Genomic DNA, 576,716 nt, shown 5'->3' with positions numbered 1-576,716 from the left:
GCGCTGGGATTGGTAGAAGCAGCGGGCGGGTAGCGGAGCTGGTATTGAAAAGGAGGGGTGAGAGCCAGAGCGTGGGAACTGTCTCACGAAGGGGCCGCGCACCCATTGGCGGAGATTATTCAGAGTCGCGCACCCATTGGTCGCACGGATTTCTGAAGCGCGTTCTGATTGGAGGTAGTTTGTAAACAAAGTTTAGCGTAGAAGTCGTATGTGGCACTCGCAGACTACAGGAACTCGACCTGATCCAAGGCACCTAGGGTTTGAAAGGGATCAGTGGAAAACTAATAGATACGATATTATGTACGGAACATAGAGAAAATTGTCCCTTGTAAGTAAGGTGAAAAATTATTTTAAAACGGACAAACCAATTAAATCTAGGGAAGGTGTTCTTGTCCCACCACCTAATACTCCTGCCTCATTTATGATGTTTGACCGAGGGTACAATACCTGTGTGTGGTTGGAGAATTGGGTGAAGTACACAAAAGATGATGGAGTATTGGCATTTCCATTAGATGGGACTTTCAATGGTAGGATCCTATTTAATTTAAGGACTCGGATGAACGAATTGCATCCCAGACCGAGACTAACGCAGTATGAGGCATTAGAGGAATGGGAAATTGAGGCTTTTGAAAGAGAAAGACCCCGAATGGACAAGGGTTTGACCAAGTGGTACCCCAGGCTGAAACAGGAGTCCAGGGATAAAAGGATGAAACAGTGGAGGCAGAGCATGATTGTTGAGGGTTTGTTTCCCATGATGCCGGCATGTCATAACCCTACAGCGGGTGAGAAAAGTACCGAAAAGTGTAAGCATTGGGGGGCCCCGGGGGAGTCAGTTGATGAACTGATAGATGACATCTGTACCAGAAGTCCGCCACCTTATAATGAGGGAACCCGCCCTTCCAGTGTAGGAGATGCTCCCCGACGCCACTTCCTCAAGGAAGAAGACAGATTCCTAGGACTGGGAGGGGGTGGTCAGGTATTGCCCTATCCTGAGAAACCCGAACCGGCGGAAACAAGGGATATATATCCCAAAGTGCCCGCAAGCCAGGAAGAAACATATTCACGTACGAAAGTTTTTTTCCCCAGACCCTTGTATGAAAGCGAAGAGAAACCGTCGAATTCAGGACTGCCTTTTGTTCAACCTCCATATGGGGAAGAGCGCAGGTCCTTTAACACTGAAACTTTATTTCCGAAACCCAATTATGGTGGAGGACCAAGTGAAACGCATCCCACTGCCCCGAGTTTTACTCCTCCCTTGACCCCACAGATATTACATGACACGACTTTAAGAAGGATACTAGTGGAAAAGGAGCAAGAGGCTCTAGCTAGACAAAGGACAGAAATAATTCAGAAAATCTCCCAGTTAAATACCAGCCCTGAGGCATTGACTATTCCAGTAACTATTGGACCAGTGGTCCCGTTATACGGAAATGGTCAGGGAAATCCGATTACTCCAGTTATGACCCCAGTCATGGCACCCCCGAGACAGGAACCGATAATCATAGATGATCAGTCCAGTGAGTGCGAGTCTGAAGTCGCATTCTTGGACTTGCCAAACAAACCGACCGGAAAGGGAATGCAGCAGAGGCATAACCCTTTTAATGCGAAAGAGATAAAATTAGAATCCGCAACAGGCACTAGGAATGTCTCTCTGGTAACTCCGGATGAAATTGAGAGTTGGAGTCGTGAATTAGAGAAACAGACTCCGCAAACGAAACCTTTAGACCTCTATAAGCTGAGGGTAGAAATAGAAGAATTAATGGCAGGAAATGTGGGGTTGGATCGATTGAATACCTACTCTGAAGAAGAATTGTCGTTTATATGTAAAAGCTTTACAAGGAACACCAGAGTGCTCCACGAAAAACTGACCGAAACAGCAGTTAGTATGGGGGTAGATATCTCAAAATCCAAGCCCTTACAGAAACCGTACAGAGCAGACTTCTCAGACAAAGATATAGAGCACTTGAATGTGGCAGGAAAAAAGCTGCAGATTAAAGAATTATTGGGAGTACTGCAGAAATGGGGAGATGTGGAAAGATGGAGAAGCAGGTGGGCGAAAAAGAGGGAAGAGGCTCGCTCCCGACAAGTGACTCCTGAATTTGCTTTAAGGGAGGTGGAGAAACCTGAACAGTTATGCCCCATGCGCGAAGTACCTGGAGGGAAATATGTGCATGTCCCCTGGTCTAGACAGGATATTGTGTCCTTTACGAACGATTTTCCAAAATTACGAGAGAAACCAGTAGACTGGTACAGGCAGGTGGAAAGGTTCGTGAAGGTACAGAAATGTCTGTGGAAAGACCTGGATGGGTTTTTCGACATTGTGGTTCCGGTAGATTTATGGACCCAGTGTAAAATAGCCATAGACTGGCCCAGTGAGGAGTACCCAAGAAATAAGGAAAACAGGGGAGCCATCAAAGGATGTCATGCGAAAGTATGAGCAGGTAATTCAGCATTTGAAAGAAAAGGTGCCCGCAAAGGAAACTGATTGGACAAAAATAGATAGAACAACACAGGAAAGGGACGAGACAGTGCACTCCTTCTATGAGAGGTTATTGCAGGTATTTAAAACCTACAGTGGTATTGATAACATCGATTTGAAGGACATGACGCATTTTATTTACAGGTTTGTAAATGGTTTAAGACCTGAAATTTGTCAGTGGATAAAAGATAATAAAATCTGCTGGCATACAAAGAAAATGGATGAGGTCCTGCGGTACGCTAAGTACTGAGAGGACGAGATGGCAGAAAAGAAAAAGGCCCTTAAGGAAAAGGTGATGTGGGCTCAGGTGAAGCTCGCAGAACAGCAGGAAAAACAATTGAGTAACATGGTTAAAAATGCTGAGAACAAAAGTCCTGGGGGAGGGGGTGGAGGAAAGCCCCGGCCAAAATTTAGCAGGGAAGAGGCTATGAAGAAATTTCCCTGCCATCAGTGCGGCGAAATTGGACACTGGCGTAACGAGTGTCCTCAATTAATAGATGATAATGCAAATACTCCTGATTTAAATCCACAGACGCAGAAAGAAAGGCCAAGAAAGACTCAACCCCAGGTAAAAACAGTTCAGGTGCCTCGAGCACCCAAGCAGGTATACAGGGGAAAGCAAGCAGAGGGTGAGGAGATAGAAGTTTGGGAAAGCGGTGAGAACAGAAATACAGCAACTTCGCAGTATCTGCTAAATGATACCTTCCTTTGTAATGATCAGGACTGACGGGGCCTGAGAGGGGAGGACGAGGAGTGCGTACTTGGCGCTTCCTTGCCGGTAGACCAGTCTGGACCATACATTGAAGGAAAGGTTGACGGAAATGATGTCACCTTTCTGTTGGACACTGGCGCTACCCGTTCTACTGTAAGAACAGTGGACGTTCCAAACCTACCCCTCTCGGGAGAAAATATCCAAGTAGTGGGTGTATCTAATCAATTGATTAGTACTCCTGTTACCGAACCAATGGAGATTTCAATTGGAAATTTTAAACAAATGCATAGATTTGTCGTCTGTGACACCAGTCCAGTGAATCTACTGGGTCGTGATTTGCTGTGCAAAATGAACTGTACCATCTTTTGCACACCAAAAGGTGTTGAAATACAGACCCCGGATGAAGATGGCATTTATAAATTATTGTTACTTAGACCTGACTCAGAAATTAAAAGATTGACCCTGCAGGATTTGCCCCAAGAACTCCAGGAAGCGGTAAAGCCAGAGGTGTGGGATTTCACTGGAAAGGATGTGGGATTAATGAAAGATGTGGACCCCATACAGATAGCCATCAAGGACAATGCAGTATATCCTAACACTAAGCCCTACCGAATGAATGCTGAAGTGAAAGCAGGTGTCACTCTGGAAATACAAAAATTATTAGAAGGAGACATCATACAGGAAGTGATGAGCAGCCCACGCAACTCACCGATTATGGGCATCAAGAAGCCTAGTGGCAAGTATAGGGTAGTGCAAGACCTGAGAAAGGTTAACAAAATTGTAGTTCCTTGCTGCCCTATTGTCCCGAACCCTGCAGTGATTCTGTACCAGATTCCTTGGGATGCTGAGTGGTTCACTGTGATTGATTTGTGTCATGCATTCTTTTCGATACCCCTGCACCCCGACAGCAAATTTCTTTTCTCGTTTGCCTTCGAAGGTCACGTGTATTGCTGGAACAGGGTCCCTCAGGGGTATACAGAGAGCCCTTCTATCTTTAATCAGATCTTGAAGAAATGTCTAGAGACTTTGACCTTACCTGGGAACTCTGTCTTAGTGCAGTACATAGACGACCTTCTACTGGCGTCTAAAAGTCATAGGGACTGTGTAGTTGACACCATTGCCCTCCTAAATCATCTGTGTGAGAAAGGGCATAAAGTGGCCCCTGACAAACTACAGTTCTGTGCAAAATCCGTGAAATATCTAGGACACCAGATAGAAAAGGGTGTCAGAAAAGTCACATCAGAAAGAGTGAGAATAATTCAAAAGATGCAGTTGCCCCGTACTCAAAAAGACGTCAGAATGTTCCTGGGAGTACTAGGATACTGCAGGCAGTGGATTCTGGGATTTGCAGCCTTAGCCAGGCCTTTGATAAAAATGACCACGAGAGGAATGCCAGACATTGTAGAATGGGACGATGAAAGCCTAATGGCCTTCACAAGACTGAAAAACTGTCTGTGTACAGCCCCTGCGCTGGGAATGCCAGATTATTCCAAAGAGTTTGCCCTATTCTGTGACACTCGCGATAACTGCGCATTGTCAGTCCTGACTCAAGAACATGGCACGACCAGAAGGCCTGTGGCCTATTTCTCTGCCACCTTGGACCCAGTAGCTGCTGGGTTGCCAGGCTGTCTGAAAGCAGTAGCTGCTACCTGTGCAAGTTTGGAACAAAGTGAGTCCATAGTCATGGGACATCCTGTGACTGTGTATGTTTCACATGGAGTGGTAATTCTATTGACCAGAACTAAAACGCAGTATCTCACCCCTAGTCGGCTGACTAAATACGAGAGAATTCTTGTTGGTGCAGCAAATGTAAGCATTGTTAGGTGCGGTATTCTGAACCCTGCCACTTTACTCCCCGACTCCCTGGAAATGGAAGGTGGGGATGATGATGAACATGATTGCATTGACCTGACAGAGTTCAGTACTAAACCACGCCCAGACATAAAAGAAGCGCCATTGCCTGAACATGATAAAGAGCTGTTTGTAGATGGTTCCTGTCTAAGACATGAACTAGGAGGCCTGAGTGCTGCTTATGCAGTAGTCTCTTTAACAAAAATCGAAGAAGCAGGTTACCTATATAACATCAAGTCTGCACAAGTAGCCGAATTGATTGCTATGATAAAAGCTTGCAAAATTGGGAAAAACATACGCATAACAGTGTATACTGACAGTCAGTACTGTTATGGAGTTGTGCATGACTTTGGCCAATTGTGGCTACAGAGGGAATTCCTGACTTCCTCAGGTACTCCCATTCGAAATGCAAAGGTGGTGCATGACCTTTTAGAGGCCATCCAGTTACCCAAGGAACTGGCAGTGGTAAAATGCGGTGCTCATAAGAAGAGCATGGACAAAGTATCACTGGGAAACGATTATGCTGACCGAGTGGCCCAATGGTGCGCCAGAGATCGGTATATCGTAAATCCAAAACGAGGGGGGCCAGGAACCAGCTGCCAACTTCAGGTGTTTGAGGAAGTGCCTACTTGGGATGAAGTGAGAGAGTGGCAGGAGTCGGCTCCTTGGCAAGAAAGAGAGAAATGGAAGGAGGATGGGTGTAGACCGAGACGTGTGGATGGTGTCATCTTGGGCCCAACTGGTATGCCTGTATTACCCCGACACTTGCTTGGCACAATGGCAAGATTAATACATGAAGGATCACACATTGGTAGGGATGCCATGATTCTGGTATTTCAACAGACTTGGTATAGTAAGAAGTTCAGGAAAGTAGCAGAGTCCCTCTGCCAGAGGTGCCTGTCATGTCAACAGATGAACCCAGGCAAGAGGACAATGGTTGAACTGAGCAAAATTGGGAGATCAGGGGGTCCCTTTGTAAGGATACAGATTGATTTCATCACCATGCCCCGTTGTGAAGGGAAGCGATATGTCCTTGTCATTGTTTGCGTATTTTCAAAATGGGTGGAAGCTTACCCTACTCCCCAAAGTGACGCACTGACAGTAGCGAAGTGTTTACTAAAAGAACTGATACCTAGATTCGGGGTGCCATTCATTATTGAATCAGATAAGGGTGGACATTTCCACAATGAAATACTGGCTGAACTCTGTAAGGCCTTTGGAATAAGGCAAAAACTCCATTGTGCATACCACCCAGAGGCTTCTGGAATAGTGGAACAAATAAATGGAACTATCAAAAACAGACTAGCAAAGCTGACAGATGCTACTGGCATGACCTGGGTGAAGGCCCTGCCCCTGGTCCTGATGGGACTGAGAAGTGTTCCTGACCGCAAGACAGGCCTAAGTCCCCATGAAATCATTATGGGAAGAGTGATGAGACAAGCATGGGTGCCAGGAAGCCAACTGTTGAGTATTACTGATGATTTGGTGCTTGAATACTGCAGAAGATTGGGTGACCAAGTGCGTTCTATCTCTCGCCAGATTGGAGACGACGGCATCCTCAATCCAACGACTCCTCTCCACAGCTTGGTTCCAGGAGACTGGGTCAAAATAAAGAAGCACACTCGATCAAACTGTCTGGCACCAAGGTGGGGAAAGAAACGCCAAGTAATCCTGGTAACAACCACTGCAGTGAAGGTCGCAGGTGTTCCCCAGTGGATCCACGCTGGACACACCCAGAAGGTATTACCGGACAAAGAATTTGCAGAAGAAGGGCAACCAGCAGAGGACTCTGCAGGAGCCAGACCAGAAGCAGCTGACAACGAGCAGCCCAGCACCAGTCAGGCTGCAGGAACAGCAGACGTTGGCCCAGGAGTAGTTGACTACGAACTGCCAAGAATCCAGCCTGCTGAAGAGGTCCAGGAAGCTGAGCCAGGAGTAGCTGATGACGAGCTGCCAAGCATATGGCCAGAAGAATGGATACCGATGATTGATCTGACCGAAGATCCTATCAGAACAAGAGAGCGACTTAGTGAAGGTAGAGAGTGGACTAGTCAGGAAAAGCAAGGCACAGGCGAAGAACCTCAGCCGCTTGAGATTCATATCAAAACTGAGGAAGGAGAAGGTCAGACAGGGACAGAACAGGTGTTCGATACACCACCGCTAACACCTGATGAGGATAAGGGACAGCTTAGACATAGAGTGATAGTTCGAGCAGAAGAAAATCAAGAGATCGAAGTGCTTGAACAGGATCAGATAAGGTTAGAAGAACGGGTTCAGGAAACAGAAACAGAAACAGAAACAGAGACAATCGAAAGCCAAAAACAAAATATTCCTGAACAAGGCCAGATTAGTAACCAGGCAGAAGAAATTGATGATAGCCCTGGAACTAACGAGATAAGGGAAGAAGAAGAAGAAAGTGAAGCAGAATTGCCACAAGTTGAAGAGAAGAAGAGGATAAGAGAAGAAAGTGAAGTCCAAGTACCAACTAAGAGACTAAAGAAAAGAAACAACCTTGAGCCTAGGTTCATAAAGAGACTAAGGCTAAGGATAAAGACGGTGGAAGAAAAACGTGCAGAAGCAAGGAGAAGTGCACGGATAGCAGAGCAAGAAGAAAACTCTTCCAAAAGAAGGAGTGAACGATTAAAAAGACAAAACAAGAAATACAAGTCTCCTGAATGGACACTCGTTTTGGAAGAACTTGAAGATCTTGATATAACTGACGTAAGCGACGGAGAGCCCGTCCCTGAGTACTCTGCTGAAGAAGAAGACGAACCACCGTGAATTTGCACAAAGTAAGCTAGCTGTGTAAAGACACAAAGAGGGGTCGAGAAACTTCTTCTGAGCCGAAATGTCTGATTCAACTGTGAATGGTAGACCGAGTTGCAGTCGTTGCAAGACGTGCTGCAAGGTGTGTATATGTAGTATAGTAGTACTGATAGTAATTTGGATAGGACTAACAATCTTTATACCCTTCACTGTAAGTAAAGATACTAACATTGTCCCTACTGAAATTGTAAATACCGACAGTGAGGAGTTGACAACACAGAGTGTAGCAAGACATGAGAGAGCACTGAGACAAACAAAACGAGACTTAGAAGCATCAGATGAGGGAGGACTACATTATCATGGAATTAAGAACAGGACACACTTAAATGTTTTCGCCAACTTGTTAATACACTATGTAGAGACTATAGAAATTGAAGATTGCTATGTCTGCATGAAGCTACCTACTTCTGTGGCTGAAGGCGTGACATACCATCACTTGCCATTGACATATGGAATCTCCTGTAGCATTTTAGCTAGTTTATTTTACAAAAGAGGACCGTTACAGTACTATTACTCTAATAATGACGTAATTTTTTCTGAACTTCCTATACGTGGGAACTTGAATCCTGTACATACCAAAAGCGACACCATAAGATATATGGGAGACTACTTCTTGACCATAGGTAACATTGACATAGCAGATGCACACAGAGATAACTTGACTTGTTCTTTGCGTGAACAGGAAAAGATGTTCCTGAACATGGCAGAGAAAAGAAGAATTAAAATACAAAAGAAGGCTAATGACGAAAGTCAGAAAAAGCCAAAGTGGGCAGAGAACATGGAAGGCACCTCAAATGGTGGGGCGGGACCTGCTCTGTTGCTGGATTTTGAAAAGAAAGGCAAGCTATGTCTTCACCGCGAGAAGACTAGCTATTATAATAATGTTTTCATTGGTTCCAGTGAATGCAAACATAATTACAAGGTAATTGGAGGTTGGGGTTTCAAAAATGGGTCAGAGCCTGTGTTTCCTGGAATTTATTATATTTGTGGGGACAAGGCTTATTTCAAATTGCCGGATCACTGGTATGGAAGCTGCTATTTTGGCATTGTTTTCCCGAAAATATACCATGTGAATGGAAAAGCTGGAAGCAATGAAGATACTAATGGCTTAGTGCGTAGTAAAAGAGAAAGTATAGGTGAAATTATGGGTAGTATTTTCAGTGCACTGATACCTGGAGTGGGAGTGGTTCTGAACACTCACCGAATTTGCAAATTGTCTACTATAGTAGATGTGCTGTCTACTGAAACAGCTCATGGATTTCTGCTGGTCAATACCGAAATGGTTGCGATCAGATCAATGGTTTTGCAGAATCGACTTGCTCTTGACACCTTATTAGCAAAAGAGGGCGGAGTCTGCCGGATGTTGAAGGCGCAACATTGTTGCACTTATATTCCGGATAAAAGTGTACAGATCAAAAGATATGTGAAAAACATTACTAATTTGACAAAGGAACTCAAACCACTCGAGGTTAATAGTGCCTGGAAGAGACTGGTAGATGGTCTCTCAAATGTAGGTCATTGGCTTGCTAGTGTAGGTAAAAGCTTGTTGTTCAAGATACTGATGCCAATTGGTATTATAGGTCTTATTATATTTCTCATTTTTATCTGTTGTAAATGCCGCAAGCGCACCAAGAAGCACGAGGTAAATGCAAGAGGGTTGAAACGGAGTGTGGATGAGATTGAGTTGGAGGAAGTGAATGATCAGATATACAAAAAGGTGAAGACTTCTCACCCTACTAAAACTGAGAGAGAAAAGTTAGAACGATTGCTGGAAGAAATAGAACTTTATAAAGTGTGAAAGAAAGTTGGCATCTGGGTCCATTTTTGTGATGATAGTAAATATCATCAAAGAGGGGATTGATGAAGCAAAGCTTCGCATATTTTGCGGCTTGCCGAAGTCAAGAACCTCGTTTATGTATAACAAGGTAATCAATGTACGTCTTACTAACATTTATATTAAGTTTGAGTAAAGTTTATGACGCTTGCCTATGTGTATTCCTAACTATTTTAATCCGTGTTTATAAAATGGCCGCCGCTTGTATTTAGTTACTGCGCATGCGTCAGCCACACTCACGTGTCCTGACGCGTCTGCAGAAGTGGAGGGAAATTTATGCGCATGCCTAATTCATAGCTGTGCTTATCATGTGGTACTACTCGTGCCACTGCTCTTGTGCCGTATCAATGTAGCTAACAATTAGAAACGCATAAGTTTATTTCTTGATGATGAGTTAAAAGTACAAACCCTGTGATGTGTTTTCATGATGACATTATTATGTATTAATTTGTTTTCGTTTACTTTTCATGTACCGCGGGGAATGGGGGTCTGAGTGAGAGGAGAGCCATATTGGAGGTCCCTTCTGCGCCTGCGCGACATTCGGCAGCACAGGGGACCTTGACTGATGGAACATAGCCAGTTGGCAGCGATGGGCGAGATGCTCCTGAGAAAGTCACCTCTGCCCTGCGAGAACAGCGAATGTGGCTCCTTATATGTTACAATGTAATTGTATTGCTGCTTGCCGTGTAGTCTCTCATGGGAACCCCTATCTTACTAGGCGGTACCAAATTATGTTATTGTGGCATACAAATAGACTGTTATGATTGGTGTGTTACCCAAATCCTACCTTAGGACCAATCCAAATTGAGGAATTCTGACACTTTGCAACATTGGGGGGTGGTACACTGTCCCCAAACTGTATATCTACCCTGGGTTCACCTAGGGAGCCGTCCGACTTGTCTGGTTTAGCTGACCTGTCACTGACCCAACACACTCAATAGGTGACTGAAGATACAGAGAGCTGCGGAGCACTCTGTCCGAATTTGACCATAGACTAAGGTTCTACTGAACCTTAAAGTGCTGGCGAAGCACTTTGCTGGGAGTTCGCTGACCCAATCGGGGTCTTGATCGATAACTGCAGAGCGGGTGGAGCGCAGGCGTTGCTTCCAAACTGTGGGTTCCGGTCCTGTCCTGAGCGGTCCTGTCTTGAGGGTTTGCTGTCCTGTCCTGAGGGTCCTGTCCTGATTCCTATTACGAGGGTATCCTGTCCTGTCCTGGGTGTCCATTCTGCACCGGCTGTCCTTTGAGGGGTATCCTTCCTTGAGGGTTTCCTGTCCTTAACTGACCCGTGGCCAGGGTTTGGTTTCCACACCATTCTAGGTAAATATTGCTCTGAAATTCTTAAAATCTTGCACCTTCTGAATTTCTAACTTTTGCTTTAATAAAGTTCATCATTGCATATGTTATATTTTCCATGCCTTCCGCAACTATTGAAAGTCAATTACATATTTTTCCATAAGTTTGTTCCTATGTCTTCTCACTTGTTAGAAATTATATTTTGCATTGCAGTTTGTCATTTTTTGATATGGTCTAGAACTTCATTGCCTAGATTGTTCAAAGGCCCATTCACCTTAAGTGAAGCGTGTTACTCTTTATAGGCCCTCCTATAGTTATCTATGCATAAAAACTGTCCATGCTTAAATATTATTGAATAGCATAGTATCTTCCCGTTACATTTTATCAGTACTTCAATGATTACTCTGTCATTATTTCTTTATAGCTATATAATTTACGTTATCTTGGTTATTGATTGCCTTATTTTACTGTACCTCATGCAAGAAAATAATGAACTTTAGATAAACATTTTAAAACTTCCAGTTGTCCGTGGTCATTTCAACAGTATTTTGAATGTTATTGGTTGGGTTTGTATTTTGCTGCCTTTCTTTTCAGCTAGCTCCCTGATTCATTGTGGTCATTAGGTACCCGCATCGGTGGATGGTAAGTCGGGTGCACTGAGAAATATTAGCAGGGAACACACACACACAAATTGGTAGAGCTCGTGAAGTCACCTGATCGATGTATATGGTGATTTGAAAGTATATGGGCCCTGAAGCCGGAGACGGCGAAAACTATTGGTCGGGTGGCCTCGCGCGCTCTATCACTTTTACCACGGCGCTCTTCCAGCTGGCAGGAACAGATCCCTGGGCAAGTGAGCTATTAATGAGCTCCATGACCGTGGGGACGATGACAGGGGCCACGGTTTTGAGGAATCTAATGGGAGCCGGATCCAGAGGTGATCCGCTTCTCATTTTGGTCATGGTTCGTTCTACCTCTACGTATGTTACTGGCCTGAATGTCGCAAGTTGAGGGCGGGGATTATTTTCGGTCTGGCTGGGAGGTGGAGGATTGTCCAAATGGCTGGCGGGACCAGGAGAGGGGAGGGAAGCTAGAATACGGGCAATTTTGTTGTCGAAATAGGTGGCTAGATCATTACTTCGGTCCACCGGGGGGGAACTGGAGGAAGGAGAGTTAGGTACTTTAAGCAGCTCCTTTACAATTAGGAAGGATTCCCTGGCCGAATTGGAGGATTCTGTTATCCGCGTGTCATAATGGGAAGCTTTGGCGTGCCTAATGGCATCTTTGTAGAGTCTGACTGTATTATGGTATGCTTCCTTGCTGGTGTGCTGCCAGTCTTTCCTCCAAAGCCGTTCGGCTCTACCAGTCTCTTCCAGGCACTGTCAACCTCGAGTGGTTTGTGTTCCTTTTCCAAATTAGTAATGTTTTTCACATATCTTTTGAGCTGCACACTTTTGTCCGGAATATAAGTGCAACAATGTTGCGCCTTCAACATCCGGCAGACTCCGCCCTCTTTCGCTAATAAGGTGTCAAGAGCAAGTCTGTTCTGTAAAACCATTGATCTGATCGCAACCATTTCGGTATTGACCAGCAGAAATCCATGAGCTGTGTCAGTAGACAACACATCTACTATAGTGGACAATTTGCAAATTCTGTGAGTGTTCAGAACCACTCCCACTCCAGGTATCAGTGCACTGAAAATACTACCCATTATTTCACCTACGCTTTCTCTTTTACTACGCACTAAGCCATTAGTATTTTCACTGCTTCCAGCAACTCCATTCACATGGTATATTTTCGGGAAGACAATGCCAAAATAGCAGCTTCCATACCAGTGATCCGGCAATTTGAAATAAGCCTTGTCCCCACAAATATAATAAATTCCAGGAAACACAGGCTCTGACCCATTTTTGAAACCCCAACCTCCAATTACCTTGTAATTATGTTCGCATTCACTGGAACCAATGAAAATGTTATTATAATAGCTAGTCTTCTCGCAGTGAAGACATAGCTTTCCTTTCTTTTCAAAATCCAGCAACAGAGCAGGACCCGCCCCACCATTTGAGGTGCCTTCCATGTTCTCCGCCCATTTTGGCCTTTTCTGTTTTTCGTCATCTGCCTTTCTTTGTATTTTTATTCTCCTTTTCTCTGCCATGTTCAGGAACATCTTTTCCTGCTCACGCAAAGAACAAGTCAAGTTATCTCTGTGTGCGTCACCTATGTCGATATTACCTATAGTCAGAAAGTATTCGCCCATATAGCGAGTAACGTCACTTTTGGTATGTACAGGATTCAAGTTCCCACGTATAGGAAGTTCAGAAAAGATCACGTCATTTTTAGAGTAATAGTACTGTAACGGTCCTCTTTTGTAAAATAAGCTTGCTAAAATGCTACAGGAGATTCCATATGTCAGGGGCAGGTGATGGTATGTCACGCCTTCAGCCACAGAGGTAGGTAGCTTCATGCAGACATAGCAATCTTCAATTTCCATAGTCTCTACATAGTGTATTAACAAGTTTGCGAAAACATTTAAATGTGTCCTGTTTTTAACTCCATGATAATGTAGTCCTCCTTCATCTGATGCTTCTAGGTCTCGTTTTGTTTGTTTCAGTGCTCTCTCATGTCTTGCTACACTCTGTGTTGTCAGCTCCTCACTGTCAGTATTTACAATTTCAGTAGGGTAAATATTAGTATTTTTGCTCACCGCAAAGGGAATGAAAACTGTTAGTCCTATCCAAACTAATATCAATATAACTATACTACATACACATACCTTGCAGCATGCTTTGCAACAGCTGCGACTAGGTCTACCATTCACGCTTGAATCAGACATTTTGGCTCAGAAGAAGTTTCTCGACCCCTCTTTGTGTATTCACACGAGTAGCTTACTTTGTGCAAATTCACGGTGGCTCGTCTTCTTCTTCGGCAGAGTACTCAGGGACGGGTTCTCCGTCGCTTTCGTCAGTTATATCAAGATCTTCAAATTCTTCCAAAACGAGCGTAAATTCAGGAGACTTGTACTTTTTGTTTTGTCTCTTTATTCGATCACTCCTTCTTTTGGAGGTACCTTCTTGTTGCTCAGCTATGCGAGCACTTCTCCTTTCTTCTGCACGTTTTTCTTCCACCGTTTTTATCCTTAGTCTCAATTTCTTTACAAAGCCAGGCTCAATGTGCTTTCTTTTCTTAAGTCTTTTAGTTGGTACTTGGACTTCGTTTTCTTCTCTTGCCCTCTTGTTTTCATTAGTTTGTGGCAATTCTGCTTCAGTTTCTCCCTCTTCTATCTGACTAGTTCCAGGGCTAGCATCTATTTCTTCTGCCTGGTTACTAATCTGGCCTTGCTCAGGACAGTTTTGTGTTTGCTTTTCAAATGTCTCTGTTTCTGTTTCCTGAACACGTTCTTCTAATCCTATCTGATCCTGTTCGAGCACTTCGATCTCTTGATTTTCTTCCGCTCGAACTATTATTCTATGTCTAGTCTGTCCCTTCCCGACTTCAGGAGTCAGTGGAGGAGTATCGATCACTTGTTCTGTCCCTGTCTGACCTTCTCCTTCCTCAGTTTTGATGTGAATCTCAAGATCCTGAGGTTCTTCGCCTGTGCCTTGCTTTTCCTCTCTAGTCCACTCTCTACCTTCCCAAAGTCGCTCACTTGTTCTGATGGGATCTTCAGTGAGATCAATCAATGGTATCCATTCCTCTGGCCATATGCTCGGCAGCTCGTCTTCAGCTACTTCTGGCTCAACTTCTTGGACCCCTTCAGCAGGCTGGACTCTTGGTAGTTCGTCATCAACTACTCCTGGACCACCGTCTGTTGATCCCGCAGCTCGACTAATACTGGGCTGTACGTCGTCAGCTACTTCTGGTCTGGCTTCTGCAGAGTCCTCTGCTGGACGCCCTTCTTCTATAGGTTCCTCGTCTGGTAATACCTTCTGGGTGTGGCTGGCGTGTATCCAATGTGGAACCCCTGCACACTTTACTGCTGTGGTTGTTACCAGGATTACTTGCCGCTTCTCTCCCCACCTTGGCTCCAGGCAGCTCTTCCGAGTATGCTTCTTTATCTTGACCCAGTCCCCAGGGACCAGTTTGTGGAGAGGAGTCGTTGGATTGAGGATGGCGTCTTCTCCGATTTGGCGAGAGATAGAACGCACTTGGTCACCTAATCTCTTGCAGTATTCAAGCACCAAATCATCAGTAATACTCAACAGTTTGCTTCCTGGTACCCATGCTTGTCTCATCACTCTTCCCATCAGGATTTCATGGGGGCTCAGGCCTGTCTTGCGGTCAGGAACACTTCGGAGTCCCATCAGGACCAAGGGCAGGGCCTTCACCCAGGTCATGCCAGATGCATCACACAGTTTTGCTAGTCTGTTTTTGATAGTTCCATTTATTTGTTCCACTATTCCAGAAGCCTCTGGACGATACGCACAGTGGAGTTTTTGTGTGATTCCAAAGGCCTTACAGAGTTCGTCGATTACATCATTCTGAAAATGTCGGCCTCTATCTGATTCAATAGTGACTGGAACCCCGAACCTAGGTATCAGTTCTTTCAGTAAACACTTAGCTACTGTCAGTGCGTCATTTTGGGGAGTAGGGAAAGCCTCCACCCACTTTGAAAATAGGCAGACCATGACAAGGACATATCGCTTCCCTTCGCAACGCGGCATGGTGATGAAGTCAACCTGTATTCTTACAAAGGGACCCCCTGACCTCCCAATTTTGCCTAGTTCCACCATTGTTCTTTTCCCTGCGTTCATCCTTTGACATGGCAGGCACCTCTGGCAGAGGGACTCTGCTACTTTCCTGAACTTTTTACTGTACCAAGTCTGTTGGAACACTTGAATCATGGCGTCCCTACCAATGTGTGATCCTTCATGTATCAATCTCGCCATTGTGCCAAGTAAGTGTCTAGGTAACACAGGCATACCAGTTGGGCCCAAGATGACACCATCCTCACGTCTTGGTCTACACCCATCTTCCTTCCACTTCTCTCTCTCTTGCCAGGGTGCCGCCTGCTGCCATTCTTTCACTTCATCCCATGTAGGCACTTCTTCAAACACTCGAAGTTGGCAGCTGGTTCCGGACCCCCCTCGTTTTGGATTTATGATATATCGATCTCTGGCGCACCATTGGGCCACTTGATCAGCGAAATCATTTCCCAATGATACAGTGTCAATGCCCTTCTTATGAGCAACACACTTTACCACTGCCAGTCCCTGTGGCAACTGGATTGCCTCTAAAAGGTCTTGAACAACTTTTCCATTTCGAATAGGGGTACCTGATGAAGTCAGGAACTCCCTCTGTAGCCATAATTGGCCAAAGTCATGCACAACTCCATAACAGTACTGACTGTCAGTATACACTGTTATGCGTAGGTTTTTCCCAATTTTGCAAGCCTTTATCATAGCTATCAATTCGGCTACTTGTGCAGACTTTACTTCAAATAGATAACCTGCTTCTTCAATTTTGGTTAAGGAGACTACCGCATAGGCAGCACTCAGGCCTCCTTGTTCATGTCTTAAGCATGAACCGTCCACAAACAATTCCTTGTCATGTATAGGCAAAGGTGTTTCTTTAATGTCTGGGCGTGGTTTTGTGCTGAATTCTGTTAAATCAATGCAGTTATGCTCATCGTCCTCCCCATCTTTCATATCCATTGGGTCGGGGAGCAAAGTGGCGGGGTTCAGAATACTGCACCTGACAATTTTTACATTTGCAGCACCCACAAGAATCCTCTCGTATTTAGTCAGCCGACTAGGGGTGAGATACTGAGTTTTCGTTCTGGTCAGTAAAATTACCACTCCATGTGGAACATACACAGTTACAGGATGTCCCATGACAATGGACTCACTCTGCTCTAAACTTGTGCAGGTAGCAGCTACTGCTTTCAGACATCCTGGTAATCCAGCAGCCACTGGATCCAGGGTGGCAGAGAAATATGCCACAGGCCTTCTGGTGGTGCCATGTTCTTGTGTTAGGACTGACAATGCACAATTATCGCGAGTGTCACAGAACAGGGCAAATTCCTTGGTATAGTCTGTCATTCCCAACGCAGGGGCTGTACATAGACAATCTCGTAGTTTTGTGAAGTGTGTTAAGCTTTCATCATCCCATTGGACAATATCCGGTGTTCCTCTCTTGGTCATTTTTATCAAGGGCCTAGCTAGGACTGCAAATCCCAGAATCCATTGCCTGCAGTATCCTATCACTCCCAGGAACATTCTGATTTCTTTCTGAGTACGAGGTAACTGCATCTTTTGAATTCTTCTCACTCTTTCTGACGTTACTTTCCTGACGCCTTTCTCTATCTGGTGCCCCAGATACTTCACTGATTTTATACAGAACTGTAATTTTTCAGGGGCCACTTTATGTCCCTTCTCACTCAGGTGATTCAGTAGGGCAATGGTGTCAATCACACAATCCCTATGACTTTTGGACACCACCAAGAGGTCGTCAATGTATTGCACTAGGACAGAGTTTCCAGGTAAGACCAAAGTTTCCAAAATTTTTTCAAGATCTGATTAAAGATAGAGGGGCTCTCTGTGTACCCCTGGGGGACCCTGTTCCAGACATACACGTGACCATTGAAGGCAAATGAGAAAAGAAATTTGCTGTCTGGATGCAAGGGAATGGAAAAGAATGCATGACATAAGTCTATCACCGTGAACCACTCAGCATCCCAAGGAATCTGATACAGAATCACTGCTGGGTTCGGGACAATAGGGCAGCAGGGAACCACTATCTTGTTTACCTTTCTTAGGTCCTGTACTACCCTGTACTTGCCACTAGGCTTCTTGATGCCCATAATCGGTGAGTTACATGGGCTACTCATTACTTCCTGTATGATGTTTCCTTCTAGCAATTTCTGTATTTCCAGGGTAACACCTGCTCTCACTTCTGCATTCATTCTGTAGGGTTTAGTATTGGGGTATACTGCATTGTCCTTTATGGCTATCTGTATGGGGTCCACGTTTTTCATTAACCCTACATCTTTCCCAGTAAAGTCCCATACCTCTGGCTTCACTGCTTCTTGAAGTTCTTTGGGCAAATCCTGCATAGTCATTCGTTTAATTTCTGAGTCAGGTCTGATTAACATTAATTTATAAATGCCATCTTCATCTGGGGTCTGAATTTCAACACCCTTTGGTGTGCAAAAGATGGTACAGTTCATTTTGCACAGCAAATCACGTCCCAGTAAGTTCACTGGACTGGTGTCACAAACGACAAATCTATGCATTTCTTTAAAGTTTCCAATTGAGATCTCCATGGGCTCGGTAACAGGAGTACTAATCAATTGATTAGATACACTCACTACTTGGATGGCTTCTCCCGAGAGGGGTAGGTTTGGAACGTCCACTGTTCTTACAGTAGAACGGGTAGCGCCAGTGTCCAACAGAAAAGTGACATCATTTCCGTCAACCTTTCCTTCAATGTATGGTCCAGACTGGTCTACCGGCAAGGAGGCGCCAAGTATGCACTCCTCGTCCTCCCCTCTCAGGCCCGTCAGTACTGGTCATCACAAAGGAAGGTATCTTTTAACAAATACTGCGAAGTTGCTGCATTTCTGTTCTCATTGCTTTCCCAGACTTCTACCTCATCACCCTCCGTGGATTTTCCCTTATACACTTGCTTTGGTGCTCGGGGCAACTGAATCGTTTTTACCTGTGGTTGAGTCTTTCTTGGTCTTTCTTTCTGCGTCTGTGGAGTTAAATCAGGTGTTTTGGGGTTATCATCTGGCAGATAAGGACACTCGTTTCGCCAGTGTCCAATTTCTCCGCACTGATGGCAGGGAAATTTCTTCATAGCTTCTTCCCTGCTCATTTTGGGCCGGGGCTTGCCTCCCCCCCCACCCCCAGGACCTTGGTTCTGAGTGTTTTTGACCATATTACTCAACTGTTTTTCCTGCTGTTCTGCGAGCTTCACTTGAGCCCACATAACCTTCTCCTTGAGAGCCTTTTTCTTTTCTGCCATCTCGTCCTCGCAGTACTTTGCGTACCGCAGGACCTCGTCTATCTTTTTGGACTGCCAACAGATTTTGTTATCTTTTATCCACTGACAAATTTCGGGCCTTAAACCATTTACAAACCTGTAAATAAAATGCGTCATATCCTTCATCTCGATGTTATCTATACCACTGTATGTTTTAAACACCTGCAACAGCCTTTCATAATAGGAGTGCACTGTCTCGTCTCTTTCCTGAGTGGTTCTATCTATCCTGGTCCAATCAGTTTCCTTTGCGGGCACCTTATTTTTCAAATGCTGAATTACTTGTTCATATTTTTTCATCACTTCAATCGATGGTTCGCCTGTGTTAGAGTCCCTCGGGTACTCCTCACTAGGCCAGGCTATGGCTATTTTACACTCGGTCCATAGATCTACCGGGACCACAATGTCGAAAAACCCATCCAGGTCTTTCCACAGGCATTTTTGCACCTTTACGAACCTTTCCACCTGTCTGTACCAGTCAACTGGCTTTTCACGCAATTTCGGGAAATCGTTAGTAAAGGACACAATATCCTGTCTGGACCATGGAACGTGCACATACCTCCCACCTGGTACTTCACGCATGGGGCACAACTGCTCAGGTTTGTCTACTTCTCTCAAAGCGAACTCAGGGGTCGCTTGTCTGGATCGAGCCTCATCTTTCTTTCGTGCCCACCTGTTTTTCCATTTTTCCACATCCCCCCATTTTTGCAGAATTGCTAGCAACTCTTTAATCTGCAACTTTTTCCCTGACACATTCAAGTTCTCTATATCTTTGTCTGAGAAATCAGCTCGGTATGGTTTTTGCAAGGGCTTGGATTTTGAAATATCTACCCCCATACTAGCTGCAGTGTCTGTCAACTTCTCGTGGAGCACTCTGGTACTTCTGGTAAAGCTTTTACACATAAACAGCAACTCTTCTTCTGAGTAGGTATTTAATCTGTCTAATCCCACATTTCCTGCCATTAATTCCTCTATTTCTATCCTCAGTTTGTAGAGGTCTAAAGGTTTCGTCTGCGGAGTCTGTTTTTCTAATTCACGACTCCAATTTTCAATTTCTTCCGGAGTTACCAGAGAGACACTCCTAGTACCTGACGTTGACTCTAATTTAATTTCTTTCGTATTAAAAGGGTTAGGCCTCTTCTGCATTCCCTTTCCGGTCTGTTTGCTTGGCAGGGTCAAGAACGCAACTTCAGACTCACACTCACTGGACTGATCATCTATTATTATGGGTTCCTGTCTCGGTGGTGTCATGATTGGAGTAATAACTGGAGGGTTTGGATTTCCCTGATTATTCCCATATAACGGAACCACTGGTCCAATTGTTACCGGGATAGTCAAAGCCTCAGGACTGGTATTTAACTGGGAGATTTTCTGAATTATTTCTGTTCTCTGTTTAGCTAGAGCCTCATGCTCCCTTTCATCCAGTACCCTTCCTAATGTTCTGTCAGGTATTATCTGTGGGGTCAGGTGAGGGGTAAAACTCGGGGCAGTAGGATGCGTTTCACTCGGTCCCCCCCCATAATTTGGTTTTGGGAACAAAGTTCCGGTGCCAAATGATCTACGCTTTTCCTCATATGGAGGCTGTAAAAAGGGCATTCCTGAACTTGATGGTTTTTCTTCGTTTTCATAAATCGGTCTGGGAAAAAACCCTCTTTCACTGGAATATTTTTCCTCCTGGCTCGCGGGCACTTTAGGATATATATTCCTCATCTCCGCGGGTCCGGGATTCTCAAAATAGGGCGGTATCTGACAACCTCCTCCCCTACTTAGGGATCTGTCCTCCTCCTTAATAGAGGGACGCCGGGGATTTTCTCCTGCACTGGAAGGTCGGGCTCCCTCATTATAAGGGGCGGACTTCTCGTAAAGATGTCATCTAACAATTCGTCGTCTGACTCCCCAAGGGCCCCCCAATGTTTACACTTTTCTGTCTTTTTCTCTCCCGCTGAAGGGTTACATGCTGGCATCATGGGAAACAGACCCTCAACAATCATGCTCTGTCTCCACTGTTTCATCTTTTTATCCCTGGTTTCTTGTTTCAGCCTTGGGTACCACTTGGTCAGACCTTTGTCCATTCGGGGTTTTTCTCTTTCGAAAGCCTCAATCTCCCATTCCTCTAATGCCTCATACTGCGTTAGTCTCGGTCTGGGATGCAATTCATTCATTCGGGTTCTCAAATTAAATAAAATCCTACCATTGAAAGTACCGTCTAACGGAAAAGCCAATATTCCGTCATCTTTTGTGTACTTTACCCAATTTTCCAACCACACACAGGTATTGTACCCTTGGTCAAACATCATGAAAGAGGCGGGAGTATTGGGAGGTGGAACAATAACGCCCTCTCTGGTTTTAATCGGTTTGTCCGTTTTGAAGTAATTCTTCACCTTATTTACAAGGGACATTTTCCTCTTAGTTCCGGACATAATATCGTATCTATTGGCTTTCCACTGATCCCTTTCAAACCCTTGGTTTCTTGGATCGGGTCTAGTCTCTGGACAATACGAGTGCCACATACGATTTCTACGCTTAACTTTGTTTACAAAGTTACCTCCAATCAGAACGCGTCTTGCAATTCCGTGCGACCAATGGGGTGCACGCGTTCAAATATTTTCGACCAATGGGTGCGCGGCCTTTTCGCGAGACAGTTCTCACGCTTCGGCGTTCACTCCTCCTTCACAATTCCAGCCCCGCTACCCGCCCGCTGCTTCTACCAATCCCAGCGCGGCACGGAGTGACGTCAGAGACGCTTCGCGACTGACTCCCTCCCTTCACAAGGTAACGGAAACTTTCTTTCTTTCTAAAGTGCTAGTGCTTGGTTATTTTACAACAAATACACATTCGCCACAGTGCTCAAGTGTCTAGACAGAGAAAGAGTTATTTTACTGCAAGTAAACTACTTCCATTTACTTTTCACACGCTACGGGTAGATCTCTTCCGCCTACCCTTCACTCTAGCATCAGTGAACCTGTTACTTCCCTAGACCCATCCACTTTTCCGGGATATATCCGAGTCTAAGGTTTCCCAGCGGACCCCTCTGCTTTCACCCAAGCTCCGATGAACCTGCTACTCTTCCGATGTGACCCTTACTAGGTTACGCCACTATTGGAATTTTGCCAATGAACCTCGTTACTGACATTTATTCACACACGTATTTAGAAAAACCCTAGTTAGTGCTTCCCGGTTGTACCTAACCTGCACCTAACCTTCCTTGAGCCTGCGACCTCAAGGCAAATGGATTCTATTCACCACTTTGCCATTCAATTCCCCGGGGAGTTCTGACAACACTGAACAAGACGGTTTACAAATGCATGGATTAATACATATAACAATATAAGAACAAGAATAACAATTTCCAAACAATTCATAAATTTCAAAAGCAGCGTATTCTGAAGAGAATGATCAGGTCCCTCGGAACGGCCGCTCTTATAGCAGCATCAATATACTAGCAGCTACCGACTTGACTAGACTAACTAGTCCTACCTAACCTTTAACTAGTCCCTAACCATACCTCTGCTACCAGAAAAACTGATAGAGCGCGCAAGGTCACCCAACCAATAATTTCGCCGCTTCCGGCTTCGGGCCCATATATTTCAATTCACCATATACATTGATCGGGTGACTTCACGGGCTGCTACCAATTTGTGTGTATTCCCTACTGTTATTCCTCAGCGTACCCGACTTACCATCCACCGACACGGGTACCTATTTCAAAGCGGCGGCCATTTTATAGACTCGAATTAATTGTATTAGAAATACACATGTGCAAGCTTCATCTATTACGTTTATACATGAAATAAAGATTAGTAAGACGTACAAATTATTAATTGATTACACATGAGCGAGGTTCATGACTAAAGCAAGTCGCGATGCGAAGCTTTGCTTCATCAGTACATTTAGCTATTGCAAATTTAGGATTCGACTGGGACCCAAAAACGTGGGATGGGAATATTTGGGATTCAGATTCTGGAGGAGAGTGTGATCAAACATCAACATTTAGGAACTGGATAATTAACGTGGACCTAAACAGAAATACTAAACAATGAATGCATTCAATACATGTTATCAATGACGTCTGTGTCAATCAATAGAATTTTTTATATATTTTTTTATTTCAATTTATAAGAATATATATATATATTCTACAATAAATACAGAGTGATAAAAAATTAATAGACAATTCACTTTCAATAAAATACATCTATGGATATCAATCCAAATGATTGGCAGTCACAATACAATTTGATTATTTTCTTCTTCACATTGATACAATTTTAAGCATGGCTAGGGAATACGTTCCAGTGGAGAGTGTGATCAAGCCAGTAGTCAGGGTGAGTCTGAAGAACGCAAAGTGGTTCAGGCAAGCCCATGCATCGTAGGAAAATACAGAGTGGTCACAATTTTCCACACGGGGTGGCAATGGATTATATGGAGGATTTTACTCAGCAGGAGATTAATGACATTTTAGACAGATTCCGACCAAGACCCGGAGGATCTCTGCTTACATGGATGATGTGATTGTTTCATATGGGCGCCTCTGGGGTAATGTTGGATCACGGAGATGCAGTGAAATTCTGCACACTCAGTACTGATCCTACAGTGCAGGAGCAGTTTAGGAATTACAGGGGCAATAATCAAACTAACCTGTTACAATTCAATCAATCAATCAATCAGGGGTTTGTTAAAGCGCGACTACTCACCCGTAAGGGTCTCAAGGCACTAGGGGTAGGGGGGTTGCAGGTTTCATTCCATCAAGGAGGTGGTCTGTCGAAGAGCCAGGTTTTGAGGTTTCTTGCGAAGATGGGGAGTGATGTTGTCTGTCTGAGATGGAGCGGAAGGGCGTTCCATGCTTTGGCAGCGAGGAAGGAGAAGGAGCGGCCTCCCGATCTGGTCTTTCTGGTGCGGGGGACCACGGCGTAGGAGAGCTGGGCTGATCGTAGGGTCCTTTGGGGTGCGTGGAATTTGAGTCGGCTGTTCAGGTATGCTGGTCCGGTGCCATGGAGGGCCTTGTGTGCGTGGGTGAGCATCTTAAAGGTGATTCTTGCCTCGACGGGGAGCCAGTGGAGTGTGCGCAGGTGCTGGGAGATGTGGCAGTGTTTTGACAGGTTGAGGACCAGTCTTGCGGCGGCGTTCTGGATGTTCTGTAGCTTGCGGATGAGGTTTTTGTTTATTCCGGCGTAGAGTGCGTTGCGGTAGTCGAGTCTGCTGGTGACCAGGGCGTGAGTGACTGTCTTTCGGTGTTCGAGGGGGATCCATTTGAAGGTCTTACGAAGGAGGCGGAGGGTGTGGAAGCAGGAAGATGAGACAGAGTTGATCTGGTGGTCCATTTTGAGTTCGCAGTCCAGGATGATTCCCAGGTTGCGTGCGTGGTCTGTGGGGGTTGGCGGGTTTCCGAGGGCGGTGGGCCACCAGGTGTCGCTCCAGGCGTCGGGGTTTGGGCCCATGATGAGTACTTTTGTTTTGTTGGTGTTTAGTTGTAGGCAGCTGTTTTTCATCCATTTGGTGACGGCTTCCATGCCTTCTCGAAAGTTGCGTCTGGCGGTGTTGGGCTCGTTGGATAGGGAGAGGATGAGCTGGGTGTCGTCTGCGTATGACACGATGTTGAGTCCGTAGGTTCTGACGATGGGGGCAAGTGGAGCCATGTAGACGTTGAAGAGCGTCGGGCTGAGGGAGGAGCCCTGGGGGACTCCGCAGGTGGTAGGTGTAGGGTCCGAGAAGAAAGGGGGGAGTCTGACCCGCTGCGTCCTGCCGGAGAGGAAGGAGCAGATCCAGTCGAGGGCCTTGTCCTGGATTCCTGCGTCATAGAGTCTGCGTATTAGGGTGCGGTGGGAGACTGTGTCGAACGCCGCTGATAGGTCGAGGAGGATGAGGGCTACTGTTTCTCCTTTGTCCAGTAGGGTGTGGATGTCGTCTGTTGCGGCGAGGAGGGCGGTTTCCGTACTGTGGTTTTTTCTGAAGCCGGATTGAGAGGAGTCGAGGATGTTGTGTTCTTCAATGAATGTGGCGAGTTGGCTGTTGATGGCTTTTTCAATGACTTTCGCTGGGAACGGGAGCAGGGAGATGGGTCTGTAGTTTTTGAGGTCGGTGGGGTCCGCTGAGGGTTTCTTTAGGAGGGGGTTCACCTCGGCGTGTTTCCAGTCGTCGGGGAACGAGGCAGTCGCCAGGGAGCGGTTGATGGTGTGGCGGAGCATGGGTGCGATGGTGTCGGCGGCTCTGTTGAAGATGTGGTGGGGGCAGGGGTCCGTGGGGGCCCCTGAGTGGATTGACTTCATTGTCTTCAGTGTGTCTTCGGTGGTGAGGGCTGTCCAGTCATCAATCGCTGGTTTCCGGGTGTCGAAGGTGGTTGGTGAGGGTTCAGTGTGTTGGTTGTCTTCGTCGAAGTTGTCGTAGATGCTCTTGATTTTGTGGTGGAAAAAGGTGCTGAGTTTGTCGCAGAGGTCTTGTGAGGGAGGGATGTCGGTGGACTCGCTAGTGGGTTGGGCGAACTCCTTGATGATGCTGAAGAGTTCCTTAGTGTTGTGTGCGTGGGTGGAGATTCTGTCTTCAATCGCTTTTTTCCTCATTTCTCTGATGAGTTGATGGTGTGCGTTGGTGGCGGCTCTGAAGTTGTTGTGGGCTTCTGTGGATTGGGTGTTTCTCCAGGCCTTTTTAAGGCGGCGGCATGTGCGCCTGGATTCTCGAAGTTCGGTGGTAAACCATCTGGCTTTCTTGGCACGGGTATTGTTGTTTTTCTTGAGGGGGGCTATGGTGTTGGTGCTGTCCGAGATCCATCTATGCAGGGTTCGGGCTGCGGTGTTGGGGTCGTCGTTTTCCACGATGGTTGGGGTGGAGTTGTTGAGTGAGGAGGTGAGCTGGTCGTTGGTGATTTTGGTCCAGTTTCTTTGTGGAAGCAGGTGCTGGTGTCTGTGGATGGTAGGTGTTCTGAAGGTGAAGTGGACGCAATGATGGTCGGTCCATGGGAGTTCGGTGGTGTGGCTGAAGGTGATGGAGTTTCCTGTAGTGAAGAGGGGGTTGAGGGTGTGTCCTGCTGAGTGCGTGGGCTCGGTCACGATCTGACGGAGTCCAATGTTGTGGAGGTTGTCCAGGAGGCATGTGGTATTGGGGTCCAGTTGATTGTCGAGGTGGAAGCTGAGGTCTCCCAGCAGGGTGTAGTTTGTGGATGTGATGGCCTGCGGGGAGATAATGTCCGTGATGGAGTTGGTGAAGGGTCCGCGGGGTCCAGGGGGTCGGTAGATGAGGGTTCCTCGGAGGGCGGCAGTGGGGCTGGCCAGTATCTTGAAGTGAAGGTGTTCCATCAGTTCTGTGGACTCGTCAGGGAGTGTGCTCAGGCGGAGGCGGATTTGTGAACGATGGCGATTCCTCCTCCTGGGTGGGTGGGTGGGGCGGTCCTTTCTGGAGATCTTGTATCCTTGGGGGATGGTGATGGCGATGTCCGGTCCCGAGGAATTGTTGGTCCAGGTTTCGGTGAAGAATGCTACGTCCGGGGTGGTGCTGTCAAGTAGGTCCCAGATTTCTGTGGCGTGATTCTGGAGGGATCGGACGTTGAGGAGGATGCATTGCAGGGTCTTCGGTTCGGTTGTGTTCTTGTGGGCGGGTTGTGCTGGATCCGTGTTCTTGGCGGTGCTGCACGGGTGCCGGCAGCGGTGACAGCTGAAGGGCAGTGGTTGGATGCAATCACAGAGTCAGGCTGGCCATTGAATGATAAACCTCGGTATACATTGAGAGATGCTATACAGAGACTTAAGGAAGAAGTGATTAAAACTACTATTTTTCTGGATAATTCTCATAAGTTGATGGATGGCCTGTTGACTGTGTCAGTGAGGAATAAAATAATCAGTTTGGCTCCCCCTGCTTACAAACAGGTGATGATGACTTTGCTAATTAATCAGACTGGTATTAATTTGGCGCAGGTGGTTGAGGCAGTCCGTGAGTTGGGTGAATCCTCAGTGCGGAATATTTAAAAAAGGGAGCGGCCATGAGCCAAAATGTATAATACCAGTAAGGCAAAACTGTTAATAAGTTGGCGGGTGTCTATACATACCATTGATGACTTGACAATGGCTGGGGAGCCGTGGTTCCTTGTTCCCCAAAGGTTACAAATTGTGGGATGAAGAGGGATGAAGAGCATGTAGTAGTATTGCTCTGTGTAGTCATCTAGAAGCACATGTATAAAGCAGGTGCAAAGGAATGCGTCCTGCTGTAACCTCCTTGATAAGGGTCTGTATGTTTTCGCCCTTCACTTGTTTTCGCTCCTCACCGATCATAGTTAACTGGGACATTTTGTGTGGGATGCATGCTTGGTACCTTTCAGGGTGGAGATTGTTGTTGCCAGCAGAATGAGTGGAATGTACAGCTCTGTCTCGGAGTCAAAATATGGAGGCCTGGCCAGCTTCTGTCTTGACCTTGACGGTCAGCTCGGTTTTTTGCCAGATAAGAAAGGGGGCAAGGTTTACAGAACCTGTACCTCACATAGAGTAAAAGGTATCAAAAGTGGGGAGTCTTTGTGGGCAGCTAGGGGCTCATTTGTGGAGTAGACATACTGCCACAAAATAATCTGGATTTGAGTTCTGATCGAACTCTTTCCTGGGCTGTCGAAGGGCTCCTCCAGCTTGAGTTGACAAGGATGTTGCATGATCGATCGGTGAAATGTTACTTACTTTGTGTATATCATTTCTAAGTTTCTTTGCTCTTTGCTACATGTATATACGCTACATGTTATTCTGGTTTTGTGCTTGAGTTACTTGATATTTGGGAGTCTGCATTAACCAATATATTTTGCCTTCTCTTGCAAAATATTAAGTCATAAGTCATAAGTCAAATGCTTTTATAGAGCGCACAATTCACCATATGGTCTCAGGGCGCTTGGCAGTAAAAAACAACAACCTTGATAGTAGCTAGGGACAGGAGTCGCAGCGATTATTTGGGAAAGAGACAAGTTTTTAAGTTTTTACGAAACGCCTGGTGGTCGGTAATTAACAAAAGATGGGGGGTAGTTTATTCCAGACTTGAGGAGCCACATAGGAAAAAGACTGACATCTATTACGCGCCATCCGGTGCCCGAGGCTGGACCAAAAAAGATTATTAGCTGGATCTTAGTGATCTAGTGGGGCGATAACAGATCAGTTTTTTTGCAAGATATGCGGGGCCGGTGCTGTAAAGGAGTTTGTGGGTCAAACTTAGTATTTTAAAATGGCTTCTCTGTCAAATTGGCAGCCAATGCAGTTTCTTAAGGCTTGGAGAAGAGGCTGATATAGGAGGAAGGCCCAGCACCAGTCTCGCCGCAACATTCTGCAGTGTTTGTAATTTAGAAAGTAAACACTCATTGATTGTTGCGAACAGAGCATTGCCATAGTCCAAGCGACTTATAATTAAACTTTGCAGCAGTGGCTTTCTGGTTTCTAAAGGTAGCCATTTTTTTTTCTTTTCGCAATTTATGCATGATCCCATAGCAGACGCCGGATACTTGATTGATGTGGGTTTTCATAGAAAGAGAACAATCTATCATGATTCCCAGATCACGTACCACCTCCTTAGGTACGGGGCAGGGTCCCAATTCTTTGGGCCACCAGTCCTGTGACCAAACTTCATTAGCCTTTCCAAGCAGAATAATTTCCGTTTTGGTGCAGTTCAATTGGAGTTTGTTGTCACACATCCATTTGCTGATGTCAATCATACACTTTTTAAATCTAGTACAGAAAAATCAGAATTACAGGTGATAAGCACCTGAGTGTCGTCAGCATATGACACTGTTGTGAAACCATTAGATTTTCTTATATTGGCCAGCGGAGTAAGGTACAAGTTAAGTAACATCGGGCTGAGGATCGATCCCTGAGGAACTCCTACAGTGAGATGCAGACTACTAGATACAAGAGTATCAACCTTAATGGAGGTTTGGCGATCCGCTAGGTAGTTATCAAACCAGGATAGGGCCTTGCCTTTAACACCTATCTCCCACAGCCGATGTTTCAGAATGCTGTGGGTGATGGTATCAAAGGCAACCGACAGATCCAAAAGGACAAGAATTGCGGAATCGCCTTTATCTAGTGTAAGTCCTATATTGTCCACGATCTCCATAACAGCTGTCCCAGTACCATGGGCAGCACGAAACCCCGACTGAGAGGGGTCAAGGAGCTTGTACATTTCAATGTAAGTAGTGAGATGCTTATTCACCAAATATTCCAATGCTTTCCCAAAGTAGGGAAGTAAGGAAATAGGACAGTAGTTAGTCACTGGAAGGCTTTTTTAAGATAGGCTTGACTAAAGCTTGCTTCCAACTGCTGGGTATAAGGGCTAGCTCAAGGGAGGATTTAAAGATATTGGTAAGAGAGCTGGCCAGTAGCGGAAGTATCTCCGAGCAATTACGAGGAGACAAAAGGTCAGTAGGGGAGCCAGATTTAATTTTCCTCAAACCTTCCAGAACTTCAGAGATGGTGGTAGGTTCAAATTCAGTGAGATACGGAGTACCCGTAGCTACACTGATAGTGAAATTGGAAGGATGTTCGTTACCCTGTTGTGATAAGTCTTGGCTGGTAACCGGAAATGCAGAATAGATTAATTTAAATTTGTTATCAAAATAGGAAGACAACGAATGTACCCATTCCAGAGTGGGGATAAATACTGATTGTTCTACCTGTGGGCAATAAATTCATTTAATATTTTATAGAGCTCTTTACTGGAATGGGCCGCTTTATCTATTCTTTGAGTGAGATAGAGTTTTTTTGCCAATTTTATATTTTTTATGTAGTTGGAGTGTGCCAGTTTATAAGTCTCACGATTCTCCAATGTTTGAGTTTTTCTCCATAGGCGTTCTGCTGATATACTGATCAGCTTTTCTTTTTTTAGGGTGGCAGTGAACCAGGGGGACGCAATGGCTTTTACATTAACACTGGTTTCAGGTTTCTAGCTGGGTTAGCATTTGTTCAATATTATTTGATTGTTCTGTGAGGTGTTTAAAATGAGTCAAAAAAGCCTCCTGAGTAATTTTACGCCAAGGTCGAATTAAAGCTGTTTTTTTTATCATTTCTAAGACTCGTCCCATTAGGTTTAGGAAAGTAGAATTTTAAAAGAAAGTGATCCGTCCAGATCATTGGTAGCGGAGTGTCGTTGATTAGATTGGGCAGATTGGTGAAAATCAGGTCCAGGGTATGCCCGGCCTGGTGTGTTGGTCCTGTTACCCTTTGAGTTAAACACAGGGTTTCCATGGTGGTGATCAGGTGGCTGGTGTCAGGGTCTAGGGATAATTCTGCATGATGATTAAAATCTCCTAATAAATTAAAATGATCCATTGCTAACACATGTGAGGCTATAATTCCTAAAAGATGATTGACAAATGTGGAATTTCCACCAGGAGGTCTATACACCAGGGCTACTCTTTCAACTGTAATTTTGTTAAGCTTCATATTAATAATCAAGATTTCAAGCATGGGGTTAGAAAAAGACTCTAGCATGGTGATCTCAAATTAATAAATATGTGTGTGTCACTTTAAATGCACCTGAATTTGTTTTCTTGCCTCGCCTTGACAGTGCTCGGTCTTATTTTATTGCCTCGTCTTTTGGGAGTGCTGTTTTAGGTGTGTTATTTAAAGGTGCAGCAGTGCATTTGCCTCCTCTCAGGAGTGCAGGGTTTAGGTGCGTCCTTTTGTGAAAAATTACAAGCATTACACTTATGCAGTATGCTCTATCATGGAGACACTTAAGGCATCCTCCTTACCAAATGGGACATTAGCGCAGGTAGCTGAATTAATTGCCCTAATGAGAGCTTTCTGCTTTTTAGAGAATTTGAGTGTGACAATCTACACAGATAACGAATATGGGGGCATATTATCAAGGGGGTTTATCTCCGCTTTTTTGGCTTTAAAAGCCAAGAAAGCGGAGATAAAATTATCTCCCTATTACCTAGCTGTCGCTAACACCAGTTAGTGACAGCTAGTAGGAGATAGCGACCATCTTGGGCCCCACTTTGCATGTCAGTGATATTTATCACTAATGACATGCAAAGTGGGCGTGCCAAGATGTTAGCGACTGGAAACAGTCGCTAACATCGCTATCTCCTATTACCAACTTTTGGAGATATTCGCGCTAAGCGCGAATATCTCCAAAAACTAACACCTGCCCTGAGCAGTTCTTAGCCATGTTATCCAATGGGAGGTGGATAACATGGCTAAGAGCATTAGCTCGATAATGCATGAATATCGCTGACTTTTCAGCGATATTCATGCATTGCGGCCGTTTTTTATCGCATTTGAGATAAACCTTGATAATAGCAAGGTTTATCTGCGATAATTTCTGACGATGCTTAGCGTTAGAAAATTCGTTGCTAAGCATCATTAGCGATAAATATCGCTTAACGTTGGTAATATGCCCCATGGTTTTGCTGTTGTTCATAAATTTAGACTAAGTCACAGAGGGGATATATGACATCTTCAGGAGCTCCAATCAAAAATGGTATGTATATTTTGGATTTATTAAATGCAATTCAAAAATCAAAGGAAGTGGCTGTGGATAAGTGTGTAGCCAATAAGGTTTACAAAGACCTGTCACCTTCAGAAAGAAATTTGGGGATCAGATGGCCAAATATTGTGCCCCTTATGAGGTGTCATCTATTCAACAAAATGAAAAGGGTAATTCCACAAATTATATTGTACAGAGTTAAAACAATGTAAGTTGTTTCTTTATGGATTCAATTGAGAAATGTTTGTATGAGCTGAGAGATATGCAGGAGGATGCTTCTGAAAATGAGGAAAAAAATGGAAATAGTTGTGCCATCAAAAGAATGAACAGGATTTGTATGTAAATTCAGAACAGAAATATTTCCTGCCAAACTCAATGTTACTGCCCATGTGTAAATATCTGCAAAATCAGACTAATACAGGAAGAGATAGTCCAGTTAGAATCTCTTGGAAGTACAGGGAGAATACAAGATATTAACAAATTGCTGAGGACATTTGTAGTCGCTGCCTAACATATCATTAAAAAAATCAGGGCAAAAAACCAATTACTCTTATAAATCTAATTGGCAAAATAGGAATGGCCAGTTCCAATATCACAGGCAGACTTTACTGGTATGCCACTGTGTAATGGCTTAAAATATTCCTTAGTAGTAGTCTGCCTGCTTTCTAAATGGGAGAAGGCATTTCCCACAAGAACGGCAGTAAGACTTACAGTTGCCAAATTTTTCATGAGGGAGTTAACTTTATACTAAGATTTGGACTCTCAACTTCAATTGAGACAGATCATGGCGCATACTCAAGAATGAACTGTTGCAAATAATTTTCATAGCTTTCAAAATCAAGCGGGATTTCCTTGTAATTATCAACTGCAATCATCAGGTTCAGTGGAATGTGCCAATGGCCCATTTTGCTTCAACAGGAAATACTTTTAGGAGACAAGGCGCTTGGCAAATCAGGAACAATTTGTTTAACTAAAAAATACGGCCAGGAGCCCAGTCACAGGCTTAGGGTCTGAGGACTGTCTCAATTTACATTTGGTCTAACATAGGTTTTTACACAGTTCATTGAATGCAATAAAATGTTTCCAATAAAGGAATGCTTAACTCTGTTTTTGGAGCCATAAATTACGGTATTCGATGAGGAATCGAGGTGGGCCCTGACCTTGCATGGGCACAATGCCCGGCATGGGGACCATGGTGTGATCACTGCCTGTACTGCGTGTGCTCTGTCTTGATTGGTTAAGTGTTCCTACCTTCATGTGACATCTGACTTCATGTTAATGTGGGAATTTGCACACCCCTCTGTCCATGTGTGCTTTATTGGGGCAAATTTCTTTGAACCATTGTGGTTTAGATGCATCAATCTGTGGGATCAATCTGGGATCTCCTGTTTGCACGTTTGTCTGCTAGCTACGTGCCACTTCACCTGTCATCTGTCAATCAGTGACCTTGGGCCTGGGTCTTAGTGCCTGCCTTACAATGTATTTCTAAGTCAGGGCGACGTGGAGCTCACAACGGGCGCATTTTTCAAAACAGATGCGATTTTGTTTTTATACATGAATGTATAGTTATTCATATTGATATTAACTTTCAATATTAACACCCACTCAAGAATAAATTGGTAAAGGTATGTGCCTTTACTCATCTGAAGTGACCTGATATTCTTCCTCTTGTTTTAATGAACATGAGGAGTACTCCAGGAAGACAGGCTTGACTCCTCATGAGATCCTGATGGGCATAGCAATGAGACTAGCATTCGCACCTTCAGCAGCACCAGTTTCAATTACTGATGACATTGTTTTGGATTATTGCAAATGTCTGGCTGATATGGGGAACTCTGTCTCTCATCAGGTGAACGTGTCCATTGAAGACTACAAGGATACATCCTGCCATGGTATAAATGTGGGGGAGTCAGTGGTTATCCAGAAGCATGTTCGCAATGGTTGTCTGAACGAAGGATGGAGAGGCCCTTTTCAGCTCATACTAATGACTAAGGGCCAGATGTAGGTCGCCAATTACCGGTCGGTAACGGCCGATTTCGGCCGTTACCGACCGGTAATTGGATTTCGAGATGTAGGGGCCAATATTTTACAGATTCGGTAAATTTAAAGGAAACGGTAAATTTACTGAATCTGTAAAATACCGAATCGGTAATTTTACCGATTCGGTAAAACCCAGATGTAGGTAGCACTATTTACAGTGCTACAGGCCTTCAGAATTCGGTATTTTACCACCGAATCTAATTGGGTGGTAAAATACCGAATTCAGGTGTGCATGCACACCTGTGCCATGTGACACACAGACATGCCCTTAGGGCATGCCCTTAGGGCATGTCTGTGTGCCACATGGCACACATGCCTGTATTTGGGGTGCTAGAGGGTGTCAAAGTGACACCCCCTGCACCCTTGCTGAAATCGGTATTTACAGAATCTGTAAATACCGATTCGGTAATACCCATTGATTCCTATGGGCTTCAATGCCCATAGGAATCAATGGGCATTACCGAATCTGTATTTACAGAATCGGTAAATACCGAATCTTAACGATTCGGTATTTACCGAATCTGAAATACCTACATCTCCCCCCCTCTATTTTACCACTTCTTAAATACCGAATCGGTATGATTCGGTATTTAAGAAGTGGTAAAATAAAATTACCTACATCTGGCCCTAAGTGAGCTTGCATGCCTCGGTGGATCCACACTGCTTATTTGAAGAGAGTGAGAGTAGCTGGATGAAGCAGTGGATGAGGTGAATGAACAAAGAAAACAGCCTTCTCAACAAGCAGAAATTGTCTCTGATCAAAGTTGTGACAAGTTGTAATCGAAAATAAAGTGAAAAGACCCCTTTCAAAAGAAAAGGATTCACTGTGAGAAAATCAGGCAAAGACAATATTCATCAAAAAGCAAGCTCAAGCTCGAGTCAGAGCTTAGGACTGGGCTCAATTCAAAGCCAAGTACTAGATGAGGTTTACCTCAAACTTTAAAAAATCATAACTCTGGTTCTACTGATTGGATTTTTGTTTGGTGTCAAATAGTTTATTAAAATGTGCTCTGTTTTTTCTAAATTGGAATGGGATTTTTCTTGTCTTTTCATTTATTACTGTTTGTGTGCTGCATACATAATTTACACATTGGCTTTACGTTAATTAAGCCTGACCGCTTTTGTGCCAAGCTACCAGAGGGTTAAGCACAGGTTAATTTAGTGACTATTGTGGTTCACTCTGAGAGGGATTGTGGCTGTTGCTTGAGCAGGGTTAACACACCACTCAACCATTAACCCCCAATTTCTCACAATTGGCAACTGTGGGAAGGTACAGAGTATGCCGCCTGTATGGCAGGAATCTCTGAATGTTGCAGAGGCTGAAGCCTCCACCAAATTTGGTGGGTCAGTAGGCCATCCACCAGGGACTAAATGACCCCGTTGATCTTTGATGGAGATCTGCCATGTGTCACAATTTACACATGTGCAATGATTTCCAACAGCTTTTCCTTCTGAGTGTCCATTGTAAGGCAATTTGGAAAGACAAGCTACATCAAGTAAGCCCATCTGTACAAAATTCTTGTGAGTTGCTCGTTTATCAAGTCAGATGATATGACATGATTATTTCTATTTCTATTTATTTAATGGATTTGTAGAGCGCATGGCTGCCCGAGGGCTTCTCAGCGCTAGCAGGAATACTGGCAGTGACAAGCTCAGCCGATGCCTAATTATGTGGAAAAAGCCAAGTGTTAAGAACTTTCCTAAAGGTCAATTTGTGAGGGGCGGCTCATATTTCTAGAGGGAGGGCATTCCACAGCCCTGGTATCAGATGAGCGAAGGATCTGCCACCCCATCTGGCTCTTTTAACTCTAGTAGTCTTGAGGAGCTTTTGGTGGGCAGATCTAAGATGCCTGGCAGGGATGTACCTGGATACCAGATTCCTCAGTTTTTCAGGTCCAGAGTTGCTAATAGCCTTATAAGCTATGCAAAGAGTTTTAAACTTTACTCCAGTCTCAATAGGCAGCCAGTGGAGCTGTTTAAATGCTTCTTTAGCGGAGATACGGTTGGGAATCTTCAACAGAAGCCTATCTGCTGCATTATGTACCACTTGCAGCCTCCTAGTAACGTACTTAGGTGAACCCAAATAGAGGGAATTTCCATAGCCCAAACGCGAAATGAGGAGGCATTGTATAACCATTTTCCTTAGGTGCTCCGGGATTATATCAGTGATTTTCCTTAACCTCTTAAGCTGGGAAAACATAACCCTGAGAGTTTCCAGGATTGACAATCCAGTGTAAGCGAGTCCTCCAGCCAAATTCCCAGGTTCTTTATGATGGATTTGGCAATGGGAGAATCTTCCATGCATTTGGGCCAGTGTATCAGGGGTGAGTGGATACCCGGATCTCTGAGCAACATGAGCTCTGTTTTCCCTCCATTCAGCTTTAGGCAGCTCTTGGACATCTAACTCACCACTCTCTCAAGACAGATAGGTAGTTGGTTATTTCTAACTTCAAGGCCATTAAAAAAAGACACCACTAGTTGGGTGTCATCAACATATGACACTACCGATATTCCAAATTCTTGTACCACCTCAGCCAACTGATGGACATACATATTAAACAAAGTCGGACAGAGGGACGAACCCTGCGGGATCCACATGTAGTGGAGTGTTGTTCTGAGACCCACTCCCCTTCCATCACCTGGAAAGCTCTATTATCCAGGAAGGATGTGAGCCACTCCAAGGCTTTACCCTGAATTCCCGCTTCCCTCAGTCTTGCTTTTAAAATGGTATGATCCACGGTGTCAACGTCTACATGAGCCCCCTCGCAGCCATCGCACGCCAGCACAACCTGAACATCATCTCCTACGCCGACGACACCCAGCTGATCCTCTCCCTCACTAACGACCCCGCCACCGCCAGAGCCAACCTGCACGAAGGGATGACAGAAGTAGCCAAATGGATGTCGAACAGCCGCCTGAAACTGAACTCAGACAAGACGGAAGTCCTCATCCTTGGATCCTCACCCTCCGCCTGGGACGACTCCTGGTGGCCCCCCGCCCTGGGCAGCGCACCCAAACCAACTGACCACGCACGCAACCTGGGCTTCATCCTGGACTCCTCCCTCTCCATGACCAGACAAGTCAACGCCGTCTCCTCGTCGTGCTTCCACATCCTGCGAATGCTACGCAAGATCTTCCGATGGATCCCCACCGAGACCAGGAAGACGGTCACCCAGGCCCTCGTCACCAACCGTCTGGACTACGGCAACTCCCTCTACGCCGGAACCACCGCCAAACTCCAGAAGAGACTCCAGCGGATCCAGAACACCTCAGCACGACTCATCCTGGACATCCCCCGCCGCAGCCACATCTCCGGACACCTGAGAGACCTGCACTGGCTCCCGGTCAACAAGAGAATCACCTTCCGGCTCCTCACCCACGCACACAAAGCCCTACACAACCAAGGACCAGGATACCTCAACAGCCGCCTCAACTTCTACGCTCCCACGCGCCAGCTTCGATCGACCAGCCACGCCCTCGCCGCCGTCCCCGCATCCGAAGAGCCACCACAGGAGGAAGGTCCTTCTCCTACCTGGCCGCCAAGACTTGGAACTCCCTTCCGACCCACCTCCGCCTGACCCAGGACCACCTCGCCTTCAGGAAGCAGCTCAAGACCTGGCTGTTCGAGCAGTAGCGGACCCCCCCCCCCCCAGCGCCTTGAGACCCTCCGGGTGAGTAGTGCGCTATACAAATGCTCTGATTGATTGATTGATTGATAGCACTGAAGTCTAGCAGGAATATGACAGCAGCCCGACCTTCATCAAGTATAGATTTGAGCTCTTCGGTAACAGTCAATAATGCTGACTCAGTGCTGGGTGTGGCTCGAAAAACCATCTGGGTAGGATGGAGAATGTCTTTGGACTCCAGGAAGTTAGTTAGGGAGTGATTAACATGCTTCTCCAGGAGTTTACCCAGGTATGGTAAAAGGGGCATGGGGTGGAGATTATTCAACATAGTCGGATTGAAGTTGGTTTTCTTTTGGAGTAGCTTGATGATAGCATGTTTCCAGGATTTTGGAACTAGCACTGAGTCTAATCAGAGATTGAGAAGTTCAGTCACTGAAGGGGAAAGATGGTCAAGTGCATCCAATAGGAAATGAGAGAGTCCTGGGTCCAATGGTGAGCCTGATTTGATTGTCCTAAAGAGCTGTAGGACCATCTCCTTCTCTAATCTGGGAAATTGATCCAGGGAAGAGGTAGGGGGTAGTTTAACAATTGTACCAATGTTGAGTTCCCTGTTTTTTGGGAATTGATCGTAGATTTCTGTCATGTTGTTGGAAAAATAGGCTGCGATGTCATTACATCTTTTAATGGAAGTAAGAGGGTCATTTGTATTTTCATGTGGGTTGGACAGGGTTTGTACTACCTTGAACAATTCCTTAGGGGAGTTCACTTCCCAGGCTATTTTTCCTCCATAAAATTTGGATTGGGGTGTCTTCATTTTATTATGGTATGATCTAATTAGCAACTTATCGTCAGATTTGAGAGAGGGGTCATGGTTTTTCCTCCAGGCTCTCTCTAATTTGTTGCATTGCTTTTTTTTTAGTGCCAGGAGCTACTCATTGTACCATGGAGTGATTTTAGAGGGAGGTTTGCTATTAAAGGTTCTTTTAGGTGCACAGATATTGGCGACTTGGGTAATCCAGCGTTCCCACTGCTGGTATTTCGCTTCCAGGTTCCCCGAGAGGTCCACTTTTGACCAACTCCTCTTAGTAATACTCTGACCTAGAGGTGTCTGCACTTGCAGAGCCCTGGGTAAAGTGAACATAATCAAACAGTGATTTGAACATAGTACTGGCAAAGGTTTAGAGACTATAAATTGTAGATCATTAGAGAAAATAAGATCCAAAATGTGGCCTTTCGCGTGGGTTGGAAGAGTTGCAAGTTGGACAAATTGCAATGTTTCCATGTCGCCATGCATCTGTCTAATATGATTGGAGTCATGTTAGTCTGCATGAAGATTAAAATCGCCGAGGATTGTCAGTCAGGTCTTTTCTATTTTCAGACTGGATAGTTGGTCAGGTAGTGCCTCTAAAAATCTGCTACTAGCGCCTGGGGTCCTATAGATCAGTACACCTGAGAAAGTCTGGGCGGGAGATAAGGCTATAATGAACTGGTCGCTTTCATAATCAGGAAACGTAAAGTTAGACAAGATGCATTTATATGCATCTTTATGAATGAGCGCAACACCGCCCCCAACTCTATCTACACAGTCCTGTCTTTGTAGCTTATAGCCGGGGGGAAGGGCAAGGTGGATATCAGGGCCTGAGCTATGTTAAGCCAAGTTTCATTCACAAACTTAATGTCTAGAGGGTCTTCCTCCAGAGTGACTCTGATATCAGATAGATGTTTTACCATAGAACGAGCATTTATCAGTCCTATCTTCCAGCTACCTTCTTTATCTGCATTGACCCGCCCTTGGCTTGTCAAGCTAGTGCTAATGGTGTTCTTATAACCGCAAGTGAGGCAAGGAACCATGAGATTGTCCAATCCTAACTGGGGTGCACAGATTTGACATGGTTGGGGCCTAATTTCTAGTAGCTGCTCTCTAGAGTATGTGTAAGTACCTGGGTATTATGAACCAGAGTTTCTGGTCTCGGTTATATTTTGTTTTATTCTGTTATTATAAGAAGGTAGTTGGATATATGTTTTGACTGTGATCTATTCCTCTACTATTTTTACCTACAAGTGCTCTGTTGTTTGCTTTTACCCTTTTTCTTGCATCTTTTACACAATGCTGCTGACTGGTCTCTATTTTTTTCATTTTCCATTATTATTTAGTTTTTATTTCTGTGGTTATTTTTTCGCTATGTTTTGGCTTTTGCTCTCTGCTCACCACGAGCAATGTCTGTGTATTTGTATCCACGTTTGGTGAAGCGAGACTTGGTTTCTGCAAATTTGCTTTCCATTTCTGTTTCTTCTGAGCAATTACGTTTTATTCGCAAAAATTCACCGTATGGTATACTTTGTTTCAATGATGCCGGGTGAAAGCTTGTACCATGCAACACGCTGTTAGTTGATGTTTTCTTCCTAAAGACATATATATATATGCATGTTATTAGAATTTTTACAATTCTGTTTAAATAACAACATTTTCCTCTTTGAAACCACCTATTACAAACAAGTGTCGGGCACGGGTACCTGCTTTGCCCCCAGCTATGCGAACTTGTTCGTCGGCTGGTGGGAGGAGCAGGTACCCAGAACCTACAGGGACGACATGTCGGACGGTAAAGTAATCAGATGGCATCGATATATCGATGACTTGTTTATCGTGTGGCAGGGAACTGAGGAGACCGCCTTGAAGTACATCGCTAGTTTAAATAACAACGATTTAAATCTGCACCTTACGGGCACCATCAGTCCATGCACCGTGGACTATTTGGACCTTAAGGTGCAGATAATAGAGGGTAGGATTGAAACTTCATTGTATCGTAAAAAAACTGCTGGCAATTCGATACTTCATTCAACCAGCAGCCACCCACCTAAACTAGTGCAAAGCATCCCCTATGGGGAATTGTTAAGAATAAAAAGAAACTGCACACGCGATTGTGACTTCGAACAGGCCGCCTCCGAATGTATTGCCAGGTTTGCCATTCGTGGGTACAATCCCACATCATTAAATAAAACACTGTGTAAAGTGAAGAATATGACCAGGGAAAGTTTGCTGTGTGAAAAAGAGAACAAAAAGCTTGAAACCGGCAAATTTAGACTAATCACCCCCTATTCATCGGAAGCTAATCATTTAAAATCTATGCTTAGAAAAAATTGGCACATTTTAAAAACCGATAGTGTCATAGGTGAGGACGTCCCAAACTTCCCCTTAGTCACATTCAGAAAATCTAGATCTATCCGTGACAAACTAGTACATAGCCACCTTGAAAAAATACCCCCTAAAACCAACACCCTGAAACATATGAGAGGCTTTTTTCCATGTCATAAGTGCAAAGCTTGCAGCAACAGTAAAAGGACCCTTACATATACCATCCAAGACACTGGTAGGGTGAAAAAAATCAGCAAGTTCATCACTTGCAGTACACCATATGTTGTGTACTGCTTAGTGTGCCCCTGTGGACTCCAATATATTGGAAGTACAGTACATCCATTTAAAATCAGGATACTGGAACACATGAGGGCCATTGATAAAGTGGATCAAGCCTATCCTGTGGCAAGACACTTTGCCGACAAGCATAAGGGTGACCGCAATCAGCTGCAGTGTTACGGTTTAGACCTAGTCCCTGATAACATCAGAGGGGGGGACAGGCTTAGAAAACTCCGCAGGTTGGAATCAAGATACATCATTGATCTCCACACCAAAACGCCCTGGGGTCTGAACAGTGGGGAAGATATGATGGTACATATAGGCATCTGATAAAATCTGAATATGTACCCAATATGATGATATATAACCAGTAAGGTGGAGGATAACGGATAAAAGAGGTAATACTGAATATAGAATATAAAGTGGCCATCATACCAGTGTATATATATTTTTCTGAAACTAAGAATGCATAATTGCTTACATGTAAATACATATGTACATAGGGTTTCATCTTTTGGATTAAGAGATATTAGAATTGTAAATAAGAGAGGATTATTTTTGAAGTACCTTGGTGTCCTCCAAGTGAACCATTTCTGAGTTACTTTGGTTTGGTTTGCTTCTAATGAAAAATGTGATCAATGAATGAATTTGATTTCAATTGCTTTTTTATGTAAATTGCTGTTTTTCTACATGTAAATAGTAACGACGAAAAACGCAAATGAAACAGGGGATGAATAAGAAAATGTCTAATGGTTTGGAAAAGGACAGATGGTTGATTTGCTTTGGTTATGCAATTTTAAATGTTGGTATAAGGAGGGAGAACTGCCGATACACGGCTTAATTCTTTTCGCGTTGAGACATGAGTCAGTTAGAAAAATAGCACGAGGCAAGTGCTTGGGATACAGTTATAAATTTTCATATGTATCACCGATCTACAAGACTCATGTTTATGGAGTATGGACTTGTTTTGCAAAAAACTAAAATGTAAAAGCATGTTTGTAGCACAATTTATTTGTAAATATGTAAATATGCACCACTCCAAGATGGCGCTGGCTATTACCAGCTGGCCTGTAGTCCTTCCTTTACCTAACTAATTGTTAAAAACAGGATGTTGCTAGAGGGCAATTGACATTGAGAAAGGCAATCTGCCGAAACGCGAGGGCGTCTGTCACTGCAATAAAGCAACTGTTGGATAATTTACCCCGGAGTGTGGAGAATTCTTTGTCTTCAGACTGAGGAGTTGGAGCAGTAATATATATATATATATATATATATATATATATATATATATATATATATATGAAGCTCCAATTTCCCAATTTACATAAGAAATATCCGCACTCCGAGGCTCAAATCATTCAGGTTGCTTTAATGATACAGCAGACAAGACAGACGCCCTCGCGTTTCGGCAAACAGCCTTTTTCGATGTCAGTGGCCACTGAACATCGTCATGTTTTTAAACATTACTCAGTGTAGTGGAAGAAGGACTGATGGTGCGCTGACATTCACCAGCGCCATCTTGGAGTGGTAATAAACAAACATTTAACAACGTTGTAATCAACTCCTTGTATGTCAGCATCTCTATAAACATACAACTAACCACTTAAAAGAACAGAGTAAAAGAAAGGTAAATGCGTCACACATGATTTGCCACATTCATCCCATGCCATTCGAAATATTTACGGGCAGCCTAATTACTCAATGTTCACTTAGTCACAATACAGCCGTGTATCGGCAACTGTCCTTCTTAAGCCACTACTCATATCTGTTAATCATATTATCTCAACCCGCTAATGTTTACAGTTACAATATACAGTGACATTTACAATAGCTTCATTAGATTCATAAGCTCATGTGTGTCATATTGTATTAATAAGAAAGTCATGTCGTTGCATTAGCATATTTACAGATTTACAGGTTTGTCATAGTGACTCTGTTATATACCCCTATTGGTTTATAGAATATTCGATGATTGATTGACCAAACATAATTCGAATCAAACCAAAGGAGGTAAAAAAATATAACCAATGTAATAATGGTCACTATGAGATTCAAGAATCAGAAGATACTAGGCTCAACCACCAGCCATTGGGATCATTGTCTAATTCTCATAACCTATATACATATATACATTGATGTTGCCTATACATTGATGTATTCACAAATATACAGGTGCTCACTTGTTATAAGGTCCACCATATATCATACACTGTTGAAGTATTGTACATTATATTATATTGCAACTGTGTATATCCCGATGTTATTACAGATATTGATATACACAACTGCTCATTCCTTATACGACCGTCTACACCAGATGTATTAGTAACCTAGATGTTATACATGTTATACACCTATGTGGACCATGAGGTCTTCGCCACTATTCAACCCCCAAGGTGTTTTTGTATGGAGGTCGATAATATACCTGGATTCCAGCCTCCGTATTTTTTTCAACCTATCTCCCCCCCTGATATTATCCGGGATGAAATCCAATCCATAGCACGCAAGTAGATTGCGGTCACTTTTGTGATGTTCCGCAAAGTGTCTTGCTACAGGATATGCCTGGTCCACCTTATCTATAGCCCTCATGTGTTCTAATACCCTGATTTTAAGAGGGTGCACCGTACTGCCGATATAACGCAGCCCGCATGGGCAAACGAGACAGTACACCACATAGGGGGTGCTACATGTGATGAACCGGTTGATTTTTCTAACCATACCTGTATCTTGGATGGTGTACGTAAGCGTTCTCTTGCTGTTACAGCACGCTTTACATTTGTGACAGGGGAAGAAGCCCTTCATGCTTCTCAGAGTGTTGGTAGTAGGGGTCACTTTATCAAAATGGCTCTGTACCAGCTGGTCACGTATAGACCGAGTCTTTTTGAAAGTTACCAGGGGGTGTGTTGGGATATCCTCACCTATCACATTGTCGGCTTTGAGAATGTGCCAGTTTTTTCGTAGCATGTATTTTAAATGATTAGCCTCCGCCGAGTATGGAGTGATGAGTCTGAATCTCCCTGTTTCCTTATTTCTACCCCTATTCTGGTCTAACAAACTTTGTCTGGATATGGCTTTGACCTTTTTGAGGGTTTTACTTAAAGTGGTTGGGTTGTATCCTCTTATGGTGAATCTGTCTACACAGGCTGAGGCTGCAGTGTCAAAATCGCTCTCTTGTGTGCAATTCCGTCGCAATCTAAGTAACTCCCCATAAGGGATACTCTGCACTAATTTGGGAGGATGACAGCTTGTTGCATATAGTATCGAATTGCCAGCTGTGGCTTTCCGATATAAGGCAGTCTCTATTTTACCCTCCACAATTTTCACTTTAAGGTTCAAGTAGTCAACGGATGTTGCACTAATTGTTCCAGTAAAGTGCAGATTTAAATCATTAGTGTTCAGATTGTCAATATACCGATGTGCACTCTCCGCAGATCCTTTCCAAATGATGAGTAGATCATCGATATATCGATGCCACTCAATCACTGAGCCATTAGACACCTCATCCCTGTAGGTCCTGGGCACCTGCTTCTCCCACCAGCCAACAAATAAATTTGCATAGCTGGGAGCGAAGCAGGTGCCCATCGCCGTACCGGACACCTGCTTGTAGTAATCATTCTCGATATATATCTCACAGGGCAGCAGCAGGAAGACCGTAAACAAGTATAATTCGGAAATTAGGTGTGTGGATTTCACACAAGCCTCCAAACAAAGTAGAACAAATGGAAGAATTTTAGAATCAGCAATACATGTCTGGAGACTGAAAAATCCAGAAAACTAGCAGAAAGATTACAGAATTGCTTATTCATAATTGAGCACACACATACATTCTTAAAACTGACATAATTGCATGCATGAAGGCTAAAATAGGGACTGCACAAAAAATCTCAAAGAGTTTGCATAAAATGCAGGATAATTGCTAACCCATTTGTAACCTTAGTGCAGCACCTGGGAAACTGTGAAACCGTAATTGCAATCTGGAATAATACCTGCCTGTTTCACAAGCCTGTAACTAGCACCAGGACACTAGTGCGCCGGCATGAACAATAAAAAAAAAAAGAATCAAAATCTGCAGGCACCACAAAGAATAAAAAACCACCAAGACAGCTGCAGGGAGACCTTTAAAATAAGATAGCATTAAGTAATAATCACTGTCTCTCAAACAGTTGCTACATCAACATGTGCGTATGCGCACACTCACACACATAATGGACTAAATAGAATGTTTAGGCACTTTAGTAAACCCGGTGATGTATAAAGGTATTTAAGGTGACACTCAGTTTATACAATTAATATTAAATAGCAAAACTAATGGATAACTATTGTCAGTGCACCCGATTCCTCTGCATGTTTCAACTTAAGCAGAGATGAGGATACAATGAAAGAATTCTGTCCTCTATGATGCTTTTCGTCTAACATCCAAGTCCAAGATGAGCAGGAAGCGAAAAACCCGGAAATAGTGAGGTTAGAATAAGCAGAACAAGGAGAGGAAGTTGTTATTGCATGTATAGCAAGTTCAGCGGTTCTTTGGTCCTTGCATCAAAACAAAGGGCCTGAGTCTCATAGTGTATTTTGTAAATCGTTTTGTAGTACTGCAAAACGTATTACAAAATGCAATTCACAAACTATGGGGCTCATTAGGATGGCGGACGGACTTGCGTCCGTCCGCCACCCTAGAGTAGGAGAGACCGTCCGCATGGGCTGCGGCGGTCCCTCAGTGCAAATTAGGATGTGACCGCCACCCTGGCGGTCACATCCTGGATATTTAACATTGCGGCGGGTGCAGCTTCAAGCTGCACCCGCCGCAATGTTAAAAAAGCATACATTGCATATGTATGCAGCAAGCAGCAGGCACCGCGCGGTGCCTGCCGCTTGCTGCATACATATGCAGGGGGGTACCATAGGTACCCCCAACCCCCCCTTCACCCAGGGGGCCCTCAACGGGCCCCCACAGTGAAGCACCGTATGCTTTTACATGGCGGAATATCCGCTGTGTAAAAGCATTTCTTTCTGTGCATCCTAATATGGTGGACGGTGTCTGAGAGACACCGTCACCATATTACAGCTTTTCCGCCGCGGTTGTTAGCCAACCGCGGCGGAAAAGCTGCGGACGGGAACCAGGACCCACCAGCCATCCTAATGTGGCGGTGGGTCTTTGGTCGGTCCGCTGCGGTTTTTCCGCACCGCCGGCCCAGAGGATGCGGAAAAACCGCAATCCTAATGAGCCCCAATGTGTAGAGTTATCTGTCCCAACTGTGGAGTCTCCAGGGTGTGGATAACCCTGAACATATCTGTATGGTGAGTGGAGTCACAAAACTCCACACGTAGTTTGTGAATTCAAAAATGAAGTAAACTTACTAGCAAGGGTAAGTTTACCTTTTTGAATCAGACCGGAAATGCCTAATTAGTGAGATAAAGTTAAAAAAATTGTGCTCCTGTGCTGGAAATCAATTCTAAGTGCAATCACTAGCTTGCACTTCACTAAATCGATAGACTTTTTGTGAGATAGGTACGTTTCAGAGAAAAAACAGTGGCGGATCATTAAAATGGGTGTTGGGGCGCTGCCCTCTGTATTTCCTACCCAGTGGCGGATGGTGACATTTGAAAGTGGTGAGGCGTAAACCAATTGGCGTACAGTAGGCCTGGGTGGTGAATTCCGTTCCGCTTGCGGAATTTGCGGAATTTGGGCAATTTTGCGTTCGGCGGAGAACGCAAAATTGCCCAAAATTCTGTGATCCGCGGCTTCGTGGAATTTTTTGCTTGTTCGCATTCTCAAAATGCGTGTTCGCAAGGTATTTCCCTTAGAGCACACAAACAGCGATCGCGAACTGGAAAAAAAGCATTGCGAACAAGCAATTCCACGTGTTCGCGGAATTTCTGCCTGTTCGCAGAGATTTCTTACCGTTTCGCTGAGTTATGCGTAGCGCGACTACACAAATTCGGCCCACCCCTGCCGTACAGTACTGTAGCGAGCGAGCATAGCGAGCAAGCTTGAACCACCTACGGGTGATTTGGAGGTTCTTCCCCCAAGAAAATTTTGAAAAAACAGTGAGCAAATGGTGCATTTTCAAGAAAAATTGAGAAAGCAGGTAGGTTAATAAAACAATTGTGAATTTGTTCTAAGAAACACTGTGACTGACAAAACTGTCTATCGCGTTTTGATTGTTTTTATTGTTTAGGTCAAATTAACTCACCTCTGGAAGTTTCTACATTTGTCGGATAACATAGATTGCGGCATGTGGAGAAATAAATCCAAGATCACGAAGTTTAGTATAAAGAGCCAAGATTCCTGGTTGTGCACTTGACCTCTAGACTTGAGCCATGCTGATAGGCAGTTTGAAGTGAGTCCATTTGTGTCACACACATGCAGGGGTGTCTCCGACCTAGACTTTCGTTTTAAAATTGCAGCATTATTTATTCAAGGCCTTTTGTATAGCTCCGAAAAGTCGCTTTGCGGCCACTTCAGATCGCCAAATTCTGACATTCTCAAAAAACAAAATCCTGTAAGAGGGCACGCCAGCATGTGTGATGCTGCTGTCTTCTACAGTTTGCACAGTACCTTGTAATCTGAGCCGAGGGCCTTGGAGCGGGCACTGTGCAGACACATGCCCACCCATGCAGGATTTTTATGAGCTGGCGGAGAGTGTCTTCTAGGCCTACATATGAAGCCACTGGGAGGGGCTGACTGGGATAGTCCTGAGCATGGGTTTAAAATACGCGCTTCCTTGTGACGAAGAGGTGCACATTCAGTCTCCTGTTTAAACGGTACTGTTTTTTTATAGGGACGAGGAGACACAAGGAAACACACGCACATAAAATGTAATTCCTCAAACTAAATATACCACCTCCTTTCCCTTTGACACAGGCACACAAGTTCAAGCCACACTGCATAGAGTCAAAGTAAACAGCACTGATCCAAGCCACGCTGCACAGATTGTATTGGAGTTGTATTTATATACCGCCACACTGCGTGGATCCCAGCACAATGTGCGTCTCCAAGCCACACTACAAGATTGTAGTGACAGTGCAGATATTGAAACAGCAGATTCACCCATATTGAACACACTGCACACACCCCTGCACTTCTTGATCATTCAACGCTCCCACGTGTCAGAATGCGCCATACTCAGTTCAGTTCAAAAGTCTTTATTTCGGTATAGTTAACCATAAAAGACATCACAATATAAAAAACACATTTAAAAACATACAGTAAAACAATAAAACCATTGTGATACATGATTTACATAATTCATAATACTACACTATCATGTACATAGAAATAGTAACAATGGACTGTCAGGCTAGCTAATGCTGTGTAAATATTTCCCTCTAATTACCCAGGACCATCCTAGAAATTTTGCTACAGATATGGCCATCGGGAGCGTTGTTACCGTCCCCAGCAACCTTAGTGCTTCCCCAGCCCTTCTCGTTTTCAACAGCTGACAAATAGGTTTAAGCCATTTTTTCCGAGGGCTAGCATATGTAGGGCAAACAAAGAAAAAGTGGCTCACAGTTTCCCTCTGGTCTTTGCACCGTGGGCATGAGTCCCCTATGCCCCCCCTCCATTTCTGAGTGAACGACCTTAGGGGTAGTGTTCCTACTCTAAATTGATGAAAGAGTTTCCTGTCACTACTCTTTAATATGGCATCCCAATAGTTCTCTAGACTTGGATCCACTTTATGGCTCAAGAATATACCTGAGTGGGTTGATTAACTATATTCTATAATCAGCCTATTTCTATAGGCAGCCCAAAACTGATCTTTAAGATCCTTTTTTCCAGGAAACACACTATTCCTGGGATCAGACCATAGCTGGGCAAGGCCCATATCTACCAAAGTGGATCTAACCACCCTGAACCAGGGGAGATTGCCACTGCCTACTAAACGTCTAAGGTCTTCAATACCCTCAACAAAAGAGGCCAATTCAGGGGTTACCCAAATTCTCCTCTATAGAAGGATAATTCTCAGTTTGGCTATTTCCTTTATTGGATAACAGTACAAATTCAACATAAGTGGTAACATAGGGGTTGATTGGGGAAGACCCACCAAGTTACGTAGGAATTTGTTTTGCAATTTCTCAAGTTGGGACAAATTGGCATAACCCCATAGATCCGATCCATATGTAATATCCGATCTAATCTTGATGTTGTACATTTTGAGTGCTGGGCTTACCCTTTTTGTTAGCGATGATCTTTGCTCCTTTATCAGTGTCCCGCTCAGCTGTGAAAATTTTAAGGACAAAACGTCTAGCTGAGCAGACCATCTTAACTTGTGGTCCAGAACCACCCCCAGATAGGTCATCTCATGTACCTGTTCTAAATTTACTCCATCAAGGCTAACTTGTCCCAATCTTGATCTATCTTTTGTGAATACCATAAACTTGGTTTTGTTAGTATTTATTTGTAGGTCATTGGCAACACAGAATTCCAAAATTTGTTTAGGGCCAATTGTAACCCCTTTTGGGTTTTTGAGAGTAGAAGCGTATCATCCGCAAAAATCAATAGCGGGACCTTCATACCTCCCAAACTAGGTGCATCTGTAGGGGTATGTGAAAAATAGTCAACAACTCTGTTAATAAAGAGAAGAAAAAGGGTCGGGGCAAGGACACAACCTTGGCGGACTCCTCGGGTCACTGGAAACTTTTTGGTAACTTGGCCCTGCATACCCCAACTGACCTGAGCATAGTTCTTCTCATGGAGTCTAACAATTAATGCCAACTGGCCCAAGGGCATGCCCATTTGTGCCAAGGCCGCCCACAGTTTGGTTCTGGGTACCAAATCGAAGGCGGACTTGAAATCAACAAAGGCCGCGTAGATCACTCCTTCATTTAAGACCACCACCTTTCAATAGATTAATAGAAATCTAAGGATATGGTCTATTGTACTTACGCAGGGCCTAAATCTGGCTTGCAGTGGTGACAATATAGACTTTTCGTCCATCCACGCTATGATCTTAAATAACACCATCCGAGAGATGATTTTTTGGATGGCGTCTATAAGGCTGATTGGACGATAATTTGTGGGTAGGGAGCGGTCCCCTTTTTTAAAGATTGGAATAATTTCCGCCCCCTGCCAAGAGTCTGGTATTGGTGCTCCACCTGCCACTGCATTGGCAATCATCAATATATATGAAGCCCAGACTGCGTGATCCGATTTAAAGAGATCAGAGGGAATGCAATCTATGCCGGGTGCTTTCCCACCTTTGGTCTGATTCAAGGCTAGCTCCACATCTGAGAGGTCGAAGAGGGGAACATTACTCGAATAATTTAGATAGTCCTCCCGTAAGCTTACAGCATGGTCTACTAGAGGACCTGAGTCGCCAAATTGTGCACCAAAATGTGCGACCCATCCATCTTCGGCTACGTGGTTTGAGGGGAGCTGGGCTTCATGTGAATTCCCCCATTTAAGGACATACCAGAACCTTGATTGGTTGGAAGACAAGCTCGCCTCATAAAGGTCCTGCCAGTGTTTCACGTCCCAGGCCAACTTGGCCTCTTTCAAACGACTTTTATATTCCTGCCTTGATTTTTGTATGCCAGCACTGTCTCGTGATTTGAGTGCAATAAGTAAATCGTTATGGGCTTTACGGCAGGATTGGTTGTACCACTGGACCCTTCTCCCAGTTTGATGATTTTTTTTTACAAGATTACTATTTGTTTTGATAAAAAAGGATTTCAAAGAGGCAAAGAGGTTATCATGTAGCCTGCAGATTCCGGCTATCTCTGCCGTTGACGCCATAATATTCGATACCTCCTCTACTTTCCGTGAGATCAAACCTAGATTTACGGGATCCTCGGCAACTCTACTCCACTGTACCCTTCTTCTGTTGTTCTCCAACATCACATCTGCTGTACTGCAGTTGGTAGGGGCTCTCAAGCGACAGTTACCATCTAGGGCTATCCTAAGGACTAAGGGATTGTGGTCACTCTCTGGGCGATCCTCCACCAACATATCTACCAGAGAGGACCAATACTCAATCTTAATTAAGAGGTAGTCAATCCGGCTTGACCTGCGCCCATTATCAAAGGTGTGCCTACCTTGTTTATCAGACGTAGTTCGCCCATTTACAGCTCTCAATCCTCATTCAAGGCAAAAACCCAACCAATGGAGGGCGGCCTCTGTCCCTTTTTTAATAGGAGCTAATTCTAGGGATGGGATCTTCCATCGCTTATCCTCTTCTTCTTGGAAGTCCAACTCTCTACCCAAAAAGGGCTCAAAAGTGCAGTTAAGGTCGCCTGCCAAGATGACAAAATATTCCTTTTCGCATTGATTTAGAATCGACTCCAGGTCGTTAAAGATGCCTATTGGACTACGACCTCCTGGAATGCCCCTCACGTAAATATTTATAATAACTATTGTCTGGGAACCTGGGTTAGTAAGCTTAAGTACAAGAATATCAGGGTTAGAAGAGGGTAACTCTGTGGTGTGATAGGCCAGAGACTGCCTTATCCAAACACATAATCCCCCTGAGGGTCTGCCCTCTCCATCCCTACAGGCGGGTTTGTGAAAGTTAAGAAACCCGGGAAGAAAAATAGCTTCAACTGCCCAGGTCTCTTGAAATAGCAGTATATCCTGATTGTTCACCAGCTCTATCCACTCCTCAGTTAGAAACCTTCCTCGTAGGCCAGCTATATTCCACGAAATAAGCCTCAAAGTGGATGGTTGGTTAGCCAGGCCCGACCCAACAGGACCTTTAGTACCCGATGATGGCGAGTTTCCCCCCCTGGGGCTTAAGGGTACCTGCGACTGAACATCATCTGTCGTGAAGGGGGAACTGGTCTTGTTATTTATATCCATTTCACCAACTATTGCCAAGTCAACATTCTGAATTCTAACTTGGGTCCCTCTATGTGTACTATGCTCCTTCTGTTCATCTATTAGTGCCAACACATCCTGGCTCTCAGCCACATCTAACACAGAACCCTCACCCCATTCCCCTCCAGAAAGATCAACCATCTTATTCCCAGTATTGTAGAATATTACCTCCTGAGTTTCTTCAAAAGATGGTACTAAATCTAGGTCTGGGATGTCAATAATACCCGTACAATCTCGTATGGACTCTAATTATATAGATGGTAGGTCCAGTAATTCATTTAGGTCTGAACATGGTTCGTAGAGATTGGGCAACGGGATATTCCAGTGCTCATTATAGTTGGAGAATTTAGAATGATGGTGAATCAGTAAAGGGAAGCGTCTAGGAGGAAATTGGCAAACAGGAACAAAGGAGGGGGTGATCGGATGATTGGAGGGACGTGAAAAAGGTGAGGGGCGGTAATCCAGAGTCTGGGAATTAGGATGTCTATTAGTCCTGGCATGAGTAGGAGGTCTTAAAAGGGCCTCTGGGTAAAAGTAACTCAAGTTCCTTGTTGAAATTCCACCCTCATTTTTACCTGGATACCAGTCGCTTAAGAAAGTAACAACTCTGTGATCTTTAAAATTAACAATAACGACATCACCTTCAATATCTTTTGGTCGGGGACCCACCCAATCGCATCTTCTTACGGAGACAATATCTCCGTTGAGATGAGCAGGAAGGGGCCTATTGGAACTCAACCAAAAAATGATTTTATTTTTCAGATTATCGTTATGTTCAAAGGTTCCTTTAAGGATAGTGGGGACGCCTGTTAAAAGGATCACAAAGTTGGCTGACTCTGGTGGTAAGTCTACTATAGTCCTATGTTTTGTAGTGGGTCTTTTGGTGTTGGTGCCCCCAAGGACAAAGTAGTCTTAGGCATCGAGGCTGGAGGTTTGTTAGGAACCAACAGATTCTTATCCTTTTATGACTTATGTCCAGCCGTCAGCTTGCTAGGAATAGTAGGGGCAATTTTATTATTGGCTGTTGGAATTCCTTTAGATATGATTAAGCTGCTTGGTTTTGCTGTTGCAGAACCTGTCTGGCAATTGGATCGAACTTGATCACTGGGTTTTTCGGGGTCAGAAATTGTACTCAGATGGGCAGCTGACAATAGGCGATCCACTTTATCCCCCAGGATTCTCACCCTTTCCATTAGGGGAAGCATATAGGCTTTAAAGAGCTGTTCAAATATTTCTGTTGGCTCTTTCTTGGATGTGCTGGGCAATTCCCCAGTCGAAGATGGTAAAAAGTGAGTGCCTGGTAATACATCACTCATTAGAGGACTAGCTGATTTATTTGTAGAACCTAATGAGAGAGATGTTGGGGATGATGGATTACCCCCTTTTCTTTTAACACCCCCTTTTTTCCTCCTTTTCCTTGGCGGGGATTGGGGAAGCCACTGTGGTTTCTTATTAACAGTAATGGCCTTACTGACAATAGGTTGTAATCTGATCTCAGTGGGTTCAACAGTTACAATTGTGAGATTAGACGGAGTGGAATTCAAATGTGTAATACGAGTTGGGGGAATAGGGGAGTTTAAATCAATTAAACTATTGGAAGCAATAGGGGGGAAACCTGAGTTATTTTGACTAGAATTAGCAAGGTGATCTAAAATTATGCTGTGCTCCTGGAAGATACTAGGTATAGGTATAGGATCATTGCTGAGCAAATCTGCGTCTGCCTCAACCCCTCCAATGTTAGCTGGTTCTTGTGTAAGGGTAACATTTGGGAAAGTGTTCAAAGGTTTATTTTTTAACGATTCTATGGAGCGACGACGCTCCGCGCATTTCTCCTCTAACAGGAGTTCTTTGTCAATGTCTTTATTGGCCCTCACAAAGTATTTGTCCAGGGGTCCTAGAATTAAAACTCCAACGCTAGAGGGCAGGGAACTAAGCAATTCAGAGGACATCTTTTGCACTTGTGGAGAACTACCAATATCAAAGTCAAAGTACCTTTGGCGAGGATGAACACGCTGTGAAAGTTGGGGACCAGGCCCAACCCGGCCTCCTACGGCCCCTGACGGCTACAGACGGTCCCACCCTTGTCCCGGGCTTCTCCCGGTCGCTCCCGCGCAGCGGGCCACAATAGGACCTTTAAGGGGTGGAGCTAAAGGGGGGGCGTAGGCAGGGAGAGCGGCCCAGGTGCTGGCAATTTGGGTTGGCGGCGGGCGCTCCTGGGAGTTGAAGTCCCGAGCCCGCCGTACGCTCGCAGCCCTGCCTACAGTTCTTTCTCCTCAAAACGCGATCCCACCGGCTCCGGATGCAGGGTCTTTACTCCGTCTGCAGGCACCCCTGCGAAGCGGGACCCGCGAAGCGGGTACCGCGAGCAGTTACAGGGGAAAGGGTAAACCACGAAAAAGGCACACACAGCAAAGCGTCCCACGATGGTTTAGGCGCTGGAATTATTTAAATGGCAAATGATGATGATGGGAGGGCGTAGGCAGGGAGAGCGGCCCAGGTGCTGGCAATTTGGGCTGGCGGCGGGCGCTCCTGGAGTTGAAGTCCCGAGCCCGCCGTACGCTCGCAGCCCTGCCTACAGTTCTTTCTGCTCAAAACGCGATCCCACCTGCTCCGGATGCAGGGTCATTACTCCGTCTGCAGGCACCCCTGCGAAGCGGGACCCGCTAAGCGGGTACCGCGAGCAGTTACAGGGGAAAGGGTAAGCCACGAAAAAGGCACACACAGCAAAGCGTCCCACCTTTCCCTTTGACACAGGCACACAAGTTCAAGCCACACTGCATAGAGTCAAAGTAAACAGCACTGATCCAAGCCACGCTGCACAGATTGTATTGGAGTTGTATTTATATAGCGCCACACTGCATGGATCCCAGCACAATGTGCGTCTCCAAGCCACACAACAAGATTGTAGTGACAGTGCAGATATTGAAACAGCAGATTCACCCATTTTGCACACACTGCACACACCCCTGCACTTCTTGATCATTCAACGCTCCCACGTGTCAGAATGCGACATACAAATCTGAGGCCAGTAACCTCTGCTGACCAGGGACTCCTTAAAAAGTTCCTAAAGCTTTTTAATGAATAGCTACATTCTTAAAGTATTTTTTTTCCTCAACCGATAAGTATACATTAGTCTATATTTTAAACTACACAAATGATTAATGTTTATTAATGCATAGGTTACAATTTAAATATAGACTCAAATTGCCTAAAATAGTCACTGCTTTATATTCACAGACAATAAACATGTACATGTACATTTTGTTGACATGAACATGTACATACATACCATACACCTGTTTACATTTATATATTATAAATAGTAAAGTCGGTAACACAAATTTGACTAGAAAAATAGCAATTCCCTTTTAAGTGAGAGTTGTTGCGGGGGATGGAGGAGGCGGGAGGGGTTGAATAAAAAAATATATAAAATAAAACTTACCCTCCTGCACCACCTCAGCTCCAGGATGGGTCCGGCCTCCCGCCGTCCTGCGTTATTTTGATTCCTGCAGCTCTCATCCTCATCAGGAAAGGCAGCCTCCCTCCCTCCTTTAGGACAATCACAATGCTGCAATGGCAGCGTTGTGATTGGTGAGGCGCAGCGGAGAGCGCCCCAGCTAGGTCATTTTCTCTATGTAGGCTGCTGCATGCAGCAGCCTACATAGAGAAAACAGGAGAGTGGGCGTTCCTGCTCGAGGGCAGGGGGCAGTGGATTGCTCACTATTGTGGGTACTGACTGTTTGGTCGGCCCCAGGGCCAGCCAAACAGTCGGTATCCACAACAGTGGGTAAGCCACTCCCTCCTTGCCCTCGAACAGGACCACCCACCTGCCTGCTTCCGACCAGGCACTTCTGCTTTCTCGCAGTGCGAGAAGCAGAAACATAAATTGGTAGTTATTACCATTTGTGTTATTGCCTTCTCGCACTGCGAGAAAGCAGTGGGGCGACACCCCCACGCCCCAATGGGGGAGCAGCCACTGATGAATCCTACCTACTTTATCTAATTGAAATTATCTCGATATTAACATAGCCTGTTTACTCTGACCCTCACTCAGTCAGAGTGTCAGGCCCATTTGAAAGGCACATGTGCTAGTGCACATGTGGTAGCCATCACAGTTTTATCTGGGCTTACCTTCTTTTGGCCCTGGACTCCATTGCCTGTTAGGCAAGATGGTTAGTCCTCACTTTGACGTAGAGCACCCTCGATCTTTAAATGCGGCCTGGGTGCTTTAGGCATCAGCTGGTGTGCACCTTTCCAGCTTATCACAGAGTGGTATCAGCAAGCCTTACTGACCTCAAAAGCCTTGTGATGAGTGCAGAAATGAGTGGTATTCACACAAGTCACCTTTGCAATGTGTGAGGAGTGCCAGTCACTAAAGGCACCATTGCAATATGAGGATATGTACTCCTCCCTGGGGGAGGGGAATAGCAGACCAGTCTGCATGTGACTGGCATCATCAGTGCAACCAGGTTACATGATACAAACACATAGGGGCATATGTACAAGCATCTAGCGCCACGGCAAGGTCACTTTTTCCGACATTCCTGTAGCGATAGGGGCTTTGCCTTATTACCAAGGCAGTGTTAAGCCACTTAACGCTGCCTTGTAAATAAGGCCTCCTTTCACGCTATGCTTACCGTGAAAGGGGTGGGCAAGGGGTGTTGCGGTGGGTGTTTCACCGTACACCAATTGACTTTGACGATGCCCCCTATTTACATGGGTGGCGTAAATAGGAGACAGCTCCAAAATTAAGACCAGGGTAAACCTGGGCTTAACTTGGCAAAACGAGGAGAAATGCTTTATTTCTCCTCTTTTTTGCTTTTTCCATGTGTGCTGCCTTGTGGGGCACACAAGGAAAAAGGAAAATGCCTTGGATTGTTTATGTGTAAGAAGGTGTCTCTTCCTGCACATAAGCAACCTTTAAAAATTAAGCATTATGATTAAGCAGCAGACATTGAAGTGACAAAACAGCATTTAAAGATTGTTTATGGCACCTTCCGACACATAAAAAAGTCGTCCCCTGCATGCAGACACCCTTGCACTATGGTGCAAGGGTGCCTGCGTTGGCACTACACTTGCTAAGTGTAGTGCCAACGCAGGGGGAAACATAAGGCCACACCATATTCTTGTAAATATGGTGCAGCCTTGCGGTTCTGAAGTGGCAGAGTGAGGCGTTAAGCAACAAATGCTAAAAAGTGTCTAACAAGCAGAATGTTTCCTCAAGCGAGACAGCCATGATTCAAAATTGTCAGCAGTTTGGCATGTATTATATCCAATGTTACAAATGGGATTTCTGGCTGGCTGAGGCTTGCGCCAAAGCCAGACAAAAACCACCACTCTAGTCAGGGCAAGGAAGTTACCCACCAAGATAACCTCTGCTCACCCCCTTGGTAGCTTGGCACGAGCAGTCAGGCTCATCTCAGAGGCGATGTGTAAAGCGTTTGCGCGCGCACCCAGCAACAACACCCAAGGGCACTGGCAGAATGTAGAGGGGATTATTTACATGGGACAGGGCCACCTGGACCGCTGTCAGGAGTAATCACTTTTAGAACTAGCACGGAGAACATATCATAACTGTAGTACCAAAATTAGCACATGTAGCACACAACCAGTGCTCACTGGTAAAAGGTAAACACCATCTACGCAATCCTAAAACACCTTAGGTAAATATTACGCAGGGCACCATGACCTCACTAACATCACTCTTCTATGGCAAACAACCTCCTAGGCATAAAAACACATAATTAGAGGCATGGGCAAAAGCATTACTTCAATCACATTAGGCAGGAAATCACATCTGTGCAAAACACATATTTAGAGGCCATTGCATCAATCACATTAGGCAGGAAATCACATCTGCGCAAAACACATATTTAGAGACCATTGCATCAATCACATTAGGCAGGAAATCACATCTGCGCAAAACACATAGGGCTTAACATGTACCCTGTGCAAGGGCACAACACAAGAACTGTCCCCCAGGCCAACTGACCTCTCTGGCGCTGAAACGCCCTGTGTCCAAAATGTCAGGGCGTCTGCGCAGACAGCCAAAGGACAAGCCTAAACGTGGCAGCTGCCCACTAAGTGGACTTCTCCTGTTCCTGTCCCCCTCCCCTTCGAAGCTGATGCCCCGACTACCACAGTGAGCCTGTCTGTGTTTCCACCGCTCTCGCTGCAGGAACTTGACTTGCTTTTAAGCAAGAGGAGGTCAGGGTCTCCATTAGATCCCTGTCCTCTTAAAGTCCTCAAGGAATGCAGAGATACCTTGTTGCCTCCGCTTTTGGACATCATAAACAGGGCAATGAAGGATGGTATTTTCCTCTCCCAGTGGAAGAGTGCGGTAGTCAAGCCCCTCCTTAAGAAGCCCACATTAGACCCTGAAGTACTTAAGAACTTCCGCCCCATTTCCTTGTTCCAGCACCAGCTAAGATGCTGGAGACTCATCTTAACAAGCATTTGGCGGCGTTCTTGGATACTTCGGGTCTGCTAGATCAGTCTCAACATGGCTTCAGGAGAGCCCATAGCACGGAGACGGCCCTAACGATAGTGCTTGACAACATCCGCACTGAGGTCGATCAGGGACACACCTCCCTGCTGATCTTACTAGAACTGACAGCCGCCTTCGATACCCTGTCTCCCTCGGTTCTTACATCTTGTCTGAGGGAGATAGGGGTAGATGGCGTGGCTTTGAGCTTGCTGGCCTCTTTCCTGGATCAGAGAGAGCAGAGGGTTAAGCTGGGAGATTATCTATCTCCTCCCACACCTGTGCAATGTGGGGTCCCTCAAGGGTCGGCATTAAGTCCGACCCTGTTTAACATCTATGTGGCCCCACTTGCCAGGCTTGTGAGATCGTTTGGGATGGAGGTAGTCTCCTATGCTGATGACACACAGATCTTGGTGTCCCTCTCTCGCTCGGTGCATGCTCCCATTTATAATTTTAGAAGCTGCATGGAGGCGGTCTCTAAGTGGATGATTAACAATTCACTCAAACCGAATGGGGAGAAGACCGAAATGTTGGTCTTCGGTGGAAACACTAACATCTGGACGGCCGAATGGTGGCCCCCTTCGCTGGGAGTCTGCCCCATGCCAACAGATTCGGCGAAGAATCTGGGAGTAATGATCGACCCAGCTCTCTCAATGGCACAGCAGGTCAATAGAACAGTCGCTACCTGCTGGGGCATTATTAAAATCCTTTGAAAAATCAAACACTATCTGTCCCCTCAGGCTCAGAAGCAGGTCGTTGTTGCACTGGTTGCCTCGCGACTTGATTAGTTTAATGTTCTTTATGCTGGTGCTGATAAAGGTCTGATGCAGCGCTTACAGACTGTCCAGAATGCGGCAGCCAAATTTGTACTGGATGCTCCTAGATTATCCTCCGCCAAGGCTGCCAGGAAAAGCCTGTACTGGCTCTCTATTGAGTCCAGGATTACTTTCAAGACTCTCTGCATGACCTATGGGGCGCTGGCTGGCAATGGGGCTGAGGGCGTAAGGAAACTGTTGCGCCCATATGCACCGGATAGAGTTCTCCGTTCTTCAACCAAGAGTCTGTTGGTGGTGCCTCGCGTTCGTAGAACTAAATGGGGCGGGAAGGCGTTTTCAACCTTAGCCCCCAAGTTGTGGAACAGCCTTCCCCTTGAAATCAAATCCCAACCATCGGTCCAGAACTTCCGGAAAGCTCTAAAAACGTGGTTATTCTCAAAGGTGTACCCGTAGTGCTGGTTATCTGGTCATTTTGATTTCTTTTATTAGGCGCCTTGATGCCTCCGGGCTTAGTAGCGCAATATAAGTCTTATTTCATATCATTTCATTTCATTTCAAGTGCTGGGCAGCTGGGGTTCTCCTCTGTAGCCCTGTGAATATACTGTGCCACATTGGAGCCCTCTGGCTCAAGAAACAAATGCCCTCTGGAGCCACTCCTAGGCTAGGAGGAAAGAATGCCCCCTTCGTTGGAGTCTCCCCTCTGGGGACTCCAAAACCAAAGAAATGCCCAAGAACCTCTTGTGGGCTCTGAATTCCAATCGTGCCCCCTAAGCCTCTCTGGGCTCCTCACAAATGCCGCCTCCGTTGGAGTCCCGCTCGGGGGACTCAAAATCAGTAGTTGCCCCCAAGAGCCTCTTGGGCTCTAAACAATTTGCCCCCGCAACATAGGAGCCCCGCTCGGGGGGCTCAAAGCTACCGTGGTGCCCAGGAGCCTCTTGGGCTCGATAAACAACTTGCCCAGTCGGAGCCTCTCAGGCTCCGGAGAAATGCCTCCGACTGCAGCCAGTAACACGGGGGGGCGGGCACCGGCAATGTGCCCCGACGCCTACCCCTCTTCCCCAAACTAACACCACGGGGCTTCGGCCTCGAACCCCCCACCTCCCGGGCAGCTCCACTCACCGGTTTGCGGTACAGGGGTTCCAGAGGGGTCGGCGGCGGTGTCTCTGCTCCTCAGCTATCTCCGCACCACTCACCAGGCGCCAGGCGGGGCTCTCCCCCTTCTTAGGGAAGCCTTGCTCGAGCTGGTGCTGGCGTCTGGGCACTTCTTCCTGCTTGCACCTGAGCACGGGGTGGGCTCCCGTCCGCTTCCCGTTTGCTCTGGCGACCCCGCCCACGTCACCAGAGGCTGCCTGACTTCCGGGTTTAACCAGGCGGCTGATTTAGTGGGTCTCGGGCCGCGACGGTGAATTCTCTCCTCAATACGGGGTGGGCTCCCGTAACTAAATAAATATTTAAACAGCGGAAAACCGGCAGGGTGGGCACCTGCTTAGGTTATAATCAAAATGCGGGCACAAGAACGGCAGATAAGCGGGGTGGGCACCCGCGCCGTAAATCAGGAGCCAGAGGGGGAATCCTCTCGCTCTTCCCTAGCAGCGCGACGATGCAGAGAGCCCCCAGGTGCTGCAAGGGAAATAAAGTGCTCCCAGACGCTTGATGCCCAGAAGTCCAGGGCAAGTTACAGCAAGAAGTTCTTCAGGATGTGGGGGGGGCAAGGCTGGGCCCAGAGCCAGCTCACAGGGTCCTCCTAGGCAGGGAGGCAATCCCCAGTGGCGGTTCTCCTAGCGCCAGCAGCAGCCCCCCCCTAGGAAAAGGATCCAGGAAGAGAACCGATTGTAAGGGGACACAGACCCTTTTTATACACCGTATTCCTTTGTCTGGCTTCAGGGTGAGGGGAAAAACCAGTTGCAGCTGGTTTGTGAGCACTTTTGATGTGCTCAGCCCCTTACTCTATTCACTGGCAGGGCTAGGGTCATTAGACGCACCACAGGGGGCGGATACAGCATTGTGTGGAGAAAGCCCAGCCCTATTCAGGACCCAGGTGCACCCCTCCCTCACATCAGCATGCTAATCTCTCCATTCACCACCGGGGCAGACCCATCCAGACTCCTGGAGCCAGGCTCACCAGCCAGCTCCAGCCAATCACGTGCCAGCACACTCACTGCACACGCACACCCATGTCTAGAAGTGGCACTTCCACACTAGACACATACACGCCACATACATCATCGCGCAGCATTCAATCACACGAGTCCGCACATACCAGACTCGAGCCTGCACTCCCCACGCATCAGGAACTAACATGGTCACATACATTCCCCATGCATTCCTACGGGAGGGCAGGCCAACCTCACTACATGCACGCACTTTACCCTGGGACACAGGCAAAAAGTGCGCTAAGCCAGAAATTACGAACACCAGGTCGCCACCAAAAGCAAAAAGTTCAGGGGGGAACCGGCCAAAAAGGCCCAGGTCCAACATCCAACCTATTGTAAATAATTTCAATTATAACATAAAACTTGATGTAGATCGAGTCTCTATGTAACCGCCTTGCGCTCCTCACTCTCGAGGTGCCCAATCTTCTGAGTAATTTCTTTGTCCGGTGTCTTTTCTAAAATAAAATATAAATAATTTCAAAGAAAGAATCAATGTGCTCTTCCTTTGCCTCTATCCTTTTGTTGATGCAAGATTGGGGTGGTGCTGTCACTGTTTCTTCTCAACGCACTTTACATTAACTTGTCACCTGAGAAACTGGGCTCTTTCAGCCTGTCAATCTCAAACTTGTCATAATGTGAAAGAGCTTGGAATTTATTTGTATGCAGCCGTGGCCAGTCCATTGGGGCTGAGGGGCCACGCCCCAACCTTTTGCCCCTCACAAACAGTGGCTGTTAGGCTGAACAAAGGTCAGCGTGACAGACACTGTTCATTTTCAGATTAGGCATCCAGGAGCCAGACATGCGCTAAATGTGCGAGTTCCTGGCTGCCTAAGCTGAAATTTGCTGGGCTGAGGAAGTCACAGCTCCTGTAGGTGTGACATCCTCAGCTCAGCAAAAGTCCCTGAGGCACTCCCGTCAGTGACGAGGGATAGAATCACTGATTGCATCGATCCTGGGCCCTTCTGTTTTAAGCCCTGAAGAGCCCAGGGTCGAGTGCCAATCAGTTACACTTCATAACAGAGTGGGGTGGTTTCAGCAGTCTCACTGACCCCTTCCGACTCTGTGATGACTTTGGGACTGCTGCCTTCACTCGTTGGTTGACCTTCGGTCAGCCAATGAGGGAAGGCAGCAGTCCCATCCCTCCTGGAACCTCGGAAGCAGAGCTGCAGGTAAGTGTTTGTATGTTTTTCTTAAATTAATATTTGGTGCCTGCTTGCATGTTTGTATGAATGTTTGTTAATGAGTGTTGTGAAAGGATGTGTTTGTCTGTGCGTGGGATTGTGTGAATGCATGGCTGTGAGTATATATGTGTGCATGTGTGACCCGTCCGTACGTCCCGCTCCCTCTTAAAATTACGGGCCGCCACTGTTTGTATGTTGGATTTAAATCCTTTCCAGTTCTGTGATTCCAGGAAGAAGATGGGGAGGGTTTGGTTGTACCAACATTCCAAATATGTAATACAAGTAAAAGAGTGCAGACAATACCTTGTTTAATGGCAAGTTTTCAAGTAGAGCAACTGTGCGTCAAAGTTAGCCATACAGACTTTCTGAAAGGGGCAATAGGCAATTGGCACACAGACTACTTCGTGTTTTCAACTTCTCCGTACTGACACTACCCTCCCTTTTCTTGACACTGCCTAATCCTGCAGTTTTCATGAATATGACATTTTTGTTCTTATTGGTTTATCCCCTCTGCTATCTGAACATTGTAAAGCATACCATACCTTTCCGGGTATTACTTTATCCAGTATTTTTCTCAAAGATGATATTATTTTTATTATTTCTCTGCCCACTGTATACTTGTAAAGAGGTCTGATACCAGCGAGGGTCATGTACATGCTATAAAAAACTATCAAAATAAATAAAAAAAATAAGATGCTTGCGACTAGACAGCTTCCATTATTATGAAGTAATAATAAAATAGAATATGTGCTACAGCCTGTGTTCGCTCAGTCCACTCAAGGTTTCCGAACATCGTAGGAGTGTGCATGGTTACACCACCGGTGTGTCCCTGCCCTGGCGCAGACTCTTAGTAAAGTAGGCTGGAAACTACGTAAAAGGAATATCTGGAAGCATAAGGCAGCACTCGAAGATCACGGTACTAGTTTGAAGATGGAAACAGCCGTGTCTTGAATCTCTTGCAAAAAGTATTTTCGCACGGTTTAGTTCTTAGTCCCTCTGGAAGAATATTCCAGATATTGGCTGAGAGGTATCCAAAGGAGCGAGCTCCCATCCTGGTTTCTGTATTCTAGGCACAGTGACCAGTGCAATGCCTTTAGATCTTAATTCCGTGCCGTGTGTAAGCAGTTATCATAGACAGGAGATAATGTGATCTTTTTTCCCCAGAAATTCTGTGGCAGTAGCACATGGCCTTGAACGTGATCCTCTTCTTCACAGGCAACCAATGCAGGGTTACCAGGGCCTGGCGGCCTCTGCTCTTTTTGGGAGGTTCAAAACTAGGCGAGCTGCCGCATTTTGGATTGACTGGAGCTTTGTCAGCCCTTTCTTAGATGCTCCCAGATTGAGGATATAACCATAGTCCACCTGGGAGGTGACCAAGACATGTACAATTGTCTTCCTAGCAGTGATTGGTAAACGGTCAAGGAGTCTCTTTAGGACTTTAAGAGTCCCGAAACATTTCCCCTCCACCTTCTGGATTTGACTTTCAAATGTTAGTTTAGAATCAAGCCAGATCCCAAGATTCTTTACTTCCGCTTTCAGGGCAGGTATTTGCCCTAATGTTTCGGGCCACCATGCTGATGTCTATATCGAGGGGGCCTTTCTGACTATCAACACCTCCGTTTTGTTACCATTGAGTTTCAAAGAGTGGTTGGACATCCATGCGGCTAGCTCTTCTAAACATAGAGAGAATTGATTAGCTGTCAGCGCCGGATTCTGAGATAAGGTGAAAATCACTGGTGTATGATTGGCATATAAAACAACAGTCGTAGTGTGTCCTTTCACTAATTCTGCAAGAGGTCCCATATAGAGATTGAACAACGTAGGGCTTAGAATTGAGCCCTGTGGGAAACCCTGCAGCAAAGGAATGCTCTTGGATGTATGTGCATGCTGAGCAAATTGGAAGCTCTGCAATGAGAGAAAGGATGTCATCCAGCATAGAGTGAAACCCTGACCCTGCATTTACCTAGTCTTTTGAGAAGAAGACTATGAGATATGGTGTCAAATGCTGCACTGAGGTCCAACAGGATCAGCGCAGCAGTCTGCCCTGCATCCACGCATTTCCATAAAGTTTATGTAGCAAGGAGTAGTGCCGACTCTGTGGAGTGAGTGGCTCTAAAACTAGATTGTGAGGGGTGAAACAAGTAATCCCGTTAATATGATTAACTAGTTGCTTGTTGGCTACTTTCTCTGCAATTTTTGCAAAGAATGGTAGCAACGAGATAGGGCGCAAGTTTTCTAACACTGAAGAGTCTAGCAGCGTTTTTTTCTGCAATGACCATACTATTGCTTGTTTCTATTTCTGAGGAATTTCACCCAGATAAAAGGAACAAGCAAGTAGCTGTGAGACATAAGGCAGAATAACATTGCCTCCGTGCCTTAAATTGTGGGAAGGGCTGGGTCCAAGGGAGATCCAGATTTAATCACCCTGGCCCTTCTCTTCAGATCTTTCATCTCCGGCACCCTAAATTCATTAGGGGTTTCTCCCTCAAATGGTATTTCGGAAAGGGACTCCGGATTCACACCCTGCTGTGCTTCGACTGAGAACCAGTCATAGATTATTGCAACTTTATCTGCAAAAATGTCAGAAATGTTTTGCAGTTCTCCAAGGAGATAGACATTGGGGCAGTTATGGGTTCATGCGATTTGAGGGTTTTCACAATAGAGAACATTTCTTTCGAGGAGTAAATAGCATTTTCAAATTTTTTAGTGTAAAAGTCACAGCGCGTTTTCCCGATAAGCGCATGATATTTTTTGAGTTCTTTTTTATAATTATCCCTACTCTTGGTGCAATAGTCCTTCCTCCACCTGCGCTCTAGTTGTTTTCATTTTTCTTTAGCAATCATCAATGAGTCATGAAACCTGGGCACCAATCCCCTCATCCTATAAGTGTTCAGCGTAGTCCACGGTGCTATTTCGTCTAGTGCATCCATTATCCAGTTTTCCAGATCCCTGTTTGCTATATTCATATCCTCCTTAAGTTTAGGGCTGGTATTCAAAAGTACCTGAGAGAAAGTATCAGGGTTAAACCTTGTTCACTTCTTACGTGTAATTACCTGCTTAGTCTTACTGGGGGTGAGCCTGCGAGAAGGTACAGAGAACTTGAAGGACACTAAGTGGTGCTCTCATCTAGAGACTGCCCAAGGCATTCCCACAGCAATCTCAGTAGTTGGTAAATATCGGATCCAAAATGAGTTCCGGTTGATGAGTTGGAACGCTCACTTTTTGCACCAGGTTCAGAGACATAAGGTCCTTACATATCGATTGTTCTTCAAGGTTCTCCTTATTGTCAAAGTGCAAGTTAAGGTCACACAAAATTAACAAATTGTTGTAACGCAGTGCTGGCTGAACCAATTTCTCCATTAGGCGTGATATAAATTGTGTCTAGGACCTGGTGGGCGATACATTCGGAAACCCGCTATAGTGTGGTCTTCAGCTGCAGAGAGAGTAAAAAAGAAGGACTCACAGTTCTCAAGATTGGCCTCCTTTATGCAGCATTTCAGCAACAATTTATATATTTTTACAATTCCTTCTCCTCTTTGTATTGAACAATCCTGTCTAAGTATCCCATATCCTTGTGGAAGTGCATCAAGGATATTAAGAATGCAGCACTCGTTCAGCCATTTTTCAGTGCGAAACAGAGCATTGTGCTTTTTATCATTTAAAATCTCAAAAATCTCATATTTGTGTTTCACTAGTGAACAACAATTTATTAAAAGCAAGTGAAATTTAGATGCATGATATGCAGTCTGTTTTTTGGGTTCAAAGTCTGTATTGCAGATAAAGCATTTTAATGGACAGGAGTCTGCTGTTAGTTTGTGCCGACATGTTTCAGAGATCAGAGGTAGTAGGCTACCGAAAGCATCGAAATTGGAGTGTATATGTTGATGGGTCTCACAACTGGCAGAGATTCTGGCACCTGTTCCCGGCCGTGTACTGCGGGTGCAGACAGGCTTGACTTTGGAATGCCGGCAGCATGCCCGCTACATGCGACCATGTCACGGCTCTCATTTACCGGATTGGGAGAGTTCAGACCCGATAACAACTGGCCCGTCAACCTTTCCAAATTGGCAGTCGTAAGGTATCTAGGGGCATATTATCAAGGGGGTTTATCTCCGCTTTTTTGGCTTTAAAAGCCAAGAAAGCGGAGATAAAATTATCTCCCTATTACCAAGCTGTCGCTAACACCAGTTAGTGACAGCTAATAGGAGATAGCGACCATCTTGGGCCCCGCTTTGCATGTCAGTGATATTTATCACTAATGACATGCAAAGTGGGCGTGCCAAGATGTTAGCGACTGGAAACAGTCGCTAACATCGCTATCTCCTATTACCAACTTTTGGAGATATTCGCGCTAAGCGCGAATATCTCCAAAAGCTAACACCTGCCCTGAGCAGTTCTTCACCATGTTATCCAATGGGAGGTGGATAACATGGCTAAGAGCATTTGCTCGATAATGCATGAATATCGCGGACTTTTCAGCGATATTCATGCATTGCGGCCGTTTTTTATCGCATTTGCGATAAACCTTGCTAATAGCAAGGTTTATCTGCGATAAAAATCGCCGATGTGCGGCGATAATTTTTGTCTCTAAACAAGTTAGAGACAAAAATTATCGCTAGTTGTTGGTAATATGCCCCCTAGTTCGGGAAAAGAGGGAAAGTTCCACTTCCTTGGGACCACAAAGCCGAGGAGAAGAGCCCCAGCTCTCCCGAGTTGACCCAAGGCTCAAAGCCTATAAACAGGTACAAGGCCTAGCCTGCACCCTTTAACACGCAGCAGTGCAGGGGGGTCAAACAAATTATAATTATTTATTAAAAAACAAATGCGCAATTGCCGTAAAATCAGTGAGACCAGATCCACAGTAAAATAGTCTCACCCCCACTTATGAGAGACCGCTGCGCGTCCGTGTCATGGCTTTCATATATCTGATCGGAAGAGTTCAGATCGGAAAACAACTAGCCCATCAACCTTCCTAAAATGGCGATCGTAAGGCGTCTAGTTAGGGGAAAGATCTGGGGGCATATTACCAACCAATAGAGATAATTTTTGTCTCTAACTTATATAGAGACAAAAATTATCGCCGCAAATCGGCGATTTTTATCGCAGATAAACCTTGCTATTAGCAAGGTTTATCGCAAATGCGATAAAAAACGGCCGCAATGCATGAATATTGCTGAAAAGTCAGCGATATTCATGCATTATCGACCAAATGCTCTTAGACATGTTATCCACCTCCCATTGGATAACATGGCTAAGAACTGCTCCTGGGCAAGTGTTAGCTTTTGGAGATATTCGCGCTTAGCGCGAATATCTCCAAAAGTTGGTAATAGGAGATAGCGATGTTAGCGACTGTTTTCAGTCGCTAACATCTTGGCACGCCCACTTTGCATGTCATTAGTGATAAATATCACTGACATGCAAAGCGGGGTCCAAGATGGTCACTATCTCCTATTAGCTGTCGCTAACTGGTGTTAGCGACAGCTTGGTAATAGGGAGATAATTTTATCTCCGCTTTCTTGGCTTTTAAAGCCAAAAAAGCGGAGATAAAGCCCCTTGATAATATGCCCCCTGCTTCCTTGGGTCCACAAAGCCAAGGAGAAGAGCCCAAGCCCTCCCGACCTGACCCACGGCACGGAGCCTATAAACAGCCTATAAACAGGTAAAAAGGCTAGCCTGCAACCTGCAACACACAGCAGTGCAGGGGGTCAAACAAATTATAATTATTTATTAAAAACAAATGTGCAATAGCCGTAAAATCAGTGAGTGAAATTTAGCAGAATAAACAGTCTGTCACACACATACATGGTCTTCATACAATGTCATACAATGTCAGCAACTTGAGAGGAGCTTTATTTTGAAAGCAGTTAAAACAATGTTTAATTTTTTAAAGGCCCACAGAGAATGCTAGGCTATTTATCTCGAAACTGACAACAGCCAAGGCTTTTTAATGAAATGCACACATAATACATGTTCGCAGTACCAATTAAGATAACACCAAGCTTATGTTCTTTGAAAACTCAATTTAGCTAACCCAGGTTGGCATTAAGCTTTCTATGAATACCAAAGATGTTTTTTAAATGCCACATATGATGAAATATTAATTTGCTACAAACTGAATTGGCTACAAAATACATGCATTTCTAAAAAATGCCATATTTAGCTACACTCAGTTGTAAACATTACTGGAATTTTTGTTGTCATTTTTGGAATGTATAACTTTCACAACAGACATGCTCTAAGGAAAAAATCACAAACCTCAAGTCTTTAATGGATGCTGCTAGTGAGGACTAGATCCAAGAATCCTGCAAGAAGATAAGAGGCAAACTGGTATTCCCGGGAACCAGACAGTGACCTATAATGATCAATCAGTATTTCAATTTCATTTCAGACTAAACCAGAAATGCATAAAGAAGGAGGTGCTCCATAGGATGACGCATTGCTTGGTGCTTAGTGACAAATGTGAAAAAGGTGCACATTGGTAAGATTGATGAAATGATGACAGTAAAAATGAATTTATCAATGCACAGACTCTCCTCAGAGTTCAAGCTTCAGTTTCGTACATTTGTTTGGGCAGCCAACACATAGATATATCCACTTTTTACCTAAGAAGATTATTTATGGGCAGGATCTTCGTAAGGATAGGGATAAGACACCATCATACAGGGAAAAGTGAAAGAAATTACTCATCTGTCTAGGAAGAAATGTTGTCATAGCCAAAATCATGGGTGCCTTAACACTAGTTAATATGTAACTAATTACAAGCAGTGGCACACATTTTTCTTTATCTATAGGAAATCCGAATAGCTGAATATGACAAAATTGTTGTGCTACATTACTTGGAAAGTACACCAAAAAGTGATTGAGGACATGAGGCACGAGTGGGGACACCCAAATGAGTGAGAGAGAGGTAGCATTACATCATTAGACACTACAGCCAAACAATGCTGATGCCTGATCTGTCTAGGGAAGTAAATCTAAATTCAGAGTATGTCATGAAATATCAGGAAATAAATGTACAAATATCACAATAAAAAGGGCTTAAATAGGATGCCATGTACTAATTATTTATTTGTATATGGTTAATTAAAATCATTACCTAAAAAACGTACAAACGATATAAAATCAGAAATCTGGACCTTGTACTTCCTCCAAGGTTTGCATCATGAGAGTAAAAACATTGTTGTAATGGATTGCAAATGAGACGTTTAAGCTAACAACGATACAGTGCCTGTGCAGAAAGAATGATATTTTTTTAAGAGATTTTTGCACTTAGAAACCGTGGGCCATATTATCAAGAAAGGGCGATACATTATCGCCGCTTTTATCGGCAGGAAACTGCCGCTTACGCGGCGATAATGGGCTTGATAATATGCCCTTGTGAATTCCCATAGATAGAAGCTCAGGTTCTGGTGTTAACCTGGGCTTCTAAGGGAATTCACAAGGGCATATTATCAAGCCCATTATCGCCGCTTTAGCGGCAGTTTCCTGACGATAAAAGCGGCGATTTCCCTAGCTTGAGGAAGGATTGACGATCATGCGGCCATTGGTCTGGTGCTTGCCAATGGGATTCCTAGGTGACATGGTTTGTTCTTAGCTAAAGAGACAAGCTTGATCAACTGGATATTAAGATGAATATTATCTGGGTTAAGCGAGGTGATGATGGCTTGTCTGCGTGTACGGACTCCCAGAGTGTTCCATTCTTGCTGTAACCTAATTTTTCGTTTGGCCAGCTGTGCAGGACAAAGACACACAACATGTTCAAGGGATTCCTCGCACTTCCTGCAGTCCTTCCAGAGTGTGCCTTCCTTAGGTCAATGCCAACTGGCCACTCACCCAACCTCGGAGCTATGAATCCTGCATTCAGTTGATTGGAATAAGTACAGGCAAAATAAGTGGCAGGAGATGCTGGTCGGTAGATGTTAATGACCATCTAGGAGTTCTTGCGATTCGTGTGGACATCAATATCAGAGAGGTATAGCCAGGTGCAGACGCAGTTTTTGATGCCTAGTTTAAAGGATTGATGGCTCTGGTTGCTGTCCCAGAGATCTTTCACATCTAGAAGCTGCTGACGTTCCTCAATAAACTGATGGTGTTCTTGACTTGGGCCTCTAGTTTTTATTTCAGCTCAGAGCAGTACTTCTAGGTGGGCTCATGTGGCTGCATGCAGCTTTTGACACAGATTGAGGTAGGAACCAACACTTATAGCCCACTGATCAAGTGGTCCTAGTTCCAACCTGATCTGGGAGGCGGACAAGAGCCTTGGCAGGTGGAGAACTCCTTTGTATATTCTTGTGATATGTTTCCTGAGTGTATTGCTGTGTTTTTCCAATTGTATTTCACTGCCATAAGACAGCGTGGGTGACATTTTTAGTCTCATGACTCCCAGTAATGTGGATTGGGTTGGATCCAGAAGGGTCTTTGAGAGTTTGAAAGTTTTAATAGAACCGTCTGAGGTGACAAAGGCTTTGCTTTGGCTCACTTCTGACGCTGGACAAATGAGCCTCTTGCATCTATAAGTACCCCCAGGTACTTATATACATTTACATTTACATTTACATTTACTTATATGATTGGTCCACCGTAACCCTGCTGTTGTTATAAAACCAGCCTTCTCCACGCTGTTTTTTCCTTCCTGGTATTACTACCTTGGTTTTCTTTAATTTTATCTCCAGTGTGTTGGCTGTTGCATAGGCGATTTAGCAGACGTTGCACCCCAATACATGAACTGAACTGAAACTGAACATGGTGAGGTCATCAGCATAGAATAGGTTGCTGATCTTTATACCATCTAACTTGGGGGGTGGCTGTTAACAGAGGTGAGGTTTGTTACAGGTTGGTGATGAATACGTTAAATAGCAGGGGGGACATCATGCCCCCTGCTTTACTCCTCTAGTGGGTATGTTCCTTGATAACAGGCTCCATCACCTAATTTGATGCAAATCCACGTGTGCAGCTGGATTATTGCATCCAAGAGTTTTGGTGGAATTCCCCAGGTCTTTAATTTGGACCAAAAATCCCCCATCAAGACATGAGTAAACGCTGCTTTAAAATCAACTAAACAGCAGTGCAACAGAGAGTTTGAAGAAATTGCTATATCCAGCAGAATTGAGATTACCAACACGTTGGTGAGCATGCCAGATTTTGCGGTGACCCTTGTTTGTTTTTTGTAATGAGGTTCTTTGACTACACCCATTTCCCTAGGTCTTCCAGGAGCAAGCTGGCTTGAAATGTATCTTTTCTCTCTAGAAGCGATATTAATCTGCAATTGCCTGCATCTGAATGAATGAATGAATGAAAATACACTTATACAGCGCGATTGCTGCCCTGGGGCGTCCAAGCGCTAGGGAACCAGAAGAGGGGGTGTAATGAGGCTGACAGAAAACTGAAAGAAGAAGGGGGGCTGAATTGATTACGGGGATTTGAATAAGTGAGTTTTAAGTTGCTTACGGAAGGAGGCAAGGTTAGGGTTAGATCTCAGGTGAAGGGGTAGGGTGTTCCAGGTTTTTGAAGCATTGAAGGTGAACATTCTTCCACCTGCTCTAGACCTCTTGATTCTGGGAACTTTTGCCATAAAAGCCTGGCTAGAACGTAGTTCACGGCCTGGATGGATTAGGAACCACCTTTATAGATAGGATGAACTATGGTCCTGCGCAACAAATTGGGGATTGTCAAACTCCTGAGGCAGTTGTCAAGGAGTGGAGAGAACCTTTTTGCCTAGAATGGGACATTGTGTTTAATAAGGGCTTGCGGGAGGCATTTAGGCTTAGGTACCCCATCTATTCTGGCCATTGTTATCATACAGTACAACCACCTTGACAGTGGGCCAGGTCCATGACTTGGCCAGGTGGACAATCTTGATGTTGAGAGACACCAGGGGTGGTAAATAAGTCTGGGTTTTGAAGACCTTCATGCCTGTCTTGGCCAGCATCCCCTCTTGCCAGGAAGGGCCCAGAGAGGAAGGACAACCATTCTGGCATGGAGATGTTCATACAGTTGAGCCTGTTCAATCCATTCAGCTGCTTGCAACAAGTCCCGAAAATTCTTTGAGTTAGATTTCTTGGCCTTGTGTTAGAGGATTGCCCAGAAATAAATAAGGCTTCTTAGCTTCTCATCATAAGAGGCCTGCTGGAATTTTTCTGCGCTAAAGTTGTTGTATGTCGTTTTTGGATCTGAGCTAATTTTCCGGATGTATGCCCTTATAAAGGAACTCATGTACTTTACAAAGAACTACTATTCCCTTGGGGCTCTTTACTGACATTATTATGCCCGACTTTACGTCAAACTAGACACCTTCAAGGTATAAATATGCCTTCACTTGCTCTAGCAAGACACAGTGGTTCGGAGCAGTTCGACTATCTACTTGCTGAACGCAGCTCGCTACTGCAAGTGCTGAAGGAAGCTGACCCTCCAGCTGACGCACTGATCGAGAAGCTGTCCTTTCTCCCGCTGAGAATCCAGCTCCAGTGTTTCCAAGCTCCCATTGCCGGGTATTGGGAAATCGAGTCCCGAGACAAAGATACCAGACCTCCTTCATTCTAAACTAAGGTATGGAGCTGATTAGAACCTAAGAGAAATCTTGGATAGATTCTTGCCCAAAAAAAAAAAACCTATGCTACACAATACTTACTCCCTCCCGCGTACTAGACTTAGGTTAGGTACATTGGGGTAGGCATGTTTTAGAAGCACCAGTGAGTATTTTAGTCAATGTATTTATGTATGTATTTTTATATGGCTTAGAAACCATACAATGCTTTTCCAGTATTATTTGATAATATTATTCTCGCTGTACACATTATACTTTGCAGCCTGCATTACGATTGTAGCAGTTCACTTTACTTGCATGAGAAAGAAGACTGTTCAATAAAACCTTTTATTGAAAACACTTGTCACTCTATTTCTCTGCACCTCTCTTGAAACGAAGCATGCATGATTGAATGAGTGAAATACTTATCTATTGTTTCAGCAACTCTAGAGATACAATTCTTATTCTTGAAAAACAAAGTTGCCATGTTTATGCGGTTGTCAGAAACTAATCCCTTCTTGTGAATACAAGAACGTTTCTAGTGACCTCTGAGCTAGCTGGCACTCACTATTAAGTTTAAAACATTCGATAGAGACCTAGTCGACCGTAGTCCTACGTCTAAACTATAGGATATATTATTTTTGTGCGCTGTACCTATTGGGAATATAGGAAGTACACTAAAATGTAAGTGCTCCGATTAGTTCAATGGAATTGGTATTCTTCTGAACTCTCCTCAGTGCCGCTTTGCGGGCTTTCTTTAGACGCCAATTTGTTGTCGATGTAATAGCTGGATTTGAGGGACATAGCTGGCAGGCGGGGCTTGGAAATTTTGCAAGGCACAGAGTAGTGAAACTTATCCATGTGATAATCAGGGATTCTGTACTTGAGTCCATTTCCACTGCTAGTTTGGTATATTCAGCCTTAATGTTGCCATTAATAGCTTCACTCCATTTGTGGCACTTTAGATTATTGGTGTGCATTCCTTTTCAAGTTACGGTGAGCAAGGCGTGATGAGACTGTAATGATTTGAAGCCAATTGTCACTTTCAGTGCGTGGAGTGATTCTGTAACTTTGTACTGTTGAGAACATTTCTATGTTACAGATTGTGTAGTCCATTTAGGAGCAAGTTTTCCCATCGGTTCTTGGCCAGGTTGGTGATATATCTTAAGGCAGCCTGCCATTCAGCACTGTGAAGCCCACACTGTTAAGTTGCAGGATTACGCACTCGCCTGGTGGGCAACATTGGCAGCTTCTTGGTCTGCTTGGTCTGTGATATTAATAGAGGTTCCCAAGAGGAACACATTGAGTCCTCCTGATGGTTTTAGAAGAGTTTGGTGTTGAAATATCCAGTTTTCATACACTTAGCTTTTGGATAATCTCTGATTAAATCTAACAAGATCGAGATCAGCCGGTTTAATTTCAGTCTATTCTCCTTTACGCTGGGGCTGACATAATTGTTGACTATCAAGAGCGGATGCTGGGACCTGCAGTTACTTATTTTGATTCCATGCAGCCAATTCTCTTGGGTTGTTGCAGTTTAACTGAGACATGTAAGGACAGGCCACCCGTAGGTCTACAGAACTTGTACTCTCTCTGGGCTGGCTTCGAATGCTCGATAAATCCCATTATTGGGTTGTTCTGTTTAGCCCATGTTTCCTGCAGGACTATAATATCATGATCTTTTAAGAAATCTAATAGGTCAGAAGACTGGAATTTCTGCAGGAGGCCACTAATATTCCGTGAGAAGAGAGACCGTGCAATTTACTTGGAGCGCATGGATGTCAGCTGATCAATTCAGTGGGAACTTCCTTGTGAGAAGACTAAGGGCAGCCAATTCCAGCTGCTACTTGGGCGATCAGTTACTGCTACTCTAGATACACTATTTGCTGTGACTGTACACCCTAGGGCATTCTTCAGATTTGGGTACAGCTCTCTCCTGAAGGTCTCAGGGGCTGAGATTTAGCCAGAACTGATGGGTAGCACAATTGACTAAGGGAGGAGTTCAGGTTGGGCAGCAAGAGTGCCATCGTTTCTCAAAGGTCCATAGTCGCTCCAGCCTGTACGAGAAGGCATTGTCGTTTCTTCTTCTAATCTTGCATTGGGTCCGGGGAGACTGGCTAGGACTACATGAGGGACGGTGAGTACTTGACCATCTGTGGGGTATGGAGACAGGTCCTGTGATGATGTATGAGGGACACCTTCCACTGTGTTGGCCTGAGGAGGTCCATTTCTTGACTTTGCAAATAATGGGAACAGGCTGCAGGAGGCTGCTGGGATGCTGCTTGTCTTGTTTAATTATTTTACAGTCTTTTCATTTCCCCCTTAGAGAGGGGGCATAGCTGCTGGGGTCCGTCTGGCCTAGTATTTCCAAGGACAGCCTGAGCCTCCAGGCTTGAACTTATTGATTGAGGGTGTAAAAATGTAGGCAGGTCTACACAAGCCTGGGTGTTAGCGACGTTGGTGATCGCAGATAGGCTTGGCGCTGGCTGGAGGACTCCCGGCTCCGGGGTAAAACTGATAGACATGATATGCGTGTCTGTAATATGAGTGCTACAGGCCACATGCTTTTGCAAGGGGCTTGCTCGGACTGTTTGATGGTGTTCTCTAGGGCCATCCATCAACTGTTTAATTTCTAAGAAGATGGTGTTGAGAAAAGTCGGTAGTGACACCACACTGTCTATTAAAGGGGATCTGAAAATCAATTTGTTTAGGTTGTTGAGTTTGTCGTTGATCCCTGCTGTGAAGATGGCTAGCAAGTTCAGGAGATTGATTTGGAGATTCAGTTTGTCTGAGTAGTCATTTAATGCTGATACGGTGGACTTAAGTAGTTGAGTTCAAATTGCCATGAGGGAAGTCGTGTTTCGTCTGGAGTAATTTTGCCTTGCAAATGTTAACTACAGGTTGGATCTGTCAGATGGAGTGACTATTCCAAAAGGATTGATCATTAAGTTCCATGCCAGAAGATCTCAAGTCGGTGTTCCCTGAGTGCTCCAGGATGGTTGATTTTGCTGGTGACAGTGGAAATATATTCCCGGGAGGTGGACTGCACAGGTCCCCAAGGTTGAGCCAAGTCAGGGATTGGTTGTCTGATGTGAGAAGACTATTTGGGGGTCAGGCTCAGCACAATTAGTAGAAGGTATCCATGTGTCATGCGGTAACTAATGAAGACTTACCACTTCGGGGGACTCCAAGTATGGGGTTCTTGATCTGGCAGCTTGGCGGGAGCTGCATGTTGGTGCTGTCACCCAAGAGATTAGTTGAGGCAGAACCCCTGGTTGTAAGACATTAAGTCCAAATTGGTGTCTGTATTCTCGGAATGGCACCATCTTGATTACATTGCTGTCCTGGGTGGAACCTGTTGACTGGGTGGGGTGCAATAAAGCCTGAAATTTCTGCTGCATTAGTCTCGCCATCATCTGTATTGGTGCAGCTGGTGGTGGCATTGTCAGACCAGCTACTTGCTGAGGCACCTGGACTGGGTGCCATGGGGGTCTTTTTGAAGAAGTCCAGAAAGGTAGTGACACAAGCGACCTGCCTGGCAGCTCCTCTCGTGTCCAGTAAGGCAGCCATTGAGGGATCAGGAACAGTAAATAGTTTGGGTACTTGCAGATGTCACTGATGGTGGTGGAACCAAGTGCAGGAGCCTGGAACAATACCAGTGAGCAGTCAGGTTGTTGACTGGGCTCCAGGGCTGGAGATGAAGACTCTCCATTCCCCAGGGGAGAACCAGTCATGCCCACCATTTTTTTCAAGCACCTCCAATCTGCAACTGGCTCCTTTCACATCTAACCTGACCTCATCTGGTTTCCAGCAAGGCTAGCACACAAATGACCTCAAGTAGGAGGGTGAGGGAGAGCCTCTTATAGCACCGCTTCACCTCCCCATGCTGTTGTTGTGACTGCCATTTAACTGGGCACAAGGGAGGGGCATGAGCACACAATGTTGAGGACACAGGGGTGTTACATTTAGCTTGTCTGATAGGGGCCATTAAAAGGGGGGTAGGTGATGTGCTTTAACGGAACATGAGAGAGATTTAAAGACTTTAATTTGACACAATTAACATTGCTCAGCTGCTTATTTTTTGGACTTGGAACAGGGGGATACATGTATTGGGAGAGACAGAATTTTCCTCTTGCTGCAATTTTTCCTCTTGCTGGCTTAACATAAAATTGTGTTCATGAGAGGCAAATGATGCTATCATGAAGCCTCTGCATTGAGAATGATGTAACAATGTTACTCCACACACCGAGCCACAGGAACACAGTGGGACTGTTAGAAGACAGTAAATAGAGCAGATGGAGGCTAGTGAGGACTGATGGTAGACCCAAGGGCGCTCAGGCTGGGGATTGCCAGATGATGGCTCCCGCTGGAGAGACATGGGGGGCAAGCATGCACTTGCCACAAGCTGCACCCGATCCTGGTCAGGCCGCCTCCACAGACCATCAGCTCAAACTACTTGTAGATGGACCAGCACTGCCTATATCCTGCTGCCTCTGCCCGCTTGCCATTGTCGTTGTCCACTGCCCTCACCTCCTGCCAAAGGTTGATGGCACAATGGCACCACACTCAACATGCCTACAGGGATCTGGTTGCCGGGGGTCACTGCGACTTTTTGACAGGGACTCCCTGGTGGTGTATTTAAAGGCTTTCGGGATGTACACTAAGGGGCCTTGAGGCTGCGGGATGGCGGACTGCAATGCATCCAATTTCAGTAGCTGACGGCGTGAGGAGCAGAATGCTGAATGAGGGGGGCACGTGGAGCCTAGCGGGATGAGCTGAGTTGTTTATTCATGGCGGTGCTCCCTCCTGCATGGATCACGCTCACAAGGGTCCTGTATGCTCGCCGCTCTGCTCCACCTCAGCTGCAACACGTTCACTGGTACGCTGCTCCTCCTCTTCACATGTGACAAAAAAAACAAGGTCAAACACTGTTGTGCCATGAGTGGACCAGCAAAATGCTACCTCCTCTGTAAATTTGGGATGTTTTCATTGCGTCTTGAAGTACCGACAGAGCTATGACTAGTGCAGTATATAAGCATGAAGAAAAAATTGTTATCAAAGCTCATTTCTATATTGATGGTAATTACGAGATGCTTACACAGCAAAGAAATGTGGTTGGCACGAGCTGCAGCCTGCCCCAGGCGCTTTTTCACCCTATGTGTCAAAAGAGTAGTGTACAAGTTAGCTGTAGTGCCCGGTGATTTTGAATGACTTTGCATACTTTGCACAGGGCCTGACTCGTGACTAAAAATTCAGGGACATTTTTAAGAGCCTTAACAAACTATACTCCGGTATAGTTCTTCAGTGCTATGATGTTGCTGGTGAGAAATTAGGATACAGCCACCCAACGACCCTCAACCAGGTAGTGACAATGGACCCTGCCTTTACTGCCTGCAGAGCGGTACACTTACCCCACGGCGAGGCTGGTGGCCTTAGCTCAGTCGCCTCATGTCATGTTAAATCGCCTCAGCAGATCACTTTCCTCTTGTTGCTTGAAAGAAGTACCATCTTGAAAAAACACTCCAAAACAAAGGCAGCAAATCCAGTTATAACTCATTGACTGCCACACTGCCTGCCTTGTTGGTATGTGTTGCATGGCCCCTGCTCAGGAGTCTTGGGCTGTGAAAAATTCTGGTCCCATCAAACATCAAAAACGAAGACACAAACTGGAAGAGACAAATATTATTCATTAACCAGATGCTAACAGCTCGGCATCTGGAGTAGCTTTAACTAAGCAGACATTGGTGGGAAATTTAGTGAAGCCATCTCTGGAGACCTAAGAAAGCCTGTCTACAGTCAAGGAATAACCTTTATTTTTGAAAAACAAAACAGGTTCCAGTGCTGGGGCCAACTCATCTGAGAGCGTTCAATTTATGGTTCCACATTCCCACCTTCTAATTTCTGCTATGCCAGCTAGGAGTGAAGTTGGCTTTTCTCAATTATTGTCGCCTGCTTTAAAGAAGTATTTCCCGCTATCCCTACCTGCAGTCACTGAGCAGACCAACTCAGGGAGGAGAGGGAGCAAAGAAAATTAGTGCCAGACCAAGTGCATGAGGATCAGCAGTAGGGGGACAAGACACTTGTTATGCAACGGGACTCCGAAAATATGCTTAGGGCCAGATGTAGGTCGCCCTATACCGGTCAGTAACGGCCCAAATTACCGAATTTCGTCCGTCACCGATCGGTATTAGGCTTTTCAGGTGTTGGGGCCTAATGTTAGGATTTGGTAATTTACCGAATGGGTAATTTAATGAATCGGTAAATTACCGAATTCTTAAATACCGATTTGGTAAATTACCGAATCCTTAATGAAGGGAGCACTCAAATGAGTGCTTTTCCCATTTTAGGATTCGTTATTTACCACCAACTACAAGTTGGTGGTAAATATCGAAAACCCCAAAAGAAGCAATTTTTTGCAAATTATTACAGTGCCATGTGGCAGACATACATGCCCTTAGGGGATGTATGTGTGCAACATGTGCACCCATACACTATTCAGGGGTGCAACAGGGTGTCAAAGTGATACCCTGCCACCTTTTAATGTGTTCCCCCTTTTACCGAATCGGTATTTACCGATTCGGTAATTCACATTCATTCTTATGGGCCTCCAGGCCCATAGTGAATGGGAATTACCGAATCGGTAAATACTGATTCGGTATTTACCGAATCTTACCGATTCGGTTATACTTACCGAATTATTACCTACATCCCATTTACTATTTCTAAAATACAGAATCGGTAAAATTCGGTATTTTAGAATTTAAATCTGGATTACCTACATGTGGCCCTTAATCTTATTTTGGATGAGATTAGAGAACTCAACGCCTCTGAAACTGTAGCACTTGCTGCTCTACATGCCAGGCTCTCCAAGATTGAAGATACCGTGGCTCAGATCCCAGATAGGCTAAAAGAAGCAGAGTTCATGATTTCAGAACTTGAGGACCAGGACTCCACGATGCAGAAAGAGATTGATATATTTTACAAGCAATCGCTCAAGCTGGAAAATAAGCTAGAGGAATTGGAAAATCATTCTCAGCGTACTAATCTCCAGATTGTAGAGGTCCCTGAGGGATGTGAGGGCCAACAAGTTCTTCAATAGGTCGATTAATTTATAAAAACCCATGTTCTTCTAAGACACTCCGGTGACTCCACACTTGCTAGAGCTCATTGTGTCCCAGGCACAGTTGCCCCCTAACTCAAAATTTCAACTTACAATTCTGGTAAAGTTTGGGGGCTATAGAATTAAAGAGCAAGTGTTAACAAAGACAATCAGACAGAGACAGTTCACTTCACTTGAAGTACCTCTTTGCCGTATTATCCATGCCATGCCGGCCTCTGCAGCTAGGCATCAGAAGGAATTTGTGAAAATGATTTATTAGTCAAAGCTCAAGGCACTCAGGCAATGATTGCGCAGCAATCCAAATTGAAGGTGCTGGCAAAAGGGCAATTACATTTATTTTGTAATGTTTCAGAGGCACATGAGCAGATATCTAACAAGTGCTGATTATATGATATGACGTTGAACGCACAGTGGCATTTTTTAGTAGGTAGATATTAGGATTTTACTGACCACCTGTCTGTTCTTTGTTGTTAATTAGATGTGCCCAATATCAATTTTTGTTTCATAAGTAAGGTGGCACTTACTTTTTTTTTGTGCATGGAGAGGGGGATTGGAGGAGAAGGGTCAATGGGTTTTGGTACAGGGTCACTGCGCCATTTTATCAGGGGTGGGGAAGCAAGTCAGGTGTGCGTGGCAAGGTGGGCCACTGCTGGGGGAGGAGGGAGTGTGGGGGGGTAGGTGGTGCTTCAGGGGGATGGAAGTTGTAATAGGCTTGGTAAAACGAGATCCAAACTTATGATTTGTGGGAACATGCACCGTTCTAAAGGTTCAGAATGTTTAATTCAAATGTAGACGGACGCCAGTGCCAGGGTGAAATCAACTTTGTATTTCAACAGTTTAATGCTTGGAATGGATGGTCTGTTAAAGTAAAAGGCCAGGTTTACAGGTACTTTGAATCGGGTATGAATTGCAAGATAGTGAGGTATTTTACTAAGCATGTATCTGTGGCCAATAGCTTGGCAGGCTGGGTTTGCATGCTTTTGATTTGGGGTAGGTCATTGGATGTAAAGTTTTTTTAACATTAGGGTAACACCTTATTGTTTCTTTTGCACATAGAGCACTTTACATACTTTGTAGTTCTTTTTATTTACCTAATGGATTTACTGGGAAAAGAAAGTCGAGACAATGATGAATAATATTTGAAGGTAGCCTCTTTCAATATTAACGGTCTTAATAATAATAAGAAACTATGTGCAATAGAAGTGCTGAGAACTCTTCAGTAGTTTTATTGCAGGAAACACCTATCCTGGCAGGGAAGTTCTCAGAATTTTCAATGTTCAAAAACTGTGCATTTTAGAGTGTTTTTTCCTCTGCCCACATGGCGGTACTGACATTTTTTGTGGGCTGAAGTGGTTGATTTTGCCAGTGACAAATGTGGATGTTGCTGCTGGGTGAGCTGTCAGGTGTTGTCCAGACAACCCGCGTTTGTGAGTTGGCATGCCCCAGTGGAATATAATGCGGAACCTTATGAGGAGCTTTTTCAATCACTATTACAAATCCCAGGGCAAACTATTTTTAGAAGCAACTTTAACTTCTTGCAGAATCCAAGATTAGATTCCTCTGAAAACGTAAAGAGGCAGTTAATGCCCTAAACCTCAAAAGTATTACAATACGATCAAAACACCTGCTACTTAATGATCCATGAAAGGTGGCTTTCCCAACAAAATCTGAATAATCATGTTTTTTTTCTGGTCAATTTGATAGCTCTTCTCATATAGATTTGTTCTACTTTTAAAAGCTATGACTTTTAAGGGCCAGTGGATACTACCTAATGGTTTTTCAAATCACAAAATGATTGTCTTAGAGATATTGGTGGAGAAAAGTACAGAGGGGTCCAGGTGATGGGTTTTTACAAACAGTATTTACAAGAGGATGGCTGGGTCCGAATTTGCAAAGAGGATATAAAGAAACTCTTAGTTATTAATCACGGGTCCGCCCCCACCCCCCCAAGTGTAGCGTGGGATGCTTTAAAAGTCTATATTACAGGGTTGGTGATATAGAAGGATGCTGATAATATTTGAGGGGCTATACAACAAAAGCAAATTTCAGAAAAGTCAGTCCAGTGCAGTCAAGATAAAGTTTGACGTATCCATCCACGTTCAATAGAAGAGCATTGAATGAGGCCAAACAGGCCCTAAGTGAGGTGTATTATTTTAAGTGCAAGATTTTAAATTGTGCCTAAATGAGAAAGGTTTACAAGGAGAGCAATTTCACTGGGAGGTTTTTAGCCTGGCAGGCACATAAACGAACTGCCAATAATAGGATACATGCACTGAAAAGCCTGGTTTCTGTGGTTAGGTGCAATGAACAGGAGAAAGTGGGGGGAAATATGCTTGCTTATTATACACAGATGCATACTCAAAATCAAATTGCAGATAAAGGATTATTTGGACATTTTTTAGGAGACCTTAAAATCCCCACTTTATCCCAGGAAGGTGTGGAAAATATTGTTCGACCTTTCTCTAAAAAAGAACTGGAGGAGGTGGTTAAAAATCTCCCAAACTGTAAGGCTTGATGGCCTGATGGCTTTTCATCAGAACTTTTTGAATAATTTTTAGATGTTCTACTGGACTATGTCTTACTGGTTGCCAAAACAATGTTGGAAGGGGGCCCTTACCAGTTACATATCATATGGGAACATTGTAAGTTTTTTTATTAAAAGGAAAAGATGGTGAAGACCCAAACGTGTATTGTCCAATCACTTTATTAAATTTAGATTATAAAATAATTATGGAATTATTGGCTAACAGATTCAATTTAACAGCATCAAAGTTGATCCATTCTGATCAGAATGGTTGTATTGTTCGGTGCCAATTAGGTACAAACACACATTATTTAGCCGAAGCACTGGATTATCTCTCAGTAAATAATACATCAGCTGTAGTTCTTTTGCTATATGCCGAAAAAGCATTTGGCCTTGCTGTCTGGGAAACATTGTTTAGTATTTTCTAACCTGATTTGGGGTTCCTTCCCAGATCATTGAGTTTGATACATTGGATGTATTGGAATGCTGACGCCAATATCATAGTCAATGCTACAGAGGTGGGGAAGTTACAAGTTCATCGGGGGACCCTGCAGGGATGCCCCTTATCGCCGATCCTTTTTGCTTTTTTGATTGAGCAGCTGCCAATCATGATTAAGGGGAGCCCGTTGTATTTGCCACCCTTGCCTTACCGTTTTGGCCTGCCACGCTGCCTGTTGCTGCCTGTTTCCCCCTGGGGGACCTGGTTGACATTGTTGGGGGAGATGCTGCTGGGAGCCGCAATTGTCCCACCGACATCGGGGGACTACAATCCCCAGCAGCCTTTGCGGCGGTGACGCTGGGAGCACGCTGTTGGTGTCAGGAGGCGCATAAGAGGGGGCGCGGGCTACAACTGCGTGGGAGCCCATTGTATTTGCCACCCTAGCCTTACCGTTTTTGCCTGCCACTCTGCCTGTTGCTGCCTGTGTCCCCCTGGGAGACCTGCTTGTCCAGCGGACATTGTTGGGGGAGACGCAGCTGGGAGCCACCATTGTCCCGCCGATATCGGGGGACTAGAAACCCCAGCAGCCTTTGCAGTGGTGACGCCGGGAGCACACTGTTGACGCCAGGAGGCGCATAAGAGGGGGCCCGGGCTACGGCTGCATAGGACGCACGCGGGTGTGCCCGGGTGCTGCCCGGGTGAAGCTCGCCCCAAGTGCGGGCCCGTCCGTGTTCGTCGTAGCCAGGAGGAGGCAGGGCTGGGCCGCCCCCTTTTTATTGACATTCCCGTGTCTCCAAAGACTTGGTTAGTGACTTTGAATTCCAGGGCGCATTGTACTGTTTTTGTCATCTGTATATTTTAACAACTATGTATTTTAGTAACTGTTAATCATGAGCAAGGGCAGTTGTAAGGGGGCAGGGGGTTCAGGGGTGGTAGGAACTCTTGATGCTTTTCTTTTAAGGGCAGAATCGGTACTTAATCATGAGATAGAGCTGGCCCAAAGGAGACTTTCGCTAGATCATAATCGTGCCTCCACTGGAGTTTCTTTAACTGGCCAACTGTTGGTTCCGGAAACAGCAGAAATAGTAGACAAACTAAATGTCCATGTAGAATTGATGCAGCACTCGGGAACTTTATCACCGGCTGCCTCATTAGACGATCCATCTAATAAAGCCTGGGTCTCTACCCTTACCCGCCTGTCCCCCTCTAAAATCCTGACCCGCCAGCCACGATTAACTCGCGCAAAAGAAGGGGAGTGTACGGTCACCGCTATAGCTAAAAAAAGAAAAGCGGGTGGCTTGCCAGCTACTTTACACCAGGCCAGCAAAGTGCCAAAAACTAGAGGGAGTACCCGGGGTAAGAAAGGTTATGCGCACGAGCGTGTCACTCTAAGTACACCCAACCTAATACCTACTAGCTCACATGCCTGGTTTGGGCAGGTGTCTTGCGATTTGGAAGATCGAATTGTAGCAAAACTCGAAGAGAAATTATTGGCATTGCTGAAACCCATTTCTTCTAAACTCTCTGACATAGATTCCAGATTAAGTATAATAGAGAATCAGCTTCTTTCTCCTTAACCTAATCCATCTAGTGGAAGGACTAGTGTGCCCACTGCCTTGACAGGGGAATTAGCTGTTGTGTAAAACCAGCCCCCAATTATGGCTGGTGTAGGCTGCACTGTTGTTGCTCAAGCTCCCCCAGTAATTAGAGGTAGTAAGCGTGTTTTAGAAGTCATTGAAAGGCAAAGGAATGATTCAAGTGGGGATACAAATTATGGGTTGTACCGGGGAGACTTCCTTTGTCAAAATAGAGCCGACAGGCTCAATCTACCTCCTGAGGCTACGCCACACACTGTTATTCTGTTAAATGTACCCCCCTTGCAATCCGGAGTGGAGAAACATTGGGTTTCCCTTAGGAATAAGGCTCTCCACCATTTAAATATCTTAACAGGGCTAGGTAGTTGTATATTTAAAGAATTTAAAATGACCCGTAGGATTGCCTGGATAGGGAACTTGGTCATAACCAGTAGAGGTGACTGTGTGATATTGAAGTTTGGGTCCCCACAGATTGTAAAATTGATTTTAGATAGGGCTGGAGCTAGGCACCTAAGAGAGGATGGCATCAGTATTCTTCCTCTAGGTTTTTTTAACCGAAATATGCCACCAATGGTAAGAGGAAGGGCTGAACGAATGGATGGACAAAATATAAGCCCAGAGAATCTATGAGTATACTGTACCTATGCATAACAGATTTGAAGCATTTACACATCTGGAAGAGATAGATTGACCGGGCCTATCAGCATTTACTAAGACCACCACACACAGTAAGTTGGTTCATACTAAGGAAACCACAGCACTAGGTACTTCTATTAGGGACAGGGTAACACTCACTGAAATCTATGAGGGCACAAAGATACTTAGTTGGAATATTGCAGGGCTACAAAATATGGTAGATGATGTTAGGTGGAGACATTTTCTAAGTGAGTCGGACATTATTGGGCTACAGGAAACATGGGATACTAATAATCTGTTCAGTTTGGATGGCTATACTACTTATTCAACACCAGCGATAGCCTCCGTTATGGGGAGGGCGAAGGTTGGGTTATTGACCCTGATTTCCCTGAAAATTGCAGGCACTCACACCAAATTGGGGACAGGCTCACCTTATTGCTTGGCTGTACAAATTGTACCTACCAATGCTCAAACTATTCTCATTGTACATTTTTATAACTCTTTTGATAGAGCTTTTACTAATGAACATCTGGTCAGTCTGCATAATTTTCTTGAATTATATAATGTGAAAAATATGAATTCTTATTCTGTCATTGTTTAGGTGATTTTAATGCGCATTGCTGTAATGAAAATTGTTATGTTTGGGACAGCCTAGGCCCAGTGGATCAAGGAGAAACCCTCTTTGAACATTCAACGCAGGGAGTTTATTTGGAGGAATTGGTGGCAGAAAATGGCCTAATATATCCAAGTATATCCAATGGGGATATAGCTGTTCCAACTTTTAAAGGCAATGGTACGCGCTCAATTATTGATTAAATTTTTATCAGTGCAGCGCTGATCACCAGGGTTAGTGGCTACACTGCAATCTGGTCCACGTTTAGTGACCATAATCCAGTTGTGTTGACTTTGGTGGATGATCTCAAGAAACATTAGAAAACTAATAGAATAGTGGGTAAATTAGATATACGGCCTACAGACCAAACCCACAGAATTAAATGGTGCCGGGTGGTGCCACAGGATTTCCATGCCAATCTACTGATTAAGGCGGGCTGTGAGATGTCTATTTGTATGAATGAAAGTGCAGGGGATAAGCATGTTCATGTGGCTTACACTAAAATTTGTGCCCAGATTGCTTTATATCTCAAACGGCCATGTAGGATGCAGGATACAACAGGGGAGAGATGGTTTGACCACAATTGCTCATTAGCCCATCGGAAGCTGCTGGCTGCCCTGAAGTTAAATCCATCGGATAAGTCCATTATAGCAGCATTAAGGAAAACTTACAAAGTGGCTCTAGCAAAACAGAAAAAGGAGATCAGAAATGAAGCTTGGAATGAGCTATTATCTATTGACGTCATTAAAAACAGCACTTTTGGAAAGTGGACAATAAACCCTTTTTCCAAGACTCCTTTAATAACCACCTTGACTGTGGTATCGAGGAGCAGGCCTGTTGTAAATCAGTGTATGAAGGTGAAGATACCCGATGCCGGGTTAATAGTACATTAAAGATTGAGGCGTATATTTTATCCTTCACAGAGTTAGAAGTTTCAGAGGCTATAAACCAGATGACGTGCAATAAAGCCCCAGGACCGGACGGCGTTCCAGCTGATCTCTTTAAATCTGATGTTAAGACGTGGTCCAAAATTTTGCATAATGTTTTTAATAAGGCTTGTAAATCGGGTTTACCTAGCACTTGGTCTGAGTCAGTAATAGTACCTATTTTTAAAATGGGAAATAGAGGGGATCCTAGTTGTTACCGACCCATTTCCCTTATTGATTCTGCAGTTAAGGTGCTTGGAAGGGTGGTACTTAGCAAACTCACAGGATGGCTAGCTGAATAGAAAACCCTTTCAGATCTTCAATTTGGATTTAGGAAAGGTACGGGCACAACTGATCAATGTCTAAATTTACACCTTTTAATTGGGAAGTATACAGTCGCCAAGAAGGGCTCACTCTATCTAGCGTTTATGGACCTTTCCTCGGCCTTTGACCGAGTGAATAGGTCCAAACTATAGTTGATTCTTCTCAAACTAGGTGTTGATAAAAATATTGTGCACTTCCTTGCTGATCTGATTAGGGATTTATCTGCCACCGTGAGATACGACCATATGGGCAATTGCACAGGAGGAATACGTATTGCCAATGGCATCTGACAGGGGTGCATTTTGGCCCCTTTACTCTTCACCCTTTACATTAACAATCTGGCCCCAGTTTTATGTGAAGTGTGTAAAGACATTCCGCGGGTAGGGAATCGCCTGATCCCGGCACTTCTCTACGCGGATGATGCCCCCCTTTTAGCACGAACGGCGGTAGGGTTGCAACTTTTTTTAAGTTCATTTGCTGCCTTTATGAAATCTTTAGACCTCAGTGTTAATTTTTCTAAATCCCATATTATGATAATTGGCTGTAAAGCAAAAGGGGTCAAACCCTTTCACTGTGAGGGGAATGTGTTATCTAGGGTCTCTACCTTTCCGTATTTAGGTATTATATTTGATGATCCTGGCACATGGTCACCACAAATACAAGCGAAAAGAAATGTTCTGTCAATATCGACATCAGCTGTTTTGGGCTTTGCACGTAAACTGGGGGCCAGACCAATGCAAGCCCTTTTAAAAATATACGGATCAAAATGCATCTCCGTCGCAATGTATGGCACGGATATTTGGGGTATTAGGAATGCGACGGCAATTCAAGTGGTTGAGAACAAGTTTTTTAGAAATATTTTATCTGTCCCACAATCTACATCTGGGTATATTGTCCATCAGGAGTGTGGAGCCGGTTTTGTGGAGGATTTAATAGCCATTGCACCTCTTTTAAAATGGATTTTAACCTGGTTAAACCCTGAATTAGAGCTGAGCCAGGAAATCCTAAGAGATTGTTTAGCTCTTCACTATGGGAATTGCATCCCCTGGCTGAGATATTTTTACAAATTGACAGTAAAACTGGGCTGACCTGAGATATATAACTCTCCTGAAAAGCTGGTGAAAGGGATATTAAATGGGTAAAGGATTCATATTTGTCAATGGCTGCCATGGTCAGAGAAGAAATGGAGTTGGTAAAGCTGGCTGTAAGAGCTCACCAATTGCTAAAAATACCTTGTGCGATTGAACCATACTTGAACATTGTCACAAACCCAAATCATCGTTTTTTATTGGTCAGATTTAGGCTGAATCAATTTCATTTCCTCCTGGCTGAACCTCCGAGTTGGAAAAGGGAGGAAGATTTGGGGGTCTGTTCCTGTGATGGTTTTTCTGTTCAAGACACAATGCACTTTATTTTTTTCTGTGAGCACTTTCTTCAATATCGGGAGCGTTTTATTCTCCCAATTTTAAAAAACAAAGCCTTTTTACAAGTTAAGCCAGCCCTCCTTTATCTGCAGCTGCTATCGAATGAGTGGGAGATTTTTAACATAGATAGCTTTCTCAGTGCGGCGGTCAGATTAAAGAGGAAAAATAAGTTGTGTATAGCTCATTCTCATGAACTGGCTTGAATTATTTGAATTTAAGGATGCTCCAATCTGGAAATGTGTTTTTTAAGAAATTATCTGAAAATGAATTGATTATCTGTATTGAATGTATCTAATGTTTATATAGTTTTATTGCAATGTATGGCTTTTTAATTCAATTGTATGAAGTGTTTAGTATGCTTTTATGGTTGTAATATGAACCAAATAAAGTACTTTTGACTGACTGATTAAGGAGAGCGGTGACATCCTTCCTCCCCTGGCACAAATGGGGAACATACAACTATACGCCAATGATATTATGTTAAATCTCTATATATAAAAATGCTCACAAGAGAAAGCTTTCTAGATTTTTGCACGGTATGAGAAATTGGGGGGCTATACAATCCATTGGAAATGAATGAAATGAAATAAAAATGTATAATAAACATGCTCTACTACCCTGAGGTGTCTGGGTGCACAAGTTAGCAAAACCGGGCAGTACCAACTATGAGGCCAAGGGATATAGGCTTCTAGTGATTAACAAGCTGACTTTTTATTTTTTTCCTAAAACAGAGGAGATCTGATTCAGTTTTCAGGAATAAAGGGAGGCTGTACCAGAGACGGTAGGTGCTGCCAGAGAAACTTCTCCCGCTCCATTTTACTAGTTTTACTCTGGAACATTGCTATTACAAGCTGTTTCTGAGCGAAGGGATCGTGGCGGAAGGTACCATTGAAACCACAACTTAAAACCCTTTGGGGCTTCTCCATGGAGGGCCCTGAAAGCAATGCATAGGGCCCTAAACTGTATACACTTCTCAATAAGTAACCAATGGAGAAGAGGAAGGGCAGATGAGACTGATTCTCTTTTAGGTATGCCTAATAACAGGCAAGGAAGAAACCTGAAATCATTTTATGTTGGTGTAATTCGGATATACTCTCTCAAATACAAACCGGGGAGGTAGAGGAAAAAATGTAAATAACCAAAAAGAGTCCCTCCAGGGAGAAAAAAAACAAAAGAGTAAGGACAACAACCTCTTCATAGAAAGGAAAGAAAGTTTCCTTTCAAGTAACCCTCACTCACCATGGTTACCCCTTGGAGGCATGCTTCATCATAGGGTTCATCCCTAACATGCTACAGAAAGGGTCATGCTACGGCCAGCGGAGATGCAGGAGCACTAATTGTTTGATGTTCCTGTACACCTATGTTGATTGGGTTAGTATTTGAGTGGATTTTCAATGGTCAAAAAGAGGATTAAGAATAGCTAGCTAGTGGAATAAGGTTAGTTTGTTCACTCCCCTAGCTGACATGAATAAAATGGTTGTATGATGGAACAACTATCACTTGAACAACTACAGACTAAATAACGACTCCTTAGCAACTACTTAGTCTAAACCACTAAAGTTTTAACAACAACTATTTTTTACAAGTACTATGTCACTGACCATGTCATGAATGATGTAATATGTGACATCAGCAGCAGAGGATTGCGGGCGCGCGAGTTATAGTTAGCAGAACTAACTATAACGGAGGAATTTCAATGGTTTTGTACGAGTGAAATGTCCAGTTTACTATACCAGCCCTGAAACCTATGTTCTTTTCAGTGAATTTCTAAGGTTTTTTAAATGCTAATAACTAACTATTACATGTTTCAAACCTATGGTTTTTTCAGTGAATTTCAAAGGTTTTTTAAATTATAATTTTTAAATGTAATGATAGTTATATGTATTTTTTATGCTAATTTTCTACAGTTTTTTTACTGTTTATTTTTACATATTTTATTTCTTAAATTACATTATATCATTTTAATATAAATGGAAATAAAAAAAAAAATTAAATATTAAAACTGAAATATTGTTTTTTTTGTTGAATGTATAAGTGCAGAACTATAAGTGTGTTGATTAGTTAGGGGACTGCATGCATAGTAGATAGGGGTTTGAAGCAGTCCATGTGCTAAGGTCTGGCTCAGTGCATGAGTACTTGGGTACTGACTGAATGGTTAGAGTACTGCAAGGAAAGTGCCTGAGTGAATGTATAAGTGTTAGGGTTTTGGCGCAGTGAATGGATCTGTACATGGTGCTGAATGGGTCACTAGAGGTATGCAATGGGAGTGACAGGGTGTTTGCTGTAAGTGTATGGATACTGATTGGGGAATTGAAGGTGTGCAAGACAAGTGGGTAGGTGGTTAGAGGGCTGCATACATAGTGGATAGGAGTTTGAAGCAGTCCATGTGCTAAGGCCTGGCTCACTGCATGAGTACTTGGGTACTGACTGAATGATTAGAGTACTGCAAGGAGAGTGCCTGGGTGAATTTACAAGTGTTTGAGTTTTGGCGCAGTGAATGGATTAGTACATGGTGCTGAATGGGTCACTAGAGGAGTGCAAGAGGAGTGACAGTGTGTGTCCTGGTAGTGTATGGATACTGACTGGGGAATTGAAGGTGTGAAAGATAAGTGTGTAGGTGGTTACAGGACTGCATGCATAGTGGATAGGTGTTTGAAGCAGTCCATGTGCTAAGGCCTGGCTCAGTGTATGAGTATTTGGGTACTGACTGAATGATTAGAGTACTGCAAGGAGAGTGCCTGGGTGAATGTATAAGTGGTTAGGTTTTGGCGCAGTGAATGGATTAGTACATGGTGCTGAATGGGTCACTGGAGGAGTGCAAGGGGAGTGACAGGGTGTTTGCTGGAATTGTATGGATACTGATTGGGGAATTGAAGGTGTGCAAGACAAGTGGGTAGGTGGTTAGAGGACTGCATACATAGTGGATATGAGTTTTAAGCAGTCCATGTACTAAGGCCTGGCTCACTGGATGAGTACTTGGGTAGTGACTGAATGATTAGAGTACTGCAAGGAGAGTGCCTGGGTGAATTTATACGTTTTTGGGTTTTGGTGCAGTTTTTACAATTTTTTCAGATGGGTACTGGTGGTAACTAACTCTGACTAACCAGTCCTAGAGCCAGTGCTATGCTAAAAGACACTTAGAATACGGTTAAAACCCCTACATACACTAGGGAACACTATGCGTTGGGGGACACTGTGATCAGAATGACCTCCTCTAGTACATAATAGGGCAGGGAGATTAAAACTACCTCTTAAAACGCTCCACAGGGTGCGTTCGCACAATGGTGAAGGGACGGGGGGCTGAGCTGACGTGTGCAAACACGCCCTGTGGCTGTTTTAATTTGAGGGATAAGGTCCCCTTGAATACTGAGTGTCCCTTAGGTCCAACTAGCCAACCAGGTATCTCAAGTTAGTGCCACAGAGCTGCGTTGAAGAGAGGTGTAAAAAGAGGCGCGACCTGGACCACCTCTCTGCAATGCAGCACAGTGGCGTTTACTGGAAGCACCTGGTGGACTAGTTGACCCCCAGTGGCCCTCAGGATTAAAGGCAAATTATTTCCCCATCTTAAAACGCGCCACAGGGCATGTTTGCACACGTCACCTCAGGCCCCATCCCCTCCCTTCACCAATGTGTAAACACGCCATGTGGCCATTTTAATTTGGGAGATTAAGTCCCCTTGAATTCTACAGGGTCCCTAGGGTCCAAGTAGCCCACTAGGTACCTCCAGTAAGAGTCACAGAGCTGCATTGTAGAGAGGTGTCAAAAAGGGCATGGCCTGGACCACCTATGTGCAACGCAGCGCAATGGCGCTTACGGGAAGCACCTTGTGGACTAGTTGGCCCCCAAGGCCCCTCAGGATTGAAGGCGAATTATTTCCCCATCTTAAAACGTGCCACAGGGCATGTTTGCACATGTCACCTCAGGCCTCATCCCCTCCCTTCACCACTGTTTAAACGCACCTTGTGGCTGTTTTAATTTGGGAGATTAAGTCCCCTTGAATCCTGAGGTCCCTAGGGTCCAAGTAGCCCACTAGTTACCTCCAGTAAGAGCCACTGAGCTGCATTGCAGAGAGGTGTAAAAAGGGACACGGCATGGGCCACTTCTCTGAAACACAGCGGAGTGGCGCTTACTGGAAGCCGCTGGTGGACTATTTTGCACCCAGGGTCCCTCAGGATTGAAGGGGAATTATTTCCCCATCTTAAAACCCGCCACAGGGCGTGTTTGCACACGTCACCTCAGGCCCCATCCCCTATCTTTATCACTGTGTAAACCCGCCCTGTGTCTGTTTTAATTTGGGAGATTAAGTCTCCTTGAATCCTGAGTGCCCCTAGGTTCCAAGTAGCCCACTAGGTACCTCCAGTAAGTGCCACAGAGCTGCGTTGCAGAGTATTGTACAAAGGGGCGTGGCCTCTGAACACCTCTCTGCAAACGCAGCTCTCTCGGTAACTTTCAGAATTCTTCACAAGTTTATTTGTGGATTTCAAACAGAAATAAATATACATACCTACACACACACACCCCTATACTCACTTTTAATGTTATAAATTCCCTTTCAAACCGTAAACCCATATACACTCCAAGCTTTAAAATTACCCTTGCCACCCAAAAACCCATACCCACCCTAAACCCTAAAATTACCCTTGCCACTCAAAAGCCCATATCCACACAAAGCCCTAAAATTACCCTTGCCACCCAAAAACCCACACCCACCATAAACCCTGAAAATACCCTGGCCACCCAAAAACCCATGCTCACCCTAAACCCTTAAAAATACACTTGCCACCGTATATATATATTATAAATGTGTGTACGTGTGTGCGTGCAAATAATATATATATATATATATATATAATATATATTATATATATACACACACACACATATATACATATTTTTATATAATACACAGCAGTCATAAGCAATCCAAGAGTGCCATCTACTTGCTTCCGAAGGTAAATTTAAAGCTTGTTGTTTAGTCTAGATAGTTGTAAATGCATTAGTGGTTTAGACCGGATCATTGTTGAGGGATCGTGGTTCAGGCCCCTTGTTGTTAATGTTAAGGAGTAGTGGTAAAGGTTGTTTCCCGATTAAAATATGGGAATGGTGGGAAATGCCAAAGGTATTTGTTCTACCCGTTTCCCTGGTCAACTAGTTTCAAGCCCTAACCCAAGGCTTTTCTGCATCACCTGAGGCAGTTGATCCCACTCCGAAAGCCAAACAGTCTTTGAGTCCTAACAAATAAAGAAAAGTATAATATACAGCACCCAATTGGTCTGTTCTTATTTTCCAAAATCGCTACAGAGTTTGGGGAAGAAAAGAGGGTAATTAAAAATATGCACGGCCCATGGACCTTATCAACTATTTGTTTTTTATGCATTGAAAATAGTGAGTGGTGATATATTTCTAAAAACATGTGAGCACACTAGAAAATGAAATTGTCATGTGCAAAAAAATGGACACATACTACACAAAACAAGGAACAGACACAAACTGTATACACACACTGCACTCAATTCTAAATGGCACTGTATTTTCAATTGAAAAGAATTATAACTACATGCATGAAACAACTACCATATTAGGCCTCATGAGTACAAATAGGGGAAGTAGGGAGGGCTGTAGTCAGACCCTGTGAGTTAAGGAACAGAGTTTACCCCTCAATAATGTTAGATGCAATAGAAGCAATTCCTCCACCGTCTTGGGAGGTAAAAGAGGCCCGGGTAAGAATTCCAACACTTACTTCATCAAGGCTGCTCCCTCACTGGTGAAGAGACTCATTCGCCCGTGACTCCGGAGATGCCAGAAGGGCATGGCGTGAAGTTTTATATACCCGGAAAGCCTGCTGCCGTCCGCATCCGCGTGGCGGTTGCCCACAAGACTGCTAACCTGCTCAGCGGCAGAAATACTCACTTCCTGCGCCAAAAGATCCCTTGGCTCGTCCTTGTGGCAGTTGCCAGTAAAGCTGCTAACTACTGCTTGTGAAGAGCAATACTCAACTTACTATTTAGGAGGTGCGCCAGAAAGGGACTTGGTTTAAGCTATTCGATCTCTGCATATGCATTCCAAGGGTGGTCATTCATCTCTGTGATTTTAGCACACAATGTTGTTGGTGTTCCCTTTGGGATGGAATAGAGGTATGGCCTGTCTAGTTAGTGATGGGGGTATAGGTTGGCAAATACTAAGAGAGTTGAAAAAGCTTTGGGGTGGTTTGCAGATGCTTTACGATCAGTCAGGGCAAACCATCAAGAACTACTGGCAAAGTCACTATAAAACACGGGGTTGGGTATCCCTGAATGATCATATAAATTTACTCCATGGGATGTTCTCTTTCAACCGCACTTCATGTGTCTTCAATCTATAAACCCAATGTTGTTCTTTTTCGAACAATTCAAATTCATGGTTTACTTGCTCACTAACTGTCCTCCTTAGATCGTCAATTGTGTGTTGTTGTTCTAGGTAGTGGGTGGCCATTTTAGTAGTTGCTCTTTGGCAACTGAGATTGGTCAGATGTTCACAGATTCTGATCTTGATTTTTCTTGACATCATACCAATGTAATGTAGGTTACAAGGACAGGTGATCATATAGATCACCCGTTCAGTATTACAGTTGGTGAATCTTCTCATTTCCCATGTAATATTTTTGCTAAAAGTGATAGTTTTTCTGGTTTGTGTCAGGTGGCATACACTGCAGGTACAACATGGGTGGTGTATGCAGAAGGGAGTAATAAAACTCTGGCCTGTCAACCTTAGGTAAAGGTGTGCCACTACCCTCCAGAATACGCCAATATTTGTTGATAATTGGTTTGACTGTAGGTCATATACCTTTGGCATTTCCCACCATCCCCATAATTTGTCAGCTAGGGGAGTGAATAAACTAGATGGACTCTTTTTGTAATTCGGATATACTAATCCAGGCATAGTCTCCTGTATCAATGTGCAGCCGAAAAGGTATTTGGGCATTAGGTACTCTTCATGGATTGAGTATCTATACATTCCTAATTTTGCCACCACTGCTTCTAAATATACAAGATATGATTGCACAATGGAAGTCCCTTCCTCTAACCATCTTAGTGACGGTCATCCTGATCAAAATGTCGATTTACTCATTGTTTAATTTTCTTTGTCCTGCCATCCCATGTGTTTTCATTTTTTAGGATAGTGGAGTCTATCTTTACATCATTTATCTGACAAAAAAGAATTCCAAGAGCAGCACTAAGCACTTTATATGAAGAGTTGGAAAAAGGTGTTCTGGCGCTTCCCAAACTAAAGGATTACTATTTTGCTTATTTTTTAACATATCTCCAGGTTCAATGCAAAACTCAGTAATGGAATTTTTAAGAATGATTTTATGCAGCTGACTTTAAAAGAATTTGATATATTTGATGTGCTTAAATCATCATGAGGTTTTTTTTCAGAAGAGCATGGATCTCTATAGGAGATATTCCATTCTCCATATCAATGCTGTCACACCATTGTCAGACTTAGGTATGGATTCTGGCATTATTCTGGTACCTGATATAGTGCAAAAATAGATAAAAGTGAGGTTTACGAAGGTAGCAGACTTCTTAAGAGGAAAGAGGTGGATATGCATGTCTGAAGTCCGTGAATTAGTTCAAGGTGACTTTCTGCTGTTTTAGAATGCTGAATAGAGTATTTAGTAATTTAGAGTCTGGACAGATCAGAGGCTGTCCAAAATTGGTAACTGCTCTACTTGAGGCTTTCGATCATAAGTATCCCAGAGAATGAAAAAGATTGCTTGCCTCCATGCCTGGATCTTTGCCATAAATAAATCAAAAAATGGGTGGAATATGAAGGGTTGGAATCAACAAAAAAGACATGGGGGCTGACTACAATGGTGGGTGGACTTGAGTTTGCTCGCTATCGTAGCGGGATTGAGACTGTCCGCCTGTAAGGCGGTGGTCACGCACCCCTAATTACAATGCGACCGCCACCGTATTGGTTGCATCCAGCAATTTAACATTGCTACAGGTGCCGTAGGCTGCAGCACCCACCACAATGTTAAATGGCCATGTTGTGCTTTTCCCTGCACAACGTGGCAGGCACCATCTGATGCCTGCCTCCTTGTGCATGGAAATGTAGGGGGGGTACTATGGGTACCCCCAGTGCACCCCCCACACAGAGGGGGCTTACAATGGGCCCCCGAATCCAGTCTCCACTTGTCTTTATGCGCTGGATGAACCCCGCAAAAAGACAGGCGGAAAGGGATTTCGTAATCCCTATGGCGGTGCCTGCAAGGCACTGCCGCAATGCTGCCCTGTGTCCTGGTTCTGCAAGACGGGCGGAAAAAGACCGCCTTGTAGAACCGTGGGGAATGGACTTTCCGTCTGCCGCTGACACATTGGGATTCCCGCCGCCATCCTAATTTGGCAGTGGGAATTTCCTGTGTGATGGCGTAAGGACGGCCACTGCGGGCCCAGCGTTGGTAGTCCTTCCGCCATCATAATGAACCCCTTGTAATTAAATTAATACAATAAATTATAGTGTTTTGAGAGGAGATAATTGTTGTAGAATGTTATTTTTTTTGTAGTTGGCTTCTCTATTGAAAAGCACAATTTCTTGCACAAGTCAACCCTAGGTGGTCAGGTCGTTGTTTTCAATGCAATTTGGGAGCTGTGGCAAATTGGTTGCATGTAATCATTATGTGTCCCCCTATACAGAAATACTGGAAAGAAAAGGCTAAATAATTAATCTAGAAAGGAAGCTCTCAAGACCCATTCTTTGTATTGATGTCCTTCAAGAGTTTTAATGCAGTTTTGTTCCTGGATTACTTCTGTGATGAAATATGCTTTGGAAATACATTTATTGCTGGTGTATAAATATCATGAATTGATGTATTATATTGCAATTTTTGGATCTCAATAAAAAAATGTAAAAAGCTAATTTCTCACTTCATTGCTCTGAAAATATTAAAGACATAAAAGGTAGAGGTAGGAAAATCTGCACACATCATATAATGATGGCTTGGTGCTACAAAGTAGAAAAAATCTGGAACTCACTTGCGCTGGTTCAAAATCCGCATTCGCCATTGCGCAGTTTCACATTCAAATGTCCTGAAAGAAAAAAAGTCAGTCAAGCATAAATGTAAAAAAATCAAGAATTCAAACAAACTATGTCTAGACAAATAACTTCAGAAATTCGTAAAATTAGGCTTGAGTAATAATTATTTCTCAGAAGCTTGAACAATCTATAAAGCTTCCAGCAGATAGAGCTTGTGCAAAGGAAGTTGAAGGTGACTTTCCATTCTAGACTATAACAAGGGCCTGCAAAAAGAGTACCAGATCCGCAATGGAGGTTGGACACCTTGGGTATGAGATTATTAGTCCTGGGCATAGTGGGCATAGTGGGGCTACGTGAAGCATCACGAAGTGGGGGGAATCTATGCACACCCACATGCTTTGCATAGCCCTGCTACGCACTGCCCGCCTCCCTCCCGCCCTCTTCTAAATGCCCTTAGAACCATTAAAAGCATTCTTAAAGTAATGAAAACATCTTACCTGAGATGGGGCGTCCTGGGGCTCCCTCTTCCTGGTTTATCGCCGACTTCTTCCTCACAAATGCACGGGCGCCCGCGCATGCGCATTTCTCGCAAGAAATACGCATGCGCGGGCGCCCGGGCATGTGCATTGTTGAGGAAGATGGAGTGGAGCGGAGCACTACGCCCACCCCTAGATTAATCCCTTTCTGTATACACAGCATGAGAGAATAGTGCTAGTCGTAGAATACACCTTGCCATAAATGTTGGTCTCTTAAAGGACAAAATCATTTAGAGCAATAGATCATGGGAAATCGTTTCTCCACATTCTCCTGCCAAAACCAGAGAACAATTAGGTGCATATTCTGTGTTAATCTGAGTTAAATAAGTGATCATAAATAAATTGTCCTAGAAATGGGGTTTCTGGTTGGCAGAGGTATGCACCATGTCCAAGCAGGAACCCCAATCCTAGTTATGGTGTGTCACATATGCACCGTAAATTAACCTGTGCTCACCCTCTGGTACCTTGGCAAAGAGAAGTCAGGCATAACTTAAGAGGCAATGTGTAAAGTATTTCTGCAACACTTCAACCAGTAATTCAGTGGAAGCACAACAAAAGCACTCCACACCAGTTTAGATGAATAGCTTAGATTATTATAAACAAAACAAGACCAAAACAACAACAATCCAATGAGTATAATCAGAGTTATGAATTTTGAAAGATTAAATTAAATGGTACTGCTTAAAAGCTTAATGTGCCAGCCAGAGCTATCTGGTTGCACTAGACCGGGATAAATTTAAAAAGTTCAGGCTGACTGCAATGGTGTGCAGGTTGGATACAGGGACCAGACAAGGCCCGCTGAAAAAGTTCCTTGAATGGAAGGACAATGCAGGGAGCAGAGGAGGCAAAGCGTTGTCGTCGATCCTTACAATGGAGGTGATACGTTGGTTCTGAGTTGTGCAAAGTTGATGATTTGTTTGGTATGGAGGCGATATGTCAAGCTGTTGGTGAAGTGATGTCCTCGATATTCACAGCCGCAGCAAGGCGATGTTGTTGATGAAGGTGCAGCAGTTTCGAGGGGTGAAATGGTGTTGAGCTCTTATTGATGCAATATACTTGATCCCCCAGTGCCAAGATGTATTGGCATGGATGAAAGTGCGTCGAGCTATAAACGAAGCGATGTACTCGATCCTCAAAGCCACCAAGATGCATGGGCATTGATGGAGATGTGTTAATTCTGATCTGTGCCACAGCTTCAATGCATTGATTTTTGCTGGAGCAGCACTTTATACCGACTTCCAAGGACCCAGGACTGGGTTGGCACCTTTTGGAAGGGCAACACTTGCTGCAATCAAAGCCTGGGTGCTGTAGCAGGGTGAGATGGAGTCTTTGATGTTTCTGAGACACAGGAAAAGGGACCTGCCAACATGCCCTTGGAGTCACTCTGGGTTCAAGTGAGATTGGTCCAGTCCTTCTCAGTCAGGGAAGAGGGTTGCAGTCAGCAGGGCAGCACAGCAGAAAAGCAGTTTTCTTCCATAGCAGCAGTCCAGCAGAGTGGCAGACCTTTTAGCAGCACAGCAGTCCTTCCTTCAGGCAGAGTTCGTCACAGGGACAGTAGTGTACTGAATTGGTAGGGCCAGAAGTCTAGTTCTTATACCCAGTGGTGCCTTTGAAGTGGCGGTGGCTACATCAAAGGGTTTTGAAGTGCACAGTAGTCCTCCACCCAAGTTCTGGCTCCACACTCACCCTAGGAGGGTATGCAGCCCTTTCTGTGGTGACAGGACACAGCCTATTCAGCTACAAGTTTCACTTCCTCTCCTGCATCCTGCCCACAATGACCCATCAGGATGTGGGTGACCACTCAGTCACACCTTACCTCTCTTTGTGTGGGGCTGTCTAGAGGGAATGCACAAACTCCAGCTGTCACCCACACTAGACGTGTATTGGGGACAGGCTGCTGGCATGCAGGGCTAATAGCAGAAAAATACCATCTTTCTAAAGGGCAATTTTTTAAAGGAGAATGATAAAGAGGATTTATCATCACCATTTCAATTACATGAAACATGCTAGTTCTAGTCTTTCTCAATCAGGAATTACAGCCTAAATGTGTAATAAGGAATTCACAATGTTAAACTATGTGAGAGATAGGCCTCACAGTAGAGACAATTAATTTGAGTGTTTGTCCCTACCAGGGCATGCAAAACTTAAAATTATTGATCCTAACTTTTGATTAAACTGCACCCGATGCCATTGGCTACCTAGGGCCTTCCTTAGGGGTTACTTATATGTAATAAAAGGATAGTTTAAGGTTTGGCAAGGGGTTTCAAGTGGCAAGTAGACATGGCAGTATAAAATGCATACACAGGCTCTGCAGTGGCAGGTTTTTGAGACATGTTTAAAGTGCTACTTGTGTGGGTGGAACAATCAGCACTGCTGACCCACTAATTGCATTTGATTTACAGGAACGTATTGTTAAATTAAATATGCCTATTGTGGATAAGTCAATCAAACCATGTTTAGGAGAGCAATCACATTCACTTTAGCCCTGGTTAGCAGTGGTAAAGTGCTCAGAGTTCCAAGGCCAACACAAAGAATTAATCAAACCCGGAGACAAACAGGCAAAAAGTTCAGGAAAGACCACCCGAAGGCTGACACGTCTAACCAGTTCATTTGCCACAGTATCAGCATTTTAAAACATTCTCGGTTTTACGGTATTTCTTTTTTAACATTTCCATCTGGATTAATCCATATTTATTTTTAGACCATCTTATTGGTATTTATCCATATTTATTTTGTGTTTTGAGAATAAATGGAGTCATAAAATGGTATAATTCCACATGTATTTAACTGAAAAACATGTAACCATTCTTTGTTGCCTGTCTTGTTTTAGCAAATTAAGCAGCCAAATATAGTGCAAGGTTACACCCACTGGTAAATATTACCATTATATTACAAATATATGTTAACATATGCAGGTATTTATGGATCTCTCAACCTGTGTTTTAACTTCCCATGCTGTCTATCTGCTCAAATGTATTCCTGGACATCACAAAAGGCTGCATGGAAAGTCACCCACAAGAAGCACAGTTTTTAATATTTTTCCTCTTTTAAAAATAAATACTGACAAGAAACACACTGTTTTCTGTCTGCATTTATCTGTACAAATCAGTAAAAACTGAAAAAAGGGAGCTTTACTTACTATGGACCATTACTGAAAAGAATATTAGGCTGTACACTTCAACAACATTTTCACTGATATATAGCAAAATCACAGCAAATGTTCTCTGTAAAATCTTTCCATGGTTACCCGTCCCATCTTGCTTCCTATTTGGTTGGTTCTGCTTCCAACAATACGTTTTTGCATTTTAACTGCAACACCTCTTCAACTAAGATTTTACAGTGGAATTTCCAATTTTTTTTATAAAAATGTTATTTTCTATTCTCATTAAAGAAGAATAACTTTATTTTTTACAAAGATTTTTTGCTGTGAAATGTTTTGGTTCTTAATCTTATATCTTTTTCCCCCGGACAAAGCAAGAACCCCCAAAGAATGCCCTTCATAAGGTGCACAGCATGATCTGGTGCAAAGCAAGGCATTCAGCCACATCCTGTGACCATGCCTCTATCCTAGAATTTACCGTGCACTGCTGTTGATCTCATGCAGTGCATTTTACACTTGCAGCCAGTTTTGGATTCAGAGTACCTGTCATTTGGCTAGTTTTCACCCCCTTAACCTTAGCGGCTACTAGGTAGGACCTTCAGCCCTTTGCAGAAATTTTGTCAAACAAATGCTCGTCTTATGGACGCATTGTGCGTGCTCCCTGTATTCCTAAATTCTGTTGTCTGAGGCTTAGGGCTACAGGCTTCAGCTCAAATTCTCAACCATTTCATTTGGCCACATCCAACAACCATTCCACTGATCACTGAGCCCTGTGTCTATGACCTTCGAAAAAGAAAGATCCAAAATGGCACCAGCTGCATTGTGGAATGACACCCTTGCCGAAATAATGGTTTCATAATAAGATTTCTGGCAGTTCGGGCTGGACTGTTCCCATTGGGCACAGGGTCAAGACTGATGTGCATATGGCTTGGTTCAATCTGGAATGGCATGGTGAGCAAAAAACTATGGGGCATATTAGCAAGAACCTCGTTAAAATTATCGCTGTTTTAGCGGCATAAAACTGCCACTAAAACGGCGATAATGGGCTTGCTAATATGCTTTATAGAATTCCAATAGAAGTCCAGGTTAGATGTGAAGGACATCTAACCTGGGCTTCTATTGGAATTCTGTAACGCATATTAGCAAGCCCATTATCTCCGTTTTAGCGGATGTTTCCTGCCGGTAAAACGGCGATAATTTTAACGAGGTTCTTGCTAATATGCCCCTATGGATTCAGGCCCAGATCTCTGTACAGGGGTGATTGTATGACATTGTTCTGCATTCTGTCCATCAATTGTTGTTTTGCATTCATAATAAGATTAGCATAACAAAGAAAAAATAGGCAGTGGACAGTGTAAGCCCAGGTAACAAACAGGCTGCGGACCAAAAACCCTTTAAGAATTATTTGTCAAAGAGAAAATCAGAAATACCAACATTCCTACCTACCAAGCCATGTAAAACAAGGTACTCACTTGAAATGCTGTTTTATTTTGGCTTGTATTTTAAAGTTGCGTAGTGACAAATCCAGTGTAAAAGTAATGTTGCACATAATATTTTAGACATTGTATCCTAAAATGGATACAGAAATGTCCTTCAATCTGGTGAAAATGATGGCCTCAAAATACACATCTGGATATTGGCACATATCATTGTTAGATGATACCTGTGTATTATCTTGGATCAGCTACTTTTTTCCAGTGACGTATGTAGCATGTAACTAAAATATTATGCCATTGAATCAGCCAATAGATCTTTGTATGTTGAAATGCGTAAGAAAACTAAGCAGATTTGCAATTAAATTCTATCCTTTGAAGACTGAAGTTTTGTTTTTGTTGGCGAACACACCAACAACAACTCATCAGGACTAAATAAACGGACCCAAACAAAGTAGACCTATAGCAGCACCAGCATCTATAACAAATACTTAGAAAGATGTGGTTCTAACACTAAGATCAGCCTGGTTGTTTAAAGGGACACCAGATCATTTTGTATATTTTGACAAACGTAGCGGCTATTCACCCAGCCAACAGGAGCATTTTTTCTGTTATTTGCTGATCCGCTGGCTGAATAGTAGAAATGATTTACTATTTCACCAGCAGTCTTGAAAATAGCTGAGAAACTTCCCTATTTGTGCAGCTACTGGCTAAATAATAGAGATTCTGCACTGTTTGGCTAATGGCCGTGCAAATAGCAGAAAAACTTCATAAGTAGTGAGCTAAGTAGTAGAGCGTCTGCACTGTCTGGCTAACGGGCGTACAAATAGCAGGCAAACACATATTTACCCAGCTGCTGACTAAATATTAGCGATTCTGCACTGTGCGGCTCACAGTCGAGCAAATAGCAGAAAAACGTCAGTATTTTTCCAGCCGATGGTTAAATATTAGAGATTTTGCACTGTTCATTTGGCAGCTCTGCAAATAGAGGAACAACTTCACTATTTTCCAGGTTTGTATCTAAATAGTAGAGATTCTGCACTGTTTGCCAGCGCCTTTGAGGAAACGTCTCCTCCCCATGAGGCTCCCAACATCCTGTCCTAAGGGGACCATTCCCCGTGCAAATTAGTTACCACCCCAATTTGGTGGTTGTTAGCTCATGAATGGTTTTCAACAGCAAGTGCAGTCACAAACTATCAATATGTTTCTTTCCGAATTGGAGAGGGGAAGGAGGAAACCCTTTTCATGAATCCTATTTGCAATTCAGAAATGATTGTAAAAGTCCATTTATTAGTCTACAGAACTGTCCAACTCATACGAAGGGTTTTATACTGAATGATAAGTACATTTGTGAACACAAACCTTGTTATTTTGCGACATGAGGCCTTTACTGCTAAAACTGGTTCAGATGCAGGCACTAATTTTTAGGTCTAAAGGTCCCGAATGTTTGAATGTTTCCAAGTTATTTTGACAGACATGCCACAGAATGTCACTCCATTACACCATGGGCCAAGACATAGCGGCTTGTGAGGCCCTTTTTGGAGCTGTCTTGTGGTCCACAAATGCTCCTCTCCTTTTACATTTACCAGCATATTGTGGTAAATAAATAAATAATACCTCTCTTTTTGACTAGACATATATCATAACAGATAGCTCAATAAATAAGAGTCAAGATTCGAGGTAGTAGGAGTTTTGCAGGTTTAATATAGCATAAGGACAGGAACAGGACAACCTGCATAGGAATAGGATGACAGGGCCCAGCAGCTGCTGGGGCTGGATCTGGGATGAGCGCGCTGTTTTTTAATAACAATACATGAGCATATATACATAACGCAAACACATAGCATTACATTGCAGTAGGCGTAGCAGTGGGTGGAGCAGAAGGCGTGACGCGTAGCAGTCGCGAAAGATAAGGGCGAAAGTAGGTGTAACTGGGCGTATACATAGACATGTGATGCAAACGTAACAGAATATGTCATGAATGGGGCGGAAACCATGGAGGGGGCTACCTAAGGAGCCGGGACCTCTAACCTGATGGCGCGCGCAAACTAGCAATGACGTATCACTAGGAGAAGCTGGGGGCTATGAACTCTGTGCTAGGAGCAGAGACTGAAGTCTGGAGAGTCAGGGCGACATGTACCTAAACAGTATCTAGTATCTGATGTTTAGAGAACATGTTGATATAAACTAGAAGTTAGGAGGGGAAAGGCTAACTTGATTCTAAGACTGGACCATGCATTATTCTACATGTAGTGCGTGATGAAGAATATTAAATGACCATTAAATGCAGTATTTCTCTAACGTGGAGACGTGAAGGCTAGACAATGACGGAAACTATTGATGCAGTTCAGTAGCTTAGGAATGCAGAGAAGGAGGACTGAACTGATAACTGGAATCATAACATATTCTTGGCAGACTCAGAGACTGAGCCAGGCTGGGCCGGGCACTGCAAGGCAGGAAGTAAGTGAAGGGTCGAGGATACAGGTGGGGGCTGTATCGCTCCTCAGCGAGGTTTCAGGAGACAGGAGCTGAATCTGGTGTCCAGGCCCTTTTGAGGCCTAGAAACGGGGACTTTATAATAGAATAACGTGCACACTGAGAAACGTGGCAACGTAGCTTTACATAGGCCTGATATTCGTAGTATTCACGAGGACTGGAAACTGGCATACTAGAGGTGGACACAACTGTAATTGCGTCATTAATCGAACATGGGGAATGCATATGCATATTTAATCATGCACACATAACATATGATGGATGACACGTAGGGACACAGAACATGGCAAAATTTACTTTTCCACATTCCCTCCTTGTCACTACGTTTCATCAGGAAACATCAATATTCATGATACCATCTATCATTTCATACAGTATCATTTGCTCGTCTCGAATTATCCTGGAACGGGATTTAGAACGGGGCTTGGGACTAGGAATACAAGAGGTAGCACAAATGCCGCAAATCGCAGGGCCACATTGTATACAGAGACAGCAGCTGAATATGATCGCTACTGCAATACCTAGAAAGGACAATATTTTCCATCCCCATGCGGAAATTATATTCCAGAACCAACCGGACCATGTCCAGGTGCCTGGATCTTGGTGTAACAGATGGGCAATTTTATGGAGTCTGGTTATAGCTGAATAAACAGACGGCGCGTTATTTGGAATGAAAATGCAGCAACTAGATCCGATGACTCTACAGGCCCCGCCCCTATCGGCCAGTATGACGTCAAGGACGAGACGATTCTGTAAAACGACAAATCTCATAGCAGATTGCTCTTCAGTTAAGTTACCTAGAGCAGAGGCAGTCTCATTTACTACAGCTTCGAGGGTTCTGGTTAACCTACGGATTAGCTTACTATTCTGGATAGGTCCTATAAAGAAGAAGAAACCTCTGTTGAAATCTGTATACTGTTCTAGAGCAGTTTCAGTATAATCGACAATTGGGGACTCCCTTTTATGTCTAACGTGTACTAGATGTGTGTTTCTATGATAATCAGGTGGGGCTAGGAAAACTGGTGGCAGTAGGAAGGCAATGTAACAGGTTCCCTCCCAATCGAGGGGTAGACGAACATATGCGGTTTGACCACAAATAAAATAAGAATGACGTGAAGCTTTGAAGATAGATTTCCCACTGTCACTATACTTGATAATAGTAGTACAATCACTATGTCCTACATGTACGGAACCATTATTTCGGACACATAATTCACCTCTGACTGGTAGTACTGAAATAGCAGGTAAGTCTGGAGTAGTATCAGACTGAACATTCAGGACCATAAAATTCGAAGAATAGTTACCTAAATTATACACTTCATTTTCTAGATCTAAACCTGTTCTGTGGGGGAGACCTTGCTTGTCTGGAAAACATGTACTGTTAAGAAAAGACATATCTGTTGAGGATGACGTTAACGTGGACCATGCTCCACACGAACCATTATGTGAAATGGATAAGGAAAAAGTGGCAGAACTCCCTTCGGTGTCTGGAAAGGGGGGAGTCGACCACACACCCAACAATTAGTGGCATTGCTGGACTGGTGTGAGTAATGTAACATGCGGATGAATGAGTTATTTCGCATAGCGAGGCGGTAAGAGAGTTCATGAGGAGGCAGATCACTAAACGTGTGCTCTACTGTAGCATTAGCAGACTTATTTACATGAAGAACTGGGAAATACAAGAAAAATGCATAACTGGTGCAGGAAATCATAATGCTGAGAAATAATATGAAACATAGAAAAACAATACATCGGATTGAGTTTTGACTAACTCTCTCACTATGGGGGTCTATTTTATACATTGTCAGAAACAGTCTAACCGTTTCACCTAGGGGAGGACTTAGACAATCAAACTGACTGACTTATTTTACTAGACCGGAGTTTTAGCTTATACTCCTGTTGTGGAGTTTTCTCTAACAGGGGAGGGGTTGTAGCAATGTCTTTTGCGGGACAGTCCTTGAGAACAATATTTTGGCAATCCTTCAAATCCTGGGAAATGTTCTTTAAGACGGGTTTCAGTCCATTAAAAAGTTTAATATGAGAAAGGTGCACCCAGCCTTTGCGTCCTTCCAACTTCACGGCTGTACGGGTGGTGAGGAGGACCTGTCGGGGCTCTTTCCAACGAGGCTCCAGCGGACTTGATCTGTCAAAGTTGCGGACCATCACCATGGATCCTGGAACGATTTCATGCGGTGCCACCTCGGTATTGTCTGGAAATGCGGCGGCAACCTGTGAACGACATGAGTTGAGGGCAGACATCAAGGAAGCTAGGTAATCTGTCAGCATATTACTTGAAACATCGGTAATACTTCGGGGTCTAGGAGTACCCCACATGTTAGGGGGGCGGCCGAATACGACCTCATACGGGGACAGACCTGATCTGGAATGTGCGACCATGCGCATATAAAATAAAGCGACTGGCAGAGCTACTAGCCAGTCCACACCTTTTTCTTTACACACTTTTGCAATTCGGATTTTCAGGGTCTGGTTATGTCTCTCTACGAGACCGGCTGCTTCAGGATGGCGTACACAATGGAACTTCCACTGGTACCCTAACAAAAGGGAAACATGCTTCATGAGTTCAGATGAGAATGGCTGGCCGTTATCAGAATATACGACTCTAGGGAGTCCATAACGGGGGAAGAACTCACGAACCAACTGCTTGGCAGTGGTCGCGGCTGTGTAATCTGGGACTGGATATGCTTCTGTCCACCTGGACAAAGCGCATACAACTACAAGGACATACTTGAAACCTCGACATCGCTCCATCTGAATATAATCCATCTGGAGGACTTCAAAAGGGTGGTCAGGGGGCTGGAATCCACCTTGTTCCACCGGGACACTTTTACCTGGATTAAACTGACAACATATCATACAGGTACGGACTTTCTGCTTGGCTGCAGCTCGTAAATGCTTGTTGAACCAAATGTTCTGGATACTGTCTAACATAGCTTTTTCTCCTAAATGTGCTGGACTATGTGCGGTATTAATAATGACTTGAACCATAGAGTCGGGGAGAAACCATGTGGCTCTACCCTTTGTTAACCATCCTTGATCTGTCTGGACCCCTCCTTGTTCGGACCATTTCTTGATTTCTTCAGGAGTAGCATGTAACTGGATGTCTATGACATCTTGTGTAGGGTCCTTAACTGTCATACATGTAGTCGGATCTGGAGTATGTGTCTGTGTCGGATTAACTTGAATGTCTGGAGTCTGTGCTGTAAGCTTGGCTGTGCGATCTGCTAGATCATTACCTTGGGAAATAATGTCAGTAACTTTCGTATGTGCTTTGCACTTCATGATAGCGATAGATGTCGGTAAATGTATTGCGTCTAACAGAGCTTGAATAAGGAGACCATGCTGAATCTTGGTTCCATGAGAAGTCATGAAACCTCTCTCCTGCCAGAGCACTCCGAAGTCGTGTACACCTCCAAATGCGTAGCGTGAATCTGTGTAAACATTAACTTTCAAGTTCTTGGCGTGTATGCAGGCTTGTGTCAGAGCAACTAGCTCTGCTGCTTGAGCGGACAGGGTATCAATACGGTGTGTTTCAATAACTTCAGTGTCAGTAGTCACTGCATACGCGGCGACTAGTTCTCCTGTACTAGTTCTCATACATGAACCATCCACATAAAGTGTCAGGTCGGGATCTGGTAACGGAGTATCTGTCAGATCTTGTCTTGGCTTTGTCGTAATGTTAACTACTTCCACACAGTCATGTGTGGCAGAATTCGAAGTAACTGATGGTAATAATGTAGCAGGATTCAGGATGTTGCAGCGTCTGATTTCTATGTGTGGCTGGAACAGTGTCAATTCATAACCTGTTAAACGTGCAATTGTCAAGTGCTGAGTTTGTGTTCGGTTTAAAAGAACTTCCACAGAATGTGGAACTTGTACTGTCAAGGTATGTCCTAAGACTATGGAATCACTTTGTCTGATAGCTAGTGCTGTGGCTGCAACTGACTTGAGGCACGCAGGCAGAGCCTGGGCTACAGGATCTAATGTGCTCGAAAAATAAGCACAGGGCTTGTATTGTCCTGCTTGATCTTGTGTGAGAACAGATAATGCTGTACCTTCACGTTCAGTGACGAAAAGTGTAAAAGGCTTACTGTAGTTCGGTGTCGCTAGAACTGGAGCTTGGCATAAAGCTTTCTTTAACTCATTGAAACTAAGTGTATGTTCAGATGTCCAAGGGAGGACAGTCGATACGGCTGCCTCCTGTGTCGTTAACTGTATCAGTGGTTTGGCTAGAAATGCATACTGGGGAATCCATTGTCTGCAGTAAGAAGTGAGGCCGATAAAAGCACGTACCTCCTTCTGGGTCTTGGGCTGAGGAAGACTCGCTATTAACTGGATACGGTCTGGTGTCAACTGCCTACCCCTCTTGGACAGTAAGTGTCCTAAGTAGACCACTTGCTGGACACAGAATTGAAGCTTAGAAGGGGACACCTTGTGCCCCATCTCGGCTAGGAAATACAAGACTGTAAGGGATGCTTGCTCGCAAGCACGTTCAGAACGGGCTGTGATCAGTAGATCATCGACATACTGGAGCAGGGCAGTGTCAGTTGGCATGTGAATGTTGTCTAGTTGTCTCTTGAGTGCTTGACTGTAAATACTAGGACTTTCTGTGAAACCTTGAGGAGCTCGTGTAAACATATAGTTCCTTCCATTTAAACAAAATCCGAAAAGGAACTGGCTGTCTGGATGAATAGGAACACTGAAAAATGCGTTCTTGAGGTCTATGACAGTGAAGAACGTGGCTTCGAAATCAATGGCCGTTAATAGGGAAGAGATGTCTGGGACAACTGGGTACTGCGGAATAATACATTTATTAAGCTCTCGTAGGTCAATCACTAATCGATATACTGGGGGTGCATTTGGATCAGTACGTTTCATGACTGGAATGATCGGAGAATTACATACATTGGAGTCAGTTTCTACAACCACTCCTTGAGCCATGAGCTCGTCAATAATTTTGGATAAGGCTGCTACAGCCTCAGGTGGCAATCTGTACTGTCTGATTCGTGGTAACACTACACCTGGCTTGAGAGTCACACGATAGGGTGTGATTTGCATATAACCTACATCAGTTGGACCTTGCGCCCATAAGTGCTGCGGAACATTAGACAGTCTTGAATCAAAATCTCGTAATACATAGTGACCCTTGAAGTCACGTAGGAACAATCGTATTCCCTCTGGGGAACAGCATATAACTGCACCTAACTCTTTCAGTGTCTTAATGCCTAATAGGTTTTCTGGACATGATTTAGTAAGTAACAGATCAGTAGTGCGGGACAATGGACCTACTTCTAGAGTAACTGGCTTTGAAATCTCATTTACGATAGGTTTTCCTGAAAATCCAAGGGAAACATTTCTTGAGCCTGAGAGCGGAGCCCCTGGAACTTCGGCGTGACTAATTGTGGTCCTACTTGCCCCTGTATCAATCAAAAACTTTCTGTCTTTCCCTAATACTTGACTGTGAACATAGGGACCTTCTTGATCTACAGGTATCTCGATGAGAGGCAAGCCTACCTCCCTCTCTAGGCTGTTTCATGAATACTGCTGGTACTCTGGATACTCAGACTGTGCATACTGGTACATCTGCTGTGTAACATGCTGTGTTGCAGCAATAGGCTGCGGTGCGGTAACTGTCTGTGGTGCATTCTGTGGCTGAGGAATCTGTGAAACTTGTTCTTGTCTAGGCGGACGTGGTCTTTCTTTAGTCTTACCAGTAGCTATGTTGTGTTTCAGAACTGCACACTCATTTATGAAATGACCTGGCTGTTTACAATAATTGCAGTTCCCTTTAACGGGAGCTGCAGGATGACTGGCTTGATTCGGACCCCTCTTCTGACTGTCTTGAGGAACAGATTGTGCAACTAGTACTTTCATTTTCGTGTCTTTCATACGTTTTCTCTCGTGTTCTTGCTCTTCCCTGATTCTGTTCTGGTGGTATTGAAGCATCTGCAACATCTGGGACGGGGTATTAGCTTGCCAGGTACTTTCGACTTTTAGAACTCGATTTTTAATTTGTGGGCTTGAATTCTCGACTAATTTAGTAACAAAAAGGTGAGGGTATGACTCACTACTTGTCTTGAGGCCACTGTTGATGCTGAAACATTTTTCAAATCTAGAATAAAAATCACTAATATCCTCATCTTGCTTCTGTTTACAGGCTGAGATTGCATCCCAGTCTTCTTTTCTAGTTGTTAATAATCTAGGTAAAACTTGAATCAATAATTCTGGTAATTCTTTACATTTATCTCCAAGACCGGTACCTGGTACTCGTGCCTTATCTTCAGCTTCTAGAACTGCCCAATCGATCTTTTTCTCTCCCACCTCCCATTCTTTTTCCTTGAGCTTTTCATACACCCCTGCGGGCAGCAGAACCTTTAACATTTTAATTATATCTGGATACGTGTATTCTCCCATACGGAGCATGTCTTTTAATTCTCTATGGAACCCTGCTGGATCTTTGTCATGACAGGGAATTAATTTCTTCATCTCGAGGAGTTCCATCTTTGTAATCGGAGTGTAAACAAACACTCGTTCTAGTTCGCCACCCGTTCCTCTAACTGGGTGGACTTCTCGTAACGGATTCTGTCTCTCCATGTAAAATGGTTTACTTTCTGGGGGTGAGACATGAACAAAATGCGGGTTCAGAAACGTTCTATATTTGTGACGCTGTTCTAGAATGACACTAATTAAATCGGTACCTAAACCTTTCCATCTATACTGGAGTAACTCGTTCAGGACATCATGTAACGGACCTGGATCAGAGTGTTGACCCTCATACAATGTAATGAGGTGCTGAATCATATACATACCCACCAGTCGTTGTTCGGCTGGGGGCATTTTCAGAAACATTTGTGCCACTATTTCGTCTGGAAAAGTGGTAGAATCAGTAATCCATCGGACTGCTGATCGGGCTAGTTCTTGTTCATGCATGGTACTTAACTCACTGTAACCGATTCGTGATTTCAGAATGTGATCGGTAGCTTGGAATACTTGTTCTAGGGAACCTTGTTCTGGTGCTGGAGAATGAGAAATAGACTTGTGTTCTAGGCGTAAATGGCGATCTGGAAATCTAGATTTTCCTACATACGCTATTCTGGCGGGATTCTCGTCCTCTACCTCTTCAGTATCAGAGTTACTTTCTTTCTCGCTTACTTGTGCTGCTTTACGTTGTTCGTGTATCTTTATTATTTCTCTACGGATTTTCTTGTACATACTCTCCATAGCACCGACGGTCTTGTGCTTACCCTCGGCTATATTATCACTCCACCTTGTCAGGGTTTTCATTTCGGCCGGATCTTTAGACGGGTAATCTTGTTCTCTTATTAGACAATTGATCAGAAACTTTAATATCATGAGCTGGATCTCGGCTTTCCTTTGAGACATGGCCTCGCTAATACTTTCTGGATCATCCCCTGTACGGATGAAACAATATATTCTGTCTAGATCTTCTTTCATATTCGGTAAGGTGACTAGATACTCGGCCACCTTTCTTACGCGGAATGAATATAAAACCATATTATCCTCGCCTGGGACTGGATCATAGCCGCATTCGGCAAGGGATTTTCTTATTTCTGCTACAGTCTGATGTCTGGGCGTACGCTGTGACGCTTGTGCATGTAATTCGGCTGTCGTTAAACGCTTGTGTGGCGGCGGGGTTTGAGGAGTACCTCCCCCTGCGGCCCCTAAACTAGAGTCGTCTACTGAGGCTCTTCGTCCTGGCAGAGTGGGAAATGGAAATGTAGGCTGGACTTGTATGGCGGGCTGGACCGGGGGTACCGTAACGGGTACTCCGGTGTCTGGAGGAGCGGGAAGTGCCTGATTTACAGGGACTGGCGGAGCGCGAACAGGATTTGCATATTCTGGGATTGTGTCATCCAAATAGGACGAAATAAAAATATCAGCTGCGGTCTGTTTGTGACGTAGCTTGGTCGGAACTAATGGTGGCGGGAAATTACTGGATGCCTCTGGGGTCGCTTTTGGCAAGCCCTCGGCAAGAAGAGGATACATACCCCTAATAAGGGCATGCCTCTGTCTGTCTGACTGTTCGGCTTTGACTTGTTCACCTATCTCGATTAGTTCTTTTTCTTGTGCTCGTTCTAAGGATTCTCTACTTAATTCTGACTTTCTGATTTCCTTTTCAGTTCTTTTATGAGCTTCTTTGCGCCATAACTCGATGGCATCTTTCTGTGACTGTCTGGCTTTCTTTTTCCATAACGCCTCTTCTACTCGCATGATGCACTCGGCATCCCATGTACCCGATACGGGCCATCTATACTTTTCTTCTAACTGTTTGGTATACTCTACCCATAAATCTAGATACAATATGGCGCTTATGCCATGCTTCTGATACATAAAGTGACCTGGACTGTCCCTCGGCGGAACAGGAACTGCTTCTTCTAACAAACCCTTTCTAGTTCTTAGCTGACGTAATCTCGAAAAGAGAGACATTGTAAACTTGAATCGGAACACAATACAATACACGAGGAACAATAACAACTGGGAAAACAATTCAGGCATACCACGACATTGGAAATACATTGAACAACATCATAACATAACAGTTCGGACAGAATATTATCTGGAATACTGAGAACAGAAACACAAGAATTTCTCGAGAACGGAACAGACTAGAGTTTACTGGATGCACTGCTGAAACAGTACGGAACATACCGGTCCCATAAAGGGACGCATCAAGACCCGTATCCACCTAGGTGAACACTTCGTTTGTGAGTCTGTGTACCACCAACCCACGGACCAGAGTCAATTTAGATTGACCCTGTCTAGATACTACCCCAGTAATGGTACTCACCGGGCAGCAAGAACGGAAGGCCTCGGACTGGACTGGACTGCTACGACGACGGACGACGAACTTCGGACTTCAGTTACGGGTGGGCCTCCGGATGCCTCGGACCTTGGACTCTTGGCTTGGGCTCTGGTCGGGACTCGCCGCATTCCTCCACCGTCTCGTTTGGATGCTGGACCGCCTCCTCCGTCTCCTCCGTGGGCCTGAGGGATACTTGAAGCAGAAATATCTGCCGGTGCACAGAAGAGTTCCGTCACGACTGCAGAGGGTCAGGGGGTCGGCGTGGCTTCACCGACGCGTGGGGAAAGGGCAAGTCCCTATTCGGGCGCCATTATGTGGTAAATAAATAAATAATACCTCTCTTTTTGACTAGACATATATCATAACAGATAGCTCAATAAATAAGAGTCAAGATTCGAGGTAGTAGGAGTTTTGCAGGTTTAATATAGCATAAGGACAGGAACAGGACAACCTGCATAGGAATAGGATGACAGGGCCCAGCAGCTGCTGGGGCTGGATCTGGGATGAGCGCGCTGTTTTTTAATAACAATACATGAGCATATATACATAACGCAAACACATAGCATTACATTGCAGTAGGCGTAGCAGTGGGTGGAGCAGAAGGCGTGACGCGTAGCAGTCGCGAAAGATAAGGGCGAAAGTAGGTGTAACTGGGCGTATACATAGACATGTGATGCAAACGTAACAGAATATGTCATGAATGGGGCGGAAACCATGGAGGGGGCTACCTAAGGAGCCGGGACCTCTAACCTGATGGTGCGCGCAAACTAGCAATGACGTATCACTAGGAGAAGCTGGGGGCTATGAACTCTGTGCTAGGAGCAGAGACTGAAGTCTGGAGAGTCAGGGCGACATGTACCTAAACAGTATCTAGTATCTGATGTTTAGAGAACATGTTGATATAAACTAGAAGTTAGGAGGGGAAAGGCTAACTTGATTCTAAGACTGGACCATGCATTATTCTACATGTAGTGCGTGATGAAGAATATTAAATGACCATTAAATGCAGTATTTCTCTAACGTGGAGACGTGAAGGCTAGACAATGACGGAAACTATTGATGCAGTTCAGTAGCTTAGGAATGCAGAGAAGGAGGACTGAACTGATAACTGGAATCATAACATATTCTTGGCAGACTCAGAGACTGAGCCAGGCTGGGCCGGGCACTGCAAGGCAGGAAGTAAGTGAAGGGTCGAGGATACAGGTGGGGGCTGTATCGCTCCTCAGCGAGGTTTCAGGAGACAGGAGCTGAATCTGGTGTCCAGGCCCTTTTGAGGCCTAGAAACGGGGACTTTATAATAGAATAACGTGCACACTGAGAAACGTGGCAACGTAGCTTTACATAGGCCTGATATTCGTAGTATTCACGAGGACTGGAAACTGGCATACTAGAGGTGGACACAACTGTAATTGCGTCATTAATCGAACATGGGGAATGCATATGCATATTTAATCATGCACACATAACATATGATGGATGACACGTAGGGACACAGAACATGGCAAAATTTACTTTTCCACAATATGTGAGTAATGAAGATGATTAGAGCTGTTGCAAGACAAGTTAAAGCTGTTTACTCTTCTAAAACTATAAACTCGTTCTTGCTGACAAAGCCAAGGGAATGTACAAGGGCCAGATGTAGGATTACCAAAAGGCTCAATGCTATAGGAACATCTATTTTTATGCAGCAAATCAGTGCATTTTGGAATGATTCGCTCTGGTTCAGCTCAATTAAACAAATGATGAAGAGACAGAATATTGAGTTGGAAAGGTTGACTTACACAAATATTGAGTTGGAAATATCGTAATTCAGAAATATCGACAGCAAGAATATTGTGGTTAAGAATATTGAATTTAAGGTAAGAAATATTGCTTTTAAAAGTATAGAAGTCATTATTATTGTTATGTATTTTATTTTATATTTTAACCCCTTCCATGCTCATGACGGAATGGTTCCGTCATGAGCGCAAGTGCAAGTGTGCTTATGGCGGAACCATTCCGTCATGAGCACACTCTCAAATAATCTCTCTGCTGTAAACAGCAGAAGGATCTCCCAATTTTTTTGTTGCTTGTTTGCTCGTTTTTGCTCCAAAGCATGGTTAGGATTTTCATTGTAATGACGATCTTCATTACAATGAAAACAAAACGCAAACTTACTTTCCGTTTCACAGTTTCGGTACTTGTGGGAATATATCAGCCCTCCAAGCACCGAAAAACATGGGAGGGGTTTTGTTGGAAATGGGAGAATTTCCCCTTCCCAATGGCACCCTTCCCTAGTAGATCCCTGCTTGGGGATTGCCCCAGCAGGTCGATCTCCAAGCAGGGATCCACCCACTAGCCACAAGGGAGTGGGGAGCGGCCCCATGGGCAAGGGCCTTTACTCCCACCATAAAATGTTGCCAGACAGCCTTTCCGCTCCCTTGGCGGGCAGATTGAGTCAATAGCCCCCAATCTGCCCCCTAGCGGGCAGAACGCACTGTAGACAGCAGAGATTATTTTCACATGCCAGGGGTGGGGGCTGCCCAGAATGGGCATGCCAATGCCCCCACCCTACCCCCCAAAGAAGGCACAAGACTTTCTGCCCCCCCAGGAGGCAGATGGTGCAATAGCCCCATACCTTCCCACTGGGGTGTCAGAAAGCCCACTAGGCCCAGTGATTTTATTTTATATAAACATAGGGGTGGGGGCTGCCCAGAATGGGCATGCCAATGCCCCACCCTCAAAAAAATGCTACAGTATTTCTGCCCCCCCCTGGGAGACACTTTGGGGCAATAGCCCCTTATCTGTCCCCTGGGGGGCAGAAAGCCCTCTAGGCACTTGGGATTTTTCCTCCAAAGTTCAGGGGAGGGGCTGCCAAGAATAGGCATGGCAATGCCCCCTTCCCCCCCAAAAATGCCACAGTCCTTCTGCCCCCCAGGAGGCAGATGGAGGCCGTAGCCTTTGATTTGCCCCCCGGGGGGCAGAAAGTTACAAGGCACATGGGTTTGTTGTATATACTAAAGGGGGGCTGCCCAGAAGTGACATACCAATGCCTCAACCCCCCAAAAAAGTGCTACAGTCCTTCTGCCCCCCCGGGAGGCAGATGGGGCAATAGCCCCTCATCTGCCCCCCGGAGGCAGAAAGCCCCCTAGACACCAGGGATTTAATTCCCTCAAAGTTCGGGTTGGGCGCTGCCCAGAATGAGCATACCAATGCCCCCACCCCCCAAAAAAGCCACAGTCTTTCAGGCCCCCCAGGAGGCATATGGGGGCAGTAGCCCCTGATCTTCCCCCGGGGCCAGAAAGCCCACTAGGCACCAGGGATTTGGGTTTTTCATTCGTTGGTGTGGGGGCTGCTTAGAATGGTCTTCCCAATGCCCCAACCCCCAAAAAACTTACCACAGTCTTTTTGGCCCCCTGGAAGGCAGATAAGGGCAATAGCCCCTTATCTTCCCCCTCGGGCGGCAGAAAGGCCACTAGGCACTAGGGGCCCCACACCCCAAAAAGATGCCACAGTCTTTCTGCCTCCACCCAGGAGGCAGATGGGGCAAAGAGCCCACTAGGAGCAAGCAATTATGGTGGCTTTTTTTATATGTAGGGTTGGTGGCTGCCCAGAACGGGCATCCAAATGTCCCCACCCACCCAAAAAAGTAGCCACAGTCTTTCTACCCCCCACCCCCCGGAGGCATATGGAGCAGTAGCCACTAATCTGCCCCCCGGGGGGGGGGGCAGAAAGCCCACTAGGCACCAGGGATTTCATACATAGGGGTGGGGGATGCTCAGAATGGTCTTCCCAAATTGCCCAACCCCCATAAGTTTAACACAGTCTTTCTGGCCCCCTGGGAGGCAGATAAGGGCAATAGCCCCCTATCTGCCCCCTCGGGCGGCAGAAAGCCCACTAGGCACCAGGAGTAAAACAAAATAAAAATTCAGGAGTGGGGGCTGCCCAGCATGGGTACGCCAATGTCCCCACCCCCAAAAAGATGCCACAGTATTTCTGCCCCCTCCCAGGAGGCAGATGGGGCAGAGAGCCCACTAGGCGCATGCATTTATGGTGGCTTTTTCATACGTAGGGTTAGTGGCTGCCCAGAATGGGCATCCAAATGTTCCCACCCACCCAAAAAAATAGCCACAGTCTTTTGCCCCCCCCAGGAGTCATATGGGGTAGTAGCCCCTGATCTGCACCCCAGGGGGCAGAGAGCCCCCTAGGCACCATTATTTAATTCCCTCAAAGTTCAGGGTGGAGGCTGCCCAGAATGGTCCCCCCCGCAAAAAAGCCACAGTCTTTCTGCCCCCCCCCCCCCGAGGCATATGGGAGCAGTAGCCCCTGATTTGAAAGCCCACAAGGCACCAGGAATTTGTTGTTTTTTATTTATATGTTGGGGTGGGGGCTGCTCACAATGGGCTTCCCAATGCCCCCACCCCAAAAAATGTGCCACAGACTTTCTGCCCCAATGGGAGGCAAATAAGGGCTATACCCCCTAATCTGCCCCCTCTGGGCACCAGAAGGCCCACAATGCACTAGGGGTAAAATAAAACAAATCAGGGGGTGGGGGCTGCCCAGAATGGGTATGCCAATGCCTCCACCCCCCAAAAAAAGATGCCACAGTCTCTCTGCCCCCCCAGGAGGCAGATGAGGGCAGTAGCCCCTGATCTGCCCCCGGGAGAGGGCAGAAAACCCACTAGGCACCAGCGATTTTGGTGGCTTTTTTCGACGTAGGAGTGGGGGCTGCCCAGAATGGGCATCCCAATGTCCCTACCCACCCAAAAAAGTAGCCAAAGAAATCTAGCACACCTATATATTTATTTTAAACTAGACACCCAGTGGGTTCCAGGATGTGGTGACTTGTGTGTCTCTCACTCGGTTCTGTTACCTAGAATCCCTTGCAAGCCTCAATCTTTAGAAAATAAAACACATTTTCCTCACATTTCTGTGATGGAAAGTTCTGGAATCTGTGCAGATCCACAAACTTCCACTCACTCTACTTTCCCAAAAGTCTTTTGATAAAAATGATACCTCACTTGTATGGGTAGGCCCAAACTGCAACGTTGACACACCACATTTTTACATTGAAAACTGACCCTTTTTTTGCAAAGTGCCTAGCTGTAGATTTTGAACCATAGCTCTGCTGGCACCTGGGGAAACCAAACAAACCCATACATTTTTAAAAAGTAGATACCCAGGGGGATCCAGGATGGGGTGACTTGTCTGGATCTCATCAGGTTCAGTTACCCAGAATCCAGTGGCGGCTGGTGACATTTTAAAGTGGTGAGGCGTAAAAGTAATGGTGGAGCACACCGTGCCAGCGAATGCAGCGAGCAAGCTGAACCACCTAAGGAGGGTTCGGGGGGGTTCTCCCCCGAGAAAAATTTGAAAAATTAGTAGGCAAATGGTGCATTTTCAAGACTTTCGGAAGCCACTGTGCCAAACAGAAACAGGCCACTGTCTCCCCTCAAACTATCATCAGTTCCAAGGGCTCATGAATAAACAATTCTAAATTGCAATAAACCACAATTAATTTTATCAATGTTCCATAAATAACTACCTCGAAAGGAGATGCAACATAACATAAGGTAATCCTATCTGAAATCAGCATCAGAGCTGCATAACTGCGAATAGATGCGATCCGAAGACCTATCCTATCTGCTTTTAGTGAACACAGAAACACATCGCGGTAGCTTTCCTGCAATGCAAAGATTATACTAAAGAACATATAACCCATGTTCCGATTTTTTAATTTTTTTTTAAAAGAAAGATTATAGGATGTTGCGACTAGCCATTAGAGATAAAATGTTAGACTACAGAACTACCCTACCTGATACCACGTAGTGCCATGGATTATTACCTAACCTCACAACAGAAGAGAATAAAATTAACAAATGTTCGGTGATTCAAGGGTGCAGATGATTTTCTTTTACAGCTTGTGGTGAAAAAATATTGTGCAGCCTTTCAAAGAACACGCATACAATGAGTTCTGCAACAACCAAATACACATTTCGGCGATATAATCACTAGTGAGCCAGTTGCAAAAGGCCCACGTGATGATGAGTCAACCCGAGCAAATACTGCAATGTTGGCATTCAGCTGAGTTATAGAATTTGACTTTAAAGTGCAGAGAAATTACAGTTTGAAAAGAACGACTTCCAGCGATAAAGCGCAGTATTGGAAGTGACAACATTACTGTCGCCGGATAGAGACAAAAAAGCAGGGAAACCACATGCCATAAAAGCGAGCAAGGCAGCTTGGAATGGAATTACAAAATGATTAATTGGTAGGCATGATAAAAGGTACAGGAAGTGGCAGTTAATGAACAGCTTAAATTACCCTAATCGCTTCCCCTCCAGTCGTCAGTGAGAGGGGAGACTGAGTGGAGAGTAAGAGGGGAGAAAGGTCTGACACAGACGAGAACAGAGAGTGAGGGGGTGAGAGGTCTGACACGGAAATAAGAGCAGAGAGTGAGGGGGAGAGAGATCTGACACAGACAAGAGCAGAGAGTAAGGGGGTGAGAGGTCTGACGCTGAGACAAGAGCAGAGAGTGAGAGGAGAGAGGTCTGACAGACGGACACGGAGATGAGAATGTGAGAAGGGAGAGATTAATTTCAGACAGATGAGAGCGAAGAGTGAGAGGGGAGAGAATGGCGAGTGAGAGGGGGGAGTGAAGAGTGAGAGGGGGAGTGAAGAGTGAGAGGGGAGAGTGAAGAGTGAGAGGGGAGAGTGAAGAGTGAGAGGGGAGAGTGAGTGGATAGTAAGAGGAGAGAGAACTGAGACAAGAGCAGAGAGTAAGGGAGGGGGTGTGGCTGACATGGAGGTGAGAGCTCAGAGTTAGAGGAAAGAGACTAAGAGAGGTCTGACACTGGGATGTGAGTGCAGTAACGGTGACAGCAGAGAGTGCTCTGACTCAGAGGTGACAGGTTGATGAGGACAGGACGGTGGTGGGTCTCCGGTTATGGTCAGGGTCTGAGGTGAGACAGAATCGATCCTCATCACTGCCAGGCTCCTTTGCTCAGCAGCAAATGATGCAGTGCTCGTCAGGAGCACGCCAGCCCCGGGCCGATGGCTCGCATTCTAGGTGCCAGCCTTTCAGGGAGGATATTGGAAATGTGCAGTTATCGCATCACGCCGAGGGTCCAAGATGGGGGTGGAAGGGAGAGGGATCATTCTGCAGAGTGGGCTTCAATAGGCAAAGTCCCATTCACTGCGTCTCTGCGCTTCCACAAAGCCGGCATCCTTGCAATTTGCGTCAAAGTCCTGAATCAGAACAGTTAACAACATTTTCATTCTCAAATGTAGTGTCACTGAATCCAGCAAATTGTTCAAATACCCACACGCACAAACATTCGAAGCACCCTTCACCCCAAGCATGCTATTCTGGAGTGGAACCGGATACCACCACACATGTGCGTGAACAATGCACAACCAGCTAATAACACATATACCCTGATAATTCAGCCTGAACCAACGAGGACTTCTGACACTAAAAGACTTAACATCATTGTCGGCGACATGCAGCACATCAATAAACAAAAACAGCAAATAATCCTACTGCTGTTATTACTGTACCAACAGCAATAACTAAGGCAATAATATCAGCAGCAATACTACGTTTACAACCATCACCATTAAATATTATTAATAATGTGAAGATCAGAAGAATAAACCATGCTCTCATTTTATGGTTTGTAATATAGTTAAATTCTACAATCATCCTTCCATTGCCTCAGTATAAAAGGAAGAATTGTAATATGGATTACTTTGGAATTTAAAAATGGAATAGGACAGTGAGAAGGACTACACTCGATACACAAAACGCTATACCAAATGCTAATTTATTAATATAATGAACGTACTTTCGATTAAGAAATGATGTGAGTGAGGGGGATAATAGGTAAATGAAAAAGAAAGTGAGAGGAAAGTGACAACGAAATCAAGAAATAAATATAAAAAGAGAGAGGGAAGAAAGTAAGCCAGACAGAAACAAATAACAGAGGAGAACACAAGAGGGCGAAAAAAACGAAGTATGCAAATTTAAAGAGTTTGTTTCCGAGTAAGAGATGCAGAGAAAGGGAGAGAGGAGTCTGTATGAGAGACTGAAAGGTGTTTCAGAAAGAAGAAATGAAGATGATTAATAAGAAAGAAAAGAGCGAAAGTAAGAAGAGAGAAAAGAAAGATAGGTAATAAGAAGGAACACATATGAGAACTACACAACATTGAAACTACAAAATACAAACGGACGAAAGAGAGGGAAAAAATGATAAGAAATCTATAAAAAATAGGAAGAAAGAAAAAATTAACAGAAGGATAAATCAATGAACGATAGTAATTGAGGCAATGGTATTCTTTATTTTTGCACACATGAGAAGAAAACATTTGCCCTTAGTTTGTGTAAGTTTTTTTTTTAGATTTAGTCAGTCTCATTTCAGTCCCCCCACGGTGCTATCGGGTTTGAAATGACAGTCCACGTTTATAAAATGTTTCAACGCGAATTTGGGCTCAGCCTCCTGAAGGAAAAAAATGATGAGGACACACCACGGAACCAAACAGTGAAAGCAGACAGACACACACCCTGGGAGCCAACCCTTCACCACTTAGCCTGCAGTGCGCTCTCCCCCCATCACCTCACCCCCCTGCAAAGGTGGGATGCATCAGTGACTGCTGCTTTGAGCATGTGGGAGAGCTCCTAAGATGGAACTCTGCAAAAAAACACACACGCAGGCATATCTGAAGGCAGGCCTCGAATCTGCGGCCTGTAGTCTAACGTGTTCAGAGCCAGCCATGGACTGAGCCGAGGGACGCACACACACACACCATGCGTATGCGTGTGCATGTGCATACACTCTGGAAGACAGTGACACCTGTCCTGTTAAACATGCATGATAAAAGTCACACACAGAAGCACGCACGCACACGTGAAATCTGCGGCCTCTACTTGTGACTTTCCGCCACACACAGAAGCACGCACGCACACGTGAAATCTGCGGCCTCTACTTGTGACTTTCCGCAGATTTGCTTCCCATACTTCTCTTGCAGCACTCCTCCCCTGCCTCATCTCCCTTCCACGCCATCCTCTTTCTTGCTCTCCCCCTTTCCGATGCCAGACCCAGCAAGCGTCCCCCCCATCCGTTACTAGCATCACTCTCCTTGCCCAGTTTTTTTCTTCCTACCTCCTGCTGTCGCTTTCTCAGGGTCCAGCCTGCCCCCCTCTCCTCTGTCCGAAGGGGTGAGGTGGGTGCATGCCCTCTCACACATACTGCCCACACAGTGAGTGACACAGCCCACTTGTTGCATACCTCTCTGGCCTGCGTGATGTGTAGTGTTGGAGTAACTCACGGCCCAGTCAGTCTACAGACAGAGCACGGTCAACTTAACACAGGCAGGCAGCACGTAGCAGGCAGCATGTGAGTATGTGCAGACAGTGTCTGCCACGTACTGGGCGGTGTGCGCTCCTCTACTGTTAAACAGCACAGTTCTGCTGTTTCCTGCTTCGGTGCACAAGGAGAGATAGAGCCAGGCCCGGGCAGGCTGTGACCGCATTTGCAGCCCAAAAGCAGACGTGCCTGTCATCCATGCTGCACAGAAGTGTTCCCTGCACCGCTGCCCCTGCGGTTAGTATGTGGTGCATGGACAGCAATAAAAATAGCCAGGGATCCCATAGTCACCCGAAGCTTTATCTGGCCCGTCAGTCCAGGGCAGCCTTCCTGCTGTGACAGCATGAATTACATCTCTCTCCATTGCGAGTAGCTGGGTATAGAATGGTTTATGGTTGCAGACACCACACATTTAACATGTTAATGCCCAGCACGTGTATTTCTATTTGATAATGTTTGCCTCCTGCAGTGCGCTGTCGAACCCCAGGCAGCTGTAGAGGAAAAATAAGTGACGGTCTGCGAAAAAGGGTGCCGGTGGCCACCGGCTCAAATTAAGCACTGGGCTGTGCACACGCGTTGAGGAGCGGCGCGCACCTGTGGTCCTCGGCTAGCAAGGAAGCCATGTGCAGCCATGCAGAGGTGTCGAGAGGGGCTCAGCAGCAGTCTACACTCGCAGGCCCCCCTCCTCCAGGTCGCGCTCTCTTTTTGCACCTGAAAGGATTACACTAAAAGTACAAGGCTGGAGTAAGCGAGGCGTGCAGCTCATTACAGCGCACTCCTGAGACCTGGCCCAGGCCAGGCCAATAGCAAAGTACCGGCTATTAATGTATACTATCTTTTTCCTTTCACCCACGCTACCAAGCTGATTGCTGTAAGTATTTTCTCCACATCCCACTGCACATTTTGTTTGTTGTTGAGTCAATCTTAATCACAAGTAAGCATGGGCGGATTTTGCGGATCCACGATTCACGAATTTGCGGATTCACGGATCGTGGATCCGCAAAATCCGCGGATTTAGCGGATTTGCGGATTTGGGGCGGGGCTTCCTCGAGTGTGTGGGCGGGGCCAAACTGACGGGGCTTCCATGCGAGCGCACATGCCTCTTGTGTATATTAAAGGTCAGAGATCGATCAGAGCAGCAGATTAAGAGACAGAAGCCCCCTGGTCACAGGAACAGCACGGGGGTTGCGCTCGTGAAAGTCAAAGATGCAAATGCATCTGGCCAGCATCACAGCGGATTTTCGATGGTATATTTGTGAAGAAGGCACATCTGCCCAGCCTCCCAACGCTCACAATTTTTTTTGGGCTGATGAATGAGTCACTGCATTTGCACTTCAACTAGTTCCAGCGACCAAGTGTGTGTTACTATGCAATCGCGCCGAAGTGCGCAGGGGTCCCTGGAGTGAAATGGCCATCATAGTGGATAAATGGCGGGAAGACGGTGCACACCTCGAGTGTGTGGGCGGGGCCAAACGGACGGGGGCGCCGGCGCTCACGATTATTTTTGGGCTGATGAATGAGTCACTGAATTTAAGCTTCAACTAGGGCACATGCGTTATTGATATCTGCAAGTGTTTCCTGTTGAGGTTTTTTTTTGTGCCAGGACCGTCGTGCCAGAATGAACCCTGCCCTTCATATTTATTCAAGAAGAAGACACCATGTAAATACTTTACGATGGCGCCGGCAAGCTGCCAGCGCCATCCTGCAAAAGTTACTTAATTAGCTTCAACAGGAAGCTCCAACTGATAAAAGCTGTTAGAGCTTCCTGTCGAAGCTAATTAAGTAACCATTTGAGGATGGCGCTGGCAGCTTGCCGGCGCCATCGTAAATTATTTACATGGGGCTTGAACTTTTGACCGCAAAATCCGCTCCGATCGCGGATTGCGGATTCTCGGTAAATCCGCGAGAGTTCGCGGATCGCGGATTTACCGAAAATCCGAAAAATCCGCGATCGGAGCGGATTTTGCGCTCATGCTTAATCACAAGGCAGCCAGTATAAAACTTTTAAAACGACTAGCTACGCCAGTGACTGCACACCACACCAATTACTAATATAACCAATTACCAATAAACAGTAATACGTCCTACTAACCTCTGAGTCCTGGCAGTCAAGTCAGTCGTGGCACCGGGCCTGTAAGCAGCAAACTGGCATTAAATGATGGACACACAACTTGAGTCAGAGAGAGTCGTCTCTGAAGTCCATGTCCCCGCTCTCTGACGCAGTGGCGTCCAGAAAGTTCCTAGGCAGACACGCAAGATGCAGTCTGAGGTCAAGTCTGCGCAGACTCGAATCCTCTGCTTTCCGCCTGCCACACCCCTTTCCTAACTCATCACAGGGTGGGTCCCACCGCGCCCTGTAATGTTTGGGAAAGCTCTCTGCACTCTCTGATTGACGTGGAGGGTTAGCGATCCCGGGCTTGGACTTAAAACACCCAGGGCTAACTTAACCTCCACGCCATCACGGGGTGGAGACTCGGCCCTGAAGCTCAGTCTTTGCCGAGCTGATGACATCACAACCTTCAGGGCTGTGGGGTTCTCAGCCGGCAAACGGTTAGGCTTCTTTGGGCCCAGGGGAGTCAGTCACGTGACATACCTCACGGCGGTGGTATTGGTGAGTGGCCGGGGCTACTGGGGCAGACAGGCTGACAGTCAGTGGCTGCTGTCACAGTCACTGTGTTGATTTATTGATGCCAAAATTTAGAAGACGTTAAAAAAAAAGTTTAAAAAAAATATATATGATTGAGCAATGAGGAGCTTTTGGGAATGGGGGCAGAGCCCCTACGCCCTCGGGGAGAAACCGCCACTGCCAGAATCCCTTCCAAACCTCAAACTTTGTAAAAAGTAAAAAAAAACATTTTCCTCATATTTCTGTGATGGAAGGTTCTACCGGCAAACCTCTACCGACGCCGCATTCCCCAAAGTCTTTTGATAAAAATGATACCTCACTTGTGTGGGTAGGCCTAGTGCCCACCACAGCAAACGGCCCAAATGGCAAAGTGGATAAACCACATTTTTACAGTGAAAACTGATCCTTTCTTGGTGAAGTGCCTAGCTGTACATTTTGAAACCTAGGTCTGCCGTCACCTAGGGAAATTTAGCAAAACTATACATTTTTTAACACTAGACACCCAGGGGAATCCAGGATGTGTTGACTTGTCTGGCTTCCACCAGGTTCTGTTACCCAGAATCCCTTGCAAACCTCAAACTTTGTAAAAAAACAAAAACATTTTCCTTACATTCCTGTGGTGGAAAGTTCTGGAATCGGCATGGATCCACAAAATTTCACCCACCCCGCATTCCCCAAAGTGTTCTGAGAAAAATGGCACCTTACTTGTTTTGGTAGGCCTAGTGCCTGTGACAGGAAAGGTCCCAAAACGCAACATTGGCACACTACATTTTCACAGTGAAAACGTACCCTTTTTTTGCAAAGTGCCTAGCTGTAGACTTTGAACCCTAGCTCTGCTGGCACCCAGGAAAACCTAAGAAACCTATCCATTTTTAACAATAGACACACAAGGGAATCCAGGATGGAGTAACTTGTCAGGCTCGCTCCAGGTTCTGTTACCCAGAATTCCTTGCAAACCTCAAATGTTGTAAAAAAGCACATGTTCCTCACATTTCTGTGGTTGAAAGTTCTGGAATCTCCGTGGATCCACAAAATTCCACCCACCGCACATTCCCCAAAGACTTTCAAGAAAAATGGTACCTCACTTTGTGGGTAGGCCTAGAGTCCATGACAGGAAACGACCCAAAAAGCAACACAGACTCACAACATTTTCATAGTGAAAACTGACCCTTTTTTAGGAAAGTTCCTAGCTATAGATTTTGAACTCTAGATCTGCCGGCTCCTAGGGAATCCCTGCAAACCTATACATTTTTGAAAACTAGACAACCAAAGCTTGCATGGCTCCGCCAAAGTTTCCCTACCCAGAATCCCTTGCAAACTTCCAATTTTGAGGTTTGCAAGTAATTCTGGGTAACAGAACCTGGTAAGAGCCAGACAAGTCACCCCAAACTGGATTCCCCTTGGTCAGTTTTTACTGTGTAAATGTGGTGTGTTCACGTTGCATTTTGGGCTGTTTCCTGTCAGGGGCACTAGGCCCACCCACACACGTGAGGTACAATTTTTCTCTGAAGACTTTGTGGAATGGGGGTGGGTGGAATTTTGTCTATCCACGCAGATTCCAGAACTTTCCTCCACAGAAATGTGAGGAAAATATATATTTTGTATTACAAAGTTTGAGGTTTGCAAAGGATTCTGGGTAACAGAACCTGGTGAAAGCCAGAGAAGTCACCCAATCCTGTATTCCTCTGGGTGTCTAGTTTTAACAAATGTATAGGTTTGCTAGGTTTCCCTAGGTACCGGCAGAGCTAGGTTTCAAAATCTACAGCTAGGCACTTTGCAAAAAAAAGGTCAGTTTTCACTGTGAGAATGTGCTGTGTCCACGTTGCCTTTTGGGCGTTTCATGTTGCGGGCACTAGGCCTACCTATACAAGTGAGGTACCATTTTTCTAGGAAACCTAGGAAGACTTTGGGGAACGGGGGTGGGTGGGAATTGGCAGATTCATGCAGATTCCAGAACTTTCCCCCACAGAAATGTGAGGAAAATGCGTTTTTTTTTTTACAAAGTTTGATGTTTGCACGGGATTCTGGTTAACAGAGCCTGGTAAGAGCCAGACAAGTCACCCCATCCTGGATTCCCCTGGGTGTCTAGTTTTAAAAAATGTAGAGGTTTACTAGATTTCCAAAGGTGCCGGCAGAGCTAGGGTTCAAAATCCACAGCTAGGCACTTTGCAAAAAAAGGGTCAGTTTTCCCTGTGAAAATGTGGTGTGTATACATTGCGTTTTTGGCCGTCTCCTCTTGCGGAAACTAGGTCTACGCACACAAGTGAGGGGCCATTTTTCTTGGAAGACTTTTGAGAATGGGGGGTGGGTGGAATTTGGTGGATGCATGCAGATTCTAGACCTTTCCACCACAGAAATGTGATGAAACTCTGTTTAATTTGACAAAGTTTAAGGTTCGCAAGGAATTCTGGTTAACATAATCTGGAGAGAGCCAGACAAGTCACCCCCTCCTGGATTCCCTTGTGTGTCTAGTTTAAAAAATGTATAGGTTTGCTAGGTTTCCCTACGTGCCGGCAGAGCTAGGGTTCAAAGTCTACAGCTAGACACTTTGCAAAAAATGGTCAGTTTTCACTGTAAAAATGTGGTGTGTCCACGTTAAGTTTTGGGCCATTTCCTGTCACGGGCACTACACCTACCCACACAAGTGAGGTACCATTTTTTATCGGGAGACTTGGAGGAATACACAATTGTAGAGCAACTATTATTACCTATTGACTTTCAATGCATTTCTGCCTTCCAAATGTAAGCCAATGTGTAAAAAATAAGTCACTTTTTAAAATGTCCTAAATTTCACATGCTAGTATGGGTACCCACAATTCCGGAGATGTGCAAATAGCTACTGTTTCTAAACTCTATATTTTGTTCCCATTTCAGAAATACATGAGGGTCTTTCCTAGCTCAAATTCAAATTTGAATTCGTTTTCTTCGATTTTCATTTGCAGTAAAAAAACATAAAAGCATAATACATTGATACAAATTGAATACATTTTGATCATTCTGTATAAATTCATTATTTTGGAGGTACCAGAATTATGATATACTGGCACTCTCTTACTCCGCCTTACTGAATAATGAATGTTTATTGATTCGTGGCACATTTCATTTAAAACCGTTTTTCCAAATAAAACCATACATTAAAATTCACGATTGTTTCCTACACTTAATTACGGCTTTTAAAAATAGTGCAATATTTCAGGTGTAACATTCATTCTCCAATAGTTGCAATGCGAGATAGGCAGGGCGGCACTGTCTCAAACCCCAGATTTCCAAGATTGGAAGTATCCACCTTTTTCTTTGTTCCCTATAATATTTACAAAATAAAACAATGTGGATTGTTGTTTGGGGCACAACACCATCACAAGGGCAGGGAACTAAATTTGTTGACCAATCATTTGTTATGGGGAACAATACTAAATGATAAAAGGAATCTAATCTATAACGCGTGAGTAGGAATCTATCATACCCTGTACCATAATAGGGCAAATAAGATTGCATCTTTGTGGAAGAAAGAATCATCTGGTGTAATCTAACAGTCGATTTGTGGGCTTCACTGGCATATCTGAGTTCTTCCAGATGCAACATACATTGGTTCTTAAAATCTTTCCTGGAAATGCCCATCATCTTTACTGGGTTGTGGAATAATTCAGGTTGTCCTAAGTCCCCCATAAAGTCTCTAATGTACGTCAACCATCTAATGGCTAGGGCTTGGTCCAGTTTAAGAGAATCTTCTATGACCTGTTGGTTAAAAGTTGTTTTAGTAGAGGTCCAGATTCGATGCCATAAAAGCACTGGCTGGACCCTTATTTTATCTGTGATATATTGTAGCCCTAGCTCTGTCTGATAAATGAAGATAGAAGTTGAGCAGGGGACAGCCAGTATATAAAGGATAAAGACGTTTTCCACTTTCTGTATATCTTCCACACTACAGTGACCCCAAATCCTGGCACCATATAATACTGCACACATTTCACGTTGCAAATTTTAATCAATTCCAATGGGGCCTTTTTCCTATTTTCTGTACAAAATTTACGAGGGCTGTTGTTGTTTTCATGAATATAAGTTTTTTTGCCCTTATTGCCTGTTTTCAAGTGCCCTTATTATCCACAAGGATTCCTATGGGTCAGTTTTTGCATTTCCAAGTTTATTGCCACCAATAAAGATTGATCTTTCTCTCCTACATGCCTTCCCACAACTAATTACATAGGTTTTGCTAGCTTTAATCTTTAGGGCAAGACTTTCCATATAGTAGTTACATCTGGTCAGTGTTCTTTGCAATCCGAGTGGTGTTTGAGCCATTACCACTGCGTCATCGGCGTAGAGTAGGGTAGGTATAGGATGAGTTTGTACTTGAGGCAGGTTCTGACACCGCTCGAGCATCACCTGCTCAAGGCTGTTCATGTACAAGGTGAACAAGAAGGGTGCCAGGACACAGCCTTGTCTAACCCCCCTCTCTACTGCAAATGGGCTGTATATTCCCCATTTGGCCCATACCGTACTCCGCCTCTGGCATCAGAATATAATTCTCTTACAATTTGGATTAGGGGTAGTTCGACTCCCATTGCTTCAAGAATTTTCCATCATTTTCTGTGACTCACGGAATCGAACAAGGTGGAAAGATCCACAAATGCTAGGTACGGTCTCCCTTTTTTGGCCTTGGTGTATTTCCCCATCAGAATTGTTAGAATGAGGGCCTGTTCAACTGTTCCTAAGCCTTCCCCAAATCAAAATTGTAGATCTTGTAATAAGTTTTTATCTTCAGCCCATTCCTGAAGGCGATTTAAAATGATACGACCTAACACCTTTTCCACTGAATCTAATAGGGAGATAGGCCGGGAACATATAGGATTTTGTCTATCGCCTTTCTTGGAGATTGGGACCATCAGTGACTCCGACCAGGTTCCTATGAGACCTATCCCCCAGGCTGCTACAAGGACTTGTTTTATTGAGGACCCCATAATTCTATATTTAGTTTGAATATGTGTACTGGTGCCCCCATCTAGTCCTGGGGCCTTGCCACCCTTTGCCAGCTTTCAGGGCTAGTTGAACTTCATCTAAAGTAAACTCTATGTCATTGGGAAAGGCAAGCTCGTAGGGCCGAGTGGTATGGGGCAGGCAATTTGATTACTAGCCTCTTCTTGCTTGGAGTACATTTTTGAAAAGTGGTAGACCCCTTGCCCTTCATCAATTGCAATTTCTATTTTTGGAGCTGTCTCCGGTCTCAAAAAGGTGGAATTGACCACGCGCCAAAATGCAATACTGTCTCCCTCTATACTTGCCTTGTGTAAGTCTGCCCAGGCGTTTGTTTTTATTTCCCTCTTTCTGATTTTTAACGCTAGGTTATATGTGTGTCGGCATCAGGCGCGCAACACCCATTGGGCTCACCGGGCTTCAGCCCCCCCCGTCGTCTTCTTCAGCCCGGGCTAATTGACACGCACTGAGATGACTGCGCATCGGAGCTGAGAATGTCATTGTTATTGATGCATTCTGAGAGGCCCGGCAGCCCGAGCCAGCCAGCCTCTGAACAGTATCAAGTAAACCCCCAGCCCCCCCCTCTTGTTTTCCTTTACTAGCGCCGAGGTGATATCCTTGCCTGAAGGCAGGGATTTCACCTAAGCACTTGATGTGTTCAGCATGGGGTGGGAGTGGGAAGATGCACACAGCAGGGGGAAAGGGCTGGCCAGTGCAGGTGACGCTTTTCCTTTGTAAAGGAATTTCTGCTGGTGTCATATCCCAGGGTTTGCTGTCTGTGCACTTGTATGGATGTGTATTCCATACAAGTGCACAGACCGCAAACCCTGGGCTATGACGCCAGAAGGAATTAATTTACAAATGAAAAGCTTCACTTGCACTGGACATCCCATTCCCCCTGCTGTCCATGCACTTGTAGGGAATTCACATCCACAGCGCACCTCACCAGATAAATGGTGAACAGGGCCATGTATCTTTCTCTAAAGAGGAGAGTCCCCTCCGAATATGAATATGTAGTGTAAGTTTGTAGTGTTCATTTTTTGGGGTGCTAGTGGGTAATTTTAGGGTTCAGGGTGGGTTACGAATTGGGGTGCCAGGGGGTAATTGTAGGATTCTGAGTGGGTATGGGTTTTAGGGTGCCAGGGATAATTTTAGGGTAGTAATGGGTTTTGGTGTGCCAGGGGGCAATTTTAGGGTTCAGGACTGGTATGGGGGCCAGGGGGTAATTTAGGCGTTCAGGGTGGATGTGGGTTTTGGGGTGCCAGGGGTAATTTTAGGCTTCAGGGTGGGTATGGGTTTTGGGGAACCAGGGGTAATATTAGGGTGCAGCGTGGGTATGGGTTTTGGGGTGCCAGGGGTAATTTTAGGGTTCAGGGTGGGTATGGATTTTGTTGGGCAAGGGTGTAATTTTAGGGTTCCAGGGGTAATTTTGGGGGTCAGAGTGGTAATGGGTTTTGGGGTGCCAGGTGTAATTTTAGTGTTCAGGGAGGGCATGGGTTTTGGGGTTCCTGGGGTAATTTTAGGGTTCAGGGTGGGTATGGGAATTGGGGTGCCAGGGGGTAATTTTATGGTTTAGGGTGGTAATGGGTTTTAGGGGGCCATGGGGTTGTTAGGGTTCAGGGCAGGTATGAGTTTTAGGGTATGAGGGGGTGGACATTTTAGAGTTTAGGGTGGGTGTGGTTTTCGGGTGTCAGGGGGCAATTTTAGGGTTCACGGTGGGTATGGGTTTTGGGGTGCCAGGGTGTAATTTTAAGGTTTAGGGTGGTTAAGGGTTTTGGGGTGCTATGGAGTTAATTTTAGGGTTCAGGGTGGGTATGGGTTTTCGGGTGTCAGGGGGGCAATTTTAGGATTCAGGGTGGGTATGGGTTTTGGGGTGCCATGGGGTTCATTTTAGGGTTCAGTGCGGGTATGGGTTTTGGGTTTGTGAGGGGGGGACATTTTAGGTTTCAGGGTGGGTGTGGGTTTTCGAGTGTCAGGGGAGCAGGGGGGCAGTTTTAGGGTTCAGGGTGGGTATGGGTTTTGGCAGTGGCGTCACTAGGTGGGTGCGGGGGGTGCGGACCGCACCGGGTGACACCAACACATGGGCTGACACCAATCTGCACTGCAGCCTCACATCTGCTCTCACCTTTACTGTCGCTCCCTGTGCAAGCTTGTTCCTCATGCTGTTCACACTCGCCAGCGTCTCGCAGGAGATCTGCAATTCTTGACTACAATTTTCTTTGCTCACAAGGCAACTCTATAGCAGCCTAGCTCACCTGAGGGTGCATGGTTTCCTATTTTTCAGTATCTTGCACAGTCTTCAGTTTTTCAGTGAACCAGTTCCAAATTTCAGCTTGCTTTTCACTACAGTGCAACCTGTTGATCGCACTCTTGTTTATACAAATCCAGGGAAGACAGATGGAGTAAGAGAGAGAGGGAGACAGAGGGAGCTAGAGGGAGTAATACAGAGAGAGGGCGCTAGAGAGAGCAAGACAGAGAGAGAGGGAGATAAAGGAGTAAGACAGAAAGAGAGAGGGAGCTAGAGGGAGTAGGACAGAGAGCGAGAGAGCTAGAGTGAGAAAGACCGGAAGAGAGGGAGCTAGAGGGACTAAGACAGAGAGAGAGGGAGACAGAAGGAGCTAGAGGGAGCAAGACAGAGAGGGAGAGGGAGCTAGACAGAGAGAGAGGGCGCTAGAGGGAGTAAGACAGAGAGAGGGAGCTAGAGGGAGCTAGACAGAGAGAGGGGGCTAGAGGGAGTAAGACAGAGAGAGAGGGAGCTAGAGGGAGCTAGACAGAGAGAGGGAGCTAGAGGGAGTAAGACAGTGAGAGAGGGAGACAGAGGGAGTAAGACAGAGAGCGGGAGCTAGAGGGAGCTAGACAGAGAGAGGGAGCTAGAGGGAGTAAGACAGAGAGAGGGGAGCTAGAGGGAGTAATACAGAGAGAGAGGGGGCTAGAGGGAGCTAGACAGAGAGAGTGAGCTAGAGGGAGTAAGACAGAGAGAGAGGGAGCTAGAGGGAGCTAGACAGAGAGAGGGAGCTAGAGGGAGTAAGACAGAGAGAGAGGGAGACAGAGGGAGTAAGACAGAGAGAGGGAGCTAGAGGGAGCTAGACAGAGAGAGGGAGCTAGAGGGAGTAAGACAGAGAGAGAGGGAGCTAGAGGGAGTAATACAGAGAGAGAGGGAGCTAGAGGGAGCTAGACAGAGAGAGGGAGCTAGAGGGAGTAAGACAGAGAGAGAGGGAGCTAGAGGGAGCTAGACAGAGAGAGGGAGCTAGAGGGAGTAAGACAGTGAGAGAGGGAGACAGAGGGAGCTAGAAGGAGTAAGACAGAGAGAGAGAGGGAGCTAGACAGAGAGAGAGGGAGCTAGAGGGAGTAAGACAGAGAGAGAGGGAGCTAGAGGGAGTAAGACAGAGAGAGAGGGAGCTAGAGGGAGCTAGACAGAGAGAGGGAGCTAGAGGGAGTAAGACAGAGAGAGAGAGGGAGCTAGAGGGAGTAAGACACAGAGAGAGAGAGAGCTAGAGGGAGCTAGACAGAGAGAGGGAGCTAGAGGGAGTAAGACAGAGAGAGAGGAAGCTAGGGAGAGCAAGGGAGAGGGAGACAGAGGGAGACAGAGGGAGCTAGAGGGAGTAAGACAGAGAGAGATGGAGCTAGACAGAGAGAGGGAGCTAGAGGGAGTAAGAGAGAGAGAGGGAGCTAGAGGGAGCAAGACAGAGAGAGAGAGAGATCTAGAGGGAGTAAGACAGAGTGAGAGAGAGATCTAGAGGGAGTAAGACAGAGTGAGAGAGAGCTAGAGGGCGCTAGACAGGGAGAGGGAGCTAGAGGGAGTAAGAGAGAGAGAGAGGGAGCTAGAGGGAGTAAGAGAGAGGGGGCTAGAGGGAGTAAGAGAGAGAGAGAGGGAGCTAGAGGGAGTAAGACAGAGAGAGGGAACCAGAGGGAGCTAGAGGGAGTAAGACAGAGAGAGGGAGCTAGACAGAGAGAAGGAGCTAGAGGGAGTAAGACAGTACCTAGCGCCGTACATTTCTGACAGAGGTGGTCCATGCGGTAAGTCGTGAGGGGGTGACACCATGAGTTACCCGCACCGGGTGACACCAACCCCAGTGACGCCACAGGGTTTTGGGGTGCCAGGGGGAGAATTTAATGTTCAGCATGGGTATGGGTTTTAGGGTGCCAGGGGTAATTTTAAGGTTCAATGTGGGTATGGGTTTGGGGGGCAAGGGTGTAATTTTAGGGATCAGCGCGGGTATGAGTTTCTGGGCTTCAAGGGGGTGATTTTAGGGTCCAGAGTGGTAATGGGTTTTGGGGTGCCAGGGGGTAATTTTAGGGTTCAGGGTGGGTATGGGTTTTGGGGTGCCTGGGGGTAATTTTGGGGTTCAGGGTGGTAATGGATTTGGGGGGGCAAGGGTGTAATTTTAGGGATCAGTGCGGGTATGGGTTTTGGGGAGCCAGAGGTAATTTTAGGGTTCAGGGTGGGTATGGGTTTTGGGGGGTAAGGGTGTAATTTTAGGGATCGGCGTGGGTTTGGGGTTCTAGGTGGATGATTTCAGGGTTCAGGGTGGTAATGGGTTTTGGGTTGCGAGGGGGTAATTTTAGGGTTGCATGTTTTCTCCACTTGACCTGAGCATTAATCGATCCCGTTTATCTGACATTTTAGCCCCGCCCCATTGATTAACATTAGCCACGCCCCTTCATTTGCCATGTTAGCCCCCCCGAAATTAAGACCTAGTTGCGCCCCTGGTCGGCATCGCCTTATTTCTTCTCTATCCCGTTCCTTATTATGTAGGGCATGCTTTAAGGTGTAATATGATTTCGTGCTGTTGTTGTCAAACCATCCAATTTTTCTTCCCTTCCTGTTTTTTGCTTCCTTTTTCAAGGTATTCCTTATAACATCTGTCATACGAATGTAGGACCCTAATATGTCTTCGTGTAGTGTGGTCTGATTAAGACACTTCAGAATGTCTTCCGTACTATTTTCCACCACTACTTTCGTAATTACTGAAGGTTCTACCTGGGCCCATTTTAATGAATATCCATTTATTTTGTTTATTGCTAAACCTTGTAATTTGTGAGTCCCTTGGTAATTTACTGTCCGTGTTTTTGACACAGCTGATATCTCTGGACTCTGTGTAAAGTGATCACTTAAGACATTTTTATTAGTCTTAAAGCTTAGAACCCTAAAGGCGGACCTATTCGGAATTATTATAAAGTCTATAATTGTGTTCGACCCTCTTCCATGAAACGTCGGGACAAACGGAATGGACGGCGAGGTCAGTATATTTGCAAAAGCCATATCTAAAAAGAAAAGAATCTCATTTAAGGCATCACCCTGAAAACTACGAATAAAATGAGGGAGGTCAGATTCTCTTTCATCTGCTAGGCCACATAAAACTTCCTCACTGTGCGGACATGAAGCGGTATTAAAATCACCCCCCCTCCCCCAAATCAATAATACATTGTCCCTATTTTCATTCTCAGTATTCACCATCGCGTTTCTGAGTTGGTTTAACATATCTTGTAAACATTCCCTTTGTACATTGTTATAAAAATTTACCAATATAATTGTTTCACGGTTTTCCAATTTTATAACCATTACTTGAAAATAGGGTTCTGAGAAGGCCAGCCGTACTTTAGTAACCTTTAATAAATTTGACACGTACATGCACAGGCCGCCCATTGGTCTCCCACTTTCCGATGGCAGTGCTGGAGTATTAAAAGTCTTGTACCCTTCAATATGATTTTCATCCAAAGACCATGATTCCTGTAAACAGAGTATATTGAATTTGCCTACAAAGATTAGCCATATCTGATTGTGTAATTTGGAATGAAGTCCTGCAATATTCCAAAAAAGTACCGTAATACTATTTATGATAGCTGTTCCCTGGTTTTAAATTTGGCTAACAGAATGTAATGGGCTACGTAAATTGGACAATACCGTCCTACTATGGTCTATGGTTTGTGAGTGCAATTGCCCATCTAAGCTATTAATGTTGCTTACTCTATGTAGGTCTAACGGGTGCTCGCCACTTGAAACTCCTTGCAAATGCGAGTTAAAAATAGTCCCAGGTATGGTATCTATTGCTGAGGTAGTATCAGTACAAGAACTGTTGGTAATAACTTCCTCTGTTAAGGAAAGGCAAATTGTCTATTTCGTTAGGCCTATCCTGTGTGCAATGGCTCAGAGGGGCGACATCTGCATAGGCTTTGAGCGGGTCATTTAAACAATCATTCAGTAAGTCTATCTCCTATAGGTCAGTGGTGCATAGTGATTCTCTAACATGATACCTGGATGGAAGCCAGTGCCTTTTCCGTATCCCCAATCTGTGCTGTACGAACCCCTTATGTTTTCAGGTGTATAAAAAGAGCCTAAGGGGAGAATGCCGATTTCAGTTGTGTTTAGGCACCCACTTCCCCCATTCCATAGGATCTTTTTTACTAGATCCGGCAATTTAAAAGTAGCACTATGCAGTCCCCGGGGAAAGTCTTTTGGCCTTTCCCTACCCAGTTTATCCTCCTAGCCGTTTTAAAGGCCATGAAGAGTTGATTGGTTAAACCCACTCTTCTGTTTAAGAAGTGGAGTGCTTTATTCCTTAAGTTTTCCCATGTTTCCTTCTCTTCTGGTCTCAACTTGAGCATGTTAGCTAGAACTATGGTGTACGGAGTACATGCTGGTGGTAGGTCTAAATGTAGTGGATCTTTATGTGTTTCTTTTATGAATCTATCTATCTTCCATTTGTTCGTGTCTTCCCTAGCTATTTTTCCCAGTTTATATTTTCCCAAATGAATTGCTATATACCCAGTACACAATAAAAAAACATTGCAAGGCGCTGCTCAGTTATTGGCTCTGGGTTTCTCGGGTTCTTGGTGAACCTACAAGTCCTATATATCCCCACAACCAGAAGGGTCCAGCGGATGTAAAAAAAATTGCTTTCAAACATTTGTCATTCTTAATAGAAGTTACAGGTAAAAACGTTGGTACAAAATGCTAGATTTTTTAACTCAATTTCAATCTTTCCAATTTTCAACTGTTAGGGGGTGATTAGGATGGCCTAACAATCACCACCGCCGTGCCGGCGATCGCGATGGATCCCAGTGCCAGCAGGTATTTCGATCCACGGAAGCATGATGAATTTGTTCTGGTGTCATTTTACAACACCATGGAAATATTCAAGCAGCACCCACAGGTCCGCATTCCGTTCAGAGCAGCATTGTGCAAATGGCAAAGGGGTTTCTAAGTTATACTTTCTGCTGGGTGCAAATCAAAGTGTTGATTTAAGGTGCTATTGTTGTAGTTATATAGTAGCATATTTACCTTCAAGTGCAGGTGAGTAGCTCATTCAAGGAATGTTCACTGTCTCCATGGGGTGAGGTTCCATTGAGTTTCGGCTGGAGACTGGGAGCTGCACTGGCATGCTGCTATCATTGGTGGTGTAAGGTTCATCTGATAAATACTTCATTATATCTATAAGTATTATGCAATATGGTGCATTTCTATTCTTTCTACCAGTGCACCTTCCTGCACTGAAACAATCCTAAGAGGTGTTTTCCTCTTTTTATATTTGTTGTAGAATAAAGAAATTTCTCCTCGTTACACCTCACCTCGGGAGGAATAAGGATCTGGTGCTTCAACAGGTTTACATGATCTTGCAAACCTGGGACAGCATCAAAATCCATGGGTTTTGCATGGGAAAACCTACCACTATGCCCATGGAACGCTTCCCAAGTGCAGAGTAAGGCAACACAGCGATTTGCTATGCCTAACATTACTCAATATCTCTAGGCCATCCAATGCCATGCATAGTGGCTTTGCGTAACTTCATGGATATGATTGTGTAACCTGCGTTGCCGGAGCAACACAAAAAGTGATGCTCTGTAGGCGCAGGGGGCTTGTAAATAAGACACCTGGTGTTGACAATCCTTCTGTCATATCACCTCACTCAAACCGTTGTTCCTAGTTTTTTATTCCTTGTAATTAATCTAAGCAAAAAATAAAAACGTATGCTATATGTTATAGTGGTATTGCAAGCCAGCTTAGAGATCCATGAGGATATGAAGACTGGAGAATATTGATAGCGATGAGGGTTGGCGGCCACACTAATACATTCGGATGTTGGAACATTATATATCATTGTGTGCATATTAGTCCGTTGGCAATAGAACTATTAGTCCTAATGAAGTCAGGGGTACACCTACCATAGAGGCATAGACGAAACACGTGTTGGCTGGCTACGCTACAATTCGTAATGGATGTTTTGGTTGCATACGAAGATTGAAATAAAAGAAAGATCATATCTACACCTACGCTTTGCAGAGACCTGTGATTGCAACATTGAGGGCTCGGGATTCACCTCATACAAAAAGGAACTCAGCCTGTGGCTCCGTGTCCCGTGCAATAAAGGAACTCATTAACACATGCATTATTCTCATAGCATCCAGTTGGTGGGTGCTTTATCCTATAAATTATTAATGTGCCAATTACGTAGGACAACACTCAAGATAGACCTTATTAAAACATTACAGTACAACAGTAGTAACAAAACATGTGATGTATTTTTTCCTATATTTGCGCAATTACCTGCTATTCTTTTGCCTGGCATTTTAATGAGATACTAGTTCGGTTGTGACCTACTCTTTTTTGCCTGACTGTTTAATGGCAAATATAGTTGCCCAGCTGTGACCGACCATAGAAGCAAATATTCAGATACTAAAGCCATACTGGAAATTGCCCTTTCTCTAACATGTTACAGTCTTCCCAAAGAGATCCTGCCACTGCCTTCCCTCTCGGGTGAGAAACCTTAATTAGAAAGAGCGTTGCAAGGGGCTTTGATGTGTCTGTACATGCACCGGGAAATATATTTGATCATTGTCTATAAATTAAATAATATCTACGAGTTATTCTCTTGTAAGGATGGCTAAGTGTTCAAACTGTGGCGGTTTGCGCGCGGCTCACTGATAGCCTTAATGCCTCGAGGAAAATCCATAGCTTTTCGAAACTGTGCTTTAATTAAACAGCCCATGGTTAATCCTCAGCCCTGCCTGTTCAACTACGTGACCTGCGGCGGCAAGGTCAGACGTGATATTAGTTTTAATGGCATCCACCGGGTGATCCAGAGCTGTCAATGTGGGTGCCAGGCGATGAGTATGGGTCGTTAGGCTCGATAGGTATTATGAACGCATTTGTGCACCTGTCTCACCATGGCGCGTGATTCAGCACGTGCAGCCAACAGCACAGAAATCAGCATGGTGGCACACGCTTTGAGGATCACAAAACAGCCCATTACTACACATTACTTTTGAAGCCTAGCGGGCAGTGATAACATCTTTATTGCTGCAACATGTCAGCCTCGCCGTTCAAAAACATGTTTTCATTGCTCTCATTAATCTTTTGGGGTCATATCAGCAAGGCCAGGTGATAATTATCGCTAAGCGCTAGAATAAACATCACAGGCTAACGCTGGTTTCTATCGCGGAGATAGCGTGCTATCAGCAACGCATATCTCCAATGCGTGCTATCAGCAACGCATATCTCCAATGCGTGCTATCAGCAACGCATATCTCCAATGCGATAGGAATCCAAGCGTTAGCTGGAAAACAGAGTGATTATCTCTGGAAATCCAGCGATACCGTGTTGATCGGGTAGGGTGGGGCATATTACCAACAAGTAGTGATAATTATCGGTAAATAGGCTTAGTGACGTTTTTCTTATCGCTGCCTATCGCTGGATATGTTAGAGGAGAAAACATGCTATTAGCAACGTTTTTCTCCATTGTGCTAAAATATCCAGCGATAGCGGCGAAATACGTGAATATCGCTGAGAATACAGCGATATTCACGCATTAGCGACGAAATGCTCTTAGCCATGTTATCCACCTCCCACTGGATAACATGGCTAAGAACTGGTCTGAGCAGGCGTTAGTTTTTGGCGATAGCGGGAATATTTCCATCACTACGCCTGCCTTGCTAATAGGCGATAGCGACGTTGGGTACGCCCACTTTGCATGTCATTAGCGATAAATATCGCTGACATGCAAAGCGGGCCCCAAACCGCTCGCTATCGCCTAAAAGCTGTCGCTAACATCAGTTAGCGACAGCTTGCTAATAGAGCGATAGAATTATCGCCGCTTAGCGGCCAAAAACGGACGCTAAACCGGCTATAATGGCCTATCGCCACCCTTGGAAATATGCCCCCCAGTTCTTAGCCATGTAATCCACCTCCCATTGGATTACATGACTAAATCTGATTACAAGCAGGCGTAAGGAAAGTAGCGATAACCGTGGTTAGCGCTACTTTTCTTATCGCTCTGGCTGTTTGCGTGCAGCTTGATTATTGGGGAAACGTCTGTTAGCAACACTTCTCCAGTTATTAGCGCTACTTTTCTTATCGCTCTGTCTGTTTGCGTGCAGCTTGATAATTGGAGAAATGTCTGTTAGTGACATTTCTCCAGTTATTTCGGGGAGGAACGTCCACTTTGCATCTCATTAGAGATGCAAAGGTGGGCGTTGTTGTCACTGGCGCTAAATTAGCAAAACACGTGATAGCGTGTCTTTGCTGATAAGGTGATGAAATTATCTCAGCTTTTTGCCCAAAAACGGACGCAAAAGCAGTGATAAGTTCATAGCGTCACATTGCTGATATGCCCCCTGGTGAGTAAATGTTTGCGGTAATACATTTCTGTGAATAAGAAAGTCACTTTTTGCTGAGAATTGATTAGTTAACATTTCAGCAAAGGAGTTTGTGCAAATGTTGACTGTTGTTTCTGGATCTTATACACATACAGATATACAGTTATGAAGAAGAGATTGTTTATGCCCCAGACTGCGCATCTGATTTTGTTTTCAGTGATTTTGTTTTTCAGTGTTATAATTACATCTTTTCAAAGTCAGTAGATCGACTTTGCACTCCAACTCAACTAGTGAGTTTTACTACTTGACTGCTAGTGCTTCCCCCTCCAGCCTCCCTAAACCCACTGCTAAGTCCTTTCCTGGATGTTAGAACTTGCTCATGTTTAAAACTTCATAACTTTTTTTAACAAAATATATCCACACCATATTCGCCTCCTTTTTTTCCAACCCTTGATGATTCTGAGTGTTCTCTGGGTTTATAGATTCCCCAGGAAGGAACAAGGAAAATCGGCGAAACCTAGCTACATTTTGTTTTCTTTGTGGGGAAAAAGGTGTTGTGCGTGTTTTTTTTCTCCTAAAAATGACATCAACCAAGGTTTTGCTGTTCTAAGATCACTGTCTTCCTAGCTTTCAGGCACAAGCAAAGTTATTTAAAACACTTTTTTACCACTTTTCTAAAAGGTAATCAATTTTTCCTGTTGTTTTGGTTTCATCCTACTTCCTGTTTGTGGTGGAAACTAGTGTGAAACCCATGGATGATCCTTGAAAGTTATACATTTCATAAAAGTAGACAATATTCTTAATTCTTCAAGGGGTTATTTGTGTAGCACTTCAAGGTTTTCCCCAATAAACTAACAATTAAAATAACTATTGAATTTAAAAAAAAGAATGAAAATTAGTTGAAAAAAGCCAGCTTTTCCTGTTACTTCTTGTCACGATGTGGGCTTTACAAAATCAATATACTATTACATTTTTCTGATAGGGCCTTCATGTCACTGCGATATATAGGGTTTGTTGGTTCTATAAAAACATGGAATACCGAGAGCTAACAACTGAGCGGCACCGTACAATGATTTTTCATTGTTTACTGAATATACAGCAGTTCATATGATAAAATATGAAAAATTAAAAAAGGGTATGACGGAAACCTATATATTTCTAAAATGTGCTCATAATATTGAGTTTAGGAACAGTAGTTATTTGTACACCTTTGAATTTGTGGTTAACCATACTATCATGTGATTTAGAGGGCAAGTTGCAAAATGTTTTCTTTCTTGCACACTGGCTTACATTTAGAAGCCACAAAGGCAGATAAATCCAATTGGAAGTAATACATGTTCTACAAGTCTGTGTTTCCACATGTCTCTAAAAAAAACGGTACCCCACTTATATGACTGGGCCTAGAACCCACAACACAAAGTTCCTCAAAATGCGACCTGGAGACATCATGTTTTACCCAGCAAAAAATGTTTTTTATAATGTGTCTAGCTGTGGATTTAGGGACCTAGCTCAGCTGCTACAAAGGGAAACCCCTCCATATCCAGACATTTCTGAAAGCCAGACAGACACTTGGGAAAGTCCATAGTGGTGTGGCTTTCCATCGATCTCATAAGGTTTTGGTACCCAGAAGAATTGCAAATCTCAAACTTTGACTTAAAGCACACATTTTCTTCAGATGTCTGTCAGGGTAAGTACAAGAATCCCCGGGAATCCAGAAATTTCCTATTATTCAGCACCCCATGTCCCAGAAAAACAGCACCCTACTTATGTGGTTAGGTGGGCATATTGCCCATGACAGGAAAGTGCACAAACACAACATGGACAGATCAAATCTTTACAATAAAAGCTGACCTGTTTTTGTACTGTGATTGGCTGTGGAGTTTGGGCCCAAGCTCTGGACCCAAGGAAACCTAGTAAACCCAGCTTTTCTGAAAACAAGACAGCTGGGGTTGTCCACGGTGTTGTGACTTGCATGATTCTAATGCGGTTTGTTTTCCAAGTAGCCATTGCAGACCTCAAACTTATCTAAAACCTATGTTTTCCTCGCATTTTTGGAAGAAAAAGTCCAAGAACCTGCAGGGATCCACAACTTTCCTACACACATCTACCAATACAAATAATACCCCACTTGTGTGAATGGACCTAGAGCCCACAACAAGAAAGGGCCCAAAAGGTAACATGGACAGATGACATTTTTACACTCAAAACCAACCTTTTTTGTTATATGGGTGGCTGCAGAATGTGGCCCTAGCACAGCTGGCACTCAAGATTAGACACCCAGGAGAGACCAGGGTGGTGTGACTTGGGTGGATTTCACAAAGGTGTTTTTTTTGTCCAGTAGTTCTTGCACTCCTAAACCTTTGGCTAAATGAACACATTTCTCCCATATTTGTGTGAGGCAAGTTCGAAATGGGCCTAGCACTCTCAGCAGAAAAGGACCCAAAAATGCAACAAGGACATATCAAAATGTTCCGCTCAAAACAAACCCTTTTTTTAAATTGGCCGTCCGGCACCTATGCAAACCTAGCAAACCTGAACAATTGTTTTAAAACTAGACATACAAGGAAGTCTAGGATGGGATGACGTTTGGCTCTTACCAGGCTTTTTGTACTCAGAAGCCCTTGCAAACCACAACCTTTTTGCAAAAACACAAGTTTTTCCCATATTTTTTTAATGGAATGTTCTGAAATCTGTAGGGAGCCACATAATGTCTACCACCCAGCATTCCCCAATGTTTCCAGATAAAATTGTACCTCAGTTGTGTGAGTGGGCCTACCTCCCATGGTTGGAAAGGGCCCAAAACACATCATGGACATGTCAACTTTTTCCACTGAAAACCAACGCTTTTCTGTAATTTCGTTAAGCTTTTGGCTGTTGAGAGCTAGCTCAACCAGCACCCAGGGAAACCTGCCAAACCCAGACATTTATGAAAACTAGAAATTTGTTTAGAGATGGCAGTCATCCTCTGGCCACTGCATACCCTCAAGTATTTTCTTTTTTTTACATACACAAAGGGGAAGGGGTCCCAAGGCAATTGCATGTTTTTGATAACTGGCGGAAATATAGGTCTTGCAGGGTTGCTATTTTGGGCCTGATTTCAAATTCCCATTAGCGATAATGGCCTGACCCTGTGTCCCTCAGAACCTGGGTATTTATAATACGTAAAACAGGTTGTTCTGTTGGGAATTACAATTGCTTTGATCTATGCATATAATACAAAATGAAATATTTCATTTCAGAGTGATCCACAAATGATCATTTTTTTAAAAAGAGAGAAAGGAAAGCACATCAGAACAAAGAAATTTGTCAAGGATAGAATTGTTTACTATTTTGTTATTTACAATGGAAATGAATGTAGCTGACATAGAAATATTGAATTACGGTGATACAATAGTGACTGTAGTGCAGAATAAGTAACACGTGGTGATACGTGCGGTCAACAGTGCTTTACAGACATAACAAACATGAGTGACATAAATGCAGTGGATTCAAGAACTTATTTCTTTCTGTCAATTAATTTACACATGAATTCAAGACCCAAGTATGATTTTTAGTTAGGGTCAAGGAGACCGTATGGACTAGTGTGACAGTAACGTCGACGTTTCGACCCTTGAAAATAGTGCAGGTAATTACGTGTCAAAAGCGGGTCATCTTCAGGACTGGTAAGGGGGTGTGGACAGCCGCAAGGTCTGAAAGAATAGGAAGCGATGTCTGCGATCCTATTGTATATTTATTAGAGATCCGGGTGCATGAGCCCTGCTGCAAGGTCAGGGTAAAATGTGGCTCCAACTTAATACCACCTAGTAGAGATTACCATCCGGTGAAATTCAATAATTGGCGACCAGCACCTTGAAGTTGTGGTCTGCGATACGGATGAATCTGTAGTGGCGCATAAGCTCCACCAGCCGGTTGGAGTCATGCAGTGTCGATCCTGCTTCAATTGTAGATTCCACCGATAGGGATCATTAACTAAAGAGATGCGTCGTGTGTTCCATCTGGCTGAACTAATTGTCGAGATTACAAATTTCGGCAGTGCGGGGCGGCCAGTACTCTACTGCTGCGCCCCCCACACCACCTAGACTTGCCGGGGACCACCCCTCCCCGATTACACGTTATTTGTTGTCTAGAAAGTGGGTGGTGTAGCATTCCTAGGGCGGTGACTCTTTCAAAGGCTCTGGTTCTCCATTAAAGCCTCACTCAGTTGCCAATTGTTCTAACAATAACCACTACTGTTGCATTTCATACCCAATTTAGCCAGTGGCTTTCCTGACACCATTTGAGTATGCCCAATTCAGACATGAAAGTCACTTTGCATACTCCTCAGAAAAGGAAGCAAGCTACTTCACCAACACCTGCCACGTCTAAACCAATCGAGTCAATGGCAAAGAGTGTGCAAACATTTTCGGCAATTAGTAGTAACACTGAAGGTATTTGCTCTGATATTAAACACATTCAAAGTCTTGGTGGGTTTTTCAATTAAACTTTCTGATAATGAGATTAAAATACATGATAATCAAGCTGCAATTTCTCATTTACCACCTCCATTTAGTCACATTACATCTATGAAAAAGGTGCTAATGGATTTGCAAAACTGAAATCGCCAATATAGCTTGTGCATCTTTAATATGTAGAGTGGTGTGGCTCACTGGTTAGAGGCAGCAGACCCGGAAGCAGAGAACGGCCCGGGACCAGGGTTCAATTCCCGACACGGCAGGGTTGTGGACCAGGGTCAGCGGACTCGATAATTCTCTCCTCGTGCCTACTCTAACCAGGGATCACACTTGGCAACTCTGGGCATTAGATTGCCTCATCTCTACAACGCCCCCCCACATTTGCCGGGGATGCCTGGTTTCACCTTGGAGATACCCAGCAGGGACCATCTCACAGGGATAGCCAGGACGTGTTCCCCAGCGGTCTACAGCGCCACGACGCCTCAGGGCAGCAGTGCGCTTTACAAGACACATACATTTACTATTAGGGTTGAGGGTTAGGATTTAAGAGCCTTTTGGAAAAATGTATTACCATCCCTATTGAAATTAAAACAATCAGAAAAGTTTGAAAACGGTAAAGCTCACTGTGTACCCTCACACCATAAACATAACCAATCTAAACAGTGACAAGTCATATTTAATATTAAATCTGTTTTATTGACAGTATATAAACAGAAAACAAATTGAGTCGCCTACAACCCAGCGGGCCGGCAGATTACATTTTCAGCTGTGCAAGTAAATCAAGGGGAACATTAGGGCTTTCAGATATTATACACAGCAAGCTGCCTACAACCCTACAGGGCAGGCCGCGTCATTAAGAAGATGGGAACTGGTAGACAGTGATGGGGGCAAACGCTGAAGGTAGTTGAAAAGCAGAAGGTCATGGGAGCCATGCGGCGACCCGTGAGGCAGTAGACTCTGTGTGGAATGTCGAGTTTCATCATTAAGTGAAACCAAAATGAAGTAAAACTGTAAAGAAAGCAGAACAAGATCCTCCCCCACCCCCCTCCTCTTCAGTGAGCCACTCAAAAAGTACGGGTATCCTGCGGGCTGTTGCAAAGTCACTGAATCAGGAGATGGAAGGGGACCACCGCTATACACACTTATGGGAGAATGGAAGTGTCGACAGGAACCAATTTGGGAATGCGAAGGTATTGTGGCCATGTCAGCTCCCAAAATTCTGTGGAAAGAATAGTTAGGAAAGGAGCCCAGGTTTTGGCATAATCTGCAGTCTTCCCCGCAGCCACCATGGATAGCTTCTCCATTGCTAAAAGGTTCCATAGTTGGTGTACACAGTGTATGTGCTCTGGAATTCTGTCTGATTTCCACTGTGTTAATATAATTCTGAGTGCCGCGTTTAGTGTAAGCACTATTTGCCTCCCCTGAAGCAAGTGCAGAGGAAAGGATATTGCATTAGGAAGGCCTAGAAGAGGGTACGCAGGGATCCAGGGTATGAAGGTATTAAAGGCCCTATCAATGTCGTAAAGAGTCTGGTTCCAGTAGCAGATTAGTTTGGGGAGTCCCTAGACTGTCACGGCCCCTCCAACAGAGGCCGTCGCACTGGGGTTGCCATTTGGAGACCCTATCAGGAGTATAGTACCAGTATGTCGCGATCTTGAAGGCCGTTTCGGTGTGACATGAGGAGTATGTAGTGTGGTGTACCCGATAAAAAACATCCTCCCACTCCTTGTCAGATTGCGTGCAGCCTAGTTCTGTCTCCCAGCATTTCTGTCCAGAAGTGTGCACCCGAGGAAGTGCCGTGGGAAGGAAAGCACATATTTCGGATATAAGGTGTTTGTCGTCTTTTTTCTGAAATGTCAACTTCGTGCGGAATGCAAGAGGCCATGTCGCAGGCCCAGATACCCAATGTATCATCTGTGAGCGCAGGTAAGAATCAGTTACCGACAGGTTGTTGTCTGATTGGAGTTCCTTAAAATGGATCAGGGCCTGAAGATTGAATAGATGGTCTAGGCGCTTACAGCCAACCGCTATCCAGTGTGCGCCCGCTTCTGTATTCATACCCGGCAGAAAGGCTGGATTCATAAACAGAGGGTTCAAAGGAGAGGGAAAAGTGGAAAGGTGAGCTTTCCGGGAGACCATGTCCCACGCACGCATCGTGGGAGCCATGACAGGAAAGGAATATAGGCCCCAGGCCCGTGCCTGTCACGGCATCCCGCCAAATGTGATGGCCCGCCACAGTCTGATCCATGAATACCCAGAATATTTCCATCATAGGACTATTCCACTCAACCAAATAAAGCAAATCGGAAGCATAGAAATATCGAGTGACATCAGGGAAAGCCAGACCCCCAACTTTCTTAGGAAGTTGAAGCTGTGTTGTCCGTAACCTGGGCGCAATCTTGCCCTGGACGAATCCTTCGATTGCTGACTGTATCTTCTGAAGGGCGTGCAGTGGAGGTGGTAGTGGTAGGTTTTGGAATAAATAAAGTGCACGCAGTAGTACATTCATCTTAACCGCGGACAGTCTCCCAAATCATGTCAGAGGAAGGCGGCACCACCGGTGCACATCTGCGCGGATCTGTTTTAGTAAAGTCGAGTAATTTATCTCTGCAGTTTGCACTAAACCAGCCCAAGATATGTGATGCCTTCTGATACCCAGTCAAAGGCAAACCAGTGTCGGAGAGCCTCCACTGTCTGAAGAGTGGCAGTGAGATTGAGCACCTGTGACTTCTGCATGTTAATTTTGAAGCCTGAAAACTGGCTATATACTTGTAGATTGTCCACAACCGCCTGCAAAGAGGAGAGAGGCTGCGCCACCGACAAAATAAGATCATCAGCATACAGGGTAATAAGGTGCCAGACTAAGCCTAATGAGATGCCATGCGCGAGAGGGTTGTCTCGGAGTTGCTGGGCCAATGGCTCTATATATGGGGAGAAAAGCAGGGGGGAAATGGGATAGCCCTGCCGCATTCCCTGTCCCACTGCAAAGTGATCAAAGAGGACGTCATTGACCCAAACGGCCGCCTGAGGCGCGCTGTAAATGCCTGCAATCCAACGGTGAAATTGCGGCCCCAAGCCAAAGCGTTCAAGAGTCGCAAAGAGGTATGGCTAGTGTACGTGGTCAAATGTCTTCTTTGAATCAATCGCTAGGAGAAGGGATTCTTCCTTTGACCGGTGCACCTTTTCAATGAGGTGACAAAAGCGTTTGGTATTGTCCCCACATTGCCTACCCGGAATGAAGCCAGACTGATCTGAGTCAACCATACCCGGCATATGGGGATTGAGTCTATATGCAAGGATACTAGAGAATAGCTTGGCATTTATATTCAGTGAGGAGATCGGCCGGTAGGAACTGCAAAGTTCCAGATCCCTACCTGGTTCAGGGATAACCGATATAGAGGTCTGTAGCATAGAGGGGGTGAGGGACCCAGTGTCCACAAAGGAATTCAATAAGCGGTTTAGCAAGGAGGCAAGTTCCGCATAATAAGTTTTATAAAAAAGGGCACTAAAGCCATCGGGCCCTGGAACCTTCTGCAACTTCAGCCTTGCAATTGCAGATATCCCTTCTTCCGTGCTGATAGGTGTCTCCATGGCGTCTGCCTCTCCTGCAGGCAAGAGTGTCACTGCTCCCTCTCTGATGTAGTTCGAAGGATCTGGGTGTAAGGAAGAATCTACCACATAAAGTGAGCTGTAAAAGGAGCGAAAGGCCGATACAATGTGGGCGTTGCCAGAGAAGGGTTGACCAGATTCATCACAGAGTGTTGAGACCGAGTGTGCTTCCTGCTGGCTGCGCTGGCAGTGAGCCAACATACGGCCTCCTTTGTTGGAGTCCACACAGTATTTATGTTTCAAACGAACTGTGGCGTGTTCAGCGCGGTCCAGGTCGAGGCTGCGAAGTTGAAGGCATTCTTTCTCTAGTTGACTTCATATGCGGGGAACGCCCGTGCGCTTGTGTATGGCCTCCAACTCTCTAACCGTAGCCTCCCAGTCTGTGCGCTTTGTGTGCCTGATCTTGTTGTCATAGACAGCTTTGGCTATGAAAGCACAACCCATACCGAGGAGAGTGGTGTGTCTCCCTTGTCGTTAGCTACTATATAGTCAGTAATGCAAAGCCTAACATCCGCAACTACATTTGGGGATCTAAGTAAGGAGTCTCACAAGCGCCATCGTAAAACCGATGTGGAAAGCTCAGAGGGAATGCGTAAGGACAGGGTAATGTGTGCATGATCAGAGAGGGTCCTCGCTTCAATAGTAGATCCCGTGACCAAGTGCCAAGTAGCTGAGGTGACTAGAAAGTGGTTGAGCCAGGCGTATGTCTTGTGTGCGGCCGAATAGTATGAATAGTCCCTGTCATTCGGGTGTAGACAGTGCCAGGCATCCTTAATCCTAGCGTTGCGAAGCCAGTCCCCCCCCTTCACAGCTGAGAGAGCGCCATCACCCCCAGTGCGAGAACCAGAAGGTTCCAACTTCCCATTCATCACTAGATTGAGGTCGCCACCCACCACCACGACAGGGGTCGGGAGAATGCAACACCTCAGCGCAGACCTCTGTTAGGAATTTCTCTGGGCGTTCATTAGGGCAATAGATAGAAACAACAGTGCAGGAGGAGGAGCCTAGCTGGAGGCGCAGGGCTAGAAGGCGTCCTTTAATCTCTGCGATGGGCCCAATTATTGAACCCATAAAGTGCTTAGCCACTAGGATAGTCACTCCCCCCCACTTGGTAGTCATGGAGGACCAGAACTGATGAGGGTAGTGTCTGTGTCGCATGCAGTGGGTGTCAGTTAGTAGGAGATGGGTTTCTTGGATGAGGCATAGGTCCCCCCTGAGTTTTCCAGTAATGACAACACAGCCCTCCGCTTGACTGGCTTGTTAAGGCCTCAGGGGTTGAGACTGATTATTTTAAGATCCAGATGGGAAGGGAAGAGTCAATGAGCTCTGTGGAGAAGGTGCTCAACCCCAAAGTGTAGATAGGGTAGTACAGACATGGTGACTGAGAATGACTAAGTGTGTGTGGCTGTTGTATGCGTCTGGCAAAAGGGCTCACTGAGGAGGAAACCCACCCGCCCCTAAAAAGAAAATAACAATCCTCAATACGAAACATTAAGATTAATAAAGGCATCATCAGACCAAGTCTATACTGTCAGTCGCTATGACGAAAGGAAAAAATCTGCAACAGTGCGGGAATGACCCAAGTCTGTCAAAGAACAGTGCTCAGGGGGGAAGTGATAGATCAGTTCCACGAAAGGGCAAGGTTGCCGGCCCTCCGGCCCGCACGAGTATTGGATTCCATGTGACAGCCAGTGAGAGGAACAGGCTGGGAATGAGTTGGCTGGACTGCCGGTCAGCGACGCCAGAACATTTTCTCTTTCCTTTGCTTGAGCTGCTGCGTCCGGGCCGAGGGACGAGGGAGAGGGTTTTTCCACTGTGTGCCAATGGCCCGGCTTGGAGCTGCGGGGTGTGAACGCCTTCCGTGGGTGCGACGGGACTGGAGGCGGGAGAACAAGGAGGACAGAAGCCTCGTGCAGTGATCCCAGTGGGTGTAGTTTCCATTCGTACTTGAAGATAATGTGGAAGGGATGACCCCATGCACAGGGGATTCACTTCTCCCTCAGGTGCTGGGTAACGGGCCTGAATTCCCGCCGTTTGAGCAGCGTGACTGCCGGGAGGTCTTGATAAAGTGTTGACGTGAGCCCAAGGAAATGTAGAAGGTGAGAGTCTCTGGCTTTGCGCATTATAAGTTCTTTCAGCTGAAAGCTGTGAACGCACACTAGGATATTCGGTGGGGGCGCAGTATTCAGATGGGGCAGGCCTACCCGGTGTACTCTGCCAATCTGGATCTCTGTTGGGTGATCCGGGCCCAGAATATGTTGAAACAGGGCTTGCACCAATGCCCCCATGTCATCTTCATCTGCCCCCTGTTTCACACCTTGAATACACACAGTGTTGCGGCGGGAGCGGTTCTCTAGGTCCTCTGCATGCCCCTGTAGCTCTACATGTTGTTCCTTAAGTCATAAAACCTCCTGCTGTAGCATTTTGAGTTCTTTGTCATGGCTATTCTCGTGCTCTTCCAGCGTCGCAACTCGGTCACCAATCTCCGATATATCGCAGCGGACCTCACGTAGATCCACTGACAGTTGATCCTTGAGGTCCTGGAGGTCCTCCTTAATGGCGGAGAGGAGCGAAGACATGAAGGTCTTCGTGGCCGGCGCATCTGCTCCATCCATAGCTCCCGCTGCCGTCTCCATACCTTGACTCAGCGCCTTGGTTTGAGGCATGTCCTTCACTGAGCGTTCCTTCCTAGGACGCCCTGACGCCATGGGGGCCCAGTTCCCAGAAGAGTCCATGCAATGGATTGCCGCCACCGAGCAGTGCCTGGGGGTATGAATGCCGGAGAGGTTATACTAGGAGCCGGATACAGGAAGAGCAATTGAGCTAATGATGGAGCAAAACCAGTCAGGCCAGTGGCTCTGTGAGAGGGCGCAACAACTGTGAAGAAGAAGGCTGATTTACCACCCGCCCATCTTGAGTATTCGCGTTAAGAACGCCGGACCTGAAGAGGGGGGGACATGCCTCACTACCTGTTCGAATCACTAGCACAAAGGAGTGGGGGGCAACCAGGGGGCCCGATGAGCATATGTAGAGGGCAAAGGGCCCAGGGGCTGGCCCCAGTCCAGGTGGGGTCTTGTGGGAGTGATGGTCTGCAGCAGTGGTGGCCCGCAGGTGCCGATATACACCTCGAAGCAGGCCAACCTATCCGCAGATGAGGGGCAGCAGAGAGGGCGCAGTGCCAATACAGATCCTCACGCCGTCTATTCCCCTTCTCACCCACCCGTCTCTGGGGAATCCGCCAGGGGCAGACGGGGTACCACAGGGGCTTAGTGCGGCCGGCAATAGGGTTTTTTTGGCCCCCCCCCCCCGGCTATCTGAAATGCATGCCGGTGTGGGCAGGGCCCCCACTGCACCAGGGGGGCACAGTGCGCAAGCAAGTACCTGGGGCCCCCATGGGGCCAAGAATGCTGCAGCAGGGTCACGGATAGTTCTCAGCAGCCCGGGGGTGGGGGCTCAGCTTCAGTATCCAAGCCACTCTGTGTTAGGTAGGCCCTGGCTTCTTGCGCTGTGGTCGGCCACAATGGGCGCCCGGGCCCTCCGCAAGCCGCCAACGCCTGACGGACACCGCAGGGGACCAATTCTGCCACCAGGAGAATTCGTGGTTGTCGTGGCTTTGCTTCTCAGGCCGCCCCGGAGTGCCAGCCGGCGTGGGCCAAATCTTCATCCGGGGGAGACGACAAAGCACCAACAGGTCCCCAGTGCCCCAGAGGAGGCCTTCAGGAGGGCACCAGCAGGCTCCGATGTCCGGGCAGGGGGAGGGGCTCTCTGGCTGTTCCTGGGACAGCCGCTGTAGCAGGCCTCAGCACTGCGTGCTTAGCTCCACGTGGCTCAGCTTTTGCGTCTAGCAAGCTCGTAGTGGCCACTGGACTCTTCAGGGGTCTATGCGGATGTCAGAAAAACTGTGCCAGTATCATCCGCCAAGCACAGCTAATGATGCGATGTAGAAGCTAAAGAATTTGGCGGGCCGGAGCGACCGTAAAGTGTGTCTTACACGGTCGCCATCTTGGACACGCCGCCTCACGAGTCATATTTAAAGTGTTTCCTGATCATCACCTCATGATTATCCATAAAGCTGTCTGTGAAATTACAGCCATAATGATGGAATCAATCAATTCACCAATCAATCAATTAGAGATTCATAAAGCATGGCAAATCACATGTGAGGGTCTCAAGGCGCTGGGGATGCTGCTTCTACGTGGTAGACTGTTCATTCAAACAGCCAGATATCGAGCTCTTTCCTGAATTACGGAGCGATGATGCAGACTGGTGGTACAGGGGAAGTTTGTTCCAAGCTTTGGTCTTCAGGTGTGAGAAGGAGCATCTTCTGCTGTTGACTCTGCATATCCAGGGAGTGTCTTTGAGGAAGAGGGAGGGTGACCAAAGGAGTCTGGTCGATTTCTGGAAGGTCATGCGTTTGTTAAAGTATGCTGGTCCTTCTCTGTGGAGAGGTAAGTATGTGTGGTTCAGCCTCTTTAACTGGCATGTCCTTTGGATCGGAAGCCAGTATTGCTTCTTGAAGTGGGGCGCAATGTGAGTTCATCTGGGGAGGCCGGAAGGCAATAAAATATATTTACATCAAAACTTTGCTAATGAAACTGTTGCATTAAATTAGCAATTTTCTGATCTATGCCGTTGGCTTCATGAAGCAGGTTATAAATATGGACTGTTTGATCCATCAGTCATGAAAATATGGAAAAGTTAATATCTAAGACTTTTTCTTCACCTGCAGATTTAATTTCATATTTGGGTCTTTATGCTCCAGTCATGATAGACTCTCAAACTTCCACACCTGACATAGGATATTCAGCCATTTCGCTGTTGTAATAACCTTCTTTTCTTCACCAGGTACCATGGTGCTTTCTCTCCAACTTGGATTGCACCTTCATTGTCTCAATGTTTCATTTAGTGTTTTCTTCCCTTAGGATTATAATTGTCATGTCTATCTAGTTTGTTTTGCTTGTCATTTCTATGTGCTACTTTCTTATGTACTCGGACAAATTAGTTCCATTGTTCTCTTTCTTTTCATATCCTGTCCTATTTCTTTTTTATGGCTAACAAGGACACTTTGAAAATTGCCTTTTTAAATAGTAATGGTCTCCATCATACAATAAAGAGAAGGAAAATATAGGTCCAGATGGAGAATGAATTCTGATATTGTACTTTCTGATGCAAAGCAACACAAGTATTGTCTGTTATTTCTGATTACTTACACAATAATCATTCAGAAGCTGCCTCTAAGATTACTCAATAGGATGCTTTTAAGGCATATATTTGAGGGGTTATATATTTGAGGGGTTACTATTTTTGTCATGACATATGAGAATAAAATATTCAACATAAATCTTAATAGATTAGACCAACAAATTCCCAAAGCTGAAAAGATTTTCTTATCATCTAAAGATAATTAAGTGAAAACAAATTTAAAAATGTAAGATATGAAATAATACTTTACTCAGTAAAACAGCAGGTCTTTTTATTTATAAACAAAAAGCCAATTTCCAATTCAGTAAATACAAATCAGGCTGCACTTTTGCTAATTACTTGTGTAGTAAGAAAGATAAAAACCAGACATATGCTATAAGACATCCAGATGGGAATTTACTTCTCTCTGCCACAGAAATAGCATCCCAATTTCGGAAATGTTATACAAACCTTTTTAGTAAACCTCATGAACTCCAGATATCATATTAGATAAATTCTTGCTTGATTGCAATTTATCTTCCTTATTCCATTCTGAGAGATTTTTTTTATGCTTCTTTCATATTGGAAGAGGTTTATAATGTAATGTTGAGCTTTAAACAGCAAAACATTCCCAGGTGTTGATGGTATTCCATCAGAGTTTTATAAAACATTTACAAAGTACATTCCTCCTATCTTGCTATTTTTATTTCAGAACTTCACAACTAAAACGCCTGAGGAAGGATTGTTATAAAAAAATAGCAATTATAGCTTCCTAAAACAGACAAATATCTACCTTAATCCCCAATTAACACCATATCTCACTTATTAATCATGATCGACTGCAATATATATGTTAACATTTTTGCAACTAGACTTTCTCCAATTCTGAACCATGGTATTCATCCTGATCAATCTAGTTTTCTGAAAGGTAGATTATCTTCACATAATACTAGGTTACTTTGTCATGTTCTTGCCTCTCCTAACCCCTTCGGCGCTGATGACAAAGCCAGCTCGTCATCAGCATTACCTGCGCTGCGCGGATGACGAGCTGGTTTTGTCATAAACAAGCCATTTTTGAAATTCCGGCGTACAGCGGGAAAACGCGGTAGCGCGGTAGGGGTTAAGAAGTTTAAATGGCCACATGGGATTACTAGCTTTAGATACTGGAAAAGCTTTTGATAAGGTAATTTGGAAATTTCTATTTAGAACTATGCGACAATACGGTTTTGGTACTACATTTATCTTAATGGTTAAAGTGCTGTATGGTTCACCCTCAGCCACCATTTTTATTAATTCCATTGTTTTTTCTTCTTTCCACCTGTTTTGAGGCACCATGTAAGGATAACCTTTATTCCCTTTACTTTTAGCCTTTGAACAACTATTACATCTTACTCATGCTTCTATAGATAATACAAGCATTAACATCAATGATACAGTTGTTTAAGTTTCTGCTTATGCAGATGATGTATTACTTTATGTTAAGGACCCTGCATGACCGATAGCAGTGATATTAGGTATCATTGATGGTTTTGCATTAGTAGCAGGATACACTTTAAATATCAATAAAACGGATTATTTATCTTTAAACATATTTTGTACTGCAGATATGTTAAATGGTACTACTATTATGTGGAACACCATGGCTCGTAAGTATCTTTAAAAAAATACAAATATTTTTATTGTTTTCAAAATGAAATATAAAGCAACAAACCATAACAGTCGGTAGGGTTTAAATCATGACAGATTAATTACCAGAAGGTTTGCACAGTGAAGACAATCAGTTTCACCCATTAGATGATAACATTTGTAGATCACCCTTTATACCTTCTATCATGATAGCAGGCCCTAGGCCCAATGACCATTCACATTAGTCCTTTGTAGTCCCGACAGGGGGACCAGATTTTGTTCCCATTTCTTGGGGCAGCCCCAGTTTTTTAGATTGTTTTTTTCCGCCATCATCCTCTAATCCCTGTCTTTCTTCCGTTCATTCACATCTGGAGCTTGTCACACACCCCAGTTCAAAGTTATATTAATTTTAGCTACTCCCAATCCAAGGGACAGCCACAGTTTGCTATATCTGGGTGGGCAGCCTGTCGTATTTTACTGCATTCAGTCCAATATGTCTGTAACTTGGGGCAACTCCACACCACATAGAAGAAAGTACCTACCTTCCTGCACCCTCTCACTCACTTCTCTGTGGGGCACTTGCCCATGGCATGAAGGGCAGTAAGGCAATAGTAGCATTGGTGCTGTATACACAATTGCAACAGACAAAACCCTATCTTATTAGCAATTTCCTTGAAGGCTCCTGCGCCTTTCTCCCACTCCCCATCTTCAAAGTATTCCAACTCCACTTCTCATTTAGCCTTAATCTGTTGCAGGGTATCAGGGGCATTGTTTAAAAACTTTCTGTATATTAGTGAGATCACCCCTATAATCAACGGCTCTGATAGTATTTGGTTCTCCAATGGGGAGGAGTCTTCAAGCACCATGCCTCTGGGGATGTGTGCCGCCAGTTCATGCCTGAATTGGATATATTTGTAAGTCTCCAACTGTGCCAGTTTATACTGGCATTGCATTACGGCTAGCGTAAGCAATACATCACCTTTCCATACGTCTCCTAGTTTAGATATTCCAATAAGAAATAATGTTGAAAAACCCTGGAGCTTCCCCTTATTAACTAGCATATCGCTCACCCAGAGAGGTGTCATTCTGGTTAGTCTTCCCCTCCACCCCAAATAGGCAGTAACCTCCCTCAATATATGTACCACTGATTATGTATAAACAAATAGCCACCGCGAGTTCTTTGCCGTGTTTGTCGCCCCAGTGTATTCCTTCTGCTACCAGGCCAGTCTCTCTAGCCTCAACACCAGCTCGTCCCTAGCAGAAAATGCCCAGTCATTAATTACAGCTAGCGATGCCTCAATCCTGAGGTAAAACTCCCTGGGGACCAAGAAGGGGATATTCTGAAGGGAATAGTTCATTCTCAGTAGTGTCATCAGTTTGAACATTGCCGCCCTGCCTAACAGGGAGAGCAGCAATGAACGCCAATGCTGTACATAGGCTAAAAATACATCTTTGTTAGGGGTTAGATTTTTGTGATAGAAAAGTTGAGGATCTTTCCTTACGTATATTCTCAAGTACTTAAACCCCTCCTCAACCATAGGTATGGGTATAATTCTCCTTCAGGTGGGGTCTGGGCTCAGTAGGGCATTGGCGCTAGACACCACCCCATTTACACTGACCTGGATAATCAGGCCCTGGTAGAGAACATGGGTACAACCCATGACGTTGAGACCAAATCCCAGCCTTTCCAGCACCACAAACATGTAATCCCATTCAAGCATATCAAAGGGTATAAAATAGATGTATGCAAACTTTTTTAATTTATTAAAATTAAGAGAATTCTGCAGTCCCATCTTTGACACAGATTACTCTCTTCAAAAATGAAAAACAATCTGGTTATGTAATATTTTTAATTGGCTTCCGTTCTCTATATGTCAGACCAATTCTTTTATGCGGAACAAATGTTATTGGACTCCTGTTAAGTTATATAGGGTAAATCTAATTGACAAACCTGATTGCTGGAACTGTAAGTCTAAATTTGGTTCCTTGAAACATATGCTATTGGAATGCCCGATTAGTTGTACATTTTGGTGTGATGTTTGTTGTACAATCAAACAAATTGCTCACATTGATTATTCCTTTGCATATGAAATAATTATTGGTCAATCTTCACATACTTCTTTCCCACTTGTATATAAGGATGCTAAATCATTTGATTGAATAATTTCTTCTGCTATCAAATCTATCACTAAGAAAAGGAAATCTGCTAATGATTCATCGCCAAGCTCTTGGTGAAATTGGGTACTAGCCACACTCCATTACATGTTTTATGTGGAAGACCCAGGGTGCTTTTCTTAAAGTTACCTAATTTAGTAACTAAAATATATTAGATAATAATGTCAAGGTAACCCTATTTATGTTTTTATAATTTATGTAGTTATATTTTCTACCTATGATATCAGATATGCTATTAGTTAGAAGACTAAGTTACTGCTCATTTTTGTTTTTCTCCATGTTAATATATTATGGAAATCAATAACATATGTTGAACCCTCCATTTAAATATGGGGGTTTGTGTGGGTGGGTATTCTATGTTTTTTTACAGGTTTACAGATCGGAATTTATATTGTGGATCACAGTTTTTGCATTTTTTTTAAAGAAATGTATTTGGTTTCTAGTAAACCAATCTTTACATTTTTAATTTTCCGGGTTTCCTGAAGAGTTTCTTTTTTCAGATTCTGAATTACCTTAAGACTTTGGATCACTTCAATGAGTTTTCCTTGGACGTTGTCATTTTTGCTTATTTTATAGGCTTTTTCTGAATTACAGCTTATCTATTTTTGGCAAATAATATTTTGAGAATGTGGATATAGATGGAGATTTACAGCTAGAGAATTGTAGGTTTATTTTATTTATTTCTTTGTGTTTGGACAATCTTATGTTTTATTCTCCATGTGTAGTTGCTGCAATTGTAATTTATTATTTTACATTTCAGTGTGCTGGATTTATTTGGTTTTACTTTGTATTTCTGTCTAATATTGTGCTGTTCGATTGTTGATATGTTGATTTTTAATTAATTATTATACTTTTTTTTATTTATCAGTCTTACTATCAAAGTTGTTTCTATTATTTTTGAGTGATGTATAAAGGTATACTGTTCAAAATGTATTTTAAAATACTTACATTGTGGTGGTGTGTACCTTTTTGGTAAGGTTTGTTGATTAATATGTGGGTACCTAGGGGTCAGATGCGCAATGCATTTTTCTGGTTGCCAATGGCCCGATCGACCACTTGTGACTTGAAAAAGGCTTTACCTAATGTACAAAATGCACATTGTTATTTGGTAACTTTTTCCTGAATTGCCATTTCCATTTGTGATTCGATATTTGGAATGGCAGTGCTTTGGGTGTCCCTTCCAAATACCAAATCACTATGGTAGTTATGTACTGTTGTGTGACCGAATTCAGTTGCAAAACATACGGGACTACATCCTTGACCTATTCCATCATATAGTAGGCAACAAATACAGTTCGAACGTCTAGATTGATTGAGTACACCGAGTAGGCCTTCCAAGAGGTAACAAAGCCCCTTTAGTGGACATACTAGAATGTATGCACAACTTTCAATTCAAAGAAATGATAATCCATCTTTCAAGAGAAGCCCAGCCAGTGCAGTTCTGAGGGCATACGCCAACCTTCTTCCAGGACCTGTCATGACCACACTCTACAAAAGGCCAGAATTACGGTCAATCAGGAACAACCTCAGGGAGAAGGGGATATCATATGATTGGGGGCACCCCTTCCGCATTATCTTTCACTACAAAGGGAAACTAAGGCAGCTCAGATCCCTGAAAGAAGAAAAGGAGGTCCTGGGTATCACAGGGACTATGGCACAAGAAAAAAGAGGCAAGTTCCCAGAGGGCTCTCGAAACAAAGGGGCATATTACCAACAACTAGCGATAATTATCGCTATGTTGGCTTAGCGGCAATAATTTTATCCCCGTGTTGCGGCGATTTTTATCATTTGGGAATCTTGCTATTATCAAGGTTTATCTCCTAATCGATAAAAATCGGCCGAAATGCATGAATATCGCTGTAAAGTCAGCGATATTCATGCATTACCGAGCTAATGCTCTTAGCCATGTTATCCACCTCCCATTGGATGACATGGCTAAGAACTGCTCAGGGCAGGTGTTAGCTTTTGGGGATATTCGCGCTTAGCGCGAATATCTCCAAAAGTTGGTAATAGGAGATAGCGATGTTAGCGACTATTTCCAGTCGCTAACATCTTGGCACGCCCACTTTGCATGTCATTAGTGATAAATATCTCTGACATGCAAAGTGGGCCCCAAGATGATCGCTATCTCCTACTAGCTGTCGCTAACTGGTGTTAGCGACAGCTAGGTAATAGAGAGATAATTTTATCTCCGCTTTCTTGGCTTTTAAAGCCAAAAAAGCGGAGATAAATCCCTTGATAATATGGCCCAAAGATCCCTGCTGGCAAAGAGTCGGGAAGCCCTCTTCCAACCATAAATCAGACATTGAGACAATGGTGAAAGAAAGAAAGGTGGTAATCAACTCTCTTACTGGATCACTGGACCATCCGGACTCCCCTTGAATTAGGTTGCGTCGATGATGGGAGACTTCTCTTCAGGGGGGATCGGAGGGACGCACTTGGCCTACGTCAGTCCATACATGAGAGACACTGTGAAGACTTTCTACTGAATGGAAGCAACGAAGATATCAAGACACTTACTGGCTGATGGCCCCCACGGGCTCACCTACTTTGACTAACTGTTGTCAACTCCTGTTATCAGAATGGTTCATATGTGTGGTTCAGGGTTTTTGGGATCGTCATTTGTTGTTTTGCAGATATCCTTTACTTTTTCCTCTGCACCAGTCCCAAGCAGAACCTCAAGGTAGAGATAGTACTTACATCTCTCAATTGGTCTCAAGCCATTTGAGCATAAGTGCTACATCCTCACTCCTACAAGTAAACCATAGGTAAGGACCTTAAGATAGTAAGCCTCAAAGTCCAAGGTTTCAATTACCTAGTAAAACATACAGTATTCCTGTCCCTACTAGAGAACGTAGGGGAGGAGCTATGCCTGCTGCAATTAATGCACCTCTTGCCAAGACACCAGGCACATATGCGCTCCCGGCAATTCCCCCACTAATTTTGGTGCTCAAGCCTAATCAAAAAGAATGATGTTGCCATCCTCCTGGGCACAAAACTCAATGGCAAGGCAGTCTCAACAATAACAGAGGTCAAGGGGCGCTTACTTGCAGTTATAGTTTATTGTGGATCCACACACTTCACCCTAACTAATGTATACCCCTGAATGTCCACCAGGAACCCTTTATCATTAAGGCCCTAACAAGTGTACTGGCGTCTCCCGATGTAGCAATTTCGGTTGGAGGAGACTTCAACCTGGTAATGGACACTGCATTGGACCACTCACGCCAGCCGTCTGCGCAAACAGAGGCCTTTTTGACCAAGGGCATGCGCTGGCTAGCAGAGAATGGCCTCCAGGATACTTGGCGCCTACAAAATCTGGGACTACGAGATTACGTTTTACTCAGCAGCACCCAAAACATACTCATGCATAGATCAGTTTTTAGCATCAGTACACTGGCGCTTAGACTAAGAGATGCATCCATTGAACCAATATCCCAGTCAGACCACGCTATGATCACAGTCATGATACAGGCATATACCTCTCAGCCGAGCCCTTCTAGATTGCAGCTACGGGAGAGCCTCCTAAAATCCTCGGCGGTTATGCTGGACATGTGTGCTAGACTGATAGATTACCTGCATAAGAAAGCCATAGGTAACACCTCCCTGGCATCAGTTTGGGAAACGCTAAAACTAGTGATGAGGGGAGAATTTATTTTGGTCTTGGTGACTGAGAACCAGGTGTGCCAAGAGAAACGACAGAGCTTCGAACAGGGAGTGGCAGAGATGGAAGTCATACACAAATGCACTGGGCCACTGAGAATATGGAGAGAGCTGGAAAAGAAAAGGCTCCTTCTGAAACACTTGGACCAAGACAGGGTGGAATATGCCCTCCTCAGGCTCCATCCAAAATTTTATCTGAGCAGTGATCGATGCGGCGGGGTGCTCGAGCAAAGACTCAGAAGTAAGACAATGGCAGCAGCGATTGCCTCGGTCAGACAGTCCACCGGGGAGGAAGTAAACTCAGACAAGCAAATAGTAGAGGTTTTTAAAACTTTTTAATCAGACCCTATATTTCAAACTGGACTCTATACATAAAGAGGCCCACACTTGTCTTAAAGGAAGCCCAGTTACCTGCTTATCAGAAACAATCGCAACCCAACTTGACCAACCGATATGAATCGAGGAGGTGATCACAGCAATCGCTCACCTTAAGTTGCATAAAGCACGGGGTCCTAACGGACTCCTAGCACAATTATATGAGGCCTTCAGTCAGGAACTAGCACCGCTCTTGACGCAGTTGTTTAACTCCTTCCTCGAAACAGGTACCTCACAGAGTGCATGGAGGAAGTCTTGATATCACTGATTCTCAAGCCATCGAAAGACCCCAGGGAATGCAGGCCCTACCGACCATATCTTTACTCAACATTGATATGAAACTCTTCGCTGGGATCCGGGAAGCCCGGCTAAACCCGCTGATGGCGGGACTGGTAGACCCAGACCAGGCGGGTTTCATCCCTACGTGACACTAGGAGACAATACTAACAGACTTCTCCAACTCATGGTCATCATCCATAGATCGCGCAAAGAAGCATTGTTCCTTTGACGCTGAAAAAGTGTTTGATTGAGTGTGATGGTCTTATCTCTACGATACACTGTGCCTCTTCGGGTTTGGGGAGACGTTTATAAAATGGGTCAGCTGCATCTAACATACCCCAAAAATATTTGTATGAGTTAATGGAACGTCCTCTGGCTTGTTCCTGATTGCCCGTGGCACCAGACAGAGTTGCCCGCTGTCCCCCCCTCTTCGCACTTTACATGGAGCCATTAGCACAAAGAATCCGGGATGGGTGAAAGATTGAAGGCATCCGATTTTAGGTGGACACCCACAAGATCAACCTCGATGCAAATGATGTTATCCTCTCACTGGCGAACCGTTTGACATCTCTGCCGGCATTGTTAGACGAGCTGGAGCGCTTCCGGGAGACTTCGGGATTTAAAGTTAACTTAAACAAATCTCAGATCCGAAATCTATCGGTGCCCCCAGCCCATGAAAAAAGCCTACAGAGAAGGTTCTGCTGACCTGGGCGGAGCATTACATGCCTTACCTGGGCATCCTACTTGCCCATACCTTACCAAAGACCCTAGCACTAAACTATGCAGCACCAGGGACCGGAGAGCTAAGGCATTGGAATGACTGGAGCCATCTGAAGCTGATCTGGTTTGGGCGAATAGCAGCAGTCAAGATGACTGTTCTCCAATGCATACTCTACATTTTTCAAACGTTGCCGCTGATTCCGCCCCAAAGGCTCTACGTACATTGCAACTCGCAAATCATACATTTGATTGGGGGGGGGGGGCAGAAGCTGCACTTACCGATTGCTCAAATGGTGCAACCCAAATGAGAGAGCGGTGTAGGGCTCCCATTAGTCCATACATACAAGCTGCGCACCTCCGCTTTATAGTTGAATGGAACCACCCTCTTTCCAAAAAAAACTTGTCCTTCATGGACCAAGCGTTCGCAGGAGTGAATATCTGGTGAGAAGCCTGGCTGCTAACCAAACACAGAGCTTAGTGATTTTATTCTTCCCCAGTAACATCATCAACTCTAAAAGTCTGGGATAAGGTGGGTTGCAAAAAGGGGCTTACAAAATTTCCCTCGTTGATGTCCCAAATAGTGGACAACTTCAATTACCCCCGGGCCGCAGCTTGGAAGTGTTCAACAGATGGAAAGAACAGGGATGTAAACGGGTTGATTCCTTATATGACCCCAATGGAATAATTCCCTTTGAGCAATTAAGGCAGGAATATTCTCTCCCTTAGGCTGATGCATTCCACTATCTCCAACTGCGTCACTGGGTGACCTCAGAATATTAAGCGGCGGCCTTACGACCACTCACAGCTTTTGAAAAGTTTAATTTCTCATGTTTAAATACATCCAGGACACTTTTCATGAAGATGAGCTGCATTTTAAATAAAATGTTTGCATTATGAAAAAATTGTCAAAGACATGGTGGTCTGCTGATCCCACAGGCAACCATCCCTGCGATGGCTATCAATCCTAATGGGTCATAAATGTCGACCTACCTCATTAATATTCATAAGATACGTCGATTTGCAACCCATTTGTAATTACTGTTGAAAACCTTTTAGTTTTCTTACATTAAAAATTGCAATATCCTAATTTTTAATTGATAAAAACAGCAATTAGGGAATCACAATCCATACATTTTGTACATGTGGTCGCAGGTGTTTTATAATTGTTTCTAAGTTGTGTACTCCTTTGTTGTTTATAAAGATTCCAATTTTCCATTATAGCATGTTGTGCATTCTACTTGTTTATTTGCTTGCTCTAGGATAAATTTGGGTTACTGATTGCTAAATTCTTAGATGTGGAAAGCTTTGTTATTTTTGTAGGGCTTCTCGGAATTTGTGTAGGTTGGATCTCCCTAGTGTGGCTTGGAAGGCTTTGTGCTATCATTCTACTGTGTTGTTGTTTTTGGTTGTAGTGGTTAACAAGCTCTGTTACAGGGACACAGGCTAGTATTATTAATTTTTTTTATTTAAAGGCAAACTGACTGTTGCACATTCTACACTTGGTGCAGAATGTTGGAGATGTCGCCAAATGTTGTAATTAAAGTGGTAGTAACAGCCTTGCAGGGCTGGGTGTGGGTAGAATTTCTGTATTGTTTGTATCATCGATTGTTCAACATTGATTATTTCTTTTTGTGGGAAATAATTCTTTGTTTTAATATTAATGTGGTGTTGTAGTTTGTGTTAAGTGCTACTTTGTTTATTAGGTAGAAAGGCATATGTGAGGGGTACATTGGTGTTGTTATATCCACAATGGGCCCCAGGGGGTCTGGGCAAAGCCGATGTCCCCCTGGGGTATTTCGCGCGAGGGACGACCTCACGTGACCTGATTGGGTGGCGGGAGAGTGGGAGGGTCGGAGTCCAAGCGCGGGGAGGGTGAGGGAGTGTTGACGTCACTCGGAGCGAGTGAGAGAGAGCGGTGGTGTCGCGTTTGAACCCACCCACCCACCCTGGTTTTGAAAGAAGTTGGGGAAAGTGTTTTTGTTAAAAGTCGTTGTCATGTGGTCATGTTGTCCAAAAAATAAATAAGAAATTTCACCTTAGGGCACTACAGGCAGGCTCTTTTGTCTATGTTGTTGGCGTGTTTTAAGGGATAGGATAATCTAGAGCGGATTCATCCTTTCTCTAGGGGGAGGGTTTGGGAGGGTAGGTTGGAAAGAAAAGGAAAGATGGAAAATCATACTGATGGTTATGAAAACAAGTTATGGATTGTTGTGAAGAATAAAGCATTGGGGAAAAGAAATGTATTTTATGGAAAAGGTTTTGGGAAAAATAATGCAAAGTATTGTTGGTAAAAGTTATTGTTGCGGGGTCTGTCTTTGGCTGTCCTGGTAATAAAGGTGACCTTTTACGCTAATATTCAGAGTTGAGTGAGAGTCCTTATTTGCGCGATGTATAGGGTACATCGATCATGGAGAGGGAAAACATGGCGGCCGGAGAGTAGCGGGTCGCAGGAGTTCCCTCAGAGCAGAGATATAAAGTGCAGATTTTGAGTGAGGAGATTTGTCTTTTCAGCCCGTAAACCTTTGTGATACACGATTTATGCTCTTCGCCAGGATTTGGACTATCCTGTTTCTTTCATAAGTCTCGGGGAGTGCAGTTACAGTTTCAGCTACTCAAGTGCCGGGAAAGACAGCAAAACAGCAACAGAGCAGTCGTGGAGCAGAGCGGCCCTGGAGCTCTGTAGAGGGAGAGGCGTGGCCGCAAGGATTCCCTTTCGGGGGAAATGAGATCGAGGCAATAGCGGCGTAGGCTTCGAGACCGGGAAGTCAGTCGTGGCCAAGACTGAGCTTGAAAGCAGACAGCGTCAAGTCTTCTGCATGGAGCAAGAGGAGAAAGGTGGACTCGGGCCAGCGGACTACTCACAACTAAAGACAGTTAAAGGTAGGAGGAAGGTGGCGAGTGGAAGCACTCAAAAAGAGGGGATTTCAAGATATGCATTGAGGAGTTAGGAGAGAGGTAAAAATAAAAATTGGCCGGTTTTGGAGTCTTTAGCCCCTGGGGAACTTACTTCAAAGGAAGATAAGGAGGGAGATAGGAAGTTAAAGTGCCCTGTTAAAATTTCTGAGAAATTACACAGTTCTTTGAAGGATTTTTCAGTTTTCAGACTAAAGTAAAGCCAGACAAAATACCGATAAAGAAACGTACACTTGAGCAAAGGGGAAAAAACATTCCATCTCTTAGGGCCTATTTCAAAGTTTTACCCAACACGCTAATTTAGGCTGACAGCAAAATGGAAGGGGCAAATAACCATTAGGAGATGGTTAGTATGAAGCGGGTGAAAGCTCCTGAAGGTCTGGACACAGCAGGTGGGATAGATTGGGGGAAAGATATGTCATCAAACAGATATCAGATTCTAGCCTTGCTCTTCCCTGATGCCTGTGGGAGTGAGCAACAACAGTTAGACAAGGGGGGGCAAGCCTCAGCAGAGTTAAAAAGCTCAGATTCCAATATCAAGGGCCCGAGCAGAATCTAAAGCAGCTTGAGAAGGAGGACCCGTCCATTGGAACTCTCCTAATAGCCCTGACTGCTGAAATCAAAAATAGATTTGAAACATCGGAGGTAAACCAGAAGGAGATAAGGCATGCTTGCGAAGTTTTGGAGAGGAAGATGGACGATGTAAGCAGTAGAACAACAATGTTGGAAGGGGAGGTCAAAGAGCTCTGAGAAATGGTACTGGCTAATTGCTCTGAAATAGATAAATTAAAATCAGTGGAGATGGAGCAGCAAGACAGGGTGGAAAGATAGGACATTTTTCAGAGAAGGAACAATTTAAAAATCTTTAAAGTGCCTGAAGGTAGAGAAAGTGAAGACATAAAAATGATCAAGAGGGAGCTACAGCTGGAGGAATCAGAAGAAGAAATTGCGAAAGATCTACAGCGGGTCCATAGAGATCCTTTTAGACTAAACACTACTAAGCCTAAGCCCAGAAACATTTTACTCAATTTTCAAACGTTTATGTTAAAAGAGAAGATTCTGTCCTAAACCTTGAGCATGAAAACGATAGAGGATGATGGAACTAAATATGAGTTTAGATCAGACCTCTCTATTGTTACTTCCAACAGGCAATGGGAGTTGGGGCAAAGGATGGATTCATTAAAGAGATTGGGCGCCTCGGTACAGTTGAGGTTTTCGGCTTACCTGAAGGTGATGTTTAATAATAAGATGCACATCTTTCACTACAGTGAAAAGGTTGACAATTTTCTCAAGGATTTACAATCATGGGGTCAGAAACCTTGAATAACCTTGAATAAGACAGAGGGAATTCCATTAAAAATAAAACATCATCACTGTTCTCGCTAGAATAACCATTTTAATCTTTAGGGTTGTTTCAATCAATTGAGTAAAAAATATTCTTACCTCACTCAGACATAAACTAATAGCCGAGAAGCTCACTCTGAGAGGTACACCCATATGGCTTTAAGCCATGTGGAGCCAGGGGGGAGGTTTCTAGGGGGGGAGTGGTTTGGGGAGCACAGGGTGGGGAGCAGTGGGAGAAAAAAGGGAAAGAAAGTTCCTCTAAAGCCTCTTTAAGTAAGCTGGGGTCGTTTTTCTAGTCTTTACTGGGGATGGGTAAGAAATGAGAGAATATAATTAAAATTCTCTTGTGGAATGTAAATGGTCTTAGGGTACGTTGAAGACGTGCAAGAATATTGCAATACTTAAAGGATAATCCCTGACCCTCCTGGATAACTACTGACCCTCCTGGTAGGTCGCTCCCCCTCCACGCATCTCCGCCTATGTGCCCCTGCTGCCGCGTACCCACTGGTAAGGGTGCTCTACCCCCGTTTCTGTGCCCCGCTTGTGCCCTCTGTGCCACAGTTTTTCCCCCTCTGTGTGCCCCGTTTTTGCTTCTGTGCCACTCGTTTTTCCCCTCTGTTGTGCCCTGTTTTTGCCCTCTGTGCCACTGTTTTTCCCCCTCTGTGTGCCCCGTTTTGCCCTTTGTGCCACTGTCTTCCCCCTCCTTTGTGCTCCGCTTTTGTTCTCTGTGCCACTCGTTTTAACCCTCTGTTGTGCCCCGTTTTGCCGTTTGTGCCACTGTCTTCCCCCTCCTTTGTGCTCCGCTTTTGCTCTCTGTGCCAATCGTTTTTCCCCTCTGTTGTGTCCCGTTTTTGCCCTCTGTGCCACTGTTTTTCCCCCCTCTGTGTGCCACGTTTTTGCTTCTGTGCCACTCGTTCTTCCCCTCTGTTGTGCCCTGCTTTTGCCCTCTGTGCCACTGTTTTCCCCCTCTTTGCACCCCATCGGGCTCTCTGTCCCACTGTTTCCCCTCCCCCCTGCCCACTCGCTGCTCCCGCCTCCCAGCAGCTCCTCCCTCCCACCTCCCCATATAAGCCGGATGCTGCGCGGTGAGGTGAGCGACCCCTGACCCTCCTGGTAGGTCGCTCCCCCTCCACGCAGCTCCGCCTGTGTGCCCCGGCTGCTGCTGCTGAGTACCCGCTGGTAAGTGTGCTCTACCCCCGTTTCTATGCCCCGCTTGTGCCCTCTGTGCCACTGTTTTTCCCCCTCTGTGTGCCCCGTTTTTGCTTTTGTGCCACTCGTTTTTCCCCTCTGTTGTGCCCCGTTTTTGCCCTCTGTGCCAGTGTTTTTCCCCCTCTGTGTGCCCTGTTTCGCCCTTTGTGCCACTGTCTTTCCCCTCCTTTGTGCTCCGCTTTTGCTCTCTGTGCCACTCGTTTTCCCCCTCTGTTGTGCCCTGTTTTTGCCCTCTTTGCCACTGTTTTTCCCCCTCTGTGTGCCACGTTTTTGCTTCTGTGCCACTCGTTTTTCCCCTCTGTTGTGCCCCGTTTTTGCCCTTTGTGCCACTGTTTTCCCCCTCTTTGCACCCCATTCTGCTCTCTGTCCCACTGTTTCCCTGCCCCCCTGCCCACTCACTGCTCCCGCCTCCCCGCTGCTCCTCCCTCCCACCTCCCCATATAAGCCGGACGCTGCACGGTGAGGTGAGCGACCCCTGAACCTCCTGGTAGATCGCTCCCCCCACGCAGCTCCGCCTGTGTGCTCCTGCTGCCCCTGCAGAGTACCCGCTGGTAAGTGTGCTCTGCCCCCGTTTCTGTGCCCCGTTTTTGCTTCTGTGCCACTCGTTTTTCCCCCTCTGTGTGCCCCGTTTTTGCTTTTGTGCCACTCGTTTTTCCCCTCTGTTGTGCCCCGTGTTTGCCCACTGTGCCAGTGTTTTTCCCCTCTTTGCACCCCATTCTGCTATCTGTCCCACTGTTTCCCCGCCCCCTGCCCACTCGTTGCTCCCGCCTCCCGCCTCCCAGCTGCTCCTACCTTCCACCTCCCCATAAATGCCGGACGCTGCGCGGTCACAAGCCCGTCCGCGCCCGTCCGCGCCTGGACCGAGCCCAGCGCAAGAACGCCTGGACCCCGCGAACACCACGACACCAGACTCTGCTACGATGCCAGCACCCTCCATGCACTCAACGCCGGCCAAAACCACACCTGCTTCCAGGCCGTCCCAAAACGGACCCACGGACCCTTCTCCTGCCGCACCTGCAGCTTCACCTGCGACAGAGCCACCAAACCTCCAAGGACTGGACCCAACCACCTCCGCTGCATACTCCTCAACACCCGCGCTGCACCCAAACACGCCGTCGAGCTCTGGGATCTGCTCGACACCTCCGCCTTAGACGTGGCTTTCCTAACCGAGACCTGGTGGAACGACTCCTCGGTGCCTGACATCGCCATAGCCATCCCGGACGTCTACAAGATCACCTGCAGGGATCACGCCAATGGAATCGGAGGAGGAATAGCCATCGTCCACAAGTCCACCCTCAAGGTCGCCACCCACGCAGACGACACCCTCAACACCACCGAACACCTGCACTTCCGGATCAACACCAACCCCAACACCACCCTCAGAGGAACACTCGTCTACAGACCCCCCGGACCTCGGGCTCAGTTCAGCGACTCCATCGCCGACCTCGCCAGCACCCACACACTCACCTCCACGGACTACATCCTCCTCAGGGACCTGAACTTCCGTCTCGAGAACAATGACGACACCAACTCCGCCACACTGATCGACAACCTCGCCAACCTCGGCCTCAGACAACTCATCACTGCATCCACGCACACCGCCGGCCACATGCTGGACCCCATCTTCTCCACAAGCACCCACGTCGCCTTCGACCACACCACCGAACTCCACTGGACCAACCACCGCTGCATCCATTTCACCTTCAAGAAACCAGCCACGCACCACCGCACCCAACAGCTGCCTCGCCGCTGCTGGAGCAAAGTCACCGAAGACCAGCTGATCACCACCCTCGCCCAGAACCCACCCACCGACCCCACCAACCCAGACGCCACAGCCCACAACCTCAGACAGTGGATCAACGACTGCACCAACACCCTCGCACCACTCAAGAAACCCTCCAACAGCCACGCCAGCAAGAGAGCCACCTGGCTCACCGACGAGCTCCAGACCTCCAAACGCGCATGCCGGAAACTGGAGAAGAAATGGCTCCACCAACGCACACCGGGCAACCACGCAGCCCACAATGACGCCACCCGCAGACATCACCACCTCATCAGATCAGCCAAGAGATCCTACTTCAAAGACCGCCTGGATAACAACGCACACGACAGCAAAGAGCTCTTCAGCATCGTAAAAGAATTTTCCAACCTCAGCACCAATGCCAACGACATCCCGCCCTCAGAAGAACGGTGCGACTCACTAGCCATCTTCTTCCACCGCAAGATCGCTGACATCCACGACAGCTTCAGCACCACGACCGCCCCGACTACGCCAGACTCCACTTCCCCTGCGAACACCACCAGCGCCAACCGCCTGACCTCCTGGTCCAACGTCAATGACTATGAGATACACAAGGTCATGAACTCCATCCACTCAGGAACTCCATCAGACCTGTGCCCACACCACGTATTCAGCAAAGCAGACGCAGCCATTGGACCCCAACTAAGGAAGGTCATCAACATCTCCTTCAAAACAGCGACATTCCCGGAAATCTGGAAGCACGCCGAAATAAAAGCCCTCCTCAAGAAGCCCAAGGCGGACCCCAAGGACCTCAAGAACTTCTGGCCCACCTCCCTGCTCCCGTTCCTGGCGAAGGTCATCGATAAAATCGTCAACATGCAATTGGCCAGCCACCTCGAAGACAACAACATCTTGGACTCATCCCAGTCTGATTCGGACTAAACCACAGCACCCAGACAGCCCTCATCGCCACCACAGACGTCATTAGGCGCCAACTAGACAACGGCGAAACATCAGCCCTCATCCTCCTGGACCTGTCAGCCGCCTTCGACACGGTCTGCCATCGCACTCTAAAAACACGCCTCCAAGAAGCCGGAATCCAAGAGAAGGCCCTTGACTGGACCACGTCCTTCCTCTCCGGCAGAACCCAGAGCGTTCGCCTCCCACCCTTCCGATCCGAAGCCACCAACATCATCTGCAGCATCCCCCAGGGCTCATCCCTCACCCCGACGCTGTTCATCGTCTACATGACCCCCCTCGCACATCATCTCCTACGCCGACGACACCCAGCTCATCCACTCCCTCACCAAGGACCCACACACCGCCGAAACAAACCTCCATGAGGGAATGAAGGCCGTCGCCGACGGGATGAGGAGCAGCCGTCTGAAACTGAACTCAGACAAGACGGAGGTCCTCATCCTCGGACCAACCCCCTCAGCCTGGAATGACTCCTGGTGGCCGACCACACTGGGAACAGCACCGACACCCACCGACCTTGCACGCAACCTAGGATTCATCCTCGACTCTTCCTTCTCCATGTCTAAGCAGGTCAACGCCGTCTCCTCCTCCTGCTACAACACCATCGGCACGCTCCGCAGGATCTACAAGTGGATCCCGCCCAAAACAAAAAGAACGGTGACACAGGCCCTCGTCAGCAGCAGACTGGATTACAGCAAGGCAGTCTATGCAGGAATCCCAGCCAAACACCTACGATGACTACAACGCATCCAAAACACCTCCGCCCGACTGATCGTCAACGTCCCCTGCCGCAGCCACATCACCCCCCACCTGAGAGGCCTACACTGGCTCCCCGTCGACAAGAGGATCACCTTCAAGCTCCTCACCCACGCACACAAAGCACTCCACAACGCCGGACCAGCCTACCTGAACAGCAGGCAGCTTCTACACCCCCACCCGCCAGCTCCGCTCCACCAGACTCACCCTCGCCACTGTCCCCCGCATCCAAAGAACGACCTCCGGTGGCAGATCCTTCTCCTACCTCGCCGCCAAGACCTGGAACACCCTCCCTACCCACCTACGGCAGACGCAAGACCTACTCGCCTTCAGAAGACTCCTCAAGACCTGGCTCTTCGAGCAGTAGCGGCCCCCCTCTCCCCTCAGCGCCATGAGACCCTCACGGGTAAGTAGTGCGCTTTACAAGTACTCTGATTGATTGATTGATTGATAACCCGGCCCAGATCGTTATTGGGCAGGAAACGCACTTAACAGAGTTGTCCTAAAAATGGATTACCCAAGCGGCATGTACAGCCCAATCAGCTGTAACAAAGGGGCTGGCGATTTTAATTAAAAGAGCGGCATAAATCAGCTTAGAAGGCCATGCCTCAGATAAAGCTGGAAGATGCTAGTGGCTGAATTAAAGATCTTGGGCTAGGGTTTCACCCTTGCGGGTTACTACGGTCAAAATCAGGATGATGTTACTCCCTTAGGTGAACTGCTGGTTGAACTATTAAATTCATCTGACCCAATTATCTGGGCAGGAGGTTTTAATGCTGCTCTAAATCACACTGTAGATAGATTCTCACACAGCAGACCACTGGTAAATCCTAAAATGTCTGGGCTCATAAAACAAATGATGGAACAGCTGGGGCTGTGTGCTGTATGGCGTCAGAGGGCAGGGTTACAAAAAGGCTTTACATTTTACAATTAAAAATATAGAAACCAGTCGAGGATTGATTATTTCCTTATTGACAGCAATATAAAGAATGAGTTTCAGCAAATCGACCATGTTCATCTGTCGGACCACTCAGCAGTAATTCTTCAATTGAAGATTTGCGAGGGGGGTACTCAGTCCAGACCATATGATCCTGCAGGATGAGGGAGTTATAGAGCCTTTAATTAGAGAGCCTGAAGAGTTTCTTTTAGCTTAACTAGGGCTCAGCAGCATCTGGAGTGATCTGGGATGCATACAAGGCCTTTTTAAGGGGAAGACTAGGGGCATTGGCTGTGAAAAAAAGGAGGCTATACCACAAAGAGATATCAGCACAGGAAGAGTTGATTTGGTCTCTAGAAAGGGACCTAATTGACCCTAGGACAGAGGAGGGGGCCCAGGCAGGGTTGCTACGGAAAATTATGCAAACAAATTTAACAACAACAATTCTACAAGACAGGGCAAGGAAAATGTGGGAGGCCAGCCCGTTGGCTCATTTTGAATATAGCGAGGGATGTAGCAAGCTGCTGGCTTGGAAGGCAAAAAATGAGCAAGTGAGAAATAGGATAGACCAGGTCAAATGTGAACAGAGTGGGGTCCTAATTGGAGATAGTAAAGGGATCAAGCGAGCCTTTCATAGTTATTACAGCAAAGTCTATTGGGAAGAATTAAAAACTACAGAAGAAGAGGTAAAAGTATGGTTAGGGGAAGGCTGTGCTAATCCCCTTTTATCAGAAAAATCTGGACAGCTAAATGGGGAAAGTGATTTGAGGGAAGTAGAGCTTGTAATCAGACAAGGCAAGATGGGGAAGGCTCCTGGACCCAGTGGCTTGCCCCATGAGGTTTACAAGGCCTTGGCAGTCATATTAATTCACATTATGGTGAGGATTTTTACTGACCTGTTTATTGAAGGGTCTGGTATGCCAGTTTCCTGGAAGGATGCTACTATCTCGCTAATTCTGAAGCCAGGAAAGTGCCTCAAAAATGGCGATCCCTATCTGCCAATATCACTTTTAAATTGTGACTATTAGATCTACGCTAAAATCTTGGCCAATAGGTTAAATGGGCTATTGGCTGAGTTGGTGCACAAAGATCAAAAAGGGGTTATACATAGAAGATCTCTGAAGGAGATGACTCATGCACTAATTGGCTCGATAGACCTGGGAACCTCCTAAGAGCTCCCGCTTGCTGTAGTGGCACTGGATGCAACAAAGGCAATCGACCCTGGGCCCTGTTGGGTTTTTACGCGACTCCAGAAGCTAGAGTTTTGGTCAACGGCTCCCTGAGTGACCCTGTACGTATTACTAGGGACACGAGACAGGGTTGCCCCTTATCACCGCTCTTATTTAATCTCTATATTAAGCCTCTGGCTAGAAAAATCAGGGAGGATCCTGACATTGTATCTTTTCAATATGACGGCTGGAGTAAGAAACTGGGTTTATATGCTGATGATATCCTCATTTATACTACTAATCTGCAAGATGCCTTGACGTATACAATGATCTTGACGGCAGACTTCAGAAAGATATCGGGCTATGACATCAACAGGGGAAAGACGGAGATTATGTCCTGGAATCTGGACGTAGGAGGTGATGCCAGTAGAAGGGAAATGAGATATCTGGGAGTCATGATATCACAGGATGTTAACAAAATAACTAAAGTTTACTTTGAGAATGTCAAGAAAGAGGTTTGTAGACTCCTAAAAATGTGGTCTCATCTTCAGCTCTCTTTATTGGGCCGTGTCAACCTAGTAAAAATGATAATCGTCCCAAAGCTCACTTTTCTTTTCGATTCTATACCCCTGCCTTTTAAGATGGAATGGCTAAAGTAGATGCAAAGTCAGATCAGTGCCTTCATCTGGTCAAGTAAAAGCCCAAAGATAGCATGAAAGAAATTGAGAGGGAGGGTGGAGAAAGGAGGTTTAGCACTGCCAGATTTGTTGTTTTACTCATGGGCCTATCTATTGAAGAACGGTAGAATGTTGTTTAACACACCAAGACCATCTGAGATTGGGGGCCTGTTGGCAGTGATGTCGAGACTTGGGGCAGGAGGTAAACAAGGCTTTTTGTTTAAATATGCAGACCCCAAGTACTTTAAAAAAATCAGGCTAAAGATCTTGAGGGGCTGACTGAGACCAGGTATAAGATTAAAAAAGTTTAAAAAATACCATATTACAGCCTATTGGCTCCAATCTTGGACTCACCCGGCTCTCCAGAATGGACAATAGATGCACTTGCAGCACCATTATTAAAGACGGGTTTTACACATTGGGAGCATATAATTCAAGATGGTCACTTGATTACTTGGTAAATGTGTAAACAACTAACAGACCATAACATTTCCAGATTCAAATACCTTCAAATGCGGAGCTGGTACCAAGACCTGGAAACAATAATGGGGGATCAAAACGAGTTTGAAGATTGATTAATGCAAGAGACAGTAGCCAAGAAGGAGCTGGCCGGCATCTACTGGTTGATGGTTGAACTGGAGAATGAAGCTTTTATCCATCGTTTTATTAAGATGGCAGTGTGTGCAGACATGCCTGCAGTGAGCCTGGTCCCTGCCTGGCTCTTTAGCACCTAGTAATGTCTTTCCCCGCTCTACACTGTGCTTGTTGGTGATGGACTGGTACTGGCAGGCAGTCGGCACGGCTCGGTCACTCGATTGGTGAGCTTTGATTGTTTTATGGGGCTGACAGTGCAAGCCGGTTGTGGAGGTCTCCAGTGCGGTGCCGGAGCTTTGCACAGGTATTCTGCGGCCAGCGGTGCAGCCGCCTAGAGAGCATCTCCGGAGGCATCACTGGCGTGCTCTGATCCCTGCTGTCGCCCGTGATCCCAGCATTGAGGGAGCGCCGTGTCAGGGCCCTAGCAGTGGTGGCCCGGATGTGGCTCGACATCGGTGGCGTCCTGAGAGACCGCGAGGATTTCGGGAGCAGTAGACCTGAGGTGGGAGCACATTCCTGAGGCACCGCGACCCCACAATTGGATACCTTGGAGCTCTCGGCTCCCTGGGTCACATGCTGTCTTGCGGATTTTGAGGCTGCTGCTCTGGAAGGCGAGCGGGCCGCTTTGAGACCCTGTAAAAGTGCACACATCGCCCACTGTGGAACTTCCCCTGTCGTACTCTCCCTGCACCACTCCGACTGGTGTCCCCTGGATCTTGCCCTGTGCACACTCTGGCCGGCCCCCTAATGGCAGCATTGGTGCAACGAGCATCATTTGGACTAGTTTTGGCCCTGTTTAGCTTTGAGCACAAATATCGTCAGTAATGTAACTAAGTATGGTTTGAGGAGGAGACAAAATGGCGGATTGCAAGAGACGACTTTACAAACATATTTAAACCCCAAGAAGGACTCTGTTTGCCCTTTCAGACACCCGATTCAGGAGGATTTGACCAAACACACCTTACATTGAGGTATTTATACCGATACAGCCAAGTTTGACACTTTGCAGTGTTTGTTTCGTGTTGATGCCTGACCCTAAAATGGCGGTCATGAATCCAATGCGAAAATCGGAGTTCCGACTTCGGATGTGATGTAAGGGACAGCTGTACCTGTTTCACTTGTTGTGGTTGCAGCGCGATTGTCTCATGTGAAGCTCTTCATGGTGAGACCAGCTTCATACAGATTTCGATGTGGATAATGCCTCACCCTAATGTGGCGGCCTAATGAAGAGGAGGAGTGCATAATTTGTTTCTGGTTGTGCCCAGCGATGCAGTTGTGGCGTCCCCGGGCATCGCCCCAAGGATCGTGCGTGTACTGCCATGAGGGGAGTGTGCAGATGCTGAGACTGACCAGCATTCCTGACTCAAGTAACCCGGTGAGTGAGACGAGCCAGATCCTTGTTTACTAACGGCCCAGATTAGCTGATGACCGGGTGCGCATCTCTAATGAGGTGTTATTCTCGCGGGCAGTAGCGGAGCTGATCTCCTTCCTGTAGGAGCTTGAATCTCTTGTTTAAAATCATTGGGAATGCTTGACCCCAAGATGGCTACCAAAGTGTTCCCTACTCCGTCGTGCTACTCTGAGAAAAAAACGGACTTCGTCCAGACCTCGAACACATCCCCATCCGGCCTACCCTTCAGGATGCATAATCTGTGAACCTGCCTCCGACCATGTAGACCTAGCTTTCTGGCCGATGTCCAGTGGAGCTACTTGATAGCTATAGAGGAGATGGGCTGTGGACAACCCCCTGCGGACGTCACCTACCCAGCCAGACATTGGGCAGACCTTACTTCGTCTCTCCATTGTACTTACCCTCATGCCTCTTTACTCCACCCACTTTCTCCTTTATGCCCCATTTTGCCCTCCTCTTTGCTCTCCAATTGTTTTCTCATTGAGACCTAGCCGCTAGACTGATGCCCGGTGGAGCTACCTGATAGCTATAGAGGAAATGGGCTGTGGGCTTCCCCTTTGGCCATCACCTACCCAGCCGGACTTTGGGCAGACTCTCCTTTGTCTCCCCATCCATCCTATCTCTATCCTTTCTCCCTCCTACACCTTACCTCACACCCTTTCCTTTCTAAGCTCCATGTATTTCATCTTCTAACGCTCTTGAAAGTTTTTCTTGTAATGGATGTAAATTGTAACTGTTGTAATTTTGTGGAACCTTATGTAAAGAGCTCTGATACATCCGGGTCTAGCCAGCGCTATATAAAACTCAAATAATTAAATAAATCCTGCCAACGGAACTGTGGGGAAGATGCTTGCCGGAGGCACCGTTGGAACATCAATGGCCATGTTATTTAAAGTAGTTAAACCTGCATATCTGAGAAGAAATCATCTTTTCTCCATTCACAGAGCCTATTGGTCCCCCCAGAGATTATCAAAGTTTGGGAGAAAAGGTGAAGTAGCCTGCTCGAAGTGCAGCAATATGAGAGAGGATGATGTACTTATGTTTGTGGATTCTCTAGAGATCAGACATTCTGGAAAGACGTAAGTAGGGCCTTCTCTACTATGCTGGAGATTAACAGCAAGGTAAGCATCATGCTTGTTATTTTTGGATGTGTGGATCCCATGGCAAAAACTACTAAGAATCAGGCAAGGTTGTTCTTTTACTGTGTGCTATTGGCACGCAGGGAAATATACAAACAATGGATGGCCGTGGCTCCTCCTAGCTTTGATGATTGGATCCGCTCTGTAAAGCATATTGCCAGATTGGATATGTTGGGCTTTAGGAACCACGATTTTTGGCTTCCCATGCTTAGTTGGTGTGAGCAACAAGGTTGAGTAAACAAAATTAGAGGTCCGATGATTAAACCTTCTCTGCCTGACTAGCACTTTTGTCTTCCCCCCCCCCCTCTTCTCTAGATAAATGGGAGCGGTGGAAAGAGAAAAAGTGAACTGTAGAGGAGGGCGGTTAATTCTGAGGGCGGCAATGTGTGTAAACCCCCAAAAATCTTCTTTTTTTTCCAGCACATAAGTGCAGGCCACTCCATCCAAATGTGTAAGTGGCAAATGAGGACAAAAAAATGTTTTAAAAAAAAAGAAATTGATAGGGTATATCTCAGTGAATGAGTTAGAGCACATTTCGAATGTTCTAGGGGTGGGCGTAGTTCACGAAGTAGCGCTACGCGAAGCTACGTGAAGTGCACTTCGCACTACACGAACTTCACGTAGCACTACGCGAGCTGCGTAGTAGCATGTTCGCACTGTGCAAGATGCGTTTTCAATGATTGCACAGTGCGGACAAGCATCCGGCACTGTGCAATCATTGAAAACGGAATTTTGCACAGTGCGAGCTGTAGTTTTCTGCTGCTCGAGTAGATTATTACTCGAGCGGCAGCTTTCTCAACGCGAACAGGTAGTTTCTCATTGAGAGCGGTCGCGAGCATGCGCAACCACTCACAATGAGAAACCTGACCTCCCCGCGTTGAGAATCTCTCTGGGGTGTCATTTTGCTTGCTCGCGGTCGCGAACATGACGTTCACGACCCCGAACAAGCAAAAAATTACCGCTGCACTACGCTACGCTGCACTACGCATGTTCGCACTGTGCTACGTGCAGCTCGCGTAGTGCGAAGTTGCGCAAACTTCGCAAACTCCGCGAGCGTAGCGTAGTGCTTCGCCCAGGGTTAATGTTCTGTTCTCATTAATATTTGAAATTGACTTAGGGCTTTATTATGAGTTTGGTGATCCAACTGCTGTAGGACAGTGTTCGCCGGTAGCCCACGGCACTAGTGATCCAAAAACCACCATATTACGAGTTGACTATGGGGCAGTGATGTGGAGACTGAAGGAAGAGGCCCTTGGGGGCCACCCGGGTTACTTACAACCACCTGCTATGCCTTCCCAAGTAATGAACAGTCAGTCAGACAGTAGAGAATGCAAACAGACTTTTATTAGCATTACTATGCATCGGAGACCAATCTGACCGGAACCCTAGGATGTCGGCCAAGAGACTGACCCCCCCAACAGTCTTTAACACAGTATGATTCTTCCCTAGAGCCTCCACCCATGCCCACAATGGAAAGTTACCGGCCTGGGCCGAACATGAACAAAGAGGACATAGCGGGATGAGCTACCACCTGCCAGATGGGTACATGCTATCTGCAACTTAAGGTTACCATGCTGAGCCTCAGCATCTCCTAATGTGGGAGTAGAACTAAACACTCAGGTAGGTATGCAAGGGCAGAATGGCCTATTCATTAGTAAGTCGAGAAACAGCCTTGAACAGAAGAGAAAATAATGACAAAATACAGTGTTCTGCTGAGTAATGAGGCCTAGTTCAGGCACACTCTAAGCAGCCTTATAGGGTTTACGAAATACAAAATGGAGTCACACTCGCTAACTGAAGCTTGCACATTACGGGGAGAACTCAATGGGTTGCATAACGTGAATACAAATGGCGTCTATTTAGCCACACACTGCTAACCTAATATAGCATGAAACAAGTGCATTGCAGGAATGGGATTTTTAAACCTAACTGACTTTCCTTTTAGCATGGGTGGCTAAATGCTTTATTGAGGCTATCCGGTAGGGTCATGGCAATTCTAAGGGGGGAGCGCTGAAAATGCATATTCACTCAAGTAACAAGGGAGAATAAAGCAACACACTTATTATTTAAATCCACTTAATATTCAGAAATGCCCTAATAGATGAGCATCATATCCTAGATATCCTGCATCTTCACAGTAGAGACCTTGGTATCAAGTCCTGACAATTTAGGGATATGGGTGAGCTTGTCCACACAATAGGTGCAACATGCTGGAAGGTAATTTATACATAGGCAACATGTAAAGATGACACCTGCGATTGCTACCAGGACAAGTAATATCTTCCAACCCCATGATGTCAGCAGACCCCAGCGCCACCCTGTGAGGGACCATGAACCATAATCCTGATGGATAGCTGAAGCAACTCTGTGTAATTTTTGTATTGCGGAGTACACATTAGGGACGTTATCAGTAATGTCACGCAGCAGCTGCTGCCAATGACACAGAATCTCCACCCCTATCAGCAAGAATTACGTCTAAAACCATCAGATTTTGAAGAGCAACGAGCCTCGTAGCCTGAAGCTCGGCTGTAATATTAATCAGTATACCTGCAGTAGTATTAATAACTCCCTCAACTACTCTGTCAAGGCGATGAATGTTATGACTATTGAACATGGGACCCCAGAAGATCCCTATGCTGTAGCCATCGATCCTTATGGTAAATAGACAGTGCAATGTAAACAGGAGTTAAGAGGAAAGAGACATAACACCGGCCAGACTATCCCCTGGGAAGCCATGTATAAACCTGTTCCCCACAGATGAAGTATACATTCGGAGGTGTAAGCAAAGGTGGGCCACCAGTAGTGTTCAATCGGTATGTGCAGTTACACCTGCTCTGTCCTACTGGAACGTTCCCTGAGCCTTCAACACAGAAACTAGCTGTTGCATTGATCACAGGGACGGGCATGGCTTTGTCTTCAGTGATATTTTGCTACCGGGAAAACATTTGAAGTGTTCAGTAACATTAAATCCTTGGAAATCCAGCATTTCATTCTGTGACCAAGTGACATTCTCATTAGCTTTGAATAGGTTCATACAAGCTTCTGGATGTAGACTACCCTCCTTGCCATCTGCCCCAGGTGTATATCCTTGATGTACCACTATATACTCCAACACTGCTTTGTAATCAGACTGTACTATTTTCATTGCATTAGAATGATAGTGCATGTATACAATAGAAAGCAATTGGAACTATGCCTCACAGCTACCCAATAATGAAAGGGGCAATGACACCAGCAAATCATTCTTGTACATAACAGAGGGGAGTAACCCACACACCCAACAATTCTTGGCATAAGTGGTACTGAATAGCTAATGAAGCATCTGCAGGAAAACGTTCTCTGTATAAGTCTGTCTATGTCTCTCTTTATGCGGGGCCAGTGTAATGAACAGGTGCTCAGATGAAGCCGGGGTAGTCCCTATCAAAGTGTGCACAGGATGGTTTTCTTCTAAACACCCTACCACCCCGAATAGTGTTACCGTTACTATGAGAAGGCCCACTACCACAACCACCCTACTCCCAGTAGACCAACTAGACCACATAAGACCAGTCTGCTGTAATGGAGGGGCAACCAGGGACTGTTTCTCTTTCATGATTGCACGGCCAAATGGGTACATAGAAAGAAACCTTAGGAATTGGAGCCAAAAAAATACAACTAACCAGAGGAGCACAAGTCACCTAGCATCCGTCTAGAGCCTCGCTGGTAGGCTCCTATTGTTCATCAATGATGGTGCTATGAAGCACTCCCATGGAAGAGCTACGCAATCACAGCCCTCGCTGGAAAACAAATCCTCTACTTTCAGGATAGGGCACCATCCCTCCTGGGCAAGCACCCTCAACGATCCTGTCCAGTCTCCAGGGCAGTGCACCAGTGTAGTTCACTCTAATCTAATGCAGGCACCTTAGACACGTCACCTACGCCCTAAGCTCAAGTCCTTGTCTAACTCCTGGACTGTTCTGCTGGTGCACCGTCCTGCTTTCGGGGCCGCAGGTTGTACCTGGTGACTCCAGGCACGGTCTCGTCAACAAAAAGGGGTTGAAACTCAGGGTCAGATGGGCATTGAGACTCAGATTCTGGTGTATTAGAAACAGGGTTATGCGGAGCGGCCCTTATCTCTGGTGGAACCGCCTCCAACAAGGCTGCCTCACTTTCTTCATCAGTCTGCGCCCACCTCAATCGGGCGTCAGAGAAGGGAACAAAGCGGGGCACCCGATCTCCTTCCTCGTCAGCAATGCCGTCGAGGACCCACTGATCAAATAGAAGTGGAAGAGAGATCCTTTTGACGTGAGTGCATGCAGCCAATGCCTTCAGCCTTCAAGCTTGACGGCTGTGCGGGTGGTGAGAAGGACAAGCAGGGGCCCCTTCCATCTCGGTACCGGGCAGTTCTTCCGTTGAATTCTTTTTTATCCAAAACAAAGTCGCCAGGCTGTAGCTGATGCCTGGGGCCCTCTGGCACTGGTTGCAGCATGGCGTGAATCTGTTGGCGGCTAGACCGGAGATCTTTAGTTAACTCATACAGATAGTCTACAAGCAGGGGCTACTCTATCTCGGAGAAGCGATTGGGTCTTGGAACGCCCCAGACATTAGCGGGGTATCCAAAGACCACCTCATACAGGGGCAACCCTGTTCTAGAATGAGCTGTTGCCCTGGTAGATAAAAAAGCCAATGGTAACGCATCTGCCCATTGCACTCATGTGCTTTCTTGAATCTTTACGAGCTTCAGTTTGAGAGTACCATTGTACTTTTCAACCAGGCCTGCTGACTTTGGGTGGATCGCAGCATGAAACTTCTGCCTAATATGCAAGCGTTTGCACACCAATTCAATGACTTTTAAATTGAAGTGACTTCTGTTGTCACTCCAAATGACATGTAGCAATCAATAGAGTGGGAAGAACTCTTTTAAGAGTGCCTTCGCCACTGCCATAGCTGTATTCTCCTTAGTGGGGTAAGCCTCAATCTATTTAGTTAAATGCGCAAATCACGACCAGCACATCCTTCAAATTGTTAACTCGTTCCATTTAGATGAAATCCATCTGGAGAACCTCGAAAGGGAAGGAAGGCGGTGCAAAGTTACCTGGGGGTGTAGGAGTACCGTTACATGTTTTATGCTTCATACAAATTATACAATGCTTCACTAGGTGTGCGGCTACCTTAGAGATATTCTTGTTCTGCGATACAGGGTCCAGTAGCTTACATATTTCTTTGGTAGTAATGTGTGCTGGGCGGTGGGCCATGGTAACAACAGGGAGCACATAAGCATTGGGCAACAACCATCTCTGTTTCCCAGACGTCAGTCCGCACCCATCCTCGCCCATACGCCCTGTACTCGCCTTCCATATTACCTATTCATCTAGGGTTGCCTCACCCTGAATTTCCCTGACATTTTCTAATGTGTCCTCGACCATGCCATTGTCTGGGACCCACCTAGCGGGACCTGCCACAAACATCTTTTTCAGCTTTGAACGTGCTGTCTTCTTAGCTGACTATTCTGTAAACGCATTTCCCCCCAACATCATCTGTGATGGCTTTGTGAGCGCTACATTTTATTATTGCCACATATCAGAAAGTGTCAATGCTGATAGCAATCTATGTATCAATGGCCCATTCTGTATTCGCAGTCCATGCGAAGTCAGGAACCCTCTCTCTGCCCAGAGCTGCCCGAAATTATGGGCCACCCCAAAGGTGTACTGGCTGTCGGTGTAGACATTAACAGCCAGTTCCTCACTCAACTCACAAGCCCTAAGGAGGGCAACTAACTCTGCAGCTTGGGCTGATTGGTATGGGATACGGGATGTCTCAACTACAGTGTATAACGTTGTGATTGCATAGGCTGCAGTGGTAGTGCCATCTGATAGTTTGAAACAAGAGCCATCGACATATACTTCCCCTTGGGGCTCAGATAAGGGAAAATCAGTCAGGTCTACCCGTCCTTTCATTTTTTCCTACGTCCGAAAAAACCAATCATGGACATAATTGTCCTTTTCTTCGGAAGGAAGGGGTAGTACCGTCACTGGTTTCAGAGTAGCACATTGATTGATGGTAATGTGCGGAGCAAACAAGGTCAGCTCATAACCAGTCAGACGGGCACTAGTAAGGTGCAGTGTCTTTGTCTTATTCAAAAGCTTATCCACAGCATGAGGTACCATTACTGTAAGATCAGTATCAAGGACGAGCCCTGGCGATTGTCTGATAGAAACTTCCACCACCGCTGCAGCTCTCAGGCAGCTCAGGAGAGCTCTGGCGACGTTATCAAGAAAAGCAGAGAAATAAGCGCAGGGTCTCTGCTTCCTACCAAAAGCCTGTGTTAGGACAGAAAGCACACAACCATAAACCTTGTGCATGTAGAGCACAAAAGGCTTCTGTTATTCAGGAGTACCAAGCACAGGAGCAGAGCAAAGCCACACTTTTAATTGTTCAAAAGCTTGCTGGCATGCAGATGTCCAAAGCAATGGTTCATGCCTTTCTTTGGTGGCCAGGTAAAGAAGGGGTTTCGTTAGTAAGGAATAGTTAGGGATCCTGTGGCGAGAATGCGAAGTTATGCCAATGAAAGCGCGCACCTCGCGCTGGGTCTTAGGAACAGGCATATTAGTAATAGCAGCTATGCGTTCAGGTGTTATTTTGCGACCCTCCTTCGACAGTAGGTGACCTAAATAGGTGACCTCCTGTCGACAATATTGACATTTTGAGAGTGACACCTTGTGTCCATGGTGTGCCAAATCCAACAATAATTTAACTGTGGCTACTTTGCAACCATACTCAGTGTCTGAATCCACAAGGAGGTCATCAAAGTACTGCAACATCACATTACAAGGGGGAAGCTCCAAAGAATCCAATTGAGCTTTCAAGGGTTGGCTATAAATACTAGGACTTTCTGTATAGCCTTGTGGGGCACGGCAGAATCTAAATCTCTGACCGGCTACTGCAAATCCAAACAGATATCTGCTATCTGTATAGATTGTGATGCTGAAGAAAGCATTCTTCAAATCAATCAAGGAAAAGAATTTTGCTGACGGGGGAATCATTGTCAAGATTGTGGTAATGTCTGGAACAGCAGGGTACTGGGGAACCACTATCTTGTTTACCTCTCCAAGGTCAATTACAAAGCGGTAAATATCAGGGTGGGCATCAGAAGAATCCAAGGGTGCCTTTTTAAGAATAGGAAGAATAGGGTTTTACACACATTCACTACTGTGTCTTCAACCACACCAGACTTAATCAAATCCTGTATTATTTGTATTAAATCCTTTTCTCCTGCCTGCGAGATCTTGTAGTGGGGAATGAGTGGCAATTTGGCATTGTCCTTTATCTGGATGAAGACCGGTGGGATCTGGAGCAACCCCACATCTGTGTCACCTGTAGTCCACAATGTGAGTGGTACGCTCTTGAACTACACTGGGAGGGGAGCATCTTTTACGAAGCATTGCTTTGCATGGGCCACCTGTGGTCCAATAGTCATTTATACACCATCAGGAGAACAACATTATGTTGCATATAGCCTTTTCAACAATCCAATCCCAACGAATTCTCCCCACAATTGTGACGTTAATAAAAATGGTGAATCAACCGTGAAGGGGCCAATAGTCAAAGCAAGAGGTTTGGAAATGGGGTTAACAACCGGCATGCCTGAAAAGCCTACTGTCACATTATTTTGTCCAGACAGAGCTGCCCACGGGACCATTGACTGGGAAACAGGGCTATTCATTGTCCCTGTATCAACTAAATATTTCTTGGTCGAACCTTGCAAACCTGCCATAACATAGGGTCCACGCTAATCTATAGGCACCGGAACTGGTCCCTAACACTGTCCCTGGCTGTCCTAGCTATGGGACAACCCCGTCACCTCGTCCATGTCATAATCATTGTGAAAGTACTGTCAGCCACGGGGGTCATCAAAATAGTTCCCGCTTTGTTGATTGTGTGATGTATTCTCTGACTGCATCTCCCCTCGGCCTCCTCCTCCTCTTCCACGTCCTCTAAATCCTCGACCTCTCTGGGCTTCACCTTTTTGCAACAATTCTGGATGCTCATTCCATCAATATCCCTCCTGCTTACAATACGCACATTGGTTAAGCCCAAGGGATGCACTCGAAGCACCAGCTCTATTAGACAGTGGTAGCCGCTGGGCTGAACCCGAACCTCTGCCTCTTCCATTACCCCTCACTACTTGCTGCATCAACACCCTTGTCTTTAATTCCTTTGACTTTTTCTCCACTTTCTCTTTCTCCTCATTCTTCCTATACTCATAATACTGTGCCATACTCAATATTGCTGAAGGGGAAGAGGTGCTCCACGTACTTTCTGAAGCCTGCAACTTAGTCGCAATTTGAGGGAGCAAGTTGATAACAAATCTGCTGACAAACACCACCCTCCAACGACAGGTCCTGACCAATAAAGTTGAGGAACACCCCTTCAAACCTAGTAAAGAAATCTGACACACTCTCGCCCTTCTTCTGACGACATGCAGCTAACTTGTCCCTATCCACTCGTATGATGGGATAAGGGAATGCATGTAAATGATAATACGCCCCGGCAAAGCTAGAAGCTCCGCTTTCGACTTCTCACCGGGCTTACGCTCCTTATCCTAAGCCTTGATCTCATCCCATGTGCCACCCGACTCCAGTGCATTATCCTGCGTATAAACCGGCCTCCATATATCGATCGGTACCAGCAGACCAAAGAACAACTCAATATCAGCTAATGTCATCACTGTGGGGGAGGCTGCCTATGTCAATTTTTTATGATATGCAGTAGGGTTTTTCCGCGGGTCCGGCAGCTGGCTCTTTAGGGATAGGACCTCACTCCTCTTCCAAGGAGTATACATCTACTGTTCCTAAAATCGAGTGTCGACTCACGGCCTAATTACAGTGTCGATGAAGTCACGCATTTCTGGTATTTCAGGATGATAAATGGGATGGACCTCCTTCATGGGGTGCTGTGTCCCTATCGTCGGAACCTTTTGGAGCAGTCTGCCTCGGTAACCCACTAATGTCGTTATGTTGCTAAAAACCTAATTAGGAGCCATACCTGTAGCAGCATATACCTTGTCCCATATGTCATAGATGATCTGCGGCGCAACACTCTGAAAATACTGTTCCCACAGTCCTATTGGAGTCTCCAACATGTGCTAAAGAGCATGCTGTTGTATGAGGATCATAATCTTTCATCACACTCAACTCATCTTCCACACTATAGATCGCGTTCCGGGCCCACTGAGCTGCTTGATTTGCCACCATTTGCTTTTCCTCATCACCAACAGCAGAACGCACCAACACTCTCTCCAGGCGGTCTCACGCTGCTGTCCAATTCACTTCATGCATCCCACACACATTTGAAAGTGTTTGAGGTATCACACTCAAGGGGAAAAGTGCAGCTGCAGAGACAGGTACCTTCATATAGGGAGACAGTGTTGTAGGGGTGAGAGGGGTGAAAGGGGGCATAGCAGTTGAAACTGAACCCGTAGACCGGACAGGAGAGCTAATGGCTCCCACCCCTGTGGCTGGCGTGGGTAGAGGAGAAGCAAGTGGGGCCAGGGATGAGGCAATAGCACTAGAAACAGAAACGCTAGAGAGGGCAGCACTAGTGGCTGAAGACTGGGACCTCGGAACTGTCGGGTATATCCGTTCATGGGCGGAAGGAGGTGGGGGCAAGAATCTAATACCTCTTCAACAAAAACGTCTTCCTCCTCTCTGGCCACATAACATTCATCATTCTGTAATCAAAACTTCTTATTTGCTCATTCTATGCCTTTCTCTTTCTTTTCCCTTTCATAGGCTACTGCTTTCTGGGTTATCGTTTGCATCTGTCTTTTCCGGGCCTCTTTCGTTGCTCTCATGCATCGCTGCTTTGCTTCCTTCTGCCATAATCTTAGAGAATCAAACATCGACTGCCTGCTCCTTTTAGCGAACAATTTGTTCTGCAAGAAATTCAATTTTTGTTCAAATGAACCTGTAAGTGACCATTGGAGCCCAGCATTGTCCCTCGTATATTTTTTCCACAATGTACTAAACATAATTGGGCCAATTCCATGCTTGACGTCAAAATTTGGGTGAAACCTCCGGAGGCGCAGGCTGGCTCTCTTCCATTCGAGCATCAGTGGAAAAACATCGACATCCAAAACACCCTAGCTTACTTAATCAAGGCATCTTAATATAAGAAACATTCCCTGTCCCCACTGGAAAAGTATAACACCAACAAAACATAATAGAAGGAAAAATAAACAATAGAAAAATTGTTCAAGAACCAAATCAAAATGGTCAGAAAACCACCCACTGCAGTTCAAAGAATGCACCAAGTTCAAGAAAACAGATTCTAGCCCCAGATGTTTTCGGGAGAAGACCAAATTACCAGTTTGCCTGGCAGATTGTTTGCAAACACTGTTTCTTCTACAAACCCACCAAGTTCAAACCAATACAGCCCAAAAGACCATACCAAGACACAGCCCGTCGGCTCGTGCCGTTCAAGCAAGGCAGACTGAAAACTGCACCAAGACAGTCAGGAGATTATATCAAGACACAGCCCCAGGCTCGTGCCGTTCAAGCATGGCACCATTTTTCCAGGAATCAAATCACCCACCTGGTGCACTCAGGTCGAGTGTCAAATTCTTCTCCGCTGCCGACTCTTTGGACTAAACAGTCAACTCCAAGGTTTTGCCTTCTCAGGACCCCAGCCTGTGACCACTAGACAAGGAGTCGCCCGATCAGACTGGTAGGGCAGCTGCGAGAGCAAAAATCAATCGTGTGGAGTACCTCAATCAACCCGACCGACCGGACACAACCACGACCCTCCAACCCTTTTGCGGGTATGTCGGGTCACCTTATGGGGTCCCTGTTCGGGTCCCAACTGAAGGAAGTGGCTCTTAGAGGCCACCCGGGTTACTTACAACCACCTGCTATGCCTTCCCAAGAAATGAAGAGTTGGTCAGACAGTAGAGAATACAAACAGATTTTTATTAGCAATATTCCGCACAGGAGTCCAATCTGACGTGCACCCTAAGATGTCTGCTGAGGGACTGACTCCCCCAACAGTCTGTAACACAATATGATTCTTCCCTAGAGCTCCAAACATGCCCACAGTGGAAAGTTACCGGCCTGGGCCGAACATGAACAAAGAGAGCACAGAGGGATAAGCTACCACCTGCCAGATGGGTACATGTAATCTACAACTCAAGGTTACCGTGCTGAGCCTCAGCATCTCCTAACGTGGGAGAAGAACTACGCACTCGGATAGGTATGTGAGGGCAGAATGGCCTATTCATTAGTAAGTCGAGAAACAGCCTTGAACAGAAGAGAAAATAATAACGAAATACAGTGTTCTGCTGAGGCAAGCAATACGAGTAATGAGGCCGAGTTCAGACATTGAGTCTAAGCAGCCGAATAGGGATAACGAAATACAAAATGGAGTCACACTCGCTAACTGAAGCCTGCACATTACGGCGATAACTCAGGGGGTTGCATAATGTGAATACAAATGGTGTCTATTTAGCAACACACTGCTAACCTAATATAGCATGAAACAAGTGCATTGCAGGAATGGGATTTTCAAACCTAACAAGCCGGGGATCTTGCAACGGTGGTGAGTATATTTCACATATATATAGATGCTTGTGTGTGCATTTTAACTGCATATGTGTCAGATGCACACATATGCATGATATATGTGGAAAAATAATAAACTCCCATTACCAGGGTTCATCCCATATGTGGGCAGTCCTGGCAATGGGTATATTGTTTGAAACGGACTCACCTGAAGATTGCCGTAAACAGGGTCATAATCCTCGGGGTGAAGATCCTTCTGTGAAGGGGGGACCTGAAGAAAGGGATCCACGCGGTATTCTGTCTGGCAAAAGAAGAAAGGGGTGAGTACGCACCCCAAATCCTTTGTCACTGCCACCTTGAAGCAGGCGGTTGTACCGCCGCGGTCCTCTCATGGAACAGGAAGCTGGTAATATGTACAGCAGTGCAGCTCCTCTGTACTGTCCAATGGTGACTGCCATTCCCCGACAGTGAACCCTACCATCGGCGGTCTGCTGGCGGTGTCAGTGGTCCAGCGGCCGTCTTCGCTAAGCCAATCCACCCAACTCATAATACGGCAGCCAGACCACCGAGCACACCGTGCTCGGACCACCACTGTCGATACAGTGGTCCATTGAACCGCCAAACTCGTAAGAAGGCCCTTGGTCTTAATAAGTTATCTGCTGAAGCAAATATAATAATGTGTTTTTCATTATGTAGGTTGACATGTTGGACCAAAGATTCATTATTATGGGGCCGATTATGATGGCGGACGGACCTGAGTCCGTCCGCCACCATAGAGTAGGAGGGAACCTCCGCATGGCCTGCGGAGTTCCCTCCTGTGCAATTAGGATGTGACCGCCACCCTGGCGGTCACATCCTCTATTTTTACCATTGTGGCGGGTGCGGCTTCAAGCTGCATCCGCCGCAATGGTAAAATTGCATACATTGCATTTTTATGCAGAAAGCGGCAGGCACCGTGCGGTGCCTGCCGATTTCTGCATACAAATGCAGGGTGGTACCATAGGTACCCCCCATCCCCCCTTCACCCAGGGGGCCCGCAACGGGCCCCCGCGGTGAAGTTACACATGCTTTTCCACGGCTGAAAACCCGCCGCGGAAAAGCATTTTTCACAGGCCATCCTAATATGGCTGACAGTGTCTGAGGGACACCGTCACCATATTAGAGCTTTTCCGCCGCGGTTGTAAGCCAACCGCGGTGGAAAAGCGGCGGACGGAAACCAGGACCCACCAGCCATCCTAATGTGGCGGTGGGTCTTTGGTGGGTCCGCAGAGGATTTTCCGCATCCTCCGGGCCGGCGGTGGCTTCCTCCGGCCCGGAGGATGCGAAAAATCCTCCATCGTAATAGGCCCCTATGTGTGGTGATTACATTCTCAGATATTTGGATCTTTTATGGGGTAACAGAAGTGACACTGGTGGCTTTCTTAGTGTGTGCTACCAAGTGTGGGTATAGGTGGCAGCTGTACTGTGGTGTAGTCAGGTACTTTAGGGAGTATATCCTTTAGAATTTTAGTAGTGAGCTCTTGAAAATTAGTGCCTGCCTCTTTAAATTTTAAAGTATGTCTTACTTCGATATCAGTGACATTTGGGTGGTGACTGTGATTTCTCATGTTAATAACGACATCATTTTTCAAGTAGCCCTCCCATAATATGCATTAGAGTAGTATTTTGTAAATTTCCAATTACCAGTCTCAGAGCTTGTAATTTTTAGGCAGTACGTGTAGCCTGTGTGCGAGTGTAATTGATTCCCTTTCTGTGAAATTATATATCTTGCTGTTTCTGTCATTCTGTTTGGAAATATTTTAATAACATACTCAAGTAAATTGTAAATATTTTACTTTTGCATTGCTAATGTACATACATATTATTAAAATTTGTTTGCTTATTTCATACTTACATGTCTGTTGTTGATTGTAATTGCACTGCGTTTTCCCACTTTCACATTTAAGGTCCTCTAATGTGAATGAGGTGCTTTATTTTCTGTTGGCAGAAAAACTGTATTAGTAATATTTAAAAATGTTTATTGGCGGGTGGCTTGTAGGAATTGAGGGTGTTTCAATTTATTTTTTACTTTTAAGATTTAGCTGATATTTACAATTTTTTGACTCACTTTTCATATGCCTTTTTACAGGTGTTCGATTGGTGAATTTTCTTGCTCTGTTTAGTAGGTTGTAGATGGATTTGTACTGCTATATTACATACATTTTGGTAGATAATACCAAAAAAAGATAGTTTGGTTTGTTATGTTTATTTTTTTTTTTTATTAAATAGGTTACTTTCCACTATGTTAAAACAAATGTTTCACCTACTTGTGAAGGTAGTTTTTTTTCTTTGTTTTTTTCCTGGCAATCTAGCAGAGTATTGTTCTCTTGCAGCTTAGGAGCCTTATTACCAGTTTGGCCTTCTTCTTCGGGTATGCAAATCCAACGGTCCCTGAAAGACCGGCAAACCTCTGGTGAACCCACCCACTGGATTATTAGTTAAATCCAGGGTGGCAAGGTGATGCAGCAGTGGTGTCACGACAGATGGTATGTAAGGCTCATAGAAGAGCCTAAACCGCATGCCACTGCCATGAGAGAGCCTACAGCACATAAGTGCACAGTGTGGCATGCACCATGTTATGCATGTCACACAGTGCAAGCACAAAGGTGCAACTGTAGGGGGGTACAGAAGGCAAGCCCATGGCCATGTACATCCGAGGGCCCTGTTTAAGCCAACATATTTGCATTTCCGACACCAGTTTCATGCCGCGGTCACTGCCTTGAAATGGGCAGTGGAAATGCTGGTCGTATAAAGCCCAGTGGTGTCAGCACCTGCATTGTCATTATATTTAGCCCCTTTTCATGCTGCCGCAGCAGCGGGCCGCCAGAGGCAGCGGTCTTTTGGGAGCCCTATCGCCACCATCATAATACAGCAGTCGGATCACCAGCGGTGGTGGAGGTTGGACCGCCACCGCAAGTACTGCGGACTTAGGACCACTGTACTCGTAATAAGTCCTTTAGTCTTTTCGTGTGGTAAGTATGGACATGTTCTGTTCCTTTTATACTGTATGTTTAATAAAAAAAATGTATTGGTTAGCATGCTTTATGGTTATTTATATTCGTTAATGTTAATTTAGTAGGATTTTTGTTCAGGTATTAGTGTTTATCAAGATGGCTAATTAGTGTTTCTATTTTAATGTCATATATATATATATGTGTATGTTTTTTGAGTGTTATTTTGAATGTGTTATTTGTGTTTAATTTTATTTTTGAATGTTTATTTTTTATATTATGTGATTTGCTGAAAGTAATATTGTTTATTAATTACTTAGGCCCTGATTACAAGTACAGCGGTACCAAGACTGCCATACCCATGATGGCAGTCCAACTGCTGCTGGTCTATTATGCCGATTATGACAATGGCAGTCGGACCAACAGAAGGCCGCCGCCACCGCCAGGATCCTGGATTCTACAGAAGTGGGGAAAGCAGCAGGGAACAGAGGCGGTGCGATGCTGACACCGCCATGCCTATTCCGATCTGCCATTCCTCCGACCTTTTCATGGAGAGGACCCCACCATGCAAAAGGCAGCAGAAAGGCAAGGAAGGAACCCAAACAGAGCCCCCATGGTTGGGAGCATAAGTTGTGCCCCCTATATCTGCACTGTTGTACGTGCACTGTGTGCCATTCATGACATGGTGCATGGCAACAGTGCGCGCATGACAACGCAGGCGCTGCAGTGCGGCAGCATTGCCTTCAGGCTCCCCTGTGAGGCGAAGCATGCCACAAGACCACTGCAGGCCCACTGCTGCCCCGGAGGTAAACTCCAAATGCGGCAGTTGGGATGCTGCCGGCTTGGTGGATTTCTCCCAACCGTCAACGTCGTAAAAAGGCCCTTAATATTTTGGAATGTATTTTAATTATTTTTACGTGTTTACAGTTTATTTAAATGTTATAGAAATTTAAAGAATGTAGTTAGATGATGTATTTATTTATGTAGTTTCACTTAATTTTTTGAAAGTTAGAAGTATAATATTATTTTCAAATATTTGGCTTCATTTTTTATTAGTGTACTTGATATTGTGTATTTCGATATTTTTGACAATTTATATATTCATTTATAGGTAACCACATTTTTGTCTACAATATTTGTGGTTTCAGTATTAGTTGAAATAGATATTTGTAATTGTGATATTTTAGCCATCGATATTGGCTTGTTTTTAATTAAGTATAGGATGACAATATTTTGTAAATATTTAACAACAACCTTCTCTTCATATTGTGAGAACTATAGTTTAGTTTGTCATGTCTGAGTATACTGTTGTGGTACACTATTGTGTTGTGAATATAGTTGTCATGTGGGAAAGAGTCAGCTCCTAACTAATGTTCGGAAGTTGAGATGGTTGTCAGTGCATCTTATGTTTGTGGGTAGTTGTTGCAAATTCATCCTGTGCCCTGGGCACCCCCCAACCTTTTGCTGACTGATGCTGGTGGTAACTGATTTTGACTGACCCTGGGCTCTGCCTAACCAGGCCCAGGGACAGTGCTGAGCTGAAAGGACCACATTACATTACAATTAATACACACAACATACACTAGGGTACACTATGGTATGGTGGGGTACCCCTGTAATTGGCATGACCTACCCCATAGGGCCCTAGTATATAATAGGGCAGGCGATTGAAAATACCTAGAAGTCCCCAGTACCCTGAGGAATGACAGTTTAGAGGCCAGCAGCTTTTTTGTGCACTAGCATGTGGGCACTGATGTGGCCTGAGGTCAGTTTAAAAGCAGCACTGGGTGCCAGGCCTGCTTTTAAATAGTAAATTGTGCCCAAACTCGACTTTGGTGGCAGGGGCACTTAAAAATGGAAAACCTACAATGTTTTGGCATATTAGGGACCCCCAGGGTCTCCCCTAGGTATCCCAGGAGCGGGGGGTCAGTTATCTATAAGGTACACCCTTATAAAATGAGTTTTGATATGCCTGGGTAAAGTGAAATGTTACATTTCACTCCCCACATTGTGTTAAAGTGCTGCTGAAATTCAACTTTGATACTAGGAGCACTGGGTAAGAAGGATCTGCAATGTTTCTGCAGATTCAGAACCCCTAAAGTCACCCCTAGTTGCACAGGGGGAAGAGGTCCTGTAGAAATTAGGAAAATACTTATAAAATATGTTTTTATAAGCCCTGGTGTTAGAAAATTGTCCCAAGTCATTTTCCTCATTGCAAGCCCCATGGCCCATAGGTTAACATGGTATGAAGTTATTGATTAATAAATATTAATAGGAGAGGACTAGCCGGACCATTCAAAGACGATCCCAGAATGGTAGTAGTAAATTCAAAAATATTCTATTGTTGAATTTCTCCTAAAGTCTACATACAAGAAGTTGTAAGACTTTCTTGTTTGTAAGTCCAAATTCAGCCTTCCAGTGGTCTGCCCAGATTGGTCAGAGTTAAGTGGATTAGCCAGGCTGCTTTAAAGAAATGATAAAGACCCCCTGGGGTTAACAACTCTGCTGGGAGGGCAGTGTGCTGGTCTATAGGAATGCCAGGCCAGGGGGTGGAGTCGTAAACCTTGCTCTTCAAAGGCAGAGGGGAGGCCTGGGTTTCAGTTTCACTCTTACACTCTTGACCCAGAGTCAGGGCTAGGCTTAAGGAAGGTATGTGCAGTTGGTGGGGGTAGAGTCCATGGAAATAAGCCTTCCCAGGGGGTGTGTTTAGCCAGCTCTTACCTCCTTGCTGGAAAATCAGCCATTATGGTTTTGGAAGATTTGATGCACTCTGGGACAAAATATTGGCCCACTCTACAGGATGTGGTCATAACTATGAGGAGTTGCATTGCTCTCATTTGTCAGAAGTGACCAGTTGTTTGACCCAGAGAATTTTAAATAAGCATTTGAGAGGGGCAGATACCTCCAGATCTGCGGCTTGAAAATTACTGAAGCGAGAAGAGCCCTGCTGTGAGGTTTGGCTGTGCAGAGAGTTCTAAGGCCAGACCTCTGAAGACTGCACCAACTGAAACTGCAGCCCATTGGATTACCTTGCTGCAGAAGGACTAAATAGTGGACTCCCTGCAAGCTACAGGTTAACAGAGCTCACCAGGACATCTCCACAAAGAATTCCCAGCCTGGAGTACCAGTGGATTTGTAAGGGTTGTGTTCAAGTGGAGTTCAGCCACATTACCAAGGGTTGAGCATAGGAATTATTTTCTAAGACCTATGCCTGGTCCTACCATTTGTTAGTGGCCTTGTTGCCAGTGGCAGACCAACATTTGCTCCTACCAATAACCCACTTTCAAAGTGAATTCCATAGTTGGCTGCTTGAACAGAAATGTTCCACCATGTTGTTTTTCTTATATATAGGATTTTTTAGGTGGGAAACCATGCTCGAATCTAGGTTTATTTGTTATATATATTTGGGGATTTTCTTCCTGATGAAGAGTGGTCCTTTGCCATGCATTGATTAGTGTGTAATACACAGCAGCTTGAAGGTGGGGAAGGAGGAGTCTGTGTCATCTACTCAAGTCTTTTGCCCTGCAGGCAAGGCCGCCATGAAGGGCAAACTAATAATAGACCCAGCCATGTGAAAGAAAATGTCCCTGACCGCCATTTTGGGCCCAAGTCAACTTACCTCGAAAAAAAAAAATTAAGAAAAATATAACAGCTGAACTCCCTTCACTAACCATATACTTCAATTTCAGCTACCTGCTGATTTCTTACGTTTCAAAAAATTGTCCACCTCTTCTGGTGATCTAAAGGTGTGCATCTTGTTATCTAACATGACCTTTAGGAGTGCTGGGAACCTTAACTGAACTTGAGCACCTAGGTCTTTTAAGGAATCTATGCGCTTGCCCAGCTCCCACCTTCTATCCTCTGTAATGTGAGAAATATCAGATCTTATTCTGAAGAGAATATAATTGGATTTACACCAAGATTTTCCTAGGTTTTTTCCGTCCAGGGTTTAGCTTAAATAGGTCCCTGTGGACCCGTTGAATCTCAGCCTCCCAGACAGACGCTGAGGCAACCTAGGGGAATGCTTTAGTCAGAATTTTAATAACAAAGGTCTTGATGTTATCCCCCATTCCTTCTGCTGAATCCAGAATCCTGATATTAATCCTTCTGGAAATATTTCAAGTCTCTCCAGTCTTTCCGATAGGTCTTTCTCCTTTTAATTTTGCCTACCCACTTCTAGAGTGTTCCCCATCACATCTAGACTAAGCTCTCCCACTTTATTCTCCAGCTCCTCCAAACGATACGTTAGTGCAGAGATGCTTTCCTCTAGGTTAGTACATGTATCCTGAATCTTTTTCTGGTTTACTATTGCGATAGAAAAAAGTTCCTTAATCCCTAGGGACAGCTGGGTCAGCATCTCCTGTATGGAGTCTGAGCCCTGTGTTGTTATACCCCGTCCCCTAGCTGAGGTTTCATTCCTTATATCAGGGCCACTCTGCTGAGGATTTCCCTCGGCTGAAGTGCTTGCCTCAGAGAGAACAGCGTATCTATTTGGTGAAATGATGGCAGCATCTGGTGGCGTAGTGGTCTGAGCCGAGGCGGAACCCTGCTATACAGTTTCCTTATTACTCTGCATGTTCAATTTAAAGTAAGACCTAAGGGATGGAGTCACCCTTGCTGCCGGCAAGGTAGATTTCTTCTTCCTCTCCTTAATGGGAGTCAGTTTCCCGGCCTTGTCAGGCCGAATCCTAAGTCTGTGCTTGTTAGGTCATGGAGGGTTTCCAAGGGTGGGGTAGGAGGGTGGAAGGTGTTTCACATGTGCTGGTGGGGAGCATTGGGAAAAAATTAAAAAAACTAAAATTCTAAATATGACCCCATGTGACTTAATATTTATCTGAAGATATAGTTTGGGGAAGAACAAGGATTATGAAAGGGGTAGACCTGGGTTAGGTGGAGATGAGTTCCTTGAGATTTTATGCTGGAATGTGAATGGTCTGAGAGTTAAGAGAAGGCAGCGTTTGGTCTTTGTAGTATGTATAGTATTTATTCTACCTGTTTGCTTTATGGAATGTTACATGAATGTTCTTATGAATGTTCTTAGAATGCCTTGCTTTCTATATCATTATGATTTCGAGCCTGTTCTTCATCATAGCTGGTCGTGGGTTATTTTACTCTTGGAATAAAACCTGCTTTTATATTACAACACCTCGGATTTCATCTTTTATTTATTCAACAAGCTATACTACATTTATTGGCGATGTTTTTTTTTTGAAGCTTGTCGATTTCAGACCCACCGACGTGAGCAGATTGACATTTGACTTTTAAACCGCTGAGACAGAGCCGATTGAATCAACGTGAATTTTCAAATTTCAAGTAATCGATTTGATTTAACAAAGCTCCCCGCTGCAAAAACTGTGAGTTTAATAATTTTTTCACATTACCTTAAGGCACTCGTCAACGGTTTGACTCTGATCACCGTTATTTCAAACGCGAGCTGAGTTCTTCACTCGCGACCCAAGCCGACTTGCCTTGTACTCGTGAAGCCTGTACTCGCACAGCACGTCAATTGTTAGTACGTCACTGAATGCGCTCCACGGCAACACGCTTTACTTACTAACCAACGCACTCTACGTGTAGTGTCATCACGCTAATCACGTTGACGGCCATTTTCTCAAGCTAAGTATTTACGTGTAATTTCCTTGTCAGTTCTACACGACTATTGACATTTCTAATCGGATTTTTAATGAACAAGGAAATTGTGTAAACAAAGAATACAGAAATCGGTTTTAGCGAACACTCTTGGCTGACAAGTAAGAATTTATTTAAAAATAATTTATTTTGTTTTTTATAAATGGCAACTTCGAGTAACAACAACAATGGAATTGTAGCACCTCCTTCGTTTTTAATTGCTCCAGGCAAGCCTCCAACACCATGGCACAAATGGTTACGTGTATTCACAAATTATTTGGAAGCTTTAGACGCTTTGGATTATTCTGCGTCAAGAAAAAGAGCTATTCTTTTTAACCATTTGGGAGATGCAGGTCAACAATTATTTGATAATTTATCTGTTGTTCAAGCTCCACCTGATGATGACACTTGGAATGTTTATACTGAAGCATTAACACGCCTTGGCAAACAATTTAAAGATGATGCATCAGTCATGGTTGAGAGACATGTTTTCTTCAAGAGGAAACAATTGCAAGAAGAGTCCATAGAAGACTATTTGGCAACTTTGCGTGTGCTTGCCTCAAAATGCGAGTTTGGTACTTATCTTGAAACTGCTCTGCGTGATCAGTTAGTTTTTAATTGTTTCAACAAAAAGATCCAGGAGCGGATTTTGACATGTAAAAATCCAACATTGGATGAAGTTATTGTAATTGCGAAAAGCATCGAGTGTTCTGTAGTTTCCTCGAAAATTTTAGCTGAACATGCCTCTTCTTCAACTGTTTGTAATGTTTCACAGGCATCCGGTGATAATAGTAGTGTTAATGTTGTTTCTAACCGCATTAGTGGTAAAAAAGTTAATGAACAAAAATCCAATGTATTTTGTTACAGATGCGGTTCAAAATTTCACGTGGGAAACAACCCAAAGTGTCCAGCACAAGGTAAAAGGTGTTCAAATTGTAAACGTGTAGGTCATTTTGCTGCGTTATGTCGTTTACCTAGAGATAAAACTAAAGTTAATATGGTGTATTCTGAAGAAGAAATTTGTGATGCGCTAAATGTTTCTTCAATATCCTTTATTCAGATTAATGCTCTCTGTGACTTCAGCGTCAAGGGTCCTATTTGTAAAATTTCTATTGGTGTGCATACTATGCAAGTTATGGCGGATTCAGGATCTCCCATTACCATTTTAGATGAAAGTACCTTTCAGTGTTCTTGGAACAACACAAAATTACTTGCTACCGATGTCAATCCCAAAGCCTTTGGCGGTTTTGATATAACCATGCGTGGTTATTTCCCTGATAACATTGACTTTAAAGGGAGGGTAATATATACTAAAATTTATGTTGCACTGAATGGCAGGGATATTTTGGGTTGGCAGGATCAAGCTAGACTCGGTATTATTTTAAAGCCTGGTCATCCTGAACCTGTTGCCTTGGGAGATCTACCTATTCTGGCCATCCTTGATTATTGTAGTGATCCTATTCTCTGCAATGTTTTAGAAAAATACAAAGATGTTTTTGAAGACAGGATTGGTTTGGTAAAAAATTTTGAGCATAATATTAAATTAAAAGATAAGGTCTGTCCTGTTGTCCAGAAGGTACGTCCGGTGCCTCTTTCTGTTAAACAAGATTTAAGGAAGCACATCGAATCTCTTGTGGCTCAAGACATTATTTGTCCGATTGATTCATCAGAATGGGTTTCTGCTGCCGTCGTAGCACGAAAGCCTTCTGGTGAAATTCGTTTATGTGCAGACCTTCGTGTTCTTAATCGCAACATTGTAATCGATGTGCATCCTTTACCAAAAATTCATGATATGCTGGCCAACATTGGTAGTAGCAAATATTTTTCTACTATTGATTTGCGCTCAGCATATCATCAAATTCCGTTATCTAAAGAGTCTCAACCTCTTACAACCTTTGTGACACCTTTTGGAGTGTATATGTATAAAAGGCTACCTTTCGGACTCGCTTCAGCAGCCAGTATCTTCCAAAGGTTAATGGATACTATTTTCAATAATTGTCCGGGAATTCAGGCGTTCCAGGATGATATTTTGGTACATTCTGAATCTCTGGATCAACATTATATTTTAATGGAATATGTTTTAAAATCTTTACAAAGTCATGGTCTTACTGTCAACAAAAAGAAGTGCAAATTCTTAGCAAATGAAGTTGATTATTTAGGCCACAATCTTTCAAAAGAAGGAATTAAGCCCAAATCTTCTCTGTTAGAAGCTATCAAAAATGCTCCTTGTCCTTTAGACAAAGACTCCTTAAGAGCATTTTTGGGATTAAGTGAATATTATGCTCGTTTCGTCAAGGGCTATGCTCTAGTGGTCCAACCGCTTAGAGACCTTTTGAAGAAACATGCCAAATATGTTTGGTCTACTGACTCTCAAGCTGCTTTTGATTCCATCAAAAACATGATCCTCTCTGCTCCAGCCATCAAACCTTTTGCCCATGGGGTTCAAAGCATCATTACGGTGGATGCTAGTTCCCGGGGACTAGGTGCTGTCCTTAGTCAAATGATTAGGGGTGAAGAATGCACCATTGCATTTGCTTCACGATCATTAACTTCAGCTGAACTCAATTATAGTACTATTGAACAAGAAGCTTTAGCATGTTCATGGTCTGTGGAAAAATTTAGAATGTATATTTGGGGAACTAGGTTTCTTTTGTACACAGACCATAAGCCTTTGATTTATATGCTTGGTGAAAGTTCCTCCAATAGAGCTTGTTCTCGTTTAGTTCGATTATTGGCACGACTACAAGAATTCAATTTTGAGATTAAATATTTGCCAGGTGGTAAAAATATCCGTGCGGATTGTTTATCACGCATTCCTTTGCCCACACAGGGGTCAGTAAATTCTGATCTGGAGTGTGTTTTTGCAATTGATGATGCTCTTCAAGGTAGTAAGATCACTAAATAGGATTGGTTACAGAGCATGGAAAATTATTCTTGCCTACTAAATGTTAAGAAGTTTTTGATAAAAGGTTGGCCTATGGATAGAAGCATGTCCATGGAGGAGAAACATTATGCACAAGTTGCATCAGAGTTGTCTGTTTCAGGTGACATTTTATTCAGACAAGACAAGTTTGTCCCACCTGCTGGCATTAGACAATCTATTATTTCAGTAGCACATGAGAGTCATCCAGGTATTACTGGCACCACTAATAAAATTAAAACCACTTATTGGTGGCCTGGAATTGACAATCAGGTAAAATTGTTCGTCAACCAATGTCCACAGTGTTTATGCTCAGATAAACATTGGAAATTGTCCAATTCACCACTTATACCAGTTGAATGGCCTGAAGCTCCTTGGCAGAAAATTGCTCTGGATTTTTCGGGCCCATTTTCTGTTTTCAATTCTGAATATAAATTCTTAATAGTGGCTGTTGATTACTTTTCAAAATGGATTTATTTTTCTTTAGTTAAAAATCCAGATTCTAGTGCTGTGATTTCATTTTTAAAGCGTTTATTTGTCATTGATGGTACTCCACATGAAATTGTTTCCGACAATGGATCACATTTTGTTTCACAAGAGGTGAGCGTGTTTTTAAACAATTTGGATGTTAAACATACTTTGGTTCCTCTTTACAGTCCTGCATCAAATGGTCTTGTGGAAAGAGCAAACCGTTTGTTAAAAGAAGCTGTTCAAACAGCTTGTGCTAATAAACTAGATATTTCGGAATTTCTTTGTGAGAAAATCTGGAACTATAATTGTACCCCGCACAGTACCACAGGAGTTTCTCCTTTTGTTTTACTTCGTGGTAGGATTCCAACTTCTAAGTTGAATCCTTCTTGGTTAATGAAAAATTCTCTTGTAAATGTTGATTTAACTAAGATTCGTGAACGTGTTAAAATGAAACAAGAGTGTTACAAAGATTATTACGACAAACATATGCATGTTGCAGAAAAACCTCTTGTTACGGGTGATTGGGTTATCATTAAGAAACATGTAAAAGTCACTAAGGGTCAATCCAAATTTTCTGCTCCTGTGAAAGTGTTAAAAGTCTCTCGAACTGCAGCGCTTTTATTTGAAAGGGGTTGGTGGAACAGAAATGCTCTCATTAGGATTTCTGAACAGCAAGCAAGGATTATTTCCTCAAACAAACAGAATTCGAGTTTATCTGATAATTCGAGTTCTGATTGGTTTGGTGTTGGTGAAACTTTGATGGTTCCATCTGTTCCATCTGTTCCTGGCAATCGTCCTGCAAATGTCATTCCTGATTCTTCATTGTTAGCTCATGGAGATTCAAAAAATGTTACTACTCTCCCTGCTTTACAACCTGTTTCAAATACCATTGGTGCGGGGGATGGTAGGGGTGTTGGTCGCAGAATCAGATCAGTTCCTATGAGACTTCATGATTATGTTTTGAATTAATTTCTTTTTACATATGTAAGTGCATTTATCTTTATGTTTTGAATTTGTTTCTTTTTACATATGTAAGTGCATTTATCTTTAGCTTAAGTTTATTTATTAGAGGAAGGATGTGTAGTATGTATAGTATTTATTCTACCTGTTTGCTTTAAGGAATGTTACATGAATGTTCTTATGAATGTTCTTAGAATGCCTTGCTTCCTATATCATTATGATTACGAGCCTGTTCTTCATCATAGCTGGTCGTGGGTTATTTTACTCTTGGAATAAAACCTGCTTTTATATTACAACACCTCGGATTTCATCTTTTATTTATTCAACAAGCTATACTACAGTCTTGCAACATCTTAAGGATAATGCAGCTTAGATTCTTATGCTTCAAGAGACACATGTGCTGCTGTCAGAGTGTAAGGCTTTGTTTGGGAAGCTAAGATGGGTTGAGAAGGTTGTAGCTTCTGACCAACAATGTTGTTCAAAGGGGGTGCCCATAATTATTAAATCAAACGCAGGAGTTGAGCTTATTATGTCACAGATAGAAGATAGAGGAAGGAGGGTAATAGCTGAGGTGAGATGCCATGGTACCAGCTATACTTTAGCCAATTATTACGGCCCTAATGAGGACGACACCGATCCGTTGAACAATCTATGTTTAGCTTTGGTGGATTTTATTCTAAGTGGTGATTTTAATGTTCTGCTCAATAATAAATTAGACAGATCCTCCCCCAGAACCCAGATTGCTGTACCACGTGTTAAAGCTTATTTAGTTACAATGCTATAAAATTTCAATCACTGTGACGTTTGGCGGAATAAAATGGGTGAGGTGAGGGAATATTCTTTCTATAGTAAAAAGAACCACCATTAATCCAGAATTGATTATGTATTCATTGATCTATCAGAGTTAGAATCAGTAAGGTTAATTGAATATCTACCGATTCACATTTCGGATCATAGTGCTATTGTTTTAAAATTAGAACTCCTCTCTGTGCCAATCTTGAGGAGGTGGACCCTGAATAGGAGATTTCTTTTGCAATCTTCGACCCCTGATCTTCTAAAGAGAGAAACAGCTATCTTTTGTCAATACAACCTAGACTCTGCCCCTTTGCATACAGTGTGGGATGCCTTTAAGGCTTGGCTTAGGGGGACCTTAAAGGGTGCAGTTGCTGGTTGGGCCAGATCAGAAAAAAGCGAGATTGTAGATTTAGAAAAGCAACTAGCACTCACAGAGACAGCCTTAAAAAGGGGGCAGGTGGCTGGCGAAGAGAAATAAACCCTACCAGCCAAGGTTGAGGATTTACAGATGAAGTTTAGGCTTAAAACTGAAGCAATTATGCTCCAAAAGTGGGAGGCAAGTAAGATGAGTGACTTTGACCAGGGGGAGAATTGTGGCAAACTACTCTCCATGAAAAGCAGAGTTGATAGATCCCATAATTCCATCAACAAGATTGTGGTAGGCTCCAAAATGGTGTAGGAAAAAAGGGACATTGAGAAAGTTTTTGTGGAGTTCTTTCAAGGCTTGTATAGCGAGGAGAAAACGGGTGAGGATAAAGTTATAGATCAGTGGCTGTCTAAGAAACAATTACCAAAACTGGCTTTGGCTAGTCAAACAAGTCTCACCCAAGATATAGAGGAGAGTGAAATACACGCAATTTTAAATAAAGCTAAGAAAGGGAAAGCAGCGGGACTCAATGCAATTCCAATACAGGTCTATACGCTAATATTTGATGAAATCATTCCCATCCGGCTGAGATTGTTTAATGAGATTCATAGAGGGAGTTCATCTCTGCCGGATTCATGGAGTGACGCTGTTATTACCCTTATTTTGAAGCCCGGGAAGGAAACAACTCAGTGTCAATCCTATCGCCACATATCACTACGAAATTGTGATTATAAGATCTTTTCAGGTATATTAAATGCTCCGCTTAGTAAGATAGTAGGGTCAATAATTCATCAAGATCAAAAAGTTTTTTTACCGGGCAGGCAAATGCTGGACTTGGTTTATTCCTTAAAAGGTTTGGTCGATCTAGCAACAACGCAAGGGGTTCCTCTCTCCATCATTACTGTTGATACTGCAAAAGCCTTTGACCAAGTTAATTGGCGCTACTTAAATAACACCCTTCTTGTTAGTGTATTCAGGAAGAAAAAATACGTGAGAGGTCAGAAAGTACCTCACATAAGCATCACCAAGGGAGCTGCTGGTAGGTACTCACCAGTTTGTTCACGTTTTTCATCACTGGTGACTTTCATGACCGTGAAAAAATTAAATTAGTGTCAGACTAATGCTTGAGAGGTGAAGAAAAAGAAAAGATAAAAAGTGATATGAGAAAAGATGCACAAAGAGTGCTTGTGTAATTCTATACCAACTGAACCCCGTAGTGAGAGAAAGGGTAAACTTGCTTCTCCGAGCTAAAATGAGTTGTGACTCACTCGCAAATAAGCATACTTTATTGAATGCCGTGAGCCCACTCAGGTTAAAAAAGAACGGTATGTTTCAGACCATTTAAATTAGAAAAGGCACTTTCTTCTTGAATACACTAACAAGAAGGTTTACAAGGGTGGTAGACTGACAAACATTGAAAATTGAACACCCGGGTCCGACTGCTATAGGCATTTTTCAGAAACCAGCGTTTGGGCAGAGATATTATTATACTGTCCCTAGCATCCTTAAAAAAGTTTTTGTGTCCTAGTACAATCAGGTCTTTTATATATATATGTTAACAGATACAAGCACCCTTACCATATAATGTCTTTAAAGAAGATGACGAATGGTGCAGGCTACATGCTGAGTGCAATAAAACAATCATTAGTATAAATTTAAAGGCAGGCAAAGAGTCTACCACGGAATGTGCCAGTTACCACCCAATCTTGCTACTTAACATGGAAATGAAAGTATGGGTCAACATATTGGTTATCCAGCTTAAGAAGGTCCATTCGAGCCTCATATATCAATTATATGTAGACTTTGTACTAGGGCACTCATTCAGGAATTACATAAGGATGCTCACAAAGTTTTTGTGGCAGGTGAGTCACAACGTGGATGACAGGATCATAGAGGCCCTGGAAACTAAAAAGGAGTTTTACCAGGCCGAATTGGGCTACTTGTTCCATATACTGGAGAATGCCAGGATTGGACCAGACTTCCAGGTCAATGTATGGTAGATGCACTACAATCCAACCACACAAGTTGAATATGGAGGATACATGTCACAAGAATTTTCCATTTACAGAGGAATGCACCTTTGTTTCTCCTAGCCCGGGAGTCACTGGCAGCAGCCATCAGGCAACTTCACAGTTTAAATGACATTGTTACCCTGGTGGTGTCGTTCCGGAATATGCAGTTTGTCGTTGATATATTCTTCTCGATCAAGGAACCAAGCACATACATACCTCCTTCTTGTCCCTAATTGTTGCCTTTTCTGGCTACAGAATTAACTGGGGAAAGAGTGATGCCCACCCTTTCACTTAAAGTCTGATTTGGCAGGCAGACAATGTCTATGGCTTTACTTGTAAGAACTCTCATTTGACATACGTGGGCATTCTCATCAATAAAGGATTAGAAAATATGTTCATGTGCAACCTTCAACTGTTGAAGACCAAAACAGACAAAGATTTCCTCCAATGGTCCTCATTTCAACTCTTGCTCTAGTTACATGTTCAAGTTGTGAAGATGCTCATGCTTAAATTATGTTTCTGCATGATACCAATCCCCATATCTAAGGCCTACATCATGCACTCAAAAAGCGCATGAAAGCGTTTGTATGGGTGGGAAGGAAACCCTTGGGACCTCACTGCCAGTTATGTATTTATACTACCTTGCTCACCATTTATCACAACTGGTATATCTTTTGGTAGTCAGTACTAAACAGCCAATGTGGTTCCCTCTGGAACATTCTCTAGTGTGAGTGCCGCCCAGGAAGGCATTCCATATACAGAAGAAATCTTGCTCACTAAAACAAGTCCGCCATCAATGAAGGCATTGTGGCTGGCATGAAGGGACCTCTATATATCTGTATGGATGGACCGGCATCCCAACCAAGGGCCCTACTATGGTTCAAGTGGGATATAAGGATTGGACAAGAGATGGCGAGTAGGCTTCAGTGATGTGGTATCCGGAATCCGGAAGACCTATTTGAGGGCATGTCTTTTAAATCTTTTCCAACACTCCATACAGAGTTCACCCTCCTCAGTTGACAACCTTAACAATAATGTCAATTACAGCACTATTTAAGAGAAACACTAGGACCTGGACCCGCTTTGCAAAATGAACCATGAGCCAGATTCTCATAGATACATTATAGTCTACTAATAAGTGTATTGAGACCAAGGCATCTTTGCAGGCACAATTAGACGAACAATACACAGACAAAGGCTGGGCAGTCCTTATGGAATACTACAACCATGCATTGAAGGAGGTTAGAATGAAATACTCCTACCTCAAGGTGCTTCATATTTTGTACTGGTCCCTGCACAAATTGAAAAAAGCTAGACTTACACCAGATGACTGCTGTTGGAGGTACCTAGACACAGAATGTTATCTGTACTTAATATTGTGGTTCTGCACACAACTACGCATGTATTGGGTGGGCATCTATGTCCCTTTGTAGAATCTACAACTTTAGCCATTGTCCATGATATGTTGTATAGGGACGATGCCTCTTGCCATTGCCAGAGGTGGATGTCAACTACGCTCATGGTGGCAAGAATATGCACCCTTAGACCTAGGCGTACCATGAACTCATTAACACATCTTCAAAATCCAACTGAACTCTTCATAGTAGCCACCAATTTGAGAAATATATACAAAATACAAGACTGACTCCTGATGTTTAATAGTGTCAAGGGACCAGTCCATACTCAATGACTTGTAGACATCAGACCCTCCTTACTAACTACTCCTGCCTAGCTGCTCAACCGCCGATCACTTCAAAAAGCAGAGGGATGGACCCCAGACTGCCGGCCTGTGATGTTGCAGATGATTACGTTCCACTGGTAAAAATATATGGGTGATATGGTGTGGGGATGAGGGTCACTATTTCACTGGACATTGAAATGCAGGTGACCGTTGTACACTGATAGCTAACACATTACCAGCTCTTCATGCTTCAGATCTGTTGTGCTCATGGCACCGACACTGTCTCCCTAATGCCTCACTCACCTCTCATCAGTCCTCGGTGCTGATGCTGGTGTGATCCTGCAGGTGTCACTGTGTACAAAACAGCTGGAGAAGACAGCTTCAGGCAGTAGTTCACACTGTCCATGAAGCGGCAGTAAGGGTAGTTGATGCAATACTGCAACACCTCAGTTTCCTAATTTCCACATTTCCTTTGATCTTGCATTTTCACCCTCGACATACATGTACCACATGCCACCTGAGTTGGAGTAGGCCTCATAGGTTCCAGCCCACTCCTTGTCTCTATAATCCGCAAGGCAGTACATACAGTTCTGTCTCTACTTCACACATGGTGTGACGGTTTGTTCTCATGTACTTCACACATGGTGTGACGGTTTGTTCTCATGTACTTCACACATGGTGTGACGGTTTGTTCTCATGTTTTTCCTTGTCTGAAAATTTGACGCCAGGGGTTGCATTTTTTACTGTCAAAACAATACCAATTTCAGAACGTTTGTTTTTTAGAGGAAATACTCATTAGCCAGAGGATTTATCACACGCTAATGCTATGATTTTTGAGAATCAACACTATTCAAGGGTATACTTGGACATTGAATCAGAGGTGCTTTTATTTATTTCATCTATTTGAAAGAGAGCTGAAAGGTTGTGTGGTCGCATTATGTCCTGTTCCCAAATGACCCTAATCTCTGCAGGCGGTGGATTATGGAGCAGAATACCTATTTAAAAACCATAAGGAAGAAATTCAGGTATGTTATAATTACACTAAATAGTTTTTGATTTATACATCATGCATTTTATATAATGCCAACATTGAGAAACAAGTACCCAATCGGAACAGAGGATATAAATGCTGTACATACCTCTGTGGAGTCACAACTGAGATGCATCTTTTTTAATTTTATTTTCAAATGCTTGGAGTTACATAAACCAAGATTTGCATTACAGAGTGGCATCCAGTGCATAGTTATTAGTACGAGCAGGCATGTGCTACTCAAGTTACAGTAATGAGATGTTTACATCTAGACTTACAGTAATCTATGCATGAAGCATCAACATGTCCTTGCAGCAAAACAGATAGTGCGGTGAGCCCAACAAAACAGGCATGCCACCGATCAATTGCCCTGCAAGATATGTCAGAAATGGAATCTCAAAAGCATCAAAGCGTTACACCACTGATTGCTCGCTTCACCTGAATATGTCTTTCGACGATTTCTCATACTGAGGGGGTCTGTCTCTAACCCAGGATACGCCAACCGTTCGCTTGCATAGCTATTGCTACAAGCTTTCTAGATGCTTTAGGAACGTCTATTACATACCTCAGAACTATAAGTGGATTAGGTGGTGGACATGCTTCAACCATTGTTCGCAGCTCCCCAAAAACGTTCAGCCAGATAGAATGGCTAGGTGCAGAAAATATGCATAGGGTGTATGACATCGCCAGTAGTTCAATCTTGTGGACAAACCAAACCTCATCATATTGACTGGTATATAATGCAAGCTGTGGATGTATAGAAACTGATTATTCTTTGGCTACCATTGGTGAATATTTCTTTAATCTGTTGACAATAGTATGCTCATTGGGCATCTGTAAGCACATGGTCTAGTTCTTGTGCCCAATTAACTCTGGGTGTTATTCTGTTTTTGATCTTTTGAATGCCATTAAAACTTATGCAAATCCATTACATCCTTGTACGTTTTCCCACATTCTTAATTACTTCATGAGGATGCAGTACCTTCCAGACACACCCAACTCAAAATGTAGAAAAACCCCTCCCACCCATACAACCTCCTATTTTTTAGTTGTGCTTTTCAGACACCACCGAGGTAGCAACATAGTTACAAATGCAGTGTTTTATATTGTAATCTGAGCTGAGTTGCTGCAGGGAGTCGTTGTGTTGTAGTACGGATGGAGTAATGTATGCTTTCAAGCATTAAGGATTCTCCAGGAAGTAATGTTGTGGGACACCCCCACAAATTGTGGTGCACCTGAGGGGGGAACGTAGGAGTCTCAATTGGTTTCCAGGTGAACTGCTGGGAGGTCGCCCAGCATTTTTGCAGAGGGATGCTGTGCTACTGTTGCTTCATCTGCTGGGCCCCCAGGGAAATTGAAGCATTGCACATCGCTGTCTTTTCGGCACTTGAGCGCATCTGAGGAATGGGCTGTTTCCCAAATGGAGCAGGGACTACGTGTCTGGCTAGGGTGGAAGGTATATCCAAAGGAGTCATGTCAACTTCCTTTGTGGAAGCTCAGGGAACATCTTTGATTGAAATGTGTAGGGCTGCAGCATGAATGGACCATGCCCTCTAGTTTTGTGCCACATTACAGAGTGATGCAGGAATTTGACCTGGAGGAGGTTTTGTGCTCAAAAGTGCAGTCTTCTATGACAGGGGCGACTTTAGGCTCATGGCGGCCCTGGGCAGGGAGCGTAGGTAGGGGGACCCGGAAGAGGGGGTCCGGGCGGGGCGGAGCGCGGAACCCAGTGAAGAGGGGGGGGGGGGGGTCAGGGTGTTTGGAAGTGGAACAGAGCCGGAGGCCGCCAAATCCCGGCCAGGGGCCGCCACGCAAATCTGTATCCATCCTCAGAGTATTATTATATTGAGGATATATATTGGCGTGGTGTCCCCTGGGGTTTGGTGGCCCTGTGCAGATGCACAACTTGCACATACCTAAGGCCGCCCCTGTCTATTAAGTCATAGGGAAGGGCTACATTCCAAAATAAAATAAACTGAGTGGGGCATGTACAGTTAGTTGTCCTGGTCTAAGTTACTGCTTGCTATTTCTTATGAAGCAATTATGTATTGGAGGAAAGCATTCAAGGAGGTAATGCTTCAAAAACTTACCGGTAATTGCATTTACTCCGAGAACCTTTTCACTATATTCAATTAACCCCTTCCTCCCAGCCTATTATGATCAGGCCAACTATATTAGGTGGGGGCTTGTGTCAACTAAAACAGAAAGTGGTGAGAGTGGGAGTGTCTTTTCTACATTTTGAAATGGGTGTGTCTGGGAGGTGCAATGAATGGCCTTATGAAGTAATTAAGTATTGTGAAAACATACTTCTCGTCCATTTTTAGGTCTCAGCTGTCGATGGCATGCATGCGCTGTCTCGAAAAGAGACCTGCTGTATGCTCTTTGTGGGCTTTATCCCGCCCATAGGTTTGCCATTTGCTAGCTCGCTCGTTGCTCCATTATTTGTTCTCCCCATTTGCTCATGCCATGTATGCGTCATGCCCATTCCCGTCTTTAGCCGGGACAAAGTACTACTATTCATACACAGCCGCCATTCTTAGGCAATATTGATGCACTACTGATTTTTATTTGTCTTGGAACATTCCATACAGTGCTCGTGTTTTCTGTTCACTTGCACTGGCCCTCTGTCTCTTTTTCTCAAATGCAGCTTCATATACCGCAAACACCACCCAAATGTAATATTACATGTGCGGAATTACTTTACAGATAGACACGTTCAATTTTGTAGGAAAAGGATGATTAAGTGATTTGCCCAGGATCACAGGATGGTGTGCTGAGGCCAAAAGAGTGGTTTACGTGAACACCAGTTACCTTACACAAGGACATACTCGTTATTCTAGGAACACAGAGATGCTGGGCCCGATGTAGGTAATCTCGATTTACCTACTCTTAAATACCGAATCATACCGATTCGGTATTTAAGAGTAGGCAAATGGGATGTAGGTAATTTCTATTTTTAAATTACCGAATCGGTAAAATTCGGTAATTACCGAATCTGTATTTACCGATTCGGTAATTGCCATTGATTCCTATGGGCCTTGAGGCCCATAGGAATCAATGACAATTACCGAATCGGTAAATACCGATTCGGTAAAAGTACCGAATTTACAAGGGGGACAGGGTGTCACTTTGACACCCTGTTGCACCCCTCAATTGTGCATGGGTGCACATGTTGCTGACATACATGCCCTTAGGGCATGTATGTCTGCAACATGGCACATATTTAAACCAAAAAAAATGCTTTTTGAAGGGTTTTCATTATTTACCACCAACTTCTAGTTGGTGGTAAATAACGAATTCTTAAACCCTTGTAGCACTGATTACAGTGCTACCTACATGTCGGTAAAATTAAAGATTCGGTAAAATTACCGATTCTGTAATTTGACATGCCCCTACATCTCAATATCCACATACCGGTCGGAAACGGCCGAAAATCGGTATTTTCGGCCGTTTCTGACCGGTATTTGCCTACCTACATCGGGCCCTAAGTGATTTTCCCAAGATTACAGGCTGCTGTTCCGACACAAAAACTTGTTTAATTGCACGGACACTCATAAAACCATACTCAATGCTGAAGTATGGCCCCCTGCCTGGTGTTAAATCAGTCCTAGTGATCAGGCAGCAGTGGTACGCACTACAGTCTGAGGCAGTGTTTGTCTTCTCATTGCAGCTGATCATACGACTTGCATGTGGAATGGGAAAGGGCAGAGTTTCTGATAAAGCCCTTTTGCTGTCTGTGCAGGCAGTGCCCACTAAAGTAGCAAGTGTTAATATCAGATTGATAAGACTATTGTTTACATAATTTTCAACTTCTTGGATTCCGAAATACTGTCCAGCTTACCGGACAGCAGCACATCGTATGGACATTAAGAGTAATGGGGTTCTCTGTCTCGTGTTTAAATCAGATTAACGGTTCGCCCCTTCTGAGGTCAAACAAAGTGGCGTTTTAGAGTAAAGTTTTTAACTGTGGCTGAATGGCCCCAAACGGTACACCCCCATCTGGGCAAGAGCAGAAACTATTTTTGTAATGGCAGCAGTGGCACACCTCTGCTTGACCCTCGTCGTGGCCACGCTTGCCGGATGTAAATATGTGCAAATGATAAATGTATTTATCTTGGTATTGTCCCCCTTAAAGCCCATCATTGTCTTAATGCCTTCTGACTTAATGTTCAGATGTCCTGGTGCTATTCACTTCAAAACAAATGGAAGGTTCCCCTGGTTATTAAACACAGGTAGGGGGAGATACAACAGAAAGAATGGAGCCTGTGGTTTGTACTTCGCTCAATGAAGTCAGAAATATTAACTAGGACAAGATGATATAAGGGAAAACTAGCTTCTAAGCTGGTCCTTGAGTATCACATCATGGTGTGATCACAATGTAATTATCAAACACTTTCCATCTTTGTATATCCACAGAATTACTCAAATCTAACTAGAATGTATAGTAAACACTGCATATGTATCATAGATGATGTACTGAATTAATATGTATCTAAAATAATGTTGTTTTAATTCTAGACTATGTTTGAACTGTCAAAGTGTCCTGAAGAAGGTGTAAATACTACAAACAAACACCGAAACGCAGCGTCGACCTTTGTCCTTTGACTTTTTTAGATTGGTTCACCTATGTGAATATATTTTAATTGCATTTTTTTAGATTGTAACCCTGATAGGGAGGTATTTTAATAAATTGTGTTTATATTGTTTACATTTCTAGTGGTTTTGTTTACCTGTTAGATTTGAGTAATTCTGTGGATATACAAAGATGGAAAGTGTTTGATAATTACATTGTGATCACACCATGATGTGATACTCAAGGACCAGCTTAGAAGCTAGTTTTCCCTTATATCATCTTGTCCTAGTTAATATTTCTAACATCATTGAGCGAAGTACAAACCACAGGCTCCATTCTTTCTGGTGCTATTCACATCATTTAAAGGCAGTGTTATATCGCGCAAACACCCCCTGAATGTATTATTAGAACGCTTTACATGAGTGCCATTTACTTTACATAAGGACACGTTCATTTGGATCGTTCAGGATGTTGTGCTGACACCAAAACTCAAACCCAATTTCTCAGCTCCATAGTCAGCAGCTCTCGCCGTAACACCACGTCATCTGCTGTCCACCAGTCCTCAACCACTGACTGCAACGGCTCTTTGTACTTTTTTTAAAAACAATTAACCACTATAACTTTAAGTAAATACCTCTCAGTGCCTTGTTATAATGTACCATATTAATATCAAAGTTTCCTCATGTTAAAGAAATACACCCTTCAAGTATTTTATAAACCCTATCACTTGCCCCATCTCCTGTTTTTTTAATTCAGTTTACATAGGGTGAACACCACCTGAATGTATTATTAGAGTTCTTTACATGAGCTCCAATTACTTTTCACAAGGACACGTTTGTTTCTGTATGAACAGGGAGATTAAGAGATTTGCCCAAGATAACAGGATGTTCTGCCCATGCCAAGACGTGAACCCAGTTTCCCAGCTCCATAGTTGGAAGCTCTCTCTGGCCTAACGCCACATCCTCTCCTCCAGTCCTGAACCTCTGACTGCAGGGGCTCTTCACACTTTTTTCAAAACATTAAAAAACTATCACTTTGAACAAGTACCAAGTACTTCTCAGTGCTGTACCATAATGTGCCGTATTAATTCAGAGTAAAACATGTCAGAGAAATATATTTCATGTGCAGTGTGTTGCATGATCTACAATGCAAACATTTTCAGACCTTTGGGTGGTATGTTTCTTGCCCATGTCTAACCATGGTAGCCACAGCTCCTGCTGTTTAGAGCCCCTATTTCCACAGTAACTAGTCTTAGTCTGGCCAAAAGAAGGCACAGTCACCGGCATACTGGACATCTGTTACGTCACTAGGTTTAGCAGTGCAAGCGTGATCCAGAGTGATTGGCCACTGGATCTGAACTCAGGAGTTGGGCTTCAGCAATAATCATTAACTGCGACAGAACATTATTATGAAAAAATTTGAGGAATTATTTTCCCTCTGGATATATTTACCGTCGAAGGTGCTGAATGGCCTGCCTATTGCATGGGTTGATGGCATTTGATACAAGCCTTATGTATTTATTTATGTTTCGGACTTCCAAAATTAGTTGGGTTACATGGTATATCAAGTTTTGACAATGAGCTGGGTAATCCAACCAAGCACTTTCCCTAGATGGGCTGCTCTAAAGGTTGTCAAGCAATGCCTGTGCCTGTCTTTGAAATTTGACATGGTCTGAAGTTTTGGGCTTTGTTTGGGCTCTTGCAAAATGCTTGAGTAGCTTCAGAGCACTAAAATAAATGAGCCATTCCTGTTGTCTTGTTCAAACCTGAAATTAGCTATAGTTTTCCCTAATTGCTTGATTGACAGCCAACTGTGGTAATGCAGTTTCAGTGTTGTTTCAATAATCTACCTCCTGAGCTGCCATCTGTGAAACACATTTCAACCTTCCATCCATCTGAATACGCTCCTCTTCCCTGTTGTAGCATTTTTGCTATAAGCCGTAGGCAAGGGCATGCAATCAATGAAAGCAGGCCATAATTGTTTAATTCCGCATTCCCTGTAAAGTCAAGCTCACAGTCACAACACTGTCCATGAGGGTCCTACAGTGGCAAGAGGCACTAAGCCTCCCCTCGACCAGAATGAAACCATCATGCCTTTAACAACAAAGCATCAGTCACCATCGGTACAGCTCAGCAATCTCCCCCTTTACAGAGCAGTGTCACAAAAGATTGAAGATGGCAGGCATTGTTCTTGTGCGGCACACGGTCCAACGACTGGCATAGCTATTCAAAAAACAGTATGAAAGTGTGTATTAGAAGTTTAAGAAATGCTCTAGTTAAAAACAGCAAGGAATTCCAGCAAAAAGCATATAAGGGTTGGACACTGATGGTCAATGTTTTAGAAGTTATAGCATTTTTTTATGTTTTTCAACTCCACATAATTATACTATACTCAATTCCACATAAATATACCCCACATAAATCCACTCTATGCTACATTGCAACAATCCACGTAAATACACTCCACACCATGCACCATAATTCCCCTCAACATACTTTCAGTCAAAGGTACACAATTTAACTCTAAACATTTACATTCCACACCACTATAATACATTCCACAATAAATCACATTATTCCACTCCAGAACACAATTCCACTACACGCCACATCACTACAATCCACCCCACAACATTCCTCATCATGCCACAAAATTCAGCACTGCACCACATAAATCTACTCCACAACATGTCATTCCACAACACACAATACCACTCCACATATTTACACTCCATGACACATAATACCACTCCACATTATTCCAGTACACTCAGTATCACATAATTACCTATCCTCAAATTTCTATTCCACACCTTGCCACATAATTCCACAACAAACAATTCCAATCTAACTTACATAATTCTACTCTACACCACATACATTCACTCTATGTCACTCCATAACATATGGCTAAAAGACATTGTAATTGACAATCCCATTAGCTCTCGGATTTCTGAGACCTATGGGCTTTGCGAACACTTGCTTAGCATGAGGCTTCATTTTGTTCTAAAAAATATCACAAAATGTTACGTTAGCAACAGGCACTCATGTTTGGTTCATTCGCAATCATGCAAGGCTCTTACTGGAAAAATATCTTAATTAATCTGCCTTAAATCAGGTATTTTGCATAACAATTGTAATGCAAAATGTCTGAAATTACCCGAGATTGCTCAGATGCAGCCCAAATTTCACCTGGGCCTACATTCTGGAAGTATTCCCATTTATTATTGTTGAGAATATTTAATTTTTTTTTAATTCTTTCTTTTACCTATTTCTGTTTGTTGGTCTGCATTCATTGTTAAACTACATTTTAGTTGTATACTTTATTTTTAATATGTCATGTTTGTTAAATTAGAAAATGTTTGCAGATGCACGGTGCCCACATTCCCAAGCGAAGAATTCCGCTACAGAACATATGCGCTGAGCAGTGAAAGGTCAAAAACATTCCCCTTTAAAAAACATTTTATTCTTTGATAAATTATGTAGGCTTTGTTGCTAGACTCTCTGTTGCTAATAGCCTGCTAACACACCCTGAACATAAGAGCACTGCTGCTGAATATGTCAATTCAATTCAATTAATTTCAATTATGTTGTTGTATATTCAATTCAATTGCAATCAAATCTAAAAGCTCATTTAAAAAATAAATGACAAAAAAGATGATAACACATTAAAACAGGGCCAGCTAAATAAAACAAAGCCCTTGCACCTGAAATAGTACATTAGGTTAGTAGTGACAGTATTTAACGAAGAATTGAGATTTTACTAGCCTTGGTGTCAGAGAGGCTACATTTTATTAAAGACATGGAGGCGAGTATTATGCAGTCTTTTCTTTCTTTTATTTACACAGCAGCCAAGCAAGAAAATTACATTTCCCATAAAAAACAAAGAGATAAACTACAGAATGGCATTAGAATGTAAACACCAATAGGACGTGGAGTGACCTAATAATTATGTTGACTGGGAAAAAAAAGTACTCTTTTCTTGAAGTGAAAAGTTAAACAGGTAAGGATATAAACAAAAGAACTGAATAAAAGAAAATAAATACCATGATGAACAAGTCCCTGAAACAGTCCGCAAAGAGATGAGGATCATCCAAGCCACTTGGAGAAAGAAGTCCAAGATGACGTTCTGAATCGTGTATGAGAGAAACTGTCCCATCCAGATTAAGAGGAATTGCTGGTGGAAGGAGCTGGCACTGCAGAAAAGGAGGGTTAAAATAGTGGTGACATAATGCTTGCCTCCGTGTCTTTAATAAAATCTAGCCTTTCTGACACCAAGGCTAGGAAAATCTCAATTTTATTACAAGACACAGAGGCTCCTATTATGCATGTTCAAAGCATTGAAATAACAGAGTCAGAAACATGAGCAATAGGTTTGCAATAACAAGTTTTAAAAGTATTTACATTTGACCAATCCGCAGATTTGAGAATATCACGTAAAGTAACCCTGCCCAGAAAGTCCGAGAAACCATGGCTCCCCGGGCTGAATGGCCGCCTAAAGAATCAATATTAATACCAGATAGGGACATGATGCATTTGACCCAACATGCAAGGGTGGGGGAGGAAACAGGCTTATGAGGGTTTTGAAAGGAAATGAGTAATTGAGAAGAAGAAGAAGAAGCATGAGCAACATCATTTTTTCAACAGTTACCAACACACAACTTGGTTTGAGAAGGGAAAAAGGGATAATAAATGGTGGAAAAATTGGTTTTGGTATGTCTGTGTACCCGAAACACCAAGAAGGGAATAGTGAAAAGAAAGCACATCCAAAGTTTTCAAACCAGAAACATGTTTCAAAGAAATTAGACATGGAATCATAGTCGGCTTGACAGAGGGTTGTTTGAGAGTGAGCAAAACATTCACCTGCCATGAAGTAAACAATTTGAGCACCAAATTACCATCCCACTTTGTATTGTACTTGGGAATTGGAGGTTTAGCATGTCTTACTCCCTTTAACAGTCAACAAACTAATGGATGTTCGCAAATGGATCTTCCAGCTACTCGGTGATGCTCAGCTGAAAAAGCCGATCTGTGTATAGTAACTATGCGGTAAGCCTTACCCCGAGACGCTAAAGAAACTAAGAAATTAACTATTAATGTTACATCAGGTGCCGGAAGGTCCAAACCACTTTAGGAGTAAAACAGGGCTGTGTCCTAGCCCTCTTCCTTTTTAACCTATTTCTGGCAGATCTTTCTATGGAGCTTGACAAACAGATTTCCCACGCTCCAACTGTAGGAGGTAAACAATTGTCACATATCCTCTACGCAGATGACCTGGTGTTGTTCAGCAACACATGAATAGGACTCCAAAGACTGCTCAACACTCTGGGGGCTTACACTGAAAAGCACGGCCTGGAAATAACTTTTCCAAAAACAAGTGTGATGGTGTGCAATCGTCCCGTCAAGACAAATCAAAAATGTGGTATTAACGGAAACAAAATTGAGGGGGTCAAACTCTACATATACCTAAGAGTGAAAATATATGCAAACTCCTGCTTTGTTTCCCAGAAGAAGGCAATTAGGGCGAAAGCGCAGGCCCTTAATTTTGGCTTCTCGTCACTGGCCAGATCTATTAAAGGTCACAATCTAAAGTCCATGGGATCAGTTCTAAAAGCCAAACAGTTGCCAACCCTTGCGTATGGAATGGAGATTATGTTGGGCGATGATGCTCTTTTGTTAGAAAAACTGATGATAAGAGCATATAAACAAATTTTTAGGCTCCCCAAATCAGCTTCTCCGGTGCAAATCGGGCTAGAATTTCTGCTTACAAAACAGACACTCGCTAGGCCAGCGGCATTCGTAAAGCTGTGTTGTAACTAGCGAGCAGCAGCAGAAAACACTCTGGCAAATCTAGTCTGGACTGAAATCAACTTGCAAAGGGGCAACTGTACTTACGAGACATTTTTAGAAAACAGCTTTAAGACGCTTGATCTGGGTCACCTTTGGAACTCTAATATCTCTAGGCAAATCTTTAAGAAGCTCATATATAAATCTACAAAATTGCAAAGTTGGATGGCAGACAAAGATACCCTTTCAAAATGTTGCCACGGGTGGCTGGTGTTGAAATCATATCCCTCTTTAAGGGAATCAGCCTTGCTAGCTGCGCCTTACCACCGGAAGATCAAACAGTCGTTTTTGGAGAAATACCCACACTAGACCTCATGCCAAAATGGAGGATGTCCGGTCAAAATGAAGACCAGTCTTGCGTCTATGCCACCAGGGGACTGAATCTCTGTTTCACATCATCGGTGTTTGTCCCTCTTTGATGGTTCAAAGACGAGTTCTATTAAGACGGGAGTTCCTTGAACAGGGAATTAGGTCCTGCAGGCATGCACTGGTTGATTGGGTCCATGGACCCAATCAACACCATGTTGAACATTAGACTGACTCGGTTAGTGATCTGTTTTTAAAAAAATGATCAGTTAACAGGATATGTGATGTGTAATCTGGATGTGGTCCCTAAATGTAATCCTAAATTGTGATAACTCGGAAACCCTTAATGTTAACCGAGCAGGCACAGTAACTGTGAAGAACGGGCTGCTAGGGACTAAAACTTGTAGTTCCCTATCCCATTAGACTCAGATAATTACTTTATCTATTTTTGTATTATTAATTATGTGAATATTTGTATCATTGTTTTTTAATAGTGGGTTTCATAGTCCATCTGGCACCGTATTCATACCTTTCTTAGTACTGCTTATAGGCATTTTGATTATATATATTATTATACTTGAGAGACATTTTAGTTATCTGTGCAAAAAGCTTGCCTTTTTATACATTAGGGCAGAGTTCTTCAATCAGTGGGTCGCGCCCCCCTGGGGCGCGACACCATCCCAGGGGGGGCACGCACCACACCGTAAAATCCTACCTTTGTTTAACTTGTAATGTGCTATGATCGCAAGTTGTCACCCATTTCAAATGGGGGCTTTTGATTGGACAACTAAGGAGCAGCACCAGCTAATCAGCAGGTAGGAACATCACCACTGACGTTCCACCAATGATGGGACAGCAGCAGAGATTGCAGGAAGTGCCGCGAAATATGCGTGCCTAAAGTTCCTGAATTCCGCTGCTTGCTGCCTTTTCTTCTTCGTTTCCTGAGTTTTTCCGTCGCCTGGCTATGAAGGACTTTTCTGAAATAAAATCTACATCAGATAAGAGGGCTTTTTGGAAGAGGAGTGGGGGCGGGATTGGCCAGGGGTTTGGCAGTAATGGAGGGTTGGAGGGAGTGGGGGAGGGTTAATCCATGGGGCACGATGTGCTCTTTTTTTAATTCCAGAAGCTAACCGGCCTAAAGCAGTCTAATCATCTTCCAGATCTTAGACTGGCTATGTAACGTAGTAAAACATCAGAACATGGGGGCACAACCAAAGCAATCACGGCACTGAATGTACAACCATAAGTATTTTCAAACATCAGATATGTGTCACTGATATGCATTCTGGTATATTGCCTTTGCATAGTAACCTGCAATGAGACACAAGCTTTAGAGATCTTTTTTTTCTGGAGAACATGTGAAAACAGCAACACCGTATCACTGTCTGAGCACAGCAGAACAATTTGTCGACAGCATGCAGGAAGAATTTTACACATTTATAATAAAAGATAATTGCAGGAGGTGCCTCTATCGTTCTCTAAGCACAGCAAACATTGATTCTGATAAAACTACCAGTCACAGAAGGAGAAATAACCTTCCAGAACAGAGCCCTTGCTCAAACTGCCCGAACAATCTATTTTCCAATGAGCTAGGTAATTCTTTAATGCTTTAGCTGCAGTGGGAGGCAAGGAGTCTCCTTTGCTAAAACCGAAAGTGAACAAATAGACAGTCCACTGTGGACTGTCTGTTCCTTCCATTTTGGTTTCATAGCAGAGAAGACTCATTGCCTCTCACTAGAGCTGATATCATTTCAGCCCAAGGAATTTAACCCCCTCCTGTTCCCAGAAAGGGTACCACGTTTCTTTTAAAATTACACAGGCAGAAGCACAACTTCCACAGGGCTAAAATGGTTTCAAGTTGCCAAAAGAAAACGCCATGTGTGATTTAAAGAGCCTACAAATTGCTAGTCTTGACACTAAATACAGGTTATAGATAACGAAGTTTGTATTAATTTGTTATGTGACTTTTCTGTCTTTGTTCCCTTTAATTATCAGACAAGGATCATTCAGGCAACCCTAGAACAAAATTAAAAGTGCTTTCTATTTATATTTGTTGTTCAAAGTATGCCCAGGTAAGTACTGAAAACACAGCTTTAGGTGACTGCTTATTTGTGTACCACATGGGACATCAAAATAATGAGCTGGCAACCCTAATCATAAAACTGAAAGTTTGTTGCAAGATTAGCATATTATTTATTTCCTCCACCCTCAATCCCTGGTTAATGCAATAGTTTTACTTGTATCTGAAACCCTTCACCGCTATCAATAACATGCTGAGTTACCTCAAGTGTCTGGGAATGCACCCTGCATTCAGACAACTCTCTCCTCGTTCTTGCCCTTCACTTTCAAGCTAACCCTGCACTCACAGTGATCACAATGCCCTCACATTGATTCCCATGCACTCACAGCATTCACCAGCTCAACCTGCACTCACAGTGATCACTCTGCACTCAAAATGCACTTGTGCTGTTCACCCTGTACCTCACCCCGCAGTCACACGAGCACACTTCTCAAGCTGCACTCATGTGACACTTCACTCACCTGTCCCCCACACTGTTCTATCTGCAATTTCACTCAAGCAAGCCCATCACTAACCATACATTCATTCATCCCACTCTGCACTTACATCCGCACCGAAATTCATATGGTCACCTCACTCACCGTGCAGTCACTCCTCTGACCTCACTCTCACACTGATGCATCGCTCAATGTGCACTCACATGTTCACTCCTGCCACCCACACAGCACAGAGGGATAAGGTGCCTGCTACAAAGTCTAAGTAAACTATGAGTAGTGCTATAAAAAAATGAAATGTTTGTCAGAAAGGTGCTATAGAGAATGAGGTGCACTGTTGGTGAGCGGTAGTGAGGGAAATCATGGAGAAGGAGGAAATGGGCAGGGGGTGCTAAAAATACTACTGTACTGTAAGTGACCAGTGCTATGGCCATCCCTGGCTGAGAGTGTTAGCCCCCCGAAGTTTGGGTCTAGTTGCACACCTGTACACAAGTTAGGGCATGTCATGCCCCATCAAGTTTTCGTCCTAAAGTACAAAAGTACACATTTACATGCACTGCAATCCAGCCTTTCAGGTGGATCCTTCATAGAGACAGCTCTGTTGTTTTTACCCTGATGGCCTGGAATAATTCCTAAACAGATTCTTGTGAATACAGTTTTTTATAATTTCTTTTGAATGTGGTTGATGTGGGAGAGTCTATTACTATTTGCAGAGAAATGTGTTTGTTTCATGCAACAACCATAAAAAAAGGTTTTTTAGATCAAAACAGGGCCTCACAAATGAGAAATTGGAGGATTTCACAGATATTATTTGCTGTAAATTTAGTGTATGTGGAGAACAGCCTGAGGATGGCAGTAGCACAAATCCATCCACAGATTGACCGTCTCTGTGGCAAAAAATAGGCACACCTTTCACCTTAATGTTGGGGGTGTTTATATAAATCTATGTCTTGTGTAAAATAAAGCCTCCTAGTAAAAACAAATTGCACACATTTTATCTTGGAAAATAGTTTTTGAGCTGTGTAAAAAGCCTCTGTCATTTAACCACACCCACTCACAATCATGCAGTTTACTAAACACTCTTATTGTGTTGGTAAGTGGACAGTGGCAGTTTCCCTGCCGCTTTTACGGCGCGTTTACCGGTGCATTGGTGATTTTATAACCTTTTATGCTACGAGAGCGTGTGAGCTCATTTTAAATTAGTCTTGGGCATTTGTGAGAGCGAGAGCGTGTACGCTACCACGTGTGCTGCTCAAATTGTACTTGCACTGTGCTCATTGTTCAGGGGGCATTCTGCACTCTGCTCTGCTGAGGCTCTTACCTGAAGGCAGGCAGGCAGTTGCAGCAACGGTACACAGAAGCGCTGGACTCGTCCCTCCTTCCCGCCTCGTTCTGACGCCGGTGACTAGCACCGTTCGAGCAGAGGGCGTGGAAGGTCCAAGGCAGCTACTTCCGGCAGGTACGTGCAGCGCTCTAGTTGTTGGGACGCTGGGGGGGATATAAGGCACTGGACCCTGGGGCCTCGTGTGGTAAGTGGACAGTGGCAGTGTCCCTGCCGCTTTTACGGTGCGTTTACCGCCGCATTGGTGATTTTATAACCTTTTTTGCTACGAGAGCGTGTGAGCTCATTTTAAATTAGTTTTGGGCATTTGTGAGAGCGAGAGCGTGTACGCTACCCCGTGTGCTGCTCAAATTGTACTCGCACTGTGCTCATTGTTCCGGGGGCATTCAGCACTCTGCTCTGCTGAGGCTCTTACCTGAAGGCAGGCTGGCAGTTGCAGCAATGGCACACAGAAGCGCTGGACTCGTCCCTCCTTCCCGCCTCGTTCTGACGCCGGTGACTAGCACTGTTCGAGCAGAGGGCGTGGAAGGTCTGAGCCAGCTACTTCCGGCAGGTACGTGCAGCGCTCCAGTTGTTGGGACGCTGGGGGGATATAAGGCGGATGTGCAATCGGCAGCGCAGCGGACGAGTGCAGCGGGCGTGACGAAGGCGCGCCGAAGTTGCGCCTAAGTTAAGCCCGTATGCGCCCGTCCGCGATCGTACACGGGCTAGGGCTAGTCCTCATGTCTAACGGTCGGGGCACATATGGTGGAGCAGGCAGGAGTTGATGGCTCTTCGCAGCACCTTTTCCAACTCATGTTTGCATAATATGCGAGTGGAGGACACTATGGTCTATGAGCATTGCCACTTTTCCTATGACTCTGGCACGGTGGTGGCTTCTAGAAACCACAACCTGGCCTGTGGCCTGCTCAATGTACGTTCCCTGCTGAAACATAAACTAGATCTCTATGATCTACTCACTGAGAAACAGTGGGACCTTGTGTTTCTTACAGAGACATGGATAGATGAATGCTCCACCCCTGATGCCTTAGAGGCGCTAGGAGGGGGCTACACAATACTTAGGCAAGATAGACCTACTGGTAGAGGAGGGGGCATCGCTATTGTAGCCAAGCAAAACCTACGGTGTCAGTTAGACTACTCCCCCATCCTGGACAGTGAGGCAGGGAGCTTCACCATCAAAGTTAAGGAAGGATGCACGCTGAAGGGTCTTTTGATTTATAGACCCCCCAGGCCCTATGGCCAGATTTGGGGAGAGTCTGGTAGAAGGCATTATGGAGGCTGCGCTGTGCAGAGACAAGTTCCTGGTACAAGGGGATCTTAATCTACATCTGAATGACCCTACGGACATCGTTGCCAGGGACTTCTGCCAGACGCTGGGAGCCCTCCAGTTAAACCAGATAGTAGGTGGTCCCACTCACCAGCTGGCCCACTTGCTAGATCCCGTATTTGTCAACTGGGGAGAAGTAGAAGCCATGACTCCCATTTCCATCCCCTGGTCGGATCATCATTTGGTACCTTTTTCCATACGCATCCCAGGGGTAAGATCGCCGGAGCCTGCCTCATTGTACCACCCTAGGCGGAGATGGGTCACATTCTCCCAGGCAAAATTTTGTGCGGCACTAACAAAAGGGGGGAATCCTGGGGGGGATGATGCGGATACTGCGAACACCAACCTCTGGAAATGCATCACCGAGCCGCTTGATTGCACGGCCCCACTCTCCCACGCTAAATCGGGTGGCCGCACACAAAAAACAGCCCCGTGGTATAGTGATGAGCTTCAAGTTGCGAAAGCAGCATTAAAGCGAGCTGAAAGACAGTGGCGTGGGGCTTTTGCCGCAGATGTTAAGGAGATCTACCTAACTGAGAGGCGAGCCTATCATGGGCTAATCAGGAAGTCCAAAGCGGCATACTATGCCACCAGGATTAGTGAAGCTGGGAACTCCGTAAAGGAATTGTTTCTGCTCTATAAAACTCTCTCGGGTGGGAAACCAGTCATTGCCCCTGACGATTGCTCGGTGGAATCCTGTGATAGGATTGCAAACTTTTTCGCCGAGAAAGTAGCGAAAATGTACTCAGCGTTTCCCAGTCACTCCACCGCAGGGGTGGAGTTTGTGGAAGTCCCGAGGCAATGGGGGGATAGACACACACTGACTAATTTTGCTAGCCCGTCCCCGGAGGCCCTCTTAAGGATCTGTAGGTCTGTTAAGTCCGGCTCCCCACGGGACCCTACCACGCCGAAACGGCTAGCTGATAGTTTGGTAGTGCTAGAACCTTACATCAGACACCTGCTGGACGTGTCATTTCGTACCAGGACCGTGCCCAGAGATTGGAAACAGGCGTTGGTTCTACCTCTTAGGAAGAAGCCCAACATCAGCTTCGAAAAGTTGGAGAACCTCCGACCTATCTCCCTTATGCCTTACCTGGCCAAAGTGGCGGAAAAGACGGTAAACATGCAACTGATGGATTTCGTGGAGGAGGCTGCCCTCCTGCACGACACCCAGTTTGGTTTCCGTCCCCGCCACTCAACCGAATCAGCACTCCTGTTGGCTGTGGAGACCTTACGCCAGGGGGTGGATGAGGGTCAGACCATGGCCCTCATGCTATTGGACCTGAGTGCAGCGTTCGACACTGTAGCCCATACCACCTTGCTACAGTGTCTGAACAGTGGCGGGATATCTGGCGCTGCACTCGAATGGATCCAATCCTTCCTGACAGGGAGAGGCTTTCAGGTTCGCCAGGGAGAATGTTATTCCAGGGAAATTGGGTTGGGACAGGGCGTGCCCCAGGGCTCGTCCCTGAGCCCCACCCTATTTAATCTTTATGTCTCCCCGGTGGCACCTATCGTCGAAAGCCATGGCCTGCGCATAGTGTCCTATGCTGACGACACGCAGCTGGTTATCTCCCTCTCACGCGCGCCCGGTCTTGACTTGGACAGTTTCAGAGCTTGCATGCAAGAACTTGCAACCTGGATGTCCACCAACTGTCTCAAGCTAAACGGCAGCAAGACCGAGGTGCTCGTGGTGGGAGGGAGTCCATATGTTTGGTCGTCGGCATGGTGGCCCTCATGCCTAGGCGAAGTTCCAACACCCTGTCAGGAGGCAAGGAACCTTGGAGTGTGGCTTGACACAGACCTGTCCTTTGGTCCCCAGATAGGCCGTGTGGTGGATATCTGCTTCAGCATCCTAAAAAGTCTGCGGAAGGTTTTAGATCTCCTTCCGACGTCGGCCCGTAGGACGCTGGTGCATGCCCTCGTTACATCGCGCCTGGATTACGGCAATCTGCCGTACCTGGGAGCCACCAGTAAGGCAATAAACCGCCTCCAGGTGCTGCAGAATGCGGCAGCCCGCCTGATTCTAAAATTCCCCAAGAGATCTGCTTCTAAAGTAGCCCTTCAGACCCTGCACTGGCTCCCAGTGAGGAGTAGGGTCGCATTTAAGGCCCTCTGCACCTGCCATCGCATCCTCACTGGGAAGGCACCAGTACCGCTTCAGAGTCTGGTCACCCGATACGCACCCATGGGTGCCCTGCGCTCCTCCTATGGAGGCCTTCTGAAAGTCCCCAGGATAAGAAAGGCTCGCATGGGAGGCAGATCTTTCCGTTACCTAGCGGAGAAAAGCTGGAATGCCTTACCTCTGGACCTCCGTTTGGAGCCATCTGAACCTGGCTTCAGGAAGAAGCTTAAAACTTACCTATACACACGGTAATCCACCTGACCGTGCGGCCCAGCATTGCCACTTCACTTGCCATAGCGCGGGGACACGCCATCTGAGCGTAACCAGGCACTTTATAAAACTCCCTAATGATAATAATAATAATAATAATAATAATAACATTATTTGCCGGATATGACCCGGGATATGCGGGTGGCAGTCGAATAAGTAGCGTACCAGGGTCCAGAAATTTCTGTCAGGTGGTGGGCGGGGCCCGACATCTAAAAAAATTCATCTGGGGAGGCTCAACCTACAAAAGTTTGAAGACCTCTGCATTAGGGTAACAAATGATTTCTGTTTAGTCACTTTTTCTCTAACATAGATTAATGTTGGTATCCTGACTATAATTTCTAGGAAGGAAAGTTCAAGAAAGCAAATGGTATGTAGCGTGAAGAGTTGAGGTTATACTAGCTGTATGACATACCTGTTTTATATCCATTTGACTTTTTATTCGTTATGTACTTCTTAACTGTATGATTTTGTTTATGGTTTTAATTGACTAATAAACTAAACTAAACTTTAACAGTCGACAAACTAAAGGATGCTCGCAAATGGGTCTGCCAGCTACTCGATGATGCTCAGCTGAAAAAGCCGATCTGTGTATATTAATTGTGCGGAAAGCCTTACCCTGAGACGCAAATTAAACTAAGAAATTAACTATTAATGTTACATCAGCTGAAAAGGGATATGAGTTCCTGTCCATACACCAGCTACATCAGGCGAGCCATGCCCATCTGCAAATGTATGACTTGCCAGAAGCCCATGATTTTTGAATGAGCCCGACAGCTTCTTCCAAAATTTCTGTGGTTCTCCAAGATGACCTAAAATCCTCCAAGCTATCAGAAAAAAGGATCCTTCTAAAATCATGCTGTGTGGATGACCCAGAGGACTGAGCAGTAATTTGGCAAATGGAGGAATCCAAACAGGGTAATCTGAATATTTATAAGAAAACCCAAACAAAAGAGAAGAGTCTGACAAAGGTGTAAGTGAGAAAGAAGACCATTCTTGTCCTGGGCTATGATGTGAAAATCATTGAGATAAATGAGAAGGTTAATACCTTGAGCTCTGAGAAAGGCAACCACCGGTCTGAGAATCTTGGTGAAACAACAAGGGGCTGAAGACAGGCCGAAAGGAAGCCGTCTGTAATGATAAAAATAATTTCCCCATAGAAACTGGAGATATTTCCTGTGCGAAGAATGAATAAGGACAGTAAGGTAAGCATCCTGAAGGTACAGTCTGACCAACCAATTGTCTTGAATGAGAATATCTCTGAGATGTAGTATGATTTCCATTTTGAAGTGATGACACACTACAAAATTGTTGAACATTCTTAGATTTAGAACTAAACAAAATGTTTTGTCCATTTTCTGCATTAGAAAAATGGTGCTGAGGAAACCCGAATGATTGAAGGACATTTTCTCTATATCTTGTTTGGAGAAAAGGAATTGAATTTAATTGTTTATGAGGTGGTTTTGCTCTTGGGAGTAACAGAAAGGAAGAGGGAGATTGAGATGATATTGAACCAGGGTTTGATCAAACTTTATTAGGTACCCCTGAACAGACTAAATTACCCAGAGATTTGTGGTGAGAGAAAACCATGAATTGAAGGAGGAAGGTCTGGACTGGAAACACCTGTCAGAGTACTGCACTCCTTTGTTCCTGTAGCCTTTGGACCAGTAGCCTCTGGCATGGCGGGGGTAAAATTGACCCTTATATCCGGAGTAGGAGTCGGATGGATTTTGTTGGTTGAAGGAGCCTCTGTTGGAGCAGTTGTGGGCAAAGCAACTCTGACCTTTGCCACCCCTGCAAAAACCAGAGAGGAAATAAATCTTCTTGAAAGAAAGCTGAGTAGCAAAGATTGAAACCAATTTGCCTAACTCTTTGATGAAAGAGTCACCACAAATACCAATCTCTTGGACAAAGGACCTTCCTCCTTAGAGGCCACATAACCTAGTTTAGGGTTAAACTTCAGTAACAAACAAGTATGCGCATTAGCATTTACCAGAATGGAAATAGCCCGCTGGGCCCAATTAGCGAGAGTGTCAGGATCAATAAGAGTGCCATCCATCTTGGCCTCCTCTGCCGAATCTAAAATTCTGGTGCTAGGTCCCACCAAATCCAGCATCCTATCCTGGTAGTTAGGCCAGGGTCTACCCACTCCCTTTTTAGAATTCTTACCAAACTTTGCAAAGAACATGTGCATATTGGGATCGACAATAGGAGTAGCAGTGATATTGTTGGGTAGGGAAGGGTGGGGACTCTCAGACTAAAATATATCCCTGGTTGACTTATCCAAGGCATTACATAAATAAAAAGATTCATACTCTGTCACATGGTCAGCAGGAAACCACTTGGTTGAGTTTGAATGTTGAATAAATGACAGATTGAATATGGGTACACCTAGGTGGTCCACTAAATTGTGAGATGTGGGGTGAGACACACCACCGTCAAGAGGAGACATTTTCTGCCTTTTCTCTAAAGGCCCATCGTTAGTAGGATCTGCAGACCCATCCATTGTTTCTGTTTCATACAGCACACCACAATCATCCCCATCAGTTTCTCTTCATATGAGAAGAGGGAGGACCCAACTTTGAAACCTCTTGGGTGGGAGGACCAAAGGTCACTGAAACACCTTTAGAGGATGCTGCACCTTTCCTACTCTTGAAAGAAGAGCCTTCATTGAAAAAAGAAAACATTTTTGATAAAGAGGCTTCCAAATTCTGTGATACAACCAGCATAGAGTCTTTAATGAAAGATTTTAAATTATAGTAAATTGCTGGGAATCCTCCTCCTTAGACATGGTTACAATTACACAAGGAATACTATTATTCCATGTAATTTAATAAAAAAAACAGTAAATAAAGGGTTAAAATTAGTATGGGAGTGGATTGAAAGAAGGGAGCGGGCATTAGTAGCAGGGAGTTGCAGAGGAAGGCAAACTCACCAAGAGCAAGGGGTGGAGAAAAATGCAAGGCCACACCAGAGGGGTAGCCCTAAATTGGCAAAGTCCCGCAACAAAATCACGCGGAGCAGAGCAGACAAGGAAAATGCAGCAGTGAGGAGACGCGTTCAATAACGGGGAGGCAGTGGCAGCAGGAATAGCTGAGAACAGCTGACAGGAGACATCCTGTATTAGAAAAAAGGTTGACCGTTATTAGACTCGCAGAGCAACAAAGCAAAGTACGCACTGTACGGGAGGCTAAATCAGTAGGTATAAAATATCTACATAAAACAATTGAATAAACGTATACGCTAATGTATTAAAAACTTATGAAAGGCAAAATAGAGTACTTATCTTGACTGCAAGCAGCAAGAAAAGAGGACATCTTGTTTGCAGCCAACACAACGATTAGGTTACTGACTCTACGTCCAATTGGTGTTTACATTGTGATGTAATTCTGTAGTTTTTCTCTTTGCTTTTTTATCAGAAACGTAGTTTTCTTTCTTGGCAGCTGTAATAATAAAAGCAAGAAAAGACTGCGTCATAGGAGCCTTTGTGTCTTGTAATAAAATGTAAACCCGGACATACAGAACATGCATCACATCCTGTAGAGGACACATACATAAATGACTGGGCCTATTTTGGACTTGGAACATAGGTTATTTGAGACCAAAACAACTCCTGTCCTAGCCCCAACATTTTGCCTGGAAATTGATGTGGTTTCAATTGTAGTACACAGGGTCCCTGCCAACCAGGGCCCCTGTGCCAGTGCTTTTTCCCTAAAAATATTCCACAATTTTCCCTTCAAGCCCCCTGTAAGTCCCTAGAAAATGGTACTTGGGTACCTAGGGCATTGGGACTGAACAAGGTCCCCTAGGGACCCCTCACCCAGGCGAAGCAGACTGTCACTGCAGCATGTTTGGCCCAGTGAAGACAACATGGCAAAGTCGACATGGCACACTTCTTTTGTAACAGGCCAACGAGCACTGCCTAAGGTATAGGTAAGTAACCCCTCTTGTATGCCTCACAGCCCTAAGGCAGGGTGCACTATACCACAGGGGAGGACTTATCTGCATGAGTAGATGTGCCACGACAATATCTAAGTCCATTCTTAAATATTGTAAGTGCCAGGGAAGCCATTGACAGTACATGTGCTGGAAACTTGACAGCTCGTGTTCCCCAGCCCCATGATGGCTTTTTCTGTACCCAGGAGTGTTTGGTACCAAACTACTCCTTCCAATGCACCCACACTGATGGCAGTGTGGTATTTATTGCAACATGTACCCAGAGGGCATATCAGGGGTGCCCTCTGAAAACCTACCGACCCTGGCGTGGTAACAGACTGGCTGTAGGCAGCCTGCCACCACCAGACATGTTTCTGGACCCCTGGGTCGAAAGCCTCTGCTCTCTGGGACCAGAGAAAATGTACAACCTGGGAGGAGGTGCTACACCTTATCCCCCATGATGGGCACAGTGCTAGAGAAAAAAGTTTCAACGGCCTGCCACCTTTGTAATGTGCCCCCCAGTATCTGCTGCCACTTTGGGCAGGGAAATCTAGTAAGTATTTGAGGTGTGCCCACATGTGTGCCAACTCCACCCCTAAGGTGGGGAAGGCGAGATGAAGCACATATTTCAGTACCTACCATCTTGAAGATGGGGAGACCCCTCTAATTAGGGCTAGGACTATGCCCCCTCCCACAGGAGGATTGCATAATTGAGGGTGTAGTCACCCTAGGTGAGCTGCCTATTGGCCCTACCTGCTACTCCCTTAAAATGCCCCTATATTTAGTACATAGGTGGCTCCCCCAGACATGGAAACTAGTTCCTGCTGTCCTAAGAAGAAGGACGAAGAAGAAGACGCTGTGAAGCAAAGCCTGAACATATCTACTGGATTCACCCCAGCCCTAGTGGCATGTCTCCAGCTTCAGAGACCCTGCAAAAGAAAACAATTCCTGCCCTGCAGCCAGTGACTTCCAGAACCTAAAGAAGACTGCCTGCTCTTTGAAAAAGACCATAACTCCAGTGGACAGTGGATCTTTCCCCAAGAAATCTACACAAAGGACTCCGGTGCCCTCCAGAACCACAAGTCCTGACCACTCTGTACCAGATTCCTCCCGTTCATGTCCAGGTGGCCCACTGATCCAGAACAGGTTCCCCAGTGATCCTGACCTCAAGTCCAGTGTTGGCTTACCCCTCCTAGACTCCACGACGATGCCTGAAGGCTGAATCCAGAGGCTCCCCCGACCAGCTCCAGTAAGAAGACCCCAATGTCAAAAAAACACCCCTGCACCCGAATCCCCTGGGCCTTGGTGAGCTGAAACGACATTGTCCCTACAGCCCTCAACACATCAACTTACCTCTGTTGTTGCTGGTTTCCTCTGTGCAGCCTCTGGTTTGCCGCCTATTTTTTAAACTGAGATTCTCCATTGAAATCATTGGGTGCCTGAAGCTGTATTTGCACCCTGCACCAGTCCACCCCTGAGCAACTGGTGGTGTATGTTTAGTGCTGCCTTGTCGCCCCCTGTGCTTGCTCTACCCCCCCCAAAGTGTGGCTCCTGCAACCAATGTACCTACCTGCAAGCAGACTGGCGGCTCCAGATGCCACCAGTCCCTATTGGAGCACATTGGGCCTATCCCAGAGTTTGGCCTTTCCACCCGCCCCCCCCAGTGCTGGTGGTGGTGTAGACTTTGTGCTTACATGAACCCTGCCCTCTGCTGATCTTAACCACTGAAGTCTGGGACTGTAAGGTGGGTACTTACCCGTGAAAGAGCACAGGCACTTTAGCAATGGTCAGCAGTGGTAAAGTGTGCATAATCCTAAAGTCAGCAAAGAAAAACTCAACAAAACAGGATGTCAGGTCCAACAGACTCCACTTTAGGTAGGACACTTTAGTAAATGCCCAAACATAGTGAAATTGTGCAGGCAAAATATGGCTTAACTCATTCATGATACATGAGATGTGATGTCAAAGCTCCTAAAATGAGTGGCTGATCACTGTTATATTACTGTTCAACGAAACAAAGAAGATCAATATAGTTAGATTTTAATCTGTTTCTTGATAAGAACAGCCGGTAGCTCACATAAAGAATTTCAATCAACATATGTTAATACGGGGACGAGACACTTTTACTTGATGTTGCCAAAAATCAAACTCTCAAATTGATTATTAGCAACAAAGTCTAAAGATTTTCAATTGTTTGTCCTGTAAAAGTTGAATATAAAGGGAAACTCTGAGGAAGGATAAAATCAACAAAGGGAGACTAAGGAGAGCAAAGTGTCAAATGGAGAAATAAAACTACAATTACATTTTTACATAAACACTGCACTTTCACACTATCATGCCTCTCTAGGGAGATCAAGTTATGCCATATTCCGGTGAGGGGCCTATCAAAGTTGCTATAGGAGCTTCATTATACCGTGACTACCTAGATACTTATGATCTGACATCTGAGTTTTAATATTTCTTTTTAAATATTTTTTATTGAAGGTTTTACAGAATACTACCAAAGAAACTAAGGAGATGATAAACCAAATGACAAAAGAAATAAATAAACAGCAGGTGGACACTGGTTCTTGAGTCTGTCATTCAATGCAACTGTAACTCTACATGTATTGGCAGGCCCATGAACAATCAAGATCGTACAATTCTTATTCAGATGTGCAGAGCTACAGTGGTATGAGTACCAATTTAAGAGTAACTAAGACCGTTTACTTAAAATTAGATCTTGATATACCACCTTTAAATTATAATAAATAATAGTAACAACATTAAAAATAATAATAGGACCAGTGGCTTGTGTTATTAATGTAGATGCACTTGATAGTAATTGGAGATGTGTAATCGAGGTAATTATAATGCACTGTTTGGCCAGGCTAAGATAATCCTCACGTGTGTCCTACGGTGAATTGAATGTCAAAGGTTGTCATGGGGGTTTAAAAATGAAGGAGGAAGAGCCCATAACGTCATGGGGAAAGTTGTAGAGTAGTGTTGTCAACTCCTCTTAAAAAGATTTGCCACTCCTGCCACATCTTGAAAGAGTCTGACTTGAAGGATTTCCAGTTACTTAGGATTAATTTGCACGCCAGAGTGATCATTAAATTAAGTAAGTCTTGTTTGTCGGTCCTTTTGTATTTGTGGATCTAGGTACCCATGTAAAATATGTGAGCATTCTCTATTTGGAATGATATGTAGGGTGTGTGTTATATATATTAATCAGTACTCTTTGTGGATTTTTCAATCTGTTATCTTGCTTGGGCACTTGCACTTTTAGCCATCCTCTGTGCTGCGAATCAAGATGTATTGTATATCGCAATTTAAAAATGTAAAAATTATTTTGCTCTTCATCGAATTAAATGTACTTTTTTCTTTTTAGCATCCTCGTAATATACAGCCGAAACCGTTCAAGAATACAATGGTATGTTTTGCTTTGCTCTACCTTTTTTAGTCTTATAATTGTAAGGACTCTGAAATGGATTCTGCAATCACATCCCACCTATGTGTAATTTTAATGGAACTATGATTCCATTATTTTTTTTTATGAAAACTGTAATCGCTGGTGTTTTATGTCTTTTTAGTTTGTTTTTAAGTGGAAATAGATCTGTTAAATTGGAGTTGCTTGTATATGGTTTTAGGTGGAACTCCTTTGAGCTAAAATCCTCATAAAATTATTGTAAGTGTAATTGAAAGAGACTGACTTGAAGGATTTCCAGTTACTTAGGATTATTTTGCACACCAGAGTGAGCATTAAATCAAGTACGTCTTGTTTGTTGTCCTTTTTTATTTGGGGATCTAGGGGCCTTATTTATGAAGGGCTTGCGCCGCCGGTGCGTCACTTTTTCCCATTTTAAAAGTGGCGCACCGGCAGCGCAAGGCCTTCATAAATAAGGCCCTAGGTACCCAAGTAAAATATATGAGAATTATCTATTTGGAATGATATGTAGGGTGTGTCTTATATATACTTAAAGATCCTATCATAGAATGGTTGCAAAATTGGGCAGTGAAATAGCATATGTGGAAGATCTCATGTGTAAGAGTCACAGTTCCAGCATTGAGGTGAGTGGATGAGATTAAGCTTGTAGAGCCTAGCTGGTGTCAGTAGGATAATTCATCTAGAAGTTCAGAGATTTCTTTAGATCAGGAGATTTAATTGTCATGCAATGCAGTTATAAGGTTATTAGTTAGACCCAGATATTTAGTTGGTCCCGGTTGCCACGCCAGACCTGTGTCTCCCAAGATATCCCTGTGCCCTGTTGATTGAACAGTTTAACTTCAGTTTAACTTCAGTTTTATCTTTATTAAGGTTGTATCCTGATACTTCTGCAAACTCCTGCATCGTATTCATGAGGGCCGGGAAGGCTGTTTCTGCCTCTTTGACACTACCAGAACATCATCCTCATACGTGACCACTTTGAAGGCAGCACTTCCAAAATCTATCCCTGGTAATTCTGCGTTTTCTCTCAAGTGTTGGAGAAATAACTCTATAGCTAGTAGGAAAAGTAACGGTGATAGAGGGCAACCTTGTCAGCTGCCTTGTCGTAGTAATAGGGAAGAGGAGATTTCACCTCCCACTCTAACTTTAGCCCTAGGTTCATAATAGAGAGCCATGATCATTTGTATCAACAAATCTCCCAATTTGAACCTTTCCAGGGTCATACGTAAGTATGTCCAATCTACTTTGTCAAACGCTTTTTCTGCGCCCAATGTGATAGCTGAAGAAGGTCAGTCGATTAGCTTAGCTTTTTCATTTGTGTGGCAGAATATCCTAGTGTTATCACTAGAGAGTCTATGTTTAAGTAAACCAACTTGCATGGGGTGAATACGTTTACCCATTTATTTTTGGAGTCGGATATTCAGTATCATAGCCTATATTTTGCAGTCCAGGTTTATAATGAAATCGCTCTATAGTTTTTAGTAAGGAGCAGGTCTTCACCTTCTTTTGGTATACCTGTTATGACAGTCTCTGCTGGAGTGCCTGTGATTTGGAAAGTGGATGCAAACTACGTTTATAGGTTTTGAAGAGGTTGTCTTAAGAGGCCAACAAATGTTTTGAAGAATGTTGTGTTATAGCCGTCTGGGCCTGGGTCCTTGCCAGATTTTAGTTTTTTAATGACTGTGTCTACTTCTCGGAGGGTAATAGGGCTGTTTATGGAACTCATCTCTTGGTTAGTTAATATGTTGAGTGACATTTTGTCTGGGAAATCCTTACTCTTCATTCACTTCAATTTGTATCGTACAATTTTTGATAGAATTTCTGGAATGTATCTGCTGTTTTGAGTGGGTTCAATAGATAGTGTCTCTGTCAACTTTGATAACATTGACGATATTTTTCTGCATTTCGAATTTTAGGTATGAGGCTAGGGATTCGCCAGCTTTATTGGCTTCACACAGGCGCAGGCATTTGTTTAGCGCCTGCGGGTCCTTTTTGGTTATGTGCATCTTCTCTAGCTCCGAAAGGTCCTTCTCTAGGGAGTGTAACTTCTCATTGGCCTGTTTATTCATATTTGATTTTATTTTAAATATAATCCCTCTGATTGCAGTTTTTAATGCCTCCCATCTGGTGAGATGCAATGTCTAATTTTCTTGTTTTCTTGGAGATAACACCTCCTCAATAAGTGTTTTATTTTGTGTTGTGTATAAAATATCGTCATTAAATCTTCACAGGGGTTCTTTCAGCGGCTGTGATGAATATGTAATAGTTATGGTTATGCAAGAGTGGTCTGACATGACTCTTGGGTCTATGGTTGCTTTATCTATTCTGCCAACTGAGTTCCTTGAGATTAAGAGATAGTCTATCCCAGTGTATGAGTTATTAGGACGGGCAGTGATCAAGGATATTAAAATAAAGTAGGACCTGCAGCTATCAAGGATATTGAAATAAAGTTTTTAGGCAGGTGGCAGGTGACCAGGGAGGGCCTGAATTAGCCAAGCCCATGGTAAGAAGGTATGTCATTTATACGTCGACCCCAAAACTATAGCCCTATCTGTCACTAGTAACAAACATACAACATTGTTTTGTTTTAACTAGATTCCAGCTTAATCGGGTACCCTGGTTCTTTGCTTTTTTAAGGGGTTTCTTGCGGACAGGTACTTTAAAGCCGTGCCCCTGTGACAAATTATCCGATTAGGACACTTTGCATTTTATCTTTTTTTGTGAATTTTATACCCCCCTCACACAAAAATTATAATACAGGTACTGAGAGAGGCAAACTTTGTTCAAGTAAGGACTTCTTTGTTATTTTTACAAATGCCATCCTCCCCTGTAATGTGCTTTGGGGTGGCAAGCTTTCTACTAGGAGCAATGAGATTCAGGAAGAAGATGTCCCTGCAGTAGCTGCAAAATTACCCTCTTAAATCTGTCTATAGCATTATATATTTCTCAAGCAAATTTTTTACTTTATCATGGGGACATTTGTCAAGCACGTTTTATTATGGTATTTTATTTGTTGAAAGTTTTTAAATGCATTGATATCCGGAAGATATTATATAATGTGTTCTTTTTTAATTGCACCCAGGTGATTAATTATTGTATGTGTAATATGTGTATGATGAAAATCCTTCTAATGGACATGTATATTACCCTCTCTTTTTTAATGTTTTGTTTGTCCTTTGAAAGGTATTGACATGTTTTGCCGGTGTGCTTTTATGGCTTTGATTAGTCTAATAAAGTATTTTTGACATGACTTAACTTAAGTTATGAGGGTAAGAGTAGAATGTGTAACCTCTTTCATCCAGGTTCTTTAGTCTCCATGTGTCTATCCTGTTAAATTTGCTGAGTGTTTAAAGAATTTTGTGTGCCTTGTTCGGTCTGCAGTGGCAATTTGCGTTCCTATCTAGGTCAGTATCTAGCGGGAGGTTAAAGTCTTCCCCCATTATGAGTGTGGCTGTATCGAGGATTCGACTGATTTGCTCCCCAATTTCTTCCCAAAACTCAGGAGCGTCAATAGTGGGAGCATAAATATGAATTATATAAAGATCAGAGTTATTTTTAGTTAGTTTTGTTATGACCCATCTGCCCTGTTTGCCGGAAGTGTGTGAGATTAGGTCTGTCCTAGCTTTCCTGGAAATGAGCGTTAGCTGACGCAGAATACACTACTTCTGTGACCTGGTGCCCTGTAAGTGAGCTAGCTCAGTTGGTGTCTAGCTTTGTGTCTTATAGAAGAATAATGTCTGCTTTTATGCCATCTCATTGGGCCCAGTAACTAAAGTCACTGGATCATCCATGACTACTAGCTCCTTCATACTCTCAAACAGCTTCTGCTTCCCTTTAAAGGTTGCTGGGCCAAGGTCAAGGAACAGCTAATTCTTAGAATAGCAAACAACACATTCTCTCCCATGGGATAAAATGTGACAAGTAAATCTCTGACAAATGTTGTGAAATGTATTTGTGTGACCCAGTGCTTAATTTGTAAAAAATTAAGTGCTAGGATACAAGGTATTTCACAAGTGTCACTGCAGCTGTAATAACCACATGCCAACTTCAAACAGTAGTTTTAAGACCTAGTTTGATCATGTATTTAAGATAAATTACACTGTTAAATGTTCTACGACCGGCATAAATTAAGCACTGGTGTAATCTCCACTTTACGTGCATAATCTTGTAGATCATCTCTCATTCTCCCTGGTTATTGCAGAGCCCTTTTTTGTATCTAAGCTATGTTTGCGCTAGAAACACACACGTACATATATACATACATCTCTGTCACTTGCTGTTGTCATTATCATCATGCCAGTTCCAACATGCTGCCCCTTTGCTGCATGAGACTCCATAGTAAAACAGCAGACTTTATCAAAGGGTGGCTCTCCAGTGTCATTCTGTGCTCAAGAATGTTTTTCAACAGGACGGATAACATGTAAGTCCATTCATCATCGAACTCGGTTGGTGGCAACTTCATAATTGGCACCTGCACAGTTTTTTTTTACATTTCTTCCAAAGCTTCATTCGAAAATGAGTGCACACGACAACAACATAGTCGGGAAAGGTAGAGATGTCACCCACTTCAGCCTCAATCTAGTTCTGTAAGCCACTCCAGCATTTTCACGCACTCATCCATACTGTGAGGATTGTTCTTTTCCCATCAAAACAACTCTAGAGGAAATAGTCTCTAGTTTAATTTTTTATTCAGTGAAATATTCTTTTTTAAAAGATATTTTTTTTTAGTAAATAACCTAAATAGGCTTAATGAATTAGTACAGACGAAATGTGACATAATTTAATCATCACAAGTGAGTTGTGACATCAATAAGTCTCAGACCGCTATGACACATTTGCTCAATATGGCAAATGGGCCACATAGAATAAGCACATTTAAATTTAAATCGTAACATAAAGAGGTGCCCCTCCCATTATAGTTAGACAGTTTATTTACAGGGTTAAAAAAAAAACTTTATAACAGTAAGATGTCAGACGCAGATACTTTGAGACCATCCCTCCCCACTCCTGAAGGAAATACTACTTAATTATAGCTTACACATTACAAAGATTTAATACATCCAATACTGCAGCCATCAAAAGATTTTTGTTCCAATTCCTTGTACACTAGGGCTTCTTTAAAAAATAAAACTGCTTCAACATTCATTTACATTTTAATTACTTCTTGAAAACATCTTTCAGAAACATCAGCTCTTTTTTCTCTATGAAGATGAACATTAAATAAAATTAAACAGTCATAATGAGAAGTCACAAAGAAATTTTAGTCATTGGTAGTATTACCAAAGTTGAATTTAATTGAAGAAGAATCCATGTGCAAGACTGCACTGTTTGCAGGACATAACATATTGAAAATCACAAAGGCAGACGAAGGACATCCATGGAAAACCCTAGCCTGCCATTTTGCCGGTAGACGAGCAGCACCCTTATATACCTAAATCATATGTAATCCTGCTTTTTTTCGCAGAACATATTGAATATTGCTTTTTGAAAAAAGTACTAGGGCTGAGAGTAACTCACTTAATTCAGAGTAGTGTAATCACGTGGAATTATCTAAGAATTCTGCGAGATTATGTATACTTACATGGGAAGAGAAATTCTGTGTTTAGCGCTATTTCTTAACGCAGAAGTGCCCCCTGACTTTCAAAATGGCCACAAGAATGCATTTCTGCAATAAGAAATAATGGTAAAAGGAACATAAAATGAATAACAATCAGCCACCCGCTAAATGTGCTCTTGGTGTAGGATTTTCCCCCAACTTGCTCCTTTCATTTAGGGCCATTTTCCAGACGCAAAATGCATTTTGTGCCAACAAATAGTGCCAAATGTAAGAGAACACAAACAGCGAGCACAAGCGCCCACTTGCATTTGCTAAATGTGTTCTCACTGTGGGATTTTTCTCCTCCAAATTACTCTTAAATATGCCAGCAGGAGTAATTGCGTTATCTGTTACATTGAAGAATAATGCAGAACTACCGAAATTACTCTGATAAGTCCGGCGTAATTGAGTAGTGGCCAGTCTTAGGAAAAGAAGAACAACATTTTTCACAGGTTTGTATCTTCAACATTGCCCCAGATTTTGTGGTAGATGCATTTTTCACATCTTTATAACATCTTTATTGAAGCAGACACTACTGTTGAGTTTTTAGTGAGATAATTCATTTGCATCCAAGCAGTTATTTATGTTTCTTTTCCTTGATTGAACAATGTTCCTTTCATTTCGGAAGTTAGTAGAGTTACATTTTCACAGATGTAATCTCCTGACACATGGAGGTCATTTAGGTAGGGGTCGCAGGGGGCTGTAACTGGGACCCCTGGTTTGCCTCAGGTGAGCCTTGGCACTGTACTTGTGACCCCTACCCTCAGGTGAATGTAGCAGGCTTGCAAAACAAACATTTATTGTTGTAAATTGTGCCTAACTCAGTAAAATGCATCTCTGTTTCTCCTGCCACCCCTGAGCATGTGGAGGGTTCAAGACATACAGGAGAAGGATATGGGTAAAAAGATGGAGGTAAAGGGAAAAGACTATGAAGCGAAACGAGGGTTGCATAATAAAAGAAGGACACTACAGAGAGAAGGGTGAGAGATCAAGAGACACATATAATAAAGAGACATGAGGGAGAGGGAACAGGTATGAGAGAGATATATAAAAGTGTAAAAGGAGGTAAGACAGCTGAGAGCGATAGGTGATAAACACATAGGTGACAACGAGACAGTCAAGAGTCAGAGAAAGGTGAAGACCAGTGAGAGAGGATTACATATTTATAGTTGTGATACAGAGACAGATGAGAAAGAGATACCTAAGAGTTACAGAAAGAAAGGGCTAGACAGGTGTGAGAAAAGTGTTTGATAGCTGGGGATTGGCAACTGAGAGGCAGAAGTCAGTAGTTGAGAACTTTTTGGAAAGATATAGCTCAGAAATTGATAGGTAAGACAAGTAATAAAGAGTCATATGAGAAAGAGTGGGTAGACAGGTCAGAGAGGTGAGAGAATACTAAGAAAAATGCCTTTAAGAATGAAGAAGAGGAAGCGGATAAGGAGTCCGCTGAGAGAGGTGATAGATACAATGACAAGAGAGACAGCCCAGAGAGAAGGGAAGACATGTGAGAGAGAGATGCAATAAAGAGATCGGTTTAAAACACATCTGAGAGAGGTGGGGAGGTGAATACGTGAGAATGTGATAGCTAAAAGAAGGCACACAATTAAGAAAGTGGTTCTAAAAGGACAAAGTTGGATAGGATACAGAGTAGTTATACAGTTTAGAGAGCGACACAGATAGACAGGTTTGAAACAACAGCTGATGAAGGGACAGGGAGGATGAAAGGTGGGAGCTATGTGGGTAATATTGGCACAGAGGCAGGTGAAAAAGAGTCAGACAAGGGAGGAAGAGAAGTGGGAGAGAAGTTAAATATAGGTGAAAAGGAAACAGAACAGGCAACAAAGTCAGTAGAGAGAGCGGAAAACATATTATAAAGGGACCAGTGATAAAGACACCATTAGGCTAGCCAGGAGGGGTGGGAGAGAGTAACAGGTGGGAAAGACAGGTGAGAGAGATATAATACAAAAGTACGGGCTCCATTTAAGAGTTTTAGTGCAGGGCAGGTCTGCAAGTGACTTTGCTGTGCTGCCATCCTTCAAAAGGAAAGGGTAGGAACGTGTCCTATTTAAGATATACAGCGCATTCCTGTCCTTTCAGCAGGTGCACAATTCGGTGCCTAGCGCCAATTCAGGCACCCGTGCACTATGGTGCAAGGGTGTCTGCGTGGTTAGCAGGATTGTTTTTGTGCAGGAAGAGGCACCTTCCTGCACAAAAAAATCTTAAGAGGTGTTACCTCTTTGCAGCACAAATTCAAAGAGGAAAAAATCGGGGAGAAATGAAAACATTTCTCCTCATTACGCCTGCTCTGGGGAGGCGCCTGCTCTGGGGAGGCGTAAGGTTTTGGTGCTGCCGCTGGTTTGCGTGATTTTGTAAATATGGGGCAGCGTCAAAATCCGTAGGTGTTGTGTGGGAACGCCTACTGCAATGACCATGGAATGCTTCCTTGCTGCAGAGTAAGTTAAGGCAGCGCCTTGTACTGCCTTGCCTTACTCCATATCTCTGAAGCCATGCAAAACCATGCAGGGCTGCTTTGCGTCGACTCCAGTAGCGGTCAGCAGTAGGTGTTTCTATAGGGCTGTGACGTGGGCAGGGGGAGTGGCAGGGTGGTGGGTAGTAATGTATGGATTACGGAGTTTTACAGGTAAGTAAACATTTAAATAAATAAAACGAATTTCGTTATGCGCACTGCATCACGAAATGTGATGCAGTGCGCGCAACGAAATTCGTTTTATTCATTTAAATGTTTACTTACCTGTAAAACTCCGTAATCCATACATTAGTACCCCCCACCCTGCCCCTCCCCTGCCCACATCACCGCCCTATAGAAACATATAGGGCCTCCTTTATGAGAATTGACGCATCGCTGCATGAAAGCAGCGATGCGTCACTTCTCAATGCGCCCTCCTTGCGACATACCTGATGCGTCATATTTAATGTATGATGCATCATGTCGCAAGGAGTTACAGATACGTCGGTATTTCTGACGTATCTGTATGGCGCAAAAGTGACGCATTGCTGGAGTGTGTCACAAAAGTGACGCAACTCCAGCAATGCGTCCTTTCACATGGGGCAAGGCCCATGTGAAAGGGCCTGCGTCAGTCTTACGCCTGCTGTGAGGCAGGCGCAAGATTTTGACGCAACAGCATCCTGGAAGTGGCGCAGTGAAATCTCATAGATTTCACTGCGTCACTTCTACTAGGCTTTTTGCGAAGGAACGCCCACCCTGCATACATTATACCTGACGCAGGTATAATGTAGCGCAGGGGTTTACAAAGTGACGCATCTGCTTAGATGCGTCACTTTGTAAATAGTGCGCAACAGAAGGCATGTTTTACGCTGCCGATGCGTCACAAAAAGTGACGCATCAGAAGCACAAAACTGACGCAAGGCCTCATAAATGAGGCCCCTACTGCCGACCGCTACTGGTCGACTCATAGATATGCTTGAGAGGCTTGCGCCTCCCGTGCATCGAAAAAAGTGATGCTCCGGTGGCGCAGGCCTCTTGTAAACTATCCCCTTATAGTTCACAAATAGCTAAGTGGAGGGTGACAGCAGGTCAGAGGTCATGTTGTGCGCCTTCATGTAATGTCATTGGGGTCAAAGGACATGTGATTTCACTTCTGCTACCACAGGCATTTTGGTGAATCGACACCCCTGTCCTGATGTCATGATGTTCTGCTGAAACTAAAGTTCTTCAGTGGGGTTTAACTTTGAAAGGTGGTGCTTCCCTTGTCTGCCAAAGAAATATTTTAACATTAAAGCATCCAAGTGCCTTTAAGCAGTAGAAAGCAAACCCAAATTCAGACGCCTAAAGCTAAACATTTCTGAGATATCAACACACTTGTGGCAATACTGATAATAACACCTATATGGTGTAATTGATGAACTTGACTTCTCTGTAAGCAATCATAGCTTCTGTTCAAACACTTTCTGTGTGCACCCAGGGATTGATTCATTGTGGCTTCTGAATAATGGTATTTGACCATTGCTTTTTGGAACATTACAAGGTAGATTAACTTTTTAGGTTTCATTTTCGGTGTGGTAAGAAAGGCAAACCATCATAAATCAACCATTCTCACACCTCTCCAGGCCACTGGTTCATTTGCCTCATTTGGAGGTAGGGATCCCTGCCTTGCTCTGCCGTGGCATAACTTCCACCCTGACCTCATCTATCACAGGGTTGCAGGTGTGAAGGATAACGTGGTCCACCTTATTTCGGGCAGGCATGTTAATGCTTTTTTTCATGCCCAACATTGCTGTGAGAGGCTTGGAGGTTACTGAATCCCATATGCACTGCTAGAATGAAGATCATGGCTTGATAAATGATGGTTTCTTTACCATGAAATTTGCTTGTAACTATATAATATTTTCTTTGAGTCCTGTAATGCCACTTATTTTTCATCTTGAATAGGCACTACGGTTTCCCCCTAATCCGATGTTTTAAAGCTGTCTGAAGGATTGAATCCTGCCTTCTGAAAACACCTTATAATATAGATGAATTTTAAAATCCATGTGTTCAAAAAAAGGATCCTTCTATAGTACTTCTAAAAGCTTGACATTTTTTCGTATTTTTTAACAATATCACAAAAGTATGCATTTCTAGGGAACTTTGGATTTAGAGTTATTTCTTTGGAAAACGATGTGAATTGTATGGCATTGGATTACAGTTAAATTTATATAGTGCTTATTAACCCTGGCGAGGCCTTAATGTTCTTTACGCTAAGTTGCATGCCAGTCCGGGACCCAAAGTGAGTGGTAAGACAATGTGTTATTGGTTTTTGGGATTTGTCTTGCGTACTCAGCAAACAATCCCATCTATTCCCTCTATCGTCTTTGTAGTAGACTAGCAGCCCTCCCGACCTTGTCCGGGAGCAATCAGGCTTCCCCGACCCCCGCTCGCCCCGACATAGCAGCCCGTCCCGAAATGAGTGTTCAGGGCCCCCGCCCGCCCCCCGCCATGAGTGTTCAGGGCCCCCGCCCGCCCCGTCCCCCGCCTACCCCGACATTGTCCGTGGGTCCCCCGGAGCCTTACCTCAGCCGCCGCTCCTCCCCCGCGCTCCTCAGTTCACCGCTCCGCCGCTCGTCACCACTCCTCCCCGCCTGTCTGCCGCTCCTCACCGCCTGTCCGCCGCCCCTCACCGCTCCTCCCGGCTTGTACGCCGCTCCTCCCCGCGCCATGTCTGCCGCTCCTCCTCGCGACCCAGGACGCCGCTCCTCCCCGCGCTCCTGACGTCAGCACGCAGGTCGCGGCCGGCGCTTCTTCCACGGGACTACTTTTTTTTTCGCAAAATGTTTTAAATAACGTATATTTTTTTACTTTTATATAGCCTATGTCCATCTGCACACGCTGACGATTACAACGATGTATCGGGTGTGTGGATTGGCACTGTGGTTCCCGAGTTTACCCACCTCAAAGGTTCAAAGTTCTTCCTTTATAATAGTAGTATAGATTAAGGTAATAGGAGTTAGGTATGATCATCAGTGGGAAAAGGAGGCTATGTGACTTAATGCAGTTTTTTGTGGGGGGATAGATTTCATTAGGTAGTATAAGGTTGCTGGAGTATCACTTTCCACAAAAAGAAGAGATTGAGCTCTTTGAAATGAGTTCTGGTCAATTTGCAGAAATGCATTAATAGAGAGTAAGCCAAATATGCATGTGATTTAAAGAAGGATGTGAACAGAAAAGAAGAGGCATTCAGTGAATAGAAGGGAAGGAGAGTGACATCTACAGAAAAAAGGAGAGGAATCACAGATGTTTTAAATAAATACCAGATTTCATGCTAGATTTTAAGAATAAAAAGGATTTTGTGAGATAGCATGCAATTCGATGATGCAAGACCGTGGAAAGAAACAACTTTATTTGCAAGGGAATATTCTATAAAATGAGTTACTTTGATAGAGTAAAGCAAGCAGTCTGTCCAATGCTGCATTACCATTAGACCACTCTTGGTGATAACCATTGAACACTGGTTTATAGGGATGACAGGAGTCACCACCATCATGCAGGTGCTAAGGGACTCTGAGGGGCTTTCCAAGGCCTTCAATATATGTATGACAGCCAACTAATGGAACCCCCAAGAACCTTTGAGCCACAAGGTTGGAAAGGCAATAGACTACTGACAACTATCATCTGTTGGGCCCAATCTCCACCCCACCACTGTCCTTCAATATTCCGAGGTTATGTGAGAATCAGCTGTCAAATGCTGCAACCCAATCCTGATACGGTGGAAGTTTGATAAACCTGTGCTATTAGTAGAGATTGGGGAAATGCAGGTTTTTGGTGTAATAAATGCCTACACCACAGTTTTAAATTGTTTGCCTAGTAGCTGATAGTAGAAGCAGAAGTCTCCCACCACCAAGGACAAACGAGAGAATGTGCTTTTTAAATAATTGTGACTACTCACAAATTTGCAAGCATGTTTAATGCCCTCTTGCCACCCCTAGCAGAAGATGTACTGCCATGTAATAATATAATATACTTGGAAAACAGGCCCAGATTTTCAAATACTTTGGGTAGGGTTTGCATTACTTTTTTAATGCAAACCTAATGCAAAGTATAGCAGTGATATTTCCAATCTAATGCAAACAACATTTTGTGTTGGATTGTAATCAAAAGTAACGAAACGCTGTGCAATGTGCTGCCATGCTCTAATTTGTGTCAGGGAGGCATTCCACGGGCGTTGCATGGGCATTCAGTACAACCACCAATGGGTTTTGACAAAAATCCCAATCTACAATATAAGTAAACTGGGATTTTAGCTAAAATCCTGGGATTCCTTGAGGCAGGTGTAAACAGGACAAATGTTTTGGACCCATTCCTGTATAAAAACCATGCTCACTACAGTGTAGACACCCCTGATTTCTGGCACACGGGTGTCTGTGATGAAGCAAAGTTTCGCATATTTTGCGGACTTGCTGTACTCAAGAACCTCGTTTATGTGTAACAAGATAATAAGTGTACGTCTTACTAACATTTATATTAAGTTTGAGTAAAGTTTATGAAGCTTGCTTACGTGTATTTCTAATGCATTTAATCCGTGTACTTAAAAATGGCCGCCGCTTGTATTTTAGTTACTGCGCATGCGTCAGCCACACTCACGTGTCCTGACGCGTCTGCAGAAGTGGAGGGAAATTTATGCGCATGCGTAATACATAGCTGTGCCCATCATGTGGTACTGCTCGTGCCACTGCTCTTGTGATTGTTTCCATGTAGCTAACATATAGATTGCATAAGTATATTTCTTGATGATAAGTTAGAAGTACAAACCCTGTGATGTGTTTTCATGATGACATTATTATGTATTAATTTGTTTTCGCTTACTTTTCATGTACCGCGGGGAATGGGGGTCTGAGAGAGAGGAGAGCCATATTGGAGGTCCCTTCTGCGCCTGCGCAAACTCTGAGGCACAGTGGACCTTGACTGATGGAACACAGCCAGTTGGCAGTGATGTGCAAGATGTTCCTGAGAAAGTCACCTCTGCCCTGCGAGAACAGCGAATGTGGCTCCTTATATGTTACAATGTAATATTGTGCTACTGTTTGCCGTGTAGCTTCTCATGGGAACCCCAATCTTACTAGGCGGTACCCAAGTATGCAAATACAGGCTTGAAATATTGTATTGTGATTGGTGTGTTACCCAAATCCTACCTTAGGACCAATCCGAATTGAGGGATTCTGACACTTTGCAACATTGGGGGGTGGTACACTGCCCCAAAACGTATATCTACCCTGGGTTCACCTAGGGAATCGTCCGACTTGTCTGGTTTAGCTGACCTGTCACTGACCCATCGCACTCAATAGGTGGCTGAAGATACAGAGAGCTGCGGAGCACTCTGTCCGAATTTGACCATAGACTAAGGTTTTACTGAACCTTAAAGTGCTGGCGAAGCACTTTTGCGGGGAGTTCGCTGACCCAATCGGGGTTTTGATCGATAGCTGCAGAGCGGGTGGAGCGCAGGCGTTGCTTCCGAGCTGTGGGTTCCGGTCCTGTCCTGAGCGGTCCTGTCCTGAGGGTTTGCTGTCCTGTCCTGAGGTCCTATCCTGATTCCTAATCCGAGGGTATCCTGTCCTGTCCGGGGTGTCCATTCTGCACCTGTTGTCCTTTGAGGGGTATCCTTCCTTGAGGGTTTCCTGTCCTTAAACTGACCCGTGGCCAGGGTTTGGTTTCCACACCAGTCTAGGTAAATACTGTTCTAAGTTCTTTAAACTTGCACCTTTCTATATTTCTACCTTTGCTTTAATAAAGCGATACCTTGGCATATGTTATTTTTCCATGTCTTTCCGCAACTATTGAAAGTCATTTGCATTTTTCTCATAAATTTGTTCTTATGTCTTCTCACTTGCTAGAAATTATATTTTGCATTGCAGTTTGTCATTTTCTGATATGGTCTAGAACCTCCTTACCTAGACTGTTCAAAGGCCCGTTCACTTTAAGTTTAGCGTGTTACTCTTTATAGGCCTTCCTATAGTTACCCATGCATAGTCTGTCCATGCTTGAAGATTTTGAGATTGTGTAGTATTCTTCATTTATATTCAATAGCAATTTTCAATGATTACCCTGTCATTATTTCTCTATAGTTATATCATTTACATTTTACTAGTCATTGAATGTCTCATTCTCGTGTATTTGATGCAAGAAAACAATGAACTTTAGATAAACATTTTAAAACTTCCCGTTGTCCGTGGTTATTTCAACAGTATTGAATGTTATTGGTTGGGTTTGTATTTTGCTGCCTTTCCTTTTACAGCTAGCTCCCTGATTCATTGTGGTCATTAGGTACCCGCATCGGTGGATGGTAAGTCGGGTGCACTGAGAAACAAATAGTAGGGAACACACACAAATTGGTAGAGCTCGTGAAGTCACCTGGTCAATGTATATGGTGATTTTGAAAGTATATGGGCCCTGAAGCCGGAAAACGGCGAAAATTATTGGTCGGGTGGCCTCGCGCGCTCTATCAGTTTTTCTGGTAAGCAGAGGATGGTTAGGGACTAGCTAAAGGTTAGGCAGGATTAGTTAGACTAGTTGAGTCGGAAGCTGCTAGTACATTAATGCTGCTAAAAGAGCGGCTGTTCTAAGAGACCTGATCAATCTCTTGTGAATACGCACAAATAATATCTTGTAAAAACAATTCATGAATTGCTGTATTGTTATTATTCTTGTTCCTATATTGTTATATGTATTAATCCATGCGTTTGTCAACCGTTTAGTTTCTTGTTGTCCGAACTCCCCGGGGAATTGAAAGGGCAAGTGGTGAATAGAATCCATTGTCCTGAGGTCACAGGCTCGAGGAAAGTTAGGTGCAGGTTAAGATAACCGGGAAGCACTAACTAGGGTTTTCTGAATACATGTGTGAATAAATGTCAGTAACGGGGTTCATTGGCAAAATTCCCATAGTGGCGTAACCTAGTAAGGGTCACATCGGAAGAGTAGCAGGTTCCTCGGAGCTAGCGTGAAAGCAGAGGGGTCCGCTGGGAAACCTTAGACTCGGAACATATCCCGGAAAGAAGTGGATGAGTTTAGGGGAATAACAGGTTCACCGATGCTAAAGTGAAGGGTAGGCGGAAGAGATCTACTCGCAGCGTGTGAAAAGTAAATGGAAGTAGTTTACTTGCAGTAAAATAATTCTTTCTCTGTCTAGACACTTGAGCACTGTGGCGAATGTGTATTCGTTGTAAAATAACCAAGCACTGAGCACTTTAAAAGAAAGAAAGTTTCCGTTACCTTGTGAAGGGAGCGAGTCAGTCGCGAAGCGCCTCTGACGTCACTCTGTGCCACGCTGGGATTGGTGGAAGCAGCGGGCGGGTAGCGGAGCTGGAATTGTAAAGGAGGGGTGAGCGCCGGAGCGTGGGAACTGTCTCACGAAGGGGCCGCGCACCCATTGGCGGAGATTATTTAGAGTCGCGCACCCATTGGTTGCACGGATTTCTGAAGCGCGTTCTGATTGGAGGTAGTTTGTAAACAAAGTTTAGCGTAGAAGTCGTATGTGGCACTCGCAGACTACAGGCACTCGACCTGATCCAAGACACCTAGGGTTTGAAAGGGATCAGTGGAAGACTAATAGATACGATATTATGTACGGAACAAAGAGAAAAATGTCCCTTATAAGTAAGGTGAAAAATTATTTCAAAACGGACAAACCGATTAAATCTAGAGAAGGTGTTCTTGTCCCACCACCCAATACTCCTGCCTCATTCATGATGTTTGACCGAGGGTACAACACCTGTGTGTGGTTGGAGAATTGGGTGAAGTACATAAAAGATGACGGAGTATTGGCTTTTTCGTTAGAAGGCACTTTCAATGGTAGGATCTTATTTAATTTAAGAACCCGAATGAATGAACTGCATCCCAGACCGAGACTAACGCAGTATGAAGCATTAGAGGAATGGGAAATAGAGGCTTTTGAAAGAGAAAGACCCCGAATGGACAAAGGACTGACCAAATGGTACCCCAGGCAAAAACAGGAGTCCAGGGATAAAAGGATGAAGCAGTGGAGGCAGAGTATGATTGTTGAGGGTCTGTTTCCCATGATGCCGGCATGTCATAATCCTGCAGCGGGTGAGAAAAGTACCGAAAAGTGTAAGCATTGGGGGGCCCTTGGGGAGTCAGATGATGAATTGTTAGATGACATCTGTACCAGAAGTCCGCCACCTTATAATGAGGGGGCCCGTCCTTCCAGTGTAGGAGATGCTCCCCGTCGCCATTTCCTAAAGGAAGAAGACCGATCCCTAGGACTGGGAGGGGGTGGTCAGGTATTGCCCTATTTTGAGAAACCCGAACCGGCGGAAACAAGGGATATATATCCCAAAGTGCCCGCAAGCCAGGAAGAAAAATATTCACGCACGAAAGTTTTCTTTCCCAAAACCCTGTATGAAAGCGAAGAGAAACCATCGAGTTCAGGACTGCCTTTTGTTCAACCTCCATATGAGGAAGAGCGCAGGTCCTTTAACACCGGAACCTTGTTCCCAAAACCGAATTATGGTGGGGGACCAAGTGAAACGCATCCTACTGCCCCGAGTTTTACTCCTCCATTGACCCCACAGATATTACATGACACGACTTTAAGAAGGATACTAGTGGAAAAGGAGCAAGAGGCTCTAGCTAGGCAAAGGACAGAAATAATTCAGAAAATCTCCCAGTTAAATACCAGTCCTGAGGCGTTGACCATTCCAGTAACTATTGGACCAGTGGTTCCGTTATACGGAAATGGTCAGGGAAATCCGATTACTCCAGTTATGACCCCAGTCATGGCACCCCCGAGACAGGAACCGATAATCATAGATGATCAGTCCAGTGAGTGCGAGTCTGAAGTTGCTTTCTTGGACTTGCCAAACAAACAGACCGGAAAGGGAATGCAGCAGAGGCATAACCCTTTTAATGCGAAAGAAATTAAATTAGAATCAGCAACAGGTACTAGGAGTGTGTCTTTGGTAACTCCGGATGAAATTGAAAGTTGGAGTCGCGAACTAGAGAAACAGACTCCGCAAACGAAACCTTTAGACCTCTACAAGCTGAGGGTAGAAATAGAAGAATTAATGGCAGGAAATGTGGGGTTGGATCGATTGAATACCTACTCTGAAGAAGAATTGTCGTTTATGTGTAAAAGCTTTACAAGAAACACCAGAGTGCTCCACGAAAAACTGACAGACACCGCAGCCAGTATGGGGGTAGATATTTCAAAATCCAAGCCCTTGCAGAAACCGTACAGAGCAGACTTCTCAGACAAAGATATAGAACACCTGAATGTGGCAGGGAAAAAGTTGCAGATAAAAGAATTATTGGGGGTACTGCAAAAATGGGGAGATGTGGAAAGATGGAGAAGCAGGTGGGCGAGAAAGAAAGAAGAGGCTCGCTCCCGACAAGTGACTCCTGAGTTTGCTTTAAGGGAGGTAGAAAAACCTGAGCAGTTATGCCCCATGCGCGAAGTACCTGGAGGGAAATATGTGCATGTCCCTTGGTCCCGACAGGATATTGTGTCCTTTACGAATGATTTTCCAAAATTACGAGAGAAACCAGTAGACTGGTACAGGCAGGTGGAAAGGTTCGTGAAGGTACAGAAGTGTCTGTGGAAAGACCTGGATGGGTTTTTCGACATTGTGGTTCCGGTAGATTTATGGACCCAGTGTAAAATAGCCATAGACTGGCCTAGTGAAGAGTACCCAAGGAATAAAGAAACAGGGGAGCCATCGAAGGATGTCATGCGAAAATATGAGCAGGTAATTCAGCATTTGAAAGAAAAGGTACCTGCAAAGGAAACTGATTGGACCAAGATAGATAGGACAACACAGGAAAGGGACGAGACAGTGCACTCCTTCTATGAGAGGTTATTGCAGGTGTTCAAAACATACAGTGGTATTGATAACATCGAGATGAAAGACATGACGCATTTTATTTACAGGTTTGTAAATGGTTTAAGACCCGAAATTTGTCAGTGGATAAAAGATAATAAAATCTGTTGGCACACAAAAAAAAATGGATGAGGTCCTGCGGTACGCAAAGTACTGCGAGGACGAGATGGCAGAAAAGAAAAAGGCCCTGAAGGAGAAGGTGATGTGGGCTCAAGTGAAGCTCGCAGAACAGCAGGAAAAACAGTTGAGTAACATGGTTAAAAATGCTGAGAACAAAAGTCCTGGAGGTGGGGGTGGAGGAAAGCCCCGGCCCAAATTTAGCAGGGAAGAGGCTATGAAGAAATTTCCCTGCCATCAGTGCGGCGAAATTGGACACTGGCGTAACGAGTGTCCCTATTTACTAGATGATAATGCCAAAACCCCTGATTTAACTCCACAGACGCAGAAAGAAAGACCAAGAAAGACTCAACCACAGGTAAAAACAGTTCAGGTGCCCCGAGCACCAAAGCAGGTATACAGGGGAAAACAGGCAGAGGGTGAGGAGATAGAAGTTTGGGAAAGTGGTGAGAACAGAAATACAGCAACTTCGCAGTATCTGCTGAATGATACCTTCCTTTGTAATGAGCAGTACTGACGGGGCCTGAGAGGGGAGGACGAGGAGTGCGTACTTGGCGCTTCCTTGCCGGTAGACCAGTCTGGACCATACATTGAAGGAAAGGTTGACGGGAATGATGTCACCTTTCTGTTGGACACTGGCGCTACCCGTTCTACTGTAAGAACAGTGGACGTTCCAAACCTACCCCTCTCGGGAGAAAATATCCAAGTAGTAGGTGTATCTAATCAATTGATTAGTACTCCTGTTACCGAACCCATGGAGATTTCAATTGGAAATTTTTAACAAATGCATAGGTTTGTCGTCTGTGACACCAGTCCAGTGAATCTACTGGGTTGTGATTTGCTGTGCAAAATGAACTGTACCATCTTTTGCACACCAAAAGGTGTTGAAATTCAGACCCCGGATGAAGATGGCATTTATAAACTATTGTTGCTCAGACCTGACTCAGAAATTAAACGATTGACCCTGCAAGACTTGCCCAAAGAACTCCAAGAAGCAGTAAAGCCAGAAGTGTGGGACTTCACTGGAAAAGATGTAGGATTAATGAAGGATGTAGACCCCATACAGATAGCCATCAAGGACAATGCAGTATACCCTAACACTAAGCCCTACCGAATGAATGCTGAAGTGAAAGCCGGTGTCACTCTGGAAATACAAAAATTACTAGAAGGAAACATCATACAGGAAGTGATGAGTAGCCCATGCAACTCACCGATTATGGGTATCAAGAAGCCTAGTGGCAAGTACAGGGTAGTGCAAGACCTGAGAAAGGTAAACAAAATTATAGTTCCCTGTTGCCCTATTGTCCCGAACCCAGCAGTGATATTGTACCAGATTCCTTGGGATGCTGAGTGGTTCACTGTGATTGATTTGTGTCATGCATTCTTTTCGATACCCCTGCACCCCGACAGCAAATTTCTTTTCTCATTTGCCTTCGAGGGTCACGTGTATTGCTGGAACCGGGTCCCTCAAGGGTATACAGAGAGCCCCTCTATCTTTAATCAGATCTTGAAAAAATGTCTAGAGACTTTGATCTTACCTGGGAACTCTGTCCTAGTGCAGTACATAGACGACCTCCTGCTGGCGTCTAAAAGTCATAGGGACTGTGTAGTTGACACCATTGCCCTACTAAATCATCTGTGTGAGAAAGGGCATAAAGTGGCCCCTGACAAACTACAGTTCTGTGCTAAATCAGTGAAATATCTAGGACACCAGATAGAAAAGGGTGTCAGAAAAGTCACATCAGAAAGAGTGAGAATAATTCAAAAGATGCAGTTGCCCCGTACTCAAAAAGACATCAGAATGTTCCTGGGTGTACTAGGATACTGCAGGCAGTGGATTCTGGGATTTGCAGTCTTAGCCAGGCCTTTGATAAAAATGACCAAGAGAGGAATGCCAGATATTGTAGAATGGGACGATGAAAGCCTAATGGCCTTCACAAGACTGAAAAACTGTCTGTGTACAGCCCCGGCGTTGGGAATGCCAGATTATTCTAAAGAGTTTGCCCTATTCTGTGACACTCGCGATAATTGCGCATTGTCAGTCCTAACTCAAGAACATGGCACGACCAGAAGGCCTGTGGCCTATTTTTCTGCCACCTTGGACCCAGTAGCTGCTGGGTTACCAGGCTGTCTGAAAGCAGTAGCTGCTACCTGCGCAAGTTTAGAACAGAGTGAGTCCATTGTCATGGGACATACTGTGACTGTGTATGTTTCACATGGAGTAGTAATTCTATTGACCAGAACCAAAACGCAGTATCTCACCCCTAGTCGGCTGACTAAATACGAGAGGATTCTTGTGGGTGCAGCAAATGTAAGCATTGTTAGGTGCGGTATTTTGAACCCTGCCACTTTACTCCCAGACCCCCTGGAAATGGAAGGTGGGGATGATGATGAACATGACTGCATTGATCTGACAGAATTAAGGACCAAACCACGCCCAGACATAAAAGAAATGCCATTGCCTGAACATGATAAAGAACTGTTTGTAGATGGTTCCTGTCTAAGACATGAACTAGGAGGCCTGAGTGCTGCCTATGCAGTAGTCTCCTTAACAAAAATTGAAGAAGCAGGTTACCTATATAACATAAAGTCTGCACAAGTAGCCGAATTGATTGCTATGATAAAAGCTTGCCAAATTGGGAAAAATCTACGCATAACAGTGTATACTGACAGTCAGTACTGTTATGGTGTTGTGCATGACTTTGGCCAATTGTGGCTACAGAGGAAATTCCTGACTTCCTCAGGTACTCCCATTCGAAATGGAAAAGTTGTTCATGACCTTTTAGAGGCCATCCAGTTACCCAAGGAACTGGCAGTGGTAAAATGCGTTGCTCATAAGAAGAGCATGGACAAAGTTACACTGGGAAACGATTATGCTGATCGAGTGGCCCAATGGTGCGCCAGAGATCACTATATCGTTAATCCTAAACGAGGGGGAATCGGAGCCAGCTGCCAACTTCAAGTGTTTGAAGAAGTGCCTTCTTGGGATGAAGTGAGAGAGTGGCAGGAGGCGGCCCCTTGGCAAGAAAGAGAGAAATGGAAGGAGGATGGGTGTAGACCGAGACGTGTGGATGGTGTCATCTTAGGCCCAACTGGTATGCCTGTATTACCCCGACACTTGCTTGGCACAATGGCAAGATTAATACACGAGGGATCACACATTGGTAGGGATGCCATGATTCTGGTATTTCAACAGACTTGGTACAGTAAGAAGTTCAGGAAAGTAGCAGAGTCCCTCTGCCAGAGGTGCCTGTCATGTCAACAAATGAACCCAGGCAAGAGGACAATGGTTGAACTGAGCAAAATTGGGAGATCAGGGGGTCCCTTTGTAAGGATACAGATTGATTTCATCACCATGCCCCGTTGTGAAGGGAAGCGATATGTCCTTGTCATTGTTTGCGTATTTTCAAAGTGGGTAGAAGCTTACCCTACTCCCCAAAGTGACGCACTGACAGTAGCGAAGTGTTTACTAAAAGAACTGATACCTAGATTCGGGGTGCCATTCATTATTGAATCAGATAAGGGTGGACATTTTCAGAATGAAATACTGGCTGAACTCTGTAAGGCCTTTGGAATAAGGCAGAAACTTCATTGTGCATACCACCCAGAGGCTTCTGGAATAGTGGAGCAAGTAAATGGAACTATCAAAAACAGACTAGCAAAGCTGACTGATGCAACTGGCATGACCTGGGTGAAGGCCCTGCCCCTGGTCCTGATGGGACTGAGAAGTGTTCCTGACCGCAAGACAGGCCTAAGTCCTCATGAAATCATTATGGGAAGAGTGATGAGACAAGCATGGGTGCCAGGAAGCAAACTGTTGAGTATTACTGATGATTTGGTGCTTGAATACTGCAGAAGATTGGGTGACCAAGTGCGTTCTATCTCTCGCCAGATTGGAGACGACGGCATCCTCAATCCAACGACTCCTCTCCACAACTTGGTTCCAGGAGACTGGGTCAAAATAAAGAAGCACACTCGGTCAAGCTGTCTGGCACCAAGGTGGGGAAAGAAACGCCAAATAATCCTGGTAACAACCACTGCAGTGAAGTGTGCAGGCATTCCCCAGTGGATCCACGCTGGCCACACCCAGAAGGTATTACCAGACGAGGAACCTGAAGAAGAAGGGCGTCCAGCAGAGGACTCTGCAGGAGCCAGACTAGAAGTAGCTGACAACGAACAGCCCAGCACCAGTCAAGCTGCAGGAACAGCAGACGTTGGCCCAGGAGTAGTTGACTACGAACTGCCAAGAATCCAGCCTGCTGAAGAGGTCCAGGAAATTGAGCCAGGAGTAGCTGATGACGAGCTGCCAAGCATATGGCCAGAAGAATGGATACCATTGATTGATCTGACCGAGGATCCCATCCGAACAAGAGAGCGACTTTGTGAAGGTAGAGAGTGGACTAGTCAGGAGAAGCAAGGCACAGGCGAAGAACCTCAGCCGCTTGAGATTCACATCAAAACTGAGGAAGGAGAAGGTCAGACAGGGACAGAACAGGTGTTCGATACACCTCCACTCACTCCTGATGTGGATAAGGGACAGCTTAGACATAGAATAATAGTTCGAGCAGAAGAAAATCAAGAGATCGAAGTGCTTGAACAGGATCAGATAGAGTTAGAAGAACGGGTTCAGGAAACAGAAACAGAAACAGAAACAGAAACAGAGACAATAGAAAGCCAAAAACAAAATATTCCTGAACAAGGCCAGATTAGTAACCAGGCAGAAGAACTAGATGCTAGCCCTGGAACTAGCCAGATAGGGGAAGAAGAAGAAAGTGAAGCAGAATTGCCACAAGCTAAAGAGAACAAGAGGATAAGAGAGGAAAGCGAAGTCCAAGTACCAACTAAGAGACACAAGAAAAGAAACAACCTTGATCCTAGGTTCGTAAAGAAATTGAGGCTAAGGATAAAGACGGTGGAAGAAAAACGTGCAGAAGCAAGGAGAAGTGCACGGATAGCAGAGCAAGAAGAAAACTCTTCCAAAAGAAGGAGTGAACGAATAAAAAGACAAAACAAAAAGTACAAGTCACCTGAATGGACACTCGTTTTGGAAGAACTTGAAGATCTTGATATAACTGACGTAAGCGACGGAGAGCCCGTCCCTGAGTACTCTGCTGAAGAAGAAGACGAACCACCGTGAATTTGCACAAAGTAAGCTAGTTGTGTAAAGACACAAAGAGGGGTCGAGAAACTTCTTCTGAGCCGAAATGTCTGATTCAACTGTGAATGGTAGACCTAGTTGCAGTCGTTGCAAGACGTGCTGCAAGGTGTGTATATGTAGTATAGTAGTACTGATAGTGATCTGGATAGGACTAACAATCTTTATACCGTTTACTGTAAGTAAAGATACTAACATTGTCCCTACTGAAATTGTAAATACTGACAGTGAGGAGTTGACAACACAGAGTGTAGCGAGACATGAGAGAGCACTGAGACAAACAAAACAAGACTTAGAAGCATCAGATGAGGGAGGACTACATTATCATGGAATTAAGAACAGGACACACTTAAATGTTTTTGCGAACTTGTTAATACACTATGTAGAGACTATGGAAATTGAAGATTGCTATGTCTGCATGAAGCTACCTACTTCTGTAGCTGAAGGCGTGACATACCATCACTTGCCATTGACATATGGAATCTCCTGTAGCATTTTAGCTAGTTTATTTTACAAAAGAGGACCGTTACAGTACTATTACTCTAACAATGACGTGATCTTTTCTGAACTTCCTATACGTGGGAACTTGAATCCTGTACATACCAAAAGCGACACCATAAGATATATGGGAGACTACTTTTTGACTATAGGTAACATTGACATAGCTGATGCACACAGAGATAATTTGACTTGTTCTTTGCGTGAACAGGAAAAGATGTTCCTGAACATGGCAGAGAAAAGGAGGATTAAAATACAAAAGAAGGCTAATGACGAAAGTCAGAAAAAGCCAAAGTGGGCTGAGAACATGGAAGGCACCTCAAATGGTGGGGCGGGACCTGCTCTGTTGCTGGATTTTGAAAAGAAAGGCAAGCTATGTCTTCACCGCGAGAAGACTAGCTATTATAATAATGTTTTCATTGGTTCCAGTGAATGCGAACATAATTACAAGGTAATTGGAGGTTGGGGTTTCAAAAATGGGTCAGAGCCTGTGTTTCCTGGAATTTATTATATTTGTGGGGACAAGGCTTATTTCAAATTGCCGGATCACTGGTATGGAAGCTGCTATTTTGGCATTGTCTTTCCGAAAATATACCATGTGAATGGAAAAGCTGGAAGCAATGAAGATACTAATGGCTTAGTGCGTAATAAAAGAGAAAGTATAGGTGAAATTATGGGTAGTATTTTCAGTGCACTGATACCTGGAGTGGGAGTGGTTCTGAACACTCACAGAATTTGCAAATTATCTACTATAGTGGATGTCTTGTCTACTGAGACAGCTCATGGATTTCTGCTGGTCAATACCGAAATGGTTGCGATCAGATCAATGGTTTTGCAGAATCGACTTGCTCTTGACACCTTATTAGCAAAAGAGGGCGGAGTCTGCCGGATGTTGAAGGCGCAACATTGTTGCACTTATATTCCGGACAAAAGTGTACAGATCAAAAGATATGTGAAAAACATTACTAATTTGACAAAGGAACTCAAACCACTCGAGGTTGATAGTGCCTGGAAGAGACTGGTAGATGGTCTCTCAAATGTAGGTCATTGGCTTGCTAGCGTAGGTAAAAGCTTATTGTTCAAGATACTGATGCCAATTGGAATTATAGGTCTTATCATATTTCTCATTTTTATCTGTTGTAAATGCCGCAAGCGCACCAAAAAGCACGAGGTAAATGCAAGAGGGTTGAAACGAAGTGTGGATGAGATTGAATTGGAGGAAGTGAATGATCAGATATACAAGAAGGTGAAGACTTCTCACCCTACCAGAACTGAAAGAGAGAAGTTGGAACGATTGTTGGAAGAGATAGAGCTGTATAAAGTGTGAAAGAAAGTTGGCATCTGGTTCCATTTAGTTTATGATGATAGTAAATATCATCAAAGAGGGGATTGATGAAGCAAAGCTTCGCATATTTTGCGGACTTGCTGTACTCAAGAACCTCGTTTATGTGTAACAAGATAATAAGTGTACGTCTTACTAACATTTATATTAAGTTTGAGTAAAGTTTATGAAGCTTGCTTACGTGTATTTCTAATGCATTTAATCCGTGTACTTAAAAATGGCCGCCGCTTGTATTTTAGTTACTGCGCATGCGTCAGCCACACTCACGTGTCCTGACGCGTCTGCAGAAGTGGAGGGAAATTTATGCGCATGCGTAATACATAGCTGTGCCCATCATGTGGTACTGCTCGTGCCACTGCTCTTGTGATTGTTTCCATGTAGCTAACATATAGATTGCATAAGTATATTTCTTGATGATAAGTTAGAAGTACAAACCCTGTGATGTGTTTTCATGATGACATTATTATGTATTAATTTGTTTTCGCTTACTTTTCATGTACCGCGGGGAATGGGGGTCTGAGAGAGAGGAGAGCCATATTGGAGGTCCCTTCTGCGCCTGCGCAAACTCTGAGGCACAGTGGACCTTGACTGATGGAACACAGCCAGTTGGCAGTGATGTGCAAGATGTTCCTGAGAAAGTCACCTCTGCCCTGCGAGAACAGCGAATGTGGCTCCTTATATGTTACAATGTAATATTGTGCTACTGTTTGCCGTGTAGCTTCTCATGGGAACCCCAATCTTACTAGGCGGTACCCAAGTATGCAAATACAGGCTTGAAATATTGTATTGTGATTGGTGTGTTACCCAAATCCTACCTTAGGACCAATCCGAATTGAGGGATTCTGACACTTTGCAACATTGGGGGGTGGTACACTGCCCCAAAACGTATATCTACCCTGGGTTCACCTAGGGAATCGTCCGACTTGTCTGGTTTAGCTGACCTGTCACTGACCCATCGCACTCAATAGGTGGCTGAAGATACAGAGAGCTGCGGAGCACTCTGTCCGAATTTGACCATACACTAAGGTTTTACTGAACCTTAAAGTGCTGGCGAAGCACTTTTGCGGGGAGTTCGCTGACCCAATCGGGGTTTTGATCGATAGCTGCAGAGCGGGTGGAGCGCAGGCATTGCTTCCGAGCTGTGGGTTCCGGTCCTGTCCTGAGCGGTCCTGTCCTGAGGGTTTGCTGTCCTGTCCTGAGGTCCTATCCTGATTCCTAATCCGAGGGTATCCTGTCCTGTCCGGGGTGTCCATTCTGCACCTGTTGTCCTTTGAGGGGTATCCTTCCTTGAGGGTTTCCTGTCCTTAAACTGACCCGTGGCCAGGGTTTGGTTTCCACACCAGTCTAGGTAAATACTGTTCTAAGTTCTTTAAACTTGCACCTTTCTATATTTCTACCTTTGCTTTAATAAAGCGATACCTTGGCATATGTTATTTTTCCATGTCTTTCCGCAACTATTGAAAGTCATTTGCATTTTTCTCATAAATTTGTTCTTATGTCTTCTCACTTGCTAGAAATTATATTTTGCATTGCAGTTTGTCATTTTCTGATATGGTCTAGAACCTCCTTACCTAGACTGTTCAAAGGCCCGTTCACTTTAAGTTTAGCGTGTTACTCTTTATAGGCCTTCCTATAGTTACCCATGCATAGTCTGTCCATGCTTGAAGATTTTGAGATTGTGTAGTATTCTTCATTTATATTCAATAGCAATTTTCAATGATTACCCTGTCATTATTTCTCTATAGTTATATCATTTACATTTTACTAGTCATTGAATGTCTCATTCTCGTGTATTTGATGCAAGAAAACAATGAACTTTAGATAAACATTTTAAAACTTCCCGTTGTCCGTGGTTATTTCAACAGTATTGAATGTTATTGGTTGGGTTTGTATTTTGCTGCCTTTCCTTTTACAGCTAGCTCCCTGATTCATTGTGGTCATTAGGTACCCGCATCGGTGGATGGTAAGTCGGGTGCACTGAGAAACAAATAGTAGGGAACACACACAAATTGGTAGAGCTCGTGAAGTCACCTGGTCAATGTATATGGTGATTTTGAAAGTATATGGGCCCTGAAGCCGGAAAACGGCGAAAATTATTGGTCGGGTGGCCTCGCGCGCTCTATCATCTGCACTGGCTCATGACAGCAAAAGTGCGCAGGCACAGGGAGAGTTCAGCACAGTGTCTCTTCTTAGTAGGTATGGTACTGTTCTGTTCTCTCCTGTTCATGCAAAGCAATGTAGCAACTTTACTTGCTGTGCTGAGTTGCAAGATGTTTTATTAATCTGGGCCTAAGTTTACAAATATGTGCCATTTTTGTTAATTGAACTTAGATTTCTAAATGGCTTTGCGAATAAAGCCCTGTGTATGTTTTAGGCCAAGAAGTTCAGAGACTACTTTCCATAGCTAAGCATACATTTTGGGTCAAAATTAATGTAGTAGCTTATCTCGAGATAAGGCATGTCCTGAAGACTGAACATGTTGGAGGCATTCTGAATTCACTAGAGATCACCATGAAAACAGTTCAGTGTCATTATACATATTTACAATACTAAAACTGTCACTTGTGCAATATATGGTTATAGGTGATAGCAGCTTGCTGAACGCTGCATTGCATACAACAAAATCTAACTCAATTTATAATTTTCATATAAAACGTGGGATTCTGTAATCACTGTATAAACACCTATTTGTTTTTAATAATACATAGGATTCTGTAATCCCTGTATACATGGCAGACACTGATTTTTCAGAATAGGCAATTTGTGATGCACCAAGTCGCCGGTTGTAAAGAGAAGATGTCAGAATTCAACTATTAGGTTATTACAGATGAGTTCAGATGTCACAACGCCTTCTGCCAGAGCCAGCAGTCGAAGTGAAAGGCAGGTCAAGCAGAATAATTAAAGCAGCTGTTTAAAGTGACACATGGGAATGTTTATTTTTTTTCTTGTTCCATTGTGATAGCTTACAATGACAAGCAGTTGGAATATGTGTATTTTTTGCCCTCCTTATATAGAATAAAGCTAGAAACTTTTTTGCATGTTTCTACAGGGTTCAAGCTATGGCAGTCTTTTTTTTTAACTGGCTTATATTGAACTGTTTCTAATATCTCTTTGCAGCAAATACCTAACAGGTTTTCGATGTGTTTCATTTTGCACTAGTGGTTTTATTTTTATTTTTCATGTTTGTAAACATGCTCGCTCTCTCATATGAAAGAGCTACACATTAAAGTTTTGAATGGTTTGTGGGAAAGGTGATGGTGATGAGTCAATTCTCCTAAGACATACAACAGCTTTCTCAATCTAATCAGTAATGATTTTTAGATATGTCAATTATATTTACCTTATTTAAATACTCATGCAAAAGAAGCTGACAAATTAGCTCAGCATGTTTAAAAAGCATAGGAAAAGCAAGCACAGTCAACTACAGTGTCAGCAATTCTCTAATGGCTCTACGAATCAATTTTCAATAAACATGCATCAACTTTTTCAATCCAATCCATGACGATGGTAAAATATCTCAGTCATCTTTGACAATCAAGAACAAAATTTTCTGGCTCACAGAATCAGCAATATATTTTTTATTTTGCGGTTATTTCCAGAAAGCAATGGAATTCATGTTCCTGATTCAAACCTTTTTCCACTGTATGTAAGTGTGAAATCCATCTTACTTCACATTGCCTTTACACAAGTTCTCCATTTCCTACCTGTGCATCAACATTAACCATCTCTATTCCATGGAATCTGATGACAGACTTCATATTGCTGTCACATTCATGAGAAGATAACAGGTAAACTTTATCTCTATTTCCGTTAGCTCTTACATGTTCTCATATCCTATTTCTGAGTTGTCTATTGGTACTGCCAATCTACACCTTACCACATGCGCATATACCACATAAGTTGTTCTACAGTTGATAAAGATATTTATTTTGTGGCTCAAGGATATGTTATATATGAAAGTCATTAATTTGTTGATACCCAAGTGACACATTGTACACATGTTACAAGTATACAAGCCCTTCAGTTGAGGGGGCAACTAATTCAATTCATTGATGATTTTTATAGGTGGTTTGTAACTTCGACTCACAATGTCCTTGATCGGATGTCCCCTCCCAAATGTCACTCTTGGTTTGTTGCTGAGTATGGATTCCAAACCTGGAACCCCTGCTAAAAAACCCCAATGATTATCTAGTATTCGCTAAATTTGGTGGCTCAAAGAATTGTATGTGGTAATAAAAGCTAGCCGGCTGCTCTTCTTATGCTTTGTTTGTTATATATTAACTTCTCTCTCTCCAGTTTGGCTACCCATCTATGTATCTATAAGTTGTGCTGTGCTGTAATCCCTCTGTGACATCCTATCCATTAGGAGTTTCACATTATGTTCACATTTATTTTCCTCACTGCAGTTTCTTTTTCCAACTGGAAGATTAGTTTGGGTATCTAAATGATCATGAGTGGAATGTGACATTCACTATGAACCATCATGTAAATAAAATCAACTTTTTAGATGTCACATTCTATATTATAAATGATGAGATCCAAAGTACATTATATCATAAACCCACTGTCTCTAATAGCATCTTTTTCTCCTGTAGTGCACACCCAGCGTGTACTGTTAAGTCCATCCCATTTGGTGAAATGCTGCGCATTTAAAGAAACTGCAGCGAGGAAAAGGAATGTGAACAGAATTTGAAAGTTCTAATGGATGCGATGTCACAGGGGGGGTTACAGCACAGAGAATTGACTCATATAGTCTTTACAAAATGCCTGACACAATAGTCAACCGTGTTTTCACTTTGACAGGGATGATTCAACCTAGGGTGTATCATTAGGAGCCAAGCATCTGTTTTTTTGCATGTGAGTTGTCAAATGTTCTGTCATATAACCCACTATTTCTCTGAGTTAGTGCATGAACTTCAGACAGATCAAGTTCAAAGGAAAGAGAGAAGCCATCACTGCTCACTGTTTACAACTTGTTCTGCTTAAAGTTCATGAATTAATTCAGAGAAATTCTAAGTTATATGTTTAAATTTTAGACATCATACACAAAAAAACAGGCTCCTGGCCCATCTTTAAGCTGCTTCTGATCTAAATACTCAGGGACTTATTTAGAATTTGGAAGACAAGATACTCTGTCACATAGTGGCTGAAATCCTGCCTGCTGTATTACGAGTGCATTATAGCCTCTGGCACTTGTAATACCACATTTGTGTCACAGTATCTTATCAGCCAAACGTCTTCTCCCCAAGATGGGTAATGGGACTACACATAATGAAGGTACCCTCCATCTTACCACCACACTCTACTCTATGGTCTTTGCCTTACAACCCCTAACCATAGTCTCACTACATGTAGCATAATGGCTGTCTGGAGCGTCTCTGCTGTTATGACATAAGGATGTACGTTACACCAGAATAATTATTGTACATGACTAAAACAGCAAAGACGATGTATAATTGGAGGATCAGTACTTAATAAAAAATTTTAAAAAAATTCAGGTGCCCACAGTCACACAGTAAAACAAAGGTGTGTCTTGGCCCCATACCTGTTCAATCTTTTCATGGCTGATCTCTCCCCAAAGGTAGATGAGGTGAATTCACATCCACCACGCCTAGGCATTTACCCCACATAGCCCATCTGTCTTATGCAGATGATATAGTGCTACTAAGCCACACACGATAAAGCCTCCAAAGGGCAATCGATGAACTGGCGCAATTCGCCACGGAAAACCTTATGGAAATCAATACTTTAAAAACAAAAGCCATGATTCTAAGTTGTTGTGCTCAGAAACATCTGCCATTTAAAATCAGCAATACAGACTTGGAAGTGGTTAGCAGCTACAAGTATCTGGGAGTGCTCATGGATAATCAACTCACTTTTCAAAAACATAATGAGACCCAAACAAGAAAAGGAAACAGGCTAATGTTCGCCTTCTAATCAATGGCAATATACCTGAAATGTCCATCGTTCACCCCGCTGTTAGTAGTTATTAAAGCGAAATTCTTACCTACAGTGGCAAACGCAAGTGAAATACAGTATGGGGAAAAACACGGCAACCCTGAACGCCTTACAAACAAAAGCCTACAAGATAGTATTCTCTCTACCCTGGAATTCCTCACCGGCCCAGGTAAGGTTGGAATTTGGGTTGCAACAGCAGCACGTGCAAAGAAGATACATAACAATAAAAACATGGTAAAAAATGTGATCCAATCGTCAAAATCCAATCAATAATGTGCTGAGGAGGTCCCTAGATGATGATCCCCAGTAGGCCTACACAAAGTACCTGCGATCATCCTTAAAATTCACAAATACTACAGGTCTTTGGTCATTGAATCTTCCAATTTCTTCATTTCAGCTAACGCTAAATAAAGTGGACATAAAACACTCGCTAATGGAGGACAAAACAAGTTTAATGAAGCAAGCCCTTGCATGGATGGTCTTGCAATCGTATACCAAACTGCAACCAGCAATGTATTTAGGTCAGACGTATGCTCCATATTTAAAAACAACGTTCTTAGCACTATGCCTTGGTTCAATTAAATTAAATGCTGATCAACCGAGCTGGCAATACAAAGGCCCGAAATCCTGCAACCTATGCGGAGCACTGAAGCAGGACCTAATTCATCTAATTCGAGGCTGTCTTGCCTTAAAACCATTTCGTCTTCTGTTATTAAAAAATAACTTTAATATAAGAGGTATTCGCACCTGCAGAGCAGCAACATTAAAATGTCTTTACCTAAATGAACTACAGCTCAATTGTAACTTAGTAACATTTTTCACTCTTTGTGAAAAATTAGTAAAGTCTGGTCTGAGGGGAGTTACAGAATCTTATTTTAGAGTCTGCATGTTTTACAGTGGTCCTCTTCTGGCCCCTGCTGGATTTTATTGTATTATATCAATATGCTAAAAAGTTCAATGAATTGAGGCGGTAAGCCTAATGGTCCCCTCTGGGACAGTGCTTCACAAAGGAGACTAGTTTGTTCCACATTCTGATTTTAATTTTATTTTGCCACTTTTAGCACATGTAAAGAAGGTGTGTAACTAATGCACTATGGTTATTTGATGCTTTAAACCGGTATATGTTTCTATTAAACTCAGTATAAATAGCTTTTGCTACAAGCATATTGTTATTGCTTTAACTAACTAAAACAATAAAGAATATTTTGATTTGATTTGATTTGATTTGATTTGATTTGATACAGGGAAGCGAAGAGGAAAGAAAAAGAAAACAGATGGATGGAAATAGAGAGATAGTGTGAGAAGACAAAGGGAGCTGGCTGGTTGGAGCATTTTTCCCAGGGCTGCTTATGGTACTGATAGAGCTAGATTTCATCAAGAATAAGCATTGCTCTGTTTTGTGTGTCAGACTGACTACATTTAAAATGGCACGCAGATTTTGGTGCAAGTGAAAACACATGGCACATGAAGCATAAAATGAGGCCTACTCAAATGCTTTTTAAAAGTGGCACTTTGGTGCATGCTAAGTGAAAGACATGAAATTAGGCCTGGTCAAAATGCTTTCACTCTGAAATGCTTTCATTTAAAACCATGCTTAATTAATTAATCATGGTTGTTTAATGTGTTGAGCTTAGATTTAACCTCACTATAGAATGTACATTTAATTTAGAGAATGTTTTTTTTTACTTTTAAAGTAGCACATAATGGTGCTGAATTAACATGTGTTTTTGCAGTGTAGAAAACTCGTGATTTCAGGTTCATCTTTAGCTTTGAAGATAAGTTCTACACTCCCTGTTCCTGTCTCAAGAGACTTTGGCTTTGTTGCATATTTAGACAATACATATTCAGTTCACAACACCTATTTTTATAATGTATTAATTAACCAACCATGCACCAACACTACACGTGGGGCAAACACATTTTGCATGAAAAGCTCTCTAAAACAAGAGAGCATGTTGGTATGAGTATGTATTAACTGGTTGCGCTTTGAAAATTTGCACTGGTGCATGTTTATGCTATGTTGTACATTGCACATTTGCATATTGTGCACAAATAATAGAACAGCTGATTTAATCTAAGAGCTTTTGCTAGGTAATAACTAATACTGGGTACTAGTATGGGGGAGGTAAACATAATGGGTTTTATTTAATAAATGAATATTCTTTTGTGTTTGTTTTGTTTTTGGGCCCAAAATAAAATGGATGCCTAAGAATCCAGCATGGCTGAGAATTGTTAGCAGTGTGCTGAATGGGAGACACATGCACAGAAGATTATGCCAGCTGCATGAACTGCCAATAACTTCAAGTGAGGACACATGGGTCAAGGCCACAGTGAACTGTACACTCCTGTCATCGTGCCAATATACCAGTGTTTGTGAGGAAGTGTCATCCCTGTGTGCGATGTGAGGCAGGAAATTGAGTGATACATTTTGTTGCAAGAACTGTTCTTACTGATACATGTTATGTATATTGTTCTTAGCATTAAGCCCCTTTTTTCAGAACTGGTATGGGTTGGATTTGCAATGAGAAAATGATGGTGAGACCCTCATGTCACCTATTTTAACCAATCACAGTGTGAGTTTCTACTGAAACAGCAACATTTATTAGTGTAGTCAGCCAAGAATTAGAGTATAAATAATGACCCCTTAGGGGGCATGTCAGACTAGAAGAGAGAAGAGATAGGAGGAGAGGAGGGAGCATATCTGAGCAGACATCATTTGGGTTCAGTACGTGAACGTCACGGGTGCAACCTGGTAGAAGATTGCCTCCAAGGAGAGACAGAGGCAGAGAGGGCAGAGAGGCATAGCCTAGCCTTGCACGTCATTTTTGGCAAGTCAGATCACATTCCTCTGTGGTCTTGTGAAGGGAGGGCAGCCTCTCTCTGTGAAACACAGAGACACAGATTGAACAGACCAGGGCAGAGAGAGCAGCTGATGGAAAAGGTTTAGATTTGGATGCCAAAACTCCAAGTTTTTGCTTTGACTAGCTAACTAGTTTTGAAAAGATGTATTTGTCTTATGCATTTATTTCTCTTCATGGGAGATTTTTGCAAATTATTCATTATTGATTAGCCTTGTAAAACTCACTCTTGAATTAATTTTTCCGGAACTCTTTAAAAAATTCTGACTGACATTTGATGCCTCCTTCCCTTCCTTTAAGGAATGCCTTGTATTCAATCTGTAATATTTTCTGTATTAATTCTATTTTTCCAATTTTCAATTCTATAACCTGATTGATATTTGACTAATGAATAAAGGGTCAGAGAACCTTAAATTTTAACTAGAAAATAAAACCCTTTAAAAATACTCACAACTCTCATTACGAGAATTAAATATTGATTGCATTTGAAGGTGATACTTGGTCGCAAAGGTCCATCACCTTTAAAGCAGTAAACTAGAAGCAAATGATGTTTTGTATTGAGAAATTACCCTGAAATCACCGCTGGATCAGTTTCTGGCAGCAGAGTTAAGGTTAACACCATCATCAAAAGGAGCATAGTTTATTTTAAAGCCTAAATAGAACTACAAAAAGAATCACCCAAAGTTAGATAAATGTCCAGATTCTCCAAAAGTCCTGATTCCAATGCTCAGAAGTTGAAGACTGGCAAAGCAGTACTGGAAGGTAATGCAAGAAGGCGATTGCTGGAGTGGTGTGAGCATCAATAGGGTTGTGAAATGTTTTTAATATGCTAGAAGGTATTTTTTTTTAAGTGTTGAAAAAAAATAGTAAGTGTTTTGACTGTTGGTGAAATTTTGCTCATTTTGAATTGATGGTTTTATTGATTATATTGGTAATTTCATAGGACAGAATTTTTGAGTATTGATTATATGTTCTTAATATGAAAAGTTAAGGGACCATTAGGATGTAGGGTGGAGCACCACCGCCCGCTTGGCGGTGACGATCCGCACTACATCCTTCCCTGCCCATCACCCATTTTCCCCCGCCATATTAGTATGGCGGGGGTTACCGCGGTGGACTGGAAGACCGTCTGCCGCTTTTCCGCCCGGTAGACAAGTCGACTGGGAGGAAAAGGGTTTAATATGGTGGCAGTGTCTGCTAGACACCGCCATCCATATTAGTATGCAGGCAGAGATATGCCTTTTCGTGGCGGAAGGCATGCAACCTTCACAATTGGGGGCCTGTTGCGGGCCCCCAGGAAGTAGGGGGGGGTGAGGGGTGCACATGAGGGGTACCTATGGTACCCCCTTGCATTTGCATGCACGATGCGGCAGGCACAGCGCAATGCCTGCTACTTTGTGCATGCAAATTCACGACATGCATTTTTGGCATTGCGGCGGGCGGTGCTGTAAGCACGCCTGCTGCAATGTTGAAAATGCAGGATACGCCCGCTAGTGTGACAGGCGCATCCTATCACCCTCAAGGGACCGCCGCACTTATGGCGGGTGGTCCCTTTTCACGTCAGGATGGCCATCCTAATGATGCCCTTAGTGTCTTGTTTTATGTTGTCTGGAAATCCCGGGAAGTAATAGCGGGTGGTAAATGGAAGCCACACTGCTCTGAGGTTACTCGTCTGTTGGAATACCACTGAGAAGCTATGCAGGCCTGGCAGTGTTAAAGTAGGGACTATTTTCTGTGTAAAAGTGAGAGTGAGTGACATCAAAGAGTTCGCTGGTGAAACTTTGGTCTTACATAACCTAGAAAGGGTAACACCAAAGGAGTAGAAGGTTCTTCTGAGCTTGAGTGAAGGGTAAGCGGAAGTGATTTGCTTGCAGTGTTTGAAGAGTAAACAGAAGTTCTTACTTTGTGAAGAGTAAGCAGAATATGTTACTCGCAGTGAAAAGAAATCTATCCTTTGTTCAGTGGAACAGACAGAGTAGCAAATGTTTTTATGCCGTTACTAACTGAATTTTGATTAAGAAAACTCAGAAACATATTGCAGTAAGATTTTGTTTGAGAGGGTCAGTAGTAGGAGTTAAACTGACTGCAATTGAAACTGACAGCATTGGAGAAATAAAATTGCATTGAACTATTGCAGAAATGAAATTGTTTGAAGGTTTAAAGAAACTGTTAGGAGGTAAAGTGAAAAATGTGTTTTATTTGGTGATGCTCCTGAAGGAACACCTGTACATTTTATGTCTACCAATTTGGGACAAAATTAATGTATGTGGGTTTTCCGATGGCTCAAGATTACTGAAACAGAGGGTCCTTTGAGGTTTCCAAAAGATGGTACTTTTGAATTGCAAATCATTGACAAATTACGGGAAGGGTTATGTGACATAAAGACACCATCTAGAGCTGCACAATTCGAGGCTTTAAGCATGTGGGAAAAGGAAGCAGGAGACAAAGCAAGTGAGGATAAAAAGGTAAAGCACCAGATGCAGGAGAAGGGAATTAATGATGACAAAAAGCTTCAAACATGATTCTGGGGGTTAAATAAGGGAGGCATTGTTAACTAAGTGTCCACCAACTTATGTGGTTCCCATTATACATACTGATAATATTATACCAGTAAGTACTACAGTGGCTACTGCTTCGGTTAAACAGAGAGAAACACAGAATGAGAGACCGGTGCAGACATTTCAATTTGACCCACTATCTGTTGATTTAACACTGACAGTGATATCTCCAGGTGTTACTGCTTCAAATGTGACTGATTCAGTCCAAATATTACAAACTGCAGATGTACAGGCAATGCCTATAAAAATTGTGACTCTCCCAATTAATATGGTCCCTACTCAAAAGGTTCAAAGAGCTGCAGAAGGAGTGATTTTGTCAGGGTTTATTTCAGAGACTCAGAATTCATAGATTATTGCGCAGAAATTACCCCAGACAGTCCAAGCACTGATAAGTGGGGGGAAATGGTCATTACAACATCTGCAACCCAGGATAAAATGACTATATTTGAAGATGGGAATGTTCAAACCTGCTTTGAGGAACCAACAGTGATTAAAAAGATAGAGAGCATGGGGGAACAAATTAACCCAGACCTTGAAAAAGAGAGACAGCTTAGTGTTTTAAATTCAACATTTGAACATGAAGAAATTAACAGTCACTGCTGTTTAAATCGTGAAAATGTGGACCAGTGTCAGGAGAAAGAATTAATTTCCCTGAGTAAGGAAACAGCTACATGTGCAGTAACTACACATGATAGACCGACTGATTTGGCTCAAAAATATGAAATAGATGTTTCTGGAAGTTTTCCATTTCTGAAAAGTTTCAGGGTACATATGAATGATGAGGCAAAGGAGAAAATGTGTTCTTCAGGGATGCAATTGCACATTGCATAAATAAATACATATATTTTCAAATGCAATGGGTTTGAGAAATTAGGAGACAAATGGGCAAGAAAACATGAGAAGAAAAAGAAACCCCCAGACCTAGCAAGGAAACTTGATAAGAAAAAGAAACCACCAGACCTAGTTGAGGAAAAAAAAACAGGATGAGGGAGAAGCTTTTGCTTACTCATTGAGAGAAAAGGTGGGAGAAGTGCGTGTTCATGTGTCATGGAACGAAAGGGATCTTGCAGCATTTCTGATCACAGTCCCACAATTGAGAGACAAACGTATGCTGTGGTACCCACAAATTGATGGATTGATTTACATTTTAAAAGAGTTGTGCATTCATTTGAAAATGTTCATTGACATTGCCATGCAAACTGAATTTTGGTTTGAATCTAAAGTTGTTGTGCAAAGGCCAGGTGAGGAGACAATGAAACGGATTTACATGAATGCACCATCATTTTTTGTTGTTATGGAGAAAAAGGTAGCAGTGATTACATTCCTGAAGGGCAGAGTGCCAGCAAAGGATGTTAATTGGGTACCGATTAAAAGAATACAGGATGGAAGTAAAGGTGTTTTGGTTTGTGCAAATTCAGGAATGGATGTTGCACTGCTGGAAAAAGTGTCCTTTTGCCATCTTCATAACAGATTTGATCATTGGAATTCGAAATGTAAATTTCAAAATGATGCAGCAAGTGGAAATGCGCAAACACAGAGAGAAATGCAGGTGAAAAATATGCCAGTTAAGCAAATGCAAATGTCAGATCAGAGACACGTCCATTGGCAGGTCTTCTTCAAGCTGAGATGCTCCCACAAAATATGAATATTGCTAAAATTTATTTAAATAAGTTGTCCAGAGCAAATGTGAATTATTTCCAGAAACAAAATCAGAACCCAGTTTAACAGATTGCTGTATTTGAAAATGAGAGTTTTAACTCTCACAATTCTGAATTTATAGAGTCCATTGTGAAAGCAGTGGAAGGACCAGACTTACTTGAAGGAGTTTTAAACAAAGAAATTACAAACCCAGTCTTAGAAGAATTTGCACCAAAGATAGGCCCATTTGAGGAAAGTTACCAATTTGTTTTTTGTGACTCAGGCATGGCAGGAAAACAATTATTTTGCAAATTAAACTGCAAAAATTACTGGACACCAGATGGTGTTAATTATCAGATTCGTGATGAGGATGTACATGTTAAAATGGCCCAACAAGAGACAGCTGTAGCATTGTTTCCAGAAATGACAGTTGAAAATGACCTTCTAATTTGAAAGAAATAATAAACACAGAAATAAAGGAGTTCACAGAGAAGGATGTCAGATTAATAAAACTTGCAGAACATGTCTTATTCAAATTAGAACCAGGTGACATGTATTCAAGAACACCATCAGTTGCAGAAATGTTACCCATAATTGGAGATAAACTGAGTCACAGATTTTTGATGGAATTGATTGGAAGTTAATGCAACTTTCTGATCACAGGTTCACAGAAACTAAATGAAAAGAACACATTAGTGCAGGAGATTAATAGCATAACTTTTCCATGTTGTCCTGTGGTACAGAATCCAACCAATATATTTTTTCACATTCCATGTGCTGATAAATGGCATTTTAATTTTGATTTTTGTCAAGTTCAGGTCACAGTGCCAAAACATGAGAATAGTCAGGAGTACTGTCAAAAAGAAGATGAATGTCTTGGTCACATAATTAGAAAGGGAGGTAGAAAGGTGTCAACAGAGAGAGTATAAATATTTCCCCAGGTGAATCCACCTCAAATTCAGAAAGAAGTCAGGAAGTTTATGGAATGCTTGGCTGTGTAGAGTGGTTACTAAACCTTTCCCTAGTGGCTAAGCCTTTACAGAGGCTGACACACAAGGATGTGTTTGATCCGCTTCCATTGGACAACAATTACATAAAAGCATTCCTACAGTTAAAAAAGAGAAAGTGTCGCGACCCAGCACTAGGTATGAAAGTTTATTCAAAAGAAAATATACAAATTTGCAGTGAGAGGGAGGGCTGCGCTCTCGCAGTGCCTGTTCAAAAACATGAATGTGTTCAAAGGTCTGTGATGTATTTCCCAATGACCTTTGACCCCAACATCAATGAAACTGATTATGGATGTCTAGATGTCATGAAAATATGCATAAAGCCAAGATCAGACTTTAAGGATGAACGTCTGATTCAGTCCAACAAGGTCCATTTTGTAGATGGTCCATGTTTAAAGGGTAATAATGACACATTAGGAGCAACACATGCTGTGCTTCCTATACCTTATGTTGTCAAAGCTTCATGGCTTTCAGTAGTTACCTCAGCAAATGTGTTATTGCAAAAGCTGATGCCCAGGTATAGATTGCCAATTTCTCTAAAATCAGATTATAATGAGGTCTCAAAGATGATGTGTGCAGAACCACAGGTTGGACAAGGATAGGATTGTAGCTATCTACCTGAAGTTTCAAGCATAATAAAGCAACTCAAAACAGAACAGAGTTTCACTTTGCAAAAGACTGTGTTTCAGCATCACTGAAGTGGATTGAATATGTCCATGCAAATACACTTGTGAAAAACACAGATGAAAAGACTAGCCATTGCTGTGAAGGTCTGACTGATGTGGAGTGTGCAGTTTCTCACCAGGTTGCAGCTGCTACACAAGATCTGCATAATTAATAGTGCCAAAACTTTGATCTGAGAGATGCTGTGAAATTGAAAGGCCTGTTCCAAATGATCCTGGCAAAGACTTTTGTGAAATGTGATGGCCTTCCAAATTGGGTGCATGCCTCTCACACACATATGGTCCTGGGTCCCCCTGATAAAACAGCTCCTTTTCAAGAAGAGATGCCAGCAGTGGTCAAACCCCCACAGAAGAGGATCAGTCAAGCTATAAGGGAACACAGAGAGTCTGAAGCAGCACTAGAGAATACTAAAGTGGCACTGGAAAAGCAACAAGTGGAAACTGACTCTGATGAAAGCGGTGTCAAAAGGGTGAAAGAGTCAGATGCAGCCTCTGATGAAGACATTATTGATGTGCGCCTATGAGTGGGAGTAGGAAAAAGCTGGCTGAAAAGCTATCCAAAACGTCTGCTGTTGTCCCTTAAAAAATCATTTGCACCCATAGCTGAAACATCTGAATCTGATCAAAGTGAAAATAAAAGTGAAAGGATTGGATTGAAATACTGCAAAGAATTGATGATAATCTGTCAGAGTTTCTCAGCACCTAAGTGGTGAAATTGCATAGAAAATGTACAGAATGCCACGCTGTATGAGCCACCCTGATGGCAAGCTGATAGGAAAGAGCCAAGAAATTCAGAAACAATTATTGAGAATTGTCAAGAGCTGAAGAGAAAATAATCTTTGAATGAATACAGAAAAGAAGAAAAGAAAATAGAAAAGAGAACTGTTCTGTTGAATTTTCCTTTTATTATTTTAGTTACTTATTTTAGAGAAGACTAACAGTTCCAAGAAGCTACTTACAGAACTCCACACTAAACATTTGAGCTTAGGTATATATGATCTGATTACAGAGAAAATTGTGTTGCCTTAGAAATAGAGGTAAAATTGTTATGTGCTCAGCTTTTGTAAAAATAACGAATTTTAGTAGTTTTTTCCTTATATATCTGTGTGAAATAAGTGTGCTAATGAAATTATCATATCTACATACAGTTCTTAACATGATGGGTGATGATTTACAAATCATTTGAGGTATCATGATTTGTTATCATCAAAGGATGAGTTGATAGAGCTAGATTTAAGCAAGATTAAGCATTGCTCTGTTTTGTGTTTCAGGCAGACTGCATTTAAAATGGCAGGCAGATTTTGGTGCAAGTGAAAACACATGGCACATGAAGCATGAAATGAGGCCTAGTCAAATGCTTCTTAAAAGTGGCACTTTTGGTGCATGCAAATTGAAAGACATGTAATGAGGCCTGGTCAAAAAGCTTTCAGTCTGAAATGCTTTCTTTTAAACCCATGCTTAATTAATTAATTATGGATGTTTATTGTGTTGAGTTTAGATTTAACCTCACTATAGAATGTACATTTATTTAGAGAATGTTTTTTACTTTTAAAGTAGCACATAATTGTGCTGAATTAACATGTGTTTTTGCAGTGTAGAACACTTGTGATTTCAGTTTCCTCTATAGCTTTGAAGATAAGATCTACACTCCTTGCTCCCGTCTCAAGAAACTTTGGCTTTGTTGCATATTTAGACAATACATTTTCAGTTCATAACACATCTTTTTATAATGTATTAATTAATCAACCATTGCCCCACCATACGTGGGGCAAACACATTTTGCATGAAAAGCTATCTAAACATTAGAGCATGTTGTTATGAGTATGTATTAACTGTTTGAGCTTTGAAAATTTGCACTGGTGCATGTTTTTGCTATGTTGTACTGTGCACATTGGCATGTTGTGCACAAATAATAGAAAAACTGCTTTAAACTAATAGTTTTTGTAGGTAATAATTAATACAGGGTACTAGTATGGGGGAGGTAAACATAATGGGTTTTATTTCATAAATTAATATTCTTTTGTGTTTGTTTTGTTTTTTGGCCCAAAATAAAATGGATGCCTAAGAATCCAGCATGGCTGAGAATTGTTAGCAGTGTTCTGAATGAGAGACGCATGCACAGAAGATTATGCCAGATGTATGAACTACCAAGTGCTTCAAGTGAGGACACTTGGGTCAAGGCCACAGTGAACTGTACACTTCTGCCATCATGCCAATATACTAGTATTTGTGGGAAAGTGTCATCCCTGTGTGCGATGTGAAAGAGAGACAGGAAATTGAGAGATACATTTTGTTGCAAGAAATGTTCTTACTGATACATGTTATGTATATTGACCTTAGCATTAAGCCTCTATTGTCAGAACTGGTATGGGTTGGATTTGCAATGAGAACAGGATGGTGAGACCCGCATGTTACCTATGCTAACCAATCACAGTGCAAGTTTCTACTGAAACTGCAACAATATTAGTGTAGTCAGCCAAGAATTAGAGTATAAATAATGACCCCCTTAGGGGGTGTGTCAGACTAGAATGGAGAAGAGCTAGGAGTAGAGGAGAGATCAGATCTGACCAACCATCATATGGGTTAGGTACGTGAACATCGCAGGTACAGCCTGGGAGGAGATTGCATCCGAGGAGAGACAGAGGGAGGAGGGGGCAGAGAGGCATAGACTAGCCTTGCACGTCATATTTTTGGCAAGGCAGATCACAATCCTCTGTGGTCTTGTGAAGGGAGGGCAGCCTCTCTCTGTGAAACACAGAGAGACAGATTGAACAGACCAGGGCAGAGAGAGCAGCTGATGGAACAAGTTTATATTTAGATGCTAAAACTCCAAGTTTATGCTTTGACTAATTAATTAATAATTATTGGTTAGCCTTGTAAAACTCACTCTTGAATTATATTTTCCTGAACTCTTTAAAGAATTCTGACTGACATTTGATGCCTCATTCCCTTCCTTTATGGAATGCCTTGTATTCAATCTGTAATATGTTCTGTATTAATTCTGTTTTTCCTATTTTCAATTCTGTAACCTGATTGATATTTGACTAATGAATAAAGGGTCACGGAACCTTAACTTTTAACTAGAAAATAAAACCCTTTAAAACATACTCACATCTCTCTTTATTGGTTTAAATATTAATTGCATTTTAATTTTGTGTGTGTAAAGTCTCTTGAAGGTGATACATGGTGGCAAAGGTCCATCACTTTCAAAGCGGTAAACTAGAGGTAAATGATGTTTTGCATTGATAAATTACCGTGAAATTACCACCTGATCAGTACCCAAGTCCGGTCCTGCACCAATTAATAGCATACAGATATATCTACAGATGCAGAGCATGCGCAGGGCCTGGTACAGATAATATACCTGCTCTGTTTGGTGAAGGCCACGGGTGCTTACTGTAGGAAGTATGTATATCGAAAATGGTCCCGGATTTCAATCAAGACACAATAAATGTACAACCTGCAGTTATTTGTCGCAAATTCAATCTTAGGCAAAATCAATTTGCCCCATAGGAGATGTGAAACTTTCAACCAGCAATATTCAATGCATTAAACCCAACACATACATTTTCAAAAAACAAAATTGTTATATATCACAAATTTATTTACATACTAAAAGGAATTTTTAGCGATCCAGAACAATTATAAATGACAATGAATAAGTGATAGATTCAGAAAAAGGGGGTGCTCAAGTGAAATGAAACGAGACAGTTGAAAGAATAAATGCAAAATAGATTGATACAATCAAAGGACAAAATTCAAGAAAGCCTACCCATACATTATTATATACACAATTTACAATTGAAATAAGACGGTAGGTGTAGGCTGGGATGGGGGGGTAGTCGTCGACGTTTCGACCCTAACGCAATACGGGCGATTTCTAGGCCTCTGCTACGGGTCTTCTTCAGGACAAAGGATAAGGGGCAGATAGGACTGGATCGATAACCATGGACGGTTAATAGCGCGCGTCTGGCAAAAGTTGGAGACCTAAACAAATTAGGAGAGACGTCTGGCCAATGTTGGAAACCAATATTCAATGCTTCATGTGTTTCCAAATAATGGAGTATATACTTCTGATGCCTTCAGAGATAGTCCCCGCTTTGAGAATGAGACGTCTGGACAAGGGTATTAATCCCCTACAGGTGAACGTGGGAGGTTCAAATGGACGGATGACCAAAATTAATTTCGTCAATGCTGGCAAACCTCAGCTTTTCACTGAATAGGAAAGATGTCTTGCGAATCCAATTCAGGGCAGAGGAGGTGCTTCTCTTAGTCGAAGTACGAGCCCGCCTAACATCCACGTTTGGCAAAAATGAGCCGCGTCTCAGCCGGGTTGGCAAACAAACCCGGAAGTTTGTATCCTGAGTTAGTATGTAAATAAATTTGTGATATATAACAATTTTGTTTTTTGAAAATTTATGTGTTGGGTTTAATGCATTGAATATTGCTGGTTGAAAGTTTCACATCTCCTATGGGGCAAATTGATTTTGCCTAAGATTGAATTTGCGACAAATAACTGCAGGTTGTACATTTATTGTGTCTTGATTGAAATCCGGGACCATTTTCGATATACAAATTGCTACCCAGGTCCTGTGACTAATTGGGTTAACCCCATTGATTCAATGTACTGTAGGAAGTAGGCTACATGTAGGTTCATATGCAGATTACAGATACTGAATATAGACATAAGCCACAGTCAGGGAAAGGATACATATAAACAGGACAGGCAGGGACACCCCTAAATGTCAGTACTTCAATGCTTATTAGTACTTATGCTGTGCATGCATTTCTGAATTTAGCACCTGTTCTTAACTGATTGTTCTCATGAATGGATTAAAATTGTTAGCCCATTATCAAAGCTTCTCTGAAATTGGTTTATAGATTCAGCTCATCAATCTACAATAGAGCTAATTGTCCAAAACGGTAAATATGTAATTAGAAGCATCCATCTACTGTGAAATCAAACACTACACACTATTGGTAATTACTTGATGTCCCAGTGAAATTTGATGCATAGAATGGCTCTCCTAGGGTGCAGTAAGGCAGGTCATTAGTAGAGGTCCCTGTTTGTTCTAATAATACCTCAGCAACATCAGTTAGACCTTCATTAGAAAGGAGGTGTGAAAATTGAATATGCATCTTGCATCCGCTTTTTACTGTTAGTGGGGGGGGGGTGATAACGAGGAGGTGCACACCATAGACTTTGGAAAGTGGGATTGAGCCCAAACTGTGAATGTTGTTCCTTGTTCTGAGGTGTGCAAAATGGCATTTGGAGCTGTTTTCCCCAGCAGATTAACAGCATGATTTGTCAGTTGCAAATCAGGAAGGCAAACTCTTTCTTCTGCTAATTTGGCCTTGAAGGGCAATCCTGCTTTGTGGATGGTAAACTGTCTGGCCAGCAAAGTTTGCATTCATGCCCTTGTGACCTGATAAAATATTTCCATTGACAAGCAATGGATGTGCATTTTGCACACTGATTGGTTTGCAAATGGGTATCCAAAGGCGATGCCATCTAAGTAATAAAAGAGAACATTGCTAATTTTGAATTCACAGGGGTTGCAAAATGACCGACCTAAAGATTATTAATTGGGCAGGGCACAGTTTTCAACCCCCATGTAATTGGCTGTGAAAGCTGTGATAGGTGTGTGCAAGTGTCAACATGCCTCCAATCCTGAGTTCTCATTTACAAAGTTGAAGAAACATTTAAGTCTGTGTCCATAAAAGGAGCAGGTGCTGCTTTAAAGTCTATGAATACAATTCCAAAAAGAGGATCCGTCCCATGGGGACAGCATCTATTTTGCGAATCAGTTACTACTCCAACTCAGGGATCAGTTTCTAATGAATGGTTTGTGACCACAACAACTGTCTTACACCATTGATACATTCAATTGTGAATACCAAATAGGCAGGAGGCACATCCTCACCTAATGGATCTAGGAAGCACATTTGCACCTTGAAATGAATTTGGTGGCTTGTAAACTGCCTTTGATACATTTTGCAAAGCTGTTTTGTGGTCACAAACCCTGTTTTTGTGAATGTTGATATGGTCTGATGGAATGATTTAACTTTGACAGGCTATGCCAGGAAGAGAACATCCTTTTTAGTAGGTAACAGAAGCCGGCTTGCACTCTGCGGAGGGCCACTTCAAGCCTCTTCTAATTCAGTGCTAACTAGGCATTCTAACATGGTTGTGCTGGTCTCCACTGGTGGCTGGGGCCCCAGCAGCCACCCATGCCCAGCAGCACCCGTGATTCTGCTTCTATGTTTTGTAAAGGGGATTTTACTTGTGGGAAATAAATGCTTGTCTGTTGGTAAAGGAAGATTCACACTTGTCAGTGGGCCACTATTGCTGGTATCCCACAGTCGTGAGCCCTGCTGGTCTTTATTTGGTGCAGCCCCCATCTTGTTTACTGCAGCGCAGCTTTGCTCTGAATAAATATACTGTTACCGCTTGCAAGGCCATGACCGGACTGTTCTTGGCGGTTCACAAGTTCACCCCTACATGTTGAACTCCACAAGGGACCATTTGGCAGGCAGGGATTTATGGTACACAGTGATGGGCAAAGCAGCTGGCAGGGACTGCTCCTGTTCCACTACCATCTTAGCCGCACCCCCATAAAGCTTCAAACTAAGCTTTTTTGATGCATAATTTAGATACACCATGGGCAGTAGCAGTGTAAGAGTTCCTAACACAGATAATAGAGTACTGCTGGTGTGATCAGGGGATCAGTAAAACACAAACATAACAGGAACAACATAGGCAGCAAGAGTAAAATTAGCGTCTACTCAGGACTGATACATGTAGCGCATCAGCCGTGCAAATGCATCTCCCTCGTGGAACTGGAACATGTCAGAAAACTGCAGTTCAAGCTTTTCTTCCACCTACAACATGCTAGAGTGAATGTAATTACTTACAGACTGGTTTACTAAAAATACAATGGGTATAATTTATGTTTGAATTGAAGTATATTTATTGCAAAATCTGAAGTAGGCAACCACACTTAGAACCTATTGCTTACCTGGTAATATGCCTTGGTTGTATTTTAAGTTGACATTAGTATTGACCCTTAGTTTTAACGTGAAAGCCCATTAATACTGAAATGCTTATTTTTCACTTTGCCTGACAATTGTGCAAGATGTTTTTCTTCCCTTGGCTGCAGACTGTTTAATAGTAAATGAATAGACTTGTTGTATTAGATTACTGATAGTGAGGTTCAAATCAAAGAGCATGTAAACAACAGGGAGGATGAATCATGGGAAGATGATATTGCAAAGAAGAAAAGATGTTCCCGCAACATTCAAGGACACATGGTTGAAAGACGATTGTAGTCTGGTGAGAAGATGGGGACAAGAGGGGATCCCCAGAGCATGCTGAAATCTTATTGATCAACATGAAGAAGAAAGAACATTCATGTAGCAAACTTAAAAACCTTTTTTTGTATCAGTGCATGTTCCTAAATTATTTAGGCAGATTTGAACAGACCTTCTTTTGAGGCAGATGCTGTCATCCTTTATTGCAGAGCAGCCTGATTGAGTTTTTACTCACTCTATTCCCTTTGCCTACCTCTCAGAGGAGACCCTGTACTGAGTTTTCTGGACATCTCTTGATGACAAATCTTAATTTATTTCTTGTTCTGCTGTTATATGCGATGAGAATACTTTCCAGGTTATTATGCTAAAAGCTTTATGCTATTGCTCTATTTCTCTCAATTGAGCTCTTCATGGGTGATGGAATGACCTCAAATGCACTTCTATCTCAAACTTATCTTAGAATAGGGATGTTTCTTAATGGGGCATGCTTGTTATATTTACTTTGCTAATGCTTATTTTTGTTGAATTGATTCATCTTACTACTAATTATCTGATGATTACTAGAGAAAATATTTTAATAAACCAATGAATTACTAGAGACAAAATAAGATCCTTGAACTCAACTAAGCTCTCTTGAACCACAAGGAGTTGCGCAGAGCGTAGCGCGCTCACAGGAGCTATTGCAAGCTAATTTTAAACAATCCCGTTTTTGTATTTTAGTTGGAGTTAATTGCTGTTTCTACCTTGTTCTTAATAGCGCCCACTTACTTGCATTGTAATTGTGAATTTCACCGTGTTTGGTGCGGGTCCATTTTCCTCCCGAGGCAGCACTGCGGCGGACATCTTGGGTTGGGGGTGAAGCGCCGAGAAGCTTCGCACGGTCTAGTCGTCACAAGGACGCTAGACCGGTATTTAAACTGGCCATGCTGACGCGCAGCGGTCACGCGTTGCGGGCTCGCCGGAGCATCGCCGGAGTCACGCCAGAGTCCAGCCCGTCTGCACCGGTCCGCGCACAGACGGGCCCCGGGGCCAGGATATCTGACCAACGGCTATTTTACTCATCCGAAGAGCTGTTTCAGCTTGATAAAGGTGAGCAGCCACTAGACCCTGCAGTCCTAGTGAAGTTGCATAAGTATGCCATTACACGTCTTGACATTGACAAATCTAGTACTAAGTCTTCCCTGTTAAAACTAGCTAGCCTAAATACGAGGTCACTCCATAAACATTATGTGGAGATTTTCACCTTGCTTCAGGACAATGATATTGATGTCCTGACTCTATCAGAGACCTGGATGAATGATAATTCTATGCCAGATATAATTGCGGCTCTCCCAATTAATTATGACGCGATATGGCAAAACCGTGCAGGAGGTGCACGGGGAGGGGGGGTTGCGATTTTGTACAAAAATAATCTGTCAGTAGTAAGACTATTGTCAGAAACAGTGGATTTATCTGATCTATTAGGGGTAAAGATCACTCTGAATGACTCTTGTTTGGTAGTTTTGTCGGTTTACCGTCCACCGAACTCCACCCCGTTATTCAATGATCTATTTGCACCCATTATGTCTGACCTCTGCACGAGATATAAAAAAATCGTGGTAGTCGGAGATTTTAATCTACATTGGGAAAACCCTCACAAGGATCTGGCTTCACGCCAATTGAATACTACAATGTCTTCATTGAGCCTCAAACAGCTTGTGGAAGTACCCACGCACATTAAGGGTCACACCCTTGATCTTGTTTGGACTTCAGACCCAAACGTTACACTTAGTGGTGTTCTACCATGTATATGGACTGATCACTATTTAGTGAATTGTGAGGTTCATATCAACGGACATTTAAGTGATTTGTCTCGGGGAGTCAGGAAAACCCGTAAATGGGATAAGGTTGACTTAATAACCCTGACCGAGATTTTTCCAGAAGTGGCCCGACCCTTTGTCGCTGGATGCAATCTGGACCGAGAACACACAGACTTAATGTGGAGCCTGCGTCAAGCTATCGACCAAATAGCACCCGAAAGGACTAAGCCCACTAAAGGACCAGGGAAAGGAGCTCCTTGGTTCACTCCGCTCCTGAGAGAGCACAAACGGAAACTCCGGACCTTGGAGAGCTCCTGGAGAAAAACTAAATATGACACAGCTAGGGATCAGTATAAAGCCTCCCTTCACATATACAAAAAGCTTATATTGCAGGCAAAGGCAGAGTACTATGAGGCCCGTCTAAATAAGGCTGGGAATGTCCAGAAAGAGACCTTTAAAATTTTATCTGAGCTGAGCAAAAAACCAGAATGCTCAGGCACCACTATAGACTGCTATACTTTTCAGGGATATTTCCTAGAAAAAGTGGAGAACATCATCTCGGAAATAAAAAGCAACACGTCAAATGGATCTGTCCTATATCCTGATTTCCATAATCCCACGGATTGTACTATCGTGGAGTTCCCCGAGATTGATGCGTTGAGCTTGGAGCAACTGATGGGTAGAACTAAGTCTGGTTCCCCAGCAGACCCATGCCCCCCTAGTGTATTCCGTATGGCCCGCCCCATTTTGGAGGAGCGTCTTATCTCTCTCCTTAATAGATCTTTAGAAACGGGGTATCTACCAGCTGAATTTAAAGTAGCGCGAGTTAGGCCCTTGTTGAAGAAATCTTGCGCGGATCCTGCGGTCTTGAGGAACTACAGACCGATTTCTCAGCTGCCCTTTCTTTCTAAAATTTTAGAACAGCATGTCTTGAAGTCTTTATCTCTTCACATGGAGTCTCATTGTTTACTCCACGAGCGACAGGCAGGGTTTCGAGCACACCACAGTACCAAGATGGTGATGCTATCGGTGCTGGATGAATTAAGAGGCATGGCTGACATTAAGAAACCGAGCGCCCTCATTCTTCTAGATCTGTCGGCGGCGTTCGACACTGTCAGCCATGCCATGCTCCTGGAAAGACTAGACAACATTGGGGTTAAAGGCGAGGCTTTTAACTGGCTGAAATCTTTTCTTCTGGGAAGAACTCAGAGGATACAACTGGGGGATCTGATATCAGACGTGGGGACTTTAGAATGTGGGGTGCCTCAGGGCTCCGCATTGTCCCCACTACTGTTTAACTTATACCTTCAACCTCTGATTGCATCTCTGGCCAGTATGGGCTGTGAAGTCTTTAACTACGCTGACGATACTCAGCTTGTACTGAGTATCGATAACACTGAGGCCGCGCAGCAGCAAGCGCAGAATATCCTGAGGTATACGGTCGGGTGGATGACGAGAAACTTGCTAAAGATCAATCCAGATAAGACTGAGGTTTTGGTAATTCCATCTGCCACCTCACCTTGGAGGGATCTCTACTGGCCACAGGAGTTAGGGCCAACTCTGAAGCCAAGTGCAAATGTAAAGAGTTTGGGGATTAAGCTGGATTGCGTCCTGTCAATGGGCAGCCAAATCTCTGCCGTTGTTGGGAGCTGTACGAATATCATCAGGCGGCTACGTAAACTAGTGCCCGTTCTCTCTCAGGCTATGTTGCGAACAGTTGTAGCAGCAACTATCATGTCAAGAATAGACTATGGGAATGTCCTTTATTTAGGCCTCCCTAAAACCCTGATGAACAGATTACAGGTCGTGATGAACGACGCGGCGCGACTGATCTTTAGACTCCCCAGAAGGACTAAAGCCTCTCCCCTATTACGGAGCCTACATTGGCTCCCTATAAAAGAGAGGGTAGAGTTTAAGAGTCCATCCACGGCCCATAAGGCAATTTATGGCCATGCTCCTGTATATATCAGAGACCGGTTAGAAGTGTGTAGTCCAAAAACGAAACTTAGATCCTCTGATTCTCAGCTGCTGACCTGCCCTCGGTTCAAGCTAGTAACCAAGGGAGGGAGAACATTCTCTGTGTTGGTCCCTCAATTATGGAATAAGCTGCTTGAGGAACTGCGCAGAGAGGTGAATCTCCTGCGGTTCAGAAAGTGTCTAAAGACGTTACTGTTTGGGAGGGCTCTGGTCGCAATATAGGCTGCTGCTGCACTACCTTCTTGTGGGACACATAGTTATTGTATGAATTCCATCGATTTCCGAGCGCCTAGAGACCTGTAGGTGATTGGCGCGATACAAATCCAATATAACAATAACAATAACAATTATTAACGGAACTAATGTAAGTGATAATCAGTAATGATTTATGTTGAGATTTAATTTGGCCGTCTCAGCTGACAACAAAGATCCATCACCTGAGACTATGTGCGCAGGGTTCTAACTGAAGAGTAGATGATCAGTAGAGCACCGCGCTCCAGCAAACACATACACTATGACAGCAGTATTGCAAATACATTCCTCCTAACAGAAAATGTATGACTCAGCTCAAGCAGTTTGAGCTTCCCTCCCTCATGGAACACCCTTAGCTTGAGCAGCAGCATCTTATCTTATTTACATTTGTAAAGTGCCTTCCGGCTTCAATATGGTACTGTAGGGCAGGTACTGTGCTTGAGAGCACGCGTGAAAGTTACTGTTCCTCAAAGAACTCGAACAAATCAGGCCAAAGCAGTGCAAGATTCCTTTTTTCACAAAACATCTACAGTATGACAACAGCAAAACAAGTATCTTCCTCTCAGAGAAGACAGACAAATTCAAGTTGTTTGTCCCTGCAGAACAACACTTACATCAAAGCAGCAGTAGTGCAAGCTTCAATAACAGGCATCAGCTGCATGTAGGCTTCTCACAAATGCCTATTCATTGGGATGGCTCTGTGGTTTGATTAATGTGTGATTTATGCTGGTGCCCTTCTATATATCTCTTCATGTCAACAGACGGTTTGTCACTCAATTACTGTTACTTTCTCTTGTGTTGCTTACTGGTATGCTTTTATCAAATTGTAAACCGCCTGCTTCAGTCACTCTAAGCCCTAGTACCACTGCTACCACTGCTGTTGCCAGAATCTCCTACAATCACCCACATTAACCCTTCTCATGAAACTAGCATTCAGGCTTACTGAACCAGTGCATATTACAGGTGAGTTTTCTGACCCTCCTGGGCAGACCAATGGGCATTGATCTGGATGCTTGAATTCAGTACTTGCCATGAGCTGTTCCTCTGTTGCTTCTGTGTGAAAACAATTGCCACTTATGTGGCTGCCAGCAGCCAGTCCCAGTCATGTGCTGCTCGTCTGCTGCTGCTGTGTGGATCCAGTGGTCATTAATCTAACTGCATGTAAACAGTGCACACCATGTGCTGCTCCTCTCTTGCTCACAGACTCTGTGTTTGGCATATATCCTGGCATATAGCTGGACTGCCTGTAACCAATCTATGCCACATGCAACTCTTCTGTCACTCCTGGGCGAGCCCAATAGAATTCCTGTAACCAGTGCATGCCAGTGCTGCTCTTCTTTATCTCCTGGGTGGACCCAATAGACATGTATATGTTTACCTGAAGCAATTGCACCCATGTGTTGCTCTTCTGTCTCTCTTGGATGGACCCAATGGGCTTTTTTCTGTCTTCCTTTAATTGGTGCATCCTATGTGCTGATTCTCTGTCACACCTAGACACTCTTTTATCTTGGCTTCCTGAAACCAGGACATCCAAAAGGCAACCCCTCTGTCAGAGTCATGGAACTTTGCAAGTCTGAAACCTGTCTGGCAATGCCAGCAACTTATGACTAGGAATTGAATTACATTTACAAGCTGGGCATTATGTTACAGACTCAACTGCTCTTCTGCCCTCACTTCTGTCATTGCATCTCTTATTCTCTCTCCGTGTCTTCAATTAACCCAAATATTTCTCTTACATATACTCCTGGAGGTTGCCTAGGGCAACTTCTGCTTCATAATTCAATAATTCTCAGAGGAAAAAACACAGATCACCTACCATAGTGGCTCTTTCTCACTCAAGTAGACCTACCTGGTATCTTTTGGGGCCTTAGCGTTACCCTATTGTGGATGAAGGTTGTTAATACGTTCCCAACATTTTTAGCCAATATATATAGATAACTACTTTCTGTTGTTTCAACAAATTTGTTTGTTTATTTGTTTTCTAGAAAAGTGTCTCCAAATTTATCATGCACTGCTTCCTGTTTGTTTTAGGTCTTCACACCTCCCTGGATATACCCTGTGAAGCTCTGGCTCCACCCAACAGCTCCTGCAGAGTTAGAAAAGTTAATTATTACCGTTTTGTCAACAACCTTGTCTCCCTTTTTTATCCATGTACCCTACATTTTGCTTCTTATCTCATGCTGAGAAGAGTCTCGTTCTCTGGCTCTGTCCAGGGTAAGCTTTCAAACCTTCAAGCTTCTCATAAGACTGCTCCTGCTACTCAGTGTCCGCAATTATCACAGTATTAGCTGTTTACTGTACTAATGTATTAGTAGGTTCCTTCATTTTCAAGATATCATACCACAATCACTCTGTTCACAATTCTTCCATCGCACATGTCTTCTGCCACATTTCAGTGCTCCCAACACTGTTGTCTCCTTCGCACTTCTCCTGTCACTTACTTGATTAATCATGGCCCTCCCCAGAACTGTGGCAGGAGTGCCAGCTGTTGGTGGCGAGCCAGTCTGATAATGTTTTATGAGGTCTCTGGGCCCGCATGGATCCTCTCTTCATTGGGAAGGTCGAATCTCCAGGACCCTTTTACTTGTCCTCTAGCATTCTGCTCTTTCTCTGAGTTCTCCAATGTGTCTACACTTGCCTTCCCGTTGTTGGCAGCCAAACGATAGAGTGACTGTCTTTCGTGTCTATCCATTCCCTCTTTCATTCATGGCTCTGTCTTCCATGTCTGTTGATTCTTCCTTCAGTACACTAATATGTATTAATTTTTTTCCTCCTTTTCGTTTTTAAGGGTACAGTGGAACATCACAGCCAACCATCATGGAAGTCTTTTGTGGGGTAAGGGTTTTTTCCCTTGATATTTCCCCTCACACCCAGCAACTAGGGTTCTGTCTCTGATGTGTTGACTCAATGTGGCGTTTCATGGTGGCTTGGCACTACTGCCAGGTTTAAGGATTTGGTTGCCCATGTATTGGTTTCATATGGAACTTACTGGTGGCTTAGCACTGCAAGGGGGGGGGTAGTATTGCATTCTGCCACTTCTGGATTTACTCTTTAATATACCTCCTCATGGCTCGCCACTTCTTTGAGAGGCTGGGATGCCTTCCTATAGCACTTACATGGTACTGCTATTTTCAGATGATATCTATGCCTTTCATAACTGCCTGCATAACCTTTTGCAAGATCACTCCATGACTGCATGCGTGGTCATCAGAATGACTGCATACATGACAGATTGCATGAGGTCTTAAAGACATATGGTATGACAGATTGCGCAAGAGTTTGTGACAGAGTAAGATAACAGTGTGCACTGCATGGCAGAGAACCTAAAGACTGGATGAGATATACAGGTGGCATCTTTTAACTCAATTTATATAAAAAAAATCTCTAATGTTGTAAGTATCCCACACAGAAATTTGCCTCCTATCTGAAAAGAGCTTCAGCACCTCCTCAGGGGTAGGAAGAGCCATATAAATGGCAATATAATACAAAACAATGTCAAAGTTCCTAATAATTTAAAACAACCCATATATCTAAAAGCAGATACCTATAACCTCCATATATAAGGATGTGTCCAATAAAGTTGCATTCGATGCATATTTCGAAATATTTGACATGGCTGGGAAGCAGCATTGCGAATGGTAACCATCATGCTTAATTGATTCACTGACTCCTACAAAGCTGCAAGCTGCCTATTCTCAAAGTCTGTTAGCGCATCATCTAGGGTAGTATTCGCTATAGAAATACTCACCCCATACGCTCCATAGAAAATCGCTCTAGGAAATTGGATTCATGGGTGACAGTGGTGAAACTCTACTCAAGCAGCAACCACAATTCTTGTTAAGGTGAAACACAAATAAACCTCAAATTAACCAGTATTTAACACTCAAATAGCTTGGCGCAAAAGCAGTCAGGCTTATCTTAGAGACATTGTGTCATGTATTATTCAACGCTCCAAACAGTAATAAAGTGAAAACACAACACAAGAAAATCCCACACTGAATTAGGAAAATAAAGTACATTTGAATACATTATTTGACATAAAAACTGCAAAAATGCAATCAGTAGAACCGGAGATGAGCAGTTATTGTTTTAGGTAAACAGAGTACCTGGAAGCACAAAGCAGAAATTGTGGTTATTTGGTCCCCCTGGACTAGGACAAAGTTCCAAGTTTGGGCCAACCATGATGGAATGCAGGACGGCTACAGGGACCAAGTTAGGCACTCTAAGCAAAGTACCTTTAATCCAGATTGCAGAGCATTGTGAGATCCCGCAAGGAGGATGCGTCTTGCAGCGGTGGTTCCAATAGGCTGTGGGCTGCAATGCAAGTTCCTGTGTCTAGGATGCATCATGTAGCAGCAAGTCTGGGGAGGTGTGGGGATGCAATGAAAGGTCCTGAGCTGAGGATGTATCAAGCAGTGGTGGGTACATAAAGTTGTGGAGCTGTGTTGTGAGGTCCTGCATCAATGAGGCATCACACAAGGGTGCCTCTAAAGAGCTGCAGGGTCCTCCATTGGAATGCATCGCGGACCACATGTTCCAATGTGGAGCTGAAAGGCAATGTGCCGAGCTGCGTCATTCTGCTTAGATCACAACTGGGCTGGCAGAGTACTTTAATGCACACTTCCAAGGGTCCAGGACTGACATGTAATCACTTGGAGTTGGCAAGGCACACAGATGGCAGATTCCAAGTACTGGAATCAAGGAAGTTGGAGCCTTTTCTGTCTGAGGCTCTTTTCAGGAGGTCAGCTAACTAGCCTTTGGAGTCACTCTAGTGGTCCTGTGTTCAAGAGACAAGTATAGTCATTTTCACTCAGGAAGCAGGGCAGCAGAGTAGCAGGGCAGCAAAGTAGCAGTACTTCCTGCAGCAGAGCAACACAGCAATCTTTTGGAGTCTTCCACAAGTCTACATGTGTACTGAAGAGTTGGGTCTGATGGTACAGTATTAACACCTGGTGCCAGCTTTGAAGTGTCTGAAATATCCTGTCTCCCTGCTGTGGGCCCAGCTTGTCTGTGGGCACAGAAGACTAGTGTAAAAGCCTTTTGAGAGCGCTAAGGCTGGAATTTTGTGATCAGCGAGTGTGGTATGTGACTACTCCCCCCTCCATTCAGCCAGAGATGGCCCCCTTTGTCTCACTGTCTGTGCGCAACACACAAAGACCAACTGCCAGAAACACCCAGTCATGTGACCTACGATACAGACTGCAGGCACCAAATGGTTAGGATAAGAAATTGCAAACTTTCTAAAAGTGTGAATTAAAGAATTGTGACTTTAAATCTGACTTCCCCATTACAGCGGGTTTTAAATTATAATTATTTTGAAACTAAACTTGAAATTCCAACTTGCTCCCAATTGAAAGCTATCAATTATTAAATGTACTAAGATAACCTAATGTTATCTTAAGGACCTAATGTTATCTTAAGGGAGAGGCAGGCCTTGCAGTAGTGCAAAACTAATTTAAGAGTTTTTCACTACGAGGACATGTAAAAATTCAAAGTACATGTCCAACTTTTTAAATACACTGCAACCTGCCCTTTGGCATGTTTCAGGCCCATTAGAGGGATAACACATATGTATTAAAAAGAAAGCGTTGGGTCTGGCAAAAGTTCATTTTTCCAGCTCAAAATTGTAGTTTAAAACACACAGGCTGTAATGACATGCCTGATACATCTTTTAAAAGGCTACTTAAGTGAGTGGCAGGATAAGTGCTGCGGGCTCTCGTAGCATTTAATTTACAAGCCCTGGGTACACGTTGTACCACTTTACTAGGGACCTACAGGTACTTTAAATGTGCAATTGGGTGTAAGTCAAGGTTACAATGTTTTTGGGAGAGAGCACATGCACTTTAGCACTGGTTAGTGGGTGCAGAGTCCTAAGGTCAGCAAAAGCAAGTTCAGGAAAAACAGGAGATTGAAAGCAAAAAGGAAGGGAAAACCATGCCAAGTATGTCAGGCCAAACAATCACCTATCATTTAAAAATCACTGTCATTACCAAAAGCCAGACCTATTGGTTTAGTCAAAGCTTGTTAACATTTATGCCGTTTTTTATCCAAAGAATTCTTTATTTTTTAAGAGATTTTCATTCTACTACTGCATTTTTCACTTTTACCATGTAATTGATGTTGCTATATATTGTATGTGATTTATATTGTATGTGGTTTTGCAATTTCTATTAATATTGTTTTAATTTAAATATTGCATTATAATGCGAAATACATTCTTTTCCACCATGATTTTGACCAATATTCTGACTACTTATGCATTGCCATACAACATTAGGCTCCAATGCTTAACATTTATTGTTTACTATTTATTGATGCACAACTTTAATCAGGCAATAGTTTTTACTCCGGTCGTTCCTCGGAACATAATTCATTTTCTCTTAGGGCGAAAGCACAATATATGTCTGTTCTGTACGCCGGTTGATATTTCCATAATTAGATTACTTTTTTTCGTAGAAAAAATTATTTTATTTATAATGCATTTTCTCTTTATACGTTTTATTATGGTATTTTAAATGTCAAACGTAGCGCAGTTCGACAGATTTCTCCAAGTAGCTAGATTCGTAAACTTTAGTTATATTTACTTACGTTTCAAGAGGGAATATTTGACTGCCACATTGTCAAGAGTAACAGAAGGACACTTTGGCCTTCCAAAAACGTTTGCCTAAAAGCCATCTCTGTACCTCGGTGTTTGCTTATAGACAAAAGTGTGGTCGAAAATAGAATGAACACTTGGTAAAAAGTTAAAACATTGTATTTCAACACAATGATAAATAGTTCACCTGTTGTGATTTTTGGAAACCATACAATTCAGTAGATTTGGACCTCAGTGTAGTTTTAAGTAAATATTTTTTAAATTGTAATACAGATTTTTTTTAACGCTTCCTAATATGAATAGAGGATTTGTTCTGCTACCTTTCATTTAATTTTGTGTGTGTTTTCAATACAGTGCTTTTTACAGGATTACGAATATTGTACAGAAAAAAAATACAGGTGATGGTCAAATACTTAATACTTAATTTCAGAGTGGAAGTTTTCCTTTAGCAGAGAGAAAGATGCCGCAGAGACAGAAGGAAAGATAAGGAACTGAGGGAATAAAAAGGAATCTTCCTTCAGAAAATGTAGCAAAAATGGTCTCCAGCAGCCAGAGGACGACGAGTAGCTACCAGAAGCATTTGGGTTGTGGAATCAAGGCATTGTTCATAAATAGATACACACAAAAATTAGGTTATTTTGGAAGGGGCACTACTGTGAATACATCTAAAGTTACTGTTACAGCATATAGAGAATAGTGCGCGGAAGAAATTGTAATGCCAAAGGGTTCAATCAATCAATTATGGGTTTATAAAGTGTAGCTACTCACCATTGAGGGTCTCAAGGCGCTGATGGGGGGCTTTTGATACATTGGGGTGTGGCGGTTCAGTCGAAGAGCCAGGTCTTGAGGTCCTTTCTGAACTGGGTCATCAACGTGGATTTCCTGAGGTTGTGGGGCAGGGTTTTTCAGGTCTTGGCAGTGTGGTATGTATGAGAAGGATCTTCCTCCGAGTCTGGTCTTGTGGATCCGTGGGACAGAGGCCAGGGTGAATTGGGCAGAGTGGAGTTGTCTGATGGTGTGCGGAAAGCAAGGCAGTTATTCAGATATTCTGGTCCTGCGTCATGGAAGGCCTTGTAGGCATGTGTAGGAAGCTTGAAGGTGATTCTCTTGTTGATAGAGAGCCAGTGGAGTTGTCGGAGGTTTTGGCGGGGTAAATCGAGGACCAGTCTGTCTGTGACATTTGAGAAGTTCTGTGGTTTCCGGAGCTGTTTCTGCGTAACACCAGCAAAGAGTGCGTTGCCGTAGTCCAATCTACTGGTGAAGAGTGCATGGGTGACCGTCTTTCTGGATTCTGTGGGGAACCATCTGAATGTCTTTCGAAGCAGGTGGAGCATGTGGAAGCAGGATGAGGACACTGTATTGATTTCATGGACATTGAGTGCGAGGAGACCATTATGATGCCAAGGTTGCGTGTGTGATCTATAGGGGTGGGAGGTGTTCCTAATGCGGCGGGCCAATAGGAGACGTCTCCAGCTGAGCGGATGGGTCCCAGGATGAGTACTTCAATTTTGTCTGAGTTGAGCTTGAGGCAGCTGTCTTACATCCAGGTAGCAACTGCCTTCATTCCACTGTAAAAGTTGATCCTGGTGGCTGTGGATTCTTTGGTGAGGAATATGATCAGCTGGGTGTCGACGGCATAGGAGGCAATGTTGAGTCGTGGCTTCTGACAATGGCTACAAGGGGAGCCATGTAGATGTTGAAGAGGGTGGGGCTCAGGGAGGAGCCATGGGACAAAGCAAAGTCAGAAAGTCTTGTATAGCGGGCAAATTACCATTAGGTCTCAAGGCGCTTGCAGACCATTCCACTACCTGAGTTCTATCGCATTTCATTTAGAGAACAGCCATGTTTTTAATTCTCTACGGAAGCATTCGTTGTCTAACATGGCCGTGAGGTGGGGCGGGAGCTGGTTCCAGAAGTGGGGTGCCAGATAGAAAAAGAGCGGCCCCCATTATGCACAGTGCAAACCTGCATGGGAATTAAGAGAGGTTTGGAACTAGACCTCAGGGTTCTGGTGGGCTGGTAATTTATCAGTTTTTTCCAAGATAACCAGGACCAGTGCCGTAAAAGCTTCTATGTGTTAGCCACAGGATTTTATACTGCCCTCTCTTCCTGATTGGAAGCCAATGAAGATGTTTCAGGTTGGGACCGAACGGCGATCTAGGAGGCAAATCCAAGATTAGTCTGGCTGCAGTGTTCTGCGGGATCTGTAGTTTGGGGAAAAGATCTTTGTTCTCAAGACCACAAAGGCATTTCCGTAGTCCATGTGACTTACAATGAGACCCTGCACAAGTGGCTTCCGGTTTCAGTTGGAAGCCACTTAAAAATATTCATAATTTCCGTAGGATGGCATAGCAGGTCCCCAATACTGGGTTCACATGGGCATTGATGTAAAGCTTATTGTCGATGGTGATTCCCAGATTGCAGACGGTTTGTTTTGGAGATGGACAAGGGGCCAGTGTCTGGGGCCACCAGCTGCTTGACCAAAGATCTTCGGCCCTGCCAAACAAAATGATCTCGGTTTTGCTGTTGTTTGACTGTATTTTATTTTGGCCCATCCAGTTGTCGATGTGGGTCACACAGTTTTTAAGTTGGATTATTGTGTTGGTAGGGTCAGGGCCAAATGTGATCAGCAGCTGGGTATCGTCTGCATATGAGACAGCCTCAAACCCGTAGGACCTGATTATCTTGGCCAATGGGGTGACATACAAATTAAAGAGCATAGGGCTCAAGATAGATCCCTGGGAAACTCCAATACATACTGGTCTGCTACACGCCGCCAGTGAACCTAGATGCACGGTTGTAGAGCGGTCCTTTAGATAACTGTTAAACCAGTCCAGGGCCTTCCCTCGGACCCCCATCTTCCAGAGTCGCTGTAAATAAAAGTCATGGGAGATGGTATCAAAAGCAGCCCACAAGTCTAAAAGAACCAATGTGTGATGTATTCCTATAGGTTCTGAATCGATCCCCCTATTCCTGACCCTATTCTGGTTAAACAAACCAACAAGTTAACTAGCAGTCAGCCCATGAGGCAGAAAACCCCCATGATGCAGATACCGTTATCTGACGCAGTCACACTACGGCACAGGAACGTGTTATCTGATTAGGTCATAACGCTTGCGATCTAATTAGACAAGCGATATTCCTCCAGCCCCTGATAAGGCATACGGAGTTCTCATAACAAATCAAACCTATGACAACCTGGGCAAAACCCTGCGGCCATTGTTTTGATTTCACCGAGAACTTCAGCAAAAGAATGTGCTAACGAGCAAGTCGTATGACATCTTTATTGACGTATCTATGTCCATCCTTACGTCAATCTCGGCACCTTAAAGGTATAAATATTACCGATATTGCCCTATGCAAACACACGCGGTGGTGACGAGACGGAGCAGCCATACTTGCCGAAGCCCAGAGCAGAGCAGACCCCGCTGGCGGAGCCCCGCCTTCCTGACGCGCTGAGAACGAGACGCGCTGCTTTCTCCTGCCGAGAAATCCAGCACCGGCGCTTCCGGGTAGCCCTCGCAGGCAGCCTGGAATATCGAGACCAGAGAGAGAGATACCATCCCTCATTCAACCTAGATTCCAGGTACAGAACTGAATAACCCCTCACAGAGAATTCCTTAGTTATTCACTTGGCAAAAACAAACTTAACTTAAACTGAAACTTTCTATTCCCGCCCACGTATTAGGCTTAGGTCAGGTACACGGGGTAGGCGTATTTAGAAACACCAGTTGAGTATGTTTAGTCAAATGTATATGTGTATGTAATATATTTTATTCATTTTAAAACATCTTATCGCTTAGAAACCATATCAATGTTTTTACAGTATTATTTTATACTATTGCTTTTAATGTATGCACTTTACTTAGCTATAAGTATTGCAATAATATCGATCCATTTCTCTTGTATGAGAAAAGAGACTGATCAATAAATAACACCTTTTTATTGAACACGCCCGTCTCTTCCTTTTCTCTACAATCTGATGAGACTAAGAATGCACGTACTGACTGAGTAAAATAAATTGCCTTTTGTTCACACGACTCTCGAGATACACTCTTAATTAGGGGAGAGCAAAGTTGTCATGTTCTATGGTTGTCAGAAACTAAATCCCTTCTTGTCTAATCAGGGAAGTTAATTCCTTCCTGAACATTCGAGAAAGTTTCTAGTGAACTCTGAGCTAGCTGGCAAACCCAAAACTTTAAGTCTAATATCGACAGTAGTAGACCTAGTTAACGTCTGGTCTAGGCCTTTACTACTGAAGGTATTATTCCAATGCGCAGAGCCTATTGGGATAATAGGAACTACACTACATGGCGCCCAACGCGTTTGGAAAGGGCGATAAAACTAACGTAAGACATTTAGAGTAACTCAGTCGTGCTTTCTCACTCAGACCCCTTTTCCCATAATACTCCAAAGACGTCTGGAGTGGGTAAAAGGTTATATCCGCCAGACCTCGCAGGAGGGAACTCCTATGTATGGTTCTTGGTATAGTCAACGTTGAAGGATACACTGTTCCAAAATATTGTGCATCTAATCTTTGTTTCCATAAGAAACCTGATCTGCAAACATACAAAATAACCTTCTGGACAGTACAATGTCAGACAGTGAAGGAGAAAGAGAGGCAGTTAGATTAGCAACTGAACTCGCAGCAGCTGATGCTACCATGCAGGAAGCAGACCAGGATATAATACTCATCCCGGTCATTAAAAGGAAATCTATAACCATAAAACTTATAGAAAATGGACTGACACCTAGAGGTGGTACAGTCATATTCGTAATTGAGGCACACGAATATCGGCAGACAGAGGTATACTATTCATGGATACATTTTCCAGCAGCAAATCCTGTAACAAAGTACTTCCACTACTACAAAATAGAGGAACCTCCTGAAACGTACACTCCTTTCGAGGAGGTGGAAGTACCACTCAAATTTCAAGAGCATTTGCTCTTATTTGATGGCGCCCTAAAACATAATAATCACATCACCAGGCTCGGTCCTTTAGGTAGACCAGGAGCAACGTGGCCGGTCCTAGCCGGATACACACCACATCCAGACATCGACGGGATGTCTGCAGCTAACCTGTTAACACAGCTAAAACAATTAATAAAAATACATAGACAATTAGTCCAGTATGTGATGCGGACTTCAACAATTCAGCCAGCGATTAAACTCCCACAGCTGACCCCTCACCAGGGGAACACAAATAAAATTACACCACAGAACATCCAGTCCTGCCTAGGTAAAGTACCGGCTAAACGGGAACAAATACCATTCTGGCTAGCGCAGAAAATCACCCAAATAGAGGCGGTGTTTCCAGACACCACCCCGCTAGAAAAGCACAGGATTCTGACTATCTGTCTTCCAATGGGAATCGCACCACACATTGAGGACTGTGACACTTGGGGTACAGTCTTTGCTTCCATCTACACAAAAACGCACGGTGTTCCATCCATTTCGGTAATACCAGATGTGCTAAAACAAATTCAAGATGAATATGGTCCAGAACCCGCTTTAACTCTTGGTATGAAATTACTAAAAGACTTCAAGCAGGTCTCGGCTATATTATTAGCCAACATAAAGGGAGAAGCAGCAAACGTGGCGATCCGCCAGAGGTTAAAGGAAACAGATATAGCAGACCAACCAGCTGAAATTGCCAGAATCATAGAAAAATCCTATGAGGAACTAGGTAGAGATAGTTTAGGTGGAATACCACTAAAACCTCAACTGATTGAAAGTCCTGAAAAAATATTTTTTAATAATAATTCAACATCACAGAAAAAGAGCTGGGATGGAAACAAACAATCCAATCCCAAAGAAAAGAAATCCCAGTCCAGAGGAAGGTCTCCTAGGCGAAGAGAGAAATCTCCGAACCAAAGACACAGGTCACCCCAGAGTGACCCCTCTGGGAAAAAATATAACCTTAGAAATAGGGATAATATAAAAAAGCCTGATGGATATCAAGATATTGATACACGTCCCTCTCAATCTTTTCAGACTTCCTCGCAGAAATCGGAAAGAAGAGGACGATCAGAACAAAGAGAAGAGCACGCCAAGTCCAAAGACAAGGAACCTGCTCAGCTAAAAAAGAAATTACAATTTCCAAAGAAGAAGGTAGCCAGCATTAAAATAGTTAACAATGCCGAGAATTCTGAGGACACAACTGAAAAATGGGGAATGGGCTCAGACAATGCTAGACAGCGCAGCAGAAGTGAGCATAGCTCGCAAAGTCCTTATGAATCATCTGGAGACAGTGGACACGAATGAATATCTTCAAGTGGAAACTGCGGACACCAGAGTTAGCAAACCTCACAAAATATACGAAATAACATTGCGTATAGAGGGGGATAAGACTAGAAAAATAAGGGGACTATTTTGGGATAATCTCTCCAAGGGCTATGATATCCTTCTAGCTGAAAAAGACTGGCCACCAGAGTTTGTCAGGGATTGCCCTCATGGCGAAGAAGTAATTATGCCTGCCTTCTCAAATCAAATCCCAATTCATAAAAAATACACACTTGCTAGAAAGTGGGCAGTGGCTCTAGCTCCTGCTTTATATAAAAATCACGTGGGATGGGATGAGGACTCTCCTCCTCACAAAATCCAGTTAAAATCACAACCTACTGCACAAAGGCAGTACCCAATTAAGGAAGAAGCAAAAAAACAGGTAAAAGAAATACTAGATCAGCTAGAATACCAGGGGGTGATTGAAACTTGCACCTCACAAATGAACAACCCTTTGTTTCCGGTCTCCAAACCAGACAATTCATATCGTCTAGTTTTGGATTACCGACACCTTAACACATGTTGCAAAACTTTTGCAGTGCAAAACTCACATAGTGCTGCACTAATGAATAACATAGTGCGCAAAAAATACAAAACAACATTAGACATCTCTAATGGATTCTTTTGTCAAAACATAGCACCAGAGAGCAGATATTTGTCTGCGTTCTCAATAAATGGCACTCAAAAACAATTCTGTCGGTTAGCCCAGGGGTACAAGAACAGCCCGGGAGTATTCTCAGCGAGAGTAACAGAATTACTACAAATATATGATGATGAAGCATTATCTTATGTCGACGACATATACCTAACAGATGATGACTTGGATACTCACTTGAAGAGAGTGAACACCATAATACTTGGGTTCGCAGCAGAGGGTTACAAATTCAACTTTAAAAAATCCAGAATTCCCCATCTGACAGTCCTGTTCTTAGGATATGAATTATCAAGTGAAGGCAAAAGCCTGGCTGACAATTTCCTAGAGAAATGTGCCGTAATCCAAGCACCTAGAACACTAAAAAACCTACAGTCGATTCTAGGCTTCCTAAATTTCGGAAGAACATACATTGCAAATTACGCAGAAAGGGTCAAACCCCTTTATGATCTGATAAAACCAGATTTTAAAAGATCCAATTGGACTCAAATACACACAGAAATTTTGAGATCCTTACAAACAGACATGCTAATTAAAACAAAATTAGAAACACGTGATAACACACGCAATCTTGTGATTCGAGTCATCCCAGGGAGATGCGGATTCACATACCTGACCTCTAATGAGGGAGAAAAGGTACCAATTGCATTCAAATCACACTTGTACACTAAGGCTGAAATGAAATTTAGCCCTACGGAAAAAATTCTAACTGCAACACAGACAGCTATAGCAAAAGAACGAGCCCTGGCACAAGGTAAACGAATAATAATCGTGACACCGATACCAGCCCTAGAGGCGGTAACAAAGGCAAGCATTCCAAATGCTAAAGCGCTCCATCCGAGATGGATACAATGGGCTAATTCTCTTGCTGCAACAGACGTGGCATACGAATTTGATCCTAATTTAAAAACACAAGAATTTCTCCAATATGAATTTGAATGTCCTCCGCCGACCGAAATTCTGCCTCTAGAACACTACGGCTGTATAATATATACAGACGGATCAGCACAACCCGCAGTGGGGGGTAAGCAAGCTTACAGTGCTGCGTGCGCGATCGTTAAAGGTTGCTGGCACGAAGGAAAATGTAAACCAGCAATCACTAAAACACAATCTTTAGGAGATTGTACAGCTCAGCGAGCTGAACTACTGGCGTTCAAGATGGCGCTTGAAAATACCGATCGAGAATTCCCCACACTCATAGTGTGCGATTCGTATTATTGCGTTCAGTCTTACAATGAATACTTGCAGATCTGGCTTCAGAATGGTTTCAAGGATGCGAAAGGTGGCACAATCAAGCATAAAATGCTCTGGGAACAAGTAGTTCTTTTACAGAAAGAACTACCAAAGACTCACGTGATACATACGCTGAGTCATCAACGTGATGGCGTTCACGTTGCAGGGAATTCATTGGCTGATGAGGCCGCGAAGGCAGCTGTGCAAACGGCTTCCGTAGCTGCCATCACCCGGTCAAAAACAAAAATAGACAGCGAAATATTACAAGCTGTCAGCGCTTCAGAAAAGGATTCGATAGAAACACTCCCGAAAGGCTTTCCAGTAAAATACTCATACATAACTGATGCAAACAATGTTCCTTTTGCTCGAATCCCTGGAGTGGGGGATAGGGCAATTCCAAACATGGAACATAGGTTAGGACTAATAATAGCGGCACACGAAGGGCTTGCTTCTATCCATGCTGGCGTCTCAGCCACAGTATCATTATTAAAACAGAGATACTGGTGGCCACAAATGAGAAGACAAACAAGGAACTATGTTCTAGAATGTGAAATATGTCAAAAAATGAAAGTATCAACGGTGAGACGTCCAGCTCAGACGCCCCTTCTAATCTCGGATAAACCATTAGCCTGTGTTTATCTAGATCACTGTGGTCCCTTACAAAGGGACGGTAACTATAAATATATCTTGTTCGCAGTGGATTCATGCACGAGATTCATATGGATGTGGCCCCAGCGAACGGCTGACGCCAGAACTGTTATAAAAGATTTGCGAGTCTTTATCGGCACATACGCAATTGGCATGCTGCATTCGGACCACGGTCCTGCTTTTAGCTCTAGAGCTTATAAGGAGGCCATGGTCAGCATGGGCGTGGCATTGCGGTACTCTTGTCCATTTCACCCTGAGGGGAACGGAATTGTTGAAAGAAAAAACCGTGACATAAAGCAATCTATAACGGCAAAGGTATTAGGTTCGGGAGCTGGGTGGGTCAAACATCTAATAAGTGTCCAACGTAGTCTAAATAACTTGCCAAGAAATTCTCTGAAGGGATTCAGTGCGTACGAATTATTATTTGGAACTAGGATGTTGATCTCTGACATTGATAGTCAGACTTCAGTGGTGAAAGAAAAAAGCTTTGATATCAAAGACCGTTTGGCTATTTTGCAGGACTTAAACAAAACAAGAAAAGACCTGAGCAACATAAAGTTGAAACAACAGCCAACAACCACTGAAGAACCACCACCTGTCCCAGCAAGACCTGTCTGGATTCCAAAAGTCGGGGATCTAGTCAGGGAGAAGATCGCGTTAAAGAAGGAATTTGGGCCTTCTTACAGAAAAGCAGTTCCTGTCTTGTCTATCAACGGGACAAGATCAGTTGTACTACCGCCACTTGCTGGTAAAAAGGAGAACCGAGTTGTATCCATCGACCTGGTAAAACCACAATCATGTGGCCGATAACAAACAGTAGGCCAAGTGGACTCCCAATAAGTAGCAGAACACCAAGGTTTGCTACCAGTACAGAGGTCCTAACGAAGAGGCTCATCACATTCGAAACTCCTACAGAAGAACAACAAGGACTATGCAACAATGCAATAGAACTCAGACCTCTGAAAACCCAAATAAAAACATTTAGCAGAGACACACCAATCTATAATGAAGTACCAAGCGAAAATGCAAGAAACAGTAATCCTGAAGAAATTGGAACAATTGACAGAACTGCATCCGGCTACTTCATAAACTTCGATGATTCCTCTGAAGGCTTCAGTGAATCAAAGACACAGCCATCATCAAAAACCTTTAAAGATAAAGCTAAAGAACTTTTGAAACAACTAAAAGAAACATATCTGATTTCTCCATGGATCGAATTTTGGGTGGGTTTTGGTGCATTTATCCTCATACTTTGGCTCATCATGATACTAACATTGGGACGCTTCATTGAGGGAAAATATGCTAAAATGGACACAGCAAGTCAGAAAATCAACTTGATCCTCAAACCACACACATCTTCACACGTCGAGAAAAGAGAACTTTCTTCAGCCAACTTCACAGCCAATCCTATACCGGGTGGGGTAGCCTGGGACAACACTGACTATGAAATTTATGGTCCGGTCGAAATCCTGAAATATCCACACCAAATTAAGATCTCATTGAGTGACTTTGCAAAACCAAGCTCATTTGCTGATGATTGGGACTTCGAAAGCATTCATAATATGATGTCTGACTTAGTAATGTCTGCTAAATTTACCAAACATGATTATTTGCAGGGTTCTACAAATTATGATAGTATGTACTGTTATAACCACTATGGTAACCATTTTTTACATAGATCTGCACAACCTAGAAATGTTTTAAATTATAATCAATGGGAACATTGTGCAACCCCTCCAAAAGGAAGCTCAAGAACCTTCTATGACAAATATTCATACTTTTCAGGTTTTAACACAAGTAATGCTGAAGCATTTTATTTCAAATTGTCAAACAAGACAGGAACTAAGACCATGATAACCAACACAAAATTGATATATTCAGACTCATTTTTTGAAAAAATTAATACTTTTGGTTTTGATTATTGGGACAAAAATGTTGAATTGAAAAGTGTTTGGGGTACAAAAGAATGGCAAGTGCAGGGTATAGAATCTTTGTTTAGAGCCTGCATGATCCCAGAACAAATGATATTTTTAATGACAGTGTTCAACAAACTACCTGTCTTGGCATAGCCAAAATCAAAGACTTAAATAAACTGTCTATTCCAAAGCCAACAATGTTCAGCAATAGCTCTACAGATGAAGAGATAGACGTAAATTATGTATTAAACCAAAACAGAACACATCCTGATTGGAAACAGTGGTTGATCTGGCCCACAGATACTAATAACTGTCAAGACAGATTCCTGAACAAAACACAGGGGTTCAAAATGACCAGGCCAGACCCTAGATATCCTCAAAGACATCACCCAGGGATAATAACCACCTACAGTGTGGGCAAATTATGCCTTCAATGGCTACAAACTTCCACACTGGCAGAAATTAAGCAACACCTAACTTTACTTACTGATGGTGCTGACTTGCGTGATTTCATTATGGGACCGCGCAAACAGCGTCAAAAACGTTTCATAGCAGCCTCTGTATATGCAGCATACAATGAGGCCTGGAAGGTTACTCAAATTGAAACAGCAGAGAGAATACGGGAAATTGACCGTATTAATTTGGAAAAATGACTTTCTGTAGTGGACAATGGGTTAATGACTCTGTCCTCCAGAATTTTTTCTTTGGACAGCATTGTGTCTTCAGCAATCGACATATTATCGCAAGACTTACTGTTGCTACAACACGGTCAGTCTCAATTGCGTTCTATTGTACAGCTTGGCTGGACGTTACAAAATCTACGTTCAGGCTATGTGCCTTGGCGTTTAATCGACACAACGTCACTATTCCAAATCTTTAACCTTACTGATAGACAAATCAGTATGGCACAAAAGGGTGCTGATTATACAATCCTGAGCATTGAAAAACTCGAAAGATTACCAGTGACAATGTCAGAACGACCTGTCAGTGAATGGATAATACATGGGATAATAAATATTCCAATCTCAACCTTCAGGTTTCAATACTGCCAAAAATATATACAGGCTGGCATGTACGAGAAATTGGGAAAGGGGTACATTAAAACAACATGGAACCTGCCCTATTCACATGCATGTGTCAGTAATAAAGGACAGAAAGTGTTTCTTAGTGGCAATAATTGTGCGATGTCACTAAGCGGCACGCTTCTGTGTAACGGAATTAGTTTGCATGGAGCCTGTGAAGGGAATTCATACAACCTTTCATGTCACCAGCAAGGCGCACCTGCAACAGAGATAGAACCATTCTTTCAAAGACTCTATAATGGGAGTTACATTCTAATTGTAGATCGCAGATGTTGTAGTCTTATGCCCGGGACTCCTTATCTCGTAACTACGACTGCGAAGGTCAAGTGCTGTGGACACTCATTGTTCCCCAGCTCCTTTCCAGACAGGGAGGCAAGGGCATGGCCCAATTTGAAAATTACTTCTATTCGAATAGATACTTTAAGCAGAATGAAAACAGTGCTTCTTCAGACGCCTACAAGGCTCACGTCATCAAAAGAAAAGTATAATCTACAAGTCGCAAGGACGACTGCAGAGATACATTCATTGTTATCAACTAATTCCCCCATACATTTCGCAGAAATCCTGAATGAAATCTTAAATATTTCTGATACCAATGGGGTCTCAAAGGTATTTAAGACAGTGTTTTCGATGGCATTAACACCATTCAAAGCCATACTGGGTATTTTTCCAGATTTCGTCCATTCGATTTTTGGCGGACTTCCCCTGATCTTGGGACTAATTGCAGGAATCCTATTCTTAGTCCTTATTTTTCGTTATGGCAACCCATGTCACAGACAAAACTCTTGCGACAAGGGAAGAAACAATCCTAGCCATTGGATACCGGGACCGGATATCAAAAATCCTGGGACTCTCCCGGCTTAGAGACCTGAACATGACTTGGTTTCTATCATTTCGACCAATGTGGCAAAGATGTGTTTTACCTGTATTAAGGTGTCTGCTATGCGGAGAAGAATGCGTGTTAGACACCTGTCTGACGCTACAATCGGATGCGCCAATGGATGCAGAAACATTGTTGAGCCCGATCAAGGTTCACGCTTTGTGCTGCCCTCAAAGGCTACCAATCCTGATGACGGCATTCGTGGAAGCTTCACCACTACGATTGAGGGGTAGTGAAGTTCAAGATGAAAGCAGCATCGAACAGGTACGACCTTCTGTCAGCAATGCGAATCAGAATGTCAATGGAGACAATCATGCGCACGAATGCATGGTTACACCTTTTTCCGAGTTAGTGGAACTTTCCCAGGAAGCTGTTGACAGTTTTTTCGAAAGCCTAAATGATATGATGTTCTCACCAGAGCAGAAATAGAGACTTTTGAGCAAGCTCGCACACGGCGTTCCCTGAATTCGGCCTTCAACTTTAAAAATAAAGTCACATGAACAATTTTACCTCCAGTTCACGGACAGCAATTTTTCAGCAGCCCCAAAATATTTTTGCAGATTTTTCGGGACACTATCTTCTGCTTAAAGTAAGAACTATTCTTAGAGAACTAAGGTTTCTAAATTTTAGATAGCTTATAGACATTAGCTGCCCGCTGGTATGTTCATAAATATTTTATTCTGTGATGGAATGGTCTCGAACTTTTTCTCTGTATTAAGAGCCATTTCATGTGTAAATTCTCATATACCAAATAGCAATAATGTATACAAATGCGTGATTACTTTGGCATTATTCTACAGCTTGAGTGCATACAATACACATGACTGCAATTTTTCCGTATATTTGAAAAATTTCAAAATGCATTTATGTATTTTGGGGTGGTAAGGTATACACTATACTCTATAGTATGTTTTACTATGCATAGATTAGTAAATATGTCCATAGTTAGCGTGGAGTGGGTGTGATGTATTCCTATAGGTTCTGAATCGATCCCCCTATTCCTGACCCTATTCTGGTTAAACAAACCAACAAGTTAACTAGCAGTCAGCCCATGAGGCAGAAAACCCCCATGATGCAGATACCGTTATCTGACGCAGTCACACTACGGCACAGGAACGTGTTATCTGATTAGGTCATAACGCTTGCGATCTAATTAGACAAGCGATATTCCTCCAGCCCCTGATAAGGCATACGGAGTTCTCATAACAAATCAAACCTATGACAACCTGGGCAAAACCCTGCGGCCATTGTTTTGATTTCACCGAGAACTTCAGCAAAAGAATGTGCTAACGAGCAAGTCGTATGACATCTTTATTGACGTATCTATGTCCATCCTTACGTCAATCTCGGCACCTTAAAGGTATAAATATTACCGATATTGCCCTATGCAAACACACGCGGTGGTGACGAGACGGAGCAGCCATACTTGCCGAAGCCCAGAGCAGAGCAGACCCCGCTGGCGCAGCCCCGCCTTCCTGACGTGCTGAGAACGAGACGCGCTGCTTTCTCCTGCCGAGAAATCCAGCACCGGCGCTTCCGGGTAGCCCTCGCAGGCAGCCTGGAATATCGAGACCAGAGAGATACCATCCCTCATTCAACCTAGATTCCAGGTACAGAACTGAATAACCCCTCACAGAGAATTCCTTAGTTATTCACTAGGCAAAAACAAACTTAACTTAAACTGTAACTTTCTATTCCCGCCCACGTATTAGGCTTAGGTCAGGTACACGGGGTAGGCGTATTTAGAAACACCAGTTGAGTACGTTTAGTCAAATGTATATGTGTATGTAATATATTTTATTCATTTTAAAACATCTTATGGCTTAGAAACCATATCAATGTTTTTACAGTATTATTTTATACTATTGCTTTTAATGTAGGCACTTTACTTAGCTATAAGTATTGCAATAATATCGATCCATTTCTCTTGTATGAGAAAAGAGACTGATCAATAAATAACACCTTTTAATTGAACACGCCCGTCTCTTCCTTATCTCTACAATCTGATGAGACTAAGAATGCACGTACTGACTGAGTAAAATAAATTGCCTTTTGTTCACACGACTCTCGAGATACACTCTTGATTAGGGGAGAGCAAAGTTGTCATGTTCTATGGTTGTCAGAAACTAAATCCCTTCTTGTCTAATCAGGGAAGTTAATTCCTTCCTGAACATTCGAGAAAGTTTCTAGTGAACTCTGAACTAGCTGGCAAACCCAAAACTTTAAGTCTAATATCGACAGTAGTAGACCTAGTTAACGTCTGGTCTAGGCCTTTACTACTGAAGGTATTATTCCAATGCGCAGAGCCTATTGGGATAATAGGAACTACACTACAAATGCATCTGATTCTTTTTCATCCACGGCCCGCCTGAAGTTGTCTACCACTTCAACTACCGCAGTTTCAGTGCTATGGGCCGCTCGAAACCCTGATTGAGAAGAATCAAGAAGCTTATGGCTTTCTAGATGACTTGTTAGCTGTTTGTTTACCAGGGTCTCGAGAGCTTCGACCTCCGCAGCTGATCTCTGTAGGACTCTGTGAGGAACTGGGGTAGTCTGACTCACTGTGTTCGGCTGGTCAGGAAGGAGTGGAACCAGTCCAGTGCCTTGTCAGCAGGGTTAATTAGCTATGGCAGTGTTGATGAGTGAAAATGCATGCAGAAACCCCAATGTTTGATGCTGAGATAGAATATTAGCTCCTGAGGCTTGTTTTACCATTTTTAATAGATACGGGTATCTGTCAAGGTGCCATGGTTACTGTACCACACCGAGGCATGTGGATTATGGGAAACATACAGTTGAGGTTGTACTGATCCCGAATTACCCTGGGAGTAGCTGAAAGCCCTTGAAGGATGATAGGATGGTACCAGTGAGAGCAAGAGGCAAGTGTCCTAAGTCAGCGAAAATACAGATAACATCACAGGAGATACTGGTGCAGGAAGGGAACATGATGTTGTAGAAGTAAGCTTTTAGTATGTAAAAGGAGGGTTCGGATGACTTGGGGAAGCTCACAGATGGAGTGGTGCAGATATGCCACCGTGCCAACAGTCACTGCCCCTAGAGGGAAACAGACAGTTGTTAGTGGGCTTCCCAGTGCTGCTAAAAGTAAGCTTCCAGAGGTGAAGTGCCAGATCAACCTGCTTTAGCTTGTGTTACAGAATTATTATGTTCATCACTGTTTCTTTCTTATGGTATTGTTGCCTTAGCGTTGCTCTATACATATGCATATAGCAGCTATGCTACTGTTTAACCATCATTGCCAATACATGTGCTAATGCTAGTGTTTTATTAAAGTCATATTGTATTAGCTACCTGTGTGCTGCTTCTTACTGAATGTCCTCATTGATTTGTACTTGATTGACATTGATTGGGTTTGTTGCCAGCAATCAGTTCAACAAAGTTGGTGTTCAGAAATCAAAGAAGGCAAAGACACTGGGATGGTAGTCATAAATACAATATAAAGTGAGCCTTAACAGTGAGTTGAAGAAGAGTGTCCAGGCATTATTGAAAGTCTGGAAGACAATGAAAATGGTTTGAACAATAGTCAAGAAAAGCATAATCAAGTGGAGAAATAAATATTGTATCTGCATGCAAAGTTAGGAAGGAATATATTTTGCACATGTGATGATTTAATTTAGGCAAAACATAACTGAACTGCACTAAACAAACTAAACATATGTCATAGATATCGAGTGTGCAGGAACAAACAACACAGTAAATAAGTTATCAGAGCAATAGGAAAGCATGAAAACAATACTGAGGAAAGGAATAAATGCTGTTAGGGAACATACACAAAGACAGGCTTCAAGAAAGAAAATGATTACTGTACCACTACACAGGTATTTATCTTGCACTTCGAAGAAGACTGCTCAGTAGTTCACCAACACATTACTCTTTGTCTTTATGCAAGTCTTATACCACTAGGAAGAAGCCCGGGCAAAGCCACAGGTCTGGTTGCATTGAGCTAATGCATCCTAATAGCTTGAATGCATGCTTGTGCTTGCATGGGTTAGCATATTGTGCATGCCAATTCTTGCCATCAAACGCATTCCATTAATAGATATCCCTGTTGAGTCAGAAAAAAGTGCAACACCAAACATTGTTGGTAGATACCACATTGGAACAAGGCACACGTGGGTGTAGAGTCTTTCACAAAGGTGTAGCACCGCAAGATGTCCTGTTTAGGTCTATGTATGACACAATCATGCATGCGTTTACAATGCATGCCACTACAATGCGGGCAATACAATGAACGAGGTATAACCATGCATTGCATTACCACACAAGTCGTTACAATGACTTGCCTTAGGGAAGCACTGGACTTTGGAATAGTATATATTTTTATTCCAACTCCAGTCTATTCAACAGTAAGGAAGGTGATGGATTCTCTAATCTAAGTTGTTGTAACAACTTGCGTGGTAATGGAATGCGTGTTAATGGAATGCTTGGTAATGGAACGCGTGTTAACAACGCGTTCATTGTATTGCCTGCGTTGTAATGCTACTGCAGAGTTCTGGCTGTGTAGTAAATGATGTTTCCCATTTAGGTCTGCACAAGAGCTTGAAGATGCAATACTACAAGCGATTACTAGGTGTACCTCTTCAGTAAGACAGAAGTACTTGTTATACTGTGTAAAAGTACTTTAGGCCATTGTTGGAAGTACCATAAGTGTCCTCCAGCCCTCCTCAATTCCAGGATGAAAGAGAACCATTGATAGAGCAGACATCCTTGAATATCACATTTTATTGTCAGTGTGACAGAGCACTAACAAACTGCTTTTGTTTGGAGCACTTATAAATGGCATACCTTCTCCATATAACGTTGCATATTCACTTTTACTAGTCTATTAGTCTATTCATTTGTGCTTGTTTGATATGGGCTAAATACATATAACAGTACTTGGTTATGATGATGATATTATTTATTATGACACGGAGGATTTCTCCTTTATGTTGCACTAGAAGCAAGTGAAGACAACCTAACATTCAGAAGTTTTACCAGTTACTCCAATAAAGTGCTAATGCCACCTTTTTTAATATGCTATACAGTAATATATATATACTGTAGAAATTCACTGAAAAAACAAAGGCTAGAGGAACATTATACCTAGAAAATAGAATGATAACAAAAACGTAGAAATTCACTCAAAAGCAAAGGTTCCAGGGATGTTATAGTTAGGTTCAGATTTTCCACACATAATCTGATTGAAATCCAGCAATTATAGTTATAATTATCCCAATAAACTATAAGTCATGCCATAAGGTAATTATAATATGCGCCCCCACCATGAACAGTTTTCTCACCAATAATATTATTGCAAATGTTGCAGTGATATTATCAATTATGTGATAGAAGATGTCATGACTAAAGTAATATGTGGGAAATGAGCAGTGCATGGTGAGGGCGTGAGTTATAGTTACCTTAGTGCAAGAGTTAAGGTTTCTTGACATAACATTAACTATGAATGCTGAAACGTTTAGGATGAGCGATAATAGCTACGGAACTTATGTTACGGGAAGCGTTGGGATAGATTGGGGTAGGTATTAACTTGGTCTTAACCATGGCAGCCGCTAATGGTCCCCCTAGGGGTTGAACACGGAGTCACAGCCCTAGATTATACGCTCACCTTGACTCGGCCACAAGGCATCATACTTACATTGTATTGCTTAAAACCTTTAGGACTTGGAGGAACAATACGTGTTTGAAGGCTGTACTCGACCGTTTGGAAATATAACCATTGGGACATATGGGGGTAAGCAGAAATCTTTTGTATAATTGTAGCAGGGATACATGGCCCGCCTTGTAACTATAGATAGAATGACAACCATAGATGGGAATGGGGTCTAGCTCAATGATTGCCTTCGTGAAAGACGATTATTAATATCTATGACTGGACCTGAATTTAGGGGACTAATTGGATATATTTTGATACGCACTATGACATATCAAAAGAGAGGGATCGATACCAATTACTTGCTTACCAGATACAGGGGCTTGTATTACTTATTTTGTATTAAGTCTGGTCTTTTCTCTTACATACTTTCTTCACAGAATCTTTACACCTGATTTGGTGCTCAGGTCCTATCTCCTTCTCTTCCTGTTTCCCGACCAAGATTGTAATCTTTCAACTCCTATATGCTCACAATTTAATGAAGGTTCTCATTCCCTCCAGCATGTAAGTCCATTGATTATGGTTGGTCTGTGCTGGTTGGCATTGATTATGGTTGGTCTCTGCTGGTTGGCAGGATATCAGATGGATTTAGATATCCATCTGTTTTTAACCTTAGACCCATACTTTTGTTCTTGCCTTTTGTTTTTGGGACAGATACATCACTGTTGTTTATCTTAGGACATCAGATGGAGTTAGATATTCATTCGGAGTGAATCTTAGATTTTGTTTGTTTTTGGTTTTGGGACAGATATATTCTTTCTGCTAATGGACCTCTAGGTGCAAATCTGCATCGACTTCCATTTATTGCTCCCACGCTTTCTGCCGATTCATTTTGGAAGATATACATCATTCTGGTAGGTTTCTTTTTGTTTTATTAGTAGACTATGTATGATTGGACTCAACATGGTCCTAACTCATAAATATTCTGTCCTTTTTTTAAATACTGACAGCATGATATTAGTGATCTACCACTGAGTGGGCAACACTTATGTCCATCTAAGGTTATGACGGTTCCCATTACTTTTTGACTTACAGTTAATGTTATTGTAATATGTATATCAATCTTGAGGGGGTTCCGTTTGTCTGTAAAAACTATGCAACTCCAGAACGACTAGTTCCCTTCTAACCCTCTTATTCACCCTGGCCCTCCTCCCTGTCTCTCCCCCCCCCTCTTTCTTTTTATATCAATTTTGTAACTCTCACTTCAAAACGTATTTGTGCTTATTGTTTATCTCGACCTTACCAGTAACTATGTGGCCATGCTCTAAGAACTATGTAACCTTTGTTATGATGTAACCTGTAACTATGATCTGATGCACATGTAAAGCGCTCTGATACCTCCGGGTCTAGCCAGCGCTATATAAAACTCTTGAAAATAAAATAAAATAAAAAAATAAAACAACAATCCTCCCCGAACCTGTCTGTCTTATGTTATTTCAACCGGTTCTGGGTCGAAATAAAACTTAAGAACATTTTAGATTGCAATAAAAATTGCAAATGTATTGTTTGTTCAATTTTCAAGTGCTGGCTTCGATGGTGTAAATTATAATGTATAAATGTAAATAGGTACAACATTCTGATTAGTCTGATTTCTATGTATTAAGACGACATATGCTCGGCTGAGCCTTTTAAGTCATATTTTAATTGTATGTTTATATGTTTTTTGTTAAATACAGCCCTGAAGAAGTCCCAAGAGGGGAAACATCCTTTACAACGAAACTTTTACAACGCAGTGCTTTTACAACGCAGGTTTTACAGCGAAAACCATTACAACGCATTGCGCTGGGGGGCGCTCTAGGATAGGGAATAGATTTAATTTACTATCCAACACCTTCCATAGTATCCACGGGGACTGGAGTTGGAATAGTAAATTAAACTATTCACTATCCAGCACCCCAAAGCGTTCTGCGTTGTAAAGGTTTGCGTTGTAAAAACTGCGTTGTAACAGCATGCGTGGTAAAAGCATGCGTTGTAACATCATACATCCCCCAAGAGGGACAAAACGCGTCGGCTGTTCTTCCTTACGCATTGGAATAAAAAAAGATAAAAAATACTGGACGCCATTTCCTGTGATCATTTTAACAAGTCTTGGATACAGCTTTGGATATTTGCTATGTGGTGCACCTGTGCTTTTGTACTGTATTGTATTAAGTTTTTCTTTGAACTAGCACTGTGATGGTGGGTGCGTATCGGTGTGCACACAAATCCCGCTGTTCAAATTGAAGGGAAAATTACTATTTGGTTATTTTGGTTAGGTGGTTTTCTAATGAAGGATCCACTATCACTGTTGTTCTAAATTGCCCTCCGGAAGTTGTCTACCACTTCAACTAAATGTGATCAGCAGCTGGGTATCGTCTGCATATGAGACAGCCTCAAACCCGTAGGACCTGATTATCTTGGCCAATGGGGTGACATACAAATTAAAGAGCATAGGGCTCAAGATAGATGCCTGGGAAACTCCAATACATACTGGTCTGCTACACGCCACCAGTGAACCTAGATGCACGGTTGTAGAGCGGTCCTTTAGATAACTGTTAAACCAGTCCAGGGCCTTCCCTCGGACCCCCATCTCCAAGAGTCACTGTAAATAAAAGTCATGGGAGATGGTATCAAAAGCGGCCCACAAGTCTAAAAGAACCAATGCATCTGATTCTTTTTCGTCCACGGCCCGCCTGAAGTTGTCTACCACTTCAACTACCGCAGGTTCAGTGCTATGGGCCGCTCGAAACCCTGATTGAGAAGAATCAAGAAGCTTATGGCTTTCTAGATGACTTGTTAGTTGTTTGTTTACCAGGGTCTCGAGAGCTTCGACCTCCGCAGCTGATCTCTGTAGGACTCTGTGAGGAACTGGGGTAGTCTGACTCACTGTGTTCGGCTGGTCAGGAAGGAGTGGAACCAGTCCAGTGCCTTGTCAGCAGGGTTAATTAGCTATGGCAGTGTTGATGAGTGAAAATGCATGCAGAAAACACAATGTTTGATGCTGAGATAGAATATTAGCTCCTGAGGCTTGTTTTACCCTTTTTAATAGATATGGGTATCTGTCAAGGTGCCATGTTTACTGTACCACACCGAGGCATGTGGATTAATCGAAACATACAGTTGAGGTTGTACTGATCCCGAATGACCCTGGGAGTAGCTGAAAGCCATTGTAGGATGATAGGATGGTACCAGTGAGAGCAAGAGGCAAGTGTCCTAAGTCAGCGAAAATACAGATAACATCACAGGAGATACTGGTGCAGGAAGGGAACATGATGTTGTAGAAGTAAGCTTTTAGTATGTAAAAGGAGGGTTCGGATGACTTGGGGAAGCTTACAGATGGAGTGGTGCAGATATGCCACCGTGCCAACAGTCACTGCCCCTAGAGGGAAACAGACAGTTGTTAGTGGGCTTCCCAGTGCTGCTAAAAGTAAGCTTCCAGAGGTGAAGTGCCAGATCAATCTGCTTTAGCTTGAGTTAAAGAATTATTATGTTCATCACTGTTTCTTTCTTATGGTATTGTTGCCTTAGTGTTGCTCTATACATATGCAAATAGCAGCTCTGCTACTGTTTAACCATCATTGCCAATACATGTGCTGATGCTAGTGTTTTGTTAAAGTCATATTGTATTAGCTACCTGTGTACTGCTTCTTACTGAATGTCCTTATTGATTTGTACTTGATTGACATTGATCGGGTTTGTTGCCAGCAATCAGTCTAACAAAGTTGGTGTTCAGAAATCAAAGAAGGCAAAGACACTGGGATGGAAGTCATAAATACAATATAAAGTGAGCCTTAACAGTGAGTTGAAGAAGAGTGTCCAGGCATTAGTGAAAGTCTGGAAGGCTATGAAAATGGTTTGAACAATAGTCAAGAAAAGCATAATCAAGTGAAGAAATAAATATTGTATCTGCATGCAAAGTTAGGAAAGAATATATTTTGCACATGTGATGATTTAATTTAGGCAAAACGTAATTGAACTGCACTAAACAAACTAAACATATGTCATAGATATCGAGTCTGCAGAACAAACAACACAGTAAATATATGCAGAAAAAAGAAGCACCAAATGTGATACCCAAGTTATCAGAGCAATAGGAAAGCATGAAAACAATACTGAGTAAAGGAATAAATGCTGTTAGGGAACATACACAAAGACAGACTTCAAGAAAGAAAATAATTACTGTACCACTACACAGGTAAATATCTTGCACTTCGAAGAAGAATGCTCAGTAGTTCACCAACACATTACTCATTGTCTTTATGCAAGTCTTATACCACTAGTAAGAAGCCTGGGCAAAGCCACAGGTCTGGTTGCATTGACCTAATGCATCCAAATAGCTTGAATGCATGCTTGTGCTTGCATGGGTTAGCATATTGTGCATGCCAATTCTTGCCATCAAACGCATTCCATTAATAGATATCCCTGTTGAGTCAGAAAAAAGTGCAACACCAAACATTGTTGGTAGATACCACACTGGAACAAGGCACAAGTGGGTGTAGAGTCTTTCACAAAGGTGTAGCACCGCAAGATGTCCTGTTTAGGTTTATGCATGACACAATCATGCATGCGTTTACAATGCATGCCACTACAATGCGGGCAATACAATGAGCGAGGTATTACCATGCAGTGCATTACCACACAAGTCGTTACAACGACTTGCCTTAGGGAAGCACTGGACTTTGGAATAGTATATATTTTTATTCCAATTCCAGTCCATTCAACAGTAAGGAAGGTGATGGATTCTCTAATCTAAGTTGTTGTAACAGCTTGCGTGGTAATGGAAGGCGTGTTAATGAAATGCTTGGTAATGGAACGCGTGTTAACAACGCGTTCATTGTATTGCCTGCATTGTAATGCTACTGCAGAGTTCTGGCTCTGTAGTAAATGCTGGTTCCCATTTAGATCAGCACAAGAGCTTGAAGATGCAATACTACAAGCCATTACTAGGTGTACCTCATCAGTAAGACAGAAGTACTTGTTATACTGTGTGAAAGTACTTTAGGCCATTGTTGGAAGTACCATAAGTGTCCTCCAGCCCTCCTCAATTCCAGGATGAAAGAGAACCATGGTTAGAGCAGACATCCTTGAATGTCACAGTTGTTTATCAGTGTGACAGAGCACTAACAAACTGCTTTTGTTTGGAGCACTTATAAATGGCATACCTTCTCCATTTAACATTGCATATTCACTTTTACTAGTCTATTAGTCTGTTCATTTGTGCTTGTTTGATATGGGCTAAATACATATACCAGTACTTGGTTATGATGATGATATTATTTATTATGACACAGAGGATTTCTCCTCTATGTTGCACTAGAAGCAAGTGAAGACAACCTAACATTCAGAAGTTTTACCAGTTACTCCAATAAAGTGATAATGCCACCTTTTTTAATATGCTATACAGTAATATATATATACTGTAGAAATTCACTGAAAAAACAAAGGCTAGAGGAACATTATACCTAGAAAATAGAATGATAAAAAAAACGTAGAAATTCACTCAAAAGCAAAGGTTCCAGGGATGTTATAGTTAAGTTCAGGTTTTCCACACATAAACTGATTGAAATCCAGCAATTATAGTTATAATTATCCCAATAAACTATAAGTCATGCCCTAAGGTAATTAGAATATGCGCCCCCACCATGAACAGTTTTCTCACCAATAATATTATTGCAAATGTTGCAGTGATATTATCAATTATGTGATAGAAGATGTCATGACTAAAGTAATATGTGGAAAATTAGCAGTGCATGGTGAGGGCGTGAGTTATAGTTACCTTAGTGCAAGAGTTAAGGTTTCTTGACATACCATTAACTATGACTGCTGATGTTCTATGGTGTTATGTGTGTAACATCTCAACCTAACTATAACATACTTGTAACCTTTTATTTTTTTGTGAATTTCTAAGGTTTTTTTAATTAGATTTTCTAACTTTAAGGTCCCTATATGGCTTGGTTCTTTCAATGAGTTTTTTACCTCTAACCTTTGTTTCTTAACTGAATTTCTTTGTTTATTTTATTGTAAATTAATATTTTTTGCCATACGTTTATCCAAATCCAAACACTGGTGCGCATGGCCATGTGTGTGAGCAGTTTTCTGGGTCTCTGAGTTGGTGTAAGAGTGGCTCTATGGGTATGTGAATGGTTGTGTGGGTGAGTGAGTGGGAATGTGAATGTATGTGTGAGTCTTTGAGCAACTGTGTGAGTGGTTCTCTGGGTCTCTGAGTGGATATATCAGTGGCAGTATGGGTTTGTGAGTGGGTATGTGAGTGGCTGTATGGATGGGTGAATGGGTGTGTGAGTGGCTGTATGGACCTGTGACTGGGTGTGCAAATGTCTGTACAGGTGTTTGAATTGGTCTGTGAGTGACTTTCTGGGTCTCTGAGTGAGTTAATGAGTGGCTGTGTCTGTGTATGAGTAGGTGTTTGTGTGTGTAAGTGGGTGTGTGAGTTTGTGGTGAGTGGGTGTGTGAGTGGGCGTGTCAGTGATTTTGTTGTATAAGTGTGTGAGTGGGTATGTAAGTGGCTTATAGGTTATTGAGTGGATGTGTAAGTGTCTGTATGGATGTGTATGTAGCTTTGTGAGTGGGCGTGTGAGTGCCTGTGTGGGTCTGTGAGTAGTTGTCTGGGTTTCTGAGTGGATCTACCTGTGACTGTGTGGGTGTGTAAGAGGGTGTCTGAGTGTATATGTGAGTTGGTGTATGGATATGTGAGTGAGTGTGAGAGTGGTTGTGTGGGTGTGTGAGAGAGTGTGAGTGGGTATATGTGTTTTTAAGTGGGTTTTGGAACCACAGATCCATCACTGATTCACACAGGAGTGTGATAAGTGCCGCAGTGGATCTGCAGATCCTCGCACGTGCTAAAAACATTTGTGCACACTTTCTTCCCCATGAGGAGTCCCGAGCAGACATTCCATCAGTCCCATGAGATCATGATACCTCTATCCTGACACCTTATATCCTATTTCTGCTTCATTCCCCCCTCCCAGAACCATTTTCAAATTCACAAAATCGCAGCTTTTCTCTCAGGTTGGATCAGCCAATCACAGGATCTGCAGTGACTGAATAGTGGATCTGTGTCTCTAGATGTACATACATCGTATTTCTTTATTAACTACCAAACTACTGAACAGATTTCTTTCTGGAACAAGACCTGGTTATCTGCCAACAATGGTGCAATTCTGTTCAGCAGTTTGGGCTTTAGTCGTGTCTGAAATCTTTATGGGATATTGCATGGGAAAAATGTGTTTTGGACACTCCCTGTTTCTTGACCTCCACTTGGTAAATCACCTTGAAACTTTAAAGACAGCAGCTGAGGTGACTGGCAAATTAGTTTTCCGAATTTAGTGAAGATTCATCTAATGGTGCTGAAGTTTTTAGCGAGTCAAAAAAACTTTTCCTATGGAAACTAGGTCCTGACTATAACTACCTACCCGCATGTATTGGAATATACAAAAACAGCTTGAGGCAAAAGCTACATCAATTATCAAAAGGTGTCCTTCAATAGCATTTCCAAACCAACCCCAGTCAATGTGCCTAGGTTGTTTCCACCACAGTGCTAAATCATGAGGTCAGGGTGTTAGAGATGCAAACAGGTTTCAACCAAAGGCAACAACTGGTGCCACTTCAATCCTCCCTGTCCAAACCATTTAATGTCCACATTTGTAAACCTAGGTCTAAGTTAATACATCTCTGTTCTGCATACCTCTTGCAACAGAAAACATAGGTATGTCCTACGATCCACACTAACATTTTGAAGGTATGGCTGGGAGGAATGGATAGATGTCTGTAGTTCATGCAGTCCATTCGTAGAGTAAGTGTAAGTGATATGTTTAAAGTCAGGGAAATACTTTTTTGCCACTCAAAATGATACCTGATTGGGAGATGAAAATCATTGTTTTTTAAAAGTAGGGTGCATATTCGTTTTGTGGAAAAGCATCTTTGTGATTGGTTAAGATAAAGAAGTTTAAACGTAGAGTACACATCATAGCATAAACTTAGCTCAACTCAACCACACCTGCTACTTGTATTTGGAAGGCACTGTTTGAACTTAAAACAATTGTGAACTTTTTACCTCCATGTTCTGTTAAATGTTCAAGAAAATGTTGAAAAAAATATTGTTAGGTTTAAAATAATTTATGAAATTTGAACCTGCACATGTTGTAGAATGTTCTAGAAAGTGTATTGATAGAATACGTTGCACTTCTGACTTGTATGTGTCCTTGAATATTAAAAAAACTGTTTATATGGAACATTTGAAAAAAACAATAGCGAGAACTTTTGAAACCGAAAAGAATCAAGGAACTTTTCTAATTTGTTCATTACATGTATTTATGTGTGGAGCAACACAATTACAGACACAACAGCACCAGGAAGAGGAAGAAGCAGGGAGTGCAGGGACAGGGGGAGATGGGCACAATGGCACACATGCACAATTAAGTACAGCCCAACTATAGACAAACAATGGCCAAAATGAAACACACCAACAAGGAGCACAAGTCATACAACAAGCCAACATCACACCACTGAATGAGCATAGAAGTGAACATCACACTGCCTGAAAGGGAGAAGAATGAACAAAAGCTCACATGAAGGGACATCTCACACACAATGCAGCACACACACATAGGAACCAGGGTACACCAACATCCAACACAATGTTGTCCAAACACAAACATTCGCACAATCGAACACAGGACACAAATGCACTCGCCTGTGGCGGATAAGCATCTCAAAGCATTAGTACAACAAAGGCACATGAGAACGCATAAGTGATCCAGCGGCCTATAGGAAATATGCCATAAGCAATGCTACCCAACTCCACAATACTCACCAAAATGTATTCATAAGCCCATAAACTAACATGACATATTTTGACCAACTGAATCATGTGACCTAATTAACCTATTCACAAAATATATACCTTTATATACAACTGCAGTAAAACGAATTCATCACACCTTAACAAACCCTATGATTAATTAAGCCACTGCGGCGATAAAATCTGCTATTGGTAACCTAAACTCATGAAATAACAAGGCCAGCTTGAATTTCAAAGTATGTTTTATTAACTAATATTTAGAATGTGCATTAGAATTTTTATTAAAGCATTTTTATTAAAGACTTTGCAAATTGGTAATGACAGTTTCAAGTAAAATTTAAAAGCATAATTCAAATAGAAAATTGCAGTTTGGCATCATTAAAATTCTAAGTTCCTGACTACTCTTGCTATATAAAAGAATAAAAGAATAAAGTCCTTAGGGCCTACAGGGTCTCTTACGTGCTCCAAAAGAAGTCAGTCAGCACGACACTCCCATCTAAAGGTCAGCAAGAAGCAGCCGCCTCTTCCTCGGGAGAAGAGTTTTTATACCTTTCTACGCTAAACTAATCTATGAAAACTTATATTTTTCTGCTCAAGTCGGAATCCGATTGTCTGTCAAGTGACATGCCACCATGACATTACGTCTTCTGAACCTTAGTTCCGTCTCTTTCTTAGAGTCCATTGTCCTTTACTTTTCGAATTGCGAAGCTTCCTCCAGTTTGCAACATTATTTTAACAGAGTTCATAGCTTCCTCAGCCTGTCATACTCCTCTGCAGGTTCCTGGCCTTGGCCTTGCTTGACTAAAGAACAGTCAGCTCATCACGTTTATTTTTCATCGTGTTAATAATTCTTGGCAGGGGATGCGACCACATTTGGACTCTTGCTTTTCTCCGAGCAGATTTTTCTCTCAATCACGAATACACTAGGCCTCAAAAACGCCTTCACGTTAACTAATATATAAACAAACATAAAAGAATAATTAATGCAAGAAATGAAATTCGTTCTGTTACCCACCCATCATTGCTAATGATTAACCCATTTAGTCTATATTACCTAGCAGGAGCAAACAAATAAAGCAGCATTTATATCTACCATTCTTCACTTAGTCCAGCAGGATTTCTCCGCATACCTGTATAAAATAAAAGACACCACGTAGACAAAAGCATACATAAAATAAGCACATGCCATTAATTAAATAGCCGCAATTACTAAGACAAATAGACAAACAAACAAGGTTAGCAAATTCATTTTCAAAAACGTACTTGCTGCAACATAGAGCACATAATGTTAAACCCGTGTATTTGTGTATGCAACTTTAATCTAGGTTGAATTAATAAACGCACAACACACATCATTATTAATATTATTAATCTTTTATGGAAGTGTAACTTCACGAGCTGAAATGAATGCATTTCTGAAACTCGCACCATCAACTCCCTCATCTGGTGATTTCCAAATCACCACACCCAAAATTTTAGCAAATTTTATCTAGAATGAACATGATTTGATTTCACTGTGTTAGTATTTCTAAAGATTTGTTTCAGCTGTGTCTTTGCAACTATCATATTGAGCTCTACGAAATTCCTCCAGCTCTATCTCTCTCTCCTGTTCCTTTCTGATTTTGTAAATTCTTTTCTTTTCTTTCATGTACTTCTTTCTCTTGTGTAACATGCAACTGATCTTAATCAAAACTATCACAAAAATGATTACAAACAAAGGTGTTAGAATCTTGCCAATAACTGAACCACCAATCTCTTGAAACCAGGTTTTAATAGCCTGAAATCTTTTCGAAAGACGTTCTGAAAAATGATCCTCTTCTAATGGGACTATTTCCGAATGCATCTCTGTGATGTTCTTAATATACATTTCAATGTTTCTGCTTTCGTCTGGGATATATGTACAGCAATGCTGAACATGCAAAATGCCACAGACTCCTCCCTCTTTTGCTAGAAGTATGTCTAGGGCAAGACGGTTTTGCATCACCATCGATCTAATTGCAATGACCTCTGTATCCACTAATTGGAAACCACCAGCTGTGTCAGTTGATAATCAGTCAACTATTGTGGACAATTTTCTGATTCTACCTGCATTCAAGGTAATACCTACTAAAGGTATCACTGCCTCAAAAATGTCTCCCAAAATCTCTGAGAAACTTTTTCTTTTGTATCTCTTTACATGATTATTGATTTCAAATGAACCTTCTGCATTTCTGTCAACGTGAAAAATCTTTGGGAACACAAGACCAACAAAACACGTCCCATACCAATGGTCCGGGAGGTTATAGTAGGCTTTGTCTCCACAGACAAAATAAATTCCAGGAAAAATTGGGTCTTTACCACCTTTGAATCCCCATCCCCCCATGATCTGATAAGTGTCTTCACAATTGCTAGCTCCCACAAAATAATTATCAAAAAGTGTGTTATCTCTTCTAATGCAAAGCTTGCCACTAATTGGTTTGTCTATGTGAATTGCAACATTATCAAAAGATTTGCCATTAAACTTTTCGTCCTCCTTCTGCCAGAATTTGGATTTCGTCTGTTTGACCACCTCATTTTTTTTTATAAATTGCCCTTCTCTCCTCAACAAATTTACTGGGCTGCTATCGCAAACTACAAATCTGTGTTTGTCTTTAAAATTGCCAATTTCCACCTTAACAGGTTCTGTCAGATCTGTCTTAATTTGCTGATTACTTACACCGACTACTTGGATGGACTCCCCAGAGAGAGGCAGGTTTTCAATTTCCACTGATCTAACAGTAGAACGGGTAGCACCAGTGTCCACAAGAAAAGTGATTTCAACATCATTCACCTTTCCATTTTCATATGGACCAGACTGGTCAACCTCAAGAGTGGCTCCAATTACACACTCTTCCTCCTCTATCGGGCACCGTCAGAAGCAGTCGTCAGAATCACTTCCTTGATTTCCTGTTATCAAAAATTGTCCTGATGCATTTTGCACATTTGGTCTTTGAGCTCTTATTACCTGATCAACTCCACTGAATCCAGTGTTTGAATTAAACCTCTGACCACCCCGCAGTTCGGAAGAGGAGGCTGTGGAATCTGACTCTGCTGGTGTACTAACTGTCGCTGTAGCTGTTGCTGAAGTCTCAAGTCGTTCAACTGTCGCTGTAGCTGTTGCTGCAGATCTACATCGTTCTGCATCTGTGGATTTAATGTTGCATTTTTAAAATTTCTGGGCGGGTTTTTACACTCGCGCTTCCAGTGTCCGATCTCGCCGCAATTAAAGCAAGGTAACTTCTGTTTTAATTCCTCAATGTTAACATTAAATTTCGGCTTGTTGAAATTATTTTTAAACTTTCCCTGACCCTGGTTCTGATTCTGAACAAAGTTTACATTTTTATTTTCAAGGCTTGCAATTTGATGTTCTGCTACTTTCACCTGAGCCCACATTGCCTTCTCTCTTAATTTCTTTTGTTTTGCTTCCAACTCATCACTGCAGTATTTTGCTTTCCTCAAAATATCATCAACTGAATTTGATTGCCATCCGACAATATTATTCCTAATCATTTCTCCAATTTCAGGTCTAAAACCATAAACAAATCTGTAAATAAAGTGGCTCATATCCTTCTCATCTAATTTTTCATAACCACTGTACTGCTTAAAAACCAGTAGTAACCTTTCATAGAATGAATGAACTGACTCCTTTGGTTCCTGGTTTGTCCTGTCTATTTTTACCCAATCAACTTCTTTTGGGGCAATTTTCTTTTTCAACCAGTAAATCACTTTTTCATACAGATCCATGACCTCAGAGGCTGGAGCACCTGTTTCTTTAATTCGCTCCGGTTCCACTTTTGGCCAATTCACAGCAATTTTACATTCTGTCCAAAGAACTGATGGGACAACTATGTCAAAGAATCCATCTAGATCAATCCACAGAATCTTCGAGACTTTGCTGAACCTGTCCACCTGCCGATACCATTCCACAGGCTTCTCCCTCAGCCGAGGAAAATCATTTGTAAAAAGCAGAATGTCTTGTCTTGACCATGGAACATGAACATATCCACCCCCAGCAATTTCTCTCATTGGAAGCTGTCTAGACAGTTTGTCTAACCTTTGATCTTCCTTCTTTTTGGTCCACTTCACTCTCCATTTACTCAGATCACCTAATCTTTTGATGTACACAATCAACTCTTTTATGTGCATTATTCTTCCCATTGTATTAAAATTCGCAATGTCTTTCTCGGTAAAATCTAATCTGTAATGTTTTCCAAAATGTTTCTGTTTACTCAAATCAAAATCCAACCCTGCAGCTAATTCCTCCAACTGATCATATTTGTTTTTTGTTTTCCACTGAATGCTTTTGCTGATGAACAGTAGGTCATCATCCCGATAATACTTCATACTGTCAGGACCAATTGTGCCAAATATTAACTCCTCCAAATCTGCTTTCAGTTTTGCCACGTCAAGTTTAGAAATGGACTCTGTCTTTTCTGATGATTCTGTATCTGACTTTGCACCCATTGGTGTTCTGTTTAATGAACCTTCATTAAAAGTTTTTTCACGATGTATTTCAGTTAATTCCAAATAAAACTTTTCAGCTACTTTCTGAATTTTCTGCATTTAATGGAATTGTCACTCCTGGTTGTTTAATTTCTCCTTTATCAAAAACAGGCTGGACAGGGCCAATCGTTACTGGAACTGGCACCGCTTCCATTCCTTTTGATAACTGTCTAATTAATTCCTCTTTTGATCGTAAATAGTCTGATGTGTTTGCAACTTCCTCATCTCTCCTAGGTTCAATTAAATTTCTAGGAGCTTCTCTTCTCATTGGGGTTTCAGAAAAATGTCTACTCTCATTGTAGACACTAGAATTAGCTGACCCGCCTCCCGGCTCCTTACTTAAGGGGACCGCATCTGCCAGTGCTGGAGTGACCACTGTGCCTGTGAAAAGGCCGGGTCACCCCTCCTGCTCCTGACGCCGTTCCTGCTTGCACCTGACCCCGAGCGCCCCAGCCGCCGCCGAGCCGCCCGCCTGCACAGAATTCCCGCCGCTGCCTCCCTGCGGCCCCGCCCACCACCAGCCCATTCGCCGCCCCGCTCCCGCCACCCAGCTGACCCGCCTCCCGGCTCCTTACTTATGACGCCCCCAGAGCGACCGCGCAGCGGAAGCGCGCAGCGGGAGCACCGATTGAGCGCCGAAGGTGCGCCAAAGGTAAGCCCGTCTGTGCCCGTCCGCGCCTGGACCACGCCCAGTGCCAGGACCCCTGGCCCTCACCGATGGAAGCCAACCCGACGGCCCTACGACGCCACCGAACTCATCGCTCTCAACGCCGGCCGAACCCCGGGATGCTACCGAGCCACCCCGAGACGCACCCACGGATTCTTCAGCTGCCACTCCTGCAAGTTCACCTGCATCCTGACCTGCACCGTACCCGCACCAACCAAACCGAGAACCAGCAGCAACCACCTGAAGTGCATCCTGCTCAACACCCGCTCCGTCCACAGACACACGTCGAGCTTTGGAACCTCCTCGACACAACATCACCAGACGTCGCCTTCCTCACGGAAACAGGGATGAACGCCTCCTCAGCGCCCGACATCGCCATCGCAATCCCAGACGGCTACAAGATCATCCGAAGGGACCGCGGAAACCAGACCGGAGGAGGCATCGCCATCATCCACAGGAACACCATCCGCATCACGACCAGCTCCGACACCACCTTCACAGCCGCCGAACACCTGCACTTCCAGATCCACACTGACCCCAAGACCACCCTCAGAGGCACCCTCATCTACAGACCCCCGGGACCATGCACACAATTCAGCGAAGACATCGCCGACTTCATCAGCCCGCACGCCCTGCCCTCCGATGACTTCATCCTCCTCGGGGACCTCAACTTCCACCTGGAGAACAACAACGACCACAACACCACAACCCTGCTGGACAACCTCGCCAACCTCGGTCTCAAGCAGCTGGTGACCACCCCCACCCACTACGCCGGACACACGCTCGACGCCGTCTTCTATTCCAGCAAGGACATCGTCTTCAGCCACGCCACCGGACTCCACTGGACGGACCACAGCTGCGTCCACTTCGGCTTCAGAAGAACCACGACCCACCACCACCAGCAACAGGTTGCACGCAGAAGTTGGAACAAGATCACAGCCGACCAGCTCACCGCATCCCTGAGCCAGGACCCACCCACCAGCTCAGCGAACCCCAGCCTGGCCGCCAACAACCTCATGAAGTGGATCAGCAACTGCGCAAACGACCTCGCCCCACTGAGGACCCCGCCTAGCAGACCCGGCAGCAAGAGAGCACCCTGGTTCACCGACGAACTCAAGAGCTCCAAGAAGAACTGCCGAGCCCTCGAGAAAGCATGGCGCAGAGACCCTACACCAGACACCATGACCGCCCTCAAGCTCGCCACCCGTAAACACCACCAACTGATCCACGCCACCAAGAGAACTGCTTTCAAGGTACGACTGGACAACAACGCACACAACAGCAAGGAACTCTTCACCATCGTCAAAGAGCTCTCCAACCCCAGCGCCGGGAACAACGACATCACCCCATCGCAAGACCGCTGCAACTCCCTCGCCTCCTACTTCCACAACAAGATCGCAGACATACACAACAGCTTCAGCACACAACCGGCGCACCCCACAACAGCACGAGGCCCCCCACCACCACCATCCGCGCCTGGACCCCGATCACCACCGAAGACACCATCAGGACGATGAACTCCATCCACTCCGGATCCCCAACGGACCCCTGCCCTCACCACGTCTTCAACAAGGCCGACTCCATCATCGCACCCCATCTACGAGACATCATCAACACCTCCTTTGACACAGCCACCTTCCCGGAGAGCTGGAAGCACGCCGAACTCAGCGCTCTACTGAAGAAACCATCAGCAGACCCCACCGAACTCAAAAACTACCGCCCCATCTCGCTCCTCCCGTTCCCGGCCAAAGTCATCGAGAAGACCGTCAACAAGCAGCTGGCCGCCTTCCTCCAGACGAACGGATCCCTCGACCTCTCGCAGTCTGGCTTCCGGGCCAACCACAGCACCGAGACCGCCCTCATCGCAGCCACCGACGACATCCGAGCCCTGCTCGACAACGGAGAAACAGCGGCCCTCATCCTCCTGGACCTCTCCGCGGCGTTCGACACTGTCTGCCACCGCACCCTAGTGCAGCGTCTCAGCAACGTTGGAATCCAGGAGAAGGCACTAGAATGGATCATCTCCTTCCTCGCCGGAAGAACACAGAGAGTCCGCCTACCACCATTCAGATCAGAAGCCACTGAAGTCATCTGCGGCATTCCACAGGGCTCCTCGCTCAGCCCCACCCTCTTCAATGTCTACATGAGCCCCCTTGCGGCCATCGCACGCCAACACAACCTCAACATCATCTCCTATGCTGACGACACCCAGCAGATCCTCTCGCTCACCAACGACCCCGCCACCGCCAGAACCAACCTACACGAAGGGATGAAAGACGTAGCCGAGTGGATAATGAACAGCCGCCTGAAACTGAACTCAGATAAGACGGAAGTCCTCATCCTGGGATCCTCGCCCTCTGCCTGGGACGACTCCTGGTGGCCCCCCGCCCTGGGCAGCGCACCCAAACCAACGGACCACGCACGCAACCTGGGCTTCATCTTGGACTCCTCCCTCTCCATGGCCAAACAAGTCAACGCCGTCTCCTCGTCATGCTTCAACATCCTGCGCATGCTACATAAGATCTTCCGCTGGATCCCCACCGAGACCAGGAAGACGGTCACCAAGGCCCTCGTCACCAGCCGACTGGACTACGGCAACGCCCTCTATGCCGGAACCACCGCCAAGCTCCAGAAGAGACTCCAGCGGATCCAGAACGCCTCAGCAAGACTCATCCTCGACGTCCCCCGACACGGCCACATCTCCGGACACCTGAGAGACCTGCACTGGCTCCCGGTCAACAAGAGAATCACCTTCCGCCTCCTCACCCACACACACAAAGCCCTACACAACCAAGGCCCAAGATACCTCAACAGCCGCCTCAACTTCTACACTCCCACTCGCCAGCTTCGATCGACCAGCCACGCCCTCGCCGCCGTCCCCCGCATCCGAAGAGCCACCACAGGAGGAAGATCCTTCTCCTACTTGGCCGCCAGACCTGGAACTCCCTCCCGACCCACCTCCGCCTGACCCAAGACCACCTCGCCTTCAGGAAGCAGCTCAAGACCTGGCTGTTCGAGCAGTAGCGGACCCCCCTCCCCCAAGCGCCTTGAGACCCTCCGGGTGAGTAGTGCGCTATATAAATGTTTTGATTGATTGATTGATTCTTGTTTCAAACCTTCCAGGGGTTTCAAAAGATTCAGAATTATTGGGATAAAATCTGGATGATTCTTCATTTAATGGAGGTGCACTCGGTGCTGTCCCTGGGGAAACCATCGGAGTGGACCATGAACAGGTTGTTTTTAGTGGGGTCTGCTTTTTATTTGTGGTATAAATTTCTTCTAAAACTGCATCTTCCGATTCACTTTCTACATCAGCATTATTTTTCTTTTGAGTACTCTTTTCGCCTGGCATTCCAGAAACCATTTCTCTTATTACATAAAGACACTCACACATGTCTGCCTGTCTCCACATACGCATTCTATCCTCATGTGTCTCTCGTTTGTAAATCGATGTTTTAGGAGGTCTTATTAAGCCACTTGCTTCCTTTTGAAGCTGAAACATTTCATCCTCCCATTTAACTAATGCTTCAAATTGTGTTGGTCTAGGTTTTGGAACAAGAGCTGTCATTTTTTCTCTTAAGTTTCTCAAAATTCTTGTGTTAAATGAACCATCATCCGACCAAGCTAAAACTCCATCATCTTTAGTGTAATATTTCCAAACATCAAACCATAGGCAGGTGTGATAACCATATTTACCTTCCATATACGCTGCAGGTGTTTTGTACTTATGAAGTAATTTTCCACCTCGCGTTTCAATTTTCTTATCGGGTGAAATAAAAAAAATAAATTTCTGAAACAACGTAGGCCTTTTCTTAACTTTTTTGTAAAAATAACTCATTTTTAAATCAAAATTCGCTTATTTGAAATGTTCGTAAACACTTCCTGTATGTTCCGCAAATCCAGCCAATCTGTGCGCGAAACACACCAACAAACCAATGAGGTTCGAGCTACGTCACCACCTTGATTAACCAATAAGAACAGAGCTTTCCGCAAAAGCCAATCAGCGTCTAGCTCGTCAAAGTCACGTGAGCCAATCAGAGTACAAGCTGTGACGTATGTTACCCAATCACAGCGCGGACGCGTGACGTACACAGCCGCTGCGGTTTCTCGCGTCTCACTCCTAGCGCTCACCCCTCCTTTACAAAAACTTTTCACAGCGCCATTTTAAGAACGCTTTTTCAATGAAAACTCAATTAATAACGACAAAACGAACAACCCATTTGTCTGTTTCTCTAAATTAAAGTGACAGTTTTTACAGACATGCAAGAATTCTTTGCGTGGAATAGAAGACGCTACTCTCACAGAATATACATTCGTTGATAAAGTAAACTTTTACCCTACCCTTCAAACAGGTAATAACGAACTAATTTCCCTCTGAATGCCCATATAGTAGCAATTCAAAGTTTGACTCGAACGGAATTACAGAATCATTTACGCACTTTAAAAAAAAAAAAAATTGCCCTAATTGCATGCACGCGAAAATCCTGGCAGGACTTTAACCAGCCATAGAAATTCAGAATCGTTAGCAAAATAAACGACGTTATCCTACCCTTCATACAAGCTCGAATATATTCTATTACTCTTTTCACAGTGAGTTTTAAAAACGGGCTCTCTGTCCCTATACTCAAAGCCAAATTTTCATAGATAATCCTCACTATACATACACTCAATCTGGCACACCTAAATCCCTAACACGTGTTGTACGACCACAACACTTGTGATATAAATTAATACCACTATTCTGAAACAGACCAAATGCATTGTGTAACTTCACTCTTGTCACACCACTCTGTACCGGTACAACTAGGATTTTTCACACTGCAGAAAAAACCCTTTCGACTATACGTAACAAAAGTGAACGAACTCAACGTATGTTAAACATCGATCCTATGTAACTACCATATAGCATATTGGTTACCATGGCAACCATATCTCTGCTACCAGTTAATTGATCCAGCGGCCTATAGGAAATATGCCATAAGCAATCCTACCCAACTCCACAATACTCACCAAAATTTATTCATAAGCCCATAAACTAACATGACATATTTTGACCAACTGAATCATGTGACCTAATTAACCTATTCACAAAATATATACATTTATATACAACTGCAGTAAAACGAATTCATCACACCTTAACAAACCCTATGATTAATTAAGCCACTGTGGCGATAAAATCTGCTATTGGTAACCTAAACTCATGAAATAACAAGGCCAGCTTGAAATTTCAAAGTATGTTTTATTAACTATTTAGAATGTGCATTAGAATTTTTATTAAAGCATTTTTATTAAAGACTTTGCAAATTGGTAATGACAGTTTCAAGTAAAATTTAAAAGCATAATTCAAATAGAAAATTGCAGTTTGGCATCATTAAAATTCTAAGTTCCTGACTACTCTTGCTATATAAAAGAATAAAAGAATAACGTCTTTAGGGCCTACAGGGTCTCTTACGCGCTCCAAAAGAAGTACGTCAGCACGACACCCCCATCTAAAGGTCAGCAAGAAGCAGCCGCCTCTTCAAAGGGAGAAGAGTTTTTATACCTTTCTACGCTAAACTAATCTATGAAAACTTATATTTTTCTGCTCAAGTCGGAATCCGATTGGCTGTCAAGTGACATGCCACCATGACATTACGTCTTCTGAACCTTAGTTCCGTCTCTTTCTTAGAGTCCATTGTCCTTTACTTTTCGAATTGCGAAGCTTCCTCCAGTTTGCAACATTATTTAAACAGAGTTCATAGCTTCCTCAGCCTGTCATACTCCTCTGCCGGTTCCTGGCCTTGGCCTTGCTTGACTAAAGAACAGTCAGCTCATCACGTTTCATTTTTCATCGTGTTAATAATTCTTGGCAGGGGATTCGACCACATTTGGACTCTTGCTTTTCTCCGAGCAGATTTTTCTCTCAATCACGAATACACTAGGCCTCAAAAACGCCTTCACGTTAACTAATATATAAACAAACATAAAAGAATAATTAATGCAAGAAATGAAATTCGTTCTGTTACCCACCCATCATTGCTAATGATTAACCCATTTAGTCTATATTACCTAGCAGGAGCAAACAAATAAAGCAGCATTTATATCTACCATTCTTCACTTAGTCCAGCAGGATTTCTCCGCATACCTGTATAAAATAAAAGACACCACGTAGACAAAAGCATACATAAAATAAGCACATGCCATTAATTAAATAGCCGCAAATAATAAGACAAATAGACAAACAAACAAGGTTAGCAAATTCATTTTCAAAAACGTACTTGCTGCAACATAGAGCACATAATGTTAAACCCGTGTATTTGTGTATGCAACTTTAATCTAGGTTGAATTAATAAACGCACAACACACATCATTATTAATATTATTAATCTTTTATGGAAGTGTAACTTCACGAGCTGAAATGAATGCATTTCTGAAACTCGCTCCATCATAAGTACAAACCCACAGTCCGGATGGGGTAGCAATTCACGTATGGCAGGCAGCCAGAGAGTGTGTGACACACACATTGGCATACAAATGAAGACACAACACATTTGGAGACAAGTGAAAATGTGGAAACTTTATTAAAAAGTGTGTGTCAGTACGGCCAAGAGTAGTTCCACGATATGCAGACAAATGCAGCAGCATGCCTGAATAAGGAACGTAGGAAAACGTGCATGTTCACCTCGGGGTAGTCCATCACCATCCTCTGAGGCGGAAAGCCGGAGGAACTAAACGCCGAATTTTAAAAAATTGTTATATTTTGTGTTATTTGTTTTAAAACTTTAGTCCTACTCTGTGCTCTTGCTGGGACACACACTCACCCCACATTCAGCGGACTTAGCGCTGCTTGTAGATCGCCAGGCGCCGCCATCGCCAGGCGCGAGGCCACGCCCACCGGACAGGCCATGCCCCCCCCCATCCGCCTATAAGAAGCGCTGATTTCTAGCGCGCCTTATTGAATCACATCCTCTGAGGCGGAAAGCCGGAGGAACTAAACGCCGAATTTTAAAAAATTGTTATATTTTGTGTTATTTGTTTTAAAACGTTAGTCCTACTCTGTGCTCTTGCTGGGACACACACTCACCCCACATTCAGCGGACTTAGCGCTGCTTGTAGATTGCCAGGCGCCGCCATCGCCAGGCGCGAGGCCACGCCCACCGGACAGGCCACGCCCCCCCCCATCCGCCTATAAGAAGCGCTGATTTCTAGCGCGCCTTATTGAATCACATCCTCTGAGGCGGAAAGCCGGAGGAACTAAACGCCGAATTTTTAAAAATTGTTATATTTTGTGTTATTTGTTTTAAAACTTTAGTCCTACTCTGTGCTCTTGCTGGGACACAGACTCACCCCACATTCAGCGGACTTAGCGCTGCTTGTAGATCGCCAGGCGCCGCCATCGCCAGGCGCGAGGCCACGCCCACCGGACAGGCCACGCCCTCCCCTTTTTCCCCAAATGTGCCTTCCACGTAAGCGCAGCGGACGAGCGCAGCGGGAGCGCCGTTTGCGCGCCAAAGGCGCGCCTAAGGCAAGCCCTTCTGCGCCCGTCCGCGCCAGACCGAGCCTAGAGCCCACACCCCTGGCCGGTCCTAAACCGCCACGAATCAAATACTCACAAGAAACTCTGTATCAACTCAGAGAACCGCTAAACACTAGATGTAACGGACTTATTACCCCGGAACAGGAGCTTCTTAGATGCCCAAACTGCGCCTACAGGGCTATGCCCCTATCCCATTCTGAACCTGCCTGCCTTGAGATGGCCCTGCTGAACTGCAGGTCACTCCCTAAGCACCACACTGAAATTAACCTACGATTAACAGAGTCGGACTTTGACGTTCTGTTCTTAACAGAAACTTGGCTCTCCGAGAGCTCTGACCCAGACATTATCCAAGCACTACCTCCTGGGTACCTCCTTAAAACCCTCAACAGACCGACGGGCACGGGAGGGCGCATCGTGATTATCTATCGTGACAACCTCGCATGTCAGTTCAAAGACAGTCCCATTCTTGATAGCGAAAATGTTCTTTTTTCGCTACACCTGCCACCATCTACCACACTAACTGGGGTGTTAATCTACCGTCCGCCAGGACAGGTAGGGCGTTTCATAAACTCACTCATGGATGCCATCTCCTCCCTGGCTTGCGTGACTCCAAACTTTACAATCCTCGGGGACTTAAATCTCCACTTCGATGATCAAGGCAATAAACTTGCCATAGACTTAAAAACTGATCTAAATTTTCTTAATTTACAACTACTCAGCAATGATCCCACCCACATGAAAGGACACCTATTGGATCCCATCTTCTCTAACCTTCCCAAACTCTATGTTCAAACCCCTCTCCCTCTTCCCTGGTCTGACCACTTCTTGGTTCCTTTCAAATTCCAACTTCCAGTGAAGATCTCGGATACTCCTCGCCCCCGGGCCCCGTCACGTCCATGAAAAAAACTAGACACAATCCTATGGGAACGCTCTCTGTCCTCCACTTTACCCACAGTCGACCCCGACCCCTCCAAAGCCGAAATTCAATTGCATAAATGGATTAGTGACTCTCTCAATACAGTCCTGCCACTCAAAGCCCTCCCTCCCAATAGGAAATCCTCCAAACTACCGTGGTTCACTGAGGAACTACGTGAATTAAGACGGAAAGGCAAAAGGCTTGAACGCCAATGGAGAAAGTACTGGAACACAGAAGACAGAAGCGGTTACAAAGCCCATATTAGGCTCTATAAAAATGCATTAAAAAAGGCACAGGCCTCCTACTTTGAGGATCAAATAGCATCCGTGGCCAACTCTGCAAAAGAGACCTATCGGATAGTTAAACTCCTCTCCAAAATACAGGAACCCCCACCACCACCAGATCTGGATGGCGCAAAATGCAATCAGATGGCCGAATTCTTTTTGAAAAAAATCGAAAAAATCCTGAACTCCCTCCCGGCGGCGCCATCCGCACCAAGAGGCCCTTATCACCCTGCTTCCCAAGACACCCCGAGGCTTCTCTCCTTCCCCCAAATCACCACCGAAACGTTTCTTAACGTCCTGCATAAAGTCAAAAGTGGCGCCCCATCAGATCCAGCCCCGATCAGTAAACTGAAGCAAGTTGCTTCCACTGTAGCCCCTCCTCTCACCAATCTGATTAACGCTTCCTTCGAAAATGGCACAGTCCCAGCAAACTGGAAAAAAGCCACTGTGAAGGCTCTCATAAAAAAACCGCATCTTGACCCCACTGATCCATCAAACTTCAGACCGATCTCATTGTTACCGGCTATCAGTAAAATCGCCGAGAGAGTAGCAAATCAACACCTTTCTGAGTTCCTAGAGACCAATCATCTCCTCCGCCAAACCCAGACAGGTTTTAGACCGGGACAGGGGACGGATACCGCATTGTTAGCCGTGGTCGAAGAAGCTAGGGGCATACTGGACGTAGGAGGATCAGTGGCAGTGATCCTCCTCGACCTGAGTGCTGCCTTCGACACGGTGGACCACGCAACCCTTGTTCACCGTCTTGGACTGATAGGAGTGGCGGATTCCGCATTAGCTTGGATCTCATCCTTTCTTGAAGACAGGTCTTTTCAAGTAACAGATGGATACTCCACCTCCAAGGCTCAGGCACTCAAGTGTGGGGTGCCCCAGGGATCTTCCCTGAGCCCCACACTTTTTAACGTGTACATGGCACCCCTCGAGGAGGTTGTTAAACCTTTTGGGATTAAATCAATAATGTACGCCGATGACACTCAGCTCGTCGTTTCCCTCAACCAATCAGACAACGCCCTCCCCAATCTATTCAGTTGTCTGGAAAAGGTGCACCAGTGGTTGTGCGAGTCCCGGTTAAAACTGAATGGCGAAAAATCAGAAATACTCCTCCTGGGAAACCCAAATAAAATCCCCTCATCCCTTCCCTGGCCACCATGCATGGGATCTCCACCATCCCCAAAATCCGAGGTAAAAAGCCTAGGGATATGGCTGGACCAGGATCTCAGTTTTAAAACACAAGCGAGGAAAACCGCGGGTACTTGCTTCGGCCTTATGAAGATGGCACGAAAGATCCTCCATCTACTCCCCCTCCAATCCAGGAAGCTCTTGATGCAGGGGCTGGTGAACTCCAGATTGGACTATGGGAATGTCCTATATCTGGGGGCCCCAGTCTCTGTAGTCCACAGATTTCAATGTGCACAAAATGCGGCGGCAAGAATACTCACAGGAACCGCAGCGAGGAACTCGGCCAAGCCAGCCCTTAGAAGTCTGCACTGGCTGCCAGTTAAGGAACGGGTCAACTTTAAGACCTTGTGCATTGCCCATAGAATAATGCACAATGAAGGCCCTCCCATCCTCAGACCGCTTGTGTCTCATCAACAATCAAGCAGACAACTTAGATCTAACTCCCTCTCCCTGGCAAAAGTCCCCAGAATCAGGAAGGCCAGAACAGGTGGTCGCCTGTTTTCGTACAATGCCCCCAGATTATGGAATGCCCTCCCACTCTCCCTGAGGCAAGAACAAAACCACCTCAGATTTAGGAAAATACTGAAGACCCTACTTTTCCCCTGAGCTCTCCCCCCATGACTTCCCACCCTACAGGAATGTGTTCATTAGCGCCGGGATACCCAAGGGTCGCTGTGCGCTTTATAAAACCCAAAATCAAATCAAATCAAATCAATCACCAACACACGTCAGTGTCAAGCAGCGTTGGTTGTCCGCGCCTCGGACATAATTCGACGCCAATGCAGCCATGTCCACTGTTGTTTTGGAACATGTGACCAGATGTACAATGTGCAATGAAGCGGCAGGATATGTGCAATGTGGCACATCGAGTCGTGGTAAAGTAAAGTAAAGTAAAGTAAGTATACTTGTAAAGCGCACTGTTACTCCATCTCGGAGTGTCCTGGCGCTGTGTAAAAAAGTGAGGTGCAGAAAGAATCAAGAGCAGGTCAGAAAGACCCAACAGAGGTGCATATAGAAGCAAGAGCAGTACAGAAAAAGATAGAAGAGGTGCACAAAGAGGCAAGAGAGGTACAGAAAGAGGCAGGAGGGGTGCAGAACATAAGAAGATATGTGCAGAAAGAAGCAATAGATGTGCTAAAAGAGGAGCAAAGGGTGCAGAAAGAGCAAGAGAAGTACAGGAAGAACCAGCAGAGGTACAAAAAGATGCAACTGAGGTGCAGAAAGACGCAATGGAGGTGCAGAAACAAGTAAGAGAAGTGCATAAAGAAGAAACAGAGATGGAGTAAGGGGTAAGTGGGATGGAGAAGGAGGCAAGAGGAATACAGAAAGAAACAAGAGAGGTGCAGAAAGAGGGAAGAGTGGTGCAGAAAGAGGGAAGAGTGGTGTGAAGGAGGCATGAGGGTTGCGGAAAGAAGCAACAGAAATGCAGAAAGAGACAAGAGAGGCGCAGAAAGAAGCAAGAGTGGTTTACACACCATTAGTACCAATTTAATACCCACATTTAGCAATAAGTAACAGGTGACCACTCTAAGTTTGCACAGGGATTTCCACCATGCTGTAACACTTGTTGCTGCATTTTTGGTAATGTGTGAGCCATTTGAGCTACAAAAAATGATTTTTGTTCAAATCTGCAGATTATGCAGCAGATGATGGATTATGTGGAAAATGTGGCAAATCTATAACTCTGCAAAAGTCGGTGCAGCCAAAAAGTCACATAATTCCAGTGGCCCTGCTCATACCTCTGACTAGGTTCAGAAGTGCTCCACAGTGGTTCCTTCTTTTTTTGTCTCATTGAGTTCATAGTTTAGCTACTACTGAAATGAGGAAGACTAAACGTGAGGTTACAACTCCGCAACACAGACTATCATACCACACAATTATTCTCCATAACCCATAATCCCACTCTACATATTTCCAACACACTAAATACCACATACTTTCTAACCACATAATTTCACTGCACAACATACCACATAATTCCACTACACACAACCTACATCCACTCCACTCCTAGAAACATTATTAAAACACTTTCACATTTACAACACCTATAGCTCTAACTCTCGCAAATGTGAAACCTATTACATTTCAAATGCTTCTTTAACTAGTAGTCGCGTTTGCAGAGTGGTGGAGAAAGGGTGCTGGGCCTCTGACCAGCACTTAGGAATTCCGCTGAATGGTGGTACCAGGAGTACTTCTTAGCCCCCAAACTCCCTCACCCCCCATCCCATAGTCTGCCAGGAGGCATGTTTGCAGAGTGGTGGAGCAAAGGGAAGTGGCCTCCGAAGACGTCCTAGCAATCCCACTTTGTGGGACTTACTGGAGGTAACAAGAGAGGTAGTTGGCCCGAAGGCCATCCTTGGGGGCCAATTACCCATTCTACTACCCATCCTACTACCTCCAGTAAGCCACACACAGCAGGATTGCTAAATTCTAATAGCAGGCCGCACCCCCTTTTCCCACCACTCTGAACACATGCTCCCTTGCATGCTCTTGGATGGAGATTGAAGTCCCCTTCTCTGCTGTGGGTGGTTAGGAGCCAACTAGCCTAACTCTTACCTAAGCTGCACGCAGTGGGATTGCTGAGAGGTAGACACAGACCACACTTCCTTTCTCCACCACTCAGCAAAGGCACCTCCTGGTGTGCTCTTGGTTAGGGGATAAAGTCCCCTTTCCTCCTTAGGGTCCCTGGGGGCCAACCAGCCCTCGTGTTACCTCCAGCAAGCCCCATCCAGCTGGTGTGCTGAGAGTGCTAAAAGGCCATGCCCCCTTTTTACACCATTCTGTAAATATAGCTCTTGGCACACTGCTGCTCGCGTGATAAAGTCCACTTTATTCCTGAGGTCCTCAGGACACAAGAGGACCTCATCGCCCTACCATCAATGCGTCAAGAGGCACATTTGCAGAGTGGTGTAAAAAGGGGCATGGCCTCGGACCACCTCTCGGCAATACCACTGTGTGGGGCTTACTGGAGGTACTTTGTGGGCTACTTGGCCCCCTAGGACTCTCACGATTCAAGGGGACTTAATCCCCCAACTTAGAGCTTGCCAGGAGGCACGTTTGCAGAGTGGTACAGGAAGGGGGCAGGTCCTCCAGGGGATGCAGCTTTTCTTTTTTGTGTTAGAAGGGGAGCTGTGTGGCCCCCCTTTTCTTAATAGCTTGAGGGCCCTGTTGACCCCATCCCCCAGGGCCTTTCCCTTATTTATTCTTTTAAATGGGAAGGGGCAATTCCTGCACCAGGGACCCCATCCCAAGATCATGTTTTTGAATTTTATTGTTAATACAGAAGGGGGGCCGTTTGGCCCCCCTTCCCATGGCCACTATTGGCCAGAGAATCCCATTCCAAGGGACCTGGGCTCCTTTTTTATTTAATTACAAGAGGGGGGCCGCGTGGCCCCCTTCCCTATGTCACCTATGGCCCGAGGACCCCATCCCACGGGGCATGGCCAGACTTAATTTGTTTATTGTTTTTGGAATGAGGCCATGCAGTCCCCTCCTGAGGCCACTTCTGGTCTCGGGACCCCATCCACTGGGGCCCAGCCTTATTTTAAAAAAAAATAAATGCCAATAGGGAGGCAGCCGAGTGGACCCCCGCCTGGGCCACTTCTGGGCCTGGGGACCCCATCCCGTCCCTCATGTTGGGGACCATGGGCGGAACCCCAATGCCAGCTCCCCCCCTCCTGCAGGAGCCAGCATTGCTTTTTGGCAAGAGGAGCTGCTAACATGCCCAAAAGAAATTCTGCTTTGCTTTGGTGAAGTGGTACAATGAAGCAAAGCAGTGTTTGCTATGGCAGCACGGGAGCGGTGCTCCTGCCCTACGATAGGAAACAGCAATGTCCTGGAGGAGGGCACCCCGGGACATTGCTAGAGCCGGCCCTGGGGGGTGGCAGTCCCAGGGACATCATGGGCTCCAGGAGGGGGGCCTTATGGCCCCCTCCCAACTCCTTAAAGCTCCAGGGAGGTGGTTGACCCTGGAGCCCGGGGGTCCACAACAAACCCCCAAATTTAAATAATTAGTGCCCCGGGGAGGTTGTGGTCCCCAGGGCAGTGTAGGAGCCCCTCCACACTCCTTTAATTAGATTGTAGATTGTAGGAGGCTTTTGCCCCCGCCCCTAATAAATCAAAGCCCCGGGGACGTGGCAGTCCCCTGGGCTGCATGGAGGGGCAAAAGCCCCCCATGCTTTTTTTTTCAAATAGAGCCCCAGGGAGCTGCCGGTCCCCAGAGCTGGGGTGGGCACGTGGGCCCCAGCACCATTATTAAATATTGCCCGCGGGACCTGGCCCACCCGGGGGCTCCAAGAAAACAAAGTGTGGGGACCACACTTCGTTTTTTTAAATTATTATTTTATTCCAGATTTGCGCACCCAGCACAACTCAAGCTGAAAATGTAAAAAAATGTTTTTTCTGTGCCTTGGGTCCCAGTGGGACCCACTGAGCAGGCCTCAAATGCTATATGTGAGAGTCCATGTCGTGCCTGTGGTCCCCAGCCCACGCCCACAGCACAACGCAGACACGCCCACAAGGGACTACTTTGCTGGCATGTCTTTTACCTTTTAAATGTATAGAGGAGTTGGCCTAATGGCTAAAGCGCTCAACCTCGGACCTGGGGATCTGGGTTTAAGTCTTGGTAACGATGCCAAATATCCAGTGATTCTGTGCAACTCACTTAATCTCCCCGTGCCTAACAAAAATGAATGTGTGTCCTCATGTAACGTAACTGGTGCTATGTAAGGCGCTCTGATACTCTGATGTCAGTGTCAGGTTCGCGCTATATAAAACTCTGCAAAAAAAAAAAGAAAATATGGTGGCCGTCTGCATAGCCTATGTCCTTCTGCTGCAACTGCCCTTTCCAACGCTGTATTGGGTGTTGTGATTGGTGCTGTGGTTACTGAGATTACCCACCTCAAAGGTTTGGGCTTTCTCTTTATAATATTAGTATGGATATCTCAAGGTCGATGAAAGAATAAATGGGTATATAAGTGTCTAAATGGATGATTTTTTTTGGTAAAACTGATTCTATAACTGACTGATTAGGTGTATCTTAGTGAATACATGGGTTAGTGAGTAATGTTTAAATACATAAATATCTGTATCAGTCTCTCACTTTGTGTATAAGTGGCTGTATGGGTTAGTGAGTAGCTACGTGAGTGTCTATATGGGTTATTAGTTTGTTTTTTGAGTATCAGTATGAGTGACTGAGTGTCTGTATGGTTCGGTGGGGGTATTACTTAGTAGGAATCAACAAAAGAGTGACTAAAAAACCATAAAAGGATAGTCAGTTACTAACACCAAAGGGATAAATTCTTCAAACCATGAGCAGTCATATAGTTTAGCGTTGCATGCACAGTGTGAAAAAGAAAAAGAAACCTCAGGCACCAACAAGATAGTCGGTTACCATTTGTCTTCATTGGGTTCTTTTTTAGAAAGTAGTGATTTAAGGGAGAAAAAACTAATGATGATGACCTCATTAGGAAGAGGTAATGAGGTACATGCAGTCCCTTTATGGAACTAACCCTTCTTTGAGTAGGCAGCAGACAGAAATATGGCTGGCTAATGCACAGATCCCTGAGTTGGTAGATTCAGGCAGGTCTTTTCTCAGCTCGGAAATAAGAGAAGGAGAAGTGAGGATTCAGCTGTCAAAGATGGTTAAGGGCAAGGCCGCAGGTCCAGATGGGCTTCTAGTGGAACTGTACAAGATCGTGCAAGAGCAGATAATAGGGGCTTTGACCTTATTGTTTAACGATATTTTACTTCAAGGGGGGCAGGCTCCAAGATCATGGGCTGAGGCTATAGTTACACTAATATTGAAGCCAAATAAGGATCCAAGTAGGATAGAGTCCTATAGATCTATCTCCTTATTAAACGTAGATTATAAGGTATTCGCAGGGGTGTTAGGAACTAGACTAGCAAAGGTAGTAAAAGCGTTGGTACATTGCTACCAAAGGGGATTTATTCCAGATAGGCAACTCAACGAGTTGACCTTTCAAGTAGTTGCCGCAATAGATGTAGCCCAAGAGAAGAAGTTGCCCCTGACTATTGTGGCAGTTGACGCCGTCAAGGCTTTTGACCAGGTTGACTGGGACTACCTCTGGATGACGATGGAAAAATTTGGCTTCCCTGAAAGTTTTATAACAGCCATAAAGCTACTATATTCAGCCCCAACAGCAAAAGTCTTAGTAAATGGCTCCCTGACGGAACAGATATGCATTACCCGAGGCACGCGTCAGGGCTGTCCCTTATCCCCCCTTTTGTTTGACTTATATATTGAGCCTTTTGTTTGTATGTTAAGAGCAGAACCATTAATCAAACCCTTTAAGATCGCTGACATGGAATTGAAGTTTGCATTGTATGCAGATGACCTGCTGATGTATACGTCAAATCCAGAAGAAGCAATACCCAGATTATTAGATCTCGCCGAAGGGTTTGGTAAAATTTCTGGGTATTCTATAAATGTAGAAAAAACTGAAATAATGGAATAGAACCAGCAGACAGACTCAGTAGGGAAAAAAGATAATATGAGGTATCTGGGAGTTCATCTAGTGAATAAGATAGAAGAAGTCCAACAAATTAATCTAGTTAGAGTCACTAAAGACATAACTGCTTTACTACAACGTTGGTCCTCGCTCCCCCTAAATATTTATGGAAGAGTCAACCTCTTGAAAATGATAATCCTTCCAAAAATCACTTTCCTATTTAATGCAATCCCTTTATCTTTTCCGTTAGCTTTAATTAAAAAACTAGAAGGAAAATTAGGATCATTTTTTTGGAATGCCAAAGGCCCTCGAATAGCTTGGAAAAAATTAAGGTGAGGTCTAAAGACAGGAGGGCTTGCTTTTCCAGATTTACTTATGTATTGTCAAGCTTTCCACTTCAAGCATTTTAGAACCATGGCTGGTCGAATGGACCAATCATCGATGGGTTTGCTATTTTCTGCCTTGTTAAAAGAAGTCCCCCAGGGATCGAGTTTCTTCCTTTATAAATTCGGGGACCCAAAATTTTTCAAAAAAGTAAGGTTGAAGATTTTGGGGACAGCTTTGAAAATGTGGGTATTTGTGAAGAATAAACTGAACATCCCTTATTATGCGTCACAGGCCCCGATATGGGATTCTCCCAGTCTTCCTGCATGCCTAAATGACCTTTTATCGCTACCATTAAAACAGGCTGGGTTGGAATACTGGGGGGATCTGCAGGAAGATGGACAGCTCTTAAGCTGGGACACGCTCTCCAATCTAACAAGGGGGACCTTGACCAGGTTTAAATATTATCAACTATCAGGGTGGTGGGCAAGGAGACCCGTAAGATCCGCTGCTAATTACCCCCCAATCCCAAATTTGATGCAGTAACGAGAGGGGGCAAGTGGAAGAGTCAGATATCTTTTTGGTATTCAGCACTGTTAGAGGGTGAGGAGGTGTCAGAGGCTGAAATTAGCAAAATATGGAGCAACGCTATAAATCCGGCCAGTGGGTCCTTTATGGAGTTTTGGCACGACTCTTTCAGAGTGTTAAACGCTGTAATTAAGCCAGCAGCTCTGAAAAGACATCATCTGTTTACAATGTATAGAGTTTATAGAACGCCTAAGAAACTAGCTAAATACTCTAACATAGACTACGACTGCCCGAGGTGCGGTCATCTGAAAGCAGATGATGTACATATGTTCGCAGATTGTCCCGAATTGGAGGAATATTGGAGTAAGATAAGGCAATTCTTGGAAGATGTCCTCTCAATGCCCATATTAGTTTCAACGCTCACTATCATCTCAGGGCTTATCACGACTTATCAGGTAGACGATCTCCCCACGAAATTTGTCTTTTACATCATTTTGTTGGCACGGCGAGAGATCTGTAGGGCGTGGAAGGATCCAACTCCCCCTACCTTTGCTAATTGTCTACGGCAGATCATGATAACAAGTAAATCAAATATGGCATGTGACCCCGTGAGTGAGACTAATGTCTGGGAGGCCTTGGTGGCATGGCAACTTCGGTGATTGGTTTTCCAATGATTTGTCTGGAGCCCTGCTGGTTCTCTGGACTCCTAAGTAGCATGGGCGCCCAAAGATCGGCGAAAAAAAAAGGAGTATGGAGGGGAAGGTAGTGGCTACTTGAGGATGCAGGCATACCATTTTGCTTTTTGGCCGTAAACAACGAGGGCCGGTACAGAACGACCAATGGTGCATGGAGGTGCCAGCTTTCCATCAAGAGTTCCATTCATGATATATGAGGATTAAAAAAAAAAAAAAAGAAGAAAGTAGTGATTTAGTGAGTTAAATGAAGTGTGGACTACTCCCCAAATTACTTAGTACATAGATGAATGAATGAGTAACTCACCGTTTGTATGTGTGGAAGACAGCATGTTTGCAGGACTATATGGGTAGATGAGTGTGTGTATTGGTGTGTTAGTGAGTAAATAAACTGTTTCAATAGTGTCTTTATGAGTAACTAGATATGTTTTAAACTAGCATATGTGTGAATCAAAGCCCCGGGGACGAGGCAGTCCCCTGGGCTGCATGGAGGGGAAAAAGCCCCCCATGCTTTTTTTTTCAAATAGAGCCCCAGGGAGCTGCCGGTCCCTAGAGCTGGGGGGGGCACATGGGCCCCAGCACCATTATTAAACATTGCCCGCGGGCCCTGACCCACCCGGGGGCTCCAAGAAAACAAAGTGCGGGGGACCACACTTTGTTTTTTAAAATTAATATTTTCTTCCAGATTTGTGCACCCAGCACAACTCAAGCTGAAAATGTAAAAAAAATGTTTTTTCTGTGCCTTGGGTCCCAGTGGGACCCCCTGAGCAGGCCTCAAATGCTATATGTGAGAGTCCATGTTGTGCCTGTGGTTATGTAGTCCACATTACTCCCCCTTCAGGGTGGCCAACAACAAAGGACTATAACAACTTTGCAGTACCTTCATTTCCCAGCACTGCCATCTTTGCATGTCTTTAATACGATCTTAGTGATGTTGAGCTCAGTGATAATATTCCTGTTTCAGTAACCCTTCATGTTCTCGCTATCAATCAATCAGTTGCTATCAATGCATGAGAACATGAAGGGTTACTGAAACAGCAGTCACCAGTAGGTAGTTATAGTCAGGATGTTTCTGCAAAAAATCAATTGTCCTGATGATGGTCTTATAGACTAAAACTGGATAGACTGAAACGTCGACTTTCCCATCAGCTTCCAAGAAACGTAGTGTCTGAAGAGTAACGTTTATTCATTTTTGGTTTACGGTTGCTCTCCTTTCATTTTTGAAGTTGTTGTATGTTATGAATTGTTTGTTTAATTGATTTATACATCTTTTCATGACAATTTTTTGCTGTTGATTCTTTTTCTGATGTATCCCCTTGATTTAATTTCTGATATATAAACTATTTTGATACAAATAGGATTTTCTGTGTTCTTTTTACTTGCTTTTTACTTACATTAACTGTTGTTGTCCTGTGACATGTTCACGTGTGATCTTGCATGACTCACCTGCTCAATTAAATTGAAAAACATAGAATTATATTATAAACAAAATCCCTTGTAGACTATTTTTACTCTGTTCAGTTTATTGCCCAAGCCTACAAGGATTGATTGGGTTTCCCATATCTTTTAACGTTTCCTACACTACAGCTGCATAAAGGGCCAGAAGAGTTGTCTCTCCAGTGATCATGTGTGTGTAACTTTGCCATCACGCCGAAAGGCGCCGGGGTCCCTTGAGTGAACTGTCCATCATAGTGGGTAAAGTGCGGGAAGACGGTGCACACCACACGAGTGTGGAGCGGGGCTAAACAGGCGGGCTTCTATGCGAGTTCACATGCCTCTTGTGTTTATAAAAGGTCAGAGACCGATCAGAGCAGCAGATGAGGAGAAAGAAGCTCCTGGTCACAGGAACTGCACAGGGATTGCCCTCATGAAAGTCAAGGATGCAAAGGTCTCCATCAGGCATCACAGCTAATTTTCGCCTGTAGATATGGGTAGAAAGCACACCTGCCCAGCCTCGACAAAACTCATGATTTTTTTGGGCTGATTAATGAGCTACTGAATTTGAGCTTCAGCTCGGGCACCTGCATTAATATTCTGTAAGTGCTTCCTGTTAAGGTTTAATTTTTGCGACAGGAGCATCGTGCCAGAATGTATGGTGCTTTTCCTACACTACAGCTGCTTAAAGGGCCAGAACAGTTGTCTCCAGTGACCATGTGTGTGTAACTTTGCCATCACGCTGAAGGGTGCCAGGGTCCCTTGAGTGAGCTGTCCATCCTAGTGGGTAAAGGGCAGGAAGACGAAGCACACTGCTAGTGTGTGGGGCAGGGTCAAACGGGCGGGCTTCTATGAGAGTTCACATGCCTCTTGTGTTTATGAAAGGTCAGAGACAGATCAGAGCAGCAGATGAGGAGAAAGAAGCTCCTGGTCACAGGAACTGCAAGGGGATTGCGCTTGTGAAAGTCAAGGATGCAAAGGCCTCCATCAAGAATTACAGCTAATTTTCGACTGTAGATATGGGGAGAAAGCACACCGGCCCAGCCTCGACAAAGCTCAAGATTTTTTTGGGCTGATTAATTTGAGCTTCAGCTCGGGCACCTGCGTTAATAATCGGTAAGTGCTTCCTGTTGAGCTTTAATTTTTGTGAAAGGAGCATCATGCCAGAATGAATCCTGCCCTGCGTATTTATCCAAAAAGACGCCACCATTTTGAGCGATACCTCTACTCAACTGGAGTATTTCCTACAGGCTAACCAGTAAGTGCTACCTCGTTGGGCAAATGTATAGTGCTTTTCCTACACTACAGCTGCGTAAAGGGCCAAAAGAGTTGTCTCCAGTGACCATGTGTGTGTAACTTTGCCATTGCACCTAAAGGTGCCTGGGTCCCTTGAGTGAGCTGTCCATCCTAGTGGGTAAAGGGTGAAAAGACGGTGCCCACTGCTAGTGTGTGGGACAGGGCCAAACGGGTGGGCTTCTATGCAAGTTCACATGCCTCTTGTGTCTATAAAAAGTCAGAGACCGATCAGAGCAGCAGATGAGGAGAAAGAAGCTCCTGGTCACAGGAACTGCACGGGAATTATGCTCGTGAAGTCAAGGTTGCAAAGGCCTCCATCAAGCATCACAGCTAATGTTCGACTGTAGATATGGGGAGAAAGGCAAAGCACACCTGCCCAGCCTCAATAAAGCTCACGATTTTTATGGGCTGATTAATGAGTTACTGAATTTGAGCTTCAACTCGGGCACCTGCTTTATTTATATCTGTAAGTGCTTTCTGTTCAGGTTTAATTTTTGTGACAGGAGCACTGTGTTAGAAAGAATCCTGCCCTGCATATTGATCCAAGAAGGCGCCACCGTTTTGCAATACAATTCCGTTCTGCTGCGGATCGCGAATGTTTTGCCATTTTCGTGTTCCTCGCGGAATGCAAAAATGCCGAAGTTTTGCAAGTTCCGCGAGCGGAACGGAATTTGCCGCCCACCCCAATGCAGGAAGAGGACCGCTCAGCCCCCCATGTTTTAAGTTCGCAATGGAGTGCATTCAAGATATGTATCCAATACGTTCTTTTCAATACATTTTTGCAACTTCGTGTTATGTTATGTGGCTCAATCCAATATGAGCTAGGACCTAGTCCTATAAGCCATTTCTTGACAAATTTAAGCCAAGGAAAAGGGAAATACATGTCATTGGCTAGGAGTTCTTTTACACCATCGCCTGTATACTGCTAATTCTGGTGTTATCCATAGCCGTGTGCACTATAACAGCGGTCGTGGTGTTGCAGTTTGTCCTCTCTGATTCGTGTTTAGGTCATTAAACATTGGAATAAGTGGAGTTGATGGGGGTAGCCCCATCAGCTTCCTCGCAAACTTGTTGTCCCCATTTGTTAGTTGTTTATTGTCACCTATACCCCAGAGTTCTTATCCATATCAAGCTGCTGCCTGTGCCTTACATTTATATATCTCTAGGGCTGGTGTCAAGGGTTTGCTTTAGGACAAACTATACTTTTTGAGGATACCCCCTGCCCTCTGAGCAAGCACTAGTGCTGAGGGGTTTGCCTGCGGTTTCCATGTTAGCTTCGAATCAAGTAGTACACCCAAGTAGGTGAAGTTTGGGACATGTTCTATTTTTTGTTCACCTTAAAGTTATTTCTAAAAGCCTCATGCGGATTTCTGGCCATCTACTTAGTTTTGCCAATATTTATTTCCAGGCCTTTTTTTATGGCAATATGTATTGAAATCATCCATTATGTTTTGCAAGCCCCTAGGGAGTCTGTGAAATCAGGATGGTATCATATGCAAATAATTATGCTGGAACCAAGTTCCCACTCAACTTAGGGGGGTCATTTTTGTAAGTAATCATCCACATCATTGATGTAGAGCGAGAATAGGGTGGGAGCAAGTACGCATCCCTTGTCTCACGCCTCTATCTATTTAAAAAAAAAAAAATATTTAAAGATTTATAGAGCGCATGGCTGCCCGTGAGCGTCCCAACGCTAATTGATAGAAACAAGGGAAATTGGAAGGAGAAGGCTTAAGGGAACAGCCAGGTCTTTAAGTTTTTGCGGTATGAGGCAAGATTTGGTTGTGCCCGTATGTCCAGGGGGAGCGAATTCCACAATTTGGAGGCGTTGTACGAGAACAAACGGCCTCTGGATCGCGCCCTCTTGATCTTCGGTATCAAGGTCAGGTGTGCGTTCGTGGGCCGAAGTGTTCTCTTAGTTGTGTAAGGGACAATGAGGTCTTTAAGGATGGGAGGAGCTTTACCGTGCAGAATTTTGTGAGTCATGCAGAGAGCTTTGAACTGCACTCTTTTGCATATTGGCAGCCAGTGGAGTGCTCGAAGGGCCGGTTTGGCCGAGCAGCGGTTGTTGGTGCCAGTGAGGATCCGAGCAGCCGCGTTCTGTACCACCTGCAGTCTGTCTGTCACTATTTTGGGTACCCCCAAGTAAAGGGCATTTCCATAGTCCAATCTGGCCAGAAACAAACCCTGAAGCAGGAGCTTCCTGGACTGCACGGGGAGCAGGGGCAAGATTTTGCGGGAGGTGCGGAGGAGTCCATAGCAGGCTCCGGCCGTTTTCCTTGCTTGGGTGTTAAGTGTGAGCCCTTGATCCAACCAGATCCCCAGGCTTTTGATGTCTGCCTTTGGAGTTGGAGGGGGGCCCTTGCACGGGGGCCACAATGTCTCCGGACGGAAAAGGGACTGATTACCCCGGACCAGTATCTCTGTATTGTCACCGCTGAGTTTTAAGTGGGATTTATTCATCCAACTCGTTATCTCTCCCAGACAAGAATACAGATCGGTGACAAAGTTATCCTGTTGACTAAGAGACACGACGAGCTGGGTATCATCAGCATATGTTAGCAGTTTATTCCGTAGGGGGTTACAAATTTTTCAATGGGGGACATGTATACGTTAAAGAGCGTAGGGCTCAATGACGAGCACTGCGGGACTCCACAGTGTATTGGGGTCACATCCGAGGTGTACTTGCCCTCCGCCACCTGGAACGAGCGGCTGTGTATAAAGGATCTCAGCCATGACAGTGCCAGTCCAGAGATGCCCACATCCCTGAGCCGTTGGACCAACGTACTATGATTCACGGTGTCAAAGGCTGCGCTCAGATCCAGGAGGATCACTGCCACTGATCCTCCCGCATTGATGATTTTCCTGGCCTCTTCGACAACCGCAACCATAGCCGTTTCCGTGCCCTGGCCCGGCAGGAAGCCTGTCTGAGATGGTTTCAGTAGTTCGCTCGATTCAAGATAGTTGGACAGCTGACCATTGATGAATTTTTCTGCCACCTTGCTGGTACTTGGCAGGAGGGAGATCGGCCTAAAATTATTGAAGTCCAGGGGGTCAATATTAGGTTTCTTCAATAAGGCCTTAACCACAGCCTTCTTCCAGTTTGGAGGGACAGTACCCTGCGCCAGGGAAGAATTGATCACATTCATCATGGGTACAAGAATGGTGGGAGCGACCAATTTTATCAATATTGGAATTGGTTCTGTGAGCTCCCTATTCGTGCCCCCAACAAACTCTTGCATAGTAGTCACAGTGTAGCCTTACTATGTAGGCTAACAGGCTTGCAAGCACTTTCTGTTTATTTAATGAGTCCCACAGTAAGTATCTAGGTACAAGTTCAAAGGCCGCCCTTAGGTCTACAAATGCTACGTAGATATGGTCCCCCTTTACCATGACATATTTCCAAATGATGCATAGAAGTTCAAAAACTTGATCAACCGTGATTGTGCAAGGTCTAAAGCCTGCCTGGTACGGGGAGAGTATGCTGTTAATCTCGATCCATTAATTCAGCCTGTTTAAAGTCTAGCGTAGATTTTTTGGAGCACATCTATTAGGCAAATTGGCCTATAGTTCTCAGGTTTTTGTTTACTAACTTTTTTATGGATAGGGACAATTTCAGCCCCTTTCCATGTTACCAGTACTGAAGTGCCTGCTGCTATGGTGTTAATAATTAGGTTGACATACGGGACTCAATCCTTTTTTTTTTGTCAAAGATATTTTTATTAATTTTTTGAAAACAACTCATGGCACAGTCCGCCCATGTTCCCACACAGGGGCGACCATATCAAAGCCTACAGGCAAAACAAGCTAAGAAGGAGCCCAAAGATCTAGGTTCACGTATCCCGGTCCCCATGAGCAGATCCATTGACAGGTTACAGCTTCAAAGGGTAACAGGTGCGCCAGTAAATCTCTCTCAGCATCAATGTCAGTAGCAGTGTACTGGGCTCCTACAGCCCTGGGGGAGAGCTTGTGCGCAAATGGGTCCATCAGTGGGTAGAGGCTATTGCTCTTAAGCGATTAGGGATCGCCCCCTGGGGCTCTAAAAAGGAAAAAGGAGGAAAGAAACATTGATAGCAACCATGAGGTAAAACAGTGGAACTGAACTCCCCCCAAACCCCCCACCCCACTACCCCCCCTCGCCCCCCCCCCCGGTGGTGGCGTTGTCCCTGATTGGTGTCGCAAAAGTAGGAATACTTAGAGTTGGAAGAGATGCAAACCCCGAACTGTGGGGGGAACGACCGCTGAGGGCAATCCACGAGACAGGAAGGCGACCAGCGGACCCCACCTAAATTCAAAGTTTTTGAAGTCCTCCCGGAAGATGTCCGACATACGCTCCATACTGAGTAGCCTCCAGAGGCGGGAATGCCACGGGGACATCACCGGCGCTTCTTTTTTCTTCGAAGCCGCTGCAATAGTGATTTTAGCAGCCCCTATACAGAGCCACACGATTCTCTTGTCCGCCCTGGTTTGGTGTTCTAGCATAGGGTCTCGGACCCCAAAAGAGTCTCAGCCATGGAGGTCGGTATAGGGTACCCCAGTAAGTCTTTCACCTGTGCTAGAATTTCTTCCCTAAAGGGCCTAATAGAGGGACAGTCCCACCAAATGTGTTGAAAGTCGCCCAGGAGACCACACCCTCGCCAACACCTATCTGATGTCCCTGGGAAGATTCGAGCCAATTTAGAGGGGTACAGATACCAATCAGTCATCGTCTTTAAGTGTGCTTCCCGTAAATCTGCAGATTGATTAAATTTGAAAATATCGGACCATAGATGTGACCACTCCTCGTCAGTAATGTCCCGTTGGGCCAACCCCTCCCACAGTGTCATGTATCGCGGCCGAGGGGACGCTGTTGAGGAGAGCAGGAGCTTATAAAGGAAGGAAATGGCACCTTTCATGCTGGAAGATTTAACTAGGAAGGATTCAAACGTGGTGAGGGATCGAGTCGCCCCATCCCGTATCTGGGGACCTTGGGCCCAGTGTAGCATCTGAGTGTAGTGGAAGCGTTCAGAATCTCCTATCCCATAGTCTCTCTTGCAATTGTCAAATGTGAGGGGATCATAATTGTGGAACAGGTGGGTCAAGGCCAGACAACCGCCCTCCCTCCAGGTGTTAAATGGCCCTTCTTGGAGTGCAGGGGGGAAAGCCGGATTGAAGTGGATAGGGGTAAAGGGCGATGGAAAGGAAGACCAGCCTTCCAGTGTCGCCACAGAGTCCCAAACCGTCAAAGTGGTATGTGTCGGGGTGCTAAGGTAGGCGTTCTTGGGCCTGTCCTGCTTCGCACGCCAGATAAGGTCCCAGATCGTCCTACCCGCCACACTATGGTCCATATGGAGCCAGTGCTTCTCGGATTCCTTCTGGGACCATTCAACAAGAATTCTAAGTTGGGCTGCCCTATAATAAAGTTGCATGTCAGGAAGGCCAGCTCCACCTTCCTTCTGGGGACGTCGAAGCACGTGGAAAGGGAGACGCGCCCGCCGTCCCTGCCAAATAAAGCGCAGGATCATTGTTTTCACCCTACTAAAGAATTCTCTGTCCATCGCTATGGGAAGTGACTGGAACAAGTATAACAATCTGGGAAGGAGGGTCATCTTTACAGCGTGGATACGTCCTAACCAAGAGAGGAAAACAGGCTTCCATCTCGTGAGCTCCGCTTGGATGCGGGTCAGAATTGGAGGGAAGTTGGCCTCGTATAATTGCTCCACCTTTGGCGTAAGCTGCACTCCCAGGTATTGAAGCGTGCTAGGGGTGACAGTGTTTTGAGGTGACAGGCCTCCATCGGGGAGAGAGTAATATTGAGTATGTAGGATTTAGTCAGATTGACTTTGAAGCCGGCCACCTTTTCGAAGCGGCTCAGTACTGACTGTAGGTGCGGGAGAGACGTTCCTGGATTGGAGAGGGACAAGAGGACGTCGTCCGCGAAGAGTGATATTTTATGGGATTCGCCTGTGAATGGTAGGCCCTCAATTCCTGGGTGTTCTCTGATGGCGATAGCCAAAGGTTCTATACTAAGGGCAAACAGTAAGGGGGATAGGGGACACCCCTGCCTAGTACCTCTGGAGTGGTAGAAGGGAGCAGACTGGACACCGAGACTCTAGAACTCGGGAGTTTATAATTGGCTTGAAGCATTTGTATAAATTTGGGGGAGAAGCCAAACGCTCGAAGCGTGGCCATAAGAAACTTCCAATCAACACGATCGAAGGCGTTTTCCGCATCGAGCCCGACAAGGATGGCAGGGATTTAAAATTTGTTAGCTTTCTCAATTAGATGAATGATGCGCCGGGTGTTGTCATGTGTTTGCCGTCCCGCTATGAAGACTGATTGATCCGGGTGGATAATGAGTGGCATAAGGCCGCGTAGTCGTGTTTCTAGGATCGAAGAGTAAAGCTTGGCGTCAATGTTTAAAAGGGCGATAGGCCTGTAGGAGGCACAAAGTGTGGGGTCTTTCCCGCCTTAGGGTTCACCGATATCACCGCTTCAGCCATAGAAATCGCCGCGTCCCCTTCGGAGGCCATCCGGTTGAACAGCCGAACCAAGTGGTGACCGAGGTCGGCTGCAAAAGTTTTATAAAAAAGTGCAGTGTATCCGTCGGTGCCCGGTGCCTTGTGGGGTTTCAAAGCTTTGATAGCGGAGAGCACCTCTTCTAGTGTGATCGGGCCGTCAATTCATCATTCCAGGCCAGGGAGACCTGTGGGATAGGTAGGTGTCGAAGAAAGGCTCGCTGAGCGTCAGGGTCTAAAGCGTCTGCAGAGTACAGCGCTGTGTAAAAGTCCCCGAAGAGATTAGCTTTGTCCTCGTCCCTGTGGGATAGTACCCCCGAGGGGTCTTGGATACCACCTATGTACTCCCGCTCTCGTTTGTCGTGCAGTTGTCTCGCTAGGTGTTTCCCTATTTTATTGCCTTGAGTGTAGGATAGATTCCTTAATTTAAGGAGAGTGAATTCAGCTTGGTTATTATAAATAGCCCGCAGCTTGCCTCTGATGGCTGTGAGGCTGCGAAGCGTCTGTCTGGTGGGTGTAAGTTTGTGGGCCTGTTCGGCAGACTCCAGTTCCTCCTCCAACAGTTCCCTATCCTTTGCCCTTTGCTTATTTAGGGCGGAGTTAAGCGCTATGCACTTGCCCCGAAGCACCGCCTTAAGGGCGTCCCAATTATTATATTCAGAGGTGTCCTCCGGTTTATTTTGTTCATAAAAGTCTCTTATAGTCTCCCGTAGAAGGGTACACGATTCCTTGTCCCGGGCTAGGGATGCTGGGAAATACCACCTGGCTGGTGAGGGGCCATTGCCAAGCCAGGTCATGCAGATTGAGTACAAGCCGTGATCAGATACGGAGATGGGGAATATCTTAGCCTCCTTTAGCCCGCCCTGTAGAGACTGCCTGGCGAAGATGTAGTCCAACCTAGAGTAGGAGTGGTGTACGTGGGAGAAAAAGGAGTAGTCTTTGGTGTGTGGATAGAGGGCGCGCCAGGTATACAACAGGCCCATGTCTTGAATGAGCCCCTGTGTGTCAGGATGGAAGGAGCCCAGGCCTGAGCGGTTAGTGTGCGTGCTGTCAAGGGAGGGGTGCCAAACCATGTTGAAATCGCCTAGTAGAAATAGAGGGCCCTCAGCAAAGTCCGTCACCTTACCCAAGAGTGTGTGTAGGAAGTCTTTCTGCCCGCTGTTGGGGGCGTAAAGCATCACAAAGGTGCACAGCTTCCCCTTCAGCCGCCCCTTGACCATCAGCCATTGACCGTCTTTGTCATTTAGTATGCCCAAGGGTTGAAAGTGAGTGGAAGAACGAAATAGGAGTGCCACCCCCTTGTGCTTGGAAGGGGCGGAAGACTTATAAAGAAGCGGGTACAATTTATGTTTCAGGCGGAAGTCCTCAGCTTTCATTAGATGAGTTTCTTGAAGCGCAATAATGTCTATATGGTGGTCTAGAATGTACTTCTAAACCTTCTGCCTCTTCTGGGGCGAGTTGAGCCCCCTAACATTCCAAGTACCTATTGTAATAGGCATTGCAACATGTAACCCAGGGTATCTATATGGAGTTGGGCACTCAGGTCCTCAGCATACATCTCATGTCGTGACTTTCCCCACCATTTCCCGGGGGCCGACCATCTGGTGTCCTGTCCGTCCACCCCCTCGTGTAGCAGTGAAAGGCTCTGCGACATCCCAGCCAGTCCATCTTCCCCCCAACGTTCTGCCCATGCGAAGCATCCAGCACAGGTAAAAGTGGGCTGCCACCCCCGGTTACCCCCCCCTCTTCCCCTGAACGGGAACCCTCCCCCCCAAAACACCCCAACAGTCAGAGGCCTTGTTCAGGTTCAAGCTCCATGGTCTCAAGTCCATGTGAACATTCCCCCCACCCACCTCCCATCTCCCAAACCCCAAAAAATGAAAAGATATAGTCCCAGTCCTGTTAAACCACACAGGGCTGTGGTAGAGTTCCTTATCCGGGTCATGTCCAGCGGCGGTCGTTTAGGCCCCCCGCCCGGTTCCCTCCCACCACATGCGTATGATGTGAGCTGTACGTGAACTCCCTGACAAAAGTTTCAATCAACCAGAGGTAGAAGTCTCTTTGGCCACCTCCGCCACAGCCGTCGCTCATTCCTGCGTGATGACAGATGCGTCTGGCTTCAAGCGATGTGAGGGTGACCGCCTGCGGCCCACCGTCTGCCAGCCCCCCCAGGATGGCCCCTGTGACGCGCTCGGCGTAGGCTCATCATCATCCTGGTCAAGACCTAGGAGGGTGCAAGTGTCTTTAAGTGAGCGCAGTTGGTGTAACTTCCCGTTCCATTTAAATATTAATCTGAACGGATGGCCCCAGGAGTAAGGAGTTTCATGCTGCCTCAGGAAGTCCATCGCCTTTTGAAATTCTTTACGTTTTTGCAGGGTGATGGCCGACAGGTCCTGATATAAGGCTATGGGGTATCCTTGGAACTGAAGGGGCTGAGCGTGCCGGGCCTCTCAAAGAAACTGCTCCTTTAGTGGGAAATCGGGGAGGAAGGCCAAAATGTCCGGTGGCGGAGCGGAGGTGCGTCGTTACGGATCTCAAAGTCTGCTGGCTCCCCCAAAACGCTCCTGAATAGGGTTTGCAGGTATCCGGTGATATCAGTCCCCTCCGCTTTCTGAGGGACTCCCCCGACCCGTACGTTGTTGCGACGGGAGCAGTTTTCAAGATCCTCTGCGTGAGCCTGGAGGTCCAACTGTTGGTCTGTGAGTCTCAATATTTCCTGTTGGAGTTGCGCTATTACGTTGCTTCTGGTCTGGTCCGCCTCTTCAACGGCTACCACCCGTTTCCCGAGGCCCTCGACGTCCCGCCGGAGCTCCCGGACCTCACCTGCCACCTCCTGTTTTAAGGACTTAAAATCGTCTCTAAGGGAGTTAAAGAGCATCTCCAGGAATGATCTAGTGATGGGTATCTGGTCGTCCGCCGGCGCAGGCGATGATTTCATGGCCACCGGGGAGGGTGGGTCCTTGCTGGGTTTGGGCTGAGTTTTGGCCAGTAGTTCAGGGAGCGTCTGGGGCCCATTCTTCCCTCTCTGTCCTGCCATGTTGTGGCCAGCACCCCCGGTGGTCGGCGAGCTCTAGCAGCCGGGACGTCTGGGTTCGGCGCTTTGGAATCAGGGGTGAGACTTGCTATCTCAGGGGCGGTGTACCCTCTCCTCCTCAGTTATCTTGACTTGCGAGGACTATATGGCGTACAGCGCGTAGTGGTCAGTGGGGTGGCAGCGAGATTGTCCGCACCAGGGAGCAGCCAGGCTGCGAGCAGGTTTCCAGGGCGGGTAGCAGCTGCAGCCGGATATGTGCGTAGGTGGGCTAATCCGCAGGTCCCCCGATTAGCGCCTATCAACAAGGGCAAATCAGTTCAGGCTCAGGTGGGGATACCCTTGTTCTGCTGTGTGTGCGGCCCAACCTGGAGGTCTCTAGATGTCACCAACACCGGAGGCTCGATTATGCCCCCCGAGTACCCGCTGCGGTGCCCACCTCCTCTCTCCTCACCTGCAGTATGTGGCTGTCTTGAAGGGTGGCTGCTCTTCGTGGTGCCGGCCCCACTGCGCCGCTCAGCACACCCGCGCCGTTCAGCACACCCTCCGGGTGCACCTCGATCCTCGGTGAGCCCCTGGATCGTCGCTGTGGTGTTTTCTATCCGGCCTCAAGGATGTCGCTGGGGGGGCAGAGGCCCCCAAGTCAGTGCAGGCAAGCGCGGGAAGGCCCAAAGCCGGGGATTCAATTTTCGCGACTCCCGGCCGGCTCGCGCTCCACTGCCGGCCGGGTCGCGGATGCGGGTGTGCACGCCAAGCTGGGCCGCGGCGTCAACGGCACCGGCGAGGGCACCTCCAGGCAGGCTCCCCAGGCAACCAGCAGGTCCCGCTGAAGGCCGGAGCGGCGAACACTCGGCCGCCTACAGGGTCGGAGCGGCCGCCATTATGCGGTCGCGGTTGTTTCATCGCGGCGTCCGGAGCCTTGCACTTGGCACCCAAAGCAGGCAAACGGGTTCTGGGGGCCCAGCGAGGCTCCGATGTCGTTCTCCGCGGGTTTGTGCCGCAGGGAGATCAGGTGGTGCAGAAAGGTGCTATTAGGCGGGATCGGGCAGGGAGCCTCAAAGACCTGCGACTGATCACGCCGCCATCTTGGACACGCCCCCCGACTCAATCCTTTTTTATCATGTTTGAACAGATCTCCAAGGAGTCTTCCTAATCCTGGAGCTTTTCCCTGCTTGATGGTATCTATTGAGTGTTCAGGTTCTTTTAAAATAAAAATTATTGCATCTGTGTCTCCCTCATTATTAGCAGGTCCACAGTGTACAATAGTGGAACACTGGAAACCAGAGAATAGCTTAGTAAAGTACTTGGTCCAGGCTACCGAGTCCAAGTGATGATCTGCTTGCGCTACTTGGTCCTTGCCCCCAAGCACAATTATTTTCCAGAACACTGCCATGTTATTGGTTTTTGATGGGAGAGAGCCAACCAGCTATTTTCCCAGTTCTTCCCTGCAGTAACCAATGTTCTCCTGTGACTGTACCTGGCCCTTCTTAATAGGTCTGCGCTTCCCAGCTTTAAACTTTCAAGTAGGTATTCTTTAGCGTTCCTGCAGTACGATGTGTACATGGGGTTGGTTTTTGTGTTCATCTTGCAGTTAGGCTTTGGTTCCTTTCTGGAGAAGGGGCTCCAGCTCTGCAACTAGGAGGTTATGCATTAATATTGCTGACGTTCAACTTATGCCTGCATAAGCACCTATATCCTCTACAAATGTCTTATAAATACTAGTCATTGACTCTATATTGTCTGTAATCTGAGGCCATTTAATGACCCTACGGTTATTCCCTATTAGATGCAGTACTTTTAATAGGCTAATATTGGATGGCTCATCCTTTGCTATATAATCTATTATTTCTAAGCAGAGGGGGCAGTGGTCTCTGTCCTCTCTTGCGTCTAATCTAAAGCTCACAATTCTACTCCAACTATGCATGCTGTGCACGATGTAATCTATTCTTGACTGTGAGCATCCTTGTTTAAATTTACTTAGGGAGCAGTTATCATTCCTGTTCTTGGTCACCCTACCGTTACATGCCCTTAGATGGTGTTCGATGGTAAGCTGTATTATCTGTATTGCAGCATTAGTGCATGGTTTTAGCGGGCCAGTCTCTAGCTAGGGCAACCCCCTGGCCTTATCCTCTGCCTCTGTTAAGCTTTCTAGTCCATTTATTGGTTTGTAGGTAGAATTAAAATCCCCACATACAATTGCGGTGTCGCAGGGATTTACATGGTCCAGGGAACTGCCTAGTAAATCAATGATCTTGGATTTGAGACTTTGCCTGATTGGTCTATTATAGATATTAAAGAGGTACAATTTTTCATTGTTCTGGGTGTTTGTGTCTAGGTATACTGCCATTAAATCCGTTGAATCTATTTTGTGGTTTGCCTTCCCAGTGTTATTTTGGTCCATATTACAAGCCCCCCTGAGGATCTACCTCTCTGCGATGAAACAGCATTCTTGTAATATGTTTTGTATCCCAATTTGTATGGGGAATCAGTAAGGGTTCCTGAAAGAGGGAAAGTTCAAATTTCTCTATGTAACTATGCCAATCTGGGTCCTCAAGTTTTTGTTTTAGGCCTGCGACATACAAGGAGACTATGGTTATTGGCGCTGGTCCTTTTATCGGTGCTTTATATATTTTTGTTGGTGGTTCTTCTAAAATTGGCTCGGTTATTTTGCTTGCTCCATCACTTGCTTTCTCTTTTATTAACCGTTCTCTAGCGCCTGTCTCTTTTAGTAGAATGCTGTCTATTTGGTCCCCTTCCTGTTCTAATTGCTTATCTATCCTCGGGTCGGCCTGCTTTCCTGCACTTAGTCAGTCCACTCATTCGAGATCTGATGTTAACTGGCTGAGCAACTCAATTGCAGATTGGGATCTGTGCTCTGTTCGTGAGGTTAAGGTTTCTCTAGGGTCGTGCACTTTGAAGCGCTGGGCTACCCTGCTTGTTGTACTTGTTCTTAAGTCCATTGCAATTAGTCCCTGATCTATATCACTGTTGACTATGATCAACTTAATGGTATCTAAAATCTCTCTTCCTCCCTCCAAATGCTCTACCCTCTCTATATCTGAGCACACAACAACAATCATTGTCGCTTGTGCCTAATCCAGTAGGTGATTTCATTTTTTAACGAGTCTTCGTCCACCATTGCTCCTGCTGCACTCTTGGGTATGTTAGTTAGGTATACTCTCCGACCTTCTTCGCTCCTATTTGGCGATTCCCTAGCCAATGATTTGGGCCTATAATTACCCTCTCGCTGCGTTCTGAATGAAGGCCAGCGGATTTGGGAGTCGTGTGGCATTCTTGGGGCACCTCCCAGTGTTCTTTGTAACCAGGTTTTGTGCTGTAATCTGCCTGGGTGTATTATCTGATGTGAGTTGCTGTATAGATTACTTGGCCTAATCTCTCCCCAACTGATTTTTTCATGGACCCTCTGGGAATTTGTTTTGTATTTGGTTGTGGTTCTCAAAATTAGGTGTTAAATTAGCTACCGCTTTACACAATAACAGCATCTAGTTGCTTCTTCAAGGAATTTACCATGGTTTTTAAATGTCCTATTTCTTTTGTTAATATATGGACTTCCTTAGCTAGTGCCTGTATCTCCTTAGATTCATCCTTATGCTTACACCCACACTTGCTTGCAATCTGCACACATTCTTTAAGCACTGCAGGCTCTTTGTGTGTACTACTAGGGTGGATAGCTGTACCCTCTGAAGAGGCCATGTCAAGGTTTTCTTCGGCTAGGGGAGCAAACCTATTTACAAGTGGAATGCCTACATTACCCCCACCTCCTGCCACCTTTTTTGGTTGAGTTGCATAGCCTCTGTCACTTTTTGCTTCCCCATAGTTCAAACAATATTGCCACCTAGTAGTTATAACTTTTCATGCAGTACGTGACCAGGAGAGAAATCTAGCATGCACAAGTTCAATAGGTGAAAAAAGGTTGCGAGGCACGAAGAGATTAATATGGGGGGATATAAATGGGGAGGGAAAGTGTAACACATCAATCAACTCTATGAGATAAACATTACTATATTAGCCCAATGCAGCTAGTCCAACAGTGTCAATTCAGTTTCTGTGTCTAGGGGCACGGCACAGTACCTTTTTGTGATGTCTTTGTCCATTCTACAGTTTGACCGATACCAGTTCTGGAGGGAACGAAGCGAGCAAAAGGTTCAACCTTCGAGGGCGCACTCCAAATTCTGGTGGCAAAGAGAGTGGGGCCCAGCCAGCCTCACTGGCTCTCACCAGGCCTCATCAGGCACTGACTGGCACCGTAGGGGTTGAGGATGCATTGAAAAGCATGTTGGACATACCTCCCCCCTCTGCAGCTGTGGTTCATGACTGGCAGCGCACCATGGGACTCAGAGTCCCACCAGGGTGATCTGGCAATGTGGTTGGCAGCAAAAGAAGCGGCACGGGGCATGGTGGTAGAGGCTGCGCTTTAAAGCGCGTTTGAGATGCCTTGCCCCTCTGCAGCTGTGGCTCGTGACTGGTGGTGCACCCTGGGACTCAGAGTCCCACTAGGGTGATTCGGAAATGCGGACGGCAGCAAAAGAAGATTCATTCAGTTTCCAAGAGGTACTGGTTATCTGCAACCATCAGCAATTCACGACTGAGTCATTCCTCTTCAGAATCCCTGACACCTCTGTCACAATTATGTCTTGCTGCTCCTCCCGTCCACAGCACACAGCTGTTCATCCAGGCCAATTGACTGTTCTGCAAGTGCGCAGTACACATATTACCAGCCCTTTGTTTGCGCTACTGCTTACCCCAGCTCTCCATACCTCATAAAAGTTTTGCTACGGGCAGCACACAGTAAACTCAAGCAGACAGCAACATCTAATTACTTAATATATTACCTTCTGGCGGTTGCCATTAGGTCGTTATAGTTAGGACCAATTCTCCATAGGAAAAGTGTTTTTTGATTTGCCAATATCTTTGGCGCCTTTTGAAGAATCTTCGTGAAATGTTCAAAACTAATGGTTCACGCAGGCCAGCTCCTGTCTTGAAAGTTTGGGGGTGATTTGTCAAGCGAAGGTCAAGAAAAAAGGGGGGTGCCAAAACACATTTTCTCCATGTTCATTTCCATCGGAATTTTGGAACAGGCTACAGCTCGAACTGATGACCGGAATTACACCAAATTTGGCAAAAAGGTAGGTCTTGGACTGGAAAGCATACTTTTTAAAAATGGTGTAAATCCATTCAGTAGTTGCAGGGAAATTAAAAAAATAAAAATGTATTTATCTGAGCACCAAGGAGGATTCGTGAACCCTCCCGGGCACGAGCTTCACTCTGAATGGCTGCCAGCACTCTAAACCTGAATGCATTGGCAGCCATCTTGTGACTCGGTAACCGAGTCACAAAAAAGAGGTCAAAACAAGGTCAAAAATAAGAAAAGGGGGCAGGGTAGAAACACCCTAACCCCCATAGGCCTGCTCAGGGGACCCCCAAGGGCCCCCAGGTCCCAAAACTGATTTAAAAAACATATTTTGGCTGAATTCACGCTGGGTGCGCAAATCTGGCCGAAATTATTAAAAAAAACAAAGTGTGGTCTCCCGCGCTTCATTTGTTAAAAAGGCCCTGGGTAGGCCAGGTCCTGGGGCAATTCAAAATTATGGTGTGGGGGCCCCTACAGCCCCGGGAACTGACACCTCCTCGGGGCTTTATAATTTATGCACAGGTCACACGGCCCCCCTGCAGACCCGGGGACTACCACATCCTGACAGGTTTTATTTAAATAAGGGTGGGAGGATTTGTGGGCCCCCCAAGCCCCAGGAACTGCCACCTTCCTGGGGCTTTACTAAAATTGGGTTGGGGGCCTTTCGGGCCCCCCCAAGCCGCAGGGACCACCACTTCCCTGGGGCTATAACTAATAATTAGTGTGGGGGCTAGAACCCCCCACACTTCCCCAGGGACCACAACCTCCCTGGGGCTATTAACATGTTGGAGGGGGGCATGCAGCCCCCCTCATGGAGCCTTTAATGGCCCTGGGGACCGCAACCCCCAGGGCCAGTTCCTGCAATGTCCCAGGGTGCCCATCTTCGGTACATTGCTGTTTGCTATGGAAGGGCGGGAGCAAGAGCAGGAAACCTGCTCTCACTTCCAAAAAGCTTTTGGCAAGGGGAGCTGCATGTCAGCAGCTCCCCTTGCCAAAAGCAATGCTGGCTCCCCCAGGAGCGGGAAGCCGGCTGGGACCATGGGGCATTGGGGATCCCCCCACAGTACCCAGCATGAGGCCAGGCCCCAGGGGATGGGGTCCCTGGTGCCAATAGTGGACAGGGAGGGGGGCCACTCAGCCCCCTACCCTTTTATTATTTGTCACAAAAAAACAGCCCAAGGGGATGGGGTCCCCAGAGCCAATAGTAGCCTAGGGAAGGGGGGCCACGTGGCCCCCGTTTCCTAAAAATATTTTAAGAAGAGGCCATGCCCTGGGGATGGGGCCCCTGGGGCCAAAAGTGGCCCATGGAAGGGGGGGCCACGTGGCCCCCTTCCTTTTTAATATATTTTAAAAAAGGAAGCCATACCCCGGCGGATGGGGTCCTCAGGTGGGTGGGCTGCACTGCCCCCTTCCCTTTTTTGATTTTTCTTTTTTTTTTTTAAATGATCAGACCCTGGAGGAAACTAAAAGAAGAGCCCCCCCTTTAAAAATATAGATAAAAAAAGAAAACAGCAACTCGCAGGAGGCCTCGCACCCTCCCAGCATGACTCTGCAAACTTGCCCCCTGGCGCGTTCTAAGTTGGGGAATTAAGTCTCCTTGAATACTGAGGGTCGCTGGGGGCCAACTTGCCCACCAGGTACCTCCAGTAAGCGCTGAGGACCTCAGGACACAAGTGGACTTCATCCCCCGAGCAGCAGTGTGCAAGGAGGTGCATTTGCAGAGTGGTGTAAAAAGGGGGCGGGCCTCAGGCCACTCTCAGCAATCCAGCTGTTTGGAGCTTACTGGAGGTACCAAGAGGGCTAGTTGGCCCCTAGGGACCCTCGGGAAGAAGGAGGACGTAATCTCCCAACTTAGAATGTGTCAAGAGACACATTTGCAGAGTGGTGGAGAAAGGGTGCATGGCCTGTGTCTACCTCTCAGCAATCCCACTGTGTGGGGCTAACTGAAGGTAAGAGGTAGGCTAGTTGGCCCCTAAGGACCCCCAGCAGTGAATGGGACTTCAATCCCACTGAGGAGCATGACAGGGAGCGTGTTTGCAGAGTGGTGGGCAAAGGGGGTGTGGCCTGTTATGAGAATTTAACAATCCTGCTGTGTAGTACTTACTGGAGTTAATAAGAGGGGTAGTCGGCACCAAGGATGTCCTTGGGGGCCAAGTTCCCCTCTTGTTACCCCCCAGTAAGTCCCACACAGTAGGATTGCTAAGACGTCTTCGGAAGCTATGCCTCATTTCTCCACACCTCTGCAAACTCGCCTTCTGGCAGACTACGGGATGGGGGATGAAGTCCACTTTACTCCTGAAGGACTTTGGGGGCAAAGAAGCCCTTCTGGCACCTCCTGTACATCCTATGCAGCTATAATACTGAGCGCTGGTCGAGGCCCAGCACCCTTTCTCCACCACTCTGAAAACGCAACTACTAGTTAAAGAAGTGCTTGCAATGTAATAGGTTTCGCATTTGCGAGAGTTAGAGCTATTGGCATTGTAAATGTAGACGTTTTTTTTCAATGTTTTTTGGAGTGGAGTGGACGTACGTTCTGTGTAGTGGAATTATGTGGTATGTTGTGCAGTGAAATTATGTGGATATAAAGTATGTGGTATTCAATGTATAGGAATTATATAGAGTGGGATTATGTGTTAAGGAGAGTAATTATGTGATATGGTAGTCTGTGTTGTGGAGTGGTAACTACAGGTTTAGTCTTCCTCATTTCATAGAAGCTCAACGATGAACTCAGTGAGACAAAAAAAAAGGGATCACGGAGGAGCACCTGTGGATCTAGTCAGAGGTATAAGCGGGGCCACTGGAATTATGCAACTGTTTGGCTGCAATTACTTTCACACAATTATACATTTTCTGCATTAGCCACATAATTCATCATCTGATCCCTAATCTGCGAATTTGAACAAAAAAAGTCTTGTTTCTAGCTCAGACGGGTCAAACATTACCAAAAATGCAGCAACAAGTGTTACAGCGTGGTGGAAGGCCCTTTGCAAACCGAGAATGGTCACCTGTTACTTATTGCTAAATGTGGGTATTAAATTGGTACTAATGGTGTGCAAGCCACTGTTGCTTCCTTGTGCGACTCGCTTGCCTCTTTCTGCATTTCTGTTGCTACTTTCTGCACATTTCTTTTTCTACACTTCTCTTGCATCTTTCGGCAAATCTATTCTACTTTCTGCACCTCTCTTCCCTCTTTCTGCACACCTGTTGCCTCTTTCTGCACCACATTTGCTTCTTTTGGTACCCCTCTTGCCTCTTTCTGCACCCTTTTCCCCTCTTTCTGCACTTCTCTTGTCTTTTTTTATGTATCCCTCTTATGGCTTTCTGCACCATTTTGCCTCTTTCTGCACCTCTGTTACTCCTTTCTGCACTTCTCTTCCTTCTTCCTGCACCTCTTTTGCTGCTTTCTATACCTCACTTGCCTCTTTGAGCACCTCTGTTGCTTTTTTTCTGCAGATCTCTTGCCCCTTTCTGCCATCCTCTTATCTCTTTCTGCACCTCTCTTACCTCTTTCTGTACCTCGTGACCTCTTTCTGCACTTCTATTGCTCTTTCTGCACCCTTCTTGCCTCTTTCAGTACCTCTGTTGGTTCTTTCTGGAATGCTCTTACTTCTTTCTGCACCTCACTTACCTCTTTCTGTACTTCTCTTGCTCCTTTCTAAACTTCTGTTGCTTCTTTTTGCACTTCTCTTGCCTCTTTCTGCAACCGTTGTGCCTCTTTCCTCACCTCTGTTGCTTCTTTCTGCTCTTCTCTTCCTTCTGTCTGCCCCCCTTCTGCCACCTACTGCACCTCTGTTGCCTCTTTCAGCACCTCTTTTTGTTCTTTCTGCTTTTCTCTTGCTTCTTTCAGTACCTTACTTGCCTTTTTCTGCACTTCTCTTGTTTCTTTCTAAACCTCTGTTGCTTCTTTCTGCAATTCTTTTGCCTCTTTCTGCAGTTCTCTTGCTTGTTTCTGTACCTCTCTTGCATCTTTTTGCTACCCTGTTGCCTATTTCTGCACTTCATCTGCTTCTTTCTGCACTTCTCTTGCCTCTTTCTGCACCTCTGTTTCTTTATTTCTGCAGTGTACTCTTACCTCTTTCTGCACATCTCTTGCCTCTTTCTGCAGCCCTGTTCCCTGTTTCTGCACCTTTCCTGCCTGTTTCCGCCCATCTCTTACCTCTTTCTGTACCTCTGTTACCTCTTTCTGCACTTCTATTGCTCTTTCTGCACCCTTCGCGCCTTGTTCAGCACCTCTGTTGTTTATTTCTGCACTGCTCTTGCTTTTTTCTGCACCTCACTTGCCTCTTTCTGCACTTCTCTTTCTTCTTTCTACACCTCCGTTGCTTCCGTTAGCAATTTTCTTGTCTCTTCTGCACTTATCTTCCTTCTTTCTGCACCCCTCCGGCCTCTTTCTTTACATCTCTTACCTCTTTGTACACCCGCCTACCTCTTTCTGCACCCCACTTACCTCTTTTTGCACCTCTGTTGGTTCTTTCTGTACTGCTCTTGCTTCTTACTGCACCTCACTTGCCTCTTTATATACTTCTCTTGTTTCTTTCTAAACCTCATTTTGCTTCTTTCTTCACTTCTCTTGCCTTTTTCTGCACCCTTCATGCCTCTTTCAGCACCTCTGTTGCTTCTTTGTGCTCTTCTCTTTCTTCTTTCTGCACCACTTGTGCCTCTTTCTGCATCTCTGTTGCTTCTGTCTGCACTCCTCTCCCTTCTTTCTGTACCCCTTGTGCCTTCTTATGCACCTCTTTTGCCTCTTTCAGCACATCTTTTGGTCCTTTCTGCACTGCTCTTGCTTCTTTCTGCACCTCACTTGCCTCTTGCTGCATTTCTCTTGCTTCTTTCCAAACCTCTGTTGCCTCTTTCTGCAATTCTCTTGCCTCTTTCTGTACTTTTCTTGCTTGTTTCTGCACCTCTCTTGTATCATTTAGCACCTCTGTTGCCTCTTTCTGCACTTCACATGCTTCTTTCTGCACTTCTAGTGCCTCTTTCTGCACAACTGTTGCTTGTGTTATGTAGAACTCTTGCCTCTTTCTGTTCTTCACTTGCCTCTTTCAGCACCTCTGTTGCTTTTTTCTGCAGATTTCTTGCCTCTTTCTGCACTCCTCTTTTCTCTTTCTGTACCTCTCTTACCTCTTTCTGCAGCCCTGTTCCCTGTTTCTGCACCTTTCCTGCCTGTTTCTGCACATCTCTTGCCTCTTTCAGTACCTCTGTTACCACTTTCTGTACTTTTTCTGCACCCTTCGCACCTCTTTCAGCACCCCTGTTGTTTCTTTCTGCACTGTTCTTGTTTTTTTCTGTACCTCTCTTGCAGCCGGGGCTCGTGGAGGAAGTTACGGTGGGGCAGGAAGGCGGGACAGGGAGGGGCAGGGTGGAGAGTGCTAAAAACCAGAATATGGATAATTGGAGGTAAGTAAACAATTTAATTAATAAAACGAATTTCGTAGCGTGCCCTGCTTCGCAAAATGCGAGGCAGTGCGCGCTACGAAATTTGTTTGATTAATTACATTGTTTACTTACCTTCAATTATCCATATTCTTCTTTTTAGCACCCCCCACCCTGCCCCTCCCCCGCCCCGTCTTCCTGCCCCACCGTAACTCCCTCCACGGCCGTGGCTGCTCACTTGCCTCTTTCTGCACTTCTCTTGCTTCTTTCTGTACCCATTTAGCCTCTCTCTGTACCTCTCTTGCCTCTTTCTGCATACCTCCTACCTTTTTATGTACCTGTCTTGCCTCTTTTTGTACCTCAGTTGGTTCTTTTTGCACTACTCTTGCTTCTTTCTGCACCTCAATTCTCTTTCTGCACTTCTCTTACTTCTTTTTACACCTCTGTTGCTTCTTTCAGCAATTCTCCTGCCTCTTTCTGTACTTTTCTTTTCTTCTTTTTGCATCCCTCCTACCTCTTTCTGTACCTCTCTTGCCTCTTTGTGTACCTCTCTTGCCTCTTTTCGCACCTCTGTTGGTTCTTTCAGCAGTGCTCTTGCTTCTTTCTGTACCTCACTTGCCTCTTTCTGCAATTCTCTTGCTTTTTTCTAAACCACTTTTGCTTCTTTCTGCGCTACTCTTGCCTCTTTCTGCACCCTTCGTGCCTCTTTCTGCACCTCTCTTGCGTCTTTTTGCACCTCTGTTGCCTCTTTCTGCACTTCACTTGCTTCTTTCTGCACTTCTATTGCCTTTTTCTGCACCTCTGTTGCTTTTTTCTGCAGAACTCTTGCCTCTTTCTGTACCTCACTTGCCTCTTTCAGCGCCTCTGTTGCTTTTTTCTGTGGATGTCTTGCCTCTTTATGCACTCCTCTTTTCTCTTTCTGCACCTCTCTTACCTCTTTCTGAAGCCCTGTTGCCTGTTTCTGTACCGTTCCTGCCTGTTTCTGCACATCTCTTGCCTCTTTCTGTACCTCTGTTACCTCTTTCAGCACCCCTGTTAGTTCTTTCTGCACTGCTCTTGCTTTTTTATGTACCTCACTTGCCTCTTTCTGCACTTCTCTCATTTTTTTTTATTTATGAAGTTTTATATAGCGCGAACTTGATCCCGAAGGATATCAGAGCGCTTTACTATTTGAGGGAAAGATAACAAATCACATGAGGAAAAAATTGCAACTGAACAAATTACAAAAACAAACGTTAAGTTACATGAGGCAATAGTGACAATTGTGTGCAAACAAAATACAAGATATAATCTTCAATCAGCAGACAACTGCACCAGACAGACGCGTTTTGGAGTTTCCTTCGTCAGTGTCAACTCTGATCACTACGAAGAGGCCATTTAAACTCATTATCGTCACCTGAGTAACGAACTCGATGACGGTGTGGAACCTTCACATACTGCATCTAAACTGTTGGCCATCTCAACATGGTGAATTTCATGCTTAGTCTTAAGAGAAACATTGCTTACAGTTCCAAAAAAAGTCCTCTGAACATACAATGATTAAAATGTTTTGTGTCTATTATATTTTCCCAAACATAATTATGATGCATTTACATTCGTAACATTCCTCGCCGTATATCGGCATATACTGAAATGACCTGGGGGCAGGGCTGTATTAACCAATAGGGAATTGGCTAAGCCGATTCACGGCTGCCAATCATATGGGAATGTGTCGAGAAATGGCCAAATGCGTAATACCTACATTGGGCTAGCCTTTTGGTTAACTCGAATGTACGCCGATATATGGCGTGAAATGCGACCAATATCAGTTTTGAGCCTGCCCGTGGTGAATCTCAGTATATGCCGATATACGCCAAGGATGTTGTCTTCGAGGTAGCGGGTCAGCTGTTTGTTGACGATTTTCTCAGTTACCTTCAATGGAAAAGGGAGCAGGGAGATGGGACCGGAAGTTCTTGAGGTCCGCCTTTGGTATCTTGAGTAAGGCGTTGATCTCCGCGTGTTTCCAGCTTTTTGGGAAGTTGCCGTCCCGAAGGAGATGTTGATCACTTTGCTGAGATGGGGTGCGATGGATGCGCTGGCTTTGTTGAAGATGTGGTGGGGGCATGGGTCTAGTGGTGAGCCGGAGTGGATGGTCTTCATGATCTCCCTGGTATCCTTGTTGTTGACGCTTGTCCAGGAGAGTAGATGGTTGGTGCGTGTGGTGGTGGTGGCGGCGGTGGTCGTCGGTGCGGTCCTGGTGTTGAAGCTGTTGTGGATGTCGGTGATCTTGCGGTAGAAGAAGGTAGCCAGTGAGTTGCATAGGTCTTGCAAAGGCAGAATGTTGTTGGCGTTAGAGCTGGGGTTGGAGAGTTCCTTCATGATGTTGAAGAGCCCCTTACTATTGTGTGCGTTGTGGTCAAGGCGGTGTCTGAATGAGGCCCTCTTGGCGGCCCTGATGAGTTGGTGATGCTGCAGGTGGGTCTTGTGGGCTGTGTAGCTGTCCGGTGATCGTTCGTGGAGCTAGTTCTTCTCCAGTTTCTGGCATGTTCTTTTGGAGGCCTGGAGGTCTTTGCCATCATGCAGCATTGATACTTTCGGGACTCTTGTGATTAAAGATTTAAAGAATTTGGCTAAAAGAAATAACTGGGCACATGATAATTTAACCAAACAACAACATCTGGCAGTGAAATCTTTACAATCAGATCCCAATATTATCTTCTGCCAGTCGGACAAAGGGGGAAATGTTGTTGTTTTGGATGTGTCTGATTACATACAGGAGGTGTTGCATCAACTTTCTGGATTGTTATGAAGAAGTAATTATGAGTATAATTGAAGACGCCAATGCAATCTATTTTGGTATGTTAAAGGATTGGCACTCAACAGGCATTTTAGAATGGGATGAATACTCATTTTTGCTTAACCGTAACCCAAAAGTGGCCATCCTTTATCTTTTGCCAAAACTGCATAAAGATTCAGTCAAGCCACTGGGGAGACCGATTGTATCCTCTATGGGCACCCTATTAGAGAAAACATCCAAATACATTGATTTCTTCCTACGTCCCTATGTAGAAAGTTTACCGTCGTATTTGAAGGATAGTTGGGACTGTCTGAATAAGAATGTTGTATGGCAGGAAGGATTTGTACTGATTACTCTAGATGTATGTAGCCTATATACATCAATTAGGGATGCGGATGGTATTCAGGCTTGTCGGGAAAATCTCAGTTCCAGCTCCATTTTTTTCTTAAAGCACACTGAAATGGTTCTTCAAATGATATCGTTCTGTCTAGAGAATAACTTTTTTATTTTTAATGAAGTCTTTTACAGACAAAAGCAAGGTACAACTATGGGCACCTGTTTTGCTCCCAGTTTTGCCAACCTGTTTATGGGAGCAACAGGTGTGCATGGCACATGATCTATACTGCAGCCATGTCAAATTATGGCTGCAGTATATAGATGATTTATTCATCATCTGGGACGGTTCGCAGGAACTTGCTGACCAGTTCATCTCGAGCCTAAACCAGAATGAGCTGAATCTGAGGTTTGAGGGAAAAATGAGTAATCAAGCCATTGCATTTTTAGATCTACAGATTGAAGTTGTAGATAACAGACTAGCCAGTAAATTGTACCACAAGACCACTGCAGGTAACACTCTGCTACATGCAGGCAATGGACATCCTAAATCATTAATTCGCAGGATACCTATTGGCAAATTCCTTCGGGCACAGAGGAATTGCCGCACGGAAAAAGATTTTGTCCTAGACGGTAACTGCATGACTGAGCGATTTGTGGAGAGAGGGTATCACCATAGTGTCATTAAAGAGGCATTTTTGAAAGCTAACAGACTGACACATGCTGAACTACTGATACCTAGAGACAGGATGGTTGAAGAGAAGGATATGGTTGTGAGATTTGTTACGACCTATCATTCTAACTCATGGCATATACCAAAATGTCTTAGAAAACACTGGAAAGTTCTTAAAACTGAACCTACCCTGGAGGATGTGGTGGGTTGTATTCCTAACATTTGCTGAAAGATAAACTATGTAAGAACGAGGTAGCATGTGTTAAAAGCAAGAGAATGGATGTTCAAGGATTCTTTACGTGTATATCATGTAAAGCATGCAAATTTAGCTCGAATGTCAAAAGCGTGCATTACCCTCTGAGTGACAGAGAAAGATATATTGGTAAACATCTTACATGTCTTTCGGAATATTGTATATATGTTTTGGTATGCCCTTGTGCAAAAAAATATGTGGGGAGCACTATATTTGCAGCAGAAAAGCGTATCCTTGAACATATGAGGGCAATTCAGAACAAAGACCAACTATCACCAGTTGCTAGACATTTAGAGGAACTTCACAAAAGTAATCGGAATTTATTGAGATTCTTTGTAATTGACAGGATCCCTCCTATGAAAAGAGGGGGTGATAGAATACACAAGTTGCATCAATTGGAGTCCAGATATATTTTAGATCTGGACACTAAGATTCCTGGGGATTGAATTCTGAAGAAAAATTATTGTGGCATTTAGGAGATTGATTTCTTCCTAGGTGTATCTTTTCTTCCCCTATTTTTTAGGAATTTCTATACCCTTTCAGCTTTACTGGGCTTCTGTAAATGACATATTGTGCTGCTCATTGTTATAGATCTTGAGTACAGTTATTCTGCTGTGGTATTTAGAAGTTTTTCTCCCTTATCTTCAGAATTTGAATTTGCTGAGCAACCTATGTATCATCTCTGGTATCGTTTTTAATCATGTTTTTAAAATCACGCACAATGTAATAATTCACTGTGTGTTCCAAACAATGGCTTGGCTCTAAAGTACCCCTTTTTGTCTCACATCTATTTTCCACCTCTGTCCAGGTTATTTCTCAACGGGGATAATAGCGGCACAAGGTTTCTGTATCTGGCATTTCCAGAGGGAAATTGAAATTTAGCCCACTTGGGTGAAAGTACTTCAAGATGCCATATTTTTAAAATCAGTGATTGAATTAAGAACTTATGAATGCACTGTGAGGTTAATCGGACAGGATGTCTTTTTAAGGGTAAAAAGATCGCATAATATTTACCCACTTGGGTTTTACTTTATTTACCGCCGAATACGGTTGCAATATTCAGAATAATGAAAAGTGCAAGAAACCTCTGTATGCAGTATACTCAGATATGTCGGTATGACTATCAATTATTTTAGCTGCTTACAAAGTACTGATTGTGTCAAACCTGGTGACAGAATATAGATTGTTGGTGGGCTATGCAGTATATAACAAAATGACAGAGCAGATGTCGGACAAAATCAACTCATTTATCTCTGTATGATATAAAAATGTGATCGAGAAGTAAATTTGAGATATGGAGATAACCTATTTGTTACTTTTGAAATTTTCGGAGAAAATTGGAAAAGTAACTGCACTGATGAACTGTTTGTTTGGGGTAGTTATTAAAAAGTATAGAGCATTTGCTTGGTTAACCACTACAAGATGGCCGACACCCCTTTTTGAACAGTAGTCCTATGTTTATGTTGACACACTGATGTTTCACGTACCTTTATTGTTTTTTTTATTTAACTGATCTGCTTCACGAAGCAAACTACTCGTGAGCAAGGTGATTCTTTCTCTGAAATGGGTTGGGTGTTTTTACTGGCGCACTGTGCTAGAAGAAAAATAAAAATCCTGTTTGCAACAAATTCGGAGTGGTGATTTCGTTTGGAGGAAGTGCATCGACGCATTGTTTAATGCACGGCGAAAATGTTTATATATATATATATATGACTGTACCCTCTTTCACACCAAAAAGAGCAGAGGCCACATCGGGGGAAACAGCAAGGAAGCAGCTTTTAATGGCATTTAAAATGGCGAATGCATTTCGGCTAGTATTGCCTTCCTCAGCGCCCAAGATGTTCACACAGCTTCCAAGTTCGCATAATGTTTGATCCTGCCGCCCACTTTGTAGAAGAAGGTCGCCTCTGACCCCTATGTCGATGGTACACCACCTGTTGCAGCCTACCGTGTAGCGCTAAACTGCAACACCCAGAATGCAGAGTCCGGATACCAGGTGGGTGGTGATAGGCATTGAAACCCGGTCGGGTGGGCGGAATGTGGGATTTGCGGTAATGAAAGTTCAGAGGTGATCCCTTGAAATGCCAGCAAAGTGCTCACTCGAGTCCCCACACCGCCAGCCTACGGGTTGCGGTCCAAATTGCAGCGGGGCAGATATGGCAGTGCACATCACCCACAGCCAGGTAAGATACCTCGCAACCGCTTTGTCTCTTCCACAACAACGTGGCGGGCTCCGGAGTAACCAATCCCTTGGTGAAAAAGAAACTGCCGAGCCAGAGATCTCCGGGCCACTTTTGATGTGTGGGCCTCTGTGATGCGTCTCTGGAAAACGCGGAAAATATGACTGTACCCTCTTTCACACCAAAAAGAGCAGAGGCCACATCGGGGGAAACAGCAAGGAAGCAGCTTTTAATGGCATTTAAAATGGCGAATGCATTTCGGCTAGTATTGCCTTCCTCAGCGCCCAAGATGTTCACACAGCTTCCAAGTTCGCATAATGTTTGATCCTGCCGTCCACGGAACAATGTATTGTACCATGATCAAGGCCAGCAGGGTGAAACACGTTGGTGGAGGGGATTATATGGCACTGCAAAAGATGGAATAAACCGTTATTCTGCTTAATACTGTGAGAGTGCTGCCTGTTATTGGAAATTGTGGAAAATTTGATGCAAGGCTTGTCCAGCCTCGTCAGGCGCACCAACTGTGAAAAGAGCACTCTGAGTCTTGGACGCTTTGGTGAAATTATATATATATATATATATTTATATATATATATATATATATATATATATATATATATTTCTCAACACAAAACCACCAGCCGTTGCACCTCAGCGCCGCGGGTGCTCGCTCAACGCATGGTGGAGTGCGTAATCAAATCCACAACACTGGTTTCAGTTACACAAAAAACAATTTTCAGTACAGCGCACTCCAAGCCATTTACGATGTCCAGCTGGCTCATTTATTCAATGCTGCAGACAGTTAACAAATGCGTCTCGGCATTGCCGCCTTCGTCAGTGTTAACATGGTTAATTCATTGTCGTGTTTAAATAAAGATGTGCTATACAACAGGCGGCCCACCAGGTATCTCCAGTAAGTGCCAGAGAGCTGTGTGCAGAGAGGTGTAAAAAGGGGCGTGTCCTCAGAACATCTCTCTGCAATGCAGCTCCCTGGCGCATAATAGAGGTACCGGGTGGGCTAGTTGGCCGCCAGGGGTCCTCAGGATTCAAGGGGACTTAATCCCCCAACTTAAAACACTCCACGGGGCGCGTTTGCACAGTGGTGAAGGTAGGGGATGGGGCCTAAGGTGATATGTGTGCAAACACGCCCTCCGGCGTGTTTTAAGTTGGGAAATTAATTCCTCTTCAATCCAGAGGTCCCCTAGGAGTCAACTAGCACACCAGGTACCTCCAGTAAGTGCCACGGAGCTGTGTTGCAGAGTAATGCAAAAGGGGTGTGGTGTCTGAATACCCCGGCACATACTGGAGGACCCTGGTGGACTACTTGACCCCCAGGGGAACGCAGCATTGAAGAGGAATGAATTCCCCAACTTAAAACGCACCACAGGGCGTGTTTGCACACATGTCACTGCAGGCCCCGCCCCCTTCCTTCACCATTGTACAAATATTCCTCTAAAATCAGTTGAACTACGAATTCCGATTTACTCACCTGTTATCAGGAGAGAACTCAGTGCTGCATCTTTTAGCCCAACACTGACCCTGAAAAGTAATTCTAAGCGTACTTACCAGTAACTTGTATTTCCTTCCACAGGAATCCACTGTGTGGTTTTCAGCAGAAAAGTTTCTAAGTGTCAATTTATGAAAATGTACAAATATTCCTCTAAAATCAGCCGAACTACGAATTCTGATTTACTCATCTGTTATCAGGAGAGAAGCTGCATCTTTTAGCCCAGAACGAGGCGCCAACACTACAGATGGCAGCACACAAGCCTGACAATCCTATAGTTAATCTTTCAGGTTATGTCCTGACAGCCAATGAACAACAGGTGTTGTCAAAGGGCCTATCCTTTGTTCCGACATCACCCCCGAATAATTTTAATTTAAAAATTGAATTACAACAATTCTTTTGGAATGTTAGATTGAAGCATCACTTTCTAAACACTCCACATAACCCCATTTTTTCCGCAAGTGCCCTTAGACCTCCATCGAGATTCAATCCCCCGTCGCACTTGATGGCCCACAAATTACTGGCCTATGAACAAGTGGTGTTACGTGATGTAGATGTTGATATTGAAAAAACGCCAATACATTCCTTTTAACATAAGTAAACAGGAGAATGAGGGTTTGAAGTTCCTGAAAGACAATGCCAATATCAGTATAAAGCCCGCGGATAAAGGCGGTGCTATAGTTGTACAGAGTACGGAGATGTACAAACTAGAGATTTTATCTCAATTGGCTGTTGAGGGCAATTATGCACTCCTCAAAGGAGATCCTACTAAAGAAATTGGGGAACTCATCAGACAGGTTACAGCAGAGGCTGTGGTTAATGGCTACCTCAACCAACACAAACATGATTTTTCGAATAAGAAACATCCACGTATGCCGACAATTTATACCCCCCCAAGATTCAAAAAAGGATGGTGGACCCACCTGGGAGGCCAAATATATCAGGGTGTGGTTCTTTGTTAGAACCATTGTGCAAATACATTGATGTATTCTTAAAACCTGTTGCCATGGCCACACCAACTTATTTAAAAGATACGATGCAAGCCATTCAACTGATCGATGGACGCCTACATGATCATGCTACTTGCCTGTTGGCCACAATGGACATTACGGCCCTTTATACTAACATTCCTCAAAACTCTGCCTTAACCTGTATCAGAAATGTACTTGATCAAAGGCCGGCACCACATAGAGTACCTACGGAATTTATAATACAACTATTAAGAATTGCCATGACGAAGAATGTCTTCATTTTGTTAGACAAGTATTATGTCCAAAACAAAAGGCGTGGCGATGGGGGCAAGCTTTGCCCCCAATCTGGCTATCATATACATGAGCGAATATGAACAACTACACATATTCAGCCAAGAAAATCCCTTTGTGACCCATATATCATTATGGACACGTTATATTGACGATGTCTTGCTCTTCTGGGAAGGGAGTAAGGAACTTCTTGATTCATTTCATGAATGTCTAAATAATCGCTCGGATGACATCAAATTTACCTTGGAAGCTGACAATGAGTCCATCAGTTTCCTTGATCGCACCATTAAGAGTGAATCTGGTAGGCTGTATACCAGCCTTTATAGAAAAACGAGTGAACGCAGTACTATTTTACGGTACACGAGCCATCATCCCCGTAACCTCAGGGACAATTTGCCATTTGGCCAATTCCTGAGGTTGCGGAGGACCTGTATGAAAAAGGAGGATTACTTTGACGAATCAGCCCTATTGATGGCCAGATTGAGTGAATGAGGATACCCACTTAGACTTCTCAAAAGAGCTCGGAAGCGTGCATGGCATAATCCTAGGGAACACTTACTGATACCAAAAGAAAAAACCACCAGTGAAGATCGCCTGGTATGTGTAATGACTTTCAATACCAAAAGCAATGCCATAAAAAGGTAATTAATCGCCACTGGCATCTGGTGACGGAGGAATTGGGTAGTATACCACCTCCGCTGCACGTTTTCCGTAAAGGCAAAAATATCAGGGATATTCTGGTAAAATCACTACTCCCTGGGTTAGGTAATGTAAAACAAAGCACACTGTGCGGTCTCCCACATGTGCTAGGTCATAAGAAATGTGGTACGTGCAAGGCCTGCTCAATAACTTTAGAATTAACTACATTTTCATACAATAACCAGTCACACAGCCTTAGACAATTCAGCAATTGTAACACATCTGGGGTGATATACGCCATTATCTGCCCGTGTGGCTTTATGTACATCGGGCAGACAATCCAAAAAATAAAATGTTGTATATTGCAACACTGCAGCCTTATTCGTTGCAATGTACAGGGTGCCCCACTGGTTGACCATTTTGTAAAGTTTGAACACGCTGCTGACTCTTTAAAATGGTGGGTCATTGAGAAAGTAATGCTGTACCCCCGAGGTGGGGACTTGGGGAGTACTCTAAGTCGTAAGGAATGTAGATGAATATACTCTCTTGACACCGTATTAAAGGGGCTTAATGAACAGGAGAAGATCAGAAGACAGGTGTCATTGCTAGATCTGTAATTATCATTCTGTTATTGACCTGTATGTCAACCACAACGTTTTCTATTATGTTAGTCTGATTAACAAAGATGTCCCTACCTGAAACAGGGCTGGCATTTCTCAGAATCTATTTTTGTTTTTGGTAATGTTTTTCATTTAATTATCATTTTTGTTAAGTAGGGATTATGTATGACATGTCGTCTTAAATGTTCAATTGTATCACGCTAATCGCTCATGTGATTCGCTTTTGTTGAACCTGCACCAGCATTTTTCTGTAAGCAGAGCCATGACATTACGACGTATGATAGGGTGTCCCAAATGTTTAATTGTATCATGCTGATTGTTCATGGGATCTGTATTCGCGGACTACGCACAAGTATTACTCTGTAAACTTAGCCATGACATTATGACGTCTACAGGGGTACGGGGCCATTGTGATGCTCGGGCTAATAGGAATGCACACATCAGTGCTCCTTGACACACATACTCTTCTTTTTCAAAACACCTGTTGGAGTATGGGGTGGAGACTAACCCCCTGGTATATTGCAGTTATGGTGGATGAGTCCATGTTGCTGTAGTACAGGTTCAATATCAGCGTTTTTCGCTGACAGTTTTTTCTATGATGGTAATTTTTTACACAATACCAGTCTAAGTGGTTTATTGGAACAATGTAATTTGGATGCTGTGAAATCCTTTATACCTTATGAACTTGTAGGCGTATTGATAATAATCCCCTAGGTACAATGAAGTCTTCTACTAGCTCAATGATGACGCCCCCCTGACCCGAGTAAGGGTACTTCCACGTTTGACGCTTTCACACGTAAATGCCGGGAGTTTGACCCCTGAATGATGCAATATGTGACATCATCAGCAGTGGATTGCGGGCGCGCGAGTTATAGTTAGTACAACTAACTATAACGGGGGAATTTCAATGGTTTTGTACGAGTGAAATGTCCAACTAACTATAACACCCCTAAAACCTATGGTTTTTTCAGTGAATATATATATATATTCACTGAAAAAACCATAGGTTATAGACCATATATAGTTAGGAATTAGCATTTACAAAACCTTATTTTACTCACACAAAACCATTGAAATTCCATATATAGTTAGTTGCACTAACTATATATCGCGCACCCGCAATCCACTGCTGATGATGTCACATATTACATCATTCATGACATGGTCAGTGACATCACTGATGACATCTCAAATGACATCACTGATGACATCACTGACGACATCTCAAATGACATCACTGATAACATCTCAAATGACATCACTGATGACATCTCAAATGACATCACTGATGACATCACTGATGACATCATCCAGTGACTGTGTGTTTCTGTAAAGTTAAAATGTGTCTTACATATTGAAGAATGAGTGGAAGTATAAGTGTCTGGACAAAGGATTTAGTAGGTGCATGACTGAATGTATGAGTGAGTGATTAAATGTGTCTCACTGAGTGCATGGGTTAGTGACTAAACTGTCTTAATTTGTGCATCATTATGTCTGTTGTTCTGTAAACTGCTGCATGTGTTGATCAGTAGCTATATGATTAACTATATGGGTTACTGATTGATTGTCCAAGTATTTGTATGGGAGACTGAGTGTGTGTGTGGCTGGCTGGCTGGGAGGTGTGTGACTCTGTGCAGATCAATGTGTACTTGTATCAATGATTCTATACGAAGGTAAGTATGTGTTAGTATATGTTTGAAAATGTAAGGTGCTCTATGTTTAACTGTATAGACAAGAAAATGGAAGTGTCATTGATTCTTTAACAGGACTGACTACGTGTGTGAGTAACTCCATGGATGAGTGGCAGACTGTGAGTGTCTGTATAGGTGTATGAGTGCATATGATAGTGTTGTAAAGATGAGTGATTGTATGTATGAATGATTGTATGGGTAAATGAGTGAATGTGTGTGTAGACATAGGAATCAGTGAGTGCGTATGTAGTAACTAATATTGGTGTGTCAATGGTTTCAAAAATTATACTCTGTATTTAACACTGGGTGAAACAGAGGTTATATTAAAATGTGAGGAGATGCATTGTATTGTCACATGAATGATATCATCAGTGATGTGGTCATTGATGTCAAATCAGATGTCATCAGTGATGTCATCAGTGATGTCATTTGAGATGTCATCAGTGATGTCATCAGTGATGTCACTGACCATGTCATGAATGATGTAATATGTGACATCATCAGCAGTGGATTGCGGGTGCGCGATATATAGTTAGTGGAACTAACTATATATGGAATTTCAATGGTTTTGTGTGAGTAAAATAAGGTTTTGTAAATGCTAATTCCTAACTATATATGGTCTATAACCTATGGTTTTTTCAGTGAATTTTCAAGGTTTTGTAAATGCTAATTCCTAACTATATATGGTCTATAACCTATGGTTTTTTCAGTGAATTTCATTGGTTTTTTAACAGCTAATATCTGTAGCTGTAAAATGTATTCTTCTTTAAATCCAAAAATATATTTTATATGTATATGAATAATTTTTTTTTTTAATATTTTTTTTTCATCGTTCCCGCTTCGCGAATCGGGAAGCTTCCCGTTAGCTGACCTTGATGCCGCGAAATAGACCGCGAGCCGGTAAACGTTTCTTTACCGCAACTGCCGCGTTAGAAAACAACATCGTGACGCCTCCCGTCCGCATGACGTTTCACGTTGTCGCGTGATACGTCATATAACGTGCTACGTTAGCGAACTGGTACGCGAAGCGAGTCGCAAAGCGCAGGTTTCTGGAAGCAAACCGGGAGGCCCTGCAAAGCGCTTAACGTAAACACAGCAGGTCATGTGACTTGGTAATAACACTTTTCATTGGTTCATTTCACTTTTGGTTTCCTAATGATGTAAGACTAGGTCATATAATCTAAAATGAACACTTTTCATTGGTTGAGAACTCTTGTTTTTCCCAAATGATGAAAATCCCTCCTTCTTTCCTCACTCTGACTTTCATCATTGTGAGAGAAAGACCCTTTGTGATCACTGAGCAATGGCTTCTTTAGTAGCTTCAGCTGGTGCTTCCCCACCACCTCCACCACATCCAAGGAAGAGTGGACCACCTGCTCAAGTTATAATTCAACAAGAAGAGGAAGAAGAGGAACAGAACGACGAGCACGAAGAGAGGCAGTTTTTGCCTGAGGAGCCCAGGACGTCTCACCGGAAAGAAAACTTCATTTGGCAATTTTTTAAAATTCCCAAAGGTCAGAAAAAAGTAAATGCAAGATACGTAACTTGCCTTATATGTCAAGATAGACTGTCCAGAGGAACCGAGAAAAAATACAGTTTCGGAAACTACACAATGCATCGCCATATGACTAGGTGGCATCCTAACAACTACAGTGCTGCACAGTTTCGGAACGACCTAGATAATCTCCCTATTATGGCCAGAAGATCTGTTGTACCGGAAGTAACGGGACCAGAGGGCAGGGAGATGGTGCCAAATATACAAATGAGATTTGGTGAAGTAAAACACATCTGCGTATATTGCGATGGATTCATTTGCTACGGAGAAAGAAGCATCACTCTGATCAACAGAGCTATTGACTATCATATGCAAGTTTGTACGAAACGCCCAAAATAATAAATACTTTTTTTTTGTTTTGTTGCTCCTGTTGAGCCCTTTACAATGAATCGTTTTCATTGCCCCCTCCAAGAAAACCCCCAAAAAATATAAAACTGTTCAGAAAAATTCAAAAAAAGTAAAAAAATGTTCCGAAAAATAATAAAAAAAATATAAAACAACAAAAACAATTAAAAAAAAAGTTCTTTTCAGAACTACCTCCCCGTTATTAAAAAATTGGTACAATATTTGGAACTGTGCCAACCTCTATTTCTCTTAGTTCGCTTCCCAGTTCGCTCGCCGGTACGCGAACCGGAAGCGAACCAAAAACAGTAAGTATAAGGGAAGGAAACAGACACTTATGTTAAAAGAAAGACAGCTATAGGGGAGTAAACTAGAGATACTATTACCCGTAATCCACTGCTGATGATGTCACATATTACATCATTCATGACATGCTCAGTGACATCATCAGCAGAGGATTGCGGCTTTTTTGGCAACGTGCCTTATCCACGGTTTAATAACGCTGCCTTTTGCTTTATATAAGTTTTCAAATTGTATGAAATATATACCAATAGGTCGTTATGAACCTTTAGGTAGTGCTTTTCTTCATGAGGTCTGGTCGCTTCCATATACATACAGATGTTTCAAAGATGATCAAGAAGTTTATCTGAATGGAGAGGAATGCACTGAGACGCCAGATCATTCACTAATGTGTAGGCACATACAGTTACACGGTTCATGCAACAAACACCGACCAAATATGGCTTGCGTGTTGCAAGGCACGCCAGTTCCTGCTATCATCCCCACGTTCAAGTTGTTGGAAAATGGTAGTTATTTGATGCTCAATAATGAAGATTGTTCTGGGTTAATTAAAAGTATTCCTTTTATCGTAACAGTAAGTGAACGGGTTATTTGCTGCAGAAATGTTCTATTTCCTCCCACACATGAACATAGGGAGTTTTCAATCTCGCCACAAATACCAACCTTGGGAGCAGATTTCAACGGCATGGCAAGAATAAGAGCTCTTTTGTCTCAGAGAGAGGTGGCCTTGAGTTCGGCCCGTGAAACTTTCGTGCTTCACATAGCGAACACCCGTACAGAGGTGCAGACCCTTTTCAATTCAGATTTGCCTTTTCATTTCAGCAAGATGGTTCGGACTATCTTTAACGCATCCTCCACAAAGGCCCTGGCGCACTTTTTTAAAGTTGTTACCAGTGGTCTCGTGACTTCATTTGAGAAAATCTTTGGAGTCATCCCTGCTTTCTTTCATTCTATTTTTTCCACTCTGCTTCGTGGATTGCCATTTTTACTTGCATTACCAGCGGACGCTCTTGTGCTTTTTTACATTTTTAAATATGGATGTCCCTCCTATGCAACCTCCCGCCCTGCAGCTGCTGACACTGTTCCGCAATCGCATGCTAGAATATTATGGCACAATGCCGTTGGCGATATTAAGCACGGCATATGGATTATCTTTTCGATTCTCCTACTTCACCTGTGTCCAGCCTGTATTTCACTGCCTGACCTGTGATTTCGATTGGGCCATTGATTTGTGTCTCTGCGGACCGGTTTCTCCTGACGTCAACTTTAATCAGCTGATGACTCCTATCATTACTCACGAGTTGGTTTGTCCTGGCGAAAGGATTATGGCTGTGGCATTGATGCATGGACTAATTGGTCCCTGGAATTTACTGGCGGCAACACAGTCTTTCTTGGAACAGAGCTTTCTTGAAAACCCACCGAGCTGTCCTCTGATGGTGATAGAGGATCCGGTGCTGGGAGAGCACGTATGTTCTTTTCCGCTTTTAAATTGGATGGCTGAACTCTTTTCGGATGAAGACGGTGACTTCCTATTGGAGGCTGTTGCAGCTTATTTTGCATACACAGTTATGTCATAGACCTTTTTCATGTTTGATATGCTGAGTACTAGCATTTCATTGACAATTCATTGACTTATTTGTCAAGTTTTTATTATTTAGCTTGCCTATTGGCTTAAGACTCGATAAAGTACTTGGCTGTTTTATTTTTCTTTAGCATTAAATTTTCCTAGTTTTTAATATTTTACCTTGCGGACCGTCCACATATAAAGTTCCAATCTGCTCTCATGAGATGGCACTTCTATTATCTTATTCAGTTCATTTCCGGATCATGGGGAGGTGTCATCTAGGTCCTGGATATCTTTACACCGTGTTAAGTTAGCATGGGCTCATTACCGGTTTAAACGCCATTTTTCCTTTTTTGCAACTTCTGCACACGACACTTAGTTGTTGCTTTAGCTTTCAACCTAATAGTTCATCGTGATTTACATGAGAATAATATGTTATTGCTCTACTATCTGCTTTACTTGTTAAACTATATCTGTACAGCGAGTGCTGAAGTTTCAAGAACAACACGATACAGAATTGTTATGAGGTCTGATCTCCATGACTTCATACTCATAACATAAGTGCAGCTTCTGCCAGTTCTGGGCATGAGGCGGGTTTTATATTGCTTTGCCGAACACACATACACAACACTTGATGCGGTTCACATGAAGAGAGAGCTGGTGTATGCTGATGTGATTCCTTCAAATCTAAGACACTAAAGTATGGGCACGCCCTAAACCAACACAAAGAGACCTTCTTAGCAAATAATATAATATGTGTATTAGGGAGGGTGAGATATAAGCAGCCGCGGGCCGTGGAGGGAGTTACGATGGGGCAGGGAGGCGGGGAGGGGGAGGGGCAGGGTGGAGCCCTCTCCACCCTGCCCCTCCCCCTCCCCGCCTCCCTGCCCCACCGTAACTCCCTCCACGGCCCGTGGCTGCTTATAAGTGTTGATAACTCTTATTCATTTACAGCATGTTAACATACTGTCACCATTCGCTTTTTATGTACTAGTAACTATGCTGGTAATTTTGCTACTGATAATATGTGTACTTCTATTATCTAAGATACTACGCCTGAGAAGACGGCATTAGTAAATAAACATTTCAAATACACATGTGTTCTTCTTAACTCCATGTTCTGGTTTCTAAGAAATATATAACGACCGACTGTTCATGAGTTCCACGTATCCTGAGGTACTATAAGTTCATATTCTGGATTGTCTAAACATTGAGAGTTTGTTATATCCAATGTGACACTGTACCTAGCTTGCTAAGGGGTTTTTGAGTACTAAGGTGAGTTTTGGGGCACCCTAATTCGCCGAGGTTCCAATCCTCTGTCCACAGTTCTGTGTGAGAACAGAAACCCTGCGACAGGGGCACCCCGACCCTTCCTGGAGCTTCATCACACTTGCGATACAACTCCAGCAATGCGCCACCTTTACGGCACAGTTACATCACGTATCTGTGCTGTTTTTGCCTCATGATGCGCCGCATTGTAAATGCAGCACACCATAGGTGACGGAACAGCGGCACAGAATGACTAACACATCCCTGGTGATGCGCCAGTCATCATAAATCTATCCCTATGCTTCTTATCTTGTTCGAGATGAACCGCCATATGTATCATAAAAGTTTTTTGCATTTCCTAAATAGCGAACTTTAAGGAATAAATAGCGATTCTTTACCATTCCTAGTTTGCGATGAGCTATTTGCTAATTACAAATTACCCATTCATTTCCTTCATTTCCATAGGGCGGTTGGACTCACTTTTAGCTCGAACGGCTGAATGGATTTCCACGAAACTTGGCAAAATTGTAGGGACTGGTAGCCCGATGTGCCTTTGCTATGTCTCAAGATATATGCTCCAGTGGTTTTTACGAAAATTTACTTTGAAAAATATATATTGGGCTACATTGGCCTATATATATGTTGGAGCCCAAATGTAGCCCAATGTAGCCCAATGAAGCCCAATGAAGCCCAATGTAGCCCAATGTAGCCCAAAGATGGCCGCCAGAGACAAAAAAAACAAATGTAGCCCAAATATCAGCCAGATGTAGCCCAACTATAGCCCAGTGACAGAATGACCAATCAGCTTCGCAAACCTCCGTTACGCGAAGCGGAGCGCTGTTACAGATATATATCTTTTTTTGAACGTTAATTTCTCAAAATCCACTGGAGCACATATATTGAGACCTAGCAAAGGCACATCGGGCTACCAGTCCCTAATATTTTACCAAGTTTCGTGCAAATCCATTCAGCCGTTCGATTATTATTATTATTTTTTTTTTTTGCCCCGCGGGGCCCTTTTAAAACCTCCACATCAAACCTAGGGGGTCAGCGAGGATCTACTATTCCCCCTTATGGTCATTTGCCCCTTCGCTTGGCCTCCTCTTGTCTCTCGATCCTACCGAGAGACAAGATGGCGGCCGCTACGGACTGTTTGGAATGTTGACAGACGCCGGAGAACCAATCAGCTTCGCTTCACAAAGCTCCGTTGCGCGAAAAGTACGCGTCCTGGAGCGCTGCCCGGTCCGCTGTTACAGATATATATCTTTTTTTAAACGTTAATTTCTCAAAATCCACTGTAGCACATATATTGAGACCTACAAAAGGCACATCGGGCTACCAGTCCCTACAATTTTGCCAAGTTTCGTGCAAATCCATTCAGCCGTTCGGGCTAAAAGTGAGGCCAACCGCCCTATGGAAAACTCAATGTTAAAAACACGTTTTGGGACCCCCCTTTTTTCTCGGCCCCCCCTTGACGAACCCCCCCCAAATTTTCAAGGGCTGCTCAGAAACAAAATGTGCCATTTTCCAGAAAATTTCAGCCAATTCCGTCCACAAACTCCAAAGTTATTAGACATAGAATTTTCAAAAATCCCATAGAGAAAAAATCCTTCGCGTACCAGTTCGCTAACGTAGCACGTCATATGACGTATCACGCGACAACGTGAAACGTCATGCGGACGGGAGGCGTCACGATGTTGTTTTCTAACGCGGCAGTTGCGGTAAAGAAACGTTTACCGGCTCGCGGTCTATTTCGCGGCATCAAGGTCAGCTAACGGGAAGCTTCCCGATTCGCGAAGCGGGAACGAAGAAAAAAAAATATTTAAAAAAAAAATTATTCATAAACATATAAAATATATTTTTGGATTTAAAGAAGAATACATTTTACAGCTACAGATATTAGCTGTTAAAAAACCAATGAAATTCACTGAAAAAACCATAGGTTATAGACCATATATAGTTAGGAATTAGCATTTACAAAACCTTGAAAATTCACTGAAAAAACCATAGGTTATAGACCATATATAGTTAGGAATTAGCATTTAAAAAACCTTATTTTACTCACACAAAACCATTGAAATTCCATATATAGTTAGTTGCACTAACTATATATCGCGCACCCGCAATCCACTGCTGATGATGTCACATATTACATCATTCATGACATGGTCAGTGACATCACTGATGACATCACTGATGACATCTCAAATGACATCACTGATGACATCACTGATGACATCTCAAATGACATCACTGATGACATCACTGATGACTACATCCAGTGACTGTATAATTCTGTAAAGTTAAAATATGTCTTACATATTGAAGAATGAGTGGATGTATAAGTGTCTTGATGAAGGATTTAGTAGGGGCATGTCTGACTGTATGAGTGACTGATTAAATGTGTCTCACTGAGTGCATGGGTTAGTGACTAAACTGTCTTAATTTGTGCATCATTATATCTGTTGTTCTGTAAACTGCTGCATGTGTTGATCATTAGCTATATGATTAACTGTATGGGTTATTGATTGGTTGCCCAAGCATTTGTATGGGAGACTGAGTGTGTGTGTGGGTGGCTGGGAGGTGTATGACTCTCTGCATAGATGTGTGAGCAGTTGATTGACTAGATGTATGGGTTCAAAAGTGCATGTGGAAACAGCTGTATGGGCGGTTGACTGTGTGCATGAGTGTATTGGTGAGTGAATGGATATCTCAGTGCTACATGTCAAAGTAAGTACATATGTAAAACACAGTACATGTGAGAGTTGACATATATAAATAACTGTGCATAAGAGCCAGTGAATGTGTGAGTGGCTGTATGGATCATTGTGAACTTGTATCCAGGATTGTATAAGTGAGTAAATATGTTTTATTATATGTTTGAATAAGTAAGGTGTGTATAACTGTATAGTTGAGGAAATGGAGGTGTGATTGATTCTTTGCATGACTGACTAAGTGTCTGAGTAACTCCATGGATGAGTGACAGTCTATGAGTGTCTGTTTACACTGAGTGTATCTAAGGTTATATTAGAGTCTGAAGAGGTTCATCGTATTATCACATGAATGATGTCATCAGTGATGTGATCAGTAATGTCAAATGAGATGTCATCAGTGATGTCATCAGTGATGTCATCAGTGATGTCACTGACCATGTCATGAATGATGTAATATGTGACATCATCAGCAGTGGATTGCGGGTGCGCGATATATAGTTAGTGCAACTAACTATATATGGAATTTCAATGGTTTTGTGTGAGTAAAATAAGGTTTTTTAAATGCTAATTCCTAACTATATATGGTCTATAACCTATGGTTTTTTCAGTGAATTTTCAAGGTTTTGTAAATGCTAATTCCTAACTATATATGATCTATAACCTATGGTTTTTCAGTGAATTTCAATGGTTTTTTAATAGCAAATATCATAAGCTGTCGAATGTCAAGTACGTGGTAAGTGAAAACATTTTCGTGTTTATGCACACTGATCTGCTTTGAATGGTGCCCCCCCCCCTCATTTCTATTAGGAGTACTCTCTCTTTGCACATAGTGAAGGGTAGTTAACGCAGGCCTTTGCCCCCGTTGTAATACGTCGTGCCTGCTTCTCTCTCCATTTGATTGATTGTTATCCAAGTAGTTACTGTTTTAGAATTGGTTCTCTTTGGTTCATTCTCTATTTACAAACAAACACAGAGTCGCAATACTCTGTTTAGTCTTTGCAGATAACGAAAAATCGTGTAAAAAAAAAAAGAAAAGGAATCGAGCAAAATCAGTAGGCCACTAACGGGATCTCTTTTTGACCTCGCTAAAATAGAAACATTAGGAACAACCCCTCATGACAAATACAAAACTAGTGAAATGAACTGAACTCCACACAATGATGGCTGCAAAACAGCTCGGCTCCGCCACCCACCCCGCCCAAAATAACGATAAAGAGCGGCTGCCATGATTGGTTGCGGAATGGCCACGACGGAGCTACGAAATGGTACTGCTCTCATGCTAACCCCAGCTTCAGTCTGAAACATCCAGAAACACTGTAGACTACCAATTCGATCAGTTCCGGTAGCGCCCCAATGTAACCCGGTAGAGAAGAACTAGCCCTCCCCTCTTTGACTGATGGTTCTTGTTGCCTGTCCCTTCTGTTGTCATTTAACAGAACTATTTAGCCTGCTGAAAGGGGTTGTGTTCCGACCGCTGGTTGGTGGAGACATTTTGACTATATTCTGGACCTGCGTTGTCGCGTAATGCGTCATATGACGCGCCTCGTTAGCGCATCCGGAAGTCATCCGGGGCGCGCAGCGCGTAACGTAAGCATAACAAGTCATGTGACTTGTTAATAAAACTTTTCATTGGTTCATTTTACTTTTCTTATTCTAATGATGAAAGGCTTGGTCACATGACCTAAAAATTACGCTTTTTATTACTTCCGAACATTATTTTTTCTTAAATATATGTTATAATGTTCCAGGCTAATGTACTTTCCCGGAAAATTTACAACTGTCCTGCAAGTAAAATATATTCTTTTTTTGAGAAAAAGAGCGTTTCTTCGTCCCATGACGGAGCCGTTGAGCAAAAGAGGGTCGACCTGCTGTCTTAGTCGCCGATACGCCTGAATATGAGATTCTTATCGATCACTTTATGTTGCAGGAATAGAAAACACAACAGCCCTTGACCATTTATCTTTACTGCGTTCCTTCGTATTATACCTTTTACCCTTCATGTAATTGGTCTGCTTTATTTCACTTGCCTTTTAATGATTCTAAAACAGTGACTATTATTAAAAACGTTACCAATGTATATACTACTACCATGTTTTCTTTTAAAAACCTTTATTGTGAAAATTTCATTATACAAATACGAGCCTATAACCACGTGGGCCGGCCACGGAGCAAACTGTAATCGTATATGATGAGTAGACATTTACACTGTTGAGGAACGTAACGGGCGGGCCATTAGGTTGCAAGAACTAAGGTGTCTAACAGTTACGGAATCGGTGGACGTACATTTTATAATTAAAATACGACAGGGCCAGTTACAATAAAATTATCTAGATATACATTTGCGGGCAAGTACCATGGGTGCGATAATTCAAACTTTCAATAGTACAGTAATCAATAACACATCAGAACTTAATATCAATAGGGATGTCGAAATATTCAATCAATTCTCGTCCCCGCCCGCCATGTGCTTCAAAACTGCATACGTATCTCGTGATTTCAAGGTTCTGCAACCAGTACACAACAAGGAGTTACGAGTCCCATTTATTCCGGCGCCATTTTGGGCGAGGACGGGCAGGTCCAGGATATAGTCAAAATGTCTCTACCAACCATCGACTATGATGATGTTCATATGCTGTATTTATTAGAGTAACACTCATCTGTCCACATGAAATTAATTTGCCACAATCTAAACATGTCATTTTAATCTTTCCAAAGTTCTTCTAAATATTTGGGACCGTTTCCCTTGCCTCTGATGCTGTCAGTGCCACTTCTTTGATGAATGTACTAGCAGGTCAGGGGTTCTCCTCCAAATCTCTCTTTTATGCAGCACTATAATTAATTGGTGCCACCTCTCCATATGACGATGCATGGTATAGTTACCATAACTATATTTTTTTTCGGTTCCTCTGGAGAGTTCATCGTGGCAGATGAAGCGTGTAACGTACCGGGCATTTACCTTTTTTTGCATGTACAGGAAAGGAAAAAAAAATCGAGCGTCCGAGTTCTAAGGTGTTCCAGGGCCATTTTAGTGGACCAGGCCCAAATCCAAAGAACAGGCCGCCATTTTGAGAGTCCTGTTGCAGCCGCCTGTCGCTGTAGCATCAAGAGCAGCCGAAACTCAGCTGAATGGCAACTGAAACGGTAAAGGGGCGCCCCACTACAGCAGACGAGCCTCCACCTAGGAAGGCCCGTTCACGCCGCCTCCCCCCCCCCCCCTTCGGGCACCCCACGCCGTTATTCGGAGCAGTATTGTAGGATGGCCACACCAGTGCAGCAACTTGCTAGACATCACCTCGGTGGTAACCGAATCTCAACGCCTTGTGGTGTCTTCTATTCAGAAAACATTGTTATGCTGCCTTAGACCTATTCGCCGCAAGTGCGCACACAACTCAACTGCATAGCTTGCTAGACACCACCTCGGTGCCATCCGGATCTTGGAATCTCAGCGCCTTTTGGTGTCTTCTCTTCAGAAAATATTGTTGCGCTGCCTTTGGCCCCATTCGCACATCGGTCCGCTACTGACGCCATCTCACAGGCTAATGGGGCGCCCCACGCCGACTTTCAGCATTGTAGGATGACCACACCAGTACAGCAACTTGCTAGACATCACCTCGGTGCCATCCGGATCTCGGCGCCCCACTGCAGATGAAGTGCCTCTCAACTATGAAACCACCACGGTGACATCCGGATCTTGGCGCGTTGTGCTGCCTTCGGCCTATTCGCACATCGGTCCGCTACTGACGCCATCTCACAGGCTAATGGGGCGCCCCACGCCGAGTTTCAGCATTGTAGGATGACCACACCAGTACAGCAACTTGCTAGACATCACCTCGGTGCCATCCGGATCTCGGCGCCCCACTGCAGATGAAGTGCCTCTCAACTATGAAACCACCACGGTGACATCCGGATCTTGGCGCGCTGTGCTGCCTTCGGCCTATTCGCACATCGGTCCGCTACTGACGCCATCTCACAGACTAATGGAGCGCCCCACGCCGAGTTTCAGCATTGTAGGATGACCACACCAGTGCACCTTACTAGACACCACCTCGGTGCCATCCGGATCTTGGCATCTCAGCGCCTTGTGGTGTCTTCTATTCAGAAAATATTCTTGCGCTACCTTTGCCCCATTCACACATCGGTCCGCTACTGACGCCATCTCACAGGCTAATAGGGCGCCCCACGCCGAGTTTCAGCATTGTAGGATGACCACACCAGTACAGCAACTTGCTAGACATCACCTCGGTGCCATCCGGATCTTGGCATCTCAACGCCTAGTGGTATCTTCCATACAGAAAATATTGTTGCGCTGCCTTTGACCCCATTCGCACATCGGTCCGCAACTTAGACATCACCTCGGTGCCATCCGGATCTTGGCATCTCAGCGCCTTGTGGTGTCAGTCAGAAAATATTGTTGCGCTGCCTTTGGCCCCATTCGCACATCAGTCCGCTACTGACACCATCTCACAGGCCAACAGGGCGCCCCACGCCGACTTTTACCATTGTAGGATGGCCACACCAGTGCCACAACTTGCTAGACACCACCTCGGTGCCATCCGGATCTTGGCATCTCAGCGCATTGTGGTGTCTTCTATTCCGAAAATATTGTTGCGCTGCCTTTGGCCCCATTCGCACATCGGTCCGCTACTGCCGCCATCTCACAGGCCAACGGGGCGCCCCACGCCGACTTTCAACATTGTAGGATGGCCACACCAGTGCGGCAACTTACTAGACACCACCTCGGTGCCATCCGGATCTTGGCGCGTTGTGCTGCCTTCGGCCTATTCGCACATCGGTCCGCTACTGACGCAAACTCACAGGCCAACGGGGCACCCCACGCCGACTTTCAGCATTGTAGGATGGCCACACCAGTGCTGCAACTTGCTGGACACCACCTCGGTGCCATCCGGATCTTGGCGCGTTGTATTGCCTTCGGCCTATTCGCACATCGGTCCGCTACTGACGCCGCCTCACGTGCCAACGTATTTTCTCCGCATTTTATACCCTATGCCGCATAACAGGTCATGTGACTTGTTTATAAAACTTTTCATTGGTTCATTTTACTTTTGGTTTCCTAATGATGGAAGGCTTGATCATATGACCTAAAAACAACACTTTTCATTGGATGAAAACTTTTTTTTTTTCCCAAACGATGAAAGCCCCACCTTGTTTCTGGATGTTTCAGACTGAAGCTGGCGTCAGCATGAGAGCACCACCATCTCGTAGCTCCGTCGTGGTCATTACGCGAGCAATCATGGCACCCGCTCCCCACCAGAAGCCTACAGGAGTCGGGGGCCCCCAAAACTTTTGATAAATCCTCAAGGCGGAGGGGACGCTTTCGAGAATGGGGTCCAAGACCTAGCAGACAAGCGTCCGATTTCCAAGGTGTCCCAGGGCCATTTCAGTGGACCAGGCCCAAAAAGGAAAGAGCCTGCCGCCATTTTGAGAGTCCTGTGACAGCCGCCTATCGCTGCACCGCAAGAGTGGGCGCAACTCAGCTGAATTGCGGCTTTTGACACAGTGGACCAAAAACGGACGGAATGGCAACTGAAACGGTAAAGGGGCGCCCCACTACAACAGATGACACTCCACCTGGAGAGGCCCGTTCACGCCGCCTCCCCCGGGGCGCCCCACGCCGTTATTCGGAGCAGCATTGTAGGATACCAAAACCAGTGCGGCAACTTACTGGACATCACCTTGGTGCCATCGTTCTGCTGCCTTGGAACTATTCGCACAACAGTTTGCTACTGATGACCCACTCCACGCCGGAAATCTGGACGTTGTGCTGCGTTGGGACTATTCGCACAGCCGACCGCTACTTCGTTGTTTTTCCCTAAAAATGTTTATATGTTATTACTATTTTTGTTTTCTTGTATATATTTATAAATTATTAAAGTTTTATAATCTTACTACTTTATCGGAGTGCTATATATTTTTAATGTGACACATTTTTGTAAAAACTTTGATGTACAAAGAGTCATCCCTGGAATCTTCCGCTTTAGGCTCGGTCCCCTCCCCAATCACAATACAGGATGGTTTTCAGATAATAGGAACGCTTCTGCTGTGACGGATCTCATCGAGTGTGGGCCTTGATCTACTATAACTCCTTTGAAGAGGGGTGATTCTTTACAGCTGGGGCCATAAACTACATATGCAGGGCTAGCTGATACCCTAGGACCAGCCTGGACAATCGGACACAGAGGAAAAGGAGTGTCAGAGGGTGCGGTAGTGAATAGGGCGAAAGGGAGGTGTCGGGCGGGCACAGGGTGTGATTCTCAGGGAAGAGCAGCGCAGATGGGGGGAGGTTTATTACCCATGCATAAGACAGAAAGCGGGGGTGACCACTGCCTGGGGGAGATGCTTGCGAGGGTGGGGAGCCATGCTAAGGATCGACAGCGTGCACAGAGTGGGTCTGGTCAAGGCATCTAAAATGGCTGCCGTGCACGACAAAAGTGTGGCATTTGAAAAAAGACAAGATGGCGCAGACAATGTTTTTCAACACTTCCTGATTTCCTTCGAATCGAACGTTAACAGACGTTGGGGCATATTACCAAAGTTAAGCGATATTTATCCCTAACGATGCTTAGCAACGAATTTTTTACCGCTAAGCATCGTCAGAAATTATCGCAGATAAACCTTGCTATTATCAAGGTTTATCGCAAATACGATAATAAACGACCGCAATGCATTAATATCGCTGAAAACTCAGCGATATTCATGCATTACCGAGCTAATGCTCTTAGCCATGTTATCCACCTCCCATTGGATAACATGGCTAAGAACTGCTCAGGGCAGGTGCTAGCTTTTTGAGATATTCGCGCTTATCTCGAATATTTCCAAAAGTTGATAATAGGAGATAGCGATGTTAGCGACTGTTTCCAGTCGCTAACATCTTGGCATGCCCACTTTGCATGTCATTAGTGATAAATATCACTCACATGCAAAGTGGGGCCCAAGATGGTCGCTATCTCCTACTAGCCGTCGCTAACTGGTGTTAGCAACAGCTAGGTAATACAGATATAATTTTATCTCTGCGAAGCGGAGCGCTGTTACAGATATATATCTTGTTTTTGAACGTTAATTTCTCAAAATCCACTGAAGCACATATATTGAGACCTAGCAAAGGCACATCGAGCTACCAGTCCCTACAATTTTGCCAAGTTTCGTGCAAATCGATTCAGCCGTTCGATTATTATTATTATTATTTTTTTGCCCCGCGGGGCCCTTTTAAAACCTCCACATCAAACCTAAGAGGTCAAGGAGGATCTACTATGCCCCCTTATGGTCATTTGCCCCTTCGCTTTGGCCTCCTCTTGTCTCTCGATCCTACCGAGAGACAAGATGGCGGCCGCTACGGACTGTTTGCAATGTTTACAGACGCCGGAGTACCAATCAGCTTCGCAAACCTCCGTTACGCGAAGCGGAGCGCTGTTACAGATATATATCTTTTTTTGAACGTTAATTTCTCAAAATCCACTGGAGCACATATATTGAGACCTAGCAAAGGCACATCGGGCTACCAGTCCCTAATATTTTACCAAGTTTCGTGCAAATCCATTCAGCCGTTCGATTATTATTATTATTTTTTTTTTTTGCCCCGCGGGACCCTTTTAAAACCTCCACATCAAACCTAGAGGGTCAGCGAGGATCTACTATGCCCCATTATGGTCATTTGCCCCGTCGCTTTGGCCTCCTCTTGTCTCTCGATCCTACCGAGAGACAAGATGGCGGCTGCTACGGACTGTTTGGAATGTTCACAGACGCCGGAGAGCCAATCAGCTTCGCTACGCGAAGTTCCGTTACGCGTAAAGTCCGCGAACCGGAGCGCTGCCCGGTCCGCTGTTACAGATATATATCTTTTTTTGAACGTTAATTTCTCAAAATCCACTGGAGCACATATATTGAGACCTAGCAAAGGCACATCGGACTACCAGTCCCTACAATTTTGCCAAGTTTCGTGCAAATCCATTCAGCCGTTCGGGCTAAAAGTGAGGCCAACCGCCCTATGGAAAACTCAATGTTAAAAACACGTTTTGGGACCCCCTTTTTTTCTCGGCCCCCCCTTGACGACCCCCCCCCAAATTTTCAAGGGCTGCTCAGAAACAAAATGTGCCATTTTCCTGAAAATTTCAGCCAATTCCGTCCACAAACGCCAAAGTTATTAGACATAGAATTTTCAAAAATCCCATAGAGAAAAAATCCTAACTATATATACCTACTGGCGACCGCCAGTAGGTAATATATATATATATATATATGAAAAAGCAATCCCAACCCGTCAGTGGATGACAGGCAACATCAGGGTGCAGACCTCATTACGCCTCAGCAAACAGTCAAAACAAAGCTCACAAAGGATCCAACTCGAGTGAGTAGCAGGAATAAACGTTTATTAGAAAATAACGCGTTTCGCTCCACTGGGGAGCTTGTTCACATATAAGCACTCAACAAAAAAGTGAGAATATATATACATAACACTGGGAGGGGCTTAATTGGGGGAACACGCCCAAAAGAAGAAAAATAAAAATAAAGAAACAGTGCAAACAAATATAAGAATGTTTTTTCACAAATGCAGAACAAGCACCTTATATTAGGTTTTCAAGTTACAAATTAATCATGGCAATTGTGAACAAATTTATAAACAGTGTGTTGGGTAAACATACAAAAAAATATATTTCAAAATGGAGGCTGCTAAAAATATAAGCATAGGCCATTGGCAAATAGATTTCAAAAGGGACTGGCTGGAAAATAATAAATTGTAATCAAGGAAGCACAGGAACAAGCAAAATTGCAAGTATAATGGCATAGTGCCAAAGTCTATGTAGTGTGCTTTCCAACACCAAAAAAGAATTTTGTACAAGCCAGAAGCATGGTAAGAAATCTAAAACGCCAACAGATCAAGACATAGTGTCTGAATACCGCAACAACGCCACTGTTGCTAAACAAAAAACTGCCATATTAACAGAAAAAAACCGGAATTGTACAGGTCATGTACTGCATGAACAGTGCAAAGCATAAATTAACTGTGTATAGAGAAAAAATAATAGATTTGAGAGTGAAAAAATGAGAAGACACAGAAGCCCAACCGGAAATGTGTAATAAAAAGAAATCCAGACAGAAGCAAAAGGAAAAGTAATAGCATATGAGGCGAGAAAAAGAAAATAGTAAGTTATGAAGTGACATTGATGCCTAGTCAAAACAATTACATAAAGTGACTAAAAAACGGCATCAAGCAAGTGAGTAGCAATAGGCTTTTAACCAATAAGTGACGCATTGACCGAACAAGAGAAAATGAAAGAAACAAGGTAATTGCAGTTATAGAAAGAGATCGACAGAGACCAAGAACGAAATGATCCTTTCATTGATCCACAGTACAGATAGTTAGAGGAAACTTTTCAAATCTTCACTCAGATTGAGCCCATTCGGGGCCTTAGTATCAAGGGACATAATGAGTTGAGATTCACGCTGCCTTAGTAGTTTCTCACGGTCCCCACCGCGACTAGGTTGAGGTACTGAGCAAAGGACCGTGTATTGCAAGTCCTTCAGCTTTTTATCATGGACTGCTTCAAAATGCCTTGCCACGGGGTAATTACTATCACTGTTCACGATTGCTCTGATATGCTGGAGTATTCTTTGATGAACAGGCAGCTTAGTGCTGCCTATATACTCCAGATTGCATGTACATCTGAGCTTGTAGACAACAAATTCCGATCTACATGTCAAATATTCCCTGATAGGAATGGGTATATCGCTGAATGCAGTGATATATTCAGTGGTGTTGGTGGCAAAGTTGCAGGCACGACAAGATGTGCATTTGTAAAAACCCATTTTGTTGATCTTAGTGAGTTTGGGTGGATTCTCCGGTGCTGTTCTATCAAGAGCATCACGCATGGATGGCGCACGTTTGAATGTAATTGTGGGTGTTTCAGGTAACATGGGGCCAAGGATAGGGTCCGTCAAAATGATGGGCCATTCCGTGCCAATAATGCGCCTAATCTTACGCTCCTGTGAGCTGAAAGTGGTTATTAATCTGACTTTGCAATGAGTACCATCCTGAGTGTTTTTAGCACTGTCAGTGGTAGATTCCCTGGGTGTAAGAAGTGAAACTCTATCCACTAATGATGCTTTGGCTAAGGCTTGATCAAGTGTAGTTATAGAGTACCCTCTTCTCAGGAAACGCTGTTTAGATTCCTCAAGGCATGTAGCCAAAGAAGCATGGTCACTGCAAATTCTGTGGATTCTAATGAATTCACCATAGGGAATACTGCGGATGGTGTGTGCTGGGTGGGAACTGCGTGCATGCAAGATAGCATTGCCAGCGGTGCTCTTGCGATGCAGTTTAGTCTCAAGCGTGTTGTCTCTGATAAACAAGTGCACATCCAAAAATTCCGCTTCAATAGTGCTTACATTGGCGGTAAATTTAAGATTTAAAGAGTTAGCATTGCAGTCAGATACAAATGAAAGGGCCTGTTCTTTTGTGCCCTTCCAAATGATGCAGATGTCGTCAATATAGCGCCAATAGTGCGCAATGCACGATGACCAATGTGCGTGTGTGGTTTTGAGCTCGTGTTCCTCCCACCAACCCACATGCAAACATGAGTAACTGGGGGAAAAACACGAGCCCATCGCCACACCACGCAATTGCTGGTAAGTGTTGTTTTTGAAACGGAAAAAATTAGAAGTAAGGCACAATTTGATCATAGAAATCAACATGGAATTGTGTTCCCTGAAGCAAATGGCACGAGTATTCAAGTAGTACTGACATGCGTTTATACCATGATGGTGATTGATAGAAGTATAAAGTGATTCAATGTCTAAAATCAGAAACAAATAATCACTGCACCAATTAACAGTTCCAATCTTGGTCAAAAAGTCGGTTGTATCTTTCAAAAAAGAAGGGAGACTTGCAACATGGGGCTGGAGAAAAAAATCCACATATTTGGAGATGTTCTCTGTCATACTCCCAATGGCCGATATGATTGGACGACCAGGCGTTGGGGTAACAAGTTTGTGGACTTTCGGCAAAAAGTATAGATAGGGTGTCACAGGATGATCTTTAGAAAGATAATTGCATTCATCTTTAGTCAAGAGATTAAGTCTTTTCCAAGTATTAAGCTGCTTGCGTATTTGATTTTGATTTTGAACCATGGCAAATTGTGATGACAGAATGTAACATGTAGAGTCAGATAGGTGTCTTTGTGCTTCTTCAATGTAGTCAGATGTTTTCCAAAGGACAGTATTTCCGCCCTTGTCGGCACTCTTAATGATCACATTATGGTTAGATTGGAGCTTGTTGATAAGCAGATTGTATTGCTGATCGTTGTATTTCAGTTGTTTGTGCTGACTCAGGATCGATCTGTTTAGAGCTTTAAGTTCAATGATGACACGATCACTGAATATGTCTACAGCATCCCGAGGCATAAGTGGAAAAAATGTAGACTTCGGTTTGAATGGTGTTGGCACTGTACGATTCACATTGAACACCTGGCTAACAGTAGGAGCAGTTTGAGAGGAGTCATCAAAGGCTAAATCATACATGTTTTGCAGGCCAGCATTGTCTTGTACTTGGAATTGAGGTGCCATATTAAGAGGAATGTCAGTTGCCACACTTTGTTTGCGTTTTGCCTCCAGTTTAAAATATTTGATTAGTTTAATTTTTCTCACAAATTTGTATAAATCAATCCGGGTTTGGTTGTAGGAGAATTTATTCGGTGGACAAAATGAGAGACCCAGAGACAGTAGCTGTTCCTCCGCTTTGGAGAGAACAGTGTCCGACAGATTGATGACGGTGTTGTCAACGGTGCTCGTTATCTGCGCCAATGCTTGTTTGGTTTTGGTTGCGAAGTATTTCTTTTTATGAATCCTCCGCCTTGAGCGCCTGCGCTGGCTTGCTGATTGCCGGCCTGATTCTGAGGATTCCGGGAGCGCAGGGAGTAGCGCCGGTCCTCGTTGACAAAACCCAGTTCCTCCACCACCGTGTAGTTTTTGCCTGAATTTGGGATGGCAGATGTTGAGGCACCCTCGTCTCCGCTATTGGAGGTTAGTGAGTTTATTGACAAGACGTCGCTGTTGTCAATTGGTATCTCAGAGGCTAGATTGCTCGCGGTGCTCAGACCGCCTGTTGTTACTCCGCTATTAGACAATGCTTTGCGCTTTAGATTGTCGTACTTTCTGGAGAAAGTAAAAATCCTTCCAGTCGCGTAATCGTTTTTATCTCTGGCGAACTTGGTAATTTTTCGTTCAATTATAGTTTCCTCCAGTTTTTTGATGCGGATATCAATCTCTGCTTTACTTTTAGTTATAAAGTCTGTTTCTCCCGTTGCCTCTAATAAAGCTTGTACTTTGTCAATTTCTATTAACAATTTGTTGCGGTCAGACTCGGCATATTTAATCAAGATATTGACCATATTCATGGAGCCTTTTAAACTGTTGTCTGCCCATTCTTGCAGCATCAAAGGGTCGGGGTTCTCATAGGTCGGGACAGTGAGATTTCTTAAGCCCCTGGGAACCCTGTTAGCATCCCGGTACTTTTCAAGGGATTTTTTCTCCCACCACTTGGCAAGTTCACTTCGCAATAGTTTCTCCAAACTCCTGATCAAAGTCTTAGCGTCGCTGTTGGTGGTAATTGGTGTCGCCTCATTAACTATAGGAATGTTTGCAGAGAGGCTTTCAAATCGTGCCTCCGCAGTTGCTTCCCAGGTTCTGAGTGCGTCACTAGATAGCATAGTAATAGTGATTAAGTGCACAGTCACGTTTATATTCGGGATGAATATATTTCCCAATCCTGCTGTATTGAAGGAGCAGACTGTTTGAACATAGGCGGCGAATCCCACACCCCGCTAAGCATGGATCAAACAATGGACAGATAGGCAGCAACAGAGCGGCGGTGACCCACAGGAATCGGCGCCTCGTAGTTCAGCCGAGAAAATCAATCAGCCGAACACACGAGCACCACGCCTGGATGGACACACTCACCTCTCACGGAGCCGGCACCGATCTTGTCACAGTAATGCAGTCCAGCGGGGGGGCACAGCAAAGCTGATTCTTTGAAATCCAAATAACAATGCGTTCCGGACAAACGCAGGCAGCCGCGCCGACGCTGTGCCTCAGGTCAGCAGGAGGGTCCACAAGCCAGAAGCAGCTGATCCCGGCGAACGAATGAAAAAGCAATCCCAACCCGTCAGTGGATGACAGGCAACATCAGGGTGCAGACCTCATTACGCCTCAGCAAACAGTCAAAACAAAGCTCACAAAGGATCCAACTCGAGTGAGTAGCAGGAATAAACGTTTATTAGAAAATAACGCGTTTCGCTCCACTGGGGAGCTTGTTCACATATAAGCACTCAACAAAAATATATATATATCTCCAAACACACAGCTCGAATCCCCGAGCTGTTCCCCAAGTAAGGACACTCCAGCCAGTTTTCCTTTGTCTCTGCGTTCGATTTATTTTAACGCACACATGCAGTCAACAAACGCGTTTCGGCGTTGCCGCCTTCGTCAGTGGACGCGAGTTATGGATATATATAACACTTCTGGCTCTTTATAGAACATTGCTTTGTCCTGTCCCATTTGCAACACACCTTTAATGCCCTACCCTTCCTCCCCCTTCCTTGACAACTCACCAGATGATCATATGGCCTTCTGACAGTTTCCACCTGATATACACGTCAGTCAACCCACTTGTCCAATGCTACGATTGGTACAGCAGCAAAAAAATGGATCAGTAGGAATGATGGGATCAGCTCAGGAGTCGTAGAATAAGCAAAACCTCATCCATGTCTCTCTAATGAGAAATGAACAAGAGCCAGAGGGTCAAGAGACACAGGAGCAGTGGACCGACCCCTCGGTAATGACCTGTTCAAAATGAGTTCTACCCATTTAGTATGCCCAGATGTTTTAATTTTTAATCCCTTGGTTTGGACCTATATTGTGGGTGAATCTCCCTACCTGAGTCCCACTACCTTCCTTTTTAGATATTAATGTCACCAATCTCTAGGACGTATTGCTCATGAAGACAGGATGCAGATATTTAAAAGTTGGACATATGGGTCGTGGCTTGGACGCCGCAGTGACATGGTGGGTCCTCCGTGAGCTCCGCTATACCGCGGACCTCTCTTCCTCACGGGAGCCTCTTCTGCGCTGTTTTCGCTCATCGGAGCAATTTCAACTCTCTCCTAACATGCGGAGCACTTTTTGACGGTGTCTGCGGGGGTCTCATCTCGTTGAACTGCTCCGTTTGCCCTCTCCTGCTGTTCCCTGCATCGCGACGTGGGCAGCCGCCATTTTAGGCTGCTGTGATCGCGCCTCACCAACGCAGTGGTAATTTCTCGGCTAAAACGCACTTTTATGGATGATGTGACCTTTGCCCATGTTTTTCTCCTCAAATAATTATTTTCTTTGTGCTCTGAAATATTCCTATGGCTACTTCTTTATGCTTTCACAACTTTGCTGATTTGCTGCTGCCTTTTACCTCACGTGGATGCAACTAGATGCTGTTTTGCACTACTATACATAATATTCTGGAGATGCCTTCTCTCTTGTTTATTTTGGATGATTTTTTCTACAGACTGCCATGAGTTACTAGTACATTTTTCCACTGTCTCCTTTTATTATATGGTTAGAGGGCTCATTACTGCGATTTTAATTTGTGTTTAATCCGCAGCGAATTTCTTTATTGTGCCTTGTTGTGGTTGTTTGCGGACGCTATTTTCTAGCCGCTGAGCACACTTCCCTTGAAGCCTTTATCATACATCAAGTGAGTGTTTCACGCCTCGTATACCTCATTTTATGATATAAATTTGCTGCATCAATTTAATTGCCCTCTTACCAGTACCCTACAACAGTCATTATGGCCTCTGACTCAAATTCTTCCAGGTCTTCAGTCACGAGCGTGAAATTAAAGTGGCAAAACACGCCCTCTCCTATCCACTCATCTCAGAACCCCGTTCTGGACTCCATTCTGGAAGAAGTGAGGGGACTCCAATCGTTTATGTTGGCGACAAATGAAAAATTGAGTCAAATAAAGGAGAGATGGATTGTTATGGAAACCAAGGTACTAGACTTAGAACAACGTGTTGGCACCCTTCAGGACATCTCCACAAAGAACCCAATTTTAGAGCAGGAAATTCATAAACTGAAACTTCATACAGAGGATTTGGAAAATCATAATCGGCGCAACAACCTTCGCCTTTTTGGTCTTCTGGAAAATGTTGAAGGATCCAAGATGGTTCTTTTTCTTCAAAAATTTCTTCCAGAACTTCTTGATCTTCCATCTTCAGCTTCTCCTCTCAATATTCAAAGGGCACATCGCTTGGGGCGTCCTACATCTAATCCTGTGAAGCCACGTGGTATAATTATGCTGTTCCTGGAGTTTATTGAATTGATGTCTGTTCTGAAGGCTGTTAAACTTAAACGTCATCTTACTTGGTCTGGTCAAAACATCTTCATCTCGCAGGACATCTCCATTGCGACCAACGCTCATCGAAAGGAGTTCCTAGCTCTTCGACCTCAGATGAGACACCACAATATTCAATATGGAATACTTCATCCGTGTCTCTGCAAGATCACTCATGATGGTCGTTCACGGTCCTTCAATGATCCAGAGAAATTGAAACTTTTTCTTCAATCGTTTTCTTCATCTGGAATGGATACTAGTGTCTGATTACCCTGTTTCGCTCTTCTATTTCTATATAGTTACTTAAGCAGCTTATCTGTTCTTTTCAGTTCAATCCCTATGTCTTCTTTTTTCCCTTTCTCTTTATGAACTCTCCTTCATGAATTGCTTTTATCTTTGTTTCATTCTATTTTTCCTTAACTCTCTCTTTTATTTCTTTTTTGATTATAATTGATTCTTCTCTTTTTGGGCTCTCGTATTTCGTATCGTATTTATTTATTGATGATAACGGAACTCGATTGAGATCCACATATCAATTTAACAAAAAAAAAACAGCAGGATTTCTTCAAAATGAATAAGAATATCAATACAATGGTAAGAAACATTTAAAATAATTAAACAATTTAAAACAAAACATTTCATTTGGGGGTTTCAACATTGCTGCAAGAAAATCAAAGGCAGTAAAAATGCCCAATTGAAGGCACATAGGCTTTAACCATTTGCGCCTATATGCCATAAGTGCTGGACAAACAAAAACAACGTGGTATAAATCCTGGGAATTAAGATTACAAAGATCACAAATATCAGATCCACCATACCATTTTGACAGGAGACAGTTCAGAGGGAGCAAGTTATTTCTTATCAAAAGGATAAGTCGCCTGACTCCATGCGGGAGATTCCAACATAAATATGGCTGAGGTTTTTTTAGTTCACAAGAATTACCGATAGATAACATTCCTCTTTTTACTTTATTTGTCCTACTGTCTATTCTAAAACTTAGCTCCCAAGACGCAGTCTTTAGAGATAATTTTAGTTGAGCTATAGACAGTGAGAAGAGGTTTTGTTCATCTAGCTGCAATAAAGCGATCGCCTGTCTGAAATTCCTTACAATTGAGGAGTAAGCATTAAAGGAACCCAACAACTCATTTTTTATTTGATACCTCAGTGTGCCAGGCATCCCTCCAGCTATATTAAAAACCCACCGCACCATACTCGCAGCTGCCTGAGCCCGGGAGCTGCGCAGTCCAAATTCTTGTCTTAACGAAGACGTAGAATTTGCCGTATTTACAGAAGCTGGGTTACGAAGTATCTTTCCTTCGGTAGAATCCAAAAAATTCCAGCATGCCATGTCCACTATTTCTAGGCCATAGATTAGGGTTGCCGGGATTTTTGCTCGGAAGACCTCGAGCAATATGGAAAAATGCCTTTTACCTGTCGCTTTGTAAAGAGAGATAAGACTCTTCCCTTGAGCCAGAGCTTTCCTACTGTTGGTCTCAGTATGGGTTTTTTCGTTTAAGTTATTCATGACTATCTTCCCAAGAAAGGGATAGGAGGTGACTACTTTTTGGGCTCTCATTTTTCTAGATTCTTTATTATCATTCTCACGAGATCCGCGTCGCTCTGTGTCTCCATGCTCCCCCTTCAGTGTTCTCTCCTCTTTTTAAAGGTCTGGCTGTGGTGTCATGATCTGTTTGCTCATTCTCCTCTCTGTAATATTTCTTCTTTCTTTCATCTCTTACTTTTCTTTTCTTTTCCCACTGTCCTATCATTCATTCTTTTTCTTCTTTATTCTTTTTCCTTCTTGCATTTTCATTCTTCTATGTTGCTTTTATATCCTGATAATGTAGGTCTTTATATTCATTGTTCCATGTATAATTATCTTTTGTGGTTTGTCTTCCCCTACAGTTTCATCCCTGAAGTTTGTCAGCTCCGATTGTGTATTTCCTTTCACTCCTTCCACTATGTCTAATGTTGTCACGTGGAACGTTCGTGGTCTTGGAAACCCAGTTAAACGTCAAAAGGTATTGTCTCACTTATCAAAATTTAATTCTCATATTGCCTTTCTTCAAGAAACACATTGTACTGATGTTGAATCTCTTAAACTGAAAAGACAATGGGTAGGCCAAGTAGTATTTTCTCCTGCTTCCCATAAAAAAGGAGGTGTTTCTATACTTTTCCATAAGGCTTTGGCGGTGCAAATTTTGTCTACACAAAATGATGCTGATGGACGATGGGTAATGGCAAAGATTGTTGTTCAAAATCAAACATTGGTCCTATTGAATATTTATGGTCCTGTTAAACCTGATCCCAAATTTTGGACGGATATTAAAATCCTCCTTTCCTCGATTGATTGCCCTAATGTTATAGTTGCAGGTGATTTTAATCAATGGTTAGATCCTTTTTCTGACAGGTTATCCAAATGTAAATTCCAGCCCGATAAAACCCACAAAGCCTTTCAGTCGGCCATTACCTCTCGTCCAATGTATGATGTTTGGAAGACATGTAACCCTGATTTATCTGAATTTATGTTTTTTCTAGTGTTCACCATACCCGTTCCAGAATTGACTATATTTTGACTAGTAAATCCCTACTACCCTCTATCCATAAATCTGAAATGGTCTCTTTTTTATCTGATCATGCTCCTGTATACGCTGTCCTTGATCTTACACATGTTTCCTCTAAATTTAGTAATTGGAAGCTTAACACCTTTCTGTTGAGAGATCAGGTTTTTATTAAAGAGGCTTCTTCCTTCATTGAAGAATTTTTTAACTTTAACAACCCCTTGGATACCTCTATACCAAATAACTGGGATGCATTTAAGGCTGCCTTTCGTGCCTTTACCATTTCTTTTGTCTCTAAGAAGAAAAAATCCTCTAGGAAGAAATATGAAGACCAGTTACATAAACCTAAAGACTTAGGACATGTGTTCTTTACCTCCCGGTCTTCTGATACCCTTCATGACTTAATTAAGGCGAAAACTGATCTTAACAAATTAGCAACGACTGAAGCATGTAACACTTTGTTTAAAGTTAAATCTAAATACCACGGTGGACAAAACAAAGCTGGGAAAATGTTAGCCAATTTTTTAAAAATAAAATCGGAATGTAAGACCATTGGCCCTATTCTGAATGAATCCACTAAACATTTACCTTCATCGGATGAAGAGATTGCTCAGGTTTTTCATGATTACTATAAATCCCTTGACTCTGATGACACTTTTCCCACTACTCAAAATATGGAGACTTTTTTCTCAGGTTTGCCCTCTCCTCCATCTCTACCCCAAGAATTCAACATGTTAGAAAAAGATATTTCATCTCAAGAAATTCTTAATGCTATCAAAGCTTTAAAAAAATGTAAAGCCCCTGGGCCTGATGGCTTATCTATTGAGTTTTATAATTCTTTTCAATCCATTTTTGTCCCTAAACTTCTTCAATGTTTCAATTCTTTTATCACAGACGCAAAAGCTTCTGGCTCCTTTATGGATGCTTTAATTGTAATAATACCCAAACCTGATAAAGACCACTCCCTATGTAAGAATTACCGCCCTATCTCCTTAATTAATTATGACTGTAAAATGTTTGCCAAAATTCTTGCATCCCGCCTTGAATCTATTATTCCCTCCTGAGTAACACTGATCAAGTCGGGTTTGTGAAGGGCAGGTTAGCATCTCATAATGCTCGAATGTTTGCTAATATCATTTCATTTGGCAACAAATACAAATCTCCGCTTGCAGCTTTTTCCTTGGATGCTGAAAAAGCATTCGATCGTATTAATTGGCAATTTATGTTTCAGACTCTTCAATGGTTTGGTTTTGGGCCCTCCTTCATTTCATATGTTAACTCTTCTATTCCTGTCCCCGAGCCTGCATTTTTGTTAATAACCAATTTTCCAGGCCGTTTTCTTTATCCAGAGGCACAAGGCAAGGCTGCCCCCTTTCCCCCCTACTCTTTATTTTATGCCTTGAACCGTTCCTGGAACGCATTCGTGTTAACTCCCTGATCACTGGTTTTAAACATGGTTCTGTTGAATCTAAAATATCTGCATATGCTGATGATATACTTATTTATATGTCTAATCCCACTGACTCTCTTCCCCATTTTTTAAATGAAGTCCGATTATACTCCAGTATTTCTGGATATAAACTTAACCTCTCTAATACTGAAGTTTTACCCCTAAATGCTACATGTTATCAATTTATGTTTCATGATACTAATTTCGCTTGGTGCCCCTCTAAAATTAAATACCTTGGTATCTGGTTTTTGTCCTCCCTTTCTGACACCATTAAATTCAAGTTTTCAACATTATTTGATAAGATTCAATCACTCCTTCTCATATGGTCTCCCTTATATCTTTCATGGTGGGGTAGATTGTATACTTTTAAAATGATGATTGTACCTCATATTTTGTATACCTTATCTATGCTTCCTATGAAAATTTCCAATACTAATTTTTCTAAAATTAATTCTATATGCACCAAATTCCTCTGGAATATTAAACACCCACGAATTGCCTTATCTAAACTCATTTGTCCTAAGGATGAAGGAGGTGTATGCTTCCCAAACTTTCCAATTTATCATTCTGCCTTCCTGCTTAAACAATCTTTCGCATTGGTCTATGATTTTGTGGATAACCCTATTCCCAAATGGGTTCTTTTTGAACGCTCCCTCCTGAAGGATTTTTCTTTTCAACAGCTGCTTTCTATGTCAAATTGTACTTTTTTATCTAATATTCCTATTTTAAAATATTCCCGTTCTCTGCTGTACAATACCTTTTTTAAAGATTTTACCCCTCTTCAATGTTTGTTATCCTCATGTGTATGGTATAATAAGTTTCTCAAATTTAGAGGCAAATCATTTTACTACAAATATTGGAAAGAAAAGGGTATTGTTTGTGTTCATCAATTCTTGCATAAGTATACTATTTTTCCTTTTTCTACTCTCCAAACTCACTATAAATTACCTGACTCTTTTCTTAATGAATATGCTATTATTGTTAATGCCATACAGTCTCATCTAAATACTCTTTCTCTCCCACGTATCACACCATCTACTACTCCCTCGACTCCCTTGTACTCTTTATTTTCACTACACAGACCTAAAGCTGCCCTTGTATATAAGTTACTGTTGTCTGATGTTACTGAAAGACCTAAATCTTTAATTGAGATTGCATGGGAAACAGATTTGTTCGTTTCATTATCTATTACTACATGGGACAAACTGTGGTCTAACCTATTTAAAGTTTCTGCTGCAGCTCATATAACTCAATCTTTGTATTTTATTTATCAAAGAGCTCTTATTACTCCTGTTAATATTTGTAAATTTTCACCTTTATCTTCTCCTTTGTGTTGGTCCTGTGCCTCCGAAACGGGCACATTACCACACCTTCTCTATGAATGTTCTAATGTTTATTCTTTTTGGAATTCTGTTTGGAAAATTTGCATGCGAGTGTTCAATTTTACTACTACTTTACCAATACAAAATGTTTTTCTTGGCTCGTTATCACCTAATGTTGATGTTACATCCCCCTCTTCTAGACTATTTGACCTTTTCATTGCATTAGCTTTTAAGGTTATTTTATCCTCCTGGAAAGACAATTCAAATATATCATTTCTGACTTGGTGGAATTTTATTTGTGATGAACATAGAATTGCTTCTGTTTCTTCTTCCTCTCTTTCTCAAAAGATTAAATCAGATCTACTTTGGCTTCCTTTTACTACTTACCTTGCTACACGTTCTCCTATGCATTAATCTCTTAATCTTTCATTCTTTCCTCTTTATTACTACTGCATACCATAATTCTCTTCCTCTTTCTCTTTCTCCTCTCCTCTGTCCTCTTCATTTCTTTCTCTTTTCTTTCTTTCTCCTCTTTACATTCCTTTTCTCTTTTTCTTTTTTCATATCCCGTCCTTCTATTTGATTGCATATCTATTTTGTCTAATTTGTATATCTTAATTGCATTTAATATGATTTCTATTTGACTTTTTACCTTGTATTTATTTTGTTGCTTTTCTATTCTTTGAAGACTTAATAAAAATGTACTGAACAAAAAAAAAAGTTGGACATATGAAAATAAATGTTGAACATGTCCTTACAGTTAAATATCCCCAGCATTGAATTTTACTGCAGCAAGGTTAATTACTGCCCAGAGGGAATTATTAGCTACCTTGTTACATATCTTAAGCGTGAAATTTGGATTGGTAACAGCTAAATAAATATTTATTGCAATCCTTTCAAATGTAATGTAACACCCTCTTCAATGGTAAGATCAGATTTTCAATTACTATTTTAGAAAATTCACTTTTAGAAAGCAGTAATTTTCCTGCCTAAATGAGCTTCCAGCTGCCTGGGTAGGTGATGGCTCTCCTACTGGGAAATGAGTATTGGAGTCAGACAGTGCACAGAGGGGTGTGGGTGTAGATTGGAGTGGGCCTTCCCGAAGAGTTGGCTAGGGAGGATTGCAGCCCTGCCATGGTTGCACTTCTAAGGAACTTTCTGAAGCACACACAAAGAGCCCTAACACCAGCCTTTTGTGTCATTAGCCAGGATGAATCACAACCCAGGTAAGAGGGGGAACTGACCAGAACCAGTTCTAGGATCAGACAGAGGGGTTTGCACCACCTACAGGCTGGTCTGGGTGTAAAAGAGGTGTCCTTTCAACATGAAAGAGAAGACGACCCTAGACTGTGCCTGCAGATTCATCATAAACAGCTGCAAGGATAATCCCCTGATGGACTGATGACTCTGTATGCAGGTAACTCCAGGATTGGTGTGTCTCTACATGGTGTCAGTGACACTGGCCATCGTCGAACCTCTGAGGACCACTTTAGGGACTTTAAGGAGGCCTGATAGAACTCACCACAAAATATGAAATAAGCCCAAGACTTTCAAAATCCACCCATTTGGCCGGAGTTATGGTCATTTAAAAATGCTGACCTTTGAACCCTTTTCCTGAAACTGAGTGCATGGGGCCCTGCAGCTCTACTAAGTAATTACCCCTGGGATGGGCCAGTGCCCAGGAATGGTTCAGGTTCCATTATTTGCTACGTCAGGAAGGGACCTCTGTGGGGCTCCCTCCCTAGAGTCCAATTAGACATAGGACCCCATCCCCGAGGCTGCAGTTTTATTGATGAGGTCAGGGACCCAATTGTCGGGCTCTAAAGACAAAGACAGTGTTCAGGGACCCTCTATCCAGGACCTAGTACAAAGGAGCAACTCCCTGCTCCCCATGTCCATGACCAAGAGGTGTGGGGGAGGCCCTAACACAGACTGCAGCTAGTGGAAGCAAGAGACAAGCTGCCCCCACTGCAGTAGCAGCAGAAGCAGAGAGATCCACACCAAGCTGCGTGTGTGAGTGCAGGGCGGTGGCTGGGGTCATGGGGCCTCCCCAGAAGCCCCCAACACTGAAGATGGATAAGGAGTGCATCGGATAGGACCACAACAGCCTTCTTAAAGTTAATAGAAAAAAAAAACAGGCAGAAGAACCACTGTATAATAGTCATTGATCTGAGCAGGGAGCACTCCACAATGCCCTGCAAGGGCATACTTACATATTCTGTAGTGCCCAGAGAGTGGCAGGGCACCACCAACTTTTAAGTGATGTGGAGGGCTGCAGAAGGTGCAGGAGTCCCCTAGGAGTAACTTTCAAAAACATAACCGTATGTCTTCCAGATTTTAGAAAGCTTGACCTGGTGAGACTTTCTTTTATTTTCAAGCATTTTTAATGCTGGAACTTTTGTTATACTTCCTGGGAGTGTAGGGATCTCTAGTGATTGACTCTATGGTTGCTTTCTATGTGGCCCGAAGTAGTAAAAAGATATGTTCAAACATATGCTGTTTTGGTTTGAAATTCTTTATTAACAATATATTGATGATAATTGTATTTGAGACACATTACAATGCATTGTTGACAATACCTATTGTTTTTTAACTTGGTTATTGATTTACGTCATGTAATGTTGATTCTTAACATGTTGGTGTTGGTCTTTTACTGAGGTGGCCCTTTAACAAAACCAATAGGTTTGTCTTTATGTTTGTGTGGTTGCCCTGACAAGGTCAAATGGCTTGCCTTACATAAATTGATGTGGTGACCTTTGATACAACCAATAGGCTTGCCTTATATTATTGTTGTGATGACTCCATGACAAAGCCAAAAGGCCTGTGTATTTAATGTGAACCCTCCCGATACTGTAATGTTCCATTTGGTATAGGTGAGGGGGAACTGTGATTTTAGGGGTCATGCCCCATTAGTGGTCAAATGTGATTTCAGATTGTCACCAAAGTTAATTACACATGCCAGATATATATCTGTAAATTAATTAATAGCATTTAGCAGTTTGTGTGTAATAAATGTACTTTTCGAAGAAAAAGAACTGACTGGACAATCGTTTATTGAGTGTTATTATTTTGTGTCAGCTTATGGTGATTACTGGTCCACACCACCTCACTTGAGTAGGCCTTGGAATCATCTGCATTGCTACCCTAAGACAGTCATGTGCCACAATGGGGTGTTTTATTCCCAAAAAGGAATAAGTATTAGACCTATTACTTTTGCAGGCGTTATATCCTGCATAACTAATTTCCCAATTTCTAACACCCCCACAGAAAACTTCCAAGGGTGAGATATTAGTGGCAAAACTGCAGAGCACAAAAGGAGGGAACACTGTTGAACCCAGGTTCGATAGGGAAACTAGGGAAGCAAGCCATTCTGGCAGTTAAAGCTGCTGCTTCAGACACCACACCGCTCCACCCCTGACAACAGTTGACTGGCATCCTGATGTCCTGTTCAGTAAAGCTAGGTTGCTATGAAGAGTAGAAAGGCTACAGCGCAAATAGTCAGCAATACGTTCGATACTGCAACCAGATGCCTCAATACCTAGTGGAGAATTGGCAGATGAGAGAAAAACGTGTTGCAAGAACAAATTAGCCTCATTATATGAAATATTAGCAGAGAAAGAAACTGTACTGCCACACTTTAATTACAGAATAACGTGAAATAATTGTATTGATCTAAAAAGTCATTTGTTTAATTGATTTTGTATTGTATGTGTTTTTATTCTCAATCGATTTGTTATTGTGAAAGGAAAGATATCGTAAGTATTCACAATTCTATTTTTCATTACTTCTTTCTGTGCCTTGTGAAGCTCATTAGTTGTTTGTCTAGATAAAGATGCATATTTAAAGAGTTGCGGTTCACTAGGTACCACAATCTAATAATGGAGGCTTAAACCATGAGCCGAAGATTTTATGGCTGGATCCATTTCTCGAATAGGGGGCAACCCTATATTCCTAGGAATCAGGGTAATACAGTAATTTAGTATATAATGTGACTCTGTCGGATTATTTCATAACAAAACTCATAAGACATGCTAAGTATCATTAACTGACTCCTAACATGCCTTTTGAGGCTTACTTCTAATGATTTAATCAGACTGAACTTCTGTAGATACTTAATTAGTTATCGCTGGAGGAAGATGTCACTTAATGGAGAATGAAGTCGTTTCAATTTTTTTGAACAGAGGTGCATGGCTTCAAGTTGTTAGTAGACAGTTAACTCCGGTGGTTCAGTGTGCTAATGCATCAACTTATGAGATATGAGTTTGATCTCGCTGCCACAGGGTGAAAGCACAGTGGGTTCACTCAGCATTTCATCCTTCTGTGGTCGATAAAATGAGTACCATTGACTTTGATAGCAAAAAAAACTCCTGTTATTCATCTGCGAAATGTCCCAAGGAGTAACTTTTTGTTTTAAACATATACAATTTATGGCATCTCTCAATTGAGTAAGGAACCTTTCACAAAGATGCAGTACCGGAATCCATTAATAACTAAGGGGCATCTGTAGGTAATTTCCATTTTGCGATTCCCAAATAGCGATTTTTAAGGAATCGCTATTTGAGAATAGCAAAATGGAATGTAGGTAAAAATGTTCTTTTTTTTGCCAATCTCTAACATTCCTTAATTGTGATTAGCAAATTGCGAATCGCAATTAGGGAATGAGTGTCCCATTCATTCTTATGGGCTAAGAGGCCAATAGGAATGAATGGGGATACATTCTCAAATTGCGATTTTCTATGAGAAAATCGCAATTTGAGAATCGCAATTCCAAGGGTGCCAGGGTGTCCAAAGGACACCTGTTGCACCCCTGGAATGTGCCTCTAAGTACATGTGGCGCACATACATGCCCTAAGGGCATGTCTGTGCGCCACATGGCACTTTGAATTTTTTCAAAAAATGCATTTTGAAAGGAATTCACAAACTACCATCTACTTGGAGTAGGTCGTATTTTGCGATTCCTTAAGCCAAAATCGCATTTTAAAATTCACTCCTACATAGCATTTAAGGAATCGCAAAATTGCGATTCCTTAAATGCTTGAGCAAAATATGGAATCGCAATTTTTGCGATTCCTTATTTTGCTAATGTGCACCTACATACCAAAACTCCGCTTGCGATTCGCAAACGCCGAAATTCGCCGAATTTTGGCGTTTGCGAATCGCAAACGCCTACCTACATGTGCCCCTAAATGTCTCTTTTGAGTCAGGAACAAATGTTTGAAATCATCTTTTAAAAGATAGCTAGGGGGAAAGGGAATGTCTAACTTACATTTGTGAAAGATTGCACGTTTGGTAGTGACAGGTATTTGAGAGAGGTTTTTCCAAAGAAGGGGGAGGAGGGTTACTATGAACACTCAGCGTCCATAAAGGTAGAGTTTATATTTGTGGGATAGTTGTAGTGCAGAGGTGGGCATGCGGTAGGATATATTTAGCTGAAGAAGAGACATATCAGTTGCTTGGTTATTTCAGATGTTAAGATATTTATTCACTATGCAGCATTCCATTATCAAGGTCAGTATTTAAGTGGAAGGCAGTGTAGTTGCAACAGAGCAGTGGATTCACACCCCACTTGACTTAAGCCTGGGGCTAATTGCTCTCTGTATTTTGAGCGGTTTTGAGTAAACGGATATTTAAATTTTCAAACCAAGGAAATGTGAGCTAATGTAATCCAATTAAATAGAATGTGGGCCTAAGGATCAGTTCTGTGATTGTTTTGATACACAAGAATAGACAGTGGGGATCGAGCAGAAAGCGTTAAATCCATGTTAATACTTGCATGCACAATTGTGATTTTTATTGAGACTCTTGGTTTGAATATTTGCTTTCATTGTGGCTATTATTCCATTCCTACGCAGTCTGTTGCTGGACATCTATTTATAGATGGCTCTTCAGCAGTTGGCCTGTTCTTTATATAAACCATATCACTATAATAACAGGAAACATTGCTTTTTCACTCTCAGATCAGGTTTAAATATTTTTTTTCATTTGTTTATGCGACCAGATAAAAATAAACCGCTGATCTTTTTCTGCTATTTTGTGTTGTCTGTTGGTTCTCTGTAAGTGGTAGGTTCTATGCCCCAAAATCTGTTTATTTCTTACTAAATATAGAGACCGAAGGTACACTAAACTGGTAAAGTTCGACAGGGTTGAAATGCATCCGAGATTGCTAGATATCTCACACAGATGAGCCATGCATGCCTTCTATAATGGTAGAGCTATTCTGAAAACGGTGGATTGTTTCTTCAAGTTCAGAACAGAAATATCACTGACAGTTAAGTATTGGTAGAACCATTCACAGCACCTATTGTGGTGTCTGTTAACTCTTATTAAGTGAGAGGGCGTATGTCTAATGCTGAGCTTCTTTCTCAGGGGCATGTGTACAAGATACTGAGACAGCACAGCATTTCAAGCCATCTTGCTGCTCCGAGCTGCGTCATTAGGAAAGTGCAGGAAGCGTCAACAATACGACGCATCCCTGTGCTTTCTTCTGGACTGGCGCACAATTGACTGCCTAGCTTCAACGCAGGCACAATGGTGGCTGAGTTTCAGGGATGATTGTTTGGTGCACAAAAATAATCATTGATGGATTTTTCCTCTTATTTGTGCTGCTAAACACAGCATTCATAGAAAGAGGAACGAACTAAGAGAAATAAACATCCTTTACTGGGGAGCAAACAACCTGTGATTAGAAGACTACAGCTGACTCAAAATGCAGCGGCAAGGTTGCTGTTTTCTGTTCCAAAGTACTGCTCAGCTGCAGATGCTATTCGCAAATACACTGGCTCCAAGTGGACGTGTATTCATTTTAAGGCTCTGTGCACGGTCCATAGGATCTTTTTTTCTAGCAGTCCCCTATTTTATCCAATTTGCTGATGCCGTACCTTCCGTCAAGGTCCTTGCTCTCTGCTGATCTTAAGTTGGCTGGTGTGCCACATGTTAGAATAGTAAGAGCGGGAGGATCATCTTTCCGCGCAAAAGCACTTGCCCTTTGGAATGCCCTTCCTCTCCCTTTGAGGTGTAGTCAGAAACATTGGTTCTTTAGGAAATCTCAGAAGACATGGTTGTTTTCCATTTAAGTACTCTGTTGGGCCTTTTCTCTTACCCCCAGGTCTCTCCTTACAGTTGGTTCTCTGTCGATTCTAGTGCTGATATGCCTTGTTGCTGAGGCAGCCATGTGCTTTACAAATTTTACAACATAGCATAACATAAAAGGTATTTCTCCACGTTGTGCCACATTTAATCCTCCCCTGGTGAGGTGTTAGAATTTGACACATTCCCAGGTTTACAAAACCTTGTAATTCTGCTAATGCATCAGAATCCATGGGTGTTGCGTGGTAACACCTAAAGCAACACCCATGGAACGTCCCTTTCAAACAGAGTAATGCGTAAATAGGGGCCATATTTACAAGGGCATGAAAAGTGACAAGGGTGTCTTTGCATGGCCTTTTAATATGGGCCTGCACACTGTGCCACCGGAGGGTCAAAAAATGTGACACTTCGGTGGTGCAAGAGGATTGTATATATTCCCCTTAGTTCGCTAAGAGATGAAAGATTCACCTCCTTGAGGAGGCATAATATATCTGGCAATGCCTGTAATTTTTTGATAAGGGCACAGGGCTCATCAGTTTGTGCTAACTGCTTTGTTATGGACTCCTGTTTTAAAGACATTAAAGTCATGGCCCTGCTACTTAATATAGTAATATGGAGTTATGGCAGTTATTAAAGTATCCTAGCCAAGTTATAGGCCTGAGTCGTGGCTGAGAGTCTATTACAAGGAAGAAGTTATTTGATGACTGGTGTAACTTCAATCAGAGCGGCTGTAGAACTGTTAAACATTCCATTCACTGAGGGAAAAATGTTACTATTGAAACAGGGAGAAACAGAAAGACAACATTGCAATGTTGGAGCAGGCGGTTAGGGAACTGATAAGAGTAAGCGTTAGATATTGGGTTAGGTATATGTATATGTTTAGGATCAGGGATAACAAGGTATATGAATATGTTTAGGATAAGGGATAACAAGATATTGTGGGTTAGTGTTAGCTTAGTGTTTAGATTTAGAGATGAGTTAAGAGCAAGGGTAAGAGGGTACCAAATATATTTCCAACTCAAATCGATGAAAATAATGCTACCAGACAATGTGCTGCATAATTTGCATTTTTTCTGCATACTTTATATACCCTTGCTACATAATTTGGTCCTCTGTGCCACATGATTCTAGTAGTCCTGACAATGTTAAAGCTCTCCAGATGCAGATGATTTTGGATGTGTCATTATGATAATGCAATCCATATTCCAAGGCAACCATGACATATTTTCCATATTTCACCGTTCCCTGTGATACATGTGTTTTATGCCACTTGTTAAAAATAATACACAACGTGACAGGAGGCCTAAGGGCCAACTAATGTGTAATGCAAATTAGCAGGTAGCAAAGCAAAAGATCAAAGACAGTGGCCAATTTAGTTGACCGGGGCTCTCTATAAAATTATCAGTTGGGGCTAAGAGCTAAAATTAATGTAAAATCAGCCTAGTTTATGTATAATTTTCTCAATATAGTATTAAAACCTTCCAGAAACATGATACATTTACCAGAAACACATCTAATGTGCAGGTGTCAGTATCTTCCCCTCAAGGAAGCACAAAATTGCCTTGAGAGGAAGATAACATTCATTGCACAATACTAGCTACATTATTTTCACAAAATCCTGCTTCCTGTGCCAGGTCTGAAAATGAGCTTACGCTCTTGAAAAATTTGCAAAGTACAACACTGAGCACTATGACTTTCAGGCCTGCTAAAGCTGTAAAACGTCTTGAAAAAAAATGTCACAGGAAGCTTCTTACTAATAGAAGACAGCCTCCATATTGAATTATTAGTTAATACATTCTTTACTACATAGGTGGTTTTTAACATGCTTCTTCATAAGAATATATGAACATAATATAAACACATTCTAGATGTTGCACAGTCCCCCTTTTTTCTGATAGGATACACTTCACTTTACAACAATAAAAAAAATACATAGGATACACTTCACTTTACAACAATAAAAAAAATACATAGAATACAATCTCACAATCTCTTTATTAAACTCATCCTGATTACTTCCCTCATCATCCTGAAAGGTAACAAGCATTAAGTATTGGCAGTTCCTCTATTTTTGCAAGAGCACTTAATGATGTACAGTATTAATCTAATGGCAGTCTAAATGACAACCACAATAGGGATAATATCAATGAGTTCAAACATCCGCATACCCTAAGGGTCTCTTAGCCATGCCCAGATGCCATTAGGACTCAGAATATAGATGTGTTGTAACTTGTGTAGCGTTAGGAATGTGACTGCAGCATTCAGTCCCTACAATTGCACAGACTCCCCTTTTGCCACTAGAAGATAATCTAAAGCCAGTCAATTTTGAATCAACTTTTTGACAAGGGCTTCTAGCTTTTCTTTTACTAATCCTTAAGGGTTTGTGGAGAAACTTGCGATTTGTTCCAAAAGTTCTGCGTCCCTTCTTATTTCATCCAAAGCCACCGTCATTCCTTACATAGGAGTTAGAGAGGAGAAAAGCCTAAAGATAGTTGAAGCGGCATTCCTACACCACCTTTCGTTATAAAGGATGACTGTTGGACCTGGATTTCTCTGGAAGGTCACCCTCAAACTTTTCACCTTTTAGCCTCCACTTTTTGCTGAATTTATTTTTGTTGACATTAGGACTCTGTGCACTTTACCACTGCTAACCAGTGATAAAGTGCTTATGCTCTCTCCCCTAAAACATGGTCATAATGGCTTACAACCAATTGGCATATTGAATTTACTTAGAAGGCCCTTGTAGAGTGATATTCTAGTATACCTAGGGCTTGTGGATGTAATGCTACCAGTGGGCCTACAACACTTATTATGCCACCCACTCCAGTAGCACCTTAAAACATGTCCCAGCCACTCAAACCTGAATGCAGTTTTATAAACTGCCATACTGACTTTGCATCAACATCCTAATGCCAATCCTTAAAATTCCCCTTAATTACATATAAGTCTCACCTAGGTAGCACATAGGGCAGGGTGCACTGTAATTAAAAGGTTGGACATGTAATTTAAAGTTTTACATATCCTGGTATTGAAAAACTCCTACATTAATTTTTCACTACTGTGAGGCCTACTCCTCCCGAAGGATAACGTTGGGGATTTCTTAATATATCTAATACGTGGTAATTCCTATTTGGGAGTAGGTGGCCATTTCATGTTTGGAATTTAACAAATTGTAATGATAAACACTTTTTAATGGCAGAATAAGATTTTTCATTACAATTTTGAAAATGCCGGTTTTAGAACGTTATACAGAAAGAAACATATACAGCTGGACTGCACTCACTTCAACAGATTATAATCAACATAATGACTTATTCAAACACTAATACGGATCAAGTGTGCACCTAGTTAGGGGGCTCTGCCAGCTACCTGATCCAAAAGGAAAAAAGAAAAGACCAGGATATATGTCCTGGGTGCTAAGTGAACTACTGTAGGGTACCATGAAAAGTATACACAATATAAGAAACACAATGTGAGACAGTATTTTAAGAGTCAATCAGTTCATAAACAAAGTGAACAACAGATGAATCTCTGCTTCAATCATCAATCCAAGCTGAGAAACACTGAGTGTAGCTCAATCTGCTTTATTTCCATAAAATGCAGATATTGTAAAGTTCATTGAAAAAAGTCAAAGTACATAATAACAAAGATGTTGAAGTATGAACGGTTTCTCCCAATGCATTTCGGGCTTTGCGATGGCGTCTTCATCAGGGGATTGTATAAACATCAATATCATAAATTGAACCAAACAAGCTTTTAAATCACACATTTCTTAGAGAGAAGAATAAAAAATGTATAACGAACAGGCACGAACAGAGTCAGGGCATTGGACCAAGATGATGCTATATGGAGGAATTTTTACTGCATAACCAAAAATGCATGTCAGGATATGTGAGAAAAAGTAACTGAATCACTAAAAGTACACAGTGGTGGGTGCTTCTAGAAACTCAGTCGATGTGCTAAAAAAGCTCTTCCAAAACACCAAGTGTTCCCTCAGTGTGACTAAATTCTCTCCTAAGACTTATCACATGAGAAACAAACTATTGAAATGAAACACCCTGTGTTCTAATAGCCCAAGTGAGTCATGCTAATGCATGCAATGTGACTTCAATCGTACCTTTAACCGTGACCGCCAAGGATAACAACGGATGTAAAATCCAAACAGACACAAGCTAGAATTGAACCGAAATGTCAGAAACATGAATCAAAGCAACCATAATGACCTCAGTCTTCCTGGCGTTAACCTCATACCCGACACCTGCCCAAATTCCTGTGCCACTCTGATCACCGCCGGGAAGGTAGCAGCCACGTTTGCAGAGAGAACCAATATGTCATCTGCATACAGGGCCACCTTCCTCTCCCACTCTCCATATTTAAAGTGTATAATGCTAAGATCTTCTCTGGGCCTCTGAGCAAAAGGCTCAATATAAAGATCGAAAAGGAGAGGGGAAAGGGGGCAGCTCTACCTAGTTCCCCATGTAATCTTGAAGGGTTTGATCAGATTGCCATTGACCAACAGCCTCGCTGATGGGTTTTGATATATCAGCCGAATGGTCTGACAAAACTTCTTGCCCAAATTAAATTTCCCGAAGGCCGCCGACAGGTATACCCAATTTACCCTGTCGAAAGCCTTGGTAGCATCAAGTGTCAATGCCATGAGAGGGAGTGAATAAGTGGTGGCAATATCTATCACCCCGATAATAAAATTGTATGTAAGATCTGATAAATGTCTGCCTTTAATAAACCCCTTCTGGTCAGTGTGAAGGACATCGCCCACCACTGACCCCAACCTAGTCGCCAGAATCATAGTGAAGATTTTATAATCTGTATTCAACAGCGAAATAGGCCGATATGACCCACAATTCACTGGATTTTTATCCGGCTTCAAAATCAAAATGACTGTAGCATCATTCCAAGACTCTGGGGGCTTGAGGCCATCTAATAAGATCTTATTGAGTATTTGAGTCAGGACCGGAATTATTACCTCGCTCAAACACCTATACAATTCAGATGGAAGCCCATCGGGCCCTGCAGCCTTTCTTCTCTTACAGTCAATTATAGCCTTCCTTACTTCTTCCTGTGTAATGACCTGTTCTAGTTCTTCCTGTTGTTTAGGGCTCAAAGATTTCCCTTTGGCCCTATCCAGCCAATCCTTAGCCTTGGACTTGTCCACCCCACAATCTTCTTGATATAGCTCTTGAAAGAAGTTAAAGAAAGCCTCGCGGATTTCTTCATCAAAGGATAATGTTGGTCCCCCATTATCTCCGGTGATGTCACTGATCTTATTTCGGAGCCTGTCCGTTTTTGCCTTCCAAGCTAGACATTTTCCTGCCCCTTCCTGTACTCATAATGGGCAATCTTACTTGCCTCCCATTTATGCATAAGCCTTGTTTGAAGAATACTCTGCAACTGCTCCTTAAATTTACAAAGTTTACCCAGAGCTACTTTCTGAATTCCCAGCTCAACCTGGCCATTAAGTCCCAACCTTACTATCTTAATTTCTGACTCTAGAGAGGAACTCTCCCATCTATACCGTTTGTTCCTGAAGCTCACTCGACCGGTAATTATGCCCCTTAGAAATGCTTTGAGGAAGTCCCATACAACAGTGATCCTGGCGGAGCCTAAATTGACCTTAAGAAAGTGTTCAATCTCCTGAGTTAAAAAGCCCATCTCTTCATCCTCAAGAAGTAACGTTCGGTCAAACGAACAAACTCTAGGCTGCTGGGACTGCCCAAAATCAAATTTATTATGTATACCTGTATGGTCTAAAAGATGTGGCATAGAATATTTTATATCTTTGACCTTGACCCTCAAAAGATGGCTAACCAGAATATAATCAATTCTTGATTTGTGTCGATATTTGCTGTTACAATATAAGACACCCAGCTGCTGACCTGATCCCTCTCTCCAAATGTCGCAAAGGCAGTCTGCACCATCACGTTCTATAAATATATCCTAGATTTAGAAGGTTTGGCTGCTCTACTGCTTACAGATTTATCAAGATTTGGATTTAGAACTATATTATAATCCCCAGCCATAACAACTGGATCTGGAAAATCTGGAAGATGTGAATAAATAGTCTTAAGAAAGGAGGGAGCATCTTGGTTTGGGCCATAATAGCCAATCAAAGTGAGCAGAGAGCCCATTAAGATGACCTTCAGTATTACCCATCTACCACATGGGTCTTCTAAATGGTGTAAGATCTGGACATTTACTTGTTTTTTTAAAGAGGATAAGAACCCCTCTGATGTTAGCAGTCTGGTTTGTGTAGATAAAGGAATCCACCCATTTAATATTTTTAAAAATGTCATTAGTCTCTTCTTTAAGGAGATGTGTTTCCTGGAGGACAATGACCTGCGCGAGCGAGTCTTTTAAATATTGCAAAATCCTAGCTCTTCTAGATCTCGCACGCAGGCCATTGACATTCCAGGACAATATCTGGATTGATGTGATGCTGGTCTAAATCTGTGATCCGTATTCCACTCAGAACTAAGAAGCGACCAAAACCAAGTCCATTGAAATCAGGAAACAACTATCTGGGCTCATTTTGAAGCAAATGAGGTCTTTTTTATATGTTTAACCCCCGAGCCCCTCATGTCCCCACACATCCCTCCCCCCCAGAGAACCCTTCCCCCGTTAATCTGGACAGAGTAAAAGAAGTGCACACAGTGTTTGCTGTCCGATAATATGGATGCAGTGCTCATGAGGTGGGGAGATTCACCCTACTACCCAATATACGATCAAAGATTACCAATATAATACAATCATAGCCTCTAGCACATGCTTATATATAAAATGCATTTAGTTCATTCAGATATGTTCAAGATTCACGAACTGTATTTTTATTCTTTCAGTCTGCTGAACAGTTGTTTTGTCCTTAGCCACAAAGCCAACATGTGTTTTGTCGCACAAGGGGATCAGCCTGTGACTTCCTCAGGGCTGTCTGTACTTTCAGAAGTCCTCGGGTCTTATCCCAGGTTGTATGTCTGTCCCTGTAAAGTCAACTATGTGTTCTGTCGTTAATTTCCTCATCCCCCAGATTCTCGTAAAGTCTGGAAGGAATGTGTTTTAGCATCAATTAAGGGGCGAATTAACAGTACCTATATCCGGTACAGTGAAAAGTTGCTCCCTAAGCGTAGAGCAAGTATTTTTGGTGTTCAAGGTTATGTACAAGTATATTTTTTTGGCTTTATTTGGTTCACCCTGCATGGGGCTGTGGCATTTGCTTGACCAGGGCTCACACCCCAGACTACCAACAACCGACTTTCTAACAATGATCATCAAAGTGTCTTATGGTGGTAGAAATATACCCTCGGTAGCAAGTTCTACTCAAATCTAAAGGCAACCAACAATAAACTCATGATTCACAGTTGGAATATGCACAGCCTACTTAGGGGTGACATTTGAGAAGCACAGTCCATGGGGGTGTCTGTACTTAAAGGCAGGGTACTCAAAAGTAATGTTCTGTACAGTCCCCCTTTACTCTTTTCAACAAAAATACAGAGAGTTTGTTAATACTGCATGCAAATAAATCATTGCTCAGTCATGGTGAGATGTGTCACATCTGGCATGTTACAGTTAAAAGGAATGTTTAACTTTTTAAGGTCTGGGAAAGAAAAGGGGAAGATTCTGGCACACTTTACTAGTCTGTGTCAGAGGTGGAAAAGCTGCAGGCAAGTGTCATTAAAATTGGTTTGCACCCTGATCAAAGGGATACTATCTCCTATATCTACAGACATGTGCATGCGAATTGATGAAGAGTTAGTAGCCTCCTTGTATTTTTTCAGCAGTAAAACGAAGAAATTGAGCTTACAGGGTGAGCAACGGTTTTGTACAGGGGACCTTCAGCATAGCCCAACCTTAAAATAATTCCCCACTCTCCAGCAAGAGTCTACCCCACCATAAGCTAGATGCTATAAGTGGTGAGGAAGATAACAGGTGTAGACCAACAGGGGAATCCAAATAATGCTTCCTACTGTGGATGGTGGCAGTAACAATGAGAGGCTGTGAGGGCATAGTCAGGCAGGGGAAGAAGCTGCAGCAGAGACAGTGCCAGTAGATACTTGGGGAGCAGGCCATTGCCTCGGAGCACTGGCCGGAGCACTTTCATCTCTATGAGGACCAACTTGTTAGCAGTGAGAGAAGTGGATCCAGGTCTTTTAGCCTCAAAATTTCAGAGCAGTTTTCTTGATGGACAGGATCTGCTAAGTTCCTCTCCAGAAGGGCTGTAGAGCAGTATTCCTATGGTATATGTGGACATTACAGAATCACCAGTTTGGAATGGATGACAAGCCTCACTCTGAATCTCATATGAGGGCTCTTGCACCTGAGAACCAAAATCATAGAGACATTGCATGAGCTTTCTGCTATATTGTAACACAAAATCATCATTTAGCGTCAGATCTAGCTTCATAGGAGACATAGGAGGTATGAGTGGAGCATCATGGGTCAGCCCGTTCCTATCTCATTCCTGCATAATTAGGTATTTCGGGAGAGGGTCGTTCTGAACGACCAAAGGATTAGATGAAAGCATCTGCCCATTTTAACTGTCTTTCTGAATATATCTTAGAGCCTGAGTTAGAGTATGGTTGATGGGTTACTCTGTCACAAACAAGACAGGCCGCATTACAAGAGCAAGAGGAAACAATGGACTCGTAATACGGAAGACAGCATATACATCACATTTGTGACGGAGTAACCCGGTCCACCAAACTCTAAATCAAGACCTTAATTATTATATTTTTCAGGGTCACCTTATTATTCCTTTCCACTTTACCAGCTGAGTCTGGGTAATAGACATGGTAGTGCTGGCCTATTTCTAGTAACTTACAAACTGCCTGCACTACTGTAGACATAAAATGTGTTCATTAGTCAGTACTAATCCGGTTTGGTATCCCAAATCTAGTGATGAAGTCTCTGAGTAATCATTTGGCAATCATAATGACATCTGTGTGGGCGCAAGGTTACATCTCCACCCATCGGGACAACATGCAAGCCATGACAAGTATGTAGGAGTAATTTGCACTCTTGGCACACTTAGGGACTTTGAGGGAGTTCAACCTGGATGTGAATGTATGGGCCTGAAAGGGGAGGGGGAGCAGTGAAGATAGACGTAAACCTTTTTCCAGCATTGAATGACAGACATGTGGCGCAGGACTGACAATAACTCCAGCCTATACAAGACAACAAGGGTGCATACTAATGGGTCCAGTGGCACCAAGAATGACATTTCTGCTAAAATGGGCTACTTTGTGATTCAAACTGGTCTGCAACAAATCTTTTAATGTAGGTACGGGAAACAGATCTGTTTTACAAAGCATAGTTGGCAACGTCAGCAGTTTTACATGGCATCATGTCTGACAGCTAAATCAGCTAGGGCATTGGCTGTTGAAACATCATCATGATGGTGTTGGTGGGAAGCACATTTTACCACATCCACCTTTTATGGCAATTGCAAAACATTTAAAAGATTTTAAACATTCCTCCTCTTTGCATCCAAAGGAATCATGTGTTTGACTCCATGTACACGTTGACCTTCTTTACTTTATCTAGGATGCAAGCCCAGTTGAGTTTACAGAGCTCCACCACTGGGACAATGTTCACTGTGAGGAGACTGCAACTTTTCACCACCTGAATACAGTCCAAGCAGCATAAGCAACAGCTACTGTACCTTCATCCTTTCTATAACAGAAACCGTCCACAAAATAAATTGGCTCACATTCAGTGAGGAGCATATCAATAAAACCAATATATGTTTTAGTAAGCCGTGGAATGGTTAGGATTCAATCATGTTGGATTCCTTCACTAGTATACATCAGAGAAGCAAGGTTTAAAGCAAGACAAAGATCAATATAATATGAGAGGCAGACTGCAATAGTATTGCACATCAGGACAAACGTGCCATGGAGAGATGCTGAGGTTATGTAGTGAGAAGAAATGCAACCAAGGAGTGTGGCATGGCAACTGAATTTGGCTCAATATTTTCAGAAGCTTCAACAAGAACTGTGGTAGCTGGCACAAATAATAAACATGGTGGAAGCACAGCCACAACTGGGTCCAATATTGAGGAGTAATAATCTATAGGTCTTATCTGATCCCTGTGATTTTGTACTAAATCCCCAAGTGAAAATGTATTTCGTTCTTGACAATACACAGAAAAAAGGTTTAACAGAGAGATCCCGATGGGGGCATGAATGTCAACACCTGGTTTATATTAACAAATCGATTTTCATCTTCACAACACAACTCCAATTTTTCAGGGGTATTGTTCCGAACAATTTCTTGCAAAGGCTTGACCATGTCAGTATAACCCAAAATCGACTGCCTACTGTACCCACCTTTCTTAATTACAGGATGGGGTAATGTACCAGTGAGTTCAGCTCTTGGGAGGTCGTTGATACTTGCCAGCAGAAATCTTATAATCAAGATATCTTACTCAGTCAAGGCAAAACTGCAATTTTTACTCTAAAGCATTGCGCCCTTTATTAGCCAATTAGGGGCCAGATGTAGGTAATCCTATTATACCGATTCTAAAATACCGAATTTTACCGATTCGATATTTTAGAATCGGTAAATGGGATGTAGGTAAAAAGTAGGTAATTTTTACCGATTCGGTAAAAATCGGTATCAGCCATTCGGTATTTACCGAATCAGTATTTACCGATTCGGTATTTACCTGATCGGTAATTCCCATTCAATCCTATTGGCCTTTTGGCCCATAGGAATGAATGGGATTTACCGATTCGGTAAATACCGATTCGGTAAATACCGAATCGACTAGGAAAAAGAAAGTAAAACTCAGGAGTCAGCCAATCAGGTGCAACCACCCCCCTCCCAACCAGGAAGTGGCTACACCCAGGCAGCTGGGAGCAATTAGAAGCTCCCGGAGAGGCTGTGAGAGCAGTGCTGAGTCCCTGAGCCACAGGAAAACGTTTGTGCTATAACATTGAACAATTTGTAACCCTAAGGTGTTAGGTCCAGCTGGACCCTTTTTCAAACAACAAGCACAAAAAGTGCCTACACCACCCTTATTTATACACAATAATATTTGTAAAGGTCAAAAACCCACTTTTTTAGTTTGACCAGGTAATTTTATTTTATACCATTCAATTTTCTTTTTTCTTTAAAGGCTTTTTTATCAATACATTTATGTCAGAAAGAGAGACAACTGTGCATTCATATATTTACACTAATATACAATACTATTTACAAACATAAATAGAACAATACATATATAACCTAAAATAAATTTTCAACATCATCCATCCCAAAAAGAATTTTTAGACAGAAACAAGAAATAATATATTCATGTATACTTGATTTCAGGAAATGAAGGACAAAATCAAAAGACGAGGAGTACAGTCAATAAATGAGACCAATCAATAGTCTTTAGACTAGCTACTACCAGTTTCTGCTGTAATTGGCCATTTACTCCTCCAAGTTTGCCGACGCGTTTTGAAACCAGGAAACCAGTTACTGGAATCTCATCAGGGCTTTTTTCTTTTGTCTACATGAGATGTAAAGAAAACAATAAAGTTTTATTTACAATATTGGGTGCTCTTCTCCATTTTAGTTACACCAATTCAATTTTGAAATCTGTCTGACTCTAACTTAATCAACCTACCAGGTTGTTAAGAGGCGAGGCTCTGTAGAAAATGCTTTCCTTATTCCCAAAAACGATCGTTCTCAGATTCAAATAGGCTACACAATCGTGATATTTACGTAACAAACTGGCTCCTCAATTTGTAATCCACGCACCACTCTAACGAAGAAAATGACGGGTATTAGTGATTTTCCATAGTCATACAGTTGACTGATTACGAAAACACCCGTATTTTAACGTACCTTTCTTTTAGTGCTTAAGTGAATGTGAATGGTTTTTCGTTTGAACTTTGGCAAATAGCCACTTCACACGGCCTACTGCACATTGAAACTGTATCAAAGAAATGCGAGGAAACATTTGTAACTTTTCTAACATCACTCCCCAAGTTTTACTATCGTTAGTCATTTACAGAAACATAAGGGGCGTACCTGTCTCGTTTTGCAGAATACTTCAATCTTATGAGTTTTGGATTGTGCACGGGCCCTATTGGGACAATAACAAGTGTTTAAATTAAGTTTTTCAAGCCCCCGTACTGCAACACGAAAGAAACTATTCTCTGGAATGAGGTAGACTGCATACCTTTTGCTCGAATACCTCCGCCGTCCGGATCCCGATCAAATCAAGATGGCAACCCGCTGACGCTCACTCAATTTGTTAGGGAGTGAAGTGTGGAGGAATTGTGGGACGTGTAGTCACCCATTCTGTGGTAACAGCAACGCACCGTCGGTTCACTTGTGGACAGTTGCGCTGATTCAATACAATCAATTTCTAAACATCAATCTATTTGTGTGTTCTTTATATATCACGACTGCATATAGTGGCGTATCTCATACCCATCGGGCACAGCGCACTGGGGTCATTTTACACTGATGCATCTTTGTCTAGAAAAAACGTGAAGTCATATGGGGCATGTAGTTGTGCTTGTTTGTACTTAGGAATAAGGAGAGTCATTAAATGAAGCTAAAATCTAAATTTGCTCTGTTATAAACTAAATTTGCACTTACTGACAACCAAGTCACCCACAATCTCTGCCGGACCCGATCTCCTTGAAGCCAGTTCCCTGATATCGATCATATATACATGGAGCTAATTTGGAGCTAAGTCTACTTATCCTGACCATTTTACTATTTTGGACTCCTAACACGAGTGGATGCCTTTTTACAATTTACTAGAAACTGATTGGACCTTACGGATAATACTACTCATTGATTTAGTTCCTCGCAACCACATATTAGACGACGCCTCTACACTTGGTGCAATTATGGATGGTTATTTGTGAACTAGGAACGTTTACACGTCACGGCCACACTGGAATAGGAGGTTATTTATTCCTTATTTCTTCATTTTGTCTTACTCCAGAATCTTTATCAGCCTTGAGGAAGTTATGGTACTTATATAGTACTAACGAAACACGTGTCGGCTGTTTTCATTGTGATGAATTAAAGAATAAATGGAATGAAGATTTTCAAACTCTAAGGATACTGATTGACTCTTCCTGTCTCGAATAATTTATTGTAATCCTAAAATTCAGACTAAACAGTATGATTTTTTTTGTGATTATTAGATCTCTTTCTTATTACTGTAACTCAGGATGGAGCACGCTTGACCTAGTTCTTTGGATATGTATATGTTGAGTCTGCTTCCTCAACATTTATTCACCCCTGGTAGTGAGTGACGTGGGTTTCTGTTGCACTCCGCTAGTATTATTATACTAGTTTTACATTGCTGTCCTATAATTAGTTCCTATCTACTCATTTCTTGTGATAGTGCGGATATTCCTCTTAGGGTAACACCACTACCTTTCTTTTTCCTTTTTTGACAACCAAGTCACCTCGCAAGAGAGCAGAATAACTCCAAATAACATTATGGTTAGCTTGTATGGAACAATGGCATCATACATAAGATTAATGTGCTTGATTCTTTTGAATCTACAATCTCGCTACTTCAGACACAAATCAAATCAAATCAAATCAAAGTTTATTGTTTAGTTAGTTAAAACCATAACAATTTAAAACCAGAATTTCAAAAACAAGCAAAGAAACATTGGGAAGATAAAAAACAAATCATTGTGGTATAAGAAAAATAACCATACGTCATTTCATCTCTTCTGATTATTCTAAAATCCATTATTAAAAGAAAAAGGAGCGAGAAAAAAAAAAAATAAATAAATAAACGAACAAATTAGCTAGAATAAAAAAAAAAGAAAAAAAAAAGAGGGAAAATACAGTACATTAAGTCCAGCCGTCTTCCTCCTTAACCAGGTTTCCAGTCTTTTACGGAGCTTAGTTGGCACTCTAAGGAATTTAATCGGACTGCCCTTCAGAGGGTGTGATCTTTCTAATATACATATGTTCTTTACATCTCTTCTGGTTGATCTAAATTCGTTATAAAAACTACAGTGCAGTGTGATCACCCTTCTTTCCCTTTGACCGCGTTTCCAGATTTTTTAACAGAGCTTAGTAAATGCTTTAAGGAATTTAATCAGTCTGCCATTCAGAGGCGGATCTTCCGGATTTAGGCACGCTGTTATTGCCGCTCTGCATGATCTTATTCCTCTAGCATTAAAACTTGATTTTAAGAGCTTAACTCGCTCATTATATAGTTTGTTACATATGCAGATTATGTGAATGAAATCTTCCTTCTGGCAGTTACACAGCCGGCATTGTTTAGGACCTATGTACGCCCAGGCTGGCTGGTCTGCCAAAGATGGTAGTTTACCAAAGCGTAATGTCATTAATTGTTTTTTAACAGACATTGAGAACGGTATGCTCAAATAAGGTGCCGGAGTAAGAGACTTATAGCTATTTATCAACATCCAGGCGTGTGACCTTGTTCGGAAGATGTTTTTGTCCCGCAGTGATGAATGAATTTTTGAAGCTTTATTTAATGCTTGTTTAAACGATTGGTATGGCAGGTTTTTATTCCATAACTCTGTTGTGCATGTAATTGAGAGCGATTTGAACAGGTATTGATGAAAAGGGGAAGTTTTGTCCTCATTTACTTCCACCCAAAGTGCTTCATTGATTTGCGAAGTAGCTACATTTTGTTTCAAACGATACCATGTTTTAACTGTCGCATACATTCTGCCCAATTCTTCGTTTAGTATGCCGAATTCCAAGCGCACCTGGGCTGGGGAGGCTGACCTTTGTAGCTGAAATGTTTTTTTGTAGACAGAAGCTACCAGTTGGTTTAAAACATCTCTGTCTTCTCCATGGAAAGCGACACTCGCATACGTTATTGTTGGTAAAACTTTTGCCTTCATTACGGCAAGCAGGGGTTTATATGAAGGGCCCTTCAGTTTCTTCGCCAATAGGCTGAAGGCAAATGTAAGGGCGGTTGTTCTCTGTGCCATGTACCCTTTTTGCTCTGTGTGATTTCTTGTGTTATCGATGTAAAAACCCAGGTATTTGTATTTTTTTACCTCCTCAAGTTGGTTACCGTTAAGCCAGATTGTCTGTTTACCTCTCATTTGGTTCCCAATTACCATTGTTTTGGACTTCGATGTGTTTATTTCAAGTTTGTTCTCTGAAACGTAGGCTGACATTTCATGCACGCTTCTTTGTAGACCAACTTTTGTGTTGCTCATTAGCACGACGTCGTCGGCATATGAGAGATGGGAAAGTCTCAGTTTTCCGAGTTTTGGTGGATGGGAGTTGATACGGTCCAACCTTTGTGAAAGGTCGGACAAAAACAAATTAAAAAGTTGAGGGGCCAGGACACACCCTTGTTTGAGTCCTCTAGTTGTTGTTAGTTTCCTTGATAGCCTGGATCCATCGCCAATTTTAATTCTTAGCCACGTGTTGGAGTAGAATAACAATATCCCCTTTAGTAGCCTTTCGGGAATGGCCCATGCTCGAAGCTTTTTCCATAGGAGCTGGCGGTCGACACTATCAAAGGCGGCTTTTAGGTGTATAAAGCAGAGGTGGAGATGTTGTTTCCTCTGTTTACATTTGTTTACCATAATTGATAGGCCTAAGATATTTGTTGTCGTCCCTATGCCTTGCCTGAAGCCTGTCTGGTTGGCTGGGATAAGATTGAGATTATCAGACCAAGCCTTAAGCTCTTCTAACACCAGAGAAGTGTAATATTTGGCCTCGATGTCCAGGAGTGCTATTAACCTGTAATTTGCCGGGTTTGATCTGTCTCCTCCTTTAAATATTGGAGTCAGTATCGATCCTTGCCAATTTATCGGTATGTAGTTTGAGAGCTCTACCTCTTGATACAAGGCAAGTAGTTGTTTACTCCAAAATGATGTGTCATGTTTGAAAATTGCTTGGGGAATTCCGTTGGGGCCAGGAGCACCTTCGGTTCGGGCTTTCTTGATCGTGCGTATAACTCCTTCGCTTGTAGGGAACGTGTGAATTCTTGCTAGTGTCAATAGGCCTTTATCCTCTGTACCCTTTATCCCGTTAATCAATTTAGTTTCTTTATGTGTGGTTTCATCTTCTTCTGAGCTGGTGATTCCCTTAATCCCAATGGGTTTATCATTTGCCTCCGCTGAGGTCTGGCAGTTTCTTTCTGCGGTATCTTGAGTGTTTGTCTCAAAAAACCTCAAGGTAAGGAATTCAGCCCACTCTCGTTCTTGAATATTTGACGAAAGTGTATTCACTGGTCTCTGCAGTTTATTTATGGTCAGCCAAAACTGTTTTGAATTTGTTTTCTTGGAGATGCAGAGCAGTTCTGCCCAGAATTTGTCATTCGTTTTTCTTTTTTCTTCCCAGAGTTCTTTTTTGTATTGTTTCCTTAGCTGCCGTACACTGTCCCAGGCTGTGGTATCAGGTACTGTTCTTTTTAGCCTCCTTATTTTTTTTTTTTGATTGCGTTTCAAGGCTCGTAGACCTGCAGTTATTGTATTTATTGGGTGCTTTTTTTGGCCATTTTGTCTTGTCTGCCTTTGTCCAGTTGTCATTTGAGAAGAGAGTTCTGATGTGAATTTTTCCCAGGCTTGGGTGATGGACTGCGCTTCTGCTTTGTGGATACTTATCTTGTTTTTTAATTGTTGCTGAAGTGTTTCCATTGTTTCTTTTGACCATTTAAGTCGTTTTAGGTCAACTGTTTGTATGTCTCCTTCAACTATTGTATTTGCCTGATGCTTAGCGACTTTTAGTGTAAAGTGTATAAGTTGAAATGAGTGATCACTCTTGGTTGTGTACTCAATAGAAAAGTGGGAGAGGAATGGCATCAATGATGCTGAAATGATTGTGTAGTCTAGTCTTGATCTTATCTTTCCCCCATGAAATGTATGTTTAGGTGGGAAGTCATCTGGAGTTCTGCCATTTATTACTCTTAATCCAAGATACTCAAGAGCATTTACCAAGTCTTTTCCTGCATGATCCTTTTTAAGCGTTGTTAACTGATATTGTTGTGGCACGTTCCAGCATATGTTATCCGTTGTTAATAGATCATCCTCATCCGGAGTATGAATTAAGTTTGAATTAAAATCTCCTGTAAGTATCAGGTCCCATGAGGGAAAAGTACTCCTGATGTTTGTAATGGTCGTAATTAGCTGCATATTGTGCTCTACTTTTTGCTTGGCCGACGGATGAGCATATGTATTTATCAGCAGGACAGTTTTTAGTCTCTGCACAGACCCTGAGGTTAATTTAATCAGTTGGATATTTGGTCCTACTGAGTCCATCTGTACTGAGTCAATTTGTAATTCTGTGGATATATAGACCGCCAGACCCCCTTAAGGTCGACCATAAGATTTAGTTTTGGTTGCTGGTACCGTGTAGTGTATGTAATTTATTAGGGGTAAGTCTTCTAGTGCCCAGGTTTCTTGTAATACGATTATATCGTACTTTTCCCACTTGTCTAGTCGGGATCCGCTTTCTAACCATTTTTTAGCTCCCGCGATGTTCCATGGGAGTATTTGGATGTTTCCTAAGTCTTGAATGGCTAGTTCATTTTCAGTCGGTCACTTGCAAGTGATCGTGTTTAGTGCTCCTGGTAAGCAGCCCCAGTTATCCTTATACCCCTCCATTCTAGGTGCCCGGTCATTCTCTCGGGCTCTATTCGGTGCTGTTGGAAGACAGCTGCCAATTGCTCCTCTGAGTAGTGTTTGATTATTTGAAAAAGTTCCATTTTGCCTATGGTCCTTGTAATTGATGATTAAATTGTTGTTTAGAGGTCCCGGGTAACGTGGTTTAATTGGTCTTGATAATTTAATTCCCCATGCTTCAAATTGTGCCTTAGCGTTCATTATGTGCTGAACGTCCATTTTAGTCTGCCAAGTTGTCAGAGTTTGTTCCTTGTTTTTCTGGTCTTTCATTGCAATACATTCTACTGCCAATAGGTTTGTTGTGGACAGATAGTATAAAGCTGGTATGTTTGCTGTTAATTTCAGAATATTCCTCCTATTCAGAATGTCATGCAAACCTTTTGACTCATATTCTGGAGTTAGCAATAATTGCCATTTTGATGAAGTTATCAGGTCATGCGCCAGTTGTTCTGCGTCTTCACTCTTTTTTTGCATTTTTATTTGCTTTATATTGTCTTTAATTTCTACTTTTATGTTTACCTGTTGGTTATTGTCTCCCACCTCAGAATGCACGGCGTCGATGTCATCAAGTCTGCATCTCAATTGTTCAGGAGTTACCGGCTCCTTGTAAAAGTTATTTCGGGTGTCATCCCCGGACTTTTTGGGTAGAGGCATTGTTTGATTTTTAATCCATGTCTGTGTATCTACATCACCTAACACTTTGGAGGTATCTATTATTTTACCTTCGATCCTGCTGTTTCCACGCTCTTGATTTTCCATATTCGGGTTTTCCTGTTTGCCAACACTTGTGTTCACGCACCGTCCGACCTCACAAGTTCCTTTGATGTTTTGTTCCCTGTTTTTTGTATGCATTGTTTGTTGACCTCGTGTGTTTGCTTCTTTATCTCCCAGTTCTATTTCGGGCCGGGCGTTATGAGGTGAGTTGTTGGACAACCTGGGTCTAGATTGTTCATTGTTTATCTGATCGTCATTGATCAAGCCAGTACTTTGACCGCTATTGCTCTGGGAGTCTTTAGTCCCTTTCAGTATCGTTGTTTGGGCATTTCCAGGTGTAATCCCCGCCTGGGTAGGTTTTTTCTTTAGCCCATGTTTGTTATCTGCTTTTCTTTTCGTGGAGTGCTTTTGGTTGCCGGTGTCTTTGCATGGGTCCCAGGTTGTCACTCCACCACAAACTTTTGCCTGAATAATTTCTACAGGTATTTCCTTATCAATTATTTCTGCGTTCGTGTTGGCTAGCACGTCTTCATCTATAGAGCTGTACGAGTCCGTGGTTACATTTCTTTTTTTTGCACTAACGAACATTGGGTAGATCTTTGATTTTTGGTGTTCCTTAGCTGGAGACTGTTTGTTCTGTGCTTTTCTGTTACGTTTTTTTTGTTTCCTTGACAGCTTTAGTCCTATATTACTTGTATCCCCCTGATTGGGAATGTCAGTGTCAATTCTGGATGACTGATTACCAGTTTCCGTCTTGTTAGGTTCCAAATTTCCGAGAACTATGATGTTATCTCCCTTGTCTTTTAATTGTTCTTCCTTGTTTTTATATTCTCTCAAGCTTGATTTATTTAATAGTATTATCTGTTCGAGAAGTGTAGGCAGAAGAGTTAGTTTATCTATTATTGGGCTACAGGTGCACTGAGCAGAGTACTTTGCCTGGACTCTTGAAATAAAGTTGTTCATGTTTTCCAATTTGGTGTTAATCCCTGCTATTTGAGAAGCAATTATATTCATGAGGTCTATTTGTATGTCCATTTTATCATTTTGCATGTTAAATGCCGTTATTGTTGTCTGTAATGTGTTCAATAAAGATTTGGTGATCTCTGAGAGCACGCTTTGGTTGATGACTATCTCTCCTTGTTGAGCTTGTGTTTTAAATTCTTGACTAGGGTTTTGATCTTGATTAACTTGATGCCTGGTGTCATTGGCCTTCCTAAAGGGATTGTTGTTATTGCTTGTTTTGGTTTTTTTTTTTCGTCTTGATGGTCTATGTTATTTTGAGCATTAAGATTGAGTTTACTGCCCATTTGGGGAATAGTTTCCGAAATTGGTGTCTGCATCATATCCTTCGCTAACACCAATGTTGTTTCTATTTGTCCGTCATTTTTGGTGGATTCTTGATCGCCTTGATCCACCTGATGCACCTGGGTGGCTATCTGGAGTCTTGATGTTCTTACAATGTTGATGGCTGGCTTAGGGGTAGAGCATGTGTGCTCCCTATGTGGTGTTTTAAAAATTGCGATTGGTGAGTTAGATTTTTCCCTATGGCTAGGGTTCTTATGAATGGAGTTTGGCCGTCCTTATGTCTTGTTCGAATAGTTTAAGCTATCTCCAATAATATTGTGTGTGATGTCATCACTTTTTGTTCTGTCTGCTTGAACCTGGTCCATACTTAGGCATATATCCTCTTTACATATTGTGCCAAAGCAACCACCATTGCATGCCTCCGCCTTGTCTGTCAGATTTTGGCGATGCTTTCCCACGCTCTGGCTCGGTTTTTGCCATAGCCACTGTTCTATTGTACTATTTAGGTTTAGGTTAAGGTTTGGCGCTGATTTGTTTTTTTCCTTGTTGTTTTCAGGCTGGTCCGATAGGGCTATCTGAGGTGCTAAAGGGGTCATTAATCCGGGGATCTCCGCTGATGTAGAGTAAATGGCGGCTCCAGGGTCCTTGAGTAGTAGCAGTCTGTCAATCGGAGCTAGCTTTCTTTGAGTGCCTTCCTCTATGCTTCTAAACATGGTTAAGAGAGGCGATAAGAGTGGACTTTTTGCTTAGGGTCAGCCCCTTCAAGGTTTTTCTTATTAATTTGTTTTTTGCTCCTAGTTTTCCATGCAGGGGTCTGTCTAACTTTTCCTGATCTCATTACAATGATTTGACGGTAACCCCCAATGTCCTGCTACTGCAGCGACTCCTCGTTGCCCGGCCCTTATTGCTATTGTCCCCTTATTATAGTCTGTCCTGTGACTCACTCTTTCGAAATGATGTGCTGGGGCAGCGAATGTGGCTCCTCTATTTTCGATTAATCTGCCCCCTATGAGGGGACGACGAGGCGGAACTTTTACAGAGGCTAAGGTGATGGCAAGAGAAACTCCTGTGAGGGCCCGCTGGTCGCGGAAGAAAGCACTCAGCTGCTCCTGCTGAGTGGGCTCCCGCTATACCCGCTGTACCCGGGGGGTCTCCTGCCTCTCGCTATTCGACGTACCTAAGGCTCACCTGCACTAGCTCAGTTTTGCCTCTCCGGTCCGTCCTCTCCTCGCAGATCGCTCGTATTTGCTTGTTTTCGTCCTGCCACAGATTTTTAGGGCCGTGACTCTGTTCTCCTGTCCTCCTATCCTCCAGCTTCTCAGCCTCTCTGGGGATGGGGCGGGGGGGGGGGGCGGCTGCGGCATTGTTCTCACAGCGCCTTGATCCGCGCTCACGCTTAACCGCACCTCGCCCGTGGCCTCCTCCGCTCCCCCCGCTCTGCTCCACTCGGCAAGGCTCTGCCCAGGCGCAAACGCAAAGTGGCTCCAATCCAGTCCCAATGCCGATGGCTCAGACAGGTAACTCTCGTGGGAGGGGGGGGGGGCTGGTGGTGTTGGGCCAGGGTTCGGACGCAGGTCACTCTGCAATGCTCCGTTCTAACTACCACAGCCACCACAGCCACAAACAACCACACTAGCCCCCTGCTCCTCTCTTTGGCTGTTGCGTTGCACCTTGGCTCCTATGGCGTCCTGTAGTCTTACCTCTGGACCCAGGGCTCTGGACTCGTCTAATAGCAGAGGGTGAGCCCCAAGGTCTGGTCAGGCTCTCACGGGCTCTGTATGGCAGCAACCACCACACTGGAGTGCTGTGTGCTCCCGCGGCTCTGCCGAGAACTTCTTCGCGGCTCCCGCCGCTGCCGGGGCACTCCCGTTTTGTTTCGCGTCTACTCGCGCTGGGTCTCGAGCGTGAGGCAGATCAGCACACAGAGTGTCCCTTCTTGCTCCCGGCTCAGAACGGCCACAGGGACGGCTCCCGGACCTGGTGCAGACCACAGGAGCTTCTCGCGTCACTCGGCAAACTCGAGAGAAGCAGCCTGGAGGGTAGCTCAGTTGGCCTTGATCCTCTTGCCTTCCCGCCTTCCCGCCGAATCTGCCAACCCGCCAAGACCGCGGCAGCTTTTTTTTTTCCTGCGACCCAGCAGGCTCAGGCTCCAACCTCTGAGCACCGAGCTCTGAGGATAAATCCAGCACCATTGAGCTGCAGGTCCTCGTGGGGGAGGGGGTGAAAGAACACCATAAATTGTTTGGAAGGCAGTCCCGACTGTGGCTGAATCTGCCAAAAGAAAGATTTGGCTGGAAATACAGTCCAATGTGAATATTGTAGGAGTGACTCCAAGGGACGCAGATGACCTAAAAAGGAGGTGGTACGAACTCAGGAGCTTGACTAAGAAGAAAATTGCAGAGCTCCACAAAGAGGCAAACCAAACTGGAGGAGGGAGGAACCGTGCACCTCCCCTGACTGAGCTGGAGGAGCTGGTGGAGTCCACCATAGAACCAGAGAGCGTCTGTGGACTGGGAGATGCAGACAGCTCAGCCAGAGCTGCCACTAGAAAAGGTAAGAAGCATGCACAGCAATCACCCCCACCCCATCGCCTTCTCTTTCCCCTATGTGGCAGTGTTAACCCCACTCCAGTAGAGGTAGCATTGTACAGCAGCAATGCATTATGGGAGATGTAGTCATGTGAAGACCTACCATGTCGTACAGCACACCAAGCAACAAGTCATGCAACACATATCAGTGATAATGAAGCCGAGGCAATATGTGCAGTGTTTCAGTGAGAAGAATTTAATTGTATAAGCAGTGAGGCAGGAGCACATAGCTAATGTACACGTTTATGTCCACAGGCGAGACATCTCGCAGGCACACCAGGGAGAAGGAAGGCAGTGCACCACAGAGGGAGGACAGCCAGGAGGCAGGCACAAGTGCAGGGAATGTCACTGAGGACACTGGTGCACCAACAATACTGCCATCATCCCAAGAACTTGAAATGTCTCAACAGCTGCAGGCATCCCCAGAGCGTTCAGGATCCCCTCTGCTACTGTCCTCACCTGAACTGCCTGCGTCACTGCCGCAAAAAACATCTGCACCTCAAAAGAGCTAGAGGCATGTCGTTGCCCCACTAGTCAAAATGGAAACATCAGCAGGGGACATGGAGGGGGGTGAGACACCAACCTTGGCTGGGGAAGTAAGAACTGCCACACAGCAGTCCAGTTCAGAGGGTGCCCGCACAGTTACCAGACATCGCAGGCCCAGACACAGCAGTGCTGAACAACATGTGGAGGGTCCCAGTGTCTTCCCTGGGCTGGAAAGTAGCATGGTCAAGATCCAAAGAATGCAGGGGAAGGCCATCCAGTCGGTGCAATGCCAGATGAGGCAACTGAATGCAAACATGGAATACATTGGGAATGGCATCAGTGCACTGGTTAATGAGAACAAAGAAATGGCATCAGGTATGAGGGAGATGGCTGCAGGGATGCGGGACATGTCGTAATCCGTGCTTCTCTTGTGCAGAAACTAGATCAGGACTGAGCAACAAGGAGGAAGGACAGGCAGGAAGCACAGCGACACACCAGGCTGTTAACCGCCTGGCCACAGCAACTTCCCTTCTGTGCAGGCGAAGTGTAAACATGCAAGAGGGCTTAGCACACAGCAGCAATGAGGTTTCCAGGGGCCTTGCAAGGGTGACGAGTGCTGTAGAGGTGCTGCTTAATGCACGGTCAGCACATACTGCTGCACTGGATGTTCCTGAGAGTGAGGAAAGCACCAGTAGGAGCAGCATGACAAGCCCCCCTTTTGCTGAGACATGGAGGAGCAGCAGGCTCCATGGTGCTCCAACTTCCCACATCTCGCAGGCACACCAGGGAGAAGGAAGGCAGTGCACCACAGAGGGAGGACAGCCAGGAGGCAGGCACAAGTGCAGGGAATGTCACTGAGGACACTGGTGCACCAACAATACTGCCATCATCCCAAGAACTTGAAATGTCTCAACAGCTGCAGGCATCCCCAGAGCGTTCAGGATCCCCTCTGCTACTGTCCTCACCTGAACTGCCTGCGTCACTGCCGCAAAAAACATCTGCACCTCAAAAGAGCTAGAGGCATGTCGTTGCCCCACTAGTCAAAATGGAAACATCAGCAGGGGACATGGAGGGGGGTGAGACACCAACCTTGGCTGGGGAAGTAAGAACTGCCACACAGCAGTCCAGTTCAGAGGGTGCCCGCACAGTTACCAGACATCGCAGGCCCAGACACAGCAGTGCTGAACAACATGTGGAGGGTCCCAGTGTCTTCCCTGGGCTGGAAAGTAGCATGGTCAAGATCCAAAGAATGCAGGGGAAGGCCATCCAGTCGGTGCAATGCCAGATGAGGCAACTGAATGCAAACATGGAATACATTGGGAATGGCATCAGTGCACTGGTTGATGAGAACAAAGAAATGGCATCAGGTATGAGGGAGATGGCTGCAGGGATGCGGGACATGTCGTAATCCGTGCTTCTCTTGTGCAGAAACTAGATCAGGACTGAGCAACAAGGAGGAAGGACAGGCAGGAAGCACAGCGACACACCAAGGCTGTTAACCGCCTGGCCACAGCAACTTCCCTTCTGTGCAGGCGAAGTGTAAACATGCAAGAGGGCTTAGCACACAGCAGCAATGAGGTTTCCAGGGGCCTTGCAAGGGTGACGAGTGCTGTAGAGGTGCTGCTTAATGCACGGTCAGCACATACTGCTGCACTGGATGTTCCTGAGAGTGAGGAAAGCACCAGTAGGAGCAGCATGACAAGCCCCCCTTTTGCTGAGACATGGAGGAGCAGCAGGCTCCATGGTGCTCCAACTTCCCACACACCCAGCGAGGACAGCCAGCCAATTACATCTGGCACCGGTAGGCATGGCCGAAAATGACTTATGCTGCCCACACTCCATGACTTTTACTGGGGAAGTGAGCCAGGACTTCCATTATTACTGGAAACCATTTGTGTTGCACATTTGTGCCTATGAGTACCTGTGTAGTGCCAACAATTAAACTACTTTGGGTACATACTCCACCTGTCTGTGTCTCTTTACTTACTCAAAAATAGTTGCGTGTGATCTCTGCCCGTCTCTGTCTGCCATCTGTAGCTGACGCAACTCCTGCTGTGTTGGTGTCCGGCAGTGCATGTTCATCATCATGGTCCTGGTATTCACACAATTCCACCTCTGTGCCCTTCTTAGTAGCAAGGTTGTGCAACATTGCGCAAGTTGCAATGATCTTACAGCAGATGAGTGGTGAGTACTGCTGTGCGCCTCCGCTTTTGCAGAGGCAGCAGAACCTGCTTTTTAGGAGCCCAAAGGTGCACTTAACAACGTTCCTAGTGGATTTGTGTGCCACGTTGTATCGTCTCTGGCTTGACGTTGATGGGTTCAGGTAGGGTGTCAGGATAAACGAGCGGACGGCATATGCACTGTCACCTATTGGAACATAATAGGGCCATTAATCACATACAAAACAACACATACATCTGCAATATCTATCAGGGTGGGTCACAGTGTTTTACCTAGCAGGCATCCTTCTCCGAATTCCCCTGCTGTCAGGCGTCTGAATATCCCACTGTTCTGAAAGATGTAGGAGTCGTGGGTGCTTCCCGGAAATTTGGCCACAATGTCTGTGATGATGTTGTTGGCATCACAGATTACCTGCACATTGATGGTGTGTGTTGACTTCCTGTTGCGGTAAATGTACTCTGTGGCAGCAGGGGGGCAGATTGGGATGTGGGTGCCATCAATACAGCCGATGACATGTGGTAAGTGTGCCAGTTGATAAAAGTCAGTCTTGGTCTTTAGCAGTTCCGCATGTATGTCAGGGAAGCTGATATAGTGATGCATTCTCTGCATCATGGCCTCTAGGAACTTGCGGAAGAAACGGGACAGGCAGCTCTGGGACACCCCACCTACCGCAGCAATCACAACCTGGTAACTCCCAGAAGCAAGCAGGTGTTGGCTGCAGAGCACCTGCACATGGGGTGGGATGGCGTGCGCCCTTGGTGTTGGGTGCTCCAGGAGTGGGTGCAGGTCCCTGATCAAGTCCAGGATGGTTTGGTGGTCTAGCCTGAACCTTTGCAAGATCTCTGCCTCAGTGAGTTGGAAGAGCGTTATCCACTGTCTGTAGAATTGCCCCTCCCGTCTCCATATCCTCTCTCCTGCTGCCTGTAGCCTTAGCCACCTTGCTATCACGTAGAATGCCGCCATTCTGGTCACATTGCATTTGGGGCCTTTTTGATAGCCTGCACCTGGTTACCACCTGCTTTCAATCCATGGTAATTACCAACTCTTAAATACCGAATTTCATGAAATTCGTCATTTTAGAAGTTACCTACATCTCGATAGTCATTTTTTACCATTTCTTATTTACCGATTCGGAAAATACCGATTTGGAAAATATCGATTTGGTAAATTCCGACCGGTATTTGGCTACCTACATCTGGCCCTTGGTGAGGAGGCAGACTATGTTTTTCTTGCACTGATCTAGTGTAACAGATGCCAAAAGTAAATGTCAACGTATTGAATTAGTATAGTCCCCGAGGGAGAAACCAACGTGTCCAAATACTGAAAAGATTGAGGGGGACTCAGTAAATCCTTCTTGGAGTATTGTCCACAAATGTTGGGATCCTCTGAATGTGAACAAGAAAAGACAGTGTCTCTCCTCCTGTATGGGGATAGAAAAAAAGCAAAACAACCACAGGGAACTATTGGGTGCTGGCAGGGATGGAGGCAAGAATTTTAACAAGGTATGGAGGCCACTGGGAAGCTTGGGTTAACAACATTAACAATATCACTACATCCTGTTTGAATCTGCACAGATCGACCTTCCCCACCATGCACATCGGCATAATTTGGGTGTGTTATCAGAGAAAATGCCTCCCTCTGATTCTAGTTTTAGTGGGTACTGAGGTATTCTGTGTAGCTTTTTCTGAGGGTAAACCTTCAACTTTATATTTCCATTGAAGAGATGACTACCACATGATTTGCCCAAGTGAGCCATAATGTGGACAGAAAAAACAATTCAGTTAACTCAGCAGACATTACAAAAGGGCTGATTTTCTCTGAATAATTCAAACTTTCACATAATAATGCAAGTACCCTACTCTCTTGTCTCTGGGTTCTTGTCCAAAACTCCCTGTGTTGGGTTACAAAACACAAGAAAATTAATCTTGCAAAGATTATCTCTGCCCAGCAGGTTTGTCAATGAAGTGGAGCAAAGCAACAGCAAAAGTGTATTACTAATAAGTTGTACAGTGATGGACAAAGGATCCATAAGATGGTGGATAAAGAGTTGATTGGAATTACAGACTGACGTCCATGTACAAACTAGAGAGAGGTAAAGAGGGTAATTCAGAGGTATTGAAGGCTGAGCGACTTTCACCTGTATCTGTTCATCAAGTGGTTTGCTTACCATTAATGATGGAGTCTACATAAAGGCCCTTTTGTTTTTTTTTTTCAAAGTAATTTTTATTGATTCCAAAGACAGAGGAAAAAACAATCAAACATAGCGACAAAGCAGTAATTCCCACAAGGGGGGACTCCGGGAACGCCCATCCAACAGAGCACAGTAATGCGAAAGGGCTAAGTTGCCTAGTGACTACAAAGCCAGTGTTCAATCGCTACAGTGGCATACATCAGAACTCCATCGGGTGCATCAATCAATAGTCCAAGCCACCATCCAGGTAAGCCTCAGCTCCGGAGTCCTCTATAGTCCATTCCAATCGCTGGAAGTCGCGTAAACCAATAAAGTCAACAGACCCCAACCCAAAACCCCCCCCACCACCCCCCCCGTGGTGGCGACTCATCTCACATTCATACCTGACGCATACATCCCTTCACTCAGATCTGAAACAGGTGAAGTGCACGCAATGCTGGCGGACATACTGCTGACGGAAGACCTCGGGAGAGAAACCTGACTAATGGACCCCATGTAAATATGAAATTCTTAAAGTTGCCCAGAAATATATCGGACATCCTCTCCAGACTCAGTAATCGCCACAGCCGCGCATGCCACAGTGAGGTTGCCGGGGCCGTTGGCTTCTTCCACGCCGCCGCCAGTGTCAATTTAGCCGCACCCAAGCACAGCCAAACCATCCGTTTGTCGGCTCTAGTCTGGTGTGCCAGCATCGGGTCCCGAAGCCCCAACAGGACAAAGTCCATGGATTCCGGGATCGGGTATCCAACCACCTCCTTAATGTGCGCCAATATCTCTGACCAGAAAGGCTTGATAGTTGGGCAATCCCACCATATATGGCGGAAATCTCCTAGTAAGCCACATCCCCTCCAGCACCTGTCAGAGGTCGATGGAAAAATGCGGTGTAGCTTGGACGGGTAGAGGTACCAGTCGTACATAACTTTCAAATGTGCCTCCCTAAGTCCAATCGAATGGTTATGGGCCTTGATATCTCTCCATAACCCTTCCCACTCGGCTCTCGAGATGTCCCGCCCCAGACAAGTCTCCCAGTGCTCCATATATCGAGGTCTTGGGAATAGTACTGTGTCAAGTAGTAGTTTATATATGAATGAGATCGTCCCCTTCATACCGGAAGTACGGTTGATAAACGCCTCGAAGGGCGTCAGTTGTCTCGTGGCCGCATCTCGCACCTCCGGAGCAGTAGCCCAGTGCAGGAGTTGAGCATGATGAAACCGTTCAGTGGGAGGGACCCCGTAGTCCCTCATGCAGTTGTGAAAGGAAAGGGGGTTCGGCCCATGGAACAGGTGAGTAAGCGCCCTGCAGCCCCCCTCACTCCACAGCGTGAACGGCCCATCGCGCTCTGCCGGCGGAAAGGACGGATTCCTATGGATAGGGGTAAACGGGGACGGAAAGGTGGTCCACCGATCATCCCCAGTGACCGTGTCCCATACTTTCAGGACAGTACTAGTAGGAGTGCATATATAGGCATTCTTGGGTCGGTCCACCTTAGGTTTCCAGGCCAGATCCCAGACGGATCTCCCAGCCACACTACGCTCCATATGTAGCCAGTGCTTCTCCGAAAGGAGTTGCGACCATTCCACCAACACCCTCAACTGCGCAGCCTTATAGTATAATTGTATGTCGGGGAACCCCACCCCCCCTCCCCCCGCGATCGACGGAGTACTGCATAGGAAAGCCGCGCCCGGCCCCCCTGCCACACAAATTTCAACATCAAGGTCTTCAAGCGCCGGAAGAAATCCAATTCCACAGGTATGGGAAGAGCCTGGAAAAGGTACAGGAATTTGGGCAACAGCACCATCTTGATCGCATGAATGCGACCAAGCCAAGAAATAAACTTCGGCTTCCACTTCTCTAGCTCCCCACGGATCGCCGCTAACGCAGGAGAGATGTTAGCTGCATATAACCCCCCCAGGGTGGGGGTTAACTTAATACCCAGATAGAGCAAGGAGGAGGACGACCACGAGAGAGGTGTAAGCATTCGTACACGGTCCACCTCATCCGGGGGCAGCGTTTGATTCAAAATGTACGATTTATCCATGTTAACTTTAAAGCCGGCAACCTTCTCAAACTCAGAAAGGACCTCATGTACATGAGGCAGCGAGTTGGCCGGCTCTCCTAGCGATAAAAGAACATCATCCGCGAACAGAGAGATCTTATGCTATTCGCCAGTAAATGGAATGCCGATAATCTGCTCCTTTTCCCTAATCGCAAGCGCCAGAGGCTCTATGCTGAGTGCGAAGAGGAGCGGGGAAAGTGGGCACCCCTGCCGCGTACCGCGGGAATGGGGGAAGCAAGCCGACCGATGTCCGTTAACCAATACCCTAGATACTGGTCGGTCATAATTAGCCTGAACCATTCGGACAAAGTGGGGGGAGAATCCAAAGGCTTCCAGCGTTAAGTTCAGAAACCCCCAATCAACACGGTCAAATGCCTTCTCCGCATCCAGACCCACTAACACTGCAGGTAAGCGAAATCGGTCGGCCTTCTCGATCAAATGCGCCACCCGACGCAAATTGTCATGGGTTTGTCTCCCCTTGATGAATCCAGACTGGTCCGGATGGATAATGGCCGGCATTAGATCCTGGAGCCGTCTTGCAAGAATCGAGGAATACAGTTTGGCGTCCAGGTTAAGGAGCGCTATCGGACGGTAGGAGGTGCAGTGGGTGGGGTCTTTCCCTGGTTTGGGGAGAATGGTGACTAAAGCCTCGGCCATCGATCCCGAGGTCCGCCCCTCCGTCGCCATGGAGTTGAAGAGGGTAACTAAAAAGTCGCATAGTTCTCCCGCGAATGTCTTGTAAAACGTGGCCGTGTACCCGTCAGGACCAGGGGCCTTGTGGAGCTTAAGAGCTTTTATAGCATCCATCACTTCTTCCCCTGAGATAGGGGCCGAGAGAAGCTCATTCCACTCCCCGGAGACTTGGGGAATAGGGAGGCTAGCTAGGAAGGCGGATTGAGCTGCCCGATCCAGGTCCTCCCCACCATATAGAGCCGCATAAAAACGGCTAAAGATAGCAGCCTTGTCCCCGTCCCTGTGCTGGTCCCGTCCTGCCTCATCTTTAATCCCACCTACATATTCCCGCTCCCGTTTATCTCGAAGCTGCCTCGCCAGGTGCCTCCCCGCCTTGTTCCCCATTGAATAGGAAGTCCTCCGCAGCCGCAGAAGTGTAAATTCCGCTCTGTTATTATAGTGGGCCCGGAGCTTCCCCCGGACCGCAGTCAATGGCCGCAGGGTCATTCGAGATGGATTGGCTTTATGTGCCTGTTCCAGTGCCGCCAATTCAGATTCAAGAGCCTCACGTTCCATCCTCCTCTGCTTATTGAGATTTGCATTGAGACTAAGGCAGGTACCCCGCAGTGAGGCCTTACAGGCATCCCAGGTGGTATACACCGAGGTGTCCGAAGGCGGGTTGAGTTCCAAGAAATCCCGAATGGCCCTCCTCAGCTCCTTACAGGCAACATCATCACGGGACAATGCTTCGGGTAAGTACCATTTCTTCCATCCGTCCCCCCCCATTGGCCACCGCAACCCAAGCACAACCAAGCTGTGGTCCGACACTGAGAGTGGGAAGATGCTGGATACCTGGAGGTCCCCCCTTAATGCTTGACTTACGAAGATGTGGTCAATTCGTGAATAAGACAAATGCACATGGGAAAAATAGGTGTAATCCCTAGATTGGGGATAAAGGAAACGCCAACCATCAACCAATCCTAGGTCCCCCACCTGCCGTTGCGTCTCAGCGGTAAAGACCCCCGCCCCGGACCTCTGTGTGCCTGAGCTATCCAGGATTTTATCCCAGACCATGTTGAAGTCCCCCATCAGGAACAGCTGGCCGTCCACGAAATCCCCCACTTTATCCAACAGAGTCTGCAAAAAGCCATTCTGTGAAGCATTAGGCCCATACACCACTACAAATGTGCACATACGTCCATACAACACCCCCTTCACCATCAGCCACCTCCCTTCCTTATCTCCACTCACTCCCTCCGGTTGGAAGTGGAGGGACGCTCGAAACATTAGGGCCACCCCCCTATGCTTAGTGGATGCAGATGCCCTGTATATAAGTGGAAAGAGCCGATGGCGAAGCCTGTGCTCGTCCTTCCTGGCTAAGTGAGTTTCTTGAAGACCAACCACATCTAGGTGGTGGTCTATTAGGTACTTCCACACCTTCTGCCGCTTCTGCGGTGAGTTGAGTCCCTTCACGTTCCATGTGCCTATACTAATAGTCATAACCAATCAAGTAACACCCATGCGCCATGTCACCTACTTTGGAGGGAGATTCCATCACACTTCCCCACCCCGCTACCAACTCCCTGCCCGTACCCAACCACCCAGCATACCCCTCTCCCCCCCGCCAGCCCGTCCTCCATCGCGAAATGCAAGCCAAATATGACTCCCAAAATCTGAAAATCAAGAATGAGTTGTAGAACACACATCCCCCCCACACGCAGCAATCCACACATACCACACATAGCCGCCACCACTGGCCCCCCAACCCCCCCCATGTCCCACCCCCCCCAACGTTCCCCCCCGTCCCCACTCTCCCCCCCACCCCCTCCAAAAACAAGAACCAACAAAATGCAACTCAAGGCACTGAACCTGAACCTCGCAGTCATCAGTTCCAGCAGGTCATGGTTCGGAAGTCCCCCACTGGACTGGAATCGGGGCAGGGGCGTCAACCTGGTGACCCCCAGGTCCAAGGTCCGGGGTGTCTTCTCAAAAGTACCATCGTACCCCGGGGACCTCAGGCCCAGAACCCCTCCGACGCCATTCAATGAGGCCGGGGTCACGCTGCTCCAGAACTCGCCAGGGAATCCGCCATGGTGGCGGAGGCCACTGAAGCCACAGCAGCTCCTCTCTCCTGTTCACTAGCCGTAGGATCTGGTCGTCGCCGCTCCGGGGATGGGCCCACCCTGTGCCAGGAGGAAGAGCGACGCCGCCTCCGGAATGGCGAGCCACGTGCCTCCTGTGAAGGTTCCGTTTCCTCGATGCCCAGGAGAACTTTCGCCGCCTGAAGGGAATTGATCTGCCTCAGCCTATTCTCCCAGCGAAATATAATCCGGAAGGGATGGCCCCACGAGTAGGAGACCCCGTGCTCTCGGAGGAAGGCGGTCACAGGTCGGAAATCCCTCCGCTTCTGCAATGTCGTCACTGCCAGGTCCTGATACAGCTGCGGGCGGTGTCCTCTAAACTGCAGGGAAGAGATGGTTCTGGCCTTTCTCAATATCCTCTCCTTCAGCTGAAAATCATGCACACAAACGAGGATATCAGGAGGCGGACCCCCCCCTCGTCTGGGCAACCCCACTCTGTGCACTCTGTCCATCTGAATGTCACGCACCTCTTCATCTTCCAGAATCTGCAGAAACAGGGCCTGGACGTATTCCCGCAGGTCCCCCGCCTCACCGTCCCCGGGCACCGCTTTGATACGAATGTTATTTCGCCTAGAACGGTTCTCCAAATCCTCCACGTGGGTTTGTAGATCCAAGTTCTGCTCAGTTAGGCGGATAACGTCCTGTTGAAGCTGGTGCATGTCAGCCGCCATGCTTAGGTCATGGTCCTCCAACGTCGCCACCCTTTCACCAATCCCATCCACGTCCCTCCTCACCTCCCGTAGATCAGAAGCTAACTGCGTGCGGAGTTCGGCGATGTCATCTTTAATGGAGGCAAAGAGCTCCACCATGAACGCTTTAGTGGCGGGCGCTTCGTCGTCCGAATGCCTCGAGGATCCACCGGCACCCGGTGAGGCCGGCTGCTGTGACGATTTGGAGGCGCCATCCTTCAACACCTTTCTACGCTGCGAAGAGGACATGGCGGCTGTGCTCAACCCCTAGACGCACCGCACCCTGGTCCACAGTTCCGAAGGGACCCCACCGGGAGTCAATCCACCAGGGATAGCGAGACTGCTTTCCTTTTGGTCCGTTCAGCAACTCGGCCTCATCCGTCCACTGCGGCCAGGGGCCGGTCTGCGCAGCGAGGTCCCAAGGACCGCACTCCACCCAGGTGCACCGAAGGGCCGGCAGGTGACCCCCACAAAGGCAGTGTCCAGCTCGCAGGATGTGCTCGAGGCTTCAGACCAGGGCCACCGCCAGCAGCCAACCCCAGGAATAAGCAGGGTCGGACCGCCGAGCTCCACGAAGAAGTCCCCTCCAATAAAATGGCGCCTCAGATGCAACCGGTGGTTGTGCCCCTCTCTCCGGTAGTGGCCGTGCCCTGCTCAGTCAACCCAGCCTCTGTACCTCCCCGAGCCAATCCGCCGCCACACAGGTGCCAATGTCCGGATCCAGAGAGGCAGGGCAGCCCACAAAGTCCCCCGGGGGGCGCAGGCCAGTTCGGCAGCAAACTCAAGGGCAGGCCCGCCCCTAGGACAGGCCAGCACAGGCAGCGGCCCACTCCACCGCCACTGCAGGGTCCGCTCTCTCCCCCTACCGTTCTGGCTCACTCTGCGACCGGCAGCTCGGGAACTGAACCCCCACTGGCTCCCAGTCAATATGGCCTGTGCTCGGTAAACATTCCAAATCGGATCATTTACTGAATCGGTAAATTTACCGAATCGCAACGGTTTGCGATTCGGTAAATTTACAGAATCGGTAAATTTACCGATTCTGTAAATTTACCGAATCGGTAAAATACCGATTCTGTAAATAAGAAGTGGTAAAATTGAATATTGAGATGTAGGTAAGCTCTTAAATACCGAATTTGCTTGAAATTCGGTATTTAAGAGTCGGTATTTACCATGGATTGAAATCAGGTGGTAACCAGGTGCATCCTATAAAAAAGGACCCAAATGCAATACTTTTTTCACAATGGCGGCATTTTATGTCATTGCGAGACGGCTACGGCTACAGGAAGAAGGAGAGAAGGAATGGCAGAGACAGAAGCAGGTCTACAGGCAGAGGATCACCTTGTTCATGCTCACAGAGGCAGAGATACTCCAGAGGTACAGGTTGGCCCCAGACACCATCTTGGACCTCATCAGGGACCTCCAACCACTGTTGGAGCACACTACTCCAAGGGCACACGCTATTCCACCCTACGTGCAGGTACTGTGCAGCCTACACCTGCTTGCGTCTGGGAGCTACCAGAGTGTGGTTGCCGCGGTAGGTGGGGTGACCCAGAGCAGCCTGTCACGGTTTTTCCACAAATTCCTTGACGCCATGTTACAGAGGATGGACCATTATATATCTTTTCCTGCAACCCATGCAGAACTGGTCCAAACTAAATCTGACTTTTACCAGATGGCGCGTTTCCCCAATATCATTGGCTGCATTGATGGCACCCACATCCCCATTTGTCCCCCTGCTGCCACGGAATATATATACAGGAATAGGAAGTCCACCCACACCATCAATGTGCAGGTGATCTGCAATGCCAAGTGCGTCATCACTGACCTTGTTGCAAAATTTCCTGGGAGTACCCACGACTCCTTTATATTCCAAAACAGCGGCATCTATTCACGGCTGACAGCAGGGGAATTTGGTGAAGGATACCTCCTAGGTAAGACACAGTGTGCGACCCCTTTAACACCTATTGCAGTAAGAAGTACATGTATGCATGTGAGTAATGTATTCCCATTTCCTTTTAGGAGACAGTGCATATGCCCTCCGCTCCTTCATACTCACCCCCTACCTCAACCCCTCAACACCCAGCCAAAGGAGGTATAACAGGGCCCACAAGAGCACAAGAAATGTGGTGGAGCGTACCTTTGGAATATGGAAAAGCAGGTTCCGGTGCTTGCACAAGAGCGGAGGTGCCCGGCAGTATACCAGCATCATCTGCTGTAAAATAATTGCTTCCTGTGGTATGTTGCACAACCTTGCTGTGCAGAAGGGCACTGAGGTGGAGTTGTCAGACTTTGATGATCATGATGACGAGATTGCTGTGCCTGAACCACAACCTGCTGGAGTGTCAACACCAAGTGATGGCAGATACAGACTTGAGGAGATTACGCGCAACTATTTCTGAGTAAGTAATGAGACACAGACAGGTTGTGTATGCGACCTACGTATTTTAATGGTGCCACAACGTCCAAGCACTTAAGTGCAACAAACTATACATTATACACTTGGGGACTGTATGTCCCGGGTTACTTCACCCATGACCGGTAATGTCACTTGCGCCCGCGCTTCCCTGAGCCACTAGGATGTTGTTCGCTTTGTTCAGCGTGCCCTGCAGCCTCAGCTTGGCGCCTGGTACTCCTCCGTGTCTTCACAATAGTGCTTGATAGGCTGCTCCGGCTACTAGTGTCTTCAGCCTCTGCCACGTCCAGGGCAGGATTCTGTGCTGTGTGTGAAATCAACATTGCCTCTAGTGCACTTGTCATTCTGGCCATGCCCCTGGTGACCTCAGCTGTATTCTGTGTCAAAGCCTCATGCATATGTATGCCCCTCCTGCATAGCAGGGATGTGGCAGTGGCAAAGCGATTGATGGCCGTATTGTGGGCACGGGCATCCCTGCGCCTTGTGTGTGACAGACTGTCAAGTTTTGAGCACAGCTGCGTAATTGAGTTGCTCATCTGCTGCATCCCTGCTGCAATGTCCGTATTTTTTTTGCAACCTTTTGATTTGCCTCCACTATGTCTCTCATGCCCTTCCCCATGTCTCCTATTTGCACATTCAGGGCTCTGAATTGGCGTTGGCAGGCTTGGATGGATTTGCCCTAGATCCTTTGAATGCGCACCATGCTGCCCTGCAGCCCACGGAACACAGTGCCATCACCACGTCCACCTGCACTGCTGGGTCTGCGTTGTCTCCTGCAAGCTGTGACTGTCTCATTTGTGGACTGCAGTGCTGCTGAACTCACATCTACGGTGACTTGAGCCTCCCACTCACCCTCTGCTGCCTCCATTTCTGTTAGTGGGGCCACGACACGCCCCCTGGCTGGTGGGGTTGCAGGAGTGGACTGGAGCAGTGTTGGTGAAGTTTCTGGTGAGAATACCAAGGGAGGGGATTGGGAAAGCTGTGGGAAGTGCAGCAACACTGGGGTATGAACAGTGTCATCTTCATGGGAGATGCCAGTCGTGTCACCTTCCTCCTGCGAGGCTTGCACTTGGCTTGGACCTGCTTCCTCACTCTCCTCCCTCGCTGGTGCAGTCCCTTCTGTGTTAGTGGATCAACTGCCTGATTTAGCCCCTAGGTATAAAAAAGCGTATATCAACTGAGTGCTACTGTGTCACAGTCACCACAATAAATGCTTTACACATTTCACTTTCATTTATCTGCATTACTTTCACTAACTTGCTGATGTCTGCGCTGTTACACATGGTCTTACATTTGCTGCCTACATTTCCCATAATGCATTGCTCCTGTGTAGTGATAGCAGTACTGGACTGGGGTTTGCTTGTCCACAAATGGTAAAGGGAAGCAGGTTGGTATGGGGTGTAATGCAGCGCATGCGTCTTACCTTTTTTTGTTGCAGCTCTGGCTGAGCTGTCCACATCTCCCAGTCCGCAGACGCTGTCTGCCTCAATGGTTGAGGCCACCAACTCCTCCAGGTCAGTCAGGGGGGGCGCTGGGTTCCTGCCTCCACCGGTTAGGCCAGCCTGCTTGTGGATTTCAGCCATTTCTTTCTTGGTGAGGCTCCTGAGGTCATAGAATCTTTTTTTGAGATCCTCAGTATTCCTGGGTGTGACTCCCACAGCATTGAATTTTTCAACAATTGCCAGCCAGATTTTTCTTTTGGCAGACTCAGGAACAGTGAGGGAATGCCTGCCAAAAAGTTTGATGTGCACTCTCACTACCTCGTCCACAAGTACCTGCTGCTCCATGCTGCTGAACTTTATTTTCCTCTTTCTATCTGCCTTCTGGCTTTCACTGCTGCTTGCCATTTTTCAGTTGTTAAAGTTTAAAAAAAAAAAAAACTCTCCCTGCTGCTCTGTGTCTCTGCTCAGCTCTGACTGCCTCTCCAGCACCTTCTAATTAGTTGCAGCTGCCTGGGTAGGGAGGGGGAGGATGGTAGCACCTGATTGGCTGTTTTCTTAAGTTTCACTTTTGCTTGCTTTCCGATTCGGAATTTACCGATTCGGTATTTACTGATTCGGTATTTACCGAATCGGTATTTCCCATTCATTCCTACGGGTCTTTTGGCCCATAGGAATGAATGGGAAATACCGATTCGGTAAATACTGATTCGGTAAATACCGATTCGGTAAATTCCGAAAGTCCGATTCCGAATTTTACCGAATCGGTACAAAATAACGATTTTTTATTTACATCTCATTTACCGATTCATGAATACCGAATCGGTAAAATTCAGTATTTAAGAATCGGTAAATGAGATTTACCTGCATCTGGCCCCTGATGATGTATTTTAAAGGCGCTCTGTATAGTTCACCCACCAAGATGGCTTCGGAAGCTATTGGTGCTGCTTTCGTGCAGAGATTGTTACTGAATTTTAATAATCAGTTGAATATATTTGAAAGCAGACTAATAAGTTAGCTTTGGTAATGACCATCCCAAACTACTGTGTTACCTTATGTAAGACAAAGAAAATTAAATGTTGAATTGAAATTCATATTTTATAGATTACAGAGCATGCAGCACTTGAATGAATGAAAAGAGCCTTGTGCTCTGCAAAGGCAGAGAGGCTGAGGATTTCAGGGAAGAATTGGAAGAGGAAATGGAAAGGGCATAAAAGAGGTCCTGATGCTGGGAGGTTCTTGTTTTGAATGCAATCAGTTGCGGCACTGGAGGCAAAATTGTCCTAACACTGCTTTTGGCATGCAACGTCTTCCAGATCAACCTGAGTACCACCAAATTGTTCAGAATCCCTATCCTGAATTTTAGGATAGCTCGAGAGGTTCTAACTATAAAATGAATACCTTAATATCTGTAAAACAAAAGGGCCTGGGGGCGTGGCCAAGATGGCGTCGGAGTAGGACGCTTCTTCGAGCCTCTCCGACGCCGGACCAACAAAGCACCGGATAGCGGGGTCCCGGGGGCGCTGCCCGGAGTTTCATCGACGGCGGAAACCGCAGATATCTAGCGGAGTGCTCCGGTGCCGTCAGCGGAAAGTTCCGAAGTCTGTGGCGGCCGTTACGGAGGAGCCGAGTCGCGGCCTGTGCAGCCGCGGATTTGCGTAGCTGCGGAGCCGGACCGGGGCGGCCTCTGGTCCCGGAGGATATCGCGAGTGCCTGGGTCCGGGCACAGCGCCCAGCGGAAGCAGAGGGCAGGCTTCGTCGGCGCTGACGGGAGTGCTCAGGAGGAGCCATCAGCAGCACAGGTCAGGGGAAATTGGGAGCCCCCGGAATCGATCGGAGTGGAGCTGGGCAGGGCCTTAGCAGCGGACACCCTGCAGGTTTGGAGCCGGGTCCGGACTAGAGGACGACCGGCCGACGAGGGGTGACGACTGGAGCATCTGACCTGCGGGAGAACAGACCGGCCGAGACTGCTGGGGGTACCGGAGCACAGGCCACCGGTAAATTTACCGAATCGGACGATTTTCTGTCTCCTACATCCCAAATGCTCAATACCGGTCAGTAACGGCCGAAAATACCGATTTTCGGCCGTTACCGACCGGTATTGGGCTACCTACATCTGGACCCAGGTCTGTCCATGTAATCATCAGAGCTTCATCCTTTATACAATTTACAATTGGAAATTTTAATTCAGTCAGTTAAAAGTGGGCATATCTCTGGGATCACATTCAATAGTGTATCCTTTGCTGTGTTCAACTCCCCAACCTGCCTGTGGTCCACACTTGGCCAGAGCACGTTCTCTACCAATTTCTTGTTACAGACAGCACTAGCAATTGAAAAAACAAATCATATCTGCACAATTAGATAGGCATACTTCAAATACACTCTACCCTTCCTTTAAGTTGGGGAATTATTTCTTTATGCTCCTTAAGTCAGAGGTGGTCCAGGGAAAGTGGAGCATGACTCTACCACAGGCTGCTGAGTTGTTGCACTTTGGGTAGAAGAAGATGGGTTGTCATCATAAGCATCACTTCGATGAGGAGAAGGTGAAGATTGAAATTACAATTGCCCTGCAGTTTGTCTCAATCTTTCAAAAGTGATTGTAGGTCTTCACTTGTTCTGTTCTTTATGCCACAGGGAGGAGCATGCACTTACTCGAGACCAATCACCAGTGGGGAAAATAGCCTCCTGTGTGGTTACTTTATTGTCAGCCAATCACATTGCAGCACTCGCTTGAATATTGCATTCTAGTGCTCCAGCCATTGGTTGTTCCACAAGTGCTGTTCCATTTCCAGGTTCAGCTCCAGCTGTGCTTCTGGCCCCATCAGTTGGCATGGGGTACATTTCCAACAAATCATTGTATCCTTACTCTCTCTCTTGTCTTGTGGTTCTGTGCTCTTGGGGATAGATAGGGAGGTGGCAGAGGAGTTGGAGCCCACATTCTAACCCTATCCTTAAGGTGGTTAATTTGGTATTCACACTTCTTCTGAGTATCATTCATACTGCCGAAGTGAGGTTCATGCTTATGCTTTCATGCTTCTTCATGGAAATGGATGAAAAATGGCAACTGTTCTGCATCTATTTTCTTTTTGGTGTCTTTCAGTCTCTTCCGCAGATTAGCTGATTTCTCTATGTCAAAAGTACAATACACTGTAAAGGACATTTCCCATCCTCATTAGTGAGTCCCATCAACTCTTTTAATTAGTTGCACATGTGATTACCATATGAATGCTAGATTGTATGGTAAATAGTCCCATTCGGTAGGGGCTCACTTTGTTTAGACTGTCTGGCCTACATTGCATTTCTTTCTATTCCAATCACACTTTGGATAAAAGAAAAGGGCCTGCAAGTCTTATGACTAATCAATCAATCAGTCAATCAGGATTTGTACAGCGCGGCTAATCGCCTGTGAGGGCATCGAGGCTCTTAGAACACTGCTGCCGGGGAGGGTTCAGATGCACAACTAGTTCTTGAGTCCTTTCCTGAATTCCAGCAAGGAGGATAAGGTCTGAAGGTGAAGTGGGAGGTTGTTCCAGGACTTTGCTGTGAGGTAGGAGAAGGTGCGTCAGACGCGGGGTGTGGGCAAAGCAGAGGGAGGCAGGTTTCTCGGGGAAGGTGGCAGTTCAGAATGTGGTTGATATATACTGGTCCTTGGCTGTGAAGGGCTTTAAAGGTGTGGATCAACATCTTGAACTGCCATCTCTTCTGAATGAGGAGTCAGTTGTGTTTTTAAGTTTGGGGTTATGTGGGTCCACTTTAGTAGGGCTAGGATGAGTCTGGCAGCTGAATCCTGTATGGTCTGAAGTCTCTTGAGGTGGTGCAAAGTGATTCCTACATAGAGTGTGTTGCCGTAGTCCAGTTGGCTGGTAACAATGGCTTATTTGACAGTCTGTCTGGTGTTAATGGGGAGCCACTTGAGTATCGTACAAAGCATGCGAAGGGTGAGGAAGCAGGAGGATGAGACTGTGTTGATCTGTCTTTTAACAGTGAGCTTACTGTCTAGGATAATGCCAAGGTTGTGGGCATGGTGAGTCAGAGTGGGTAAAGGTCCTCGTTCCGGAGGCCAACAGATGCCATTCCAATCGAATGTGTTGTTCCTGAAGATCAGCGCTTCAGTCTTGTCTGTGTTGAGTTTCAGGCAGTTGCCTTTTATCAATTTGGCAATACTCATCGTGCATCTGTGGAAGTTGAACAATGTGGCAGAGGTGTCTTCTGATAGCGAAAGGATGAGCTGGTTATTGTCAGTGTAGGATATGATGTTTAGTCCATGAGTTCTGATGACACTGGCCAAGGGAGTCACGTAGGTGTAGAACAGAGTAGGGCTGAGGGATGAACATTAAGGGAGGCTGCAGGTGGTGTTCTTGGGTTTTGAAGTGAAGGAAGGTAGGCAGATTATCTGGGTGAGGAATGAGGCGATCCATGTGAGGGCATCTCCTTGGATTCTGATGTGGTGAAGCCTCTTGATCAGGGTGTTGTGTAATACTGTGTCGAACAATACTAGGAGGTCTTGGAAGATCAGGGCTTCTGATTTTCCCTGGACAAGGAGGGACCTGATATCGTCTGTGGCTGCAATCAGGGCAGTTTCGGTGCTATGCTTTGGTGCGTAATCTGGATTGAGAAGTGTCCAAAAGGTTGTTGTTCTCCAGTTATTCTGTGAGTTGGCGGTTGATGGCCTTTCCTAGGACTATGGTGGGAAAGGACAGCAGAGGGATGAGGCAGTCAATTTTGAGTTTGTTGGAGTAGGCAGAAAGTTTCTTGATTAGGGGCTTGACTTCTGGGTGTTTCCATTCCTTGGGGAAGGTGGCCGTGAAGATGGTGGTGAGCATGCTGCTGATGGTTGTGCACCTGAGGTGGAAGATGTGTTTAGGACAGAAGTCCATGGGCATTCCTGAGTGGACGGAATTCATGATTTCAGTAAGATGTCTACCAGGGTGTCACAGAGTTCCAGGGGAGGGGTGATGATATTTTTTGGTTGCTGAAGGGACCACAACTCATTTCATGTAGGGCAAAGGGAATGTATCATGCACTAATACCCAAAGATCCCCTTTAATTTAAAAAATCTTCATTCTGCACCCGTAGAGGCTCGTGAAGGTGATGGGGTGACTAAATTGGAAGGTCTTTCCCTCATTCATTTATCCTTCAAGGTTCTATGTTCCAGGTTTTGTCAATCCGAAAAAGTTTCTCATTACTGTACAATTTCTAGAGCCCGCTCACTCCATACTGTAAACAATATTAATACTAATTTATCATCTTTTTGGACTACTTCTTGCACAATGTATGTAGGTGAAAAGTTCACTCCGACTAATCTAAACTTCAAAGTATATCACGATACGTGTGCAATGTTGGATTAATGCCTGCTGTGCATTAGTGTAAAACAATGTAAGTGGCCTAGCCCCACCTCAACTGCTAGGACTCCAACATGCAAACTCTATTCATACTTGTCATAAACATTTTAATTGATGTTTTATCAGTGACTTTTAACTCATTTCAATTGATTTTTTCAATGAGCTCTTCAACAATTCAACAAATACACAAAGCAAATATATACATATTCATAAACTTTCAGTGTACAAATTTTCTTTTAAACCCATGCATTTCGTGACATTCGGTCCCTTCATCAGGGGTCGATAGTTTCTGTTGAAAAGAAAAAGTAAACGCTTACAAAGGATGCACAATATTAATCAATTGTTCAAATCATCAGACTGACGTATAACTAATCAATTCCAAACTGCCATTAGTCAAAAAGGAACAAAATTACATATGCATGCTTGCCACAGTTACCAATATCCACCATACTACATTTTGCTAATCGTGAACATGTTGGTATAGCAACTTCAAAACCAATTGATCACTTCATCTGAGAAAATCAATCTCAGTCTCCTATGAATGAAGCCTCTAGTTCATTTCACCCAATAACTTTCGAGCCTGTCAAACATCTGACAGTGTAACCTGATCTTATGGTTGAAAAGTATATGAAATTGTGCTCACCTCTACGCTAAGCGTGATAACACGATGATCACCATAAATTCCATTGATCCCGACTCTCTTGTTCTATAAATGTTGTGAGAATGTTAATCAATATTCATTGTTCAAAAATAAACTCTGTGTAATTCCCAACATTATTATCGCTTACCTTACTACTTAGAAATAAATGAATCATAACGTAACTATTTATCCAGGACCAGACTGCTGCCAGCTATTTATGTCACACCCCGACACTATTGGTCTAAAAGGCGGATCTTCCAAATTTGTATGTATCTTTGGCAAGAAGTAGATCCTAGGTCTCCTAGGGAATGGTTGTAATAAATATTTTTGGGTGTTGATGTCAATCCAGTTGAGTGTTTCAGCCTGATCCAGCCTTTTACTCAAAATGCTTGATATTTCGGATGTCGGATCTTTGTCCAAAATGCCATAAATGGTTTGATCAGATACATGTTCTGTACCTTTCTGCGTGTAAAATTCTGCGTCCATCATGACTAGTCCTCCTCCTTTGTCTGCCTTTAGGAATACAACAGTTTCGTTTTTGGCCAATGACTGTAGTGCGCTGTACTCTGCTCTACTGAGATTTTTGGATGCTCTTTTGTATGTAACCTTGCTCAAATCTGCTTTCACTAGAGTTTCAAAAGTGTAAAGAGTTTTATGCGACAACGGCGCTAGGAAAGTACTCTTTGGTTTGAAGCTTGGGATATCTTCTTCTCTAGTCTCCGTTGGACAAATGAAAGTGAAAATATTATGTAGATGTAAAACCCTCATGAACTTGAAAAATGCCACTTCAGTCTCTAATTCTGTTGTGTGGTATGTGCTTACAAAAGATGTACCTTTATTGAACACTTTTTCCTCAAATTTTGTCAGCTTGTTGTGACCATCAGATTTAGTCCTTTGTTGCTCTTATTAGCCAGGTATATGCGTCATCAAAAGTAGACATAAAAATAGTAGTAGGACTACTCGTGAGGAACATTGGTACCCGGTACTCTGTGAGTATGGTGTTTACACTGGTGAGATCAAGATTACGATCGTTTGTGAGACCGGTGTACAGAAAGAGACTGATAATTAACAGTCGTCTTGATAAAGTGGTAACAGCGAATAGAACGCGATATAGTCCGTTTACGGGATTTTTTCTGACTTAGTCCTTTGTTTATTTTAATGGCTATATATAGCCGTCATCGCAAAAAGGCACGAACATAGGAGTAGGACTACCCGTGAGGAATTACTGCACCCGGTATACCGCTGGAGTGGCGTTCGAACTGGTAAGCTTGAAATTACGATGTTTGGCGAGCACGGGCGACAGGGAAAGAATTGTAACTGACAGTAGCTTTATTTTATTCTTACAGCGTCCAGTTTTTTTCAATTCATTCATTTTTAACGGGCTAACGCAAATGGTCAAATTTCAGGTGAGCAAATGAGAGCTCTGACATAAATAACTGGCAGCAGTCTGGTCATGGATAAATAGTTACGTTATGATTCATTTATTTCTCAGTGACATGAGGTCCGTTTTTCACTGAAGTATCGTTGTGAGTTAGGATGAAGTAGTAAGGTAAGCGATAATAATGTTGTGAATTACACTGAGTTTAGTTTTGAACAATGAATATTGATTAACATTCTCACAACATTTATAGAACAAGAGAGTCGGGATCAATGGAATTTATGGTGATCATTGTGTTATCACGCTTAGCGTAGATGTGAGCACAATTTCATATACTTTTCAACCATAAGATCAGGTTACACTGTCAGATGTTTGACAGGCTCGAAAGTTATTAGGTGAAATTAACTAGAGGCTTCATTCATAGGAGACTGAGATTGATTTTCTCAGATGAAGAGATCAATTGGTTTTGAAGGGATCACTGACAGAGTATTGACAGTCAAAATATCGACTTGCCAAAATATCGAGGTAAAAATATCGAATGCCAGAATATGGACTTCCTATCTACAAACAGGTAAGTACAAAAATATCGACTCCAAAATATCGATAGGAAAAAATATAGACAGTCAAAATATCGAATTTTTTAAATATCTTAAAATTAATTTAAACCTAATATAATAATAAATATAATTAATTTAAACATACTTAAAATACTTAAATAAACTTAAAATTAATAAATAATTAAAGTAACTTAAAAAAAAAAATATATATATATATACATATTATTAACAAAACATATACAATATTTTTTCCGTAGGATAGCGAGAGGGTTAAATTTACTATTCACACTCCAGAGAGTGCAACAGTAGGGAAAGCGTTGGATAGCGTAGGGGTAAAAATTACTATTCCCACTCCAGGGCGCGCAACAGTAGGGAAAGCATTGTATAGCGTAGGGGTAAAAATTACTATTACCACTCCAGTGAGTGCAACAGTAGGTAAAGCGTTGGATAGCGTAGGGGTGCAAATTACTATTCCAACTCCAGAGAGTGCAACAGTAAGGCAAGCGTTGGATAGTGGGAGAGTAAAAATTACTATTACGACTCCAGAGAGAGCAACAGTAGGGAAAGCGTTGGATAGCGTAGTGGTAAAATTTACTATTCCCACTCCAGAGAGCGCAACAGTAGGGAAAGCATTGGATAACGTAGGGGTAAAAATAACTATTCCCACTCCAGAGAGTGCAACAGTAGAGAAAGAGTTGGATAGCGTAGGTGTAGAAATGACTATTCCTACTCCAGAGAGTGCAACAGTAGGGAAAGCGTTGGATAGCGTAGGGTAAAAATTACTATTCCTACTCCAGAGAGTGCAACAGTAGGGAAAGCGTTGGATAGCGTAGAGATAAAAATTACTATTCCCACTCCAGGGAGTGCAACAGTAGGGAAAGCGTTGGATAGCGTAGGGATAAAAATTACTATTCCCACTCCAGTGAGTGCATCAGTAGGGAATGCGTTGGATAGCGTAGGGATAAAAATTACTATTCGAAATCCAGAGAGCGCAACAGTAGGGAAAGCGTTGGGTAGCGTAGGGGTAAAAATAACTATTCCCACTCCAAAGAGTGCAACAGTAGAGAAAGAGTTGGATAGCGTAGGGGTAAAAATTACTATTCCCACTCCAGTGAGCGCAAAAGTAGGGAAAGCGCTGGTTAGCCTAGGGATAAAAATTACTATTCCTACTCCAGAGAGTGCAACAGTTGGGAAAGCGTTGGATAGCGTAGGGATAAAAATTACTATTCCCACTCCAGTGAGCGCAACAGTAGGGAAATCGTTGGATAGCATAGGGATAAAAATTACTATTCCAACTCCAGAGAGTGCAACAGTACAGAAAGCGTTGGATAGCGTAGGGGTAAAAATTACTATATCCACTCCAGTGAGTGCAACAGTAGGGAAAGCGTTGGATAGCGTAGGGTTAAAAATTACTATTCCCACTCCAGTGAGTGCAATAGTAGGGAAAGTAAATACTTCATATATAAATATAAATAACATAAATATTAATATAAATTACAAATTAATTAAAATATTTTAAAATGTTATCAAACATATTAATTAATCAATTAAAAATACAAATAAAAATTAACTAATAATAAAAAATACCTACTAATACTAATTCTAATACTAATTATTTACCAATTACCAATAAATTAATTTACAATATATAACTAAATAAAAATTAGACACAAATAAAAATATTTAAAACATTTTAATTACTTACTATTAAATTACTTCCCAAGCTATTCCCCTATAACCACACAACCCACTACAGAAATTAATGTAATAAAAGTAACATATTTATCAATTAATCAATTAAAATTAATTACCAATTATATTTTAAATAATTACCAATTAATAATTAATTGACAATTAATTTTAAATAAATACCAATAAATAAAATAACATATTTAATTAATTATAATTCAATTACTTCCCACCCCATTCCCCTATAAACCCACAACCCGCTACAGAAAGCAAATTACTAACATTAACATATTTATCAATTAATCAATTAAAATTAATTACCAATTATATTTTAATTAATTACCAATTAATAATTAATTGACAATTAATTTTAAATAAATACCAATAAATAAAAAACCATATTTAATTATTATAATTAAATTACTTCCCACCCTATTCCCCTATAAACCCACAACCCGCTACAGAATTATATTACGCAAATATTAAAAATATTATTAACTTACCTTAAATTCGATATTTTTGTTGTCTATATTCTGTCCAGTCGATATTATGTCCATTCTATATTTTTGATTCGATATTATGTCCATTTTATTCGATATTACAATTTTCTAGTCGATATTTTGGTAGTCTATATTCTGTCTAGTCGATATTATGTCTATTCTATATTTTTTGCTCGATATTATGTCTAGTCGATAATAAAAACTCGATATTTTGACTCTATACCGTTTTGAAGTTGCTATACCAACATGTTCACGATTAGCAAAATGTAGTATGATGGATAGTGGTAACTGTGACAAACATGCATATGTAATTTTGTTCATTTTTGACTAATGGCAGTTTGGAATTGATTAGTTATACATCAGTCTGATGATTTGAACAATTGATTAATATTGTGCATCCTTTGTAAGCGTTTCCTTTTTCTTTTCAACAGAAACTATCGACCCCTGATGAATGGACCAAATGTCCCGAGATGCATTGGGTTTAAAAGAAAATGTGTACATATTTGCTACTTCTTGCACAGACATTAACATGTTATTTTTCCTGTTGTCTCCTACTCTGATGATAATTGTGTACTGTCTTATGCCAATACATTAGGCAATACACTAGCCACAAACAATATGTCATATGAGCAATCAACAAACCAAAAGTTATACACTGTTAGACTTTTGCCTAAAATGGTTCCTTGCTTCTGTTTATGCTCAAATTGTAACTAATTGCCAGGTCAGGTGCTGGACTGCTCTCCTCTACAGTTCCCCTGTTAAAATATCATCTTTAACTCTGGCACTTGAGGTCATCATGTGGAGCTCAGGCAAGCACTTTCCTACTTCTTTTTGTGCTGAAGTAATTCCAGCCATCCCATACAGCTTCTTTTAAACATAAAATACAACACATTGGAAAGCCTAAATTCCAACTAGCATTTAATATAAAATATCAGGCAGCAAGGAGAAAGATTAAAGACAATAACCGTATCAAGTGACCAGGGCTCTTGCTAGAAAACAATCATTCAGAGCTAGGGCGTAAAATTCATGTAAAATCAACATAATATATATACAATGTTTTTGAATAAAAATGAATGCAGTACAACCAGGTAATTGAAACTTGTACTTTTGGTAAAAAACGTATCTAATGTGTAGGTGTCATGATCTTCCCCCTGAGATTAATTTGTGTTTACAATACCAACACAATTATTCTCACGAAATCCCTTTTCGTATGCCAGCTTTGAATGAGAGGTAATGTTCTTAGAAAATGTGCAAAGTACAACACAGAGCACTATGTCTTACGGGGTTGTTAAGACCAAAAAAATTGCAACCAATTGAATGTCACTGGAAGCTTCATAGAAATAGAAGACAATATCTATATTTCATTATTAGTAAAAACATGCATTACTACATATGCAGATATTAACATGGCACTTCATACATGAACATAATATAACCAGCTACTAAATATGTTGTCAGCCATTGTGTTTTGTCTCTTGACAATAGATTATCCACCAGTGGTTATCTGGGCACATGCCCATGGTATATACATGTAATACAGTGCTAAATACAAATTCTATGTGGCTAGGGTGTTTATAGGGTGTTGATGTTTATTTCCAGAACTTTGCTGGTGATTTTGAGGCATTACAGATTGTTGAATAGTGTTTAAAATAGGGTGTCTCACTTTAGAGGTGGTTCATCTCACAATGGTGTTGCAAGATTGTATGCTATTTTGCCATTTTCAGGAATGTGTGTAGTGTATTTTACTTAACACAGTGCCTTGTCCATGTAGTTTGGCAGTCAATGCACTTTCAGTGTCAAATATATACCTGTCAACCTCGTGACCTAAAATGGTCATGTGAAGTCTTTAGGAGGGTAATCCCACTAGGGTGAATAGAATTGGTCACAGATTTGTGAATTGCTTCATGTCCACAAACCCTCAAAGATGGGGCCACAATGATTGTAGGATGCAATCAGTGATGTAAACAATTATGTAATTTATGATGTCATCAGTGATGTCATTGAACATGTCATGAGTAATGTAATATTTGAGATCATAAGCAGTGCATGGCGGAGCATATTATACTTAGCTCAATAAACTATAAATGATGAATTTCAGTATTGTTTTGCTTGTGTACGTTAGTTATTCTGTTATGTAATAACCCAACTGTTCTGAATAAAAGATGTATTGTCCATGTAGATTTTAGGTTGGTTTATGTAAGATGAATGTAAACATCTAGAGCCCCACCAGGAGCAGCCTGCCTGCTGCTCAGCCCATCCTTCAACTGCCTCTCTCACTTACCAACATTTCACAGCCACCTCACACACCAACATTCCAGCACCACATACACACTGGCTGAGCAGCAGGTATAGCACTAATTATAAAGTCTCTTTAACTTTTTTTTCAGTGAAAGTCTGGGATGTTTTTAACATACGTTAAGGTCTTATTACCATTCTTAACTATAACATTACTTTTACCTTTGTTTGTTCCAGTGAATTTCTGTTTTTGTCTTTCGCACTCAGGGAACGCCCCCTCTGCACACTTCCTTTGGTCTTTTGTCATGCGCAGCAGGAGTGTTGGCTACAGAACCCGGCTTCTGCGAAGGCGCGGAACCCAACCATGCCTCGGGTGGCCAACTGCCCACTGAGCAAGGCATTTAGCGGTGTTGAGTGAGGAGGTGGCCGGAGGGCATGGCCAGGCCTTGCATCCAAACACTGCTGTACACAGCCTTGGACTATGTGCAGCAGTTGGCTTACTGAAGGGGAGCCCTGTGCCAATACTCTTCCAAAATGGCCAACTCAAAGGTCATGAACAGACCCTGTGCAGTGGAGATTGGATGCAGGCCTAGCCTCCAGCGACCCCTGTATCTAACCACAAACATACACCCATCATGCCACAGATGCCCAACCAAAATTCTACATTTATTTATTTTTGAAGTATGGCTGTGGAGGGGTCTTTCTGGGGCCAATCACAAGTTCTAGAGGGCAAGGGTGTCCCTACAGTGCTCCTTATGCAATTTTTGCAAAACCACTGCTGGTCCCACGGTACCAAAATGGCCAAAGGTAACAAAAGCTCCCTCGGCCACTGAGAGGGACCTATTTTTTAGAATGTACTCCCATGAGACTCCCACAAGACCAACCATTTAGATCAACCTAACTTTTTAACCTCTTCAAGGCCAACTAAGCACCTCTTTAGTTATAGTTAGGACCACATTTCCATAGAAAATTGATATTTTGGTTTGTTAATACCTTTGAAACTGATTTATAAATCTTCAGGAACGTTTCCCAAAGAAAGTCTCATCCACCTTAGTTCCTTCCTGGATAGTTTTGGGGTGTTCCGTCAAGCAGGGACCCAGAAAAAGGAGGGTCCCAAAACATATTTTTTCCCATGCAAATATTGAACAGCAACACCTCGATAATGGTTCAACAATGGTTTCTTTTAGCAGAAAGGTAGACCTTGGGCCAGAAAAAGTATGTTTTTTGATTTAGTGTAAAGCTGTTCAATAGTTTTGAGAAATGAAAGCTCAAAATGCATGTATTTATTAGGCCCCGGAGGATTCGCAGACCTGACAGATCTAAAGATAAGATCTGATTGTCTGCTACCACATAAAAAAAGATGTGATGGCAGCCCTTTTAGGACCCTGGACTCAATCCCCTTTCGTACACAAAGGGGTCCATTAGGATGACGGGTGGACTTTGCCCGCCCGTCATCCTATCGTGAATCGGGACTGCCCGCCATAGGGCGGAGGTCCCGGGGCTGCCATTAGGATGTGCCCGCCACAGTGGTGGGCACATCCTGTATTTTCAGCATTGTGGTGGGCGGTGCTCTCTGCACCGCCCGCCACAATACTGAAAATGCACTTTCACATTGTCATTTGCAAAGCGGCAGGCACCGCGCGGTGCCTGCCGCTTTGCAAATGACAATGAAGGGGGGGTACCACAGGTACCCCCCATTTGCACCCCCCACCTGTACTTCACTCTGGGGGCCCGCAGGGGGCCCCCAGAGTGAAGACCGCATGAATTTCCGTGGCGCAGCGCCGCCGCGGAAAGGCATCTAACACTGCCCATTGTAATATGGCTGCCGGTGTCTAATAGACACCGCCATCATATCAAACATTTTCTGCCCCGGCCGCAAGGCGACCGGGGCGGAAAAGTGGCGGGCGGTGTTTTGGTCCACTGCGGTCCCCCCGCCATTGTAATATGGCGGTGGGGGGGGAATTCAGGGAAGGATGTCGGGCGGATTGCCCCCGCCAGGCTAGCGGGGGCAATCTGCCCAACATCCTAATGGACCCCAAAGTATTTAAAAAATAAAGGAGGGAAAGGGTAGGAATACCTTGCCTCCAAGGATCGTTTGGGGGGGGTCCTGGTGAGAAAAAGTAATTTTTGTTTTTGGGGAGGAAAAGGATCCGAGGTACTGGTGAAAAAAAAGGTGGGATCCCTTCTTTTTCAAATGTAATCCCCAGAACTATATGCACCAGTCATAGTTATCTTAAGTAATTATAGCTCATGCTCTAAAGTAACTATAACTTGCTCACTCGCCATGCACTGCTAATTATCTCACATATTACATCATTCATTACATCGTTGATAGGATCACTGCAACACCTGAAATTACTTCATTGATGTCAACGCTGTGCATAGCATGGCATGATTTTTACTTACTTTATAGCCCAAAATAAAGTTACCTTATATAAATATAACTTGTGAATTTCAGTGATTTTGTTAGTTTAAATAGTATGCTTTAACTGACATTTGCCTCTAACTATAATGTTCCTCTAACCTTTATTTTTTCAGTGAATTTCTAAGGTTTTTTATATTATTGCAATTCCTAAGTGTGTATATGTATGTGTGTGTGTGTGTGTGTGTGTATTGTGTGTGTGTGCGTGTGTGCCTGTGTGTGTTCGTATATATATATATGCAGAACGGTTTGAATGCGGATGAGGCACTGAGCATCCACCTCTAATTCCGCATGAGTTTATGACTCCATAGCGGCGACTTCTCATTCCTGACCCACCCTTTCCCTAACATCAATCTCACTTGTATATATTTTTAACACAACCCCCCCACCTTTTGGTCACTTATCACCGTACACATTCCAACACTTTCACTTTGGAATATATGGACACTCCTGCACAATTGCATACCGACTGTCTTAGACCACAATCACCTTAACATGTGCATGCTCATTGGGCGATCTTATTGGCACCGTAGATCCGCACATAACTTCGTGCACCTCTGTCCACTTGGGCTGGATCCTTTCCACGCGGTACGCCACCTAATAGGAAATAGCCACCATTACTCAGGAACAATAACACCCTGAGTAAGCCACATTGACTGCCTGAGCACATGTTCACACACAAACACATTCATTAGAATGTGCTTTCTGCATATACAACCTAGTAGGCAGATGGTGAGGCACACATATATTAATTTGTGCTCTAATCTGATTCTGATTTCATTTTTCGTCTGTTATTTCTTCAATAACACTGGTACTAGTGTGATGTATATAGTATTATTTCCATTTTGTGATTATTCAACAAATGTGATTTAACCTATGCATAATGTTAGCAAACTAAAGTTTCATCTACCTTTGTAACTTTGTTTGACTGGAAGAAACACTACACATACTCACCATGACTCTGCATGTCCCAGGCTGTATGTAACTTTTCCATTGCTGTGGTCACTAAGTCGGTTTCCATGACAATCAGTTTTGGTTTACACCTTGTTTCTAATTTATACTGCACCGTAGAGATTTGCGATTTTTTGAGAAAGGCGGACACGTCCGCCAAAACAAGTCGTCCATCACGGAGGAATAAAAATGCTTATCCTTGAAATCTTTACCCACGGAGTCTGCGCCTGTTTAATTCATTGTGTTCAGCAGGATTGGCATCGATTATATATATACATATATATATATATATTCCAAAGGCTCTGCAGCAAAAGGATCACTCGGCAGCAGACAGGTAAAGAAAAACCTTTGTTTATTGCATGTTCAGGGTAGTACAGTTCCCGTCACTTCTCTTATCATCCCGACGCATTTCAGTGCTGTCTGCACTTTCTTCTAGGGGAATATGGCAATGCGGCATTGTAAGGCAGTTTCCGCTGTCTTTAGTAGGTGCAGCTTCAAGCGCTTTGTAGCACGTGATTCCTCATTGTGCATTTTGGGATTTGAAGTCCTTTCTGGCTTAAGTCATTACCCACAGTGGGTTCCGCACAGAAATAAAAATTGTTTAAGTTCGTTGTGGCAATTTATTAGACCACCGCGATGTTCAGGCACTACAGTGTGCCCCGGTTGCTGAAGACACCCTGATTAGTGTGGCAATCTGCTTCCACCGTTGTTTGTCAGGGACAGTCCCTGCATGACGGCCCCTTACTCCGACGGCTCCCTCCTCCATTACAAGGTGGTGCTCCTTTTCACGACGAAGCTGTCGTGTGTAATTTGTTTATTCCAAAGGCTCTGCAGCAAAAGGATCACTCGGCAGCAGACAGGTAAAGAAAAACCTTCGTTTATTGCATGTTCAGGGTAGTACAGTTCCTGTCACTTCTCTTATCATCCCGACTCGTTTCAGTGCTGTCTGCACTTTCTTCTAGGGGAATATGGCAATGCGGCATTGTAAGGCAGTTTCCGCTGTCTTTAGTAGGTGCAGCTTCAAGCGCTTTGTAGCACGTGATCCCTCATTGTGCATTTTGGGATTTGAAGTCCTTTCTGCCTTAAGTCATTACCCACAGTGGGTTCCGCACAGACATAAAAATTGTTTAAGTTCGTTGTGGCAATTTATTAGACCACCGTGATGTTCAGGCACTACAGTGTGCCCCGGTTGCTGAAGACACCCTGATTAGTGTGGCAATCTGTGTCTTCAGCAAAGTTTTTTGGTGTGGATAGAATACCAAAACATATAAGGGGTGGGGACCGAGAGAAGCAACTCAGGATCCTTGAATCCAGGTTTATCCTGGATCTGGATTGTAAAGTGCCGAAAGGACATAACAGTGGGGAAGAACTTGCTAGGCATAAAGGCCTATAAAGAACTGCGGTTCTCTCTCTAGTCAATAAACAGTATTGGGAATCTCCTGAACAGAAGTATGTTAGGATTTTAATTAAGATGATTTGCTAGCAGTAAGCTTTTCTATTTTTCACTTTTAATTCAGACAGGATAGATATTTTGAATAACGGGGGATTTTGAACTGTTGGTGTTTTGCCTATCTAGGGTAATATATGAATCGCATACGCAATTGTGGAGTCTCATTGGGAAGCTATGTTGTCTTCCATAAGCACCAGATGTCTCCCCCGAACATCCTGTCCCTATACACATATTAGACACTTTAGCAATATTTTAATTCACACACTTACACTGTCCCTTCACATCCCATATACCCAGCACTTGAAAAAGGATAAAACCTGTGTCTCTTGGAGAATAGTTACACGTTGGTCAACATTGACGTTGGAATACAAATATAGTGGGGCATTATTTGAGCGCTACCTTAGTGAATGTACAAGAGAAATGATCAATAGCGCGCAAAGGGCAGGACAATACTGTTACGGGGCAAATTAACATTTATATGATTGCAAAGTTACAAAGACTTGTATGCAACATATTGGCACATTATATTGCTGGATAATATGAGTGCTTGTTGTCAGCGAAAATGTATTTTAATTTTAAAATTAATTGTTAGCATTACGCTATAATTATGAGTATGTGTCTTTCCGTCAGCAATGCCTACATTGCCCATTATGCTGCTGTCAGTATCCCGCTGCAATCATGTTATGTATATTGTGCTCGAAATGCCTATAATTTTACAAAAAGCTGCTGCCATTTTAAGAATTTGTTTGGTCGTCACGCAATTAATGGTTTCACGAATGTATTTTACAATTCGTTGCTGGCACTACGAAACAACGATGCATATACACATTCCGTCTTCTAATGTTAGAAATGTCATTGCTGCTTTGTAAACTGTTTTGACTACATGCCTTAATTGATAAAATTTCAATTATGGCGATTTATGGGATAATTTGTTTTTTACCGATGAATTTCAGTTTTACAATGCTTCATGTTGACGTCGAAACAAAGTGTAAGATACAGTATTTTTTCCATTTCCATCATGAAGTGTGAAGTGTATTTCTATGGCAAATGGAGACACAGGAAGTTACTTGATAAAGGCAAACACTGAAACACGTTGTCCTTGTTAACTAATGCACAATAAAGATTTTGTGCCGTTTCCTAGCGTGCTGTCCTTCGATTTCAGTGGATTGGTTTGGAGCAGGGGAAAGCTTTACACACACACACATATATATATATATATATATTCACTGAAAAAACCATAGGTTATAGACCATATATAGTTAGGAATTAGCATTTACAAAACCTTGAAAATTCACTGAAAAAACCATAGGTTATAGACCATATATAGTTAGGAATTAGCATTTAAAAAACCTTATTTTACTCACACAAAACCATTGAAATTCCATATATAGTTAGTTGCACTAACTATATATTGCGCACCCGCAATCCACTGCTGATGATGTCACATATTACATCATTCATGACATGGTCAGTGACATCACTGATGACATCACTGATGACATCTCAAATGACATCACTGATGACATCTCACTTGACATCAATGATCACATCACTGATGATATCATTCATGTGACAATACAATGCATCTCCTCACATTTTAATATAACCTCTGTTTCACCCAGTGTTAAAAACAGAGTATAATTTTTGAAACCATTGACACACCAATACTAGTTACTACATACGTACTCACTGATTCCTACGTCTACACACACATTCACTCATTCACCCATACAATCATTCATACATACAATCACTCATGTTTACAACACAATCATATGCACTCATACACCTATACAGACACTCACACTCTGCCACTCATCCATGGAGTTACTCACACACCTAGTCAGTCCTGTAAAGAATCAATCACACTTCCATTTTCTACTCTATACAGTTAAACATAGAGCACCTTACGTTTTCAACCATATACTAACACATACTTACTCTCTTATACAATCATTGATACAAGTACACATTGATCTGTACAGAGTCACACACCTCCCATCCAGCCACACACACACTCAGTCTCCCATGCAAATACTTGGGCAATCAATCAATAACCCATATAGTTACTCATATAGCTACTGATCAACACATGCAGCAGTTTACAGAACAACAGACATAATGATGCACAAATTAAGACAGTTTAGTCACTAACCCATGCACTCAGTGAGACACATTTAATCACTCACTCATACATTCAGTCATGCACCTACTAAATCCTTCGTCCAGACACTTATACATCCACTCATTCTTCAATATGTAAGACATATTTTAACTTTACAGAAACATAGTCACTGGATGTTGTCATCAGTGATGTCATCAGTGATGTCATTTGAGATGTCATCAGTGATGTCATCAGTGATGTCACTGACCATGTCATGAATGATGTAATATGTGACATCATCAGCAGTGGATTGCGGGTGCGCAATATATAGTTAGTGCAACTAACTATATATGGAATTTCAATGGTTTTGTGTGAGTAAAATAAGGTTTTTTAAATGCTAATTCCTAACTATATATGGTCTATAACCTATGGTTTTTTCAGTGAATTTTCAAGGTTTTGTAAATGCTAATTCCTAACTATATATGGTCTATAACCTATGGTTTTTTCAGTGAATTTCAATGGTTTTTTAATAGCAAATATCATAAGCTGTCGAATGTCAAGTACGTGGTAAGAATTTTTTTTTTCGTGTTTATGCACACTGATCTGCTTTGATTGCTGCCCCCCACCCCTCATTTCTATTAGGAGTACTCTCTCTTTGCAGATAGTGAAGGGTAGTTAACGCAGCCCTTTCCCCCTTTGTAATCCGTCGTGCCTGCTTCTCTCTCCATTTGATTGATTGTTCTCTTTGGTTCATTCTCTATTTACAAACAAGCACAGAGTCGCAATACTCTGTTTAGTCTTTGCAGATAGCGAAAAATCGTGTAAAAAAACAAAAGGAATCGAGCAAAATCAGTAGGCCACTAATGGGATCTCTTTTGACCTCGCTAAAATAGAAACATTAGGAACAACCTGTTGAAAATAGCAATGCGTATGTATATAAGCGGCGTTCATTTGTGTTCACAGTACCCCTTGTTGATTGTTTCAATCGAGCATTGAATTGTTCGAAGTTAATTCTCTTAACGATCTTCTCTACCTGCAAACGAGGAAGAATAGGAATATTCTATCTCCCTTTGCAGATAGTGAAGGGTAGGTAACGCAAGCCTTTAACACGTCGTACCTATTTCATTCCTCATTGATTGATTGATTGTCCGAACATTGACTGTTTGGGAATTAGTTCTTTTTGGAGGTATTCCCTGTTTGCAAATAAACGTAGGAAAATCTTTGCAAGTAGTGAAAGGGTACGTAATGCGGACCGTTCTCCCCCGTTGTAATCTGTCATGCCTATCTACTCCCCACTGATTGATGCACCTTTTTCACCCGGACCATTTACTAGAGATACGTCATCTGGCCCGACCAGAGAGCACCCCTAGTGAAAAGGACATATGCAATAATAACGAAGTGATCACTGTATCCTGTTAACAGAAACTTTACCATGAAACAACCTGGAAAGAAAAAAATAGGAAAACGAAAATCAGTAGGCCACTGATGAACATGAACTTTTATTAAACAACGAACAAAGAAACGATAACATAACGTAATGATAAAACCTATTAATGTCCTAGAAACAAGAAAACGTTAAAATATGCCAGTGGTGAGAGACCAGAAAAACAGTAAGAGAAACCAAATCACCCCTCGCTGTCCCACCGCCTGCCACGCCAAAAAAATCGATAGACTAGGGAAAATGCAAGTCAGTAGAACATCCACCCCCACTCTGGAAACTTCCAAGGTGGGGCAGGGTTCCGGCTACGCCCAGCCGGGAGCAGCCCATATAAGGCAGGTCCTGCTGCCACGCCTCGGCCAGGAGATCCTAACGTAGGGTGTAGCCGGAGGAGAGGCCGAGACCAGCGGGACCCGGCCAGGGGATTGCCTTTACAACGCTGAACAGTTGCAGGGGGGGGGAATGTCTCCTCGACCCTCCCCTCTCTCTCCCAGTCCGGCCGCGGTGGCCCTTGAGAGTTGCAGGTAGTCCCGCCACATGCTCTTCCGGTCCGACCACCAACGGTCGGGGGGCCGAGGCCGACGGGATCCGGCTGCAGCCGATAAACCAAGAAACCCGTTCATGGGGCCAGAGCCAGGGGCGTCCGGCCGACATCCACCGGAAGCCCGGCCCGAAGACGGACGGGACACTTCTTTCTTTTATAATGGCTGCGACAACACTGGAGGGGGATGTCTTGCACATGCCTCCGACCCCCCCCTCGTCCTCATCGCCTGGTCCGGCCATAACAAATCTCAAGCGAGACGCCGTGGGGTGCACTGGGAGGGAGAGACGGTGCGAACAGGCCTCTCCCGCCTCCCCAGGTGGAGGCTTCCCAGCTGCACCCTCAGCGCTCCAGGCGGTGGCATCCTAACAACTACAGTGCTGCACAGTTTCGGAACGACCTAGATAACGGTTCTTCCACTGTGGCCATGCTGCAACGTCTCGCCCGGCAGGGTGGAGCCCGTCCGCTCATGTGACCCCGCGATCGCCGGTAGCTGCCGAACTCTCAAAATGGCGGTCGACCTGGCAAGAGCGGGCCCAACATAAAGAAATGGCCCGGTCACTGGTTGACTCCACCACCGTAGTCCTCCACGACCTTGAAGATTCTAGAGGAGCCGCGGGAGTCTCCGACCCCCGATGGGGAATGACTGCCATGATCGCCCGTGGAGTGACGAAACTGTATCCGCGGGACGTCGGCGCTCCCATGCTGGCGCCAGCCTCACTTTGAATTACTACAATCCTGCAGACCTTACTTCCGGTGAAAGCACAGTGTGACCCGGTAGGAAAAATTATTGCACCCCCTCCCCTTTTTGACTGATAGTTCAAACCACCGATCCTTTCCTTTGCCCTTTTAACGGAACTTTGGACTGCCTCCCCCTCTTTTACATTTTCTAGAGAAAACAAAACATTAACCACTACATTAGCATAGCAGTTGACACCAGAACTGTTTTCAAATTGAAAACCAACAACATCTTCAACAGAATCCTTTTTGTTTCTGCTGTGACCCTGCTACAGCACAGGCATTGTCCCCAGCAGTAATTCTGCAATGCCGGTAAGAATAGCTGTGGTGCCTACTGGACTCACTCACCCCCGCGGCGCCCCACGCCGTTTTTTGCTGGGCGGCAACTTACTAGACATCACTTTCGTGCCATCTAGATTTCAGCGCGTTCTGCTGCCTTGGAACTATTCGCACAACAGACCGCTACTGACAAGAATATTTCATTATTGGTGCTGTCAATTTCAATAAATCTATTGGATAATTAAAAAGAAATTGCCACGGTCTCTTCGTTGTTTAAATGTTTTTACTGTTTTTGTTTTGTTGTATATATTTATATGTTATTAAAGTTTTATATTCCTACTACTTTGTTGGAGTGCTATATATTTTTAATGTGACACATAATTGTAAAAACTTTGATGTACAAAGAGTCATTCCTGGAATCTTCCGCTTCAGGCTCGGTCCCCTCCCCAATCACAATACAGGATGGTTTTCAGATAGTAGGAACGCGTGTGCTGTGACGGATCACATCGGGTGTGGGCCTTGATCTACTATAACTCCTTTGAAGAGGGGTGATTCTTTACAGCTGGGGCCATAAACTACATCTGCAGGGCTAGCTGATAGCCTAGGACCGGCCTGGACATTCGGACACAGAGGAAGAGGAGTGTCAGAGGGTGCGGTAGTGAATAGGGCGAAAGGGAGGTGTCGGGCGGGCACAGAGTGTGATTCTCAGGGAAGAGCAGCGCAGATGGGGGAAGGTTTATTGCCCATGCATAAGACAGAGAGCGGTGGTGACCAGTGCCTGGGGGAGATGCTTACGAGGGTGAGGAGCCATGCTACGAATCGACAGCGTGCAGAGAGTGGGTCTGGTCAAGACATCTAAAATGGCTGCCGTGCACGACAAAAGTGTGGCATTTCAAAAAAGGCAAGATGGCGCAGACAATGTTTTTCAACACTTCCTCATTTCCTTCGAATCGAACGTTAACAGACGTTGGGGCATATTACCAAAGTTAAGCGATATTTATCGCTAACGATGCTTACCAACCAATTTTTTACCACTAAGCATCGTCAGAAATTATCGAAGATAAACCTTACTATTATCAAGGTTTATCGCAAATGCGATAATAAACGGCCGCAATGCATGAATATCGCTAAAAAGTCAGCGATATTCATGCATTACCGAGCTAATACTCTTAGCCATGTTATCCACCTCCCATTGGATAACATGGCTAAGAACTGCTCAGGGCAGGTGTTACTTTTTGGAGATATTCGCGCTTAGCGCGAATATCTCCAAAAGTTGGTAATAGGAGATAGATATCTTGCATGTTGTAATGCAAGTTATTGTGGTATATGGAACTCATACCATAATCTCTCAGGAAAGCAGAAACTGATCCTTTTGGGACCGCCTAAAAAGGCCTAGGGGGTGAGGAGTACTCTACTTTGCCCCCTTTTCACGTTCCGAACTATTTTATTTTACTCTCTTCTGTAATTACACAAAATAGCACCGATAAGATGCATCGGAGACACACAGTGAGAGAAAGGAGGCCGGAGATGAAGAAGAGATGTCAAATACACATTGGAGATAATATAGTGGCAGAAGGGAAGTAAATATGAGTAAACTTACCATGTAACATAAAAATGTTGCACTCTATACTATAAGTCTCATTTTATACTACAATCACTTCGCTACAACCTCATAAATTAAAAATAAAAATAAATAATGTCTCAAACAATTTTTGATTTCTAAATATAAATTTATTCTTCAGAATTTTCTAAATTTGAAACAACTAGTAACATGTCCTCATCAGTAATTTCCTCTTCAATCATCTCATCTGGAATCTCCTCATTAAAAGTCTGCAATGATGATTCTTGTAACTCTATGGTCTCCAAACACTCGATAAATTCGCCATCAAGAGATTGATCAAAAAAATCATTCAAGTCATCTCCTCCTTCTGACAATATTTCATTATTGGTGCTGTCCATTTCAATCAATGTAGTGGAATCATTCAAGTCATCTCCTCGTGACAATATTTCATTATTGGTGCTCTCAATTTCAATCAATGTAGTGGAATCATTCAAGTCATCTCCTCCTTGTGACAATATTTCATTATTGGTGCTGTCCATTTCAATCAATCTAATGGAATCATACAAGCCATCTCCTCCTTGTGACAATATTTCATTATTGGTGCTCTCAATTTCAATCAATGTAGTGGAATCATTCAAGTCATCTCCTTGTGACAATATTTCATTCTTGGTGCTGTCCATTTCAATCAATCTAATGGAATCATACAAGTCATGTCCTCCTTGTGACAATATTTCATTATTGGTGCTCTCAATTTCAATCAATGTAGTGGACAATTCAAAAGAAATTGCCACGGTCTCTTCATTGTGAGCCATTTTATTTTGAAATTGCTTGCTGTAAATTGCAGAAAAAAATAATCACTTTCATTTATCGTTTTTAGTAATACATAATATAAAACTAACTTCATCAAGTATTTAGTATAACAGAAGGACTGCAAATAAATAACAGAAAACATTTTTCAAATTATCTTCAAGTGTACAACATAGTTCCCCTTACAAATTAACAACTCACCTTTTTAAAAGTAGCAGAAGTGTTAGTACTGTGTAAATCAAACACCAGAAATTCACCACCAAAAATTCCTCACAAATGTACCTCAGACAGTAGTATCACAAAATGGCTGTGGTTTCCTCTCATTTGACATATATACATAACCAATTAACTTTCATCACACACAAATACAAAACCAAAGTAACATTTTAATTGGTTCTAAATTTCAACACTTTCAAATGTGTTTTCCCCATGCAATTTTCCATAGGACATTTACATACGTCTACAGCCTGAATGGCTGAACGGAATTACACCAAACTTGGCAAAATGGTACATCAAACCTAAGAGGTCAGGAATGATCTACTATGCCCCCTTATGGTCATTTCCCCCTTCGCTTTGGCCTCCTCTTGTCTCTCAATCCTACCGAGGGACAAGATGGCGGCCGCTACGGACTGTTTGGAATGTTGACAGACGCCGGAGAACCAATCAGCTTCGCAAAGCTCCGTAACGCGAAAAGTACGCGAAGCGGAGCGCTGTTACAGATATATATCTTTTTTTCAACGTTAATTTCTCAAAATCCACTGGAGCACATATATTGAGACCTAGCAAAGGCACATCGGGCTACCAGTCCCTAATATTTTGCCAAGTTTCGTGCAAATCCATTCAGCCGTTCGATTATTATTATTTTGTTTTTTTTTTGCCCCGCGGGGCCCTTTTAAAACCTCCACATCAAACCTAGGGGGTCAGCGAGGATCTACTATGCCCCCTTATAGTTATTTCCCCCTTTGTTTTGACCTCCTCTTGTCTCTCGATCCTACCGAGAGACAAGATGGCGGCCGCTACGGACTGTTTGGAATGTTGACAGACGCCGGAGAACCAATCAGCTTCGCTTCACAAAGCTCCGTTGCGCGAAAAGTCCGCGAACCAGAGCGCTAACCGGTCCGCTGTTACAGATATATATCTTTTTTTAAACGTTAATTTCTCAAAATCCACTGGAGCACATATATTGAGACCTACAAAAGGCACATCGGGCTACCAGTCCCTACAATTTTGCCAAGTTTCGTGCAAATCCATTCAGCCGTTCGGGCTAAAAGTGAGGCCAACCGCCCTATGGAAAACTCAATGTTAAAAACACGTTTTGGGACCCCCCTTTTTTCTCGGCCCCCACTGGACGAACCCCCCCCCCAAATTTTCAAGGGCTGCTCAGAAACAAAATGTGCCATTTTCCTGAAAATTTCAGCCGATTCCGTCGACAAACGCCAAAGTTATTAGACATAGAATTTTCAAAAAACCCATAGAGAAAAAATCCTAACTATATATACCTACTGGCGACCGCCAGTAGGTAATGTATATATATATATATATATATATATATATATATTCACTGAAAAAACCATAGGTTATAGACCATATATAGTTAGGAATTAGCATTTACAAAACCTTGAAAATTCACTGAAAAAACCATAGGTTATAGACCATATATAGTTAGGAATTAGCATTTAAAAAACCTTATTTTACTCACACAAAACCATTGAAAATCCATATATAGTTAGTTGCACTAACTATATATCGCGCACCCGCAATCCACTGCTGATCATGTCACATATTACATCATTCATGACATGGTCAGTGACATCACTGATGACATCACTGATGACATCTCAAATGACATCACTGATGAGATCACTGATGACATCATCCAGTGACTGTGTGTTTCTGTAAAGTTTAAATATGTTTTACATATTGAAGAATGAGTAGATGTATAAGTGTCTGGACGAAGGATTTAGTAGGTGCATGACTGAATGTATGAGTGAGTGATTAAATGTGTCTCACTGAGTGCATGGGTTAGTGACTAAACTGTCTTAATTTGTGCATCATTATGTCTGTTGTTCTGTAAACTGCTGCATGTGTTGATCAGTAGCTATATGATTAACTATATGGGTTATTGATTGATTGTCCAAGTATTTGTATGGGAGACTGAGTGTGTGTGTGGCTGGCTGGGAGGTGTGTGACTCTGTGCAGATCAATGTGTACTTGTATCAATGATTGTATAAGAAAGTAAGTATGTGTTAGTATATGTTTGAAAATGTAAGGTGCTCTATGTTTAACTGTATAGACAAGAAAATGGAAGTGTGATTGATTCTTTACAGGACTGACTAGGTGTGTGAGTAACTCCATGGATGAGTGGCAGAGTGTGAGTGTCTGTATAGGTGTATGAGTGCATATGATAGTGTTGTAAAGATGAGTGATTGTATGTATGAATGATTGTATGGGTGAATGAGTGAATGTGTGTGTAGACGTAGGAATCAGTGAGTACGTATGTAGTAACTAGTATTGGTGTGTCAATGGTTTCAAAAATTATACTCTGTATTTAACACTGGGTGAAACAGAGGTTATATTAAAATGTGAGGAGATGCATTGTATTGTCACATGAATGATATCATCAGTGATGTGGTCATTGATGTCAAATGAGATGTCATCAGTGATCTCATCAGTGATGTCATTTGAGATGTCATCAGTGATGTCATCAGTGATGTCACTGACCATGTCATGAATGATGTAATATGTGACATGATCAGCAGTGGATTGCGGGTGCGCGATATATAGTTAGTGCAACTAACTATATATGGAATTTCAATGGTTTTGTGTGAGTAAAATAAGGTTTTTTAAATGCTAATTCCTAACTATATATGGTCTATAACCTATGGTTTTTTCAGTGAATTTTCAAGGTTTTGTAAATGCTAATTCCTAACTATATATGGTCTATAACCTATGGTTTTTTCAGTGAATTTCAATGGTTTTTTAATAGCAAATATCATAAGCTGTCGAATGTCAAGTACGTGGTAAGTGAAAACATTTTCGTGTTTATGCACACTGATCTGCTTTGAATGGTGCCCCCCCCCCTCATTTCTATTAGGAGTACTCTCTCTTTGCAGATAGTGAAAGGTAGTTAACGCAGGCCTTTGCCCCCGTTGTAATCCGTCGTGCCTGTTTCTCTCTCCATTTGATTGATTGTTATCCAAGTATTTACTGTTTTAGAATTAGTTCTCTTTGGTTCATTCTCTATTTACAAACAAACACAGAGTCGCAATACTCTGTTTAGTCTTTGCAGATAACGAAAAATCGTGTAAAAAAAAAGAAAAGGAATCGAGCAAAATCAGTAGGCCACTAATGGGATCTCTTTTTGACCTCGCTAAAATAGAAACATTAGGAACAACCCCTCATGACAAATACAAAACTAGTGAGATGAACTGAACTCCACACAATGATGGCTGCAAAACAGCTCGGCTCCGCCACCCACCCCGCCCAAAATAACGATAAAGAACGGCTGCCATGATTGGTTGCGGAATGACCACGACGGAGCTATGAAATGGTGCTGCTCTCATGCTAACCCCAGCTTCAGTCTGAAACATCCAGAAACACTGTAGACTACCAATTCGATCAGTTCCGATAGCGCCCCAATGTAACCCGGCAGAGAAGAACTAGCCCTCCCCTCTTTGACTGATGGTTCTTGTTGCCTGTCCCTTCTGTTGTCATTTAACAGAACTATTTAGCCTGCTGAAAGGGGTTGTGTTCCGACCGCTGGTTGGTGGAGACATTTTGACTATATTCTGTACCTGCGTTGTCGCATAATGCGTCATATGACGCGCCGCGTTAGCGCATCCGGAAGTCATCCGGGGCGCGCAGCGCGTAACGTAAGCATAACAAGTCATGTGACTTGTTAATAAAACTTTTCATTGGTTCATTTTACTTTTCTTATTGTAATGATGAAAGGCTTGGTCATATGACCTAAAAATTACGGTTTTCATTACTTCCGAACATTATTTTTTCTTAAATATATGTTATAATGTTCCAGGCTAATGTACTTTCCCGGAAATTTTACAACTGTCCTGCAAGTAAAATATATTCTTTTTTCGAGAAAAAGAGCGTTTCTTCGTCCCATGACGGAGCCGTTGAGCAAAAGAGGGTCGACCTGCTGTCTTAGTCGCCGATACGCCTGAATATGAGATTCCTATCGATCACTTTATGTTGCAGGAATAGAAAACACAACAGCCCTTGACCATTTATCTTTACTGCGTTCCTTCGTATTATACCTTTTACCCTTCATGTAATTGGTCTGCTGTATTTCACTTGCCTTTTAATGATTCTAAAACAGTCACTATTATTAAAAACTTTACCAATGTATATACTACTACCATGTTTTCTTTTAAAAACCTTTATTGTGAAAATTTCATTATACAAATACGAGCCTATAACCACGTGGGCCTGCCACAGAGCAAACTGTAATCGTATATGATGAATAGACATTTACACTGTGAAGGAACGTAACGGGCGGGCCATTAGGTTGAAAGAACTAAGGTGTCTAACAGTTACGGAATCGGTGGACGTACATTTTATAATTAAAATACGACAGGGCCAGTTACAATAAAATTATCTAGATATACATTTGCGGGCAAGTACCATGGGTGACGTTAATTCGAACTTTCAACAGTACAGTAATCAATAACACATCAGAACTTAATATCAATAGGGATGTCGAAATATTCAATCAATTCTCGTCCCCGCCCGCCATGTGCTTCAAAACTGCATACGTATCTCGTGATTTCAAGGTTCTGCAACCAGTACACAACAAGGAGTTACGAGTCCCATTTATTCCGGCGCCATTTTGGGCGAGGACGGGCAGGTCCAGGATATAGTCAAAATGTCTCTACCAACCATCGACTATGATGATGTTCATATGCTGTATTTATTAGAGTAACACTCATCTGTCCACATGAAATTAATTTGCCACAATCTAAACATGTCATTTTAATCTTTCCAAAGTTCTTCTAAATATTTGGGACCGTTGCCTCTGAAGCTCTCAGTGCCACTTCTTTGATGAATGTACTAGCAGGTCAGGGGTTCTCCTCCAAATCTCTCTTTTATGCAGAACTATAATTAATTGGTGCCACCTCTCCATATGACGATGCATGGTATAGTTACCACAACTATATTTTTTTTCGGTTCCTCTGGAGAGTTCATCGTGGCAGATGAAGCGTGTAACGTACCGGGCATTTACCTTTTTTTGCATGTACAGGAAAGGAAAAAAAATCGAGCGTCCGAGTTCTAAGGTGTCCCAGGGCCATTTTAGTGGACCAGGCCCAAATCCAAAGAACAGGCCGCCATTTTGAGAGTCCTCTTGCAGCCGCCTGTCGCTGTAGCATCAAGAGCAGCCGAAACTCAGCTGAATGGCAACTGAAACGGTAAAGGGGCGCCCCACTACAGCAGACGAGCCTCCACCTAGGAAGGCCCATTCACGCCGGCTCCCCCCCCCTTCGGGCACCCCACGCCGTTATTCGGAGCAGTATTGTAGGATGGCCACACCAGTGCGGCAACTTGCTAGACATCACCTCGGTGGTAACCGAATCTCAACGCCTTGTGGTGTCTTCTATTCAAAAAACATTGTTATGCTGCCTTCGACCTATTCGTCGCAAGTGCGCACACAACTCAACTGCATAGCTTGCTAGACACCATCTCGGTGCCATCCGGATCTTGGAATGTCAGCACCTTTTGGTGTCTTCTCTTCAGAAAATATTGTTGCGCTGCCTTTGGCCCCATTCGCACATCAGTCCGCTACTGACGCCATCTCACAGGCTAATGGGGCACCCCACGCCGACTTTCAGCATTGTAGAATGACCACACCAGTACAGCAACTTGCTAGACATCACCTCGGTGCCATCCGGATCTCGGCGCCCCACTGCAGATGAAGTGCCTCTCAACTATGAAACCACCACGGTGACATCCGGATCTTGGCGCGTTGTGCTGCCTTCGGCCTATTCGCACATCGGTCCGCTACTGACGCCATCTCACAGGCTAATGGGGCGACCCACGCCGAGTTTCAGCATTGTAGGATGACCACACCAGTACAGCAACTTGCTAGACATCACCTCGGTGCCATCCGAATCTTGGCATCACAACGCCTAGTGGTATCTTCCATACAAAAAATATTGTTACGCTGCCTTTGGCCCCATTCGCACATCAGTCCGCAACTTAGACATAACCTCGGTGCCATCCGGATCTTGGCATCTCAGCGCCTTGTGGTGTCAGTCAAAAAATATTGTTGCGCTGCCTTTGGCCCCATTCGCACATCGGTCCGCTACTGACGCCATCTCACAGGCCAACGGGGCGCCCCACGCCGACTTTCAACATTGTAGGATGGCCACAGAAGTGCGACAACTTACTAGACACCACCTCGGTGCCATCCGGATCTTGGCGCGTTGTGCTGCCTTCGGCCTATTCGCACATCGGTCCGCTACTGACGCAAACTCACAGGCCAACGGGGCGCCCCACGCCGACTTTCAGCATTGTAGGATGGCCACACCAGTGCACCTTACTAGACACCACCTCGGTGCCATCCGGATCTTGGCGCGTTGTGCTGCCTTCGGCCTATTCGCACATCGGTCCGCTACTGACGCCATCTCACAGGCCAACGGGGCGCCCCACGCCGACTTTCAGCATTGTTGGATGGCCACACCAGTGCGGCAACTTACTAGACACCACCTCGGTGCCATCCGGATCTTGGCGCGTTGTGCTGCCTTCGGCCTATTCGCACATCGGTCCGCTACTGACGCAAACTCACAGGCCAACGGGGCGCCCCACGCCGACTTTCAGCATTGTAGGATGGCCACACCAGTGCACCTTACTAGACACCACCTCGGTGCCATCCGGATCTTGGCGCGTAGTAAAGCTGCAGCAGCTGCAAATAAGCTTCAGACAGTGTTACAACCGCTGCTCAGAACTCTCAACTATGACACCACCTCGGTGCCATCCGGATCTTGGCGCGTTGTATTGCCTTCGGCCTATTCGCACATCGGTCCGCTACTGACGCCGCCTCACGTGCCAACGTATTTTCTCCGCATTTTATACCCTATGCCGCATAACAGGTCATGTGACTTGTTTATAAAACTTTTCATTGGTTCATTTTACTTTTGGTTTCCTAATGATGGAAGGCTTGATCATATGACCTAAAAACAACACTTTTCATTGGATGAAAACTTTTTTTTTTTCCCAAACGATGAAAGCCCCACCTTGTTTCTGGATGTTTCAGACTAAACTGGCGTCAGCATGAGAGCACCACCATCTCGTAGCTCCGTCGTGGTCATTCCGTGAGCAATCATGGCAGCCGCTCCCCACCAGAAGCCTGCAGGAGTCGGGGCCCCCAAAACTTTTGATGAATTCTCAAGGCGGAGGGGACGCTTTCGAGAATGGGGTCCAAGACCTAGCAGACAAGCGTCCGATTTCCAAGGTGTCCCAGGGCCATTTCAGTGGACCAGGCCCAAAAAGGAAAGAGCCTGCCGCCATTTTGAGAGTCCTGTGACAGCCGCCTATCGCTGCACCGCAAGAGTGGGCGCAACTCAGCTGAATTGCGGCTTTTGACACAGTGGACCAAAAACGGACGGAATGGCAACTGAAACGGTAAAGGGGCGCCCCACTACAACAGATGACACTCCACCTGGAGAGGCCCGTTCACGCCGCCTCCCCCGGGGCGCCCCACGCCGTTATTCGGAGCAGCATTGTAGGATACCAAAACCAGTGCGGCAACTTACTGGACATCACCTTGGTGCCATCGTTCTGCTGCCTTGGAACTATTCGCACAACAGTTTGCTACTGATGACCCACCCCCCGCGACGCCCCACGCCGTTATTTGCTGGGTGGCAACTTACTAGACATCACTTTCATGTCATCTAGATTTCGGCGCGTTCTGCTGCCTTGGAACTATTCGCACAACAGTTTGCTACTGATGACCCACCCCCCGCGACGCCCCACGCCGGAAATCTGGACGTTGTGCTGCGTTGGGACTATTCGCACAGCCGACCGCTACTTCGTTGTTTTTCCCTAAAAATGTTTATATGTTATTACTATTTTTGTTTTCTTGTATATATTTATAAATTATTAAAGTTTTATAATCTTACTACTTTGTCGGAGTGCTATATATTTTTAATGTGACACATAATTGTAAAAACTTTGATGTACAAAGAGTCATCCCTGGAATCTTCCGCTTCACGCTCGGTCCCCTCCCCAATCACAATACAGGATGGTTTTCAGATAATAGCAACGCTTCTGCTGTGACGGATCTCATCGAGTGTGGGCCTTGATCTACTATAACTCCTTTGAAGAGGGGTGATTCTTTACAGCTGTGGCCATAAACTACATCTGCAGGGCTAGCTGATAGCCTAGGACCGGCCTGGACAATCGGACACAGAGGAAAAGGAGTGTCAGAGGGTGCGGTAGTGAATAGGGCGAAAGTGAGGTGTCGGGCGGGCACAGGGTGTGATTCTCAGGGAAGAGCAGCGCACATGGGGGGAGGTTTATTACCCATGCATAAGACAGAGAGCGGGGGTGACCACTGCCTGGGTGAGATGCTTGCGAGGGTGGGGAGCCATGCTAAGGATCGACAGCGTGCACAGAGTGGGTCTGGTCAAGGCATCTAAAATGGCTGCCGTGCACGACAAAAGTGTGGCATTTGAAAAAAGACAAGATGGCGCAGACAATGTTTTTCAACACTTCCTGATTTCCTTCGAATCGAACGTTAACAGACGTTGGGGCATATTACCAAAGTTAAGCGATATTTATCCCTAACGATGCATTGCAAAGATTTTTTTACCGTCAGAAATTATCGCAGATAAACCTTGCTATTATCAAGGTTTATCGCAAATACGATAAAAAACGACCGCAATGCATTAATATCGCTGAAAACTCAGCGATATTCATGCATTACCGAGCTAATGCTCTTAGCCATGTTATCCACCTCCCATTGGATAACATGGCTAAGAACTGCTCAGGGCAGCTGTTTCTTTTTGGAGATATTCGCGCTTATCTCGAATATTTCCAAAAGTTGATAATAGGAGATAGCGATGTTAGCGACTGTTTCCAGTCGCTAACATCTTGGCATGCCCACTTTGCATGTCATTAGTGATAAATATCACTCACATGCAAAGTGGGGCCCAAGATGGTCGCTATCTCCTACTAGCTGTCGCTAACTGGTGTTAGCAACAGCTAGGTAATACAGATATAATTTTATCTCCGCGAAGCGGAGCGCTGTTACAGATATATATCTTGTTTTTGAACGTTAATTTCTCAAAATGCACTGAAGCACATATATTGAGACCTAGCAAAGGCACATCGGGCTACCAGTCCCTAATATTTTACCAAGTTTCGTGCAAATCCATTCAGCCGTTCGATTATTATTATTTTTTTTTTTTGCCCCGCGGGGCCCTTTTAAAACCTCCACATCAAACCTAGGGGGTCAGCAAGGATCTACTATGCCCCCTTATGGTCATTTGCCCCTTCGCTTTGGCCTCCTCTTGTCTCTCGATCCTACCGAGAGACAAGATGGCGGCCGCTACGTACTGTTTGGAATGTTTACAGACACCGGAGAGCCAATCAGCTTCGCTTCGCAAAGCTCCGTAACGCGAAAAGTACGCGAAGCAGTGCGCTGTTACAGATATATATCTTTTTTTGAACGTTAATTTCTCAAAATCCACTGAAGCACATATATTGAGACCTAGCAAAGACACATCGGGCTACCAGTCCCTACAATTTTGCCAAGTTTCGTGCAAATCCATTCAGCCGTTCGATTATTATTATTATTTTTTTTTTTGCCCCGCGGGGCCCTTTTAAAACCTCCACATCAAACCTAGGGGGTCAGCGAGGATCTACTATTCCCCCTTATGGTCATTTGCCCCTTCGCTTTCGCCTCCTCTTGTCTCTCGATCCTACCGAGAGACAAGATGGCGGCCGCTACGGACTGTTTGGAATGTTGACAGACGCCGGAGAACCAATCAGCTTCGCTTCACAAAGCTCCGTTGCGCGAAAAGTACGCGTCCTGGAGCGCTGCCCAGAGCGCGCTTACAGATATATATCTTTTTTTAAACGTTAATTTCTCAAAATCCACTGTAGCACATATATTGAGACCTACAAAAGGCACATCGGGCTACCAGTCCCTACAATTTTGTCAAGTTTCGTGCAAATCCATTCAGCCGTTCGGGCTAAAAGTGAGGCCAACCGCCCTATGGAAAACTCAATGTTAAAAACACGTTTTGGGACCCCCCTTTTTTCTCGACCCCCCCCTGGACGAACCCCCCCCAATTTTCAGGGGCTGCTCAGAAACAAAATGTGCCATTTTCCTGAAAATTTCAGCCAATTCCGTCCCAAACGCCAAAGTTATTAGACATAGAATTTTCAAAAAACCCATAGAGAAAAAATCCTAACTATATATACCTACTGGCGACCGCCAGTAGGTAATATATATATATATATATATATATATATATATATATATATATATATGCTCAAGAAAGAAGCCAAACTGTAGCCCCAGGTCCCCAGGACGAAACAGATGACTAAACGACTCCAATATGAGGCAATTAAGATTTAATAAGGCAAAGTCAGCAGCACAAGCGAACTGACGCGTTTCGGGCAGATGCCCTTGATCACAGTCAAATGTTTACCCATCATGCCTGAATTTTTAAAGTGCTAGTGCACACCATGTGATTACAATAGAAATGGAGAAAATACTACTACGTTGCAATGGCATATCAGAGGTTACAGGTGGGTGCAATATATATATATATATATATATTTCTTACACACCGGTTCCACCAACCGCTGCCCCACTTAACCACGGGTGCCTCTTGCCGCACGGTGGAGTGCGCAATATTTCCCCAACATTCAGTCCCTCAATCCACGGGGACCAATTTCAAAGAAGAGCACTCAAAGTCACTACAACGTTGCTAGCCATATTTATTCACAGCATTGCAGGTTATAAACAAGGGTTACAAACGCGTTTCGGCGTTGCCGCCTTCGTCAGTGTAATCCATTGTATTTTTTTCAGTGATTTAAATAAATTTCGTTGTGACTTCCTGTCACGTGCACTAAAAGTAAAAATAAAAAACGGCGCATTTCATACAATTCCATCATTGGAAATGGCGGCCATCTTATAGTAATGAATATCGCGCTGACACAATCACAAAGTGCGATGTAAATACATTCATATGTACATTCAAGCGCTTTCGTAAACTAATTGGTAACTATATTGATGAATTCATTAATGATACTAGTTTGTATGCCATATTATGACATATTATTGGTCGCCTATCGCTTTTCAGGGCCGTTGTGTCGCACAGCTCTCCTCATCACTCCCTTAAATAAACAGCTATCTTTAGCATTTTGTGGTGGGAACTGGCTTGGGTAGTTCACGGATATCTCAACTGGGAGTCTTATTTATATTCGGGCTTAGTATCACCCTTACAATCAAGCCCTGAATGGGCTTAACTACATTCAAGCTGATGTTTGGCAGGTACTTTAGTTTTGGGGATGGGTTCTTTTTTTCTTTCTAAATTTCCCTCTCCTCCCAAAAGACAAAGTGGACAATGTATTAGATATGGGTCCACATTTCTTCTTCATTGTTCAAACCTCCTGGGGTCTTAGTCTGGAGTAGGATGATAAACCTGGATTCTAGGGTTCTCAATTTTCTTACCCAATCTCCCCCTCACTCAGTTCTGACCAATTGGTCCAGTGCAAAGAAGGTCAGTAAGTTGCTGTTGCTTTTGTGCATCTCCTCGAAATGCCGAGCCACTGGGTAGCTCTGGTCTCTCGTGGTGATGGCTCTCATATGCTCAAGAACCCTTAACTTGGTTTGTTTGATTATGCTCCCTATGTTTTTTTTCCCACAGGGGCACATCAAGCAATACACAGTATATTCCGAATTGCAATTCAGCAATTTGGATATTTGGGTTCTGTTAGTTTTCCCAGGTATTTGGTATTCCTTGACCTTTTGCGAGTTTTTACAAGCCTTGCATTTCATGCAAGGATAAAAGCCCACCACTGACGGTTTCTTCCTACTCTTACACTCATAGTGACTACTGACAAGATGGTCCTTAAATGAGTTCCCTTTCCTGTATGATATTAGGGGATAGTCTGGTAGTGTTTTGCCTATCACACTATCTGTCTTCAGGATCTTCCAGTTCTTTTTCATGATATTGAAAACTTCTGCTGATTTTTCCGAGTAGCTCGTGATCATTCTGATTTTGGATTCACCTGATCTAGGTTTGTCAATAAGTAGGTCATTTCTCCCCACTGTATTACTTCTTATTTCAGCCAGATCCAGAACTCCTTTGCAGTATCCCCTCTGACTAAATCTCTTCCTGGACTCTCCTCTTGCTTTCTCAAATTCCTTAACTGTCGAGCAGTTTCGCTTCATACGCAAAAACTCTCCCAGTGGGATATTGTTGATCACACTTCGTGGGTGATAACTTCCTGAGTGTAGGATGGTATTACCCGCTGTGGGTTTGCGATATACTGCAGTCTGGATGGTATTGTCCTCAACATAAACTCGAAGGTCTAAATACAAGACCTCCTTTTTACTGATATTGCTTGTGAAGCTAAGGTTTAGGTTGTTGATGTTTAGACCCCTAATGTATTCCTCAGCTAGATCCCGTGGACCCCGCCATACCACGAACAAATTGTCAATATAGCGTGTCCACAGTATAATGTGATCCATCCATCGCTCATTCATCCCCGCCCAGGCCACGTGCTTCTCCCACCAGCCCACGAAAAGATTCGCGTAGCTGGGGGAGAAGCACGTGCCCATCGCGGTCCCCTGGAGTTGTAGGTAGAGCTGTCCTGAGAATAAAAAGATATTATTTCTCAGGCAAAAGTCTGTTAATTCAAGCAACATCCTGTTATGTTTGCGGAATTTTAGAGCCCTTTTCTCTAGGAAACTTTTTATTGCCAGTAGTCCATCCTCGTGTCTAATCGAGGTATATAGGCTTGCGATGTCCAGTGTGATTAGAATCATGTCTTCCTCCCATTTCACACACTGTATGATTCGTAAAAAGTCTTTCGTATCTCTCAGGTACGAGCTGAGATCCTTTACAAATGGAGAAATAAAACAGTCAATATAGATAGAAGTATTCTCCAATAAACTGTTCTTCGCAGACACGATTGGTCTTCCAGGGGGCCACACTTTGCTTTTGTGCACCTTGGGTAGGTGGTAGAACGTGGCTATTTGTGGATGTTTACATTTCAGGTTCTGCCAGTCTTTAAAATCCAAAATTCCATCATCCTTCCATTTTGTGATCAGTTTGTTAAAGGCTACAATACTGTCCATATGGTTTTCTCGTTTGATTTGGGCATAGTGTTCTTTTTTCCCCAATTGAGAGAAAGCCTCATCCTCATACTGACTGCATTTGAGAATTACGATGTTTCCGCCTTTATCACTGGGTTTTATTACAATATTGTCATCTTCCTTTGGGTTTTTGATTATTTCCCATTCATCCTTCTTCAAATTTTTCCTCCTCCAGTTGAATTTCTGTTCCTGCAGTTTTTTCATCTCTTCTATTACAACCTCTTGGAAGGTGTCAATTCCATCATGTGGTGTTCTTGGATTTATTTTGGATTTGATTGTCATGGTACTTTTGCAACACCGCTGGGTAATTCCACTTTCTTCCAACATCTGGGTGGGTTGCATCTCCCAATCATGTGCACTATTATTTTCTGCTAGAGTGTGTGCTGTTGCAATTGCCCCCAGATCATTTCCTGTTAATGTCTCAAATGGATCACTCTCATCTGTTTCCAATGTCTCAATATTCCTTGTTTGCATTGTATGGATTTTTTGTTGCTTGATCTTTCTAACAAATTTATATAGGTCGATTCGTGTCTGTGTATGGTCAAAGGCTGGAGTGGGACAGAACGTCAGTCCTAATTGCAGGATTTTCTCTTCTTTCTTTGACAGTTCTCTGTCAGATAAATTGACTATTATGTTCTGTGCCTGGATTGTCTCATTTATTTCCATTTGTTCCCTCGTGTGCTCCTCGTCACCACCGGGGTGGACCGTCCGGGGGCGGCCCTTCCTGACCCTCCTCGTTTTCCTCTTGGTGCCACCGGAGGATGAGTTCTTGCTGCTGGTCGTTGTCTCAGTCCCCTTATGAGTTCGTACTCCTCGAAAAAAGGTACTGGGGCAGATGTGGATTGTTCTTCCTCTGAGCCAGTACGATTTCCACCACCCTCAGCACCTCTTTCCTCACCGGTGTTCCTAACTCGAGATGAATCGTCTTCAGATACCTCAGATTCCTCAGTGCTCACCGGGATCCTGTTTCTAGGTTTTCCCTGTTGTAGGGTTTTTCTTGGTGCATCATATTTCTTTGCAAATGTTAATATCCGTCCATTTGCATAATCTTTTTTATCTCGTATGAACTTTGTTTGTTTTCTCAATTTGATTGTATTCTCGTAGTCAATTAAACGTTGTTTCATTAGCTGGCGCAATTCATCAATTTTTTTCGTATCCTTGTCGCCACTGATTTTCTTCTCAATTTTCTTTATTTCTTCCTGCAATTTTGCTCTGTCGTTCCATGCATGTTTGACAAGTAATTTTAACATACCCTGCATCACCTCGGTCATGTAGTCAGACCATTCGCGTAATAGCTCATTGTTTGGATTTTCATATGAAGGGACTATAAAAATTCTAAGTCCTCTAGGGACACGTCCCACTTCCAAGTATTTCTGTAAGCTGGTGGCTTCCCACCGCTTGCGGATTTCTTTTTCGTAAGTTTTTTCAAGTGTAGAAAAGAGCTTTACAAGTGAGCTGGATGTTGTTGATTTCTCAGATGGAATGTCTCTCTTTTTCGTTCCTGTTTGCGGTATGAACAGTGTGTCTGCCGCTTTCTCCCTTTTGCTATCCGTGAACATCTCTTACTGCAATGTGGATGCTCCGTTAATGGCTTCAGCCCTCGCCTAGACTTAACGTGGTATGCCGGAATATTCAAATGAAAGTGCTGGTCACTCACCCGTTCCGGGTTATCCGATCACCAAGTCTCCACGAGATCAGTCGTCCTTCCAGGGTTAGTGTTCCGCTCTGCACTGGATTCGCTCGTACGATATGCGCTGTGCTGTCGATCTCATGCACACTTCTCCGGCGGGGCCAGACGGTAATTTAACTTCTTACACACCGGTTCCACCAACCGCCCCGCTCCACTTGACCACGGGTGCCTCTTGCCGCACGGTGGAGTGCGCAATATTTTCCCAACATTCAGTCCCTCAATCCACGGGGAACAATTTCAAAGAAGAGCACTCAAAGTCACTCCAGCGTGGCTAGCCATATTTATTCACAGCATTGCAGATTATAAACAAGGGTTACAAACGCATTTCGGCGTTGCCGCCTTCGTCAGTGTAATCCATTGCATTTTTTTCAGTGATTTAAATAAAATTCATTGTGACTTCCTGTCACGTGCACTAAAAGTAAAAATAAAAAACGGCGCATTTCATACAATTCCATCATTGGAAATGGCGGCCATCTTATAGAAATGAATATCGTGCTGACACAATCACAAAGTGCGATGTAAATACATTCATCTGTACATTTAAGCGCTTTCGTAAATTAATGGGTAACTATAATGATGAATTCATTAATGATACTAGTTTGTATGCCAATATAACATTATATGACATATTATTGGTCGCCTATCGCTTTTCAGGGCCGTTGTGTCGCACAGCTCTCCTCATCACTCCCATAAATAAACAGCTATCTTTAGCATTTGGTGGTGGGAACTGGCTTGGGTAGTTCACGGATATCTCAACTGGGAGTCTTATTTATATTCGGGCTTAGTATCACCCTTACAATCAAGCCCTAGCGCGATATTCATTACTACAAGATTCCAAAACGCGTTTGTAACCCTTGTTTATAATCTGCAATGCTGTGAATAAATATGGCTAGCCACGCTGGAGTGACTTTGAGTGCTCTTCTTTGAAATTGGTCCCCGTGGATTGAGGGACTGAATGTTGGGAATATATATATATATATATATATATATATATATTATTTACCAAACCAATCTTCTGATTAAAGAAGGCGCTGACTCCGTGAGTTTCAATTCAAACGTATTTATTCCTTTTCAGTTTCTGCTTAGACGCGTTTCGACGGGCTCCTGCCGCCTTGATCACTAACAAATGCATACTGACATTGAGGTTTATATATACACAAAAGCACATTCTCACTGATTGGGTAGTCTCAGTTAATGCTAAATGACAGTTGCTATAGTTACATAGGTTACACCCAAGATGATGACGCTGCTTTAGCATATGACTTGCACATTTGGAACATCCATGAAGTCTTTCCACTGTTACTGTTAAATTCACATGTAACAAATACTTGCAGCATATATGACCAAACAATTTCGTGCTTAATTTGTACAATGTGATAAATTGTGCCCAACATTACTGTGAGATCGAGCATTAATGGTGACACAGCACAACCCCACTTTCAGCCTATTTTAGTTAACATGTTTTGTGTCCGCGCTTCAGCGAATCCCGTGTGTCCATGCACACAGGCTGGACATTGCTGTTCATATATACATGTGGATTGGTCCGGCGCTGTAATCTCAGAAATGTCAGTTCCCTGAGGCGCGCTTCTGCGAGTTGGCAGCATCTGGATTGTTCAGACTCGGTGAGTGTTTAAAGTGAGAACACCGCGCGCGCGCTCTGTTTGGCCTGATAGCCTAATGCAGTTAAACTATTGAATGTAGATTAATGCTCCTTCTACTTGAAGGATGGCGAGCGGGAACTGGCATTGTATTATTACATAACAAGTGCTGCTGAGCGTAGCGGCGGGGGTTGCCTACTGTGTGGCACAATGTGTGATGTTTGCTACCTATTGGTCGGTCATCTCCCTGTAGTGATGAGTGCGTATAAAGTGTATTTACAGTGATTGTAAATTAAAAACTATGCATATGTTCACGGGTACTAGGGATAAGGGAGGCAGACAGAGGCGCTGGGATGTGTTTGTTCAAATGTGGACACTAAGGGCCTCATCCGCATTCAAACCTGCCGGGATCTTGGAGTTCATTAGAATTATGTATCTAGACTCCAGGCGGCGTAGCGCAAGTTTCCGATTGCCACCTCTGGGATTCTTGGGGATGCTGTCTATAACAAAATAAGTTAGACCATCCATATTGCCCCCATGGGACTCATGGATGTGGCGCGCCACGGGGTACGTTTGGTCCAGGTTTGCAATCGCCCTTAGGTGCTGCAGAATTCTAACATGGACGGGATGAATAGTCGATCCCACATATCTTTTGCCGCACTGGCATGTTAGCACGTAAACAGCAAACTCAGTTTTGCATGTGAAATGTGCCCTCAGGGAGTATTTCTTCCTTCTGAAAGGTAATTGGACCTCAGTGGTGTTGATGCCATGCATGCAGGCTTTGCATTTCATGCATTTTTTGAACCCCTTCTGTGACTGTAACCAGTTTTTCTTCTGTTTAAGAACCGGTGCATTCACCACCAGGGCGTTCCGCATTGATTTCGCTTTCCTGAACGATATCAGTGGACTCTCACCTACTTCGCTCCCTATAGTAGGGTCGTTGTGGATTAATGGCCAGTGCCTCTTTAAGATTTTGCGGAGGTTCGAGTGGTATCGGTTGTAGCCTGTTATTAGTCTGGGGGGTTGTCTCGCCTGGCTATGTGTAGTTGTTTCATTTACCACTGGGAATATTAGATCCTTTCTATTCTTGGTTTTACATTTCACGTCAGCTTTCCTGCATGTTTCTGGGGTGTATCCTCTTTGTTGGAGTCGCGAGAATAGATTTGTTTTGGCATTGGTAAGACCCTCAGAAGTGCTGCAATTGCGTGTCATCCTGAGGCATTCTGCATAAGGGATTGATTGTTTGAGGGGGGTGGGGTGGAAACTGTGGGCATGTAGGATTCCATTCCCTGCAGTCGGTTTGCGGTAAGTGCGTGTTTGGATCTTATCCTGCTCTACAAACAGCTCTATATCTAAAAATTGTATGGTTTCTGTGCTGGTGTTGCAAGTAAACTTTAGATTTAAACCATTCTCATTAAGTTTTTCCGTGAATTCCACAGCACTCTCCACATCGCCCTCCCACAAAATGAAAATGTCATCAATGAATCTGTTGTACACAACCACATTTTTCTCCATAATTTCTCTGTGCTGTACCCACAGCACCCGCTCCTCCCACCAGCCCATGTGAAGATTCGCATAGCTGGGGGAGAAGCAAGTTCCCATGGCCGAACCTTGTACCTGTTTGTAATACAATTTGTCAAACATAAATGTGTTGTTCGTAAGACACCATTCTGTCATTGCCAAAATCATTTGGGTGTGTTCAAACAGACTTATAGGTCTTTTTCCCAGGAAGTATTTGATGGCGTTTAGGCCATCCGTATGTCTGATGCTGGTGTATAGGGCTTGGACATCCAGTGTCATGAACACATATTCCTTCTTCCATCCAATATCATACACTTTGGATAGGAAATCTCCTGTGTCTTTTATATAAGCAGGTAGTTTTTTGACTTCTGGTTGCAAGAACTGGTCAATGAATATGCTTGTGTTCTCAAACAGGCTGCCTATCGCTGAGATTATCGGCCTTCCCGGTGGTGTTTTGTCATCTTTGTGAATCTTCGGGATTAGGTACAGTTGTGCTGTTACTGGGTAGTCGTTTTTCAGAAATTCAAATTCATTTTTGCTCAAAAGACCTTTGCCTTTCCATTTGTACAGGTCACCGTGGTACTTTTCCTGGATTCCTACGATGTGCGTGGGGCTGATCCTTGTGTAGCACTCTCTGTCATGTAGTTGGTTCAATGCTTCTGCGTTATACATTTCAAGCGGCCAGAGCACTATGTTTCCGCCTTTGTCGGACCATCTTACCACAATGTCTGATCTTGCTTTTATTTTCTCCATTAGGTCATTGTATTTGCGTGTCTGATCCATGTTTTCCCAATATTTCTGTTTGGTACTCTTAATGGAAAGATCTTTGAGGTCTCTTGTTACACATTCGGCAAAAAGATCCAGCCCATCTTTTGGCATTATAGGCATAAACGTTGATTTTGGTTTGAAACCAGTTCTAGTAGACTGACAGATATCTATTTCCGAGTTTCGTGCTACCCCACTTAGTGTGATGCTTTCTGATTCATTTTCATTCTGCTGTTCGAGATCGATCATGATTTGTAATGTTGCCATATCTTCCACATTTAACCTTGTGTGTGATGTTTCTGAAGCTACCATCTCAGATGAGTTCTGTTTTGAACTGGCAAAATATTTCTGGAGTTTTAATTTACGGACATAAAGGAACAAGTCAATTCGTGTCTGGGCATAATCAAAGTTGGTATTGCTGCAAAATGTCAATCCTAACGATAAAATTTCCAATTCCTGTGCTGACAACTCCATGTTGGAAAGGTTTATGACTGTATTGTCTTTTTCCATGTTCAATATCTGCGTCTGTTTTGTCTGGTCTTTGGTCTGTTTTGTCTTTGTGTTTCTTCTCCCCCACCTCCTGTCTTTTCTCCTCCTGCTCTTTGTTGTTGTTTTTGGCCCTGGGATTGTTTCTTTTTCCCACCACCGTCTCCTCTGTTTTGTGGGTTCCGCGGGCGTAGGGTCCTGAGGCGCTGCATGCGTAAAAAAGCTAGTTCTTGTGCTGGGGTTGGGGTTGGACCACTCATTGCAGAACTATGGGTACTCTCCTGGTCTGTTTCGTATTCCGAGCTGACCTCTGTTTCACTTGGTTCAGCACTGGCGCCTTCTTGTCCATCTGCGGATGTGGGTGGCTGTTTTCGAAATTGGTCGAATTTTTTTGCAAATGTGTAGATTCTTCCGTTCAGATAGTCATTGCGGTCCCTCTGAAATTTCATCGCCTTTCTTTCCTTAATTTCTGCCTCAAGTTTCTCTAGCCTCAGTTTGATCTCGTTCATTCTTTCTGTTATTTCTTCTTTGTTTTCTTTTGTGTCTAATTCCTTTAGTATTTCGTCAATGCGTACTAGCATTCTGGCTCTGTCACTTTCCGCGAATTCTATCAAGATCTTCAACATATTTTCTGAGGACTTCGCGCTGTTATCGGCCCACTTTTGTAGCATCAGGGGATCCGGGTCCTCATATGTTGGGGCCACCAAAATTCTTAGCCCTCGTGGTACTCTCCCTACATCCAGGTATCTACTTAGGGATTTCACTTCCCACCACTTGGACATTTCTTTTTTACGCATTTTTTCCAGTTCATTTAGTAGTTTTTTCGTCTCATCTTTCTCAGTTGCTGGTGGTCTGGCTTCTCTGTTGGTTCTATCGCCCTTGCCAGTATCTTTGTCCACAAACACATCCAGTGCCGCTGCCTCCCTCTCCCTTTCCCACTCAGCAGCCATACTGAGGAAATTTCGGGACAAATGCTGCGTTTGTACAAACTCACTGCCCGTGTGCAATTTGCTTCTCTGCACCCGGGGCTCACTCTCCCTTCGAACCCAACTAACCGTCGCCCGCTCCCTGTTACTCACAACGGGTTGCCCCTTACCTGGAAATCTCCAACTACTCTCCAGCGGTCACAGATCTCCGGTTCAGGGCGCACTCCGTAGTTTTCTTCAGGTTACTCGGGTCCTCTTAGTGTTCTGGTTCCGGGGGGCACTGTGTCTCTTTTTTCCAAAAAGATCTACCATCAAATGTCCTTGTTTACTCAGTGCTGCCAAATCGAGTAGGGTCAACGTTGGGTTTCCTCGGACACGAAACCTGTTGTATTATTTACCAAATTTTCGGGCTTAGTATCACCCTTACAATCAAGCCCTAGCGCGATATTCATTACTACAAGATTCCAAAACGCGTTTGTAACCCTTGTTTAAAATCTGCAATGCTGTGAATAAATATGGCTAGCCACGCTGGAGTGACTTTGAGTGCTCTTCTTTGAAATTGGTCCCCGTGGATTGAGGGACTGAATGTTGGGAATATATATATATATATATATATATATATATATATATATATATATATGTATTGCAAATAGAGATGACAGCGCCGTGTGCAATTTTCAATCTTTAATAGCTGCCGCTATGCATGTTTACATGTAGGCTGGTGGGAGGAGCATGTCCTCAGAAGACACCATAATGCAATTTTTGACACGCATATTGCACATACGTGGAGGTATATAGACGATGTCTTTATCGTGTGGAAAGGCGATACTGAACAGGCGAATGAGTTCGTACAATGTATAAACAACAATGATCTCAATTTAGCCTTTACCAGCAATATAAGCAGCACACGTACAAATTTTCTAGACATTGAGGTTTCAATTCAGAATGGAGTTATTGTAACTAGTCTGTACCAAAAACCCACAGCTGGCAATACATTATTGCATGCGTCCAGATTCCATCCACGTCACACCACAGAAAGTCTCCCTTATGGAGAACTTCTGAGAATCAGGTGGGCATGTAGTACGGACGAGGCATGGAAAGAATCACAGGAAATTGCCAAAGCTAGACTGTTAGCTCTTGGTTATGGGGCAGGTAAAATAAAATTGGCTTTACAAAAAGTCAATCGACAAGACAGATGCACTTTATTACAACCAATGACCTCTGCCCAGAGCAGTGGAACAGAGCCAACCACGGGTGTATGTACAGATTCGGTCAGCAATAACGGCAATTCCCAATGCAGGTTTATTACCACGTACAGTAAGCAATCTCATGCCATAAGAAAAATGATTAATGCTCAGTGGCCCATTGTCCTAACTGATGGGGTTCTTAAGGGAGTCTTGCCGGTAAAGCCTAGTATCACTTACCGTAATGCATATTCCATGAGATCAGATCTGGTCAAGAATAGTCCAGAATTATTAAGTAAAGACATATGGTTCTCCACAAAGAAGGTTTTTTTTAATGTAGCAGTTGCAGAGCTTGCAAGTTTGGTTCAAACACAAAAACTTATAAAACTGCTTTTTCGGATGAGTTGATTGAGATCAAAGGCAATTTTAACTGTAAAACAGACTGTGCGGTGTATCTCTTGAATTGTATATGTGGTCTCCGCTATGTGGGAAGCACAAAACTTCCAGTGCAGGCGCGTATTTTACAACATTTGCGAGCAACAGTTAATTCGGACCAAACATATCCCGTTGCAAGACACGTCAAATCTGAACATGGTAATAATTTAAATGTATTATCTTACTTTGTGATTGACAGTGTCCCCATCAACAAAAGAGGAGGGAATAGAGACAAAGCTCTGCGACAACTGGAAACTAAATATATTTTAGAACTGGACACAAAGAGCTCTCGAGGTCCGAATATGTGTGAGGACATGTACCATTATTTAGGATTGTATACATAATATCAATTAAGCAAGTGTCTATTTATAGAGATCTATGACATCGATCTGCATAATGGTTCAAAACATACAGTTGATTTTATATTGTATATAGAGTAGCATTATTTATGTCTCCATTTTGATCGTCGATGACTGTGTGTATTATCATAAATTTATCATTTGTGGTTTTATACTATTTGTTGGCGCTCATTTGCACAGACGTAATTTGCACTGGTATAGATACCATTATTCAGCTGCTATGCACGGATCACTTTATTCTTGATAAATCTGCTGGTAAATGTTTCTTATATTGAAATAATATTGTATTTAACAATGCTGATTTTCTCCCTTGTAAAGGGGTTCCGGGCTGGGATCCCCCAAAATAATTTAACCTATAGTTATGCACTTTTTTCACGTATTGCACTTTTTCCAGCACAATAGCACTTTTTTACAATATGGACGATATACCATATAACTAACATACATGTGACCAAATAGCTTGACAACAAAATATCTTATAAATTGATACAGATCTTTTGTGATATAAATAATAATACATTGAGCAGTCAAAAGATAAAAGTTTTCATTGCAATGTAATGTTATGTTTTTAATAATGAGCATAATATTTATTGTTTTAGATATTATTTTTGGGTATTGATACCAAAAAATATTGCAATGTTTCTTTCCCTCACAACATATTTGATGTGCAATGTCAACGTATTTACACAGATATTATTTACTCAGTTTTAATTACCTTAGTAAAGTCAACTATGTGCAAGACTGTTGTCTATTCCAATGGCTATGAGGTATGGTCATGTGACACACGACGAAAAGTGCGGTGATTGGTAGTTCACAATTTAAATTTTATGCACTTACAAACGCTTGTATCTGGTGAGCAAGGCGACAGGATCGCCGAAACGCGTCGGATCGCGGCACCCTTGACACTGCAAATGAAATAAATAAAAAACTCTGCTGCACAGATTACCGGATTTGTGTCCGTTCTTCTCCCTGGGGAGTGCTGCCTTGTGCGGTGCGCTGAGGGAGCATCAGCGTATGTATATATATATATATATATATATATATATATATATATATATATATATTTTAGAATCCTGAAAAAACTAGCGTATACGCCTCAATCCCGCATTGACCAGAAAGCAGGACACGGACCCAAATTGCTTCTTTACGTTGTTTATTCGCCCACAGTCAGAGATGCGTTTCGCGGCTCCCGCCGCTTGTTCACTCGACAATGAATGACCAATGGAAGGCATTTTTAAAGTGAAAGTGCACAATTCAAATCCCTCACGTGACATATACCTCAATGGAAATAGAAAACATACTCTTGCTTATCGTAATGCCAATGTTTGCATTTTTTGTCACTTTTACATGTTTGTGCAAATACGCAAATGTGCAAATACACAGCGTAGTCAACATAATGTCAGAATAAATATCAGTAAAATACCATCTATGACATTAAAAATAAGCAAGATATGAAACCTCATTCTTGTGCATAAAATAGCGTCTGCTAGTACAAAAAAAAAAAAGGTAGATTTTCAATTATCTCTGGGTAAAAACCTTATTGTGTCCCTGAGACATCTTGTACTGCGGAATTCATATCTTGACTGTGCAAATATATGCATAAAAGTTATGATAAGGGGGGAGGAGCTTGGCGGGCATCCGTGATGGCCGCGTGAGCACAGCGCTCTCCGGACCCCCGCCACTCCCGGCATGATATCCTGAACATATCCTGATTCTTCACGAGGATTTATGTAGAGGACGCTGGGCTGATCTTCCTGGGATTTTGGGACTTTGATTTGGACCCGGGGCGCCGAAGATATGGTGATTTGAACTTTCGGGGTCCGCCCTTGAGGTGCGCCCGGGACTGGGTGAGGCTCTCTGGCCGTCTCGGAGTTGAACAACAGCGGCTGGGGGATTGGACTTGTGGGTCCCCCTCTTAAGTTTCGGTTTCGATTCTACCTCAGACTGAGACATCTGGCAGGGGAGTCTGGCCTGGACTGGGTCCGGCGCACGGGACGGCTGTCGGGCCTTTGGCTGGCTTATTCTCCTTTCAGGCTGGTCCTCTCCTTGTGGTACCCTTGCAGCAGCCTTTTGGTCCCGACGCCCTACTTTCCTGTGGCCATTGCCGTCGGGTCGAGTGAGTCTCCTGGTGACGCAGTTTCCGACATGGCGGGCAGAGGGGACCGAGAGACACGAAAGACCAAGACGCCCCTGCGGGGGGCCCGGTCCAGTCTAACGTTATGGACCGTTACACCCATGCTAAGGGGTCCCCCGGAGCCGCCCTGCCTGGCCCAAGTGCGGTTGACCACATTGTGGACGCGTCCACGGAACCGTCCTTGCAGGACATCATGGGCGCCATTTCTGGCATGAAGGAAACGATAGGTCAACAATATGAAGCTTTGGCCCACAAAATCGACACCGTGGCCATTGATGTGAACTTGATTCGGGCCGACCTATCTAAAACCAATGAGAAGGTGAAGTCATTGGATCTCAAGTCATCCAGCCTCACGGCAGACGTCTCGGAGATACAGACGGAGATTGGCAATCTCCGTAGGGTGAACGATTTCATGACCCGGCGCTTGGAGGACTTTGAGAACAGGGCACGTCGCTGTAATGTGCATGTGGTTGGCGTTCCGGAGAACCCAGAACCGCACACTGTTGATCTCCTGGTCAAGGACCTGATCCAGAACTACCTCTCCCCGTCTGGGCTGAGTAAATTCTTCGCAGTGGAGCGTGCCCATCGTGTTCCGGGAGGCCAGGGTAAGCCTGGCGCCCCGCCGAGGCCTATTGTTGCGAAACTTTTCCACTATAGGGATCGGGACGCTATCCTGCAGGCGTCACGTGTGAAGGGCCCGGTGGCCTTTGAGAATGCCACGGTGCACTTTTATCCGGACTTTTCTCAACAGGTACAGAAACAGCGTATGAGCTTTCGTGGAGTCAAGAAGCGTCTCCGAGACATGGGATTGCGCTACGCTATGCTTTTTCCGACCAGGCTGCGAGTTGAGTGCAGTGACCGAACCTTTTTCTTTGATCGGCCTGATTCTGTGAATGACTGGCTGGACTCTCTGCCGGACCGACCTCCTGCGGCTGAGTCCGCCGCCCACCCGGGTGGTGCTGAGGGTGGTGTAGAGAGCTGAACTATTGGTCTATGCCCGGGTCCTCGTGTAAAGTAACTTCTTCTGGGGTTTTATGCCTCAGTGCCTCTACTGTCTGTGTGTTTTCCTTGTTATTTGTCTTGTTGGGGTGGCGGGTGGGCCAGAGCCTTTCCTCCTCCGGGGTCTTTTTGTAGAATGGGGGTTCTTGGGCGACAGGCACACTGCATGTTGGGGTGGCTTTTTAGCTTCTTGCAGGGGTGCAGGGTGGGGGGTGTTTCCTTGATTGTTGGGGGGTGGGTGGATGGGAAGTTTGATGTTTGTGTGTTGTGTTCTCAAGGCGATTCTATCTTGGTAATGATGTTTTTGATGTCATGCTCCTTGGAGGGGGGTTGCGGCGATGCTGTGTGGGATGGGGGGTAGCGGGTTGAGATTTATTTCGTGGAATGTTAATGGTCTGGGGGATCGTATTAAGCGGGGTGTGGTGTTGCGATGTATACGTCGTTTGTCTCCAGATATTGTTTTTCTACAGGAGACTCATTTGGTGGGCAATACATGTCGTGCAATGAATAGGTGGGGCTATCGCCTCGCCGCACATTCGGGGTTTACCACGGGTTCCAGGGGGGTGGGTATCCTTGTTTGGGCTTCCCTCCCCCTAGCTATTGATGATGTGATCCTTGATGATCGGGGGCGTTATGCCGTCATCGTGGGTCGCTATGAGGGTCGGACCCTTTCCTTGTTTGCCGTCTATGTGCCCCCCGGTCTACAGACCTCTACCTTTTCCGATTTGGGCCGTGTGTTGTTGAACCTCCCTGATGGTACTCTCTTCATTGCAGGTGACTTTAATTCTGTGTTCTCCAGTCTACATGATCGTCACCCTCCTAGGGACACCCCTTTGGCCCAACAGTGGCTGGGTGGGTTTCTGGATACGTTCGGCTTGGTGGATTGCTGGAGACTTATGCATCCTACTCAGCTTCAATACACTTTCCACTCTGGGGCCCATGGGAGTCTGTCTAGACTGGATTATTTCCTGATGCCTGCGGCGCAGTCGCCAGCGGTTCGTGAGATTAGACACCTCCCCCGGGGCATCTCTGATCATTCTCCGCTCTGGCTTTGTTTTGAGGTGGGAGTGGAGGCGGCGGGCCGGGTGGCTCCTATCAACCCATGGTATCTCTCCTCCCCCGAGACCCGCAATCTCTTGATTAAGTCTTTGGACACTTATTTTTTAGACAACGAGGGTTCCGTCTCCTCTGCGGTATCCCTGTGGGAGGCCTTTAAGACAGTGATTCGCGGGCAGGCCCTTTCCCTTATTGCTGAATCCAAAAAGGCGAGAAATCAGGAGGTGGTAGACCTTGAGAGGGAGATTGCTGGGATAGAGGCTGACCTCGAATCGGATGTTACATCTGATAAACTCCACGCCCTGGGTCTGAAACAATTTGCTTATAAGTCTTTGGTCACGGATGCGGCTAAACTGATGTTTCGGGAGCAACAGGGTCGTTTGTATGATGTGGGGGACAAAGCGGGTAAATTACTGGCATGGTTGGATAAGAAGGAGAGGGCGAGTCGTGTGGTGCCTGTGATTCAGTCTTCGAGTGGTGTGGGAGTGACAGACCCGGTTGGAATAGTTGAACGTTTTGCGGATTATTTTCGTGTGGTTTATACCCCAGTGTCTGAACGGGATGTTGATGACTCTCGCCTTTTGTTGCGTGATATAGCTCTGCCCAGTGTTTCCGATTTAGACCGAGTCTCTTTGGAGTCCCCTTTTACTACGGACGAGATAGCGACGGCCATTCGCTCACTCCGTTCGGGCAAAGCTTTGGGCCCGAATGGATTGCCAATTGAATTGTACAAGCTACGTCCTGACAGGGTGGCGCCCTATCTTCGTACCATGTTTTTGGAATCCCGCGAACGGGGTATTCTCCCATATGATCAGCATCTGGCTACGATAGTTGTTATTCCCAAAGAAGGTAAACCTCGGGACCTTTGTTCGTCTTACAGGCCCATTTCCCTGTTGAATGTTGAACCCAAGGTCCTGGCTAAGCTCCTGGCTACCCGCCTCTTGACGGTCATTAGTGGCTTGGTTCATCCGGATCAATCCGGATTTATCCCGCATCGCAACACGGCTCTTAACCTACATCGTCTCCACGGAGCTGTTGCGAGGGCGGGGCTTCTGACGGAGCCGGCCATTTTGGCTTCGCTAGACGCCTCGATGGCCTTTGACACGGTAGAGTGGCCCTATCTTTGGGCAGCTCTTGAGAAATTTGGTTTTGGGCCTGAGTTTATTGGTTGGGTGCAGTTGTTATACGCCGAACCCTTGGCACAGGTAGTGGTAAACGGTCGGGTTTCTGTCCCCTTCTGTCTTGGTAGGGGGACCCGTCAGGGGTGCCCCCTGTCTCCGTTGCTTTTCGTGCTTGCTCTGGAACCGTTGGCTGCGTGGCTTCGATGGGAACCTTCACTCAAAGGGATCCGTTGGTCACCGGATTTTGAAGACCGCGTCTCGCTTTACGCGGATGACATTCTTCTGTATCTTACTTCCCCGCGTAAATCTTTAAATGTCTTGTTTGACGTTCTGACTTCGTTTGGTGCTAACTCGGGTCTGGTTATTAATTGGGCTAAGTCCTGTGTGTATGTTCTCTCGGGTGTTTTGCCCCCATTACCGGACAGGTTTCCTATCCAGGTTGTCCAATCTGGCTTCAAGTATTTGGGGATTTTTATTACGCTGGACTCCTCACTCCAGTTTGAGCGTAACCTCATCCCCCCGCTTCTTAGGCTGCGACTGGATGTGGCCCGTTGGCGTAAGCTACCCCTGTCTCCTCTGGGCAGGGCTGCCCTTTTTAAAATGATGTCTTTGCCGCGATTCCTATACGCGCTTCAAAATTCTTATGACGACATTCCCGCTACCTATTTCCGGGAGATCGAGAGTCTGATCTGGGACGGGCGTCCGCGTATCGCCCTTGCGAAACTTACCATCCCTTGGTATGACGGGGGCATGGCGCTCCCCGATATCAAGAGATATTATTGGGCTGCCCAGCTGTCTGCCATTAACCACGCAATGTACTCCCCGGGTCGAGATCCGGCCTTTGAGATGGATAGACTCCAGCTGCCGGGAGGGGATTTTAATAGAGCGCTTTATTCCAGGTCGGCGGGGCGCCATCTCGCGGGCCCGTCCAGGATCGCAGTCAATGTGTGGCGCGCCGCGAATGTGAGTTTGGGATGGGAGAATCGACTGACAATGGCGACTCCGCTTTATGCTTCTGAACGTTTGGGGTGTCTCTGGTCTACCAAGGGCTTTGACCGCTGGGATATGATTGGGATATGTAAAGTGGGTGATGTCTGTGTGAAGGGTAGAGTGAAGTCTTTCCAGGCCCTTAAAGCAGAATATGACTTGAGTGATAGAGAGTTTTTTCGGTATTTGCAGGTCCGGCATGCCCTGGCCTCAGTTCTGACTCCTGATGTGACCCTGCCCGAGTCCTCCCCCCTTGAGGATCGTATACTGGATGGACACCTGCCCGATAGCACTATCTCCCTTATTTACAAGAAACTGATTAATAATCGCGCTGATTTATTGGTCCGACTTAGGGAGGGTTGGGTCGGTGACGGATTGGACTTGGATGACGAGGATTGGCAGTCGGCACTCTCTTCTCCGAAAGAGGTCGCCATCCCCGCCCGTCTCCGTTTGGTTCAACTTAAGATCCTCCACCGGGTGTATGTAACTGGTCCGCGTCTGGTTGTGATGGGTTTTTCCCCAGATGGCTTATGCAAGCGTGGTTGTGGGATGAGTGCTACATTTCTGCATATTCTTTGGGAGTGCCCGGTGGTAGCGGCCTACTGGACTGATGTGCTTGCGGTGATGACTGTTGTGACTGGTGTTACCCTGCGGCCTGAGGCCCGACGATGCCTGTTGAACGTATGGGAACCCACCGACTATTCTGTGGCCCAGACCAGATGGGCGACCTTGGGATACATGGTCGCGAAGCGGGACATTGCGCAACTCTGGGGCGCATCAAGACCTCCTGCAGTCTCGGTGTGGGAGGATAACATGGACTGGTCCATGTTCCGAGAGAAGACCGTCTATGTGGCTAGGGGCAGACCCAGGGCGTGGACGAAGATTTGGGGTCAGTGGAATGCATATCGTGGAGATATTTGTACCCCTCCCTTGGTTGACACTCCCGATGTTACCCTATCCCCCTAGGCTGATGTTCCCGAAAATTTTTCATGTTGTTTTAGGGTTCTCCTGCCCTCCCCGCTGACCCCCCCCCCCCCCGGCCTTGCCGAGTTCCATTGATTTGCTTTTGTCTTCCTGATTAGTGGCTTTCCCCTCCGTCTTCTGGGCTGACTTGATTAATGTGCATTCGCCTTGTTTAGAGTTTGTTGTTTTTATGATTAATACAGAAAATTGTTATGTCCTGTCCTATGCTCTGAGCAATAATTGGTATAAGCTTTGTGCCTGGCCACGGCAGTGATCGTTTGCTTCTTATGTTATGCGTTGCTATTAGCGGCCAGCCCGTGTGGTTGTGGGCCCATCTCTGTAATTTTTATTTTATTGCTCAATAAAAGTCTTTAACCAAAAAAAAAAAATTATGATAATATTATAATACAGGTAAAATACCTTATTTATTATCAAACTAGACTTCAACTATATGTGCAAATTCGCAAAAAATCGATTACAGTAAAATACCTTTGTGTGTCTATATGTTTCCTGAGGTAGTTCAAAAAATAAATAAAATAAAATTAAATTAAAAATAGAAATGAAAAATATCCCCGTAAAGTGCTAGTGTCAAATCATAAGATTCATCTTGTGATAAAAGAAGATTGTAAATTAAAATTGATATATATATACAGTACATAATTACATCATAATTCTCTATATTACTGTATATTGTGTACGGTCAATAATTGCATTTTATCCATATTCCGAATTCCATATATTCTATATTCACCACACATGTTATGTCTACCATTCACGTGATTCCTTCTTTATGTCACAGATTAATTATGTACATAAGATTTATAACGAGAATTAATATGTCCAATAACCTTGATATAATAAATAAATACTATATACAGATTAAAATGTCATAAACACATCCCATTCTAAATTAAATACATAATAAATACTTTTATGTAAAATATATATAATATCAAAGTTCCAATTTTAAATGGACCATCACTCGCTGGAGAGTTTAATCCTCTTTCAGATTTCTTTTTGATAATCAATTTTATTAAGTTTATTACAACAAGACACATTCATTGGTTGCAGTTCAATTGAGGTCAGGAAAGAAAATAACAGTACACACAGTTGACACGAAGCAAAACTGTCCTTCAGGGTGAGCATGGCAGAGCATAGATGAGGCAGAATTGCACATAAAGGAGGGTGAAATAAAGATACGATGAACAGGTAAATAGGCAGATCCTCAAGGGGGAAGCATATTAAACCATTTATCCCATACTTTATTAAACAAATCCGGGCACCCCCGAGCTTCGAACATGGGTTCCTCCTGGATCCCGCACCAGTCCACTCCCCTCCTCCACCCCTTTAGCGTGGGTGCCTTGGCCTGGGACCAGTGTGCCGCAATGTCTCTCTTGGCCACTGCCACAGCTGTCCCCTGTCGGCGCTTATCCACCCCTGAACCATCCAGGCCATCAAACACCCCAAGCAACAAACATATGGGGTCGTGAGGAACCTCCCAGCCCAATGCGGTCGTGAGCTCTCTTTCCACCCCCTCCCAGAATGGCGCCAAGGCCGGACAGCACCATACCATGTGATAGAAGTCAGCTTGGGCAGATGTACATTGTGTGCATGCCGGGGAGGGCTTCAGCCTGGCCTGGAATAGCCGTGTCGGGGCGAGATACGCTGTGTGTAAATAATAGAGCTGGACCAGACGAAGCTTGGAGGATGTGGTCAGGGTTTTAGGTGCCATAAGGGCATCCCTCCAGTCCGCCTCCTCTAGGGGGCCCACCCAAATCTCCCATCGACCCCGGAGCTGGTCTAGAGAAGCGGAGCTATTATTCACTAAGGATCGGTAGATACGGGACACTCCTCCCCTCCCCAGATTTCCCATCATCACATGGGCTTCTAACGGGCTGAACTCTGGAAGAGAGACAGAGGCGGAGACATGGGTATGGAGGGCCTGTCTGAGCTGCAGGTGTGGGAGTGTGCAAGGGCGTGGCGGTGCTGCAGATCCGCAAAGGAGCGGATGTGATCCCCCACCCAAACATCACTAAGTACTGAGATTCCGACAAGGTTCCACCGTCGGAACCTCTGCAAGGACAAGAACTCTTGCATCCAGGACCCGTGCCATAATGGCGTCTGCCGAGTTAGTTTCCGATCCCACCAAACATGGCGGAGGGCCGTGCGCCATGCCAGAAACACTGTCCTGGTGACCAGGGGCAAGGCCCGCGGGACTGGGCTGCCGTACAAAAAGCCCTGGATCTGTGTAAAGTTCGACGCACCGAGTTCCACCCGATATGCAGGGTCGGACGAGCCGCCCGCATACCAATCATGGATGACAATGAGCTTCGTGGCTAGGTAGTAGAGGTGAAGGTTGGTTACCCCCATGCCTCAATTAAAGGGGGGGATACGACAGTGCACCAGAGATAGGCATGGCCTACCCCCTCCCCAGAGAAACCAGGTAAGGACACTGTCCAGTTCGCGGAACCAGCTACTCGACAGGTGCATTATGTAAATAAAATGGGGGAGGCCATCATTTTGAACAACGCACTCCTTGCATAAGGGTTGAGGGGGAGAGTCTGCCACCTCTTGAGATCCGCCTTCATCCAGGCAACCAAAGGCATGATGTTTAAAGCCCACTCAAGTTCTGGCAGAACAGCTATCCAAACGCCGAGGTTCTTGACCGAGTGCCTTCTAAGGGGGATGTCCGACTGCCAGTCAAAACAGTCCCGGAATGGGTGTTGGGGCACTCGGGTTGACTTCACCGGGTTGAGGCGGAGTCCCGAGACCCGTTCAAATGTGGCAAGGGTAACCAGGCACCTGGGGCCAGAACTATCAGGGTCACCCAAATATAGCAAAACGTTGTCCGCGTATAGGGCTATCTTGTCTACTTGACTCGAGTCCCAGGCCCATCCCCGGATAAGTGGGTCCTGCCCGATGAGAGCCGCCAGGGGCTCCATCGCCAGCGCGAATAAGAGTGGCGAGAGCGGACACCCCTGGCGTGTACCCCTTCGGATCGGGAAGACCCCGGACAGCTCTCCATTGATGAATACTCGGGCTCTGGGGCTAGCGTAGAGAACACTGATCAGATGGCGGAACGAGGGACCAAAACCCATCCTGTCCAGCACATCTTGCAGATATTCCCAGCTCACCATATCAAAGGCCTTCTCGAAGTCTAAGAAGAGTAGTGCCAAGTATGGGGTGAGGCGGCCACGGTGAGCCAGAGCCAAATGGAGCCGGCGAATGTAATGTTGAGTGCCTCTGGCAGGCATAAACCCACATTGGTCGGGGTGGACAAGATCTTGCAGAAGGGGTCGTAGCCTTTGAGCCAAGACAGTGGCGAAAAGCTTAATCTCTGTATTAATCAGCGAAATCGGATGGTAGTCCTCACAGCTCAGGGAGGACAGTTGTGTCTTTGGAATGACCACTATCGTAGCAACATCCGGCTTGGGAGGGAATGCCTCTACCTCCGCCACATGGCAGAAAAGATCCGCCAAATGGGGGGCCAGGACATCCGAAAGGTCACGTAGTAGTCTTGAGGAAACCCATCGGGACCAGGCGTCTTCCCGGGATGCAAGAGTGAGATAGCGTCCTGGACTTCCTCCAGGGTGAAAGGACAGTCCATAGCCTCCGCTGCCTCTGGAGAGAGACCCGGGAGTCGGGTATCTGTCTCGTCCAACAAGTCATCTAGGGAAGCACCTGGGGGACGGGCGGTGTAAAGCATCTCATAGTAATCCGCGAAGGTTTGAGCAATGGCTGAAGACGTCACCTGGAGAGCCCCAGTATGGGAACGGATTTCAGGGCTAATACAGTGGACTTTGGGATAAGACACTAGATTGTGGAGGAGCTTACCATTCTTGCCCCCCACCCGTGAATACGGGCGACTGATGAACGCCAAAGCATCTTGGCAGATTCCAATGACACCCAACGGATCTCCTCATGCACCACGGTCAGCTGTCAGGAGGAATCCCCCGTGCCGCCCCTGAGCAAAGCTGTCTCGAGCCGCTCCGCCCGGGATTCTAGGTGAGCATGCTGGGCCATCCGCTCCGACCGCTTCACGTGGACCAATCCCCTGGCCACCCCCTGGATAACGGCCTTGCTCACCTCCCACAGCGTCCCCTGCGAGGGAACCGAGCCTGTATTAGTGGACAAAAAATTACGCAGCTCCTGGTCAAGGAACTCCACCAACGTCGTATCCTGTAAGAACCAGGAGTTAAGTCGCCAGACCGCCCACGGACCCCTCAGGGGGGTCACTAGGCGGAGTGAGATGGGAGAGTGATCTGAGATCCCCCTTGGCAGTATCACGGCCGCAGACACTAGCTGGCACTCCGTGGCCGGCATCAGGATAAGATCGATTCGGGAGGGAGTATGATGGGCGGCTGACATGTGGGTGTATTGTTCTGTACATGGGTTCCATATTCTCATCACACAGACCCAAGGTCGACGACCAGCTTGAGAGATTCTTCGCAGAGGAGACATGGACTCCAGATGGCGGCTCGGTCGTATCCTGCAGGGGCTGCAGAACGGCATTGAAGTCCCCCCTACTACCATAAGGCCCTGTGGGAGGGAGGAGATCACTTGAGTAAGACCCTGGAGTGTAGGGGGTAGGAGCGGGTGGGAACTCAAAAGCTCCAAGAAGAACTGCCGAGCCCTCGAGAGAACATGGCGCAGAGACCCAACACCGGACAACATGACAGCCCTCAAGCTCGCCACCCGAAAACACCACCAACTCATCCACGCCACCAAGAAAACCGCATTCAAGGAACGACTGGACAACAACGCACACAACAGCAAGGAACTCTTCAACATCGTTAAAGAGCTCTCCAACCCCAACGCCGGAAACAACGACATCACTCCTTCGCAAGACCTCTGCAACTCCCTCGCCTCCTACTTCCACAACAAGATCGCGGACATACACAACAGCTTCGGCACTCAACCGACGCACGCCACGACTGAACCACCGCCCCCCACCACCACCCTCCGCGCCTGGACCCTGGTCAGCACCGAAGACACCGTCCGCACGATGAACTCCATCCACTCCGGATCTCCTACCGACCCCTGCCCTCACCACATCTTCAACAAGGCCGACGCTGTCATCGCACCCCACCTGCGGGACATCATCAACACCTCCTTCGACACCGCCACCTTCCCGGAGAGCTGGAAGCACGCCAAACTCAGCGCTCTACTAAAGAAACCATCAGCTGACCCCACCGACCTCAAGAACTACCGCCCCATCTCGCTGCTCCCGTTCACTGCTAAAGTCGTCGAGAAGACCGTCAACAAGCAGCTGGCCGCCTTCCTCGAGACGAACGGATCCCTCGACCTCTCGCAGTCCGGCTTCCGGGCCAACCACAGCACCGAGACCGCCCTGATCGCAGCCACCGATGACATCCGAGCACTGCTCAACAACGGAGAAACAGCAGCCCTCATCCTCCTAGACCTCTCCGCGGCCTTCGACACTGTCTGCCACCGTACACTAGTGCAGCGACTCAGCAACGTCGGAATCCAGGAGAAGGCACTGGAGTGGATCATCTCCTTCCTCGCCGGAAGGACACAGAGAGTCTGCCTCCCCCCGTTCAGATCTGAAGCCACCGAAGTCATCTGCGGCGTTCCTCAAGGCTCCTCGCTCAGTCCAACCCTCTTCAACGTCTACATGAGCCCCCTCGCAGACATCGCACGCCAGCACAACCTCAACATCATCTCCTACGCCGACGACACCCAGCTGATTCTCTCCCTCACCAACGACCCCGCCACCGCCAGAGCCAACCTTCACGAAGGGATGAAAGAGGTATCCGAATGGATGAAGAACAGCCGCCTGAAACTGAACTCGGACAAGACGGAAGTCCTCATCCTGGGATCCTCACCCTCCGCCTGGGACGACTCCTGGTGGCCCCCCGCCCTAGGCAGCGCACCCAAACCAACTGACCACGCACGCAACCTAGGCTTCATCCTGGACTCCTCCCTCTCCATGACCAGACAAGTCAACGCCGTCTCCTCGTCGTGCTTCAACATCCTGCGCATGCTACGTAAGATCTTCCGGTGGATCCCCACCGAGACCAGGAAGACGGTCACCCAGGCCCTCGTCACCAGCCGTCTGGACTACGGCAACTCCCTCTACGCCGGAACCACCGCCAAGCTCCAGAAGAAACTCCAGCGGATCCAGAACGCCTCAGCACGTCTCATCCTGGACATCCCCCGTCACAGCCACATCTCCGGACACCTGAGAGACCTGCACTGGCTCCCGGTCAACAAGAGAATCACCTTCCGACTCCTCACCCACGCACACAAAGCCCTACACAACCAAGGCCCAGGATACCTCAACAGCCGCCTCAACTTCTACGCTCCCAAACGCCAGCTTTGATCAACCGGCCACGCCCTCGCCGCCGTCCCCCGCATCCGAAGAGCCACCACAGGGGGACGGTCCTTCTCCTACCTCGCCGCCAAGACATGGAACTCCCTCCCGACCCACCTCCGCCTGACCCATTACCACCTCGCCTTCAGGAAGCAACTCAAGACCTGGCTGTTCGAGCAGTAGCGGACCCCCCTCCCCCAGAGCCTTGAGACCCTCTGGGTGAGTAGTGCGCTATATACATGCTTTGATTGATTGATTGATTGAATGTAGAGGCAGAGAAGGCTCAGGGGGCACCCTTCAATGGTTCCTGAGACCACCACATATCGACCCTGTGTATCCGACTCGACGTTAACGAGGGTAAAAGAAAGCCCTTTCCTCAGCAAGATGGCCACCCCTCGGGACCCCCGTGCAAACCCAGAGTGCCAGACCCTATCAAAGCCATATCGAGCTAGGAAGTTGCATTGTGTACCCAAGAGGTGGGTCTCTTGGAGGAATAGAATGTCCGGCCCAAGGCGGTGAGCACCACGCAGGACGGCGGTACGCTTGATTCAGTCCAGGAGGCCATTGACGGTTCAAGAAAGGATGTAGAGAGGTCTAGTAAGGATAGAGGTGATCTAAGGGAAGAAACTGTGGAGGGCCAGATAACTACATGGATCCCTACCCATCCAGGGGGAACACCTCCCTACCCCCGGGCCCAGGATCGGAGTCGTGGTATTTGATGGTCAGCCCATCAATTTTGGGAATCGGGGAAAGGAGGTAGGTAACTGCCAGTAGGAACCCCCAGTGGCGGCACGTAGGCGGCCAAAAATAAAAAAAACAGGAAGGACGTGATCTGCATAACCATTGGGAAGTAATCAGAGGATCGGAAATGGCAAGATGAACTGCAACCAGCGGCTCGTAGGCGGCTAAACAAAACAAACTGTCAAGGGATAATGGTCCCCTGTCCCACCCAACCCCTCCAACTCCCCCACCCTACACTTCTGAAGCAGAAGCATCTGTCGCCCAAAAACCCAACTATTAACATCACCGCAAAAGGTGATATGCTACTCTAAAACGGTTTGCTACAGTCAAGCAGGAACATGGCTGAGTCGGACCCCCCTCCATATGTACGGATACATGCCCACTGTAGGAAGTATGGTTGGGCAGCAAGAAACATAAGATGGATCAAGTCTAGGTTAACAGTGCAAATGTAGTCATTGGCTAATTATGCTATCAGAGCCAAGGGAAAACTCCAGTCACGGGGTCAGGAGTAAGTTCTCCGATTCAGGTCCAGAGTGGGTCGGCAAAGGCATACCAACAGGAATCCTGATCACACCCCCTCCTCCCTACCAGAGCCACGAATTACAGGGCTTCCAGATAGATCCGAGTCCGACATGGCCCGTCGCCGGGTAGCCGCCGGCCCAGGGGCACTGCCCATGTCGATAAGGGAGGACACCACAGCAGGGGAGGAAGCCCTCTGGCTCAGGGCCTGACTCGGGGAGCGCCAGGATTGCGTCCCCGGCGACCGAGAGCTCCGCCCCCAACGGGTGCCCCAACGTCTGGATCCAGTTTGGCGTTTTTGCACCTTGGGCGCCTCCCGGCCGGATCAGCCCACCAGTTTCAGGACAGGTGCCGGGGTTGCCCCCGGAAGGAGGGGCCGTTCCTCCATACGCCAGGTCCATGCCACCTGTGGGGTGTCAAAGAAAAAGGTTTTGTCCTGAAAAATCACCTTAAGGCGGGCCGGGAAGAGGAGTCCGTATCGAAGACCCATGGCTCGGAGTTTCTGTTTGACCTCGTCCTAGGACCGGCGCTGTGACTGAACCTCCCTAGAGTAGTCCGGAAAAACCAGGATCCTGGATTTTAGGAAGTGCACTGGACCCTGCATCCTGGCGGCCTCTAGGATCGCGTCCCTGTCCCAGAAGTTAAGGACCCGCAGGTTGATGGGACGGGCGGGGGCTCCGAGAGGGGGTTTAGGAGCAAGGGAATGGTGGGCTCGCTCTATCGCGAACCAGGAGGAGAATTTCTCCTTGCGGATCCAGGATTTGACCCACGCCTCGATGAAGGTATCAGTGCGTCCTTGTTCCACTCCCTCCGGAAAACCCAGGAGACGTAGGTTGTTTCTCCAAGCTCTATTTTCCGCGTCCTCTGCCCTACGGTGTAACTCCGCAGTCTGTACCTGTAGACGCGTCACCTGGGATTTAAGAGCGCCCACGTCGTCCTCCACCGTGGAAATGCGGGACTCTGCTTCAGTAATCCGGGGCGTGGCATTACGGATCAACGCCACGTCCACCCGCACTTCCCCGATCTTGGCCTCCACCGACGCCTGTGATGCACTGACCCCCTGTACGATAGCGGAAAGGTCTCCCCCGGCTGCTTCAGGCGCCTCTGCCTACCTAACCGCGGGGTCCCGATTAGACTGTCGAACTGGTCCATTGTAGTTTGAGTGGAGGGCCCAGGGACCTGAGAGGTGCGGCTTTTGCCCATGCTCCCGGAGGTTCAAGTGTGGGTGGTTGGCCCGGTGCGGAGGGGGGCACACAGCCGCGCTCCAGCTGTGGTCCCACTGCCAGGTGTGGCGGTTGATCTGCCTCCCACTCCACGGATAAAGGAACGCGGGCATCACGAGGATAATATACCGTGCCAGGTGTCGTCGGCTACCCAAGTGAATCCAGCAGGCCCAGGGCCTCAGGGGCCGCCACCGGTTAAAAGAGCCCGAGTCTCCAGGTGAAAGAGGTTCATGCAACCACGCGCGCCACCCGACTCAGTGGCTGATCTGCCTCCCACCAAGCCAGGGTGCTCCTCTCAACACACAGGCAGCAAGAAGGCGGGGGGGACCCATGAGGCCGTAGGGCGAGGCCGGCCAGGAGACCCAGCGGGACCTCAGAGTCGGGCACTCCCCCACACCAGGACCTTGCTGTACACAGGCAGCCTCCTTCAATGCAGGTCTCGTCATTCGCCACCCCACAGCTCCAGCACAGGAAAAGAACGTCCAAAGACTCCGCTGACAGCCGTCCATTGCCCCGCTCCTCCACCCCCTTCACCTTGCAGGACGGCAACGGCCGTGGATCCAAGGCAGGCTGATGGGGGGGGAGGGCGCTCCAGTCGGGGACTACCACAAGGGTGCAGTGGGCCCACACCATCAGCAAGGAAACTCTAGAAGCGGCCCGACCAGCCCTTCAACATCACCACAGGCAGGCCGATGGGGGATGGAGGGGCTCCCCCACAGGGGACCGCCCCAAGGGCGCAATGGGGCCCGCACCAGCAGTACAGTGACTGCGGGCATCAGTGGCAGCCCGTTCGGCCCCCCAGCACCACCACACCTCGTTCACCACAGCCTCATGCACCGGAGCTCGAAGCAGCGCAGCTCGACACAGCTGCCGAAGGGCGAGGGGGGGAGAGGAGGCCCACAGCACGTTCCCCCCGCCTCCTCACCTCCTCCAGCACGCCAGCTGCCAGCACCTCCACCACCTCCTTGCTGGATCCGCGCAGAAGGACAGGCCACAATCTGATCCTGCAGCAGGATGCCGGGTCTACTCCTCAGCCGCCGGCAAGCACAAAGGCAATGCCACTCCTCCGCCACCCGGGGTTCCAGGCGCACTCTGTTGACGAGTCCCGCCACTCGCTCTGGAGCCGATCCAGCAACTCCACAGGCTCCAGGGCGGGAGGGCACCCCTCAGTCTCCAGCCGCTGCTCGGCCGCACACCACAAGGATAGGTCGGCGCTTGCGGCGGAGTGCATGTAAGCCGGGCGGGAAGGGGTGGCCAGGCGGGGACCCAGGCTACAGGAGCGGAAGCTACAGGGCCGCCATCTTAGGATAGAAGAGGCTGTTAGGAACCGAGAGCCAGCAGGAGATCACAGGCATCAGATCGGCCCCGCGAGGGGTCATAGCGCTGCAGGTCGGGTGCGGGAATCGTTCCCAGGACTCTGGGGCACCAATGGTCACCAGCAGTGGGCTAAGATGAGGCGGATGACGGAGGGGGTCCGGAGCACACATAGAGTGCGACCGCCATCTTTACGCCTCACGCCATGCCCCCCTTCCAGATTTATTGGCTCTTTACGCAACAAAAGTATTTTGGAGGTTCGCCTTCATCATTGATGAAGATGGACTGCCAAAAAGCGTTTGTTGTGTAAAGTGCAGATAAATATGTAAGAGGATTAAACACTCCCATGAGTACTGGTCTGTTTGAAATTTGAGCCTTGAGATATATACTAGCCTGCCCACACACGACGGTGCACCCGCTAGTGAGTGCAGAGTAACCCTGGGTGGTGAACTTCGCTCCGCTCACGGAGTTTGCGGAGTTTCCTGCACTCTACATTAAGCGGAGAACACTGAGTTCTGAAAAACTCCACTTCGCGTTCCGTGGTGGAGGTTTTTACCTAGTTCGCGATCGTCAACATCAAGTTGGCGAGCGCGAGCTTGAAAAATCAACATCCTGGTGAGATTTCTCAATGCAGGCGGCATCAGGTTTCTCATGCAAGTGGTCGCAAATACTCATGACAGCTCACGTTGAGAAACTGCCCGTTCACGTTGAGAAAGCTGGTGCTCGAGTCAAAATCTACTTGAGCGGCACAAAAGGAATGCAGGGACCGCTTGCACTGTGCATGGTGCCATTTGCAATGATTGCACAGTGCGGACAAACATCCGGCACTGTCCAATCAATGCAAACAGCCTTTTTCTATCATACTCCCCCTCTCGCGTTGCTCTGAGTAATGCGGCTGAGATTTGATTGCAGTTCGCATAGTGGCGTGTAGTGCAACTCCGCAAACTCCGCACAGGGTTAGTGCAGAGGCATTATCCAGGAAATAAAGCAAAGATATATCAAACAATGTTGGTATCAAAAATACTTCATAATAAAAGCAGCATTCCCTGTAAGCACCAGAAAATAGTGGCCAAAAATTATTACAACATGCAAAAAGTGTGGAAATTGATAGCCACTGGTTTCCAAATGGTTTAATTTTTTTTTTTTTTAAAGTAGCAATACTCCACAAGAATTGACAGCAAATATACCATGGCACTTCAGTTTGCATCCAACCATACGCAAACACTCTTGACTCTGCTCCAATGAGAACAGGCTAAGTTCTCCCTTATCGGAACCAAGCAACCCAGGACTGGTTTTGCCCTGGTTAGAGCTCATAAAATAGGTATAGCTTTGTTCCTGTAACACAGTGTATGTCCAGACGTGGTTTCAGTGACACTGTGCCACTGGAACAAAGCTTTACTTGAATTCAAAAGCTTGTGGGCATTCCCATATTGAGGAACGATGACCTTTTCTGCATTTTACTTAAGGATAATCCTGCTTCTTTTGTTTGTTGGAATTTCCCACACACCAGGATTCTCAACTCATCTTCCAACCTCTCCAGATTCTGTGTGTGTGTCAACATCAGACATTGCCAAGGAGCAGAAATAGAAACATAACAAACAGATGGTTGCTGATAGTGTCATAAGGGCTTCATTAGTGCTACCTAGGAAACTGAGGCTGAGAGTTCTAGATCTCTGGAGCCGTGGTCACTTTCCTTGGAGACTTGGAAGGAGGCGGTTGGAGCTGTGTTAGCTTGTGAGAGCTGCAATTTCTTTAAACACTGACATTTATTAGTGAGCTTGAATACTACTACAACTGGTAAGGTCATTTATGTGTTAGAATGCTTGACTGAGGGTCTTATTTAGAAGTTTGTGGATGGGATACTCAGTCAAAATGTGACAGATACTTCTTCCCCTATGTTACAAGTGCTTTAGATTATAATACACTTGGAATTTGATGGATGTGATATCTGTGATGTTTTGAATCTAAAACCTTATGTTAATATTAAACTTAAATAGAATATAGACATTGTGCTACCTCCAAAGGCCTGTGTATTTTCAGAATCCATGCGCACTTACAGAAACACACACACATACTAGGGACAAATGATGAAACTTTATGTTAAAGTTCAGGGACTAGTGTTTTTGCATTAAGGGAATAGATGTGAGGTAATGAGGTTTTAGGTTAGAGGTTTAGGGGATAATAGTTAAGATTTTGAGGTACAGATTTAAGTGTTAAGGGTTTTGGGTATAATGTTAAGGAGTGAAAAGGTTAGGAGTTAGGGTTATAACGGTCATAGGTGCTAGAGTTTAAAATTGTGAGACATACGGTAATAGGATTGACACATTTGGGTGTAGGGTTAATGGATTAGGGGAATAGAGATTAACACATTGAGTATAAGGTATAGGGCTTAAGGGTATGAGTTAAGTATATCAGGAATCTTTTTAAGGTTATGGTGAAGAGGGTTAAAATTGTGGGTTTAGGATTAAAGAAACCCTGCTGGTACATTTCTTTAATAATATAGAGGCTTATGTTTTACATATGAGTTATGCTAATGAGGTTTTACATATGAGTTATGCTAATGAGTATTTTTTAAAATTGTATTAATCTGTATGAAAAATATGCAGGTTTACTTTTAATACTAACATTGCACTCAATTTATTTCAATGGAACACACATGACTTTCCAGCCATCTATTTCTCAGTAAACAACATGAATTATCTAGGTACACAAACACATACACTCAAATACACAGCTCTTGAGTATGTCGTTTTATTGTTATCTATAATAGTTCCTACGACAATTATAGATGTCTCTCTGATCCTCTTCTTTCTTAGCTTTAAACTAAGTACCCATAGAATTTTGTTCACTAAGCACCAGTTTAGATGATTTCTCATTTCAAAAAAAGATTATTATTTATGTTTACATGTTTAATTTGTTTATGATTGGTTGTGTTTGCTTGTATATTTTCAAAACATCTATAAATGTGGTAATTGAGCGTGAAGTGTTTTAATTGATAGGGGCTGAAGTCTGTACATATTACGACGTTCCTAATTTGTAAAATTCTTTCATTGTCAAACATTCCCTTAGTAGTTCAGAGTTGATGTTCTGAAGTGAAAAATACTTTTGTTGATTTATTGTCCTCAAAATGTTACAAGCATCTCTAGTTTTTGCTTAGCTATTTCGTTTTCTGGTAAGTTGTGTTTGTTGCTGCACTGTTGGGCTGGTATTGCTGTTATTAAACTCTGCTCTTCCTTCTGTCTGTTCATGTGAGTCTTGTGTTTGAGGGCTGTCAGGCTGTACACCCGTGTTATGAACCTGTGCATTGGTAAGGTATAGGAGAAAAACGTATAGGCTGTGGGGAAAAGAAGAAAGATTACTTGTGTTCTGTTCAAACACTATTTACCATCTAGAGATATCTAAAATATGTTGACGTTGGGGTTGGGCTTGTCGACCTATCAAATAGGAAAAGGTGAGATACCTATGAGGTATATTTGCATCTAATCAATGTCAGTGGTGATGGTTTCAATATCTCTTGGTCAGCCTTACAACCTGCAGAAATATTACTATTTAGTGGGCTGGTAATATGAGTTCTAAATGTTAAAAGCAGCAACAGAATGAGTTGGTGTTCGAACTTGCCCTCTAAGCCAGGTCACCCCAGATTTTTGCCTTCCTTCGCTGAACACAGTTATGTTGGCTTTTAGGACTCTGTGCACATTGCTCCTGATAATCACTGGTAAACTGATTGTGCTTTCCCTTTAAAACAGAGTACAATTGGCCTACACCTGATTGGTACATTTAATTTACTTGTAAAACCCTAGTACATGGCACTAAATGTACCCACTGCCTGCAAATTAAATGCTACTAGTGGGCTGCAGCACTCATTGTGCCCCCCTCTCCCTAACTAAGGTAGCACTGCAAAACATATCTTACTTCTGCCACTAAATCTGTAGTACAGTTTTTAACTAAACTGCCATTTCAACCAGGCAAAACATGCCTTTTGCTAGGCCTAAGCATTCTTGTTTAATACTTATAAGTCACCCCTAAGGCAAGCCCTAATAGCTCATATGGCAGGGTGCAGTGTATTTAAAAAGTAGCAAATGTTTACTTCAGTTTTACATGCCATGATAATGAGAATATCTTAAAGGCACGATTCACTGTCTCCCCTTTGTCACCCTGGAAAGTTTTGAGCCAAATATAGGAAAGAGTGGAATTTAGACAAATGGGACGTCCCTCACCTGCAGACTGGCACTGAAAATAAAAGTGGTACCTACAAAACCTCCCATCAGAACATTCCGTGACCTGTGTAAGATTAGGAAGAAGAACTGTCCTGCCATTTGAGGAGGAAGATTGGACCTGCTTCACTTGGGCTCAGGCTCCATGGAAGTGACTCCAAGAGTCAGTTGACTGACCTCCTGTTTGAGCTAAAGGGACAAGGCATGCTTCCAGGAGCCTCCCTGCAAATGCAAAGCTGACCAGCAACTGGGCCTGCCTGAGCCCTGCTGCCGGCCTCTGCTGGAGTGAACTCTGATCCCCAATAGGTGCCCATCCAAGTCATGGACCCTTGGCTAGCATCAGAGTGTTCCCTTCTTGCCTGAAACTGCAAGTCCTGAGTCCCAGGTGAAGATTCTGAAGTTTTTGGCCACTGCGAATGGACTCCTCATGTCACCCGACAACCATCTGCAATGCCTGCCAACGTGAATCTCCTGAGACGACCTGCTCTTCATGTCCGCTCCTAGATCCAGCACCACGCAAACAAATGATGGATGGACTGCTGAATGAATCAAACATTGACGCCCACTCAATAGATCTGGGTTAAATTTATGGATATTTTGCTCCCAATGACATCCTAGTTTAGACACAGCCATATGCAAAACAGTTTTGACCCTGCTTATCATGGTAACAGTCTAGACCAAACTGAAAAGCCAGGCCATCCTTGGACCAGACACAAGCATCCTAGGACCGATTTTGGAGTATCACCCCTCATCAGCCATGCTAGTTTCAATCCAGTGCGACAGTGAGCAAGGGACCCATGTCTGGGCATACCCGTCCCACTTAGGGTGAAAAGTGCTATGCAAACAAATGATGGCTGGAATGCTGAATTATTCAAACATTCATCCCCAGTCAAGAGATCTGGGTTAAATCCATTGTTCCTTTGCTCACCATGCCACTCCAGCTTAGACCCAACCATATACAAATCAGTCTAGATCCTGCTCCTCATGGAAACAGTCCAGCCCGAACTGTCAAGCAAGGCCTTCTCTGGACCAGAAGCAAGCACCCTAGGACCGGTTTCGGGGCATCACCCCTCATCGGCCAAGCTAGCTTGAATCCAGTGGCACAGTCAGCAAGGAACACACATCTGAGCTTACTCATCCCACTTAACGTGAAAAGTTCAAAGCAAACAAATGATGGACGGAATGCTGAATGAATCAAATGTTGACCACCAGTCAAGTGATCTGGGTTATAGCCATTGTTATTGTGCTCACTATGTCATCCCAGTTTAGACCAAGCCAAATGCGAAAACAGTCTTGAACCTGCATCTCATGGTAACAGTCTAGACCGAACTGAAAAGCCAGGCCATCCTTGGACCAGACACAAGCATCCTAGGACCGATTTCGGAGTATCACCCCTCATTAGCCATGGTAGCTTCAATCCAGTGCGACAGGGAGCAAGGGACCCATGTCTGGGCATAACCGTCTCACTTAGGGTGAAAAGTGCTATGCAAACAAATGAGGGAAGGAATGCTGAATGAACCAAACATTCATCCCCAGTTAAGAAATGTGGGTTAACCCCATTGCTCTTTTGCACTCCATGCCATGCCAGTTTAGACCCAGCCATACACAAATCAGTGTTGAACCTGCTTCTGATGGGAATAGTCCAGCCTGTACTGTCACGCAAGGCCTTCCTTGGACCAGAAAAAACAGTTTTGGAGCATCACCCGTCATCAGCTAGGCTAGCTTAAATCCAGTGGCACAGTCAGTAAAGGACACACATCTAGGCTTACTCATCCCACTTACGGCAAAAGTGCTCAGCAAACAAATGATGGACGGAGAGCTGAATGAATCAAACATTCACTCCGAGTCAAGATAACCAGCACCAGCACAGTAGACTGCAATGACTGCCAAAGAGAAGCTCTAGCAACATCAATAGATTTGGGATTTGTCTTGCGTTGTGTTATCACTTTATTACTTTGTTTGCGTGCTGCATAAGTACTATACACATTAACCCAATCTTAAGCATAAGTGATCTTGTGCCAAGGCACCAGAGGGTAAGCACAGGTTTACTTAGTGACTTTTGTGGTTAACCAGACAAGGATTATGTTTATTACTTGAGTGGTGCTTCCACCCCTCTCACCCAGTTTCTAACGCTTGGTCAGTTTAAATTATTTGTTTATGAATGAAGCTAAAGCAAAGTTATCAGTACATGCCTGGAAGATCTCTCAGGTACAAGGAATTCTTTTAAATGAGCCCACATGGATGACCTCTGAATGAATCTATCCTTTGTGGCAGAGGGGCCAAGGACGCAGGGTTTTCAATTATCTCTATCCAGACCTTTTCAAATGATTGTCGCTAATGGTGCTTAAATCAGACATTTTAACATAACACTCTTAGGCTAAACAAGACCATAGGAATTTCATGTGCACCTTGCAAAAAATGTTATTGCAACAAAGTGCCATCATCAATTGTATATTTTCCCCAAAATAATTTAGCCATAAAGGACACTTTATAGTTCTTCAAATTTAAGTTGAACCACAAAGGGCCATCACCCTTTACATGTTGTTTTGTTCCTATTAGCGGAATAATATTTATAGTGAAATTATCCGTTTAACCCACTAATACATTTTGAAGCTGATTATTGAATTAGATCTCTTGCAATTTCTCATGCATCAACTAAACATTTCGGACTAGCGATCATTTAACACAACTGCCATGATGTGCACGCAGGGGTCCTAGGTAGCATCAAATAGATGATGAGATGGAAGCTTGAGTTGTCTAAGATCAGGCCAAGGTTAGGGATGAAGGAGTGCGACTCACTCCTAAGTCCAGAGAGCACATGTCCCTAGGAAGCAAAACCTAAACGGTGCAGCTGCCCACTACTTTCTGGGCAGCTGGAGAATCAAAAACTATGACATGGGCCCTCACTGGCCCTCTGAAAGAAAACTGTGCCACAGGATTGGAGCCCTCTAGGCTCTCGAACAGCTGAGGGGGCGTTGGAGCCACACGGGGCTCTAAAAACGACTGGGGCCCTCAGAGCCACGGGGCTCTGTAATGAAGTCTTGCCCCCAGGAGCCCACTGAAATAAAGGCCCCCAAACCCCTCACGGGACTTTTAAAACAAACATGGGCCATCGTGGGAGCCATACAGGCTCTGAAAATACTTATGTCCCCCAATTGTGGGAGCCATCTGGCTCTGTCAAAAGGGTGGGGCGGCCCACTGCCATCTAGGGCTGCCCTAAGGCACAATCACACGGGGCTTTAAATCAGTCACCAACCCTCAGCCACAGGAGCCCCCCCAGCACTTGCACACTCACCGGGCAGCCCATCGCGGGCAGGGGCTCTCTTCACGGGAACCCGGTGCAGCCCGGCGGCGCCCCCAACTTCACTCTGCCCCCTCCTGGGACCCGGGGCATATCTTCTCCGGCCGCTACCGCGGGGCTCTCCCTCCACTACGGGAGCCCCGCAGCAGAGCGTCCGGTTGGTCTCTACTTGCGGCACAAGGGGGGTGGGACTTCACTTCCTGGTTCACTCCGGTCTCCCTCTCCACACGGGAGACCGAAAAGGCGGGACAAATGCTTCTCCTCCGCGCTGGCAGCCCCGGGGCTCTCCACAGCTCACGGGAGCCCCGGGCACGGGAGGATTTCCCTTCTCTCAGCTCGAGGAGGTGGGGTGGGCTCCCGACCTCCTCTCTCCTGGTCTCGCTTCCGGCCGCACTCGGGACTTCCGTCCTGCGGCCCCGCCCACAGTCAGGCAGGCCGCGGGCGGCGTTTTTTCGGTTTGGGGCATAACTCCGGGTAGGCACCGGCTATAAAATATCCAAAATGAGTGGGGTGGCACCCGTACAATGTAAATTAAAGCCCCATAAGGCGGAGTAGGCTCCGGCTATTAATTATTATATTAAAAGAAAGACGCAGGGTGGGCACCTGCGCACGGGGTAAGAACAAAAATAGGCAGGCATAAGGCACACAGCGCTCCCAGGGCGCTAAATGTAACCAGAGGACTTAAAATAAAGAGGACAGCACTCTCAGGGTGCTAAAAATATGCAGTAAGGTCCTGGGGTCAAGAATTGGAGGAACCAGCTCCTCAGCAAAGAAAAGTCCCCCAGGCAAGGCAGGGGGGTCCCAGCACAAGGTCCATCCGGCATCCAGGGGCTGGGCAGGGCCCAGGGAGGCAAGCCTTCCCCTGGGCCCAGGCAGCAGCACGCCCCTGGCAGGATTCAAGTAGCAAGACAAGAACATTTTGTAAGGAGACACAGCCCCTTTTTATACAGTGAATTCCTTTGTCTCAGGGTGCAGGGTGGGGGAAAATCCAGTCGCAGCTGGTTTTGGAGCACTGTGATGTGCTCAATCACCCTTTCCTTTCACTGGCCAGGCTAGGGACATTAGACGCACCACAGGGGGCGGAGCCAGCGTTGTGAGGGGAAAGCCCAGCACTATTCAGGTCCCAGGTGCACCACTCCCTCACATCACCCATGCTAATCTCAACACTCACCACCGGGGCAGACCCAACCAGACTCCTGGAGCCAGGCTCACCAGCCAGCTCCAGCCAATGACACGCCAAATAACTCACTGCACACGCACACCTATGTCTATAAATGGCACTTCCACACTAGACACATTCACGCCGCACACATCATTGCGCAGCATTCAATCTCACAAGTTCGCACATACCAACCTCGGGCCTGCACACCCCATGCATCAGGAACTACCAGGGACACATGCATTCCCCATGCATTCCTATGGGAGGGCAGGCCTATCTCACCACACGCAGTCAGAGTGCGCACGCACTTTCCACTGGGACACAGTGAAAGTGCGCAGAAACCAAAAATCACCATTCCCAGGTCACATACAAAAAGCAAAAAGTTCAGGGGTGAACCTGCCAGAAGGGCCAAGTCCAACAGCCCTGTTCTGTCCCCGACCTCAGCTGCCCAGCAAGTAGTATTCAGCTGCTACGTTTAGGTTCTGGCGCAACCTGGACTTTGATGTGAGTTCTGGGCTAATTGTGATTTATGTGCTTCTTAGGGTGCTAGGAAATGTACTGTGTGTTATATGTTTTGCGCACCCTGTGTTCTGGTACCTCCGAATGTGTTTTTAGGCATCTTATACGAAGTTATTTTCCTTACACCGCTGAATGTATGCTTATGCATCATGTGTTTTCTTCCCTTACACCTCTGAATGTTGTGATGCATCATGTGTAATGTTCCCATGTTTATACCCCTAAATGTATAGTAATACTTAGGTGGTTGTTCTTCCTAGTACAGGTGTTGCTAGTGAGGACCTGGTTCCCTGCGCGGCATTCTCCTAAGGTGGTTAGGGTTGCGTAGGGGGTACTTACCTCTTACCAGTGATTACTGGTTGTGTGCTACATGATTATTTGGTGCTTAACTATTTCCAAGGGCTTGATACTGAGCTTGCCCCCTGACCAGAATCCCAGGACCAATGGACTCTATTGTGCCTTCCCTGACAAATTGCTGGGACTTGTCTGATCTCCTTGGGCCACTGGGGCCTCGCCTGAAGTGTGCCTCGCTCACTCCCCTGCAGCTCGGGCCTAGCCGCCCCCGCCAAGAGCCGCACTGCTCCTTGTGAAGCCGTGCTCTGCTCTGCCTGGGCCGCCCACACCCTGCACCTCGGCAGCTTGTGCCTGGGCCGCACTCATGCCCCGAGCCGCGCCGCTCTCCTCTGGGCCACCCGCACCCTGCCCCCCTCTTCCTCTGAGCCCCACACCTTGGTCGCCCCAACCAAACGCTTGTAGCGCGCGGGTCGCCACCGCCCGCTTAAGCCTACTGAGGAGATCACTCACATTATCCTGTGCAACCAGAACGTTCTATGTTCTAAAAGTGTTACTCCTACAAAGTGCTAATTTTCCCAACAGCTACTCCTACAAACAGCTAGTCCTAAACGTGATTATTCCTGACAATGGTCCAGGTGGCCCTGTCCCATGTACATAATCCCCTGTAAATTCTGCCCGTGCCTGTTGGCACATTGTAAAGTGTGTGTTTTTATCTAATGGTTTTTTGTAATACAAAGGCTATTTTTACATATACCTTGTGTGGAGTTTCTTTTGTGGTGGGCCTTGGGTGTTGTTGCTGGGGGTGCGTGCGCAAACACTTAACTCACATTGCCTCCGAGTTTAGCCTTACTGCTCATGTCACGTTACCAAGGGGGTGAGCAGGGGTTATCTTGGCGTGTAGTTCCCTTGCCCTGACGTGGAAGTGGTGGTCTCTGACTGACTTCGGCGCAAGCCCTGGCCACCCAGGGATCCCATTTCTAACAGTGTGTGAGGGTGAGGGTGTGTGAGGGTGAAGATGAGGGGGTGTGAGGGTGAGGGGGTATGAGAGTGAGGGAGTGTGAGGCTGAGGAGGTGTGTGTGGGTGAGGGGGTGAGGGTGAGGGGGTGTGAGGGTGAGGGTGAGGGGTGTGAGGGTGAGGGGGTGCGAGGGTGAGTGAGGGGGTGTGAGGGTGAGAGGGCGAGGGGATGTTAGGGTGAGTAAGGGGGAGGGGGTGTGAGGGGGATGGTGTGGGGTTGTGAGGGGGAGGGTGTGGGGTTGTGAGGGTGAGAGGGTCTGAGGGTGTGAGGGTGAGTGGCTTTGAGGGTGAGGGTGTGAGGGTGAGGGGGTTTGAGGGTGAAGGTGTATGAGGGTGAGGGTGACAGGGTGAGGGTGTTTGAGGGTGAGGTGGTGTGAGGGTGTGCATGTTTGTGATGGGGTGTGTGAGGGTAGGATGTGAGGGGGTGTGAAGGTGAGGGTGTGTGAGGGTGAGGGTTTGTGAGGGTGAGGGTGTGTGAGGGTGAGAGGGTGTGTGAGGGTGAGCGGGTGAGTGAGGGTGAGAGGGTGAGTGAGGGTGTGTGACGGTGAGTGTGTGGAGGTGTGATGGTGGGGGGGTCTGGGTGAGGGGGTGTGAGGGTGAGAGGGTGTGTGAGGGTGAGAGGGTGAGAGGGTGTGTGAGGGTGAGGGTGTATGAGGGTGAGGGGGTGTAAGGGTGAGGGGGTGTGAGATTGAGGGGGTGTGAGGGTGAGCGAGGGTGAGAGGGTTGTGAGGGTGAGTGATGGTGTGTGAAGGTGTGTGAGGGTGAGAGGGTGTGAGGGTGTCTGAGGGTGTGGGGTGTGGGGGGTGAGGGTGAGGATGTGTGTGAGGGGTGAGGGGTGTGAGGGTGATGGTGTGTGGGGGTGTGAGGGGTGAGGGTGAGAGGGTTGTGAGGGTGAGAGGCGTGAGGGTGTGAGGTGGTGAGGGTGTGAAGGTGAGTGAGGGTGAGTGAAGGTGTGTGTGAGAGTGAGGGTGTGATGGGGTGTGAGTGTGAGGAGGTGTGAGGGTGAGGGTGTGAGGGTGAGGGGGTGTGAGGGTGAGGGGGTGTGAGGGTGAGAGGGTGTGTGAGGGTGAGAGGGTGTGTGAAGGTGAGAGGGTGTGTGAGGGTGAGTGAGGGTGTGTGAGGGTGAGGGTGTGGGGTGTGAGGGTGAGGGTGAGGGGGTGTGAGGATGAGGGGGTGTGAGGGTGAGATGGTGTGTGAGGGTGAGAGAGTGTGTGAGGGTGAGAGGGTGAGTGAAGGTGAGGGTCTGTGAGGTCGTGGGTGCGTGAGGGTGTGTGAAGGGGTGTGAGGGTGAGGGTGAGTGAGGGTGTGTGAGGGTGTGGGGTGTGAGGGGGTGTGGGGATGAGGGAGTGTGAGGGTGAGATGGTGTGTGAGGGTGAGAGGGTGTGTGAGGGTGCGAGGGTGAGTGAAGGTGAGGGTCTGTGAGGTCGTGGGTGCATGAGGGTGTGTGAAGGGGTGTGAGGGTGAGGGGGTGTGAGGGTGTGAGAGGGTGAGGAGATGTGAGGGGATGTGAGGGGGTGTGCAGGTGAGGGGGTGTGAGGGTGTGAGGGTGAGAGGGTGTATTAGGATGAGAGGGTGTTTGAGGGTGAGAGGGTATGTGGACATGAGAGGGTGTGGGAGGGTGAGGGTGTGTGAGGGTGAGGGTGTGTGAGGGTGAGAATGAGGGGGTGTGAGTGTGAGGGGGTGTGAGAGTGAGGGGGTGTGAGGCTAAGGAGGTGTGTGAGGATGAGGGGGTGAGGGTGAGGGGGTGTGAGGGTGAGGGGGTGTTAGGGTGAGTGGGGGTGTGAGGGTGCCGGGGTGTGAGGGGGTGTGATAGTGTGAGGGTGAGGGGTGTGACGGTGAGGGGTGTGAGGGTGTGTGGGTGAGGGGGTGTGAGGGGGTGTGGGGGTGTGAGGGTGAGGGGGTGTGAGGGTGAGGGTGAGTGAGGGTGAGGGTGAGTGGGGGTGAGTGGGTGTGTGAGGGTGAGTGGTGTGAGGGTGCAGGGGTGTGGGGGTGTGGGAGTGTGAGGGGGAGTGAGGGTGGGGGGGTGTGAGGGTGAGGGTGTATGAGGGTGAGGGTGACAGGGTGAGGGTGTTTGAGGGTGAAGCGGTGTGAGGGTGAGGGGGTGTGAGGGTGTGCATGTTTGTGATGGGGTGTGTGAGGGTGAGGGTGTGAAGGGGTGTGAGGGTGAGGGTGTGCGAGGGTGAGAGGGTGTGCAAGGGTGAGAGGGTGAGTGAGGGTGGGAGGCTGAGTGAGGGTGTGTGAGGGTGAGGGTGTGGGGGTGTGATGGTGAGGGATGTGTGGGTGAGGGGGTGTGAGGGTGAGAGGGTGTGTGAGAGGGTGTGTGAGGGTGAGGGTGTATGAGGGTGAGGGTGACAGGGTGAGGGTGTTTGAGGGTGAGGGGGTGTGAGGGGGTGTCAGGGTGTGCATGTTTGTGATGGGGTGTGTGAGGGTGTGTGAGGGTGAGGGTGTGTGAGGGTGAGAGGGTGTGTGAGGGTGAGAGGGTGAGTGAGGGTGAGGGGGTGAGTAAGGGTGTGTGAGGGTGAGGGTGTGGGGGTGTGATGGTGAGGGGGTGTGTGGGTGAGGGGGTGTGAGGGTGAGAGGGTGTGTGAGGGTGAGAGGGAGTGTGAGGGTGAGAGGATGTGTGAGGGTGAGTGGGTGTGGGAGAGTGAGGGGTGTGAGGGTGCGTGGTGTGAGGGAGTGTGATAGTGTGAGGCTGAGGGGTGTGAGGGTGAGGGTGTGTTTTGTTGAGGGGGTGAGGGTGAGTGAGGGTGAGGGTGTGTGGGGATGAGTGGGTGTGTGAGGGTGAGGGATGTGAGGGTGTGGGGGTGTGGGAGTGTGAGGGGGAGTGAGGGTGAGGGGGTGTGAGGGTGAGGGTGCATGAGGGTGAGGGTGACAGGGTGAGGGTGTTTGAGGGTGAGGGGGTGTGAGGGTGAGGGGGTGTGAGGGTGTGCATGTTTGTGACGGGGTGTGTGAGGGTGAGGGGGTGTGAGGGTGTGCGAGGGTGAGGGTTTATCAGGGTGAGGGTGTGTGAGGGTGAGAGGGTGTGTGAGGGTGAGAGGGTGTGTGAGGGTGAGAGGGTGAGTGAGGGTGAGAGAGTGAGTGAGGGTGTGTGAGGGTGAGGGTGTGGGGGTGTGATGGTGAGGTTGTGTGTGGGTGAGGGGGTGTGTGGGTGAGGGGGTGTGAGGGTGAGAGGGTGTGTGAGGGTGATAGGGTTTGTTAGGGTGAGAGGGTGTGTGAAGGTGAGGGTGTATGAGGGTGAGGGTGACAGGGTGAGGGTGTTTGAGGGTGAGGGGGTGTGAGGGTGAGGTGGTGTCAGGGTATGCATGTTTGTGATGGGGTGTGTGAGGGTGAGGATGTGAGGGGGTGTGTGGGTGAGGGGGTGTGAGGGTGAGAGGGTGTGTGAGGGTGAGATGGTGTGTGAGGGTGAGAGGGTGTGTGAGGGTGAAAGGGTGAGTGAGAGTGAGGGTGTGAGGGTATGTGAGGGTGAGGGTGTGTGAGGGCGAGGGTGAGGGTGTGTGAGGGTGAGGGTGAGGGTGTGAGGGAGGGTGAGGGGATTTGAGGGTGAGGAGGTGTGAGGGTGAGAGGGTGTGTGATGGTGAGATGGTGTGTGAGGGTGAGAGGGTGTGTGAGGGTGAGAGGGTGAGTGACGGTGAGGGTGTGTGAGGGGGAGTGTTAGAAAGGCGATTCCAGGGGAGACAGAAGATGTCTGACTGCCACCCCGAAACCCACCCTTCTGTATGGAATAGGCCGAGCGCCGTCGAGAGGCCTCCTTGGCGAGGCTCCTCTCTTACTATCGTAACAGCCGAGCAATCACACCACTACAGAGAGACACCACACAAGAGTAGATTTAAGAGTCTTTATATAAAGAATAAAGGCAAGGCTCTGCAGTACTCGGTACAGGGGGGATCGTGGGATCCCAACAAAGTCTCAATGTCCGGGGAAGGGGGTAGCGGGACAGTCTTGGTACCAGCGGGTACTAGGAAAACCCTGCGCACAGCTCTCAATCCTCGAGCTGGGGGGTGCCGGGAGCCGCGACAGCGTCAGCAGGGCTCCGAAGATGGTTCAACTTGGTAGAGCCGTGACAGCGTCAGCAGGGCTCTGCGGATGGTTCAGCTTGGTAGATCCGCAACAGCGTCAGCAGGGCTCGGCGGATGGTTCAGCTTGGTAGAGCCGCGACAGCGTCAGCAGGGCTCGGCGGATGGTTCAGCTTGGTAGAGCCGTGACAGCGTCGGCAGGGCTCGGCGGATGGTTCAGCTTGGTAGAGCCGCTACAGCGTCAGCAGGGCTCGGCGGATGGTTCAGCTTGGTAGAGCCGCGACAGCGTCAGCAGGGCTTGACGGATGGTTCAGCTTAGTGGAGCCGCGACAGCGTCAGCAGGGCTCAGAGGTTCCAGGTTCCAGGCACAAGAGTTCTTCTCAGGATCAGCCGCGACGAGGTCAGCAGGGCTTCGACTCCCAGATACAACTGACTTCCTGACTTAGGGCTGGCCCAGATATAGGTCTGGAGTCCTTTGATGTCCGGACCCTCGCGCCTGGGGGTCAGAGGGACCGGGATGAAGGTGTCCAGACACCCAGCAGGGGGGTGGAGCCAGCGCCCAGGGAGGCCGGAGGGCGATCGATACCAGGCGTCCGGGGACGCGAAACTCCTCTCATCCGGGCTCTGTCAAGTGGCCACTTTACCACCTGGGTTGATCTTGGTGCCACGATGTCGGGGCTTCGCTGGGGCCGCGGCCGGGGTCGGGCCGAGGCCACTTGCTCGGGACGTGGTGGGCCCAAGATGGAGTCGGGCCTGAGAGGGTGGCCCGGGGTGGTGACCGGACCTGCAGAGTTGGGGTGAACCGGGTTCGCCGGGTTCCCAAGGGGGAGAGCCGGGGTTCTGCCAGGGTGGCTCTCGTCGAGAGTTCGTTGAGGGTGGTGTCCGGAGGGGCGACAGCGGGTCGATGGAGGGCCGATGTCGTCCCGGGTCCGCCATGCGGGAGGGGTAGGACCACGCCACGAGGCCGGGTCCAACAGGGAGCGTGTGTGAGGGTGAGGTTATGTGAGGGTGAGGGTGTGTGAAGGTGAGGATGAGGGGGTGTGAGAGTGAGGGGGTGTGAGGGTGAGGAGGTATGTGAGGGTGAGGTGAGGGGGTGTGAGGGTGAGGGGGTGTGATGGTGAGGTTGTGTTGGGGGTGAGCAGATGAGGGTGAGTGAGGGTGAGAGGGTTCTGAGGGTGAGGAAGGTGAGGGTATTAGGGTGAGTGAGGGCGAGTGAGGGTGTGTGAGGATGGGTGAGGGTGAGTGACAGTGTGTGAGTGTTTGTTAAGGTGAGAGGGTGTGAGGGTGTGTGAGGGTGTGGGTGTGTGAGAGTGAGGGGGTGTGAGGGTGGGAGTGAAGAGGTGTGAGGGTGAGGGTGTGTGGGGGTGTGAGGAGGTGAAGGTGAGTGAGGGTGAGAGGGTTGTGAGGGTGAGGGTATGAGGGTGAGTGAGGGTGAGTGAGGGTGTGTGAGGGTGGGTGAGGTTGAGTGACTGTATGTGAGGGTGTGTGAGGAGTGTGTGAGGGTGAGGGTGTGAGGGGGTGTGAGGGTGAGGGTGTGAGGGGGTGTGAGGGTGAGGGGATGAGAGGGTGAGAGGGTGTGTGAGGGCGAGAGGGTGTGTGAGGGTGAGAGGGTGTGTGAGGGTGAGTGAGGGTGTGTGAGGATGAGGGTGTGGGGTGAGAGGGTGAGGGTGAGTGGGTGTGAGGATGAGGTCATGGTCATGTTTGTGATGGGGTGTGTGAGGGTAGGATGTGAAGGGGTGTGAAGGTGAGGGTGTGTGAGGGTGAGGGTTTGTGAGGGTGTGTGAGGGTGAGAGGGTGTGTGAGGGTGAGCGGGTGAGTGAGGGTGAGAGGGTGAGTGAGGGTGTGTGAGGGTGAGTGTGTGGAGGTGTGATGGTGGGGGGGTCTGGGTGAGGGGGTGTGAGGGTGAGAGGGTGTGTGAGGGTGAGAGGGTGAGAGGGTGTGTGAGGGTGAGGGTGTATGAGGGTGAGGGTGAGGGGGTGTAAGGGTGAGGGGGTGTGAGATTGAGCGGGTGTGAGGGTGAGTGAGGGTGAGAGGGTTGTGAGGGTGAGTGATGGTGTGTGAAGGTGTGTGAGTGTGAGGAGGTGTGAGGGTGAGGGTGTGAGGGTGAGGGGGTGTGAGGGGGTGTGAGGGTGAGAGGGTGTGTGAGGGTGAGAGGGTGTGTGAGGGTGAGAGGGTGTGTGAGGGTGAGTGAGGGTGTGTGAGGGTGAGGGTGTGGGGTGTGAGGGTGAGGGTGAGGGGGTGTGAGGATGAGGGGGTGTGAGGGTGAGATGGTGTGTGAGGGTGAGAGAGTGTGTGAGGGTGAGAGGGTGAGTGAAGGTGAGGGTCTGTGAGGTCGTGGGTGCGTGAGGGTGTGTGAAGGGGTGTGAGGGTGAGGGTGAGTGAGGGTGTGTGAGGGTGTGGGGTGTGAGGGGATGTGAGGATGAGGGAGTGTGAGGGTGAGATGGTGTGTGAGGGTGAGAGGGTGTGTGAGGGTGAGAGGGTGAGTGAAGGTGAGGGTCTGTGAGGTCGTGGGTGCATGAGGGTGTGTGAAGGGGTGTGAGGGTGAGGGGGTGTGAGGGTGTGAGAGGGTGAGGAGATGTGAGGGGATGTGAGGGTGTGTGCAGGTGAGGGGGTGTGAGGGTGTGAGGGTGAGAGGGTGTATTAGGATGAGAGGGTGTTTGAGGGTGAGAGGGTATGTGGACATGAGAGGGTGTGGGAGGGTGAGGGTGTGTGAGGGTGAGGGTGTGTGAGGGTGAGAATGAGGGGGTGTGAGTGTGAGGGGGTGTGAGAGTGAGGGGGTGTGAGGCTAAGGAGGTGTGTGAGGATGAGGGGGTGAGGGTGAGGGGGTGTGAGGGTGAGGGGGTGTTAGGGTGAGTGGGGGTGTGAGGGTGAGGGGTGTGAGGGTGCCGGGGTAGGAGGGGGTGTGATAGTGTGAGGGTGAGGGGTGTGACGGTGAGGGGTGTGAGGGTGTGTGGGTGAGGGGGTGTGAGGGGGTGTGGGGGTGTGAGGGTGAGGGGGTGTGAGGGTGAGGGTGAGTGAGGGTGAGGGTGAGTGGGGGTGAGTGGGTGTGTGAGGGTGAGTGGTGTGAGGGTGCAGGGGTGTGGGGGTGTGGGAGTGTGAGGGGGAGTGAGGGTGGGGGGGTGTGAGGGTGAGGGTGTATGAGGGTGAGGGTGACAGGGTGAGGGTGTTTGAGGGTGAAGGGGTGTGAGGGTGAGGGGGTGTGAGGGTGTGCATGTTTGTGATGGGGTGTGTGAGGGTGAGGGTGTGAGGGGGTGTGAGGGTGAGGGTGTGCGAGGGTGAGAGGGTGTGCAAGGGTGAGAGGGTGAGTGAGGGTGAGAGGCTGAGTGAGGGTGTGTGAGGGTGAGGGTGTGGGGGTGTGATGGTGAGGGATGTGTGGGTGAGGGGGTGTGAGGGTGAGAGGGTGTGTGAGGGTGAGAGGGTGTGTGAGGGTGAGGGTGTATGAGGGTGAGGGTGACAGGGTGAGGGTGTTTGAGGGTGAGGGGGTGTGAGGGGGTGTCAGGGTGTGCATGTTTGTGATGGGGTGTGTGAGGGTGTGTGAGGGTGAGGGTGTATGAGGGTGAGAGGGTGTGTGAGGGTGAGAGGGTGAGTGAGGGTGAGGGGGTGAGTAAGGGTGTGTGAGGGTGAGGGGGTGGGGGTGTGATGGTGAGGGGGTGTGTGGGTGAGGGGGTGTGAGGGTGAGAGGGTGTGTGAGGGTGAGAGGGAGTGTGAGGGTGAGAGGATGTGTGAGGGTGAGTGGGTGTGGGAGAGTGAGGGGTGTGAGGGTGAGGGTGTGTTTTGTTGAGGGGGGTGAGGGTGAGTGAGGGTGAGGGTGTGTGGGGATGAGTGGGTGTGTGAGGGTGAGGGATGTGAGGGTGTGGGGGTGTGGGAGTGTGAGGGGGAGTGAGGGTGAGGGGGTGTGAGGGTGAGGGTGCATGAGGGTGAGGGTGACAGGGTGAGGGTGTTTGAGGGTGAGGGGGTGTGAGGGTGAGGGGGTGTGAGGGTGTGCATGTTTGTGACGGGGTGTGTGAGGGTGAGGGTGTGCGAGGGTGAGGGTTTGTCAGGGTGAGGGTGTGTGAGGGTGAGAGGGTGTGTGAGGGTGAGAGGGTGTGTGAGGGTGAGAGGGTGAGTGAGGGTGAGAGAGTGAGTGAGGGTGTGTGAGGGTGAGGGTGTGGGGTGTGATGGTGAGGTTGTGTGTGGGTGAGGGGGTGTGTGGGTGAGGGGGTGTGTGGGTGAGGGGGTGTGAGGGTGAGAGGGTGTGTGAGGGTGATAGGGTTTGTTAGGGTGAGAGGGTGTGTGAAGGTGAGGGTGTATGAGGTTGAGGGTGACAGGGTGAGGGTGTTTGAGGGTGAGGGGGTGTGAGGGTGAGGTGGTGTCAGGGTATGCATGTTTGTGATGGGGTGTGTGAGGGTGAGGATGTGAGGGGGTGTGTGGGTGAGGGGGTGTGAGGGTGAGAGGGTGTGTGAGGGTGAGATGGTGTGTGAGGGTGAGAGGGTGTGTGAGGGTGAAAGGGTGAGTGAGGGTGTGAGGGTATGTGAGGGTGAGGGTGTGTGAGGGCGAGGGTGAGGGTGTGTGAGGGTGAGGGTGAGGGTGTGAGGGAGGGTGAGGGGATTTGAGGGTGAGGAGGTGTGAGGGTGAGAGGGTGTGTGATGGTGAGATGGTGTGTGAGGGTGAGAGGGTGTGTGAGGGTGAGAGGGTGAGTGACGGTGAGGGTGTGTGAGGGGGAGTGTTAGAAAGGCAATTCCAGGGGAGACAGAAGATGTCTGACTGCCGCCCCGAAACCCACCCTTCTGTATGGAATAGGCCGAGCGCCGTCGAGAGGCCTCCTTGGCGAGGCTCCTCTCTTACTATCGTAACAGCCGAGTAATCACACCACTACAGAGAGACACCACACAAGAGTAGATTTAAGAGTCTTTATATAAAGAATAAAGGCAAGGCTCTGCAGTACTCGGTACAGGGGGGATCGTGGGATCCCAACAAAGTCTCAATGTCCGGGGAAGGGGGTAGCGGGACAGTCTTGGTACCAGCGGGTACTAGGAAAACCCTGCGCACAGCTCTCAATCCTCGAGCTGGGGGGTGCCGGGAGCCGCGACAGCGTCAGCAGGGCTCCGAAGATGGTTCAACTTGGTAGAGCCGCGACAGCGTCAGCAGGGCTCTGCAGATGGTTCAGCTTGGTAGATCCGCAACAGCGTCAGCAGGGCTCGGCGGATGGTTCAGCTTGGTAGAGCCGCGACAGCGTCAGCAGGGCTCGGCGGATGGTTCAGCTTGGTAGAGCCGCGACAGCGTCGGCAGGGCTCGGCGGATGGTTCAGCTTGGTAGAGCCGCTACAGCGTCAGCAGGGCTCGGCGGATGGTTCAGCTTGGTAGAGCCGCGACAGCGTCAGCAGGGCTCGACGGATGGTTCAGCTTAGTGGAGCCGCGACAGCGTCAGCAGGGCTCAGAGGTTCCAGGTTCCAGGCACAAGAGTTCTTCTCAGGATCAGCCGCGACGAGGTCAGCAGGGCTTCGACTCCCAGATACAACTGACTTCCTGACTTAGGGCTGGCCCAGATATAGGTCTGGAGTCCTTTGATGTCCGGACCCTCGCGCCTGGGGGTCAGAGGGACCGGGATGAAGGTGTCCAGACACCCAGCAGGGGGGTGGAGCCAGCGCCCAGGGAGGCCGGAGGGCGATCGATACCAGGCGTCCGGGGACGCGAAACTCCTCTCATCCGGGCTCTGTCAAGTGGCCACTTTACCACCTGGGTTGATCTTGGTACCACGATGTCGGGGCTTCGCTGGGGCCGCGGCCGGGGTCGGGCCGAGGCCACTTGCTCGGGACGTGGTGGGCCCAAGATGGAGTCGGGCCTGAGAGGGTGGCCCGGGGTGGTGACCGGACCTGCAGAGTTGGGGTGAACCGGGTTCGCCGGGTTCCCAGGGGGGAGAGCCGGGGTTCTGCCAGGGTGGCTCTCGTCGAGAGTTCGTTGAGGGTGGTGTCCGGAGGGGCGACAGCGGGTCGATGGAGGGCCGATGTCGTCCCGGGTCCGCCATGCGGGAGGGGTAGGACCACGCCACGAGGCCGGGTCCAACAGGGAGCGTGTGTGAGGGTGAGGTTATGTGAGGGTGAGGGTGTGTGAAGGTGAGGATGAGGGGGTGTGAGAGTGAGGGGGTGTGAGGGTGAGGAGGTATGTGAGGGTGAGGTGAGGGGGTGTGAGGGTGAGGGGGTGTGATGGTGAGGTTGTGTTGGGGGGTGAGCAGATGAGGGTGAGTGAGGGTGAGAGGGTTCTGAGGGTGAGGAAGGTGAGGGTATTAGGGTGAGTGAGGGCGAGTGAGGGTGTGTGAGGATGGGTGAGGGTGAGTGACAGTGTGTGAGTGTTTGTTAAGGTGAGAGGGTGTGAGGGTGTGTGAGGGTGTGGGTGTGTGAGAGTGAGGGGGTGTGAGGGTGGGAGTGAAGAGGTGTGAGGGTGAGGGTGTGTGGGGGTGTGAGGAGGTGAAGGTGAGTGAGGGTGAGAGGGTTGTGAGGGTGAGGGTATGAGGGTATGAGGGTGAGTGAGGGTGAGTGAGGGTGTGTGAGGGTGGGTGAGGTTGAGTGACTGTATGTGAGGGTGTGTGAGGAGTGTGTGAGGGTGAGGGTGTGAGGGGGTGTGAGGGTGAGGGTGTGAGGGGGTGTGAGGGTGAGGGGATGAGAGGGTGAGAGGGTGTGTGAGGGCGAGAGGGTGTGTGAGGGTGAGAGGGTGTGTGAGGGTGAGTGAGGGTGTGTGAGGATGAGGGTGTGGGGTGAGAGGGTGAGGGTGAGTGGGTGTGAGGATGAGGGTGTGTGAGGGTGTGTGAGGGTGAGAGGGTGTGTGAGGGTGAGAGGGTGTGGGAGGGTGAGGGGTGTGAGGGTGCGGGGGGTGAAGGGGGTGATTGTGTGAGGGGTATGAGGGTGAGGGTGTGTGGGTGAGGGGGTGTGAGGGTGTGGGGGTGTGAGGGTGAGGGTGAGTGAGGGTGAGGGTGTGTGGGGGTGAGTGGGTGTGTGAGGGTGAGGGGTGTGTGATGGTGCAGGGGTGTGGGGGTGTGGGAGTGTGAGGGGGAGTGAGGGTGAGGGGGTGTGAGGTTGATGGTGTATGTTGGACAGGCCACATGAAGGGCTCGCTCCCTCCCCGCAGGACAGGGCCCGGGCCACCGTCAGCACCATTGCCCGGCCCAGCCGCCATCTTGGACACGGCACCACGCGGCCGCGCGGCCTCAGCCCGACCCCAACCCCGGGCCTGGCCAGGCCCCGACATCCCGGCACCACCCTCCACCCAGGAGGTGAACGGACCACTTGGCAGGTCAATGGGAGTACGAAGTGTCGATGGCTCTCCCCCGCCAGGTGCCGAGCACCCCCAGCCTCCTCGGGCGCTGGCTCCACCCCCCTGCTGGGTGTCTGGACTCCCTCATCCCAGACCTCCCGACCTCCAAGAGCGAGGGTCCGGACATCAAAGGGCGCCAGACCTATAACTGAGGCAGCCCCAGGACAGGAAGGCAGTTGTATCCTGGAGTCGAGAGACACCGAGAAGAACTCATCCTTGACGGACTGTTGGCGCTGCCACAGCCCTGCCTTGTGAACTATTGTCCTGCCTGCTGGCGCTGCCGCGGCTCTGCAACCTTCATCCTCGTGGGACCTGCTGGCGCTGCCGCGGCCCTCTGCAACCTTCATCCTCGTTGGGACCTGCTGGCGCTGCCGCGGCCCGTAGTAACCTCCATCCTCGTGGGACCTGCTGGCGCTGCCGCGGCCCGTTGCAACCTGCATTCTCGTGGGACCTGCTGGCGCTGCCGCGGCCCGTTGTAACCTTCATCCTCGTTGGGACCTGCTGGCGCTGCCGCGGCCCGTTGCTACCTACGACCTCTTCGGGACCTGCCGGCGCTGCCGCGGTCCGACCCATCCGAACACCGAGCTCGAGGATTGTGAGCTATCACCGTTACACCTCAGTACCCGTAGGTACCAAGACTGTCCCGCTACCCCCTTCCCTTACTAGAGACTAGAATTGAGAGGATCATCGTGTCCTGATCGCCTTGTATCGCACCACTCTACTACCAGAAGTGCCTATAAAAGGTGTTACCCTGATCTTTGTGTGGTGTCCATCTGTGGGGGGGAAGTTACCTGTCTGTGCGAGCACTGTGCTCGGCCGACCCTCCAGGTCTCCGTCTAACAGTGTATAAGGGTGAGGGTGACAGGGTGAGGGTGTTTAAAGGTGAGGGGCTGTGATGGTGAGGGGGTGTGAGGGTGTGCATGTTTGTGACAGGGTGTGTGAGGGTGAGGGTGTGAGGGTGAGGGTGTGCGAGGGTTTGTCAGGGTGTGTGAGGGTTAGAGGGTGTGTGAGGGTGAGAGGGTGTGTGAGGGTGAGAGGGTGAGTGAGGGTGAGAGGGTGAATGAGGGTGAGAGGGTGAGTGAGGGTGTGTGAGGGTGAGGGTGTGGGGGTGTGATGGTGAGGGGGTGTGTGGGTGAGGGGGTGTGTGGGTGAGGGGTGTGAGGGTGAGAGGGTGTGTGAGGGTGAGAGGGTATGTGAGGGTGAGAGGGTGTGTGAGGGTGTATGAGGGTGAGGGTGACAGGGTGAGGGTGTTTGAGGGTGAGGGGGTGTGAGGGTGAGTGGGTGTCAGGGTGTGCATGTTTGTGATGGGGTGTTTGAGGGTGAGGATGTGAGGGTGTGTGAGGGTGAGGGTGTGTGAGGGTGAGAGGGTGTGTGAGGGTGGGAGGGTGTGAGAGGGTGAGTGAGGGTGAGAGGGTGAGTGAGGGTGTGTGAGGGTGTGGGGGTGTGATGGTGAGGGGGTGTGTGGGTGAGGGGGTGTGAGGGTGAGAGGGTGTGTGAGGGTGAGAGGGTGTGTGAGGGTGAGAGGGTGTGTGAGGGTGAAAGGGTGAGTGAGGGTGAGGGTGTGAGGGTGTGTGAGGGTGAGGGTGTGTGAGGGCGAGGGTGAGGGTGTGTGAGGGTGAGGGTGAGGTTGAGGGTGTGAGGGAGGGTGAGGGGATGTGAGGGGATGTGAGGGTGAAGGGATCTGAGGGTGGGGGTTTGTGAGGGTGAGAGGGTGTGTGATGGTGAGATGGTGTGTGAGGGTGAGAGGGTGTGTGAGGGTGAGAGGGTGAGTGACGGTGAGGGTGTGTGAGGGGGAGTGTGTGTGAGGGTGAGGGTGTGCATGTTTGTGACAGGGTGTGTGAGGGTGTGAGGGGGTGTGAGGGTGAGGGTGTGCAAGGGTGAGGGTTTGTCAGGGTGTGTGAGGGTGAGAGGGTGTGTGAGGGTGAGAGGGTGTGTGAGGGTGAGAGGGTGAGTGAGGGTGAGAGGGTGAGTGAGGGTGTGTGAGGGTGAGGGTGTGGGGGTGTGATGGTGAGGGGGTATGTGGGTGAGGGGGTGTGAGGGCAAGGGTGAGGGTGTGTGAGGGTGAGGCTGCGGGTGTGAGGGAGGGTGAGGGGATGTGAGGGTGAACGGATCTGAGGGTGAGGGGGTGTGAGGGTGAGAGGGTGTGTGATGGTGAGATGGTGTGTGAGGGTGAGAGGGTGTGTGAGGGTGAGAGGGTGAGTGACGGTGAGGGTGTGTGAGGGGGAGCGTGTGTGAGGGTATGTGAAGGTGTGCATGTTTGTGACAGGGTGTGTGAGGGTGAGGGTGTGAGGGGGTGCGAGGGTGAGGGTTTGTCAGGGTGTGTGAGGGTGAGAGGGTGTGTGAGGGGGAGAGGGTGTGTGAGGGTGAGAGGGTGAGTGAGGGTGAGAGGGTGAGTGAGGTTGAGGGTGTGCGGGTGTGATGGTGAGGGGGTGTGTGGGTGAGGGGGTGTGTGGGTGAGGGGGGGTGAGGGTGAGAGGGTGTGTGAGGGTGAAAGGGTGTGTGAGGGTGAGGGGGTGTGTGAGGGTGTATGAGGGTGAGGGTGTTTGAGGGTGAGGGGGTGTGAGGGTGAGGGGGTGTCAGTGTGTGCATGTTTGTGATGGGTTGTTTGAGGGTGAGGATGTGAGGGTGTGTGAGGGTGTGTGAGGGTGAGGGTGTGTGAGGGTGAGAGGGTGTGTGAGGGTGAGAGGGTGTGTGAGGGTGAGAGGGTGAGTGAGGGTGAGAGGGTGAATGAGGGTGTGTGAGGGTGAGGGTGTGGGGTGTGATGGTGAGGGTGTGTGTGGGTGAGGGGGTGTGTGAGGTTGAGATGAGAGGGTGTGTGAGGGTGAAAGGGTGACTAAGGGTGAGGGTGTGAGGGTGTGTGAGGATGAGGGTGTGTGAGGGTGAGGGTGTGTGAGGGTGTGGGGGTGTGATGGTGAGGGGGTGTGTGGGTGAGGGGGTGTGAGGGTGAGAGGGTGTTTGAGGGTGAGAGGGTGTGTGAGGGTGAGAGGGTGAGTGATGGTGAGGGTGTGTGAGGGGGAGCGTGTGTAAGGGTGAGGGTATGTGAGGGTGTGCATGTTTGTGGCAGGGTGTGTGAGGGTGAGGGTGTGAGGGGATGTGAGGGTGAGGGTGTGCGAGGGTGAGGGTTTGTCAGGGTGTGTGAGGGTGAGAGGGTGTTTGAGGGTAAGGGGGTGTGAGGGTGAGGGGGTGTGAGGGTGTGCATGTTTGTGACAGGGTGTGTGAGGGTGTGAGGGGGTGTGAGGGTGAGGGTGTGCGAGGGTGAGGGTTTTGTCAGGGTGTGTGAGGGTGAGAGGGTGTGTGAGGGTGAGAGGGTGTGTGAGGGTGAGAGGGTGAGTGAGGGTGTGTGAGGGTGAGGGTGTGGGGGTGTGATAGTGAGGGGGTGTGTGGGTGAGGGGGTGTGTGGGTGAGGGGGTGTGAGTGTGAGAGGGTGTGTGAGGGTGAGAGGGGGTGTGAAAGTGTATGAGGGTGAGGGTGACAGGGTGGGGGTGTTTGAGTGTGAGGGGGTGTGAGAGTGAGGGGGTGTCAGGGTGTGCATGTTTGTGATGGGGTGTTTGAGGGTGAGGATGTGAGGGTGTGTGAGGATGAGGGTGTGTGAGGGTAAGGGTGTGTGAGGGTGAGAGAGTGTGTGAGGGTGAGAGCGTGTGTGAGGGTGAGAGGGTGAGTGAGGGTGAGAGGGTGAGTGAGGATGTGTGAGGGTGAGGGTGTGGGGGGGTGATGGTGAGGGGGTGTGTGGGTGAGGGGTTGTGAGGGTTAGAGGGTGTGTGAGGGTTAGAGGGTGTGTGAGGGTGAATGGGTGAGTGAGGGTGAGGGTATGAGGATGTGTGAGGGTGAGGGTGAGGGTGTGTGAGGGCGAGGGTGAGGGTTTGTGAGGGTGAGGGTGAGGGTGTGAGGGAGGGTGAGGGGATGTGAGGGGATGTGAGGGTGAAGGGATCTGAGGGTGAGGGGGTGTGAGGGTGAGAGGGTGTGTGATGGTGAGATGGTGTGTGAGGGTGAGCGGGTGTGTGAGGGTGAGAGGGTGAGTGACGGTGAGGGTGTGTGAGGGGGAGCATGTGTGAGGGTGAGGGTATGTTAAGGTGAGGGTGTGTGAGGATGAGGGGGTGTGAGGGTGAGAGGGTGTGTGATGTTGAGATGGTGTGTGAGGGTGAGAGGGTGTGTGAGGGTGAGAGGGTGAGTGACGGTGAGGGTGTGTGAGGGGGAGCGTGTGTGAGGGTGAGGGTATGTGAAGGTGAGGGTGTGTGAGGGTGAGGATGAGGGGGTGTGGTGGTGAGGGGGTGTGAGAGTGAGGGGTTGTGAGGGTGAGGAGGTATGTGAGGGTGAGGTGAGGGGGTGAGGGTGAGGGGGTGTGAGGGTGAGGGGGTGTGAGGGTGAGGGTGTGTGGGGGTGTGAGCAGGTGAGGGTGAGTGAGGGTGCGAGGGTTGTGAGGGTGAGGGAGGTGAGGGTATTATGGCGAGTGAGAGGGAGTGACAGTGTGTGAGTGTTTGTTAAGGTGAGAGGGTGTGAGTGTGTGTGAGGGTGTGGGTGTGTGAGGGTGGGGAGGTGTGTGAGGGTGAGGGTGTGTGAGGGTGGGGGTGAAGAGATGTGAGGGTGTGTGGGGGTGTAAGGAGGTGAAGGTGAGTGAGGGTGAGAGGGTTGTGAGGGTGAGGGTATGAGGGTGAGTGAGGGTGAGTGAGGGTGTTTGAGGGTGGGTGAGGGTGAGAGGGTGTGTGAGGGTGAGAGGGTGTGTGAGGGTGAGAGGGTGAGTGAAGGTGAGGGTGTGTGAGGTCGTGGGTGCATGAGGGTGTGTGAAGGGGTGTGAGAGTGAGGGTGTGTGAGGGTGGGTGAGGGGATGTGAGGGGGTGTGCAGGTGAGGGGGTGTGAGGGTGAGAGGGTGTGTGAGGGTGAGAGGGTGTTTGAGGGTGAGAGGGTATGTGGGCCTGAGAGGGTGTGTGAGGGTGAGGGTTGTTGAGGGTGAGGATGAGGGGGTGTGAGGGTGAGGGGGTATGAGAGTGAGGGGGTGTGTGAGGGTGAGGTGGTGAGGGTGTGAGGGTGTGAGGGTGAGGGTTTGAGGGTGAGTGAGGCTGGGTGAGGGTGAGTGACAGTGTGTGAGGGTGTGAGGGTGTGTGAGAGTGTGGGGGTGTGAGGGGTGAGGGTGAGGAGGTGTATGAATGTGAGGGGGTGAGCTTGAGGGGGGGTGAGGGTGAGGGTGAGTGGGTGTGAGTGTGAGGGTGTATGAGGTTGAGGGTGACAGGGTGAGGGTGTTTGAGGGTGAGGGTGTGTGAGGGTGAGGGGGTGTCAGGGTGTGCATGTTTGTGATGGGGTGTTTGAGGGTGAGGATGTGAGGGTGTGTGAGGATGAGGGTGAGGGTGTGTGAGGGTGTGAGGGTGTGTGAGGGTGAGAGGGTGTGTGAGGGTGAGTGAGGGTGAGAGGGTGAGTGAGGGTGTGTGACGGTGAGGGTGTGGGGGTGTGATGGTGAGGGGGTGTGTGGGTGAGGGGGTGAGAGGGTGTGTGAGGGTGAGAGGGTGTGTAAGGGTGAGAGGGTGTGTGAGGGTGAGGGTGTGTGAGGGCGAGGGTGAGGGTGTGTGAGGGTGAGGGTGAGGGTGTGAGGGAGGGTGAGGAGATGTGAGGGGATGTGAGGGTGAAGGGATCTGAGGGTGAGCTGGTGTGAGGGTGAGAGGGTGTGTGATGGTGAGATGGTGTGTGAGGGTGAGAGAGTGTGTGAGGGTGAGCGGGTGAGTGACGGTGAGGGTGTGTGAGGGGGAGCATGGGTGAGGGTATGTGAAGGTGAGGGTGTGTGAGGGTGAGGGGGTGTGAGGGTTAGAGGGTGTGTGATGGTGAGAGGGTGTTTGAGGGTGAGAGGGTATGTGGGCATGAGAGGGTGTGTGAGGGTGAGGGTTGTTGAGGGTGAGGATGAGGGGGTGTGAGGGTGAGGGGGTATGAGAGTGAGGGGTTGTGAGCCTGAGGAGGTGTGTGAGGGTGAGGTGGTGAGGGTGTTAGGGTGTGAGGGTGAGGGTTTGAGGGTGAGTGAGGGTGGATGAGGGTGAGTGACAGTGTGTGAGCGTGTGAGGGTGTGTGAGAGTGTGGGGGTGTGAGGGGTGAGGGTGAGGAGGTGTATGAATGTGAGGGGGTGAGCTTGAGGGGGTGTGAGGGTGAGGGTGAGTGGGTGTGAGTGTGAGGGTGTATGAGGGTGAGGGTGACAGGGTGATGGTGTTTGAGGGTGTGTGAGGGTGAGGGGGTGTCAGGGTGTGCATGTTTGTGATGGGGTGTTTGAGGGTGAGGATGTGAGGGTGTGTGAGGATGAGGGTGTGTGAGGGTGAGGGTGTGTGAGGGAGAGAGGGTGTGTGAGGGTGAGAGGGTGTGTGAGGGTGAGAGGGTGAGTGAGGGTGAGAGGGTGAGTGAGGGTGTGTGAGGGTGAGGGTGTGGGGTGTGATGGTGAGGGGGTGTGAGGGTGAGAGGGTGTGTGAGGGTGAGAGGGTGTGTGAGGGTGAGAGGGTGTGTGAGGGTGAGGGTGTGTGAGGGCGAGGGTGAGGGTGTGTGAGGGTGAGGCTGAGGGTGTAAGGGAGGGTGAGGAGAAGTGAGGGGATGTGAGGGTGAAGGGATCTGAGGGTGAGGGGGCGTGAGGGTGAGAGGGTGTGTGATGGTGAGATGGTGTGTGAGGGTGAGAGGGTGTGTGAGGGTGAGATGGTGTGTGAGGGTGAGAGGGTGAGTGACGGTGAGGGTGTGTGAGGGGGAGCATGGGTGAGGGTATGTGAAGGTGAGGGTGTGTGAGGGTGAGGGGTGTGAGGGTGAGAGGGTGTGTGATGGTGAGATGGTGTGTGAGGGTGAGAGGGTGTGTGAGGGTGAGAGGGTGAGTGACGGTGAGGGTGTGTGAGGAAAGTGTGTGTGAGGGTGAGGGTATGTGAAGGTGAGGGTGTGTGAGTGTGAGGGTGAGGGGGTGTGGTGGTGAGGGGGTGTGAGAGTGATGGGGTGTGAGGGTGAGGAGGTATGTGAGGGTGAGGTGAGGGGGTGAGGGTGAGGGGGTGTGAGGGTGAGGGGGAGTGAGGGTGAGGGTGTGTGGGGGTGTGAGCGGGTGAGGGTGAGTGAGGGTGAGAGGGTTGTGAGGATGAGGGAGGTGAGGGTATTATGGTGAGTGAGGGGGAGTGACAGTGTGTGAGTGTTTGTTACGGTGAGAGGGTGTGAGGGTGTGTGAGGGTGTGGGTGTGTGAGGGTGAGGAGGTGTGTGAGAGTGAGGGGGTGTGAGGGCGGGGGTGAAGAGATGTGAGGGTGTGTGGGGGTGTGAGGAGGTGAAGGTGAGTGAGGGTGAGAGGGTTGTGAGGGTGAGGGTTTGAGGGTATGAGGGTGAGTGAGGGTGAGTGAGGGTGTGTGAGGGTGGGTGAGGTTGAGTGACTGTATGTGAGGGTGTGAGGGTGTGTGAGGGGGGTGTGAGGGTGAGGGTGTGAGGGGGTGTGAGGGTGAGGGTGTGTGAGTGTGAGTGGGTGAGAGGGTGAGAGGGGGCTGTGAGGGCGAGAGGGTGTATGAGGGTGAGAGGGTGTGTGAGGGTGAGTGAGGGTGTGTGAGGGTGAGGGTGTGGGGTGTGAGGGTGAGGGTGAGTGGGTGTGAGGATGAGGGGGTGTGAGGGTGAGAGGGTGTGTGAGGGTGAGAGGGTGTGTGAGGGTGAGAGGTTGTGTGAGGGTGAGAGGGCGAGTGAAGGTGAGGGTGTGTGAGGTCATGGGTGCGTGAGGGTGTGTGAAGGGGTGTGAAGGTGAGGGTGTGAGAGAGGGTAAGGAGATGTGAGGGGATGTGAGGGGGTGTGCGGGTGAGGGGGTGTGAGGGTGAGAGGGTGTGTGAGGGTGAGAGGGTGTTTGAGGGTGAGAGGGTATGTGGGCATGAGAGGGTGTGTGAGGGTGGGGGTTGTTGAGGGTGAGGATGAGGGGGTGTGAGGGTGAGGGGGTATGAGAGTGAGGGGGTGTGAGCCTGAGGAGGTATGTGAGGGTGAGGTGGTGAGGGTGTGAGGGTGTGAGGGTGAGGGTTTGAGGGTGAGTGAGGGTGGGTGAGGGTGAGTGACAGTGTGTGAGGGTGTGAGGGTGTGAGGGTGTGTGAGAGTGTGGGGGTGTGAGGGGGTGAGGGTGAGGAGGTGTATGAATGTGAGGGGGTGAGCTTGAGGAGGTGTGAGGGTGAAGGGATCTGAGGGTGAGCTGGTGTGAGGGTGAGAGGGTGTGTGATGGTGAGATGGTGTGTGAGGGTGAGAGAGTGTGTGAGGGTGAGCGGGTGAGTGACGGTGAGGGTGTGTGAGGGGGAGCATGGGTGAGGGTATGTGAAGGTGAGGGTGTGTGAGGGTGAGGGGGTGTGAGGGTTAGAGGGTGTGTGATGGTGAGAGGGTGTTTGAGGGTGAGAGGGTATGTGGGCATGAGAGGGTGTGTGAGGGTGAGGGTTGTTGAGGGTGAGGATGAGGGGGTGTGAGGGTGAGGGGGTATGAGAGTGAGGGGTTGTGAGCCTGAGGAGGTGTGTGAGGGTGAGGTGGTGAGGGTGTTAGGGTGTGAGGGTGAGGGTTTGAGGGTGAGTGAGGGTGGATGAGGGTGAGTGACAGTGTGTGAGCGTGTGAGGGTGTGTGAGAGTGTGGGGGTGTGAGGGGTGAGGGTGAGGAGGTGTATGAATGTGAGGGGGTGAGCTTGAGGGGGTGTGAGGGTGAGGGTGAGTGGGTGTGAGTGTGAGGGTGTATGAGGGTGAGGGTGACAGGGTGATGGTGTTTGAGGGTGAGGGTGTGTGAGGGTGAGGGGGTGTCAGGGTGTGCATGTTTGTGATGGGGTGTTTGAGGGTGAGGATGTGAGGGTGTGTGAGGATGAGGGTGTGTGAGGGTGAGGGTGTGTGAGGGAGAGAGGGTGTGTGAGGGTGAGAGGGTGTGTGAGGGTGAGAGGGTGAGTGAGGGTGAGAGGGTGAGTGAGGGTGTGTGAGGGTGAGGGTGTGGGGTGTGATGGTGAGGGGGTGTGAGGGTGAGAGGGTGTGTGAGGGTGAGAGGGTGTGTGAGGGTGAGAGGGTGTGTGAGGGTGAGGGTGTGTGAGGGCGAGGGTGAGGGTGTGTGAGGGTGAGGCTGAGGGTGTGAGGGAGGGTGAGGAGAAGTGAGGGGATGTGAGGGTGAAGGGATCTGAGGGTGAGGGGGCGTGAGGGTGAGAGGGTGTGTGATGGTGAGATGGTGTGTGAGGGTGAGAGGGTGTGTGAGGGTGAGAGGGTGAGTGACGGTGAGGGTGTGTGAGGGGGAGCATGGGTGAGGGTATGTGAAGGTGAGGGTGTGTGAGGGTGAGGGGTGTGAGGGTGAGAGGGTGTGTGATGGTGAGATGGTGTGTGAGGGTGAGAGGGTGTGTGAGGGTGAGAGGGTGAGTGACGGTGAGGGTGTGTGAGGAAAGTGTGTGTGAGGGTGAGGGTATGTGAAGGTGAGGGTGTGTGAGTGTGAGGGTGAGGGGGTGTGGTGGTGAGGGGGTGTGAGAGTGATGGGGTGTGAGGGTGAGGAGGTATGTGAGGGTGAGGTGAGGGGGTGAGGGTGAGGGGGTGTGAGGGTGAGGGGGAGTGAGGGTGAGGGTGTGTGGGGGTGTGAGCGGGTGAGGGTGAGTGAGGGTGAGAGGGTTGTGAGGATGAGGGAGGTGAGGGTATTATGGTGAGTGAGGGGGAGTGACAGTGTGTGAGTGTTTGTTACGGTGAGAGGGTGTGAGGGTGTGTGAGGGTGTGGGTGTGTGAGGGTGAGGAGGTGTGTGAGAGTGAGGGGGTGTGAGGGCGGGGGTGAAGAGATGTGAGGGTGTGTGGGGGTGTGAGGAGGTGAAGGTGAGTGAGGGTGAGAGGGTTGTGAGGGTGAGGGTTTGAGGGTATGAGGGTGAGTGAGGGTGAGTGAGGGTGTGTGAGGGTGGGTGAGGTTGAGTGACTGTATGTGAGGGTGTGAGGGTGTGTGAGGGGGGTGTGAGGGTGAGGGTGTGAGGGGGTGTGAGGGTGAGGGTGTGTGAGTGTGAGTGGGTGAGAGGGTGAGAGGGGGCTGTGAGGGCGAGAGGGTGTATGAGGGTGAGAGGGTGTGTGAGGGTGAGTGAGGGTGTGTGAGGGTGAGGGTGTGGGGTGTGAGGGTGAGGGTGAGTGGGTGTGAGGATGAGGGGGTGTGAGGGTGAGAGGGTGTGTGAGGGTGAGAGGGTGTGTGAGGGTGAGAGGTTGTGTGAGGGTGAGAGGGCGAGTGAAGGTGAGGGCGTGTGAGGTCATGGGTGCGTGAGGGTGTGTGAAGGGGTGTGAAGGTGAGGGTGTGAGAGAGGGTAAGGAGATGTGAGGGGATGTGAGGGGGTGTGCGGGTGAGGGGGTGTGAGGGTGAGAGGGTGTGTGAGGGTGAGAGGGTGTTTGAGGGTGAGAGGGTATGTGGGCATGAGAGGGTGTGTGAGGGTGGGGGTTGTTGAGGGTGAGGATGAGGGGGTGTGAGGGTGAGGGGGTATGAGAGTGAGGGGGTGTGAGCCTGAGGAGGTATGTGAGGGTGAGGTGGTGAGGGTGTGAGGGTGTGAGGGTGAGGGTTTGAGGGTGAGTGAGGGTGGGTGAGGGTGAGTGACAGTGTGTGAGGGTGTGAGGGTGTGAGGGTGTGTGAGAGTGTGGGGGTGTGAGGGGGTGAGGGTGAGGAGGTGTATGAATGTGAGGGGGTGAGCTTGAGGAGGTGTGAGGGTGAGGGTGAGTGGGTGTGAGTGTGAGGGTGTGTGGGGGTGTGACAGGTGAGGGTGAGTGAGGGTGAGAGGGTTGTGAGGATAAGGGTGTGAGTGGGTGAGGGTGTGAGGGTGAGTGAGGGTGTGTGCGGCTGAGTGAGGGTGAGTGACTGTGTGTGTGTGAGGTTGAGAGGGTGTTAGGGTGTGTGAGGGTGAGGAGGTGTGAGGGCGAGGGTCCGAAGTAAATGGTGGCAGGGCAGACATCATAAGACAGAGAGAAGAGACTGCTTGGTGACTGCATTGGTCAGTTTCAGAATAAGGAGGGGAAAGGTCAGCACAGTTTGCGAGGGATAAACGTGTCTAGAAGCAAAGCATGGAGGATGTAGCATTGCAGCTAGCAAGTCGAGTGTTTTCAAGCTGTGTGTCCCTAGAGAGATGGCAATACCGCAACAGCATTTGAAGAGCAAGGCTACTGTAAAGAAGCATGGTAGGCTTTCACTTTCGTCCAGAAAAAAACGAGAAAGGTGCAGAGAACACCAAACAAAACACGTCTTCCCCGCGAAATGAATGCAAAGACAAAACAAGAAAAGCGGACATCAAAGGAAGGTTCGGAGGGAACGAGCATATGGGGTGTGAGCGATAACCAACGTTAATTGTTGTGAGAGGGGAAGCAGGAAGTGAAGCAGAGTGCGCGCTTGCAAAAGCCGTCTGCTGCTTTCAAGTCCGATGCCAGATGCCAGCTTCGCGCTTGAATGCCACACATCCACTGGCCATAAACCACATTCCAAAGGTGTTTGGGAGCATTTTCTGGTGCCCCTTACTAAATATCTCGCCAACAAGCATTGCTAAATCAATGCCTGAGGCTCGAACCTAAAAAAGGTGAGATACCCATGAGGTATATTTGCATCTAATCAATATCAGTGGTGATGGTTTCAATGTCTCTTGGCCCGCCTTACAACCTGCAGAAATATTACTATTTAGTGGGCTGGCAATATGAGTTCTAAATGATAAAAGCAGCAACAGAATGAGTTGGTGTTCGACCTGGCCCTCTAAGCCAGGTCACCCCAGATTTTTGCCTTCCTTCGCTGAACACAGCTATGTTGGCTTTTAGGACTCTGTGCACATTCCTCCTGCTAATCACTGGTAAACTGAGTGTGCTTTCCCTTTAAAACAGGGTATAATTGGCCTACACCTGACTGGTACATTTAATTTACTTGTAAAACCCTAGTACATGGTACTAAATGTACCCCCTGTCTGTAAATTAAATGCTACTAGTGGGCTGTAGCACTCATTGTGCCCCCCTCTCCCCCACTAAGGTAGCACTGCAAAACATATCTTACGTCTGCCACTAAATCTGTAGTATAATTTTTAACTAAACTGCCATTCCAACCAGGCACAATAAGCCTTTTGCTAGGCGTAAGCATTCCTTTTTAATACTCATAAGTCACCTCTAAGGCAAGCCCTAATGGCGCATAGGGCAGAGTGCAATTTATTTAAAAAGTAGCAAAGGTTTACTTCAGTTTTACATGCCCTGACAATGAGAATATCTTAAATGCATGGCTCACTGTCTCCCCTTTGTTACCCTAAACAGTTTTGAGCCAATTATAGGAAAGAGTGAAGTTTAGAAAAGGGGACATCCCTCACCTGCAGACTGGCACTGAAAATGTAAGTGGTACCTTCAAAACCTCTCGTCAGAACACTCCTTGACCGGTGGAAGATTAAGAAGAAGAACTGCCCTGCTATTTGAAGATGGAAGATTGGACATGCTTGACTTGAGCTCAGGCTCCATGGAAATGACTCCAAGAGGTAGTTGACTGACCTCCTGTTTGAGCTACAGGGACAAGGCAACCTTCCAGGGGCCTCCCTGCAACTGCAAAGCTGATCAGCACCAACTGGGCCTGCCTGAGCCCTACTGCCGGCCTCTGCTGGAGTGAACTCTGATCCCTAATAGGTTCCCATCCAAGTCATGGACCCTTGCTAGCATCAGGGTGTTCCCTCCTTATCTGAAACCACAAGTCCTAAGTCCCAGGTGAAGATTCTGAAGTTTTTGCCCACTCTGCGACTTTGAATGGACTCCTCATGTCACACGACAACCATCTGCAATGCCTGCCAACTTGAATCTCCTGCGACGACTTTCTCTTCATGTCCGCTCCTAGATCCAGCACCACGCAAAGAAACGATGGATGGAATGCTGAATGAATCAAACATTGATCCCCCACTCAAGAGATTTGGGTTAAATTCATCGTTATTTTGCTCCCCATGCCATCCCAGTTTAGACACAGCGATATGCGAAACAGTCTTGACCCTGCTTTTCATGGGAACAGTCCTGTCGAATGGCCAAGCCAGGCCATCCTTGTAGCAGAAACAAGCATCCTAGTATCGGCTTAGGGGTATCACCCCTCGTCAGCCAGGCTAGCTTCAATCCAGTGGCACAGTGTGCAAGGGACCTATGCCTGGGCATACCCATCCTACTTATGGAGAAAAGTGCTATGCAAACAAATGATGGCTGGAAGGCTGAATTAATCTAAATCCATTGTTCCTTTGCTCACCATGCCACCTCAGCTTAGACCCAGCCATATACAAATCAGTCTTGAACCTGCTCCTCATGGAAACAGTCCAGCCTGAACTTGCTAAATTTAGTCCAATTCGGTTCAGGAGTTCAGGCTGTAGCCTTGTCTAAAGTTTCCTATGGAAATGAACATGGAGAAAATGGATTTTGGGACCCTCCTTTTTTCTCGGCCCCCACTTGACGATTCACCCCAAACCTTTCAAGACAGTAGCTGAACGGAGCACCTCATTCGTTTTGAAAATTTTGCGAAGATTCATCAAAGATACTTGTGCAAAACAAGAGCTATTAAAGCCGTTTTAATCCCCGGAGCTGAGTCGTCCCTTTTTCCCTACCTGGGAGAAAGTTTTCGTGTCTATGTTTCACCAGGAAGCAGGCGCTGGTTGACGACCGCCCTTTCGGTCTGGAGCAACGCTGAGAGCCTGTGATTTCTGGTAGCTGCATGAAACTGCAACGTGTCGCCCCCCCATACTTTGGGGGAGAGGAGGCAACACTGTTTGCCTGAGAAGGAGACATAGGAAGGCAAACTCATTCCAAGTACATCTGGCAGCGTTGAGATCCTTAGCCAACCAGTTGGGACTTCACATGTTGTTAGGAGATGCCCCGTCACTGAATGGGCTTCCTCTGAGGACTCCTAGCCCCAGCATGCATCTGCCTGGTTGGTTTGAGCGCAGGACACCTGAACATCGTTGGGCTGAGGAGGTGCGAGAGACCACTTGATGGGGAGTGGCCATGATATTTAAATCAGTGTGTTTGGCCCCCCCTGGAAGAAGGAGCCATTGAAACCGGCACTGATTAAGGCATTTGAAGGGCTGAAACGCATCTCCCTAAGTGTTTCATGGACCTCGCTTGCACAAAACAAGAGCTAATAAAGCCTTTTTAATCCCCGGAGCTGTGTCTTCCCTTTTTCCCTACCTGAGAGAAAGTTTTGGTGTCAATGTTTCGCCAGCAGGCAGGTGCTGGCTGACAACCGCCCTCGGTCTGGAGCAACGCTGAGAGCCGGTGATCTCTGGTAGCTGCATGAAGCTGCAACGTGTCGCCCCCATACTTTGGGAGAGAGGAGGCAACACTGTGTGCCTGAGAAGGGGACATAGGAAGGCAAAATCATTCCAAGTACATCTGGCGGCGTTGAGATCCTTAGCCAACCAGTTGGACTTCACATGTTAGGAGATGCCCCCGTCACTGAATGGGCTTCCTCTGAGGACTCCCAGCATGCATCTGCCTGGTTGGTTTGAGAGCAGGACATCTGAACATCTTTGGGCTGGTCAGGGGCATGGGACCATGTGATGGGGAGTGGTCACAATATTTAAATGCATGCGTTTGGTCCCCCTAGAAGAAGGAGCAATTGAAACCGGCACCGATTAAGCCATTTAAAGGCTGAAACGTGTCTGCCTAAGCGTTTCATGCACCTCACTTGCTCGCGCAAAACAAGTGCTCTAAAAGCCTTTATAATCCCCAGAGCTGTTTCGTCCCTTCTTCCCTCCCTTGGAGAAAGTTTTGGTGTCTATGTTTCGCCATCAATCAGGCGCTGGCTGACAACTGTCCTATCGGTCTGGAGCAATGCTGAGAGCCTGTGAACTCTGGTAGCTGAATGAAACTACAACTCATCGCCCCACATACTTTGGGAGAGAGGAGGCAACACTGTTTGCCTAAGAAGGGGACATAGGAAGGCAAAATCATTCCAGGTACCTGTGGCGTCGTTAGGATCCCTAGCCAACCAGTTGGGACCTCACATGTTGTTAGGAGATGCCCCGTCACTGAATGGGCTTCCTCTGAGGACTCTCAGCCCCAGCATGCATCTGCCTTGTTGGTTTGAGCACAGGACACATGAACATCGTTGGGGTGAGGGACCACATGATGGGGAGTGTCCACGGTATTTAAATCTGTGAATTTGGCCCCCTGGAAGAAGGAGCCATTGAAACCGGCACTAATCAAGCCATTTGATGGTTAAAATAAGTCTGCATATGCGTTTCATGGACCGTACATACTTGCGCAAAACAAGAGCTATTAAAGCCTTTTTAATCCCCGGAGCGGTGTCGTCCATTTTTCCCTACCTGGGAGAAAGTTTTGGTGTCTATGTTTCTGCAGCAAGCAGGCACTGGCTGACCACCGCCCTCTTGGTCTGGACCAACGGTGAGAGCCTGTGAACTCTGGTAGCTGCATGAAACTGCAACACGTTGCCCTCCATACTTTGGGAGTGAGGAGGCAACACTGTTTGTCTGAGAAGGGGACATAGGAAGGCAAAATCATTCCAGGTACCTGTGGCAGCGTTGGGATCCTTAGCCAACCAGTTGGGACTTCACATGTTGTTAGAAGATGCCCCATTACTGAATGGGTTTCCTCTGAGTACTCCCAGCCCCAGCATGCATCTGCCTGGTTGGTTTGAGCGCAGGACACCTGAACATCGTTGGGCTGAGGAGGGGCGAGGGACCACCTGATTGGGAGTGGCCACGATATTTAAATCTGTGAATTTGGCGCCCCTGGAAGAAGGAGCCATTGAAACCGGCACTGATGAAGCCATTTGAAGGCTGAAACGCGTTAGCCTAAGCGTTTCATGGACCTCACTTACTTGCGCCAAACAAGAGCTATTCAAGCCTTTTTAATCCCCGGAGCTGTGTCGTCCCTTTTACCCTACCTGGGAGAAAGTTTTGGTGTCTATGTTTCCCCAGCAAGCAGGCGCTGGCTGACGACCTCCCTCTCGGTCTGGAGCAATGCTGAGAGCCTGTGAACTCTGGTAGCTGCATGAAACTGCAACGTGTGGCCCCCCATTGCCTAAGAAGGGGACATAGGAAGGCAAAATCATTCCAGGTACCTCTGGCGGCTTTGGGACACCTGAACATCGTTGGGCTGAGGAGGGGCGAGAGACCCCCTGGTGGCGAGTGGCCATGATATTTAAATCTGTGCGTTTGGCCCCCCTGGAAGAAGGAGCCAATGAAACCAGCACTGATGGAGCCATGTGAAGGCTGAAACGCGTCTTCCTAAGCATTTCTTGAACCTCACTTTTCCTGCACTCCGCGTTAAGCGGAGATCACTGAGTTTCAAAAAACTCCACTTCGTGTTGTGTAGCAGAGTTTTTTACCTCGTTAGCGATCGTCAACATCAAGTTGGCGAGCCCGAGCTTGGAAAATCAACATCCCAGCAAGATTTCTCAATGCAGGGGGCAACAGGTTTCTCTTGCAAGTGGACGCGAATGCTTGTGACAGCTCGCGTTGAGAAACTGCCCGTTCCCGTTAAGAAAGCTGGCGCTCGAGTAAAAATCTACTTGAGCGGCACAAAAGGAAAGCAGGGACCACTTGCACTGTGCATGGTGCCGTTCGCAATGATTGCACAGTGCGGACAAGCATCCGGCACTGTCCAATCACTGCAAACAGCATTTTCCTATCATACTCCGCCACTTGCATAGCTCTGCGTAGTGCGGCGGAGATTTGTTTGCAGTTCGCATAGTGCCCCATAGTGCAACTCCGCAAACTACGTCCAGGTTTAGTGCAGAGGCATTAGGCAGGAAATAAAGCAAAGATATATCAAACAATGTTGCTGTCATAATATTTCATAATAAAAGCAACAGAAAATAGTGGCCAACAATTATTACAACATGCAAAAAGTGTGCAAATTGCACACTGCACACTTGGTTATTACAACCATTTTCAAATGGTTTAAAACATTGAAAAAAAATAGCACTACTCCACAAGAATTGACAACAAATATATCTGTAAATTAGGAAACCCTTCCCATGATCTACATGGTTAATAAACAATGTATGCTTTTTCATTAAAGTGTACAGAAAAGTGATGCATGGAATGTTTGAATTAATCTCATTCATTGGTAATTACTTGGGCCGCATCCCAATCCATCATTATTTTCCATACCATGCCACTTAAGTTTGGATCCAACCATATGCAAATCACTCTTGACTCTGCTCCAATGAGAACAGGCTAAGTTCTTCCTGAACCGGAACCAAGCAACCCAGGAGTGGTTTTGCCCTGGTTAGGGCTCATAAAATAGGTATAGCTTTGTTCCTGTGACACAGTGTATGTCCAGACGTGGTTTCAGTGACACTGTGCCACTGGAACAAAGCTTACCTGAATTCAAAATCTTGTGGGCATTCCCATATTGAGGAACGATGACCTTTCTGCATTTTAAATAAGGGTAATCCTGCTTCTTTTGTTTGTTGGACTTTTACCACACACAAGGATTCTCAATTCATCTTCCAACCTCTCCAGATTCTGTGTGTGTGACATCATCAGACATTGCCAAGGAGCACAAATAGAAACATAACAAGCAGATGGTTGCTGATAGTGTCATAAGGGCTCCATTAGTGCTGCCTAGGAAACTGAGGCTAAGAGTTCTAGATCTCTGGTGCAGTGGTCACTTTCCTTGGAGACTTGGAAGGAGGCAGTTGGAGCTGTGTTAGCTTGTGAGAGCTGCAATTTCTTTAAACACTGACATTTATTAGTGAGCTTGAATACTACTACAACTGGTAAGGTCATTTATGTGTTAGAGTGCTTGACTGAGGGTCTTATTTAGAGGTTTGTGGATGGGATACTCAGTCAAAATGTGACATATACTTCTTCCCCTATGTTACAAGTGCTTTAGATTATAACACACTTGGAATTTGATGGATGGTATATCTGTGATGTTTTGAATCTAAAACATTGTGTTAATATTAAACTTAAATAGAATATAGACATTGTTCTACCTCCAAAGGCCTGTGTATTTAAAGAATCCATGTACACTTACATAATGGGCATGATACACTCACGCTGTGGGGACTTGATTGCACTGTGGGGACCTGAACCCAGGTCCCCACAAGGTAATGTCTTCTAAATGATTAAAAATGACTTCAGGAACATCTGTGTCAATTTTCCAACTTTTGCCTTGTGGGGACCTGTGTTTCATAAAGTGTGTTTATATTTTTGCTCGCTCTGTCCCCGTAGGCAGGAGGTGGTACTGCAGTCCTAAACACACTTTGCATTTTAAACACACATTGCTCACAGAAACAAATACTAGCAGCAGAAAGGATGCACATTTCGAAGGGAAAGTTCCATATCCCTTTATTTATCCAAATATTTTGAATGTAAATTAACCTTTTCTCTACATAAAAACTTATTTACATGATGCTGCTATTGAATTTAGTCTTTTTGTGTCTGAAAAGTCTGGTTTTATGAGCATTTTTAAAATCTATTTGAGTTGGAACACTTCACTATTGCCATGTGATCTTTATCTTCAATTAAAGAATGATGGTGCACTGCACTGTGATATAAAGTAAATGATTCTGATCATGTTTTGTAAATAACTTAGAGGACTATTCAGGCCCAGTGTTCAGAGCCCTTGACTTTTCAATTCACTCCAAGACTCTGACCATCCTTTGGTGGACTAGCCAACCAGAGTCGACTTCAGTGCTGGTGGTGCCTGGTGCAACAGTCTTTTTTGGTGCACCCCATGACCTCCTTCTGCATGGATGACCTCAGTACAACCCTTCAAATGTGCCCCTCATCTCTTCATAGCCCCTCTCTCACACGCATTTGTTTTATTGCGCTACTCACACCAGTGTAGGTTGTCAGAGCAGTATACATCACACACATTATACAGAGACAATGAATCATACAACGCTAAATTAGTCTGTAGGTAATGCTACAAAAGACACTAAGGATTACGAGGTGTAGGAATCGCATGTCATCCATTGAATGTTTTTTCTGGAGACGCACAAACTCAGGATTTAAAACATACCACAGTGGTTGGAATACGATTTTCTAATCCAAATGTACTACTATCCAAACAAACAGTTTTTAACAATATTAGGATAATGAAAATCTGGGGGGGAAACATAACATTCTAACCTATACCATACATTTTGCATGCAGCTCTGATGAAAGTTCTTTGGTCACTGTTCTATTAAGATTGTAATTTATGAACTGCAAGTAAGAGAAAGATCTCTGCAACAAGAGCAGTTATCCCCCGAGCAACTCACATCAAATACAGTCCTTTCGTCTGCATGGTGCACTTTCTTTGCAGTAGGCATATTAACAACCTGGGCATAATTTTGACCCCCTAATCAGAGTAATGTTTTTAATTCCTTTTCGATAGGTACTCTTTGACATAGAAATACTGATAATAACGCAATTACACCTGCTCGCGTAACTAAGAGTAATTTGGGGAAAAACAACCCTATCAGGAGACAAACTTAGTGAGTGTATGTGGCTGCTTGAGCTTGATATTTGTGTTCTGCTGCATTTAGTGTTATTTCTCAATGTAAAATGCATCCTTGCGTCCAAAATGAAATTTAGCGATAGATGCTGGGAGTAAGTTGGAGGAAAAACTCAACTGCAACAGCACATTTAGGGCTACTGCTTAGCACAAAATGCCTTCTCAAGCCCATTATGGCTGTTTGGGGGGCATTTGGCAATAAGAAAATAGTGCTAAATATGGGGGAGGTAAATTTTTTGAAAAACCTACCCCATGAGCACATTTCGCAAGCATGATCGGCTCCTTGCCCTTGCTATTCGTGTTCTGTTGCATTAAGCACTATTTCTTAACATAAAAAGATTTCTTATGCTCATCTTTGGACGCAAGGGTGTATTTTTTGAATCATGAAATAGCACTAAACCTAGAATTACTCTTTTTGCGTAATGTAGAATGCCCTTAAGACTTTCCATTATGGAGTCTGGGAGGCCATGGATATGCCATTAGCCCTAGCTAGATGCATGAGGCCTGAAACAGCAGTTAGGAATTCGCTTTCTGGATGAACTTACTTCACTTTCTTTAGAAGAGAGACCTGTCTTTGTTTTTTTCGCAATGTGTTCTTTGAACACCTTCATGAACTTAGAACACGAGGTAAGGCCTATCCTTACACCCATACAGGCTCCCCAAATCCTCACAACATCTCATGGGCACATCCAAATGAATACATTTAGGAATATTGGGCATGCATCATCTTCAAGGGTTAGTATTACATTTCAAGGCTTGCTCGATTATGAAGATCACTATGGCAATAATACACAAATATAATTTAGTAATCAGAGGGGGAGCAGAGAGTGGAGATGTATGGTCATGACATGATACCACACCACATCGATGAACAAGAATCGCCTAAGCATTTACCATCAGATCTGTGACTCCTGCTGAGACCTACTCTTTATAACGTAAATCTGCCTAAGTAGTCATGCAGCCTCCACGCTACACAAAGCTATTCTGAAACTCTACTGAATCCTGATCAGAAACCAACCACCAAGAAGATTCACAAATGACTGGCAAGCATATTCAAAACTACAAACCTACATGTGGCCTCAGGAACTCAATCTTCTGTCATGACGAATATATCCACTACTGGGAATATATACACCACATACAAAATCAGCTCTGATAGTACTGCGAATAGTCATCAATCCTAACCAATTGTATGCTGCTCCAGCATTGAGATCAACCCTCTGCTTTACGATTAACCTCCGAGCCTGATCTGTGGAAGACTCTATTTCATCTTCGAAACACACAAGCTGGTCTGTCAGCACAGATCAGTGTGGCCCTTCATTGCATCCTTCTATTGTAGAAAGAAAACTGCATGACATCTCTCTAGTCCAGTCTCAACTTGTTACAGAGCCTCAAGACACTGATAACCCGTCACCGAGTCTCACCAAAAGCTCTACCAATGAATTTAAGTCGGCCTACCATCAGTGTGCATTCCTCCATGCACACCTCTTTCCTGTGTCCCCTGGTATCTAGCTAAAATACCCTGTGCATCTCCTAAGCTCTAAGAATGCGTCACATGAGACTCTGCTTTCCAACATGCTCCAAAGTGACATCTCAAAAGCAGTGGAAGCTATGCAACTTGAAGAGAATGCATACCCTTACATAGAGAAGGAATTCACACTGCACTCATTTTACATATAAACTGTAATTACAGGTACACATTGAGATATGAACATAAAATTGTTTAAGGAAATGCTGCTGCATATTAAAGCCATAGTGCATAGCAAGCTCACTCTCGAGCACACTTCTCCATTCTACTTATTAAGATAGTACCCCTTATTGTTATGGTCAGTCTGTTAAACAGGTCTTCCTCCCACATACTCATGCAAAAGTATACTTCTTTCTTGTACCTCAGTTCTACTTTTCAGGTTGGGGGTATGAATGTATGTGGTAATTGTAAAAACCTAGAAGAACGTCAGTGGATGTAGCAGAGGGCCAAAGGTGCAATGAAAATCAGAATAAAGACCTGTATTGTATCCTGCATTTGCTCTAGTGCAGGCTTCTCCAACGAGTGGCTCGTGAGCTACTGGTAGCTCTCCAGCTACCCGTGAGTAGCTCTCCTCTGTGCAGGCAAGCCTGCTAAATGAGAAGCTTTTGCTTGTTTGAATTAATATACTTGTGTCAAAATTGAGAGTATATGTTGTAGACAAAAATAGGTTTTTTATCAGAACTCATAGGCTGGTTTTTGGGGGAAAATGTTTTTAAATCTGATATTCGAGTGATAAATCATCTGGCATTGGGTAGACTTTCTACAAATGTTATCAGCTTGGTACCAGAGTTGTTAGTGCTATATCTATTATGTATAAGCCAAATAGAGGCAAGCATACTAGCAAAGTCTTTTATATTACACTTGGCAACCATGCATGATGACCTGAAGTGATTACGGCTGGTCTTTATTTTGCATATGGCTGCTATTAATGTAATTTTGTCAGATGTGGTCACTTTTACAACACAAATAATAATAAAACCTCTCGATGAGTTTAATTGAACATAAGTAGCTCTTATTAGAATGAGGGTTGGAGGTCCCTGCTCCAGTGCCATTATGCCACTCTTAAAAGACCCTCTATATGCCTCCGCTCTTCTTGTTTCCCCTCCACCCGCTTGTATCTTTCAGTTTATAAAGAGAGAACAATTATTTTCACCCTACAAAAGCCATACCTGTTGGTTTTTTTAAATGTGTTTTTAGTTTAGAATAAGCATAGGTAACCAATATACATATGGGCTTATTTACAAGCCCCTTGCGCCGCCGGTGCGTCACTTTTAATATGGGGAAAAGTGACGCACTGGCGGCGCAAGGGGCTTGTAAATAAGCCCCATAAAGTTTTAATGATGTAGGCACTTCCATAGTGCTAAAACTTCACTGGAGCAACCATGCACATTCTCTCCTGCTTTTCTACACACTTAGGTGCAGATTTACAATTACTGGCGCATCCCTGCAAATTAGCAGGGATGCGCCAGTAATTGTGTGCCGCAGCTCCTCCACCTATGATGCCCTGTATTTACAATGCGGCGCACCATGGGGCAAAAATGGCACAGATGCGTCACACATCTGTGCCGTAAAAGCGGCGCATTGCTGGAGTGGTGTCGCAAGCGCGACGCAGCTCAAGCAATGCTTTGGGGAGCCCTATCTGGACAATACTGCGTAAAGCCTTACACCTGCTTCTAGCAGGCGCAGGGTTTTGAAGCAGTATTGGCCTAAAAGTGACTGAGTGAAATCTTGTAGATTTCACTCAGCCACTTTTAGGAGGCGTTCCTGCGCAGGAACGCCCCCCCTGCGCCATAGCGCCTCCTTATGGCGCAGGGCTTTACAATGTGATGCATCTCCCAGATGCGTCACGTTGTTGATACCCCGCACCATGGTGCATCTTTTGCGCCGCCGCTGCGTCACAAAAGTGACGCAACGGCGGCGCAAAAGAGGCGCAAGGGGCTTGTAAATCTGCCCCTTATTTTGTAATGGCAGATAGGTGGAAAGCGGCATAGTTTGTGTGCGTACCAACTGCTGGAGTGGGTATATAATATAGATGTGAGTAGTAACAAATGCACGTGCATGTGTTCATTACTTTAAACTACACAAATATAAACATGTAGGCAAAAAACTCAGAACCCCTGAGAAAAGCAATTGCCAAATGTTATAATGTCGGCTTGTAAATGTTATTGTTGCGGTTTAATACAAAACGTCATGTCAAGGATGTTTGCAGAATAAAGGGCTTGGGACACAAACCGAGCATGTTATTGGCTCAAGATCATGTCAGGTGAATCTGGGAAAACATAAAGACAAAGCATGCCTTTTGCTACCACACGCAGCAGTAAACTAAACCACTCATCCCAAATGTCCTGGTATTGTATGTTAGATTTAATTCTCACTGTTTAAAATGATGAGCCAGCGCAAGTTCAAGTGTTAAAAAAACAATGCTGCTGAAAGAAATCCCAATGTCCTACTCCCTGCTCCTTTTCCCCTAAAAAGAAAGGAAACACAAACCCGGGCTTCAGCACAGCCAATCAAAGATGTGCAAACGCCGATTCATGCATTACAAAGGGTTCATTAACAAGTCAAGAGGCCTGCAAGCTGGAAACACCTGAGCATGGAGCTTCGCCCAGACTGGGGGATGGGCCGTGCTTCCACGGACATACCTTTGAACGGTTGGCAGGCAGGGCAGTAGTATTGGCAAATACTTTATGCTGCTGAGCTTGAATTCTACAACAGTTAATGTTAAAACAAGTTTCTCATATTAAAGTAAGCCGTTATTTGATTTACTGAGGATAGCTCCAGCCAGTATGTCACTGAGGCCCGAAACGGAAACTTTCCCTTATTATGCGCCACTTCCAGAAGAGAGCGATTTAAAGGGAAAAAAAACGGTCTCGTTTCCAGGTGCTTCCAACAACATTTCAGAAATCGTGCAGCATAGGGAAAACATTAGGGTGTGTTTTGTCTTCTAATTTAAACAAAAGAGAAAAATACGATGATATTTTGATGGAGCTACACTCAGTAATTCAAATAACTGCTTACTGTAACACGAGAAACTTGTTTTAACAATAAAAGTTGTAAAATTAAATCTCAGTGGCAAAAAGTATTTGCCAAAACATATCATGAAAACATACAATAGATGTGAATGCTATAGAGTGAGCACCCTAGATCTGCCGTTTGGAGCCATGAAGTGAAGGATGTAACTAAAAATAACAATGCAATTTTAACCAGTTTTGTGAGAATTAGACTAGAAGATATTTTCTTTTATCTTACTTTTAAGCTTTCAAAAGAAAGAAAAATATCAGAATGTCCTTCAAAATTCTTTTGCATTGTGCAGGGTAGAGGCGAAATGAGGGAAAGTGTTTCACAGTATCGCAGCTGTAAAGTGAACGATGTACAAGACTATACCGATCCACCTGTTTAAAACCAGTGCAATACTGTATTATAATCAGGGTCATTGCAATCATGTGACAAGGGAAGAGGAAATTATGCGGGATGCTTGACTAAACTATCCGGTGTGATAAGGCACATTTTGTAACAGTTTTCCTTCATTATTTTTGTCTTTTTACTCATATAAGCACTGTATGGGTCAAGCTTTCACGTCATTTGTACCAGTTTAACACCCAAATACATTTTCCATTTTAGTAACGTTTGATCCCTTCTATCTAGAAACAAAACTGTATGTTAAAATCTTTGGATTGTGCAGATGATGAATTATGTAGCATTAGCAGCAAATACATATTTATGAGAAAACTAGAACAGCTGCATAAATACGAACGCAAGCCATCTGTGGGACTTCATTAATCCACAACATTCAAAGGGGCCTTTCGGCAGACACCACTGTTGAAATGCAGGGCTGTCTCACTCAAATGTGGCTTGCTGGGCGCTAGTCCATACATGCCAATAGACTCGATTCAGGCGGGAGACTACCGATTTTCCAAGCCAAAAATGGCTTTATTTCAACTGTCTCCCGCCTGAAATTGCATTTACCACAATAGACGTCAATGGGAAATTTTCATTCTCCCAATGTTTTATTTTAAATCTCCCACCTCCCTGTCCTAAATTGTTGGCATGTATGCTAGTCGGTAGTTTGTGTTCAGGGGTGGGGAGGGTTACTTGGTGTCAGTAGCTTTCCAGCCTTAGGTGTGTCTCCCTACCATGGAAGGCGGAAACATAGAGATCGATTTGGACTTATTAACATACTGATTGCTCAAGGGTCTGCTTAGAAAGCACTTACATGTGATATCCCCTCTTCTCAGTCAGTTCTAAAAGCGCGCTACTTTTTTACTTGTTTTGTCAACAGCTCCTTTGACATTCAGGGGCCCACAAAGTCAAAAGGCTTTTGATGTACTGGGGAGAACGTGGCCTAAAAGAGTATCTCATTGTTCCTCTGGTGTAGCAGGATTTGGTAAACTAAAACAGGTTAAAGGCAGAATGAGACAGATGTACTTGTATTTTATTGTTTTTCCCGACAGGTGCATGAAATGCGCTCAGAGATTGTATATTTAGTGAATGTAATGCCTCAGATGTCCCTCGTTTGTAAGGCCTTCTGACTTTTAGAGCTGCATTTGGCAGTTTTTGAGCCTTTTTTAATTGCATTTTTATTTTTACAAATGCAGACTGCTAAATGTTGACTGTCATATTTCTTCAGTTTTCCAGGGAGGGAGAGTTAGTGGTCCTGTGTCAGGTAGAATGTTTATATAGGCATGAGTCCTACTTCCCTATTTGAGAAACAGCTTTTATTCATATTTTCATATTCAAATGTACTAATCAACCTTATCATGTACGCATTACAACATATGTTCTGCGGAGTACACGTTTCCATAGCTAACCCTCTCTCTCAGATATGTTATTGTGACAGGAACCTGCTGTCTGCTGGTAAAAAGTACACCTATGCAGCAGCCTCCTAGGGATTTGCAGTTATGAAATTGAAGTAGAATCTTACTTTTCATGGCTTAATGCAACTTTTCTGTTTGAACTTGGGCATTTCCAGTGCTTTCTGTGCTGTTCTGGGCTTCGGTACTGCTGGAGCATCATAGGATCAAAGGACATTTTGGGTCTGGCACTCTTTGGCACAACTGTGCTTTTTCAGGAAAGTGACACCCAATGTAGTCAAGAAGCACATTCATAAAGTGAAATGTTAATATATAACATAATTGGTCAATTATCTTTAGAAACCTGCTCTCTTTGGGATCAGGAAAACATTAAACAAGGAACAGGCCAGTAATGTTATGACCACTACTTTTCCAAAACAACCTATATACAAATAGGCCAATCCTCAAAATTGAGATTTGGAGTGGATTTTAATCTGGCCTAGCTCATTAATGTCAACCAGGTAAGCCACCAATTGCAACTCACTCCAATTGGGGTCAGGAGACCGCCATGTTTCTAATTGCCTTTCAATAAAGTAAATTTACTATATATTTTTTTTCACATGCAGTCCGTTTTCCCAAAAAGAGATTGTGATGCATTTTAAAAAAAATCGTTTTTTATTTGTTGTTTGAGAGTTGGCAGTGGCTCTGTCAATTACTACCTGTTCCCAAACAAACATTTTAATTCATGAAGGGAAGGTATTCTAAAGAGAAGCTTTACCTTTTTGCTAATGGGTTACCTCCCCAACTTGGGGGTGTAAAAACTTCAGTGTTTTGCAGTGAGATTTAGGTCACAAAACACTGCTTCTGATTTGGTCGCCTACAGCATGCTGCCCCTGCCACACAAAACAAAACCATAGCCATTCAGAATCCCACGAATGGAGGCAGAACATACTTTGCAAATCCTAAAATGGGATTAGAATATAGCAAACAAAATCTAAATTATCGTAAAATGAGGAATCTGAGCATTTTAGACTATTAAAATGCTTCCTACATCCATTCCAATGAATACCAATGGAAGCAGCTGCACATCTTCTGTGTGAACGGATCATATCTAGATTTTCTTCTCCTATATAACTGACTGACTCATTTCAGAATTTTTGTATAGTCAATCCAAGGTTTAAGGAGATAGTTGATGTGACACTCAAATCTCGAATGGGGCACCATGACGGATGACATAAAAATATCAGAGTGCACGCCTTACTTTTTGGATATATGAACCAATTCGCTGGTACACAATCTGCTTGGGGGGCTTACCTGCTGCTCCGGACGCCGCCACTGCCGAGAGTCACCGGGAGGCAGTTTCCAGCGTCGTTGCCGCCCCGGGAACACAACTCCCGGCAGTCCCAGCGGCGCGACGACAACACGCACGCAGCAGCCAGCAGCGCCAGGAGGCGTTCTTAAGCCGGCACAGCCCGCCGCGTCGCGGGACGCGCCGGGCGACGCCGGGCTGAGCCCGGGCAGAGGGCGGGCCGTCTGAGGCCGTCGAGGGCCAGAGGAGGCCGGGCTGGGCCATATCCTTAACATCTTCTGCAACAAATGGGTAAACGAAAGAAAGCCCCGACTATAGGGGAGGGTGGGAAAAATGCCAAGGTCCCAAGACACTCCAAATCCATCATGGCCTACCTTTCCTCGGCAGTGGGGGCCCTGACGAAGGAGATTGCAAACGCCGAGTACGAACTGGGCTTGTCAACTCCTCCTCTGACAGACATCATTCCACCTACCCCCACGGACCTGGATGACATTGTGCCCACTGATAATCCACCGTTACCCCTGGAACCAGTGGTGACTATTGCAAATCCTCCCCCCCATGCCTCACAACCAACATCCCTAATTCGCCAGCTAGACATACTAAGCAGAGCCACCAGCTAATCACCCAACCAGCAAGGAGAAAGAAGGAGAATAAAGCCAACTGGGCGAGCACACCTAGCATACCAACTGACCCCCTGGGAGATGAACTGGAGGCACTCTTTGTTGCCAGGATTGAACCCTTACTTGTTGGGATTGCAAAGGATATTGTGGACACATTAAATACCTGTCTAGTAGGACTTTTAAAGAAATGTGCTCTAATAGATAGACTCGTTAATACCCATTCCCCTTGCATAGATACACGTGAGAGAGGGCTGTCCATTGAGGGAGATGGGAGCATGGAGGTGTCTGGTAAGGGGTCAATGGTACAGGCACCTTGTGGGGCGTCGCCCTTTGAGAATAGAGAGAATAGGGCAGGGACCATTAAAACATCACTTCTTGTTAAGGAGGCTATTTCATCAAACATGGTGGTTCGACCACGCCCTCAGAACCAGTCATGTACACCTGCTCACAGGAAGGCAACAACTAGTGAATATAAACTCAACCTACCACCCGAAGCGTCCCCATTAGTTGCTGTCTTCATGGGGTTCCCCCACTCATGGAAGGCGAGGTGGAATCAACCTCGGACCTCATGGTCAAGGCTAACAGGTGGTGTTCGGACACATGCTGTGGGGAGAACATCGCGGATATGATCATCTATGCAAGGAGGGTGGGTTGGATTGGTAATCAGCAGAAAAACACTCAAGGGGACTGCATGGTTATTAACTTTAGCAGGGCTAACCTGGCGGATAGATTATTCTGGGATAGCTCTGCTATTTCACTAAGGGACCATTTGAGACCTGTCCCCTTGGGCTTTTTCTACCCACCCCCAGTCTACACTATGCAGACTAAACGCTTCCCAGGGAGAAGGTTGGGTGGGAGGCCACCTCAAGGAGAGGTTAGCTCCCATGAGCACACATCCTCACAATCCTCAAGGCGACCAACTGCTTTGTTAGCATGCAATTCCCGTGATTTATAGAGTGCCACCGAGGGTTGTGGGTTGGTTACGAGTAACCGTTTCGCCCCCCTGTCAGGTCTGGGGGACATAGACTGACTATCAGTCGGCCCCCCCCTCCCGACAGATGGGGGAGGTAACACATATGATGAGGTAGGGATGTGTAAAATGCTTAGCTGGAATGTGGCAGGAATCAGTTCCAAAAGAAATGATAGGGATTGGACCAGATTTGTCTCTGGGCATAATGTTATTGCCCTACAAGGAACATGGGACATCACCTCTAGCTTCTGGTTGGACGGGTTTACTAGCTTTGTCGTGGCTGCCACCCCCAGCAACGCTGGTAGAGCTAGGGGAGGCCTTTTAACTTTATTTTCTTTAGAACTTAAAGGGTCTCTAAGACAGATCAAAAACGCATCCCCAAATATCCTAATTGTTGAAAGGGAAATCAGTCCCACTAGGAGGACTCTATACATACATTTTTATAATTCATGGAATAGGGATACTGGTGAAAATAATATCGCCACCTTAGATTCCGTTTTAACTTTAGTCAGTCGTAACATATATATTAATTTTGAGTGCGTATTATTCGGCGACTTTAATATTCATCCCTGCAAGATCATGTATGGCCCAAGCAATAATGAGGGGGGAGCAGGACTAGAGGGACCTCATTTTGAGCACACCACATCAGGTGAGGAGCTGGAAGATCTACTGGCCAATTTTAACCTCTTTGAACCAATGTCCACTGAGGGGGGATCAAGAACACCTACCTTCAAGGAGACTGACCCTGGAACAATCATCGATTACATATTTGTAACCCCAGGTATTTTAAACTGGGTTAGCTCCTATTGTACAGTCCCCTCTCTTTATAGTGATCACAACCCTGTCCTACTTGAGGTTGCCTGGGGAGATTTTATGGGGCCAATGCCGGGGCCAGCAAAACCAGGGCATACTTTACGTCCAGTCGACTAGGGAAGAAGTCTCAAGTGGGCGAATGTGGTCCCGGTAAAATTTTATGCGGAAATTTTCCCAAAACTCGAGGCCCACGTGGCGATATGCCAAATCTCAAATGCCTTAGACAGCGAAATAATGGGGGCTTTTCAAGCATTTTGTGGCCAGGTCTCGCGGGACTTAATGGTTAAACCTAGGAAGGGAGTTTTAACCAGTGTCGCTGGTTTGACGCCACTTGTTCGAAAGCACATAAATCCTTAATGGCAGCCTTGAAGACAAAACCTAGGGTGAGGGTGGACATTGCCATACTGAGGAAGGAATACAAGCGAGCAGTCAAGATTAGACAGGACAAAATAAAGAACGAAGCCTGGGAGAATTTACTTTCCACGGACGTCCTGCGGGACAGCAGGCAATTTTGGGCCATAATCAACCAGCCCTTCTTCTCTGACTCAACCAATGCCGTCATGGACTGTGTCATCCCCGACGACAAATGGTTGGCCCATTTCAGAACAGTGTATGGAGACAATGATACGGACAGTCAAGTGTGCCACTTGGCAGTCCCGGAGAACCCCCCCATACGTTTTAACAGGGTAGAGGTCAAGAAAGCCATTCTGGCCACCACCAAGAACAAGGCCCCTGGCCCTGATGGGGTACCAGCCGATTTTTACATACACTCACCAAAGCTATGGGCCGGAGTTCTGGCCAATGTTTTCACCGCCGCAAATGGCAACCTCTTACCAACCACCTGGGCAACTTCCACCATTGTCCCCATCTTTAAGAAGGGTCATCGTGATGACCCAGGGTGCTATAGGCCCATATCCCTTTTGGACTCTGCAGTTAAGATCTTAGGCAGAGTCCTATTGGTCAAGCTGAGGGATAGTGTTGAGAGCTGCGGGGGGCTGGCTGACATCCAATACGGGTTCAGGGAGAGGAGAGGAACTGTAGAGCAATGCTCCAACTTACATCTGTTGATCTCGAAATATACGGTGGCCAAGGAGGGGTCTTTATTCCTAGCGTTTATGGACCTCTCCTCGGCCTTCGATCTGGTGAACAGGTCTAAGCTGTGGGCCACTCTCCTGAGGATTTGGATAGATGAGGCATTAGTTAGATATATGGCTTCACTTCATCAAGAGCTTTTTGCAGCGGTGTGGGTTACAAATGAGGGAAGGTGCACGCCCCGTTTTAACTCTATGCGCGGGGTCAGGCAGGGCTGTATATTGGCCTCCCTGCTCTTCAATATTTACATTAACGGCCTGGGCGCTCATCTGGAAGACGTGGAGGGAGACGTTATTTATTTCTTATTTATGGTTTTTGTAAAGCGCGACACTCATCCCGAGGGATATCACGGCTCTTATACCAAATGAACACTGCTGAGGATTGAGGCAATAGGACCTAACAATGAATAGGAAAGAGGTGGGTCTTCAGCTTTTTCCGAAACAAGAAATAATTTGTGGTGTGTCTAAGGTCATCCGGAAGCTCATTCCACCTCATGGCTGCCAGATAAGAAAAGCAGCGGCCACCTGTTTTAACTTTATAAATGCGTTTCATCCTGGCTAATGCTGATTGAGCTGATCGTAGGTTCCTAGTGGGGACGTAAAATTCAATCTTCCCTGAAAGAATGGTAGGGCCCGTCTTATGCAGGACCCTGTGAGCAAGGCAAAGTAGTTTGAAGGCGGCCCTCTGACGCATTGGAAGCCAATGAAGAGTATTCAGACATTCCGATGCGGAGTCTAGCCTGCCCTTTTCACAAATCAGTCTTGCGGCCAAATTCTGCAATACCTGTAGTCGAGAGAATAGATGTTCATTCATCCCCACAAATATTGCATTGACGTAGTCCAGGCGGCTAACCAATAGGGCCTGTGTTACTGAACGTCTACAGTCCAGGGGTATCCATGGAAAAGTCCGGCTAACATTTTAAAAATGGTAAAGCCCTTACCACAGGGGGCTCGCACATGATCTTTCATGGATACATCATCGTCCATGATAATCCCCAAGTTCTTAGCATGTTGTTTAGGGATAGGGGCTGAACCCAATGAGGGCGGCCACCATGAGATGTCCCACACTCGCTTCGCACCACCGAATAAAAGGATCTCGGACTTCCCCGCATTCAGTTTTAAGCAGTGGGCATGCATCCATTGGGCCATTTCTGAAAGGCAGCCATGAAGTTTGGTTTTGACAATGTCCGGCTTCTCATTCAGGGCCACCGTCAACTGCGTGTCGTCCGCATATGAGCAAATGCCGATGCCCCACTTCCTTCCAATGTCGGCTAAAGATGACATGTATACATTGAAAAGAGTGGGGCTCAGCGAGGCGCCCTGGGGTACTCCGCAGTCGATGGGGGTAGGCCTAGATTGCAACTGACCCATATGGACCGCCTGGGTGCGATTACTCAAAAAAGAGTAAAGCCATTTCAAAGCGTTGGAATAGACTCCTTTCTGGCGAAGTATTTTCAACAGACAGTTGTGGGACACCGTGTCAAACGCCGCTGACAGGTCAAGCAGTATCAGTACCACCGCTCCTCCCTGATCAGTGGAGGATCTGATACTGTCCGACACTGCCAGCAACGTTGCCTCGGTGCTATTGTTGGCTCTGAAGCCCGTCTGGGAGGGATCCAGAAGAAGATTGTCTTCCAGGTATTTTGTCAGCTGGGCATTGACCAATTTCTCCAGGACCTTAGAAAGGTAAGGGAGCTGAGAAATGGGTCTATAGTTCTCTGGATTAAGGATATCGGGTCCCGCTTTCTTCAGGAGGGGGGGTCACAGCAGCATGCTTCCAAGCGTCGGGGAAGGTAGCAGTACTGAGCGATTTGTTAAAAAGTTGTGTAATTAAAGGGCAGATTGTAGATGCAATCTTAGAGAACGCAAAATGGGGGCAGGGGTCCAAAGGGGAGCCAGATTTGACTGATAGCATGGCTGTTCGAACATCTTCAGCTGAGAGTGGTGAGGTTTCCGAGTCTAGCAAACTATCAAAAGGTTTGTCAGGGTAACTATTAACAGGCTGAGGAGAAAAAGTTGAGTAGATTTTCTTAATTTTCTCCGAAAAGAAGGTACTAATGCGATTGCAAGCCTCAGTCGTAGGGATAAGCGTTTGTGAAATACTGGTGGGTTTGCTCAGTTCCTTCACTATCTTGAACAGTTCTTTTGCAGAGTTACTATTCTCTTGGATACGTTGGGTAAAATGATCTTTCTTAGCGTGTTTGATGGCCAGGGTGTATTGTTTCCGGTTCTGGACATAGTCTAATTTGGCAACATGATCCTTGGACTGTCTCCAAAGGTGTTCAAGCCTTTGGCATTCTCGTTTGAGATTTTTTAAATGGGGAGTATACCATTTCTCCGTTGGAGCCTTTTTCCTGGATACCCGCATTGGGGCTAACTTATCTAAGGTTTGCAGAATGCCTGCATCTAAAGATGCGACATCTGTGCAGGCGGAAGAGTCCGGCCGGAATTCGGGTAAGGCCTCCTGGAAGTGTTTAGCAAAGTTAAATTCCTCAACTAGTCTCCAAGCTCGTTTCGATATTCTATGAGTGATACTTAGTTTCTTAATTTTATAAGGGAGGTCAAATGAAAAAGAAATAAGATAATGGTCCGACCAAGACAAGGGCTGGACCTCGGATATGTAAGTTGACTCTATGTTGGTAAAAAGTAGGTCCAATGTGTGGCCCGCTATATGGGTAGGGCCTACTACCCACTGTCTGAGATTTAATATCTCCATGTCGTCTTTTAATTGGGAGGTAGCCAGAGTATTTGTTTTCTCAAAATGGATATTAAAATCGCCAACAATGAGGTAGTTCTTACATTTTAGGCAGAGAGGTAGCAGCTGATTGAGTAGTTTAGCGCCAAAGTTGGTTTGTAGTCCAGGGGGGTTGTAAACTACGGCTCCTGCTAGTATGGTAAAGCCCTCATGGCAAACTCTGAAGGCTAGGGTCTGATGTTCACTATAAGTGACTATTGATTCCACCTGACATGTCAAGTGCTCCCTAAATATCACAGCTACACCTCCTCCTCTTTTAACCTTCCGCGTGCAGGAGTAGCTAAGATCCCTGCTCTCCGGTACGCGGACGATGCGCTGCTGATAGCTCGCACTGGTGTCTGTCTTCAACGGCTTCTGGACGCCTTTGGCACATTCATGGACAAATTGGATTTAAAAATAAATACGAGCAAATCTCACACAATGGTTGTCGGGCGCCAAAGAAACAAGGGGATATCTAAAACCTTTCGAATGCAAGGGCTAGGTTGTTACCAGAGTCCCGACTTTTTCCTACCTGGGGGTCCTTTTCGACAAAAGGGGCTCTTGGGGACCCCGGGTTAGGGTAAAAAGTCTGGCAGTGATTAGATCATCAACAGCTCTTATGGGCTTTGCAAATAGGTTGGGCACCAGGCCGATGGAAGCCCTTTTAAAGATTTATAATAGTAAATCTATCGCACTGGCTATGTATGGCTCACCCCTTTGGGGTTATGTGAATCTTGAACCAATACAGAAGGCAGAAAACAGATTTTTACGTTCCCCTTTGTCTGTCCCACAGTCCACACCAACTTTCTCCATACACATGGAGGTGGGCTTGGATTTCATCACGGATAGACTTAACATGGCACCTTTAATTTTTTGGCTAAAGACGTGGCTCAATGAGGAATTGTCCCTTAACCATATGATCATGACTGATGTCATGTCTCTAGACCACTCTAAAAGTGTGCCATGGTTGGCCTACCTGATGAAGTCTTTCACAGATCTGGGACGCCCGGAACTTTTTACATCCCCTTTGGGTATCAAGAAACAGGATGTAGATACAATTAAGAAGCAGTTCATGAGTAGGGCAAGAGTGGGGCGGGAGGAAAGGGAACTGCAGAAGCCGGCTGTGAGAAAACATTACTTGCTTGTAAATTCCATTGCACGTGCACCTTACCTTAGTTTTGTTACGAGGCCATTTGATAGGTTTCTCCTGACCAAGTTTAGGTGTAACCTAATACATTTTTATTTGGGTAGTTTTAAAACTTGGGAAAAACCAGATCTAGCTCCTCCCTGTAGCTGTGATAACTTTTCTGTTCAAGATACCATGCACTTTGTTATGTTTTGTGGTCTCTTTTTGGAGCCTAGGAAAAAACATCTGTTGCCTGTTTTAAAGGAGGCTGGCTTCGCGCAGGTGAGACCAGCCCTGCTCTATCTTCAATCACTGAGCAACATTCGTATTACATTTTGCATGGCAAACTTTGTAGTGGCGGCAGCTAGAACTAAAAAATGTAAAACAGTAATGGGCCTTCCCAAATTAGCTTTATTTTTTTAACCTTGTATAAATTGCACTTGATTTGCATGATATTGTAAATAGTCTTTTATTTGTATATAAATGTTTTTATCTCTTTGTATGATTTTTAACTAAATCGAATAAAGATTTCTTGACTGACTGACTGAACCAATTCATCTGGCCAAAAGGAGAATACCATAAGCTCAATAATGGGAATATCTCAAAACAGGGATGCTCAACACAGTAATAAATGTTATAGTAATTTGAGGGTGGTGCATGTATTATGAATTTAAGGTATAATATATATATAATTTCTTAGTTCGCTGTCATAAAACATGATTATTTTCATTCATAATGTGTTGTCTCTCCTCAGAAGATTATATCATTTTACCCAATCTTGCAATTCTGCCCGAGTGGGCTAACAAATAAAAATAAATACATACATACATTACAATTATGCCCAAGTGGGTCATGATTGAAATTAATGTGTTAATTTATCCCGAATGGAACATTCATTTGGAGGGATGGAAGATGCCTCTGGGGTGGTGGGGCTGGAATTTGTGCTGGAGCAATATTGGTGTGAGCCTTGTTGTGGGTTTAGGTAGATTTTGACTACTCTGGCTGAGGACACACTCTCTCCCCAGCAGCTCCGCATCAATTTCCCTCCCGCCGAAGCCTCCTCTCATCCTCCTGATAGGGGTTCGAGCCCCCTGCGTGCCAGTCACTGCCGCTGATAATATTATTTGATTCGCTCTGGGCTGTTTCATTATTATTGTCTCGACTGCTATGATTATTGTTGTGTCTCTCTTCTGCTTGCTTATTGTAGCGTCTTTACTGCTGAGCTTTCGCCCGCTTAGTTTCTCCCGCCGCTGTGCACCTACAGCCCGCCACCCTCCTTTGCCCATCCCTCCTCCCAGCTGATCGTCCCACCCCGCTCCCCTTAATGGCGGATGCTGCTCAGAGGACGCGAGCAGCAGGTGCGCCTCTGGGGCGCCGAAGGTGTGCCTCTGGTGCGCCAAAGGCGCGCCTAAGGCAAGCCCGTCTGCTCCCTTCCGTGACCCTACCACGGCCAGTGCCAGGAACCATGGATCACCAGGACCCCACCGTTACAACTCCACCGCACTCCATCCCCGGAAGACACACTGACTGCAAAAGATCCTCACCCCATACCACCCATGGACAGTTCTCATGCAGACTCTGCCGCAGATCCTTCACCACCGACCAAACCATCACAACCGCCGACGGCCTGCATGATGCACACACCGCTGAAACTCTGACATGCATTCTCCTCAACGTGTGCTCCTGCACTGACACGCCATAGAGATCTGGGACCGGATACACGCCCTCTCACCTGACGTCCCCTTCTTCACGGAAACCTTGACCAAAGCCACCTCCAGCCCTGACATCACCACGGCCATCCCCAATGGCTACAAGATCCAGAGAAAGGACCGCCCAGGAGGAGGACTCGCCATCGCACACAAGACTGCCCTCCAACTTTCCACATCTAGCACGAGCGACACCCACTCCAACACAGAACACCTCCACTTCCAGATACAGACAAGCCCCAGGACCACACTAAGTGGCACCCTCATCAACATATCGCCGGGACCTCTCACCCACTCCACAACTACCATTGTCTAGCTCGCCGCACCCCACGCCATCACCTCCATGATTTCCAACTCGACAACAGTGACAACCCCGACTCTACCACTCTCCTCGACAACTTCCCCAACCTCAGTCTGAAGCAGCTGGTCAACACGCCCACTCACAAAGCCAGAAACACCCTCGACCCAAAATTCACGGGAGGAACAAACATCCGCTTCGGCCACACCACCTAGCCCCCTTGGACGGACCACCACTGCGGCCACTCCACCTTCAGCACCACCAATGCACCCAAGCCCACCCCACACCCACCACAAAGGAACTGGAGCAAGATCACAGAGGAACACCTCAACACCACCCTCCTCCAAGACCCCCCAACACCACTACCGACACCAACTCCGCAGCCTTAGAATTTCACCACTGGATCTCCCACTGTGCTGACAAGTTTGCACCCCTCCCGGCCAAACAATGCCCTCTGCAGGTCACCTGATTCACCACAGAACTACAAGAAGCCAGGCGCTCTTGCAGACACCTAGAGAAAACTTGGCAAAACCAGAATACCACGGAAGCACGGAACAACCACAGTTGCGCCCTGAAGGAATACCACCAGCGCAAAAGAGACACCAAACGGACCTTCATAGGAGACAAGATCCAGACAAACACGACCAACTCCAAGGAACTGTTCAATGTCATACAGCAGTTCACATAACCCCCCATCGAAGCCACAGACATCACACCTTCCCAAGAACTCTGCGACGAGCTCAGCACCTACATCCACCTGAAGATCAAGGTCCCTTACGACTACTTCAGCGAACAAATGCCGGACACCACCCCCGCAACTCCGCCGATAAGCTATCCATCAGGACCTCGAACACCGCCACCGTCCAACACATCACCAAAACCATGAGGAAAACCCACTCAGGAGACCCTACGGACCCCTGTCCAGCGCATATATACCAAAGGGCCGCCGCCGCCATCTGACCTGAACTAGGATGGACTGTAAGCACCTCCTTCTTGTCTGGCATCTTTCCAGATGTCTGGAAGTGGGGGGAGGTTAAACTCCTCCTCAAGAAACCGACGGCAGACCTACCAAACCTGAAAAACTACCGTCCCATCTCTCTCCTCCCTTTCTCGGCCAAAGTCACAGAGAGACACGTTAATGCCAAACTGACCGCCTTCATCAAAGAGAACTCCTAGTCTGGATACCGCCACAACCACAGTACCGAGACTGCCCTCCTTGCCACCACTGATTACAGCCGCATGCTACTTGACCAGGGACACACTGCGGCCCTCATCCTTCTGGACCTCTCCGCAGCCTTCAAAACCATTTCAGACTGCACGCACGCAGCCAGACTTCACGACGCAGGGATACAAGGAGCCGCCATCAAATGGATCCAATCTTTTCTCATCGGCTGAAACCAGTGGATCAGACTCCCTTCCTCTCCGAACCCACTGATATCAACTGCGGAGTACCCCAAGAATCATCGCTCAGCCCCACACTCTTCAACATCTATATGACCCCCCTTGCCACCATCGTAGGACAGCATGGGCTCAGCATTGTATCCTACGCCAATGGTAGGCTTGAGGCAGTGGTGACGCAATCAGACCTGACACCATGAGTGGGCAACAATGTATTGATGTTTGGATGCCAAACAAAGCTATTTTCTCTTGTTAAGGCTGATAATTAAATGTAGAAAAAACTTTCTATGAGTTTGCATATGAATAGTATATAGCGCATTGGATGATAGAAAAGACCATTGGATCAGTGCTTTGTTTCCTAGTTATATATGTGCAGTTATTAGTTCATTCATAAATAGAAAAGATTGTAGGAAGTGACTGATGGCTCTGGCCAGTGAGCATGCTAAGCTATTAATGAGGATCCAAATATATATTTTGGACACTGGGTGCCACAAAATATGGCTAAAAGTATGTAATCTATGTGGGAACATAAATGATAATGTAGAACATATCATGAATGATGCAATATGTCAGGCAATAGCAGTGCTTGGTGGGGGCGCAAGTTATAGTTAGCCCCGCTAAATATAACTGGTGAATTTCTATGTTTTTCTGAGTTCAAAATGTTAATGTTGTGACTGCTATATTCACCTAACTATAACGTTAGTCCAGTGAATTGGAATACTGTGCCAAAGAAACAAATGACTAATTCCTGACTCAGAAGTTCCTAACTGTAGCCTTTCTGGATTTTAAATGTACTGGTTCTCCTTAACGCTATTTTGACTTTATTACTCTCCTAGTGGCTAGGTAGTTATGTGTAAAATTCCAAATGGTAGAACATATACCGCCTGTCCAGCGCTATGCTGGCATGTAATTTGCCAGATGAAAGAATGGCTCATTTTCTATTCTTTTGTGCAGCATATAAAAAAAACAGGAGGAAGGGGATAATATGGATTTGCCATTCCATGGGGTAACACAACAAGCAGAGGCATTAAGGCTATTGAGAAAACACTCTAGGGAAGCCACGTGTATGCAGTCTGTCAAAGTATCTCCAAATGGTTTGATGCATGAGGAAAAAGATCATTGACAGGTTGGCTGTTCAAGAATCATGTTAAAAACACATTAAAAATGGTGGTGAACAGCCTTTACGACGCGGCTGTTACACCGCCGTGCCGTTACAACGCGGTCTTTTCAACGCAAGTCGTTACCACGACTTGCGCTGGAGGGCGCTGCAGGACAAGGAATTTTTAAATTTACTATCCAACACCTTCCCTACTGTACGTAGTCTGGTGTTGGAATAGTAAATTAAAAAATTCCTAACTCCGCACCCCCTCCAACGCAAGTCGTGATAACGACTTGCGTTGAAAAAATGCGTTGTAACGGCACGCGTTGTAAAAGAACGCGTCGTAATGCCGTACATCCAAAATGGTCCACCAGGTAATGGTAATTGAGAAATTTCTGAAATGGGACGAATATTATCTTAAGTGTTCTTAAGTTTATATTTATGTTTTATCAGTAGAATGAGAGTTATGAGTTTGTAAATTTAAAATTTTAAAGTGAAAAAGAGTGCCTAAATGTTCTAAGCACCAACTCTGGGCATCTCATCGTGGACCACAGTTTGGATACAAGAAGTTGATTGGGCTGCGTCTCCATTTACCTTCGGATTTAGAAGAATTTTTGAAGTTAAAGCTCAGGTGGGCAAGGCCGCCAAAGGTATCCAAAGAGGAGGCGTCGTTTTCGTTGAGCCGTTGGACGAAGTCACGGTGAAGATTCCTACTTTCAGACTTAAGGTTAAATTTACCAAGATTTGACGTAGCGCAAAGCAGCAAGACAACATGCTGCACTGAATCAAATGGAGAGGGCAGGAATGGGCTATATTTATAAATACTTTGCGCATTGCTGTTTCTCACTCTGCTGGTGCATTTTGTGTAAGGCTACCTGTTTTCCGTTTTTACTGATTTTAACAGATAAATACAGACTGAAAACATTTATTTTCTTGTCTGTATTTATTTTTAAATGTGGATGAAAACAGACATTATGTTACTTTTTGAATAATTCTAAATCCTGTCTGCCATGGCTGCCAGGCGCATAGCTGTGTAGATTGATAGGTAAGGGAGCTAAAAAACAAAGGAATTTTAGTAAAGATGCTTTAACAGCAGTAGATATGCACAAGGTTGATACTGCAAAGTGCATATTTTCTTAAAAGTGCATTAATTTCTCTTCTGCGGGTGTTTACAGCACTGAAACCTAGTAGACATTCAAGCATGAGTGCATATTTATAAATATGGATAAATACAGACGTAAATGTCAAAAAATAAATACCATCAAACCAGGATTATTTTATGCGCTACCTAGCGCCAACGCAGGCACGTTTTGTGCTGTAGTGAAAGGGTGCCTGTGTTGCAGGAAAGATTCTTTTTATTTAGGAAGGGACACCTTCCCGCACCAAGGCATTCCTTAGATGCATTTTCCTCTTTCTAAGTGTGCTGTATTCTGAACAAACAAGGAGGAATAAAGATATTTTTCCTTGTTACGCCTCTATCAGGAAGGCATACCATGTTAATGCATCCCCAGGTTTACTTGTCGTGGTAAATCTGGGAATGTGCCAGAATATGGGTGGATGCATGAGAACACCCAAACTCCACCCATGAAACACCTTTTTGGCACTGACTAATGCGATCTATATTAATACGATCGGTATGGATTTTTCAACATACCTATCATTACACACATCTCTGTGGAGACTTGAATATGATGGTAATCACACATTATCACTGTGGGGACTTAAATGTCACTGTAATATATTTGTCAGGACTTGTACATGACTACAATCATGCACTGTCTCTGTGTGCTATCCCTGTGCGTCTCATTAATCACATGCTATCTCTGTGGGGACCTGGCCATGTCTGTAATCACACACATTCTCTTTGGCAACCGTGGTAATACTATAGTCACACAACATCTCTGTGGGGACCTGGGCATGTCTATAATCACACACTGTCTCTGTGGGGACTGGGAAGGTCTATAATCACACACTATCTCTGTGGGGACCTGGGCATGTGCATAATCACACACTATCTCGGTGGGGACCTAAACATCTCTAATCACACACTATCTCTGTGGGGACCTGGGCATGTCTATAATCACACACTATCTCTGTGGGGACCTGGGCATGTCTGTAATCACACACTATCTCTGTGGGGACCTGGGCATGTCTATAATCACATACTATCTCTGTGGGGACCTGGGCATGTCTATAATCACACACTATCTCTATGGGGACCTGGGCATGTCTATAATCACGCACTATCTCTGTGGGACCTGGGCATGTCTATAATCACACACTATACATCTGTGGGGACCTGGGCATGTCTATAATCACACACTATCTCTGTGGGGACCTGGGCATGTCTTTAATCACACACTAACTCTGTGGGGACCTGGGCATGTCTATAATCACACACTATCTCTGTGGGGACCTGGGCATGTCTATAATCACACACATTCTATTTGGTGACCGTGGTAATACTATAGTCACACACCATTTCTGTGGGGACTTGAACAGTCATTTAATTACACACAAGCTCTGCTTTGGCTTGAGCATCACCAGCTTTGCATTCTCTGTATGGGGCTTTTTGAATACTGAAAAGTAGTAAAGTTAGACTTTTGGTCTAAGTTTACATTGTTGAAACTGAAAAGTACAAAAGTTAGATTTTTTGTCTAAGTTTACCATTGTGAATCGGGCCCTATTTTAATGAAGACTTAAACACAATCATCTTTGTGCACTATCTCTGTGGGGACTTAAACATCACTATAATAACACTCTGTATTTGTATGGGCTTAAAAAAAACTATAATACTTGAACATCACTATAAAAACATACTATCTCTGTGGGGACTTCAAGTAACTAAACACAAGCTCTGGTTCGACTTGAAGCACCAGGGGGTGCAATGAGGCAAAGTTAGACTTTTGGTCAAAATGTACCTTTGTGAATACTGAAAAGTAATAAAGATAGACTTTTAGTCTATGTTTACCTTTGTGAATCGGACCCTATTTTAATGAGGACATAAACACAATCACCTTCATGC

This window comes from Lissotriton helveticus, chromosome 8 (assembly GCF_964261635.1).
Source record: "Lissotriton helveticus chromosome 8, aLisHel1.1, whole genome shotgun sequence".
NCBI lineage: Eukaryota > Metazoa > Chordata > Amphibia > Caudata > Salamandridae > Lissotriton > Lissotriton helveticus.
This window is presented reverse-complemented; position numbering follows the sequence as displayed.